The 576716-nt window shown below is 42.4% G+C and overlaps 4 protein-coding genes and 2 pseudogenes across 12 annotated transcripts; 1 reads left to right on the top strand and 5 right to left on the bottom strand.

The window, feature by feature from the left end:
- Positions 1 to 74672: 74672 nt before the first annotated feature.
- Positions 74673 to 78933, top strand: SP8 (Sp8 transcription factor). Of its 2 annotated transcripts, none has more exons than XM_050938662.1 (2): positions 74673 to 74839; positions 75693 to 78933. In XM_050938662.1, exons 1-2 carry the CDS (start codon positions 74819 to 74821, stop codon positions 77139 to 77141), a joined length of 1470 nt encoding a protein of 489 aa, XP_050794619.1. In that variant the 5' UTR covers positions 74673 to 74818; the 3' UTR covers positions 77142 to 78933. The 2 variants fall into 2 exon arrangements, with proteins under 2 accessions (XP_050794619.1, XP_050794620.1); XM_050938663.1 differs by having other exon boundaries at positions 74673 to 75246.
- Positions 78934 to 94335: 15402 nt separating this feature from the next.
- On the bottom strand, positions 94336 to 342616 carry LOC127044110 (ATP-binding cassette sub-family B member 5-like). Of its 6 annotated transcripts, none has more exons than XM_050938572.1 (29): positions 168961 to 169104; positions 167809 to 167925; positions 158720 to 158814; positions 153580 to 153640; positions 152960 to 153110; positions 150683 to 150737; positions 147330 to 147521; positions 143769 to 143940; positions 142140 to 142264; positions 141874 to 142051; positions 140363 to 140476; positions 139835 to 139945; positions 138949 to 139074; positions 137575 to 137778; positions 136198 to 136368; positions 134313 to 134474; positions 132282 to 132434; positions 131537 to 131680; positions 130250 to 130357; positions 129828 to 129905; positions 116986 to 117069; positions 115712 to 115915; positions 114951 to 115051; positions 113645 to 113785; positions 106433 to 106589; positions 104903 to 105100; positions 103178 to 103384; positions 102560 to 102706; positions 94336 to 98310 (listed from the first exon to the last, which is right to left on the bottom strand). In XM_050938572.1, the coding sequence occupies exons 3-29, from the start codon at positions 158788 to 158790 to the stop codon at positions 98113 to 98115; spliced, it is 3813 nt and encodes a 1270-aa protein (XP_050794529.1). In that variant the 5' UTR covers positions 158791 to 158814; positions 167809 to 167925; positions 168961 to 169104; the 3' UTR covers positions 94336 to 98112. The 6 variants fall into 6 exon arrangements, with proteins under 6 accessions (XP_050794529.1, XP_050794530.1, XP_050794531.1 ...); XM_050938573.1 differs by having other exon boundaries at positions 167809 to 167922; XM_050938574.1 differs by lacking the exon at positions 167809 to 167925 and adding an exon at positions 161675 to 161709.
- Positions 203041 to 256472, bottom strand: LOC127044112 (ATP-dependent translocase ABCB1-like; annotated as a pseudogene).
- Positions 342617 to 357366: 14750 nt separating the features above from the next.
- LOC127044202 (multidrug resistance protein 2-like) lies at positions 357367 to 366948 on the bottom strand. The gene is made up of 3 exons (XM_050938783.1): positions 366760 to 366948; positions 358907 to 359053; positions 357367 to 357405 (listed from the first exon to the last, which is right to left on the bottom strand). The coding sequence occupies exons 1-3, from the start codon at positions 366946 to 366948 to the stop codon at positions 357367 to 357369; spliced, it is 375 nt and encodes a 124-aa protein (XP_050794740.1).
- Positions 366949 to 368643: 1695 nt separating this feature from the next.
- LOC127043656 (phosphatidylcholine translocator ABCB4-like) lies at positions 368644 to 417639 on the bottom strand (annotated as a pseudogene).
- Positions 417640 to 493059: 75420 nt separating this feature from the next.
- On the bottom strand, positions 493060 to 575504 carry ITGB8 (integrin subunit beta 8). Of its 3 annotated transcripts, none has more exons than XM_050938618.1 (14): positions 574828 to 575504; positions 554710 to 554795; positions 549426 to 549600; positions 541830 to 542076; positions 539117 to 539282; positions 532148 to 532306; positions 520780 to 520875; positions 520599 to 520688; positions 513746 to 513880; positions 510073 to 510478; positions 505914 to 506139; positions 503383 to 503486; positions 501539 to 501702; positions 493060 to 493531 (listed from the first exon to the last, which is right to left on the bottom strand). In XM_050938618.1, exons 1-14 carry the CDS (start codon positions 574952 to 574954, stop codon positions 493364 to 493366), a joined length of 2349 nt encoding a protein of 782 aa, XP_050794575.1. In that variant the 5' UTR covers positions 574955 to 575504; the 3' UTR covers positions 493060 to 493363. The 3 variants fall into 3 exon arrangements, with proteins under 3 accessions (XP_050794575.1, XP_050794577.1, XP_050794576.1); XM_050938620.1 differs by lacking the exon at positions 574828 to 575504 and adding an exon at positions 561070 to 561197; XM_050938619.1 differs by lacking the exon at positions 493060 to 493531 and adding an exon at positions 500423 to 501443.
- Between the last annotated feature and the right edge of the window lie 1212 nt (positions 575505 to 576716).

Here is a 576716-nt window from a genome sequence, read left to right as displayed (position 1 = left end):
CTTTTGATAGACTATTAAACCTCCGAGCTTCCCGTGCATTTAGCCAGCAATGAACCATTTGACTATATGTGGTTTTAAAATGTCTCAATCTTTAGCCCTACAAACTTCTATGTTTATACATGGTATTTTGTAATGTGTTCACAAGGAAACTTGTCAATGCATAATTACATCTCTGTCTAATAACTGTAAGTCATGGTATAACTTCTTATACTTCTGAATGGATTACACAGTGCCATTCATTTTGCCTGACATTAACCTGTTAAACAAACGGTGCATGTTGGCTGTCAAGTCGCATTTGACAGTACAAATATTTAAATGCCCCAGCATTGATCATCTGAATTATTATGAACAGCATCATCCAAACAATCAATGAATATATAGCTGACACTCCCAAGTCTCAACTGCATCTTCTGATTAGCATTTTCTAATTGTAGAAATGGCCAAAAACAACCTTGAGAAGTTTAGACAAAATATGCACCAGACTGGAACAGCCCCTGCTTTGGTTTTGTAGAACTAAAACTTAAACATCAAAATTTTCTGAATCTAAAACTTTTACCATATTTTTCAAATAATTTCTTCATATAAAAATTATGAACAAGGTTTACCTGTTTGCTGTATTCCTATATTTGTACATTTATGCTTCTAAATAATGAGTAAGACTATCAGCTACCTCATTTTTCTTACTGTTAGCTGTTGTGACCCACTGATATTTCAGCCAAATACAGATTATTCAATAGACAGTGATATTCAAATTTAGTAAAATGGTCAGTGTTATTACAAATAAATATTTGTCCCATCTAACAACATACCACCTGTACTCCTACTGCTGAGGTTAATACTAGTAATGTAAGGCCCAAAAGACTGTGCTAGTTTCTCTCAAAGCTAACCTAGCAAGCAGTAGAGACTGCAATTGTTTGGCTGTTTGTCCGCAGAGTGGTGGTGAAATTTATGACTATTCTGCCCTCCGCTGACAGCATGTTTTATTTTGATGACAGACTAGTATAAAAATGAGGCCCAGAAATGGTGGAAAACAATATTCTGCTTGGGAGGGAGCTCTGTGATTAGATATGCTCTGAGAGCCTTCATAAGCCAATAGACTTTCCAATAGAAAATGGCTGATGATCAAGAGCAATAATTTCAGCTACTTTCCTATTTATGGGCAGTGTGAGTGGACAGCTCCTTTTAATACTTGGCCGTGTTTTTGGCCAAAAAGCTTGTGTAAATTAATGATGTGTATTAGTACATACTGCTGCACTGTAACAATGCAAAGCAGGAGGAATTCCAGTCTGTTCCTCTCTTTCAGCTCTGCCATGCCGCCATTCAATAGAATTTACTTTGAAAAGTATCAGAAGGGTAGCCGTGTTAGTCTTCATCCACAAAAACAATGAGGAGTCACGTGACACCTTAAAGACTAACAGATTTATTTGTGCATAAGCTTTCCTGGGTAAAAAACCCCACCTCTTAAGATGCATGTCTGGGAAAGGGGGATACCTCTTTGAGAGACAAAAGCACAGATGCTGGTGCAGCCACAGAGGGTCAGTATGGGGACGCTGACTCATCTGCCCAGGTCAGGGGAGAGTATAGAAGGGTAACCAGGGTGGAAAAGCCCTCTCTCACCCAGGCGAAGCAGGTCCCTCCCTTGGAAGTGGCAAAATGCCAGGTTTTGTCAGGATCCACTGTGGGCACTGCACCAGCCGCTCTTTTCTCGAGGGGCTGGGAAGGAATTCTTCCTCACTGCCACATTGGCCAAGGCAAAGTGTGGGCTTTTTCGCCTTCCTCACAGCAGGTTTGCGAGGGGTGTAGTTGGGGCGACCATGGAACAGGAGTTAGGCAATGATGTCGCAACTCATTCTGTAAGCATGGGACGGATGTCCAGTGCAGGTGCTGCATGAGAAAGGGATACAGTGATCAGGTAAATAGACTGGTAAAGGATTTAAAGGTGTTAAGAGAGTAGAAATAAGGGGGACTCGGGGTTCCCATGATTTGCACAACAGTTAACCAACCTCATTTTGGCTGGGTGGAAAAGTGAAAATACAGGGCAGAATTCTCACTTACACTAAGGCCACGTTACATTGCTCCATCTGTAATTACTGTTAAAAACCTGGAATTTATATCCTCTTTAAGGCCCCTTCAGACTTCTAAAGAGCTGTAAAGGGGCCTGGGAGAATCAGGACCATAATCTTTTTCAGGCTATTTTTCCACCTGGTCAAAATCAGGCAGCAGTAGCTGGGCATGTGGCTGACCAGCAAAGAAACACAGTAACAATTGTTTTTTCCAAAGTAAACCAAAATAGTCTAAACTTTAACCCAGGTTTGGGTTCAGTCTGGATCAAAATCTGGTCGGGTACTTATTTTATCTGAAGCTTTTAGCCCATGCTTCGTTCTGATTGAGGGCCTGGCTGAGGGTGAAGCATACCATGTCCTCCGGGTATCTGTAAGATTTTCTGTGGGATCAAATAACTTTTGTTTGCTATATTTTATTTTTGCATTGTATGGGGGGGGGCGGGCGGAGGGCCTGGGTGTACAATACGTGTAAATTGCTAATCCTGGGAAGTCCCAACTCGTTCATAGATTATAAAACCAAACAGGACCAATGTGATCATCTAGGTCTGACCTCCTGCATAACACAAGCCATAGGATTTCCCTGAATTAATTCCTCTTTGAACTAGAGCATGAATTCAGAAAAACATCCAATCTTTATTCAAAAATTTCTAGTAATGGAAAATCCACCACAACCCACAGTGAGTTGCTCCAACAGCTAATTACCCTTCCACCTTATTTCTATCTGAATTTGTCTAACTTCAATGTCCAGCAATTGGATCTTGTTACATCTTAGTCTGCCAGACTGAAGAGCCCTCTAGTATTTAATTTCTGTTCCCCAGTGTAGGTAATTAAAGGCTGTGATCAAATCACCCTTAATCTCCTCTTAAGCTAAACGGACTGAGCTCCTTGAGCCTTTCACTATAAGACATATTTTCTAATCCTTTAATCATTTGTGTGGCTCTTCTCAAAGTCTTCAACATCCTTCTTGAATTGTGAATACCAGAACTAGACAGTGTTCCAGCAGTGGTCACACCAGTGCCAGAGAGAGAGAGAGAACACAATCTCTTTACTCCTATTTATACACCCAAGGATTGCATTAGCTCTTTTGGCCACAGTCATGGAAGCTCATGTTTAGTTGCTTGTCCACCATGAACCCCAAGTCTTCTTCAGAGTCACTGCTCCTCCATCTTGTAACTATGGCTTAAGTTTCCTATTCCTTGTATTAGACACATCCCCTTGAACAAAAGAAAGTACTTCTGGGATGCATTGCCTTTCTAAGACATCAAACTAAGTTTTCTCACTGTACATAGCAGAGCTGTACTGAACCTTATTGATTTAAATCAGGGGTTGCCAACCTGTGGCTCCGGAGCCACATGCGGAAGTTAATATGTGGCTCCTTGTATGGGCACTGACTCCGGGGCTGGAGCTACAGGTGCCAACTTTCCAATGGGCCAAGGGGTGCTTATTGCTCAACCCCTGGCTCTGCCACAGGCTCTTCCCACACTCCACCCATTCCTGCCCCCTCCTCTGAGCCTGCAGTGCCTTTGCTCCTCCCCCTCCCCACCAGACCTCCTGAATGCCATGAAACAGCTGATCAGGAGGTGCAGGGAGGGAGGGGGAGGTGCTGCGAGTGGGGAGGAGCTTATGGGGGCTGCTGACTTACTACTGTGACTTCTTGGCAATGTACATTGGTAAGTTCTGGCTCCTTCTCAGGCTCAAGTTGGCCACCCCGGTCTAAATAATTACATAGAAATTCAAAATATATAGCATGAAAATGACAGACAGGTATGGGTCTGGGAGAGTATGCAGGTATAGGTGAGCCAAAAAAATCCATCTACATTTTTGGTCAAGATTTGAACATATGCACTGCTGATATATTGTCCATAATGTGGAACTAGCAGGCACTGGAACAATTTGTATAGTGGGGGTGCTGAGAGCCATTGAACCAAACTGTAAACCCTGTATATAATGAAAACCATTTCAAGCCTGGGCATCCAGAAGCACCCCCGGCACCCCTTGTTCCAGCATCTATGTGACTGACTATTCCTTTTAGGGTTTTTTCCCCTCACCGTTGAATTTAACAATGCAAATTCAAGAATGGATTTTGTCCAATGATTGCCAATTTCAGCACTGACATTCTTGATGGAATAGCCTGATTAGAAAATAATTGTACTTCTTTCTAGCTACTGTTACCTCACCTGCACTTTTCATTTCCTATAAGGTACAGTGGCAAAACTGCATCTTTCAACTCTCCCTCTTTTATCTGATGTAGTGGATGACAGGTAATCTAGCTGAAAGTTCCTACAATTGCACCACCAGAAAAACACTGACTGATGAAATCTGAGCAGTTATCACACTAACCATCACCTGTCAAGCCTCTTGCTTCAATTTAAGGGTGCATCAATTTTCTGAAGAGGAAATCAAGGGCAAAGAATAAAAGCGCTACAGATAAACACTGACAAAGGCCCTTTCTGCTTTTTTTTATTTATGATGGGATGTACTATCATAGGTTGCTCTGTGAGGTTTTATCAACTGTCCTGATACATCCCAGATAGCTTGGAATTCTTTAGCCATTGATGAAGTGCTATACTTGCACTTACTGAAAGGGCAGAGGATTTCTAACTGAAAATTACTTTCACTAAATACCACAAAGATATTGAAGTCAGAAAGAGCAAGGAGATGGAACAAATGACAGCTGCATATAACAATGAACCTCTCTGTTCTGGGAGCTGGCAGACAAGACTGATTAGAGCAGGAACATGAAATAATGTTTTCTTAAAGCCAGAGAGCATATTGTGTAAAGTGTCAGGTACAAAGAGTTCATATGTTCTTTGTAGTGAAATGTGAACACATTTGCTGCCAAACAGTATTTGCAGCATGTTCTATCTAGTTACAAGTGTGTGGGGGGGGGAGGGGGGAATATGTATTACTGAGCATAAAAACCTTAACAAAATGAGCCAAATTCAGACCTAGGATAAATGTGTTTAGCATCATTTATTTCATTGGAGTGATATTCACTAACACTAGGTCTGAATTTGGCCCAATATAGTTGTATACAGGTGTTATACTTTTTAAAATGTTATGTATTTGTATGATGAAACATGCAAAGAGAGACTCTCCCCCAGTGGCTATAGGGAGAGTATAGCACTTGTCCTTTTGTTAGCTGTTCTTTGAAAGAAAGGGGAAACATGAGGCATATACAGAGATAAAGCAGCAGAAAAGAATCAAAAGGTGGATTAAAGCCAGCCTATAGCCAACCTGATAGCAACAGCTCGTAAGCCCTGTGTTAACAGCCCCAACATTCTCCCCCACTTGCAGAAGAGAAACTAAGGCCCAACCCAACACCCAGTGAAGTTGACAGGAGTGTTTCCATTTACTTCAAAGAACTTTGGGGCACGCCTGAAATACCGACACGAATGGGAGACAATAACACATGAGCAACCTCTCCTCTAACCCATGTATATACCATAGCAGAGGATTGGGGTGGGGAAAAGCACAAATTTCATGAGATCAATTCGTTATGGGTGGAGGGTCCTCTTCATTCTCTGCTGCTTCTTTATCATTCACTTCTTCATACCCTATACCATAGAGCAGCCAGCAAACTCTAGACAAATGCTACATGCTCGTTGCAGCCAGCAAAAGCAGAAAACCTCCATAGACTCAACGTGAGATAGTTGAGATGGAACAACTCACCAAAGTCCACAGCCCTCTGGTCTCATATGGAAGACTATAGCGTTGACAACCATGCTATAGGGACAGCCATGAATTCTTCTAGCTGCAGTCCGGTGTAGAGTATCTGAAATCATGTCAATATACAATGTGAAAATTTTTTATTTTCAGTAAAAACTGCAAATGCTCAGTGTCTCTGCATATCATTTGTGATTATTCATTTTCATTCCTTATTGATATGCATTCGTCAAATAGACTGGACAAATTATTTTCAGCCTATGCTTCATTTACAAACTTTTCTAGATGATTAATCATTATTATGATGTTGGAACGGTCTTCAAAAAAATCACATTATTTCTGTTTCCTGACAGAATGACTGAAACTTTTTAAATAGAAGAATAACAGTAGTTTTGCCATCTCATATGACATGATAGCAAGCCTTGCACTTTTTGGTGTTTTTCTTTAAACCTCAGCTCCCAGAATTACGTGATTATTTGAGAATCTCAGCTTATACGTGTTTTCAAAGTAAGTCTCTAGCCTTCATAGTTGTGGAGAAAAGCTTGATTACGTGACCACGCGTGACCTAAAAGCTCAAAATCCAGAAGGCACATAAAAAGAACCCTAAATTTTTATTTTATAATCTCTTAAATGATTAAACCATCATATGATTTTTAGGGCCTTACTCCTGATTTTTAAATGTTTGGCGCTGGCAATCAATCATACTACCAAAAACAAACAAACAAACAAAAAACAAAACAAAACAAAAAACCCACCAATAATAAACATCTGGTATTAATATTCAGATGAATATACTCTGACTATAATTCATGAAACTTTCAGAATCTGTCAGGCTTTTCACCAATACCTACAGATTGTCCAAATACTCACAATCAAAAACATCCCACAAACTGAACTATGGTGTCAGATTTGCAAACAGATTTGACAATCAGGTTTTTCACTCTTCAACCAGCTACTCCCTTAAAAAAAAAAAAAAAGGGTCATTTTGATAATTTAGCTTTAAAACTATTCCTTTTTAAAACTTACTTGGATAAAATCATCACGTTTTTAAGGGTTTTTCCCCTTCTGTGTCACATATGTGATACATTTAGCACTTGTATCCATTTTTAGATTGTGTAATTAATTTCCCTTTTTATTCTGAATAACTATTATGGGGTTTTTGATTGAGTTCCAGACCAGGAAATTCAAATAGGAGATTCTGATGGTGCGGTCTGAATTGCCTAGGCTAAGCTCACACTGCTTATAATATCAGCAGTTTTTATATATATTATGCACATCTTGGTTAGTGGTAGTATTATTTGCATAATCACTGAACCAAACATAGTCACACTGCAGGCTACAAAAGCTAACTGACCTGACCCCATTGCATATTTTTTTAAAAGAAAAAAATACATTAGAATTGTTCTACTTTTTTTTTAAATCATTTTTTAAAATTAAAAAAAACCATCTAATTCTTTATAACTCCAGGAGTTGTATTATTTGAGAATCGTTAGACAAACCCTGGGTATTTATGAAAATGTCCACAAATCTCCAAAATTTCAGAGACAGATTCAGGAAAGCATTTAAGCATGTGCTTAACTCCATCCCTGTCCTGATTCTGGGCCTGCAACTGGAAGTGCTGTTCTCCTATTTTAAAAAAATGTAATCATCCAAAAAGAAAGCAGAAACAACATCATGTGACTCTGATATAAAGCTTAGCAAATATTTGACTTTTTGGTTCAGAAGCTGAACAAAGTAAAATGGACAAAAATAATTGTTTCATTGAATCCAAAACAGAACTCTCTCTTCCTCCACACCCAACTAAATGAAAACCAGGGAAAAAATCATTTCAGGTTGAACAAAAAGTTTTGTTTCAGTTTCAGGGAATTCTTTACCCTTTAAAAAAATAATCTAGAGATACTTCTAAATGACACATTTTGGCATTTTGTTATGAAACAACTTTTTTTTCTCCAAAAAAAATGTCAAAATGAAATGTTTTGAATTTTTCAGATCTTGTTCTTTTCTCATATTTTTTTTAAAAGCTGAAACTGACAAATTCAGCCCAAATTTGAGACTAATTTTGGTTGATCTGAAACTGCAGTTGTGGGTGAAGAAACTTTTGTCTGAAAAATTTTACCCAGATTTACTTCGGGTGACTAATCACAATATTTGAATCTGGGGTTGGTATTTAAACCCCCAACAAGGCTCAGGAATGTTCTGATATGTGCTTTTGGTTCTCCCCATTACAAAGATAATGCCAAATTGCTAAATTTGCATACAGATTTTGATTTTAACGTCACTCCTATCTACTATTTTTAAAAAAAGATCTTAAATGGATTTTTTTATTTCACTTAAATACAGGTTTATTTTAAAAATAAACCTATTTACAATTAAATTTGAAAATCTATGTAAGGCCTAAATTTATTGTAATCTATTAAAATAATTTAAATTAGATACACAAAATACTAAGTATGTATTTGCTGCCAAATTTGCAAGTCAAACAATTGAACCAGGAAATCACTGGCTAAGCATCTGCACTAGGGTTTGCTGAAAAGCTAAAACAGTTTTAACACAGCAGTAGCCTTTTTTGCACACGGAGAGAGAATATTTTCTTCATTTCAATGTAGTCATCTATTTCAGTTCAGTGACTAGCTCATTCCAAGTTAAGAAACTTGAAAAAAAGCAGGAAAGCTTGTTTTCCTCCTCCAATTTATGAACAAAAACTAAGTGTGAAGGATGAGATCTACTAGTGCTAAAATCTTGAAGGACATAGGCCTGGATGCACAAAATGAGTTAGGTGTTATGACTCTGAACATTGCAACACCTAACCTTTAGGTGCCTGGAAAACCACAATTGACAAAGCCTCAGTGAAGCACCTAGGCTTCTATACTATGAATAGAGACAGACAGGTACCTTATAATGTGAGCAACAAAAGCCAGCATGCTAGGAAGGGAGCCACCTAAACCACCCAATGGAAGACACTAACAACAGGGGCGTGTGCTCAGGAGCACAGGATCCACAGATAAATAATGAAAGTGTGATTGGAGCAAGTCTTCCAACTCCCAGGTGGGTGCCCTAACCACTGGAGTACAGAATCATTCTCGCTCTGTCTCTCTCTGTCCCAATGGCTGCTCAACTGTGGATAAATACTTAAATAGTCATTGGGCCAGAGAGACAAAGTCACTCTGTAGCCTAGTGATTTAGAGCACCTACCTGGGCAGTGGGCGAGCCAGGTATAGACCCCCCTGTTCCATCACTATTTCATGTTTTGAGAAACTTTTTTTGTATGTTTCCAGTACATTCTATTGGGATCCAGGAAGTGGGCAGGCGAAGGCCGCCCACTGCTAAAGGACCTCCCGCCAGCTTAAGGGGAGGATCCACAGGACCTGGAAGCCAAGTGATTCTGGGGGACAACTAATGAAATAACACGGACAGAAGTGTGGTCAAAAGGGTCAAACGAAGGGAACCTGATGGGGACACCGAGCAGAGAACCCCGGACAGCGCCCACTGTTCCTCAAAGGCATCAAGGGAGCCAGCGGACGCTGCCCAGAGGAACTCTGCCCGGATGCATGAATGGACAGAAGATCAGAAATAGGCCCCACAGTCACAGAAGTCTCCATCGGCCAACCTCCTCTCCCTGGTTTTATAGATGCCATTTTAGCCAGGGCCAGGAGGAGGTTAACAAGCAGGTCCCGTGGCTTCGTGGTGCCATGGATGGGGAGTGCATAGATAAGGAGGTGAGGGGAAAAAATGCAGTGAGAAACATAACAAAATATTTCTGAGGAGCCAGAATAGGGGCTGCAACCCGGCGCACTCCAAGTAAGCATGCGCCAGGGTCTCCCTCATGCTGCAGAAGGGGCAGGTGTCCAGGACAGGGGTAAACCACATCAAATACATGCCCATGGTCAGTACATTTAAGGTAGTTTTACTTAAAAAAAATATGTATTTTAATTACATTTAAATTTCCATCCAAAGAGCTTAATACAAATCGCAAGTAAAAAATTAAACAGCATCCAGTAAATAAGAAATGTATCATTCACCATTTTCTAATAAAAAAATGTAAAAATTAAGCCTCTGAATAAATTTAAGTTAAGATATAAACTGCTTAAATTAATGTGCATATAGTGTATCCACCCAGTTAAGCAAAAAGAAGCCATCAAATTTAGTGTAAAAGCTATATTTAGTTGCAAATAAATATGTTTGAATGGCTGCCAACCAATGAGAATCAACTTTCTTCAGGAAAATATCCAAATAATACAAATGCAATTAAAATCGATTATTTAAATCAAAGTTTTCTACTTGCTGATTTAAGTCACAATTAACATTAGTGATTTAAATTGGTTTGATTCAGATCAATCCACCCTCCTTAGTCCCTAAAGATCATGGATCCAGGGCTTTGCTCTGAGTCCATGTCTGCTGCTGCTGTTCCTCTTAAAGATTTTATTACTATACAAAAAAACAGACTAACTAACCAAAAAAAAAACCCTCAAACAAACAATGCTACTTGTAACAATACTCGGCAATTTACCTGCAACTAGTCGTTTCTATCAATGACTAACAAAAGCTAAAATGTAGCTCCGCATAAAAGTAGGTTTAGGACACCAAAACAATAGTTTGAGAAGCATCTAACTATGCATTTGGGGATATAACCTTTCAGTATGATAGAGCAAGTGAATAAATAATACATGTCTGATATACCACAGTTGGGCCCTGATCCTGCAGCACTCAATCAGGCAGTTCAGTGGGAAGTCTTGCCAAAATAAAGACTGTAAAATCAAACCCTTAGTTTATGTTAAAACTACTTGCATTATTATTAGATAGGAGAGAGAAGATTTTTTTTAGCTTTATACATTGATAACAATTAACCCATGTCCAATTCGGTTTGCTATTTAATTGCTTCATATGCTTAGCTCACATTAAACATGTCTGGAAAATCTGAGTTGTATTCTACATTAAATAGGCTGGTTATGTGGTCATCCAACTCTCCTTGACCAAGCATTCCCCCACCTCCACTTCCCCAAAAAACTGAGAGAAGTTTATATAAGTTATTGTGGTTTTAAAAAATTATATTAAAGTCAGGTTCTCAAAAGATCTCCACCTTGAGATAACTCCACCATGACATATAATAAATTTCTCATGTCCTTCCCAGGATAAATCTGTGCACTGTCCATTTCAAATTAACTACTTAAAGTCTTGTTTACACTCCCCTGCAGCTTGGACTATGAGGGCGTGAACAGCGGTGTGCATCAAAATGCTGCGCTGTAACTCCCCTGTGTGGACACTGAGTAGGGTTGCCAACTTTCTAATTGTACAAAACTGAACACTCTTGCCCTGCTGTTTCTCTAAGGCCCCACCCCTGCCCTGCCCCTTCTCCAAGGTCCCACCCCCTGCTCACTCCATCCCCCCTCCCTCTGTCGCTTGCTCTCCCCCACCCTTGCTCACTTTTACCAGGCTAGAGCAGGGGGTTGGGGTACAGGAGGGGGTGATGGCATTGGCTGGGGATATTGGATCTGGGGTGGGGCCAGGGGTTGGGGTGCAGGCTCTGAGGTGGAGCCGGGGATGAGGGGTTTGGGGCATAGGAGGTGGCTCCAGATTGGGGCTGAGGTGTGCGGGGGGGGGGAGGAAGTGTGGGCTCTGGGAGGGAGTTTGGGTGCAGCAGGGGGCTTAGGGCTGGGGCAGGGAGTTGGAGTGTGGGAGGGAATGTGGGCTCCAGGAGGGAGTTTGGGCATGGGAGGGGGCTCCAGGCTGCAACAGGGGGTCTGAGTGTGGGCTCCAGGTGGGGCTTTCCTAAGGGAGTTCCCCGGAAGTGGCAACATATCCCTCAGCTCCTAGGCATTCAGGCAGCTCTGTGAGGTGCATGTTGCCTCTGCACGCAGGTGCCACCCCTGTAGATCCCGTTGGCTACAGTTCCCTAATGCTGAGGTGCGAATTAAACAAGACTGCATTAATGTGAACTAGGAACCTTTTAGTTCAGGCTCACAGCATTTACCCAGGGGAATTACAGCACAGCACTTTGTTGTGCACTGCTGTTCACACTCCTATAGTCCAAATGGCAGGACAGTGCAGAAACAGTCTGAGATACAATTGGGAAAATCCTATCTCACTGAAGTCAAAAACAATACTTCTATTGACTTCAATAGACCAGGACTTGACCCTACAAGTGCAATGAAGGATAATGGGTTGGAGGATCTCAATCTCTAAGTTCTAGATCAGTGTCTTATTGGAAAGTTTATAGTAATTATCAGAGAGCAGTTACTGTGTGTTAATGCCTTGTGCATTAATTTTAGTTCTCTGCTCCTACCTTCTATGAAAATACCAAAGTCACATTTTTAACTGAAATGTGTGTTGCATGAACTACTAGTAGTAGTGGCAGAGAGACAAAGGCCGAAGTTTTCAAAAGGGGGCTCCTAAGGTTAGGCAAATAAGCAAATGGACTGATTGTCAGAGATGTTTATCACCCACAATTTCCACGGGAGTCCATACTCATGTTCCTAGCAACTGCAGAATCAGTCCCTTCAATCTATGAGTGTCTTACTTGAGTGTGTGAAGTAAGTGTGAGAATAGATTTTGTAGGACAATTCTTCATCTTCCCAGCTTGTTAAAAACAAGAATGAATGCTTAGCTTTTTAAGGAGTGCTATGCTATTTCTGGGTAGTTGAATCAGTACTAGCCAATCACCTGCAAAGCAAAAGAAACATGGCAAGCATTCATGCAGTATGTCGCCTTAATACATTGAAATGATTTAATGACAAGTAGGGGATTACATCAAAATACAATGCACACTGAAGGTAGCAAAGAATGCCTGCTGACTGTACTGTGAAATTCAAAATGGAGTCCAGGAAGAGAACACAATGCCATACTGCTTTTGCTATTGGTTCTACTTTCTATACTGTTATTACTGCTCAACAGTCCTGAAGTCTGAATGACAGTGGTCTGAGCCCTTTCAAACAACAGAAGAAAGGTCAATTTTTGTAATGAGGAAATGGAAGTGGTGGTGCAGAGGATCACTGACCCTTACAGTTTCTTGTACGATAAAGGAGCAGCGAAGTGCTCAAGCAAATTATGGTGTAGGAACACAGTGACAACAGCACCATGAAACACACAATAGAGGAACCACTAAAAAATGCACTTAAATGTGCATAAATCCAGTGTATGATATCAAGGCTAAGTTTATTCCTATTTTCACGCTGCAGAGCCACTGTGTAGAACTTCCCACAGATACAGGCTTAAGTAGCAGACCATAATAAGAGCAGTTAGCTTAGAAAGACATTCTTTAGTTCTCTGTTCCTAGCTCCCAGTCAAAAACTAAAAGACATTTTTGGTATAAAAATGAGTGCTGAATTAATTAATCCTGAGGAAAAAAAACAGAAATTCAGCATTCCCTGAAAAACCGCTTTCATTGTTGCTTCAGTTTAGCAGATTTGAAGACTTTAAACTTTATTCCAGCTAGACAAAGCAAGGTGCAGAGCCCTGACAATTTCCGAATACAGTACAGTATATAGATCTGCAGTCCACTCAGATGCAACTGCAATAATCCCAAATAGCTGTTTTCTGCAGTAGCACACAAAGCTCTCCACACGGAACCTATATTAACGTATCTGTCAGCTACAACTATTTATTATAGATTTTTTAAAAAAAATTGAATTTTTTGATTTTTGGATTCAGATAGCTTAATGTGTTCAAAGTATCTTTGTATCCTATGCTCCTCCTCCCCTCTTCTAAAGAGCAGGGATGTAGCTCTAAAAGGGATGATACCTAGCAACAATATTCATATATTCAGAGGGTTTACATTTTTACTTTAATTTTTGTCACTTTCACATTCCAAGTGATTCTAAGGAAAGGGAACAACCTTTAGTATGGAAGCTGTACCAGAGAGATTAAAAAGGCAAGCAGAGGAAATCTGAAGAACAAAGAGGCAAAGATGAAAGAAAATTAGTAAGACACTCTTGAAGCACATCTGAAGTAGGAAGGCCATTATAGCTCTCCAGAGAATGAAGAGGCCACCACCAGAGTATAAACAGGATAAAGACAGTGACGAGAAGTTAAGTGATTTCCTTCCATTACTCTTCACCAACAAGGATGATGAAGAAGCATCAAGCCCACATAGTGAAGGTGAGATGCTCTTCAGACACAGAAACATAGAACAGTGATGAGACAACTGGAGAAATTAAAGGCAATCAACCAACCAGGATCATGTACCATTCAGTCAAGAGTTATGAAAGAACTGAAAAATGGAAGTAACTGAGCTAGTTTTTTCCAAAACCTCAATCTTGCAATTGGATCTCTTAGGATAAACCCCTTCCCTACTGTGAAGCCTGCCACCAATTAAAAGAAAGGGCAAATACTGTTGAATAAATTATTCTTTCTGAACTATTCACCCAGCTCTATATATGATACATTCAGCCAAAGTATCAAATGGCTAAAGTTTTCCTGGCTTCTGCTATTTATTATGTAAATGATTCATCTTTAGAATACACATCAATTTAGCGATCCTGTTCATTTCTGTCAATATATTTCCATTTCTGCATTTTTTTTTGTCATTCAGTGAGTGTCACTTTGTTGTTTATTCATTCTGGGTGTGAACTGATTTGTGCTAAAAGTTGAAACCTGCATGAACTACATTTGTACAGGAAGTAGTAAACCAGGCTTGCAAAAAGAGGGAAACTGGGTATTGACATCACCAGTAGGAAGCTGAGAAGTGGAAAGGTGTCCCCTCTGAGAGAATATGAGAGCAAATTTGGAGACATGCCCAAAAAACACTAGGTGAAGAATGGGGTTATTCTGGAAGACTGTTAATGAAGAGTCAATTGGGGGATCCCTTAAGGTTTCCCTGGCAAACAAATGAGGGTAGCAGGGGGCAAGTAATAATACTTGGCATATTCAATGCACCTTACAGTCATTAACTAAATAATCACCACCACACCCCTGTGAGGTGGGTAGGGATTGTTTCCTTTAACAGATGGGGGAAAATGTGGCAGAAAGATATCTTACTTGCCCAAAACCACACAGCAAATGAGTGGCAGCTGCTCAACACTTGCCCTTTGGAATTAAGCTATCTTTTCAGACATCTCAGGTTGGGCACCCCCCAAAACTGATACATCCAAAAATCACTAATCCCATTTGAAAATGTAGGCCTTGGGGCCTGATTTTCCTTCCACTGGATTTAAGGGATGTTTAGCTATTGATCTCAATGAAAGCAGACTCAGACTCCCAGAGCAAGATATATTCCTTGCCCTGAAGAGAATGTATACAAAGTAACTTATAGCTGTCCACATCCCTGCATATTAGGGCTACTACTAGCAGGAAGCACTGTAGTAACAATGGAGCAGCTTGTGTGCACTAGGCACAGGCCACATTAGGAATGGCATGGAGCTGCATTGCTGCAGAGACAGCTCCATACGGCATTTTGCCTAAGTGAGGCACAACGGTTCTCTGGGCATCCCAATGTACAGAGGTTGTGCACCTACTGCACTGCCTCTGAGGAGGATGCGGTGTGCACTTGCTCCCTTGTTTGGCCAAACAGATCTGCTGAATGTTCAGATGCCCTCACCTCTTTTGGGATGGCCTATGCCCCAAGTAACACTACCAGGAAGCAGTCAGCACTTGAATAGGAGCTTTCCCCAGCACAAGAGGGAGTATGGCACTGGAGCACACACACCCTTGGGGGCTCCAGTAAGCATAACGCCCTGCCCCCTGTTGTGCATCTCCCGCAGCCAGCTCTGCCCCAGACAGAAATCACCGCTGTCCATCCAATGAGAGAGAGCAGAGCTTTAACAAAAGAGCTGAAGCATCCTGAAGATTAGATCCCATTGTTAATTTGCCAGTCAAACTCCACCACGGAGAAAGGTCTATTAAAACTGTGCAGCAGCTGTGACGCTACAGTGTATGCAGAGGGTGGAAAATTCCACCATCAAGTTTCCCTCCTCCACTTTGTGATTTTTTTTAATTACTGTAATTACTTAAATTTTATTAAGCACTATCCTTCCTAACCAGCTTTAGTGTTTATCTACAGCTCCAGAGAGAATTATGAATGCCTGATTTAATTATTTTAATAGAATATTAACATAATCCTTAAATTAAAAGTACAGTAAGTGAGGTTCCCAGCTAATGATTCTCAGCAGAGACAGTGTCATTGGAACTGTTTTAAATGTGTGTGCTGTAACTGCTGCGTGGTGATGGTATGACTCATATCCTTACAACAAAAAAATTACAACTGACACTTATTTGTATGATCACTTACCTTCTTAGCCGAGAGATATAACTGCCCTCTCACCCTAGGGGCAGTCCCTTCAAAGTCAGGGTTCAGGCACATTGGTATGTAGTGGAGAAAACTCATCGGAGGGCTAGGCAAAGTGCATGATACCAGAATTGTTAAAAATGCTGTACTTTCTGGAGGCAGACAGAGGGGCACACTCTTCCCATCCCACAACAGTTATGTCATTGCTGTCTCCACTGCCACAGCTCTTCTTGGTGACCCAGCATACCCCACTGCTGCTATGGCTCATGAAGTCCCAGTCACAGGAACCCAGATAGAAGGGAATTCAGCTGTACACTCCGCTGGTGATGGTGGGTTGTGGTTTGTTTATGACTAGGCACAAGTTGCAGCTAGCTGCTGATGTGCCATGAGAATCCCTCCAACAATGTGGCTATCACCGTTCTGTATTATTTCTGTGAAAATCAGGGCAAGGAGAGGTGTTCGATACACTCTGGGGTGAGGCGGCCCTAGGACTTGCAGCAAGTTATGCAAAGCCAAACAGCATAGCCGTGGCACCCAAGGCTGCCACTATATCAATGCAGCCTTCTGTAGGGGCACCACCCAATTTGGAAATCCCCCATACACATTTTGAAAGTATAGCAGGGAATTTGGGGATGAATTATGATGATGTCCAATAGAGGCAGAATTAAATGTTAGCATTTGTTGCCATTAAATATTATGGTCCCTTAGCCCAACTGGTTAGCTATTATTTGGACCCCTGTCAGATTATTTCCCTTAGGAAGCAAAATTGGTTATGAGAGTCAGGTATTTCTTTGGGGCAATCTTAATTATTTGCAAAGAACATACAAATGCCTGTTTCCCTGAACACAGTAGAAACAAACAACAGGAGGCAGTTTCCTTGTTCAAAACTATAAGCCTGCTTTTCCAGCCAGTCCTGTGCCCAAGATGCTCTGTCTCTGCTCCCTCTCAGGGCTACGCTATGGCTGTTTCTGCTGGCTTTCTGCTTTTCTCTCTCTCGCTCTCTCTCTCTCACACACACACACCCCATTCCAGTTCCAGGAAACCTCTCTTACGCTCCTGAGTAAGTTCTCAGTCAGGCCTTCCCATGCAACCCACCACCTTGGGTGGTGAGATCTGTTTATTCAGCTAACTCCATAAAAAGAGCTTAATTGCTTCTTCCACTTAGCTAGAATGAAAGCTGGCTAGCACGCCATCAGCTTCAATGAGGTTTGTTATTGCCAATAGATCAAAGACGCTTTCTAGCACTTTCCAACACTCAGCACAATAATATCATTGCTAGTTATGTGGTTGATGAGTTCATCCATATCTAATAGGAATGAGTTTTTTTTAATCTTGATTTTTATATGAATAGTTTGAGGGAGTTTACGGAGGGGTGAATCAGGGAAGATAGTGGAAAGAGAGAGAACAAACCACACATGACTAACATCTGTCATGTCACTTACTACATTACTGGGAGGTGCTTAGATACTATGGTGATGAGGACCTATAGAACAGAATAATGTAAAAGTACAGCATACTTAATCGACTCTCAGAGGTAATTAGCCAAAACAAACATTATGTAATGCAAAGACCAACTGCAATTAGTGATCAGGTTTGTAGAGTAAAACAGCAGGGCAATATGGCACTCTTGTTTGTGCAGGGTTGTTGCTGTGGAAGTGCCTAGGAGAGTGCTGGTAAATATAGGGCATTCTAACAACTGCTACTATCATCTATCCTCTAGAGATATTGTGGAGTGGGTACATGATGAATGTGAACTGCGGCCTATTGCTGGGGAAACAATGCAATTCCTTCTTTATCTTCACATTCTCTCAACGTTTCCCTGTAGAATTCCTGCTCCCATAGCATCAACCTCATTTCCCAGTCATGCCAGATATAGTTCATCATAGATTCTTTGTTCTCCGTAAATCCTGCTTCACAAAAAACTTCTTGGCATCTCTCGTCATGTCCTCTGACCCAGGCCAGTAGAATATAGAAAGTAGACCAGAGAGGCCACACAGATAGGGGCTGGTGCCCTGCTGGAGGTAAACAGAAGAACTGTTTGCACAATTGGGTCTATTATACTAGTGCTGCCATCTATACTGGCCTGGCACTGGTGAAGATTGAGACAGTAGGTGAAGGTACAGAGACTATCATTCTGGAAGAGTCCAAACCATACACAAGACAAATAGAGGCCAGAGACATACCCCAAATAACATTTCCTGGAGCCTTAAGTGTTCCATGTTGTCAGACTCTAAATGTACTTTAATCACGTGAAGGTTTGAATGGGTATTAGATGTCTGTCCAAAAGAAAATCAAATTAAACTAGTACCTAAGTGAATTTGGTCAATCAGGGAAAGCTTGAAACAGATTCTAAAAACTGTTTGTCTGATGTTTTTATTCCCTTTGGGTAGCACAGGACTATTATGGCTTTTCAATGAAAAGAGCAGCAAGAAATGCAATGTCAGTTTATCAGTAGGGGATATCATCAGTGCTCAGATAAGGTCTTTGTAACTGCTGGATTATATATACTCTCTTATAGTGACTTTTGCAAGGTGAATTAGTGTAAGAGCTTTATTCCCAACCTGTATCAGTAACACATTGACCATACAGAATAGCTGCTTCTCTCACACGGTTTGAGAGAGAGAGAAAATTACTTAACCCCTTCCCTGTTCTTTGTTACGAGCCCTGTGTATCCGGTGAATTGAATCTTTTTGGAGGGCCAATTATAAAGTGATATAATCCATGCCTTTCAATTTACAGTATAACTCTTGTAACCAAGGACAAAAGCATTAGGCAGTCTAGGAGTGCCTGTTCGTTAAGTGCTTGACAATATAGCGTTCAAAAAGCATGTGTATATAAAATTCTCATTACGGGCGGGGCTGGGAGCACCATCTATTATTAAGGTAGTCCGACATTTCCCATTGTAAGAGCCTGTTTTCAGTTGCTTATAACTTTGCCAAATTTTAATTGCATCTCAAGCTGCAATGTTCTGGAAAATTTCAGGCAAAATGGTTCAGCTATTTCCAAGAACATGGCTAATGAAAAAACACACTATTTTGCCCATGTTAAGAAAAACCAACAAATAAATTTGTTTTGTTTTGTTTCAAAGCTTTAGTGCCTCCAGGAACTATACACTTAAATTTGGTAGGTGATGGCATTGGTGTCAGGGAAGTGGTTTTTGCCGCTCCTGTGAAAATCCACCCAATTTTTACAAGTCTTTGGAAAAAAAAAATCACCTTTCTCACACATTCAATAGACTGCATAAGTATTGAGCATGCTCTAGCCTGGGGTTGAAGAGGTCTTTTTCTGCAATTATAGTTCTGGGCTGCCACGGGCCATGCTGAGTCTAGGTCCAGATATCTGACCTGAGAGGAGGGAGCTTGTCTCACCTGAGCTCTTGACTCCCTGCTAAACCCAGGCATGGTGGAGTAGGACACTGCCTGATTCAAATGTAGAGGGTAGAAGAGCCAGACTTGCAAGGGAGGAGAGGGAAGCAGATTGGGAAACTATGGCAAGGAACTGGGAAAGGACTGGGAGCTAGGAGGGAAACAGCATGTGGGACTAGGAACCAGTAAGTTTGAGGAAAGACTGAGACTTGGTGGACATGGAGCCTGGGACTGAGAACCAGCATGCTGAAGAGAAGGGGTTAAAGATCTGACAAGGAGCCAAAGTGCCTAGGGTAGGGGATGGTTGGAGACAGGACTGGCGGTATGGCGGAGGGGTGGGCTGGGAAGCCCAGGACTTGCTAGATAATGAGATGGGGACTAGGATGAGACACTTGATGAGTGGAGACTGGGACAGGCTGGGCAAGGATAATGGCACTCAGAAGAGTAGCCCTGGATGGGACAAGAACAGGTTGGAGGGGATGGGGCAGATGGGGTTGAACTTGAAAGGAAATAAACAAAATAATCTGTGCTCACTAGAGCACCCTCTACTCCAGAGCCTCGAATGGAACCCAAGATCCTTGAGTCTCATCATTCCTCTGCTGTCAACAAATATCTGTAAAACATCCCTCTAGTCTGGGTCCACATAGAGGATGACAATCTACTATTGCTATCATTTACTCCATTAGCTCAAGGAGAAGAAAGAGGTCTGGGCAGTGGATATAAAAGTTCCAATCCTGCCACATGAAGGAATTTCTGGGTTTTTCAGTTTGTTTCTTAAAACCCAAGGAAAATACACACACAAAAATACAATTAAAGAATGTTATTAAGGTTGCAAATTCAAGCACTCAAAAGATAGGAAAAGCATGAATGAGTTAAAGGTCCTGTGGAAAACACACTAAGTGTTCACGTAATTATATATTCCCATGGGGGCTGAATTAAGTTCCACAGGCAACCTTAATTCTAGCATTTCCAAATGTCTGAGGTCTTGACTTTGCTACCTTAATATGTTCTTTTAATATAGTTTTGTGTGTGTAGTTAATGTAGAGAGAGACCTTGGGCCAGATTGTGGCTGGCTCTGAGTAGATGCAGAGAGAGAATGAGAGCAGTGGCAGGATGCAACAAGAAGCCTTGCAGAGAGGCCAGACAAAATTCCAGAGCATCCAGACTGGGAAAGTCTACCTACCTCAGTTGTACCAAAGCCCCTTAACACTAACACATCTTCCCCCTTCAGCACTGTCTGTTGACAGACCTTTAAATGGCATACACTGTGGAGTTCAGAATATCTCCAGGTTTTTTTGTTTCCGTGCTCTTTCTCTCCATCACTCTGTACTGTACGTTGTCTTTTAATGTTTACAGTATATAGGCCTATATTTGTTTACAGCATTTCTCAACCTTTTCAAACTGGCGACCCCTTTATTGAAATAAAAACTTTTCACAGCCCCCATATATTTACTACAAAAGTAAGAGTAGAAAGTATATCAATGATTACATAGATGAGACTATATAATTTATTTGTGTCTGTGTTTTGAGAGGTTGACAGAATACCTGACTTGAAGGTATGGGTATACCAGGAGTGGGGGGAAGGAGAGATTTTCTTTGTTTTAGATTGTAATAAAACTTTCAATGGTTAGCAAACATCCTGATTGCCTTTCTTGACCTCCCTCCCTAGGGCTGTGAGAAACACTGATGGAGTATGTATTGAGCTTATCTTGTAGTCCTTCAATTTAGGCCTAGTTTTAAATGCACAAATTTGAAGAGTTTGACCTTAAGGAGGGAAAAAAAACATGAACTTTCTTTTTTAAACTTCATCTTCTCAGGTTAACCGTTGCTATAACAGCCAAAGCTGTTGCAAATCTTGCTCAGCACACATACCACCCAGTTCTTTTTTATTGTGATGGGGAGATACCAATGCCGCTTAAGCTGGAGCCTGACACAGGGAGTAAACTTGGATTCAAGAATATTCATTTGACTGGAAGGTGCCCAGGAGACTCATTTAGATTTGTCCTTTCTTTGAGTTAGCATTTACACACCACAATAATTTTTCATTCACGAATCTGTTTTGACAGCTGTCCTTAGTTTACCATCTCCACGAAAGAATTTAAGGTTCTTTTGGAGCCTTACCTTTATTTACTTTCACACTCTTATTCTTGCATACAAACATTCAAATTGTCATATAGCCTGTATCCTGTTTTAAACTCAGACCTTGTCCACATAGCAAAGTTGCCCTGGTATAACCTAAGGTGTGAATTTAAACCAGTATAGATAAACCAGTGGAACTACCTATATGGACACTCATATTTCAGGGTAAAATTGGCGTATGGTGTCTTAATTTAAGTTTATTGGAAATAGGTTTAAGTTAAACTGAAGTCAGTCAGTCTTACACCAGAATAAAAGTGTATATGTGGGTTTGCACCAATTTAACTATATTTAATTTATATTAAATATACTAATTTGGCTCTGATCTTAAGACCAGTGAAGTTAATGGGAAGCCTCCCATTGACATCAGTGAGCTTTGGCTCACATCCTTATTGATCCTTTGCTTTGATCCTAAATACCTCCAGAACAACCTGTGAGACATGGATGATCAATCTTTACTACTGCACTGCCACCAGCATTGCCCCATGCCACATCTTGCATTGTAAAGGGGTATATCTAATGCATTGTAAATGTAGACAAGGCCTTAGTGAGGGCCCTGATCATCATAGGCATACTTCAGAGAAAAATTTGGAGCAACACTCTGGAAGCATGTATGCTCATGCAGTTTATATATGGAGATATACCTATCTCATAGAACTGGAAAGGACCTTGAAAGGTCAGCACATCCAGTCTCCTGCCTTCACAGCAGGACTAAGTACCATCAGATTTTTGCCCCCAATCCCTAAATGGCCCCCTCAAGGATTGAACTCACAACCCTGGGTTTAGCAGGCAAATGGTCAAACCACTGAACTATTCCTCCCACACAGTGCTCCACAGCATATGGAAAGTGGGGTGCTGCAAAAGCAAATTTAGCAAAATCAAGGTATTCCCAAAATGCCAGGCAGTATCAGGTAGGGTGCCAATTTTGGTTGAATGTATTCCTGGAGGTTTCATCTCATGACATAATCTTTAAAGATTAATCTTTAATTCCTGGTATTCTACAGGACAATCCTGGAGGGTTGGCAACTCTAGTATCAGTTACTCAGTGCCATCAGGTGCTCAGGATTAAGATACTCAAAGTTAGCTTGTGAGACCAGTGGCTTGATGGTCAGACATACTTATTCCACTGATTTCAGTGCTAAATCTATCCGGGAAAAAAAGAAAAAAAAATCAGTCCAGCAGTGTGGGAAGATTTGGGACAGCAGGGCAAAACAGGCTGAAGAGAGGTAAAAAACAGAGAAGGACGGGCAAACTGACACTATGCCCCCAGTTTATAGGAGTTCCTTTCAAACCCTTCTGCCTAGCCACTCCCCTGGCATACCTTTGGTGTTTTTAATAGTCAGAAACAGTACCGTACAGTGTTCCAAATGAGCCTTCACTGCTCCCTTGTAAAAGGCCTGAATCATTCCTGGTTTAAGTTCATTCAGCATGTTCCAGAGTTACATTTTTAAAAAACAAATATTTCATATTGTGCTAAAAGACTGCAGAATATCTTGTTTTGTAGTGTAAAATGATTGCTGGTTCTAATTTATTCTTGCAGGATTATTTTCTAGTTAGTACAAGTGATTGGGCACCCAAACTCCTGGCTTCTAGATATGGCTCTTCTGACTCCATATTAAGCCTTGAGCAGGGGAAATGTAGCACAGTGACTGCGCATGAAATAGGTAGGGTAGGACTTCCTCGATTTCAGGGCTTGTCCCACAGATTAATTTATGTTCATGAGGCACTTTGAGATGCTTATATGGATGAGCTATGTCATCTTCCTAACCATCTACCTCATCCTGCCCTTAGCAGGGGTGGGTGAAATTTCCCACTCTCACTTTGCATTTTTCTTGCAGAGAAAATATTTTGTGTGTGTGAAATATTGAGAACTCATACAAAAAACCAACAACTAAGAAAATAAACCATCCCCAACCACCACCCCCCAACAATGCCAAATCTCCAGCTTCATCAAGTGAGAGACAAAAACATGGCTAGTGAAACACAACCCCACCCCCCTGCCTCCACTAGGCACATGAAGAAATATTTAAGGCCTGGGCTTGATAGGACTTGCAAGTCTTTGAGGCCCAGGACCCAAGAAAATATATTTTTTGTATCAGCCACTCATTGTAACTAATCATTTGATACACTCCTTACCCTTTCCTGCATCCTACGTGGCTCCTCCTGAGGCCCTTCAACATCCCTGGCATAGCTAGCAGTGTCCTTCCCTTTTTGCCTCCATAAAGAAATGGAAAGGAACTCAGCTCTTCTTGATAGCAGATGACAACCTTCCTACATTGATGAAAGTTCCATGATAAGGCAGGTGATAGAACCTGACTATGCTCCCAATGGGCCAAAAGGTCACCTCAGATGCACCAGTCAGCTGGATAAATACCAAACTTGCAGATACAAAACTTGCAGATGCAAATTTAGATCCCAGTAATGCAAACACTCATGTGCTTAACTTTAAGCGCATGAACGGTTCCAGTGAAAACAATGGGATGACATGTTTCAAGCTAAGCACTTGCATAAATGTTTGCAGGAACAGGGTCTTAGAAAAGGCCCAGAAAAATCTGGTTGTAAATAATATCTGTTTCACATGCAAGCCAGTTCTTGATCTGTTTTCAAGCAGATCACCTCTTAAACTAAGCTTTGTAAACTTGCGGGTCAATCGTATTTATTAGATGCTGTTATACAAACAACAAAACAAACACGAAAACAAGCAGTCCTGGAGTCTTAAAATTCCTTCTGTCTTTTAAGATTTCCTGTTCCACAGAGCGTGTTCCACTGAACAACACTAAATTTACTTCATACAGTACCAGAGGAATGTTACTATACTGTACATCAACCGTTAGCAGTTTTACTGCACAAGCAGTTTCATATGCTTACATACAAAAACACCAGTTAAGGTGTGATCTAATTTCCTTAATAGATATGCCGCCTGTCCTTAATAAATCAGATTCCTATTATACTTTCGGTCCTGATCAATGATGCTTTTCCTAGATCCCTGAAAAACATAGCAGCTTTCTTAACTTCTCTTTAATCTACTGTATTTTAAAGGAAGTTTTGTAATTAACATATCTGCTGCAGGTTCCCATTCCCTTTTTGTGGCTTTCCTGAGAAATGCAGAGTGGGTCTGGTTCATTCCTGGAATACTATAGGCCTTCATTGTTCTAGTGTAGTGCCTGGTCTAAAACCCAGCAATGTTAATGGAAAGACTCCCATTAACTTCAGTGGGCTTCGGCTCAGGCCCTTTTTGATTGTCTGCTTTGCTGTTCCTAAATATCTCCAGAATAACATGTGAGACATGAGCAATTAACCTTTCCCACTGCACAGCCCCCATCATTACTCCATGTCACACCTAAAGGGGTATATTTGGTACAAATGTGGGATACTTATTTTATCCCCAGGAAATATTTTCACTTGCTCCTCTCAACATTCTCCCCCCTGCGTTCGAACAGGCAAGTCTGTATACTCAGTGAATGTGTTACAGCCGGGGAACAATTTGTTACCTCCTTCTGGGGTCCCCAAAGACAAGAACTAACTAAAAACATGGGTTCCGACTGCACAAACAGGAAGAGTTAACCCCCCACAGTTATTCTTTATGTTAGTCAATCCGCCCTCCTCATTCCCTCCCTGTCCTCTTCATTTTCCTTTCTAATGAACAGGGACAGATACTTCTTTCTACTGAGATGCCTCCACTACAATGACAATTCTCTGGCTCTCCCCAGGTGATTTACTTTTCAAGCAGTGCCCACTTATTGATCTCCTCTCTGACAAATTTCAACACTTGCCCAGCCCTGACAAACATTTCTGGAGATGAATTCCCTCCTGCCATTCAAAGAGGAGGATTATTTTTATGTAGTATATTTCAATAAACAGTTCTTGGTATGGAGTCAATCTCAACAAACTGTGTGATAATTCAGCTAGCAAGCAGTTACTATAAGCACAGCTGAAACTCTGGTTTGCTATTCAGTCTATTTTTAAAGCATTAAACATATATATATTATATAAAAAGCAGCTTCCCCCTTCCCCTCATTTTTTCCAGATATGAGCTCTGGAAAAACTCTTTGATATGCTTTGTAAAGTATATTATTATTCGTACAGTATATATGATCCTGTACTATTTTAATGCCAAAGGGCACGTTATCAGATGATCAAATAGAAGAGACTGCCCACAAGTTAGTTGCATTAGACACCTACGGAGACAAAGACTGCATAAAGTAAAGTATTCATAGAAAGATGTGTGCTCTCCTTTCTGCAATATAAAATGGGAGCACAATTCCAGTTCCCATTATAGTCAAGTTGAAAGATCACACAGTAACTACCATACATGTACAATGAAGGACAGGAAGTACAGTACTAGAGCAGGGGTTGAAAGTGGCAAATATAAGAGTTATACATTGCCACGTGCAAAAGCAAAGTATCACCTGGCATCTGAAAATCTGCAGCCACTTTTTTTAAAAAAGAGTGGCTAGTAATTTTGGTTGCTCAACTTTAAATAGTTTAAGCCCTAATGTAGACAGGCCACCATTCTCCAAGCTGGGACCCTGGGACAGATCTTTCTGTTGGTCACCGCAGGTCCCTCCTGCAGGTATTTTGTCTGTAATGCAACAGTGAACATACAGTGCTGCATGTTTTCATGATAACGGAGGAGAAAGCTCTCACAAACCCATTCTGAAATTTTACTGAGGGTGTCAGCTCCTCCTTCACCCTAACAGCCATCACCTCTTGATCAACCAGATCCTATTTTGTGCCTCTGGATGCTGGAGTGAGGAGTATCCCTCAAATGGTATTTCAACATTAAACAACCCAAGTTGCTCATCTCCTTTACTTGACTGCTGCTTCTGTGACAAATTAGGTCAATATGATGGCATATATTATCACCACTGGTGCTTTCTTTGACATTTTATCTTGCAGCACCAGTGGCTGATTAGGAAGCATAATACTAAATAAAAAGTTGGAACTACACTTTTCTGGATGTGAGAATTTGGAATTGAATGCCAAATGCATTTTTAAAAACCTATGTTACCTCAGATGCTATATTTTCATACTCAAAATTTCAATATTCAGCTATCTATATGGCCCACAGGCCAACTACATCCGATCTGTTTGATGACCCATCTTCCATTGCCCTTTTACTCTCATTTTTCTCTCTACTTTTGAAACTATTTTCCTGTAGTAGTTCTACTTCCAATTCTGCAGTACTGTCAGCCCCAAAGGTTCAAAAATCATGAATCCTGTCTTTTGATTTTAAAACTCCCTTTGCCCACCCCCAGAGTGTGTGTGCATGTGACAATTAGTGTTGCCAACACTCCCAAATGTATTAAGCTGAATTTGGCTCCCATTACAGGAGCTCTCACCCACACATCTGCCTGTCCCCCTACCCAGCAATTAATTCTGCCCCGGTTCTGTAGTCCCCCTCTCCATCAATTCTGCCTATGTTAGTTCTGCCCCCCGCAACCTCATCTCTGCTCCTCCAGGGGTTCTTTGTCTCCCTCTGCTCTTTCGCAGGCCTGGTGTTGGGGGAGGGGGCAAGGAGATAGGGGAGGAGCAGAGATGAGTGCTCCCCATTGCTTACGGGGTGGGGAGGCAGGGGAGAGAAAGTAACCTGTTTTGAACTCACAGCTAAGTGGCTGGGACAAACTCAGCTTGGGATGACTCTGTGAAGTGTGACCTATGTCTCTAAAGGAGCCGGGTTCCCTACATGTTAGTTATGTGAATGTTTAACACATCCTCTCTCTCAAGGATTGTTTTATTAAAATGAACATAATGTTTTAACTGACATTGTCCATGTTTCAAAATACAGTGTATTAAACCATGCCATAAAATGGCTTAATGCATTATTCTACTCTTGTGAACCATCTAGAAGTCCGCCATTTTTCCTCTGGTGGAATATTTTGGTAGTGGCGTGGATACTTAATTACAATGACCACAGAGTGTATAATAGTTTGCTTAGCAGAAGTAGATGTTCAACTCTTGTTGTCAGAGACCCTTGTGCTTAAATTTTCAATAGATTCTCTTTTTCTTAATTTCTCCTTCCAGCAGAGCCAGGCTTATTATTATTATTTGCATTTAGGTAGCATCTAGGACCCCCTAGTCATGGACAAGGACCCCATTGTATTAGGTGATGTATAAACACAGAACAAACGGACAGTTTCTGCCTGAAAGGCCTTACCAACTATACATAATTCACCACTGCAAGATGGTCCGCACTTGGTTTCTTTCCAAGCGTTCATGCTTTTCTTGGAAAAGAAAATATTCCACCTCGCCAGAGATTTGATATTTTATGGCCCCATTTGTAAACAGGTTTCCCATTGGACCAGCAACATCAAGGGTGAAATCCCATACTGATTAAAGTGAATAGGAGTTTTGCCAGTGGCTCCAGTGGGGTCATGTTTTGGGGTGTTTTTTTTTTTAAATTGCTCTCACACAGTAGTTTAACTGCTGCATTAGGTTAATTAGAGAGAAGGTATGTGAGGTAATATTTTTTATTGGACCAACTTTTGTTGGTGAGACAAGCTGTCGAGCCACACAAAACTTGTTCTCCTTCACCAACAGAAGTTTGTCCAATAAAAGATATTACCTCACCCATCTTGTCTCTCTAATATCCTGGGACAAACAAGATTACAACAACACTGTAAAGAAGTAAAGTTAATTTCTTCCTTGTTGTGCGAATACTTTTTCCCTGTCTAGGACAAGGTCACAGGTGCTGCTGCGGAGTGATATATTCCTCAACACTATCTAATGACTTGATCTTGCCCTCAAATATGCAGTGTTGTACCAATGAAGTACCTTGGGGGGGAGGGGGAAAATCAAAATTACCACACATGCATGCACAAGTGCAGCAGCTAATTTTTGCTGATACACCACAGCAGACTGCATACACAAGGGCAGGATGATGCTTTTAAGATACAAGAAAGTAAAAGCACTTAGTGTCTTTGGTGTTTAATAGACACACACTAATCGCTTCCTGTCTATCAGTCAGGCTTTGGAGTTCACTATGTGTACATTCATATGGATAAGGAACAGATATTTATTCTCTATGAAATTCAAAAGCAGTATGGGAAATCCTCCTGTTTCTGCATTCTGACCTCACAGTGATCTTGTTACAAAAAGATAAATATGAACTTCAAATTTGCATCATCATCTATATGCACTGTAGCCATTCTAGTTATTTTTCAAAACTTATTGTAAGTGCTTTTTTCATTAAGTATGATTTATTTTCTCATCTATGAAACATACTTGTGCCAGTCCCTTTTCTGGAAAGATTATATAGTACAGCAACTGAATGATCATATTAGGGTGACCAGATGTCCTGATTTTATAGGGACAGTCCCGATTTTTGGGTCTTTTTCATACATAGGCTCCTATTACCCCCACCCCCATCCCGATTTTTCCACACTTGCTGTGGTCACTCTAGATCATATTACAGGCCGGTCATTGTGCATGTACTTCTGTCATTTTGCACTGAGAATGAAAGCTGCTTTATTCAATTTGAAACACTTCTCTTGCACAATGATTAATTTTAGTCTCTTCAAACCAGCAAGCCCATTTTATCTTTTAATTTATTCTTACTGCCTGAAATGGGCCAGCTGCATAATGGGAAGTTTGTTGACTTTCATCTGAATTCTTATCTTTATTAAATCACTGGCATTATTACACCAAATAAACAACTTAATAAACACACAAAATGCTTATCTAAATGTAGCTGGTAAGAGCTATTGAACCACACAATTAACCCAGAATTTTCTGAGAAAGATAAAACTATACTATCTCACTTGGGTCACCAGGGAAATTAACTCCACTACTATCAAATCTGTTGCAAAATCCACCCCCACTGAATAAGTACTTGTACCTCCTTTGATTATATCCTTTCTATGGACACCTAGCAGAACAGTTCAATGACCTATTAATTACACTTTAGAGACATAAGCAAGATAGGAAGCGGACCATTTTTTCTTCATAACTTTCAGCTGTCCTTTACGAACCCTTCCCCCCCCCCCAAAAAAAAACCCCAACCTAAGATATTTACACATATTATTCAAGATTCTGGCTTTACTATAGTCATACTTGGATAGGCAAATAGGTCTCTGTGGGTGGTAGCATGGGTAGGAGGGGCAACATGATTTACTGATATGCAGATCCTCCTGTTTCTCCCTCCCCCATATATGCAGAAAAGCTACATAAGGACCCTATTTATGCTACTCCAGTGGGCTTGTAGTAACCTCTGTGGATCACCTCTACTGTGATTCTGTGGCTTTTGGGGAGGAGTCTCCCTTCTGAACCCCTCCCCCATGTATCTCCCAGCTGGGCTCTAGGACCTGCATTTGCTCATAGCACAAGCATCTGGAGACTGCAAGCATCAAGCAATATTATGGGTTTTCAAAAATATTTGTTTTCTGTTTGTGAGGTGTGGTGGTTTGGGGTTGGTATTATTTTTTGGGGGGGCGGGTTGGTTTTTTTTTTGCAACAACAATGATCCCACCTGTGCAACAGTCTTTAGGGTCAATTCACAAATCAACAAGATTCAAAAGAGAGGAAATTTGCACTTTGTGTAAAAAAAAAAAAAAGTATTTCCAACTAATACTGCTTACTAAAAAAACCCGCCCCTCCCCCCCTGCCAAAACCAAATTCATTTATAACTTTACAAATGTGCAACTTGTTAAATCACTGCATGCAACTGGCTTTCAGTACATTCAACCATGCCTGCATATCTGACTTTACAAATAATTCCTCTCAGACTGTTGCACATTAAAAACAACACAGTCAACTCAAATTTGTTCTCAAACTTAAAATTTGTAATAAACATTTACAGAGCCTCAAACAGAAATGTTTCCATGAATAAAAAAATCCTCTGTAGATAACTGTTTATAAACAAATACAATCCCTGCAACGTTTTGAAAAAATTGCCAGGACTGCAATCCTGAAAGTGAAACTGACTAAAAACAAAAGTGAAACTTAACCACTCAGACTGGATCATTTTGATTAGAAAATTTGAAGCTTATGTCCATTACTGCGTAACTAAACATTACTTCAACATTGGTTAAGTCTGTTTCCTCTTTACAATAAAATTCCTCCAAGAAACAGCTACAGAAACATAAAGGGGGCTAGGAACACAAATAATACACTTTATATAATTATGTAACAATAATTATATAAACTATATTTAAAAAAATAAGTAATTATATTTAACACATTAAAATAGCATAAAACACTCAGAGCTCACCTGCAAACCAGAAAGATTCTACTGTGTGAACAAACTGTCTGCAAACTTCCCTGGAAGTGTTGTCAGCTGAATCATCTAGTCTTAAAGACACAGACAGCCTTTTCTTTAAGTAATAAAAACTAAATTATTGACATTCTTACAGTCCAGGCTCTTTAGAGGAGAGGTGGCCTAAAAGCTGCTTTTACATTTTAAAACTCAAGGGGCTTTAATGTTAATGTCAACTTGAATTGTTTTAAACTGATTAATTGCATGAAGTTTGAGTTTCTGATAAAGCATATTACAAGCAGTGTCTCCAAACATCTTTAACAATTATTGGGTTTTTCTGCTGCTTTGGTGTTTTTAAGGGCCACCCCCTCCCTTCTTGTGCTGTGAAAGGAAGCTAGTGGTGCTTCATACTAACATTGTGCACCCGCACAGAGCCAGTTACAGGGGGTCTTTGGGCCCTGTTCTTGCAAACCTGTTATGCAAATACTTTTAAACCTCTGGATAGTTCTGCTCAAGTGGATTGAAGCCGCTTCAGGAGGAATACTCACAGGTTTAAAGTTAAACACGAGTGTTTGTAAGACGGGGGCCTTAATTAGTAACAACATGTAGAGAATGTATTTACTTTAACACATCACCTGATGTTTTTTGTAGCCCACAGAGGAGTAGAGAGAAAGAAAAAAAAATAAAGAGAGTCATTTGGCTTTAGACAGAATCTTCCATGTGCCTAGTGTCACCAAGCATTTTGCACAGGATTAAGTTCAATATGAGTGCAATGTAAATTTGATTCATTTATTTAAAACCCAGTTCCTTTAATATTTTCCTTTACTTATCTACTGCACATACATATTGATGCAACAGGTCTGAGTAGATTATTTACACTGTCCAGAAATATTTTAAATCTATAATTAACTACAAAAAGTTTACATCGACTGAAAAGTAATGAAGCTTTGTGTCAAGATAAATTTAACACATTAAATCTGCTGCAGGTTTAAATCAGTGCTAAATAAAACAAAAAAACTACAAGGGAAGATTCACGAACATTGATCATGACCAAAATACGCCCCAGCACTGTTAAGAGGTTTACTTCAGTAATGTCTGTGGTCATCGATTAGATCAATGAAACTCATTCTTTCAATAGCATCCAATTATCAGTTTACTGTAGAGTGAGCTTTTTAATAAATCAGTGTACTTTACATAATATTAGACAAAGCCAAGATGTAAGTTAATCGCAAAGTATGAAAACATTTTTGTTCCAGGAAGTGAAAACTTATATTAGGTAAAAGAAAAACAGCATAAATGATTTTTTTATTCAAGCCTGATCCATAGTTATTAACATTTCAAAGCAATAACTTTCAGTTAGGTAGTTAATGCTTTGCAGTAGAATAGAATTTGATTAAGCACTTTGGACAGGGAATCAATGCACTTCTGTCATATTTACACAATAAAAAAATAGCATGTATGGTAAGCGTAAAACATAAATGCAGCCACTATATGATGCAGAAAATTAATTAACATTTTCCGTAACTAATATAATTTGCAGCCTTCTTACAGACGTTAACCTTCTTAGACATGGGGTTTTTTCCATACTTCTGTTAAGCTCATATGGCCAATGAACCTTTGAAATATTTTCATGCATTACTTTGTACTATTCAAAGGCAGTAACTAGATGCAGTGTACTCTTCCTTTTTTTCTGACCATCTTTTCATTTTTGGGTCCACATACTGGGTACTACAGGCAGCAGATCAAGGAGGCAAATCCATCTATAATACTCATGTGGTACCTATTACCCTAGTACATGAGCACCTCACAACATTTGTAATAAACGTATTCTCAGAACACCCATCTGAGGTAGAGAAGTACTATTATACTCATTTTACTGTTGGGGAAACTGAGGCAGGGTTAGCTCACAATTTATCAGAAGCCAAAAAGTGGCAGACCATGATCAATTTGATGTCTTTGCACAATTACAATTTTTTTTTTATTTTTATGTCATTGTTGATTTTCTAGTTTCCCTGTAGGACCTATGCTTACCTGTCTACATCTACATTACTGGTAACAAAGCAACTAAGTGTTGGGCTGTCAATATTTGCTGGTTTGCATTCTATATCCCATGTTTTCCCCAGACATTTTAATTTTATACGTGCCTTTGGCCTATTGAGACGCTGGTTGCCGTAAGCGGGTATATGCAACAGTTCCTAAGTCACAGCAACAATTACGTGCAGTTGCAAGGAGAGTTGGAAAATGCTATCTAGCATTTGTTATTTGCAACTGGGAAGAATGCCAATTATTTAAAAACCTCACTGATCAATTAAAATTGATTCTACTTTGATTGTCAGGCTGAATCTAACAGGGAGAAAAGAAGATTCCGGTGTTGCATCTCTGAGGGCTAGATAGATAGAATTCTCCCCCTGACACTCTACCATGCAGCAGGATAAGCTTTTAAAATGGCAGATAAAATGTAAATTCCTTTCTGCAGGAATAGGAGCAAAAAGTGACACATTCCCCTAAACCTACATTTGATTGTGGTAACTGTCTGCTCACCATAGCTATTTCATTATATATGCAACACAGATGGCGGGTTTGAATTCTGAGTAAAGTAATTCAATTGCTGTTAGAAACATGAGCATAGCTCACAAATATTTCTTAATTAGCTAGATCAGACCTCGGGAGTCAGTGTATCACTTGAATCAAATACAGCTGTTTATGATACAGGGCTGAACCCAACTGACTTTTGAGGACTAAAAATGATCATTTGCTTTATAAAGAGAATTAAACCACTAAGAGGTTTTCTTTAAACAAAAGTAACCACAGTATATATGTTTGTGACTATTGGCGTTGTATTAAGGAAAGTTTTTATTTATTTGTGGGTTAACACTGTTAAGTGTAATCCTCAAAGATAAGAGCACATGAGCATTCATTAAAAGCATAAAAAGTCTGTTTATTGGAGATGACTTAGCAAGATCAGTAATAGAATCAGTGATTACCTGTATTACTGTTGCTTCAGTGACATAAAATAAGCCTTACACAACAAGAGCAGCTGAGTTTCTGGCTTGAGGAAGTTTTTCACAAAAGCTGAAGGAATTCTGAACTGATCTTGCAGCAACACACAGAGTGCCAAATACAGTTCTGATCTCCAGGGTTTTCAACATGCTACTGAAATCTCAACAAGCACCAATTCATACTGTCCCCGTGCCACCTTTAAACCACAGATCTACCTATGAGTAACTAACCTGCCAGATTATTCCTAGAAGAAAGCAACCAGGTAGTGTACCTTACTCTGCCGCTCACCTATGCTCCTGCTGACTCACTCTGATTGGTGGAAAGTAGTGGATAATTTCACAATGGGACCCAGCCTAATTAGGGTCACTGGGAGTTTTGCCACTGACTACAGTGACTTCAGGTGTGAACCATAAAAGAAATTGATTGCGCTGGACTTGAAGTTTCAGGTATGATAGTATATTTGATACAAATTTCTCCACACCTCAGGCCTGTATGTATATAAAATGACTAATTTTATGAGTTGAAGTTGGTCATTACTAGCTCAGTTGCATCTGACATTCTACTGAGGCTCTTAACATATCAGATAAATATAATCAGATTATTGCCCCAGAACACTTTTTAAAAAATTTCTCTTTCTTCATTCTTTTAAAATACAACTCTAGGTGCTCATCTAGTGCTCTGAGCACATAGCCCATAAATTAAAAGTTATAACAATAACTACACATTAATACCTCTACCTCATCACACTCCTCTTGGAGGTGGGGGAGAAATGCCCAGAAATATAACAAGCACACACTCTGGCATACTGCAGCAAGTTCCAGAATCAAAGAAACTTCCCAAAGAATGCAGTGTGAGCAGCACCTCTTGTTTATATTGTGGCATCTCCAGCTTGAGTGCCTCTGTTGATCTCAGCTGTGGTAATATATCATGGAAAGGGAGAGATATGATCTGTCAGGTAGCCAGCACTCAAACCATTTAGGGTTTTATTGGGAGAAAACAGCACTTTGAATTCCACCCAGAAGTTTATTGGAAGCCAGTGCAGATTCAGACCAAAACTGTCATTGATGGGGACTGCTTGGGTGGTCAGCACTTCTGAGAATTGGACAACTTATTTGGACACCTAAGTATGGCCTTAGGAGTCTAATTTTTGAAAACCTCAGCAGAATTTCAGTTGTAACTAAACAAAGAGTTGCCACTTTAGGACCTGATGCTGCAATTGGCTCCACATGGGAGCTGGCTGAGGGGCAGGTCTGTTTGGATGGAACCAGTTGCAGGATTGGGGATTTATCCTTTACTTACAGGGGAAAAAATATACCAAACATACTGTAATGCCTAAACCTTAAAGTCCTGCGCAGACAAAGTTTTTGGGAGTTGCAGAATGCTCAGCACTTCTAAATATCAGCCATCTAATCCCTGATTCAGCAGGATACTTAAATGTGTAAATTTAAGCATGTGTGGCATCCCATCAACATCAATAGAATAACACATGCTTGAAGTTCTGCATCTACTTAAGTACCGTATTGAATCACGACTTTATTTAGGTCTCAGTTATGGATTTAGGAGTCTACCTTCTAGGCACCTTTTTTATTATTATTTTGGTCAGATACTGTTCTTTTATTTCTAAATTAAAGTGCTTATTTATGTTACCTTTTCATATTTGTTTATATCGCTACACAGTTTTCCTCATAGCTTCAATCTCTCCAGTTAGCAAGCAATTCTTTAAAATACAGTATCCTTCTTTCTATCTTGAAGCAAGCTTTCCAAATATCCTCAAACCATACTCTTCTATCCTTTCTCTCTATAAGATCCATTTATACACCGATAATTAGATTCTACCACCTAACCATCTTTTACCTTGCCTGTTAAAAGTACATTTATAACATTGATTAAATCCCCCCCCACAAGGTGCCTACAAATAAACTCAATTGAAATTGATTTAAGTTTAGTTAAAAATCCGCACCAAGACAAAACAAGGAGCTAGAAAATAATTATTTGTATTGCCTCTTGTAGCTCGCTGCAAGAAAATAATTTACGGAAATGTTGGCGGATACACACATGGCTCTCTTCAGAGAAATGAGAGTTCTGCCTTTGTATATTTGTGTTTTACCCCTTTATTGCGTATCTGTTTGATGTGGAATATTAGTCACATACTTGGGATTCTTTGGCCTCCAAGACATCTGCTTAATACTCAATCATTTTGATTTTCAGTTATTGAATCTTGGAGGAAAATAACTAGCAAACCTATCTTTGCAATACAAGTATACCTACTAATACTGATATTTTGCATTTATATGATCTCATTCACTGCAACACCTTCAATCCAAGGATTGTAAAGAATTATAACAGAGATTAATACAAATAACCTATTGTGATCCTAAATTAGATTTTAAGATCTTTGGGGGCAGATCTCTCTATGTGTTTGTATAGCTCCCAAAAGAATTTGGCCCTGGTCCTTGATTGCGGTATTTGGATACAAATCAAACACTTTATAATAATAAATATTTCTAAAAGACTAATCCAAGTATGATTAGAAGATATGTCAATACCGTTGCCTGTGCCTTGTCTACACTACAGGGTCCATTGTTGCTACTAACGGTGGTGAATTATAGCTACAATGTTTGTAGTGTATTTGAATCACCCAATTATTTTAAAGATTTGCAGGAGTGGGGGTTGCAAACCCTGGCCTGCTGTCAGTTGTTGAAGATTTTCTTGTAGATGTCATAACAGAAGTTGCTCTTGAAGAAGTATTTGAAAGAGAAAAAAGGTAATGGCTTGAGGGAGGACAGTCTATGCACCATCCAAATAACTTAATCATAATCGTAAAATCAGATGCAAGCCCACACGGGTAATATCAGATTTTATAAGATATGCAGTAACATACTGTAGCCCAGGAAAGCTTATGCTCAAATAAATGTGTTAGTCTCTAAGGTGCCACAAGTACTCCTGTTCTTTTTAGTAACATACCAGTACACCCAGCACTGAGGGACTGGATCAAGCCTTATGTCAGTTCTTGAAAAGATGATTATTTAAAAAAAAACCTGAAATATTTTCTGAAAAGATAAGATTTATATAGTGCTGGAACCACAAGGAAGCAGCCTCAAACAGTTTACAATTTGAACATGGTGCAGTTGTACGAATGTGTGTTTACCATAGTAATCCTGTTACCTAGGACATTGTGTAGACTGTCTCTGAGAATGTTAGCTAACGCTTAACTTTAGATGTTGATATTAGTGGGATTACTCACATGCTTAAAATTAAGTGTTTGCAGGATCTCAACCTAAAGTCTAACTGCTTCAGTGCTGCCTAAAAAACACAGATACAGTGAACAAAATGTACCTCCATGTACTTGGGATGTCTCTAACAAAATAACAAACTGTACAATGTACAAATATCATAAAATTATGTGAACAGTAGGTTGAGGTTACTCTGTTTTTTAACTCTTCATTGTTGCATTTTGCTACTATTTCTCTATAGAAGCAGGTCATAGTAGCACTGTGCTAGATGCTGGCATTCTGCCTCTACAGAGGGGGAGTCACAGTGCCTTCAGGAAAGAGACTCCTAGGCTACGATTAGATGGCACAGTTAACCAGGTTGATTTTCACCCAGGTCTAAGCACTTGAGTTTGCCTAGCCTTGGTGTGATTGTCCCCACTGCAAATCTTTACCCCCTTACTATGCTCTCACCATCTTTACACTCACCTGTGTGTGTCTGCTGATATTTCTACCGCTCCTCGTGCAGAGATGCTCTAAGTTTCTTTCCCAGTTAATTGCGTGAAATGCAGAAGAACTTGTTTATCATTTGAGGGGAACTGTGTGACGGCATTGGAGGATTTATCAGCACTCCAGTGATATTGCCTGCATCATCATTGCAAAGCAGCTGGTTTCAAGCCAGATTTAAAGCAGAACCCAGGTTCTAACTCCCAGCCCCATCTTGGTCAGTTAGCCTGGACTTAAACCACCTCCACCACACCCATGACAGAGGTTTTTCTGGGGAGCGGGAGGGTTGGGCTAAAACCTGGGCAGGAGCTTGTTTAACTATGAAGTACAGCCATAACTTCTCTGTGCTTTGGGCATGGGAGGGATTTGGCAGTATGGGAGGGATGAAAGAATCTAACACAGTATCTCATACAAAATTCTGTACATGTTGCAAATAGGCAATACGGGCCAGACTTTTTAAGGTATTTAGGTACCTAACTAGGCATCTAAATATCTTTAAAAATCTGGTTCTACATAAATATAGATCATTCTGTCTTAGGATTTAACTTACATACAAAAGCGTTGGGTATTAAATACATTCTGCTACTTGGATGCATGATTTCTACATGTAAAAAATATGCTCGTCATGCCTTTGAACATCTACAACTTGATATTTTTTCCCTCTTTTAATCACATACAACTCACACTTCAAATCATGCATAAAATAGTTTGGAAATTATGAAAGATCATTCGGTAGAAACTCTTTTCATAAATTGGACCTAAACTATCAGTGAAAATTTAACTTAGTCTTATGTAGAATGAAATGTTATGCCAACAGGCCAGCTTGCAATAGTTGGAGAGGTGTATATCATACAAAGTAAACAGAACTATAATTTATCTGCTAGTGATCCTATATTTGATATTTGCTTCCAAATGTCTTTACATTTCTGTCATTTATTTTTTTAAGCAATGTGAGTTTATATAATACCTCCAAACACATTAAGAAATTATGTTGCCCAAAACTTTTAAGGATTGCTGTCTTCTATCTTGCATGTGTATAATTCTACAGCAAAACCTAGTGAGAAGAAAAGGTGAAAATCCATTGAATTAGTACAATAAGAACACCTTGATAAAGTCAACTGTGTCTGTACCATTAGCAGAGAACTGTGAATTGGTAGAAGAATCACCAGGAAGAAGAAAATCAGATTAAATAATTAGTGTCAATTAGCTCCAGCAAAATCATTCCATAAACAATTGGTCTCTAGTGCCCTGCTTAATTATGTGAGACTTTCATCGCTTCTTATCAAGTCTGCTTTGATTCATGTTAGCCTCTTGAGCATCCCAGAGGTATAATTAATTATTGTCTTGTAAATAAACCCTTAGTAATTAATGGCTGTAGAAAACAGTACAGTATCTTTTAAAAAAGTATTCAAGTATGACACTATGAATATGTGAACGAACTTTTATTTTATTTTATTTTTACATTTTATGGTAAAGGACTTCACGCAGTCCATATGAATGCAAGGTAGTTGAAACTAAAGGTCAGCATAAAAAAGAACTGAGCTGTAACAGCAATTGTTAAATTAAACAATCCATTCATGTCACTTACTATAACAGTTGTTTTCATTTGATACCATTATAATTTGGTCTTGGATCTAATTAAAATAGATTTTTCAAACCACAAATTAAAACAGTAAAACAGTTTATTTTTCAGGTGTGGATAGTAAATTCATTTTCCACAAAAGAAATGTGTAACTGAAGTTAAAATAAAATTCATGTTATATATGTATATATAGATATAGATACTGTATATCTATATCTATATATATGCTTTGGACATCCTGGCACACATGCAGTACCTCCTCATTGAGTACAACAACTCCTAATCTAATCCCAGGAAAACCAAATGCAATCAATGGAATATGAGGAAAAGGAAAAATCGTTCCAAAAGAGCAAACAGGTATTTTACACATAAGATTAACAGTGCTACTTGCAGTTGTAAATTTGCTCTCTGTAAATCACTTGTTCCTTAGCTACTTGCATTTTACACCTCTTTCAAAATAAAATGAATCCACTTTCCTTTGCCTTGCCTACATTAGAAAAACTAGTATCTGCATTACAGCTCCTACCAGCCATGGTAAAGAAGGGGATGCAAATGAAGAGCTCTAGAAAGTTGTGCCAGATCCTTCTAAATTGATTAGGATCAGATGAAATGGTAGTTAAAATATTGGTGTCTGGTCTACATTAGAACTTACACTATTGATAGTACTGATGTAGCTATCCCAGTGTAGAAAAATGTTTACAATTTTTCCTACTATCTACACTAACATTTTTATTTAAAAAAAAAAATCTCACCACACAGGTTTCCCAATTCTAGTACTGTTGGGAACCGTAATACAAAACTAGGCACTATCCTTTAAACCTCATGTTGTCTAGACCCTTGCCTTCACTGCTAACAGAGGAATCTTTTACCTGAGGGGAACTACTGTATGTGAGCTGTCCCAAGGTTAAAAAACCAATGAAGACCAGGCACTTTAGTTGTACTACAAGGTAAAGCTAGGCAAAGTCAGCATTACCCCCATCTGGGGTTGACCTTGCCTAGTTGACCTTGCCAAAGCAGATTAGGTGCCTAATTCACATTGACCAATGACTTTCAAAGGGAGATAGGTGCCTAATATGCTTAGGTGCTTTTAACAATCACTCTAGGTGCCTGCCTTTGACGATCTGGCCTGAAATGACTTGGCCAGAAAATCTGTGGCAGAGCAGGGAATTGAACCCAAGTTCAAGGCTAGTGTCCTAATCACTGGCCCACCCTTTCTTTCATAGGAACATAAGAATGGCCATACTGGGTTAGACCAAAATATCCTGTCTTCCCACAGTGGCCAATACCATGTGCCCCAGAGGGAATGAACAGAACAGGTAATCATCAAGTGATCCATCCCCTGTCGCCCAATCCCAGATTCTGGCAAACAGAGGCCAGGGACACCATCCTTGCCCATCCTGGCTAATAGCCATTGATAGACCTGTCCTCCACGAATTTATCTAGCTCTTTTTAGAACTCTGTTATAGTCTTGGCCTTCACAACATCCTCTGGCAAGGAGTTCCACAGGTTGACTGTGCGTTGTGTGAATAAATACTTCCTTTTGTTTGTTTTAAACCTGTGTCCTATTAATTTCATTTGGTGACCCCTAGTTGTTGTGTTATGAGAAGGAGCAAATAACACGTCCTTATTTACTTTCTCTACGCCAGTCATGATTTTATAGACCTCTATATCCCGCTTTGGTTGTCTGTTTTCCAAGCTGAAGAATCCCAATCTTATTTATCTTTCCTCATATGGAAGTTGTCCCATATCCCTAATCATTTTTGTTGCCCTTTTCTGACCCTTCAGTGCTACTTCACCCTGAGTGTGCTCCTTGATGCACCCTAGGTCTTTAAGGGGGACACTGAACTTAAATAAAAAAAAAACAAAAAACAACAACACGAGATTATTTGGTTTAGGAAGTAAGTTCTGAGTGATTCAACTGTACATGATTTCAAGTTCTTTTTTGTTAAGTCCAACAACAAGACTGAATACCAAGACAACTGGGTTGTGCAGGCATAACTGAAATCAAAATATGTCCCAAAGACTCTGGGCTATTGACGATAGTGCAGAAACCACAAAGAATGTACCTTGACTTTCAGATCCAAGACTGAGTTGGCAGGACTGGGGGTTAGAAAAAGAGGTTTTTACTTGTCAATTAAAATTAATATGGAAATAATTATGACAACTTTATTGTCTCCTCATGATGAGTCACTTGGCAGAAGCAGAACTGAAAGGCAGATGATGTGTTCATACTGGTGTAATAGCAGTGCACTAGAGATGGGCATGAAACAAAATCTTGCAATTGCACTACCTTAATCTTTAGGAAAGTTAAGTTTATGTCAGTCTCCGGTTCAAATCCATCTCTTCTATGTACCTATGTTAAGTGATGAAATAATGATGCTGCAGTGACTTCCCAAGTTCACAGAGAGCTTCCTATTCACAATTCATTTCCAAGATGGAAGACACCTTAATTGTAAACAGACTACAGAGGTTTCTTTCAGCACTATCCAACATGATACTATAAAGCAAACTAGTATGACTATGTCTTTTATCAAAAATAATCTAACACTAAGCAAGAACCAACAACCTTACAAAATTTAGATTCCATTGCACACTATTAGTCCTATAAAGAAAACAACAATAGCCTCTTCTTAAAACAGCTCCAAAGCATAGCATCTTGTAGCACTGTATCTCCTTCAGTTCCTTCTGCAGTTTATTTACAATGTGATTGTACAAACACAATGCATAATTAACTCATGGAACTCACTGCCACTCAATATCATGGCACCCAAGAACTTAGTAGGAATAAAATTAAAGGATTAGACACTTATATGGATGTATATCCCCAGTTACTTAAACAGAAAAATCTATAAAGGATATAAATTGTCATCCTTTGGAGCATAAGCCAAATGCTAAGAGACAGGAGTTAGGCAGAAACATCTCCTGCACACAGACTCTTCCACAGTTGACCAGTATGAGGTTTCTTGCACTTCCTTTAAAGCATCTGGAGCTGGTCACTGGCATGCAGGAAATGGGACTGGATGGACCACTGGTCTGATACAGTATGCTAATTCCACTGCTCCTATTTCTTTATACACATGGGGAAAAGCTATGGGCCTACATCATTCCTGGTGTAACTCCACTAATGTATCTGGAGTTATTTTATTACACCAAAGAGGAATTTGTCCTGCTATACCAAATAGCTAATGGATCACAATTTAATTGGTTTTTGACAAGCAATAAGGGTCTCTGATCTGCAAGTGATACACTCCTCAATTGCCTTCCTTGAGAGTTGAGGCCATACATCACCTCACAACCAAGACCAAGGCCTTGAATCCTGAATACCTCTCAGGAAACTTTATTCAGCCATATATCTGAAATCTAAAGTTGTGGTAACTCCTAAAAAATCAATGCAAACATTGAAGATCCTGCCAATGAAGGAAACATTTCTTGCTTATGGCTTAATATGCTACAAATGTATTTAGATGAGCCACAAGATTTGAAGTTAAGGAGGGTATTTTTGTGGTTTTTTTTAAATAATGCATTTGTAAATAAATGAACTGATATAAAGCATTAACATGGCAAGTCAACCCAAGTGTGATGAACTCTGGGATAAGAAAACTTCACGTGCATAGCTGATACAACTTTGGAACACTGTGTTGTGTAGAGAGTTAAAGCAGCCAGTAGGCACAGTGACATGTTAAATTACCCACATGATGTATAGCTTAATGAACCCCCTTGTGCTGATCACGCTTGGCATTAATCAAGAGCCATGAACAGATTCCCTTATTTTCTCAATGCTGCACTGATAAACTGCAATTTCATTTAACCTTGGACAGGAACTTTAATAGCTTCCCCCGGACAACTGTCAATACTTTCCTGGGTATACAGTGATTAAACTGCAACGCAAGATGCATGTCATGAATTTTCTTCATTTGAAATTAGAGTTTTCATTTTTAACCACTATTTGCATAAAATATGCTGAGAATATGAAGATATGTAAAGATTTACACATGCCTTAGACAGAAGTTCACCAAGACAGAGGTTTTTTTTTTAAAAAAAAAGTAATTAACAACATATTAATTAACATACGGAAAGCTTTAAGTAATCTTTAGGTTGTGACACAAGACATCAAAGGCAAAGAATTCAAAGCAAAGACTGACAATATATCCTTAAGTTAACCCATTGTGCAGCATTCCTCTAACCTCTCTGCAATACTTAGAGGCACCGGGATTGGCTAAGATGGACAAATCTTTTGTGTCTCAACTTCAGTGTTTTCTATACAGGTCTTTGGGTGTCTTTGCTTTTCCCCTGGGGTAAGTCTGCCTGGAGTAGGGACACCTACAGGCATGGCTCATCCTGGGTTTCCTGGAGGTGGCTGGCACATGTGGATCTGGCCCACATGGATTCAGTGCACCCGGAGGCCCTAACCAAAATCAGAGATGCTATGCATTGCTGGGGTTAGGTGCTAACAGCACCATTTGTCCCCTCTGTGACAAATTTGGCCCAGTGTCTGCTATTTCTTTTATTCTCTGTACACACTTTAATGTATGCCAGGCTGTAATACCAATATCTCTAACACAATGAAATCAGAAAGTTGGGGGGGAAATGTGTTATGAAATAGAAGTGTGGTTCATTTTTTTATTCTGTCATTTAATTTGTAAGAGAGAGAGAGAGATCATCATGTCAAGCTTTCTCTCCCACACCTTCCCAGTTTCCCACTGCTTGAATCTTAAACCGTTTTAATTCTGCAGGCCACCAGCAAAGGCTCGGTGGGACACTAGCAGTCCAAAGACCACAATCTGAGAACAACTGAATGAAGACATTGTGGTTTACAATGAAAATAACTTCAGCTATGGTGACTGCATGAAGTGCCTTCCCTATTCATTTGTAAAGATTAAACATAAAAAAACAGTGGATGTAAAGTTTAGAATTTGGACAAACTGTAGAAAATGTTAAAATTAGCAACTTTTTAAAATGGAAAATTGGGCTTTTAACTAAACTTTTTATGTTGAAAGTGTCTATCAGACTTCATTGCCCATGGTGCACTGTGGCCACACAACTGCCACGATGAATGACCACCCTTCATGGGAAATGTAGCCTCTTCTCTAGAGCAACGAGAACGCTGCGGCTGTGGTTCTGGCTCCGCTTCTCCCCCTCCCTCTCCAAGGCCACCAGCTGTTTGGCTGCAGGGAGGCAGAGGAGGAGGGGCAGAAACCCAGCGTGCTGGGGGAAGAGGTTGGAGAGAAGGGAGCTTGGCTGATGGTGGAGGCTGCCCTGCAGCAGCAGCTGGCAGGATCAAGCTTCTGCCCCTTGCCCCTGCAAGAGAGAGCGGTGGGCAGGGGGCAGAGAAGAGCTGGCTGGTCCGGCCGGATTTTTAATGGCACACTGCTGCCTGCCAGGGTCCCGGCCGCTGGCCCCACCTAGCCCACTGCCAGCCTGGGTTCGGCAGTGGGCTGAGTGGGGCCGGCGGCCGGGACCACAGCAGGCAGCAGCGTGCCATTAAAAATCAGCTAACATGCCATCTTTGGCACATGTGCCATAGGTTGCCGACGCCTGGGTTAGCTCTAGGAGCTGTGAGAGGCCTGAGCATGCTCAGTGGTGATGCACTTTGGAGATTTTAGCTGCTAAAAGTCAAAAAGTCTCTACTGAGCATATGCAACCTGTGATTTTTCAAAGGCTTATAAAAGCTAAATTTGGGCTGATTTTCCCAATGATTGCAAAAGGCACATTTCTGACCCAAAGGATACTCCTGGACAGATTTCAGCTGTCTGCTCCAGAGCATCGGGGTGCAAGAGCTGTTCAAACGAAAGGTTATCAGAATTTTTTAGCATGGGAAAAACAATGTATTTTCCCCTAGCTTCATTCTTGGAAATGACTGCATCCTTTTGGCTCAAATTCCCCCTCTTCCCATTCCCCATCTTTCCCACCAAAAAAAAACAAAAAACAAAAACCCCACACAAAATAAACAGCCTGTGACAAACATGGCATGGAAGTTTCCAGCCCCAAAAGTTAATGTTTGGCAAAGTTTGAAGCAACTGAAAACAGTGTTTTATAATGGGAAGTTTTATAATTGCCTAGGGAGGTTGTGGAATCTCCATCTCTGCAGATATTTAAGAGTAGGTTAGATAAATGTCTATCAGGGACGGTCTAGACAGTATTTGGTCCTGCTATGAGGGCAGGGGACTGGACTCGATGACCTCTCGAGGTCCCTTCCAGTCCTAGAGTCTATGAAGTGTCATACAAACTTAACAGAGGGAACTACCAGCCCTGCTTATAAGTTCTTAAAGCTCTACTCTGAGATTAGTTCACTGTTCTGTTTGGTCCTGGGTTTAGAATATTTGACCACATCAGGATCCTACATGTTCCTGTTTTTGGAACTCATTAAATCTTTCAAAAACAAAAACATTGTTGCATTTTTGTTTTTGATCTATTCCTTCATGACCAGCGCAATTCCTTTACGAGATTAAAATCACATCCTGACAATCTTTCATATATATGGGTTTCAAATCCTTTAGGGATTTGTGGATTGAAACCAACACTCGAACTTGCCCTAAATTGGTGAACCACAGGGTGGGTAGTGAGACAGTGCGCCCTTTGAATGATTCGATCTCCATCCTGCCCCCTCCCTAACTACAGATACCTGTGATGCACCCAGAAAGGGTTTCCCTATGGTTGTTGGAAGGAGCTAGCAAGATGCATTTCCACTTTCATACTTTCCCCACCTAGCTCACCAGGTCTTTGCCCCTTCCACTCACAGACAGAGGGGACAATATGAGCTTATATTTGGTATGTCACAAAATGGGGAGATTTTGAATAGAGGTTAAAGGTGGTATTACTGAAGGGGCTCTCATACCCTGAATGGTTCTTGGAAAATAAATATATAAACTGCTAACAGAAATACTGCCCAAGGATGATGCTCAAACGTGATTCATAGATTTTAAGGCAAGACTGTTACGATCATCTCTGATCTCCTGCATAACACAGGCCACAGAATTTCACCCATGGATTTCTGTAGCAAGCCCAACAACCTGCGGTTGAACTAGACATACCTTTTGGAAAGACATCCAATCTTGATATAAAGTTTGTAAAATGTATCACTTTCTTTGGCATTCTGTTCCAACCATTAATTTCCCTCACTGTTAAAAATTTACATCTTATTTCCAGTTTCAGCTTAGCTAACTTCAACGTCCAGCCACTGGGTCTTGTTATGCCTTGGCTGATAGATTAAAGAACTTTCTAGGATCAGGTATCTCTTCCCAGAGCAAGTGCCTGTAGACCATGATCAAGTTGTCTCTTCACATTTTCTTTAATAAGCTAAATAGATTTGAGTTCCTTTAGGATGGTAGCTGTGTTAGTCTGTATCAGCAAAAACGACAAGGAGTCCTTGTGGCACCTTAAGAGATTAATACAGGGACTCCTCATTGTTTTTGAGTTTCTTTAGTTTCTCACGGTCAGGCATGCTTTCCGGACCTCAAATCAGTCTTGTTGATCTTTTGTGAACCTTCTCCAATTTTTAAAATGTTGACACCTTTGCTAGACACAGTATTCCAGTAGCAATGCTGAAGCACATAAGAAAAGTATTAGCTACGTCCAAAGCTCAAATAGATCTCTAATGTCAAGGAGGATAATTCACTCCATGTGAGAAATTAGTAGGAAGCTGATTTTGAGAGAGTTTTTTTTTAAAGAAATCTTCTACACGTGTTTTAGCAGCCAGTTCCACACACAGCAAAGTCAGAAATAAACATGCAGAAGATTTGGTTTAAAAAGAACAGCATGAGGCTTGAAGCCTTATTTAATAGATAGTGCCAAGTTCAATCATCTTATGATAAGCTGGAAAAGATCTCCTTGGTGCTATGAGAACATACTGTTGGCTAGAAAATTGAGGCAGAACTAATTATGTTAGATTCTCTATACAGTTTATTGAGAAAACTGAGCTCCATGTTCCCTAGCCTCTACCATGCTTGACAAATCTAGATGGAAGGGAATTAAGCCAAAAGAACAAACGTTGAGCAACCCATGAAGGTTTATTTCAGCACTATTCTTTGTAAACTTTGGTTTAAGAAAAGCACTGTTGTGCTGTCTGCAGCCACAATATGCTTTGTTTAATCAAGTTAGAGTTGTTGTTTTAAAACTGATTTTGGACATTCCAGAGGGTCAGGAGCCTAACATACAAAATGGACACGAGGGTTCCAAGGAGGTGGGAACCCTTCTCAAGTCACTGAGGGGTTTTAAAAGAATTTTACAGTCTTTGACCTCACCTAAGTTTTCTCAATGATGTTGAAGATGTACATGGATGTAAGCTCCCCAATAAATGCCACACAGTCTATCTTATCCCTATGCTCTTTCAAATCCCCCTGTAATGTTCCTCTATGATGCCTAGAGATCCTACCTCCTGCTCACAGTTAGGCAAATGACAAATTGCACCTGTCCCTCGCCCCCTTCATTCCTTTTTCTTCTCCCTTACTCTCAACAACACCATCATTCTGGCATACCTTGGACCTTAACTCTCCCACCAAAATTAAAAATCAAACCAATATATGTTGATAACAGAACTGTGCCAATTCACTGCCACATTCATTTGCTTGTACATTATATCCCTGCACCACCCTTCTGTCTGTCTTTAGGCTCTGAACTTGCAAACACTAAGTTAGGTATATGCTGAACTTCAAGCACAAGTTGTCTCAGGAAGTCAATGAGAATATGCATGTACTTAAAAGTTAAGCATGGGCATAAGTGTTGTAAGACTGGGACCCTAAGTCCCAATCCTGCCACATGTTGCATGCAAGCAGACTTCTGCACCCACACAGCATCTCAGTGCACAGCAGTCTACTCACATGCAACAAATCGCAGAACTGGGCCCTTAAACTGCAAACACCCAGGAGCAGGGAATGTCGCTTTAGCTGTGTTTCTACAACACCCAGCATATTGGAGCCCCAGTCCTGATTGGAGCTGTTAGGCGCTACCATTATCCGAGATATTTATCAGCAGCAGTAAATAAATGTGGCTGTATTCTCTTATTTTTGTTCCATTCACAAAGACCGTGGAATTGCATGGATATACCTGACAGCAGAATGTTGCCTAGTGTTTGTAAATGAATCAGTATGCCTTCTTCACTGTGGTTTTAAATGCTGATTCAAACAGAGCATTTTTATTAGACCATGATTACAGACATTTATCTAAAATATTGTGCTAAAATAATGTTCTCAGTTCTTTCTTTTTTTTTTTTTTTTTTTGGTAAACAAGGAGGTTTGTGTGTGGGAGAGGGGATACATTTCCTAGTTCCATAAAAAGGAAGTTGTGAAATAAAATCCCAGTCTGATTGTGACAGTGGTTCATCACTAAGAGAGATTGCTGATCGGCTGGAGTGTAGTGGGAGCAGGGCTAAGGAGCTGTGCTACACTAGTAAATTAGATAAGCCAGATCCTAAATATGTTTAAGGGGGGGAAAGGCATCATTTAACTAGGGTACAGTTTCCTGTGGCACTGAAAGAAAAAAAAGGTAAGAAAGAGGAATAAGTGCTACATTCACCCTGAGTTACATTGGCTTCCACTGGTGTGCACCCAGACACAAGATTCCATAAGTGGTAATTCCTTCAGAGAAGGAGTTTGCAGTGGCAGTGAGTGGTCACTACCTCATCTCCTCCAGGTTGGGGGAAACCTGTAGGGAGCTTTTCCAGCCTGAAAATTGGGTGTTGCTGGCTGAATAGGGGTATGATCGGGTGCATGTGATTGTGCTGATTCAATGAGAGAAGACGATAGGCAGGAGAGACCTGAACACCACAGAAAGGTGCAATTTATATCTCCCAGAGCCAGGATGTGTGAATTTATCCCATAGGGTCACGTTTAGCCCTAGTGAAAGCTGGTTTCACACCATTGACTTCCATGTAATTTCACCCACTCACTCCAAGGCTGAATTTGACCCATAACATTGGCAATTACCAATAGGTGGACAAGCTATTTGCTTTGCCACATTAATGCTATTGTTAGATCTGCTCACATACATATAACAAAGATACGAAGAGTTATATTATTAGTAGATAAAAAGATGTTTTGAAAAGAAAACCTATTAACTTGTACGACCCAGAGTTGAGAATTACATTTGTGCTGATTTTTGTTATTATAGAACACTTATGAAGCATCAGAAGTACAAGCATTAACTAGATGGTTCTATACAACTCTAATTCAGAAGAGAGGGGAAAGAGAAGATTGCCTTAAAAAAAAAAGTGAAACAAGAATTCATCTATTTAGGTATGCTAGCACTGTATGTCTTATTACCAGTCAAATGTCATTGACTAACCGGAATATTAAGGCAAACTATTCCCAAAAATATAAACAGAATCAGCAATCCAGTCAACAGATGCAAATTACTATGTCATTTATGCAAACAGATGTTTGGAATAGCTTTTTACAGGAGACGTATTTAAGTAGGAAAGTGTCTTAAACTGAAATTACTTAAGTCAATCTGGTTCCTATGTTTTGAAGATTAGGTATTTTGATGACTAAAACATTGATAATGTCACACATTTATATATTACCAGTCATCAGAAAAACTGTACCGCAAGGTGATTTCAAGATTGTGGGCCTGATCCTGGTCAAATATTAAAGTGTATGGGCATAGATAGTTGGATGCTGATGAGTGTTTTGTTACTGATTCCAGCTGAAACAAGATCAAGTCCTGAATATTCCATACAAAATATACCATTACTGAGGGTTGGGCAAGCAGGTAGGGGATATAGTCTAAATTGGAGTTCAACCTGAACTATAGCTTCTATTCCCACAATAGAAGCTACTATACAGAAATGACAATGTTTAAGTTTTGGGGCAGGACAAGAGGTAAAACTCGAAACAACCTGAAATTAATATATGAAGCATGAATATTCTACAAGATTCCTTTTCAAATACCACTAAAAATGGCTCAGGGTTCTAGACCCAAGATGACTTACCTAATCCTTTAATTAGCAGCTGATAGCCATTAGGCAACCACATACCAGTAACAGAAATGACACAGGAATCTTGTGTTCCAGCCCTCTTCTCTAAGCATCAATAGATGTTAAACTAAGAGCCTCACTTTTGTCACAGTTTCCTGTGAGCCTAAATTAACATCTGTGACAATTTAGTGTATTTTGATAAATTAGTATTTTGATATAGTTTGTACAATTGTAAACATTTTAAATTTTAGATGGCCCATTTCTTGAATTGTGAAAGAGTACCGGGACAGTTTTTGATGCACAAAGGTCTTCTTGTAGGGGGGTTATATATCAAATGCTAATCTTGAGTTATTTGCACTCTCATCACTCCCCCCCGCAAAAATCAACAATGAGTCAAATTCTACTCTGGGTTACCCCAGTGTTGAATCCAGTGAAATCAATGCAGTTGCTTTGGATTCATTCCAGTGTAACTGAGAACAATGACACTGAAAATCTTTATAGTGCCTCTGCACCTGAGCTGCTTCTAAAATATATAAATATCCAAGCTATTCCTTGTCTTTAATCTGAATAAAAAGAAATACTATTTTACCTCATTGAAAAAATAATTATAATGAGCGATTTAATAATGTCCAGTTTGTTTTCCATATTTTATTTTTTTGATTTCTAGTAAAAATTCTAAATTGAATCCAAAATATACCTTGTTCCAGTCACATTCAAATCATATTACTTATTATTCCTACTATGAAAATCATGAAATACTGTAGGTAAAGATTTATTGTATCTCTTTAAAAGATAAATAATTCATTGAATACATTCGATGGAATATTATAGACGTTTTTTAAAATCAACAGGATAGCTATTTCTTGCAGCTTATGTGGTTTAGAATACTTTTAATCTTGTAGTAGATAGAGAATAAGTTATGTTTCTGAAAAAAAAAGAGAGAGAGGAACAAAATGGAGGATTATGTAAAAAACAATAAGACCCCTCTTTGAGAAAGCATCTGTATTCAGGAAAGTACTTAAGCACATGCTTTAATTATATTCTGATTAGGGACGCTCTTCAGCATGCTTTTCCCTGAATTGGGGCCTAAGCTGGGGTCTCTAACATACAGACCAAATCATACCAGAGACAGGACTATATTGAATATCATACCAAATCTGTTAATATATCCATTTCATTTCTTCTATAATTGGGGTAAGAAGAATTTGCAGAAGTGGAAAAAGCAAATATTTTAACTGTATTATTATTTTCAGTCAAAACATTGTTTTAAAATATATTCACCTCTTCACTGGAACTTAAAGCATTCAATCAGATGGTGACACATTGTTACCTCCCAGTTGAAATGACAATATTGTGGTTAATGGAAGACCACAATATTCATTGACTACTATAGGTCACTAAAAATCCAAACTATTGGTCTCTGATCTAAAGATAGATGACATACTAAAAATAGAGCTATCTTCCCTGTGTGACACAGGATGATACAGCAATCTTATTCTCTCTTGTAAAGGTCAGATACATTATTTGGCTGGGATGGTGCACTCATATCTAGGAATCGTGCCCTAATTCAAAATAGGTTTTGTAAGGATTATCTGTTTGGATCAGGTAGAATCTGAAAGATTATTTTTGGATCCAAAAATATTCTCAGTCAGTTTAATCTAACATCTGTGTCTTAGAACTTGATTGTTGTGGTTGTTGCCATTTCATTATAAATAAGAAAAGTGTTCAGTCATGCGGAATGGGGATATTTATATGTAAATATAGGAATTTTTCCATTGGTAATACTTTCATTTCTGGGACTGAAGTTTATCTGATTCTCCAAATGCTGCATTTACCACCAAAAAACCTGACAGAAAATAAAGTAAAGCCAAAAGACAGGTCTGTTCTTCCCTATAACATGTTTTTGGTCCACTCCTACCCAGCAGGTACTAAAAATACGTAATGAGGCTAAGATGATGATCTGAGCCGAATTCATCTCTGATGTAACTCCATTGAAATCACGGGGAAATCAACAGAGTAGTAGCAGGAGTGAATTTGTCCAAATGATGGCATGAAGTGAGTGGTCACTAGGTTTAAGGGCACAAATCACCTCTTACTCACAGAGAAAATATTAATGTACATTAGTGATTATACAAAAACTCTGTATTAAAAAGACATTCATTTTGCAAAGTTAAGCACTCTAAGTTCCAGAATGAAGTTTGCCAGTGTAACTTTAATTTGGGCTCTGTGTGATCATGTCTTTAATTACATGATCACGTACTGGGTTTTTTTCAACAGAACCCCTGCTTCTCTCCATGCACAGAATGGATGGGGCTCACTGAATGAGCAGCTATTCACTATTTCATTTTACTCTTATCATTCAATATGTGGCTCCATACTTTATTTACTGCACACCATTCACACTCTTGTCTGAATACTGAATTATTAATTTCTTCAAGATAGCATAGTTTCTGATTATTTCACAAACATTAATTCATTTATCCTTACAACACTGCTATGATATTATTATGCCCACTTTAGAGACGGAGAACTGAAGCTCAGAGATATTAACAACAAAATTGTTAAAAGTGTTCACTAATTTGGGGTGCTCAAATTCACATGCCTAGACTCTGATTTTTCAGAGTACTTAGCATTTTTACAGCACTTAATGTATAAAAAGCACAGCTCTCATTGACTTCACTTGAAGCTGTGAGTGCTCAGCACTTCTGCAAATCAACCCCAAGTGTCTCAAGTTGTGCACTTAGAAAATGAGACACCTGTGAAAAATCTGGTTTAAGTGGCTTCTCCAGCATTATACTGGAACTTTGTGGCAAAGGCAGGGACAGAATCCAACTCTCCAAGGTAGCAGTCAACTGCCTTAACCACAAGACCATGCTTTATTTTCTGCCTATCCCTGACACATTCATTACCCACCTTCCAGCTTCTTCAACAGTGTCACGCCCTACACATATCTTCTAGTCCTCTGATACATTCCCTGAGCACCATTCATCCTGTGCACAGAATAAGGCAAGTGTACTGTGGAAAAACTAGCATGTGATCATGTAATTAAGGACTACCTCCTAATATATACACACAAGGGGGCCAAACTAAGGTTGCATAGGCAAACATGGAGGGATCCTGGACAGGTAGATGGAGCTGCAGATAACACCAAAATATGCTAACAGATGTTGCAATCCTTTCATAACTTTTCAATGCTTGAGTTTGCAACCTTCATGTTCTTTTAATACAGGTTTTTAAAATGCAATTTCCCAATTTTTTTTCTAAAAATACAAGCTGAAAAAACAGCAATTCCATCATGTGCAATCATAGTGATTCTCCCCTGCCCCCATATAGTTTAAGAGCAGTGTTGGAACTTTAGATTTATAGCATAGATCTTTGACACTTAAGATAACAGAGTGACAGTAGCAGTTATAGGCTGTTAACCTTTATGTGTACTAGCCACTAAAGGTGGATGAGGCACACAATTTGCTGGTGGGTTTCACAGCTGCTTGTTAGACAGCAGAAGAATGTTGAGACTCGGGAATCTCGAGTTCTAGTCCAGTTGTGGAGGGAGTGTGCTCTAGTGTTCTTTCTACCCTAGCCTGCACCCTTCTGCACCAATCCTCCAGCGTGTCTCCCATCCAGCATGTCCCTCAGTTCCTGTTGCCCCGTCAACCTGTCTTTGTTCACTCTCTGCTCCGACTGCTTCCTTTAGCCTGCCCTTTCTCTCCTCTGCTCCTCACCTCTGCATTTGATTCAGACAGCTTCCTCCTTCTCCTCCATGCTGTCTGAGCACCAGCAGAAGGAGCATTGTGAGCACAGGAGAGACAGTCACCATACTCTCAATTCTGGTGCCTAGAGGCACAATGCCCCCAATAGCTGGGAGGACCAACTTTAGAAAAACTCCCGCTCAACACAGAGGGACTCTCCCAACCTCTCACAAGTTATTAGTGAGCATGTGCAAGCAGCTATTTTCAGACACTTATAACTTAGCAAAATTTGGGTGGATTTCCTGGGAACAGCAAATGGCACTTCTTTAACCCCCAGGGCAATACCCCTGCAAAATGTTAAGTCCCTTTTCCAAAGCTAAACCTTCTAAATAAAATGGTAAGATTTTTTTCAAGATTGGCTAAACAATGTGTTGATCCCTAATTTCATTTTCAGAATTGGCTGAATCATTTATGCTGAAACCGCAAACATGATCTGCCTTTGGCCAAGACTCAGCATGGAAAATTTCTGCCTGAACAACTGAAGTTTGACAAAGTCTATAAACAACTGAAAACAGGGTCTTATAATGGTACATGTTAGGCAACCTTCATTGCATGCATCAGAACCAGCTCCACCTATAAAAATGTGGTAACGATAACATATATATTCATGGCCTAATTCTGACTATTCTGATGACCCAGCCACATGTTGCACCTGCTACCCCTTTATTTTCACTGCTACTGTTATCCTCTTGATAGCCAAGAAATGATCCCTTTTGGGGTAAGGTGATTTATCCAACGACTATTAGCTTTGTTTTTGTGACAGATTTTCACACTGTCTGTGTCTGATCATATATTACATTTGAACAGCTGGCAACATTTAGTTTGTTTTGGTGTTTGTATTTGAGTAGTTTGTTTTGTTGTGTTTTATGGCACTTACAGATCTTACAATAAACACCTTATTCAAGGATTAAATAAAATGTATTTTACTTCTATTCAGAGAGCCCATCCTTGGTCAGGCAGAAATTTGCCAACTGCACTGCCTGTACATTGCTCCTTAGCAGCCTGTTGAAACTCTAATGACTGATCTAATAAACCAGAAGTATTAGAAGGTCAGAGTGAACAACATTGCTCAGTTTGACCTTCCATTATTTATGGTTTGTCGGATCAGCCATCAAAGCTCCAAGCGGGTAGCTGATAAGAAGCAGAATCAGCAGCACAATCATGATACTGCAAAATTCTCACATTGCATGAATGGTGCCCCCTAGTTTTTGGTGACCTGTGCAGCCACCCACGCCACATGCCCCTAAAGCTGGCCCCTGCCCATTCACCATTTCACATTTAAATGGCTTTCATAAGTGTCAGGATTAAAAATACAGTGGCAAAAATGGTTTTCTTTCAGCTAAAGACTCCTTCTCCTTAAAAGAATAAAGTCCACAAAAGTTCTTCATGCTCATGTTTCCATCTTGTAGAAAGGAATTTATTTTTACACTTGCAATGACACAATTGAACTGTTAGTTAATTATCATTAGGCACAAATAATGACTGCATTTCATAATTTAAGGGACAAATACAACCCGATCACCTGTGGCTGAGGATATTCCCCATGGCAGCAGAACTGATGTGGTGGGGCTGGATTTGAGGGTGTGCACTTTCAGAATGAAGCTGAAGCCTCCCTGTGTGCCAGTATGCAGAGGAGTGTAGATCATCAGGTGCAAGATGTGGGTCGAAATAGGGTGGGACAGACTAGGACAATTCATTGGGTGAATCCCCCAGTCCTCATCCTTCTCACACCACAGAGTTACACTGGGGCTGCAGAGGGCTAATTCAGCCTCTGAAGTAGCCTCTGTGGAATGACTCTTCAGCTGCTTTGTGACATGGGAGTAAGGATTCCTCTCTCTGGGCCCTCAGTTCATATATCCAGTGCATAGCCTGCTATCCAGGCTGGGCATCAGTCATGGACAGCCTCCTGACTATTAGGAGTTTTTATTTTGCTAGTACACAGATTACTGTAATCATGGTTCCATTTGTTTTGTTCCACTTATTTTCATGAACATGTGAGTGCTATCTACTTAGATTTTTCTTACTGTCTGTTGTTTCTTCTGAGAGAGGGAGAGGATGAGTTTTAGCCCAGGGGGCCACTTGCTGCTTCTCTCTGCCTGACACAAACAAGGAGATGCTCCTTTCCAGCTGTAGATTGCAAGGCAGGACCAGTTTTTATTTTATTTGTTTATTCAGGCCCCGCTAGAATTATTCCTGTCTTTTTCAGCTCAACATTAGACTCACATGCTGTACAGAGTGAAACACACTGAAACCTCCCAGCAGTACGATCTGGTCCAGAACCTGGCTGCCTAATCATTAAGTAGAATTTCATGCTGAGATCACCGAGTACTATTGTTTCATGAACTGCCCTGTCTTCTGAATAGAGTTTAAGATATTGGTTTTGACCTAGAGAGCTCTAAATGTACTGGGACCTGTCTTACCTGAGAAACTGCCTCTCTTCTGTGCCATACTGCTGTCGTAGAGATCAGTAGATACCTCTAAGCCCTCTTTGGTTTAAACAGGAAATGCTTATTGCTAGGTAGTTATACCCTCGGAAGGCCTCTCCACTTTGGAACTTTTTTCCCATCTTGGCCAGCTACAACCCAGCTTGGTTTGCCTTCCAGACAGTGAGAAGCCAGCTGTATTCTCAGGTTCTTGAGGAAAGGACAAGATGATGATCCTGAGACAGGATTTGGAGAATTTATGAGCGTTTGAGGTCCCATGTGGGGCAATAGGGATTATTTTTGTTGCTAGTAAAGTCGAGTGTTGTGGAAACAGATTGCTTTATTTCAGTTAGTTTTATTTTATTTAGTGTTGTTTTTGTGAAGCTGTGAATGTAAAAATGTGTATGGGTGACCACAACATACGTCTCTAGGATCTGGTATATCCATGCCTCCATTTCCTGTTGTCTGATGTCACATGGATGCAGGTTCTATTTCCTTAGGTCACTTCAAATCCTTTCTCACTCCCAGGGCTGGTGCAACCATTTAGGCAAACTAGGCGGCCGCCTAGGGCACCTAGTGACTGGGCGCCCCTAGAAGTCCCCTCAGGTGAGGAGGTGGAGTGGAGGTGAGCTGGGTGGGTGGGTGCGTGGGGAGGGCTGCCTGCAGTAACGGGGGAAGTGCACAGGGGAACAGCTCCCCATCCCAGCTCACCTCCACTCTGCCTCCTTCACTGAGCACACAGCCCAGCTCTAAGTCTCCTCCAGTCGGCACCACACGCCTGGGCGGGGAGGAGAATTAAAGCAGTGTCAGCCTGCTCAGTGGAGGAGGCGGAGCCGAGATGAGCTGGATGGGGGAAAACCCAGGCAGAGTTAGCTGCCGTGGCGGGGGGGGGAGCGGGTAGGTCTCCCCAGGCAGGGTTAGCTGCCGTGGGGGGATGGGGAAGAGTCTCCCCGGGTGGGGTTAGGCTGTGGGGATGGGGGAGAGTCTCCCTGGGTGGGGTTAGCTGCCATGGGGGGACAGAGGGAGTCTCCCTGGGTGGGGTTAGTTGCCGTGGGGAGATGGGGTGGAGAGGGGTTAGCTGTCATGGGGGGTGGTAGCTGCTGCGGGGGGAGGCTCCCCGGGTGGGGGGCTGAGTTAGCTGCAGTTGGAGGGTGAGGTTAGCTGGGGGTGGGTGGGGGGTGCAAGGTGGAAGTTTCACCTAGGGCGCAAAACTTCCTTGCACCAGCCCTGCTCACCCCTCCCAGGGGCTGTTTTGATTAAGTCTCTAACAACACCACTCCTCTTGGTATCTGATTCAATAAGATCCCAGAATAACTTCAACAATTATAGAGTCCCGTCCCTCCTAAACCTTCCCTTCAAGCATAGTTTCCTTTATAGGGCTCATTGTCACCAAAAGAATTTGTTCCTACAGGATCTAAGCCTTCCCCTATGGCTTGGTTCAGCCATCGCTCAGTCCTCCGTAGGGTTCTACTTCAGCCTGCCTTCATCTAGACTCATTTTCCCAGCTGCCATTGCCACAGCCACCACATCTCCCAGGTCTTCCTCTGCAGACAGCCCCAGAAGCAGCCCCTATCTTATCCAGACAATTTTCAGAATGAGAAGCAGGCCCTGCCTTTTCATTTCTTGCCTTAGGTTCTGCCTGATCAATCACATGATTAAATTATGACATCCCCTCCCACCCTAAGGATGACATTTCCTGCCACCTGTCCCTCCAGACCACATCCCCTGGAATTCCTGGCCTTAAAGTGATGAGGCCCCTTAATAGTGCTTGTTAGATTAGGCTAGGTCTTTCCAGGCCCCCATGTCTATTAGAAGTACCCAGAGTGTTTGGGATGGGCGATTGACTATAAATTGAGATGCATTTTCTTTTCATTTCCCATCTGCCTTAAGGAAAGGAGGGAGGAAACTACAGCACATGAAGGACATCATACTAATAATCCTTTTATAGACACTTAGCATGAAATTCACACCTGGGCGGAGAGCCCACACAAACCCTACACACTAATTAAGGTCCACTTAACCTTATTTCATGTATGCCATCTGCCCAGGAGTGAATTTCACTTTAGGTATTGCAGTGATGAGATTAGTGTAAACAGATCAAGTGGAGCCTGATCCTCTTCTCATTTACATTGGTGGTACTGATGAGTAAAACCCCATTGAAGTCAAAAGTCTTTGGACCGCAAGACAAATTTTTAAAGGTATTTAGGTGCCTCAAGCTGCAGATAGGCATCTAGTGGAATATTCAAAAGTATCTATGAGTCTAGCTCCCATTGATTTCAAGTGAGTAGAGCCTATTCCGAGCATTGGCCATCTTGCTGGAAACATGCAATATAAAAAAGTAATCCCTGTATTTAAAAAAAAAATACTTTTCAGTCTGATTTTCAAAATCAGGGGGAAAATATCACTACTGTTGAAAAAAAGTCTCATTTAAAAATGTAAGACGTTTTCAGTGATTGTTAAATAACATTTATGACGAAAGATTTGTTGTTCTTTCAGGTCTGGCCAAATGATATAGTTAGGCTAACTATAAATCCCATTTTGACCGGGACAGTCCCTTTTTTAAGCCCTGTACTGGCTGTCCTGACTGTTTTTTTAAAGGTGGGCATTTGTTCCGTTTGTTCTTGCCAACTTGATCAGTTGGGAAGAGCAAACAGGACAAATGCCCACTTTTGTCAAAAAGTAGGGGTGCAGAGGAACATGTGGGGGGCAAATGGCAAGTAAGGGGAAGGCTTCACCCAAGAGAGCAGCGATGCCAGCCCCAGCCTAGAATGGGGCCAGCCCCGCATGGGAAGGGGGGCTCAGATTGTGGCTCAGGCCAGCCCCACATGGGAGATGGGGGTGGGGCTCGGACAAATGTCTGGGGCCAGCCCAGCGTGGGGAGGGGCCCTCAGGCTAGCCCAACATGGTGTCCCGTTTTCCCTTTGCGAAATATGGTCACCGTAGGTATAATTTTTACTGGCACTTGTGGTCAGATCAGAAGCATACACCCTCTCATGCATGAGTGCACTGTGGCAGGCACTGCTAAACTTGCAATTCCTCCTGAAAAAGGAGGGCAGGTACCAATTAGCCCCAGTGGTCAGCAGTCTGTGGAGAGGCAATTCCTGATGATCTGGGTACTTGGAAATACCTGCACCACTGCACCCTTTTTAGGCTACAACTCAGAGCTAGAAAAGTGGCTGCATTCACTGGTGTAGATGTTAAGTTCTACTTCCATCTACTACTGTGTGTTTGTAAAGTGCATAGCGCAAAGGGGCCTCATTCTTGGATTGTCCTAAAGCATAATAAACGTGATTAATAATAATAGTTACTATCAAGGAATAGTATGAGGTTTACCACAGATACTCTCAATTGTCATAATAACAGTTGCAGCCCATAAATTTGGAAACCAACCAGCATGGACTGTTTCTTTGATTATTATGTGGTGACAACATCAGTGCTAACTGTAATTAACAACTTCATTTGCAATGCCATTGAACGCTGAGAAGGATATCTTCATTTATAAAATGTCAGGTTCTTTTTAAGTTTCAGATACCTTTTAAGTGGCAACTGGTTTTCTCTCCGTGTGTGTGTGTTTTAAAAAAAAGGGTTTTGGTTTTTACTTGTGTCGCAGCCCTAAAGCCTATGCTCTAACATGGTGTCTGTTTGGCCAATTGTCGGTCAATAGGTCACATTGGTACCATGTGCAACACCGTAGTGCCGTGTGCCTATTCCCGCCCTTTTCTCTCGTCACCCAAGGGTCAGGCTAGTGCCGTGTGCAAAAATACCAGTGTTCCTGTTCTCGAACCTTCTGTCAGTCAAAAGGTCAAGTTGGTGCTGTGTGCAAAAGCATAGGGCTGTGTGCAAAAGTAGTGTGCCGGGTACAGCTCCTATTGATGTAGAGGGCACCAGCTCGGAACCTTGTTGGTGAAGGAGCTAGGGACCGATCAGACGCTGACACGAGTAAGACCGTGCAAACAAAACTGTATCTCGCGCCAAAATCTGCAGGAGTATCCACGTGTTAGCTGGAAGGCCTGATCATCCAGCCAGGGTCTCCTCCGGATTTAGCCGGCTCGTGTCGTGTTGTTTTGGTTTTTTGGATTACTTCCCCTCCCCAATTCGCCATGTCCTCGGTGTCTGTACTGCTGGTCAGCTGCGCCTGGAGTGTGGTATGTGCATTTTAATTTCTGTAAATACTCTGTTTGTTTAATTTCTCCCCTTTTTCCCTTCCCTTACTTGGTACCAAGTTGTGTATATAGTATATGAAAGCCAAATTTTTGTATTAATTGCTATTGTGGTTAGTTGGTGTATTTTTATAGTATTCAATTAATGTGTGTACAGTTTACTTAGTTTGTGTATCTGCTCTGGTTTTTAGTGAACAGTTGATTATAGACTGCTTAGTTTCTTGTTGGATGTAAATAGATTGTTTCAAGTTGTGTGTATATTCTTGTTCTAATAGTATTGTTAGTTGGTAAAAGTGCTCCTCCCCAGCCCAAGTTGCAACTCATTCCCCATTAATAAACAACTACTTGGTTTTGAATTGCAATCTGTTTTTCATTTTGATTTTCATCTCTCAGTCAAATCCTTACTCGAACCTGCATTGGTCTTGGACAACTTGCATCGAATGAGCTAATGTAAGTCACTTTTTTCATATCTTTGTGCCAACTCTATGACAGTTGTGGTATCATTCCAAACCTGTAAGAATAGATGAACATTTTCTGCTTTATTTATACTCAAATCTATCCTTTATATGCACATGTATACATGCCCAAATGTAAATTATTGCTAACAATGTTAGATTCAATAAAAATGTATTTTATTAACAAATTCAAGTTCAGACTAAACCCATCAGATAGAAACACACAGTTGAATCAACATTCCAGAGACCTTTTAAACTGCATATTCTTCTATTCAAGCAGTGGAAAAACAATACAATTACATGGAAGGACTTGTAGTAGCTTGCTTAATGCATGATGAACATGCTGACCAAATACTCAATCCTCCTACTTCTCTATCCCAGCAGTATCTGAAAGGAACAGGACAGCTGTAGTCTCCTTGATTTTGGGCCACACTAGTGAATGGGATGACAGATGTAGAGCTACTCTTTCAAAGAAGGGAGGAACTCCTCTCTGTCAAACAAAGAAGACTGACAGTTTCAGAGCCCAATTTATATGGTTAAAAAAGCCAGCTGCTTCTTTAACAGTTGCAGGCAGTATTCCTAGTGTAGCAGAAAGTAGATGAATAAATTAATAACTACTAACATGATGTTATCCGGTGAATGACTTTGAGCACACAATACTCCCACAATAAACTGTAGTAGACTTAATGCCCGTTCCCCCATAGAATAAAAAAGGTGGTCCATACAAACTACTAAACAAATTAGGTTCCTAAACTGAGATTTAAAACTGTCTCCATTTTATGTATGATACCTAATTAGCAATCACCAGCAATATAGACAAAATATAAAGCTCTCCTCAGATTAGTGGTTGTATCCTGTATGAGAAATTAATTTCAAGCATAATTAATTCAAACAAAGGGCAAGTTTTTAATAAATGCATTTGAACCTTTTTAGCTAACATATTTGATATCTGTTTGATCTACTTTTAATGTAGACACAAACATATATTTGGAGAGTACTTCTTTATCAGTATCTTTCAATTCTTCATCAGTCAAGAGTATAAGGGGGAAATAGAGTATGTCCTGCAAAATGTACATGATGAACAGTAGATTTTGAAGGGCAGTATTTTGAAAAACTCACATGACAACATATAGCCAAATGATCGTCCCATCAGAAACATTTAGCAATTATTAAAGGGTCAGATATGTTTTGGTTAAAAATCTGTTGAAACCTGCATACACAGATTCTGGGGGAAATAAACTAATACCTTGCTGTTTAGTGTCTAACTAGTAATATAACTCCTGTAACTTTTTATTTTATGTTAAAAAATAAGATTTAGGAGATTTTGCTTTTTGAAATTTAGTAAAAAAGTTATTCTTTAAAACTTTGCTAGTTGTTAAGAGATACATCACATTAGTTAAATTTAATTAAGCACCAGGAATTCTGACCTAAGGGAGTAGTTGATTTATGAAATTTAGTTCTCTCATTGGGCCTGATTCAGAGCCCACACTGAAGTCAATGGGAGCTTTCAATCTGGCCCATAAAGCCAAACATAAAAACTAAAGAATTGTAAATAGCCTACTATACATACAAATTTGCTGAGCTTTAAGCATTTTCCACAGTTAGAAGTTTGCAATACTATACATAACAGAAATGATAATTAAAACGATGGTGAATTTTAAGGGCAAGACACTAGATTTCTCAAATTAAATATGTAAATCTATATTAAAAGAAAGTGAGATACAGCACAGATTGTGTTAGATTATAATAAATCAGGGCATTAGAAGAAGGATTAACGCTCGTAACTCAAAGAATTACCATGAGTATAACTGTAATATTCAGGTAATTTATTATTATTAAAACAATATTCAATTGTATTAAATATTATTAAAATATCCATTAGAGATCAAAACGGGGTTGTTAATTTTCTTTTTCATTTCATGGTTAAAAAAATACCAAAAAGATGAGAGATTCAAGTGCATTGAGGAATACTTTACTCCACAGGGTCCTATTTGTTTCAAGGGGACGACTCCCGAGGTAAAGTGCTACTCAGTATGAGTAAGGGAGTCAGATTCTGGCTCTTCTAAGGACTTTGGGGTTGTGCCTCCACGTTTTGGAGTGTCTTGGGTCACATTTAACCCCCTAGCTGAGTTCTAGAGCTAATAATGGGTTTAATCGGGGCTCTGGGGTGGGAGGAAGGAGAACTTTAGGCAGGAGTGACTGTCCTCTCCAGCCTCTGCTGTTCATTCTGTATTTCCCCAGTGCCACTGGGCTCTGATTAGACAGACACACGCAATCCCCCGGAAAACAAACGGTGCAGCCAGCGGGGTTATTGCAAAGGTGGGAAGTCGCCGCCCCTCCTCCCTGCTAATCAGAGACAAAGGATCTGAAGTGCCCGCGGCCGACCACCCCTAACAGTCTGCCATAGCTTCGCTGGCAAGTGTGCTCTGTAGCCTGTCCCCTGCCAAAGGCATTCGGAGCTGCAGGAGAGACTTTGCTGTGTATAGACTGCGCCCCGAGGAAATGCAGAGCGTGTGTGTGTGGTTGGGGAGGAGGGGTAGAGTTACCGCCCCCACTATGAGCTCCCCTCTCACAAGAGAGCACAGCCCCTCGTGCCCATTCATAGCAACCCTGTTGCTTGCACCTGCCAGCAGAACAAGTGGCAAACACATATGCTTCAGGTCCTAATCTCTCTCACACCCTAGTGTAGGAACAAGGCGCAAAGGGGCGGGGGAGGAGAGAGAGAGAGAGAGAGAGAGAGAGAGATCAACGCAGAGCAGTGTCAGAGGGTCCCCTCTTAGCGTTCACATGCCAGGGCGCTACTCATACCAAGAGGGCGGAGTAGGGCGGGATCAGGGGAAGGGGTGGGATCCGAGGGGCGGAGGGGGGCTGGGTAGGGTGGGATCCACCGTGCGGAGCTGGGATTTGTCTTTTGTCCTTTACCCTCCCCGCCTGTCAGTGCTGAGGGCTAGCGTGATTGAGAGGGAGTATGTTAGAATTTGTGGGAGTGTGTGTGGCATATAGGGAGTGTGTGTGTGCGCGCGTGCGCTAATTGGGTGAGCGTGGGGAGGGCAGATCTCAGGGACAAAGTGTGTGTGTCTGGGGGTGGGAGGTTGGATGCAGGGGAACGGTGGACACCGCTGCTGTCCTCACACAACAGGGGCACCAAAGCAACCCGTAAAGGAAATCCAAAGCTCGGAAGCCCCTCGCTGATCATGAACTTACCTGGTTGATACAGTTTTACATAGGGCAGGGCAATCTCCGGCTGCGCTGTGATATTTACGCAGGTGCTTTCTAATTGGGACACCGCTTCTGCGTGTGTAGATGGTTATTTTTCTTCAGGAAATGTATGCCCTCGGTGAGATTAGACTCTGATTTTGACCTGGGTTGGAAAACAATTTCCTGCTGCACAATAGTGAGGGTGGAACAGAGAGGAGACCAGAGCAGCCTTTTCCTACTTGTCCGCCTCGCACAGGACCATTCTGTCCTTTTATCTTGCCTCTGTCCTACAGAGCGTCCTTAGATAATTAGCTAAACACCCTGTTAGTCCTGGCATTGGCCTCTCCTTGTACAGGCCTAAATGCTGTGAATCCCCCTGATCTAAACTGCCAGGCTGGGGCTATATTCTGGAATTGAACTGAAGTACTTAAAGCCTCTCTACTATTACTGTCCCTCCAAAACATTTCACTGTCAATACACCCCCATGTTGCACTGCACTGTCAGTACACCCCCATGTTGCCTCTTTCAAGTTCCTGACTTTAGCAGCAATTTCCACCCCCCCCCCCTTTCATCATGGCAGAAAAACTCACTAACGGCCTGATGCAAAGCCCATTAAAGTCACTGGGAATCTTTCCATTGATTTCAACAGGATTTTGATCAGGCCCAGTCCCTGAGAATCTGACTCCCACCGGCTCGAATGGGGCAGTATCAAAAGTATGCGAAGGAAGGTGGGATTTGAGCCTCAACATATTTTCCTGAAAACAGAGTCAAATGTAAGTGATCTATGAACGGCCAGTAACTAGGAGGGGGAAGGCAGGGGGACAAATGCCCTCAAGCGTGCCTTGTGTTTGATGGAAAGAGAGCATCCACTTCGCACATCAAAGTGCATAACCAAGAGTTGACTTGGGAAAAGCCTTCTCCCTGGTAAAATCTCTGTCTACCTCAGGTCAACAGGATTAAACCACATTTTTAAATTCTAAATCGCCCCATTATGTCCCATCGGTAAGTAGCGCTCCATCGCCATGCCTCCTTACAGCGTATTTGGCTACTTCTACACTTCTCACCTCAAAATCAGTTATTTCCCTCCTTTCATGCTCTTTTGAACAGGCATTCACCTTATATCCTGATGTTTTTAACCAGGATTCGCAAGATTATTCCCCTCTGTAGGCACTTGGATTTGCTTCTGGTCATGAAGGGGCAAGAAGTTAGACAACAAAAAAATCACCAATAAATTGTTGTTGCATCTCAGGCGCATCTGCCAAAGAGTTGCATGCAAGAAAATACAAAAAGAAAGGTCACTCTTTTCATCAGCACCAGTAATATTGTGACTACTGCTACAGCCTTCTCAGAAATCAAATTCCTCAGAACTACTCTCTGTGCTCCCTGTCACTGAATAACGAACAAGCCCGTTGATTTAAAAGCTGCCTTTATTATAAGTATTATATATCCTTGTTTAACTTTAGGTCCAGTTCATCTGGTCTGCACCGTGTCACCACTCGTGCCCATTTTACACTATTTATAGAAACAGGCAAATATAAACCAAACTTAGGGGGAAAGGGTTCTCCTTCAGAAAGGGGCAGGGGAAGCGTCACTGATTAAGAGGCCATATTCCAGGACTGGCATATTTTAAATGTAGCCAAATATATTTGAGTCAGAGCTGCAAAATCTGCAGCAGGAGTTGAGCAGGCAGGAGTTGAGCAGTTGCCAAGATGGTCGCATCTCAGCTATCCCAGATTCCCTGCGTAGGTTAGATTTGACACGACCAGGGCGGTGTATGAAAATACCAGGACATTTTTTAAAAAGGTGATAGACACAATCCCGCAATGGAAGCACGAGGGAGTTTCTCCGAAGTAAAGGTTGAAGGATCGGGCCCGAAATTTTAGCTCCGTCAGCTAAACCAGGGGGGACCCTTGGGGGGGGGGAGAGGGGGAGTTCCTCTCCAGGAATCTCCTGTAGCGTTTGATGCAGAACTCTGGCGGGTTTTATTTCCAACTGGCGTAGACATGAAAGCTCCAGAAGCCTTAGCTGATCTCGACCATTATTTATGTTCGCCATTTGCGTTTTAAATTAATGTATAAATTGACTCTCTGGAATCCCCTTTGAAGAGTTTACCCAAAGTGGCGCTCATACGGCAGCCTTTGATTGCACCATAACACAGTATGTAGGAAAAATAGAAGGACTTAATTATTGTGGTTGATAACGGAAAAGCAAACGTCTGACCTTTGATTTGTACAATGAATTATTTCGGCAGAAAAAAAAATCCCTAGTGTTATGTGTAACTTCCTGGAGGATCAGTTCTGTATCCCCCTGAAAGTCCTTTGGATAAGACTCTGACGTTTTCAGGGACTGTCCATTGAAAAGAAGGGAAGATCACTGTTGTATTATTTTTCAAGGAGAAAAAAAATTGAACTTTAAATAGAAGAAGTGCCTAAGCAACTCTGCAACATTTTCCTCGAGTTCTCTACCAGAAACTCTCCAACAGTATGCATGGTTTGCAATGCTATTCTGTACATGTAGATAGACAGTCCCGGTTTTAATAAGTATAATAAGCCTCTACAGACTTAAGGCGTTCCCTAAATGCAAGTGACTTAAAACCAGTGCATTGCATCTTTGGCTGTCAAATCACATTAACAGCAGTAGGTGGCCATGGTTTCAAACGGACTTCCCAAGTCTGATATTAGTATCCAAGTGATATACTGTACGTGGAATCCAGGGTTAGTTTTTGTGCTCTCATGCAATGCTCTCGGTACCCAAAGACAAATTTGGAAACCAACCTGTCTGATTAGTGTTTGGGTTACTGGGGGTCGGGAGTGGGAGGAGGGGAGTGGAATTTTCACAGTAATGCGAGAATGAATGACATCGTTATGTCTGAACTAGGGTATGTGAACTATACTGTCGTCACTTCTGGTTTGTGAATTAGCTCGATATTTACATGATAGCACAGTATGGGCCAAATTTTGCTCGCTTTAACGATGCATAATTTCCATTTAAATCAATGAGATTGAAGTCAGTGGGCCCATTAAAAAAAAACAGATGTGTTATAGACATTCAGATCCATTTCAAACAGTATTTAAAGCCGAATTCTATTCTCCTCCTTCACCGCCCCGTTACATCTGAGTGCAGCCAGCGGACCCAACTCGCTTGAGTAGGGCAAGCATGATTTGGCACTTTGCATGTAACAGCCAAAAAGAAGAATTTCAGGGCCAAATTCTGCTCTGAGTCACAACCGTTGTGAATTCGGAGCAGCTCCATGAAAGTCAATCGAGTTTATACGATTATAACAGAGAGCAGAGTCTGGCCCTATTTTTTCCCCATCTTATTGATACCAGTGTGTAAACTCTAAATCACAGAGGAACACATTCTGTGGTCCTTTATAGAGCAAAATGCCCATTAACTTCTATCCCATTGACTTCATTGGGAATTTCGCTCCATTAAGGACTGCAGAATTTATCCTAAAGTGACCACAATAATTTTGTTGCTGGTAATGGAGCTTCAAAGCCTTCTCTAATTAGCAGCCAAGAATCCTTAAACATTTGTTCATTCTGTACAAATTAAGTGTATTCTGTGAGGAAACTGTGAAACAGTTAAATGCTCCCCATTCAAATCTTGGGGTATAATAGTAATCATATTAATATAATTTTACAAATACTACTTATACACAAGCCTTTTCATCAATGATTTCTAGTTTAGTAACTGAAATGATAGTATCACAGCAGGGGAACACAAATTACTGGAATGTTATAGGAAATTTTATCACCAATGGAGGTTTTTATCAGAGATAACTTTCAAATAATAATGGTATATCTATGTATTTATATATATTAGACACACACCTAGTCAATTGTGTTTACAAATAATTCAGATGACTCCAAATGAAATGTATTAATTCAAGAATCAGGCACTATAGTAACTAGCTAGCAGACTGTGGTTTGGTCAGTTTCACTTTGTATTGCCACTTTGCATATAGCTTTCTGACTAGCAGCTTTCTGGTTACTGGGGGAAACATAACAGAAAGGAAAGATCAGCTTTAGTAAAAAAAACCAAACAAACCTATAAACTATAAATGAACGGACCATTACATTATGTTACATCGTCACCCGAGACTATGTACAGTCTATGGTATACACGAATTTTTAAGCAAAATGTCCTTATTAAATTCCAGATCTGAAGTTCCAGCAGTATAGACAACGTATCAGTATCTTTTAAATTGTGTTATTAAATAGCCTGGTACCTAGATTCCTAAATAAATAGATTCCCCCCTGAAGAATGCGATTTCTTTTCTGCAGAATCTGGTTTCAGAAACAAGTTTCACCTTGAGATAAAACACTCTTTTCAGCCACTGAGGATCGGGCGAAGATTTTCTATTCTCCTGTGCAATATACCAAGAGAAGTGAATATAAAGGATGAGTGACATAAACTTTTAAAAAGACAATCCTATAACAAAACTATATACAATATTCTTAGAAACCACTCTGTATTAGAATAAGAAACAGATATGGCCCCCAAACTAAGGGCATACACAGTACATTACACACACACACCCCAAAAATTCTGCTCCTACATTTTGGTCAGCATTCTAGGCAAAATATGCTCAACAGATGATAGCAGAGATGCAGCCAGAAAACAACTCCAGCTATTTAAACTGCCAAATGAGACATAAAGCCGCATTGTAAAAATCATCTGGAAAACAGGTTTTCCTATTGAAGTCTCTATGTGTTAATTACTGTGATCTGGAAGAGCTCTATATCTAAACGCCTGGAAGCCGACTTTCACCCCGCATATGTAAATGAAGAAAGCGCTGAATCAAAGCCAGAGGGTTCATGTTCGGATTCATTTCCATGCATGCCTAGACATTAATATGTGTTCATGTAGGGTTCGTACAGTACGAGGTGTTATTTCCTTATAAAGAAACACCAGGTCTCGCTTTCCATTCTCCTTACAAAATTATTCGCATTATTTATGCTACATTGAGCGATCTAATTTCTTCGTGATAGTCAGCTAATTGCTCTGGCAGGTAATTAGAAGCGGTTTACAACGCAAAGGGCCTTTGCAGTGCCCCTCGGATTATTAAGTTGCTCTGTAAATTATACCATATTTGCCGTGGGGGGGAGAGGATAACGATCTTTCGAGCAAGTTCTTGTCCTGCGATCAGAGCTCAAAATGCTTTTTAACAGGTTTTATTTTTTCCCCTGGCTTTTTCCTGGACTCGAATTATTCTAAAGCACGCGATCTGAAGCCCATTTTGTTCGTGCTCACTGGTCCAGAATAACTTAGCCATTATGACCGGGAATGGGCCAGGTTTGAAGCGAGCTTCCTGTGCGCTGGCAATATCCAGCAGCAGCCATGTGGGAAAAGAATGGCTTAAACGGGGACATCTGTTCAGTGTTGCTCATCTCACTCTTACAGCCAGGTCAGGTTAAGAGAATAACCTGGTCGCCACCTTTCCCCCCTCCCTAGTTAATACGACTTGGGGAGGAGAAGAAAGGGGGCGGTGGGGACGTTAATAGCTCTTTATATAGGCAAATGGCTACAAAAAAGGTGGCAGCTCTACTCTAAGTGGAATAGTAAATAGATCAACATTAGGCTCTTTCAAGGCAAATCGCAGGACTTCTGTCTATTATGACGATCCGGAAAACGGGAGTTACAACTGTTTAATGGTATGCAGCATTATCGGAGGATCAGGAATTAATGTATTTAATCGACAAGGATTTATTTTCAGCTTGTCGTTTCTCCGCAAATGCCAGCACGTGAATACCCGTGGGAATGTTTCATTTTTCTTCTTGTATATACTCTGCAAACTGTGACTTCTGGTGCTCTGGTGGTGTGCGTGTACGTGGGTGGGTGGTGGGTTTTTTTTAAATCTAATTTCAGGGCATAACCTGGCTGTAGACAATCTCTATCAATGGGAATGTCAGATCTCCCACACCGATTTCTCAGACGTTTATTGTTTCTTGCCACCCACTTGTAAAGCTTGTACAATGATTCGAACACGTGTGGTTAAACCATCGGACCCAGAGCAGCTCCTAGATTATTTGTAATTAAACAGAATTCCCAAAGTAACATTTATCTTTCCGAAACTGCGATTGCAATTGTCAACCGTCTGGAGGAGACGCTGGGTAATCTGGAAGCATTACCTCCTCTACTAACAGAGCAGAATGAAAAGAAATCAATAGTTCCAAGGATAAGGATTTAGTAGTTTTTAACTGTAAGTGGTAGCTGTGAGGAAATGAGATATAGTGGAAACACAGAAAACAGCTTAAACAAATCTATTCTAGGAAAAACCAAAGTGATCTACTATATTGCAGAGAGCAGGTCTATCTCGAGCATTCTCTCTGCCCCTCTCCCTCTGCAGAACAGAAATACAGGCACACACACGCACGTAGATTAGAAGCTCACTTTCACTCCATAACATGCCTTATGTACTTACACGATCACTTACGAACGCCGCAGGTGTACAGTTACATAATATCCGTGAAAATGTTGCTCAGTTATATTGTATATACCCCATCTATAAACATTGTGATATGAACGCACATCTCTCTCTCCCTATAAACACAATAATACGCGCATACAGTATTCATAGACTAATCTAATTGCACGGGCATCGATATTTGAGAGACGCATACCCTCTTTTTGACCAAAGCACAATTTTTGTCCGCAGTCAGCTGAAAATAGAAGATCAATCTGTGCTCTAGCGAAAATGACTCAGTAAGTAAACCAAGCTCTAAGGCTGAGGAGCGATGCCCATTTTGAGACATTTCAACCCTTTTGAGATGAGAAAGCCGCAGCACTGAGGCTGTTTAAAAGTAATCTTGAATGTTCTTGAAAAAAATCAACAGAGTTCGCGTACAGGACTGGGAACAGTACTGTGCTTTCAGGTACACCATGAGATATCAATTAGATACATTGTGTTCGGTAATAAATACAGCCAGAAAAAGGATTCTCTGCTTTCAGCAGAGTCTGCTTCTCATTAGACCAAGATACCCTACTGCACAGCTGCAATCAACGAATTTGCCCAATTAAGTAATGAGAAAAACGTCCAAAATCAGCTATAGCGATGGAAAGATGGGGCTGACAATCAAATAATAACATTAATCATTATTATTGGTAAATGATAATCGGTAATAACGGCACGGTCCTTTTGAAAGGTGTCTGTGTTGTTTTTTTCCTTCCATTTTTCCTCCCAAGCTGAGCCCTTGAAACCTGGAGAGTTTGTTGTCACCGCTCAGTAAATCATTAGACACAGACAGGTGAACGTGACTTTAGAGCGGTAATGTAAAAGGGGGTGCCCGTCTGAATCCACAGGTACCTGCTACAGTCTGTCCAGGTTTTCTTTTCAGCAGGAATGCAAGAACGGAAGAAACTTTGGCCATAAACCCGAGAGCTTCAAAACTGTGCAAATCCAGAATCCGGAGGGACCTCCTCTCACAGGAGTCCACCTCCCGCACGGTTTATCAGCACCCCGGTCCAAGATAGGAGTTTCCAATGCAGTGACCATGAGGGGGTAAGGAATCCAAATCAGTTAGACCCTTCCCAAGGCATATGTCAAAACCTGAATTTAAACCAGTTACATTTAAACAGTCAGGTTTAGCTCTAAGCTGTAGCCTTCACTTTACGCTTACGGAGACGGCTGAGAAAATGTGCATAATTACTTAGACACTAAGAGATTTAATTGTAATCGTATAACATTCAGGATATTACATGATTATTAATAGATCACAACCAAGCACAAGTATTGTATACACAAAACACACACTCACAGAGTACAAACACTTGCAATATAGCCTCATTTTTTATATTTACCTTCCAGGTGTGATTTGTTCATTATTTAGATTAAATCCTTTCCAGCTATGTCCTTCTGAAATAGCCGGAGAGGAACTATATTTTCATTGTATAAATCAGAAAGAGCCCCCCTCTAAAGCACATTGTATGCAGGCAGCTAACCCTTAGGAGCATTTGTGTATTTGATTTTCAGGGTACAGGGCGTCACACGAGGCCATTGTTCAGGTCTGAGGAAAGGGTTACAGACAGCTATCCTTGCCGGTAAAGTTCTGAGATCGCTAATGTATACCGTAGACACAAGGTGTTTGGTACACTTGAGCAAGTTGTTCCCAGGATGTAAATTAGGTCCCCAAAGCTGTTGTCCAAATCGAAGAAACAGAGAAATTAATCTGGGAGACTATCCATCATAGCCTGTAATAAAGGGAGCGACATGGATGAGACAGATGATATGATTAAGGAGCTGTGGTCGTTTTAATTAACTTTTTGCTGTCCTGTAATGATCAAACTGGTCAACAGACCCGGTCAATAAGCATGTTAATATCAAACAAATAAAACCAGGGATGATTAAAAACCTCCTGGTTTATTAAATTTGAAATTCAAATGAAATTTATGCCGCAGATGCATACAGAATGCTAATAGATTTTCGCTTTATTGGGAGTGGATCGCACAGGTTTTCAAGAAATAGCACGAACATTTATCTACCCCAGTACATTAAACTGCAAATGGAAAAAAAGTTTTAATTAATTTCGGGAAAGCCTTTACTTGCTAGCTTTTCTCCCTCCTCTCCTCCCCATAAACCTGCATATTATCTTGCTGTAATACACCCTTAAGTTCAGTGGTCAATAACGCAAATGCAAACAAAATTGTAAGCTTTCTTAAATCCTCTGCCCAGCAGGCAATGTATACAAAAGGGGAAGGTTACAGATGTTCCTGGGGTGAATTCAGAAATGATCAGCTCACTTCTCTCAAATTTCAGACCTGCTGTTTTTCCAGTTTAAGTGAAACTATCAGACCGGCAGAATGATGCTACTGACCCAATTTTGAGCTTTTTATTCAGTTACGATTATGTATTTGCCTGAAACCTTTTGTCAAGTTCCCGTTACAGGGGATTTTTGTAAGAGTTTTTCATTATTTCCAATGTCAATGTCTCACGGCTTTATTTATTTTGACAGGAAAATAAACTGAAAAATAAAATCTTTCAGAACAAAATTAAAAAAGAAAAGTTAGTAAAAGTCTACAAACAAACTTCATAGAAGACTCATTTCATACAAAATGCAGACAAATATGGAAGCGATCTACTTAAAGACCTAACTAAAGAGGTTATTTTTAAAAGATACCACTTAAGCATTATACTTTGCTCATGTATTGTAACATACATAGATGAACTTTATCAGGCTGAGAGTAAATGATCTTTATGCAGCCTCTGGCACGCCACAAAACGCGATTTTCTATTCCGCTTGAAAAGCATATTGCTTAAAATGCGTGTTTTGCTCTTAAGCTTTCTGATCTCTGTCTTAATAGTTACACTCCAGCTCCAACAGATAAAGGAAGTAGAGATAAAAGTTAATAAGCATTTATACAAGGGAGTCTTCTCACGAAAATGCCCCCCTCCCCTTTTCTACAGGATGATGGTATTGATTAGAATTAAACCCGAAATTTAAACAAGTGTGCATTAGTGTGTAAAATGAATATCATTATAGAAGGAGACCAAAGCAATGAAGTTAATTCTTTTTTATTTGTTAAACGGAGTTCCCTCCTTCCCCCACCCCTTCCTCCTTCTGGGCTGGCCTGTCACGCCTTCTCAACAGGCTAAAATCATTCAGAGCAGCTCGCGGAGAGAAACACGACATTTATGGTAACCGTCAGTCTTCAGAGAAAGAAAGCAGTTCATTAATTTACTTCACTCATACTTCAAAGTATGATAATGTATGTTATCCCCTTAATCAATAGATATGATGTATGCTCAATATCCCCGCAACATTGAAACAAGTCAAAAACCCAAACACTCAAGCCGACTTTCCTACCCGAAATGTACACCAACTTCACCCAAAAACAACTGCATTTTTTTCTGAGTTTTAGGAAGCTCTCATGCATTTGATTTAAAAAACAAACCACCAACCCAAACATAGTAGGCCAGTCAAAACAACGCAGCTCTCCATTGCTCTCAGTATTAATAACTTCCACCTTTAAACTATCAACATTTGGACGACAGGGGAGAAGAGATTAAACTGCGTATTTTCAATACACAAAGAGGAACGGCAAATGAAATATTGTTTACACTGTGGTACAGCTGCCGTGTTCCTAAAACTCTGATGACACGTTCTGAGAATATATACCACAAATTATCTCCGTGTGCCTATAACCTAGGGCACTGGCACTGTCCCCACATGTCTAATATATGGCTTAGTCTGTGTTGCCAAAAACATTCGCACAAAGCAACAGCAGTGTAAAAGGAATCCGGACAGAAATCGACCTAACTGTGGGGAGACAGTCACTGAACTTAAATATTTTCCTGTTCCCGTGAAAAGATAAACAGTCTGAAAGCAAAATGCAGTGAACTGCAATCAGAACTAGCTAGCTAGCTATAAGGGAACAAACACCCCATCAGGAAAGTGGGACATTTGAATTCACATCAAATACCCAACAAACCAAAAAAAGTCCACCGGAAGGCACAATCCATAACTTCTAGCCACAAAAACCCGGCTACGTATACATTGCTAAAGGCAAAGGGTGGAAAGGCAGGAGAGTAACACAAGCTACAAAAGAATGAAACTATTGACACTCACAAAACTGAAAATGCTGCCGGGAGTTTTTAAAATCAAGAGGACTGGGAAGGGGTAAGCAGAAATGCACTTGGGTATTTGCATTGAGTATTTCTGGGCACCCTGTATTTGTGAACCCTCCGTTAAATTTGCAATCTCTCTCTCTCTGTGTGTCTTTCTTGTTGGAGAGCCGCTGTTGCTGCCGCGCGGCTGCTGAATGCGTTTGGTGGTGCTGATGACCTCACGCAGTAACGTATCTGAGAGGCCCGGCGAGGCTGTAGATTGGCTGGCTGGGACTCAGCGGCACTTCAAAGCCTGAGAGGGAGCTACAATTGTGGTGGAATGGGCGGAACTGATCATTGTATTGCACACCTCTAAAAAAAACACTGCCTCTGATTTATCAATATAAAAAAGATCCTCTGAGAGGAGGGCACTTTTGTGTGATGGCAACTTCACTTCTAGGGGTGAGTCTAAGGATTTTTTCTCTTGCTGGTTTAATTAGTTTCTTTTTATTGTCGATCGGAGGGGGTTAAAATAGCCCCTGTCTTGACCAGGGCTATCAGTCTCCTCTATTGAGGTTTTTTTTTCTTAAGTACAAGCGAGTTTAGGAGAAAAGAAAGAGAGAGGGGGGGAAAGGGGCCAGAGTCACTTTTCAGTGTGCAGGAAAAGGTCTTAAGGGCATTTGTAGAAGCAACCTACAGCGCCCGGGCTGTGCTGTTCCTGTATCCCCGGTGAAGTGTCCTCTCTTCTTTACATGTGACTGCTGGAGGAAAAAAGCAGCACTTTCTCCGTCCGTGTGCAATTGCTAATTTGCAACAGATTGTGGTTTTCTTTTTCCCTTTAACATTTTTCAGCCCGTCGCGTCCAGCAGGTACGTTAAACTTGTATGTTTATTGGTACGTAGATAAGACTGTCTAGCAACTTTTTGCAACCTGGTCTTTTTTTGGCCTGAGAGAAGCGAACCTCTTAGTTCCTGGGGAAAGGAGGACAAGCTGCAACGTAGCTGCCTCCGGGTTGAGGGGCTTTAGTTTTAGCATCGCGGAAATAAATAACTTTTTTTCACCCCCTCTAGGTTTATCAGCGTTAAAATACCCCAGCTAGCCGGAGGCTACATAAACCCCAACTCTCGTTAGCCAGCCCATTTCAGAGGAAGCTCGGAAAAACTTTCTCTCCTTTCTCTGGGGTGGTGGCGATGGAGCGAGCCTGGGTCAGCGGTTTGGGGAGAGGGGCAGGGGCGCGATGGGAGGCTGGCGGACGGGAGCGTTGTTTCGAGGGCAGGCTCTGAAGCTGATGCCCTTCTTGTCCCTCTCTCCGCAGGAAGAACCGAGGTTAGGCTCGACTCCTTTGGCCATGCTCGCCGCCACCTGCAACAAGATCGGCAGCCCCAGCCCGTCTCCCTCGTCCCTCTCGGACAGCGCGTCCTCCTTCGGCAAAGGCTTCCACCCCTGGAAACGCTCCTCCTCCTCGGGCAGCTGCAACGTGGTGGGCTCCAGCCTGGCGGGCTTCGGGGTGGCGGGCGCTTCTCGGAACGGCTCCTCGGCGGCTGCGGCTGCAGCGGCTGCAGCGGCAGCGGCGGCCGCACTGGTCTCGGACTCCTTCAGCTGCGGCGGCTCGCCGGGCTCCAGCGCCTTCTCGCTGACCTCCAGCAGCGCGGCCGCCACCAGCTCGCCCTTCGCCAACGACTACTCCGTCTTCCAGGCGCCCGTGAGCTCCGGGGGCGGCGGCGGCGGCGGGGGCTCGTCCCAGGAGGCGGCCGCGCACCAGCCCGTCTTCCTCTCCAAGGTGCACACGTCGGTGGACGGGCTGCAGGGCATCTACCCGCGCGTGGGCATGGCGCACCCCTACGAGTCCTGGTTCAAGCCCTCGCACGCGGGGCTGGGCGCTGGCGAGGTGGGCTCGGCCGGCGCCTCCAGCTGGTGGGACGTGGGCGCCGGCTGGATCGACGTGCAGAACCCCAACGGGGCGGCGGCGCTGCAGGGCTCCCTGCACCCGGCCGCCGGGGGGCTCCAGACCTCGCTGCACTCCCCGCTGGGCGGCTACAACTCGGATTACTCGGGCCTGGGCCACTCGGCCTTCAGCAGCGGCGCCTCCTCGCACCTGCTCAGCCCCGCCGGGCAGCACCTCATGGACGGATTTAAGCCCGTGCTGCCCGGCTCCTACCCGGACTCGGCCCCCTCGCCGCTGGCCGGCGCTGGGGGCTCCATGCTGAGCGGGGGCCCCGCCGCGCCGCTGGGGGGCTCGCCCCGCTCCTCGGCTCGCCGCTACTCCGGCCGGGCCACCTGCGATTGCCCCAACTGCCAGGAGGCGGAGCGGCTGGGGCCGGCCGGGGCCAGCCTGCGGCGCAAGGGGCTGCACAGCTGCCACATCCCGGGCTGCGGCAAGGTCTACGGCAAGACGTCGCACCTGAAGGCGCATCTGCGCTGGCACACGGGCGAGCGGCCCTTCGTCTGCAACTGGCTCTTCTGCGGCAAGCGCTTCACCCGCTCGGACGAGCTGCAGCGGCACCTGCGGACCCACACGGGCGAGAAGCGCTTCGCCTGCCCCGTCTGCAACAAGCGCTTCATGCGCAGCGACCACCTCAGCAAGCACGTGAAGACCCACAGCGGCGGCGGCGGAGGGGGAGGCGGCGGCGGGGGCGGCTCCGGCAGCGGGGGCAAGAAGGGCAGCGACACTGACAGCGAGCACAGCGCGGCGGGCAGCCCGCCCTGCCACTCCCCGGAGCTGCTGCAGCCGCCGGAGCCCGGCCACAGGAACGGCCTGGAGTGAAAGCTGCGGCGGGGGGCGTGGGAGACGCTGGGGCTGGGCGCCCTCCCCCGCTCCCCCGCGGGAGTAACTGTGTAAAGGGGCCGTGGACATGTAAGTAACGTGCACTGTGTTCTCGGACACGCTCCCCAGGGCCTCCCTTCCCCGCAGCTTCCAGCCCCCTCCAAGCGCTCCTCGCTCGCTCGCGCGTGGGTTAAGGGGAACGCGGGGCCACACAAGAAAAGCTCTAGGGGAAAAGCGACCTAGGAGGCGGCAGATCGGGACAAAACAGCGCGAGCGAGTCCGACATGGGGGCCAGCGTAGCGTGTCTCATGGAGAAAGCTGGGGGCAGAAAGCGCCCAGTGCTGCCACTTGAAGCATTTGGGTGAAAATGTGTTTGGAGGCTTTTCTTTCCCCTCAAAGAATAAATAATAATAAAAAATCCTTCCGTGTTTATTTAAAAATCACCTGCTCTGCAGCAGTTAAATGGCCAGTTCACAGGTCAAGAGCTTTTTACACTTTTAAATAATAATTAAAAGAACAAAAACAAAACACCCCAACCATCAAAGATACGCCTGGGAGCAATTCAAAAGTTGCCGAAGAAGTCTCGGGCTTGTTTTCTGGCTGTGGAGGGAATGATTTTGGAGCGTTATAACAACTTAAAAGTTTTTTTATAAACACATTTTGCCGTTGTTGTTGCTGAAACACAGCCCTAATGTTGAATTTAAAATGATCCCGATCTGATAGGGTTTTTTTTTTTTAAACACTGCTTTCCAGTGAGACCAGCGCGACTGTATTTATCCTTTTGAAAAATAGGTTTCCACCCCACTTTCCAAATTTAATCTCGTTTGCTAGTCCACCCGTCCATTTGTATAGTTCCCGTTTCTGTACATTCACACGGTACGCCGAAAATAATTAGGATTAAATTTATTTTTTTGGTAATTAAATTCAAATCCAATGAAGAAGCATCGTTGGTTTCAAGCGAAGCTGTAGATCGAAGCCAAAAAGAGGATGGTGGGGACAAATAGGGAAATAAAATATTTGTAAAATGCATCTGAATCTAATGGTTTGTACAACTGGGGAATCGTTCTAGATTAGCTAACAGTTAAATATAACTCCACCAATGTATCGGTGTGAGGTGCAGTTGTTCAGGAGACGATTTTGTATAGTATTTTTCTTGTACATTACTTCTAGTAAATATTTGAAAATATATTGAAGTACACTTGAGCTTTTTTTTCTTTTGTCACGAGAAAATATTAAGCGTTATTGTTGCAGTCCAAGTTAACTGCCTTTTTTTTTTTCCTGGACTTGTTTCTTGAAGTGTATCCTCAGACTGCACTTCAGGATATAGTTTCTGCTTGAATATTAATTTAGATAGGCATAAACCTGTAAGCAAACAATATTTGATAAATGTTGAATGACATTTAATTTAATGGAGCATGTACTTATTTGCATTTGCTGGCAGTTCAGGTATAGTTAAAGTGAGAGTTCTCCTATATTTCATAAAGTGGGTTTGCCAAAACCCATGTGTTAAATAAACTGTCCAAGTGAAACTGAACTAACGTTGGCCTATGTGTATTTCCTGAAAATAATATTGATAAATGTTAATAAACACTCCTGACACTACATTAGCAGTTTGCAAATGTTGCAAACTATTTGTCTCATTGTAATGTTGAAATAATTTGGATATTTCACATTGAAATGGAAAGCCTTTCGCTGGAACATTTTAGATTTGCATTTTAAATGCATGAAATATGTAATTGATTTTTATCTGTAATATTTTAAATGGTATTAATAAACTCCAGATAAAACATTCTATTAGGTCAGTTAATTGTTTTTTTTTTAATGCAGTCACTGTAGGTGGTTTGTTATTTACCTGAAACTCCTACTGTCTGAATAATTCTCTATATTTTAATGTCAACAAGGGAATCAAATCTAATTTTATCTAATGTGAACTGCACTTGAGACATTAAAATGGGTAATTAGTCAGTCTGTATGAAAACTATAGTAATAGCTGAAATTAAAGAAAATGCATTAGCATCTACAATTGACCAATGTGTTGATCTTTTGTGTATGAATTAACTGGGTTGCATATACTTCTTTCACTTTTTCCCCTTCACTCTAGTTCGGATTGATTATAAACGGTCAATGTATATTAAAAAGATGAGGATTTCTTAAAAATCCAAAGTAAAGAAATGTTCTGGGGATGTGTTTTAGATAGCATAAGACCACCACCTCTACCCACAGAAAGTTAATTAATATGATGAACTCCAACTTTGTGTAGGGACTGTGGGGAAAACTATGTTTAGCTGTTTAACTAAGTAAGTTTAACTGTTGTGTATAAAGAATTATTCCATCCTGATCCAGGGACCTTCTTCTACTGGGCCCAGAATCTGCTAATTTCAAGGACTATAGTTTATTAACAAGAGGCTGGTAAAGCCCAGGAGGACTAAAACTGTTGATATATCAGTTGGCTATTGTCCATAAATGTCAGTGAACACCACTGTAAAAATACTACTGCAAGGGTTTCCTAGAACTGAATATCTCTTACTGATATTATGGGAATGCATATAATTTTTAAATTTTGGTGAAAATTCCTAGTCAACTCTTCTTGCCTTAGAACTTTTTTCTCTTTGAAAACCTAACCTGTTCTATTAAGCATAGAATTTACATTCTGCCAGATTATTGAATCCCTGTGAAATTCAGTAACTAAAGAAATATGTACACAGAACTGAGATTTCCACAATAGCATGCTGTGTCTGTATATGAAATATATAACTGTCTATAGCATCTTCTAACAATTGTAAAGGAATCATGCACCCGGGAACTTGATCCTATAAATTTATGGGCATTTAAAATAAACTAGAAACAGGAATGATTCTAAATAAGCTACATTTCTAAGCAGCCTTTTTACAAATGTAGATGTTTGAGGCCTGCAAAGTTTTCCATTGAAACAAAGCAACAGTTTGCTTTGTCTTCTTTAAAATGTTTAAATGGGATTGACCTATTTAAACATAGCTCTGTTTAAATCTATATGTAAAATTTAGTGGGTTTTGTCTAAATAAAAGTTTGGTTCCGAGAAATATGAGAATCATCTAAAAGGAAAGTTAAATGGTAAAGGTAAAAGCAATGCTTTTTCTGGTAACTCATAATAATGCTCCTTCAGTCTGTCACTTAAAAGAAAAGGAGGCTAACATGACAATAAATAGAAGAACTGATAAATTTATGGAGCTAGTTTTCTGGAATTGGGGCAGGTTTACAACAGGATCTACAAATGACAACACTCTTCCTCCTCCCCCAAAGGTGCCTGAGCTTTCCCTGTTCTTTAATGGACTATCTCTTTGGTGCTTGCAGGTTGTATAAGGGTAGACATTTTTTTTCCTTTAACTTCTTCGGGAGCAAAAATTCCAATCTCCTTTTGTAGCTTGATTTATTTTTACTAAACCCATCTAGTTAAGGGCATTGAGTTGTTTGATACCAGCAGCAAATTATCCTGCGTTTAAACCAAGCGTCGTGTAGATCAAGGTAGAATTAAAGTAGTTGCTGACCTTCAGGTCAAACCGGTGTCCATCAACTCACCTTCCAAGCGCCTTAGAATTATTGCGGCCATTCTCGTTTGCTCTTTGACCTTTTAAGTCTTTTCTTCCACAAGCCTGTAGCAATGTCTATCAAATTTCGTGTCCTACTTTTTCCTTTTATTCCAGCTTTTCATTTTTCATTTTTTCAGTTTAAATTTTTCAGTAGGGTAGAGAGGGGAGGCGCATGCTGTTGAGTTGGTTGAATAGTACTAGCGATTTCTGACTCTGCTTAAATGCGTTCTCTCTCTTCCCTCCATCCCCACCAGCCTAATATCTAAAGATAATAAACACAAAAGCTTATGCCCAAATAAATTTGTTAGCCTCTAAGGTGCCACAAGTACTCATTCTTTAAACAAATAAAAGGTTTCTGACTTGTCTTTTAAATCCAGCCTTTTTTCCTTGAGAATGTAAAAAGGGAAATTAATGCTGAACAGTTCCTGCTATGCGGATCCATGTTACACCCGTCAACATTTTCATAGCCTTCAAGAAGTTAGTACTGTAAGAATGTAGGATGTTAATTCACTAGATTTGAAAGTATATTATATGTGTGTGTGTGTGTAGATGGGTAGATGCGCACTTGTCTAAAATTGGCATACTTCAGTTGTGTTTGGTGAGGCGACTTCTAATTTGGTTTTGAGAAGAAATAGCAAGGAAAACGTGTGAACGTATTAATAGCGTGGTGGCATAAGGTTTAGTGCCTCCAGAGTTTAATCAGATCTGATGAAAGGTTGAAACATTTTCACTCTAATTCAAAGTAGCTTGGTGTTTCCTAACATACCGAAGAGAGCTGCATAATCAGCTAGTTTCATTATACTCTCCTTTATTATATTAAAGGAACTCTTTAAGAATCAGAGCTTGATTTCCCCAACCTCCTCGAGGAAAAACTGATTGTGAAATATCTATTTTAAATCTCCAGACTGATTACTTTTAACTTTTCTACTACCGCCTGTTCTTTCTTTCTTTTATTTTCGTTCATTTTCTCAGGCTTTCTGGTTAATTTGCTTGGCACCTTTCAGAGAAGCTGTTTGTTATGCATCAGAAAAGTGTGTACTGGGAGAAATCACTTCAGTTAGCATTTCCGAGTTTCTAGTTCGGTAGCTTTTAAATGCTGTTTGGAACTATTAACTTTGCTACTTTTTAAAGATTCTTTTAGTTCTTTTTTTACCGGATCCCGATAAGTGCAGTTTAAAAACAAAACAACAGGAAGCTTAAGTCTGCTTTAAATAGAGTCACTCCGTATTTACACCTAGGTTACTGGAACCGGAATCTGACCATTCATTACTTTTGATAGGTGGATAGCTCAGCCAGAGGCATAATTATGTTGTATACCGTGTGCTTTGAAAGGGTCTTTAATGGACCCAGCCATAGTTTTTAGCACAGGCACTACTTATCTTCCACGAGAATCTCTTAAAATACAGTACAGTGAAACGCTCTACACCAGGCGTGTGTTTCCTCATCTCCTCCAGAGGGCAAAGGTCACAAGTCCCTTCTCCAGGTCGCTGATTGAGCGCAGGCTCGGACCAAACGCCTGTTTTGGGGTGAGGACAGGTAGGGAGCAGAGGAATGTTCAAAATCATGACTCTGTCCAGTAGTTGACTCCACATTTCAACGACTCCTCCCTTACCTTGCCGAAGAGCCTCCTTCCCTTCTCAGGACAAGGGCTAGAAGCCAACTCCTGCTTCTTTCCAGTAGCGGATCCGATCTTACATTTTAATATTTTAGGAGCGATCCCTTGTCGCTCTTGCCTTTGCTCCTTTTGGCCAGCCCCGCCTTGTTAGGTATAATGACCGCACAAGGCAATGAGCGCTGACAAAGTGGAGCTTCTCAGCCCGGAGTAACATTTCCTGGGGTTTCAGCACGTTTTAAACATTTCGCGTCACGGTTTATCCTGCGCGTTTGGATCTAGCACGGTGTGAATGCGGGAGGAGGCGAAAGCGGTCACACAGTGACTTGACGGGGCTCACTGGTTCTGCGCCCCTGCCAGCTGTGTCCCACGGAGCTGCAATATCATGGCGGGACTTGGTTTTTTGGGTCCCCTCCTCCTCGCTTAGCCCCGAGCCTTGCTTTGCGCGACAGACAAACCCCCTTCACTCCAGGCTGGATAGGCCGCCTGCCTGCCCCTGAGCAGGCTCAGAGCGCCACCCTGCGCTCTCCGCCTGCCGGGACTACAGGGCACTCGATGGTGGGCGCTTTCCAGATGGGATTTCTCTTAGCCCTGCCCTGCTGTGCAGTACCAGGGAGCCAGGCGCCGGAGAAAGCTGCCAGGGGCATCTGGGGGCTTTATGCCCCGGACTTTTCGGTTGATTATTTTTTCATCAACTCCAGCTAGGCTATGGCCGGAGAAACCCGGGGGTAATTGTCAGGCCCGGCTTACACTGGGATGAGTAGGGACGGTAGGTCCGGGTAAATCTGGGCTTGGCCCTGCACTGTTGGGTGAACGCCGGGCCCCACGGGAGTCAATTTCACTACCAGCGGAGAGGTTCGCTCCGCCAGTAGCTGCCCCGCTCAGCAAGGCAGAGGCGGATTGTGCCCAAGCTCTGTCCGCCCCCGCCCTTTACAGGGGTCCGGAGCAGTATCAGCTAGTGGGGCTACCCCCCTCTCAGCGTCACTAGCCCGCTCCCTGAGCCCGGCAGCCCAGGCTCCTGCCCCGCCCCACTTTGGCTTCTGCTCCTAGCTGCAGGGCCCGGCCCTTTCGCCCCCTAGGGGAGCCGCTTGCTGCCTGGGCTGGAGTTTCTCCGACAGCCACGTTGCATTCTGCAGTCGCTTTGCCCCCCAGTTTTCCCCTGGCTGGGGCGGGGATTCTGCAAGGCGTCTCCTCTTCTTGCTGGCCTGGCTTCAGGGGCTTTCTCGTCAACACCTGCTGGGCAGTAATACTAGACCCAGGCCGGGCGATGGCTCCCCTGGGCTGCCCACCGAAATACCTTAAAAAAAACCCCTCGACTCGGTTTTTGGAGCACGAGACTCCCCTAAAATTAGAACTAGGCCCTCTGTGATCGGTGCACTGAGCCAGCCGAGGTGGCCAGGTGCACGTCCTTACCTGTACCTGTTGCACTGATCAGCGTGATCACCTCTATTCCCATAGCCCTCTCCAGCGCTGGACTGGCTCGCTTTGCTAGGAAAATGACGGGTCTCTCGTAGGTTCTTATTCATCCTGAGCCAGCTAACGCTTAAGAAGCAACAGGCCTTCCTTGGGCCGCATATGCCTTTACAAAGCGATTTCCCGCTGGCAGGGTGGGTGTAACAGTGTGGGTCCCGGGCTATTAGAGAGACAAGATGGATGGGGTAATATTTGGTATTGGAGCAACCTCGGGGGGTGAAATGGACAAGCTTTACAGCCCCCCTCTGCTTTATCTGTTATGATCTACTCTCTGATGGCATTTTTTAGTTTGTAATTCACTGGCCTCGCGGTTCAAGCACAAGATCACACAGTGGTTTATCGTGGAAATAATCTGATTAGAGACGTGCCTATCTATTCGTATACACACAACTATATATATTGACATGCTGCCCTTCAGCGTTTCATATGATTCTCTCATGCTGCAGCGTTTCTTTAAGCAAGCAAATCACTACCTCACCTGGGTTAAAGTCACACGCAGAACTGGGCTGAACGCCTTGAAATCAAAGCCATTCAGAAGTTAAACTGCCCTTTCTGAACTCGCGCCATTGTGCCTAGGCATTACCACACACAATAGGTAGCATCAGTGCCTTCCAGCATTAAGCACCGAGAGGTGAGTTGAAATTGAATTTCTTTCTTTGCTGACGCCTTCTAATGGGCCTCAGAAGGTGAATAATTATGCGGTGTAACACTTCACGGGTTGCTGGAGTGGGAATTCCCACTGAGCTGTCACCGACCAGAATCCCCTTGGTACACTCGATGCTAAATGAGGCTTCACAAGTAGCAGCCACAAGTGGCTTTCAGCTCTCTCTTTTACTGGGGATCATAGCCAATTCCCTCCCTTCCCTTTAGGAAGTCGTCTTTACCCCTCCGCTCGACTAGCGACCTTTTTTTTTCACTTTTGCGTTATCCTCATTAGAGGTTTTAATTGTTCCGCGCTAGAAGGAACCACGGTTTAAACATTCATTCTCCGAAGAAGAGCCCAAGCTCACAGCCTAGCCGCACTGACCTGTTTGCTAGAGAGATTCAGCCCCTGTAAATTTGCCTTAAAAATCCGATCCCAGAATTTATGTTCCCTTAATTATAAACAGTCACTCCTGGCAATCTGGTAGGTGAAGCGCTGGGATTGCTGGGAGCGTAGGACGCGATCAGCTAACAATATTTATTTAGCGATGTTAGCCTCTCGGTTGATTATTCTGACTATCGGTGCAAGACGGCGAGGGGTGAAGGAAGAAGAGCGGGTGTGCGAGTGCTTTCGCTTAGCGCCAAGAACAGTAACACATTATTTTGTCATACATCAGAGCACCATCAAAATACGAGACTCTTGCAAACCGTGGCGGCACCAAAGCCGTATTTTGAAAAATTGCTTTTATTTATTTTTTCCTGGTCTCTTTCAAAGCCGGACAGGAGAGAATTGACAGTGTAGTGTGCGCTTTGGGATCTGCTAGTAATTTAAGCACTTACTGTTAACACTACACCATACTATTTTCAAAACTGCACTTGGGAGATTTAAATCCCAGAGGAATGCTTCAAACTACTGTGCAGTTTGTTTTTAAACAAATTCTCTTGACACTAGTCAGGACGGTTCTTTTCTCGAACTAGTGACGGGTGCGCTATTTTTGCTGCCTTGAATTATTCCACACGTAATTCAGCTCACTATCCCCATGGTTTTGTAAGAAAGCTTCCTTAGTTCAATCCAGTAGCAGACCGCGTTATTAAATTCTTAGGAGTCTTTTAGCAACTGCTTTGAGAGGGACTAAATAATGAGACAATCAACATTACATTAATTTCACCCAAGACTCTTAACAATGCTACCGGCTAGTCATGTTTACATTGTATGGGAAATTAAATCTCTCATAGACCAATGATGCAACCCAGAAGTTCTACAGATTACAATTGTCACTGTTAATGGAGCAACGACTGCAGGATTAGGCCCACAGTGAAGAAGTAATCACCAGCAAAGAAACTGTCTTCAGACTGCAATTGGACCTATTTATACTGAACCTAAAGGAGTCCTGCTGCCTAAATTAGCGTGTTCAGTTACACATAACCCACTATCAGATTTTGCACTAAATCAAGGAAGCAGTTTTGGTGCCTGCAGGTGCCCACCCATACTCCAGTATATACCTATTCCCTCACATTTATTTATGTTCTCCCTCTGCCTCGAATAGCCTCTGAGCCATCACTCTCAGTTACAACAAGTACCAACAGTAGTAGTAAGTGAATATTTTTAATAATGCTGAGACCAGATTATCTAACCACCTACTTTTAACCAATCCTCCCTTGTCAGAATTTAATTATAATTGCCATATCATTGCAGTACCTTCTCCTCTGAGACAGTTAAACATACCCCACCTTTTGCCTGTATAACTTATTAGCAGGATAAAAATCTCTCTCCTCTCCTCCCTCATTTTTAATACATATACCATGACACTGTTGGAATATATACAGGCAGATTTTATAGCTTTTTTCTCTTTTGTTGGACAGTTAAAGGGGGATTTCTCTTTTAGGATAAATTGTTACCTGAATAAGAGTAGTAGTACATGAGACACTACTAAGAGCGCTAGCTTAATTGTTTGCTAGATATGCTTACTTTGTTTTAATAATAGATTAATTTTTTTCCATCACTTGGAGTCTGGTCTTGCACCTCTTCAAGTGTTTACATATATTGACAGGGTCTGAGTATTTGTGGCTAACTCCCTTCCATTGAGAGGAAGGAAGCTTAATAGTGAAAACATTTTCCAAATATAGTTTAAAAAATTAACTAGACTTCTATAATGTTGAAGGCAATTGACTGTACAACTATCTTCTACGTTCCGTGCAAACACAGATTTTTTTTCTTTGGGTCTCCAGAGCAATGCATGGCTGCGGGGTCAGTATCACCCATGCTTTTCACTGCTTGCTTTGCACCAGTGGTTCTCAGTCTTTCCAGACTACTGCACCCCTTTCAGGAATCTGAGTCATCTTGTGTATCCCCAGTTACACCTCTCAAAAACTACTTGCTTACAAAATCAGACATAAAAAATACAGAAGTGTCCCAGCACACTATTACTGAAAAATTGCTGACTTTCTCATTCTTACCATATAATTATAAAATAAATTGACTGGAATATAAATATTGTACTTACATTTCAATGTGTAATATATAGAGCAGTATAAACAAGTCTTTGTATGAAATTTTAGTTTGCACTGACTTCACTAGTGCTTTTTATGTAGCCTGTTGTAAAATCAGGCAAATATATAAAGGAGTTGATGTACCTCCTGGAAGACCTCTGCGTATCCTCTGGGATACATGTACCCCTGGTTGAGAACCACTGCTCTACACATCTGCAAGTGCCTTTGGAACTGCATTCTTTGGAAAGCAGCCAATATGACCTTTGGCTACCAGTCGGAGCGACTCAGTGATATGATAGGTCCAGTGAACCATGTACAGGATTGAGAGCAAGGAACTCCTATATTCTAATCCCCACCTCTGACATAATGTCTCCAATACACAACCTGTTAAAGTGAACAACCTCTCAGCCTCAGTTTTTCCATCTGCAAAATGAGGTTAATATTTAGCTACCAACTTCAGTTACATAGAAGTGATTAGTTAGTATTTGCAAAGTGCTCTCTAATAACATTCAAGAATCTGCCAGAATGTGCAGTAGACCTTTGCCAATCTGAAGTACAAAAGCCCTGAGAGTATTTCTAAATATGGACCTTGCAAAACATCTTTCAGATGTGGCAGCTATAAATGGATCCCAACACAAGCAGCCTGCCTGCTCTCACCCACACAGTGTTACTCCAGTATCCTCATGCTAACCTAAACTCAATCCACAGGGAAATGGTCAGTTATGAAATGTTGTTTGGGATAACTTGGAGAGGCTATATTATCTGTTAGGCATAACACCCAGAGAAAAAGGCAAACAGTAAATGTACAGATTTTTCTACTTCCTCTTTCAATGAGATTTTAATAAAAGTTGAAAGCAAAAGAGTAAAATGTAGGTTTATGTCAGAACTGACATCTTTGTATTTCCTAGTGGTATTTCATTTTGATTTCATTATTTGACAGGTAAAAAGACTAGTTTGTAATGTAACTGTTGGCTTTTCACCAAAATGATAATGGAAGAATTAAGAGGAGGTTTTAAAAAGGGAAATCTAGAAAATGCTGAAGTTGGCACATCATTTGGTAGACAGAGTACTACTTCTGAAATAGAGTGACTTTCAGTGGTGTGACGTTTGGTGACTTTCTTCTATTGCTTTTAAAGGCTTTACCTTACACTGTGTATACTTTATGCAGTATTGTTTTTGCAGAGAAAATTGTGTGTGTGAAAGAATACCCATACCAAAAGCAATATCACAAATACCTTCTCATTAGTTTATCATCTTTGTACATGTACAGGAAGGACCTGGGGGTAATATTGGTAACTAACAGATAATTTTCAGCACAAAGATTTAGCCACATGTTGATAGGACTCATGATGTGCGTAAATCCCTGTTCTGATATCTTGCCCTTAAAGACTCTTGTTAGTTATAACTAACTGTATAGGGAGGTTCTAACTTCTGCATAACACAACTCTAATAATTTAAATGACAAACCTGTTTTTTGCCCTTTTATAGGCCAAGTTTAAGGGTCCTTATACAGGTAAATTCTCTGAGTTCACTGAGAATTTGCCCGAGAAAAGACCAGTTTGAAATCTGGTACAACCAGGGCCGGCTCCAGGCACCAGCCGAGCAAGCTCGTGCTTGGGACGGCACATTCTAAGGGGTGGCATTCCATCCAATCCTAGAGTGGCATGGCCGCCTTTCTTTTTTTTTGTTCGCTGCTCCGGCCGCCCTGCACACTGATGGTTTTTTTTGGTTTTGTTTGTTTTTCTTTTGTTTTGCCGATGACTTTCAGTGCGTCACTGTGTGGGAGGGGGGTGGCGCTGGGGAGGGAAGTGCCCTGCTGGGAGCAGACTGCGCCTCCATTGGCCCCAGCCGGTGCCAGGTCAGCAACAAGCCTGACAGCCTGCGTCCTTTCCTCCCTGTGACCAACGACTTTCAATTCACCTGCAGGCAGGAGGAGTGCGGAGCCCTCCCAGAAGTCGGCGCAGCGGGAGGGGCCAAGTGGTGAGCGCCCCAGCTGAAGGAAGCCCTGGCTGCCTTGCTTCTCTCTCTCCCCCAAGTTTCCTCCCCTCTTCTAGCCGGGGCACACACTCCACTGCCCGGGGTATGTCTGCAACGCAGGGAGTCCCGCTAGCCAGAGTGCAGCCGCCGCCTGCCCAGAGGCTCTTTTTTGGTCTTTTTTCGTTTTTTGTTGTTGTTTTGCTTGGGGCGGCAAAAAAAGCCAGAGCCGGCCCTGGGTACAACCTCATGATTTGTCTAAGTCCTGCAGATCCCAATAAGAGATACAAGCTGCCAAAATGAGCAAGATGCTTGTCTCCTTCTTCTAAAAGAAACAATCAGTTTGGAAAGTGTATGATAAATCTAGCACTGCTAATGGAAGTTATGCTCTTGAACCATGGTCTACAGAAACCAAAGCAACATCCCCTGGAGAGCTTTTGTCTAGACATATGTAAGCTTATGATCTGAACTAGACATACAGGCGGAGTTTTTTTTTTAAATGAATATTTTTGGATACTCAACTTGAGATAGCTGAATAGACGCTGACTTTCAGGAAGTGCTGAGCACCCACTAGATGAAAAATCAGGCCTTTTAAATGTGTTGCAAGTCAACTATGCAAACGTTGAGGCAAATAAAATCATCAGTCTTTTCTGAAAACCTGGGCCACAGAGTTCTAGCCATGCAACCAAAACTAAATGTGATAAGTGGTTAAGGCACTGCTTATTGGTTTGAAAATACTGTGCCAACTCAAAATGCATTAAGGTAAATTTACTTTTTCAGTTGCATGTTTATGGTTAAAACAAAATAGCTACCAAATATTAACACTTGCATGTATAAAATTAAAAAAAGTTAATGATATTTGGAACTGAAAAAGTTGCTAGATCATCAATTAAGTATTTAAAAAAATACATGTATAACAAACATTTTATTGTCTTATTTTAATTACAGAAATCAGAGAAAAGTACACTTCTAAAAATAAAGACATCAATTTGATTCCACACATGACTCTCACCAGTTGTCAGAATCTAATTAATTCAATCTCTAGGGATCTTTTAAGTTTTATGAACGTTTTGAGAATACTTCACTGGGCTGTCACTTTCCCACTGTTTGTAGATTATATGTATAATTAAGTATGTAACTAGAAGCTGCCCATATAAAAGTAACCAGGTGTTTCTTGTGATCATATCTGGATTCTGAAGATATCTGGAACTACAAACAAAAACAAACCACTTTCTGTCTTGCCAAGTTAGAGCTGGTATGGATAACTGAATGTGTCCTGCCATGACTTTTCTTGGATCCCTTAGTCTTCCATCATTTCAGTTCACTTAAGTTTAAACATTTTACTTACAAAACAGAAAAGGTGTAATAAATATGATGAAGAATATATGGCAACAGCATATACTTCCATAGTGTCTTTTAGTGCTTTGATCTGATGCATGGAAAACTACATTTTTCATTCATGTTTAGTCCTATGTACAGACTGCTCGTAGGACACTTGTTTTTACACAGATACTGTTTGCACACACTTTAAAGAATTCTATTTCTGGTAAAAGTAGAACTATTTCTCTATTGTAAGTAATATCTTGGGGTAAAATGCCATGGATGTCAGAGAAGTCAAATACAAAGATCAATGGAGTCTATATACCAAGTCTTTATTGCTCTGTTAAATGCCCCGCAGCTAATCTAACTCTACAATTAGAGGATTTGTACACAAGCTCCTTAAACTATTTAAACTCAGACAGTTGTCAGTTTACTGTACTTTAAGCTTTCAAAGACTTATAATGGTACAAACTTACTTTAATATAAATATATCATACATGTTATTTAAGGTGCAAGTATTAAAACAAGTTACACAATGGGATAAAATATTGTTAGGCCCCATTCTCTAAAATGGGCATAAATAGTGCCAGGACTACCCTCCTTCCTGGTTTAGTAAGTGAGGTGTGAAAGGTCATTGTAGCATTAATCCATAAAGGAAAAGCAGCAAAGAATCCTGTGGCACCTTATAGACTAACAGATGTTTTGGAGCATGAGCTTTCGTGGGTGAATACCCACTTCTTCAGATGCATGCATCTGAAGAAGTGGGTATTCACCCACGAAAGCTCACCAAAACGTCTGTTAGTCTATAAGGTGCCACAGGATTCTTTGCTGCTTTTACAGATCCAGACTAACACGGCTACCCCTCTGATACTTGACACCATAAAGGAAAGAAATACAACCCTAGTACTACCAATCTGAGTAGAAATATTGTACAAGAAACCTGTATTCTGGAATAACTCCCCATGCTGCAATAAATATGCTGGTCAATTTCCCTGTGTAGCCAAGGCCTTACACACTTTAAAATATTTTATCCTGTTCTGGGGAATTCTCTAGCACAGTGCAAGTGCCACTGCAAACTAATCTAGTGTTGGCACTTGTCCATGCAGGAAACCAAGATATTAAACGGAACTAGCGGTGATGCTCTGCACTGGAGACCCTGGGAAAACTGCAAAGACAGAATGCTCAGTTACTGAGAAGGAGACTTCAGTCTCCTTCAGGCTGAATAAAGAGCAGGGCTGACTCTTCAAGAGTCATACCTTTGCAATCATTACTTGTAAAGATCAGTGTTAAGATGCAGCATTTTGTGAGTGTCAAGTTTATAAAAAAAAAATGTCTCCTAAAAAAAAGAGAAAGGATTGTGAAAATCTACAGGGTTCTGATAGAAATTTAAGTTGTCCAGGAAGAACTAAGTTAGGAAAGCAACAATGAAACTAAATAGATGCTTAAAGGAAAGTGACATATTTGGCTGTGTTGCAAGGTCCAGCTATTGAAGACTGTTACAAAGACATTTAGTCAATTATGGTAATAATGCCTGAATTTATTAGATAAAACAGGGTATTTTATGACAATGCAGATCTTAAAATTTTGCTGTATTTCTGAAATTAATCTGCAAATGCTTTGCACTTCTACAGTATCTTCCTGACAAGATTCTCAAAGCTCACTGAGTCCTATTTTCCAACTGGGGAAACTAAGGTCAAGTCTACATTAAAAGGCTTTGCTGATACAGCTCCACCTGGACAATGTAATATGTGTTTATAGATTCATGGAGCTTTATTAGGATACTGCAAGTGTATGGTGACCAGATAGTGAGTATGAAAAATTGGGACACTTTTTTTTTGCGGGGGGTGGGGGAGGAGATAGTTGCATATAAGAGGATTTGTTTACATTATCGCTTAAGTCTATGTAACAGGTCGCTCAGGGGTATGAAAAAACCCACCCTTCTGTGCAACGTAAGTTACATCAACTTAAAGCGCTGTCTACACCACACAATGTCTTTGGGAGACGCTGTCCTGTAAACTTAGTGCGTCTTCACCAGCTGTCCTGCAGTAGTGAAGACAAGCCCTGAAGACAAAGCCCAGAATATTGTGACATCTGGTCACCCTATGCGAGTAACAACTCCAGCACACACATGCAGCACTGAACAGCCTGCTACACTCCAGGTTCAATCAACAATATAACATACAAGACAACAACTTAACACTAAGATAAAGATATATAGCTCCATCTTCTAGCGGAGGTGCTGTCTACTACACTAATCTTTACAACAGCAAAGCCCACTAGAGGGGCAGCTTATACAGGCATAAGGAGATCTTTTGTTGGAATAGGTAAACTGTCCCCTTGAATGACATAAGCTATATCATCAAAAGGACTCTTTTGCCATCACAGCTGTGTCCACATGAGTGTGTGTGTGCTTGCTGGCATAGTTATGTTGGTCTGGGTTGTGGATTTTTTCCTGACTGAGATAGCTATGCCAACAACTTTGCAATGTAGATCTGGCCAAAGGCAAAGAGGCAGGGTAACTTGCCCTAGGTCACACAGGATATTTGTGGTAGAGTTGAACTACTGATATTCTGAGTCCTTCCTATGCTCTGACCAAAGGAGCATCTTATCTCCTCAATACACAGACTATTTTTTGCCTGTTAACACCATGGTAGTGCTCAAAGCCCCCAATCAGCATTGAGCTTCCCTTGTGGTAGGTGCTCAGGGAGACACAGGCCATGTCTACATTAGGAAAAAATGGTGTATTTTTACAACATGATAGCAAACACGTTGTAAAACTCTAGTGTAGACAGGGCAAGTTGTAATTTTTCCTAATTTATCTGGTTGACAGGAACCCTAGGTTCACCTTGACTAGCTAAATCAAGGTAAAATACACCTTAAAATACACTCATCCTGAAGAGAGTGAAATGAGACAAAGTAAGAGATATGACAAGACAGAGTAGGGTTAGAGGTAATGAAAATATAACCCCATGTAGGTTAATTATTGCACAATTTAAGGCTTCAAAATCACTGAAAGTATATGTGTGTGTGTTGGGATTTTAAAAATAAATAATATCAGGTATTTCCAACTACTGACCCACTCATCCTTTACTCATTGGCTGATTTATTGTGGGTGTCACAGAAGGAGTGGATCTGTCTGAAGAGAAGATAACAGCTTTATGGCTTAATTCAGAGAATGCTCCATGCATGTAAAGCAGTGTGGAAAGAACTATGACAACTTTTGTAGCAGAAGCAGAAAAATGGGCATTTAATGGTGAAATAACTGGCTGGTGAGGCAGGGAGGGGGTCATAACATAAGGTAAGCACTTTGACTGATGCAGAATATTATTAATGAGTTTCCATAGTTCAGAGCTACTGTACAAATAAATAAAAAGCTGTGTGTGTCTCTCTCATTACAATTCTAACGTTTTAATTTGTGTTGCAGAGTCTCTTTGAAAATTTGCATACTGCAATATTTTTAAACCAATTAGTAAATGTATAATTTTAAACTGGACAAGGATTTATCCATGAAGCATTAATTTAAGAAATTGTTTTTATGGGAACAAAAAGGGTGGAATGATGCACCAGTGTGAGGGCTGTTGCTGGGTTATGATTAAAGCTGATGAAAATAAAGGGAACAGTGATGATTCATCAGTGAAGCTTTCTCCAGCCACAGTTTGTAAAGATTGAGGATTACAGGCATCTCAAGCCAAACTACTGCACTAAGTAAACCTTTATTGAGTCACCTCCGTCCTCATAGACTTAGGGCTTGTCTATACTTCTGTCTTAATCAGCACTGCTATGATTGATGCAGCAATGTTGATTTAACGGGTCTGGTGAAGACAAGCTAAGTTGATGGCAGAGCACTCTCCCATCAACATTTGTACTTCGGCTCCCTGAGAAGTGGAAGGTAAACTGGCGGGAGAGCATCTCCCATCAACATAGCACAGTGTAGACACCGCTCGCTGTAAGTCGACCTAAATTACATCAACTTCAGTTACGTAATTTACATAAGTAGCGTAATATAGGTCAATTTATAGCTTTAGTGTAGACCAGCCCTAGAGTGGCAGATTTGGCACTGCCACTCTTCTGTCATGATGGAGGGGCAGCATGAGTGTTGTGTTGCAGAGTCTCTTTGAAAATTTGCATACTGCAATATTTTTAAACCAATTAGTAAATGTATAATTTTAAACTGGACAAGGATTTATCCATGAAGCATTAATTTAAGAAATTGTTTTTATGGGAACAAAAAGGGTGGAATGATGCACCAGTGTGAGGGCTGTTGCTGGGTTATGATTAAAGCTGATGAAAATAAAGGGAACAGTGATGATTCATCAGTGAAGCTTTCTCCAGCCACAGTTTGTAAAGATTGAGGATTACAGGCATCTCAAGCCAAACTACTGCACTAAGTAAACCTTTATTGAGTCACCTCCGTCCTCATAGACTTAGGGCTTGTCTATACTTCTGTCTTAATCAGCACTGCTATGATTGATGCAGCAATGTTGATTTAACGGGTCTGGTGAAGACAAGCTAAGTTGATGGCAGAGCACTCTCCCATCAACATTTGTACTTCGGCTCCCTGAGAAGTGGAAGGTAAACTGGCGGGAGAGCATCTCCCATCAACATAGCACAGTGTAGACACCGCTCGCTGTAAGTCGACCTAAATTACATCAACTTCAGTTACGTAATTTACATAAGTAGCGTAATATAGGTCAATTTATAGCTTTAGTGTAGACCAGCCCTAGAGTGGCAGATTTGGCACTGCCACTCTTCTGTCATGATGGAGGGGCAGCTGGACTAAATTTCAATGAATAGTGTTGTGAACCAGCACACTGGGACAATTTACCAGGGGTTGTGCTGGATTATTGTGAGGAAAATTAAAAAAAAAAAATCAGGATTGATTTTTGTCTAGAAAACATGCTCTAGTTCAAACAGAAATTAAGTCCTATGGCCTGTGTTAAATAGGAGTTCAGATTAGATTATCATAATGGCCCATTCTGGTTTTACAACCTGTGAAGATAAACCATGGTAATTAAGAGTAACTGAATGACAAGAGTAGCATTATAAAATGATTTGTTAATCTGAATGAAAGAGGCTGAACTTCTAATGTAGTACTCCAGGTAAGCTGACGGGTTGGAACACACTTGGTCTCGTTCTGGGTGGAAGGTCCGATAATCAGAGCTCGTTGGCAATTATTCCCCCCTCCCCAACTATTTTTGATGAAAATGAAATTTGTTTAATTTTAATCCAAATATTTAGACTTTTTGTTTTTGATGAAAACCTGAAAAATGTTGAAAACTGGTTTTTGTGCGTACATTTTGTTTGTTTGAAAAGCCTTTTTTAGTCAAATATCATAAGATAAGATTGGATATTTTGAGAAACAGAAATAACTATGTCTAAGGCTACGTCTTTGTGCCATAGTGTGTACTATGGGGGCGTGAATTTCAGAGTGCATCTCTTTCAAACAGGACTCTGTTACCATGAATCAGGTACCTTTTAGTTTGCACCAGCAGCCGCCACATGGGGGCAGTTAGAGCGCAATTCTTTGGTGTGCTGTGCAATACACCCCTCCATAGTCCACTCTGCAGGCCAGTGTGGAGAAGCTGTGTCTTACTATCATATTTCATGCTGTGAACACTTATATAACATTTCCCTGTATGCTGGATGAAATATATGTGAGTAGGATTTGATGCTTCATAAACTTGCCTGAATATTTGTGGATTTATGGAATGGAATCTTCCAGTGTCCTTAATCCAGATTGTTTTCAATTGTTAATATTTGCATTTTATATATTTTACATATGTGAATATCTGCACTGTTCTGTGTTCTGCAGTGTTCTGGATTAAGGACACTTCATTATGTTAAGTGATTTAACAGGGTATTCTGTATATCTGTCCATATCTGAGGAAGCTGTAGCTGCTGCTTTAGTCACTTCACCTATAGGTAGAAATAAACCTTTCAGTGGGATTGGCCTGATTTATGCTAGGCTCTGCATAGCAGAATTCGAATTAGTTATGCTTTGGGCTAAGACCTTTGAGAGATAAATTTACCCTAAACTTGGAACACACTTAGCACACACAGTTTGGAAGGATCCCAGATATCATAACCTGTATATTGCAGTCAAGATTACACTACATTTAAGTGGCTTGTCTGAAAAAAGATACACAAGTAACGTGAGGATTTAGCCTTTAGCATTTTAAAGGAAAAAAAAACTTGTAACCCTTTGACAGCTTTCAAGTTAGTTTATAATTTCCTAACCCCCTTAACAGAATCATAAGAACCTGATTAAATATAAAATGTCTCTTGGAAATTGAGCCACTCTTAAAAGTGACTGCTAAAGAGAAAAGGCCTTGTTTTTAAAGGAGAATTATAACTGCTTGATTTTTTCATATTGCTGAAGAATTCCTTTGGGGAATGGAGAGCTAGTAGGATTATGACATTACAAGAGATGGAAACTTGAGCAAACTGAGAGGGACAGGATTTTTGTTCACACTCATTTAACTCGAATTCTTGACAAACACTTGGGAGAAAAACTTTAGGAAGATTCAGTACCCTTCCACCATCAGTTGTGAGCTGAGAATATTCTTAAACCAGTCCTATAGTCCTTAAGGCAGGGGTCCCCAGTGCGGTAACCGTGGGTGCCATGGTGCCCACCAGGGTGTCTGAGTGCGCCCGCGTACTGGCTGGCAGATGAGCATCTGCCGAACTGCCACCAACAAGCAGATTCATCCAGAGGCATCACCACCAAAATGCTGCAGATTTTTGGCGGCATTTTGGTGGTGATGCCTCTGGATGATGCTACTTGTCGGTGGTATTTTGGCGACGATCCCTATTGATGTTGCTGCTTGTCGGCAGCATTTTGGCGGATACTCATCCGCCGCCACAGTCCTCTGTGGCTCATCGTCTGGTGCCTGCCAGACAAAAAATGTTGGGGACCACTGCCTTAAGGACTCCCCAAAACCAGTGAAATGAAGATATTGTTTCATTGTTTCCTTGTCTTTTTATACCCATTTGTTGTCTCTTGTCTTATATATACACACTTACATTATAAGCTCTTGCGGGCACATATGGCTTTTTTGTTCTGTGTACGTACAGCACCTAGCACAGTGGGGTCCTGATCCATGATTAGAGCTCCAAAGTGCTATGGCAATAAAAATAATAATACAATACAATATTTCTAATGCATAAAAGAAGCAGAAGGAAAACTTAAATACCCATAAACTCAATAGCATATCTGGAAATAATACAGCCTATTAAAATCCCTACCAGGGATTCTGTACAGTTTAAATTGGGATTTATGGGTTAGTGGATTAGTAACTAATTTAAACTCAAGATGCGCTATGTAATGAAGCCTGAATATGGATGCAAACTTTTAACAAATGTTGGGTTGCTTGGTCAGGCCCATCACTAGTTTCAAAAGTAGCAAACATGTAATGATTTAAACCAACTTTTATAAAAAAACCAAGAAGAACTCTAACATTGATTTCAAATGATATATAATTAAGATTTTTATATCTACATCTCTATATATCTGCTAAAGCAAAGAGTTCCTGTCCAGTTGCATATTTTATGGATCAGGTAGAGGGAATAGAGTAACCCCTCCTGAGGGAAATACTGAAACATGCTCTGCAGATAACATGAGAAATAGAGGTTTTCCCATGATCCCACTGACTCAGTATTAAATCCCAGTCTATGGTTTAAACCTCTCCGACGTGGTTTTCCCAAAAAGGGCATCTTTCTACTCCAACAGCAAGAATGCTGAGCAAGTTAAACTACTCCAGGTCCTGCAGAGCATCTGCGTGTCCAAAGAAGAGTTGCTGGTAAGCCTATAAGGTCAGATCACATCCTCTGGATGCTAACTACTCTTTTTCCTGACAGCTCATTTCTAAAGAAGGTCTCAGGCGCTATCCTTCTTTTAGAGCTGTGTTTGTGCATTTACTAAATTAAAATAGGCTTCACGCTTTGCCATTAGTTGCTGATGAGTTCCTTGTTCTATTATTTTTCCATTGTTAATAACAACAATGACATCTGCATTCTGTACTGTGGACAGCCTGTGAGCAATCACAATACAGGTCCTTCCTTTCCGTGCCTGGTCAAGGGCCTGTTGCACCACCTAGGGAAAAATACAGAAGACATTACGGACTTGGTTTTAACACCTTCTCAGAACTGTTGCCCTTACACTGGCAAAATTTGGATCTGTAATTGACCAACAGCACACTCCCACCAGTAGGTCACAGGCATTTTAAATCAATTTTAGCCAAGTCTGATCTGAATAGGATGAAAGAGTAGTACGAAGGCTGCAGTGTCTCTGTGTTACATTTCAACAATTACGGCCACAGTAGGGAATTCCAGCTTTGAATTTGCCTACTGTGCCCACAGCCCTAAAGGCTGGTCTACATGAGGAAAGACAAGCTGGACATTTCAGTAAGCTAAAATAAATATTTCTCTTGGGAAGAGGTTAAGTATATACACAGTCTTCCACCTGTGGCACAAAAGTTTAGGCCATACTTGCACATACAAACTATGTTTAAAACATAGACTTGGTGTAAAACCTATATCAGCATAGCTATGTCAGTTAAAAGTGTGAAAAAAACCACCTGCTACAGCCATAGCTCTGCTGACAAAACTTCAAGTGTAGACACAGCTAGGCAGACAGAAGATGGCTTCTGTCAGCATAGCTAACTTGGGGAGAGGTTATTCCTTCACCAGAAAAACTCCTGTCAGTGTACACTGTGCCTAGATGAGGGCGCTATGCTGGCAGAGGCTTTATAGTGTGGATATAGTCATAGTTGTCAAGCAGTTTTGTAGTGCAACTGTAGTACAATGTATTTTTGTCTTGCTTTTGAGGGCAGGAAAAAACAAAACATATTAGGGACCATACTTTAACCTTGTTAAATGCTCAGGATAAAACATAGCTCCCTAACCTAAGAATACATATATTTCTCCTCCACCCTGCCACCGTCCAGACAAGTAAGCACAGATTCTCAATGGTGTTCCAACATGGTTAAATTTGTGGTATAGACAGGGCTTTGGCAAAACACATGTGGATAGTGCTACAAAATCTGTATAGGGAGAGTGGTGTCTGTCCAAAATTGGAAGATTTTAACAATTTTCTTTCCTATTTGGCCATTTAGGCACTTAGGGCCATACACTGTCACCCATTAATTTCAGTGAGGCTACTTGTGGAGTAAGGTGCTACTCAGTCAGAGTCAGTTACAAACATCTGGCCTTTTCGTAGTGATCTGCTGTGGCTGTGCCAAGATCTAGGGAAAATCCATGAAATCCCATGCTGTTCTGAAGGATCTCACAGGATTCTGTTGGATTTCCAATGTATTTATCTCACACCACTGTAATCATAGAATCATAGAAGATTAGGGTTGGAAGGGACCTCAGGAGGTCATCAGTCCAATCCCCTGCTCAAAGCAGGACCATCCCCAACTAAATCATTCCAGCCAGGGTTTTGTCAAGCTGGGCCTGTCATAAACAGATAGTTAAGGGTTAATGTCTCTTTTACCTGTAAAGGGTTAACAAGCTCAGTGAACCTGGCTGACACCTGACCAAAGGACCAATCGGGGGACAAGATACTTTCAAATCTTGGTGGAGGGAAGTCTTTGTTTTGTGCTGTTTGTTTTGTTCTTTGTTCTCTCGTGGGGCTAAGAGAGGCCAGACGTGCAACCAGGTTTCTCCAATCTTTCTGAAACAGTTTTTCATGTTCAAAATAGTAAGTATTAGCTAGAAATGGCGGATTAGATTTATGTTTGTTTTCTTTATTTGCAAATGTGTATTTTGCTGGAAGGATATTTTACCTCTGTTTGCTGTAACTTGTACTTAGGCTAGTGGGGAAAGAGTCCCTCCAGTTTATGTAAAGCTGAAGCCCTGTAAACATTTTCCACCCTGGTTTTCCACCCTGGTTTTTACTTTTTCTTTCTTTTATTAAAAGCTTTCTTTTTTTTAAGAATCTGATTGATTTTTTTTTCTTGTGCAAGACCCAGGGGAATTGGGTCTGGACTCACCAGGGATTGATGGGGGAAAAGGTTAATTCCTCTCTGTTTTAAGATTCAAGGAGTTGAATCACAGTGATCTCTCAGGGTAACCTCAGGGAGGGGAAAATCTGAGAGGGGGAAAGGAGGGGGAATGGTTTATTCCTCTTTGTTTTAAGACCCAAGGGGTTTGAGTCTTGGGCTCCCCAGGGAAAGTTTTGGGGGGACAGGGAGTGTACCAGACACCGCAATTTGTGGTTGGTGGCAGTGCTGTCAGATCTAAGCTAGGAATTAAGTTTAGAGGGGTACATGCAGGTCCCCACTTTCTGGATGCCTAAGTTCAAAGTGGGAATAATACCTTGACAGGGCCTTAAGAACCTCTACAGATGGAGATTCCACCACCTCCCTAGGTAACCCATTCCACCCTCCTAGTGAAATAGTATTTCCTGATATCCAACCTAGACCTCCCCGACTGCAACTTGAGACCATTGCTTCTTGTTCTGTCATCTGCCACCACTGAGAACAGCTGAGCTCCATCCTCTTTGCACCCCCTCCCCCCCCGCTTTCAGGTAGTTGAAGACTGCTATCAAATCCCCACTCACTCTTCTCTTCTCCAGACTAAATAATCCCAGTTCTCTCAGCCTCTTCTCGCAAGTCATGTGCTCCAGCCCCCTAATCATTTTTGCTGCTCTCTACTGGACTCTCTCCAAGTTGACCACATCCCTTCTGTAGTAGGGTGTCCAAAACTGGACGCAATACTACAGGTGTGGCCTCACCAGTGCCAAATAGAGGGGAATAATCACTTCCTTCGATCTACTGGCAATGCTCCTACTAATACGGCCCAGTATGCCGTTGGCCTTCTTGGCAACGAAGGTACACTGCTAACTCATATTCAGCTTATCGTCCACTATAATCCCGAGGTCCTTTTCTGCAGAACTTCTGTTTAGCCAGTTGGTCCCCAGTCTGTCATGGTGCATGGGATTCTTCCTTCCTAAGTGCAGGACTCTGCACTTGTCCTTGTTGAACCTCAACAGATTTTTTTTGGCCCAATCTTCCAATTTTTCTACGTCACTGTGGACCCTATCCCTACCCTCTAGCGTATTTACCTCTCCCAACAGCTTAATGTCATCTGTGAACTTGCTGAGGATGCAATTAATCCCATCATCCAGATTATTAATAAAGATGTTGAACAAAAGCGGCCCCATGACTGACCCCTGGGGCACTCCGCTTGATACCGGCTGCCAACTAGACATCGAGTCGTTGATCACCACCCGTTGAGCCCAATAACCTAGTCAGCTTTTTATCCATTTTATAGTTCATTCATCCAACCCATACTTTTTTAACTTGCTGACAAGAATACTGTGGGAGACTGTATCAAAAGCTTTGCTAAAGTCAAGATATATCACATCCACCACTTTCCCCATATCCACAGAGCCAGTCATATCATCAGTCACTACTTTTAAGTTCATTTAGAGAACTACTGTTCATCTCAGTTCAAATAAGCGAAATAATGCAAGTTCAACTGGTTACTGATTCAGAATGTATCGTCTTATTTGTACAGTTATTCTGCTATAACACTTATTCGAATATATGTAATATCAACAGGCAGCAGGTATGTCCAGCTAAATTACAGAAGAGCATGATGTGACCTTAAGCAGTGAAATGCTGTATTAAGTGGTAGTGAGCAGGCTTCAGCAAGGTCTACAGTAGTCTTAAAACATTCCTGAGCAAGTAATCTCATTAGTTCATAAAATAATCTTAGGCACTGCACTGCCTGTACAAACACAGCTGCAATTCTCTTCCTTCAAGGAAGATACTAGAGGGGGTGTGTGGGGGAGGGGAAGAGTGGAGACAAATGTGAAATGATCTGAATTAGCAAGATGGAGAGCACTGCATGACTGCAGCAGCCAGGTTAGAAGTTAGCTAAAGGTGTGAGCACAAAATAGCAATAAAGCAGAGTCTGATAGTGGGGAAAAAAAATGTAGCATAGCTAAACTCAACTTTTAAAAAACCAGAAGACAAACGATCCCCCCCGCCGCCACTAGGAGATTATTTCCAAAATAAAACACACACAGAACTCGCTTCTAGTGCTTGCACTCCCTTCACGTGCAGTTCAGCATCACAGCAACTAACACTGTTATGAAAAGAAAAGGAAAATACCCTAGAGGGGATGATGGATGCTGTGATCCCTACTTAGCCATCAGAAACCTGGCCAAGTCTGATACTGCATGACCCGCCCCACTCCAAGCTTCAAACTAAATGGTCCATGAAAATAAATGGGATGTTTGTCCTTTCCTTAGTACTATTATTGGTTTCCATATGACTGCCTCCAGTCCATCGATACACATTCCTGTACATTATTATTAAATATAGGCAAGTTACCTTTTCACTCTCATTATCAAGAGCAGAAGTGGCCTCATCTAACAACAAAATTTTTGGTTGCCGGAGAAGAGCCCTTGCAATAGCTATTCGTTGTTTCTGGCCACCCGAGAGCTGTGTTCCTTTATCTCCAACCCGGGTGTTGTATTTCTGTTATAAAAACGTACAGTTGATGAAGGAAGAGGTTAATTGTTTACATTACATTGCAACTGTAGGTGGAATTAAAAATAAATCTACAGTTTTCCTTTCACCCACTGCCCCTCCTCTAAATTTTGTGATGCAGAAGGAGTAGAAAATCTATTCTGGAGTATTAGTGGATTTCCCATTGTGGCTCAGACCATGGTATGAGGTTGGGAGCAATGCAGAGACATAACCTCCCTTGTTACTGGTCTTGAGCACTTACTGTGCCTCAGCTATTGACTTTACTGGTGATGGGGACAATCCCAGGGAATAGTATATCTCACTTAAAAAACCAAAGTAGTATTTGAACATTAAATCAAGCATTCCTATTTCAATAATGTTGAAAACCACATATGGATAATAGTGCTGCAATATCAAAATCATCAGACCTTCCAGTACCTTGATATTTGATATATTCTAAGACTTGAGTTACTTGATTACCTCGGGAAGTTCTTCTATAAAAGAATGAATATTTGCTGCTTTTGCTACTTCTTGTATCTCATCCAATGGCACATTCCGACTGTTATCCCCATAGGCAATATTCTCAGCTATGCTGCAGTCAAAAAGCACTGGCTCTTGGGAGACTATTCCTATTTGAGAGCGTAGCCACTGGATATTCAAATGTTTTGCATTGATGCCATCAAAGAGCTGCCAACAGCAACAAATGTCAAGATTGGGTGTCTGGTATTTCAATCAGACTTTATTCACAAACATTACAATTCTGATCATTATCATAGCAAGAACTCTCAAGGAACTATCAAGAATTAATAGCAATGAATATTGAACCCCTCTGGAAACCCCTCCAGACACAGCAATAGGGAGAAGACATCACAACACCAGCAACCTCCTGATGTCAGCTGACTCGTTCAGTATCGAGCTCCTATATCTTGATTTTAATAAGTGTGTTGATTATGTCATTGGTTTTTACAGCGTTGGTTCTGATGAGAGCTGAGCAAAAACTGAAATTTCCATCTTGTGGGAAATTCCAATATTTTGTTAGTTTTCATCCCAAAATCAGAATGAAAAGTCAAAATAACAATTTTTTATCATGAAATGAAAAGCTCTGAAAAATTTTCATTTGAAAGTGTTACAATGTTTTGTTTTGACTTAGTTTGACATTAACCTGCATCGTCCTAATGTGCAGCAGTGCCACATGGGAGTTGTAGCTTTGTGCCTCATGTCCCCTTTGGGCCAGCTCCCTGGCTATATTATATCTCTCATGGTGCACCACGTAGCTGGGTTAGAGGGGAGACTGTGGGAGTTTGCTCAAATCCATTGGGAACAGGTTAAAGCTAAACCACAATAAGCCAATCTTAAAATGAAATAAAAGTCAGTGCAGGTGGTTGCATCAGCTTAACTATATCGATTAAAAAACTAATTTATGTTAAACTGCTGCAGATTTCTGGTGTAGGCAAGTTTTAAGGATAAACATAGCACAAATTAACTATAAACGTTGATTACTCCAACTAAATGCAAGTGGACTGGGGTTGTGTAATGAATTTGAGAGCCATGTGTTTTCCACCTGTGTATTTCCAAAAGGGTGTAGTCACAAAGTTTGGGGATCTTGCCTGTGTATCAGGCCTGGATCAGCTGATTTGTACTGCCCATCTCATAAGTGGAGTAGCACTATAAGAAACATTTTTTTCTGATGCCGGTTTATTAGCCACTCAAAAGAAGATTCTTCTTGGTCAATAGTCAGTCATTCTCCATGAGATTAAATTTACAGTTTCCAAAGTAACGTTTCCTTTAGGTCAGTGATAAAATGACACAGTTTTTCCAATGACTAAAAACTGTGAGATGTTATTTTTTTTAATTTACAGTTGATGTTTGTGATCCTAGTTCTGGAAAAGAGATGTTATGTGGAATACTGACAGTGAAAAAGCCCAGTGGAAGACACAATAAACCAACATTTCTAATCTGCTTACTCACTCCAGCTATAATTGGTACAATATGGCAGAATTTGATCTAATGATCACAAAACCTGCATGACATGCTGTGCTCAGTAGTCACTGAATCAATATAAGATCAGGCATCCCGGCTGGCCTCAGTTCACTGCAGCTTGGTCACTGGGGCTTTTAAAATAGCAGTAAAGCTTAAGTAGGAACATGTGGTTAGAAAAACGACAATAAAATCACCAGTGCAGATATTATCAAAATTTAATCTTACCACTTGCCCTGTGAGAGGGTCATAGAATCTCTGTAAAAGCTGAACAGAAGTGCTTTTCCCACATCCACTGCTGCCAACAAACGCCACGGTTTGTCCTCTTTCAATCTGAAGAGACAAGCCTTGCAGGATGGGAACATCTGGGCGAGATGAATAAGTGAAAGACACTTCACGGAACTCTAAACCTCCTCTGAATGTAGCCTGTGAGAAGAGATGGGCAAAGCTTTCATGTCACATGTGTTCTAAAACTTAAACAGAAGACTTCTTTAAACATTTGCCTTAAAAACACATAAGTCAAGTTAAATATTTATTACATACATATTCCAGAAATGTCCTGGTTGTACTCAGATGCCCTGTTCTATTATTTTCACCAAAAGATTTCTAAACTGTCCTGACAATGCCGGTGTGGGTGTGATGGTGACTAACTGTTCTGAATAACACTTATTAACTGTTCTTCAAATTTTATTCTACTATAATCAATCTTTAATTTTAGGTCTTGCTTACATTTCCAGGAAAAGAAGCTGCTCAGTCTTAGCATGGAAGACAATGGTAGCAGCTGATTCTGTCTTGGTATATGGTAATGTGCTATGTTCTTTCAGGACTTAGCTGGTTTTAAATTGCTTAACGCAACATAGACATATGCCCACCCCCAAAGGGTTCTGTAAGACTTGTGATTTAAAACATATGGCTCATTCACAGTCCGATTCTGTCACTGTCTGCAGAGGGTTCTCCCACTGAAGTTGTACCAAAGCAGAGCAATACCCATCCATCTTCAAACACAAAAATTATTTAATCTAATGTCACCTGTTCGATGGGCACCTCCAGAACAAAAGAATGAGGAAGGGGCTCAGTGTCTGATGAACAACCCACCTTGACTAGGTCATTCTTGTTCTGATTCTTGTCTTTTTAGATTGTGACCTTTGTGTGTGTCAAGGATTTCATCTTTACTATCACAGTAGCAACCAGACGCCATCATTAGGATCAGGGGCCCTGTTATACTGGACATTGTACAAACATAAGATAAAAGCCAGTCCCTGTCCCCAAAAATTTACAGCAGAGGGCCCTGCTACTGCAACTTGCTCAGCACAGGAGGCCAATTCCCCTTTGTGGGTGGCTGCAGTGTACGGGTCTGCCTGTGTAGAACATGTTGCAGGATCAGAGCCTAAATCCAGGACATGACTGGATAGGTGGCTGTAGACCACAAAAGAGGATGATGAAGAAGAAAACGAGGGTGACAGTATTAGGAGCACAAGGTTTCATATATTTGCTACAGTGTACAACTTAGAAGGGATCTAATCATTCACTAACAGGTCACTTATTATTAAGTGTTAGTACATTTTGAGCATAGCTGTAATATAAACAACAACAGCATTGAGATGAATGGATAAAAGGTTTGTCACTCCACGATAGCCCAAAATACCCACCCATCCAGCCTCTCTTTTTTGTTTATTCTAAGCAGAAGTTTCAATGAGGTGAGATAATTGCTAGCAACAAGGACACATGGAGTACATTTAGAACTGAAGTTGCACTCACTGGTTTTTCTCCTTCTTGGCTGTAGCTATCAATGGCTGGTGTCCTTTCAAACAGAGCAAACAAGTGTGCGGCCCCTGATTTGGCTTTGGCATATTCAGGTGCAAAGGTTAATGTCTCGCCAAGTGCCATAGAGCCATATGCAATTGCAGAAAAAACTCTATAGGAAGGAAAACACAGAAACTTCTGGTTAGATGCCAGCTTCTTTCTGCAAGGCAAAAGCAACAGAAGCGCTAGTGTCTCAAAGATCATGACATGTAGCAGACATTTAACTAGTAAAGGAAATCAGTGCAAGACACCTCTTTCCCCTCTAATAACCAGCATAAGCAAACAACCATTGCAGGTTGTATTTTCAAGTGCAAGGATGACATTGGGCTTTGCCTTGTGACCCAGGAGCTCACCATATCCCCCGCACCGCTGCATAGAACAGCAGCTGCAGTAGCTCTGTAGGGATTCAGGATGGACAGGGATAATCCATGAAGGTCCTAGGAATTCTTTAGTTCCCCCAAGATCTCTCACTAGGGAGCAACAGTGTCAGAGGCACCACCAGAACTGAAGGCAGGAAGACCAAAAGGGAAGGACCTTGCTAGAGCTCAGGAACTCTTCACTCAAGTGCTTCTCACCCTGCTGGAGAGCAACAGTGGCAAAACCAGAACTCTAGAGGCTTACGAGTTCTCTGATTGTCCTTTTGTCATGCATGCATGTAATGCATGACTGGAGATACTAAGACCAAGGTCTTTGAGGAAAGAGAAATTGAAATAAGAGGTTCTGTAAGTTGACAGATTCTTAATGTAATAATGAATTAATAAAACTGTACAGGAATGGCTGCACATTCTTAGTTGACATTGTATCATAACTACTTAAATTTGTAAAAAAATACAGCAAAACAAGAACACCCATTGTAAGACTAACACAGTTAGGATTTGCTCTATGAGGGAGAAGGGAGGCCTGGATCCTGGAGGGTGCAGGGAAATTTATGTATAAAGGGATAGTTTGGTTAGGAATTTAGTGGAATTAAATAATAATATGTATGGGATTATAGAGCAGGATTGGGTCAATATTAAAATTTAGACTATGTCCAATGGCTGGATGAGAATCTTTCCTCTTTTTCTCAGCTAGAGATGGGATAGAGAAATCCCCTTTAAAAATAGTGTACTTGTATGGGCCAGACACAAGAATCTGGCCCATATTATTAAATTATCAGATTGTTAGCACAACTAAACTGAATACTCCTATGATTTTATTGTTGCAAATTTCTTGCCTGCCTTCCTTATTCCTCTGCCTCCACTGTTTACAGCTCTCACTTGTGTCCTCTGATAGTTAGATTTTTAAGTTCATCAGGACAGGAATCACGTATCATTTACCTGTGAAGTATCTAGTGCAATTTTGGGTGCTATCAAATAAATAACCGCATAACATTTCAGAAATGCATTAACCTTTTACATTCCCTTCCAAAATAAATACATAATAAATAAAAATTAAAGCCCCGTATCAGCAAAAATAATGTTTAATATATCCACATGAACAGCACTGATGCTTAAACTGATTTTGCCACAGGCATTTGCAAGAAGACACTATAATCTGTATACAACATCTAGTAGATATGTGCTTCAAGAATTTTTGCATATATTATGTATGAGCAGGTTTAAGCACTGATTTTAAGGCCAGTTATCCATATCTCCTGTCTTACGTTATAAAGAGCAGAGGTTATAATCATTTAATAATAAATCTACTCTGAATGAAAGACTAAAGAGACTAAAAATCATGTTTTAAGCAGATATATGAAGAGCTTGATCTTTTGATCTTGTAAATTGGGTTCTAGATCACAATCTTCATTTTATAATATTAATTATCAGCTAGAAGCTAAGTATACAAGATGAGCATATGCTTTCTGAAAGTCAGGCCCTATTAATGTATTTCATGTTGGGCACCAAAACATTTTTTTAAATGTCAGGCCTAATGCACTCTGGAAACATAAGGCCTATTAATAGTTAGTTTCAACAACAACAAAAATGAGGCATTTTAAAACACGTGGACCATTCATCTTGTATTTCTCTTGTGTTCACTCAAACCTGAACCATTATTTTCCACAAACAGAATCTTAATTTAATAGCAAAGATTACGTGTAATCCTAACAAGACCTTTATTGTTCCTGACCTATAATTTCAAATACCTTGTTCAGCCATCATTTCCGTGACGTGAGGCTCTGATTTTCTTATAAGTTAAAGAAGAGAACTGCACAATACATCTTATATAAAGCAGGCAAACACAGTATTCCTTCATAAGGATTATCACACTCAGTTTAGGTCAGGTTACAGTTAGGCAAGAGGGTGTGCATATAATACAAAGTAAGACAGAGGGGAACAGGGCAGTCTCCCAATACCTGCATGGTATCTGACTGGGTACCAATACTTTATCTCTTTCTAAAGAGCTTATCTGCACAGTCTGGCTCCTATCACCATACTTGTGCTCCACACAATCTTTCCTGTACATGCTACTTCAAGTGTCAAACTGATAAATAATAGTACGGAAGAGGACCTGCTGGATGAGTCAGGTACAGTCCCTGAGGGACCAGCTTCTCCGGCTGACTAGAGGACGACAATTCCGTTTCACAGCAACTTTTGAGGTTTTCAATTCTTTTGTTCTGCATTAGAATAAAAATAAAACCTTTTCCTGAAGGAGGGGTATGTCACTCTATAACTGGGGGTCTAGATCACTGCTGTGTGAGACCCACATTTAAGTTCCTGCTCTGCCTGATTCAGAGCAGAGCTCTTCATCCCAGATCACATCAAAATCAGACAGAGTGCAGACTTGCAACTTGATCTCTCACAGCTTAGGCCTAAGCAACGGGTTATTCTTTCTCCACCCTTCTCTCTGAGCCCCACAAGCCTTCCAGATGAAAGTTTTATAGCTATAAACACCTTTTGACAAAACACATATTGCAGTGAAAATATTCCACTGACTTCAAGTAGAGAGCAATGCTACAAAAATTAATCGTCCCTGAATGTTTTGTAAAATAAAAATAAAAATCAGTGAAATAATTTTTCTATAAAAACAAGATAACTATAAGCTCCTCTTCCAGAGGAATTGCTTCATCATCAACCATCCTGCTGGAAGCTGGCAATGAATGTGTCTACACAGAATGGTGAAATCAGGAGTGCATCATGCCCGCTGTGCTCCCATGGAAGTCAGGTAAGAGCAGTTTTAAAAGCACAGCCTGGCTTTGTAGGTGCCCTGTCATACCAAGTCTATCAAAGCAATGTTCTGAATCAGCATATTGCTTTGATTTCACCACCTCTCCAGCAAACACTGCCCTGTTCTGGGGATATGCTAGCTGGCAACGCTTCTTGACCAGAAGGAATAGCTGCTTTGTAGTGTTGGCACACTTCACTGGGCAAATTTTAGCTGCCAGAAAACCTACACCTCCCAGCTTCCTGAGAGTTAATCTGATCCAATATTGTGAAAGCCCTTGCTGACGGAATATCACCAATTAGCATGCTTTATTGGCAGCTTGTTCCTGCTATTATGACTCTGGTTTCTCATTGTCTACTACAAACCACAGCAGGCATTGCCAGGAAAATAGCCACTTTTCTAAAGCACAGTGTGGTGTCAGAACAACGATCATTTTCAGCATAAAACCATCTTGCCCCTCTCCTGCAACGGTGTCAGGATGTACCATCCAGAGAGCCCTCAGTTTTCTATCTGCTATTATGCCTACTGAAACCCAACAGGACAACACATGGCTAGTGCTTGGAACAGGCAGTTAATAAAAGGGGCTGTGTTTTGCTTTAACTTCTATTAAAGCCACATATTTTTGAAATATGAGCTCCATGACATGCCAGCTGACATGTCCATGCTCACGCCCATCTACTCCACTGTCCTATCTCCAACAGTGGCCAGAAGCAAAGGCTTTAGAGGAAGGTGCAAACCCAACCCATAAAGGATAATGTTCTCTAAAGTGAACCTCCTCTCTGAAGTTAAGTCCCTCTGGAGTTCCTCACATTCTTTTCCAGTGTGTGTCATCTGCTCACTCCTTCGCCATATGATGGTACTTATTAATGCCTAGTATTAAACATCATGGCGTCCCACTGGTAAAATTCTTTGCAGGTTAAAACCTGATCATTTATTCTTACTCTTAGTATTCTGTCTCTGAACCAGTTTCTAATCCATGACACAACTTTACCTCTGACCTCCAGGCTACTTCATTTTTTTTAACAGCCTCTTGTGAGGGGCATTGTCAAAAGGTTATTGAAAGCCTTTACAGAATATTCCCCCTCTTGGACCCTTCAGCATTTCTCAACTGTGTAAAGGTCTCACCGGGATAAAAGACATCTCTACCATTAATGGGATTTTAAAACTTCATGATGCTTCTTCCTTATCACAATTCTCCTTTTCATCATAATCAGGTGTTTCTCTGTCAGCGCAAAATTGTGGCAAACAGCCTCTCTTTTCTCTGAAAAATTTGAGGACAAGATTTTCACAGATTTCGCTCTCACTTGCTGAGCCTTCTGGTGATGGGACTGATTTGAAATGCAACTCTCAATACTATCATGGTAGACAGCTATCTTCTGGACATACTGGGTCGGTTTCACTAATGACTCCTGCAGTTACTGTAAAGATATGATTACTTTTAATTATCTGAGTAATCCACCTACTAATGTGTTATTGGAGTGTTTATTAAGTTTTGTTGATATACCAACAGATTACAGAAAACCTCTGCAGCCTAAAATGTGACCTCGCTTCATTTAATCAAAATAAATCATAATATTTGTAAAGGAAAGTTTTTAAAGTAGATTAAAGGGGGAGATACATTTGGATATATAATAAAATGCTGGGGCAAAACCCAAGCAGATTCCAATGGAATCATAAAATGTCTAGAATTCTGCTTTGATGTGAGTGATACCAATTCAGATAATTCCATTACTAAAGAAAATATCAGCAATTGCCACACAGATGCTGTGGTTTATATGGTGGTTTATACTTATAAGTATTGGAGACACTATAGTTTCCCAGCATCCACATCAGGCCTTGTGTCTGCCAAGAAATTTAAAATTTATATTTAAAAAGTTCACACTGGGGGGAGGGGGAGAAGTGGATGATAGATACAGATACTCCATTTTATGTCTGAAAGCCTCTATGTTTTTGGCAAATTTATAATGAGGCCTTCAGCTAAAGAACATTTGGACATCTTTGCTCTAAGGTTATGAGCGCTTGCCCTATGCCTCATCACCATTTTGGGTTGGTGCGCATGAGGAAGGTGACAAAAGAAGCAAGCTTTCGCTCTCTCAGTTCTTCTTGCAAGTTATGCGAATAACCAGGCTAGCTAGCACCAGCATGTGCTGTAATCAGCCGGCATCATTTTCAGATGTAAAAAAAAGCAGCACAAGAGCTGTTGGGCCAGATTCTGATTTCAACACACTATCAACTGCAAGACCAGTACTCCTGATTTACACTAGTGTCAGCAACAAGAGATCCAGCCCCTATATTCATTAATTTTAATGGTTCAGTAATAGATCTTTGGCTCGCTAGTGAGAGGAACCCTCTCTTTCCAGGTACCTGTGTGCTGTACTCTGGTCATCAACAGAACTCACTTCTCTGTCTCTTGAGTGGCCATATTGCTCTACCACCACATCTCTGTCATGAACAGCCATGCTCAATACTTAACCATCTTCATTAATGTAATTTCTCTGTCTGCCTCTCCCCCTTCTGGGTGGCTGTTTTACATTCTTGATCATCTGCCACGCAGCTCTGTCTGACCTCTGTTGCCAATAACTCCCCAAACATTATTAGCATATATGATTAGGCACAGAAAGAATAAATAAGATGTGCTGCCAGACTGAGACACCAGATCTAGGCAGCCTCCAAAGATATGTCATCAGCTGAATGACTTTGCTCCAAAAATGGAATACGCCTAAGACTTTTTTCCCCAGTAAAAACTATCCCCACATTTTCCTGCCCCATACTGCAAAATCTGATGGAGTAACTGGAGAGAAGGAAAATCTGTTCTGCAGCACTGAGCGCCTAATGCAGGGATAAATACTGCCATAAACTCAGAAGCTGTTTTCAAGTGGTTTTAATTGTAAAATAATTTCTTTTTAACCCCCCCCCCCCTTATTTCAATCTTAAAATCCCAAACCTCACATCCAGGTGCAATATAGTGAAGTCCTTAAGCACATGATTTGGTTGCTGTATCAAGGCTCCAATGCGCAGCCTGAATACTGGGCATTGGCATAGGTTCTGGAACTAAAGTGCTGGTGGTGCAGCTGCACCCCCTGGCTTGAAACTGTTCCCATTATATACAGGTTTATCGTTTGGTTCAATGGCTCTCAGCACCTCCATGTACAAATTGTTCCAGCACCCCTGTGCCCCGGGTACATATGAATGTAGGAATTCCCTTCAGCCTTGATGCTGAAGTTTGATGGGGTCTCTGTGACCTTTAAAGGCTCCCTCTGTTGACGGCAGGGGATAAGCTCCAATCATTCCCTGACCTAGGGCTGTTCTGCCCCCAGGTACCCTGGTGCATAGGGAGATGCTTTGAAGTGAGCTCTGTGCTGTCAGAACACAGCCCCCAAACACTACCCCTCTCACCCCTTGTTATGCAGCTGAGCTCTCCTAATCGTCTGTACCTGTAGCAGGATTTGACCCAATGGGCTTGTTTATATTCCATAACATCAGAATTTGGATATACTTTGGGTCAATGACAGAACCTTAATTTAATAGCACATTTTTCCTTCCCCAAGCAAAACTCTATATATTCGAATAATCAGAAACAGGCAGCAAACAATACTGCAGTAAAGGATAACTTCCTAGGGCCGCCATCCTGCAGAGGATCAGGACAGATCCCTGTGCACAGCATCATTGACTTCCATGGCGCTCTCTGCAGGCAAACCCAGTGCCCTAGTTTGTTTATGCAAACAACAGTGGAAAAATTGAAATCAATTTTACATGCTGAATTTACTCAAATTAACAAAGCCTGTCACAAAAACTCTCTAATCCTTGGAACAGACATTGGTACTAAAATGCTCCACTAGGGGCTGTCATTGTATTTCAATAACAAATACAGAAAATAAACTCACCTCCTTCTAGTCTGACAATAATTTATCTCTGTGAAAGTATTGTGAAATGAGGGGTGTGGGTGTTGGGGGATTTCCTCAGGGATCTAAGGGGAGGTGTAAAATGGCACACATTGAATATTTGTTCATTTATGAGACTCACGTGAAAACACCCTCTGGGTTCATTCTTCCAACTGTAATTAAGTATGCCCCAAATCGAAAGCTTGCTGCATAGGTGAAATACATAAAAGCCTGGCTGAATGCATAACAGGAACCGTAGATCTGAGCTTTCTTCTGAGCATTCCTACAACATACAGTATTTACAAAAAACATGAACCAACTGCAAAAATGTGAGGGATATTCTGCTTGTTCAGAGAGAAACTGGGCTTATGTATGCTGTGGCTAGTACAGCTTCACTCCCAGGTATGCTACAGAGGCCACACATAATAGCCACCCCAAATTTCTCTATCGTTGAAAGCATGCATAGATGTCAAAAATGCCCAAGCTTTGTTTACACTAAAACCACCACACTGCTTCCAGTGGTGGAGATGCAAAAATGAGGGAGACTTATGGGTCCAGTTATGGGTAAATGAAACTGTAAAAAAACCCAAAAAACTATATAGCATACAGCTGTAGCCAAAGGTCTGATCCTGGACACACTTACACATAACTTTGTTTCCATGAATAAAATAATGCAGCATCGAACTAGGGAGGCAAGGGTTTCCTGAGACAGGAGAGAAGAGAGGCCTCCAAGGGTGGTCTGGGCCTGTGTTGACTGATAGGATATCTATCCCCTCCACTACCTCTATGCAATGTCTACAGAATGGAAATTTACCAATACATTCCCACCAGTTCTAACAGCAGTCCAGTTAAGCCGGACCCTTGCCAATGCTAGCCAGGATCCAGACCAACAGATCAGCAGGACCTGTGCTTAATCCACTACCGCCTGGGTTCTGAGAGAATTCCCTGTAGAACCACATACCAGTCTGAGCCCAAAGTCAGCTTTATAAGTGTTTGCAGGACTGGATCCTAGAACTGCAAATTTATACTGTATTTTTAACTACCCCAGTCTTCCCACTCAAGCATCTTTTCAGTGAGTTTAAGAGAAATTATGCTGACACTCAAAAATATTGCAATTTGTTTAGAATACATCACTAACAACATTTGATGCCTTAGGGACTATCCAGATTACACTTGAGGTGCAATCTCTTTCATTCTTTCAATTCTTTCCTCAAGCTGATATCCCCCTTAACAAAACAGCCATATGATATATTAATATGGCTGTTTGTTTGCCTTTGTTTTGTTCTCTGCAGACTATTAACTTTATGTAATATTTTAAATGGATAAATAAAATAGAAAAAGGACTAAAAGGGACAACTGCAATGGAGGAAAGGGCAATGCACATGGTCTCAACATGACTGATAACCACTGCGATTGCCTGGCTTAATACGACATGAATCATTTCTGACCTGTATGGCTTCTGCAGGTTTTCTTCATACATTTGTTCAAAAGCGCTCTCTCTAGTTAATGAAGCAACTGTTCTGATGTTCTCCACAGCTTCAGTTGCTACCTTTATGTAAACAGGAAAAACAAAAGACAAAATGAGATGGAAAAAAATCACCACTGGGCCTTCTCAATGTAGTCTGGGATTGGTAAACATTTTTTTTTTTACAGGGGAATGTACTTACTTGGACTTATGGTGATAATATATTGAATGCAGCAAAATAAATATCTGGTTTGTTTGTGCGAAGGCTTAATCACAGAAATAAATGCAGATGCTTTTATTTCAATGTTCCTAACTCCAGGTATATACCTAAATGTGCAAAGTTAGGCTGAGATTCGCTGGTCTGGCTGAGGGGGTGCTTCAGCTGAGTCCTTGAACGGTAAGTAAGAGTGAACTCTTGTTCATGTGTATATGTGAGTATTGGTTTATTCTTTTTTAGAAAAAATAAGAATAGAGTGCTGGTAGGGTGTTAGCATACACACACACCCCAACTATATAAACTAGAATGGTAACTATTATTATGCATTTGTATTGCAATAGCACCTGGGAGCCCCCGTCATGGACTGAGACCCTGTTGTGCTAGGCACTGTACACATTACAAAAACAGATGGTGTATTGAAAATGAACCCTGGAGGGGGTCACATCACAGATAAGATTAGAATTAGGAGATTCTATTCTTCATTTGTTCCATTCAATTAGCTGTGTTATGAAGAAGCTGTATTTTACCTTTCCTGCTCTCTGAAGTTCCTTTTTATCTCGGTTGGCAAATCCAGTCAATGCACTGGTCTCCAGCATCCCAGTCACAGCAAGCACCGGCGCCATCACTAGGATCAGCAGAGTCATCTCCCACCCGTATATAAAAGAAATGACGACAGACAATCCCATGCTGGAGATGTTTTGTGCTATTACACCAAGCCTTGTGCCTGTTGCCTGTAATTGGGTAATGTGTGAAAACTGTCATTTGCTAATGGGTCTTAAATACAATCCTTCTCCCTACCTGATAACAAGCAGATTAAAAAAACCAAAGACAACTCCCGCCCCCTGCACATACCTTTCAGAGAGAGACCTTTCACTCTGGCTTCATCTTCCCTAGCAGAAATGGGCTATGCCATCCAGTACTGGTGACTGTTTTTAAAATACAGTCTCATCTGTTGTTTGAAACCTCCATTCCCACACTGTGAGAATCTCACAGCTATTAGTGGCCAACAAAGAAGCCATAGGGAGTGATTCAGACAGTAATTTACAGTGCACACAGGATGTTAATTCTGCTTAAAGGAATCTTGGCATCCAGTGTTTATTTTTTAAAACAAGTTCTTGAAAAATAGCAGGCTTGGCCTTTTATTGACTGTTTGAAATTTAAAACTGAAACCCAGAATCTCTACTAACATTTATATAGAGCTTTTAGCTGAAGTGCTTTCAGTCACTCTCCCTTTCACCCATCCCTTGTTCCTTCTAGAGACGGGCTAATCTGAAACTCCAGATCTGAACTCTGCTGAACTCCAAGTTTGCCCTGTATCATTATAACGGGCTGAACCACAACCCTATATCCAAACACTCATGAACTTAAGGAAAGTTCATATCCAAATCCAAACTTGTAGTTCAGATCCTTCTCTATGTACTGCACAACGCCTGCTTCACTTACTCCTCCTGCCTTGCTCACAACTCCCTAGCGTTCCTTTTGTCCCTTCATTCTAAATCTAATTCTCTCCATTTAAATATCTGTCCCCTCTCCTCCACCTTTATCAGTAACCCTAACATTCTGGGCCTCCTTGCTTCCTCTCTTCCCAGTCTTATCTATCTCTCCATAAATCTGCTTTCTTCCTTCCACTAGTAGGATCCAGTGCTCATGGTCACCGACCTCCCAACAGCTGAATAGCGTGCTTGTCCCTAGCTTTACAGATAATGTCGTGTTGTAAGTAACCTAGAAGAATGATCCATATTTAATGTGAGTGTTATATAGATACAAAAATCTCTCTCACACCTACATATATGGTACGTACTGTTTGAATTTGTGCTGCCTCTGTGGCTAATCTTGTTGTCAGAGCTCCGGTGTTGTTTTTCTTATCATCAAACCAAGAGATTTCCTATGGAACAAAACAGAAAAAAGAAGTTACTTAGTGAGAGCAAGGTAATTTCTCCCCTTCTTGCTTTATTATTAACAAAATCTTCAGTGTCTGAGTATGTCTGTTTGCACATGAAAAACAAAACCAAAACCCACCAAACATCTATTTGTTCAAATGTGTCCTCTCTATTTAATGTGGATAGTTACCCATGCAAATCACATTAACCAATTTGTGCATGCAATTACTTGATTTATGCATGCAAATATGCATTTGCAGCCAGATAATAGCTTATTGTAGACTGATGTAGCTCCCTTTACTTCAAGTCAAGCAATGCTGATTTACACCTGTTAAGAATATGGTCTATGATTTTTTGTGCATTCAAAATTTATATTCTTGCAAATATCAGACATAGTTATAAAGATCCTTTAAAATGCTGGGCCTGTGTGTTCTTAGCAAGGCAATAGCTGAACTCTGAAGATAGCCTAGATTTTGTGTTTTCTTGAAGTCCTATGCTCTAAGCCTCTTCTCTTCTTGCAGATTCTGGGGCCTCCCCTATAAATCTTCTTGTGCCCAGCATCCTGCAGTCAGAAAGTAAAGGAGGTCAGCAATTAGCCTGTACAGAACGGATGTCATGCTAGTTTAGGGGCCCTGGGTGGTCCTATATATCAGATTGACGTTTAGTTACTGATCAACTGAAGATCATTTATGGGCTACAAAAGGAAACCAGCTTACCTGTCAGCAGTGGTATAGTCTCTGATTTCAAGGCTGGGGTTGAGATAAGTTAATTGCTGAACTTGATTTGTATATATACAGAGTGAAGTGAAGTAGGCATAAAAGAGAGTTAGTTATTCAAATATTTCTTTAACCTAAACTTCACTATAGCTGCACAGACACTATTTTGATGCAGATGATAGATTTAGCTGGAGTACTTTCATTCTGTCACCATGGCCCCTTCCACACTTGTACTGGGACACTGTTTGCTAAAATGGATTTAAAAGGCTTCAGGTCAGGCTAAAATGGTTTTAATATGAGTTTTGATTAAGTGTTTTTTAAATCAAAAATTAAAAGCATTGCAGAAACCATGTTTCAGCGCTCAAAAGTCAAGAATTTCCACTTGCTGGCCATTAGAAAATATGGGCCTCACCCTGAAGCCTGTTGTGTCTTCCCACTGACGTCAGTAGGCTGAGAATCAGACCTTTGCATGGAAGGTTTAGGCCCTGTCTACAATGGCGAGTTTCTGCAGAGTAAAGCAGCTTTCTGCGATGTAACTCCTGAGGTGTACACATTGCCAAGCCACTTAGTGTGCAGAAACTGCACAGTTGCAGCACTGTAAAAAACCCACTCCAATGAGAGGTGTAAAGCTTTCTGCGCCAGGGCTACAGCACTGCGGTACCAGTGTAGACACTGTGGTCGATTAAAACACTGCGATTGGCCCCTGGGAGGTGTCTCACAATACCTGTTCTCACCTCTCTGGTCATCAATTTGAGCCCTACTGCCCTGCCCCTCAGGTGACCAACCATCATCCTCACTCTGTAAATTACTTTGGAATTTTGAAAGTCCCCTTCCTGTTTGCTCAGTGATGTGTGCAGTGGTCAGATGTGTGCACATTTCCAGGTGGCCACGCCTGCTCCACGCACCAGGCAATCCCCTGCTTGGAGCAATGTCGAGCTGCTGGACCTCATCAGTATTTGGAGAGAGAAGGCTGTCCAGTCCCAGCTGCGCTCCAGCCACAAGAATTATGATACGTATGGACAGATTTCATGATGCATGACAGAAAGGGGCCATGACCGGGACACATTGCCATGCAGGGTCAAAGTGAAGGAGCTGTGGAATGCCTACCACAAGGCTGGGGAGGAAAACCACTGCTCCGGTGCTGTGCCCACGAGCTGCTGGTTCTACAAAGAGCTGGACGTGCTAGTCAGTGGTGACCCTACGTCCACTCTGAAGACCACTGTGGATACTTCGGTGGCTCGTATGCCAGCTGAGAGTGGACTGAGCCAGGAGGAGGAAATCTTGGACAAGGATGTGGATGCGGGAGGGGAACCCAGAGGCAGAGGATGACTCGAAGGTCAGAGATACATGCAGCCAGGAGCTCTTTTCTACCCCGGAGGAGGCTAGCCAGTCACAGCTGTTGGAGCTTGGCGAAGTGCAAACATGAGAGGAGGCCCCTGGTAAGTGGACTTGATTTTGGGACTCACTGAAGCGAGTTGTTGGGGGCAGGAGGGTTGCAGAAAGGAGGCTTGTCTCCCACCGCATGCCTAGTCTGAGCGGTGGAATAGTCTGTTGATTGACTCCCTCACCTCACGGGAACCTTACTCAGAGACCTCCAGGAAATTTTTGTGGAGATACTGGGAAATCTGCTGCCACAGGTTCTTTGGCAGAGCTGCTTTGTTTTTTGCCTCATTAACGGGGAGTGCTTTGTTCTAGGTGGGCCTTGAGTGGGCCTGACTGTTATAAAAAAGCAGTCAGATGCAAACCAGCTGAGCGGCGAACAGTGGAGAGGCTAACAGAGGGAGTTTGACTGGGGAGAGTGCACTGAGGCTTGCATCTTGCAGGCTTCTCTGAGTAGTTACTGCAACAGCTGAGGAAGCCATTAGAAGGAAGGTAATATGGATGGTGAGCGGTCAGCTGTTGTGACCTGCACAGGATGTGCCATGTTTGTCTTTCTTCCACAGGACAGAAGCAACTTTGTCTGTACAAAGTGCAAGCTGGTCTCCATATTGGAAGAGAAGGTTCAAGGTCTGGAGAAACAAGTATCGACCCTGCATTGCGTAAGAGAAAATGAAGATTTCCTGGACAGACATCAGGATATGCTTCTATGGGCACAACATCCTGAAGAATCAGAGCAGGCTGCACAGTGGGGACAGAAGGATGGTGAAGAAAATTGGCAGCATGTGACCTCCAGAAGAACAAAGAGGAGCCTCCATGTACCAGCAATGCAGATACAGGTGAGCAACTGTTTTTATGTTCTCTCCACAGGTACTAATGCGGAGAGTGGACTAGATGATACATCTGAGGTAAGGGAGCAGAAGGAGATTCCATCAATTGGAAGGCATGAAATGCACTGTTCTAGGGATGGGGGTTCCATGACCACGTCTCCCAAGAGGAGGTGGGCGGTGGTGGTCAGGGACTCCCTCCCCAGCAGGACTGAGTCATCTATCTGCCCTCCCAACTGGGAAAACCAAGAGGTCTGCTGCTTGTCAGGAGCTAGGATTCACGATGTGATGGAGAGACTGATGAGACTCATCAAGCCCTCGGATCACTATCCCTTCCTACTTCTCCATGTGGGCACCAATGATACTGCCAAGAATGACCTTGAGCAGATCACTGCAGACTGCGTGGCTCTGGGAAGAAGGATAAAGGAGTGATGTTCTCATCCATCCTCACTGTGGAAGGAAAAGGCCCGAGTAGAGACTGTAGCATTGTGGAAGTCAATGAATGGCTATGCAGGTGGTGTCAGAGAGAAGGCTTTGGATTCTTCGACTATGGGATGGTGTACCAAGAAGGAGGAGTGCTAGACAGAGACGGGCTCCACCTAATGAAGATAGGGAAGAGCATCTTCACAAGCAGGCTGGCTAACCTAGTAGGAGGGCTTTAAACTAGGTTCACTGGGGGAAGGAGACCAAAGCCCTGAGGTAAGTGGGGAAGTGGGATACCAAGAGAAAGCACGAGCAGGAGAGCACAAGAGGGGAGGACTCCTGCCTCATACTGAGAAAGCAGGACTATCAGTGAGTTATCTTAAGTGCCTATACACAAATGCAAGAAGCCTGGGAAACAAGAAGGGAGAACTGGAAGTCCTGGCACAGTCAAGGAATTATGATATGATTGGAATAACAGAGACTTGGTGGGATAACTCATATGACTGGAGTACTGTCATGGATGGATATAAACTGTTCAGGAAGGACAGGCAGGGCAGAAGAGGTGGGGAAGTTGTATTGTATGTAAGAAAGCAGTATGTCTGCTCAGAGCTCCAGTATGAAACTGCAGAAAAACCTGAGAGTCTCTGGATTAAGTTTAGAAGTATGAACAACAGGCTGATGTCATGGTCAAAGTCTGCTATAGACCACCAGACCAGGGGGATGAGGTGGACAAGGCTTTCTTCCAGCAACTAGCAGAAGTTACTAGAACGCAGGCCCTGGTTCTCATGGGAGACTTCAATCACCCTGATATCTGCTGGGAGAGCAATACAGCGATGCACAGACAATCCAGGAAGTTTTTGGAAAGTGTAGGGGACAATTTCTTGGTGAAAGTGCTGGAGGAACCAACTAGGGGCAGAGCTCTTCTTGACCTGCTGCTCACAAACAGGGAAGAATTAGTAGGGGAAGCAAAAGTGGATGGGATCCTGGAAGACGGTGACCATGAGATGGTCAAGTTCAGGATCCTGACACAAGGAAGAAAGGAGAGCAGCAGAATACGGACCCTGGATTGCAGAAAAGCAGACTCTGACTCCCTCAGGGAACTGATGTGCAGGATCCCCTGGGCGACTAACATGAAGGGGAAAGGAGACCAGGAGAGCTGGCTTTATTTTAAAGAATCCTTATTGAGGTTGCAAGAACAAACCATCCCGATGTGAAGAAAGAATGTAAATATGGCAGGCAACCAGCTTGGCTTAACAGTGAAATCCTTGCTGATCTTAAACACAAAAAAGAAGCTTACAAGAAGTAGAAGATTGGACAAATGACCAGGGAGGAGTATAAATATATTGCTCAGGCATGCAGGAGTGAAATCAGGAAGGCCAAATCACACTTGGAGTTGCAGCTAGGAAGAGATGTTAAGAGTAACAAGAAGGGTTTCTTCAGGTATGTTAGCAACAAGAAGAAAGTCAAGGAAAGCGTGGGCCGCTTACTGAATGAGGGAGGCAACCTAGTGACAGAGTGTGATGGAGTAGGGGCTGTCTGTGTGGGGGATGGGAAAGCCAGGGATGTCTTTAAGTGAGGGACAGGATCTTTAAGCCTGTAACCTGAGCCAGGTAAGGGGGAGGGCATTAGCACCTTGGCCTGGGAAGCTGGACAAAGGAATCGGCCGGCTGGAGGAGGGGCAGTTCAGTTTCGGTTTTTGGGCTGGGTGAGGGGAATTCAGGGGATCCTATGCTGGACCCAAGCACCCTGAAACTCCAGAAGGACTCGATTGAGGGGTCCTGACTGTGCCTGCAAGCTCTGCTGTAACCTGCATTCCTGTTGTCCAATAAACCTTCTGTTTTACTGGCTGGCTGAGAGTCACTGTGGGTTCCAGGAAGAGCGGTGCAGGACCGGACTCCCCCACACTCCGTGACAACTGGTGGTAGTGGTGGGATATACTGCACCCCGTGGACAACGCTTCCTGCAGTAAGTGACTGAGGAGCAGTAAAACGAAGGGACGATTTTAGGGGTGATTAACCCCTGGGAGTGTGTGCCCAGTGAGAAGGACTTTGCAGTAATAGGGTCCTCCGAGGGATTGCAGCGAGCAGTCCCAGGGCCGGAGGAGTCTGCAGCTCGACCCTGGCAGAGAGGTGGTGACCTCAAGAAGGGCTGGTGCACTAGGGGTCCCCCTGGAAACCGTGGGGAGCGACGAGCACCCCGGCCTGTGAGTGGCCAGTAGGAAGATGTATGCCAAGCGGCGCAAGTGTGACCTGGTGGAGTTGTACAAGCAGAGGGGGCTGCGCAGTGGGAGACTCACGAAAGATCAGCTGATTGCCTGGCTGGAGGAGGAAGACCGCTTGAATGAACGGAGTCCTGTCTCTGAGGGAAGCAGCCTGGCAGATGCAGCGCAGGCACCAGTGTCTGTCCCCGCTGGGAGTGGTCAGCCGGCGGCTGAGGGCTTCCCGAGACCCCCCATTCCTATGCCTAGGGGAAGGGCGGGGAGGAGCCCAGCGAATACCGAGACCCCCCCTGCCAGCAGGGGATCCTCCCAGTGAAGCTCGGCATCCGTGCAGCTGATGCGGCTGGAATATGACAGGGAGCTGAGATGGGAAGAGCTCGAGTTAAGGAGGCAAGAACTGAAGGAGCGGAAGAAACAGAGTAAACATGAGCTGGAGCTGGCCCGGCTGCGGTGGGGCCCCGGCTGCGGTGAGTGAGGGGGGACTCAAGCCTACAAAGAGCTTTGATAAAGGCTTGCTGGCCTGGCGTAAGGACGGGGAGGACATAGATACCTTCCTGACGGCCTTTGAGAATGCCTGCGAGCTGCACAGGGCTGACCCTGCAGACAGGATCTCATTTCTCACCCCCTTACTGGACTCCACAGCCTTGGAGGTGTACAGCCGACTGAAAGGGGCGGAGGCAGGGGACTACGAACTGTTCAAACAGGCCCTGCTCCGCGAGTTTGGGCTGACTCCTGAGATGTACCGGAAAAAGTTCTGGAGTCAGCGTAAAACCCATGAGGTCACATACCTACAACTGGTCAACCGGGCGCAGGGGTACGCCCGCAAGTGGACAGCTGGGGCCCAAACTAAAGAGGACCTGCTTGACCTATTCATACTAGAGCACCTGTACGAGCAGTGCCCGTCCGACTTGAGGCTGTGGTTGATGGACCAGAAGCCGGAGAACCCGCAGCACGCAGGCCAGCTGGCCGACCAATTTGTGGACAGTCGAGCAGGAGACAACAGGGAGGAGTCTCGAAGGAGCAGGCCTGCCTCAACGCAGAGACAGAGTCACCATGGGACTTCCCAGCGGGGGCCTATGGAGAACCCCCACCAAAGGGGAACATCCAGCGTCAGGTCCATCCGACCCACTCGAGGGGACCCACGAGACATGGGCTGCTATCACTGTGGCCAACAAGGCCACATATGAGCCCAGTGCCCCAAGCTCAGGGACAGACCGAGCAGACCCAACACGCAGAGGGTTGACTGGGTAAAGACCCAGTCGGAGGAGGGGCAACATTCCCAGGAAAGGGGGGCTGGCAGTGTACAACCTGTGAAGGAGGGAGGAGGTCCCCAGGTCAGCTCCTCTGGGGGGCTGGATGCTCCAGGCTCTGGGTTTTTGGTTTACAGGGTGGGCGCAGGGCTGCCCCTCCGGACAGAGTGCCTTGTTTCCCTGGAGGTAGATGGGAGGAAGGTCACTGGGTACTGGGACACGGGCGCGGAGGTGACGCTCTCCCGGCCCGAGGTGGTGGCCTCAGATCGGATGGTGCCCGACACTACCTGACCCTGATGGGCATGGGTGGGACCCCATTCAAGGTGCCCGTGGCGAGGGTACACCTGAAGTGAGGGGCCAAGGACGGCCCCAAGGACTTGGGGGTACACCCACATTTGCCCACGGACGTGTTAATGGGAGGGGACCACGAGGACTGGCCAAATAACACCCAGAGTGCCCTGGTCGTGACTCGCAGTCAGAGTCAGCGAAGGGCACTGCGCCCCGACAACGGGGAAGGGACTCTGCCCGAGGTGCAGGACCCTAACCTGGTGGTGGGGGGAACGCCCAGGGACACGGCTCAGAGAGGCTGTGGCCTCAGACCCAGCCAGCGAGAGAGAGCAGGTCCCCATCCCTGTCCCAGCTGCTGAGTTCCAGGCCGAGTTGCAGAAAGATCCCTCCTTGCGGAAGCCCAGGGACCGGGCTAACCTCAGTGTGGTACAGACCATGAGGAGAGGTTGCAAGGAGAGGTTCCTGTGGGAGAAGGGGTTCCTGTACCGAGAATGGGCTCCCCCAGGGGAAGTGGAGTCATGGGGGATCAGGAGGCAGCTGGTGGTTCCCCAGAAGTTTTGCCACAAGCTACTGTACTTGGCCCATGACATCTCTCTCGCAGGAATCCGGCGCACCAGGCAGAGGCTGCTACAGAACTTTTACTGGCCTGGGGTCTTTACCCATGTCCGACAGTACTGCCAATCCTGTGACCCCTGCCAAAGGATGGGGAAGGCACGGGACAAGGGGAAAGCGGCTTTGAGGCCTTTACCCATCATAGAAGAACCTTTCCAGAAGGTGGCCATGGACATAGTGGGACCTCTCAGCAAGACGACCTGGTCGGGGAAGAAATACATCCTGGTGGTGGTGGATTTCGCCACTTGCTACCCCGAGGCGGTGGCCTTGTCCTCTGTCGAAGCGGACACCGTGGCAGATGCGCTGCTGACAATTTTCAGCAGGGTGGGGTTCCCCAAGGAAGTCTTAACGGGACCAGGGGTCCAACTTCATGTTGGCCCTGCTCCAGTGCTTGTGGGAAAAATGTGGGGTCCGGCATAACTGGGCCTCAGCGTATCACCCCCAGTCCAACGGGCTGGTGGAAAGGTTCAACGGGACGCTGAAGATGATGCTAAAAACATTTATGAACCAGCACCCGCAGGACTGGGACAAGTACTTACCTCACCTGCTGTTCGCGTACAGGGAGGTACCCCAGGAATCTACCGGGTTTTTGCCTTTCGAACTGTTGTAGGGAAGGCGGGTAAGGGGGCCCCTGGACCTGATGAGAGATGAATGGGAGGGGAAGGCCACTCCTGAGGGAGAGTGGGTGGTGGAGTATGTCCTGACCGTCCGGGAAAGACTGGCTGAGTTCATGGGCCTGGCCAGGGAGAATCTGGCCCGAGCCCAGAAGAAGCAGAAGGTCTGGTATGACCGCACGGCGCGGGCCCGTGCCTTTGCCACTGGGGATCAAGTGATGGTTCTCATCCCCGTGAGGAAAAACAAACTCCAGGCTACCTGGGAAGGGCCCTTCAAGGTTATCAAGCAACTAAATGAGGTAAACTATGTGGTGGAGCTGTCGAACCGGGCACATCACCGCCGGGTGTACCATGTGAACATGATGAAGCCATACTATGACAGGGGGAATGTGGTGTTGGCCGTGTGTGGACATTGGGAGGAGCAGGGAGATGACCCCTTAGTGGATCTATTCCCTGGGACAAAAGCTGGTTTCCCCCTGGAGGCGATTCCCCTCTCTGATCAGCTGACCCTGGCCCAGCACCCTGAGATCAGAGGGGTGCTGCATCTATACCGACAGCTGTTTTCCAACCAGCCTGGACGCACTAATTTGACTATCCACCGGTGGAGACCGGGTCACATCCTCCTATAAGATGCTCCCCTTTTCGGGTCACTGGGAAAACTGCCCAGGACCTAGAAAGAGAGGTCAGGGACATGCTGGCTTTGGGGGTGATCCAGCCATCTTCCAGCCCTTGGGCCTCGCCAGTGGTGCTGGTCCCCAAAAAGGATGGGTCAATCCGGTTCTGTGTGGACTATCGAAAGCTCAATGCCATCACCGTATCTGATGCCTACCCCATGCCCAGGCCTGACGAGCTCCTAGACAAGCTGGGAGGTGCTCAGTACCTCATCACCATGGATCTTACAAAGGGCTACTGGCAAGTGCCACTGGACGCAGATGCCAGGCTGAAGTCGGCCTTTATCACCCCTCTGGGGCTCTACGAGTTTCTGACCCTGCCCTTCGGCCTCAAGGGAGCACCAGCCACCTTCCAGCGCCTGGTAGATCAGCTACTGAGGGGGATGGAGAGTTTTGCCGTGGCGTATATTGATGACATCTGCATCTTCAGCCAGACCTGGGAGGACCACTTGTCCCAGGTTAAACAAGTGCTGAACTGACTCCGGGAGGCTGGGTTAATGGTAAAGACTGAGAAGTGCAAGGTGGGGATGGCTGAAGTATCTTACCTGGGTCATTGGGTGGGAAGCGGCTGCCTAAAGCTGGAACCAGCCAAGGTGGAGGTGATCAGAGACTGGCCCACTCCCCAAACCAAAAAGCAGGTCCAGGCCTTTATTGGGATGGCGGGGTACTATCGAAGGTTCATGCCCCACTTTAGTGCCATAGCCACCCCCATCACTGAGCTGTGCAAGAAGGGGAAGCCAGACAAGGTGGTCTGGACCGAGCAGTGCCAGCAGGCTCTCCGGGTGCTGAAGGAGGCTCTGGTTAGTGGCCCAGTTCTGGCAAACCCAGATTTTGACAAGCCCTTTATGGGTGTTCACTGACGCCTCAGACACGGGACTGGGGGCGGTGTTAATGCAGGAGGATGAAAAGGGGGAGAGACACCCCATCGTGTACCTGAGCAAGAAGTTGCTACCCCAGGAGCAGAACTATGTGGCCATTGAGAAGGAATGCCTGGCCATGGTGTGGGCCCTTAAGAAACTGGAGCCATATCTCTTTGGGCGACACTTCACCATGTACACCGACCACTCTCCCCTGACCTGGCTGCACCAGATGAAAGGAGCCAACGCTAAGCTCCTGAGGTGGAGCCTGCTCCTGCAGGACTATGACATGGACGTGGTCCATGTGAAGGGAAGTGCCAACCTGATAGTGGATGCGTTGTCCTGGAGAGGGGGCCCTGAACTTCCCCAGGTCACTGGGCAGAGTGACCCCGCTCAGTTCAGTCTCGAAGGGGGGAGAGATGGAGAAGGGGCTGTCTGTGTGGGGGATGGGAGAGCTGGGGATGTCTGTAGGTGAGAGACAGGATCTTTAAGCCTGTAACCTGAGCCAGGTAAGGGGGAGGGCATTAGCACCTTGGCCTGGGAAGCTGGACAAAGGAATTGGCTGGCTGGAGGAGGGGCAGTTCAGTTTCAGTTTTTGGGCTGGGTGAGGGGAATTCAGGGGATCCTATGCTGGACCCAAGCACCCTGAAACTCCAGAAGGACTCGATTGAGGGGTCCTGACTGTGCCTGCAAGCTCTGCTGTAACCTGTATTCCTGTTGTCCAATAAACCTTCTGTTTTACTGGCTGGCTGAGAGTCACTGTAGGTCCCAGGAAGAGAGTGCAGGACTGGACTCCCCCACACTCCGTGACACAGAGGATGTGGAAAAACTAATGCACTCAGTGCTTTTTTTGCCTCTGTCTTCACAAACAAGGTCAGCTCCCAGACTGCTGCACTGGGCAGCACAGTATGGAGAGGAGGTGACCAGCCCTCTGTGGAGAATGAAGTGGTTCTGGACTATTTAGAAAGACTGGATGAGCACAAGTCCATAGGGCCAGATGCACTGCATCTGAGAGTGCTAAAAGAGTTGGCGGATGTGACTGCAGAGCAATTGGCCATTATCTTTGAAAACTCATAGGACAAAACAAGCTTGAGGGTTTAACTCTCGGATCCATGTCTGCACTCCTCTGTTCTTTCCTCTCATGTTGGCACCATTATTGTAGCCCTGACCTCTCATGTCAGCTATCGCAATTCCCATATCTTCTAGATTTTTAGGAAGCATATTTGTCATACCAGCTCCTGTAGTATCATCAGTGTCAATAATTATAGAAAATGCTCTCTGACAGTCACCATTGCAGGTACATTTTCACTAGGCTCTATTGTTGTTACAAAACACACCATTAAAGTCTTTGTTCCGTATGGCTGATGTCAGGTGTGCAGTTCAAATAACTGAGTAATATCTTGCTGACTTTAGATTTGCCACAATCTTCTGTTTGACTTTTGTTGCCAGGGCGTTTTCGCCTTTCATTCATGACTGCTGTTCTGTGCCAGCTATAGTGGCTCTCAACACTCAATTGAAGGGGACAAATAAGCAGGCTGGTAGCAGGGCCTGAGTGAGGGAAGATATCAGCGTCTTAAGGGCCTAACTGGCTCCCACTACTTCAGTTGACTGCCTGTTCTCCTCAGGCAGGTTCAGGGAAGCAGCAGGAAACAGGAAGCTCCTTGAGAAGCTGGTGTTAATCAGTCCAGGCTCCTGGGGCTGCTAGAGAGGTACATAAGAGGCTCCTCCTCCTCTCTCTCTCGACAGCTTCTGCTGCTTTGTTATTCCCTCTCACCTTTTCTCCTGCCTGCCTGTTATGTCTCTTGTGCCCTCCTTCCTCCAGCACAGCACTCCACCATCTCTATGCATCTAGAGCAGACAGAATACATATGCACCAGCAACATATACAATTCTCTGCACTCTCGGTCCTATTGGTGCCACCCCCCTTGCCTCCCCTACACTGAGTCTGGCACCTGAGGTGGCCGCCTCAGTTTGCCTCATGGTAAGGCCAACCCTGGGTATTCTTCTCAGCTGAGGTGAAGTTCTTTTTCTTTGTGGTTTTCAACATACCTCTCCTTGAATGCACTAACTTAGGCCAGCATCAAGTACTCAGCATGTTATGTCAGGTGCTACTGTCAGGAAGATTAAAATTCATACCAGGGGCCTTCTGATTGCTCAGTGCCACTGGCCAAAGAAGATAAGCGTGTGCTTGACATAAATAAAAATGATGTTTAGGATGATGGTGGGCATCTGACAGCAACCAAAGAAAACCAGGTTTGGCAGGTAAAAGCAGGAATATAATTTGGTCACTCAAAAAAGCCATCTGGTTTAAAATTAACCTGGTTTAAAACTAAGTAGGTGGTAACCTCAGGGCGCATGCACATGTGCATGTACACACACACGCACATCCCCCCACACACACCTGATTAACAACTGCAATTAAACTTGGTTGCCACTCAACTCTGTTCTTACATGGTATAGCCCAGACTGCATGAATGGGACAGGATCACATTATAATGGGATTCAAAACCATATCCCAGTTGTTAGAACAAGCTTGAACTTCAACCAAATTTAATGACTGGTTTTGGTGTGGTTATTTTTAGCCTGTAAATGGAGTCTTAGCTTGGTAGCATGTAGCATACTTTCATAATGAGGTTCTAACAGGATTTCCAGTGAAACAAATCTTTATTCAGAGTGGTCAAGGAAATTTGCAATAATAGTGGTTAATCGTGGTTAGAATTAGCATAGTTCTTCTCCTAGTTTGGCTAGAGTAAGTATACACATAATTAATACCTAAATCTTCATGTGAAAGGTGGTGCAGTAAAATTGTGCTGTGGATGAGGAAAGAGGGTGAATTAATCCATTTGCAATTTATTATAGGAAAGGCGAGTGAGAAAATGGTGTATTTATAAGAAAAAATTTAACACTAACCTGCCGCAGCATGGCTTTAAATGCCATATGCCTTAATCTCATTGTTAGGATTTCTCCTGACCTCCCATAAAGGAATCCCTGCAAGAAAAAACAAACAAACAAATAAAAAACAAAACAAAAAACCAGAAGTGCCTCATATCTTTGATTTTTACTACTTGTAATTTAAATGGCAGTCTGATGCTATTTATACATCGAGTGCAGTCATTTATTACAAGCATAGCACAAAATGGTGAGATGTGAATATAAAATTTAAAAAAACCCCCAGAGCTGAACAATACAGCTGCAGAACCAGACAGACATTCTCCCATCTCGTCATGCCATGATCCCTCAGCTGCCAACTTTAAATCCACAGCTGATTAAAGCAGTTACTAGAGTGCAAACTGCTGTTCCGATCAATTGTTTTATTGATTATGAGAGTTTACCTGCAAAAACCAAGTGATAAAGCAAACACCACCTATAACAGCAAATGTGATGGAGAAAATGTTAGCTTCGTGCTGGATCCTCTCTGGATCATCTTTTATTGAAAAGATCTGCAAAAATAGAAGGAAAAATATCCAAATATTTTGTTAGCCAGCCTATTAATAGATGCTGTATAACACTAGATAGACTAGAAAGGGGTTTATATGAATGAATTATTTCAAGGTTAAAATTAACAAGGACTAAGGGTTAAATTTTCAAAAGCCTCACACTGACTTTTCTGCCTCACACTCACTCCCCTCCTGATAGTCATGGTGCTGTACCTCTGCTGCCTGGCTACAGAGAGTTACCTTTGTTCAGACCTCTACCCACTGGTGTCAGAGATTGCAGTAATGATTGTGCCCATTCCCTGGCTTTGGAACGCTGACACAGTACTGAAGTCAAAATGAGAAGGAATGAAAAAAGCAATCTTGTTAGCAACTGGTTGGGCAGTAACTTCCTAATAGAAGCTGGCCCTCTGATGCCATCAGGAAACCTTTTTTCTTAATGATATTCCAATAAGCATAATCTTTCAGGAACAGGAGCACTACAAGAGGCCCTACTTCACTCTATTCAGCGCAGAAAGAACCCACCCCCATCTGCATTAGAGAGAGGAAAAGAAGGTGTGAGTCAGCGATTAGCCCTGGCTGAGATGATTTAGTTGGGGTTGGTCCTGCTTTGAGCAGGGGATGGACTAGATGACCTCCTGAGGTCTCTTCCAACCCTAATATTCTATGATTAAACTACAGGAATGGGAACCTCTTGGTTCTACAACATGCTCCAACAATCATATCCTCTGTGGCTTTGGACAACTCACATCTCTCTGCCTCAGTTTGTGTAAAATGGGGATAATACTGCCTTCCTTCACAGATAAGTTGTGAGGACTCATTCATTAATGTTCATAAAATGATTTGTGAATGGGAAAAAAGTGCAATATAAAAACTAAGGATTAATATACTACAGAGAAACTATGTTAGCCAGAACTATTTTTAAATAGAAGGATGCAAACAAGGTGTTCCTATGTTCTGAATTGTTTTACAAACCATGTTTATAATCTGCTTATGTTGGGCACTCAGTGACCCAAGAAACAGTGGTGAAACTATGCTAGCATATTTTTGTAAAGAACTATGTATAAAAATGATTCTAACTACCCTGGTTTCACTGAAGTGTACATAGGCCAACAGTACCAATCAGATCAACTTAACTAGCATCCTTCTACAATTACATTACGGAAAGGTCAGTACTGCACTTACTGTTATAATTTTAGCAAATATGATGGAAAAGATAGGGTGACATGCTCCACTAATAACAGCAGCTAGTGTCCCCAGTGCAATGAAAGGCCACTCAGACTTGTTTAATCTAAAAAGCTTGAGGAAGGAAACTTTGGGAAGGTGTTCCTGGAAAAGAAAAACACATTAAAATCATATCTTCTATTTTTGTCAAATACAATTCAATTTTACATGTTTTAGAGAGCCGAGCTGCATTATGGTGCCCATAGGAAGAGTTGAGTTTAAGAACTCTGGACTAGTAGAGAACAAGGCAGGTAAATGGAAGACTGCAGGTGACAGGACTGGTCATTCTGAAAACACTCTGGAATACTTTTAACAGCAAACTTTACATGGATAATTATGCTTTGTACTTACATTCAGTAGCACCTTACACTCAAGGATCTCAAAGAAGCTCTACAAAGGAGGTTATTTATTACCCATATTTTATAGATGAGGAAACGACACACTGAGAAGTGAAGTGACTTGCTGAAAGTTGCACACTGAATCAGTGATACAATTTTAGGAAGAGGACACAGTCCTCTTGACTCCCACTGAAATAATCTTTGATATACACCACCTTTCAGAAATGTTCTGATCTCTCTGGAAGAATTGTGCAGGTTTACCACTGAACTGCTGAATCTTTTTAGGATGAAAACAAAGACCCACAAACCAAACAACCAAAACTAAACCAAAACAAAAAAATCTTGACTAAGATACAGTAAACCATTACCTCTTCGGGTGCAGCTTCTTCTTCAGCCTTCTTTTGTGGAACATGTTTTATGCTTGCTCTTTTGGAAATCAACCCATTGATGGGGAACACTTCTTCACTATCTTTTAAGGTAATAGTTTCTGTTGATTCTTCATGGTCTTCTGTTTTAATAGACTTTAACACAACATAAATTTAGTCACAAATACATCCAAAAGATCAGTGTAGTTGCATTAGGTAGACTTAGGATGACCAGATGTCCTGATTTTATAGGGACAGTCCTGATTCTGGGGGCTTTTTCTTATGTAGGCACCGGTTACCCCCCACCCCATCTCGATTTTTTATACTTGCTATCTGGTCACCCTAGGTAGACTCCACGTCCATCTGCAGTGTCATGTAGGTTCTGAGTCCCTGACTGCTATTTTGGATTTAGTTCTCTGACTAAATTTGCTACTCATACTCTTATTTGGCAGAAACATAAGAGCATTTCTCCTAGTTATTGGATTCTCACTCCTCATGTCCTGAAATCCAGCTACTGGCATCTTCTGTATTCTCTGCATGTTTACGCAAAAAGCTAACATTTTATGCCAAGCATTAAGGAAGCTATGCTCACTTTCTTCCAAAGAGCCCAATCCTGTGCAGTTATTCCTCTGAGCTTCCATTGACTTCCATGAGAAATAAGGTTGCTCTGCCTCTTTCAGAACGGGGCCCAAAAGGTTGTAAGCAAACAATACATTCAAAAATACTTTGACATATTGTTTTAATTCTGTTTTTTAAATGGCTTGCAAAACTCATGATAAAACATGTTTGTTCTCTTATTTTAGGTCGAAATCCTGGCCCCATTGAAGTCAGAGGCAAAACTCATATCAACTTTGATAGAGGGAAGATTTCATTCCTAGTATTTTGAAACAATTTCTTCTGAATTTCCTTCTAGTTTATCTTCCCACACCCCCAAAGTATCAAAGTGGGTTGATTCTGAATTGCACAGATGAAAGAATCCACGATAGTACAACAGTTCTAAAGTATAGCCTATAAGAAAGTTTCCTATTAAGATGGTTTAAAATACTATTTCCAGGGTCAGAGCAGGCCATACTCGTCTTGAAACTGTGTTTTAAAACCAAACAATTTTCAAAGTATATTCAAGAGTTTTCTAAAATATGGCTTAAAAACAGCCTAGTTTTATCTATTGGCCATTCTTAAACTGTGTTGTTAACAGGAGTGGTTTTAAAACCACGGTAACATAAATGGTATGAAAGAAACTGCTTTAAAATTGTTCCACTGTCACCGCCTTAGTGCCAGTTCAGGCCTTGTCTCCATTAAACAAAACTACTAGCACATCTCTCATAGTTGGGCTAGCAACAGTGACAGAACCAGGTAGATCAGCCTCTATTCTAACCCTGGATAGAGAACATGGTAGTAAAAATGCCTGTGCTCTGCCTACAGTACGCTAGCACCTTTCTACCATTGAAGTTGCCCTGGCTGCTAGAGCAACAGTGGGGAAAAAGGCTGAAAATGGTGTATATACACACCTGCACTACAATTGTAATTGTACAAGCACCTGGTTGTCTAGCCGTTAGGGGGCATCTGGATTCTGACAGATTCTGTGCATAGTGTGGATCCAACATCAAAATTAGGAAATAGAATTACAGACTAGACTGTTACCTTTTCTTTGGAACCACTTTTGTGCTGTGAAAGCTTCCAGCCACCCCTTTAGTTGGGATTCCACACACAGCAGTTGCCAAAGGAGCTAAGCTACAAGAAAGCTGGACAGTGGGAAGGGGGCCTGATTTCAGCACATCCTGGGGTATCTGTGGGTTTGGGGACACTTGGGGGGAGGAGCAAACCCCAGTGACATGTACGAACAGAACAATCTTGTTTTTTTGCAGGAAACGGTGATTTGGCTTTTAGTTACCATAGTGCCTCTCACTTCTTGGCAGAGTAAAGAACTTAATGCATGTACTAGTGTATGCATAACCTACTTATTTTCAATAAATGAAGTTGATATGTCACAAACAAGGACTTTCACAGAAAAACTTTGGTATCTTTGTAAGGTACCTGTGCTGTTGCAAGTGAATAATATAACCCTCTTTTCTCCATCAGCTCTGAATGTGTTCCTACTTCAGCCACAGCACCATCCGCTAAGGCCACTATAACATTTGCAGTCCGAATGGTGGAAAGCCGATGAGCTATTACAAGAGTGGTTCGACCTTTGCTGGCCTGTAAACAAACAACCACATTGTAATTTGTGTCCCCTGTGGCTTGAAGATTTAGTGTAATTTACTCTAATTGGTCATATTGAGACTGTAGTTCCTCTCATCGATTTCATTTGCTAAACATCCTGAAAATCCATGAGTTTTTCCACAACTGACAACTAAAACCTTTCATATCCTGGTCCTGTCTCTGCTGAGCTACAGGAGACCTGCTTGCCGGCATCCACACTAAACAAACTCAGAAAGCTTGTTTTGCTTCGCCTGATTTTCTTGATTCTCTCTCTCTTTAATTATTCTATCCAAAATTAAAAAAGCTAAACTCCGAGCTGCTTTAGGTTATGCCATGTGGAACAGTCTCATAGGGACTGATTCCTTGCAGAAATGCAGATGGAGCAACATGTGCTCTGGCCCCAACATGCCTCTATATAGGAGTCCAGGTAGCATGAAGTTAGCTACGCTAGCCTCACACCTCCCAGGAGTTTTCTTGAACTCTGGGAGCTCTTAACTGTCTTCTTGAGGCTTCTCTAAGTGCCTTCTTTGCTGCCAGAATGGCATAAAGACACCCAGGATACATCTACTCTGCAATATCTCACCTGAGGCTGGCCCAGGTCAGCTGACTCAGATTCATGGGGCTCAGTCTGTGGGTCTATAAAATTGCAGTGTAGTCATTCAGGTTGGAACTCAGGCTCTGGGACCGCATGGGGAGGAGGGTCCCAGACTTCAGGATCCAGCTCAAGCCCAAATGTCTACCCTCAGTTTTACAGCATGAGCCCCACAAGCAAAGTCTGTGGACACAGGCCCACTCACAGGTGTTTAATTGCTGTGTAGACATACCCTAAAAGATACCTGGTTCACATTCATGTAGTCCCATTTGAAACAGGACTATATTAACATGAACTAGGTACTTTTTAACGGGCAATTAGAGCACAACACTGTACTACGCTTCACAAATCACACCTCTTTGGTGCACTTTGCCAGTGCCATGTAGACAAATCGTTCATCAGTGCTGAGGATCTGTTTTTTGGAGGGAGTAGCCATGGGTGACATGCAGTGGAATAATAATCAATGCACACTTCTTCGGCAGTGCACATCTCTATGAAAAGCATTAACAAGAAGGTATCAAGATTTACACACTCAAAAGATTAACATTACTGTAGCACTTCTTAATACCCCATTTGGCATTTTTGTTAGCATTGGTCTGATGATCTGAAAGTACAGAAATATCTATTGTACCAATTCAGATGTTTGTGTATTTAAAATTAATTTTCAAGAAATGGGCAAGATGATAATTCTAAAAGCTCTAACTGTGACAAATTATTTTCCAAAGGGCAAATTTTGCCCTCAATGATTTGTACCCTATTTACAATCTGATGGTAGCCAATGGGTTTGCATGCGCATCAGGGCAACTTTTGGGCCCCATAACCACATAACAATACATTCATTATATCTTAGTGATTTAGATCCCAGTCTTGTAATGAGGCTCACCCATGTAGAGCCTCACTGCTGGATTGGGCCATGGTGAGAGTTACCACATGGTTACTGTTGTTACCAGTGGGGCTACAGCATTGTTACACCTGAAGAATGGGCAGCATTTGGCAGTAATTGAGTAAATCATCCCTGTCATTGCAGTACAATAATAATCTTGTTCATCTCTTCCTTGCTTTGAAAAAAAATATATATTTGATTGAAGAAGGTGGTACTAGAGGTTGTGTCAGTAACCCAGCATTTACCTTTTCCAGTGCAGCTTGGACTACTGACTCACTTTCTGTATCCAGGGCAGATGTGGCCTCATCTAACAAGAGAATTTTAGGGTTGCGCACCAAAGCTCGAGCTATGGCTATTCTCTGCTTCTGGCCACCACTCATCTGTGCTCCTCTTTCTCCTACAAGGGTATTGAATTTCTGAGAAAATAGCAGCAACACCATCAGTTTTGCAGTATAGACAATTAACCACTAAATAGAGCTTGATCCACAGTCCACTGAAGTCAATGGAAAGACACGCCCCCCCAACCTTGATTTCAATGGACTTTGGATCAGGCCCACAGTGAGAGCAAGATAATTATGCATCAAGGGAGCACCTTAGTGAAATGAAAGCTGAGGTTATATATTGTCTGATCCCCAGAGTGCAGGACACAAATCCCATTTGAAATGAAATCTACACAAAGTCACTTTCAGTAGCAAAAACGTTCCCACAAGTAGGTGGTCATGGAATTTTTTCAGATGAGGTACTAAGGACCAGAGGGGCAGCCCAAGGGAGTTTCTGCTTGATCTGGTACTGGAACACAGGTTTCTGATGTGAAAGACCCAAATCCTATCCACTCAGCCACAGCATCCCTCAAAAAAATATGTTAGATCTGCTGCCCTGATTCAGCCAGGTACTGAAGCACCTGCATAACTTGAAGCACTAGGGTGACCAGCTAGCAAGTGTAAAAAAATTGGGATGAGGTGGGAGGTAATAGGTGCCTATATAAAAAAAAGCCCCCCAAATTGGGACTGTCCCTATAAAATTGGGACAGCTGGTCACCCGATGAAGCACATAAGTAGTTCTATTGACAGGGAGGATACTCATGTGCCTGAAGTCATGCACATGCTCAAGTGCCTTGTTGAATTGGGGCCTTTGTGCCATAAGCACTACCCTGATCACCACCTTATATGTCTAAAAATACAAATTTTGAATGACGCTGCAATTTCTACTCAAGGCCACAAGGTGGCTGTAAAAAACAATGTTTCCCTGCTTACATCTATCAGCTGTTGCTGAGTTTTGGTTACCCATATTCTGTGATTTTGTAGAGGGGCAGCTGTCCCTCAACGTGGGGCTGAGATTGAAGGAAAGACAACCATAGTTCTTACTTTTAAGATGCATTTATATCAGAGTCATCTATGCTTCCAGCTTTTGGATTCACAGTTATCCCTCCCCTGACCCCAGCCCGGATTTATTTCCATTTCCTTAGATGTCTGTTTCCGAGAATTTAGAGAAACATTGCAATTGCTGGAAATTCCTTCTGTCACACAAATACACAAATGGTTTCTTTTATGGTCATACCTCAATATCTCACTTTATTTCAGTTCATTTCTAAGAATGCAGGTTATTTTAAGTATCATACTTACATCAGGAAACTCCATGATAAAATCGTAAGCATTTGCTTCTTTTGCTGCATTCTCAATTTCTTCATCAGTTACATCCTCTCGACCATATCTTATATTGTTTCTAATTGTTGTCCCAAACAGAACAGGTTCCTGACTGACCACACCAATGAATTCTCGGTAATGTCTCAGATTAAGGGACTTTATGTCATGTCCATCCACGGTGATCTAAAGAAAAAAAAGACTATGAGAGTCTGAGGTTGTATATTATTATTTTTCTTCTTATTTTGTATTACCGTAGCACCTAGAAACCCTGGTCATGGACCATGAACCCATTGTGCTAGGTTCTGTACAAACACAGATCAAAAAGACACTACTGTTCTTGAATCTTTCTAAACTTACAAATGTTTAGGACAAAATCTTCTCATTCAGTTTGTTAGGGCAGATTTAGGATTCATGAGAAAAGTGAGGATTTATTTTTGTTTCAGTGAAGAAATAGTCCTTGGCCAGATGTTTCCATACACTAAGTGGAGATTTGCCTCTGCCGGCACCACATCTGCAGTAAGGTCAAAGTAAAGGAAAAAGGAAGGGGCCCTCAATCTGAATCCTACTATTCCTTACATAGTGTTGGCTGGAGATATTTTTCATTTTTGCAGAAGAGGAAAACTTGAAACCAGCAGAGGCCATCTCTGCTTACCAGTCATATGGTATTATGGTTTCTTGACACACACCCTAAGGCCTGCATGAAGCATAGTGCAAGGACGATAGAAGAGAAAAAGAATAACCATCATGTATCTTAAATGGGAGATCATTAATCCATATGGTGGAGGAGGTAACACAAAGTTTGGCACTTTACACTTTAGCTGTGCTCAGAAATGCCCATGAAAATTCTTTGTCTGGATAGCAAATAGGAGAGGACAGATATAAGCGTCAGGCAATCATTGAGATGAACACCGGTCTTCTATGTGCACTCTCACAGGACTGTGTGACACTGGAGCCAGGGTGGAGTGTGCTTGGCTGTATTTTGTTACAGTCTGCGTTTGGGTGTTCTAAATCCAAGCCCAACATCTGCAACAAATTCCTAATGTAAAGGGTGAGGCTGCTCAGAACAGAAAACACACGACAGTATTCAAAAAGCTGCTAGTGATTTATGTAATTTCCAAGTGATCCATGCTTTGAGGGCTGCAAGGCTCACTTTGTAAGAGTTTGACTTTTGTTAAATCTCCCAGCATCAGATGGGAGGAACAGCGGTTGATTGGCTCAAAATCTTATGTATTATAGTTGGGTACAATATCCCCCACTTGTCTCCTTTGAGGATGTGTATAGCTATAATTCTTTGTAAATTACTATTTTAATACCCATGTAAACAGTACTATGCTCTAGAATGGCTGTACTCACCATTCCTTCCTGTGGATCATAAAACCTCTGAAGCAGCTGGACCATTGTGCTCTTACCACATCCACTGCTTCCAACCAATGCCACCGTTTGTCCACAGTCAATTTTCAGAGTAAGGCCTTTCAAAACCTTGTAGTAGTTAAAAAATAAAATGTAGAACAATCCCAAATTAACGAGATTCTGTCACTTAGGGTGACCAGAGGGCAAGTGCGAAAAATCGGGATGGGGGGGTGGGTAATAGGTGCCTATATAAGAAAAAGCCCCCAAAATTGGGACTGTCCCTATAAAATCGGGACATCTGGTCACCCAACTGTCACTAAATCCTGTCAGATTTATCCCTGCTATATTTTCAAAATGCACTCATTCCCATTGCAAATTCTGGCTCTGATCTTATCTCATACTTCAACTGCTGGAACCTGCCCTTCCGGACACCTCACATACTCTAATTTATCCAGTGTTCTGCAGCAAAAAGTCATCTACTGACATGATTCTGACCACATTAAGTCCCTCTTGAAGTCCTTCCATTGGCTCCTGCATGCCTCCTGCATCACATTCAAGCCCGTGGGCTCACCTTCAGGACCCTGCATAACTTTGCTTCTTCCAATCTCTCTTCTCTTCTCCTTTAGAGGCCACACCTTTCTTGCCTCACTCAGCTCAAACATTCCATTGGCTAACAACCCCTTTTTACTTTCTTCTCCAACACTCTTCTTCATGCCTTCTTTTATGTTTCCTCTCTACGCTTGGAACTCAAATCAACCTCCTGACTCCAATCTGCCATCCTGTCCTCTAAAGCACACAACTCTTTTAGGATAATACACAAGTAACACGCCATATTTCAAGTTGTGGTCACTGTGACTACAACACAGCACAGAATAGGTGTTTCTCCTACCTGGACATCTGGTCTTGAAGGATAACTGAACTGTACATTATTAAATTCAAGTGCTCCCTTTATGTGATCGAGTTTGTGTCCATCTGAAGAAAAACTATCTATAATGGGTTTCTGGGGAGTGGAAAAAAATTAAAATTTAAGCAAATAATTTACAAATGCATAATTGAGGGAGATATCATTATAGCCTGAATATTTCATATTTTTATTCTACAGTTTAAAACATCTCCAACACCACACCTGTTTTAGCATTGGGTAGTTTGCAATCTAAGGCTAACTGCCACAGTTACTTCGCTTTGGTAACTGCATTGTATTGTTTGTAATGTCCTTTTAAGAGCCTGAACATAATGTTTCTTGCTAAGCCAGTTTGGTCTTTTTCCTTTTGGCAAACACTAATTTTTCCTCCTTTATTTTTCAGTGACAGTTACCATGGCTTTTTGCTTATTACTACTTTATTTTTCTATTGGCATTGTTAGTGCTCTCATGCAAGATACTAGCCCAATTATGAGGACAGAGTAGAAGGATCCATACCTGATCAATGATCTTGAAAACTTTAAAGGCAGCTCCTCTAGCAATAGAGAAAGTTTCAAAGTGTGGTGCTGCTGTGCCCAGGCAATAACTACTAAAAGTTACACAGAAGAAAACCTAGAGGAGGAAGAAGAGGAAACCAACACTGAAAACAAATCCAAAATTAAAGGTTGGTTCTATAGTCTTGATTTAGGCAACACTCCCATTTCTGACCACTGGAGCTATGCCTCAGAAAAGACCGCAGGATCAGCCCCAGCATTGGTGTGTCATTCACAAGACATTCCCAAGTATGAAAAGAGGAAGTTTAAACATTGGAATGCCAGCACAATACCTTACAGTCCGGAGCAATAGAAATTGAGAAGGACTTTTGGCAAAATTCTATGGAATTTCTATATAAAACAGAAAGGAAAGGACTATTTTTGTTTTCTATTCTACTTGTCTCTATTGTAGTATATTTTAACACTAAATATTGTTAAAAATACAAAAAGGTCATTGAAAAATATGTACTGGCTCATTAACGTGAGTGGCCTTTACCACTGCTAGATCAAGTTTTACAGAAAACTCAGAAAACCCGCAAACCACACTGTGAAAGTCCAACATATCTTTAGCTGACTACACCATAAACCCCACTATTACTCTGAGTTTTAAGGCAACCAGTAAATAGAGTTTTTTCCAAACAATTAAAAACTCCACATAGTCAAACTTTCAACTTTATTCTATAGAATATCTTTCAAATGAATAGAAACACAAGATGTGAGGAGTACATGCAGCCACCCTACCTAACAGTTCATCACATAATTTTTGAGGAAGAATCTATTATGCAAATTTCACCTCCTCTTCTGTTTGTGGAAGATCCATGAGCAGATTATGATTTTCTCTAATTTGTTAGTTATTTTAAATTATCTCATTATCTGTGTCTGATTATGTTTGCAATTAACTTCATTTACTCCTGTTTAGTGGTGATTGGTCATATAGTCGCACGGTATTGTTTCTGTTCTCTGGCCACAATTATTATAATCCTTGTGTCTGGTGTGAATGCTTCTGGAAAGTAAATTTAACATTCATCTTCAATGCACATTTGTGGTGGTAAAACAAACAGCATGAATGTTCATGGAAAACAAACACAGAAGAGATGCAAATATGGCAGAGACAAATTTTTATATAAATTCAAACTTCTGCTTTGTTGTTACATTAAAAAGACAACAGTAAACCAGTTATGTGGCGAAGAGTCTCTTCTGCCTATCTAAATTCTTATATTAGTGCCCATTACCCTGGTATCCAAACACAACTTCATAACCAAAAGGGCAAGGAACTTAATTTTAACTTATATTTTACAGAACACAACCAGCTCTGCAGGAAGTTATAGAAAGAATCCAGCTCCTGGGAGGTTGTGGATTCTCCATACATATAATATCTCTTGTCCTTGCCTATAGCCACCATATCATATACTCAACATTACCTTCACAATGAAGTTAGTTCGTAGAAAGACACTGATGTTAAAATATGACACTTACAGCCAGGACAGTCCCAATTGAATAGCCAGTATTCTCATCAAGAATTAAGGTAGTTCCATACCAAAACCCAAGGCCATAGCATCCATTTATAATTAGGTACAAAAACCCAAGAGACAGCTTAGAAGCAATAGCCTTTTTTATACCAACGTTTTTTGCTTCTCCTAGTTTACTTGTATATCTGTTAAAAAGATAAACATATGTTAGTCATTGTGGCTGCAGACAAAGTCATAAATTAAAAAAGACATTAATTATTGAGAGAGTCAGACCTATTGATTTCCTTCTCTTGTCCTCCAAAGGCTACAACAGTTCGCACTGATGACAGGACTTCTTCTGCTACTGCACCTGCTTTGGCATAGGCTGTTAACTCCTTACTGGTTAATGTGATGATCATCTACAGTCAATAGGAGCAGAATGAAGTGAACTTCTCAAACAAATTGAGAGTAGCTCTATACCTCACATTTATTATGTTATTTCTCCGAGCTCAGAACTGCCAGATTCACAATGATCTTTAGAAGTGCTGCCTGGGTCATTATTCTGTATCTGATAAAGTATCCAATCTTGCAAATACTACCATGCAGATGTAAGTATGCACTATCCCAGTAATGTTTACAGAATTGGACCCATAGGAAACATTTTAAATGCTGTTCCATATGTACAGAACGTGTTATGGAATGTATCTTAGAAGCATAAAGATCTGCGATTTTATAAACTGTGTCCTGGCAGTCTACTAGACCTACCTAAATAGGATGAGTGCAGGGATGTTCATTAATTGGGATTCCCAACACCACACCTGGAGACCTTGCTCTGGGCCAGGTGAGGCCAGGAAAAAAATGCTAGGCCCAGAAGGGGAGGGCTATTGAATCTTCTCAAGTTTATTTATACATTTTAAGATATCAAAAGACAATGTTAAAATCATAAAGGCATATGTTTAGGAGGACCACTACCTGTTACAAATAATCTGTTACTGAAATTGTGAAGTCTTTGGGACAGGAACTATCTTTTTGGTGTGTGTGTGTGTGTGTGTGTGTGTGTGTGTGTGTGTGTGTGTGTGTGTGTGTGTGTGTGTGTGTGTGTGTGTGTGTGTGTGTGTGTGTGTGTGTGTGTGTGTGTGTGTGTGTGTGTGCGCGCAACACCTAATAGTATGGTGATACTGCTTGTAGCCTCTAGATGCTACTGCAAGTCTACTACCATCACTAACAATAGAAGAAAATTGAGACTAAGAAATATACCTACTTCCCTTAAATATATCTTTTTCAGGCTAAATATTTTTTGTAAAATTTTATTTTACTCTAGCTTCAAATGTACTACTGGAGCTGCTCAGAAATTTTTCAACAGAAAACAGATTCACTGAAGCAGAACCTTTCATGGAAACATATTGGCTTCAACACAGCTTTTGTCCAGAAGGTTTCTCAGGTCCAGAATACGATTTCTGATGAAAATGAGAGGTAGAGAGAGGGCCCAGAATAGCCAGTGATTAGGCACTCAGCTGGGGTGTGGGAAACCTATGTTCAAATCCTTGCTCCGAATCAGGACAGGGACTTGAACCTATAGTTCCTACATCACAGAGGAGTACTCTGTCTATCTGTGCAAATAAACTATTTTTTTTTAAATCAGGCATTTTTCTTTTAGCTTCTTTTCTTTTCATGAACCATGCCCTTAGCAATTGTGAGCAGCTCTTAAACTCCTACTAAAGGAAAGTTAACACTTAAAATGTAATTTGGTAATTTAGAGATCAAAATGTACATTCATTCACACATAAGTCCCAGGATTTCACTAGTGGAAATCTGAGCTTTTCGATAACTGTAATTTTGGCAAGTATATAGCAAAAACAGTTTCCATGAAATTCCCTTTCCCCAAGAAATCTGTTACATATTAATCTTTAAAATCTTGCCTACCTTAGAACAAAAAGCTGCTGATAGTACTACGAGGGGACTTGTGGACAGAATCACAAGTGTAAGTTTCCACCCCTTTACAAAGCCAATCACTATGCCTACTGTGAACGTTGACATGTTTTGAAATAGCTGAGCGACTTTGTCTCCAATGCCATCATTGATTTTATTAATGTCTCTAAGGGGGAGAAAAAAAACAATTTTTCAGCTGAAGATAGTTTGGAGTAATATCTATATTATCTCTATTTCTCTCTCATTTTTATTAGGGCTGTCAAGTGATTAAAAATGTATCACCATTAATCATGCTGTTAAACAATAGAATACCATTTACTTAAATATTTTTGGATGTTTTCTACATTTTCAAATGTATTCATTTCAGTTACAACACAGAATACAAAGTGTACAGTGCTCACTTTATATTCTTGATTACAAATATTTGCACTGTAAAAAAAACAAAATAAATGGTATTTTTCAATTCACTTTATACAACTACTGTAGTGCAATCTCTTTGTCATTAAAGTTGACCTTATGAATGTAGAATTATGTACAAAAATAAATTAAAAAAATGTAAAACGTTAGCGCCTACAAGTCCACTCAGTCCTACTTCTTGTTCAGCTAATTGCTCAGACAAACAAGTCTGTTTACATTTGCAGGAGATAATGCTGCCTACTTCTTGTTTACAATGTCACCTGAAAGTGAGAACATGCATTTGCACAGCACTTTTGTAGCTGGCATTGCAATGTATTTATGTGCCAGATATTCTAAACATTCATATGTCCCTTCATGCTTCGGCCACCAATCCAGAGGACATGCTTCCATGCTGACGACACTTTAAAAAAATATGTGAATTAAATTTATGATTGAACACCTTGGAGAGGAATTGTATGTCCTCTGCTCTGTTTTACCCATATTCTGCCTATATTTCATGTTATAGCAGTCTCAAATGATGACCCAGCACGTTGTTCATTTTAAGAACACTTTCACTGCAGATTTGACAAAACACAAAGAGGGTACCGATGTGAAATTTCTAAAAATAGCTCTAGTACTTGACCCAAATGTTTAAGAATTTGAAGTGCCTTCCAAAATCTGAAGGATGAGGTGTGGCACATGCCTTCACAAATCTTAAAAGAGCAACACTCTGATGTGGAAACTATAGAACCTGAACCATCAAAAGAGAAAATCAACATTCTGCTGGTGGCATCTGACTCAGACGATGAAAATGAACACGAGTCGGTCCATACTGCTTTGGATCATTATCGAGCAGAACCCATCATCAGCATGGACGCATGTCCTCTGGAATAGTGATTGAAGCATGAAGGGGTATATGAATCTTTAGTGTATCTGGCACGTAAATATCTTGCGATGCCGGCTACAACAGTGCCATGAGAACATCTATTCTCTCTTTCAGGAGACATTGTGAACAAGAAGCAGGCAGCATTATCTCCTGCAAATGTAAACACACTTGTTTGAGTGATTGGCTGAACAAGAAGTAGGACTGAGTGAACTTTTAGATTCCAAAGTTTTACATAACTGCACTCAACTCCCTCCCAAAAAATTCTACATTTGTAATCTACACTTTCATGATAAAGAGATTGCATGACAGTACTTGCATGGGGTGAATTGAAAAATACTGTTTTTTTTATCATTTTTACAGTGCAAATATTTGTAATAAAAATATAAAGTGGGCACTGTGCACTTTGCAATCTGTATCATAATTCAAGTATCAGAGGGTAGCCGTGTTAGTCTGGATCTGTAAAAGCAGCAAAGAATCCTGTGGCACCTTATAGACTAACAGACGTTTTGGAGCATGAGCTTTCGTGGGTGAATACATGCATCTGAGGAAGTGGGTATTCACCCACGAAAGCTCATGCTCCAAAACGTCTGTTAGTCTATAAGGTGCCACAGGATTCTTTGCTGCTTGTATCATAATTGAAATCAATATATTTAAAAATGTAGAAAAAATGTCCAAAATATTTAATAAATTTAAATCAGTATTCTATTGTTTAACAGTGCGATTAAAACTGTGATTAATATTTTGAGTTAATTGCATGAGTTAATTGTGATTAAATTGACAGCCCTAATTTTTATATACACACACGTTGTAGCACAGTCCTACTTCTTGTTCTTCTTATACTTCGTATTTATTATTATTGTTATCCCTTTTGGCCCAAGTGGCTAGCCAAAAAATTTGGGGTCTTGCAGAATGTCAATTTATCCTCCTAAGTGGAACAATGGAGCCAACTACCTTTGATGCAATCTTGTTTATTTGCAAGGAATGTACAAAGTAATCCTCCACAACACTTACGCATATGCTTAATTTTAAGCATGTGAATAATCCCATTAACTTCAGGTAGAGTTAAGCACATGAGTGTCTGCAGGCTCAAGGTCGAGGTCAGGCAGACTTCTATTAATTTTATTTATTTATTACCCTATCACAATTTGTGAGTGCACTTTACATGACTTAAGGTTGGGTCTGCTCATATTTCCTGTAATAGGGGGGAAAGAGCACCCTGCCTCTTTGTCTTTAAAGCTGTAGACAAGTTCAGATCTCAGGCCCGGTCTATATCTAAAAACTTTGGTTGACCCAGCTACCTTGCTCAGAGCTGTGAAAAATTTCACACTTAAGGGAGAGATAGTTAAGCCAGCCTATGCCTTGGTGTGGGGTCTGCTATGATGACAGAAGAAACCTTTCATCAACCTAGCAACCACCTCAAGGGGGTGAATGGACTATAGTGATGGAAAAATCCTTTCTGCTGCTGCACTATACTAAGGGTAACTGAAGTAATGCAGACATCCCTCAGTTACATTAGTGTAAATTCACAGTAACTCAAGTGAATGCAAGAATTACTCTTCATTCCCAATGGTGAAACTGATGGCAGAATTAGCTCACAAAACACCAGTATAAAGGCCCACTTTACACAGGTGCAGCCTATTAGTCCCCACTCAGCCCCAGTGTAGTCACCACTAAATAATCGCACCACTGCAAAATGTTCTTAATGAAAACAGGCTTAACTGTCCAGGATTAGAGCGGGGTGAATATTTTCTGGTTGAATTAATCTATTTGGGAATTCAGGTTGAATTTGGTGAATACAAAATGGAAAAAAAATGTCCAAAAGGTTCATTTTGATCTTTTCTAAACAAAACATTTCAGCTTTTCATTTTGAAATACTGCTTTGTTTAGAAATGTAGTTAGATTGGTTAAACTCAGTTTTTGTTTCTGGTCGAACAAAATGTTTCATTTGACCAGAAATGATTTCTTATTTTCATTTTGGCAACAACAAAAACATCAGGTTTTTTTACATTAAATTATTTTTCTCCCCAGATCTTTTGTTTTGACCATGAAAAAACAAAAAACAAAACAAAATCGAAAAAAAGATCATTTGCTGAGCTCTACCCAGAATTTCACATTCAGTGGAAATATATACGGCTTAGGCACAAGAACAAAGAGAAATGCTTTCAGAAGGCTTAAAAACTGACTAAGGACGTAGTTCTACAATTTTTATTCACTGGGACTACTTGAGGGCTGCAGTACAAGGCCCTAAACAAACAAAATACAAAAACTCTTACTCCGTCAGACGTGTGTTAAGCTCTCCACTATTACTGCTATCAAACCAGCTGAGTTCCTGTCCCAAAATTGCATGGAAGAAAGTTTTTCTTATTTTCTTTGTTTGCCTTGCTGCCGCCAAAACCCAAAAGGAAATCTGTAGGTAGCCAAACACTAAGGCAGTCGCTCCAATACCGACATAATATAAAGCAAACCTTAAATAAAAAAAAAGTATTTTAAGTTGTGGCAACTTGGAAGAAAGGGAACTTGGTTATTATTATAAATAAAAAGGTTATTTAATTTTGTTTCTAAGGTTATGTCTACACTACTGCCTCTGTCAGCAAAACTTATCTCACTCAGGGGTGTGAATATTCCACTCCCGAATGAAATAGTTAGCCTGACGTAAATGCCAGTGTGCACAGCGCTTCTCCCACAGACATAGCTTATGCCAGTTGTAGGAGTGGGTTTTTTATGCTGATGGGAGAGAGCTCTCCTGTCAGTACAGAGCATCTTCACCACACATGCTGCAGTGGCGCAACTGTACCGGCACAGCTGCACCACTGTATGTGTAGACATGACCTAAAAGTTTCACTGCAAAATCTCAAATTCCTGTGGCGATGTTAACCACAGACATTTATCTAGTAAAAGCTGAAGCCTGATTCCTTCACAGTGGTATGACTCCACTCAACTCTGTGCAGGCCTCTGACATGCAGATAATATTGCTGTCCCCTGGCTGCGTGGTGGCTAATTTCAGGTCTTTGCAGCAGGTCAGTTTCTGTATCTGGAGAGAAGCTGATGTCTAGGAGTCAGGTCTGATGTAATTTGTTTATTTACGCAAGGGGTAGGCAACCTATGGCACGCGTGCTAAAGTTGGCACGCGAGCTAATTTTCAGTGGCACTCACACTGCCCGGGTCCTGGGCAACAGTCCAGGGAGCTCTGCATTTTAATTTAATTTTAAATGAAGTTTTTTAAACATTTTAGAAACCTTATTTACTTTACATACAACAATAGTTTAGTTATAGATTATAGAATTATAGAAAGAGACCTTCTAAAAAAAACGTTAAAATGTCTTACTGGCATGTGAAACCTTAAATCAGAGTGAATAAATGAAGATCTGGCACACCACTTCTGAAAGGTTGCCGACCCCTGATTTACGCTATGAACATGATACTATCTATATGCGTAGGTGAGATTTGTGGTTCTTATACAGAGGCAGACCCAACCTGTCACAACCAACTCTGGAAACCCCAGCTCAGTCCGGGTCCAGCTCTAGGTTTTTTGCTGCCCCAAGCAAAAGAATTTTTGGCCACTCCCTGCCTTTGTTTTGGCTTTTACATGTTTGCACTTTGCAATTTTTGTTTGTTGGTTTGTTTTTGACTGTTTAAAATTTTAAAAAAATGAAAACAGAGAATTTGTAGTTAGTGAAATAAAACAATTTCCTACTAGTGTACTCATTTAATTTTAACAAAATCACAATTACAAACAATTTGGGTTCAACTATGCACTGTAATAAAAAACGTTAGTATCTTGCGGTGCACCCAGTTACTCGTAAATTAAAAGAATTTATATGAACTGAATTTTTCTGGTTTTTATACTTGCGTAGTCTGTTAATAATTCAGTGAAATCTAAATTTTTTGCAATGGTACTTTCAATTGAAATTAATGCGAGTCCTGATAAATGATTTTGAGACATGGTGGACCTCAAATAATTTTTTAGTAATTTCAGATTTGAGAAAATGCGCGCACCAGAAGCCACTGATACTGGTAAAGTTAAAAGAATGTGTAATGTTATAGCAGTGTTTGGAGTGAAAAAAATAATTTCTTGCTATAAATTGTAATACTTTTAGAGGAGAAGTTTTAGGACTTGTTAGCTCAGATAAAGTTATTAATTCATCATACAATTCTACTCCACCAATGTCAGTAGCATTATCAGTACCAAGCACTAAATGTAGCTCTTGGCAGTGCTTCATGAGGCCTTCTTTGGAAAACTGATTTTTAATGTTTCTAATATGGTAAAAAAAATCAAATGTTTCACAATAACTATGCAACTGATAAAATATTTCTTCAAGGGAAGTTATAGCTACATCCAAAATACAATAGATTGGTCTTCCTCAGTTGATGAATAATCACTTTCAATGCACTGCTTAGAGCTTTTCCCCTGATTGTGGACTTTTAAAAAATACTTTTTTGAAATATGAGATAGTTTTTCTAATTCTTTTTGCCGTTTTTCTCTTTGTTGCCAGTAGGCAGCACCAGAAAGTCATTTTTGTTTTCGTCCTGGCATTTTAGCCCCATAATCACTGGCACCAATGTGACATGGAAATTGGCATGAATGGCGCCGATAGGACAGCATAGTACATACAAGTAATTGTGCTTCCTGATTTAATTAATCAATAACAGTTAACATTTATGCACGTTCACCTTATGAGTGACCATGTCATGGCGTGACATGATATTTTCCATGTCACACTCCTATCGCACTACTGGATATTATTTTTTTTTGTACATTGGTGTATTTTTCAAAAAAAAAAAAAAAAAAAAGGATGGCTGGAATGCCGCCCCTGGAAATGTGCTGCCCCAAGCATGCCCCGGTCCTGGCTCAGTTACCACATTCACACTAGAAACAACTGCTTCCTTTGCTGTTCCTACAGGTCCCTCCCCCCTCCCCACCCCCGCGCACAGTTGAACAGCACCTTCCCTTCTTGGTTGTCCTACATCACCCTCCAGTCAGGAGTCAGAAGGGCAGCAGTAGATTCTCCCTTATCAGATTCTCCACTCTGTCCTCTGCTGACCTCTCATTGCTCAGCTGATTCTGCACAATATACATTATGAATCTAAGGCCTATTACTGTTTGGTCAGAGTTCCCTTCCTTATCTGTACTCAAGATTAAAACCTTTTCATCATCGTTATGAAAAAGGCCAATAAAATGCTACATCTTCGGAGGTTAATGAGTTTAAATGGCTATTCATTACTTCACAATTATACATTAAGCTCCTGGAATCCCATCCTTTGCTCCCCACGGCACTCAGCTATTTCTTCCCATTCTGTCACTTCCCTCAGTTTTACATCAGCGTCACACCAATCAATGCGGCTGGAGTTATCCCTGATTCACAGCAATGTACGTGAGCAGAGAATCAGGTTCATTCATTTTATTTTACTCATGAAATAAAATAGTTGGGACAGAAGGGAAAGTTGTCATGGGGATATAATTCAATACAGCAGATAAGTCTGGTTCTCAGCTAGGGCGAAGGTGATGAATAACAACTTCTATCTAATGCTATTAACTATCTCCACAGACAGTTTACTTAGAGTCGGTATCTGCTATATACTTAACAGTTGCTAGTCAACCCAAAGTTAATAATTACTTTGAACTTACTCTGTCATTTGTTCTTCAAAGGGCACTTGTGACTGATTGCAGCTCAATGAACTTGCTGGAAAAAAAAAGATGTTTAAAAGTTATGTAAGTTGTTAGAGAGACAAGGTGGGTGAGGTAATGTTTTTATTGGTGATACCGAAAAGCTTTCAAGCTTACTCAGAGCAGGCCTGAAGAAGAGCTCTGGGTAAGCTCAAAAGCTTGTATTGGACAAGCTTGGTGAGAGAGACAAGATATTACCTCACCCACCTTCTCTCTAATATCTTGATACCAACACGCAATGTTTAATTTGTAATGAAAGAGGTGCTGAGGCTCAAGCTTTTTTTTTTTTTTTTACATTTATAACTGACGTGGCAAACCCAGAGGTGCTGAGGCTGTGAAGTGCAAAGTCTAGAGATGCCAGGGCTCAGCCCTGGCACAAATTAAGCACTGCCAACACGGCTACACCACCACCGCACACAACAATGTAAGTTGTTCATTATTTGCACCATCCGCCTTTAACTCTTCATTGCTGGTTCTCCACACCAGTATGCGTTGTGACAACATGCAGTATCATTCCATTTATTACAACGTCCCACTGAAATTGGAAGTTGTAACATACCTGCTATGCCAATTTCATTTATTTTGTGCCTGACATACAGCAGCAAAGGGGTTAAACTCAGTAATTGCCACATTATCATATCACCATTAGAATTATATGCCTGTGTTTCACTTGCATGTGGATTTTGCCGCCCGCCCCCTTCCCCCCATACTCAAATGCAACACTGAATAGCTGAAAATAATCATACAAAGATATTCATGCTAGGCAGGGTAATACTTTTTAGCCCAGATTTACCTCAGTTTACATCCACTTTTGCCTACATAAGCTAAGATGGTGGTTGTTTAGAAGGTAAAACTTAAGCTCTAAAAACACCTTTTCAACATCAGAAATGTCAAGTTGTGTCTTCTCTCTCCTACAGGAGCATACATTAGATAGCCAGAGGGCTGAAGTTGGGGATTTCTCAGCTCTCAATTGAAGAGGCACCCATGTTGAATCTCCTATGGAGAGACCTTTTCTTCTCACAGCTCTTTTTCAGACCTTTGAGTTACACAGGTGTTTTTGTTTATATCGGATTAAAATTCCTCCCCCCTTAGTTGCTCAGGTTTTCCCAATTTAAAAATCCCACTAATTCTCTAGGAATCATAGTGTCTCTCTAGGCTATGGTAGTAAACACAACTGAATTCCTAAAGTAATACAGCAAACAGAAAAAAAAATTGCATTTTTTTTAAAAAAAAAAGAGCACAAGAAGAGGAAAATTCCCTCTCAGGCTGTTGTATGTTGCAGGTGATCTTCTGGTTTTGAGTACCATAAAAAATAAGATGCTATTGTTTATTATTAGAATTAAATGTGTTTACAAAGCACAAACCCGTGGATCACTAGCTACTCCGGGGACGGCTTTTCCCCACATTGTCTGGATTTCCTGGTAGCAAAGAGCTCTTAGAAGTCTTGTTGCCATGGGCTATGTGCTCTGCCCTTCTCTTTGAGGTGATAGAATCCACTGAGGGAGGTAAATGCTCCCTCCCCCTGCTTCCATGTTCCCTATCCCAGCTCTGCCCTTTTGTACTATCCTCTACCTGCATAAATAAAGTGGGGAAAGAGGCTCCAGGACCATGGTTATAACATTAAGTTACTGAGCACCATCAACCTGAACAAAGTAGAGCAGAAACCTTTATTTCCATAGGCAACACAGCTAGTGATATCTTGAAGAATATTAATGGGTCACCACTATTTGTAGAGCACATCAAGTGGGATCGGAATTTATTAAAATAAGTAACTCTTCCACGTAAGCATTTCTTCATGAAGACCCTGCCATTGTCATAAGGTGGAATCCATCCCTGTGCAGAGGCCTGCAACACCGCTTAAGTCCTCTCAAGGACTATTAAGCCTTGTGTGAGATTTGTAGCAAGGGATGAATTTCACCAATAAAATGAATGGTCACGATGAGTGAAGTTTAAACAAATTAAAGAAACCGAAGAAAACTACTACATTTACATGAAGACTTACTGCTTCCCAAACTTTTCTCTCAGGTAAGGATGATCATTACTTAGCCATGAAAACACCCACATAGCCAAGCTCTGCTACAGGAATAAAGTAAAAAAAAAACAACAGACAAATTGGACTTACTTTTAGCCCTTCTTTTCACAGGAAAACTAAGGTGATCATAAGGAAATAAATGGGCGAGGGGAGAGGAACATACGAACAAAAGCAAAATAAATAAAGTATATGAACTGTTTCCTTACGTAAACTCTCCTGGGATATACAACCACTCACAAAGCCATCGCTCATTTCACCAAAAACCAGTGACATCAGAGGAAGGCAAACTCCATTCAGTAGTGCTGCTATTGTTCCAAAGACCATAAGAGTTATATCCAACCCATCTGCATATCGAAACTGACGGGAATGAGTAAAAGAAGTAAATATCAGATTATTTTAGTCAGTGGATACCAGTACGGCTTCCTGGTTGTTTGAATGTTAATAAAATAAACTATTTACAATAAAATGTTAGGAAGTTAATGCTCTGATTCATTTAACATTAGAACAGTATTTTGGATTATATGTCACATCACCATCAATGGAAATATAAAAGAGGTATAGAAAAGTTCAAGTGGCATCTCTCCCACATTACCCTGTGTGGAGGAAATGCCTACAGATGGCATTGGGAGTGCTTCACATGGATGGAGAACAGCATTTGTACTTAGTTGTTACAGAGTTAACTACAATTCCAAAGCAGGTGATGGACAAAAATGAACGCAACAAACCTGGGATAATATGACTTTGGAAGACATGAAAACTCACATTTCACTGCATGTGTACTAGACCAACGTGTAATTACTATCATTACAAGTATATTCTTGCTTACAATTGTGATTGGACCAACGATTTCAGATGGTTTGCTTTTTTCTTCTTTTTCTTTGTGTCTCCTGAAAAATAGAAATTAAACACGGGATGTTTCCACTTTCACAAGATTGGCACAAATATGTACATCATTTTACTTCCTACAGGGCCAGCTCTAGACACCAGCGCTCCAAGCATGTGCTTGGGGCGGCGCTTTCCAAGGGGTGGCACTCCATTTCCCCTCCCCCATTTTTTTTGGTGGGGCGCACAGAGCCGGGAGCCGGCCCTGAACCAAGATGTTCCCTGTCAGCTGAGGCTTTCAGGCTGAGCTGAAACTGACACTGCAGTTCTGAGGGGCTGAGCGCTGGGGCATGATGCTCTGGCTCTCCAGAGGCAGGGCAGCTTGAACCCACAGTCCAGCCTGGGTGTGAGGAGCCGGGGAGGTAGGGAAGTGGGGCCCGGGATGCTGGTCCGGCTGCCACCACCGCTGCTGCTCTGAGTCTCCCCAGGGCGGCACGGCGTTTCCCCACCCGAGTGGGCTGTGCAGGGTGCTGCCGGGCTGGGCAGGGGGCACAGATCTTGGCTTGTGCGCTGATGGGGTGGGTGGCTGCTCAGCCCGAGCTGCCAGGGAGCTGCCACCACCCCCTCCTGCCTCTGGACCCAGCCCGCTGTGCACCTCCCCTGCCTCAGCCCCACCCTGCCTGCCCTGGGTGAGGAGAGGCAGAGCCTGGCTCTGAGCGGTGCAGCTGGGGATACTGCCCCATCGGGGGACCCCCGTGGCTTGGACACCCGGGGGGTCAGTGTCTGTCCTCTCGGCTCTGCTTGCACGGGGCTGGGGAAGCAACTGTCAGCACCTGCCCCTCTCAGCCCTTACACCCTTCATCCTGCTGGCAGCCTCTTCACTTGTACCTCCCCCCATCGCTCCTTCGCCGCACCCCTTCCCCTTGTACTCTCCCTTCACCCACACCTCTCCCTTTATACCCTCCTCCAGCCCTCTCCTCCTACCCCTCCCCCTACCCCTGCACCTCTTCTCCCGCAACCCTCCTGATACCCCCTCTCCTCCTCCACCCTCCTCCACGAGTACGTCACATCCTGCTTCTCTACCTGTGTAGACCCCCCAAGCACCCGCACACCTGCTCCTCTGCCTGAACCCTTTTTACTAGATCCCCATCCCTTTCAAGGTTTGAGGGTTAGTCCCTATGCCTTCCAAGTGCATTTGGAGCACTAAAGATGGGGTTGCAGGGGATGAGGGGGAGTGAGATTTATATTAAAGTGAAATAAAAATAGGAGAAACAGTTTGATCCCCACCGCAAGTGTAAATGGGGATTGCTGTGGTGAATGAGGAGGTCATGTTTGGGGAGGGGGAGCCCAGTGCTGGGATGGCAGGGAGTGGCCCTAACTTCCTAGCTATCTTGTGTACTTACATAGCCCCCATTGCCATAGGACCTGAGTGCATCACAATATTTTAAGAGTACTTACACTCACAACACCCTTGTGTGGTAAGGAAGTACTATAATCTCTGTTTTGTAGATGGGGGATGAAAGACAGAAAGATTAATGACAAAACTCTCAGAATTCCACCATTGACTTCAATACATTCAGGGGTTCACATTAGGTGACTTGCCCAAGATCATACAGGAAGCCTAGAGCAATGCAGGAAATTGAACCCACGTCTCTTGAGTCATAAAGTAGTGCTGTAACCACCAGAACATTTGTGTTGGCTCTAATACCATTTGAACTTGGGCTGTTCTGGCAGACGTGGTAATACTGTTAAACCACTGAACCTTAATGGAATCTTAGAGTAAAATATAAAAAACAAAAATTGAAAAAGAAAAAAAGGATGTAGTAAGTAGGCTACACAGATTAAAGTCATGATCCTACAAGTGCTCCATGTGGCTGAATCCCTATATCCATATGGAGGTGGTGTCAGTATCAGGACTATAGGGCTTGATGATCCTAAAAGCTCTTATCCACATCAGTAGTTTCTATTTGTGTGATGTTTGCAGTGTTGGTGTAGCTGTGTTGGTCCCAGGATATGAGAGACACACCGTAGACAGGGTAATATCTTTTAGTGGACCAACTTCTGTTGGTGGATAGCTCAACCTTGTCCTTTCCACCAGTAGAAGCCGGTCCACTAAAAGAGGATCTCTCACTTACCTTGTCTCTCTTTACTCATGTCGAGTAATTCTATTGATTCCAGTGGGAATATTTATGTGACTAGAGCGGAAGAGGCGGGGGTGGGGGGAAGACCCACCTGTATATCTCCTCACCTAAATTAATTCCAACCCCAGCAATTCTGTATTATCTTTGGGAGACACACAGTTTTGTGTTTTGGGGAAGAAGGGATGCAAATCTACGTAAAGAAGAAAATTATGCAACTAGGATAGTAAAAACATTACTATTGTTTTGTTTCTTTTTTTTTTTTGCACGGGTAACATAAGATGTTTCTTCGCCAAAGCTGGGTTAGTAATAGGAAATAAAAATGTAACTTGATTTGCTGGGAAAAGACAAGAAATTAAGGCCCAAACCTTAGTAGCTGTTTCTTTTAAAGCAACAGCCCTTCCAGTCTCTCTGGTGGGAGGGAAAGAGAGGGGGCAGAGATACCAGCCAGTCTCTCTCACCCAGGGCAGGTCCTTGAAGATGGGGAAGAAACAGCTATTGAAGCTGTCAGTGACCAGCATGAGCTGGAGCAGGGATGGGGGATCCCTCCTGGGACACCGGCCTCTGTGACCCCTGGACCCAGCTCCCTGCTTTCCAAAACCTCAAGATGCCATCTCCTCACTCTGCTTCCTCCATCCCTTTCACTTCTAGGCCCACTCCAGAAGGAGAGATGGCAGTTTGGGGAAGATATACATGTGCTGCATGACAATGCAAAGGGGTGGGGGAAGCCCCATACATACACACCCCTCAGAATGCAATGCATGTGTGAAGTGGGATCCTGGTGATGAGGAAATTGGGAATGCAGCATATGCACAGAATTGTGCAGCTCTTGATTAGCTAGTTCCATAGGTCAGTGTGCAGCAACCTGGCATGTATAGACTTTATCTGTACATGTATTATACAGAGTATTATAGACTTTTAGCCCCATGCATTTTTTGTAGTGACCCTGCCACTTGGCCCCCTCCTTAGGAAGAGGCTGGCTGGGCTCCAGCTGGCAGTGAGAAGGGCATGTCAGGGATGGGGCTACAGTCTACAGTGCTGTGGGCCATAGGGCAGCCTGGAAAGATTTTTGTAATATAGATAGACTCTCAGGGCTGAGTTACTCCTGGGGCCTCTGCACCTCACACAGCAGCCTAGAATTGAAAGGGTACAAAAGGTGACCAAATTCTGTGCTGCTTCTCTTAAATTGTTATCGTTGGTGACCTTTTAATTTTCAAAGTTTTTTATTTTTTTAACTGCATAGAGGAAAGATGTAAGATACAGTCAAAAGGACCACAGTTTGTGGCCCAGCTTCAACCCAGTGCTGGCATAGACAATGACCCTGCCAACCTTTGTTAGAAATGATGTAACATTCATCCCAAAACTGCAGCCCCGAGAAGGCTACCAGGTACCATCACAACCCACAAGTTGGTGGTATTAGTTGCGGATGGCGCATAGCCATGGGTTGCCAGGATGTGCTGATTCAACCTCAACGGGGCTTCTATGCCATTTAAAGCTGACTACCCTCAACAAACCCTACAGAAGCATAGGTGGTGGCAACACCTTCCTTCAGGGTGAACATCCCTTTTGGGACTAGGGAGCTACAGGGGGATAGGGAGCTGTAATTTATATCTCTCTGAGCCATCTTGTGACACTTGCCCTTTTTAGATGTGCTGCCAGACTGGAGTGCATGCCAAAAGCAAAGCAGCATATTGAGTATCTTTTTATACATTATTAAGAAATCAATAAAAAGCCTGCACAGCTCCTCTGAGATGAGAAATTAGAGAAAATGGCTGTGTAGGTGGAACACTTGGAAAACCATTCCAACAGCAGCAGTCCCCAGGAGCTCAGATTAGCACAAGTTTACTTAATATAGAAACAAACACTTTTGTAAAGAACAAGAAATTCAATCCATTGCTGGGCACATGACACAAAATGTTGAGAATTAAAGATGAAAACCACTCTGAAGCGAGTGGGCCTGAACCCAGTCTCACTTAAAACTGATGTAAATCAGGAGTAATTCCATTGAAGTCAGTGGAGTTACACCAGTAGAAAACCTTTGTGATAAGACAATAACGCTCATTAGCTGGTTTCTATATGTGCATTACCCTTCTTGACCTGAAAGCTTAGCCAAATTCAGGGTGTTACAAGTTGTTCCAATTAGGAGGGAAAACTGATGGTAAAATCAGAGGTTTTCTTTGAAGCAAGTTTGTTTATTTACAAGGAATGTCCTGTTTTCCCTGAATACTGGAGGAATCAAACAATAGGAGTTAGTTCTTTGCTTACTGCCTCAAGCCTCTTCAGCCAGCTTCTCCAGACCCAGAAGGCCCTGCTCTTGGCTTCTTCCTGGATCACAGTCTGGACACCCTATGCTTGTCCAAGCTTTCTCTGTCTCTCCTTGTCTCTGTCTGCTCGTCTCTGAGTATGTCTACACTTAAAATGCTACAGTAGTACCGCTTCAGCACTGCAGCACTCCAGTGTAGACATTCACTACGGTGGTGGAAGGAGTTCTCCTGGCACTCGAGTTAATCCACCTCCTCCATGAGAGGCAGTAGCTAGGTCAATGGAAGAATTCTTCTGTTGACCTAGCACTGAGGGTTAGGTTGGTCTTTCAGGAGAGTAGGTTTTCACCTCCCACCCCCTAGAGACATAGCTATGCTGATGTAAATGTTCAGTGTAGACTAGTCCTCTATCTCCTGCTTCTCTCTCATTAACACACACCCTTAGCCAAAGGATGCCCAGCCTAGCATTCTGCCTATATAGCTCAAATTCCTGAGTGGCATTGGGTGAGTATGAGCACATCTTTTTAGAGCACTATTGATTCTTACCCTGAATGAAGGGTGGCTGCTGCACTCATCAATGTAAGGGGCTTTAAGCCAGCTACGACACCTGCTTCATTCTGAAAGCTATACTAAGGTTGTTTGAGACAGTTTGTCTCACTGAGCTATTGAAAAACAACAAGAAAAAAGACAACCCAAACAAGATCCAAAGCCAAATATAGACAAGAGGTGAGACCCAAACACTTACCTGTCATCTACATCCACATTAGTAGAATACTTTGGTGCCTGTCCAGCAATTTCTAAGTCAATGTCTTCCATAATTATGTGGATAGGTTGTTTATTCTAAAATAAAATGCCGTGCTGTTAATATCATTACTCACCATGAAATCCAATATAGGACACACTTTGTTTAGGTGACACTGATGAGAAATCTCAAATATAACAACTTTATATTAGATATATTATTAGCTTTGTCCATTGAATCTTGTTTAAAATTTATTAAAAACAGAATTAACCTTTTGTGACATCATCTGATTAAAATATGACCACATAGATCATTGCTGAAACCACTGTTATATATTTGCAACAAATCTTGTACAAAATATGATACGTAAGATGTCTATGGAAAGGTTATGATTTGCTGAAGATGATTATGCTATTTGTATGCATGTATCATTTTTGTATTTGAAGTTATGAATATTGGCTCTATACCTGTATTTCAAATGTTTGCTCCTGGGATAGCGCCCACAAGGTATTTAGCCTGCGCATCTTGAAGAACTATTCAAATAGAATGGCCCATTACAGTACACTTAACTTACAATTGAAGACACCTATCTACTCTTAATGGACTTCTGTGACTAGGCGAAATCATGCATGGACATGCGACTTGAAACACCATCTTGCTACTGTAAATTTCTACAGTAAGAATAATGGGGTTCCCTCCACATGGCAAAAGATATAAAAGGCCTGGAAACATCTCAGTTTTGCCTCTTTCCTGCTCCAGCCTCTTTTCTGCTCAAACTTCTGGACTATGGGCTCAGGGCTGGGGCAGGAGCGTGGGGCTGGGGTGTTATAAACAGATAGCTAAGGGTTAATGTCTCTTTCACCCATAAAGGGTTAACAAACAGTGACCTGCAAACACCTGACCAGAGGACCAATAAGGAGACAAGATACTTTCAAATCTCGTGGAGGGAAGCCTTTGTTTGTGGGTTTTGGGTTTGGCTTTGTTCTCTCTGGGTCCTGGACTGGACTAGAGGTGCAACCAGGTTTCTGCCAATCTCCCTGCTACAGTCTCTTATCTATTCAGAATTGTGAGTAAGAAAAAAGGCGGTTATAGTCTTTTAATTTGTTCTCTTATTTGCATATGTGTACTTGCTGGAAGTAGCTTAAATTGTGTTTCTGCTGGAGAAAGTTTCTTTCTATTGTTTATAAGTTGAAAGACCCTGTAACTGTTTACCATCTAAAGTGCAGAGATAAACCTTTTATTTTTTTTCTTTCTTTTTTATTAAAAGTTTTGCTTTTAAGACCTGTTGATTTTTCTCTCCTAATTAAGGCTCTAAGAAATTGAGTCTGTATATACCAGGGAATTGGTGGGAAGCAAGGAGGGAAAGGTAAATTTGTATTGCCTCTGGGTGAGGGGGAGAGAGAAACTTGATCTCTCTGTGTTGTGTTTCAAGGAATTGATTCACGGTATCTCCTAGTGTTCCCAGGGCGGGAAGGAGCTGGGAGGAAGAAGGGAGGGGGAAGAGAATGGTTTATTTCCCTTTGTTGTGAGACTCAAGGAAGTTGGGTCTTGGGACCCCCAGGGAAGGTTTTTGGGGGAGACCAGAGTCTATCAGATGCTGTACTCTCAGATCTGGCAGAAGATATAAAAGGCCTGGAAACATCTCAGTTTTGCCTCTTTCCTGCTCCAGCCTCTTTTCTGCTCAAACTTCTGGACTATGGACTCAAGGCTGGGGCAGGAGCGTGGGGCTGGGGTGCAGGGTTACCTCGGGCGGCTTCCAGTCAGAGGCGCAGGAGGGGCTAAGGCAGGCTGCCTGCCTGTTCTGGGTCTGTGCTGCACCCCGGAAACAGCCAGCAGGTCCAGTTCATAGGTGGGAGTGGAGGCGGAGAGGAGGGGAGGGGAAGAAGCAACGTGCCCCAGGACAGGTAGGGACCAGCCTGCATTAGTGCCACAGCACAGCTGACTGGACTTTTAATGGCTCAGTTGGCGGTGCTGACCAGAGCAGACACGATCTCTTTTCAATCAGGTGTTCCAGTCAAAAACTGAACACCTGGTCACCCTAACCAAGAACTTTGCATTTATTGTATGTATTTGACTCCTTTAACCAATTTTAACTCTCATCTTTCTTTCTTTTTAATAAATAAACCTTTAGATTTTAGATACTAAAGGATTGGCATCAGCATGATTTTTGGGTAAGCTCTGAGTTGTATATTGACCTGGGTGTGTGGCTGGTCCTGTGAGATCAGAAGAACCTTTTATTTGAGGAGACTGGTTTTAAAGAACCACTCATCTCTAAGTCTAGTGTTTTCAGTGGTGATAGAAGGACTGGTAAGTCTAAGGAAACTGCTTTTATGGCTTCTTGTTAGCCAGTGTGGTGAAACAGAAGTTTACTTTTGATGCTGGTTTAGTATATCTCATGGGAGAATAACCTCCAGTTTTGGGGTGCGTCCACCCTATTTCTCAGCAGTTTGTCCTCAATTTGGTATTCTCAGTAATGACCCACATAGGCATGGTTACATGTGTTTTCTCCAGTATTACCACTTTTTTTCTAGTTACCCTATTGAATGAGTTGTCTTGCTCCCTTCGATTAAATAAGCAGCTATGAGAGTCAAAGGAAGCAGAAGACACAATAGCTTCAGACATGTCAAATATTACAGACACAAGTACAGTGCATGGAGTACACTTGCTCTATGACAGGAGTTCTCAAACTGGGGGTTGGGATTCCTCAGGGGGTCATGAGGTTATTATGTGGGGGGTCGCAAGCTGTCAGCTTCCATCCCAAACCCCGCTTTGCCTCAGCATTTATAATAGTGTTAAATATATATAAAAGTGTTTTTAATTCATAAGCGGGGGGATCACACTCAGAGGCGGGCTATGTGAATGAGATCACCAGCAGAAAAGTTTGAGAATCACTGCTCTATGACACTATTCCAAGTTCACACTGAGAAAGATGACAAATTATGAGGAAAAAAAGCTTACCTATGAAGAGAGACTGAAAAGGTTGGTATTCTTTCCTGAGGAAGGCGATAAATAAGAGAGGCCATGATAAAAGTATTAGAATAATGAATGGGATAAAGAAGATGGATAAGGAAAACAGAAGTTCTCAATCTCATAATACGAAAACAAAGGCCTATTAATCTGACACTTATTAGGAGCATAAAAATGTGCTTCAAAGTTGTTTTAGGGACCATGTCTGGTATAATCACCTGCACAGTATGTCAATTGTGTCAAATTGAGATCCATTTCTTTTTATAAAGTCCCACACGGAGGAAATTAGAAGCATGGTACCAGGTACCCTATTTTAGAGATGCCTCTTGCTTTAGTCTTCACTCAGCAAGGGAAAATATGAAACAAGTTATCCAATACCACATACTTACAAAAAAATCACAGCGTGCTTTATAAACAGAAACAATTCTTTTGCACTGATGTGCTAAAAGAATAAGAAATCTCACTCTCAGTTCATAAATTGCAGTGGAACATGTAGCTTCAGAGGGTTTTACTGGGCAGCATCCGAAATAACTCAAGGGTGTACAGAAGACGAACAGTGAATAGCAAATTTCAACAGAAATATTAGTTCAGCTGGAACCAACTTCCTGTCTTTTATCATGGACTGTTTTAATGTATGATCCTATTGTTTTCCTGGTAATTATTTCTCTGCTCTGATATAATACTTCCAAGAATATCATTTTTAATTACTCTTTTACATATTTCCTTTTATTGTATTTATTTACTATTTTTCAGTGCATCCATCAAAAATTAGCATAACAAATGTTAATTAAGGAAAAATGGACTCACCATCAAAGCAGGAATAATACACTTTAGGCAAAACCATAAGTAAGTAGATGGGCATGGTGCCATGCCCTGATTTAACAAACTCAGGCTCTTTTGGACTAATGGAGAAAGTAAGTTTCAGAGCTGAGCTCATCTTCCTGATGACAGCTCCTGAGCATTCAAACATAGGGCCTTTCTGAGCCTAGGGGTACAGCTACACTGCAAAGACAACCCTGTAGCAGGGAGTCTCGGGGTTCGGGCCACCTGACTCAGGCTCTCACAATGGGGCTACAAATAACAGGGTGGACTTTCCTGCTTGGGCTGGAGCCTGGGTGCTGAAATCCAGTGAAGGGGGCATCTCTCAGAGCCAGAGACACTTGCCCCGTCCCACTAGGTTTCAGAACCCGGGTTCCAGCTGGAGCGGGGAAGTCTACACTGCTATTTGTAGCCCCATTGCACAAGCCTGAATCAATTGAGACTCACTCACTGCCACAGGGTTGTTTTCTGCAGTGTAAATTGACCCTGGTAGCCAATAGGAATTCAGTGCCATCTATACAATGCTAGTACAATACAGTACATGAAATCGCTGCTAAGCAATTGGGCTCCTTATTCTCTCCCATCTGAAGGGGCTTTACGTGTAGCCAAAAATCTAAAAAAAGGGACATACTAGAAATAGAAATAGATGGAGTTCAGAGACAGGTAATGAGGTCAGTCAGAGGGGACATCATAGAGACATACAAAATAATGAATGTTACAGAAAAGTTACATCTGATACTCCTGTTTACCTTCTTTCATAAAATGAGAACACGAGACATTTGATTAAGTTGTAAGGCAGCACATATAAAAACTGAAATATTTCATTTCAATTCAACATAATTAATCTGTGGAATTCATTGTCATTAAACATCACTTTGGCCAAGACCTTAGTCTTGAAAAAAAATGATTAGACCTTTATATGGATAGTGAGACCATCAACAGTTACATTAGATGGGATTTTTTTTTAAAAAATTAGACCACACATAGTTCCCAATCAAATGCCCATTGATATCAGTGGGACTCATTCCATTGACTTCAATGCATATTCAGTCAGGCTCAAATTCTCTTAGGTTAGGACATGAGCCAGCCTCTGAATAATAAGGTTTAGAAAGAATCTTCCAATATGGGGTTTCTTACACCTTCCTAGAATCTGACACTGGTCACTGTCAGAGCCAGGATATTGGAATAGCTGGACCATATCTAGTATGGCAATTCCTATACTCCTAAATCTATTAATAACAAACAATTGTGCATTGTGGTTAACAAGCAAATACTGAATTTGTTTAATTTTTTTCATTTAGGCCCCAATCCTGCTCTCATTGACATAAACATACACAACTCCTACGAACTTAAGGTTTCTAAAAAAAAACTTTCAATAAAATTGTGCCCCTTCCAAAATGGCCAAAATAAACGGTAGAATCATAGAAATGTAAGGCTGAAAGGGACCTCGAGAGGTCATCTAACCACTCTTCCCATGCCAAGGCAGGACCAGGTTACCTAGAGCATCCCTCATGTGTTTGTCTAACCAGTTCTTAAAAATCTCCAGTGACAGGGATTCGACAACCTCCCTAGGTTTTAGGAACAATCTTGCTTTATGAGCAGGTTATTCAATAAATATGTTAGTGTCAACATGTTGTTTGCAATTTTGTTGTAGCCATATTGGTCCCAGGATATTAGAGACCCTGATATTATTGGTCCAATAAAAGATATTACCTCACTCAACTTGTCTCTTGAGTTTTAATACTTTTTAAAAAAAGGATTTTATAAAAATGTAGATGACATAACATTATTTTGGATGAGAAGGAATTGGTGAAGTGATTTAGAGAATAATTGACTCAAGCACCTTCCAGCCTCAGACACATTTCAGGTCATTTTAAGCTTATTTCACCAAACCAACAGTACCTGAAAGGGTAACGTTTATCATTAACATCATACACAGCATGATCTGACACAGAGTAATTGGTACTTAAACTCTTTTGTACATCAGCAAGATTTGAGTTCTGCACCAGGGAGGTAAAAATAAAGAGAAACTGTAAGTCCCCAACCGAATGTTCTTTAAGCTTACCGGGCCAAATTCTTCCCTGCTATAAATTCTAGAGCAGTCAATTTACCTGTACTAGGGATGAATTTGGCCCACAAATGACACAAAACAAACATACTGACCTGATGTGCCCTTAGCTAGCAGGGTTACCTCCACCAGCATATTTCTCATCCACAAACGCTTCAGAACTGTCCTTAACTATTTTAACTATTTTAAGATCAACCAGTACAGTGAGACTCTTACGTGCGCCTAATGAGTCATGTCATTACCTATGAAGCAGACGTCAGGTTCAATGGCCAATCACAATATAAACTTTCGACATTTCATAATACATTCTAGGATTACTAATTTGTAACAGCAATACCTAGAGATTCACTGTTATGAGGGATTTTTCACACAGACACAATATGTAGAGCAATTAAACTGCTTTACAAAATTGTGTTACTTTGTTTTGTGGCAATGTGGTTTGATACAGAAGTTGCTAATTCAACCCCATCTCTCCTGTGCGCCACATTACACACACATGGAGACTTTCCCCAGTCCTCCATTATTCCCCATGATAGTATCATGCAGACTCTCCACCCTCTCCCCTTTCCCACACCTATTCTCCCTGTTGATTGGATAAGGTGCATTAAGTAGGTTTTACAAAGAAATTTTAGGTTATTGGTTTAATGGTTATTTCTTGTATTATTCTCCACAGGTCTCCCCAGTTAAGATGGTCACTGTTTACCATTGCTCCGAGTAGGAGTGGAGACGTCAGCGTTCCTGGAACATAGCGATCCATTTACTTGCAGGATGCAGAGAGAAGAAACATAAGGAGCAGATGAAAGGAGGTGTTGGCCACCTTTAATAAAGAAAGGCAGTAGTCTCAGTCCCATTGAAAAACAATAGGAGCTGGCTGCCATTTTGAAAGTGGGCAGTTTTTGGCAAGTTTCTCTGAAAGAGAACATTATTCTTTACCCTCTGCTGAAGAAAAAACGTCAGTGATGAAGATTAGTGAGAAAAAGTAATCATTAATCACTTAAAGACTCTTCAAAAAATACCCTAAGTCCCTAACTGTCCTTACACCAGATCAGCTCAAGGTTCACCCCCTGCCAATTTTTATGTAGCTAGATAATAACTTAGTTAAGATCATCTGGAACAAAACAGGTCTTGAATATCTAAAAGGGCCTGTTTAACTTTTTAAATTTAAATTGGTTAATAGATTTACTTATAAGTTCTCATAAAATTCGTGCTATATTCAGAGTAAGTGCTGTAGTGTTGGGGAAGATAGTGTTTTCTTCACATGTAGAGCAAGAATTAAGTAAGTAAAAAACAGCTCAACCTTAACTACGGAGCTGTAACCAGTGCCTCCATCTTATGGGCACACATATAGATACATACTGTATGACTAAGGTATATGAAAGATTTTTTGCCTTTTTACCCTTTTCCTTGGGGTAACTGTTTTGCTTTTTAAAGCAATTCTCACACCACATACAAGACCAGTACGCTTGACTCAAACAGCTTTACAAGACACTGGGACCTCTCCCATCAATATGCGTAGCGGATTTCTCTGTTAGCATTAGCTTTTCTGTTTGCTACTGAGATATTTGGTCCCACAATGTCTAATTGACAATCTGGCAAAACACCAAGATTTGAAAGCGGGGGCTCTGGGTTTGTATGAAAGCTTTTTCTGTCTTCCTCACTCTGAGTGTTCCTAATCTCTAGGATGGTGAATTTCTTTTATGGGAAACACCTTTCATGGATGCTAAAAAAACAATATAGATCTTGGGGTATGCATCATCCAAATCAATTTTCCATTTAACAGAGACTTGAAGAGGATGGCTATGATGTGTTTAAGTACTGACTTTGGAAAAAAGCTCTACTCAGACAGTTTTCATAGGAGAAAGATGCTTGTCTGAAAATATATGCATATTTCTCCCCCCAAATTAGGATCCTAAAATGTTGCCATCATCTGATGATGAAGAGTGTCATAAAATGGAATGGCCTTTTTATTAATAGCACTTCCAAAAAAAATTATGGCAGTTTGATTAGTAAGTGGGACCGTGTGTCACATTCTTATCAAAGCACCTTCTCCTCAAAACAATCTCTGCAGAACATTTTGGAAGAGAGAGGAGCCTCATGATGCTGTCCATCCCCATTTCCCTTGTGATCATTTCTTACATTAGCATTTGACCCTGTTCACAACACCAAGGTCAAATTGACTCTTGCAATCCCACAACAGGCTTCCTACATCAGGCGAAGCTGTATTCCAAGGCATAGAAATGTGATTACCCCTCCTCCCCCTACGATTGGGCTCCAACATTTCCCTGAGAGCTCAGCTCTTCATCTCTTCTGGTGCTTCAACACCAACACCTTTCAGCTACCTGCCACCTTGTGGCATCAGCCTTTTATCCCCTGCTGACTCCTGTGCAGCTTGATAGCTCATCACAGGATGCTCTTGCAGCCAGCTTCACCAGGAGAAGAGACACACATGTGACAGGTTTTGAAAGAGTCACCAACTTCTGCACTGTGCCATGAGAGTAGCCATAGAAACTTAGGCCCAGATCCTCAAAAAATATTTAGGCTCCTAACTTCCATTGAAATCAGTAGAAGCTGAGCGTTTAAATGCCTTGGAGGATTTGGGCCTTACTGCCAGTTGGCAACTTTGGCAGTTTTCCTTGCCTTCAGCTCTCCCCTACTGTGAGGGTACATGTACATTTCTTTGAAATAGCAGCAGGAAGCAAGGCAGGAAAGGGCTGGGGAAGGTTCTAAGCACAGTGGGAGACAGAACGACTTCAAGGACAGTGTTGTTTGTATTTCTAATATAGTTCCTTGCACATTGTAAGAAGAAAGTGACTCTTCCTGCAATTCTTAATCATGTTCACGTGATGCCTGCCGTCACCCATGTGCAGGCCAAACAGAAACAAGGTAGAGGGGCAGGTTTTGGAGTTCTGTTTTTGATCCTACTTCCCCTCAGCAACTGAAGCAGCTCCCATGGAATTGTGGGCCCTAAACATAGTTGGGGAAGGATTTCTGCCCCTGTGATATTTCATCAGGGATGTAAGCAGACTTGGCAATCTTTGGGCTTCTTTCTGCCAGAACCTAGCTTGCAGATAACCTTAGGTTGTCCCCGAACACATGAGGTTTGAAGACAGCAAACAGCAGTGACACTATCACACCGACAGATTCCAACAAGGATTTCAATAGGAATCGGGGGAAAGAAGGAGGAAGTTATTTTCTATTAAGCCATTGGGAACCCAGCTTCAGACATGCGGCTACCCACCAATCCTCCAGGCCCTTGGAAATCTGTTATCACTGAAATGCCAAAGTGCGGGCAGGATGCAGCTTTATTATGTTGGCAATTCAATGCAGTCAGTAAAGTTCCAGAGTAATAAGGCTGCTGGCAAAAGGGAAGAGATGGACAATTTTATTTGTGAATATTTTTCTAAGGAGAAAATAAAACAAAGATTACGATGTGGTGATGGATACAACTCAATGCCTCCAGTCCACTCACCCAATACTTCAAGCCCTTAGCTAGACAACATTCTTTTCTTCCTAATGCTTGAGACAGAAAAGTTATGAGTCACTGACAGCTCTGACAGAGCTTGCTAGGAATCAGCTACTGTTTGGAGTACATTGGTATTAGAAGCGCCAGGCACTTCATGCGGGCGTGAAGGTCAATGGCACTGAGCTTAGCCACTGGGATTTACTGAGGCTCAGACAGTTCTCATAGGTCTTGACTCATACATTGGCACTTCCCTCAGCCCAGAGCTGGACAAAGCAGAGTATTTATTGACAATCTTTTGGTGTTAATGACATCTCTGCAGACAGACACGGATTTTTTTTAATAGAAGTTACTCTTTCCTCATAGTTATTTGACTAACACTTTCTGTTAATATTTAGGTTGTTCAAAATTGATCCACTTCGAGCCTGTCTCCAGTTCTTTGCTATTCGTTATTTGAGATATGTGATTGGTTACTTAAGCCGCACAGTATCATATCTGGTCTCTAGCCGGATGACAAATTTTACAGCTAGGCACTATTCTGGTTTGAATAGTGAAAACCCTTATTTGCATGTGCACAAGAACAGTCACCATTGCTACAGATGGTCAAAAATAACATTTGAAAATTAAAAAGAGAAAAAAAGCCAAAGTGGAGCTTTGTGAAAATGTTTTCCAACCAGCTGCACACTAACACTGAGGAATGACTGAACAGCCACTAATTTGCACCAGTGTTCACAGAAAAGTGAGCAAAAAGGGATGTAGCTAATTCCCAAAGCTATTAATATTTAGTGAAAGTTCTCAAAAAACATTTACCCACCATTTGCCTAGCTCCAATTGACACCGTGGTTCATTAACATGCAGCTTAAAGATTTGCTAACCTGCTGCAGACTTTGCCTCTGCATGAGAAAGCGACAGAATGTGTGAATAATTTACCTTCTTTGGTCATGCTGAGCAAGCTCTATCTTCTTCTCTTACCGCCCCAGAGAATAGCTGATGACTCAAGGGTGGGATTTTCTTTATTTCTGTGGAAGGAGATCACCGTTCTCTTCTAGAGTACCGCATCCAGATGAGGTTTTCCTTCTGAGCCACAGCCGACAAGTGCATTTTAGCCACTCCTCCTCCCTAGGCAGCAGCTAATAGAAGAGGGGATGTGATCACATCTAAGGTCCAGTCCCACAGGCAATCTTTCTCCTATGCTCCTGATCTGCACCCAATCACCCCCATGGGAGATCAACTCACACAGACATTTCCTGGTAGTCTGTATTTATAAGTTTTCAAAATGTATAGGTATTTCTGGTGTGTGATTTCATTTTCTAACTTACATGCTTTTCTGTAGCCTGGTTTAAAGAAATACGGTCATGCTGAAATTACATATTAATGCAGGTGTTAGGAGATCTTTTTTTAAATAGAAACAGATAAGATTGTTGAAAGTGAAAGTTTTTTAAAAGTCTAATGTACTTTTTTTTTTTACCATTTATCTCTTCTGCTTACTTCCCCCTCACTCCTCTTATATTGGGACAATGAAAGCAAACCAGTAGCTGTTGGTTTCAATTTCTAATCTTTTAAACTTTTTACTTGTTCTCATATATTTACAGGATGCTGCAATATTTGGATTGTAAACTCTGGAGGGGATTATCACTGCTGAGAACAAGCTACGGCCATTGTCATAAACATACAGCTAAGGGTAGCATAAAATCTTTACTTTACCTGTAAAGGGTTAAGAAGCTCAAATAACCTGTTTGGCACTTGATCAAAAGGACCAAATAATGGGAGAAGATACTTTCTAATCTGTGGGGGAAGGTTTTTGTTTTGTGCTTTCTTTGTGTGTTTTCTCCAGGACAGGAAGGAACCAGGGCAGGGAAAATACATCTCCTAAAGCCATACCTGAACTAAGCATCTAAATTGTAAGTAATAGGAAGGAAACACATTAGATTATGCTTTGGTTTAGCTTGTGAATTTTCTCTAGGCTAAGAGGGAGGTTTATTCCTGTTTTTTTTTTTTGTAACTTTTAAGTTTTGCCTAGAGGGGAATCCTCTGTGTTTTGAATCTGATTACCCTGTAAAATAACCTTCCATCCTGATTTTAAAGAGGTGCTTTTTAAAATTTTTTCTTTATAATAAAGTTCTGCTTTTAAGAACCTGATTGGTTTTTAGTGTCCTAAAAACTCAAGAGGCTGGTCTGTGCTCACCTTGTTTGCTCCCCAGGAAAGGGAGTGAAGGAGGTTGGAGGGATATTTTGTGGAAACAGGAATGCCAAGACATCCTTTTCCTAAATCTTTGTCTAACTCACTTGGTGGCGGCAGCAGTACCCATCCAAGGACAAGGAAGAATTTGTGCTTTGGGGAAGTTTATAACCTAAGCTTGTAGAGATAATCTTAGGGGAGTCTTTCATGTGAGTTCCCTCATCTGTACCCCAGAGTTCAGAGTAGGGAGGGAACCCTGACAGCCATTATGCTAAAATTAGACTTTATATATATTGTGATAGACCTAGACCAGTTGGGTATAGCAGAAGGCAGATATACTGGCCACTGGATTAACAGTTTTCTGTTCCCTGACTGATCAGAGCAGGGGCTGCTTCAGGCTAATGAGAACACCTGACTCTAATTAACCTGCAAAGAGTCAGGTGAGGCCATTAAGCTAATGTGACCACCTAACTCTAATTAAGGCCCTGCTGATACTATAAAAAGGGCTCACTCCAGTCAGGCAGAGGGGAGCCAGAGGACAGGAAGTGTGGCTGAAGGGCTGGTTAATGAAGATACCCTCAAACCATCATTAAGGGAGCCCTAAGGTAAGGGTGAAGAAGGGAGAAGCAGGAGAGCTGTGGGGAAGTGGCCCAGGGAAATGTAGCAACTCTGGCAGTGAAAGGTTGGCTGACAACAGCTGCTACCATTAGGGTCCCTGGGCTGGAACCTGGAGTAGAAGGTGGGCCCAGGTTCCCCCCAACCCACTACTACAGGAACATCTCCTGGGAGGGGAAGTCAGGCGCCTGTCAGGACAGGAGGCTAAACTGTTCTGAAATAAGCCCCCAGAGACAACAGGAGGAGATTTTAGAGACTTTGGGCATGGACCACTACATATGGGGACTGCCGCCAGATCTCTGCAAATGGGTCTGCCAGAACGATCCATCCACCTATGATGAAATGCTCACATTGGTAGAAAGATGGATGACAGCCAGGGAATTGACCCAAATACCCAAGGAAGGCCCCTCATGAATCAAACACTCGACCCCAACCGTGGAGGGTCGGGCGGCCAAACCCCCAGGAAGTCCTAGGTGGAAAAAGAAGGAGGTCGAAAACCAGTCGGGAACCCAGAAGGAAGGGGAAGGTCTGAGTGGGGGAAACCTAGGACTAAACTCCCTAATCCACTTGATAAGAGAGTGACTAGAAGCAATTATAGATGTTATGGGTGCGGGGAGTTGGGGCACATAGCTGTCCAGTGCCCCAATGTCGTAGAGCCAATGTAGTGTAACCTGGAGAATGGGGCAGATCCATGCAGCCTACTCAATATTGTTGGGGTTGCAGTCACCCCACATATATATACAAGGCAGGTAAAGTTGAATGGGGTATAAACCAAAGCACTCGTAGACTTGGGGAGTGCTATCACCCTAATTTCGGGTAAATTAGTGAAGCGCAGCCAGTTAATGCAGGCCAAGTGTACAGGGGTAACCTGTGTCTATGGGACTGTTAGCTACTACCTCATCATACCAGTAAAAATTGAAATTCAGGGAAATGTCACCGGGGTGAAAGCAGGGGTAGTCCCAAACCTCCCATACCCTGTGCTCATAGGTAGAGATTTCCCCAGGTTTGGAAACTTCCTCCCACAGGAGGAATTGGAGGGAGAGGAGCTCCTCGAACTTCAGGAGGCTTCCACGGCAGAATGTCACCTCCCATTTTTTGCAGAAATGTCCCAGGAGCTATTCCCTGTCCCGGGGAAAGGCAGTGTCGGAGAAAAACTCAGTTCTCGCTTTTTGTTTGGGTGCAGCAGAGTCAGATACTTTATTCTGTTTAGCAGCTACAACAGGGAGAGAGTGCACTAGGACATAGGGTCTCCCCTTCCTAGACAGGTCTCTCAATAGGTAAACAATTACAACAAGAATTTATACTTTTGTTACAGATAATAATAAGCAACAGCTGCATTTTTTTTATACATAGGTCATCCTGATATCTTGTTTTTCTCACTTAAGAGACACCAGTCTACATATTGTATTATCTACACAAGGTCGAAAAACAACTTATCACACAGTTCTTTTCCACTCGCCTCACACAATCCTTGCTTCTACAAATCTCGCGTTACTAGGGTTACAGTTAGCCTAACTCTTGCTAACAGAGACTGTCATGCATTAAGATCCCCTACAAATCCCTGTCAGTTCTTTCTGTCCTTCCACAGCAGGAAGACCAAAAGAGAAAGAAGGGCGGCCAAGGCCTTGGGTATTCGAATCCTGATACAAGGACGAGGGTTGCCTGTGCAGGCAGACATACATGGGCAACTGAAGGGGAGGGACCTGAGACAGAGGAGGGGTCAGAGACCACTTCCAACCCCAACCTCATGGAGCCAGCTGAGAGGGCAGAGACAGATCCCTCAGAGTTCGGGGTGTTAAGCCCAGAGAGAGAGACTTTTGGACGGGACAAGGTGGAAGACCCAAGGTACGAGAATGCCAGGAAGGAGGTGGCTGAGATAGATGAGATACCCACAGAGGGAAAGGCCCGGGGGCCAGGGCCTTATTTTGTGATCAAGAGGAATCTCCTATACTGGGTCATGCAAATGCAGGAGCAAGAGGTACACCAGCTCCTAGTCCCCTGGAAACACCAGAAGGCAATATTAAGCCTTGCTCACAGTCACCTTTTTGGAGGACACTTGGGAGTGGAGAAAACCCAGATGAGAATCTTATGCAGGTTCTTCTGGCTGTGGGTACATGAAGACGTCCGGTAGTACTGTGCCTCTTGCCCCGAATGTCAACTACACAGTCCTTATCCACATCTAAGAGCTCCTCTGGTACACCTGCCAATCATCGAAGTTCCATTCGAGCGGATCGCCATGGATCTTGTGGGACTGCCAGAGGTCACCAGTATGTGCTTGTCATCCTAGACTATGCAACCAGGTACCCAGAAGCTGTCCCCTTATGAAACACAGCTTCCAAGAGCATTGCCAAAGAATTAGTGGCAATCTTTGCCTAGGTAGGGCTACCAAAAGAAATCCTCACAGACCAGGGAACCCCCTTCATGTCCAAGTTGATGAAGGACTTGTGTTCCCTGCTCCCTGTCCAGACCCTGCGGACCTCAGTTTACCATCCACAAACAGATGGTCTGGTGGAAAAATTTAACTGAACCCTCAAGGCCATGATAAGAAAGGTGGTAAGCAAGTATGGGAAAGATTGGGACAACCTACTACCGTATCTCATGTTCGCCATCTGTGTGGTCCCCCAAGCTTCCACTGGATTCTCTCTCTTTGAGCTGTTGTATAGATGCAACCCCTGAGGCATCCTGGATATAGCCAAGGAAATTTGGGAAGAGGAACCCAGTGAGGGGAAGAACATAATAGAACATGTACTACAGATGAGGGAACGGATAGCCCGGGTCACTCCCATAGTGAGGGAGCACCTAGAGAAGGCCCAAGAGACCCAGAGAACTTACTACGACTGTCAAGCCAAGCTTAGTCAGTTTCAACCCGGTGACCGAGTAATGGTACTGGTACCCACAGCCGAAAGTAAGCTGTTGGCCCAGTGGCAAGGGTCCTACGAAATAGTTGAACCTGTAGGGAAAGTAAATTTCAAGGTGCGACAACCAGGATGTCGAAAAGTATATCACGTCAACCTTCTGAAACCATGGCATGCGTGAGAGGCATGCACAGTGATTTGAGAAGAGCTGCACCCAAGGAACAAAAATCCTGAACAGGTGAGGGTGTCTCCTGATCTAATGACAATCCAGAAGAAAGAGCTAACTGAGATGATTGCCCAATATCAAGATGTATTCTTGACAAAGCCAGGTCGCACAACTGGAACATATCACCACATCATCACAAACCGTGGGGCCAGAGGAACTATGATGCCCTACCAGCTGCAAGAAGCCAAAAAGGAGGAAATAAAAGTGGAAGTCAGGAAAATGCTGGAGATGGTGGTCATCGAAGAATCCCACAGTCAGTGGTCCAGCCCAATAGTGTTGGTGCCCAAACCTGATGGCACCACAAGGTTCTGCAATGACTTCCGTTGACTAAACGAGATATCCCAGTTTGATGCCTACCCTATACCCCGTATAGACGAGCTAGTCTGGGGAATGCCCGGTACTTGACAACCTTAGACTTGACAAAGGGGTACTGGCAGATTCCCCTAGCTGAAGATGCAAAGGAAAAGAGTGTTTTCTACACCAGAGGGTCTCTTCCAATATACTGTCCCTCCCTTTGGACTACATGGGGCTCCAGCTACTTTCCAGCACCTCATGGACAAGTTATTACGCCCCCATACCAGTTATGCTGCAGCCTACTTGGATGACGTGGTGATTCATACCCCAGACTGGGAGACTCACTTGGAAAAAGTGGGGGTGGTCCTTGATATCTTTCGGCAAGTTGGCCTTCTGGCAAACCCTGTTAAGTGCGCTGTAGGGTTCATGGCGGCCAAATATCTTAGCTATGTGGTAGGAAAAGGCCTGGTAAAACTCCAGCTGAATAAGTTAGAGGCCATCCAAAGTTGGCCTCGGCAGAGTCATAAGAAGAAGGTCCAAGTATTCCTAGGGGTAGTAGGGTATTACCGGCATTTCATCCCCCATTTTGCTACAAGGGAAAGTCCCCTAATGGACACAGTGAAGGCCCGTGGTCCTGATCCAGTCAGATGGTCCAATGCAGCAGAGAGGGCATTCGCGGACCTATAGACTGCCCTCTGCAATAACCCCATATTGATAGCCCCAGATTTAAACAAGGACTTCATTCTACAGACAGATGCATCCGAGGTAGGGTTAGGGGCTGTGCTGTCCCAGATGTTTGAGGAGGAGGAACATCCAGTTCTCTACCTCAATAGGAAACTCCTTCTGAGGGAACAAAAACATGCAGTAGTAGAGAGAGTGCCTCACTGCAAAATGGGCCATGGAAACGTTGCGTTATTACCTGCTGGGGCTCGGATTTGTCCTTGTGACTGACCATGTCCCTCTTCAGAGACTGTGGAAGTCTCTCACCAAACTCCTTGCTGGCCTATGATGAAAAGGGCTCAGTAGACTGTAACCCTGGCCCTAGAGAGAGAAGGGCTACATGGAGGGTCACAGTGAGCCACTGAGGCTAGCATAAACCGCCTAGAAGTGCAGGAGCCACAAAGGCAAGGTCAGAGCTCTGCCATAATATATATGGTTAAGCCCCAGATCTTGACTTTTAAGAGGTTATATATATATATAAAATATAAAACCCCTTAAAAGTCAAGGTCTGGGGCTTAACCTGAGCTGACATTTCCCTGAAACAGTTACAGATTGGACACTCTGTGTGCCTAAAGTTGATCCCATGAATTTGCCAATATGTTAATTAGATTTTTAAAGTTCAAATTCAAACAAACTAGATTGGCCAATTTGATAAGTGTTCTAGCCAATATTGGAATGGAATCTAGTTAGGTTAACTCCTTTTTTTATTGAGTCCAGGGAGTGTTATCTTAATAATTTTAACATTAGGTCAGTTCAACTTTTACCTTGGACAGTAAAGAAATGTCTTAAATTGGGACACTTAGTGCTCTTAATCAATTAACAGTTGATTAATCAACTGATACGACTAATCTTCTAGGCACGTACTGAAAACAAAAATAAAGTTTTGCAAGCAATTGTCAGACTAGGACTGATATGCAGCGATTATAAGCTAACACACTACAAGTCAATAAATATATAACATTACATTTATGATCAATCCTCAGTGTCTTAGTATATCTAATACATTTGCAATACTTTTCTAAGGAGTAAGGACCTGCATAAGTCAGTTTTCCTATCTTAAAGACTATTGTAAGAGTGTGGTTCCTGCCATTTGAATGGTTTTGTATGAAAGGGACAAGGTTAGAAAATATCAAAAGCATATTGCTTAAAGTGATTTGTTTTAAGTCTCTTGGGTTAATTTGCCTGGGCTTACAAAGGGGAGCATGCTCCTAGCATTAGTTAAAGTCCAAAATGTGGCTACTTGAGGCCTCACTAAAGAGAGTAGGCTCCGTAAGATATCCTACAGTAAGTGATGTTCAAGTACAGAAAGCAATACAATCTCCAAAATGAAATCTCCCTACTTCTTCTTAGTCCTGCAACACTAGAGGAAGGAGAGCTGCTCAGGCTGGTCTGAGTGTCTGACAGCTAGAGCCCTGTGAAGTTATTTTTTGTAATTTTTCATTTTGTGTGTTGGGAATTTCTTTTCTTTTTTGCATTCTCCCTCACAGCTGGAGGTCCTCTTGGGTGCCAGGAGGGTAGGGGTGGGGTGTCAGCGTTTACAGGGCAAGCCCTTCCCATACTCACCCCACAGCTGTGGCTTCTGCAGTTCCCGTCCTGTGAGTCTGGGCCTGGCTCTGGATATTGCAACTTGGTGCATGGAGTTATAAGGGTGGCTGGGCCAAACTTGAGTTATGAGGCCAGGCAGACAGGGTTATAGCAACACCCAGAGTGGTGAGTCGGGTCCCCACCTCACATGACAGCAGCTGCAAGAGCCACAGCTGCAGGGATTTTTGTTTTGTGTCTTTTGTTTTATTTGTGTTATTTTGCATATTTGAACAACACGGGGCTCTACCAACAGCATTTCTGGATTCAACAGCCTACTCATAGATTCTGCCAACTCGTCTACTCCTGTAACCCTGAATGGAGGAAAGGCCATCCAAAGGGGTCCAGCAAAATTCTGAAGTCTACATGGTGGCCACAAGTTTATATAGGCTGTTTCAGGGCTCAGATTTCAGCAGCCTTAGTTTTTCTGCTGCTTCTATCAATGGCCAGTAGATGGCACCAGTGTACAAGTTTCTGTGAGGTTTCCAGTATTTTGTTTACGTTGGGTTCATTTCAGTATTAGCCCAGACTATTTGGAATTTCCCCCCTTTAAAGCAATTTCTTTTACTATTCCAAAGTTCTGCCCCAGTTAAGTGCTTTCAGCTTTCTGCATTCTTTTCCTTCTTGTGCTGTACAATTCCTGTCTCTTTTAGAGTGCAACAATCACTTACAATGAAGTCAAAAATCCCTTCTGGTTCCTCTAAATCTAATTGGATGCAATAAAGAAGCTGAAACTTTGTGGGAGTGGGATCACTTAGTTGTCTAACCCAGGTAATGTTTAGTTTTGTCAGAAGTTTGAAAGCCTGCTTTAAAGAAATAAATCTTTCCAGAGAAGTGATCTAAAAGGAGCAAAATTTGGGCTCATCCTGATTGCTGGTAGAAAGAAATTACATAGCTTAGTGTCCACTCTCCCTGGCTCCACCAATGCAGCGGTGGCTGTGTTTGATCATTTGTGGTAATTTTTTATTCACGTACATTATCTTATGACTAAGAAGGTAATAAGGCGGGAGGGGGAAGTAATTGACATTTCTACAACTGACATATCCCTTTAACTGCTTTGAACAGCTGTTGAAAAATGGAAGCTGCTTTTATGAAGCAGCCAAACAGAGCTTTGTTTGGGTGATTTGGAGAATCCTGTGTGACTTGGAAAAATATGGGTGGCTAGGTCTGGAACTAAGCTGGATATGGTCCTATTTCCCTCCCCTGTTCTCTGTCCATTTCACTAGTGCACTGTTATGTCAACTCTCCCCTTTTGCAGATCAGTCTCCCACTTAGGTGCCAAGTAATAAAATAATTAACATCTAACCCTATCCATAAGGAATGAGGGCAGATTATCCCCTCACTTCACTCCCTTTGTGCCACTCAGGTGTTACGAAGAGAGGAAACCTCACCTAAATTCCCCTCTGATATTCCACTATAGTACATAGCTCCTATAGGGCCATACAGAGGCGTGGTAACTGTAAACATGCGTACACATGGTATCTCTATGCTGCATTTTAAAACCTGTTGAAGAGAGTCTCAGAGCCCAGGTCTACAGACTAAGGCTCACACTATGGTGCTAAAAACAGCTGTGTAGACATTGTGGCTTGGGCTGGAGCTTGGGCTCTGAAGCCCACCCCTCATCCTTGAGCTTCAGTGCACAGAACATGGCCAGATCCTTCTTGCATGGAGCTCTTTCTGGCCCCTGGGTCTGACCTGGCTCCTGCAGCAAGGTGTTCTCATAGAGGCAGACCCATTTTACATGCCCCTCTTGCCTGCATTCAGTGTACACAATTAGGTGTAGGGCCCCTCTTCTTCCCTTTCAACATGTGCAGCAACCAATTCTTTCTAGTTGCTATACCTCCTGCTGTGGCTGTGCAGGAACTTCCACAAATGGGAACTGGAACCCCTGAAGTCATTATAAGCCCTCCATATGTTGATTTTGGAGGGTGGACACCTCACAGCCAAGGAAAGAGTTTGTGCCTGGCTGCTCGGTCACCCCTTCTTGACTGTAGGGGGTTTCAGATCCCACTTCTAGTACCAGTGACAGTGGGGCTGCCCTAGGGTAGTTCTGTTGGTACACTCAGCACCTGCTCAGGTTCTTCCAATCAGTGACCCACAGACTGATTACTTCAAACAAAATGTCCCCTTCATGGGGTCTGGGTTATTAACTTTTTTTTTTTTTTTTTTTTACAGTTACAGAATCCAAACCACTGAGTTTAGGGTTTGTCTATACTATGGGATTATTCCGATTTTACAGAAACTGCTTTTTGGAAACAGATTGTATAAAGTCGAGGGCACGCAGCCACACTAAGCACACTAATTCAGCAGTCTGCGTGCATGTACCGAGGCTAGCGTCGACTTTCGGAGTGTTGCACTATGGGTAGCTATCCCATAGCTATCCCATAGTTCCTGCAATCCTCCCCGCCCATTGGAATTCTGGGTTGAGATCCCAATGCCTGATGGGACCAAAAATTTGTCATGGGTGTTTATGGGTAAATGTCACCAGTCAATCCTGCCTCCGTGAAAGCAACGGCAGACAATCATTTCATGCTCTTTTCCCTGGATTGCCTGGGCAGATGCCATAGCACGGCAACCATGGAACCCGTTCAGCCTTTTTTCACTGTCACCGTATATCTACTGGATGTTGCTAACAGACACAGTACTGCAGTGCTACACAGCAGCATCCTCTTGCCTTTGCAAGTTTGCAAAGACAGTTACCAGCTCTACTGTACCATCTGCTGCTTTGTAAATTGACAGTGACAGTTACCAGTCATACTGTACCTTCTGCTGCTGTCATGGGTGCTCCTGGCCGGCCTTGGTGAGGTCGGTCAGGGGTGCATGGACAAAAATAGGAATGACTCCCCAGGCCATTCTCTTCTCTAAGTTTGTCTAAAGGGAGAGTCAGTCCTGCCTAGAATATCAGGCAAGCCTACTGAAGAACCAGAGAGGCAAACAGCTGCTCCAGGTCAGAGCCCCTGACGTCCCGCAGAAATGATGAGCTGCATGCCATTCTAGGGAGTGCCCCTGCAACAACCCCACTCGTTGCTTCCCTTCTCCCCCATCCCTCCTGGTCTACCACGGCAGTTATCCCCCCATTTGTGTGATGAAGTAATAAAGAATGCAGGAATAAGAAACAGCACTGACTTTATTGCCTTTGCAAGCAGAGATCAAAGGCGGAAGGGGAAGGCAGTTGGCTTACAGCAAAGTAGAGTGAACCACCATTCTGCACTTACTCAGCCTATAGCTGAAAATGGGAATCTGTGACAAGCACTGGGATAGAAGCACAGGCAGGACTGAATCTCCATTTCTGTGTAGGTCTTTGGTTGACACTGGTAAAATACAAAATGTCCCAGGATATGTATGTTGGGGGACAGTTCTAAACGGCAGCTTAATTATTTTATTTGCAGCAAAATGTAGAGGTCTAAGTATCTGATTGTGAGCCCTAGTAGCAAGGGGTAGGCTGGGGTAGGCGTGACTGCGTGGTGCTGCTGATTGGGGAGAAGCCTCTAGCTGCCATGATATTCCAGGCAGGACTGAATCTCCCTAAGACAAAACTTAAAGAAGAGAATGACCTGGAGTCATTCCCATTTTTGCCCAGGTGCCCCCAGCTGATCTCACCGAGGCCAGCCAAGAGCACCCATGGGACGACAATGACAGATACCAGTCACACTGTACCGTCTGCCATCCGCAAGGGAAGGGAAAGGGATGCTGCCATGTAGCGCTGCAGCACTGTGTCTGCCAGCAGCATCCAGTAGACATACGGTGACATTGAAAAAAGGCGAGAAACTATTTTTCCCCTTTCCTTTCACGGGGGAGGAGGGAGCTGCCTGATGACATATACCCTGAACCACCGTGACAATGTTTTTGACCCTTCAGACTTTGGGAGCTCAGCCAAGAATTCACATGATTTTCAGAGAGTGCGGGAACTGCGGGATAGCTACAGTCATCAGTCGCCCCTCCCTCTGTGAGCATCCATTTGATTCTTTGGCTTTCTGGTACACTTGTCTCAGCTCCTTAAGTTTCACGCAGCACTGTGTTGAGTCCCTGTTGTGGCCTCTGTCCATCATGGCCTTGGAGATTTTTTCAAATGCTTTGGCATTTTGTCTATTGGAACGGAGTTCTGATAGAACAGATTCATCTCCCCATACAGAGATCAGATTCAGTATCTCCCGTACAGTCCATGCTGAAGCTCTTTTTTGATTCTGGGACTGCATAGTCACCTGTGCTGATTAGCGCTCCACGCTGGGCAAACAGGAAATGAAATTCAAAAGTTCACGAGGCTTTTCCTGTCTACCTGGCCAGTGCAGCCGAGTTCAGATTGCTGTCCAGAGCGAGCGGTCACAATGGTGCACTATGGAATAGCTCCCCGAGGCCAATACCATCAAATTGCAGCCACACTAACCCTAATTCGAAATGGCAATACCGATTTCAGCGCTACTCCCCTCGTCGGGGAGGAGTACAGATATCGATATTAAGAGCCCTTTATATCAAAATAAAGGCCTTCGTTGTGTGGACAGGTGCAGGGTTAATTTGGTTTAACGCTGCTAATTTCAAGATAAACTCATCGTATAGACCAGGCCTGTGTCTCAAGTTCATGCATGCTCTCAGTCCATACAAGACTCCTGGTAGCTCTCCTTCTCTGTTCAGAAGACCCATTTGTCCTCCTGGAGCTGGGTTCAACTTTGAACAGTCAGCTATTCTCCCCTCTCAAGAACAAAAGGCCCTCAGCCCTTCTTGTGGAGCTGGGTTGTATTTCAAGCCATCTGCAGGGACACAGCCAGCTTCTCCAGCCCAAGTGAGTTTCTTTACCTTGAGACTTGGAAGGTTCAGCCGTCAGAAATTTTCCTGCTGGTGTCTCCCTTGCTGGGATGAAGGGGGCAGAATATATGTTGGTCCTCTTTCAAGAGCTCATCCTGATTGGCTGGAAGTGAGGGGAGCCTTTCCCTACCTACTTTGCAAGGCTCTTCTGGCCCCAGGCCCTTAGAGTAGTAGTAATGAGTTTATCCCTAAAATAAAACTTATTCCTGGAACTGCATCTCTTCACCAATAGCTCCTGTTTCCTAGGTCCTTGCATCCATAAGACCTCCAAAAATCTTAGAACAGGGGTGGACTGACCCCAGGTCCTATCAGTCTTACCCTGTCACATTAGCCTTTGCACTCTATATGGCCTTGGAATACCAGAGATTCCCAAAGAGATAGGAACAGAGGATTTAAGGGTTTGTCCTTACTCCTCTTCTTGGGTTAGCTGATTTCATTATGTGTTTAAACCAACCAACAAACATGGGGGGAGGGAAGGGGGAGAAGGGGAGATTCTAGCCAACTTTCTCCAAAACAGATGAATTGCAAGAATATAAACTGCTTGTAGTAAATTAGTTTCACCTAAAAAGATAGACTCTAGCTCAACAGAAATAATTTTTGGGAGGTCTATTGACTGTTTTATACAGAATGTCAGAATAAATTATCACAATGGTCCCCTCTGACCTTGGAATCAGGGAATCTATAGTGAAAATAGAGCCTGCATATTTAAGACCATAAGTTCAGCTCCTTCCTATAGAAGTTTTCATACAGCTTGCACTTATGTCTGGATCTCGCTGGTCTGCAGGGATTAGTTCCCAGAGTTGTATTCTACTTTAAGTTGTTAAATACTATTATTTGACAGATTGCTAGTTAGACTGCTAAACACATTCATGTTATTGATGATACATCTAAAAATTACTCTAGACATTTTAAACAGAAAAAAACAAGTGCAGGGTACCTTCTTGAACCATTAGAGGTCACTGTTGTGTATGGAATGCCAACCTGCTTACACATTTCTTGCAAACACTACAGCATGGTTGTGCTCAGAAAAGTGACTATATAATGGGCCCCATTTTTACACTACAGATCTGGCTCCTGTAGCTCCAGCTACTCTTACTGCAACAGAGCTACCCAATACAACATTAGGAATGCGAGTTGGATGGTCTTCAGACTTATGCACAACCTACAGAATTGTTAATCCAGTCCCACATTTCAGATAGTGCTAAAAACAAAACAAAACAAAAAAAAACAAAACAGCTGGACCCTTGATCTCAGTTTTAATTTGTGAAGCTGGTAGCTAGAAAAAACACCTTAATTGTAAACTGGTTATTTGATATTACTGAAAAACAATAGCCCCCACAGTGTCAATGTTAGACTCACTTATCATAGTATGGGCACACTCCACTACCTCAATTATAAATGAGCCGAGGTATCCTTCACGGGGCAGATTTCTGCTTACATCCACTGAGGCCAATAGGGTTGCATGTAGGTAACTGAGAGCCACATTTAGCACAGAGCATTTGGCAAGGCCACCAAACAAAGCTATCAGCAATACCCTCTGTCACAGCTGTTTCAGTAACCAGAGGGGAAACATCTGATTGTGTGGAGAAACAGCAAATCCTTCTATAGAGGGAGCTGGTATTTCTAACAAAAGATTGATAGCTACTTTAATTTCTGGCTGAAATGCTCTGACCAGCTCATTTCAAAACACACACTTTCTTCTGGCCCTGGTTACAGGGCAGGGGGCTTTCAGAAATAGAAACTGCTACTACCATTAACTTCTTGTTACTAGTCCTGTCCTCCTTGTTCTCTCATTCTTTTCTAGTGGATCATCCACTTTTTATTCCTGGAATGAAAATGCCTTAATACTTTTCTTCCAACCTTTTTCTTTTTATTTATGCCAAACATGCTTCCAGTAAGGCTGATAGGTAGAACACAAGACAGATTTTGATTCCACCAGTGCATCCAGTATTTGCATCACAGGATGTTGTTCATAAGATCCCAGAGATTTTTGGGGGGTTCCTGAATTCCCTGCATCTCATTAGGTTATTGTCCATTCTACAGCTGTAACAATCTGGATCCAAGACTGTCAGAAGCAGACTTACGGCACACCATTAGGGCACTCCTTGTGTCAGGGGGTGATGTTTCAGGAATCTTAGCCACCTGCAGGCTTTCTGTTTGTACACAATCCAGCCCTCCAACTGGGAAGCATCTAAGTCCAATCCCTTTCAGGACAACACAAACTCAGACCAGCATCCAAAGTTTCTCAACAAATCTACCCTTTTTTGGACTCTGTCTTCAATCGCCTTCCTCCAATACCAGAGGAGACTTTCTAAGATTTGCGGCTTTTCTACACACTCAACTCCTTTACAGGAGTCCCTCTTTTCTCTGTGGTTCTTCCCTTCACAGTGAACTTTCTCCCCCTTTTATGAGGGCCAGGTGTCCATAAGCATCACTTACTGCCTCTTAGTTCTTTTCTTCTGGCTGAGAACCAATTAGCTAATTATTGTTTGCAGTACTGAAGAATAACCCTGTGTAGCTCATAAACTTGTCTCTTTTACCAACAGAAGTTGGTCCAATAAAAGATATTACCTCACCCACCTTGTCTCTCTGTTAATTAATTATGGCACAGGTGTAACAGATATGACTAATAACTCCTTCCCATCACATTGACTCATTAAAACTCCTCATCATGCCTGCCAAATCATTTCATCTTGAATCCTCCCATTCTCTACACAAACCAAATACTGGTTTGCATGCTGAGTATTTCCATGGGGGCTTGAGGGAGGTGGATTCTTTCTCACCAGATGATGAAGTTACTCTGGAGATGCTACGCCTGGAGGGTGCAGTAGCCTCTATGTCCCTAAAGAGTCTCTCTCTCTCTGAAGACTGGAGAAGAAAATCTGTGTAAATAGGTCACTGACATGAGGAAATCACAATTTAAATTCACCATGATAGAACAACTGGTGATTAATTCTGTCTTGTAACTAGCCCTGCAATTTTATTATTGAGTAAAAATAATGTCAAAATATTTGTGATGTTGCTTTGTTTTGTGGGGTTTTTTTTGGTAACAAAGTTAATGATTTGATATAGGGTTAAAGTGTTTTTAATCCATTTCTCAGTTACTAAGTAGAACAAACTTCTAGTAAGCTATTGCAAAGCTGGTAGCTTTAAATAAGTGAATAGTTAAATATATTTCAAAAGTCAGAATATCTCAGGCTGGAGCAGCTGGAATTAAAGTGCCCTAAATTAATTAATTAATACTTTTGAACTCTTAGTTGATAATTGGTTTCCTCACAATAACAAAATGTGGAGTTACAAAATTGCAGAATATCCTCCACTGTAGTTCTTCTCTTTCCTCAGGAATTTTGGACATTTCCTGGATTGGGGATGCCTGGGGAGTTCTCAGGAAAGCACCGCTCTCATTTATTTTGACTAAAAACATCTCCTTGATTTATGGCAACTTTAAAATATTTTCAACTGTCCGCTGGAGAATTAAAAAGCAGTGAGAGGTTTGTGGGTTTTCTTTAGGAGGTGGGTAAGAGTGGAGTTTTATTTAATACTAGCTGCTAATCTCCTGCTGCCTTTTTTTAAATGATGAAAATGGGATTTAGACAACCTCTGGGAAGGGATGCAATCCGGCATCACTAACTCTGGTTCTTGCTAGAATACTAGCTTTGCTTCCTGATTTATATATGTTAGTGCAGGGCTGATTCAAGCACATCCATGGTCCCCTGAGAATCACTGCAGGTTTATCCCCTCCTCCCTATGTAATAATTTTTTCCTCCAACATCTGGGATTATAATTAAAACTGTATGTTGGTTGAAATAAAAAGCTACTATTTTGGGTGCGGAAGTGGGCTGGTGGTGGGAGGCTGAGAGAAGGCCAGCCGAGGGAAACGTACATTAGTGCAGCTTTGAGCAAGTTGTGATGTTCAAGATGCAGAGAAACATTGTGGAGAGAAGGGAGGAAGCAGCAGGAGAACAAAGCAGCAGGCAGCTCTAAGTGGCAGGGCAGTGCCAGAATTGAGGGAAGGGAACTGCCACAATAAGGCAACAGGTGCCATCAGGTGGAGAGGGTAAAAGTGACAGGGGACCCAGAAGGAATCTTCTAACCTGAGCAGCAGGAGCTACTTGGGCAGAGGTTGTCTCAAATCAAGAAGTTCTTGAGGTCCACAGCTGACAGGAAGGTTGTGTGTGTGTGTGTGTAGGGGTGTGTGTGTGTCACAGAAAACCCCAGTGGAGGCAGGAGGTGGGCAGCAGGTCGGGGGGGGGGCGAAGTGCAAAGGAAGCCCTGGTAGTGGATCAGCCTTGCAATGGGGCCAGAGGAAGCCCCATTTGGGGACAGGAAAGCAGCTCAATGAAAAAGATGAGAGCGGCTCAGGGGAGTAACCTGCTGTGAAGGAGCAGAGAAGTATCCTCAAGGGATGAGGGGCCCTAAATCAAGCCCAACCAGAGGCTGCAGACCCCTGTCAGAAAGGGTCTGGTAAAAGGCTCTGATTAGGCAGGAACAGCCACCAGGAGGGGGTGGAAAAACTCCTCAGCCAAGGGCTACAATAGGAGCATCAGGTAAGGCCCTGGCAGGCAGGAGCCACAGCCTCTTCCTAGGTAGTATTTTAATGCCTTTCTCCTTGACCCTCTTTTTTCCTCTTAAATCTTCCTTTTCATTTATATGCCATCAGTTGTGTGCGTGTGGCTGGGCTGGTGCCCCAGTGCTGGGGAGTGGCATAATGTAGCCAGAAGGGTTTTGAGTCTTGGAGATACAGCGAGAGGTTCAGATCAGCTTGCTCACACTGTCCCTTTGCATGCAGTACAGAGGGGGGAAATGAGGAGCAGGAGCAGAACACTCTTTCTCACTGCCTTCCTGTGAGGGGTCCCTCCCACCCCAGGTGCAGCCTGTCACCAGTGGATCTGCAGCTTCTGACACATAGTCTTGTACAGATCCTGCAAGATCTAACAAAATAACCAGGTCTTCAACCTATGTTAATCTCCCTGTTGATCCGCTATGACTCACTTGTTAATGGCATTTGTACAATTTCCTGTAGAGACCACATGAAGGTCAAGGGGAACTTTATGAAAAAGGCTGACACACTGTGATGCTTCTGAAAGCTGGAACCGAACTAACACATTGCTCACCTCTGCTGTTGCTGAATGGAGAAACTGCCAGCCACGTGATCCAAAGAGAACAAGGCTTCTTACTAATATGCAGCCTTCTGACATCTCTCTTCCTAGTCATTGGGTGACCAACAATTCCCATCAGCGATTTTCTCTCTTTTTTTCAATCTTTCCCCCATAAAGCTTTTCCCAAAGATCATTATTCACTGCATGTGGAAATGCCAGGAAGAATTTTGTAAATCTCTTTTAGCTGCAGGACTTGGTTAACCTGGATGCTTTATCATTAATAATAATAATAATAATAATAATAGTTTGTGTTGTGCAAGTGTCTAAAGGCTCCAGTCAGGATTGAAACTGCATTGTGCATGGTACTGTACAAACACATACAAAGACCGTTCCTATCCCAAACAGCCAAGATGTGGAAAATGGGTGTGACAGACAAGAGGAGGGAAATGGACATAGAGGATACATGGTTATAAAAAAATGGAAACTAGGACAAAAGGAACTAGGACAGATTACAAAGGATGAATATAGGCAAACAACACAGGAATGCAGGGGCAAGATTAGAAAGGCAAAGCACAAAATGAGCTCAAACTAGCTATGGGAATAAAGGAAAACAAGAAGACTTTTTAATCAATACATTAGAAGCAAGAGGATGACCAAGGACAGGGTAGGCCCACTGCTCAGTGAGGAGGGAGAAACAGTAAAAGGAGACTTGGAAATGGCAGAGATGCTTAATGACTTCTTTGTTTCGGTCTTCACGGAGAAGTCTGAAGGAATGCCTAACATAGTGAATGCTAATGGTAAGGGGGTAGGTTTAGAAGATAAAATAAAAAAAAGAACAAGTTAAAAAGTTAGATGCCTGCAATTCACCAGGGCCTGATGAAATGCATCCTAGAATACTCAAGGAGCTAATAGAGGAGGTATCTGATCCTCTAGCTGTTATCGTTGGAAAATCATGGGAGGCGGGAGAGATTCCAGAAGACTGGAAAAGGGCAAATATAGCGCCCATCTATAAAAAGGGAAATAAAAACAACCCAGGAAACTACAGACCCGTTAGTTTAACTTCTGTGCCAAGGAAGATAATGGAGTATGTAACTAAGAAAATCATCTGTAAACACTTGGAAGGTGGTAAGGTGATAGGGAATAGCCAGCATGAATGTGTAATGAACAAATCATGACAAACCAAGCTGATAGCTTTCTTTGATAGGATAAAGAGTCTTGTGGATAAGGAAGAAGCAGTGGATGTGGTGTACCTAGACTTTAGTAAGGCATTTGATACAGTCTCACATGATATTATTATAGATAAACTAGGCAAATACAACTTAGATGGGGCTACTATAAGATGAGTGCATAACTGGCTGGATAACCATACCATGGAAGTATCAGAGGGGTAGCCATGTTAGTCTGGATCTGTAAAAGTAGCAAAGAGTCCTGTGGCACCTTATAGACTAATAGACATATAGGAGCATGGCCAGCCAGGAGCACTCACACGATGATGACAACAGCTACCAGTCCTATTGCACTGTCTGCCATCAAGGAGGGGAGGGCAGGGGATGCTGCTGTTCAGCGCTGCAACACCGCATCTGCCAGCAGCATCCAGTAGACATAGGGTGACATTGAAAAAAGTCAAGAAACGATTTTTTTCCCTTTTCTTTCATGGGGGGTGGGAAGTGGGAGATTGACGACATATACCCTGAACCAGCTGCAACAATGTTTTTGACCCTTCAGGCATTGGGAGCTCAGCCAAGAATGCAAATGGTTTTCAGATACTGCGGGAACTGTGGGATAGCTCCAGTCCTCAGTCCCGCCTCCCTCCCTCCATAAGCATCCATTTGATTCTTTGGCTTTCCGTTAAGCTTGTCACGCAGCACTGTGTTGAGTCCCTGCTGTGGCTTCTGTATATCATAGCCTTGGAGTTTTTTTCAAATGCTTTGGCATTTCGTCTTTTGGAACAGCGTTCTGATAGAACAGATTCATCTCCCCATACAGAGATCAGATTCAGTATCTCTCGTACGGTCCATACTGGAGCTCTTTTTGGATTCTGGGACTGCATGGTCACTCGTGCTAATCAGCGCTCCACGCTGGGAAAACAGGAAATTAAATTCAAAAGTTCACAGGGCTTTTCCTGTCTACCTGGCCAGTGCATCCGAGTTCAGACAGCTGTCCTGAGTGGTCACAATGGTGCACTGTGGGATAGCGCCCGGAGGCCAATACCATCGAATTGGGCCACACTAACCCTAACTCAAAATGGCAATACCAATTTCAGCGCTACTCCCCTCATCGGGGAGGATTACAGATACCAGTATTAAGAGCCCTTGATATCAATATAAAGGGCTTCGTTGTGCAGACGGGTGCAGGGTTAATGCGGTTTAATGCTGCTAAATTCAATATAAACTCGTAGTGTAGATCAGGCCTAAAGATAGAACAAGAAGCAATGGGCTTAAACTTCAGCAAGGGAGATTTAGATTGGACATTAGGAAAAAGTTCCTAACTGTCAGGGTGGTTAAACACTGGAATAAATTGCCTAGGGAGGTTGTGGAATTTCCATGTCTGGAGATATTTAAGAGTAAGTTAGATATGTGTCTATGAGGGATGGTCTAAATAGTATTTGGTCCTGCTATGAGAATAGGGGACTGGACTTGATGACCTCTCGAGGTCCTTTCCAGTCCATGAATCTATGAATTTATACCATTAGTGTCCTACACAACTTCCAAATTATCTCAAGTAGTTTTGTTCCCCAGTTGAACATTGCATCATTCAACTAAGTCATCAATGATTGGATAATTTTTTATTAAAGGTTTACAGCAGAAGTAAATTTTGAGAAAATATTTGGAAACACTTCTATTTGTGTATGTTCATTTTATTATGTTTCTCATGTATCTGACTTTTTAGATTGATTATTCTTTGGGCTCAAACTCTGTTTTTGGAAAGAGACTAGCATATTTTTGATGCAACCATAATCTAAATAATAATAATAGTAATACTGGCTGTAAATTAATCACAGTTAACTCATGCGATTAACTCAAATAATTAATTGTGATTAATCATACTTATAACAATAGAATACCAATTGAAATTTATTAAATATTTGTGAATGTTTTTCTACAATACCATACCATTTTGTTAATTTTTGTTGATGTTTTCCACATTTTCAAATGTATTCATTTCAATACAACACAGACTACAAAGTGCACAGTGCTCACTTTATACTATTATTTTCAATACAAATATATGCACTGTAAAAATGATAAACAAGAGAAATAGCATTTTTCAATTCACCTCATACAACTACTGAAGTGCAATCTCTTTATCATGAAAGTGTAACTTAGAAATTCAGATTTTTTTTGGTTATGTAACTGCACTCAAAACAAAACTGTGTAAAACTTCAGAGCCTACAAGTTCACTCAGTCCTACTTCTTATTCTGCCAATTGCTAAGACAAACAAGTTTGTTTACAATGATGGGAGATACTGCTGCCCGCTTCTTATTTACAATGTCACCTGAAAGTGAGAACAGGCATACACATGGCACTTTTGCAGCTGGTGTTGCAAGATATTTAAATGACAGATATGCTAAACATTCCTATGTCATAAATTAAAAGAATTTATATGAACTGAATTTTTCTGTTTTTTTATACTTGCGTAGTCTGTTAATAATTCAGTGAAATCTAAATTTTTTGCAATGGTACTTTCAATTGAAATTAATGTGAGTCCTGACAAACGATTTTGAGAAATGGTGGACCTCAAATAATTTTTTAGTAATTTCGGTTTTGAGAAACTGCATTCACCAGAAGCCACTGATACTGGTAATGTTAAAATAATGTGTAATGCTATAGCAGTGTTTGGAGTGAAAAAAATAATTTCTTGCTATAAATTGTAATACTTTTAGAGGACAGGTTTTAGGACTTATTAACTCAGATAAAGTTATTAATTCATCATACAATTCTACTCCATCAATGTCAGCAGCGTTATCAGTACTGAGCCCTAAATGTAGCTCTTGGCAGTGCTTCATGAGGCCTTCTTTGGAAAACTGATTTTTAATATTTCCAATATGGTAAAAAATTCAGAAGTTTCAAAATGACCATGCAACTGATAAAATCTTTCTTCAAGGGAAGTTTATAGCTACATCTAAAATACAATAGATTATTCATCAACTGATGAAGACCAATCACTTTCAATGCATTGCTTAGAGCTTTCTTCCTGATTCTTGACTTTTTAAAAATACTTATTTGAAGTACGAGATAGTTTTTCTAATTCTTTTTGCCGTTTCTCTCTCTATTGCTGGTAGGCAGCACCGGAAAGTCATTTTCATTTTTGTTCTGGTATTTTAGCCCTATAATCACTGGCACCAACACAACATGGAAATTGGCATGAATGGCGCTGATAGGGCAGCACAGTACATACAAGTAATCGTGATTCCTGATTTAATTAATCAGTAACCATTAACATTTACACATTTATGCACATTCACCTTATGAGTGACTGTGTCAAGACGTGACATGATATTTTTCATGTTACGCTCCTATCGCACTGCTGGAGATCTTTTGATGTTCATGTATTATATTTTTTTGTACATTGGTGGATTTTTCTGAAAAAAAAAAAAAGGATGGCTGAAATGCTGCCCCTGGAAATGTGCCACCCCAGGCACGTGCTTGCTTTGTTGGTGCCTAGAGCTGGTCCTGGTCACATTTCCATGTCATGAAATTGAATGCATGAATGAAAAACAATTGCAAATGTTATTTAAAAGGGTAAGGGGGCAGGAATGAAAAACATAACAATGGAAGCCCCCCAAAAGGATTGGCACAAAGGCATGGAAAAAGTTGCTTCAAGTCTCAATGTATGTGTGAAATAAGAAAGTGGGAAAAAAATAGGAGCGCGAGTCTTAACAGGGAACCCTGGTTATTTCAACTAAAACTGCTTTACCAAGTATTAAAAGTAAATCACTCTTTACCAAGTATTAAAAGTCTTTTCACTCTTGCATCATAAAAGTGACTCATTACATTTTTGTTTTTGTGCTCACTGTTGCCGATGTGATATGCACTTCAGTTATAGTAAATAAAACACTAAGCCCATTAATGGTCCATAAAGTGATAGTGGTTGGATCCAATTTCCTCTGAAGCAACAAAAAAACTAAATTGCCAGGTGTGTTCATATGAATAGGAGATATGAAAATGAGAATTCTACTTATCACCTGAGGGGAAGGTTCATAAGAACAGGCAAGGTGTGGGTAAGAAGTCTCACAGAAGCTGTTTCTTTTAAACAAAAGTTTTACTTAAAATTGTTCAGAAATCAAAATAACATCCCACCACCCTATCCCAGAAAAAACAAACAAACAGGCTCTCTGGTTATTCACTCAGTCATTCTTGTAAAATGTTCTGGGTGCTACTGCTGCTGTAATCTACAAATAACTTTCCCATTTTATATATTCAACAACAATAACCCTGCTTTTCAGAGCTTTACTCCTGCATCTACCCCTCCAAAAACCAGGAAATGGATTTCTCCTCATCCTAGAAATACTCACCAACAACATGTCTGTAAAATGTGTGAAACCATTTATTCCCTATTGCACTTGGGTCTGTGCCCCCCCTTTTTTTTGGTGCCAAGGTGGACCCCAAAGACTATTTCTAGGGGCTGGTACTCTGACCCAGCAATCCCTCCCTGGCATACCAGACATTCAACACCTGCTCCCCTTTTAATGTACTGCTTCCTCTCATAATTACAGACAGGTACAAAACTTTGTCTATCTACCCTCTTTTCCAGATCATTTATGAATATGTTGAACTGCACTGGTACCAGTATAGATCTTTGGGAAACTCTGCTATTTACCTCTCCATTGTGAAAACTGACCATTTTCCCAAACCTTTGCTTCCTATCTTTTAACTGATCCATAAGAGGACTGTCTTTCTTATCCCATGACTGCCTATTTTGCTTAAAACCCCTTGCTAAGGGACCTCGTCAAAGGCTTTCTGAAAGTCCAGGTACACTATATCCACTGGATCGACCTTATCCCTCAAAGAATTCTAACAGATCGGTGAGACATGATTTCCTTAAAAATGCTGTTTTGTCTCTTCCCCAACAAAATCATGTTCATCTAGGTGTCTGATACTTCTGTTCTTTACTATAATTTCTACTAATTTGCATGGTACTGAAGTTAAGCTTACTGGCCTGTAATTGCCAGGATCATCTCTGGAGCTTTTTTTAAAAAAAGATCAGTGCTACAGTAGCTGTCCGCCAGTCACCGAGAACAGAGACTGATTTAAGTGATAGGTTACATACCACAGTTAGTAGGTCTGCAACATCGTATCTGAGTTCCTTCAGGACTGTTAGGTGAATACCATATGGCCCTGGTGACTTATTAATTTAGCAATGTCTTCCAAAACCTCCTCTACTGATACCTCAGTGTGGACAGTACCTCAGATCTGTCACCTATAAAGAACAACTCAGGTGCGGGAATCTCCTGCACAGCCTCTGCACAGAAGATCAATGCAAAGAATTCATTTAGTTTCTTTGCAATGACTTAGTCTTCCATGAGTGCTCCTTTAGCACCTCAATCATCCAGTGGCCCCACTGATTGTCTGGCAGGCTTCCTCCTAAAATTGCTGTTAGTTTTTGGGTCTTTTGCTAATTGTGCTTGAAAATCTTTTTTGGAGCAGACTCACCCCTGCAGCACCTCCTGCTGGTCATCTTCGGGAATTAGCTCTTTGACCCAGAAGCGCCCTCTGCAGGCCAGTGATCCGCTTGCTGTTGGCCCCTGTGTCCTTCCCAGGACCCTGGTGCCCTTATCTTAGGGTTCTGCCTCCCGCAGTACCTCACAGTCTTACTGGGTTTCCCCACCTCCGGGAAAGCCCCATCCCCTATCCCCACGTCGCCTCAGTCATGGCTACTGCCAGTCTCTGTTTAGCCCCCGTGCCCTGGGGCAGACTGCAATCTATCAGCCGATTATCACAGGAAACAAGGGGTTTGGACTGGCTGCCTTTACCCATCCTCCAGCTGCCCCTCTGCAAGCCCAATATCTAGGAGGCCTAGAAGTAGGCCCTGCAGGCTTGGGAATTGCTGGTCAGACTTCCCAGCTTCTAAGGCCTTCCCCATCCCTGCCTCCCTCTCGATCCCCTGGGTAAGTTCTGCAGCAGCCAGGCCTGTCTCCCTCTCAAGTTAGAGTGAGACTCCTCCCTCTGGCTTCCCTGGCCTTCTTATAAGACCCAGTTGCTTAATTTGGGGCATGGCCCAAGCTGCAGCCACTTCCCCCAATCAGCTGGGGTTTTACTCCCTTGCCCAGCCCCAGCCCTCTGCAGGGCTTTCCCAACAGCTTCCGGGTTGGAGCGGGTGTTCACTCTGCTACAGGCCTCCTAGTAACACTTTTATACTTGACTTGCCGGATTTTATGCTCCGTTCTATTTTCCTCAGTAGGAGTTGACTTCCATTTTTTAAAAGATGTCTTTTTGTCTCAGATAGCTGCCTGGGACACTCAGAGGGTGGCCTCCATCTTTTTATCCTTGGGATCCTTAGGGTAGAACTTCCTTCTGAGGGAATAACCATATCTCTGGCAAGGGATGCCACGGTGGCACTAACCTTTGGTGTCTCAGCAATAGACGCCCTTTGGTTTCTGAATGTTTAGAGAACCTGAAGTCACTCTTGTTAATGTGTGTGCTCTGATCCAGTTTGTTCCATTCATCCCTAATCACTCTCTTAAAGGAGGAGTGAAGGGGTCTCACAGCCTTGGGTTAGGAATTTGAGGGGATGAATTTACTCTGAGGCTGACTCTCAGGAGCCTGGTCAAGCTGGATGTGAATAGTGGCATCAACATTGTTGCACAAAGCTTGGAATTTCAAAGGTGAGGAAAAAATTGCTGCATTCCCACCCTTTCTGTTTGGGTTCAGAACCAGACAGCTCACCTTCCTCAGTCGAGGAGGAGAGTCAGAGGACTCTGTCTCCTGGATTTTGTGTGTGCTTTTTCTTTCCTTCTTTGGAACCTTTTTAGGGTGCTTTGGGAACATAAACGCTCTGCTGAAGCTTTGGTGAGGCCTTTCGCTGCTTGCCTTTCATAGGGTCTTCAGCACTTTTGAGAGGTCTGTCTCAGAATCCTCTCCTGCTGGGACCCATTCCTCCTGGGAGTTGTCCGAGTCCTCCTGGTCAGCTTGGGAAGGAGTGGGAGCTGATTAGAAGCCCTGGTTCTTTCCCCAGGACTCTGAGGACCCATTTTAGACTTGGGGAGGGATTTGTGGCCCTCCAAGTTTCCCGTCTTCGTTCTCGTCTTTGTTCTGTTGGGGCCTCTGAGACTTACCCCCTGACAGTCTGTGATCCAACCTGGTTCCCAGGCACCCCTTTCCTGTCCTTCCTTCTCTTAAGGGGGCAATGCCTTTTTATTTATATGGCCCCACTCATGGCACCAAAAGCAAGCTCCTTGTTTCTTTTTGGCCACAGGCATCACATAGTCATTCCCTTGTTCACCCCATCCCCTGGGCTAGCCATGACCCTGCAGCTTATGAAAGGGCACTCCCTCTGTAGGTGCCCCTGTTGCTCACAGGCCCAATATGCCCATTTCCTCCTTTTTCTCCTGATGGGGGAACTCTCTTGGGCTCTTGCTCCTTCCCACTCTCTGGTTGAGGCTTCAGTCCCCCATCCTAGTAGGGGCAATTGCTTTTCCAGTGTCCTTGCCACCCACAGGCATAACAATCAGTCAGCCCAGCCACCAGTCTCCTGGTCCTGGTACCTGGCTTCTCCTCAAGCTCTTTGTGGCTTCTATTCAACTTTCTCCACAGGAGCTTTACCAGGGCCTACTGTTGCTTAACCAGCTTTCCCAAATAAGCCTGGAGGTACCACTGTGTCTCCCATTCCCTCTGTTCGTTCTCCAGGATTTCATGCAGCAGGGTCTCGAAACTTCCATGCTGTCTGTCAGTCCCTTTCTGCCAGTATACTGACCCCAGAGTCCAGCCTGGGATGGCACAACAATCATCTGCAAAGAAGACCTCTGCATACTCTGGATTCATTGTCCCCACCTTCAATATCTCTCTTTTACTCTCTCAAACGCCTGCGTACCTGGGCAATCATCCCCACAGTCCTCTCTCCTCTCCTTATCTCAGGTGTGACCATGTGCCCACATTCTCCACCACGTGTAATGGGGTTCACTCACCACTCTGGCACATCCTGCTGGAGGTCTTTTGAATTAGCTCTGCATGGTAGTGCACACTCTTTGGGTGGTGCCTCGCTGACGTCACTCCTGCTCTAGGACCCACATCGCTCCAAGGACCGCGGCTTCCTCTTCAGTGGCAAAGTCCTCCGGCCTTGGCACACACTGGGTTTCCCCCTTCTGGGGGACCTGCAGTCCGCTTTTCAGTCACTTCCCTTAGTAGCAACTGCAAATTGTCTGGCCACTTACTCGTGGGCCCACCATCCTCTTTGCCCTTGCCTCAGGGCCTCAGCCTGTAAACCCCAGCAGCCAGCCAGGAGCTGTCTTTTGCTCCCCAGTCCCTGCTTGCAGCACTTCTCTGTCCAGGGTGCTGGCAGTTCTCTCAGCCCTCCAGAGACAGTCTTTCCTCCTTGAGCTCCCAGGAGAGAACTGCCCTCCTCTATCCTACAGCTGACTTTTTATATGGGCCTGCTTGGCCCTGCTTGGCTGCTCCCTTCAGCCCTTCTCTGATTGGTTGCTTTCTGCACAGCCTTCCTTGGGCTCTATTAACCCCTTAGAGCCCACTATGGGGCAGGCACCCCACCACAGTGGATAAAGGCATGCACCTGCCTGTCTGACTCCTAGCTTCAGGACCTAACAGAGTCAGGGAGGGAGGGAAAGGCTGGAAGCAGGCAGCCTCACCTATAGAGCACTTCTTGGATTAAATCCTGTGCTTTCTTGGCTACTCTGCCATGCCTGAAAAGGGCAGAGAAGCTGGCAGGGAGATAGTGCAGCAGAGCTCAGGGATGGTTAATCCCCCAAGCAGTTAACTGACCCAGGAAGGAGAGGAAACTTGGAGAGGGAGAATGCTGCTCCCCACTGCCCAAAAGCTGGGCAGAAACAGCTGAAATTGCAAAGTACAGGCAGGAGCAACAGAAACTGCCCCAGTCTGGTGCAGTGGAGGCAGAGAATCTGGCAGCAAGCAGAAGCAGAGGAGGTATGGCCAGAGCACGTTGAGCTGATCTGCCTCCACAAAGCTGCAGAGAGAGAGCAGCCTGGATGCCCAGAATTGTGGGAGACACTGGGCTGCAGAAAGTACTCCATCCAAGCCCCTTAGCCACTGACTTGTACAGTGTGTGTGTTAGTAGTGAACAGACTATTTCTACCATTATGGTTACTATGGCAATGAGTTCCAAATACACTGGTATTTAATTGGCAGGTGCTGGAACAGTGGCAATCATGCAACTCTGCTTTAAATAAGTCTAACTGAAATGGTAGCTGTAGTGCCTGTGCCCAGTGGGAGTACTTATATGGGTGGACACGAAGTATGTTACAGTTGTGCGAGGCTACAGGGAGAGCAGCCTGATAAATTTCTCCAGTGTAAGCAAAGCCTTTTGAAAAGTTTCTGCTCTGTCATTGTGTCCCTTTTTTCTCCAGGTGTAGGAGAATGAAGCAAGACACTGCCAGATCTCTGTATGTGTCATTTGAACCCCTTTCTCCTTTAGGACCAGAAACATTAATATCTGTATGATAGCACCTGGCACTAACAATGCAGCAGCATTAGTGGTTGTAACAATGTTGTAAGCACTAGTGTAGATGAGTTTGGGCATTTTTATCACAACACCATGAAAACCTTCTCTGAACAGGTGGTAAAAAAGTTCCCAATCCCAGTCTACAGTAACGGCTTAGCACTGGTGCAGCAGCGCTGTTATTGTAACACATTTACTAAAGTATTTAGTGCAGATGCACTAGGGTATTTTGTAGCTGTTTTTCAGCACCATTGCATCTATTATCCATGGCATAAATTCCAATGTAGATCAAGAACAGACATTTTTGTGTCACAAGGATAGCTATTGTGACAGATTTTCGTTACCAATCTGCCTGGGCCACAGTTGGTCAGGCTGGGCCACAGGATCTTTTCAGGGAGGAGATGACGAAGCACACCAAAGGTCTAAGTTTTAAAGTTTTATTAATAAAATAATGAAATACAGCAGAGTGTGCTGGGAACGCTCCCACGACACTCAGGGGAAGAAAGAAAGCATTAGAGCCCCAAGCCCTAACCCACTTTCATACTCTCACACACACTACCCACGACTGGCCAGGCCTGGGTATAAAGTAAGAAGAAGAGGGGGAGGGGTGGATGGGAGTTCTTGCCCTGGGCCCAGGTCGTCTGGGGAATCCGCTGTAATCTCCAAATTGTTTCAGATCTTGGGAGGGTTTTTAAGTCTTGGATTCCTTTGGGGGTGTGGTCGTCCAGGACCCTCTGTGCCTGGTGCTGTTTATACCAGTCCCAATTGGCTTGCTGTGGCCTTCTCGTCTGCCCAAAACACACGGGCTCTGGAGAATTTGTTTTCCCTTCTGTTGGCCTTCACCATCGCCGACTTATTCGCTCTGTTTTTGCTGCTATCTTTGAAGCTTTGCTCCACTTAGTTCTCCTCTTCTCATGACTGGGGAGCTGTAGATTTCTTGTCGAGCCCATGACCTTGGGCTGGGGCCAGCGTCTTATCTTCACACAGAGCTAGCTAAAGTGCTGAGTTAACCTGTTCTCTGCTTTTTTCTTTCTTCCTCCCCCTGCCCCCCCATCTCTTGGCCTCTCATACTCCTGCAAAGGAATCTTCCATTCCCTACTCACACAAATTTGACCCTCCCCAAAATGCTTTGCGATGCTTGCAACAGTGTTAGCCAAATACAATGCTCATCTGCCTTCCCTGGGGACTCCCTGAGGGAGGGGGCCATTGGGATGTGATACTATTTTCTTAGTGTAGATAAGGTCTTTGAGAGAGACAAGGTGAGTGAGATAATCACTCTTATTGGACCATTTTCTGGTGGTGAAAGGGACAAGCTTTTGAGGTTATGCAGTCCTTACACAGAGATCTTCTTCCTCCTGAAGAAGAGCTCTGTCAAAGCTTGAAAGCTTGTCTCTCTCACCAAGAGAAGCTAGTCCAATAAGAGAGATTTTTCTCATCCTCCTTGTGTCTCTAATGCTATGTCTACACAGCAACTAGACACCCTTGGCTGGCCCACACCAGCCAACTCAGGCTTGCAGGACATGGGCTTCAGGGCTATTTCATTGCTGTGTGGACTGTGCTGAAGCCTGAGCTCTGGGACCTTCCCATCGCACAGGGTTGTAGAGCCTGAGCTCCAGCCCAAGCCCAGAAGTCTACACAGCAATGAAACATCTCCGCAGCCTGATCCCTGCAATCCTGAGTCGGCTGACATGGGCCAGCTTAGGGTGTCTAGTTGTTGTGTAGACATATCCTAATATCCTGGGACCAACACGGCTACAACAACATGGCATACAAGGTCTTTGAGAGCACTTTCACTTCACACCCTCCAGCAACATCAGGTGAATAGACCTTAACGATTCGCAGAATATTCTCATGGTTCCCCCTAAGTGGTAAATTCATATCCCATTAACATTTAAACAGGCCAGCTCTTGAGTGATGGGAATTTTCCTAACTACTGGTATGACATAAGACCAAAAAGCTCTTCATTAGCCCGACATATTCACAATTATAAACACACAAGTAAAAAAGTCATTGGTACAATACATGTCGATTACAACCAAAAATGGAAAGATTATTTATTGCTTGTCATGGATTGTGTCACAGAATTTCATAAACTCGCTCAGAATTTAAATTAGACTCATAAAACTAATCCCTGGAAAATAGAGACACGGATTTAGCATTTCAGCTGAATTGATTAAACTCATTATTTTTTCATTTCTCTAAATTATAGCAAATCTGTTTTTCAAAGGGAAAAAGTTTCTAAGGATCTGAGGGTTGCAAATAGTTGTTCCAATGAAATTCTTTCTTATCCCATAAGGCCATCACAAAGTAGCTTCTTTACGGAGTTATACAATCCTCTGCAGTTTTGAGATTGGTGTGAATAGGAGTTTTATAGACTGTAGAGGAAGTGAAACATTTGGGAAGGAAATGATGCTAAATGTCAAACTCAGCTACCGCTCTGGAAATTGTTTGGCTGACAACCTGGTGACAGGTAATCCAAAAGTATGGATATCAGGGGAATGGGGAACTTCAGCACCCATTGGGCTTGTCCTACACTCATGCAAATAAGAATACAAGGACATTTAACTCCTTAACACCGGCAGAATTGGGATCTCCTACTGTCAGTTTGTCTAAGTATTTATACTATGCTCCTCACCGTGGCTGAAGTTTGAATTCACATGTATCAGTGTAAATTTGATTCCTCACTCCAAAGAGTTAATAATTTGACAGCAATTTATGCTGAATTTACAGGTGAATTGAATGGTTAATTATGTTGTGGCTGCTCTCCAAAATCTTGGCACACATTTGCTCTCTCAGGACTTCATACATTAGCAATAACCTAGTATGCTTAGATAAGCACTAACTAGGGTGACCAACTGTCCCGATTTTATAGGGACAGTCCCGATTCTTGGGTCTTTTTCTTATATAGGGTCCTATTACCCCCCACCCCCATCTCGATTTTTCACATTTGCTGTCTGGTCATCCTAGCACTAACCTAACATATGCTGTGACATACATGTTTTATGCCCCCTCCGCCTTCTTCAGTGGGTTTGAGATGTCATTAGAGTCAGTGAGTAGATCTGGGCTGGTGTTTTTTTCCAGAATGCTGATGACACCGAGCATTGTGGGCCAGGCTCTTGGCCACACTAGTGCAAACTGGCCACATTAGGCAGGGGAGGAATCCTCTTAAGTAGGGGAACCCTCTGGCTGTGCAGCCCAGATAGCCTGCAAACTGGCCAAGATACTATCTAGTGCTGCAGAGCGGCAAAGATGCTGCCCAGTGTAGCAGCTGTGGCCAGGCAGAAGCGGGTGAGGCTAAAATACCATTTTTAGCCTACAGGTCCTCCGGCGTGGCTCCTCAGTCTTGTACCAGTTGTTGCATGGTGGTTCCAGAATTTGGCAGCTGCAAAGGTGGCAAATACCACATTTGCCTCTTCACTGCTGGCCAGTATCTCAACCAGTTTGCAGGCTGTCTGAGCCTGTCTCTCCAGCTGATCTGAACTGAAAAATGCAGGTGGGTATCTTTAGTGGTGCGGTAAGACTGGGGTAAAAATGAGAGCAGGCTGGTGGGGGGTGATCATGGCGTATTGAGAGAAGCTACCAGAGAATATGGCTGATTATGGGACCCCCCACATGAGTGGGAGTGTTTGGCCATCATTTGTTACCAAAGCTTGCAACACAGAGATCTGGTTAGATTTATGCAGCACAGCCCACATACCTGAACAGGCATTTGATTGTGTGAGGTTCCTGTTGGAAACCTGAAGAAGTGAAGAGTTTGTTCTGTTTTCTTGGTAACTGGCTGTTTTATGTTGTCTGGGATTTGCTTTTGTTGTGTTGTGTTTTATTGCTCTGGTTTGTAATTATAATGGGAGACTGATATTGGTGTGTTTTATTATGTTTACATTGAAAATAAATAAATATTGCTTCTTTTAAGTAGTGGGGGTGTAGAAATGTGGAAGACCAAGTGAACCAACCCATGTTACCTTCGTCGTATTTGCCATTTTCCTGTTAAATTTCCTCCTTTGAAATACAAGTGAAGAGGCCAGATGTATACAGTGGGAGGTTTTCCAGATTCATTTTTTAAGAAGTGAGGTGCAGCCGTGTCCTTTCTCCACACATAAGATCAGCATCACCATTGAAAGCACACTCCCAGCATAGACTAAAATACACTAACTAGCAAGAGCTGGTTGTTCTGGCCCCAGCAACTTCTAATCCCACAATATTTTAAAGAATGATCTGACACTTGACACCTCCAGGCCTTTTATTTCAAAATGATTTTTCCAGCAGTACAGACTTGATTGAATTTGGCTGGCTATTGCCACAGAAGAATGCACTGATGAGCAATGTTAAGCAACATGCCAAGAATGATGTACATACAATCATCTTCCTGTATTTCATATGTAATGCTGACACCTTTCTCTAAGATGGCAAAATGATGGGACCACATGTCTAATGGATGTGGCAGCTCATATGTTATGTTGGTGACCGAAGCAGAGACCTTTTCTAAACCTTTAATGTCCAATTGTGCATGTCTCCTCAAATGTTTTGCCCAGCTCTATTAAAATAAGTTCAAAGTTATCAGACTGGAAGCAGATTGAGCTGTGAAGAATTATGGCCTCTACTCTACATTATCTGTGTTGATGTGACTATGAGATCCCATTAACTAGCTACAGATGTTCTATAGTTCATACATTGCGTGGCCTTAAAATAAACTGTTTGGCAATCCTCTCCGTGTGATATCTGACTGATTTTCCACATTCTTTATTATAGGCTTCTCCTTTACAGTAAACAGACTTAACAATTGGTTCCAGTGTAAAAACAAAGCCAGACAAAGGACACATTTGATTCTGGTTTGGATAATGGGGAAATACTGTGAGAACAGCCATTGATTTCTCTATAACCAGGAGTGAAAAGTCACTTTCCTGCACACGTCATGATGGTGCCAGCAGACACTGACTAGCCCTTCCCAATGTGTCTACAAGGTTTCAGTGGCCCATAGTGGGCATAGCCCTTCCTGGTAGCTGCTGAGAAAAGCTGACTGGGGATGAAGATGAATGGGGAAGAGTGATCACATGTATTTTGGCGAGGTTGAGAGCAAAGTTTGTATGTTTTTATATTTTGTTTCCCTCATAGACCTAGAAGCTGGGAAACAAAGAGGCAAAAGACATTATAATTATTTTTAATTTCTGTCTGTCACAAGTAAGCAGAGACATCTGAAAGTGTGAAATAGTCCAAGTTCCTGTAGGGTGTAAATACTAAACAAAAACCAAAGGTGGTTTTGATTTTGTCCTTGGCAAATCAAAAGGTGAGTTTCCCAAAAGCAAACCCAAAACAGGGCTGCCCGAGTCTGTCTGTCTCTCTCTCTCTAATAAGTAGATGAGATATGTTCCTCAACTGTTGTTTAAGGTTGACTATATTAAGGGAAAACACTCTGATAATAAAATATAACAGAGCTGTGTAAACAATTATGACTATAGATAGATCGATCAACGTTTCTAAAACTCCATTTAAAAAGCTGAAAAAAATGTTTAAATCTAACTTCATATGGTCAACCCCCTCCCCCACAGTTTTGTGTTAAATAGCTATTTACATGGTTGACATTAATCAGCTCCAAAAGGAGCCATCATGGTCATTGGGCCAATGATAATTATTTTTAAGTCTTTTTGAAATAGCCTTAATGGTTTCAAAAGAACCAGAAAGTTCTCTTAGGTCAATAATACAGGTTTTAACAATACTTTATAAACAAACAGTTTGTGATCTATTTTGTCAATATATATTTCCATGAACGGCTTGTAATCACTAATATAAAAGCAGTTTAAAATTAACCAACATGCCCCAAAGGATTTTACCAATGGGATTAAGTAATACTAAAGCTGTGAGACAAGGAAAAAATAAATGTCTCTTCTCTGTTTTTTACTACGTGCCTGTGTTTTGAACCTGGAGACATCTCAGTAATGAGCTACATCCTTAGTATGACTTAGCTGTGGGTTGTGTGTGTATTTATATAAATAGATTAGTTTGTAACATTAATGTTAATGAGAAACTTGTGCATTTACAAGTGCATAGTAATGTCCTTCCTTTGCCAGCAGCTGACTGTGCATCCCTTGTTCCACTACTTTTCCATTATGAATCACTGCTATGACATCAGCGTTCTGGACGGTCGTCAAGCGGTGAGCAATAATAATGCAGGTTCGACCCTTCCTGGCGTCGTCCAAGGCTTTCTGGACAATCTGAAGACAGATGCAGTGAAAAACTTGTTATTACTTGGAGAATCTTCCCTTTCATAGTTAACACCTTTGCCTTTGAGCGTTCCTCACTGGGGTTTAGGAGTCAGGACTTCCCATGCATGAAGGAGGCCTCAAACAGAGGGGCCTGATATTACAACCTTTATTTGTGTGAGTAATTCCACTGAAGTCACTGAGACTACTCTCATGAACAAAGGCTAGCAGAATGAGGTCCAAAAGGATGTAGTGTGGACCAACATAAAATTTAGATTTACCATGCAACACAACTAATTTGCAGAGGTGTAATCAGTTGTCTGTGATAGTGGCTGCTTACCAAACGTGTGTTATATTTGACACTGCATGCTGTCTGTTTCCAACTACATGCCAAATTTAGAGAAACTAACAACCTCTGTCCTCCCTGCCATATGCCCTTGTCCAGGTGTTTGTCAGTTAGACATGCACAATACTTAGATCAGTTTGGACAAAGCAGACCAGCCAAATACATAGACATGAATAAACTTGCATGTTCATTGATAGTACCAGCAATGCCAGACACTTCTTGTTAGCCATAAAAATCCAAAATTCAGGATCCTGACATCTGGCTCACAACTGGATGGTGGTTTGCATGGTGGCATTTTTCACTTCTACTGCATCCCCATCCAAATGAACTGTTTATTCGTCCCTGTGAAGTCTGCCCCCTCTCCTGGAGATGGTGGATGCAATGAGGAAGCTCAGCCAGCTGAGCAGCAGAGGATAGCTGAATTACTCTCTCTTCATTGCACAACATCTCCTGAGAGGTAGGAGGTGTTGCTGAAGCCTTTTTTCCAAGGCAGCTGCTCCCGTGTGTCACCTCTTACCCTCTGAATGCAGGTCGATCAAAGAGCTGGGAAGTGGACAAAGGCAGGATAACATTAAATTTCTTCATTGTTCCATTTTGTCCTGACAGCCAGCAGTTCTACTGGCAGACCGGATCCCTCTTGCTCTCTGTAGCAACACCTGTTCACCCAGACAGAGCAGGAAATAGTGCAGAAAGAGACCACTTTTCTGCTAGTGCTGCTGGCTGAAGGGAAGAGGAAGGAGCCTTCTCTAGTAGATCACAGTCTACTGTTTGAAGACACCTGTCTCAAACTCAAAGTTGCTAATTGTGAATGGGATTTTCCAAAGTGCTCAGCATTGGTCTAACTGTGAACCCATTCAAAAAGTGCCATTGACTTCATAACTGACTTTGAAGAAACTGAGTCAGGCCATGTCATAACTTAGTCCCAGATTTGGACCTTAGCGTCCAAAATATGGGGGTTAGCATGAAAACCTCCAAGCTTAGTTACCAGCTTGGACCTGGTACGGCTGCCACCACCCAAAAATTAGAGTGTTTTGGGGCACTCTGGTCCCCCTGAAAAACCTTCCCTGGGGACCCCAAGACCCAAATCCCTTGAGTCTCACAACAAAGGGGAATAATCCTTTTTCCCTTCCCCCCTCCAGGTGCTCCTGGAGAGATACACAGACACAAGCTCTGTGAATCTAAACAGAGGGAGTCCACCCTCTGTAATTCCAGTCCTGGAAACAAAAGCACTTTCCTCTTCACCCAGAGGGAATGCAAAATCAGGCTAGCAAATCCAACACACACAGATCTCCCCTGATTTCTTCCTCTCACCAATTCCCTGGTGAGTACAGACTCAATTTCCCTGCAGTTCCCCACTAAAGAAAAACTCCAACAGGTCTTAAAAGAAAGCTTTATATAAAAAAAGAAAGAAAAATACATACAAATAGTCTCTCTGTATTAAGGTGACAAATACAGGGTCAATTGCTTAAAAGAATATTGAATAAACAGCCTTATTCAAAAAGAATACAAATCAAAGCACTCCAGCCACTATAGACATGTAAATACAAAAACAACAAAACCATGTTTGGTACTCACACTTGGAAACAGAAGATTAGAAAATAGAAATCACTTCTCAAAGCTGAGAGAAAAGCAGGCAGACAGACAAAAGACTCACATACACAATTCCCTCCACCCAGAGGTGAAAAAAATCCTGTTTCCTGATTGGTCCTCTAGTCAGGTGGTTCAGATACTTCTTTCCAGGTGAAAGAGATGTTAACCCTTAGCTATCTGTTTATGACAGGCCAAAACTGAGGAGTTCTGAAAATCCCATTTTGTCTCAAGCCCCAAGTGTTGCTGGCTACCATCAGCTCCCAATTTAGACACCAGGAATAGAAGGCAATCTACACCTTGCAAAAGCAGGCCATAGACAGAGAGCAAGCTAAGGATTGTTCTGTGGAACTTTCAAAATTGTATTGTAGATGGAGCGCCTGTGTTCTTGCAGTGAAGCGTTCGAACCCTGTAATTTTGTGTGTATTGCAAATGGTAGAATTCATATTACTAACCTTTTCACTTTCTGTGTCAAGAGCAGATGTGGCTTCATCCAGAAGTAGAACTGCTGGCTTACGAACTAGAGCACGAGCAATTGCTATTCTTTGTTTCTGACCTCCAGAAAGTTGTGCTCCTTTATCACCCATTCGGGTATTATACTTCTGTATAAGTAAATATTCATTGTGAAAGAAAGTTAGAAATAGAAAGTTATATTTTAATAGTAGATAATGTACTATATTAAGCATTTCCACCGTGAAAGAAAAAAGAATAATGTAATTGTTCTTAATAAAAATAAAATTTAATAAGATTTTATTAACTGTTTGAATCAAAATGCATATCTACAGCTACACGTATTGATAACTACTCTGTAATGAAAATACTTTTCAGCATTAGAAACAGACTAACTCCCAGGTGGTGCAACCATTCATGTGTCTAGTCAAAGACATCTGTACTTCAACATATAAATCTCAAAAGACTTTTATAATTTCAAGGCCCTAGAGATGCACACTCAGGAGGTGACTCTTTATTTCTTACACATCCAAAACTTTCTTCTAAGTATATTTTCAAAAACTAGGTGGTAAAGAAAAAGAAATATTGTTTCTTTTTAATTTTCAATTCCATTTTCAATTCCATACAACTTTAAAGGAAGCCCGATTTCTTTGGGCTTTTCCAAGGTCTTTCTTCACTTTGAGAACTAAATCCGTGGCAAACATGAAGGTTAAAATGTACTTGAAACATTTTACCTTTCAGATAAGATTAAAACTAGAGAAAGTTTCAGCCAAAAAAGGAAAAAGAATTGACAAAGTTTATGAGGAAATGAAAATAAAGGTTTAGAATCAAATGTCTCTTTTATAGTTGTTATATAACATCACTGTGGTAGAGGAAAACAAGAAAACTGGAGCTCAGATTTTGCCTTTGAATTAGCTAATTATGACTGCGTCTGTGTTAATACATATTGCAAGTTACATTATTAAACATCAGCTTCCTATTTTCCTCTTTGAGAATTGTATCTACAAGAAAATAAGCTTTTCTGAAAAAAACAAAAAGCATATTGTTTTGCATTAATGGGAGTTGCTTCGATAGGTCACAGTGACTATTTACCCTACACTGAGAATGGAAAGACATTTTCATTTACCTCTGGGAGATTTTCTATGAAGGTGTGAATATTTGCTGCTTTAGCTGCCTCTTCAACTTCCTCCTGACTGACAACCCTACTGTTGTCTCCGTACTGGATATTTTCAGCAATGCTGCAGTCAAACAAAATAGGCTCCTGTGACACAATACCCAGTTGGACCTTAACCATTGCAAATGCAAAGTCTCGGTATCGAATCCATCTGCAAACTAGAAACAGAAAAAGGGAAAAATCATTCCCTGCAGAATGCAATACTCCTCCTCAGGATACAATGTAAATGTGAAACACGAATCTGTAAAAATCCTCTGACCTGTGTTAGAGTTACAGTAAAAGTAAAGTGGTCAGTGAACCACTTCTGATCAAATAATAGATGACTAGATCTTTCATCCAAAATTGAACTGAACCAAAACTCTTTGAAAATTCAAAAGAAGCTCAGATAACCTTTTACTCTCAGAAGTATTTTTTTTTGTGGACGTCTGCTCTGCTAGCTTCCGTAATAGATGTGGAATTGCCAATCTATAATGAGATGTGCCCACGGAATTTCCATCTTTACTGATGATGACAGGGACCAGAGATCTCATGAGAAAGTCTGTTCATGATCTTCTTAGACCGAAACGGTTGAAGAGCTCCAATAAGAATCCACATCTTTGGGCATTTATTCGAACATCCTTCGACTCACCATCTCTAGGCTATTCTTCTTGGAGCTCCCATCATCATTAACAGGACTTGCATCAAAAGTCTCATTAAGTGATGAATTAGACCTCAAATTGTGTCATGTTAACATGACTACAGGACTAGTGACAAGAGTTACATTATGGGACGTATATTCTAATACCCCCTCCAATATATCAAGTCTATCAACAAAGAGATGCAATCTAGTGATCTAAAGCCTGGACGGGGAGTCAGAAGATCCAAAGTTCTACTCTCAGCTCTACCTTAAGCAAGTCCCAAGTCTTCTCTGCAGTACCTGGACCTGTAACAATACTCATCCACCTCAAAGGGGTGTTGTGCGGATGATTTAATGTTTGTAAAATACTTTGAAGAACAGTTCTATAAACTCTAAGCGTTAACAGCTTCACAAATCTCTTCTTACCACTTGTCCTGCCATAGGGTCATAAAATCTCTCCAGCAGCTGAATGGATGTGCTTTTGCCACAACCACTGCTCCCCACCAAGGCTAGCATCTGTCCTTTATTAACCTTCACGCTTAGTCCTTGCAAAACATGAGCTTCTGGTCTTGTAGGGTATACAAAATGGATGTCCCTGAATTCAATATTGCCATCAAACTGACTCTGGAAATGGTAGAAAATATAAATTTATGACAGAAGACCTGTCTATCTTGTACAGAAGCATCAAACACAACTCAGTATGGTCATTTAAATAAAGGCGTTGACAAGTCAGTTGGAAATGGTATGGCATTTTCAAATCCAGAGCATTTTTGTCAGTTTATTATTGCTTAAATATGCAGTGACATGGATTGGTATCTTCTGTGTACAGGACCTCCTTGTTGAGTGGCTCTTTTCTGCATCTCTCTCATTTATATCATTCCTTTTCAGCCTGGTTTGCAAGGGCTATCATTACTTTAGGTAAGTAAACAACCCTAATACCTCTCTTTTATGTCATCAATACATATGATCCAGACACTATCACTGGGTGTGGAAAACATAGTTCCTGTCCCTGGGAGTTCACTCTCTAAATAATGTAATTTAAACACACAGTACACAGGATGAACATAGTACAAAGTGAACATCAGATCTCAGATTGGGTTAAACATATTTACTTTGGTGGATTATTCACAGTTTTCAAGGACAACTATGTTTTAAGTGTAGGTTTGAATAGGGAAAGGGTAGCTGATTGGCTCTTTTATGTAGGAAGGGAGCTCTGAGTAGAAGAGGTAGCAAGGAAGAAGATTTGAAGACAAGGGTGAGTGAAGGAGATGTTAAGAGAGACTATGGGAGCCTTCTCTGATGCCTGGGGGATGGACAGCTCCAGGACCACAATACCAGCACTGTGAGTACAATGGACTCTTACAGCACCGAGAGAACTTCCAAGGTTTAAACTCTTTGAGCCAAATCTTAGCTTCACTAAAGTCAAAGGCAGCTGCTTCACTGGCATCAGGATTTGGCCCAGAGTGGTTTCACTTTCAATTAAAGCCTTTATCCGCAAGAAGATATTTCCCTGGGAGCATTAGCAGTCTGGGCATGTGGAGCTGATTCAGGAAAGTAGTCAAGCACATGTGTGACTTAAAGTTGTGCACATGAATTACTGGCATGCTTACAGTATGTGCCCGAGTCCTTTTCTGAACCAAGGCCACTATCCAAAAGCTAGAATTCAAAAGCAATTTCAAGTTCCTAAAAGGCTGGCTCTGCTTGTAAAAGCATTTATGGAAAGCACTGAGAGACAATATGAAATGTGTTCAGTTTTCAAATACAAAGATGAGTTTCCAACTGTAAACACTGGACTTTGAGAGACAAGCTGGGTTCTTTCCATCTCATGTATAATCACCAGGAACAAAAGGTTCTACAGGCCAAGCTACATCCTCATTAATACTTGGGCAACCTCTTTGACTTGAATGAGGTTACACAAATGTTGTATGCAGTGTTTTTAGAGCCACGTCTGTCCCAGGATATTAGAGAGTCAAGGTGGGTGAAGTAATATCTTTTATTAGACCAACTTCTGTTGGTGAGAGAGAGAAGCTTTCGAGCTTATACAGAACTGAAGAAGAGCTCTGTGTAAGCTCGACAGCTTGTCTCTCTCACCAACAGAAGTTGGTCCAATGAAAGATAGTAACTCACCCACCTTGACTCTGTTACACAGATGTAACTGACTGGAACTTAGCAAACGCGTCTGCTGATAATGCACAAGAAAGGACAGAATCTAACTCACACTCTCCCCAGATGCATAGTTTACAGGACTAAAAAGCAGTGAAAACACACTTGTATTGCTAAAGAAAGCAGTTATAACTCTGGGCTTGTCTTCGCTACCTGGCAGATCGACACTGCTGCAACTGATTCAGTGGGTGTCGATAGCAGAGTGCTCTCTGATCGACTCTGGTACTCCACTGGAATGAAAAGAGTAAGTAAGTCGATGGGAGAGCATATCCCATCAACGCAGCACAGCGAAGACACTGCGGTAAGTCGACCTAAGCTACATCAAACCCAGTAACATTGTTCATGTAGCTGGAGTAGCGTAACTTTGGTCAACTTATCCCAGTAGTGTAGACAAGGCCTCAGAATACACCCAACGGACAGAACCGGTGAATGAAATGTCATTCTTCCAGTCATTTTTTCAGAACAGAACTGTACTTAAAAGTATTCCGTTAATTTCTCAAGCCAAAAGAGAATATAAAATTATTAAGTTATTGCTGTTAAATTTTACCCTACCTGTCTGATCCTGTCTTCTGTGACATTGCAAAAGGCAATTTAACAAGATTAATACAATTAAGGACAATATAGTACCACCAGGTTTATTAGTTTTAAGGACTTTCTGAATTGCCTTACCAGTTTTGTACCCTCTTCACTATAGCTGTCAATTAAGGGTTTCCGATCCAAAAGCTGAAAGATTCGTTGGGCAGAAACTTTAGCTTTGCCAAAATCTGGTGCCAAAGAAGTGGACTGCCCAACATTCATAGCACCAAATAGAATTGAAAAAAGGCTCTGAAAACCAAACACAAAACATCTTTCAGTTCATCTAAAGAGAGACTTTATTATTGTTCATAAATTATATTGTTTTCCTTATTTAAAACGAACAGACAACACTATATATAAATCTGAGAATTGTGACTTTTTAGAACTTTATGGCTTAGAAAAATTACACACAAAGGTTTAGAAACAGAGGTTTACAGCTACAAATATTTTTATGGGTGACTAATGGTATGTAATTTCTCCACTCAGAAGCATTTCACAAAGCCCGTTTGAAGTGTCAGCAGTAAAAGTTTCTCCACAGTAAATAAACTGAGCCAGGCTCTATACATGCCAACACACCTCTTGCATTATTGCCTCAGTAACTAGACTATACACAATAACCATGTGTTGAAATCTCTGCCTTTGGACCGATGTGTACTCACATAAATACATTTTCAAAGTTGTATAACAATTAGCAATGAGCCATGCCCCGAATCTGAAGATTGCTGCATCAAGAAAGTAGTTTGCACATTGGGCTATTCCACTGGTAAGTCCATATAGGGGGGCTTTTGTTAGAGAGTCCCTGATAAAAGAAAAGATTCATGTTAAAGGAAAAAATTGTCATGAAATGCCAAGAGCAGAGACTGGCTGGGAGAAGGTCAGATCTTTGGACTAGGGGTGACAAACCCTATACCTCACTCACTCAAATAATAAATAATAATAATTAATAAAGCTGCTTGCTCGAGGGTCCATGAAAGTGCCTCCAGAGAGAACTTATGGCAAATGAGATCCCTTCATCCCAACTAGCTGTTTGTTGGATAGGATCTTATGATAAAATTATCTTTAATACTCAAAACATTTTAACACTTGAATGCTGGTTTCCAGAATAAATATTTATGGATGGCCAAAGCAATCTGACACAAAGCAAATTGATACTTTTGGTAAGTCTCTTAAGATCTTTGAATGCTTGAATTTTTGGACACTTTGGATAAATATAGTAGTCATGATGGAAAAGTCAATGTCTACAACACAGCATAACTGAAGCACTGCAGATATTGCCTGCTCTGAGTACAGGAGGGGAAAAAGTAGCAACTCAGACCCCACTGTACAGTGGTGACTTTTAAATGGTGGCCAATGTTGTTGTGTAGGATGGTAAAACTGGATCACCTTAATTATATGCAGACCTTGCTGTGACAAAGAATCTGGTCCTAGTTCTGACAAAATGATTTTTCAACAGAAAATGTAATGTCTGCACATTTTAAATTTTCCATTGGGAAAAAAGTAACAAAATATTTTATTCTGGATTGGTTTGACCTGAATTGAAATATTTCTGCTTTGCACCCACAGCCATGTGACTCTGATAATGTATTATGCCACTTAGTCAGAGGGGAGACCACACTGCATCCTGGGAGATGTAGTTCAACCAAGGAGCCTGGCCCATAAGAGGGACAATGTTCCAAAACAGGGAAATGCAGTTTGATGTTGAACTAGATAGAAACAAAATGTTTCAGATCAGTTAAAAAAAGAAAAATTAAATATTTCAATTATTTGGGAATATAAAAATATTTTGTTTGGAGAAAAATGCAAAAATGGAATGATTTGCCATTTCTAAATTGAATTTTTTCTAAAAAAACTTTTCTTTCTGTGAAAAAATTTGATATATTTTCACATTTTATCCCACTTCAGAGCAAACAGAGGTTGAAATATTAGAATTTCCACAGGATAAAAATTCAGATTTTTACTCATCTCTAGTGCTCATATATTTTTAAAATGTTTTCCAAAATTGTTTCTCTATAAATCATAATATTGTGATACAATGACCTGCCAGGACTAGAGACAAGTGCTAAAGCTGAGAATCCCATTTCTCCAATGAAATATAGATTTTTTTTCTCATACTGATGATGGTTTACAGAATATCGAAACATAAAACTGTCATTGGCAGAGGACTATCATTTTCAATCCCTGCTTTTACTTAAAACATATTTAAGGGGAAAGAAACAAAATGGATGGTAGATCATTTCATTTAAATAAAATGGAGACTAGAAAACTATCGGACATATCTGGATATTAGAAATTAGCCCCTGCAGTGGTTAGCTTGTAGAGTGTGACTGAAAAGGCCAAAGGGGGAAAAGAAATGCACCTTATTTCAAGACCAGCAAGTTCTTACTTGTAGTACAAATCATAATACACAGTGACATTATGCAGTATAAAGTCTTTGCCACTTGACTTATGAAGCTCATTTTGCTGCAGTACTTGTGAAGAAGTAAACATCCCATATTTATGTTAATAAAAACTTTATACCAGGTCATTACATTCTCTCTCACTCACAAATATTACATCACTCACAACAGTATCTAAGTATGTATTTTAAAGAAACTGAGTAAATACTTTTTACCCTGCCAAAATCTTTTCAAATCAGGTATGTGTTTAATATTTTCATTCTGCAAATGATTGTAATATGACTAAATCTTGAGTTGCTTTAAATTAAGAAAATATGTATTCATTGCTTTTAAAAAACAGAATTGCTTGAGAGCAAATCCTACCTGTATGGAGTATTCAAACTTGCATTATATCTCTCATAGAATGTATCTTCACTAGTTAATGAAGCCACAGTTCTTATATTTTCAACCACTTCTGTTGAAATCTAAATCGGGAGACAAGTCAGATATGAAGTATTCTCTTCTGCTTGAGTCTACTCCTACCACTACGTATTTAGCACATCTATAGCACTTTTCATTTTTTGCTCTCCAAGTGTTTTTCTTTTAATAAAAGGAGATTAAGTATCGTTCTCAGGGAAACTGAGGCACAACCATTAAATTATTTGCCTACGGTCACACAGTGGTCTTTCTACTAAGCCAGCATGGCTGCTATGTGATTCCTAAGTACTCCTTCCCCACTTGTACATTTTGTTGTACAGCAGCATTAGCTGGCACTACAGAAGCCATTAAAAGGTAAGAAGTTATCCCAGGCAGCAGCTCACTGGAGGGCTGCATGCTACCTTGGTTATGCAGCCTGAGCAGCACATTGAACTGGGTGAGACTCACACTCCTACTACTCACCCCCAGTGGGGACTCATGCTCCTGCTTCTGCCAGGCTTCCCCAGCCATGTGCCAGGCCCACCCAGTCCACCCCTCCTTCAAACCAGGCCCTTCCCCCACATGCTTTGGCCAGGGGTGACTTGTATCTTAACTTTTCATTTTCTGGATTTCAGATGTTTAAATGTGCATGATCTTTAGCCCCCCACTCCCACCTCCCCGATCCTGGCTTCACTGGAGGGCAAGGCTCATCTGAGAGGCTCAGATGCTTCAAGAAGAGCAGAGTCCCTAGATCCCAGCTCATATGGAGGAGCAGGGCTCCCCAAGACCCAAGCAACACAGGAGGGAATTCAGGGCTGACAGCCCACCCCCAAATCCTCAACTTCCTCTGCCACCCCTCACACTCCCCCAATCCCCACCCTCCCCCTTATTTGAGCCCCCAACACTTCTTCCCACCCATCCTCATTATCCCCCTCCTCATGTACCAGCTTCCTCCTTTCCCCAGCTCCAGGCCCCACCCCCACTCCCACTCCACCCCTTCCCCCAAAGCCCTCCCCATCCACAGTCTTCCCACCCTGCTTTTTCACACCCAGTTCCTCCCCCTCCCCTGAGTGCACCTCATCCCCACTGCTTCCCCTTTCCCCCTAGCACCTCCTGCACACTGCGGAACAGCAGATTGTGGTGGGCAGGAAGCACTGGGAGGAAGGGGGAAGAGTTGATCTGTGGGGTCACCGGTGGGCTGGAGTCGCTGGGGGAGAAGGAAGGGAGCTGGCTGTCAGTGGGTGCTAAGCATCCATCAATTTTTTTCCACTCGCAGAGTCAGCACCTATGCCCCGATCCCTTGCTCTAGACCCAAAACAGTGCCCTTCTTCCCATTTACTCTTACACTGCAATCACCCCTTGTAATTAATTTTCTTTTCAAACACAGTTTGAGAGCCTGTGCTCAGAGTCCATTTCTCCAAATTAAAACAAAAGTTTACATTTTGTTTTCAGATTTCTGCTCAGGGTGGGCTTAGAACTTCAAAGCTGCTAGAATCTGTGAAGTTAATTTTTCCCCCTCGAGGCTGTGGGGAACCCCATACTCAAATTACTCCATCTTTGGATCACTCACCCTACGCTTTCATGACACATAGCAAATTTCAAGACAATCTGTGTAAACACACAGATTTTAGCATACTAAGGCCTTGGCTACACTGGCGCTTTGCAGCGCTGCAACTTTCTCACTCAGGGGTATGAAAAAACACCCCCTTGAGCACAGCAAGTTACAGCGCTGTAAAGCACCAGTGTAAACAGTGCCCCAGCTCTGGGAGCGAGGCTTTCAGCGCTGTAAGCTAATCCCCACAGGGAGGTGGAGTACCTGCAGCGCTGGGAGAGCTCTCTCCCAGCACTGGCGCCGCGACCACACTCGCACTTCAAAGCACTGCCGTGGGAGTGCTCTCACGGCAGCGCTGTGCAGCTGCAAGTGTAGCTATACCTTTAGTAGTCAACCTTTAAACAGGAAGCGCTTCCCCACCTTAACCAGAGCAGAGCTGGTGCTCAGTTATAATGCTGTATAAAATTAGAAGGCCAATGGAGCAGAGGTGCTCCACACATACATCAGCATCATAATAGTCTCAGAGAGCTGTGAAGAGGCCCATTCATCTCAATGAGATGTTCTCAGCTGAAAGTGAACACCCAGCCTGAATTCAGCCAGAATCTAGCTCTGAGGAGGGTGACCCGACAGCAAGTGTGAAAAATCAGGAAAGGGGTGGGGAGTAATAGGCACGTATATAAGACAAAGCCCCGAATATCGGGACAGTCCCTATAAAATTGAGACACCTAGTCACCTAGCTCTGAGACATATGAACTGCTCCATTCATACCAGTGGGTTTTCCCATTCCCCCTTCCCAGGACTGTAGAGTTTCTGACATGCCTATTCTCAACTCCTCACCCCTCTCTCAGCAGTGTGTTCTTGGGGCATGCTCTGAGCATGCCTGTTCTAAGCTTCCCACACAGAGGACCTGGACTTCCCTGATCCAAGCTCACCTAGGGAGAGGTAGAGAGAGGGGGCCAGACTCCTTTAGAGGGACAAAACATCCCAGATTCCAATGCATGTGAGGAGGTAGGGAGAGGGGCTTAGATGTCCCCAGAAAGCAATGCCTACTGCAGACCCTGGCTCACATGTGAGGGGACATGAAAGGCAGATAGATCCCCATGGCTGGGCAAGGCAGCTTCAGAGCCTGGCAAACAGAGGGGGGTCAGGTGCAGGGCTCAGACACCCCCAGAGAGCCCCCCCCCAAATTCCACCTCACATGCAAGGGGTGGTTAAGACTCCCCTAGAGAGTTAGGGGGACCCCAAGTTCAAGCACACACACAAAAGAGACAGAAAGGGAGAATGTGGAGCTGCCCCTATTCCCGCCAGATCCTCTGCAACAAACCCCCATGTCTGCTTCCCAGTATCCATTCCCCAAACCCAACCTCTTCTACCACCCATCCCCATTTATCTCCCTCCCCATAATTTCCTCTTCTCCACGCAGCCTCAAACCTCTCTCACCCTATTCCCCTAACTCCTCCATCCCATAAAATGCTCCTCTCTTGCCAGCAAGCATTTGCACACCTATTTTTTTAAACAAAAATACTTTGATGACATTACACCTCCCTCCAAAATAGAAGCCTGATAGTAACAGATTTTAGTAACATGCCAGCCAAGCTTTCCCAGGTTTTCAGCAAAGGGGGGCTGTGAACAGTCACTAGCTAGGGGAGTTCAGGAACAAACACTTACTGTGCATCTCTTCAGTCTATCCAGCCACTTTGACCATATTCTGTCTGTAAATCTTTTTGGTTTCGCTTTACATACATGCTCAATAAAAGCAGCAAAGAGTCCTGTGGCACCTTATAGACTAACAGACGTTTTGGAGCATGAGCTTTCATGGGTGAATACCCACTTGGTCAGAATCCAGGTATTCACCCATGAAAGCTCATGCTCCAAAACGTCTGTTAGTCTATAAGGTGCCACAGGACTCTTTGCTGCTTTTACAGATCCAGACTAACACGGCTACCCTTCTGATACGTGCTCAATGTAACTTGTAGAGTGCTTGACCTTTACTCAAGAGCCTAAGTGGATGGCCAAACTCTCTTGCTAATAATGCTCTGAATCCTGCTTCCCCCAAGTGGCTAGTGGATGCCATGCATTGTCTGGGGGTAACCTTCAAGTGAGTGAGACCCTTGTGTCAGGATCAGACCCATGGTCTGATCACTAGATGTGGACAAAAAAACATTACTAGAACGAACCTTTAGAAAAGTGGATTATTGGATGGGAAATGGTATCTTGTGAACCTCTTGGTCAAATGACCCAAATTTGGATCTCTACATGTATCTTGTACCGCCATAAGGTTCACCAATTTATAGTGGTGCACCTCAGGAGATGGCAGGGCAGAGTTAGTGACCCAAACTTGACATCTGTTGAGCCAGACGTTCTGGAGATATAAGACCTAAAACCAGCCATTTTAAAAAAGGGTTTCTAGGTGGTGGGTGCATGCTCCAATACATCTGTTAGTCAATAAGGTGCCATAGGACTCTTTGCTGCTTTTACAGATCCAGACTAACATGGCTACCCCTCTGATAATAAAGATAAGTTAATTACCCCACCCCCACCTAAGACAAAAGGAATTTTGAACTGAGTGGCTGGAGATTGCTACAATGTGCGAGTCATAGGAGGTAATTTCATTTTGGGAGAAATGCAATCAAAGCATTTGGATGAAAAATTGGATGTGTAAACTTTCTTGGAATGAAGATTGCCAAACCTCCAGGATTGTCCTGGAGTTTCCAGGAAGTAAAGTGTGTTGGTGATGTGAGGACACGTGGATCACTCTGAGGTACGTGAGAGAGTAGAGCAGAGCTTAGGACAGGAGGAACACTGTGTTTGCCACCCTCCAATGTCTGAACAAATGGAGGAGGTAGGTATGTACCTTCAGGATCCTGTGTGCATCAGTACAGTGCAGAATTGTGTCCCTTATATCCTTAGCAGGGGCTGCATTAGAAAGGGTATTTTCAGTAGTGAGCTGTCATATGAGCAATTTAAGCATTTATTATCTGTGCACACTCCAGGCAAAGTGAGTGTGCTCAGTGGCAGATGGAGCTGTACTGAAGAATGGAGGAAGTAGTTAGCTCTGCTTGGTAGGTGTGTTAGTGAGATCTGTGGATGACTTGGAGATGTGTGACAGAGCTGTGACTGGGATATGAAGAGATCTATGTGTGTGTGTGTGGAAAGGCAGGAGGTGCATGTGTACCTTCAGGATGAAGTATGTCTCAGTTCTATGTGGAATTGTGTAGGTTATGTTAGTAACAGGGCACGGGGCTTTAATTACAAAGGATATTGCCAGCTGTGAGGTGTGAGCCCTACACTTAAACTGGGAGGTGCAAGTCCCAGCTCGCATAGATGTACCCACTGTGCATAGCTAGGGTGGTATGAGCAGTGGCTTGAGCTAGCTGCATTGAATTTCAAGGCAATATGAGTAACTATGGGGATTTTAAAGCAGTAAGAAAAGTCATCCTCAACCTTAACTAGAGTGGAGCTAGCATCCCACTATAATAGAATGTCTCTCTTTATCACTGCTTTATTTAATATATTTTCAGAGTAATTTCTATAGAAAATCATCACTGACAATGTTGTCGTTAAAATGATATAACATTATACTCATTTAGTTTATATTGGAGATCTTACTCGTCCAGCCTCTTCCAAAGCTTTTTGATCTTTTGATGCATGACCAGCCACAGAGCTCAGCCGAATAGCATTTGCAGCAATAATGAAAGGCCAGGATAAGCAAAGTTAAACGCCAGTCATATACAAAAGCAATAATGATGGCAGTCAGAAGGGTACAGGCAGTCTTAGTCAACAAGCCAAGTCGGCTTCCAGTAGCCTATGAAAAGCAAAAGAGTCCAAAGTTAGAGTTAATTCCTGACACACTAAATATAGATCAAATGTATGAAATCATTGTTCATTTAGGATCAAATATTCAGAGGGAGAACAATCATAAAAATGTTGTGCATTTAAAATGGACAATTAAATATGCAAATACCCCTAGCTGTGGGTGAGGTTCAGGAAGCCTGATGAAAATGTGGCCACATGGGCTCAATTCAACAAAAAATATCAGGTTCCTCCTGTGCTACAACAAGGCACAGAAATCTCTAATTTGGGGCATTTCAGTTACTGGGTGCCCAGCTTAAGGCATCTAGGACTTGATTTTCATAGGTTCTGTATATCAGCTGAAGATAATGGCAGCTGCAGGTTCCTTTAAATAGGCACTTTGTTTTCAGCAGTGTTAGCAGCTTTCACACCAAAGAGCTTTCACACCAAAGAGCTCTTCTCTCCCTGAGGATCTGCACATCCATGTCATCAAGAAATGTAAAAGTGATGATTGGCACATGGGATCTGTGTAAACTGTGACAATACTCATGGCTCAGCTGAGGAAATAGCGGATTTTCCAGCTGGGGGCCAAACTGGAAAACCGGGTGGGGGGGGAATTGATTTGATTAGATCTGAAACAATTAAAAAAAATTTTTTTTGTCGAATAAAAAATAATAATTTCAATTTGACCAAAACATTTTGATCGACTAAAAACTCCCCCTCCTCCTCCCCACACAATTTTTTTGTATTGATTGGCCATTTTTCAGTATTTTTCTCCTCTTTTTTATTTGGTCAAATTTGAAAATGAAATGCCATTTCAAAACAAAAGTAGAAATGGCATATTTTAAATGGTCAAAATGAAACATTTAGACTTAAAATAAATCTTCCTCCCTATTTATTTTGACTATTAGATTACCAGATTTAGGGTCCCTAAAAATACATATTTCAGCAAAAATATCATTCACTGAAAACACGTTGGCCAGCTCTACTCATGCCTGCAGATGAAATGGAAAGTTTTGTGGAAACAATCCATCTTTCAAATATCGCACTGTGGACAAACCAAGAAAACCCTGAGTGGGAAGTATGATACTTTCTTTGCTAGCCAGAGGATTTCCTGCCCTCAAGAGACTTTTGTGTTCAATAAAATTATAAAACCAAACCAATGCCAAGACGAATTATTGCCATATACTCTGGGGCTTATACATAAAGGCATAGGCACCAACTGCGTCGGTGCTCCGGAGCTGGAGCACCCACGGAAAAAAATTGGTGGGCAGCTCCCTGCATCCCCTGCTCCAGCTTACCACCGCCTCCTCTGTGAGCGCGCCGCCTGCTTCTCCCCTATCCCTCCCAGCACTTGTGTCACGAAACAGCTGATTTGTGGGGCAGGAAGGGAGAGGGGAGGAGGAAGAGCGCGGCGCACTGGGGAAAGAGGCGGGGCTGGAGAAGGGATTTGGAGAAGGGATCCAGTAAGGACAGGGCGAGGGCAGAGTTAGGGCAGGGACTTTGGAGATGGGGTTGGAATAGGGGCGGGGCCAGGGTGGGGAAAGGGTGGAGTTGGGGAGGGGAGGAGCAGGCACCCGCTGGCGCCCAAGAATGTTGGCGCCTATTCTTTGAGACTTCAGCTAGCACAACATATGGCTCCCCACTTACTTAACAGTAGCCATGTTGGTTCCAGGCTATTAGAGAGACAAGGTAGGTGAGATAATATCTTGTATTGGACCAACTTCTCTTGGTGAAGAAGACCTAAAGAAGAGCTCTGTGTAAGCTCGAAAGCTTCTCTCTCTCACCAACAGAAGTTTGCCCAATTCAAGATATTACCTTACTCACCTTGTCTCTCATGCCCTGATTTTCCTTGGTTCTCCAGAGCAGGGGTTCTCACCCTTTTTCTTTCTGAGCCTGCCCCCCTCCAACATGCTATAAAAACTTCATAGCCCATCTGTGCCACAATAACTGGTTTTCTGCATATAAAAGCCAGGGCCAGCATTACGGGGTAGCAAGCAGAGCAATTGCCTGGGGCCCCATGTCACAGGGCCCCCCACGAAGCTACATTGTTCAGGATTTGGCTTCATTCCCATGTGGTGGGGCTCAGGGCCCTGGGCGTCAGCTCCATGAGATGGGGCTTTGGCTTTCTGCCCTTGGCCTCAGCGAGTCTAAGGTTGGCCCTGCTTGGCGGACCCCCTGAAACCTGCTCGCAGCCAGTTGAGAACCACTGCTCTGGAGAATGCAATGTTCTGATGTTTATTTTGATCTATTAAGTTGTTTTATAGTTAGGATCCCATGCATCACCTTCTTCCCGTTTTACCTTGACAGCTGGGATGATGGACCTTATCCTCAAGAATTAAGATGCAGTTTTTAAAGATTCAAGTAATTGTACGTTCAGTCAAATCTTTGATTGATTCTCACTCTGTGCTGGCCAGTAAAGAGGAGATGGGAGGGAGTATGAAATCTAGTGAGTCTGAGGATCTAGTGAATCTGGGAGTTGAGGAAGGATTTTTCTTTTTTAAGACAAGTGAAGTAGAAATTTAATGTTATTTTAAACTAGTGAATGAATCAGGAAACTTATTACTTTTTGCTCATGAGTGAATTTATTTTAAAAAAGTATGGCTGATTTTTTTTCTTCAGAAATTTTTTGATGGGGTCGTGTGGTAGGGAGGAAAGAGGAGATTGGCAAATTCTGCAGAATTTGCCACTTACCTGCAGGATTTGCAGTGGCTCCTATACTATCCCACTCCCCAAAGTCACACAGTCCCTTGTGCTTCTGCCATCACTGATACTCTGTATTAATGACAACTCACTTCACCATAAAGCCCACATAAACAGGCTTCCTGTGTATGAAATGCAGTGGACAGAGCTGGGAAAAAGAAATCTACCCATGTCAACATGAGGCCAGGGCATTGGCTGCAATGCAATTCTCCCACACTACAGCCCCTCCAAGCAACCTAAGTGGGGCTTTAGGGCCGCTTGGTACACTGAAGACTTTCCTCCATCATGTGGTTTAAGTGGTGCAGAAGTGCTTACACTGGCCCTTGGACATGGCTTACTTTTAAAGTTAGTAAGGTGTTTACTTAGCCGCTTACAGCAAGGAAATGGAAGGTGTAAGAACATCTGCCGAAGCTTTGATAATCGTCATAATTTGGACTACTGAAACTGTTTCCAAGACGTTGATAGTGTGCTATTTAAACGTGTCAGCCAGTCTCCAGAGTAGATTTAACAACTCATTTTCCAAAATAACTTCATCATCCCTTGCCAACACTGCAATTCCTTTTTGCAAGCAAAACGTAAAAACAAAAACAAACATACCCCTTTGACTTGTGAAGCATCTGTAGCTAATCTGGTTAACAAAACCCCTATGGCATTTTTATGATCGTCGTACCACCCAATCTCCTGCAAGGGAATAGATGGTTCAGTTATTTTTGCTTTTGCAAGTGAAATGTTCTTACCGTAACTAAGACTTGTCAGGGTCATTAGTACAGAGTATGGACATTTAAAACTTGACTAGCACATGTGTGTGGGGAAGAGAGAGAGAGAGACAAAATAAGTACTAGGATACTCTTCTTTTGTGATGAATAACATTTGTCAGATAAACTGAAAACAATCTTAAAATAAACTATTCTTACCCTCAGAAGATTAAACTGTTAACAATCCATGTGCTAACAACTGCAAAGATTTTAGAATTTAGAGTCAAGTATGTGTCATGTACCATAAGGACAGGTTTCAGAGTGGTAGCCCTGTTAGTCTGTATCAGCAAAAAGAACGAGGAGTACTTGTTTTATATTACACTGACTTCTGTAGAGCTATTCCTGATCGATATGGGTGCATGTGGGAGGAGAATCAGCTTTATTATCCTTAAAGGTAGTGAAAAAAAAGAGAGGTTTGGGGGTTTTGCAATTTTCCCTCTCCTCCTCATCCCCTTAGAATGTTCCTATGCATATGCAGAACCCTGTGATACCAAGCGCTACCAATGGGTATGCAAGGGACCTAATCGTTCACCCACAGAGAATCCTCTGCAAGGAACAAATAGAGGTGTGTCCTTTCCCAGGGATCCATCAGGAGGGAATATCCAAGGACATGTTGCAATAGTATTACTGTAAATCATTCCTGATCCGGATAGTCATCTTGAGTAGAGAAACCACTCTAGTGAGCAAAGATAATGCTTTGAGAACCTTTACCTGTTATGATATGGTCTGTTTGCTATGGAGTTGGATGCAAACAGACCTAAACCTATTTATCTAAACATTTATATCATGACCATCAGGGTAAGATAGAGATTTAACTTCTGTTTTGTTAATGTTTGCAAATATACCAATGCACTCAGATACATGCATGCTTTATACACTCTTCAGCATGGTCGACATTGAAAGAGATGGCATCAAAATTAGACAGCTCTCCTACCAGCACTGAGTTAATTCGTACATGCTTTTTCTTTATTTTGTTTCGCATGTGTGCTCAGAGACTTGCCACTTGTGCAGTATTGAAGTGTCACTAAAATGATGGGTTCTCTCGAAGCTGTGTTGGAGGGAGACTCTATACAGGCCACATGGAACCAGGAATTTTCATGGTGTTATACAAACATCAGCCCACAAAAGCCACCTGGCTCACATGGCAGGAATGCTGCATATTTGCTGTCTATCGCTCTTACCCAGAAACGAGGCCCGTACCTGCTGAAGCAATGCTTTGAATGACAAAGTTCGCAATCTCTTGGTCAGAACTTCCCCAGACTTTCCAAACATGAATCCCTGAAAAGAGAGAATGGGAAATACAACAGTTGAATTGTATGTGCTGGGCTGTACAGTCATATTTAGAACAACCTGCTGTAAATGTGATGATATTTCAACTGTTCAGCCACACATTTTACAGAACCTACACAGTGTTTTGGGATAGGTTTCAGATGTTAGGTTAAAGCTAGTGAAAGGTATCACACACATTCCTGGAAACTGAAGTTTCATCATACTGCCCCACCCACATGCTTCTGCAGCCAGCTGCAGAGGTCAGCAGTGGAGCCATCTTCCCTGCTTACTCATTCCTTAGCCTCACTACTCACACTGCTATCTAACACTTCCAACTGGGACGGTGTTTTTTGTAACATACACACCAATGCAGTGGAACTGGGCTGTGCCCAAATGCATTCTCCCTAGGACACACAATGGTCAGCAGCATCTTTCAGGCATTGCTGCCCTGGGCTGCTTTGTAACTGGCATTCAGGAATAGTAAGGCTCTGAATTCCATACCAGCCATTTGAGCCATTCAGTGGCTTGGCTCTGGAACAGTTTCTAAGAACCATAGTGAATACGAAGTTGCATTATGTCCAGCGGTGAAAGTAACTTACAGGACTTACCGGTACTGCCAGAGTCCTGAGGGGGGCGTGGCCTCATCCAGAAAAGGCGTGGCCTCAAGATTTAAAGGCCCTGGGGCACCCCAAGGCCTTTAAATCAACCCGGCTCCCAGCTGCAGAGGTGGCTGGAAGCCCCCAGGGCTCACAGGAAAATTAAAGGGCCCGGGGCTCCGGCTGCCACCAAGCTCCGGGCCCTTTAGATCCCCACCGCAGCTCCAGCTGGGATTTAAAGGGCTCGGAGCTCCCACGGCTGCGGGGACCCCCGAGCCCTTTAAATCCTGGCCCCAGCCCAGCCGCTGAACCTGTGGGTGGGATTTAGAGGGCTATGGGCTCTCTACAGCGGCGGGGAGCCCAGAGCCCTTTTAATCCCAGCTGTGGAAGCAGTGCGGTCCGGCACGGCATACTGGCTCTTGCTGGTATGCCGTACCAGACCATACCAGCTTACTTTCACCTCTGATTATGTCCCCAACATACCTCTCAACGAGATCTGAAAATCTTAACCATAATGTATGTGACCAGCCACTCAGCTTTCACTTTTCAATGTAGTGAAGTTTACCTGGATGATGTGTGTTACTAAGCTGATCACTGCCAGTACAAGAAACATTAGAGAAAGCAATGTGGTGTTTTTGCTCCTTTTTTCAGGATCTGTTTCTTGAAAAGCCTATGTAAGAAAAGCACAAAGTGACCACCAGTTACAATAGCTCAGAAACACTGTAGAAACTATTGAACTTCACCTTCTCTCAGTTCTTCCTCGGCACCTGAACTCTGCCACCTCTCAGCTTTCTGCTGCTGGCCAGGAGGTCACTCCACCTCTCCCAGCTGATCTGCCTCTCATCAGCTGCTCCTTCTCCAACCCTCCATCAGACCCTCCCCTCATTTGCCAGTGAGCTGCAGTTCCACTAAAGTGCCTCCAGGCCAGTACTGGGTTTACAATGACACCTGTAGTGCCATAGAGCTAGGCCCATGCTCAGAAAGGGTCCCGGACTGCTCTGCTTGCACTGTACCCTGAGACACCCCCAGCCCGCAGGCTCCTGCCCCCACCCTACCCACCACTTGCTCCTCTTGGTTTGCCCGCCAGCTGGCCAAGAGCTCCTCTCCACTCCCTGCCCTCACTCGCTGGCTTCTCTCTGCCTCCTGGTTAGACCTCAGTGCACCTCTAGCTCTGGGCAATCTCTGCTTCCCACTTTCTCTCTGAGCTGCCTGGGACTGATGTAGAAGCCTGGCCCATCTCGTCCAGTTCAGGGGGAAGGAGAAACAGTGTTGGAGGCTTGGCTGGGCCCTTCCAGGCACATGGGTCCTGAGGGAGCCCAGGTGGGGCAGGCCCTGGCCTGGCTGATCGTGTCACTCCCGAGGGGCTGGAGTGATTCCCCGCCCCAGGACAATGGTGTCTTAACCTGGCAGATACAGTTGTCTCCCAGCAGGGCCAGTGAGTGGGGCCAGGAGGCAGGGCATGGGGGAGTGGGTCTCTGGAAGGCCTGGGGACGTGCTGGGCTGTGAGGGGGTGGGGAAGATCTCTGTGTGTTGGGGCACTAGGGAGTGGGGGTTCTGTGTGGGGTACCGAGCAGTTGTGATGTTGTGCAGGCGCTATGCATTTGTGACACGGTCTGGGGGAGGCGCTGGTCATAGTGGGTCCAGGGGGGCTTTGGCCATAAGGAATCAGTGTGTGTTCCAGGGTTGGGCAGGGAGGGCTGTGTGATGTGGCAAGGGCCCACCCCCAAGGGAAGAGGCTTGGTGCCAGCACAGGGGCGGGCAGATCATTGTGCATCTGGCAACTGCTGGTTTGTAAGTAGTGCCTTCACAGTGGGCTGGGCCAAGCGGGGCCACCCCTGCCATGCCAAACCCCATTGCCCCTCGCTCGGGGACTGTGTGACAGATTTCTTCCTCCCCACCCCACCCCGGCCTCTCGTACTCCTGCAAAGGAATCTTCCATTCCCCACTCACACACCTTTGACCCTCCCCAAAGTGCTTGCAACAGCGTTAGCCACATACAACGCTGACCTGCCTTCCCCGGGGACTTCCTGAGGGAGGAGGCCATTGGGGTGTGACAACTGAATCCCCTGCGCCATGCTCCATTGCCCCCATATGTTTGGCGCTGGGCCCAGAAAAAGTTAATCCAGCCCTGATTCAGAGTGCCACTTCACCAGTGCCTATCTGCCTTTCACTGAATGCTGTCACTCCGTCAGACCATCCACCACCCCTCCAGCTGACTACAACACCCCTCTTCTCTTGCCTGAAGATAAAAGATTCCCTCAACATCTTGCTCCAACCATTCTCCCTGCCTGCTGCTCCAACTCCCAGCAGCTTTCAACAATCATATACTGGAATCCACAGGAAGACTCCATTTCTTTCCAGCAATGATTCAGGAATCAAGGGGTTAATTATTCAGACAGTCTCATGGATGTCCCTGGTACTTACAAACACGTTGGAATGCAAGGTACCTTGAAGGAGCTTACTGTCCAAAGAGAACAGGTACAATGCAAAGAGCAGGGTCAGGTACAAGGCAGGAAGCCTGCACAACAGTGGAGCGGGGTAAACGAAAACTGAGTTTGATAAGGGAAGATGATTTGCTTCTCTGGAAAGGTGAAGTCATTCCAAATACGGGGCTGGAAAATAGGCAAGAAGTCCCAAGTGGGGAGAGGAGATCAACGGCTTGATCAAGTTCCTGCTAAAGTCATTAGAAAGACTTGTAGAGTTCAGTAACAGTGGGAGTAGAAGGAGGCTCTAGAGAGGAGTAGCTGGAGGGTCGGGCAGGATTTAAAGTTCTGCATTTGTGCCTGTTTCAAGTTAGTTTACCATACAGTTCTGAACTTACCCCAATGATTTTTCCAAATATAACTGCAAATGCAGGGTAGACACCACCGGAGAAGGCAGCAGCAATCATGCCAAAGAATATATGCAGCCACTCAGGTTTGTTCAGAGCCAGGATTCTGGAATAAGGCACAGCAGGGAGATTTTCCTCCTACATAAGAGATAAAATTCAACTGTTCATTGAAAGCTGTGGAACATGACAATTTCCTCAGCTAGGGGGTAAATTGGTAAACTGTCCTAGCAACTGTTCATAGATAACTCGCCCCAGCCTCCAATGTACACACTGAATGAGCAAACGTATTGAAGATTTGCCACTCTGTAATTTAAGGTCTTAAAACTGCTATTGCAAAGAAGAAAATCTGCAAGTATACATTTAACAAAGGGCTAACAGGGGTGGGTAGGTGGGATGGGGTCTATATAGTTCAGTGAAATGTCAAATAGGGTCAGCGACCTGGACTGCAACTTTAACACATGAATCATTATAACAACCTAAAAGTCTCACTGTTCTTTTTATGCTCAGATCAGTCTAGTTCAGCCTCTGTTAAATGCTAGTGGGTTGGCAGTAATACAATTGGGTCGACTTATGTCAGTTAGTCTGTTTTGTCTTTTAAAAATCACAGACTATGATTCATTATCAGATGCATGGACAAGGCATATGAAACAGTGATTTAGGCTTCATCTCCCTTGAAAAATACTTGGCAGCTCAATTCAACTTAACTGAACTATTCAAAATGTCCATACATTTGTTGAGGAAGTTGTGGAAAATGAAATGAAAACATAGGAACTGGTACAAATTATTAGATGAGGTTCTGAGCCAGTTGTGATGGCCTCACCTGGTTATCTTTGCCTGTGTTGCAGATACTGGAAAAGCCTGTCCAAACTTCAACCATACAAGCCTGCTGAATTTTGTGACATCAATAATTTCATGTCTTCCCATCTGATTTCTTCACTTTACTGAATGTGTTTAAGGATCACAGGGCTGGCTGGGCTCAGCTCCGCCCTCCAGGCTTTGTGACCTGGTGCACATGATTGCAATGCCACTCTCATAAATTCAGCCCGGTTGGCCCCCTCATCAGGCCAAACCTGAGCAATGCTGCAACCTCTGAGGTTGCAACACCCAGAGTAAGGAGCCAAGCCCAGCTAGCCATGCGAGACAGGAGCTGCGAAAGAGCAGCTGGTGTCAAAATCTGCGGTAAACACTGGCTCCCTGATGTAACCCCCACCTCACAGCTGGGCAACACTCCCTCTTCCATAATCCTTGTCCTGAACCCCATTTTGGATCCCCTAATGTAGCCTTCCTCTACAGCCAAGCAAGTCTCCCTCTGTCATACCACCTATCCTGGCCCCTACCCCCCTCAACTCCTTCTGATAACCCCTCACTGTAACTCTTGGACCCCAAATCCCCCCACTTTTTTACCCTCTTCTCTCCAGGGGCTGCATGACGTGGCTGTGATTTTTGGGGAGCTATCAGTTTGCCAACCCTCCCCTGGACCAGTTTACCCCCATATCCTTCCCTCAGCCCCAAACTGCACCTCTACACCCCTCTGCCCCCATTTCCTTCCCCAGACCCTCCAACTCCTTCTTATTACATCCCCAGACTCCTAACCTCTCCATTTTACCTCCAGCCCCCAAACCTCTTCACCCCATGGGTTGTGTGTAGGAGGGTTGTGTGTTTTTGGAGGGGTGTCTTGGTTTAGAACTCCTCCCCCTCCAGTTGCTGGTGAGGGGAGTTCCCCAGCTGTTTACATCTGGCTAGAATATATGGAATCTTAGCTCTGAGCTCCACCAAACCCCTGATGGAGCCCTGCGGCAGGGGAGAGCATTGGGTCTAGGAGTGTCTTACGAAGTCTCTGGGTCATAACAGATAATTACAAATAGGGTCTGAGCTGAGAAAAGTTGAGAAACAAACACAAACATCTAGCAAGGTTAGGTACGTTATGGATTCTGATACAGTATTCAATAAATCAAACATTTTATTATTATTATTTGAACATCTTAATAAAAAGATAACTAACAAGCATAAAGCTCCTTAACACAATATTGTGTAGCAGGTTAATTCTGTCTCAAGAGGTCAGACTGATTTGTTTAAACCTGTGTTTTCCCTGAAGATTCCCAATTCAAGTATTCACCCAGGTCAAAGCTGCATATGACAGGATCATAGCAAATGTGGCATGGCTTAAAGCCTTTTTAAAAAAGAAAATATAATGACCTTTGTTCCTATTCTCACAAGCCATCACTAAACTTTAGGATTAAAGTGAATTTTAACTCTAACCTCTTTCTCCTTCATTTTCTTCTTCTTTTTTCTTTTTCTTAGAAGAGGTCTTTCTGCTTTTACACCTTCTGGATCTCTTAGGAATGCTTCCCAGCTCAATGATTCTTGGTTCTTCAAAACCACCAAGATCAGTCAGGTTCTCCATCTTGAGATCTTCTAGATCCTCTTCCTCATAGTCTTCATCTTCTGTCTCTTCATCGCTTTCTGACATCTCATTTTGAATGCTTCCACCATGACCCTAGTGACAAGCAAGGAACAGTGATACACAGTCACAAGACAGTTTGCAGCAAGGGGAAGGAACAGTATACTTGGTATGGAAACAAACAAAATAATAACACTTTGGTTATGTGGTCACTTTCACATTGTAATTTGTATAGGCCAAGTTCTCTGCCAGTATAAGTTGGTGCAGTTGCAAAATACACCAGCAAAGAATTTGGTTCTGTATGTTTTCTACCCCCCACTATCTATATAGCTCAGTCAAATCCAGGATCTAACAGTTCTATGATGATGTCATCCAACTTTTTTGCTCAGTTATGTTTTTGACTCATTACACTGGGTAAATGTGAAGCACTGCTACCGGTGAAAAACAACCACTTCCAACTCAGAAACAAGATTGACTGATCAACTTTCACTAAACTAGAAAACATGCAGAAACTGCAAAGTGAAAATGGCCCAGCTGTATGAGTGCAGAACTTGCATGTGTCAGCAATAGTATCAGTGAGATCATAGGCGCCAACACTGTGGGTGCTCTGTGGCTCAAGCAGCCACCAAAATCTTTTGTGGGTCCCAGGGCCTGGATTGTGCCCCCACCCCAATGCCCCATCCATCACTCCGCCCCAAGGCCCCTACCCCAATTGGCCTCTTCCTCCCCAAGGTCCCACCCACACTTGACCCAGAGGCCCCACTCTTGCTCAGCCTCAACCTCTTCTCCCTGAGGCCCACCTGTGCTCTGCCCCTGCTCAGCCTGCTCAGCCTCCCTGTCCCCACCCCAAGCCCTGCCCACAGGTCACATAGCAGGAGACGGAGAGGAGCACCTACCAGCAAATACAAAAATCAGCACCTCATAGACTCATAGACTCATAGACTCTAGAACTGGAAGGGACCTCGAGAGGTCATCGAGTCCAGTCCCCTGCCCTCATGGCAGGACCAAATACTGTCTAGACCATCCCTGATAGACATTTATCTAACCTACTCTTAAATATCTCCAGAGATGGAGATTCCACAACTTCCCTAGGCAATCTATTCCAGTGTTTAACTACCCTGACAGTTAGGAACTTTTTCCTAATGTCCAACCTAAATCTCCCTTGCTGCAGTTTAAGCCCATTGCTTCTTGTTCTATCATTGGAGGCTAAGGTGAACAAGTTTTCTCCCTCCTCCTGATGACACCCTTTTAGATACCTGAAAACTGCTATCATGTCCCCTCTCAGTCTTCTCTTTTCCAAACTAAACAAACCCAATTCCTTCAGCCTTCCTTCATAGGTCATGTTCTCAAGACCTTTAATCATTCTTGTTGCCCTTCTCTGGACCCTCTCCAATTTCTCCACATCTTTCTTGAAATGCGGTGCCCAGAACTGGACACAATACTCCAGTTGAGGCCTAACCAGCGCAGAGTAAAGCAGAAGAATGACTTCTTGTGTCTTGTTTACAACACACCTGTTAATGCATCCCAGAATCACGTTTGCTTTTTTTGCAACAGTATCACACTGTTGACTCATATTAAGCTTGTGGTCCACTATGACCCCTAGATCTCTTTCTGCCATACTCCTTCCTAGACAGTTTCTTCCCATTCTGTATGTGTGAAACTGATTGTTCCTTCCTAAGTGGAGCACTTTGCATTTATCTTTATTGAACTTCATCCTGTTTACCTCAGACCATTTCTCCAACTTGTCCAGATCATTTTGAATTTTGACCCTATCCTCCAAAGCAGTTGCAATCCCTCCCAGTTTGGTATCGTCCGCAAACTTAATAAGCGTACTTTCTATGCCAACATCTAAATCGTTGATGAAGATATTGAACAGAACCGGTCCCAAAACAGAACCCTGCGGAACCCCACTTGTTATACCTTTCCAGCAGGATTGGGAGCCATTAACAACTACTCTCTGAGTACGGTTATCCAGCCAGTTATGCACCCACCTTATAGTAGCCCCATCTAAATTGTACTTTCCTAGCTTATCTATAAGAATATCATGCGAGACTGTATCAAATGCCTTACTGAAGTCTAGATATATCACATCCACCGCTTCTCCCTTCACCTATGAGTGAGATATACAGATAATGGTCTGGAGTAGACAGATGGTCAGTAACTCTGAAGCATTTAGTCAGGAGTGCTCTATCACATCTCATTACCTGCTGCAGCACAAGAGAATAGTAGACACCCTTCTGTGTCATGAGTTGACTGTGTGTTCCCTGTTCAACAACAACATCGTTGTGAAATCCAGCAATAATGTCAGCTGTCCGGATTGTGGAGAGCCGGTGAGCTATCACAATGGTGGTACGTCCAGACCTAGCCTTACAGGGGGAAAAAAACCAGAAAGATTTACTTTAAAATGTGGTGAAAAACCCCCAGAAACTCCCTACCTAACAGCACAGTGATAGTGTGGAAAATACAAGTGTAAAAGCCCTGCTGAATCTTTATAGCTGATCATTATTTCCATGCCTGCTGTCTGATTTAACAACCAAAGGACACTTCTGATTATAAAATCCACATTTATAATAATGACTGGGGAAAGTGGATTAATTTTATAGGCTGTGCAGGTACCCATTGCCTATAGCTAAGGTTCCCTGACACTTCCAGTTGTAAGACCTGTTGTTAGATGCTTATAACCTTGCCAAGATTTAATTATTTGGGCTGAAACTTTCCATGCTGGTATCTGCCTCAGGTTGTGTTTTTTTGTTGTTTTTTTTTCTAATTTCAGCAAAAATGGTTCAATGATTTCTCAGAATGAGGTTTGAGCAAAATATTGTTGTTTTGCCCATATTAAAAAATTCTTACAACTGTTTAATTGAGATGTTTTATCACCTAAATGCTTGAGAGCAGGGATTTGAAATTTGGAGGAGATGGGCATGTCTCACTGGTATCAGAGATGTGCCTTTTACCATTCCCATGAAAATCTGCCCAAATTTGGCCCAGTTATGAGGCTCTGAAAAATCTCAATTTGCATGTGCTCAGTAGAGACTTAATAGAGTTCAGCAGCTAAATTCCCCAAAGAAACAGTCTGCTTTGAACACGCTGCATTGTATGACAGAAGTGGTGACCAGATCACAACACTAAAATATCAGGACACATTGGGGTGCCGTCAACCCACCCACAGTCCAGCCCAGCTCCTACCAGGCTGTGCCCCCACTCTGCACCAGCTCTGCCCCCTCCCCACGCTGCCCCCCCCCTTTCTCATTCACCCTAATGACAGGAGTGCACATGTGCCATCCCCACAGAGTGACTAAGCATGTTCAGTCCAAGATTGTAGGGGCTGAGCAGGACTTTGCCTGCAATTTCTCCTCCGTATAGTCAGGGGGTATTGTGGTCCCTGGCACAGGAAACAAGAGTAGGGAGAGCAGAAAGAACAGTGATTACGGAAGGAATTGAAGTTATGCAGTAAAGGATGCTCTTGTCTGCAGGAAACCCGGCTTATTTGTTGCAGAAGTTGTAAGGTGTGTAGTGAATGAGGCAGGGGATTGCAGGAAAAGAAAGGATGGTCTCATTATTGTTATAGCAGCTGAATACTGACCTAGAGAATTGGATTCTAGCCCTGTCTCTGCGCTGAGCATTCACTGAAGTCAATGGGAGATGTGCTTTTAACATATCTAGTGCTGTATAATGCAAAATTCTCTGAAATATTGAGTCCTGGGCATCACAGATCATGCACCCAAAAGTAGTATGCACTTTCAACAGTAACATCTCCGTGCCTTAGTTTCCCTTCTGTAATATGCGAGTAATACTACCACCTTACCTGTCAGGGGTGTTGTGAAGAAAAATTCATTAGTGTTCATGAAGCACTCAGATACTAGAGTGATGAGAGGTATAGAAAAGCCCATGAGGAAATTAATAATTTTGTTTTCATAGGGTTTAAATGGCATGGTGGCATACATTGAGTGCTGAGGATAAAAAGAAATATTGACTAGCACTGAATTGTGATGTGAGGCAGGATGGGTGCAGACCAACATTAAAGCAGACGACTTCTGTCTATGTACAAATATCTTGGCAATCAGGAATGACGCTAACAGAAATAGAGCCTGTGATTGCTTTAGGGTTGCCACCTGTCTGGGTTTTATCCAGACAGTCTGGTTTTTGGCTTCTGTGTCCAGGTGCCATTTAGGGTTTCCAGGTGCCCAGTTTTTGGGGACCTGGCAACCCTATGGCACCTGAATCAAAAGCTCAGTTACTGCAGGGTGAGGAGAAGTGCCGGGTCATTAATGCACACCAGCCTCTGCTCAGTCTGGCTGCTTCCTACATGCAGGCAAGCTCCTTGAGGCAGTCCAGTGAGCAATGGGGTGTGTGGGTGGGAGAGAAGCGAATGATGGAGGCAGGGCCTCAGCGGAAGAGGTGGAAGGGGGGTGGGGCATTAGAGGTTTTGGAATTTTGATTAATATCATGACACCAAAATTTTGAGCATGCATCCCTATTGATTTCAGTGCTCTCCTTGAAACCAGTGGAGAGCTGTGCTTAAAAACGGATGGCATGCTATAGCCTTTAATGTCAAGCTTGGCATATGGTTGTTGTGCTTCTTAATACTGATTGATAACTCTAGCAATAGGATTCCTACCTTATCAAGAGCTGCTTGCACAATAGATTCACTCTGAGTGTCCAGAGCAGACGTGCCTTCATCCAGCAGCAGAATCCTGGGATTCCTTGCCAGGGCACGGGAAATAGCAATTCGTTGTTTCTGCCCTCCGCTCAGCTGAGCTCCCCTTTCCCTCACCATGGTGTTAAATTTCTGAGAAAACCAGAAGAGCATCGAGATTGCAGAAGGGGTCAGTTGAAATCCTTTTACACTTCCACCCCCATCTTATTGTTACTATCACAAACAGAAATTCCCTCTTTTAAAAGTTTTATGATGGATGCTCCACCAAACGCTTTAAGAACAATTACTTCTAAAAGAAGTGTCTTGATCAATTACATTCAATGTTTTTTTCCCCTTGAGGCAGAGGACAGTTTAAAATTTCTAATGATCGATTTACATTTTTTTCTGTGTCTGACCTTGTAGTTGGCCAGGAATTAGTATGTGATGTGACGGTTTTCTACTAGCTTAAAGAATGTACTCTAAAATTAAATTTTTCAATTATTATAAAATAGAAGCAATTGAAGTGAAGAAACAGACAAACTAGACCTGGCTGAAGGAATCCAGCCATTTGATTGGCTAACAATAACAACCAGTGACTACTCAGGACCACATCAAAACAATTTTGTTTGCCAATGTCAACCCAGTTTAAAAAACAAATAAGGACAGGAATATTGAAAGTGGGAAAAGATAGATAATACCTAGCAGAAGAAAACAGAATAAAAACAATCTGGTAAATTGAAAAATCTCTCATTGTCCATAGAAATTCCTTATCCACCCTATTAAAAAATGTTGTCACATGACATACAGTTAGTATGGTAAAATAAGAATATTGTGGGCCAAATTGTCAATTGGAATAAATGACAAAACAGCAGTGAAAAGCTAGTGAAGCAGCATCAATTTGCACCAGCAGAGAATTTGGGCCACAAAAATTCAGAAGAACTGAGAGAGAAACCAAAGAATTTGTCATAGTTACAATGTGCTCAGAAGTACGTCAACTCACATCAGGTAGTCTGGATATAAAATCAAAAGCATTGGCTTCTTTAGCTGCTTTCTCAATTTCAGAATCAGTAATACCCTCTCTGCCACAGCGAATGTTCTCAGCTATTGTTGTAGCAAACAAAATAGGCTCCTGGCATACAAGGCCAATACGTTCTCTTAGCCACTTTATATTAAGTGTCCGAATATCTCGTCCATCTAAGGTAATCTGAGTGGAAAGGCATAAATGAAGAGTTTAAGGAAATGTATAATGTTTAAAATAATTAGTTGTTATAGTGGTATAATAATAATAATTGACTTAAGTATTTGTTTAGCAGCTTCTCACATGGAACAAAGCAATAACATTTAAACAAAATGACCAGGAAAAGTTAAAAATATATCTTCACAATCACCTCAAACTAGAGGAATGGAAGGAGCAGGATAAACAAAAAGGATATCCCCAAATATTTAAATCCAAATTTTGACTTCCCTTAATATCAGTAAAGTCATATCTAGGTTTTTACAATATTCTCATCATTATGGCATACAAGTAATGAAAAATCAGATTCAGAATTTCTTTGGATGCTACATGTCTTTTGCTCTTTCAAGAATCCAATTTTTTGTAATGTCCTTTTAAAGTATAGGTGTAATCTAGTGAGGAAATTAATCTTCATCCTAGTAGCCGGGAATATCCACAGTTCATCCAAACTAACCTCTCCTTGGACTGGATCATAGAATCTCTGTAGCAGCTGAATAGCAGTACTTTTGCCACAGCCACTGGAGCCAACCAGAGCGATGGTCTTCCCCGACTGAACTTTCAGGTTCAGGCCCTTGAGAATCTGGAAATATAATCTTCATATGTTAGTCCAATAAATATAGAGCTACTTATATAAATGGTTTGTTTAGAAAAACATCATGATCAAGTCAATAATGACAGGTCTGGTTTAACAGTGTACTGAACTCCCAGGCCTGCTTTCAGTCCTTTGTTCCAATCTGGGTTGGAAAGCACTTTGAAGATGACAAGAAAATTTTTTTATTACTAATAACAATTTTGCTTTGTTCTATTCTTATTCTATAAAGACTGCCCTAAGAAAAACCCTTTGGCTCTGAAAACAAAGTGGGTGTTTTAATATCCCCAATGGAATGAAGAGTCAGGGTTTGACAATCTCTAGAATTTACTAGGGAGGAATTAGTTATGGAGTAATGACACTTTTGTTGCAATGTTCACATTTAGGAACATTTTACCTCAGTCCGTTTATCCCATCTTATAAATGTCTAGTATTACTACTGGTCAAAATATTTGTCTCCTATGGGAACTCTTATGTATATTGATATTTAGGATGATTTATGACTACACATTTTTTTTCAATAGAAGATCAAACCAATAGTAATATTGTTCTCCTCTCCCTATGCTATACCAGAAGAGCTCCAGTTTTCCCGTAAGCTAATAGCAGATAAGCTTTGGTGTTTGCTTGACCAAGCAAGAGCATCATTCTCCACCCCTTTAACATCATTTCTCATCAGGACCATCCCAGCTCTAACCTCCCTTTTTAGGTAAGGCAAGAAAGGGCATGTCAAGGTAACGCTGACAATAACCAGAGTCTTCAGCTCTCTGTGACCCTGTTCATTCCAAATTTAGGTACCAAATAGACATTGCCTTGATCTAGTCTGTTGATCATCTTTGGCTGGTGATTGATGAGAACCAGGTATCCAGGATGATTCTTTTAGCTTTGCCAGCTACCTCTGATACCATTGATAATGAGCCACTGCTGACACAGGGTGAACTCTGGAAGGGATGGATGGAATCATTCTTGAATGTCTCCATCCCATTCCAGCCACAGGCCCAAAATGTGGCTCATCTGGCCCAGGGTTTCTCTTGTGATGTGAAATTCTGTCTTGTCACCCCCCTGCTCAGTTTGTATGCAAGACCATTAGGGGAAGACAGTGAGAAAGTACAGACTACACTGACTTCAGTATTCAGATAACATAGCTCTAGGTCTCTGATTCATGAGACCCAGCTGGGAGAAATTGACTGGCTTAGCCAGCAAGTTACAGGGTGGGTTTGATGCAGGCAAGTCAGCTGTGACTCACCTCAGAGATGATTGAGTTTACGCTTGTAGGTTGGAGGAACCCATCAGAAGAAATGGCAGAGCTAACAGCAGCACACTCAGGTGAGTTTGTAACCTGTTCGATTCACAGCTGTTTTTGAACGCAGGAAGCAGTAGCGGCTAATAGCATTTTGTTTGTCTCTTGCACTTGGCCAGAAGGTTCTGAACTTTCAGTTCTGGTACAGGTGTCAATCCAGAGAGAAATATTAGATTACTGCAAAGTACCATACATGGGACTGTACAATAAGATGACTCCCCTCACAAACTTCAGCTGGTGGAGAGTATGGCAGTCTGTGTCTTAGAGGGCATTTTCTGTAGGGAGAATCTTGCCTCCATGCTCTGTGATCTGCACTGGCTTCCATTTCATTGTTAGGAGTGATTTAGAATAATGGCTTTAACCAACAGGCCTTAAAATAGGTTGAGTCCTGGCTATCTCCAAGATTACCTCTCCCCACATGGGATATCACAGCAGCTGAGATCTTCTGAAGCACGGACACAAACAGCTTTCTGGGTTTAACCACATGAAGGCTGGAGGTGAGGCATTCTTGGTGAGAGAGCTTGAACGAAGAATTTGCTTCTGATTCAATTCACCAGAGGCCAAATTTACTCACCTTCATGTTATGCTGTAAGCCCCATTTGTTCTCCCTTGCTTTTTCCAGCAGGTGAAAATGAAGAAAAGGTGGATGATGGTGATGAAGACAAAGCTTTAGTTTTGGGAGGACATTCATCCTGCATTGTTGTTGTATTTTTGTAACTAATATAAGAACATTTAGCTCTTACATAGTACATTTCATCCATATATCTCAAAGTGCTTTAAAGAGGAGGTCAGTATTACTATCCTCATTTTACAGATGGGGAAACTGAGGAAGTGACTTGCCAAGTGTTACTTTGCAGGCCAGTGGCAGAGCTGGGAATAGAATCCTGGTCTCCTGAGTCCTCACCCAATGTTCTTTCAACTAGACCACACTGTGGTACATAAATACCCAGAGTACAGGATGGGGACTTAAAAAAAAACTGAATTAAAATAAACACATTACACTGATAAAATATCAGTTTTCTTTTTGGTCACACAGATAATGGCAGCAGCTTTTCATGCAAAGATGAATTTAAAAAGATCACTTACTTTAACATCAGGTCTAGATGGGTAACTGAAATGGATGTTTTTGAATTCAATCTCTCCTTTGAGCTTATCCGGTCTGTATCCTTCCTTGGCACTGCTATCTATAAGACGGTGCTGGAGAAAGATTTTGAAAAGGTATCACACATTTGTGTGATTTTACAATTATGGCTTTAGATGGATAAGTTGTTTAGGACAGTAAAATAAACATTGCAGCACTACATAGCAGTTTAACTGATCAACGGTTGCTGTATTTCACCCCAGATGAGTCTGCCTACCAGTGAAATGCAATCCTTGTGTATATCCTGCAAAGCATTTTGGGATAGGAGACAAGGAAAGAACAGGAGTAACTAGAATAATAAAACCTCAACTATACCCTAAATCATCCATCTCCCAACATTTACAATGGGCCCAAATCCCTTAGCTCCTCCCAGAATCTGCCTAGGCAGAATGTGGGTTGAGAATCAGTTCTTAGAGGAGTGATGCAGCCTGTAATTGTTGGTTGGCTTAAAATGCACAAGAAAAATAAACAAATTGGAGATTTATTACAAAGTCTTCACCTCTAAAAAGATATCATCATCCTGAGGCTCCCTGGTCTGAAGTCCAATGGAAAATTAGCCTGGCGCTAAATAGCCTGACCGGGAATTGCTCCTTCACTTCCCATGTTGCTGATCTCTGTTGGACTGACACTTTTCAATGACCCAGTAACCATCAGCAGAGTTCAAATCTTCTCTTAGAGTAGGAATGAGAAGTTTAAAGGGAACCTCTTAGGCTCTCTCTGCTCCCAGCAAAACCAAAAATAAAACCAAACCCTTTTCTCTGAGTTCTGGTTTCTGATTGGTTCTGGTAGTAGCTTCCAGCTTGTTCTATCTCCATCCAGGACTCTAGGCAATTTGGGAAGCAGAGTTCTGAGCCTCTGTAGCCATCATTGCTGTAGTTCAGAGAGAGTCCCCTAAAGACTTGCTTAGTGCAATAGGTCAGGAACAACCAACCAACTCCAGAGGTGGTTACACAGAGTTTGATCACCCTTAATTTAGATTCTCTGGGCAAAATTCCGCCCTTTGTTATATCCACACAACCTCACTGAAACCGATCGGCATTTATGGCCATAACAGAGGACAAAACTCAGCCCTTTGTTCTAACCTAAAATGAACCTGGGACTGCAGATATATAACAAACTACTGTACAAAATTCTAAGAGTTAGTCACTGAAAGTGTGGCATCCCTATTCTCTAGCAACAGTATCACCAAAGCTTTCAACAGCACTGTTAATCTCCAAATCAAAAGCAGTTGAACTGAAATCATGTCTACTCCATATACTTGTATTTTAAAGAGCAATGTCATTTCACTTAGATATTCACCACTTACTCTAAAAAATAAATGAATGAGGGAGTGACAAAACTAACAGGAACGAGGGCCCCAACCTGTAAAGTTGAGCTATAGATCTCAATTTCCCCCAAGTTTGCAATAAGCTCATTTAGGGATTCGGTTAAGGCTCATGTCTCCTCAATATGAGGAGAAATGTCGTCTTATTTTTGTTTTCAGTGGTCTGAGTCTATGGAGTTCATCCACTTTTTGAATTTTTTGAGAAACAAATCAGAAATTTGATACTGCTAGAAAAAAGACATTAAGTACCTTACTGATAACCTTGTACACTTCATAGGCAGCACCTCGAGCATTGGCAAGACTCTCCAAGTGTGGGGAGCCCTGGCCGAGAGAGAATGTGCCAAGGAGCACAGAGAAGAATACCTACAGGGAACAAAAACAGGAGCTAGCGTATACTGGTTCCAGACCTGCAGTTTCTTTAGTGTCATGATAATCCTGGTGGTTCTGTAAGAGCTTTTCCAGAAAAAAAATATATATAAAAAAAGAAAATCAAAACTAAAATTTCAGGCTGCATTTTTCCAGCTCCTCCAGTTTTTATACATTCCCTGGATTTGACACAGGAAGTGGTGAATGTAGCTATTGTGTGCATCACATGCCCTTTAACAGTTGGATTAGCTTTTTTTGTTGCTCCTGCATTCATTATCTCCCATTAAGAGAACAAATAGTGAAATTAGAGATCTCTCCATCTCTTTGCAATATTAAAAACCTCAGCGTCCTCAGAGAGAGTTGATCCACAGTTTCCTGAGGCCCCAATCCTTCAAAGTGCATGCTTAACATTATGCCTTGTGACTAGTTCCACTGAAGTCACGTTCTCATCAGAAGTCAATGGGGCTACTCACAGTGCATAAAGCACGTACCTAAATCTTTGCAGGATCAGGGCCTTATTCCTTTCCAAAGGAAAAATAATCTAAAAGTGTTGGTGAAGTACAATAATCCCTTGCAGGGATTTAAAAAAAGAAAGAAAGATGGTCTCATGGCTGTGACACTGGCAGACCAGGTGCCAGCTCATGCCAAAACTCCAGACCTCCCAGAATGCTTACAGATGCATAGCTGGAAGCCAGATCAATTCACTTGTGTATTATCATAGAGCAAAGTGATTGTTAAATGTATAAGAATGTATTTGGTGTTTAAACTTCATGAAAACTAATGGGATGTTAATGCATTGTTTTAACTAATGCATTGTTTTCACTTATCTGGATCCTGTTATAATGCTGTAGCAAACATTCACATAGTGTATGCCCCTGTCAGCAAATAACCCATCAAATGAGAAAGAAGTCTTGTGGAATGCAAATGAAGAATTTAACAGAAAAGTGTTAATTTCAAAGCAAGAGGTCATTGTGTGTAATGTTCGAAGGTCAAAGACTCCAAATGCATTCCTCACTCTCTGCCATCAAAGGAAAAGCCCACAGGGGTACTGACCCTGTCAGCTTGTTTTCTGTGGGAAGAAAACTATGAGTATGGATTCTGGGAAAAATCCTTCATCTCTGCACTGTTTGAATTCTTACAGGGCAGAATAAATGAACATGGAGATGGAGATTCCCTGAGTTATTCTGGGTAGCCCTGAGAGACTTTTGGAAAACTGGCACATCACTACATCTCTGCTACCATTTGGAATTATAGACTGACTCATCTGTACATATATTTTATCTACTTTAATCTCTCAATAACTCTTACCTTTTCTTAGCTAATAAACCTTTAGTTAATTTACTATAGAATTGTCTACCAGCATTGTCTTTGGTATAAAATCTAGGATACCAATTGATCTAGGGTAAGTGATTAGTCTCTGGAACTGGAAACAACCTGAATGTGGTGTGATTTTTGGTGTAAATGACCTTTTATCATGAAGTCAAGTTTGTCTGGCTGGCAAGATAGACTGGAGAGTCTGTCCGTGACTCCATGGTAAGACTGGTATAGTGATCCAGGAATTCACATTTGTTACTGGCTTGGTGAAATCTAATTATAGAACACACTGCCAGTTTGGGGTGTCTTCCCTGTTTTCTGACAGCCTGCCCTGAGGCAGGCACTCATGGTCGTGAACCACTCCAGACAGCATGACAGTGACCAAATGAGATATTTGTTATGGAACTTTAAGGTCTTAAATATGTAGATTCAACATCTCTGTTGATTTACATTAAACATATTTTAACATTTAATCTGATGGGTACTTTGCGCCTGAGTAGAAATTATAGATCCTTTGATGCAGTACTTAAACAACAAAGCATTTTCTCTAATTTATAGACCATTTTCTAAAAGTTTGCCTCAGCTAATCGACTATACTGTGCTGTACTTACAATTAACACAGGTCCGATGTCATAATTTTCTTTCTCCTCCACTGTGAGTTTGGTTCCATACCAAAATGCAAGACCATAGGCTCCAAATAAAACAAACTCTGTGAAACCCAAAGAGTGTAGGTGGTAATGGATTTTTTGACTCCAACTTTCCTAGCATTCTCTAGGTTAACATCATATCTGAAAACAGATGATAAATGTTAAATTTGGTATGTACCCAGATGACATTCAGTTCCTAGCTTCCTCTCATGTTTTCAGGGCTTTCTGCCATAAAAATCAATTATCTAGATTCTTAGATGGTATGAATCAACACAGCTTCATTGATTTTACATCAACAGAGGATCTGGCTCAATAATTGTCAACAGTAGGTCTGCCTTCTGGTGTTATTTCACTGAATGTGGCTGCTCTCAGTAAATTATCAGGCACACAGATAAACATGATATGCTGGGGAACAGTTAACACAGCTTTTGTAAATGGAAATTGTGCCTCACCAATCCATTAAAATTCTTTGAGAGTTTCAGCAAGCGTGTAGACAAGGGTAATCCAGTTGATATAGCGTACTTGGACTTTCAGAAAGCCTTTGACAAGGTCCCACACCAAAGGCTCTTAAGCAAAGACTTGGGATAGGAGTGATAGGAAACAAAGGGTAGGAATAAATGGTCAGTTTTCACAGCGGGGAGAGATAAATAGCAGGGTCCCCCAAGGATCTGTACAAAGACCTGTGCTGTTCACATATTCATAAATTATATGAAAAAGAGAGTGAACAATGAGGTGGCAAAAACTGCAGGTGATACAAAACTATTCAACATAGTTAAGTCCTGAACTGACTACAAAGAGCTACAAAGGCATCTCACAAAACTGGGTGACTGGGCAACAAAATGGCAGATGAAATTCGATGTTGATAAATGCAAAGTAAGGCACATTGGAAAACAATCTCAACTATAAATGAAAAATGAAAGGGTCTAATTTAACTGCTACCACTTAAGAAAGAGATCTTATAGACATCGTGGACAATTCTCCAAAAACATTTGCTCAATGTGCAGCAGCTGTCAAAAAAGCTAAACAAAATGTTAGGAACCACTAGGAAAGGGATAGCTAATAAGAGAGAAAATATCATAATGCCACTGAGTAAATCCATGATATGCCCACACCTCAGATAATGTGTGCAGTTCTGGTTGCCCCATCTCAAATAAGATATATTAGAATTAGAAAAGGTACAGAGAAGGGCAACAAAAATTATTAGTGGTTTGGAACAACTTCCACCTGAGGAGAGATTAAAAAGACTGGACTGTTCATCTTAGAAAAGAGATGACTAAGGGAGGATATGATAGAGGTCTAGAAAATAATGAAGATAAAATGAATAGGAAACTGTTATCTACCTCTTCATGTAACATAAGAACCAGGGTCACCCAATGAAATTAATGGGTAGTAGGTTTAAAACTTACAAAATGAAGTACTTCTTGACATAATGCAATCAACAACTCATTGCCAGGCCAAAAGTATAACTGAGTTCAAAAAAGAATTAGATAAGGTCATGGAGGCTAGGTCCATCAATGGCTATTAGCCAAGATGGTCAGGGGTGGAACCCTATGCTGTGGATGCCCCTAAACATCTGAGTGCCAGAATCTGGGACTGGATGACAGGTTTGATCATTCAAAAATTGCCCTGTTCTGTTCATTTACTCTGAAGTATCTGGCACTGTTACCTGGGGTTCTTTCAACCCAAAGCTCTTAGTAACTTTACTGTGTGCGAGGAGGTGTCAGGAAATAAATAAGGGGAGACGTGGTCATCTGACTAACAGATGGCTGGCACAAACAGGTCAACACAGGAGTGCTTTCACTTAAAGCTAAACTTTTCTAGTCTCAAGCACTTACACACATCTGCAACAAGTTAGTAAAACACCCCCCAACCCTTGATAATTACCAAAGCTGAGTGTGGCTTTCGAGTGATACAGCGGCAGCCCGTCTGCTGCTGGGGAACAGAAGATGCATCCAGAGGGAGAGACCTGTCCCGAAGAGTCCCAAACGAGTCCTCTTATTTATACATTAGTAATAGAATGATATGTCCCTTAAAGAAACCTTGTTAAGTAAGCAGTTTCAAGCAAGAGGTTCCTTCTGATTATTGATTAACCAGGTGTGGGTCTTTCCAGAGCTTGCAGCCTTGAGACCCCAATAGACATTCCTGAGGGTACATCCTGCTCTTCTAACATGTATCAGCAACTTCAATACAATTCTTATCAGGAAGGACATGGGGTCAAGCTGCCCCTTCCGTGGCACCCCAAAACCCTCTCCCCTCCTGCCTTGGTCAAACTGAGTTTGCTGAATGGCCAATTTACAGCTTGCTGACTAGGTCTCTTTTTAACAATAAGCCATAGTGGTTTTAGGCACTTTATTGGTTTGCCAAAGCCTTCCCGTACAGTTCTGGACACTGCCAGAAGACAGGATTCTGGACTAGATAGCCCATTGGTCTGACCCAATATGGCCATTCTTATGTAATATTGGAAAAATTGGCCTGAAATCAACAACATGAAAGTCAATAAAGACAAGTGCAAAGTACTACACTTAGGAAGGAAAAATCAAAAGCACAAATTCAAAATGGGGAATAACTGGCTAGGCAGTAGTACTGCAGAAAAGGATCTGGGAATTCAAGTATATCACAAATTGAATATGAACCAACAATGCGATGTAGTTCTGAAAAAAAGATAATATTCTGGAGTGCACTCAGGAGTATCATATTTAAGATATGGGAGGCAATTGTTCCACTCTACTTGTGTCATAAACAGATAGTTAAGGGTTAATAGAACAGGAGTACTTCATGTCTCTTTTGCCTGTTGTCATAAACAGATAAATAAGAGTTAATAGAACAGAAGTACTTCATATCTCTTTTGCCTGTAAAGGGTTAACAAGATCTGTGAGCCTGGCTGTCACCTGACCAGAGGACCAGTCAGGGAACAGGATACTTTCAAATCTTGAGGGAGGGAAGTTTTTGTGTGTGCTGTTAGTGTTTGGTTGTTGTTCACTCTGGGGCCTCAGAGGGACCAGACGTGCAACCAGGTTTCTCTCCAATCTCTCCGATACAGGCTCTTATAAGTTCAGAATAGTGAGTACTAGGTAGATAAGGCGAGTTAGGCTGATGTTTGTTTTCTTTATTTGCAAATGTGTATTTGGCTGGGAGGAGTTCAAATTTGTATTTTGCTGAAAGGATTTTAATTTGTACTTGTATACTTAGGCTGGGAGGGCATTCCCAGTGTCTATAGCTGAAAGACCCTGTAACATATTCCATTTTAAATTTACAAAGATAATTTTTACTGTTTTTTCTTTCTTTAATTAAAAGCTTTTCTTGTTTAAGAACCTGATTGTTTTTTTATTCTGGTGAGACCCCAGGGGACTGGGTCTGGATCCACCAGGGAATTGGTGGGGAGAAAGGAGGGAAAGGGGAGAGAAAGGTTAATTTTCTCTCTGTGTTAGGATTACTTTCTCTCTCAGGGAGAGTCTGGGATGGGAAGAGAGAAGGAGGGGGGAAGGTGAATTTTCCTCTCTGTTTTAAGATTCAAGGAGTTTGAATCACAGTAATCTTCCAGGGTAACCCAGGGAGGGGAAGTCTGGGAGAGGCAACGGTGAGGGAAAGGGTTTACTTTCCTTGTGTTAAGATCCAGAGGGTCTGGGTCTTGGGGGTCCCCAGGCAAGGTTTTGGGGGGACCAGAGTGTACCAGGCACTGAAATTCCTGGTTGGTGGCAGCGCTACAAGTACTAAGCTGGTAATTGAGCTTAGAGGAATTCATGCTGGTACCTCATCTTTTGGACGCTAAGGTTCAGAGTGGGGAATTATACCATGACAACTTGTCTCTGGGGAGGCCTCTGCCAGAGTAGTGTATCGGTTTAGGAAAGGTGTGGACAAACTAGAGAAAGTCTAGAAAAGAGCAACAAAAATGATAAAAAGTTTAGAAAACCTGAGGAAAGGTTAAAAGAACTGGGCATGTTGGTCCTGAAAATTGAAGACTAAGCGGGGACCTAGCTAACAGTCTTCAAATATGCTAAGGAGTGTTACAGAGAGGATGGTGATCGGTTGTTCTCCATATCCACAGATGACAGGACAAGAAATAATCAGGGCAATGGGCAGCAAAGGTGGTTTAGGTTAGATGTTAGGAAAAACTGTGTAACTATTAGGATAGTTAAGTACTGGAATGTGTTACCAAGGAAGGCTGTGGAATCCCCATTATTGGAGGTTTTTCAGAACTGGTTAGACAAACACCCGTCAGAGATGGCCTAGGTATACTTGACCCTGCCTCAGTGTAGGGGGCTAGAATTGATGATTTCTGAAGGTCCCTTCCAGCTCTACATATCTAGGATTCTATGAATATAAGCTCGCAAAGGGAAGAGTTAGTGCTCACTCAGTTTTTGAAGAAAAAGTGGTTTAGATAAAACTAAACAAGTAAACAGAAGCCAGAATCTTCTTTGACTCCACAACTTGGCAGTAGTTCTGTCCTGCTGAATGCTGTTGGAAGCCAGGAACTATTCTCATAAGCTAAATTACCAAGACATATGCCAATAGCAAGCAATCAAATACAAATTAAGTACCATATTATGCAAGTAAACACCTGTGAGACAAGGACAAGGATTAACAGTTAGCTAATGAAAAAAATTATTCTCTTTTTGCTTATGATTCTTTTACAAGCTTATGGTTTTCCATCAATCAATAACAGCTTCTGTTCACTCATTAGCTATTTAAGCCCCTTTAACTTCTCAAGGGCATTACAGAAAGCACCGCTCAGCCCAGCAATGTTCTCAGAACGTTTCAGGAGGACATTCTTGTTCAATGACATGCTCAGAAGCTTTGTAGGAACCTCTCGACACATAGATTATGTACAAAAATGCCCTGACCAAAAGTAGGAAGGCCCAAAATGAATGGCAGTGTTTATGCAGTAGTGAAGATATCCTAAAATGATGTGCAATTAATTTCTTCCACATAAACTGTTCAGATATCATTGGTGCTGTTCAGATTAGAGCAAGAAGAGGATTATTTGCAAAGCACTAAGCATTTAACTTTAAGCATGTGGGTAGCCCCCTTCAAATAGATGACCCAAGAAAGTGATAGGCAATCTTACTTAATGTCATGATCCAGTAAAACATGAGCTTAACTGTAAACACTTCAATCAATGATTTCAGTGGGAGTGCGCATGTGCTTAAAGTATTTGCAGAAATGCTTTGTTGAACTGGAGCCTAAGAGAAGATTGCATTTTCTACAGCTTCAGCTTCCAAATTCGACTTCAGGTTAGTGTCAGAGGGAAATTGGGTCTTACAATGCCCCTCCATAATGTAGGTCAACTGAGTGATTGCAAATGTTCATGAGTGACGGAAAACATCTCCTTCCATATGATCATATTTATCTTCATCTGAACTTCTCAGCTGTCTGGGGGATAAACTAACAGATCATCTTGGATTTTTTTAAAATAACCACATCACTTTCTCAAATATTATGTACAATCAATAATTAGTTAAAAAAACTCACTTTGCTAATGCCTTCATCTGTCCATTGAAAGCAACAACTGTTCTGATAGAAGTCAAAATTTCCTCTGCCACAGATCCTGCTCTAGCATAAGCAGACAGCTCTTTTGTAGTGAATCATGCCAGGAACTGGAAAATTCAGAGGGTAGGGAAAGGGAAAAGTATTTAATGGAAATCTATTTAAGTGGTGTAAATTATGTACTGATACAAAGAGTGATCAAACACTTAGGGAAAGAGCCTAGAATTTAGGAGACCTGGGTTCGAGTCCCCACTCCAACACAGTTTTCCTGGGCAACTTCAGGTAAGTAACTTCTCTCCATGTTTTACTTCTCCTTGTATAAAATGGGAATCCGCTATCTTGCATGGTGTTGTGAGGCTAAACACAATGAAGCTTGCGAGGCACTCAGAAACTATAGCAATGGAGGCCATGTAGTCAAGTATCAGAGGGGTAGCCGTGTTAGTCTGGATCTGTAAAAGCAGCAAAGAATCCTGTGGCACCTTATAGACTAGCAGTTAGTCTATAAGGTGCCACAGGATTTTTTGCTGCTTTTACAGATCCAGACTAACACGGCTACCCCTCTGATACTTGACACCATGCAAGGCACTGCATTTAGCCGTATAGAGTGGAAATCCATCAACCTCATGAAGAAACTTGCACAAATACAGACAGTTATCATCTTCCTTTCCAAATGCAAATGGATGGACATCATACCAAATGGACTAAAGGTAAAAAATCCACTGCTATCTACATACTACACAGACCACAGTGAGAGATTATGCCATGCTCTATCAAAGAAACTGAGGAAGCACCTGATCAGCCTCCTATACAGCAAACAGGAAAACATCAAAAAAGAGCTCTCCAACCTGGAGACTCTCATTAATAACCAAACTTCCATACAAACGGACTTCACTAAAATAAGACAGGAGATCTACATTTCTCACTTCACCTCTCTTCAAAGGAAAAAGGACTGTAAGCTGTCTAAACTCCTACCTGCCACGTGGGGCCACAACCATGGTACCCCTAACTCACCCAGCAATATCGTCAATCTATCCAACCACACACTCAGCCCAGAAGAAAAGTCTGTCCTATCTCGAGGACTCTCTTTCTGCCCTGCCACCTCCACCAACATGATACAGTTCTGCGGCGATCTGGAAGCCTACTTTTGCCGTCTCCGACTCAAAGAATACTTTCAGGACAACACTGAACAGCGCACTGATACACAGTTACCCTCCCACCAACAGCACAAGAAGAAGAACTCCACATGGACTCCTCCTGAGGGTCGAAATGACAGTCTGGACCTATACGTTGAATGCTTCCGCTGATGTGCACAGGCAGAAATTGTGGAAAAACAACATCACTTGCCTCAGAACCTAAGCTGTGCAGAAAGCAATGCCATCCACAGCCTCAGAAACCACCCTGACATTATCATCAAAGAGGCTGACAAAGGAGGTGCTGTTGTCATCATGAACAGGTCTGACTACCAAAAGGAGGCTGCCAAACAACTCTCCAGTACCAAATTCTACAGGCCACTTCCCTCAGATTCCACTGAGGAATACACTAAGAAACTGCACCATCTACTCAGGACACTCCCTACACTAACACCGGAACAAATCAACATACCCTTAGAACCCCAACCAGGGTTATTCTATCTACTACCCAAGATCCACAAACCCGGAAATCCTGGATGCCCCATCATCTCGGGCATTAGCACTCTCACTGAAGGACTGTCTGGATATGTGGACTCTCTACTCAGACCCTAAGCCACCAGCTATCTCCGTGACACCACTGATTTCCTGAGGTAACTACAATGCATTGGTGACCTTCCAGAAAACACCATCCTAGCCACCATGGATGTAGAGGCTCTCTATACAAACATCCCACACACAGATGGAATACAAGCTGTCAGGAACAGTATCCCTGATGATGCCACAGCTCAACTGGTTGCTGAGCTCTGTGCCTTTATCCTCACACACAACTATTTCAAATTTGATGACAATATATATCTCCAGATCAGTGGCACCGCATGGCCACACAATATGCCAATATTTTTATGGCTGACCTGGAACAACGCCTCCTCAGTTCTCGTGCACTCACGCCCCTTCTCTACCTATGCTACGTTGATGACATCTTCATCATCTGGACCCATGGGAAAGAGACCCTGGACAAATTCCACCACGATTTCAACAGCTTCCACCCCACCATCAACCTCAGCCTGGAACAATCTACATGGGAGGTCCACTTCCTAGACACCACAGTGCAAATAAGTGATGGTCACATTAACACCACCTTATACCGAAAACCTACCGACTGCTATGCCTACCTTCATGCCTCCAGCTTCCATCCCAGGCACACCACATGATCCTTTGTCTACAGCCAAGCACTGAGGTACAACCGCATCTGCTCTAACCCCTCAGACAGAGACCAACACCTACAAAATCTCCACCAAGCATTCTCAAAACTACAATACCCGCACGAGGAAATAAGGAAACAGATCAACAGAGCCAGACGTGTACCCAGAAGCCTCCTACTGCAAGACAAACCCAAGAAAGAAACCAACAGGACTCCACTGGCCATCACATACAATCCCCAGCTAAAACCCCTCCAACGCATCATCAAGGATCTACAACCCATCCTGGACAATGATCCCACACTTTCACAGGCCTTGGGTGGCAGGCCAGTCCTCGCCTACAGACAACCTGCCAACCTGAAGTATATTCTCACCAGTAACTGCACATCGCACCATAGTAACTCTAGCTCAGGAACCAATCCATGCAACAAACCTCAGTGCCAGCTCTGCCCACATACCTACACCAGCGACACCATCACAGGACCTAACCAGATCAGCCACTCCATCACCAGTTCATTCACCTGCACATCCAGCGATGTAATATACGCCATCATATGCCAGCAATGCCCCTCTGCTATGTACATCAGCCAAACTGGACAGTCTCTATGGAAAAGGATAAATGGACACAAATCAGATAATAGGATTGGCAATATACAAAAACCTGTAGGAGAACACTTCACCCTCCCTGGCCACACAATAGCAGATCTTAAGGTGGCCATACTGCAGCAAAAAAACTTCAGGACCAGACTTCAAAGAGAAACTGCTGAGCTTCAGTTCATCTGCAAATTTGACACCATCAGCTCAGGATTAAACAAAGACTGTGAACCGCTTGCCAACTACAAAACCAGTTTCTCCTCCCCTGGTTTTCACACCTCAACTGCTAGAACAGGGCCTTATCCTCCCTGATTGAACTAACCTCGTTATCTCTAGCTTGCTTCTTGCTTGCATATATATACCTGCCCCTGGAGATTTCCACTACATGCATGCGACGAAGTGGGTATTCATCCACGAAAGCTCATGCTCCAAAACGTCTGTTAGTCTATAGGGTGCCACGGGATTCTTTGCTGCTTTTGGAGGTCATGTAAATAACTTAGCTATCTTATATTATAGGTCACATGATTTGAGGACTTCAATGGCTCAGACATAGGTTTGATACAGGAGTGAGTGGGTGAGATTCTGTAGCCTGCATTGTGCAGATGATCATATTGGTTCCTTCTGACCTTAAATCTATGATTCTATGAGTCTTCCTCCACCATTTTCAGTGGTTGGGTGGGGGAAAAGGGGAGAGAAAACAAAATACAATCTATAAATGGAAACACTTTGTAATTTTTTCTGTGCATTACAAGCAATATCTACTAACGTGGTCACAGTTGATGAATGCTGATCATCCTCTTCCCATATGGTGACTGGTGGTGACTAGAAGGAGTCCAGACCTCCATGGCATGCCAATGGCTGCCTGCCAATGCTCAATATAGACAGAGCCCTGCAAATTTTGGGGCAGGAGCCAGTGGAGTAGGAGAGGGGCTACTCCCCATGCTCTCCAAACTTTAGGCTCATGTTGCTTTGGGGTTCACTCCCTCTCAATCTGTTTTTAGAGGTAGAATTCTTATTTGTTTTTCCCAGGCACTTACGATTGATCCAACTGCTGCTGCTGCAGCAAGGAGAGGGCTAACTGACAAAATCACTAAGGTCAGTTTCCACCCGTAGACGAATCCTATAACAATCCCTGTCAGAAACGTGGCAAAGAATTGTACAAATATACAGATCTTGTCTCCGATACCTTCGTGGATGGTGTTAATGTCACTGTTAATTAAAAACAGATTTGTTAACTTCAATGAATACCTCCTCCTCACACATTTTTCTCTTTTGCTGGAGAGAAGCTTGTCAGAAGTTCAACTGTTCAAATCATTGGGTAGTAGGAATTTTGGACATGGATACTGAACAGCAGTAATGGCTCTTTGTGGGGCTAGGAACTAGCAGATCACAACTCATTTTCTGTGATGTAACCTCTGGACAGACTTCTGCCATTGCTACCCCTGCTCATTCACATGTGACCCAATTCATTTATGCAATATACAAAAGGAATAATCCATACAAAAACAAAAATTCACCCCCAAAACCTTTACATTACTTTTTCCTCTAAGTTCCTCTAAGTATCCTATCTTCTTCAATTTTGTTATTACATTTTAACATCTTTGAGACAAGAAATATTTCCATTTTGCATTATATATAGTGACAAGCTCAGTGTTAGTAAATTATTATTTGGAAAATCATTGTGTGTCACGCTAATTTTCTCTTGCTATTTACATATATGGGAGCTAGGATTAGTGAAATTCAAGCCTCTCTCATTCCCTTCAGGATTCACATCTTCCAAAACAGGGCATATCCCTCCCTGCAAAAACTAAATCTGAAGAAACTCTGCATACCCTGATCATACCTTCCTCTGAAGCCTGCACAAGGGACCTAATCCAAAGATTCCTAAATATTTTAATTAGTTTTGGATCAGGTTCAAAATAATAACACAGTGCTCATAACTGTGAGTGCAATTTCATTGCATACAATGTCAGGGTTTTCAGTGTTTGTAAACTAGCTGGAGACAGCAGAGCTGTTTAGCTACAGTAGTTTGCAAAATAGCTCACAGACACTACAAAGCCAATGTCAGAGGATAAGCCCTCGCAGTGGAAATGTTACTGAAACTCTGAAAATGAAGTGAAAAATTATAATGAATTCCTCCTTCAGATAGCAGAAATATTTTGGGTCTTAGTTAAAAAGGTTTCCTTGAAATTCCCTGTAGCTAATTCTATAAAGGTAAACATCAGACTTCTTTTTGGCTCATGTTTCTGGTGCATAGATAAATAGAGCCTTCTCACTCTGTCAGTTGGGTGTTCAATGTTCCAATCTGGCTGGTATCAAACCAAGCCATCTCCTGGTGAAGTACTGCGAAAAAAAACTTTTGGCGGATTCTTGCTGTTTGTCTTGCAGCTGAGGTTAAAAATGTCCCGACTTGGATGGTGCTCAGTATCACTACAGCAAAGCCAATACCTGCATAGTAGTAGGCAAACCTGGAGAAAATAGTAAAAGTCCATAAGGTCAATTGCATCTTGCAAGATAAGTTAGACACATCAGGTCATATTCAACCCTGCTGAAGCCAATGGGATGTAATTGAGGGCCAAATTTGGCTTACAGTCTAATAGACAAAAAAAAATATACAAACTACACTGTGCTATTCCTATGAAAATAATTGCAGAGGTTCTTACCTGGTCATTTCAGCTTCTATATCCAAACCTGGAATTGCTGGACAAGTAGAGCTACTATTCATCACAGCTGAAAGATTAACTGTAACAAAGAAAAATATTCAGTTTTATTAGAACAGGCATAAAACAAATCATGGAGGTTTTAGGCCATAATCTTATGGGTGTTTTGCACGACAGTACACTCCCTGCAACAGCGCTGTAGATTTATAACTCTCATGGTGGCCATCATCCTTCCAGTGGAGGATCAAACAGGGCAAACTTCTGAGTCAGCTCAGAGGGTTACTGTAGAGTGATGTCATGGATTTAGCTCACTATGTCAAAGGGCACTGGTCAGATCATAGCTTCATTTGATCTGACCACCTGATTCCAACAGTGGCCAATATCTGATTTTTCAGAAGTTAATAACTCCCCCTTCTACCTCACACAAGGCAAAATTAGTCCATGCAGACACCATAAGGCTGACTTTTATGCACCACTTAGGTTCCACCCAAGCCTCAAAACTGGGCCCAAGTGGGGTCCAAGTGGTAGCTCAGCCTTTTGCTGGATATCTACAAAAGGGTAAATTTCATTAATAATGCACCTAACCGAATGTGCAAAACTGTTCAAACCTGGGAGAAACAGAAGACCCCTTCCAGGGGTCAGCACATATATTTTAGGGTAAGTTATGATTGCCGTTATCATAAGCTTAGCTCATATAGAGGCAAAATAGAATTAATGGTCCTATTTTGTTGTTTTAAAAATCCCATCACAGAACTTGATTTGGTGACCTCGTTGAACACTGAATTCCATGGATTAACTATAAGCTATAGAAAGTAGTAAGTCGTTTTATAGTTACCAAATGTACTGCTCTGTAATTTATCAAGTGTCTAGTTTGCTACTGTACTATACAGCAGGGTAAAAAGGAAGGACTGCTCAGAATTCACTATGCTTTTCATGGCTTTTAACACCACAGCAGTACTCCATCCTGAACCTCTGCTATTCCAGTAAATAAGAGACTCTAACAAATATTTTCAGAAGTTGAACAAATTTTATTTACCTGAAGACATATTTACTGCTTGGCCAATCATCACAAAGCTGTTTTGTCATCTCTCCAAAGACAATGATAATAAGTGGCAGCCCTGTTCCATTTGCTACATCTGCAATCAAACCTATTATCATCAAAATGATATCTAGCCAATCGGCATACGCAAACTACATTAATATAAAGAAAAAGGAATTAATTGAAGGTTGACAAATTCACATAATTGTGACAATATCTTACTAAGACACACAGAATAGGATTTGTTTTTACATAGCACCATTAGCAATTTGGGTATCCCAAAACACTTTGTGAAGCAATGAATTAGATACTGTGAAGGCAAACATAACACATGGGATACACTTTGAAAAAGCTTACACACCATTTTAGGTCAGTTTTTATTGAGGGAGTTAGGACATATTGGCAGGATGAATCCCCTAATCCGCAGAAAAAAGAATGTATTTAACATTACCTGTGCAACTCACTGTCTCTCTGTGTGCATTCTACTACACCACATATTTACTCAGTGCATTTAAAATGTAAACAAGAACAGGTAGTTGACAAACATTTGGCTGCTGCTTACCACCAGAAACGAGTATGTAGCAGTTATCACATTTAAGAAAAACACAGCACTTGTTTCTCTGGATAATTCATGAGACATTATTCACGAATCGTAAAATTATCTCCAGTTGAGAGACCCAGGAAAAGGCCCTATTTACCGCACATGCTTCACTTCAGTCCTTAACATGGGTGAATTTCACTCTGTCATGGTGCTAGTGCTGAGACATCATCAAGCACTGGCAGTTAGCTGTGGGGGGAACTTTGCACAACAGGCCATATTTTTAAAGAGAGGAGTCTGAGACCAATGCACAAAAATGGCTGTGCGGCAATACAAAGTTTTGCACAGACCTCTTTCTTCTCTTTCGAAATGCAGTATTGTGGTTGCATATTAGTCTGTTACCATAATGTACAACAAGCAAAGAAAAGGAACAATGAGAAATAGCAGCAAAGAATCCTGTGGCACCTTATAGACTAACAGACGTTTTGGAGCATGAGCTTTCGTGGGTGAATACCCACTTCCTCAGATGCATGAGGAAGTGGGTATTCACCCACGAAAGCTCATGCTCCAAAACGTCTGTTAGTCTATAAGGTGCCACAGGATTCTTTGCTGCTTTTACAGATCCAGACTAACACGGCTACCCTCTGATAAATGAGAAATAGAAATCAAACCAATAAACTATGCACTAACCAATTTCAAAATGCCAACCATCTTTTCCTTTGACTCCTCATTTTTCTTTCTAAAGAGATTAATACAAAATTAATCCAGATCCTTTCTTGAAAGGCAGGGCAAGAAATGTAATAGCGTATTAAGATCAAGGAACCCCTACTTTTTTCTTGTTCTTCTGTAACTGGTCATTTTGCTCAGGTTTTTCATCATGCTGGAAAGCAGGATTGTCATAGCCATTACTTGCAGATTCTGTGGAGAGGAAAGTAGGTTTTGCTTTCACAAATAGCAAGGTCTTTTAAGTCAGCTTCCTATGAAGCAAATTACATCCCTTTCTGAATTATCAGAGCACCAAAACAGTTGATTTTTTTAAAGCAGGAAAACCATATTTTTCTCATGCTCTTGAAACAGCTCAGTAACTTTCAATTTTTTCCTCCCCAAAGATCACATCCAAAATGAGAACAAACATCATTTGCCCAAAAAACTAATTTTAAGGGAAGTCATTAAAGATTAACTTGGGCCTCAGTCTTGAAAAACCTGAGGGAATGCCTAAGTGTGTGTCTACATTAGAAGTGCTACAGTGGCACAGCTGCAGCTATGCTGTCTGTAGCATATACACTTACTACAATGGTGGAAGGGGTTAGTGAATCCACCTGCTAGGTTGATGGAAGAGTTCTTCTATCAACCTAATGTGCCTACATTGGGGCTTAGGCCGGCTTACCTATGTCTCGCAAGGGCATGAATTTTTCACACCTCTGAGAAATGTAGTTAGATGGACCTAACTTTTAGGTGTAGACCAGGCCTTTGTCTTTGCAGGATTGGGGCCTTAGATTGGAACAGGCATCTTATTATTTGTTGGTGTTTCAGTAGAACCTACAGGCCTCAATCCTACTGTGCTATAGCTGTATAAACACAAGCAAAAAAAGATCTCCACCCAAAAGAGTTTATAATCAAGGAATAAGATGAGAAGTAACAAGTTGATGAAAGAAACAGGCAGAGGAATCACAACAGAATAGTGAGGTGACTGTGAACTACAGGATAAAAGATGGTCACAACACACCAGCTGTCTATCCTATCTCAGCCTGAACTATAACTACTGTGTTTTCCATCACTAGTTTTTAGAACACCTTTGTACAGACTTACAGGACGCTCTTATCTTTGTTATGATTATATAAAATACTTCAAATGTAGTAAACTGGCTCCTGACTGACATAGTGGAGCATTTGCACACTTAGGCCCCATTGCTGATGCATGTAAATAACTTTACGCATATGAGCGGACACATTGAAATTCAATGGGACTACTCATGTGCATAAATGCTCGCAGGATGGGAGCCGTAGTTATTTTCAAACTAGAGTGACTCACTAGGCACACCAGGGTCACTTAAGTTGGTAGAAAGTCCACACAGAGCTACCTCCAGGCAGTGCTGTGATTAAGTTAAAAGACAATACGTGTATTCAGTGGTAGCTATGAATATTTTCTGAATGCTGTTTCCTTCACATAGCTCCCCAAGAAGGGTCCATACTTGCTGGGTAAAGATACCACAGAAGAAAGCTTAATAGCCAGAGTAGCATGATTTGTGGAGGACGATGGGAGGGCTGATCTGTTTTTCCATAAAAATCCCTCATGGCTACCAGACAAGATTCAAAATGTGGCTTAGTTTCATGGCAATGGAGTACATCCTTCCAACAACTAGCCTAACATTCAAAAGAAGAAACAACTAACAGTAAAACTTACTAGGATTAGGTGGTTCCTTTTCTATGTAATTTATGAAATCATCCTTCATGGTGTTATTCTGTTGTATGGTTCTTAGACCTGCAGAAGTAAATCACTTTGGGTAAAATCTGCATACACAAGAAAACAGCACAATCTTTCAGAGACAATAGCCATTCAAAGCATTCACATTAAGACATGTTTACGTTTCTTTATTAATTGTTTCCTTTTGACAACTTTTCCTAGGAAAGAAAAAATATTTATCATTACATACTACTTTTACATCAGGGTAAATTACTTTTCTAAAGAACTATGTTCATTTTTAAAAATGAGGACAACAGTGTGACCTGCTTCCTGGGGATACCCAGGGCTGTGGCCACTTGCCCTTATCACAAGAAAGCCTTGTCTGTGCCCAATGGGGGTCAGCTCCCCAACTCCAGTGGACACAGGCAACACAAGCAGTCCCCTCTAGGCCTACACAGGCCCTGATTCTCTTTACACATTAGCAATAGGCACATTTCAACCCCCGAGCTCTCCGAGCATCTCCCTGGAGTGTGAAGCCCCTGCTCCACTGCAAACTCACAGTATTTACAGATTTGCTGTTTGGAAAGGAACAGTACACCCCAGCTTACCAGTTCCAACTCAAATCACCTCTTTGCTTAACACACAACACTTAGATACATTTTACAGTGAAAACGAGCAAAAGTTTATTTAACAAAGTATACATGTAACTCTTCCTTTCAGTGCTGGCTTAGTACATGAATGCAGTGCAAACAGGAGAGGGGTACCTCATCGTTTTTTGATAGTTCCAAAGTTTCGGTCACCCTGGGCTCATTTCGTGGTGCTGCTGGTAGGTGCCTGCCTCCCTCTCCTGGTATGTTAAAGGATCAAGCTACTTGGTGGAACTTCCAGTGAGACAAGGAATAATCACACTAAGGCTGTGGCTACAGCACTTGAACTCACAAATAATTCAAACTCACACAAGCAAACACATTAAAAACAATAACTATAAATTTTATGTAAGGACTTGACCAAAGAGAAACAGACAATTAGTGAAAACATTAAATGATTTAAATGATTAGAGATCAATAAAGCTTTGTAATTACTAATGGCTCTGCCAAGAGGCACACCAGGTCACATGACCACATACTCTCTGAATGTTCCTAAACAAAAGTCTCTTTTCCCACACCCACCCCAGTTCTGTCTGTTCCCCATGTCTCAGGTGGTGCATGTGGAGACACTGCAGGCCTGTAAGGAGATGCTGTTAGAAACACACTTTATTATACTGGGAATTGGCAGTGCAGGTCTTGATGATCCAGGTAGATGAAAATCCTTCCGCAGATGCAATGTGCATTCATGTTGCAAAATTAGGGCCTTAAGATGCTGATATCTTCCCTGACTCAGGCCGTGCTACCAGCCTGATTAATTGTCCCCTTCAGTTGAGTGTTCAGAGCCACTATAGCTGGCACAGAACAGCAGTCATGAGTGAAAGAAGAAAACACCCCTCTGAGGCAGCATTCAGAAAAAGAAAGAAAGCAAAGGAAGATTTTCTATCTAAGCAGGAAGGAGCTCTCCTGAGATACATAGATACAAATGTTCATGGTGAGCCTTCTGGCCCCAGTGAGGATGTGAGTGGTGAGGAGATGCCTGATCTTCCAGTTAGTCAAAGTGCAGGTGGAGCAAACTGCAGCATCCATATCCCCATCTCAAATGGATGTAACCATGCACATTCCTGAAGAAAAAAGTGTAGATCAGAGAAGAATGTGGTGGAAGTGCAAGAAACAGCTGCTGCTGAGTTTAGTTCCTTAAGTCTAGATGATCCAGGAGTGTGGACCCACTTGAGCAGTAGCCTGAGGGACTTCCTTGTACTGCATGGGCCACAGCAAGTGAAAAACTTCATGTTCTCCAAAGACAATGAAAATAGAAGCAACACATTACTGGTGACAAAGTGGAGAGGCCATGGCTTACGTACTTAAAAACCCAGAATGCTGCATACTGTTTCTGTTGCAAACTCTTCCAGTCTAATGTTCCAGCCACATTTGGATGTACAGGAACAAAGGACTGGAAAAACATGGCTAGAAATTTGGCATGCCATGAGACAGGAAAGGCAGCAAATCACCAGAGAGCATTCCACAGTTGGAAAGTCTTTGAGATGAGATTAAGGTTAAAGGACTCCATAGATGATCAGCATCAAGAGAAAATTGCATCAGAGTCTCTTTACTAGCAAAATGTTCTGAAAAGGCTCATTGCCATTGTGAGAATGCGTGCTACCCAAAATCTAGCACTGCGTGGTACTTCAGATCAGCTCTATGTGCCAAGCAATGGAAACTTCCTTAAAATTGTGGAGCTGAGAGCTGAGTTTGATGCTGTACTCAAGTGGAGGTGATAAGGCCTATCAAACACCAAATTGGGAAGATAGATGATGCCATTGTTGCCATTATGGAGGATAATTCTATGACAGGAACTGTTCGTGGGAGAACAGAGGCAGAGGGAAATGGAATCACCAGAAACATACATAACTTTAAATTTCTGTGTGGCTTAGTGTTGTGGCATGACATACTGTTTGAAATAAATGTTGTAAGCAAGATACTTCAAGGTGTTGACCTTGATACATCTGGAGCAATGGAACAACTGGATAAAACAAAGTCAAACCTACAGCCTTACCAGTCAGATGAGGGATTTCAAAACATTCTGAAGAGTGCACAGAAGTTGGCAGTGGAACTTCACACTGAAGCTATTTTCCCATTCATTCAAGAATACAAGAGTCACCGAAGAAGAAAACAATTTGATTATGAAGCATGGGATAATCCCATAAGAGACCCCAAACAACAATTCAAAATTGAATTTTTTAACCAGGTGCTAGATTGTTCAATATAGTCAGTTGAAGAACATTTCACGCAGCTCAAGGAACACAGCAGTATATTTGGGATATTGTATGATATTCCAAAACTCCTCACTATACCCGAAGAAGACCTACACCAGCAATGCAGGACACTAGAGACAGTGTTGACACATGATGACATGCGTAATATTGATGTGAGTGATTTAGGTGATGAACTGAAAGCCCTTTCAAGATACATTTCAGCAGGATCAACTCCAAAGGCTGTTCTGGAATATATGTGCACAAATAAGATGACCACTCTCTTTCCAAATGCTTTTGTTGCTCTGTGCATCCTTCTAACACTTCCTGTAACAGCTGCCAGTGGAGAACGCAGCTTCTCCAAGCTGAAGTTAATAAAAACACATCTGTGCTCCACAATGACACAGGAGAGGCTGGTCGACCTTGCAACCATCTCAACGGAGCATGAGCTTGCCCAGACTGTGGACCTTTAGAAAGCAGTTCAAATCTTTGCAACTAAGAAGGCATGGAAAACTACCACTTTGATTATTCAAACAGATAAAAATGCCAGTGTTTACAGAACGTAGACCTTTCAAAGTTTTGGCCCAAGCGAGGGGGCATGGGGATGTCATTTGAGGTCCCCACCTCAGGTGCCAAAATGTTGTGGGCCGGCCCTGGACAGAACCCCCTTGCTAAGGGATGGGAGTGACACTACATAGCCAAGTGGTACCCGGCAGAACTATTGGAAACAAATACTTACATATAAAATAAAATCCTAACGCACATTCTAGAAACTAGACTTAATTAACTAAATACTCTCATGTCCAATAAAGTATTGTGCCTCAGTGCTTTCCTGCCAGACTGTGAACCCTTTTCCATGACAGAAGACATGCTGTCAGTTTGTCTCCTAGATGAAGGATGCAGTGTGTCCATCTGTATTCCCAGATATTCCCCACATTGAGCATAGAGCATTGTCGTTACTCATAAACAGGATCCCTTGCTGCTGTTTATGTCTTCCTGTAAATCTGGTAGATTTTGCAATCTTTCAACTGGTGTCAGGCTCAGTGTGCAAGCAAGCATCCATGTGAGACATAAAATGGCCAATACACACATGACCAGACAGAGAGATAAATGTCTGCAACCTCCTGCTTAAAAGGAACCTATGTAAGACATGACCTCTTGGTTACCTGTATTAACTCCAAGGCTTTGAGATCTTAATTTCCAATATAGATACATGACTCCTTAAATATTATCTACCCATACATTGCAAAATGATTAGCCAGTAGGCTACTGGCTCTTGATAGAGATCTTACAGGCAACCATTTAGTAACTTAATATGCATATATCTGACCACTGCAAAACCCTGTGCATCCCCTGTGCTCTATGTCAGTTGGCACCAAGGGATTCTTTGGTCACACTCAGCTAACCACTTTCATGGATTTTAATGCCAAAAGAGACCATTAGATCATCTAGTCTGACTTCCTGTATAACACAAGCCATAGAATTTCACGCTGTTACCTCTGTACTGAGCCCAATAACTTATGTTTGACTAAAGTATTTCTTCCATTTATATCATGATCACGGTAATTGTGCAAAGATTCACAATGCTTTATCCTTTCCAAGTATTATTAGATTGATTAAATAATGGTGGAATTCTTTGGAAACAGATGACTAACATTCTATCACCAGGGTTTTGTTCCTTTATATGGCATGTATGTATGTTTACAAAACAGTACATTTGAATCTGGGCCCAACAGCTCTCAAGACATACTAAAAAATTAAACAAAACTAAAGCTGTCATATACATCTAAACAAGAACATTGTGTGCAAAATCCTTATTCTACCCTTCAGCTTCCTTTTAGATCAATTTCTAGTATATGTTGTTGTCTGGATTTTAGAATTAATTTATTTCAGTTTATCTTTTAACTTTCTGTTACGGCCATTAGTCTCACTTTTAGTTTGGACACGCACACAAACTCCTGGGGATGTAGGTTACTATCAGGACGCTCATACAGATGCAAATGACCATTGTAAAAAGGATTACACTTATTTATGTGCTCATTTATCACAGCCACTTTCAAAGACAACCTACTTCTTGCCACAGAGAGTTGAAAGGCGGGATGGGGAGTGCAAGAGACAAAGTCCCTTGTAGGGTTTCTTCAGCTTCAATATAGCCATAAATAAAACCATAATGACAGTTTTCTACAACTGCAAGGTCCTTTCACCTCTAAAGTAAACACAGAAAGAGGCACAGAAACAAAGAACTTTATAGGATCTCCTCAACTGCACTGCACCTACAGACTTTCTATAGGCAGCCTGGTCCCTAATGGACCACTTGCCTTTACATGCAGCCACTAACAGACAAACAAAAAACCAGAAGGCTCCTCCAGGGCAGTTGCATACAGAAGTAATATCTTGCTTTTTAAGGGGATCTATAGAAGATCCCTCAGCTTCAGTGCAACAAAAGGTAGAACTAGTGACCCTATAGTTGAGGATCTGTCAGTTTCAGTGCCTCCAGGAGAGAGGTATTACCCCCTGGGAGATACCTCAGCATCAGAGCAACAACACTATCACCCGTAGCATCCCTCCACGTCAGAGCAGCAACACTGCCACCTCTAGCAGCCCCCGCTTTAGAGGGACAAAGGCACCAGTACCGCCCCCCTCCCCCAGTGGCCACGAGCCCTTTGCTGTCAGGCCCGGCGGCCAGGGCTCCCTTGGCGCGGGTCACTCCGAGCTGCCATTGGCCACGGAGCGAGCAGCCCCCAGACACGCAACCCCGCTCCTGCCGGGGAAGTGGCCCCGCTGCCCGCGCACGGCGGCCCGGGGAGCGCCGCTGAGCCCCCGCGGGAGGAGAGCGAGGAGCGGGGAGGGGCTGGACGAGGGGGTTGCTTGGACCCGCTGCTGGCGCTAGGGTGGCTGGAGCGTCCCCATCTCTCAGCCCTGGGCCGACCCCCGGCGGCCTCGTGCCCAGAGCCGGAATGGCTGTGGGGGCAGGTAGGTGAAGCCTGGCTCGGGGCTGGGAGAGATTCCTCAGCAGGAGACTGGCCCCGTCCCAGCCTGCTGCTCCCAGGACGGGTGTGACTGCGGAGCGCCCGCACCTGCCTTCGCTCACTGACCCAGGCAGACTCCCCACTGTGGTGTGTCCCAGACGCTGCTCTGCCTAAACCTCAGTGCCCCTTTCCGCTGCCCTTATAAACAGCAGGCTGCTGTCTGCCGCCCACTTTTCAGCTACCTTGTTTCCCTTCCTCCACATCCCGGAGGATCAGGTTTCAAGGTAATGCTCTGGGGCCCCCTTTCCACATCTCCTATCAGTGACTCCTTCCCCACAGTTTCCCCTCGCCCAAAACAAGAAAACCATTTCTGGTGAAGACATGCTGCTGTGTGGACCAGAAATGGGTAAAAGGACTAAAGCTTCCCATTCTGGTTCTTTCTTGCTTAAATGATTTTAAATGTTTCTTAAAAAGTTCAAAGAGGTGATTCAGAAAAGCACTCCAAAGCTCAGATTGTCTCAGTTACTCTGGGAAAACTTACGCAGACTTTACAGTACCCTGTGGCTCCCCACCTCTTTCCATTGTGCAAAAATAAAATCCCTTAATTATCTTTCCACCCATCTGGGCCCTGATATCATCCTCATCATGCTGGAATCTGAGTGCCCAAGGGTTTTGGAAAGTTAGAGAAACCAGTGGTAGTTTTGCCTGATTATGTCGTTCAGGCCTGGGCCCTGTGTGATGAGTCCCTTTTTCATCCCACCGTGCCAAGTTTCAGGGTAAAATGATATAATTCCCTTTGAAAGAAAAGGCAACATTTCCCATTGCTTTCTTCACCCACCCACTCCACCCTACTACCTTTTACTTTACAGATGGACTTCAGTATTGCTCAAAACCCTACACTGCAAGTCTGTTTATTTCTAGGGTCCCAAGCTCTCATTATCATTACATTACTTTTTGTTGTAAAGCTTATTACAGGACTCAGCTTCAGTCTCCATTATGCTAGGCATTGTACAAAACACATTGGGACAGGGACTGACTCTTCCTAGGAGTTTATAAACTCCTTGGCTTCCATAGCTCAGAAGTCTGCGTCTGTAGATTAGCAGGGCGGAAAGTTGAGCACAAATGCATGATTGTCCCAAAATGTGTTAATCCCAATGGAGTCAATGGGATTTTTGCCATTTCAGTGGGAACAGGAACAACTTTTGCATCCATACTAGGCAGGGGCAGCTCTAGGGATTTTGTTGTCCCAAGCACGGAGCCACCCCTGACACTAGGAGCATTTTGCCGGTGTAGTATACTGGTATAGCTTTACTGGCAAAGACTTTTCAAGAGTAGACCTGGCCATAGGTTTAGTTGTGGTCATGGTTGAACTCAGATACCATAGCAATGAATGCAATATGACAGTGTTTCCCAAACTTGGGATGCCGCTTGTGTAGAGAAAGCCTCTGGCGGTCTGAGCTGGTTTGTTTACCTGCCCCATCCGCAGGTTCGGCCGATCATGGCTCCCACTGGCCACGGTTTGCTGCTCCAGGCCAATGGGAGCTGCTGGAAGTGGCGGCCAGTATGTCCCTCAGCCCACACCGCTTCCAGCAGCTCCCATTGGCCTGGAGCAGCGAACCGTGGCCAGGAGGAGCCGTGACTGGCCAGACCTGCAGATGGAGCAGGTAAATAAATGGGCCAGGCTAGCCAGGGGCTTTCTTTACACAAGCGGCGTACCAAGTTTGGGAAACACTGCCATATAAGAATATAAGCAGAATTAAACAGGAAAATCTTGACCAGAAGTTTGAAGATGCTAAGCACCCACAACTCTTATTTGAAATCTTGAGGGTTTGCTGGGTGCTTGGCACATCAGAAAATCAGGCAATTTTACTATTACAGTAGAATCTTGATTTTATGACCACCAATCTGACGAACAACCAGTTACAGGAATAATTTCTCCTCCCCGCTCCCCGATTGGGGGGAGGAAGCAGAAAATCACAGCATGAATGTGATCTCATGAAGAACAAGTTGACATCTATTCACATTTGGAGGCCTTCAGTGTGTTGGAAAATGTGTTGCTGTGGTTTATCAAAATGCTTTTCCTCCAAAAATAAAATTTTGTCAAGGTTGACACAGTCTCACAGAAAGTTTCGATTTTGATGAAATGGCATTTTATGATGGTAAAATGCTCTATCACCTGAAAAAAACTGACCAGCTGTAATGTTAATAAGCAACTTAAAAAAGTGAAAACCAGGGAAGCAAAGGGAAAGTGAGAAGAGGAGAAAGAGAAGAGTTGGCAAATAATTCCTGTTGTAACCTGGTGAGATATAAGGGCCCCACTTATCACTTGGTAGAAGACTAGGGAAAGTCAAAGCAAATTCCATTATTTTTTTAAACCTCCTTTATAAGTAAAAGATTATCACAGTTATTTAAAAGTTGAACAGAACTGATAGTAGTGGACTGAAAAAAACGTGATGGGAACTAGAACGGACATAAGCTTATATATAAAGCTTCAGTATTTAACTGTCATGATCCACAACACTATAGTTTACAATAGTGTCTTTGCAGTATTTTGGGCCATTACTTTAGAATACTATAAACTGTTTTGTTTATGATTTAAGGAAAGTGTGAGCTTTGGAAGGAAGAATGCTATTTCCCTTTTTAGGTGTTCTATTTTATGAAACCACTCAATTAATTTTAAAAATCATCTTTGGTTAGAAATAGACAATCCTCAGGTCCAAATGTCAGACTTTGAGGCCAAAAGCAACAACTGGATCATCTAGTCTGACATGTATATCACAGGCCACCAACACCCAGGCATTAAACCGAACAACTGAAATTAGACCAAAGTATTAAATCCCTCAGGAGAGTAAACTGTCACAGGCAGAGAATGAGAGATGCGGAGGTGCACCAGGCATGGCAAGGAATCGAGTTAATAAGATATACCCTGATGATTCTAATGCAAGAACTGCACCATACACTGCAGAGGAAGGCAACCCCCTCCTGCCCCCAGCTCACTGTCAATCTGACCTGGGAAAGGTGCCTTCCCAACTCCACGTATGGTGGTCAGTTAGACCCTGAGCACGTGAGCAAGAGCCAGCTGTCTAAGCACATAAGAAAATTCTCAGTGACACCTGAGAGCAGCAGTCCACCTCATCCAGTGTCCCATCTCCAGCTATGGCCATCTCTGATGCTTTAGAGCAGGGGTCGCCAATGCATCGCTGCCGAAATGCTGCCGAAATTCAGCGGCATTTCGGCAGATGCTCGACCGCCGCCACGGTCCTTCGTCCGGCCTCGCCAGATGAAAAGGTTGGGGACCACTACTTTAGAGGCTGGAGATAAACCCTAGAATACAATGGGGGGGAAGGGATAGCTCAGTGGTTTGAGCATTGGCCTGCTAAACCCAGCGCTGTGAACTCAGTCCTTGAGGGGGCCATTTAAGGAACTGGGGTAAAAATTTGTCTGGGGATTGGTCCTGCTTTGAACAGGGGGTTGGACTAGATGATCTTCTCTGATTCTATCCCTGCAGGTGACCAGATGAATCCCTTAAGCATGATATTTTAGAAACATGAACCAGAAGGGACACTCAGGGCTGTGAGGCCAGCTCCCCTAACCAACCACATCATATAATCTCACTCATAAATTTGTCCAGCTCTCTCTTAAAATTAAGTTGCTTGTCCCAGCAACTCCTATTGTGAGGCTGCTCCAGAACTTCACTATATTTGATTGCCCTTCCGAGAGGCAGCTGCTAATGGGAAGGGCCTAATCACTACAGTGCAGCATCAGTCAAGTTGAGTTAACTAGCATCAGCCCTAACTGGTTAGACCGGAGGGTGGTATCTGCTTAAAGGAAATACTGGTTACAACTGGAACATATCCACTATAGCATTCATAAAAAACAAGCTAAGGTTTCACAGGGTGGCCTCGTTTTTGTTTTTGTTTTTTGCTGATACAGACTAACATGGCTACCACTCTGAAAGCTACACTTCGTTTTCCTGACGTGATTGAGCTGAAAATACCCCAATGTATGGCAACTCTCAGATTAATATATCTGCATGTGGCAATGGTAAAATAATAGATACTGTTTTTGGCTTAACACCCCCATACTGATATAGTAGGCAAATACGAGGAAGATAGAATTTCTTTCTTGGGTGCCTCTCACAGCAGTACCCAGACCTAGTTGGTGTTGGACAACTGTTACAGAGTTAAGAGTTTGGTGGCTAAATCCTACCTTCAGTTACAACCATGCAACCCGTGTGGGGTTTGAGTTGTGTCACTGAGGGCAGAATTTAGCCCATTGTACCAATTCTAGTTGATAGTGTAAGCTACTACATTTTAAATAGAGACATAATTAGTACTCCCTCACCACCACAGCCAACAAAAAATCCTTCTGCTTTAATATTTGTTAAAAATCAGGAGCTGAAGAGGAAACTGATGGCACAACACTCTGAAGTTTCCTAGGTCACCTCCACAATCCCAGCATCCCCCCTGTCACACGCACCTTCCCTAGTTCTAGGGCATTATTGTGAAACATAAAACACAACATTTATTATGACATTTACAGTCTGGAGGTAGCACCTCAAGGCCCCAACCAGAGAACATGGCCTCATTGCACGAAATATTGTACACAGATATAATTAAAGATGGTCCCTCACAAACAGCTTATTATCACAAGCTTTTCAGTTCAAATGTTGATCAATACATAATGATAAGTATGTAGACCTGGAAACATGACTGATTTTTCACTGATAATATTTTATATGTACTTCATTAATTTTCTGGCTATTTAAATTAAAGATGGATACTATAGCTAAGACAATTCTGACTGATCTTAACTGTTTCCCAGTTATTGGCCATCTCCTCCAGGTTGTGCTACATAAGCAGCAATGGTGGGTGTCCATGGCATATTGCAGGGCCTAAATTTCAGCCTGAGAACAGCTCTGGGTTGATGCCCCAGTTATGGTATAAGATTCTTACCCTCTTAGCCCAACCCTTGCCACAGTCACCTGTGTTAAACCAATTCACTCAGGCTCTGTAGACACGAGGATGATCTTGCCCATTAATTCCTTCTTCACCTTGATCACTTACAGGTATTTGGATAATTCAGACACTTTCAGGAGTTCCTAGTTCACATCTGCTTTAGTTCACATTGAAGTTCACTTCTGCGTAAGGAAAGAATCTGGCAGATCTCTCAGATCACCTCTTACTCAAAAGGGGCAGGACATAGTCTTGCGGCTTTTTTAGGTCAATGTAGTTTATCTGTTACTATAAAAGGGAAGAAGAGGAAACACCCTGTGTGTGGTGAGAAAATAAGCTCTTTACCTGAATGTACAGCACGCCTGAATGGAGCAATAGGTAGGTGCAGCACCATACACTGGGGAATCATATGTTTAATATTTCCTCTAAAGACGACCTGTCAAATTCTGTGCCGGTTTTGCTGGCACCAGTCTCGGCATGGACTCCTGTGGGTGAAAGTGGAGAGGTTGCAGCAATAGAAAACAGCACTTGTAAAGGTGCCAAAAATGATAGTTCCTGTTAGGCAGAATGTGTGACCCAGTGGCTGTGACGAACTGACTCAAAACATCCCTTCTGCAGCCTCCACCAGCATGGCTCCTATGGAACCTCTGACAAACTTGAAAGTTGCCAGTTCTGCAGCATGAGTTATAACCCTGGAGCAAGGCCGGCCTTACCATGAGGCGAACTGAGGCCAGCGGCGGTTCTAGGCACCAGCAAAGCAAGCAGATGCTTGGGGCAGCCCAGTGGCAGGGACGGCAGCTGGCAGGGATCCAGCCTGGGAGCTGAGAACCAACAGGGGGCCCTGGGAGCTGTAGTTACTTGGTTAGCTCCCTGTCTATAGAGCCAGCTCTGGAGCAGGGAAAGAACTACATTTCCCAGCATTCCCTTGGCCGCTATCAAAAAGAAAGGGTGGAGGAGGGAATATGATAGCTGAAACCTCATGCTGCAGCTTGCTGTGAATGGAGAGCTCACTGCTAGAGTGGGGTGGCACTGTGAATGGGGAACAATTGCGCCCAAGGAGTAGAAGGCTTTGGCCCAAATATCTCCTTCAGAAGACATCCCCAGACAGGAGAGGTGCCAGAGTTTCTGGTGCCCGAGGCAGAATTCAGGGGATGGCATTTTGTGCGCTCCCCACGGGGCGCATGGGAGCTTCCAGGTTCCACTCCCATCGCACCGCTAAAGAAGGACCCTCCGCCGAAATGCCACAGGCGACAGTGGCAGTCATTGAGCTGCTCAATTGCCTGCTGCTTTTTGCTGTGGCACATTGGCAGAAGGTCCTTCTTCGGCGGCGTAACGGGAGTGGAACTGGAAGCTCCCATGCGCCCAAAATGCCGCCCTCCGAATCCTGGTGACCTAGGCGACCGCCTAGGGTTGCCTAATGGAAGCGCCGGCCCTGCCCCCAGACTGGATTAGGGTGTGACCTAATGGATTAGGGTGTGACCTGGTGTGACCTCACCTTGCAGCCCCCAAAGAAAGAATTGGGTGGACTAAATGGACAGTGCCCCTCTCTATCTGAAGCCTAGCAAAGGGTGATGTGTGGATCCCACTAGAATTTAAAATGAAAAGTAAGGGAGGGGAGGCTCTGGACCTGGGCAGCTTTAGATATAGTACAAGGCATTTAGGAGGATTTCCACTTCTGAGCCATGGAAGCAGAAATTGACTTTTCCTTTCCAGATTTAGCTAACATTCAGAAAGGGCATCTAGCACCTGCCTTTCAGATTTGAACACCTCAAAATTCAGGAGTGCTCAAGCTCAATTTGGGCAGCTGTTACTTCATTTCTCCCAAATCAACTATACTGATCCACTGTAATTTGCTGTAGAAAAAGTAAGATAAAATTGAGCAAGAAATGCTTCCCAGTGGTTATTAGGACTGGAATTGCTATTTTAAACAGCCATTGCCTTTTTTTCTTTTAGTTTTATTTGTTTAAAAGAAAGACTGATACTGCATTGGCAAGTTCCCCATAGAAACAAAGAGTGGAACAAAAGAATAATAAAGACACTTCAACTTTTCCTCATTTATGGAGGACAGTCTTATAATATGCATCCAGATATCCTCCAATCACACAAGCTGAAAATTGTTCCATTTTACTGTAGTTCTGTAACCATATGAGAACCAATCCTATCTGTATTCCGTGCACATCCAAAATTCCTGCTGAATGACCCGCCCTGGGAGCAAGTTACCTGTGACCCAGGGCTGGTGCGGAAGAAGGGCGCAGGTGGGGGGTTGGGGGAGAGCCCAGGGCTGGGGTGGCAGGGGGTGTGTGGGTGGGGGGGCATCGGTGGGGGGAAGGTGGGAGCTCAGAGCTGGGGCAACACAGGGTGTGTGTGTTGGGGGAGAGCTCAGGGCTGCGACGGAAGGGGGTGCAGGTGGGAAGGAAAGCCCAGCCCTGGGGCGGCAGGGGAGCGTGAGTGGAGGGAGGCCCAGAGCTGGGGCGGCAGAGAGTGCAGGTGGGGAGGGGAGAGCCCAGGGCTGGGGCAGCAGGGGGGATGCAGGGGTGGGGAGGAGCCCAGGGCTCGGGTCGGGGCAGCCAACATTTTTTTTGCTTGGGGCAGCAAAAAACCTAGAACCGGCTCTGACTGAGGCAGCTGTCTCAGGTGCCAGCCTGTGGTGGGGCACCACTAGGACTGAGAGTGTAGAAAATTGTGTCTGCAGCTTGTGCATTTGTATTTTCTCTGCTCTAGATCAAGGGTCGGCAACCTTTCAGAAGTGGTGTGCCAAGTCTTCATTTATTCACTCTAATTTAAGGTTTTGCATGCCGGTAATACATTTTAATGTTTTTAGAAGGTGTCTCTCTATAAGTCTATAAACTATTGTTGTAAGTAAAGTAAACAAGTTTTTAAAGAAGCTTCATTTCAAATTAAATTAAAATGCAGATCTTACCAGTTTAGTGCAGTGGTTCTTAACCTGGGGTGCATGCACCCCCTGGGGCAGGGCCGGTGCAAGGATATTTTGTGCCCTAGGTGAAACTTCCACCTTGCCCCCCCCCCCCGACAGCAGTTCATAGAGGGGCAAATCCCAATGAGCCTTTATAGATCCCAGGGGCCAGCCTGTCCTGGGGCCAGCCATGCCCAGAGACTGCTCCCCAGACCAGGTTCCCCCCTCCCTGCCCCCTGAACGGTGCACAGCCCCCCCCATGAGCCCTTCCCACCTCACCCAATTGGCCTCCGCCCCGAGTCCAGTCACTGGCTTCACAGGGCTTGGGCCACTGCAGCAGCTCGGCAGGGAGGAGCCGCCTTCCAGAGGCACCAGAGAGCCAGAGAGTCCTGCTTGCGGTTGCAGCCAGCCCCAGCCATGGAGGAGCCGGCGCGGTGCAGGAAGGGCAGCAGCACTGCAAAGGCGGCGGCGCCGCTAGTGGGGAGCAGCCGTGACCCAGGACCTCCCAGAGGATTCAGGGGGCCTGGGGTCTTTGGCGGTGGGGGGCCCCTGCCTCCGAATTGCCACCGAAGACCTGGCACTTCAGAGGCGAGTCCCGGAGCGGAAGGACCCCCCCACTGCCGAATTGCCGTGGAACATGCTCTGGGGGCCAGACCCTGCGAGAGTTTTCCAGAGCCCCCAGAGTGCTCCAGGGACCCCAAAAAACTCTCCTGGGGATCCCTGCAGGACCCAGGGCCTGGGACAAATTGCTCCACTTACCCCCCACTCTGGGTGGCCCTGCTGTGAAGCCCCCCCTTCCTGCCCAGGCTGCGGCCTGGCACCCCTCCGCCCCGTGGCCTCCCGCAGGCTGCAGTGGATATATGCAGGTACCAGCCCCCATGTCCCCCCCGTTTCCCCTCTCACCTAGAGTTACCATATTTCAACAATCAAAAAAAGAGAAGAGAGCCCTGCCCTAGCCCCGCCCCCATCCACTCCCTCCCACTTCCCACCCTGACTGCCCCAGTCAGAACCCCCAGACCCCCCTCACTCCTTGTCCCCTGACTGCCCCTTCCTGGGACCCCTGCCCCTAACTGCCCCCCAGAACCCCACCCCCTACCTAAGCCTCCCTGCTCCTTGTTCCCTGACTGCCCGCTCCTGAGACCCCCCTCACCCTAACTGCCCCCCTAGGACCCTACCCCCTACCTTTCCCCTGCCTGCCCCAACCCCGCTCCACACCCCTGCTTCCTGACAGGATCCCCAGAACTCCCAATCCATCCAACCCTCCTCCTGCTCCCTGACTGCCCCCAGGACATCCCTTACCATACCCATGCCGGTCAGACGCTGGCTCCACGTGGAGGCAAAACTCCACATGGAGTGCTGAGGCAGCGGGATGGGGGGGAGCTGCTGGAGTGGCAGCGGCGGTGGCAGCTCACACTTCCGGGAGCAGCAGAACCCAAGTGCAATGAGGTGGGAGCCGGGGGGCATGCCTGCCCGGGCTGCGGCCCGGTGGCCCCCTTGGGGGAGGCTCCTGCAGAGGATGCATACGGGTGGCGGTCCCTGTGCATCCCTCGGTTCCCCCCACGCCATGCTTGGGCTCTGCGGCTCCTGGGAGTATGAGCCGCTGCCGCCCCTCCTGCAGCAGGCTCAGGGCCCTGTGCCCCAGCGGCTCACACTCCCGAGAGCTGCAGAACCTGAGCGCAGTGAGGGGAGAGCCAGGGGGCGTGCCTGCCGCCGGTCTGGGGTCCCGGCTGCTGGCCCCACTCAGCCTCTGCCGGCCTGGGGTTCTGTTCACTCAGCCGGCCACGCGCTGAGTGGGGCTGGTGGCCGGGACCCCGATTGGCAGTCGCCTGCCAGGCAAAATCGACTTGTGTGCCAAATGTGGCACGTGTGCCGTAGGTTGCCAACCCCTGTTCTAGATACACAGAGGTGGTGGAGTGCTCTGCTGGAGGAAGGAGGGCATAAGAGACATAACAAGTAGGCAGGAGAAATGGTGAGAAGGATTAACAGAAAGCAGCAGGAGCTGCAGGGAGAGAGAGAGAGGAGGAGGAGCTTCTTATGCCTTTATCTGTCCATTGAAAGCAACAACGGTTCTGATAGCAGTCAAAATTTCTTCCACCTGTTCTAGCACAAGTAGTCAGCTCTTTTGCAGTGAATGATGCCAGGAACTGGAAAATTCAGAGGGTGGGGGGAAGAGGAAAATATTTTATGGAAATCTATTTAAGTGGTGTAAATTATGTACTGATACAAAAGGTGATCAAGCAGTGAGGAAAAGAGCTTAGAATTTAGGAGACCTGGGTTCCAGTCCCCACTCCAAGACAGTTTTCCTGGGCAACTTTGGGAAAGTAACTTCTCTCAGGGTACGTCTACACTACGGGATTATTCCGATTTTACATAAACCGGTTTTATAAAACAGATTGTATAAAGTCGAGTGCACGCGGCCACTCTAAGCACAGTAATTCGGCGGTGTGCGTCCATGGTCCAAGGCTAGCATCGATTTCCGGAGCGTTGCACTGTGGGTAGCTATTCCATAGCTATCCCATAGTTCCCACAGTCTCCCCCGCCCCTTAGAGTTCTGGGTTGAGAGCCCAGTGGCTGATGGGGCAAAAATCATTGTCACGGGTGGTCTAGGTAAATGTCATCAGTCATTCCTTTCTCCGGGAAAGCAACGGCAGACAATCATTTCGTGCCCTTTTTCCCTGGATTGCCCTGGCAGACGCCATAGCACGGCAACCATGGAGCCCGTTCAGCTTTTTTTTTTTACAGTCACCGTATGTGTACTGGATGCCGCGGACAGAGGTGATACTCCAGCGCTACACAGCAGCATTCATTTGCTTTTGCATGATACCAGTCATTTTGTACCGTCTGCTGCCAGTGTAATTTGGCAATGAGATGACAGTTATCTGTCCTTCTGTGCTGTCTGCTGCTATCATGGGTGCCCCTGGTTGATATCGGGCGGGGGCGCAAAAGCAAAACTGGGAATGACTCTCCGAGTCAATCCCTCCTTTATGGTTTCTAAAAATAGAGTCAGTCCTGCCTAGAATATGGGGCAAATGTACTAGAGAAGCAGTGTATCAGAGAGCACAGCTGCTCTGTGTCAGATCCCGCAGAAATGATGAGCTACATGCCATTCACAGGGGGTGCCCCTGCAACAACCCCATCCATTGCTTCCCTCCTCCCCCAACCTTCCTGGGCTACCGTGGCAGTGTCCCCCCGATTTGTGTCATGAAGTAATAAAGAATGAAGGAATAAGAAACAATGAGTTTTTAGTGACATAAAATGAGGGGGAGGCAGCCTCCCGGTGCTATGATAGTCCAGGCGCGACATTAAGCAGTGTGGGGGAGAGGAGCACAGCATCCCACTGCTATGATAGTCCAGGCAGTACAGGATCTTTTCTTTTCACATGAAAGGGAGGGGGCTGATTGAAGCTCAGCCCCTAGTTGCTATGATGAAGATGGTTACCAGCCATTCTGTACCATCTACTGGGAATGACTGGGAGTCATTCCAATTTTCACCCAGGCGCCCCTGGCCAGCCTCACCTGAAGCCAGCCAGGAGCACTCACGGGTTCATAAGAAGGACGGTTACCAGTCCTACTGCACCGTCTGCCACCACAGAGGGGAGAGAAGCGGATACTGCTCTTCACTGCTGCAGCATCACGTCTACCAGCAGTTAGTAGACATAGGGTGACATTGAAAGAAGTCAAGAAACGATTTCTTTCGCTTTTCTTTCATGTGGGGGGGGGGAGTGAGTAAATTGACTAGCTATTCCCTGAACCACGCCGGACAATGTGTTTGAACATACAGGCATTGGGAGCTCAACCAAGAATGCAAATACTTTTCAGAGACTGCTGTGGACTGTGGGATAGCTGGAGTCCTCAGTACCCCCTCCCTCCCTCCATGAGTGTCCGTTTGAGTCTCTGGCTTCCCGTTACGCTTGTCACGCAGCACTGTGTAGCCTGTAGATTTTTTTTTCAAACACTTTGGCATTTCGTTTTCTGTAACGGAGCTCTGATAGAACAGATTTGTCTCCCCATACAGCGGTCAGATCCAGTATCTCCTGTACGGTCCATGCTGAAGCTCTTTTTGGATTTGGGACTGCATTGCCACCCGTGCTGATCAGAGTTCCAGGCTGGGCAAACAGGAAATGAAAATCAAAATTTTGCGGGGCTTTTCCTGTTTACCTGGCCACTGCATCCGAGCTGAGATTGCTGTCCAGAGTGGTCACAGTGGTGCACTGTGGGATACCGCCCGGAGCCAATACCGTTGATTTGCGGCCACACTAACCCTAATCCGATATGGTAATACCGATTTTAGCGCTACTCCTCTCGTCGGGGAGGAGTACAGAAATCAATTTAAAGAGCCCTTTATAGCGATATAAAGGGCCTCGTAGTGTGGACGGTACAGCGTTAAATTGGTTTAACGCTGCTAAAATCGGTTTAAACGCGTAGTGTAGACCAGGCCTCTGTGTTTCACTTCTCCTTGTGTAACATGGGAATTCCCTATCTTGCATGGTGTTGTGAGGCTAAACACAATGAAGCTTGTGGGGCACTCAGAAACTATAGTAATTATAGGTCTCATGATCTGAGGACTTCAATGGCTCAGACATAGGTTTGATACAGGAGTGGGTAGGTGAGATTCTGTAGCCTGCATATTGCAGGAGGTCAGACTAGATGATCATAATGGTCCCTTCTGATCTTAAATCTATGATTCTATGAGTCTTCCTCCACCATTTTCAGTGGTTGGGTGCGGGAAAAGGGGAGAGAAAACAAAATACAACCTATAAATGGAAACATTTTGTGGTTTTTTCTGTGCATTACAAGCAATATCTACTAATGTGGCCACAGCTGATGAATGCTGATCATCCTCTTCCCATGTGGTGACTGGTGATGACTGGATGCAGTCCAGGCCTCCATGGCATGCCAATGCCTGCCTGTTGATGCTCAGTGTAGACAGAACTCTGCAAATTTTGGGGCAGGAGCCAGTGGAGTAGGAGAAGGGCTGCTTTCCATGCTCTCCAAACTTTGGGGTCATGTTGCTTTGGGGTTCACTCCCTCTCAATCTGTTTTTAGAGGTAGAATTCTTATTTGTTTTTCCCCAGCACTTACGATTGATCCAACTGCTGCTGCTGCAGCTAGGAGAGGGCTAACTGACAAAATTACCAAACTCAGTTTCTACCCGTAGATAAATTCTATAAAAATCCCTGTCAGAAACGTGGCAAAGAATTATACAAATATACAGAACTTGTCTCCAGTGCCTTCGTGGATGGTGTTAATGTCACTGTTAATTAAAAAAGAGATTTGCTAACTTTGGTAAATGCCTCCTCCTCACACATTTTTCTCTTTTGCTGGAGAGAAACTTGTCAGAAGTTCAACTGTTCAAATCATTGGGTAGTAGAAATTTTGGACTTAGATACTGAACAGCAGTAATGGCAGTTTGTGGGGTAGTAACTAGCAGATCACAACTCATTTTCTGTGACGTAACCTCCAGATAGACTTCTGCCATTGCTACCCCTGCTCATTCACATGTGACCCAATTCATTTATGCAATATACAAAAGGAATAATCCATATAAAAACAAAAATTCACCCCCAAAACCTTTACATTACTTTTTCCTCCAAGTTCCCCTATGTATCCTATTTTCTTCAATTTTTTTATTAGATTTTAAGATCTTTGAGGCAAGGAATACATCGTATACAGTGTTAGTAAATTAATATTTGGAAAACTTTTGTGTGCCAATTTTCTCTTGCTATTTACATATGTAGGAGCTAGGATTAGTGAAATTCAAGCCTCTCCCATTTCCTTCAGGATTCGCATCTTCCAAAAGCTAGGCATATCCCTCTCTGCAAAAATTAAATCTGGAGAAACTCTGCATAGCCTGATCATACCTTCCTCTAAATCCCTGCACAAGGGACCTGATCCAAAGATTCCTAATGATTTTAATTGGTTTTGGATCAGGTTCAGAATGATAACACAGTGCCCATAACTATGAGTGCAGTTTCATTTCATACAATGTCAGGGTTTTCAATGCTTGTAAACTAGCTGGAGACAGCAGAGCTGTTTATCTACAGTAGTTTGCAAAATAGCCCATAGCCACTACCAAGTCAATGTCAGAGGAGTAAGATATTGCATTTCACAGCATAAGTCCTTGACATGGAAATGTTACTGTAACTCTGAAAATGAAGTGAAAAATGATAACAAATTCCTCCCTCAGATAGCAGTAATATTTTGGGTCTTAGTTAGAAAGGCTTGCTGGAAATTCCCTGTAGCTATTTCTATAAAGGTAAACATCAGACTTCTTTTTGGCTCATTTTTCTGGTACATAGATAAATAGACCCTTCTTACTCTGTCAGTCGGGTGTTCAGTGTTCCAGTCTGGCTGGTATCAAACCAAGCCATCTCCTGGTGAAGTACTGCGAAAAAAAACTTTTCGTGGATTCTTGCTGTTTGTGTTGCAGCTGAGGTCAAAAATGTCCAGACTCGGATGGTGCTCAGTGTCACTATAGCAAAGCCAATACCCACATAATAGTAGGCAAACCTGTAGTAAACTAGTAAAAGTCCATAAGGTCAGTTGCATCTTGCAAGATAAGTTAGACACATCAGGTCACATTCAGCCCTGCTGAAGCCAATGGGATGCAATTGAGGGCCAAATTTGGCTTATAGCTTAACGGACAAAAAATAAATATATAGAAACTACACTGCTATTCTTATGAAAATAATTCTAGAGATTCTTACCTGGTCATTTCAGCTTCTATATCCAAACCTGGAATTGCTGGACAAGTAGAGCTACTATTCATCACAGCTGAAAGATTAACTGTAACAAAGAAAAATATTCAGTTTTATTAGAACAGGCATAAAACAAATCATGGAGGTTTTAGGCCATAATCTTATGGGTGTTTTGCATGACAGTATACTCCCTGCAACAGCACTGTATATTTATAACTTTCATGGTGGCCATCATCCTTCCAGTGGAGGATCAAACAGGGCAAACTTCTGAGTCAGCTCAGAGGGTTACTGTAGAGTGATGTCATGGATTTAGCTCACTACGTCAAAGGGCACTGGTCAGATCATAGCTTCATCTGATCTGACCTTCGGATTCCAACAGTGGCCAATATCTGATTTTTCAGAAGTTGATAACTCCCTCTTCTACCTCACATAAGGCAAAATTAATCCACACAGATACCATTATTAAGTTTGCCGATGGTGCCAAACTGGGAGGGATTGCAACTGCTTTGGAGGACAGGGTCATAATTCAAAATGATCTGGACAAATTGGAGAAATGGTCTGAGGTAAACTGAATGACGTTTAATACAGATAAATGCAAAGTGCTTCACTTAGGAAGGAACAATCAGTTTCACGCATACAGAATGGGAAGAGACTGTCTAGGAAGGAGTACGGCAGAAAGGGATCTAGGGGTTATAGTGGACCACAAGCTAAATATGAGTCAACACTGTGATGCTGTTGCAAAAAAAGCAAACATGATTCTGGGATGCATTAACAGGTGTGTTGTGAGCAAGACATGAGAAGTCATTCTTCCGCTCTACTCTGTGCTGGTTAGGCCTCAGCTGGAGTATTGTGTCCAGTTCTGGGCATCACATTTCAAGAAAGATGTGGAGAAATTGGAGAGGGTCCAGAGAAGAGCAACAAGAAAGATTAAAGGTCTTGAGAACATGACCTACGAAGGAAGGCTGAAAGAATTGGGTTTGTTTAGTTTGGAAAAGAGAAGACTGAGAAAGGACATGATAGCAGTTTTCAGGTATCTAAAAGGGTGTCATCAGAAAGAGGGAGAAAACTTGTTCACCTTAGCCTCTAATGATAGAACAAGAAGCAATGGGCTTAAACTGCAGGAAAGGAGATTTAGGTTGGACATTAGGAAAAAGTTCTTAACTTTCAGGGTGGTTAAACACTGGAATAAATTGTCTAGGGAAGTTGTGGAATCTCCATCTCTGGAAATATTTAAGAGTAGGTTAGATAAATGTCTATCAGGGATGGTCTAGACAGTACTTGGTCCTGCCATGAGGGCAGGGTACTGGACTCGATGACCTCTTGAGGTCCCTTCCAGTCCTAGAATCTATGAATCTATGAATAAGTCTGACTTTTATGCACCACTTAGGTTCCACTCAAGCCTCAAAACTGGGCCCAAGTGAGGTCCAAGTGGTGGCTCAGCCTTTGCTGGCTATCTGCAAAAAGGGTAAATTTCATTAATAATGCACCTAACCGAATGTGCAGAACTGTTCAGACCTGGGAGAAATAGAAGACCCTTTCCAGGTGTCAGCACATATATTTTAGGGTAAGTTATGATTGCCCTTATCATAAGCTTACTCATACAGAGGAAAAATAGAATTAATGGTCCTATTTTGTTGTTTTAAAAATCCCATCACAGAACTTGATTTGGTGACCTAGTTGAGCAGTGAATTCCATGGATTAACTATAAACTATAGAAAGTAGTAAATCGTTTTACAGTTACCAAATGTACTGCTCTGTAATTTATCAAGTGTCTAGTTTGCTACTGTACTATACAGCAGGTTAAAAAGGAAGGACTGTTCAGAATTCACTATGCTCTTCGTGGCTTTTAACACCACACTTGCACTCCATTCTGAACCTCTGCTAATCCAGTAAATAAGAGACCCTAACAAATATTTTCAGAAGTTAAACAAATTTTATTTACCTGAAGACATATTTACTGCTTGGCGAATCATCACAAAGCTGTTTGCCATCTCTCCAAAGACAACAATAATAAGTGGCAGCCCTGTTCCATTTGCAACAGCTGCAATCAAGCCTATTATCATAGAAATGATATCCAGCCAATTGGCACACCCAAACTACATGAATATAAAGGAAAAGGAATTAATTTCAGGTTGACAAATTCACATAATTGTGAAGACACACAGAATAGGATTTGTTTTTACATAGCACCAGTCACAATTTGGGTATCCCAAAACACTTTATGAAGCAAAAATGAATTAGATACTGTGAAGGCAAACAGAACACTTGGGATGCACTTTGTAAAAGCTCACACACCATTTTAGGCCAGTTTTTATTGAGGGAGTTAGGACATGTTGGCAGGATGAATCCCCTAATCTGCAGAAAAAAAGATTGTATCTTACATTTTTTGCAAAGTGAAGATATCACCTGTGCAACTCACTGCCTTCCTGGGTGATTCTACTAAACCACATATTTACTCAGTGCATTTAAAATGTAAAAAGATACAGGTAGCTGACAAACATTTGGCTGCTGCCTACCGATAGAAATGGGTACATAGCAGTTATCATATTTAAGAAAAACACAGCACTTGTTTCCCTGGATAATTCATGAGTCATTATGCACGAATGGTAAAATTATCTCCAGATGAGAGAGTCAGGGCAAGGCCCTACTTACCGCACATGATTCACTTCAGTCCTTAACATGGGTCAATTTCACTTCGTCATGGTGCTAGTGTTAAAACATTGTCAAGCATTGGCAGTTAGCTGTGGGGGGAACTTTGCACAACAGGAGTAGAACAGGAAGAAGGCAGAACTTAAACCTTTCAAAGATTTGGCCCAAGTGAGGGGGAATGGCGCGTCATTTGAGGTCCCTGCCTCAGGTGCCAAAATGCTGTGGACCAGCCCTGCCCTGGAGTGGGTGAGACATGGTCCCCAGGGTGACTCCTTCCTGGGGCAACAGCAAGGCTGAATCTGGACTCACACCAAGAAGGAAGCAGAAAGTTAACTCTTCAGCAGTATTAGAACAGGCTAGCTGATCATTTTGTTATGATGAGTGTGCATTGCCAAAAGAGGCACATGCCTAGGCCTTGTCTACACTTAAAAGTTTTGCCACTTTAACTGTGTGAGCATAGTTAAAGCAGCAAAAGTGCCCTAGTACTGACATAGTTATAGGGTGCATAAACCAGTATCGCTCATTCTGATTTGGGGAACCAAAATAAGCTATGCCAGGATTAAATGCCTTACAGTGGTACAAGTGCAATGCTTTTTCCTTACATACTTGAAAAATGTCTTACTAGTTATCTTTTTATTTTGGCTATATAAGGCACGTATATGGTCCCAATAGTGTAATAATTGATCACCTCAACAAAATCTTTAATGTATTTATCCCCACAATATTTTTGTGAGGTAAAGAAAGACTATTATCCCCATTTTACAAATGGGGAATTTGAGACAGACTAAAGATCTGTCTCAAATTCCCTCCCTCCATGTTTGACTGCATAATAAAATGTGAGGAAAATATTTTACATCTGTGCATAAAACTTAAATTCACCAACCCAAACTGTTGGCATCAGGAAAAGCGTTGCCCACTCCAATTTCCAAAACATTCCCTCAGGACAGTGAACAACTGACAGTTGCGGGCACTGTATTTTCCATCACCCTCTTCCTGGTAAGTCAAAAACTGTTTGCGTCATTGGCAATTTATTTTACTCTGGCAATTTTTTTGAGACAAAGTTGGTCACAGAAGTTTAGCTAATTTCTTAATAAGTGCTTCACAGACAGTATCTCTAAGTTTGTTATTAGTGTTTGTGTCTGGTTAAGATTCCTAATATACCACATTGAATAAAAAGTTTATCTTTGATTTTTGATCAGTCGCAGACAGGAAATAAAATTGACTTAGTTGCTAGCAGGTGAAGCAAGTGAGCGTCTCTTCATTCACCTAGCATTTCCATGTCACAGAATCCCCTAATTAAAACAATTTAGCCAACTATATTTTTATTGTGTTTTATTCATAATGTGATAGGAGAGTTTATAAAGTATTAATTGCTTCTAAAGTTTAAATTGCCAGTTAATATTTCTGTATAAGGGAATATTCAGTGTATTCAAATTAAAGCACCACATATACCAGAAGGACGTGTTGTCATGGTAAAAGATAGCATGGTTAGGCTTAGGCAAATGGCAGGTTGTGGTGGGATGAGGATTTCGTGGATCATGAGATTGATTGAAGGCGAGATGTTGGCTAGAGAATGGTATCTTATAGACTCCTAGACTTTAAGGCCGGAAGGGACCATCATGATCATATAGTCCTGGGGTAGGCAACCTATGGCACGTGTGCCGAAGGCGGCCCGCAAGTTGATTTTCAGTGGCACTCATGCTGCCCAGATTCTGGCCACCGGTCTGGGAGGCTCTGCATTTTAATTTAATTTTAAATGAAGCTTCTTAAATATTTTAAAAAACCTTATTTACTTTACATACAACAATAGTTTAGTTATATATTATAGACTTAGAGAAAAAGACCTTTGAAAAATGTTAAAATGTATTACTGGCCCATGAAACCTTAAATTAGAGTGAATAAATGAAGACTCGGCGCACCACTTCTGAAAGGTTGCCGACCCCTGATCTAGTCTGACCTCCTGTATATTACAGGCCACAGAACCTCACTCACACACTCCTGTAATAGACCCATAACCTCTGGCTGAGTTACTGAAATCCTCAAATCATGATTTAAAGATTTCAAATTACAGAGAATCCACCAATCCTCCTAACCCCGCAGCCCCAGCTGGGCCAGACTAGGTCAAGGCAGCAGGGTCGCGAGTTGCTGGACGCTCTGCCGCTATTGCTCTCAGTACTGGGCCCCCAGCTTCTGGAGTAACTGTTGCTGCTGTGCCCCCAGCTGCTGCACCAGCTGCTGTAGCTGCTGCTGCTCTCAGCCAGATATTTAATGAGCTTCTCAAACTCCATTTTTTTCTCTCTCTCTTTTTTTTCTTTTAGGGTTTCTGACAGCGGGCTGCTGCGGCGGGGTCCTTTACCGCAGGGGTTGGGCGAATTCCTGTGTTCTCCATCAAGTATCGTCCGCCCCTCCCGCTCCAGGTCTGTGGATGGCCAATCCACCTCACGTTGTCTCTGGGAGGTCACCTGGCGCGGGGAATCAGCGGGGCGACGGGAGACATGAGCATGTGTCTGTGATCAGGGCTGAACGACAAACACAGTTACAGAGCCCAGCCCCTGGTCAGGGCAGGGCAGCAAAGAGTCTCTGGCTCAGGCCTGCACTCAGGCTGCCCAGCAAAACAGTCTTGTTATATCCTTGGGACAACAGTTTTAGGAAGAAATCACTGGAGACCAGAGAGCTGTAAACCTTGGAGCAGCTATTTATTCCTACATACAGAAATAACCAACAGCCAGCCAAAACAGGCTGGGCTATCCCCTAATAATCTAACTCAGTTGCTATAGCAACACAAGATTCTATTACCACGACAACCAAATACACAACATATTCCTCCCCCCTTAATAAGAATGTCCCCAAAATAAAACAAACACTAACTAGAGAAGGAGGGTAGACTGCCTCCATTCTCGGCTAAACCTCGGGGATTATTTTGCCCCGTAACTGTGGGTTCGCCCTAGCTAAAGATCCAGGCAACGAGGAGGCCTTCTGCCTCTAGGTGGATTATGGCGGACTTCTGGTGTTGGTGCAACCAAAAGTGTCTTAGGTGTGGGCCTGACAATGGGCTCAGGGTTCGTAAGGCGAAGGGGTCAGGCAGAGAGATATCTCTGACACTGGCAGTAATGGAGGGAAAAAGTCAGGAACAGGTGACTCTTGATTCGGTGTCTCACCGGAGGTGGTGAAGTCAGGCAACTCAACTGAGGATGTGTCCTGAGGACTGGTATGACCTGGCAGCAGCTGATCTACATGTCGCCGCCAGGTGAGATCCTCTGCAGTCCGGACTGTGTAGGAAACAGGCCCTGTTTGAGCGATGACAGTGGCAGGGATCCATTTAGCTCCAGAAATATAATTCCGAGCCAAAACCAGCTGTTGTGGGTTAAAGGTTCGGTTTTTTGCTCTGGGTGCACACTTGATGACTTGATCTTGCTGCTGACATTGCACAATTTATCGGGGTTCAGAAGGTTTCAACAGATCAAAGCAAGTGCGCAGCTGTCGTCCCATCATTAGCAAGGTTGGGGATGCCTTGGTAGTAGCATGAGGTGTGTTTCTGTAGGATAATAAGAAGGTGTCTACATGCTTTTGTTTGGATAATTGTCCTCTTGCCGATTTCAAAGCTTGTTTCATTGTCTGCACAAATCTTTCAGCTTATCCATTGGTGGATGGATGATATGGTGCTGAAGTGATGTGGTGTATCCCATTTGCCTTTGTAAACCTTTGAAACTCCTGAGAGACGAACTGCAGTCCGTTGTCATTCACAAGTTGTTCTGGCAGACCAAAATGACTAAAGAGTCCTTGTAGTTTTTGGATAGTACTCTCTGCAGTAGTGGACTGCATTATAGAGACTTCTGGCCATTTAGAATGGGCATCTACCACCACCAAGAACATGCTTTCTTCAAGAGGGCCAGCGAAATCAACGTGAATACATTGCCATGGGTTTTCAGGCCAGTCCTATGGATGTGTGGGTGCCCACGGAGGTGCATTCCTCATACCCTGACATGACACACAAGCTCTTGCCTTCTCTTCAATAGCACTGTCCAACCCAGGCCACCAAAAATAGCTTCATACAATTTCCTTCATCCACACTATTCCACAGTAACTGGAATGGAGCTGTTCTAACATCTGTGATCTCAGTGGTGGTGGGATAATGACGTGTCTCCCCCACAACCAAAAACCAGATTGGATTGATAACTCCGTCCTCCTGGACATGTAGGTAATGAGGTCAGGTGAGACCAGAGAGGTTCTTCAAGATGTTCCATGCATCACCAGGTCCATAACCTGGGACAATATTGGGTCAACTCGAGTTGCCTTCTTTACCTGAATAGCGGTGATGGGAGTATTCTCTACCTGTTCAAAGTAAACGATTTCCTTCTGGGCAATATCTCGATGATTGACTGGCAAAGGCATCCTTGAGAGACCATCCGCATTGCCGTGCAGAGTGGATTTCCGATATTTGATTTCGTATGTGTGCTCGGAAAGCAATAATGCCCACTGTTGCATACGACTAGTGGCTAATGGAGGAATGCCTGTGTGGGGTCCAAAAATTGAAGTCAGGGGTTGATGGTCTGTGCGAAGAGTAAACTTCCGTCCAAAAAGGCACTGATGAAACTTCCGAATTCCAAAAATGATTCCCAATGCCTCAGGTTCGATTTGGGCATAGTTAGTTTCTGCTTTGCTTAGAGTGCATGAAGCAAAAGCAATAGGTCTCTCTTCTCCCGAAGGCATAATGTGTGACAGGACTGCTCCCACTCCATAAGGGGACGCATCACAGGCCAACTGTAGGGATAAGGATGGATCAAAGTGCATCAGAACTTCAGAATTTAGCAATGCATCCTTAGCTTTGTTAAATGCAACATCACAGGCCTCATTCCACTTCCAGGCCTTGTTCTGCCCAAGGAGTTCATGAAGTGGTTTTAGCAGTGTGGCTAACTGTGAGATAAACTTTCCATAATAGTTCAATAGTCCTAGAAATGAGTGAAGCTGGCTAACATTTCGAGGAGGGGGAGCCTCCACAATAGCCTGAACTTTGGCAGGGGCCTTACAAAGTCCTGTAGCATCAATGATGTGTCCCAAATACTCAACAGAGGGCTGGAAGAATTCACACTTGTCTTTGCAGACTCGCAGTCCATACTCTTCCAGTCTTTGTAGGTTAGCCTCTAAATTCCTTAGGTTATCCTTCTCATTCCTTCCAGTGACCAGGATGTCATCCAGATAGCACTGGACTCCTGGCAAGCCACACAAGATCTGATCCACAGCCCTCTGGAACAGGGCGGGAGCAGATGTTATTCCGAAGGGTAGGTGACAGTATCGATAAAGCCCCTTATGCGTCACAATAGTCAACAGCTCTTGGGACCTTTCATCAACGTGCATCTGTAAATATGCTTGACTCAGATCAATCTAACTGAACTTTTGTCCCCCAGCCAGGCCTGCGAAGAGATCATCGATGTGGGGAAGCGAGTATTGCTCTGCACATAACACTGGGTTGACAGTAACTTTAAAATCACTGCAAATCCAGAGGGAGTCATCTTTCTTCACTATTGGAACAATAGGAGTTGCCCATGGGCTATGGGTAACTGGTATTAGGACTCCATTTGTGACCAGGTGCTCCAGGTCTGCTTCAACTTTCAACCTGATGGCATATGGCACAGTTCTGACTTTCAGATATTTTGGTTGACTGTCAGGTTTAATGTTTGATGTCACAGTTATTCCCTTCATACTTCCCAGATCCTCTCCAAAAAGCGCAGCATGTTTCCTTAGTATAGTGGTCAGACTGGTTTCTTCTTTTGTCACTCAGTGCACTTCTGCCCAATTCAGCTGGATCTTCCTAAGCCAAGACCTACCCACTAAGGCTGGGTAATTACCTCTCACCACAAACAGTGGCAATTTAGCAGCCTGTCCATTGAGCTCCACCTTAACATCAATAGTGCCCAACATGGGCACAGCTTCTCCCGTATATGTCTTCAGCACTGTTTTTGTTGCTTTAAGCAGAAGATGCTGTAGCTTTTCTTTATACACAGTCTCTGAGACCAGCGAAACGGCTGCACCGGTGTCCAGTTCTATGCATATAGGTTTGCCGTCCAACAATGGGGTTACCCAGTATTAATGTGAGCCCACTGCCAAAGACAAAACGTGGAGTGGCTCTTCTTCTTGTGAGGAGGTATCTCCTTGGACATCCTGGGTCTGCTCTAGGTATGCAGATTTCCCTTTTTGGTCAGCCAGACCACAAGCCTCTTTTTCTTTTGTTTACAGGCACACTCAATGTGTCCCTTTTTCCACAGTGTCGACACACCAGGTCCTTATACCGGCATTCTGATGCAGGGTGACCCGGCTTACCACAGCTGTAACATTCCTGACTCCCCACAGCTTTGTCGGTAGGTTCTTATGACCCCTTATGCACCCTAGGGGATGCACTGATGGATTGTGCCTCCTTTTTAGCCAGTTCCATGGAGACAGCGATATCAATGGCCTTCTGTAAGGTAAGCTGAGCCTCTGTCAATAGGCGCTTCTGTATAGTTTCACTGTGCAGGCCACACACTAACCTGTCACGCAGGGCATCATTTAACATCTCCTTAAATTCACAATGTTCTGCAAGCTTTCACAAAGTTGCTACAAATTGTACAACTGTTTCGTCTTCTTTCTGTTCTGTTTTGTGGAACCTATATCTTTCAGCAATTACCAATGGTTTTGGAGAAAAATGGGCCCCCAGGATTTCCACAATGTCACTGTAAGATTTAGTCTCTGGCTTAACAGGGTGTAGTAAGCTGCGTAGCAAGGAGTAGGTCTTAGCCCCTACAACACTTAGGAATACTGGCACCTTCTTCTCTTCTGTATTGTCATTTGCAATAACAAAAAGCTCAAAACGCTCAATATATACATGCCATTGCACTATAGTCTCCTCAAAAGGTTCCAGTGGTCCTGTAAGTGTAGCCATGATTTTAGTTTCAGTTTGCACAATCAGAGCAAACAAACCAGTTCTCACTCACTCCCAGCAGCAAAGAAGTTTTGTTTGTTTGTTTTTTTACCTTAACTTCTACTTCCTTCTGTTGCTGGGGCAGCACAGGGATCCCATCCTCGTCGCCACGTTGTTATATCCTTGGGACAACAGTTTTAGGAAGAAATCACTAGAGACCAGAGAGCTGTAAACTTTGGAGCAGCCATTTATTGCTACATACAGAACTAACCAACAGCCAGCCAAAACAGGTTGGGCTATCCCCTAATAATCTAATTTAGTTGCTATAGCAACACAAGATTCTATTACCACGACAACCAAATACACAAGAAGTCTGGTCTCCTAACTCTAGCGGAGGGCCAACAAATGCAGGCGTCTTGCCTAAGAGAGGGGAAGATGCCACCCGCGGATTGGGGTGCCAGGGGGGACGCAGGCCCATCCACTCCACTGCTTCCCGGACCAGGGCCCTAGCAGTGCCAGAGTGGTCTGCCACTGGTCAGCGAAGATCCTAACCGCAACAAACTGACTCTTCCTGGCAGCGTTGCAGCCAGACAGGGGTCAGCTACCTCTGGGCCATTTCTTAACTTTCCCTCAGGGTGTACCTGCTTCTGTAGAGGGTCATCCTGGTAATTGGGGAAGAGGGCCTCTGTCAGGGCTTGCAGCTTCTCCTTGCTCGGGTCTCTAAATGGCCCTGGCCAGTCCTCAGCTCCCTCAGGGTCCATGGCAGCCTCCCAGTTTGGAAGCTTGCAGGAACCATCTGGCTCCATCACCAGCTGGGCCTCAACTGAGTTTTCCAGCCCACCTTTTGTAATTCCTGTCCCACCCACTGACTTCTGGCTGGAGGGTTGAGCATGGCGTGGCTCTGCCCACCAGGGTTCAGTGAGGGGCCGCTCCCACTTCGGGTCTGTGGGCAGCCAATCTGCCTCACTACAGTTGGTTAGTTGAGAGTGATATGTTTTTGTTTTTGCTTTAGGATATAAATGGTGCAAGACTTCCACTTCAGAAAATTTGTTGTAAATCTAATAACAACTGTTTTTGCACTGCCAAGGATCTCCTGGAGAGACTGAATAATTTTTTAAAAATTAAGAACCTCAGCAAAAAGGAATAGATCTGCAAATTTTGAGCAGTGCTTCAGAAGAGCTGCAAAATTAAAGCCTGAATTTATCTAGTTCTTTGGAATTAGTAGCAAGCAATACTCCTGCTTCTTAAGAAATGCGAGCATCTGAAAGCAAATGGAAGGAGTTATGTGAGGAAGCTGAAAACAGCCAAGGAACCTGAAACTGCCTTTTCCCCTCAGGCAGTAGCAAAAGTTGAGCTCAGCACTGCAAACCAGCAAGGCCAAAAAGAACAAACAAAATATACTCCAAGCTGGCACAGCTCTTTGTTTCTGGCACACCGGATCAGTCGTCTGCATATGATGTTCTGAAGAGCAGTCAACAATATATAAAAAAAGGTTTCTGCTATCCTGTGCTGGATGTATTCTTGCTGAGCTTGGTAGATGATTCACCTCTAACTCTAGTTATTTGTCTGATTTTTTTACATTTTATCCTTCAAAAAAACCCAAGAGTTTATAGAGGCCTAAGTGGCCCTTGCTCAAATTTGTGCTCCCTGACCCCCACTGAAATCTGAAATGTCACCCTGGCAGCAGATTCCTTATAATGGAGTTAATAATGCAAACACTGACATACATGGTCTGTAAAGCTGTATTCTAGTCTAAAATCTGGAATATTGATAAAATACATGTTCTGAAAAAGAACTAATTTGACAACAGTTAACCACATATGAACAAAAAGACTATACTTCCACTACAGCCCATTACATTATTAATCTTTCCAGAATAAAAATCAGTTTTATTCCAGAATATTGCTGCACTTCCAGAATGGAGTAACTATTCCAGAATAAAGTGATTTTTATTCTGCAATGCAGTGTTCACACAGGGAACTGTTCCGGAATAGCTATTGCAGAACAGCTTATTCGCATCAATTACTCCACACTGACAAACAAGCCCTAAGGCAAACTGAGTAAGGGTTGCACAACCAGGTGCTTAATGATCATCCTTGAAGTAATAACACATGATGAACTTGCATGGCTCTCTGTGGTGTATGTTTCATATAATATCAATATTTTCTATTGTAAATGATGGTGAATGAAACCATTGACTTGGTATTTAAAAAAGAAAATAGAAGTGGGTAGAGACCTTAGGAGTCATTCTTGAAAGTCTGTTTTTTCTTGGAATGAATCAACCCCAAAATATTATAGCATGCTGAAAGTCCAAAATAGAAAGAATAAGAGAAGCGTTCACAAAATCAGAGAAGCGTTCACAAAATCTCACTGAAAAATGGCTCAGGACTGTATTATTCTTAGTTCTTCTTTGAGTGATTGCTCATGTGTATTCCACAGTAAGTGTGCGTGCTTGCCGGAAGTTTTCCCTCTAGTAGTACCCGTAGGGGGAGAGCTCCCCCAGCAACCCCTGGAGTGGCACCTGCCTGGCATGGTATAAGGGGAGCTGCGTGCTCCCCAGACCCTCAGTTCCTTCTTGCTGCCAGTGAAGGTGCGTCAGAACTGCTCAGCTCCAACCTTGCTGCAGTCGTCTCCAGAACTGTTCGTTCAGTAGCACCTGTAGTCAGTTTAGTTTTCAGTGAAGTTTAGTTAGTTAGCGAGCCCGGGCATGCCTCGTGCCCTGAGATTTAAGTCACACGGCTACTGTAAATGTTCTATGCCAAGGAGTGACCTGCACACAGACTGTCTGAGCTACATGGGAGAAATCCATATCAGCAGAAGGTGTACCTGGCACAGCAGTGTCGGTGCAAGGAGACCCTCCAGTACCCTCGACTAGTCGGCACTGCTCCCGTTCCACAGGGCATGCCAAGGGGACTGGAAGATTCCCTCTTTGCAACGGCACTGAGGGAAGTCTGGGAGAGACTAGACCCATGTCAGGTAGTCCTCAGTCCCCATCTGGCCCTAGGCCTCCAACTCACGTGGAGCGGATTAGCCCAGCCCCTTCAGAGCAGGCCTCTTCGGATGTCCAGATTCCATCTATGCACAAAGCCCTCCAGGCGGCTAAGGATATCATGTCCATGACAGTGCTGGGAGCGCCACCGATGTTGGCCCCACGCTCCAGAGACAAGCCGCTGCTAGGATCGCCAGAGTCACCACCGGCCCGGTACTGGTCTCGGTCAAGGGAACATTCCTAACACCGCTCACTGCCCAGTAACTGTTCAGGGCTCAGTCCATGCGGATCACCTTGATGCCGGCATTAGTGCCATCCAATTGGGACTCCCGGCACTGCTTGTCTTCACAGAGTGAGCTCAGATGGGACCGTGGCGGACATCACCAACAGTCCTCACCTCAAAAGTGGTACCACAGTCAGTCGTAGCATGACCGTCAATGCCGTTCCTGCTCAGAATCCTGCTCAAAGTCTCCGCCAAGGCACCGTAACTCCAGTCATTGGTTGCCGACTCCTCGCTGTCAAGGTTCCACCCGTCAAGATTGCTCATGGAGCAGCTACTACTGTCAGTGCCATTCTCCCACCTCGAGGTTATGGTCCCGGGGTCAACGTAGATCCCGGCACCACCGCCGCCACTCCCAGTCCGGAGGCAGCAGCATTTTGTGACCAGCCTGACCTCTGCTCACAGTCTCTTGTCTATAGGCCAGGCTGCCAGCCTGATCAGCCAGCCCTACTGGTGCCTCAGCAAGTGCAATGGCACGATGCGTTGTGGCCATCCCAGTGGTACCAGTGGGCACTATAGCCTCTGGCGCAGCCCCCAGTTGGGGCTCGCTCGGTGGCTGGGGCGTCGGAAGCACCATCGGCCTCCATTCCTAAACCGCTATCATATCAGCCAGGCGGGTCTCGGAGCTCAGGTCCCTGACCTCCGAGCCACCGCATACAGTGTTTCATAAGGACAAGGTCCAGCTCCGTCCACACCCCGCGTTCCTCTAAAAGGTAGTCTCCTCCTACCACATGGGTCAGGACATTTTTCTACCAGTCCATTGCCCAAAACTTCACGCGACTAATGAGGAATGCCGCCTCCACACGTTCGATGTGAGGCGGTGTAGCGAGGCAGTGGGATACCCCACAGCCCTGCTGCGAGACAAACTTTCTCAAACCCCGTTGTGGGCGGAGTCGCTAGGTCCTGCGCCCACCCTTTAGAGGTCACGGCGCAGACCTGGAAGTATAAAAGCTGACCTGCAGAGCTCAGTAGGAGCCCAGCCACCACCAGGACCAGATGTTTCCGCTGCCAGTCGGAGCTCACACCCGGCCAGCTGAGCCTGCCCCGTGCCCACTACCTTGAGGAGGACTGGCCGAGCCTGCCTCGCTCCCGCTACCCCAAGGACGACTGGCCAAGCCTGCCTCGAGCCCGCTACCCCGAGGAGGAGTGGCTGAGCCGGCCCTGCACCAGCTACCCCGAGGAAGGGCAGAGCCTGCCTCTTGCCAGCTACACCGAGGAGCCGCTGAGCCCACCTTCAAACACTTACCCAGAGGAGCTGATGGTTTTTGAGACCGCTGGTGATGCTACGACGATTCAGGTACCCGACGAGAGGGAGAGTGGAAGTAGCCCGGGGGCAACCGACCCCAGGCTGGCTGCAGCATTGCCAGAGCCAATGTCAGTGTGCTGTGGCCAGGATCCCCACTGACAGCAGTGAGTTTCTGTCACTGCTAGGGCCCCGGGCTGGGACACATTGGAGTGGGAGGGCCTGCATCCCCCCTGCCACTCCTCTAGGGGTGGCAGACTCCCCCTTTCCCTGGCCTGAGGAGGCCGAAACCTACTATTGCTACTCAGCCCTGCCTGAGGGCCTTAACATACTGACTCAGTGTTTATTGCCCCCTCTCACCTAGGGCTGGGCTTGAGACTATAGGTAGTGAGGTGGTGGGAAACCCCACAGCCCTGCTGAGGGACAAACCGTGGCCGAGCCGCACTACACGTGGTACCAAAAGTGGGGACTCTGCCCTCAATGTGGGCACGAGCCATTGACCCCTGTGAGAAAGGGTCTGGGGGACAGCGATCCCCCACCAGAGACATAGACCTGGCCAAGCCCTTCACCTTTTTGACGGAGAGCCAGGAGCGACAGAAGGTGGCCCAGCTGCAGCAGCAGCAGCAGCAGCAGCAGCAACAGGCCGCCCAGCTCCAGCAGCAACAACAGCTGGTCGAGCAGCTGGGAGCCCAGCAGCAGCAGCTGATTCAGGACCTGACAGCACAGAACCAAGAGTTCCAGCGACAATGCCTGCAGCAGTTAGCGACGGCGCTGCCCCGGCCCACAGACCTCCAGCCGGGAGGCACGGACGGGACCCGTCGGCTATCCCTGCCCATAAGACTGACCAAGATGGGCCCACTGGATGACCCCGAGACATTCTTGGTGACGTTCAAAAGGGTGGCCCATGTTGCCGGGTGGGCCCCCAACCAGTGGGCCACCCTCCTGGCCCAATACTTGATGGGGACAGCACAAACAGCATACCGGGGTCTATCCCCCGAGGATGCCAGGGACTATACCCGGATGAAGGCGGCAATTTTGGATGCCTTAGACATCAGCCCGGAAACCTTCCAGCAGCGGTTCTGGAGTCTCATCTACAACGCAGGTGCCTGCCCTCGGTTGGTGGCTCAGGAGCTGAGAGACTTATGTAAACGGTGGCTACAGCCCGACAGGTGGAACCCCGAAGAGCTCAGGGAACAGATTGTCTTGGAGCAGTTCCTCCATATCTTCCAGTCTCAGGGAAGGGCTTGGGTCCTCCGTTACCGGCCCCTGACCGTAGCAGCTGCCATCACCCTCATGGAGAACTTCCTTGTGGCGGAAACCCCGGTCGGGCCAGGTATGCGGGGTCACCCTCCAGGGCTCGAGCGTCCCAACACTGAAAGATAGGTGAGTACCTGGGCCGAACCATGGATGCCCCTGAGGAGTCAGGAACCCCAGTCTAGACATCCCGAGGGCCTCCCGTGGCAAACCCCTACAGGCCCCGAGACAGGGACTGGCAGTGCCCCGCAGAGTCCCGCTACGAGCCAGATGGGTGGTTCGACCTGACCCGGACGATCCGAAGTTGTGCCCTGTTTCTCCTGCGAGAAGCATGGGCACCTCCAACGGGATTGCACGGAGATGGATTGCAGCTTTGGGCACGTCTGCACCAGGGAAAACCGTGCCCGACTGCCGCAGGCTGCCAAAGTCGCTGTGGCTGTAGCTGTCGGAGACTGCCAGACGCGGGCCCTGGTTGACTCTGGCTGTGGGTAGACACTCATCCGCCAAGGCCTCAGCTTCCCCAAAGACCCCTGCCTGGGAACTAGACAATTACAGTGTATTCATGGCGACGTTCGACCTTACGCCAGTGCCCGAGTCCCCCTTACTGTGGATGGAGTCACACGAACGATCATGGTCGGCCTGGCCCCATGACTCGCCTACCCCGTGATCTTGGGGCGGGACTGGCCAGAGGTTCCAGATGTTCTGAGGTCACACACGCAGGAAAGCCCTGAGGTCACCCCCGCCTTGGAAGGGGATTGCCCCGAGGACCTGACAGAGGAGGCTGAGGAGGCAAGGCCTAAGAGCCAGGATAATGCGTCGGATGACCTCCTGCTGACGTCCACTGACAACCCCATGATCGACACAGATTTCTGCCGGGACCAGAGAGAGGACCCCTCCCTGGGCCAAGCGTATGAACAGCTCGCAGCGGTCGACGGCGCCCTGATTGATCCAGTCCGAGCTAAGAGTTGGCCCCGTTTCGAGCTACGTCACGACCGTCTCTATTGGGTGGATTGAGATCCCTGCACCAGGGAGGTCCAGACACAACTGTTGGTGCCTCGGTGCCACCGACAAGTGGTAATGAGGCTTGCCCACGACATCCCAGCAGCTGGGCACTTAGGCCAGGAAAAGACCCTCACCCGAACTCTGTCCTGGTTTTTCTGGTCCGGGGTGCACCAGGAGGTGCTGAATTATTGTAGCTCCTGTCCGGAGTGCCAGCTGGCCACTTCCTCATGGATGGCCCCGGCCCCCCTAATACCCATGCCCATCGTGGAGACGCAGTTTTAGCGGGTGGCGATGGACTTGGTGGGACCCCTCCCGAGAAGCTGGGTCAGGTTTCTCTACATCCTGGTCATCGTGGACTATGCCATCCGCTTCCCCAAAGCTGTCCCGCTCCGGAGCATCACGGCGAGGACCATTGCCGATGAACTGGTCAAGGTCTTTACTCGTGTGGGCCTGCCCCGGGAAATCTTTACCAACCAGGGTACCAATTTTACCTCCTGGTTGCTGCAGCAGGTCTGTGATCTCATTGGGATTAAGCAGCTGCACACCTCAGTGTACCACCCGCAAACCGACGGCCTGGTGGAGTGGTTCAACCGCACACTGAAAGACATTCTGCACAAGTTCTCTCCTGAGGACCTGCGCCGATGGGACCAGTTGATCCCACCATTACTCCTGGCCGTCCGCGAAGTACCCCAAGCTCCACCAAATTCTTCCCCTTCGAGTTGTTGTATGGCCGGCGTCCGAGGGGGCTCCTGGACTTCATGAGGGAGACCTGGGAGCAGACCCCCTCACCCACTCAGGGCCTTCTACAGTATGTCCTCCAGCTTCAGGGCCATCTCACTCGAGCTGGAAAGCTCGCTTGAGAAAATTTGAAGGCGGCGCAGGAAGCTCAGGCCCAAACCTATAACCGAGGGGCCCGGGCTTGCGAGTTCCAACATGGAGACCGGGTGCTGTTTCTCTTGCCCTCCAACGAATCCGGTGGCAGGGGCCCTATGAGGTGGTTCAGAAGGTCGGACCAGTCATCTATGAGATTAACCAGCCTGACTGCCGGAGGAAGAGCCAGAGGTATCACATCAACCTCTTGAAACCCTGGCGAGAACGAGAAGGCCTCCTGATCAATCCCTGTCCACAGGAGCCGGAGTTAGGTCCCTGGGCTACCCCGCCCGAGGACTCCACAACATCTCAGCTCGGGGAATTGCTAACTGAGGAGCAACGAAAACAGACCGGATGCCTCCTGCAGGCATTCCGTAGGACGTTCACAGCCCAGCCAGGCTACACGACCCTCAAGTACCATACCATCCAGACTGAGCTGGAGGTGGTGATCTGAGAGGCAACTAGACCCTTACCTTATCGGATGTGGCAGGTCATCGAGGAGGAAGTTTGTGTGATGCTAGAGCTGGGCATTATCGAACTGTCACAGAGTGAATGGCGCAGTCCCATAGTCCTGGTTCCCAAACCGGACGGCATCCAGCGCTTCTGCATCAACTTCCGCCGTATCAGCTCTATCTTGAAGTTTGACGCATACCTGATGCCATGGGTAGATGAGCTGCTGGATCATTTAGGCAAAGCCTGCTTCCTTACAACCCTTGACCTAAGCAAGAGATACTGGCAAATCCCCCTCGACCCCGCGTCATGGGAAAAGACGGCATTTGCCACAGCCTCAGGTCTCTACCAGTTCACTCGGATGCCCTTCGGTCTCCATGGGGCCCCTGCAATGTTCTAGCGGCTCATGGATCGCCTCCTCCGTTCTCATCAAGAGTACGCGACTGCGTACCTGGACAATGTCGTCATTTACAGCGACCGCTGGGAGAACAACCTGGAGCGAGTGGCGGCGGTCATGAGGTCCCTATGGGCCGTGGGATTGACTGCCAATCCAAAGAAGTGCTGTATTGGGTGGCAGGAGACCACCTACCTGGGGTACACTATTGGGAAGGGACAAGTGAGACCACTCGTGGGAAAGCTCCAAGCCCTAGCAGCATGTCTGCCCCCCACTACGAAGCGTCAGGTGCGCCAATTCCTTGGACTGGCGGGCTACTATAGGAGGTTGATCCCCGACTTCGCCTTCATCGCAGCCCCTTTAACGGGATTCCTGACTAAAACCAGTCCCCGACGAGTGGAGTGGACCCTAGAGTGTGACCGTGCCTTCCGGGCCCTCAAAGACTGCCTTTGCCATGAACCTGTCTTGTACAGTACTGACTTTTCCCGAGGGTTTGTCCTCCAAACGGATGCCTCAGAGGTGGGACTGGGAGCGGTCCTGTCCCAGGAAGTGGATGGTGAGGAACATCCCGTTATATATCTTAGCCGGAAATGGTTTCCACGAGAACGGCACTACGCCGTGACTGAGAAGGAGGCCTTGGTGGCAAAATGGGCCTGTGATGCCCTGCGGTATCACCTCCTGGGGGCCCCCTTCATACTTGTCACCAACCACGCCGCACTTCGGTGACTGGCTCAAATTAAAAAAAATAAAATGTGGCTCATGCAGTGGTATCTGGCACTACACCCCTATGCTTTTACCATCCGCCATAGGGCCGGAAAGGACCATGCCAATGCGGACTTTTTGTCCCTCCTGGGGGAAGTGGATGGGTCTGACCCCAACGGATGGAAGCCAGCCTTGAGGTGGGGGGGTGTTTAGCGAGGCGGTGGGATACCCCACAGCCCCGCTGAGGGACAAACCTTCCCTAACCCCGCTGTGGGCAGAGCCGCTGGGTACTGTGCCCGCCCCTCAGAGGGCACCGTGCAGACCCAGAAGTATAAAAGCTGACCTGCAGAGCTCAGTAGGAGCCCAGCCACCACTGGGACCAGATGTCTGCGGCCACTGCCAGTCGGAGCTCACACCCGGCCAGCCAAGCCTGCCCCGCGCTTGCTACCCTGAGGACGACTGGCCAAGCCTGCCTCGTGCCTGGTACCCCGAGGATGACTGGCCAAGCCTGCCTCGCACCCGCTACCCCAAGGAGGACTGGCCGAGCCGGCCCCACGCCAGCTACCCCAAGGAAGGGCCAAGCCTGCCTCTTGCCCGCTATCCTGAGGAAGAGTCTAGCCTGCCTCTTGCCAGCTACCCCGAGGAGCCGCTGAACCCCCCTCGAACACTTACCCAGAGGAGCCAATGGTGTTTGAGACTGCTGGTGATGCTACGACGACTCAGGTACCCGACGAAGGGGAGAGTGGAAGTAGCCCGGGGGCAGCCAACACCAGTCTGGCTGCAGCACTGCCAGAGCCAATGTCAGCGTGTTGCAGCCAGGATCCCCACTGACAGCAGCGAGTTTCTGTCACTGCTAGAGCCCTGGGCTGGGACACAGTGGAGTGGGAGGGCCTGCATTCCCCCTGCCACCCCTCCGGGGTGGCAGACTCCCCCTTTCCCTGGCCTGAGGAGGCTGAAATCTATTATTGCTGCTCAGCCCTGCCTGAGGGCCTGAGCATACTGACTTGGTGTTTGTTGCCCCGCCCTGACCTAGGGCTGGGCTTAGGACTGTTGCTGCTCAGCCCTGCCTGGGGGCCTGAGCATACTGACTTGCTTTTAATTAGGTACCTTCTGTGCATCCATTCTGCGTGCTGCGGGTCTTTGTGGGAAACTATGACTCTCCGCCACCGTGAGGTGGGCCAGGCGTAGGGCCCCATAAATCCTAGGAACAGCCCTGCATCCACAACACATAAAAATGAGAGGGAAGAAATCTCGGTGCTTGTCTACATGACGTCACAGTCTGGTCTATGGGAATGTAAATTGTAGAGAACTCTAAAGTGTTCCCCATATACACTCTGCTGGCACAAACAAAGAAGTACCTAGTTTGTGTTTATGTAGTCCTGTTTCAAACAAGATTCTAGCTTTCCTTGACCCTCTGACTTGCAGACTGGGCAAAACAGCTTTTGCTACAGAATGTTATTGTCACAAACATGGGAAAACTCTAATAACTGGTTAATAGTGTTTGTTGGTGTAATAACCTTAGTCCCAGATTTGGACCTTAGCGTCCAAGATATGGGGGTTAGCATGAAAACCTCCAAGCTTAGTTACCAGCTTGGACCTGGTACTTGCTGCCACCACCCAAAAAATTAGAGTGTTTTGGGGCACTCTGGTCCCCCTGAAAAACCTTCCCTGGGGACCCCAAGACCCAAATCCCTTGAGTCTCACAACAAAGGGAAATAATCCTTTTTCCCTTCCCCCCTCCAGGTGCTCCTGGAGAGATACACAGACACAAGCTCTGTGAACCCAAACAGAGTGAATCTCCCTCTCTGTTCCCAATCCTGGAAACAAAAAGTACTTTCCTATTCCCCCCAGAGGGAATGCAAAAATCAGGCTAGCAATCCAACACACAGATCTCCCCGATTCCTTCCTCCCACCAATTCCCTGGTGAGTACAGACTCAATTTCCCTGAAGTAAAGAAAAACTCCAACAGGTCTTAAAAGAAAGCTTTATATAAAAAGAAAGAAAAATAAGTACAAATGTTCTCTCTGTATTAAGATGATACAACACAGGGTCAATTGCTTAAAAGAATATTGAATAAACAGCCTTATTCCAAAAGAATACAAATCAAAGCACTCCAGCACTTATATTCATGCAAATACCAAAGAAAAGAAACCATATAACTTACTATCTGATCTCTTTGTCCTTACACTTGGAAACAGAAGACTAGAAAAAAGAAACTACTTCTCCAAAGCTCAGAGAAAGCAGGCAGGCAGAAAACAAAGACTCAGACACACAATTCCCTCCACCCAAAGTTGAAAAAATCCGGTTTCCTGATTGGTCCTCTGGTCAGGTGCTTCAGGTGAAAGAGACATTAACCCTTAGCTATCTGTTTATGACAGTTGGCCTGGCTCTGGCAGGGTGCTTTCTGTACGAAGATCTGTGATTAAATGCTGCCCAATAGGTAACCATCTGGGATGGTCCACGCAGGAAGGGGGAGGTGGCTCAAGATGGTCACCCAACAGCTTCCACTTAAGGGTGCATAAGAGACTGCCCAGAACTATTAGCTCTGACAACTCTGGCTTGACCCCATCTCCATTGAAATCAATGAGGAGTAGATGCCTAACTGCTTTTGAGGAGCTGAGCCCCTTTGCCTCAGACCAGGATTATTACAAATATTAAAAGCAATTTTAATTTGTTTAAATAAAAAGATTTTTTTTAAAATATGTAAGCAGACTCAGGATGAGCTCTACCCTGACATCTGGTGGTGAATTATGGCTAGTGTGGAAAAGAATTTCAGGGGCTGATCTTGTTTTCATAGGCACACCCACCCCACCTAGCATGAGTCCACGGCAGCCCGAAATGGTCACTTTGACAGCTGTGGGATCCCCAATTTCTCTGTTATTGGGGCAGGAGGAATAACGTGTTGTTACCCTGATTATGTGAATGAAGGACTATGAAACTGTTTTATGACAGAGTGTCTCTCCATCAACTATGTAACACTTGCTAGACAAGGGACATGGGTTCCAAAACCCAGTGAATTGAGAGAGGCTGGAAATTGGTATATGTACCTGATGGTATGTGCCCCTTTTGAGGGTCTGGAACATCAATTGCACCTTCTCCTCTCTCCATGGTTGAAGAGCAGAGCTAATTTTGATTCCATTAGGAGTCTATCTAGAGACTGCTGAGCTGAATTCACTTTGGGCCAATGGTGCACCAGCACTGCGGCTCCCCTACTACAAGTTGAAATCAAAGAGCTAAACTTACTGAGCTGAGATCACTGAGTGCTGTGTTAAAACTAGTGGGAGAGCCTGAAGACCTATCACTAAGTGACTGGCAGAGCGGATCAGTTTCCAGCACGGTTGGAGCAGCCCACAGAATGCGGAGTGGAGCGTGGCTGAGCAGTTTGCGGGATGGTTGGAGTGGCCCACGGAACAGCGAGTGGAGTGGACCAGTTTGCAGGGAAAGCTGGAGCGACTCACGGGTCAGCTAGAGGCGTGGCACAGCTGGTGGAGTGGAGCCGGTCGTGGTGAAGGCTGCAGCAGAACTCCATGGAGAGGCGAGGCAGTCGACCTCGGCCCATGTAAGGTGCCCCTTAACACCCTGTGTGCCCCCCGTCCATTTCCACCCAGGCTGGGGGGGTAAAACTTGGCAGATAAACTTTTGAACTCTGGGGCGGCACTGACTAGGGACAGAGACTTTTGGGTTGTTGGACTTTGAGGTGATTGGACTTAAGACCCTAAGGGGAAAAGGACATTGCCAAAACTTACTTGGTGGGTCTTTTGCTCATGGTTTATGTTATGAATCCTGTTTGTGGTGTTTCCCCAATATGATGCCACATTGTTTCCCTTCTTTATTAAAAGGATTTTGCTACACTCAGACACTGTGCTTGAGAGAGGGGAAGTATTGCCTCCTAGAGGCGCACAGGGGTGGTATGTAATTGTCCCAGGTCACTGGGTGGGGGCTCAAGCTGGTTTTGCATTGCGTTATTGAAACAGAACCCCTGGATACTGAACCCGGCCTTTGTTGCTGCCAACTCAGAGGGGCAGAAGGGTTACAAATAAAAAGATTACATTACTGAGGGCTATTGGAAAATATTATACTCTTTCTCTGATAGCTTTCATCCTTGGCTCAGCTAAAAGTGAAATAGTAAGGCTGCTAGAAATTATTCTGGAACTTTCCAATAGAGTAACCATATACACCCAACAGCTTCCACTTAAGGGTGCATAAGAGATTGCCCAGAACTATCAGCTCTGACAACTCTGGCTTGACCCCACCTCCTGCTTGAATAGGAGAGACCAAAATTCACTGAGACTTGAAGAAGTTTCCTGGAGATGAAAGAATGCTGGCAGGATTTAGAAGGACACATTCCCTTAGGAGCAACCAGGCTGAGAAAACACAGAAACAGGAACCCATAAGAGAATCTGAAAAAAAATTAAGCCTGCCAGGGTTATCCTTATAGGACAACAGTACTCTAGACAAGATAGACATCTCTACAGATGTTTTAAAACCCTCTTCTCCAATGCTTTGTTCCAACTTCTAAAGAAAAATACTTTGTTTAAGAAGGATACTGGTCATTATCACTGCTCAGTTTTCCAAAGGGAAAAAATGCAGTGCCTCAAACCCATTTGGGCTTGTAGGGTGATAAGTGGTTGTCATTACCAGGGTAGTTACTCCAGGTCCTGATCTAGGAATGAGAGAATTATTGGATTCTACCCTGAGACAGGGAAGGGCAAGAGGCCCAATATCTGATGCGACTGTTCTCAGAGAAACCAGAAAGGGGTGAAGTTGCAACTAGGGTGACCAGACAGCCAAGTGTGAAAAATCGGGATGGGGGCGGGGGGGTAATAGGAGCCTATATAAGAAAAAGACCTAAAAATCAGGACTGTCCCTATAAAATCGGGACATCTGGTCACCCTAGTTGCAATGGCCCCTGTAATTGTGACAGTTATCCATCACACAGGGTCTATGTAAGTCCTGGCCCAGAATGCACAGTCATGAGACAGATCACTGATGATAGAAAGCTGGACTAAATTTCTGACAACACACTATACCATTACTTCATGCTCTCCAGTAGCTTGCCATTGCTTCAAGATCCAAATTCAAAGACCTTTGTGGTTTGGACCAGCCTAGCTCAGAGACTGTCTGTTAATCTGCAGCTCACCAAGGCAAGTGCAAGTAGATAATGCAAGATATTATTGGATTCTTACAATGGAACACACTCTCTGAAGAGATAAGAACACTCACCATTTTCAGAGCTTTGATCATGGACACCTCTTTGCAAGAAGCCTACCTGCAATTACAGCAATGGAAGAAGGAAGAGGTGAGAGAGAAAGAGAAAGAGCCACAGTCAGCAGCCAGACCCCTAGGATGACAAGAGTTTACTTTTTGTAATATTCTATTTAGCAACTACATACTTGGGTGTTTGGCATCCTTTAGGGAAAACATGACTTGCTGCATTCTCTTTCCCAAGGCTGTAACTAATAGACAAAAGCAAGCAGATTATATATCAGTTGCATGAAGCTATGCAGTCTGGATAACATCTGCCTCCTGTTTACTCTACTAACGGAAGTACAGTGTTGACTTTATTGTCTACTCCACCAGGAATGGATATATCTTGTATTCTGGAACTCAGCCATGCAAGTCATTCTTCTATGCATTCTTTTTGATGATCTCGTTTTTTCTATAACATCACACCACTTACTAGCTGCTGCTACACAGAACAGGTGTGATCTTGTGTGTGATCACACAAAAAACCGCAGCAATTCTTACAGTCAATGCCCCTGATTCTCGACTGCATTGGGCTGCTTCTCAGAGCATCCCAGAATGAGAGAGCCCTAAAATCAACACACCCAGCTACAGGAGCAGACCCTCCTTTGTAGAGAGATTCTCCAAGAAACAGAACTAGTGTAGCAGTTCCTAGGCCACCTTCCCCTGGTTGGCACCATTGGGGGAATGCCAAGGGTTCCTCTATGCCCTGGCTATCTCCATCTGCAATACTGCCAGCCTGGGTTCATTGGCAGCAGTGTAAATTAGCACACTCTTTAAACCCTTGCAAATAGCTGTCCCAATATGGGCATAGCACAAAGTTGACTAAAAGCCAACTCTGCATACACTGTGCACAGCTGTGCCATGCGTACCTCAGCTGCGGCCAAGGATCAGGGCCAGTTTCTTTGCAATGGATTATCAGATTTTAAAAGGGATACCTGAGATCCAGGACCTAGTCCTTTTCTGATTGTAATTCCAACATGGACTCTAGCAGTTTAAAGGAGCTTTAACTTATGGTGAAGTTCCACTGTATTTGAATAGGAAGAGAGTGAGGAGTCAATGAGCTAGACACTTACTTCACTTACACCTCTGAAAGCCCAGAGAAGTCAATGGCCCAAAGTGGGTAGTTTTGTAGTCAAGAACAAAACAAAACAAAAAAGACCTAGCGCATGCTAAATCAGTGCATTTATCAGCTTCAGTACAGTAAGAGAGAGTTAAAACAGTCACTCACTCTTGGGAAAATAAAACAGAACCATTCATATGAAAGGTTAAAACATTTTTTGCTCCATTTGCTGTGTGTAATTCCTGTCTCATGGGAATACTTGTTTCTTAGCACTTTGTGTAACTCAACAGATTAGTCACATGAGACCTCATTGGTATTGCAAAAAAATCACATCTCTGTTTTAACTTTATACTTATTATGTGTTCAATATCCCCAAAAGCAGACTCTGCTATATAAGTCATTTCAAGGGGAGATGGTCAATTCAACAGGGAAACTTACAGGTACACTGCACACTCTCATGAAACTAATAGGGCAATTACATAGTCAGGGGAAAAAAAACAAACCCCTGACATTCAATACCAAGCAGTGACCTCTACTGATATTAACTACTTCACTGCTGGCACTTCACACTGTCATCTCTACTGCTATATTTTACTCATGCACGACTGAAATTAGAGATGGGTTCACTGGCTCAGATAAAATAAGCATTCCCTGAATCTTTGCCCCAAACCTAAACTAAATAGTTGTAGAGGATTGTTTAAGTTTGGTTAACATTTTTTAAATATTATTTTTCATTTTTACATCTCTCTGAACCTGCAGATCCCAGATAGGACTGGAAGCTGAAGGGCCAAAAATGCTGTTAGGGAAGCCAGTCTCATGATATTCCTGACTCAGGCAGCACTGTAAATCTCTGGAGAAGGATCTTTCTGAAGCAGTCTACTGCCCATTTGGAGTCTCAGGAACTTACGCCAAAGTTTGGTGGAGTCTTAGCCAATCACCAGTTGACAACACAACGGAATGTAATCACATACCTGGCCCTTGGGGAAGCATAAGTAGGTTTCCTCATAGGTAGTTGGTATGTTAAGCAGCAGCCAATGCAGATGGCTAATGGGAAAACAAGTAAATATGACAAATTCTCTAAACAAAGGACCTCAGTACATTAAACCTGCATAACATCCAGACATTAATGAAGCCAAATATTTTTATAGTGAATCTTTCCAGTTAGATCAGTACATATATTTGGGGAAGGGAGGGTGGCAGAAAAGGCAAATACAGAAATGTCCCAGCTTAAACACAAAAGGCCTCTGGGCAACTGCCATCCATGTCTCCTGAGATGAGCCACCGGCATCCTTGCCCTAAAGCAGTGATATTCAGACCTTAGTGCTTCAGGAGCCAAATTAGTGATCAACATTACCCAAAAGAACCACAGTCGTCAACATTACCCAAAAGAACCACAGTAGTTTGAATTCACTCTTTCATTTACTATAGTACTATTAATAATTTAACAGTATGACAGGGAAATATTATATATATTCTCACAACAAATAAGTTAATACCTTAGTACAAGTTGATAGCTTAATTAGTTAATAACTTAGTAAAAGCATCCCGATTGGTTAATAATTAAATCACACAGTGTTTTCATATTATGTGCTGCAAAGAGCCACAAGAGACACATTAAAGAGCTACTGCTCTAAAACAAACTTTAAAAACTTCTCATAGTAACAGTTTCAATAGGTCAACACATTTCAGCCTTTTACTGGCTTCTCCCATGCTATAATAGAAGAGCTGTCAAACCTATTAGTGACCTTACACTCCTTCATCTGATCAAACTGACACTGACAAGATTGTAAAAGGATAGCTCATTTATCCCTGGAAGTTGAATTGTCAAGCTCTGTTTTCTTAATGAGAGACACTGAGACTTAATACTATGGAAAACATCTTGCTAGAGAAACATAATGCAAGAAAACTTTTAATTCAATTTGTATTTGCTTTAAGTATCAAATCATGACCCAGGTTTATACATCTGTAAATAGTACATAAAAAATAACCCAAGGCACATAACCAGCTCTGTACTAGGCCAACTGACCTCAAGTATGGTTGGGCTTTAGTGCTTACTCTCTTAGTGCTTAAGGGAAAGGAAAAGACCCACTGTTGTTGTGCAGAGGGGAGCCAAACTGCTGTATGGGCGATTCAGGTGTGTGTTGGGAAAGGGGAGGGTCTGGCAGCCATGTTAAGGTGTTGCACATTGCCACTGATGCGGTGACACCCTCCTCAGGGCAATGTATTCACCTCTAGCTCTGGCATCCTGACAAGCTGTGCAGATCGAAGAAACTGGCCCAGAACCTCAAAGCTAGCCTCACTTCCATTGAAATCAATGAGGAGTAGATGCCTAACTGCTTTTGAGGAGCTGAGCCGCTTTGTCTCAGGCCAGGATTATTACAAATATTAAAAGCAATTTTAATTTGTTTCAATAAAAAGATTTTTTTAAATAAAAAGATTAAATTACTGAGGGCTATTGGAAAATATTATACTTTTTCTCTGATAGCTTTCATCCTTGGCTCAGCTAAAAGTGAAATAGTAAGGCTGCTGGAAGTTATTCTGGAACTTTCCAGTAGAGCAACCATATACACCTCTACCCCGATATAATGCTACACGATATAACACAAATTCGGATATAATGCAGTAAAACAGCACTCTAGGGGGCAGGGCTGCACTCTTCGACAGATCAGCACATCAGCATGTCTGGCTCCAACACGTTGCTCTGAGCAGTGTGTTAAGGGTGCCGGGCCGGGGCCAAGGGGTTAGAGAAGGGGCAGAGGGTCTTGGGAGGTGGTCAGGGGACAGGGAGTGGGGCGGTTGGGTGGTTTGGAGGATCTGGGGGCAGAGCGGTCAGGGGACAAGGAAAGGGGCCGTTGGATAGGGCATGGGAGTCCTAGGGATGATTAGGGATGGGGGGGATCTCTGGAGGGGGCGGTCAGGGGACAAGGAGCAAGGGGGCTTAGATGGGGGTGGGGTCTTGGAGGATGATTGGGGCAGGGGATCTCTGCAGGGGGTAGTCAGGAGACAAGAGTAGTTCTGAGGGGTCAGTTAGGGGGCAGGAAGTAGATGGGGGGTCGGATAGGGAGTGGGGCCAGGCATGTTTGCTGACTATTAATAACGGAAATGCTCGAGGCCAAAGCAAGTTTGATATAATGCGGTTTCACCTATAACATGGTAAGATTTTTTGGCTCCCAAGGACAGCATTATATCAGGGTAGAGGTGTACATTCACATTTCTACTCAGAAAAAGGCAATAGATATGGCCTTTCATCTGACAGAGGTATTGATTTTTAGTCTAGCAGAAAATATTTAGCATGCACCACCTGATCTGGTGGAATGTTTAATGAGAAAACATAACAAGCACAGGCTATTTCAAATTGCAGACATTAAAACTATGGACAAGGTTAAACAAAGAGAAGATGTCATCAGGTGAAATCAGTCAATCAAGTAACAAAACAAAACAAAACAAAAGAGTAACACAGATCACTATTCTGAAAGAGACATGAAAGCTTTTTGCTAAGTGGAAATGTTGGATTTTATCTTGTCATGTCATAGTGGTGGTGATTGGCCTGTTAAACATTACAGAAGAGGACAAAAGAATCAACTAGTTTGAATTAGGACTGTGAAAGCTGGCCAGCTGATTCATAAAAGAAGTTTCAAAATCCCTACAAAAGCAGCCATGCAGCGAGTATCAGCTTTTATTAGATTTGATGTATCTTACAGACTGGTGAGTGAAATGGTTTCTACATAGAGAGAAAGTGGAAATTTCCAGCAGGAGGAAATCATCCAGCAGATCATACACTTTGGAACAAATTCAAAAGAATAACATCTTTGGAAAAATGTTATTTTTCAAGACTGTAGTTCTGATCTCACTCCTTTTGAAGTCAATAGCAGTTTTGCCTTGGAAGGAGAATTAGGCCCAAGCTTACTAAGAAACAATTAGAAATCAAATTCAAAGGCTTTATACAATGTGGTCATTTGAGTTTTACTAATTGGTTTTTATTGTAGCAATTGCAGCTGTGGTGGGTATTAAAACATTTTAAATGCAGGCCAAGATATTCAAAAGTGACTAGTGCTTTTGGGTGCCCAACTTTAGATACCTTAAAGGGGACAGATTCTTAGAAAGCATAGAGCACGTATCCTCTGAAAGTTAGGCCTTCTACGGTGGGCCCCCAAAAGTGAGGTACCAAAAGTCACTAGTTCCTTTTGAAAATCATGACCATAAATAAACAAAAGCTACTAGAAGTGTGTGGCCAAATAAATGATTTTTATTGCAATGATAATATAGGCCTGGCACTGTACCCTAAAGCTCACCAGACACTGGCTCATGTGGAAAGAGCAGGCTACTGCCAGCCCTGGAAAGCAGTCATTTATATTGTATCATTTGTGTGATCCTGTGCCTAATTAAAGGCCTGGTCCCACAAACGCTCCTGTAAGCAGCCCCAATAGAATTAACAAGATCACTAATGCGTGAGAACTACGTGAGTCGAAAGGGTTTGCAAAAGCAGGCCCCAATACTTTACTAAAGATAGAATCATAGACATGTAGGGCTAGAAGGTACCTCAAGAGATCATCTAGTCCATCCCCTTGTGCTTAGGCAGGACCAAGTAAACCTATATCATCTCTGACAGGTGTTTATCCAACCTGTTCTTAAAAACCCCCGATGACAGGGATTCCACAACCTCTCGTTGGAAGCCTATTCTAGAAAGTAACTACCCTTATAATTAATTTTTTCCCTAAGATCTAACCTAAATCTGCTTTGCTTCAGATTAAGCCCATTACTTTTTGCCCTATCTTCAGTGAACATGGGGAGCAATTGATCACAGTCTTCTTTATAATAGCACTTAACATACTGGAAGAATGTTATCAGGTCTGCTCAGTCTTCTTTTCTCAAGACTAAACTTACCCAATTTTTTAACCCTTCCTCACAGGTCAGGTCTTCTAAACCATTTATCATTTTTATTGCTCTTCTGTGGACTCTCCAATTTCTCACATCTTTGTTAAAGTGTGCCACCGAAAACTGGACACAGAGCACAAGCTGAGGCCTCACCAGTTCCAAGCAGAGTGGCAAAATTACCCCCGATGTTTTACATATGACACTTACAGTAATATAGTCCAGAATCATATTAGCCTTTTTTGCAACAGATCACATTGATTCATATCCAGTTTGTGATCCACCATAACCCTATATCCTTTACATCACTACTACCACCTACTTGGTTATTTCCCATTTTATAGCTGTGCATTTGATTTTTCCTTCCTAAGTGTAGTACTTTGCACTAATCATTAAAGAATTGGTCTGAAATCAACAAGATGAAATTCTGTAATTTGTCAAGGCTGTTTTGAATTTTAATCCTATCCTCTAAAGTGTTAGCAACCGCTCCCAGGTTGGTGCTATCACAAATTTTATACACACACTTTCCACTCCATTATCCAATAGACAGCTCATGTTTTTAAAAAATATAATTCGTGGGTACAACATCACACCTGTGAATGATCAGATTTAATTAATCAAAACAAGTACTTTCTCTGTGTCTGAATGCCACTTGGGATATGTTTCAGATGAACCCACAAGGCCAAGACAGAAGAATATTTTTGAACATTTCGATCCATGTCTTATATAAACTGAAAACAGGAACGTTTGGAATGTTGGATCTGTAATTTCAATGTTGGATTCCGGTGATGGCACCATTATTCAAACTTAATTCTTGGGGTTTATATTATTATGTTGCTGGCTTTATAGCCTCATAATTATTAAAATGATAAGGTGTTTTATATTGTTAGGGTGATTTACAAACAGACTCATTACTCCTTGCAACACCCTCAAGAAAGAGCTATTATCACTCCATTTTATAGAGAGAAAGAGAGATTAAATGACTTGCTCAGGGCCAAAAAAGCAAATTAGTCCAGGTTGGGGGATCAGAATGAAATTTCTGACTCCTTGTGCCTTATGGTCAACCCTATAATTACATCCTAATTCATCGTGGCCTATTGGAGTCTAAGGCTCTAATCCTAAAGCCTCCCTTTGCAGGTGCTTCTAATAGCTGATACTTTAGGCTAAGCATGTCAAAGCCTGGGCCCTTTCTGGGGTCAATGGGTTTTGGAAAGTCGAGCAGAGAGTCAGCCCATTTGCAAACACCCAGGATAAACCCCCCACGTTCGTCATTATAAACGTTTTTGGATGGTAGCTTGAGCTGTTCCGCAAGGGACTGAGGTATAATAGAAAGCTGACACTTGGTCTGGAAACTGTTTCTTGTTCAGAGATGCTCTTTCCAGTGTTTTAGTTAAAATCCATTTCAACTTGTCCCAATTATGGAGATTTAACAATTCTGCTCTGCTCCACATTTGCATTAATGTTTACAATAACGATAAAGGCATAGTGATCTCCTACTAGTCTAATGGCAGGAGGGCTGCAGTGAGCATGAACCATTATGGAATCTGAATTCTTTAAAAATCATTTTCTGAACTTTGACTCATTCATTCATCAGCTGCACACTGAGTAAGGCAGGGCTCAGCGTGAACCAGTGCCTTATTCAATAAGGCACAGACTCAGGATGAAGAGCCCTGTTCCCAATTAGGGTATGTCTACAGTGCAATTGAAGCTGTGACGGTGGCATACTTAGACATATCTGAGCTCTCCTATTCTAGCTAACTTGGGTACCAGGAGCAATGAAACCATAGCAGTGTGGGCTTCAGCACAAGCTATACAGCCCACCTGGGAACGTACTCAAGCAGCTAGCCTGCACAGAAGCCCGGGGTTCTATGTTTTCACTGCTCTCAGCCCTTGAGATAGCTAGATTAAAAGTATTCCTAGCCAGACTGCAATCATCCCGCTAACTGCAATGTAGACATACCCTTTGGCATCAAATTGAAATAGATTTTCAAACGTGTGTTCAGCACTTCATGGGAGCTGCTGAGTACTGAAGATTTTTTTTTTTAAATCTGGTTCTTAATGTCTTTGAGTGCACATTTTCTAAAGGAGTGCATGCTTTGTACATTTTGTCTATTGCTGTCTAGCAAATGGGTTTTGTATTGTTTTAAAGCTCGTAATGAAGGATATTCCCCCCCTGTAATTTCTTAAGAGAACTTCAAACTTCTAAAATTACTCACTCAAAAGTCAGGAAATACCAAATTAAAGATGTGCTCTGGCCACCTGGGAGCTGGATTGAAACCACTAGCTGAGCTCACATCACTGAAACTGGTACATAAGAATTTATTTGGTTACTGCCAATCTGAGCTGGCCTCATACTGGTAACCTGGTACTAACTCCTGCTCTAGGAACTCCTTGTCACATTGGGCAAGTCACTCCATTTCTCAGTGCCTTAGTTTCCTACCTGTAAAATGGAGATAATAATACATCCTTTAGCCCACTCTCTGTCAATATGTCTATTTAAGGTATAAGCATTTATGGGTATATATATAGTGCCTCACACAATGGGGCCTGATCTCAGTTGGGGCCTGTAGGTGCTATTGTAATACAAATGAATAATATACGTTAACAACACTCCAGTTGACATCAGGAGGAGCAAGACTGGGGCTCAGATGGGTAGAGTTCCATCTAGCATTACCAATTCCCAAAGCCAGCCAGTAAACTGCCTACAAAAACCTCTGCTTTAGTTTTTGGAACGAAAGTAAGTGAGCCTGGATATAGAATGAATGAATAACCAATAAAGTCATCATAAATTTTCAACTCCAAGATGGTATTTTGGGAAAGATTAGCAGGGATTCAGCTCACATAATGTTGCATAAACTCTTCTAGGACACAAGAAACCTGATTATTAGTGGGTCTAACCTTGGCTTCCATCTAATGCAGATGCACATTGTTCGCACAAACACCTACCTTCATAGGCGATGCTTTGCATGAATAAAACAAATCCATTTCTGCATGTATAAGGTCCATCTATCAACTGCAAGGAAGCATGTTCATGCACATGTGTTCATAGGTTTCAGAGAATCAGGCCTCCAAAGGCAAATGAAGGGTAGCAATTTGTGCTCAAGAAAACGTAAACATTAAAAAAAGATTGCCAGGTGTGTCAAGCTCCACTTCCCTGAAGGAATTCAAAATTACTTTTAAAATCTGATTTGACTGGTGCTTTGTTTTTAAAATGTTCATACAGAAGCTTTTCCATTCACCTTAGTGTTATGTGAACTTCTGCAAGGCTTGCCCTGCTGTTCTGGTGATCATTTCTCATCAGAACGGCTACGGTGGCTGCGGTCCTTCATTGGCAGTGTTGTACTTATCAAGGCAATGAAAAAAACACTATTGATGCTCACTCAAAATCTCGAGGATGGAGCAATTTAGAGGAACAAACTAGTTTAACACAATATTGTGGCTGAGAATTTACGAATATAAAAGTTATGGCTGCCACACAGGGCTACGCTTTTATACACACTTACATGCTGTGATGATGCCATATATATTGCAGCCCTCTCTCCGCAGAGCCTGCTGTCCCAGGCAGCGCTTCCCAACTGGCTGCCTGGCACACACAGCTACCTTGTTGCTCATGTTCCCAGCAGCTCGTGGTTTGCTGCCAATCTGTCCTACCTCCACCTACCAGAATTCCCTTCTGCTGCTGCTTGTCTGCTCATAAGCTTCCTCTGCCAGTCACATGGCTCCTTACCTTGCTTTCCTCTTCCAGGCCACTCCTCACTGCTCTGGCATTCCTCCCCTTCTCACTATCTTAACACCCTGTGTCCTTTCTGAACCTTCCTTCAGCTGCCACTAGATTTCTCTCCCCTCCCATTCTTGATTTTTTTGTACAAGAATTCAGGCTCCAAGGGGTTAAAGTAAGTGCACTCAGTGCAGTCATCTGTATGTTCTCACATGCAGTTTGACAGGATACAGCTCCACAGCTTCATCCAAGAATTCTTACTTTTTAGGGAGAAACTGACATTATCTGCTTGTCTGTTACAGCTGTCCCCCTGCTGCATTCCTTTTTCTCCTCTCCTTTCTGTTTGTCCTGTGTGGCTGCCCCTCCCGGCCATTGTGCTAACTAACGTCACAGCCCTATTCATAGGAATGGCTTGTACAGACTAACTGAAGCCATTGCTCTGCCTAGGGAGGGGGCTTCTTGCTTCTTTGTTTGGCTCCTTTGTTCAGACCGGGGCTTGGTGTGGGGGGCGCTGCCCAGAAATGCAAGACCTGAAGTGGCCAACTAATTAAGCATATGAGTCATACCTGTGGCTCAGAACATGCCCAGGCATGCCTATGCTTACCTGCAGCCTTTCCCTGCCTTCTCTCCTCCACTGTATCAAGAGGAGCCAATCAAAAGTACTGGTGGGAAACTGCCTGAGTTTGCCTTTAAAGCCGGACATTTTCTGATCAGACCTTGGAGAAGGTCCTTGCTTTGCCACCTGGTCTGATCAGCTAGGGGTCTTTGGGGGGCCCTCTCCCCACTCTTGTTTGTTTTTGAGCGTACCCCTGTGTCATAAACAGATAGCTAAGGGTTAATGTCTCTTTCACCTGGAAAGAAGTAATCTGAAACACCTGACCAGAGGACCAATCAGGAAACAGGACTTTTTCAAATCTGGGTGGAGGGAAGTTTGTGTCTGAGTCCTTTGTTCTGGTCTTCTGTCTGACTCTCTCTCGGCTATGAAAGGATTTCTGTTTCCTGCTTTCTAATCTTCTGTTTACAAGTTGTGAGTACAGAGATCATAATACAATAGGGGTTATTGTTTTTTTTCTTTTGTATTTACATGGTATAGTTGCTGGAGTGTTTTGAATTGTATTCTTTTGAATAAGGCTGTTTATTCATATTTCTTTTAAGCAATTGACCCTGTATTTGTCACCTTAATACAGAGAGACCATTTTTATGTATTTTTCTTTCTTTTTACATAAAGCTTTCTTTTTAAGACCTGTTGGAGTTTTTCTTTAGTGGGGAACTCCAGGGAATTGAGTCTGTGCTCACCAGGGAATTGGTGGGAGGACGAAGTCAGGGGGAAATCTGTGTGTGTTAGATGTACTAGTCTGACTTTGCATTCACTCTGGGTGAGGGGCTGAAGAGAGATTAGCTCTCGGTACTTCTGTTTTCCAAGGCTGGAAATGGGGAGGGTGGAATCCCTCTGTTTAGATTCACGGAGTTTGCTTCTGTTTATCTCTCCAGGAACCCAGGGAGGGAATACCTGGAAGGGAGAAGGGAAGGGAAATGGTTTATTCCCCTTTGTTGTGAGACTCAAGGAATTTGGGTCTTGGGGTCCCCAGGGAAGGTTTTTGGGGGGACCAGAGTGCCCAAAAACACTCTAATTTTTTGGGTGGTGGCAGCTTTACCAGGTCCAAGCTGGTAACTAAGCTTGGAGGGTTTCATGCTAACCCCCATATTTTGGACGCTAAGGTCCAAATCTGGGACTAGGTTATGATACCCTATTTTTAAACTCCCCTCCCGAACAATGAATTTGTGCCTGGAGATCTCCTGATTATTGTAAGTGAATCGAGTCCTCTCTCCATCCTCCGATGCTACTGCTGTTCCTGCATCTGTGCTTGCTGCTGTCCTGGGGATTGGTAAGAACTCCCCCTTGCAGACTCCCCCTCTCCTAGCTGCTGGCCTTGTTTCCCCAGCAGACAGACCCAAGCTAACTCCTTGGTCCGTATCTGTAATCTGTTTCTTGCTTCACAGAGCCTTTGCTGCTAAAAATAAGCCTGTGCCGCTGCTAAGCGGTGCCTTCCTGAACTGTATCCTGGGCCGCCAGCTTGCAGCCGCCCCACTGCTGCAGGCACCCCTGCCCCCGGGGGCTGTACCCTGGGCACACACCACTCTGCCCTCTGGAACTGCTCCCCCTCCCGATCAAAGAACCGGCATAGTGTAAGGTGCACCTATTAGAATCAGGTTCTTAGTCTAGATAAGTTGTAATTTCATTTTGCATAGCTGTGGTTAAGTTAGGTTTAAAGAATTGTTTGTATTGTGCTCTGTAAGTTAGCTTTAAAAAAGAATTGTTGCATTGTGTTCTTTTATTTGCTAATTTGTGTAGTCTTGGTTAAGTTAGATCATAAATAAGATTTTGCTGTGTTCTGTATAATTGTGGTTAAGTCTGTCTTCCCGCTGCCCTAACCCCTCCCCCCCAAGCTTGCCTGTGCCTCCCCCTGAGCTCCCCCGTCACTCGTTGCAGTCTCTCTGCTGTTTAAAATTGCAGCCTGTCTGCTCTCTGTGTCTCCCTGAGTTTAAATCTCCCTCCGCAGCGCCTCTGCCTTTGGTCTCTGCTCCACCACGTGCTCCTCTCCTCCATACTCCAACCTTATTCCTCTACCACTGCCTTTGTCTCTCTCTCTCTCTCTCTCTCTCTCTCTCTTTTAATCCCTTCCCCCACGTGTTCACCCTGCTCCTACTGCTGCCAAACCTCAATTGTATTACTGAAGTCTGGCATAAAACCCCATTGGTTACCTTTTTTCTCTCTGACACACCTCACATTTTACATTTACACCACTGTGACACATCTTTACCTAGAATTGTTGGTTATTTAACACATTTTACCCATAACTGTTAGTTGGTTATATGCTGCTGTGACACACCCTTTACATAGAAATTGTTAGCTACCTGTTACATTTATACTTCAGTGTTAATTGGTTACCAACTGTATTGTACCCCACTATTGAAACCCCCTATACTAGTTACTAAAAGAAACCCCTCCCCAATTGTCTACCTTAACAAACCCCATACCCCTCACTATTGAATTTTCCCTGTTTTTGCATTTTCTTAATAAAGTTTATTTTGCACCCCACCAGTGCAGTAGTTGTCCCCCAAGATCCCCTACCTGCTGGCAGGGTCACTGCTCTGTGTTGTTAGACTCAGGTCAGGGAAAATGTAAAGCCTCTGCCCTAAACTCTGGAATTTGGGCTTACAGTATTCATCCCTGGGCTCTCACTTCTGAGAATGTGACAGTTCCCTCCCTAGACCTTCCACCTCTGCCCTGCTTGCACTTTGTGTTGCAGTAACATTGCAAGTCAGTAAGGGAGGGTGGGGGTAGGATGAATCATCCCTTTGCAGACTTCTCTAAAGCTCTCACATAACAAAAAATGTCATCAAGCTTCCCTAGAAGCAAAGCAAAACCAAAACCAAATCAGCTTTCGCCTGAGCTGCACAGTAGCTCTCAGCTTCAGGGGAACTTTTTTAGAGGGCCTGAAAACACAGCCTTGTTGATGTTCTAAGGCAATAATAGAGCTGAATGACACAGGACCATGTATTGTGGTGACAGGTTCTCTGCCTCGTCCCCGCCCCTCTTCCTTGGCCCACTGGCTGAACTGAATAAAGTGCAGAGAGTCTTTATTTACACATACACAGTTCTCCCACCACCAGTGTTCAGCTATATGCAAGGCTTGCAGGGTTAGTTCCCTCTTTCTAAGCAATCAGCCCACAGCTAGGAGACTGACCTTTTCCTGGCTGGACTTTTCTTCTGGCTCCCAGCCCTTATAGCTGCTGGCTTGTAAGGCCAGCAGGTGGAGCCAGTCCTCAGGCCAGGCCTCATGTCTGATTCACCAGCCCCAATCTATTTATCTTGATTAGAGCTGGCTGAGCAGCGGTATTTAGGTACTTTTGCACCAGCACTCTGCTACAGTTACACAACCTGAAATTTTTTATTTTAAAATTAACTATTCATGATCCCACTCTTCTGGAATTAATGAGCTTACATCTCTGCAGTGGTTGTAACCTTATACGTATTCCACGCTATGTTATTATTTATATTACTTATATAGTTATATGATTTATGATCAGAGCCACATTGTGTTAGGCCCTGCACAAACAAACTGAATCTTGGTTATGTTAATTACCTACATTATTGATGTTTACTGAATGTAGATTCAATAAGGAAGTGTGTGTCAGTATTTTATTGTATGAAAACAGACCTCCAATCCATTTTCTAAAGCATAAGAGGTCTAATATTGTCAGAGAAGGGATGTCTGTTGGAAACTTTTATTGTCTCTTTATCATACTGGCAAGCCAACATGTGAAAGGTTATTTACTTTAAGATTACACATGTTTTTAATGCTCTGTACTTTGTTCGCTTAGCCCTTCCTCTTTTCTTTCAAACTATATGCTATCAACATAGGAGGAAGAGAATTGTAAGTGAATCAGTTTTAGAAATATTTATATATAACTTCCTGAAGTAGCTCAGCGAGCATGAGATTTTGGCTGAGTAATGTCAGGTCAGTTGTGAATAATACATTCACAGTGAATTTCGATGACTACCGTTAATGTAAATTTGTTTGTCTAGTAGCGTTGCCTCCCTCCCTGGTTATCGTAATGAGAAACAAGGAGTGCATTAGGTACAGTAACTGAGACTGAAATATTTCTAGATAAACACTAAAAAGAACTTGGGGGGGGGGGGGAAAATCCAGGTCCCAATTTTTTTTCTAATCGCTTTAACTTAATTGGAACTAGAAAGGGACCCAAAAGAAGGTATATTTTCAGAGTGAGCTTTAAATGAAGGAAACTGGATTGCTGATGCTATGGCTTATGACTTCATGTCTAATATGATCTGGAACAGTTTTAATTAGTTTTAAGGCCTAAAAGATTATTGTTTTATTATTCATTATTTTCCACTGTACATTTTTGTCCCTATATTTGGTATTAAATAATGAGGCAATATTTTTAATTTACAATATTTGGACATATTAATACCACGTGCACATGATTAATAATGGCCCAAGGAAAGAGAGAGGACTTTGGAGAGAGGATTTTTTAACTCTTTCCCAGTCCAGTTGCCCAAGATGCTACTCCCACAATTCCAGCAAAGACAAGCTCACAGATTCCCTGATTCATTGAGCTTCCCACAGCTTCATTGACTCAGTTCTGAATAAAAAGGAGATAAGACAAAAAAAATGTGTAAGTAGAAACAGCAAGATCTTCTTTCTGTGCTTAACATAGTATTTCTCCAGTTAACACTCCTCCTCAGTAAATACCATGAGATAGATTTTCAAAAGCAGCTAAAGGATTAAGAAGCTCAGGTGCTTCTGAATATCTTTCACCGTTTTTTATTAACCAGGAGTAACTGTGTGGGACTTTGAATGGGACTTAGGCTCCTACATTGCTTAGATGTGTTTGAAAATTTTACCAAGTCCCAGTGGAACTTGAGTTTCTAAATTTCTTATTTTTTGAAAATTTCCCCATGTAGTTTGGTGAGCATCTGGGTGAGCAGGAACCCAGCTATCCCCTTGCAAAAAGGGGGCAAGGTTGGGACAACCAGAGAATGCTGAGAACCAGGACATCTTCACTGCTACCTTAGACAGTGTCTGATCCCCATGAGCAACAATGGCTCTGTGTGATTTATGAGTTGGCAAGGCCTACTAAGCTTAGTTTCTAACCATTGCAGCCTGGCTGCCCCAGGTATTGAATGGGGCTTGGGGAAAAGATTAGGTAGGTTGATGGAGTGATGTAGGTGAAAATCAGAGGCAAGTTGCATAGGGACCGAGGGTATGAAAGACATTTCAAGTTCACTCTGAAAACATAGCTTCATTTGGGTCCCAATCCAACTCCCATCAAAATCAATGGAAAGATGTCCAGACTTAAAGGGGAATTAAATCGGGGGGCTTAATTAACTGTTAACTAAATCCACAGGATTCAATATGTGTTACTATAACAATATATATTATTTTAAAATCTAAACTACTATTTCTCTAAAATGAAGCATGCTTCACATAATACTACATACTGTTTCTCATACTTTGCCCATTTGATTTGGTTGATTCTTGACAACTTGAGATGAATGCAATTCTGATGACTTCCCTGCTGTCCCTTTTTCAAACACAGGCATTATATTTTAATTTTAGACAATGTCTCTTCACTCCCCAGTCAGCACAGTTGGAGCACCCGGGGCCTTTTAAGGGTGAACGGAAAAGGTTTTGTAAATGAACAATGAAGGAATGATCCCTCAATATGTGAGTCAATTATAAGAAATACTGAGTATTGTCTTTAAAAGCCACCTTTGAATTCAAACACCAAGATGTGCATGTAACTAAATGGAGTGCCAGTGTGATCTGACTTTTATAATCCTCATCTTTCCTTCCCCCTTCACCTTCTACTGTTTGTTATCTCATACATGGTGTCTTTTCTTATATTATTTTTTATGCTCCTCAGAGAAGGGACAATGTCTTTCTGTGTTGTACAGCACATAGTATATTTGGCACTAACATAATAAATGACATCTCAGGACAGACTGGTGTACTGTCAGCAGGTGTGACAGAATTCTGTTGAGGTTTAACAACGTCTTCAAATTTCATGGCACAAAGAAATAGTTAAATAAATATTAAACAAGAATGTGGGTGCAAATTATATGCAAACCAGTTCAAAGAAAATTACTTATGGATAAGTAAAAATAGACATTATAAATTAGAGAAATTTAAGTAGGGTATGGATTAGCCAGGCTACAAGTCTAAATAACAACACGTTCCTCACATTCAATTAGTTATTTCAAATATTTCCCATGTGTGAGACTGTGAAGTTTAATATTTTATAGTATACCCAAAATATGTATTAAAATTTACTTGGCCAGGGCACAAAATTAAGACAAACTAGGACTTTTTATACTCACCCAAATAAAGGGGAACTTGCTTTCCTTTAAAATCCACGATATTTCTTTCAAGCATAGAGCTAATAGTGATGTCTTTTCTTGGCTAAATACTAAAGTGATTATATTCTTCCTACCTGAAAATGAGTGACACTACATCTCTGCCATGTTTACTTTTATGTACCCTGGTACGTGATTTTCAATCTTTACTATCTAAGGATCTTATTTTTATTACTATCTAACAAAATGCTACTGTGACAGCTAGCTAGTTTAGCACTTATATGGTCTCATTAGTGTTGTTACTGAAGCCCAGATTCTCAGATATTTTGCTGCTAATTTCAATGGGAATTAGGCACCTGAATAGCTTTGAGTATCTGGGCCTGACTTCCTTCCAAACACTAATGAATTTATCCTCAGAAGGAAATTTGGAATGTGGGTGATTGATGTGTATTTGCTCTAGAGATAGGATGGAGTCTTTTAAGAGCAGATGAAAAGACCAAGCGATGCTCTTGCCCCCACCCCTTCCAGTTCTAGTCAGAATCTAATTAATTGTTAGAAGAATACAGCTGCCAGCAGTCCTGGATTTTACACTCCAACCCATGTATCTTCACTAAGTTAAAATAAGGCAAAAGTAAAAAAAAAAATATTTACAGAACTAGAGCAGAGACTTTCCAATCCGTCATGTTGAGGTCTTCTGGAAGGAAGCCTGGAATGCCACCTACATCTCCTACCTCTGTTCCAATCAGCCCCATATCCTGTGTCAGATACAGCACCAAACGGAGAAAGTTTGCTAATAATTTCAAAGCCCTCTTAACAGAACAGATGCCACCCTCATTGCCGAGAATCCTAGCTGTGTCTGGTGCCAACCAACCTTTTTTTTCTGTGTGTCTTTTCCTATGCCTAAAACCAGGTTTCAACTGGAAATACCATGAACAACAAGCTGCTCAATGATTTGATTAAATGTCCCTCATTTTCACCATTTTGCGTAATAGATCAAACTTAATTTTTAAAATTATATATATGGCACCATAGCTATGCATGGAGTTTTGCTGCCAAATACAAAGCTCTGTGATGAGTATGCAGTCTAAATAAGGCAAAAAACTCATGATGGGATGACAAATTAAATATGTGGGTGTAGGTACGAGTACAAAACATAAAAAAAGAGTGAGGTATGCTTATTATTACTTAAGTTGCACCATGCAAAATTTATGCAAGCATTGATGCAGGCCCAATATTTCATATTTACACACATTTGTTAGAACAGCTTAGATGCCTGACTTTGAAAAGATAGCCCTTACAGATTCATACCAAAGATCTCATCTCTGTTCTGTATCTGCTTGCAGAAGTCCCATTGGCTTCACTTGGGGGTTCTAGCTGTTGTACACTTATAGGATACCCAGCAGAGACTTGCGCTGCAGATAATAATGTGGTTGGAGTGCAGTATTAGAATACCTATTAGCACTTTCCTTTTTCAAAGGACCTCACAAAGGTTAATCCACGATCCAATTCTAAACAGCTCTTGTGATATTTCAGAGGCCCTGGGTCCTACTCTTAGTGAAGACTATAAAAGTTTTATCAGTCTTAAAGTTGTCAATGTACCTTCTCCCAAACAGAATTGCATTAATGAGGAGTTAAGTGGAACCTTGATTGAGAAGCTAACCAGGATTTGATTTCTCTTGGGGACCAAGAACAGGTGGCCCCAGTCAATCTTAACTTCTCTTCATTACATTTTATCAGTGGGAACTAGGTCCAGGCCAAGCTTACATGTTTTTAACAGTCTTGGTCTTCAACAATAAGGAAAACAATAAGAACTGAGAAAAATCTGAATTGATGAAATAGAAGGAAAAAAAATATTGCACAATTTTTGAGTTATCTAAGGACAAATAAGTATCTGATTTTTTTAAGCATGAAAAATTGGTCTTTCCTTGAAAGACTAACTCAAAAATAACCCAATGTAAGGTTACTAAATGTACCAAAAATTTCACTCTCAGCTTGAGACCAAATATGAGGTTTCAGGGCAATGGATTTTTTTCGTGAAAGTTGGCAGTGTCTGAAAATAAAGGTTGATAATAAAAATGCTTTTTTCAGCCTCAGTGCTATAATATAATGACACATACCAAAGCTGTTTTACAGATGTGGATATTTTCAGGGGGACCCAGGCATCTCACACTACATTCTAAAATAAATGACTAGTGGTTTTGAATGCCTTACTTTCTGTGTGTCCTAAGTGATATGTCTTGGAGGGGCCTGATTTTGGAAAAGGGGCTGAGCTCCCACCATCTGGAAACAAAGCCATTTTAAGGTGTCTTAAATTGGACACCTAAAATCCCAAACACCACAAGTAACTGGCCATTTAAAAAAATTTAGGCCAAGGTGTAATTCTGAGTAGCTCAAAGCACTTCCCCTCAAGAGACATACACTGTTTCTATACGAAGAAAGTTACAACAGGGTCAACTATTCTTTCCTATCAAACTGAAAATTACAAAACACAGTGACAACCCACAGCAAGTCAAGCCTTTCAGGAGTACCATATCATACAACGTTACCAGGAGATTTCATAGAAACTCTCAGCTACTAACTGTGCAGTTATTATCCTTTGTCATACAGAAAATACATATCCAGTTCCTAGGGAAACATTTAATTCTGTACAGACAATATCGTGATTCATTAAGTTATGGTCCATGTTAGGAAGGTGTGGAGAAAGAGAACTGTGACTCCATGATAGTGGAGGTGGTTCTAAGCTAGTGGTGGTTCTAAGAGCTGATATGGCTGATTCAGTCAGAATTCCTCTGGGAGAGCACACATCAGAGTGGGAGCTGCAATACAGGGTGCAACATTTGCCTTACGATGGGAGCTCTGCTCTTCCTTGCTTCCACTCCTTTCCGGTCCCTTTAGCATTTGTACTTGAACCTGGGGAGTACAAGCCCTGTGACAAGCCCAAGCAGAAGTGCAGAGGGATGGGAAAAGGCTCCTTGCATCCTTTTCTACCTTGCCAACTCTCTTGCAGGGCCAGCAACAATATAGCCCTTTACTTGTACTGTAACTTTCCATATTTCCAAACTTACAATACACAATGTATTGCACTATGAAACGGGGCTGGTTTGGGTGTTTTTGGTGTTGAATAATACATGATCCACAACTTAGTAATCTACCATCCTTGTAATGATGCACACTTTCTCCAAACATTGACTCATGGAATGGTGCCTCTTACTGTATATCCTGTCATTAATGTCTATATACAGAAGAGAGTGGCTAGTACATTGAATTTCTCAAGCCTGGAATTTCTCAAGCACGTGACAGCACCAGCACAGTCCATAGGCATATTCATCTTATTCACATTTTTCTGTCTCAAATATTTATTTTTAGAAGATGCATTGAGTGGGTTCTTGCACATCGAAAACATCCAGGCTGTTACTCTCGTCACATCATAGTCATTCATGTTAATTAAATCTATCCTTAAGTAAGAAACTACCAGTATGATCACATTAAAACAGTTCATATGAGTTCATCTAGTGAGCCACTGGATGGCACAATTGCTCTATTTAAATAATGCCAAGCCAGTTTTTCTTTAACTGAATAAATAACTTGAACAAATAACACGAACAGTCTCAATTTGAACTACTTCTCTTAAAAACAATGTACAAATGTAAATCCAACGAGGTACAGCAAGGAAGAAGCACAGTGTTTGAATCCATAAGTGTATAACATTCTACAAAAACTACTGATTTTAACAAATAAAAAATATATTATTTGAGCGATAGACAAATGGCAGAACTCTGCTTTCATTTACACCTGTGCAACTTCATTAACTTCAAGGGAGTAAACAAAAGCAGAAACAAAGACAGGTAAGTCTTCAGTGGCAATACAGAAGTTTAACAGAATGAAATTTGGCCTGGTTATTATCCTAAAAAAATATTAAAATTCATAGGACCTAATTCCGCTCTCATTGAAGTCAATGGGAATTTCGCAGTTGAGTTTACTGGGACTATGATTTGGCTCCTCATGTTTCCAGGATGTTATTTATTATGAATACACAACACAAACTATTGTATCTAGCTGCGTTGGTGCTGGAACTAGGAGAGCTGGAGGTGCTACCGCAGCCTCCTGGCTTGAAGTAGTTTCTGTCATACACAGGGATTGAGTTTGGTTCAGTGGCTTTCAGCATCCCCACTGTACAAATTGTTCCAGCTCCCAGCCTTGCTGTAGTTCCCTTTTTTAGAAAAAAGTAAGAAAGATGTGAAATCGATTTTACATATGCAATGGTATGGAGGGTTTAGATTATAGGCTACTACAATCTGGTGGGCTATTGTGTTATTGGGAATGGAAAATTCTATAGAGGTGATAATTCATCCCTGTGTAGCACAGTGCCCATGCACCACAAATCTCACATAAGATCTCAGGTTTAAGTGTAACTAAAGAGGGGCACAGTCCTTGTGCTGAACCTGTGCACCAGGGTGAATTTCGCCATCAGGCCCTGCTGTTGGAAGTTGTATCTAATTGAGTGTATTGCTGACTTCCATAAGGTGCATGAGAACAGGTATCTCCTCACACAAAACAAGGCACAGAAGTGGAGTCTAAGTGTTTGACTTTAAATTGATTGGCTTTAAAATTTGTAAGGCACCTATAATCCCAGACAGGCCCTGTAAAAACGAACGGAAATAAATATAACCATGAAGTTGTAAAAACACAAAACAGCTATGGAGATTGAGAATAACTCGGAGTTTACATTTGGAAATAATGGCACATGGCCAGTTTAGAATATATATTTCTCTCTCTCTCGTTCTCTCTCTCTCTCAAAAAAAAAATCAATGTCTTGCAATTTCCCTGCTCTATTGGCACAAACTGAACCTGAAGCTGACAGTGCTGGCTAGTGGAGGATTACTCTAAAGTTGGAGGCTCCTCGCGTGGCATAGATCCAATGCATTGTAAAGGATGATGTTGCAACTTTGCAGTGCCACTGACTCACTGTATAAATCAATGTGCTGATTTACAGGACTTGTACAACAATTGAGAAGATAATAGTTGATACAGAATGAATAGACTAATTTATTCTCAGGGCTCCTCTGATGCCATGATCTGCAACTGATTCCTTAGCATGAATTAAAGCTCATGGTTACTTACAGCCAGCTCTTTACACTGCATATACTTTGGGCCTGATTCAACCACAGCATTACTCCAGCTTTATAAATAGGGTCAATCAAATTTGTGGCCTTGAAAATCATGTCATAGACTATGAAATTTGATTTCTCCGATGAAATCTGGCCTTTGGCTGCCAGCTCTGAAGGCAAAGTGGAGATCAGTGGCTGATGGGCAGGCACCTAGCTCTGAAGGGAGCACTGCTGCCAGCAGCAGCATAGAAGTAAGGCTGGCAGTGCCACTACCCTCTAATAGGCTTGTGGCTCCCTTTTGGGTCAGGGCCCCCAGTCTGAGAAATGTGGCTGAGAAATCACACGTTTTTGTGGCTTAATCATGGCATAAACAACAAATTTCATGGACGTGTTACACATCCACAAAATTTGTTATTTATGCTGTGACCCCAACCCATGAAAAATGTGGGAGTTCTCTGAAATTTAAGTAGACCTCTATTTATGAATGGAATTCACACTGATATAACACTGGAGTAATGCTGTTATGATTCTGCTCTTTAATCTTTAAGTGTTTTCACAATTATTAACTATTCAAAGAATTAAGGATTTCACGGACTCCACTCTCTACGTTGCCAGGGAAAATGAATTGCAGATTTTGTCTCTCTCACTGTTGTCTAAGAAATAAACTTACTGGCGTATTTTACAAAACACAAACATTGAGCAATATATTTGGGGCTCATCATCTCTCTCAATGTGCCAGTACAGCAAGTGAACATTCTAATTATCCAGCAAATGAACAGTTACTCCTTATTTGAGTTTCCCCCTAATATGGCTACGCTATTCAGGCTCCTGTGCTGAATTAAGCTCATTATAAATCTTGGGTGAAATCCTGAGGTCATTGCAAGTCAAGGAGAGATATGCCATTAACTTTAATGGGAACTTGGATAACACTCTCCAGTTTTATTTATAATACAAAGTGTTAGATGTCTTTAGGACATGCATCTCATCAATACAAAGAATGTTGTGTTCCCAAAAACAAAAATTAGGCCTGGATCCAACAACTGATGGCATGGACTGGGCATACCTCTGCACCCAATTGCAGGATTTAAAAGGAGAAACACTTTGTTCTGTTTCTGAGAAGTTTCATCACAAGACCAGAAAGTTCACCTGTGATCTTGAATTCTATCATGTTGCCATATCAGGTAATTCAATAAAGCAAATGCCATGGTCTGATGGCTTATTGTAGTGAATCAAATGTCCAAAGATGGAATGTGGCTATGAAAAGGAAATACACTTGACACCTGCCCAAATCCCACATTTGCACATGCAGTCCATGGGATCACACACCTACTCTAGCTACTCAGGAGTACATACAAGAGCAATTTTTGGCAGGGGTGGCCATTGCATCCATGTTTGGAAATTTGGTCCAATTTATTTTAAAATACAAAGAGGAAGGTTCAACTTAATATACAAATAGGGATAATAATACACATTTCCAGGATACGTTCAGCTTGTGCACTAATTTTAGACTCCTAGCTCCTTCCTTTGTCATAAAATTTCCTCGCCCTATATGTCAAATGGAATTTAAATGCACAAATAAATCCCTAAGTAAAACACAGTCACCGAGAAATTAAATACAACTAAAAATCTTTTCCCATCTCACCGTACCCCGTATTAGTATTATACATTCTGAAATAAACAGTAAACTGAGGACTCCTCCACTGTAACACATTGACATGTGTCATTCACTGAGTTCTTTACTTTTTTCAAAATACGGAATTAAAATTAGTCCAGTTTCAGTTTAAATTGTCCATCAGCCTCTCACTTTAAAACAAACTATATTAATTTTGTAAAATATATCCACTTCATGTTTGTTTGTCTGTTCAGGGAATTATACCACCTTAATTGCTGTTGTATCTGAGTGCCTATTTGTTTAACACTACTGTAAGTGATACCATGTTTTACACAGTTTATAGAACTCCAGTGTTGGAATCTTATGTTTAATATTAAAGGTAGCTTTTGCCCTGTAATTTGATGATTAAATAGAGTAAAATGTTGTACAATGGATTAAACTTTCTTATACTTACACTTTTCTAGGCAAGAATGCATTTTTTAAATAAACCCTCAGTCAGCCACTAAAGGCCCAACGCTTCCTCTCAGTTACAAAGGTGCATTTGCTTTCACCTCTGAATTTTATGAGAGAAGGGTTTGCCCCTTACAATTCCATTTCAATAAGCAAGATGTTACTTCTGCACTATTATAGTTCAAGCAATGTTGCAGAAGCGCTGGGGAGAAAAATCACTTTTCTATGACCTTGGGCAACACATACGCAGTTCTGGTTTCTATTGTGTCTGGCCCAAGGTTTCTACATGGAAAAACTAAACTGTTTTTTCCGAGTCTGCTCAGTGCGTGTCAGTTATGGCCTGCAGCCATACTATCCTGGATTGTGACCTCCCCAGATCTTAGTGGGTTCGGTCCTGTTTAATACTGCAATGAGAAGCCACCGAGAAAACCCATCATTGAGTAGGAAGTGATATTAGTGTAGGTGGCATTCTTCAACCTAGAGTCAGTGCTATTGTACAAAATGTCCCGCTAGCAGAGCAGTAGGGGACACTGTGCTGATGAGATGAGTTGTTAAGCCCAGTGTACTCCTTACATTTCACTATGCGTAATTACATTCTAGCTACTTAAATTCCATCTGCAGTTTCAACTGGATAAGCAATTCTTCATATCATCCTGTCCTGAAGTATTGGGTAGTGTTACTATGCATAAACAGCTGTTGCAGTCCAATATATAAACATCTGTCTTTGAGTAGGGGTGAAATAATTTCTGTTAAAATAAACCAAGAAATGAAAACAAAAAACAAAAACCCAAACAAAAATCCTTGATACAGGTATTATATCCAGGCACAAATCAGCTGAAGACAACAGTGTTGCTATAGATCAGTGGTTTCCAACCTGTTGTCTGCAGATCTCTGTGGGTCCGAAGACTATGTCTAAAATTTCCAAAGGGGTCTACACCTCCATTTGAAATTGTTTAGAGGTCTGCAAATGAAAAAAAGGTTGTAAACCACTGCTATAAATTAACAGTGTCACAGAGAGCAGAATTTGGCTTATAATTTGTAAAAGTGCTTTGGGTTTCTTTGGGCTGGGAACTTGCTAGCTATATAAATAACATGTTCTTGTAATGTAACACACACACACACACACACACACACGAGTTTGTTATATAAAAATGGAGCAAGACATAGACAAGTCAAATAAAAATAGTTAAAATAATGTCATTCTGTTTGTAAAATTTGATTTTTAAATTCTCCCATTGGCATATGCAGATTTAAGCACAGACAGAGGAGAAATAGACTTTTTTAGGCCCTGTCTATACTAGAAAGTTTTGGTGCTTTAACCATGGTGATATGGTACAACGTCCCCATCTAGTGCTGATGGAATTACACCACTAAAAAGTGCAGACAAATTCAAGTTAGAAAGAGAAAGTTACTCACCTTGCAGTAACTGAGGTTCTTCGAGATGCGTGTCCGTGTGGGTGCTCCACTCTAGGTGACAGTGCATCTCGGCGCCGTTGATCAGAGATCTTCGGTAGCAGTGCCTGGTCGGGACACACGTGCTCAGTTGGTATCTCCAGTCTCGTTGAAATATTCCTGAGTGTGTGCATCCCGCACCCTCCTCAGTTCCTTCTCTATTGTGGAGAATCATACTAGTACTCCAAAGTAGAGGGGAGGAGAGTGGGGAGTAGAGCACCCCCAGGAACACACATCTTGAAGAACCTCAGTTACTACAAGGTGAGTAACTTTCTCTTCTCTTTTGAGTGCTGTTTTTGTGGGCACTCCACTCTAGGTGAATATGAAGCAATACCCACTATGGCTGGTGGGATTTTTGAGTTGTATGAGGGACAATGGTAGACAGTACCATATGGTCGACTATGGTGTTTGCTGTGGTATCCTGTGATAGCATAATGTTTGGCAAATGTGTGGTTAGATGTCCACATGGCCGCCTTGCATATATCTGTAACAGGTACGTTGTGGAGTAAGGCAATGGATGTTGACATTGCTCTAGTACAGGTGTAGGCAACCTATGGCAGGGTGCCGCAGGCAGCACACGAGCTGCTTTTCAGTGGCACTCACACTGCCCAGGTCCTGGCCACCCGTCCGGGAGGCTCTGCATTTTAATTTAATTTTAAAGGAAGCTTCTTAAACATTTAAAAAACCTTATTTACTTTACATTCAGCAATAGTTTAGTTATATATTATACACTTACAGAAAGAGACCTTCTAAAAACATTAAAATGTATGACTGGCATGCAAAACCTTAAATTACAGTGAATAAATGAAGACTCAGCATACCACTTCTGAAAGATTGTCGACCCCTGCTCTAGTAAAATGAATCCTAACACTCTCTGGTGGTTGAACATACTGGGTCTGAAAGCAGGATCCCCCCTTTCCCCGCAAACCAGCAAAGTTATAGTGCCATCATTTTTTTCTCTGAACCATGCCTAAGCAAGCAGTTTCACTAGCCAAAAATTTGGGAATCTATATTTATTTATTATAAATTATATTTGCAGCCAATCTAATAAGATGGAAAAGCCAGGGACTGCTTATCCTTGCATATGTGGATAGTGTCTAGTACCTGCCCTAATACAAATAATAAAAAGTAACTGTAGTGAAATTGCAGCTTTACAGAGATTTAGCTGCTACAGATGAAATTTCAATAAAAATGGCAAGCAACCCAGTAAAATTCTACAGATTTGTTTTTATTGTTGCTGAAGATGGCAAGAGAAATTACTTTCTTTGTATTGAGACTCGCGTGGGAGGGGCTGCATAAGTGAAGTTTTCTTATATGCTCTAAGGGCAAATATTATGTGATTTATCCTCAGAGCTATTTGGCAAATCCAGAGATGCTGGAAAACTTTACACTATTACAGAGAAACATTTTCTACATATTCTCATAACTATGTGTGTATATATAAAACTTCTTAAAGTGATACATATAGCATTCCTGACAAATACAAAACCAGACCCTAATCAGTGCAGCCCAGTGCACTCTTTCTGGGCCTTGTCTACACTGGAGATCTGTCCTGATTTCAGCCATTAGTGGCCAGCCACAAATCAAAGTGAATTGGTGTAATCCCCTACCATGGAGACAAGGAAAGCCACTATTTGCACCAGTGGCACTTACCCTTGCTGAAACTGACCAACTATATCAGTGGCTGGCCACCGATGGCTGAAATAAGGACAGATCTCCAGTGCAGGCAAGACCTTATTCATGAGAGGGGTGAGCTACACGCACAGCTGGCTACCGATGGCTGGAATTGGAGCAAATAACATTTGGTCTTATTTCGCTGTGTCATGTTTTTGGCTAGAGGTGAGCCCGTGGAGTTTTATTTCAGATTATCCATAGGGACCTAGGTCCTTCTGCAGAAAAATAATAATTATAATAATTCTATTTCAAAGATATTCCCAATAAGGCAGATGATCTGTAATTTCACCAGATGAAATTACACTGGCACCTCTGAGGGGCAAAATGATGTGTGTTACAAGAAAAACATACAAGATAAAGATCTGGCTAGCTTTTAGGAGAGCACTATGGACCAAACCATGCCTTCAGCTATGCATATGCAATTCCCATTGAGTTTAGAGGGATTTGTACATGCTTATCAGCAGAATATGGTTTCTTGTTTTAGATGTCCTTGTGAGGAATTTACTTACTTCTTCAAATGGACAGGATTTGGCCCTTTAAGTAGACTTCCATAAATGCAAGCCTTCAGCTGCCCCTCCCATTGTTTTCATGCTCAGAGTAAAACAAAAGTGGAAACATATTAATTAAGATTTGTATTTAGGATGGTATTGTCTCACCTTGCAAAGGCCTCCACACTTTAGCTCCAAGTTGATTTCTTTATGAAGCCTCAGTGGTTTGGACTGCAGAGAATCTTCTAAGGGCCTCCTGCATGAGGATGAGATTTGCCCTTATGTGAGCACCACCAGCACTCTGGGGTTTTTCTTTTTCTCGCCTATCCATTTCTCAGTACAGTATCACTAATATAAGTTATAGTGTTTTGGACCCCTACTGTATAATACTGGCATACTGTTCTCCAACAAGTGAAGTGCTTTGGGATCCTGCATGATGAAAGGTGCTATAGGAAGGTGAAATATTATATTGGTCTATATTAATCTGCATATTTTAAAGGGTATTATAATCAGCCAAAGAGACATTTCATGGTGATTTAATTAAAAAAAAAACACACACCTTATTTAATAGTCTTGCCTTGTACCATAATCTTTGGGTTTACTGAGATTTCTGATCTACTTAGAGAGTTTATTCTGGATGTTTCAGGGATACCTAGTTATGAGTGTCACTTGTGATTTTACATTGGATATAACTGCAGTAATCCAGACACTATAGTCATAACAAAATTATATCATAGCCTTCACTGCCAAAGTTTGCGAAAGAATAACAATTCCTTTATCTCAAAGGCCACTGCAGGCTTCAATCTGCAGGCAAACATGCACATTATGCTAAGACAGACATAGTAACCAGGTACTGATCAAATAAGCAGAAAGAATCTGGCAAGTTAAGGTACTTAAATTCCATGTGAACTAGGTCACTACTATTCAGCATCAAATTGCTCATATGAGATTAATTACATTTAGTAACACACTTTGCCCCATGAAGATTTCTTTAATGTTGCTGGAAGCATGGCCCACTTGATGAATTTTAATTTTTCAGGAAAATAGGACTATACTTATTTCTTATTAATATACTTAAAAAGTAACTAACCAGGAAAGCAGGATCCTTTTAGGAAAAAACCTGAACGACTAAACAGCACATTGCATTACATTTTCAAGTAGTTCTATTCCAACCTCTCAGTTTTCAGTGAGACAAATAGAGATAAAGCTAAAATGCAAGAACCGTGCTAATGGGGCAGCACAAATGAATGCTTGCCAATCCAATCAGAGACATCAGATTAGGTAACAAATGATGTTTTTCATTTTTTGGTCTGCAAAATAAAAAAAATAAATATTTAAGAATTTTACTTTTTATATCACTAGAGGATCTCAAAAGGTTTTACAAATATTAATTGATGCTATCACTTTTGTAAATCAGATAGAATTACAGTACACCCACTTTCAGAGGTGAGATTTCAGGTGCTAAAGCACTGATAGTTCTAACTGACTTCAGCTGGTATTTTGGGTGGTCAGCAATTAAATCTGGCTTTATTAAGTGGTTGCCCAATCACACAGAGAACAGTCAGTGAGCAAGCCAGAATTCCCAACTCCTAATTTCATGCTTCAACCACTGATAAGAATTTTCTCCATTGAAGCTTTGGAGACACTTGAAACAAAACATAGAAGAAAATCTTAAATCAAGGCTAATATAAAATCATGGAAACTAAAAGGGCCTGGTTCTTTGGCTGGAACTTGAGCCAACTAATTTTTATTTTTGGTAATGTAACACAGTAGATGGTCCGTTTTCCCTCTTTCCTACAACAATGTATTTTCTTAATAGGAAATTCAAGTTTCTGCTGGTTTCCAGAACAGTCTGCATAAGCACTCTCCTTCATATCTATTCTTGAAGATGACAAAGAATGAGAAAATATTGACCAAAGTGTGAAAGGTCACACTTTCAAAGTCCTATCTAATAACTGACCCATTGAAAATATGCATGTACCCATTTCACACGCAAAATGATTTTTTCCTGTAAGTGAGTAAACTCCTTGTATTCCCATGTGCACAGATACAGAGAGAAGTTTCATAGTTACACAAATGCATATTTATCCTTACTCACAACTGTGGCATTTGATGGGTACTGTGTACATTGTGTGGCATATCCATTGCAGAGGCCATGAAACAATAGGACCCCCAGACTACAATTTAGCTTGAGAATCCCCGTTTATTTTAGGCTGCTTAATCCCAAAAGAAACAACTGTGTCTTTTCCATGCAGCAGGAGACCCAGAAGGATGTGGCTGCACAGCAGGTCAAGTTGACCCATTTGAGAGTCACTATGTCCTGCACAATAGACTTCCTTCTCACGAAAATACCAACATTGCTGAGAAGGCCCTTTGTGTCAATGGGCGAGGTATCTACAGTGAGGAGTCCTCAGTTATTGAAACCACATTCTCCATCAGCCAGATTCAGACCTGTTTCGAGCGCAGTTCTATTGATTTCAATGGAGCTGCACACTCTTTTACAGCAGTAATGAATCTGGCTAAATGTGTTGGTTTCTGTTTGCTAATTAAAAATTAACTGAATTAAAAAATATGTTGGAGAGCGTCCCCCTTCTGTAAGTGATACCTGAATGATCTGTTTTGCTGATAATAGTTTTATTGCATCTCTATTTACATTCACTAATGTCATTATAGAACAACAACATTCACACTTTGGGGCATTGTTTGGTTTGAAGTCAAAGAAAATGATGAAAGGCCAGATGATGATCTGGGCTGAGTGGAAAGCACAGGAGCTGAAGAGGAGCATGACACATGCTTGCCATGCAGCCTTGATAGGTCCTGGGTCCAGGTATTAGAGGTTGGTATTAGAGGTTGCTGTACACCCACTACTCCCCATGATGGGGAAAAGATCTTATTTACTGGGTTAGCTAAACATTTAGGGGTCAGTTCTTTGGGCATACACACACACACACACACACTCTCTGCTAAGAGCATCAATGGGAGCTAGCAGCTTCAGTACCACAGGCTATTCACTCATGCTTACAACACAGGAGATATCGCCCTCTCAGACAGTTTCAGGCCAGGCAAGTTTCCTATACAATTAAAGTTCTATTTATTTCGTACATTTTAAATGTTTTGTTATAAACCCAGCGTTGCAAGCGCATATTTCCAAGGTTCTTTTCTTTATTGTAGATCAACAAAATAAAACCCTCTAACACCCTTCAAAATCTACTCTTCTGCTAGTAATGCTCAGCTCGATAAAAGCTTCTTCTCCTCTCTTCCCCCCTTCCTATTGATCCCTTTCCAGTTGCTATAGTGCCACCACGTACTCCAGATCTTTACTCAGACCATCATTGTGCTTTTTAAACACAGATCTTTGTGGTCAGCTCTCTCTCTCTCTTACGCGGACAGATGACTCTTACGCTTCTTTAGGAATGTTGGGTCAAATCTTGCCCTTAGCACAATGGGAATCATGCAGAGACTGAAATTACACAATAGGGGAGTACACATGCATCACTGTTGTCAAAGATGTAGTTGAAGTCAGGGCCTCTTTCATTCCTAGGCTCTAGAGGCTGTAGGTAGGTTTCCCTCCTCTTCTGAGAGCTTGAACTACAAGCTTTTTTCTTGTCAAGGGGATCTGAAAAACAATATGAGTTAGATAGGGATTAAGGTGGTTTGGCCCTAATTAGGGTCACTGACTATGCAGTGAGGTAAATGACGTGAATAATTATAAGACTTATATGCTAGAATGGTGCCAAAAACTATCACTATGTGGACAAATAACCAGTTTAATTGCTGCATTTCAATCCTATGTGGAGAAAGAGAAAGACTTCATAAAGCTCATTTACATTCCACAACACGGGTGAGGACTGGGAGGTCCACCACATAGCTTGGTACCAGGGCCACTGTTGTTAATGGGGAGAGGGCTTTGTAGGTGCATAAGTTTATTTGCTATAGCTCATACTTTGCCTCTGACAGTTCCTCAACTTTGTTCTCTTCCACAGAAATTATGAAAATTGTGGTCATCGTTCTAACTTTTGAAAGAAAAAAAAAAAAAAAAGAGGTAAAATGATACATTTTTGCTTTTCTTAACATTTAGAACATTCTCTTATGTTGCCCTATATCATTTCCAAGGTTTCTCTCTTGTGTTGCTGAGTCCAAGGGCTCATGTAAGTGACATATAGATTGTCATGAACACAGCAGCCCTTACCTGAATGCTAATTCTTGTCCAGGCACTGTTGTGCTATTTTCTATTAAGCAAAAACAGTTCTTGTCAGAATTAGCATTTTATGGTCATGATGAAAGAATGACTCAGGGGTAGGAAGTGATTATGTGAAACAAAATAGAGCTAAAAAGGTTAATTTTGGTAGTGTCACATCATGCGCAAGTTTTGAAAACAGCTCTGCTCATTTAGACTTTCTTGGCCCCCTGTCGGTCTCTGTAGGTGATCAGGTATGTTCTTAAAGCATAGAAGTCCTTTTAATGTCAACGGTTTGTCCTAGAATTTTGTAGGAAAACTATTATGACCAGAATCAATACAAGAACAAAATGCATGTCCTTTTCACAATTTACAGACACCATTTTGGCCAGTGTTAGAAAAGCAGCATAACTGTGTCCTATGAGGGTACAGCTATATGCTCAAAAGTACAACTCTATTCCAAGCCAACCCCAACAAGCCAATTCTTACTCAAAGTAGGAACAATGTGTAGAGAGAGAAAGGAGGAATATTTTTAGCCACGTATTAATATTCAAATTATGCCTTAATGCCCTTAGTTATGCTATGTTACACTTCTCTGAGGTTCAGAGACAGTTTACTGAGTAGTGTCTCAGCATCTGCTAGTGAGCTTCCCAGCCCAGGTTCACAGACTTGTGCCAGTGGGTCTCATGCTAGTGCTCTAAAAATACATGTGTAGACTTTGCAGTTCAGGCTGGAGCTCAGGCTCTGCAACCTCAAAGCACTGTCTACACAACTATTTTTAAAGCACTAGCAGGAGCGCTACTAGCACAAGTCCGGAAGGCCCACTTCCAGATGCAGTGTAGACATGCCCAAAGGGGAGTCAGATACTAGTCCAACATACTCAATGCTGCCCATATGTTTGCTGATAAATTCCTAGCTACACTGTCAGAGTTCTGGACCGTCATATACTTTCATATGTTTACCTAAACCCAATAATCATGCTTCTTGAGATTTTGGTCCAGCACTCCTTATACAGTCCTATTCCATCATAGACAAGTTTTAAGCAAACTCCTCTTTAACATAGTCTACAGACTAATGAATTACCTTTATATTACTAGAGGAAGTGTTATAGTGAGGATAAGAAACATTTTTTTAAAGCATCAATGATAAAATACAATGAGTATATTACAAAACATGACACTTCACAGGGATGAAATACTGCTTTTTAATTTTTTTAAGAGAGCAAGTACAATAACGTTGCATTAACTTAATGCTACGTCATAGCTGTTACAGTTCTGATAGAAAAATAAAATCTCACAGTACACTACAGTGTCAATTCATTAATAAATATAAACAAAATAGAAGTTAGTAGTCAACTGAAATGAATAACCAGCTACAAAAGTATATTATTTAAAAAAAATAGTCAGAACATTTTCAGACACATTTAAGTAGTGATTCATTTAAAAATGTCATTTCAAGCTGAAAATGAACAGTAAGATTTACCAATATATTAAAAACTTGCTTCCCTTCCTAAAATGTTTTATGTATCAAAACTTTTTAAAATCTAAAGAATCATTATATATCCACATACTTTTTTAAACAAAAGGCAGCACATTAAACATGAAGATAACCCCCATATTATATTAGTAATTTTATCACTATGTTGCTAAATGAGACACTTTAAAGTAGTTTTATTTTTTGAAAACAGTAGTAATAAGTGTGAAATAGATCTCAGCACAGTGAATGTGTCTAAAACTAATGTGTTTGCAAACAGGAAAGAAAGGAAGGTAGCTGGGGTGAAGCTGTGGCCCCAATGAAAACTCCCATTGGCTTGAAAGGGGACAGGATTTCAACTCACATCAACACATGCCAGACATTTTACTCATTTTTTCCCTAACTACGTACCTTGTTTCAAGAGTGTGCAACAGAAAAATAAAGGAAAGAGGAAATGGTAGCTGAAGAGGAATTTCTAAAGCAAAAGAACTTCCTGAACATTTATTTTCAGAAAAAATCATCTTAAACAATATGAAAATATACTGGGATCTAATTCTAAGTTAGCTTGCACTCTGTGCAACTGCACTGATTTGTCTCATTATATACAAATTATTTTTGATAGGTAATTTTAACCTATTGCTGACATCAATGTACAGGACACTTAAATTTCCCTTGACTTCCATCAGAGTTCTGGGTATAGAGCAATAGCTAAAAACAATAACATTCTTCCTAACTACTGCTTCATTGTTTACCATGTAAACCTTATTTTTATATTTCAAATGCATGGCATAAACACTACGGATACATTTCATTTCTAATTTGATTGGACAGTTTGTTTCATTCAACATTGATTGACTGATAAATATAATGCAGTGAATCAATAAAATTTCTTGCTCCACACTTTGGCACTTCCAACTAAAAATCAAAGCGGATGTATCCTTTAAAAAGTGGAAGTCAAATCCTAGTGATGCAAATAGAAAGGAGCATAAACACTGTCAAGTTAAGTGCAAGAGTGTAATAAGAAAAGCCAAAGAGGAGTTTGAAGAACGGCTAGCCAAAAACTCCAAAGGTAATAACAAAATGTTTTTTAAATACATCAGAAGCAGGAAGCCTACTAAACAACCAGTGGGGCCCCTTGACGATCGAAATACAAAAGGAGCGCTTAAAGATGATAAAGTCATTGTGGAGAAACTAAATGAATTCTTTGCTTCAGTCTTCACGGCTGAGGATATTAGGGAGATTCTCAAACCTGAGCTGGCTTTTGTAGGTGACAAATCTGAGGAACAGTCACAGATTGAAGTGTCACTAGAGGCGGTTTTGGAATTAATTGATAAACTCAACATTAACAAGTCACCGGGACCTGATGGCATTCACCGAAGAGTTCTGAAAGAACTGAAATGTGAAGTTGTGGAACTATTAACTAAGATTTGTAACCTGTCCTTTAAATCGGTTTCTGTACCCAATGACTGGAAGTAAGCTAATGTAATGCCAATATTTAAAAAAGGCTCTAGAGGTGATCCCGGCAATTACAGACCGGTAAGTCTAACGTCGGTACCGGGCAAATTAGTCAAAACAATAGTTAAGAATAAAATTGTCAGACACATAGAAAAACAAACTGTTGAGCAATAGTCAACATGGTTTCTGTAAAGGGAAATCGTGTCTTACTAATCTATTAGAGTTCTTTGAAGGGGTCAACAAACAGGTGGACAAGGGGGATCCAGTGGACATAGTGTACTTAGATTTCCAGAAAGCCTTTGACAAGGTCCCTCACCAAAGGCTCTTACGTAAATTAAGCTGTCATGGGATAAAAGGGAAGGTCCTTTCATGGATTGAGAACTGGTTAAAAGACAGGGAACAAAGGGTAGGAATTAATGGTAAATTCTCAGAATGGAGAGGGGTAACTAATGGTGTTCCCCAAGGGTCAGTCCTAGGACCAATCCTATTCAATTTATTCATAAATGATCTGGAGAAAGGGGTAAACAGTGAGGTGGCAAAGTTTGCAGATGATACTAAACTACTCAAGATAGTTAAGACCAAAGCAGATTGTGAAGAACTTCAAAAGGATCTCACAAAACTAAGTGATTGAGCAACAAAATGGCAAATGAAATTTAATGTGGATAAATGTGAAGTAATGCACATTGGAAAAAAATAACCCCAACTATATATACACAATATGATGGGGGATAATTTAGCTACAACGAGTCAGGAAAGATCTTGGAGTCATCGTGGATAGTTCTCTGAAGATGTCCATGAAGTGTGCAGAGGCGGTCAAAAAAGCAAACAGGATGTTAGGAATCATTAAAAAGGGAATAGAGAATAAGACTGAGAATATATTATTGCCCTTATATAAATCAATGGTACGCCCACATCTTGAATACTGTGTACAGATGTGGTCTCCTCACCTCAAAAAAGATATTCTAGCACTAGAAAAGGTTCAGAAAAGGGCAACTAAAATGATTGGAGTTTGGGTTTGGGTTTGGAGAGGGTCCCATATGAGGAAAGATTAAAGAGGCTAGGACTCTTCAGCCTGGAAAAGAGGAGACTAAGGGGGAATATGATAGAGGTATATAAAATCATGAGTGATGTTGAGAAAGTGGATAAGGAAAAGTTATTTACTTATTCCCATAATACAAGAACTAGGGGTCACCAAATGAAATTAATTGGCAGCAGGATTAAAACAAATAAAAGGAAGTTCTTCTTCACACAGCGCAGTCAACTTGTGAAACTCCTTACCTGAGGAGGCTGTGAAGGCTAGGACTATGGCAGTATTTAAAAGAGAACTGGATAAATTCATGGTGGTGAAGTCCATAAATGGCTATTAGCTAGGATGGGTAAAGAATGGTGTCCCTAGCCTCTGTTCGTCAGAGGATGGAGATGGATGGCAGGAGAGAGATCACTTGATCATTGCCTGTTAGGTTCACTCCCTCTGGGGCACCTGGCATTGGCCACTGTCGGTAGATAGCTACTGGGCTAGATGGACCTTTGGTCTGACCCGGTACGGCCGTTCTTATGTTTTTATCTTTCAGAAGTGAATTTTTCTAACTGTGAATTGTGCTGCTTTCTTAGGGCCTGCTCCAAAGCCCACTGACATCAATGAAAAAATTCCCGCTGACTTCAGTGGGCTTCAATTGGAGGCTCATAGGTCCAGTCCTACAACCCTACCTCAAGTCATCCTTCTTAGTCAGTTGCCAACATTGCCCTTTGTGTTTACTTCAGGGAACAGGGTTAGGTACAGAGAGTGCAGCCTTCTCATCTATGCAGGGGCTGGACACAAAATGGCCCTTACACTCTACTATGCACAGGGAATACCTTGTGAGTGCCTCTGCCAGTCTAACCTCTTCAAAGTATCTGGGAAGGGACATGGTTTCCTGCACGGGCTTGTAGAAGAGGTTGGGTGCAGAGGATGGACACTGTACTCTCTTCAAGGACTGCACTCAAACCTCCCTCCCCAAAGCTCTTGTATGCATTCTGCCTGCTTGTGCCTCCTCAAGCCCCTGCTAAGGCAGTACATTTCTGCACATCCCCCAACCCTAAGCTGTGCCTTAAAGGGCATCATAAAACCCAACGTGGCTAGTTGGAAGAGTAGGTGTTGCCTGAAAGTAAGTTTCACAGGTTCACTGCCGTAGTTAACAACACAATCGCAATCACACACATATGGGAAAAAAGAACTAATTCTCCAGTGTGACTTGAGAAAGCAAGGGTATCATAATATTTTACCACCTACAGCAAATTATTTCTTCTAATACAAAACCGAACTTTGCATTGGAGATTTTTGAGCCATCACACTGAAAAAAATTAATACAATTCAAATAACTGATAACATGCAAAGTATGGCTAGACAAATAACATGCAAAGTATGGTTAGTCAAATGCTGTTTCTTTTTAAGACCCCCATTAAACACCGCTTGTGAATATATGGGAGTATTTCAATCTGGCACAATGAAAATTCCACATACATCATGTGCACATTTTCTGAATGAACAAACCATTTCCCCATACTCATTTGTGACACTGTAATAAACGTATTCATAGAGCTTGGAAGTAATTGACACTGCGTCACTGTAATTCTATGAGTGCTTTTTTTAAAATTCAGAAGTAATGTCCTTTCTAAAATACACATGAATGAGTAGTTAGAGGTTAACAGGATTCAGCCCTCTCTACATTCAAGTATCTAGTTTAAGAACTAGAATAATTAAACCATTCATAGAGATGTTTAAACAAGGAACAACAATTTTTCTGCAGATGCTCATGTAAATATTGTGCATATGGGGCATAAAGTAAAACAAATAAAATAAAAAGATCCCCAAATCACCAGTTAACAATACCAATATAGTACCTGTGTGTATTTCTTAAATGAAGTGTTCCATATTTTGGAGCTGGCCTACTGTCTAATTATTTGAAATATGATTCATTTTTCAGTGGGCTTAACTTTCTCCCATAAGCCTATTGTGACTTTGGTTGAGGCCAAATGTTATAGTTTTTGTTTGGAAGGAAAACCTTACAGGCACAATAGAGAGAGAAGAAATTGTGATATGAACTATGTAGAACTAACTTGTTTACAATATCTCACACACTAACTGCTACCCAAAGCACAGCCACAGTACCGTAATTGCTGTTCAATTTCTTGTGAATTATGGGCTAAGTGCTTTCTCATTTAAGGTTATGTGCACATGGGAGCATAGATCCCCACCACTGTGAGGCTTTTGTTGGGTCATTCCTCCTCAGCACCATTCCTTCTGAAAAACAGGGCCAATGGCCGAGAGAGAACAGCTAGCAGGCAAGGCCACAGTTTCTCATGTATGGCAGCCATCAGTGAGAATCAGGCACCGTCTTGAGGATCTTGTTCTGTGTGACCTCCCCACAGGCCTTCTAAAGATCAGCTCTTGGCCTTCTGCATTGCTAGAAGCTAATTCTTTGTCAGTAGCCCACTCGTAGTCTCCTTATAATTGTAAGTTATTTTTACCAATTATATCACTTAACTATATGCTGTCTTAAGGGCTATTATATTTAATTTCAAGAGAATTAGGATAAAAATCATATTCCATTATTTAAAGAATGGATAATCAGTGGCCTCACCTTCGTTTGTGGTCATGTTACCTCAATCAAATTAGATACATATATGGCCCCTATCACCATGGCATATGAACTCCTCTAAAGTAGTTAAGCTTAAAAAACAGTAGCCTCTCTCTCTTCTCATCACATACTGTATTAAATACCATGAGCCCCCAGGTCCCTTGGAGAAGCGTAGATCTGATCTACTGGAGCTAGATCTGAATAGCAGGTAGCAGGTGATTCAAACAGAGATTTGGGGACAGACTCATTGGCAAAGATCTGCCAGCAAAGGACAGATCTACATTTAGATGGTGCCTACTGAATAATATTTAATAACTAAACATTGTATTTATTTCAATTCAAGACAATATCTACCCCACAGGAAACCTTATAAACAACACTGTTAAGCAAGTAGGCTACCCAACATGCAGGACACCAGCCAAGTGAGTGTTTGGGTGTTCTAAATCCAAGCCCAGCGTCTGCAACAAATTCCTAATGTAAAGGGTAAGGATGCTCAGAACAGAAAACACACGACAGTATTTAAAAAGCTGCCAGTGATTTATGTAACTTCCAAGTGATCCACACTCTGAGGGCTGTAAGGCTCACTTTGTAAGAGTTAGACTTCTGTTAAATCTCCCAGCATCAGATGGGAGGAAGAGCAGCTGATTGGCCCAAAATCTTGAGTATTATAGTTGGGTACAATATCCCCAACTCTGTGCTCCACTTGTCTCCTTTTTCCTTGAGGACTTGTATAGCTATAATTCTTTGTATACTATTATTTTAATACCCATGTAAACAGTACTATGCTCTAGAATGGCTGTACTCACCACTCCTCCCTTTGGATCATAAAACCTCTGAAGCAGCTGGACCATTGTGCTCTTACCACATCCACTGCTGCCAACCAATGGCACCATTTGTCCAAGGTCAGATTCCAGAGTGAGACCTTTGAAAACCTTGCCGTAGTTAAAAAAAAAATGAAATGTAGAACAATCTCAAATTAACGAGATTCTGTCACCCTGCCAGGTTTATCCCTGCTACATTTTCAAAACGCACTCATTCTCATTGCTTTAACCAGTGGAACCTGCCATTCCTGACACCTCTAATTTGTCCAGTGTTCTGCAGCAAAAATTCATCTACTGACATGATTCTGACCAGATTCAGTCCCTCTTGAAGTCCTTCCATTGGCTCCTGCATGCCTCCTGCATCACATTCAAGCTCCTGGGCTCACCTTCAGGACTCTGCATAACTTTGCTTCTTCCAATCTCTCTTCTCTTCTTTTTAGAGGCCACACCTTTCTTGCCTCACTTTGCTCAAACATTCCATTGGTTAACAACCCCTTTTTACATTCTTCTCCAACACTCTTCTCCATGCCTTCTTTTATGTTTCCTCTCTACGCTTGAAACTCAAAATCAACCTCCTGACTCTATTCTCCTGTGCTTCCATCCCGTCCTCTAAAGCACACAACTCTTCTAGGATAATACACAAGTAACATGCCATATTTCAAGTTGTAGTCACAGTGACTACAACACAGCACAGAACAGGTGTTTCTCCTACCTGGACATCTGGTCTTGAAGGATAACTGAACTGTACATTATTAAATTCAGGTGCTCCCTTTATGTGATCGAGTTTGTGTCCACCTGAAGAAAAACTATCCATAGTGGATTTCTGGGGAGTGGAGAAAAATTAAAATTTAAGCAAATAATTTACAAATGCATAATTGAGGGAGGGAGATGATATTATAGCCTGAATATTTCATATTTTTTATTCTACAGTTTAAAACATCTCCCACACCACACCTGTTTTAGCATTGGTAGTTTGCAATCTAAGGCTAACTGCCACAGTTACTTTTCTTTGGTAACTGCATTGTATTGTTTGTAATTTCCTTTTAAGAGCCTGAACATAATGTTTCTTGCTAAGACAGTTTGGTCTTTTTCCTTTTGGCAAACACTAATTTTTTCCTCCTTTATTTTTCAATGGAAGTTACCGTGGCTTTTTGCTTATTACTACTTTATTTTTCTATTGGCATTGTTAGTGCTCTCATGCAAGATACTAGCCCAATTATGAGGGCAGGGTAGAAGGATCCATACCTGATCAATGATCTTGAAAACTTTAAAGGCAGCTCCTCTAGCAATAGAGAAAGCTTCAAAGTGTGGTGCTGCTGTGCCCAGGCAATAACTACTAAAAGTAACGCAGAGGAAAACCTACAGGAGGAAGAAGATGAAACCCACACTGAAAACAAATCCAAAGTTTAAAGGCTGGTCCTATAGTCTTGATTTAGGCAACACTCCCATTTCTGACCATTGGAGCTATGCCTCAGAAAAGACCGCAGGATCAGTCCCAGCATTGGTGTGTCATTCACAAGACATTCCTAAGTATCGAAAGAATTAAGTTTAATCCTTGGAATGTCAGCACAATACCTTATAGTCTGGAACAATAGAAATTGAGAAGGATTTTTGGCAAATTTCTATGGAATTTCTACATAAAACGGAAAGAAAAGGACTATTTTTTGTTTTCTATTCTACTTGTCTCTATTGTAGTATATTTTAACACCAAATATTTAATTGACTCATTAAAGTGAATGGCCTTTACCGCTGCTTGATCAAGTTTTACAGAAAACTCAGAAAACCCGCAAACCACATTGCAAAAGTCCAACATATCTTTAGCTGACTACACCATAAACTTCACTATTACTCTGAGTTTTAAGGCAACCAGTAAATAGAGTTTCAATTTTCCAAACAATTAAAAACTCCACATAGTCAAATGTTCAACTTTATTAGATAGAATATCCTTCAAATAAAGAGAAACACAAGATGTGAGGAGTACATGCAGCCACCCTACCTAACAGTTCATCACATAATTTGTGAAGAAGGATCTATTAGGCAAATTTCACCTTCTCTTCTGTTTGTGGAAAATCCATGAGCAGATTATGATTTTTTCTAATTTGTTAATTATTTTAAATGATCTGATTATGTTTTCAATTAACTTCATTTACTGTTACTTAGTTGTGATTGGTCATATAGTCGCATGGTATTGTTTCTGTTCTCTGGCTGCAATTATTATAATCCTTGTATCTGGCATGAATCCTTCTGGAAAGTAAATTTAACTTTCATCTGCTATGCACATTTGTGCTGGTAAAACAAACTGCATGAATGTTCATGGAAAACAAATGCAGAAGAGACACAAATATGGCAGAGACAAAATTTTATATAAATTCAAACTAATATCATGAAAGAAATCACTGTTTGCCTCACTCTATTAGATAAGCACATTAGCTGAAACAGCTATGACTGTGAAGTGCAAAACCAGGTGGATTTAAGTCATCTTTATTTGACCTCAGAGTGAACACTGCACTGAGAAGAATTGGAGAAAATTTCATATCTGCTAAGAAGACAACAGTAAACCAGTTATGTGGTGAAGAGTCTCTTCTGCCTATCTAAATTCTTATATTAGTGCCCATTACCCTGGTATCCAAACACAACTTCACAATCAAAACTGCAAGGAACTTAATTTTAACTTATATTTTACAGAATGCAACCAACTCTGCAGTAAGTTATAGAAGTAACCCAGCTCCTGGGCAGTTGTGGATTCTCCATACGTACGATATCTCTTGTCCCTGCCTATAGCCACCATATCATATACTCAACATCACCTTCACAATGAAGTTAGTTTGTAGAAAGACACTGATGTTAAAATATGACACTTACAGCCAGGACAGTCCCAATTGAATAGCCAGTATTCTCATCAAGAATTAAGGTAGTTCCATACCAAAACCCAAGGCCGTAGCATCCATTTATAATTAGGTACAAAAAACCAAGAGACAGCTTAGAAGCAATAGTCTTTTTTTATACCAAGATTTTTTGCTTCTCCTAGTTTACTTGTATATCTGTTAAAAAGACAAACATATGTTAGTCATTGTGGCTGCAGACAAAGTCACAAATTAAAAAAGACATTAATTATTGAGAGAGTCAGACCTATTGATTTCCTTCTCTTGTCCTCCAAAGGCTACAACAGTTCGCACTGATGACAGGACTTCTTTTGCTATTGCACCTGCTTTGGCATAGGCTGTTAACTCCTTACTGGTTAATGTGATGATCATCTACAGTCAATAGGAGCAGAATGAAGTGAACTTTTCAAACAAATTGAGAGTAGCTCTATACCTCATGTTTATTACGTTATTTCTCTGAGCTCAGAACTGCCAGATTCGCAATGATCTTTAAAAGCGCTTCCTGGGTCATTATTCTGTGTGTGATCAAGTAACCAATCTTGCAAATACTACCATGCAGATGTAAGTATGCACTATCCAGTAATGTTTACAGAATTTGATCTATAGGAAATATTTTAAATTCTGTTCCATATGTACAGAACGTATTATGGAATATATCTTAGAAACATAAAGATCTGTGATCTTATAACTCTGTCCCTGCAGTCTACTAGACCTACCTAAACAGGATGACTGCAGGGATGTTCATTAATTGAAATTCCCAACGCCACATCTGGAGACCTTGCTCGGGCCAAGTGAGGCCAGGAGAAAAATGCTAGGCCCAGAAGGGGAGGGCTATTGAATCTTCTAAACTTTATTTATACATTTTAAGATATCAAAAGACGATATTAAAATCATAAAGGCATATGTTTAGGAGGACCACTACCTGTTACAAATAATCTGAGATTGTGAAGTCTTTAGGACAGGGACTATTTGTATGTGTGTCTGTGTGTGCGCGCACAACACCTAGTAGTATGGTGGTGTGAAACTGCTTGTGGCCTTTAGGTGCTACTGCAAATCTACTACCATCACTAACAATACAAGAAAATTGAGACTAAGAAATATACCTAATTCCCTTAAATATATCTTTTTCAGGCTAAATATTTTTTGTAGTTTTTTTTTTTTACTCCAGCTTCAAGCTTACTACTGGAGCTGCTCAGAAATTTTTCAACAGAAAGCAGATTCATTGAAGCAGAACCATTCACAGAAACACATTAGCTTCAACCAAGTTTTTGTCCAGAAGGTTTCTCAGGTCCAGAATGGGATTTCTGGTAAAAATGAGAGGAAGAGAGAGCACCCAGAATAGCCAGTGATTAGGCACTCAGCTGGGATAGGGAAACCTATGTTCAAATCCTTGCTCCAAATAAGGGCAGGGACTTGAACCTATAGTTCCTACATCACAGAGGAGTACCCTAATCAGCTGGCTATTGGCTGTTCTGTCTCTCATGCTCTACTGTGCAAAAAAAATGGAAAGGTCTCAGTTTTGTCCTGATGCAGAACAAAAATAAATGTTGAAACTTCAAAATGGAATTCTTATTTTCCAGCCAGCCCTACTCACAGTCTCCTACATCCTTAAATCCCTCAGTGCGGTCAAGTGGAAGAGAGATAAGGTAGAATATCCTCTGGGGAATTAAGGTTATATGTAAATTGTCTCAGAGCTGCTAAGCAAAAAGTGACAACATTCAGCTGTTAGGAGTCAGAGTATCCGTTCATACACTGATAGTCTAGAAATAACAGGAAGGAAAGTGGCATGAGTCAATTATGCTGTTTGTAGTTTTCAGAGTTTTCACTGGTTTTGATAAATGTTGGGTCAGAGACAGGATAATATTTGCAAATTCGGTATCAAACTGGGTATTTTATATCATGGCAAGACAGCGAAGTGCACATTGTATAGGAATGGGAAAATGAGACAGAGGTAGAGTAATAATTGGAATGGGCACCTGAGCTTGTTTTAGGGATCTATCCTGCCATAGGTTACACCCTTCAAAGAGGATATAGGTTCATATCCTTGTCATGGTTTTTCCCCCCACTTTGAACTTTAGAGTACAAAAAGTGGGGACCTGCATGAACACTTTTAAGCTTAATTACTAGCTTAAATCTGGTATGCTGCCACCAGCCAGAATTTAGTGTCTGGCACACTTTCTGTTCCCCCGAAACCTTCTCTGGGGAACCCAGACCCAAACTCCTTGAGTCTTAAAACAAGGAGAAATTAACCATCCTCCTCCTTTTCCCCCCAGACTTTCCCCTCCCTGGGTTGCCTTGAGAGGCTTCACACCGATCCAAACTCCTTGGATCTTAAAACAAGGAGGAATTAACCATTCCCCCTTCTTTCCCCCCACCAATCCCTGGTGAGTTCAGACTCAATCCCTTGGATTTTAAAACAAGGAAAAATCAATCAGGTTCTTAAAAAGAAAGCTTTTAATTAAAGAAAGAAAAAAGATAAAAATTATCTCTGTAAAATCAGGATGGAAAATGCTTTACAGGGTACTCAGATTCATATGGACTAGAGGGACCCCCGCCCCTAGCCTTAGATTCAAAGTTACAGCAAACAGAGGTAAAAATCCTTCCAGCAAAAAGACACATTTACAAGTTGAGAAAAACAAACATAAGACTAATCCGCCTTGCCTGGCTACTACTTACAATTTTGAAACATGAAAGACTGATTCAGAAAGATTTGGAGAATCTGGAATGATGTCCCGTCCCTCTCAGTCCCAAGAGCGAACAACAAACCAAAAAAGAGCACAAACAAAGACTTCTCTCCACCAAGATTTGAAAGTATCTTGTCCCCCTATTGGTCCTCTGGTCAGGTGTCAGCCAGGTTTACTGAGCTTCTTAACCCTTTACAGGTAAAAGAGACATTAAGCCTTAACCATCTGTTTATGACAATCCTAATGCAGGATCAGGCCTGAGTGATTGACTCAGCGGTAATCATTTGGCCTTAAACCCATCTTTATTTATTTCTGTGCTACTGCTAACAATTCTATCATCTCAAGCCATTTTGTTATGTCTTCATGCATCTGGATTCCCACACTGCCTTCAATAAGGACCTGATTGGATGGATTTGAGACTCTTCTTTTTTTTTTACTCTGAAATTTAACTAGGTTTAAGCATATTAAACCGGCTGTAGCATGATCAGAATTTACATGTCATACATGATGTGCTCTGTACATGTGATCAATCCTGTGTTGGTATCTCTTGTCTGAGAAGTTAAACTTCTCTAGTCATGTTAATTATTGAAATCTGACATTGTTACCCATATTGTATGAGATTCAAAGCCATCCAACTATGACATGTATTTAGACTAAACAAATGGCACTGAACATATGTTAGCTGCTTATTTTATCAGAGTTTTCATTTACCACTCTAACAAATGAAAAAAACCTACTAGATTTGCTAGGAGAATAGTTCTCTTTCCTATCATCTTCTGATGAGCCTAGTGGCAGCTTTTCTGGTGTTAATAAAGATAACACAATGTTTATCTGGATAATTTGCTTGTTAAAATGAAGAGATTTCTAATATTAATTAATATTGAAAGTTTCTCCATTTTTAAAGATAAAACAATTTGAATTGGCCTAAATATATCTATGTACCTGTCTATTTGTGCAAAGAAACTATTTTTGTTTAAATCAGGCATTTTTCTGTGAGTGGGGTGTGAGAGGGTTCTGTGGGGGGCAGTCTGGGTGCAGGCAGCTCAGTGGGGGATCTGGATGCAAAGGGAGGTGCAAGGTGCAGGGGCAGTGGGAGTCTGCAGGGGAGGACCAAGTGAAAGTGGTTGGAGCTCAGTGGGGTGGGGGAGTCTGGGTGCAGGGGAGGTGGGGTTTATTTGGGTGTAGGTGGTTGGGGCTCAGTGGGGTGGGCGTTGGGGAGGTCATCGGGGTGGTACAGATGCAGGGGAGGTGGGGCTTATCAGGGTGAGGTTTTGATGGGCCTACTTAACTGGGGATTCCCAGCTGCTTCCAAGGGGATCTGCATGCTGGACCCCCACTTCTCCTATTCCAGGGATCAGCAACCTTCAGCACATGGCCTGCCAGGGCTGGGCCACTTTGTTTACTTGCCATCACAGCCAGAACATCCCTCAGCCTGGGCCACTTCCCGCAGCCCCCATTGGCCCGGAGTGCCGAACAGCGGCCAACGGGAGCTGCGATCGGCCAAACCTGCGGAAGGTAAACAAACCAGCCCAGCCTGCCAGGTTTCTCTGCCTCCTCTCCCCAGTGGCGAGCATGCTGTGGCTCCGAGCCTCCCCCTCCCTCCTGCCGGCAAACAGCTAATTGGCAGAAGGGAGGGGGAGGGTGGGAACACAGCAAGCTGTGAGAAGAGGCATGGGAGGGGGAGCTTGGCTGCCCTACTGCAGCAGGAGTCTCAGTGCCAGTAGCACCAAGCTTCTGCCCCTCGCAGGAGAGAATGGTGGGCGGAGAACAGTGGACCTGGTCGGGGCCCCTCTGCAGTGTGGGCCCGGTGTCATTGCAAATCCGCTACTGATGAGTTTATCCCTAAAATAAAACTTATTCCTGGAACTGCAACCCTTCACCAATAGCTCCTGTTTCCTAGGTCCTTGTATCCATAAGACCTCCAAAAATCTTAGAGCAGGGGTGGACTGACCCCAGGTCCTATCAGTCTTACCCTGTTATATGAGCCTTTGCACTCTATATGGCCTTGGAATACCAGAGATTCCCAAAGAGATAGGAACAGAGGATTTAAGGGTTTGTCCTTACTCCTCTTCTTGGGTTAGCTGATTTCATTAAGTGTTTAAACCAACCAACAAACGTGGGGGAGGGAAGGGGGAGAAGGGGAGATTCTAGCCAACTTTCTCCAAAACAGATGAATTGCAAGAATATAAACTGCTTGTGGTAAATTAGTTTCACCTAAAAAGATAGACTCTAGCTCAACAGAAATAATTTTCAGGAGGTCTATAGACTGTTTCATACAGGATGTCAGAATAAAATATCACAATGGTCTCCTCTGACCTTGGAATCAGTGAATCTATAATGAAAATAGAGCCTGCATATTTAAGACCATAAGTTCAGCTCCTTCCTATAGAAGTTTTCAAACAGCTTGGACTTATGTCTGGATCTTGCTGATCTTCAGGGATTAGTTCCCAGGGTTATATTCCACTTTACATTGTTAAATAGATCTAGCTACTCTTACTGCAACAGAGCTACCCAACACAACATTAAGAATGTGAGTTGTACGGTTTTCGGGCTTATGCACAACCTACAGAATTGTTAACCGAGTCCCATATTTCAGATGGTGCCAAAAATAATGCAACTTGACTCTTGATCTCAGTTTTAATTTGTGAAGCTGGTAGCTAGAAAAAACACCTTAATTGTAAACTGGTGATCTGATAATACTGAAAAACAATGGCCCCCACAATGTCAATGTTAGAGTCACTTATCATAGTATGGGCACACTCCACTACCTCAGTTATAAATGAGCCGAGGTATCCTTCACTGGGCAGATTTCTGCTTGCATCCACTGAGGCCAATAGGGTTGCAAGTAGGTAACTGAGAGCCACATTTAGCACAGAGCATTTGGCAAGGCCACCAAACAAAGCTATCAGCAATACCCTCTGTCACAGCTGTTTCAGTAACCAGAGGGGAAACTCATCTGACTCTGTGGAGAAACAGAAAATCCTTCTATAAAGGGAGCTGGTATTTCTAACAAAAGATTGATAGCTACTTTAATTTCTGGCTGAATTGCTCTGACCAGCTCATTTCAAAACACACACTTTCCTCTGGCCCTGGTTACAGGGCAGGGGGCTTTCAGAAATAGAAACTGCTACTACCATTAACTTCTTGCTACTAGTCCTGTCCTCCTTGTTCTCTCATTCTTTTCTATGAGTCATCCACTTTTTATTCCTGGAATGAAAATGCCTTAATACTTTTCTTCCAACCTTTTTCTTTTTATTTGTGCCAAACGTGCTCCCAGTAAGGCTGATGGGTACAACACAAGGCAGATTTTGATTCCACCAGTGCTTCCAATATTTCCATCCCAGGATGCTGTTAATAAAATCCTAGAGATTTTGGGGGTCCCTGAATTCCCTGCATCTCATTAGGTTATTGTCCATTCCACCCCTGTAACAATCTGGATTCAAGACTGTCAGAAGCAAACTTATAGCACACCATCTAAGTTCAACCCCTTTCAGGGCAACACAAACTCAGGCCAGCATCCAAAGTTTCTCAATAAATCTACCCTTTTTTGGACTCTGTCTTCAATCGCCTTCCTCCAATACCAGAGGAGACTTTCTGAGATTTGTGTTTTTCCTACCCACCCAACTCCTTTACAGGAATCTCTCTTTTGTCTGTGGTTCTTCCCTTCACAGTGAACTTTCTCCCCCTTTTATGAGGACCAGGTGTCCAAAAGCATCACTTACTGTCTCTTAGTTCTTTTCTTCTGGCTGAAAAGCAATTAGCTAATTATTGTTTGCAGTATTAAGGAATAACCCTGTGTAGCTCATAAGCTTGTCTCTTTCACCAACAGAAGTTGGTCCAATAAAAGATATTACCTCACCCACCTTGTCTCTCTATTAATTAATTATGGCACAGGTGTAATAGATATGACTAATAACTCCTTCCCATCACATTGACTCATTAAAAAACTCCTCATCATGCCTGCCAAATCATTTCATCCTGAATCCTCCTATTCCCTACACAACCTAAATACTCACCAGATGATGGAGTTACTCTGGAAATGCAGTAGTCTCTGTGTCCCTAAAGAGTCTGTCTGTCTGTCTCTCTCTGAAGACTGGAGAAGAAAATCTGTGTAGAGAAGTCACTGACATGAGGAAGTCACAATTTAAATTAGCCACGATAGAACAAGTGGTGATTAATTCTGTCTTGTAACTCCCCCTGCAATTTTATTATTGAGTAAAAATAATGTCAAAATATTTGTGATGTTGTTGTTTTGTTTTGTGGGGGGGGGGACGGTTTGGTAACAAAGTTAATGATTTGATTCAGGGTTAAGATGTTTTTAAATCCATTTGCCAGTTACTAATTAGAACAAACTTCTAGTAAACTATTGCAAAGCTGGTAGCTTTAAATAAGTGAATAGTTAAATATATTTCAAAAGTCAGAATGTGTCAGGCTGGAGGAGCTGGCATTAAAGTGTCCTAAATGAATTAATACTTTTAGACTGAATTCTTAGTTGATAATTGGTTTCCTCACAATAACAAAATGTGAAGTTACAAAATTGCAGAATATCCTCCACTGTAGTTCTTCTTTCCTCAGGAATCTTGGACATTTCCTGGATTGGTGATGCCTGGGGAGTTCTCAGGAAAGCACCAGTCTCATTTATTTAGACTAAAAACATCTCCTTGATTAATGGCAACTTAACTTGACTGTCCGCTGAAGAATAAAAAGACAGTGAGAGGTTTGTGGGTTTTCTTTAGGAGGTGGGTAAGAGTGGAGTTTTATTTAATACTAGCTGCTAATCTCCTGCTGCCTTTTTTTTAAATGATGAAAATTGGATTTAGACAACCTCTGGGAGGGGATGCAATCCAGCATCACTAACTCTGGTTCATGCTAGAACACCAGCTTTGCTTCCTGATTTATATATGTTAGTGCAGGGCTGATTCAAGCACATCCATGGCCTCCTGAGAATTACCTGAGGTTTATCCCCTCCTTCCTATGTAATATTTTTTTCCTCCTGCCTCTGGGATTATAATTAAAACTGTATGTTGCCTGAAACAAAAAGCTACTATTTTGGGTGCGGAAGTGGGCTGGCGGTGGGAGGCTGAGAGAAGGCCAGCCGAGGGAAACGTACATTAGCATAGCTTTGAGCAAGCTGTGGGGTTGAAGGTGCAGAGGAAGGTTGTGGAGAGAAGGGAGGAAGCAGCAGGAGAACAAAGCAGCAGGCAGCTCTAAGTGGCAGGGCAGTGCCAGAATTGGGGGAAGGGAACTGCCACAATAAGGCAACAGGTGCCATCAGGTGGAGAGGGTAAAAGTGACAGGGGACCCAGAAGGAATCTTCTAACCTGAGCAGCAGGAGGCACTTGGGCAGAGGTTGTCTCAAATCAAGAAGTTCTTGAGGTCCACAGCTGACAGGAAGGTTGTGTGTGTGTGTGTGTAGGGGGGGGGTGTGTGTCACAGAAAACCCCAGTGGAGGCAGGAGGTGGGCAGCAGGTCGGGGGGGGCGAAGTGCAAAGGAAGCCCTGGTAGTGGATCAGCCTTGCAATGGGGCCAGAGGAAGCCCCATTTGGGGACAGGAAAGCAGCTCAATGAAAAAGATGAGAGCGGCTCAGGGGAGTAACCTGCTGTGAAGGAGCAGAGAAGTATCCTCAAGGGATGAGGGGCCCTAAATCAAGCCCAACCAGAGGCTGCAGACCCCTGTCAGAAAGGGTCTGGTAAAAGGCTCTGATTAGGCAGGAACAGCCACCAGGAGGGGGTGGAAAAACTCCTCAGCCAAGGGCTACAATAGGAGCATCAGGTAAGGCCCTGGCAGGCAGGAGCCACAGCCTCTTCCTAGGTAGTATTTTAATGCCTTTCTCCTTGACCCTCTTTTTTTCCTCTTAAATCTTCCTTTTCATTTATATGCCATCAGTTGTGTGCGTGTGGCTGGGCTGGTGCCCCAGTGCTGGGGAGTGGCATAATGTAGCCAGAAGGGTTTTGAGTCTTGGAGATACAGTGAGAGGTTCAGATCAGCTTGCTCACACTGTTCCTTTGCATGCAGTACAGAGGGGGGAAATGAGGAGCAGGAGCAGAACACTCTTTCTCACTGCCTCCCTGTGAGGGGTCCCTCCCACCCCAGGTTCAGCCTGTCACCAGTGGGTCTGTAGCTTCTGACACATAGTCTAGTACTGATCCTGCAAGATCTAACAAAATAACCAGTTCTTCAACCTATGTTAATCTCCCTGTTGTTCCCCTATGACCTGTTAATGGCATTTGTACAATTTCCTGTAGAGACCACATGGAGGTCAAGGGGAGCTTTATGAAAAAGTCTGACACGCTCTCATGCTTCTAAAAGCTGGAATCGAACTAACACATTGCTCACCTCTGCTGTCACTGAATGGAGAAACTCCCAGCCGCATGATCCAAACAGAACAAGGCTTCTTACTAATATGCAGCCTTCTGACATCTCTCTTCCTAGTCATTGAGTGACCAACATTTCCCATCAGCGATTTGTTCTTTTTTTTTTTTTCTATCTTTCCCGCATAAAGCTTTTCCCAAATGTCATTATTCACTGCATGTGGAAATGCCAGGTAGAATTTTGTCCATTGCTTTTAGCTTCAGGACTTGGTTAACCTGGATGCCTTATCATTAACAATAATAATAATTAATAATAATAAATTAAAAATAGTTTGTGTTGTGCAAGTGTCTAAAGGCTCCAGTCAGGATTGAAACTGCATTGTGCTAGGTACTGTACAAACACATAGGAAGACCGTTCCTATCCCAAACAGCCAAGATATGAAAAGTGGGTATGAGAGACAAAAGGAGGGAAGCGGGCATAGAGTTGTACCATTAGTGCCCTACACAACTTCCAAATCGTCTCAAGTACTTTTGTTCCCCCATTGAACATGTGAAAATCACTTGAACCTGACTGTCATTCAACTAAGTCATCAATGGTTGGATAATTTTTTTTAAAAGGTTTGCAGCAAAAGTGAATTTTGAGAAAATATTTGGAAACTCTTTCACTTGTGTATGTTCATTTTATTATGTTTCTCATGTGTCTGTCTTTTTAGATTGATTATTCTTTGGGCCAAAACTGTTTTTGGAAAGAGACTAGCATATTTTGGATGAAACCATAATCTAAATACTACTAATAATAAATTAATTAATTAATTAGGGCTGTCAATTATCGCAGTTAACTCATGCGATTAAGTAAAAAAAATTAATCATGCTTAATCACACTTATAACAATAGAATATCAACTGAAATTTATTAAATATTTGTGAATGTTTTTCTACATTTTCAATATTGGTTTCAATTACAACACAGACTACAAAGTACACAGTGCTCACTTTATATTATTATTTTTTATTACAAATATATGCACTGTAGAAATGATAAACAAGAGAAATAGTATTTTTCAATTCCCCTCATAAAAGTACTGAAGTGCAGTCTCTTTATCATGAAAGTGTAACTTAGAAATGCAGATTTTTTTTGTTAAATAACTGCACTCAAAAACAAAACAATGTAAAACTTTAGAGCCTACAAGTCCATTCAGTCCAAATTCTTATTCTGCCAGTCACTAAGACAAACAAGTTTGTTTTCATTAATGGGAGATACTGCTGCCTGCTTCTTATTTACAATGTCACCTGAAAGTGAGAACAGGCATTCACATGGCACTTCTGTAGCTGGAACTGCAAGATATTTACATGCCAGATATGCTAAACATTCGTATGCCCTTTCATGCTGCAGCCACAATTCCAGAGGACATGCTTCCATGCTGATGATGCTCATTAAAATAATAATGCGTTAATTAAATTTGTGACTGTACTCCTTGGGGGGAGAATTGTATGTCTCCTGTTTTGTTTTATCAGCATTCTGCATATATTTCATATTATAGCAGTTTCAGATGATGACCCAGCACATGCTCTTTTTAAGAACACTTTCACAGCAGATTTGACAAAACGCAAAGAAGGTACTGATGTGAGATTTCTAAATATAGCTATAGCATTTGACCCAAGGTTTAAGAATCTGAACTGTCGTCCAAAATTTGAGAGGGATGAGGTGAGGAACATGGTTTTAGAAATCTTAAAAGAGCAACACTCTGAAGCGAAAACTATAGAACCCAAACCACCAAAAAAGAAAATGAACTTTCTGCTGGTGGCAATTGATTCAGTTGATGAAAATGAACATACATCAGTCCACACTGCTTTGGATTGTTATTGAGCATAACCCATCATCAGCTTGGACATGTGTCCTCTGGAATGGTGGTTGAAGCATGAAGGGACATATGAATCTTTAGTGCATCTGGTACATAAATATATTGCAACACCAGCTACAACAGTGCCATGCGAATGCCTGCTCTCAGTTTCAGGCGACATTGTAAACAAGAAGCAAGCAGCATTATTATCTCCTGCAAATTGTAACCAACCTTCTTTGTCTGAGTGATTGGCTGACCAAGAAGTAGGACTGAGTAGACTTGTAGGCTCTAAAATTTTACATTGATTTATTTTCAAATGCAGGTTTTTTTGCACATAATTCAACTTTTGTAAGTTCAACTTTCATGATAAAGAGATTGCACTACAGTACTTGTATGAGGTGAATTGAAAATTTTTTAATTTTTTTACAGTACAAATATTTGTTATCAAAAATAAATACAAAGTGAGCACTGTACACTTTATATTCTGTGTTGTAACTGAAATTAATATATTTGAAAATGTAGTAAACATCACAAATTTTTAAAATTAAATGGTATTCTATTGTTGTTTAACAGTGCGATTAACTGTGACTAGTTTTGTTAATCTCGTGAATAATTGTGATTAATTATTTAATCGCTTGACAGCCCTAATAATAATTAATTATATTAATAATAACCAGCAGTATGTTTGACCTGCCATCGAGGCTGAGGTCCTGTACACTGTGCCTCTTCAGTTTTCAGAACTGTCCAATTTAGTCATTATTTATATTTATCTTTTCCGATGAGGAGTTAATTTTTCCAGTCAAGGTGAAAGGTACAAAATGACTTCTCTAGAAATGGGGAAAACAGGTGACAGGCCTAATTTTGCATTTATGCAGAACTATCATTGGCTTCAAAAGGCTGAGATAACATTTCAACAAAGTGTGGAACTCCCTTTGTGACCAGAAGTCCACCATATCCAGCTGTTCTCCACTAAGAAATTCCGAGAAGAGCCAGTGCATGTGTGTGTTGGTGAGAGGGTTGTAAGCAGACTGCACTCTGTTAAGAAATGTAGAACTAGGTGTACTTCCCTTGCTTTCACTGGAGCTCCAGAGGGAATTCTCCCATCCTAAGGCACAATGCCTCATGGTGATTGCTCTGGTTTGATGCAGCTGTGCACTTCCCATAGCTATGCACTACGGCTAACAGGCATGATCTGGCCTCAAATGAAACATTACACAACATTTTTTGTGTACCTATATTTGCTGGAAGGCACAATCAAGTCAGTTTTAGATCGCCGCAAAAATGTACAGAAATACCCAGAAGCACAAGTTGCCAACAAATGTTTTATTTTCAGAAGTGTTTTTTGGATTGTCTTGTCTTTTGCACTGCTGGATAGTGTGTAGACTCAGACTATCCTTGTTGGACGTAGCCACATGTTATCAGAAACAGCATGTTTTCTTCATGCCAGACTGGGGCTTTCATGTCCAATTGTACATGTCTCCTCAAATGTTTTGCCCAGCTCTATTAAAACAAGATCAAAGTTATCAAATTGGAAGCAGCTTGAGTAGTGAAGCATTTTGGCCTCTACTTTCCATTACCTGTGTTAATGTGACTATGAGATCCCATTAACTAGCTACAGATGTTCTATAATTCATACATTATGTGGCCCTAAAATAAACTGTTTGGCAATCCTCTCCGTGTCATATTTGAATGATTTCCCACATTCTTTGTTATAGGCTTCACCTTTACAGTAAACAGACTTAACAATTGGTTCCAGTGTAAAAACAAAGCCAGACAAAGGGACACATTTGATTCCAGTTTGGATAATGGGGAAATACTGTGAGAACAGCCATTGATTTCTCTATAACCAGAAGTGGAAAGTCACTTTCCTGCACACGTCATGGTGATGCCAGCAGAAACTGACCAGCCCTTCCCAATGTGTCTACAGAGGTGTCATAAACAGATAGCTAAGGGTTAATGTCTCTTTCACCTGAAGCACCTGACCAGAGGACCAATCAGGAAACCGGATTTTTTCAACTTTGGGTGGAGGGAATTGTGTGTCTGAGTCTTTTGTCTGTCTTCCTGCTTTCTCTGAGCTTTGGAGAAGCAGTTTCTACTTTCTAGTCTTCTGTTTCTAAGTGTAAGGACAAAGAGATCAGATAGTAAGTTATATGGTTTCTTTTCTTTGGTATTTGCATGAATATAAGTGCTGGAGTGCTTTGATTTGTATTCTTTTTGAATAAGGCTGTTTATTCAATATTCTTTTAAGCAATCGACCCTGTATTATATCATCTTAATACAGAGAGAACATTTGTATGTATTTTTCTTTCTTTTTATATAAAGCTTTCTTTTAAGACCTGTTGGAGTTTTTCTTTACTTCAGGGAAATTGAGTCTGTACTCACCAGGGAATTGGTGGGAGGAAGAAATCGGGGAGATCTGTGTGTTGGATTGCTAGCCTGATTTTGCATTCCCTCTGGGGGAATAGGAAAGTACTTTTTGTTTCCAGGATTGGGAACAGAGAGGGAGATTCACTCTGTTTGGATTCACAGAGCTTGTGTCTGTGTATCTCTCCAGGAGCACCTGGAGGGGGGAAGGGAAAAAGGATTATTTCCCTCTGTTTTGAGACTCAAGGGATTTGGGTCTTGGGGTCCCAGGGAAGGTTTTTCAGGGGGACCAGAGTGCCCCAAAACACACTAATTTTTTGGGTGGTGGCAGCAGGTACCAGGTCCAAGCTGGTAACTAAGCTTGGAGGTTTTCATGCTAACCCCCATATTTTGGACGCTAAGGTCCAAATCTGGGACTAAGGTTATGATAGAGGCTCAATGGCCGATAGTGGGAATTGCCCTTCCTGGTAGCTGCTGAGAAAAGCTAACTGGGGATGAAGATGAATGGGGAAGAGTGACCACATGTATTTTGGAAAGGGTGAGAGCAAAGCTTAAATGTTGTTATATTTTGTTTCCCTCATAGGCCTAGAAGCTGGGAAACAAAGGGGCAAAAGACATTATTATTATTTTTAATTTCTGTCTGTCACAAGTAAGCAGAGGCATCTGAAAGTGTGAAATAGTCCAAGCTCCTGTAGGGTGTAAATACTGAACAAAAACCAAAGGTGGTTTTGATTTTGTCCTTGGCAAACCAAAAGGTGAGTTTGCCAGAAGCAAACCCAAAACAGGGCTGCCCGAGTCTGTCTCTCTCTCTTAATAAGTAGCTGAGATATGTTCTTCAACTGTTGCTTAAGCATGATAGTTGACTATATTAAAGGGAAAATATTCTGATAATAAAATATTATAACAGAGCTGTGTGAACCACTATGACTATAGATAGATCGATCAACATTTCTAAAACTCCATTGAAAAAGCTGAAAAAAATGTTTAAATCTAACTTCATATGGTAAACCTCTCCCCCCTCCCACACACAGTTTTTTGTTAAATAGCTATTTACATGGTTGACATTAATCAGCTCCAAAAAGAGCCATCATGGTCATTGGGCCAATAATAATTATTTTTAAATCTTTTGGAAATAGCCTTAATGCTTTCCAAAGAACCAGTAAGTTTTGTTAGGTCAATAATACAGGTTTTAACAATATTTTATAAACAAACAGTTTGTGATCTATTTTGTCAATATATATTTCCAAGAAAGGCTTGTAATCATTAATATAAAAACAGTTTAAAATTAAGCAATACGCCCCAAAGGATTTTACCAATAGGATTAAGTAACACTAAAGCTGTGCGACAACGAAAAAATAAATGTCTCTTCTCTGTTTTTTACTACGTGCCTGTGTTTTAAACCTGCAGACACCTCAGTAAGGATGCACTTCATTAATATTATTTAGTTGTGGGTTGTATGTGTATTTATATAAATAGATTAGTTTGTAACATTAATGTTGATGAGAAACTTGTACATTTACAAGTGCATAGTAATGTCCTTCCTTTGCCAGCAGCTGGCTGTGAGTCCCTTGTTCCACTGCCTTTCCATTATGAATCACTGCTATGACATCAGCTTTCTGGATGGTCGTCAAGCGATGAGCAATAATAATGCAGGTTCAACCCTTCCTGGCATCGTCCAAGGCTTTCTGGACAATCTGCAGACAGATGCAGTGGAAAACTCGTTATTACTTGGAGAATCTTCCCTTTCAGAGGTAACACCTTTGCTTTTATAGTTCACATTATCACTTGGGCGTTCCTCACTGGGGTTTAGGATTCAGTCCTTCCCATGCATGAAGGAGGCCTCAAACAGAGGGGCCTGATATTACAACCTTTATTTTGGAGTACTTCCACTAAAGTCATTGAAACTACTCTCATGAACAAAGGCTAGCAGAATGAGGTCCATGAGGATCTAGTTTGGACCAACACAACTAATTTGCAGAGATGTAATGAATTGCCTGTGATAGTGGCTGCTTACCAAATGTGTGTGTTATATTTTACATTGCATGCTGTCTGTTTCCAACTACAGGCCAAATTTAGAGAAACTAACAACCTCTGTCCTCCCAGCCATATGCCCTTGTCCAGGTGTTTGTCAGTTAGACATGCACAATACTTAGATCAGTTTGGAGAAAGCAGACCAGCCAAATACTTAGACATGACTAAAACTTGCATGTTCATTGATAGTACCAGCAATGCCAGACACTTCTTGTTAGCCATAAAAATCCAAAATTCAGGATCCTGACATCTGGCTTACAACTGAATGGTGGTTTGCATGGTGGCATTTTTCAGTTATACTGCATCCCCATCCAAATGAACTGTTTATTCATCCCTGTGGAGTCTGCCCCCTCTCCTGGAGATGGTGGATGCAGTGAGGAAGCTCAGCCAGCTGAGCAGCAGAGGATAGCTGAATTACTCTCTCTTCCCTGCACAACATCTCCTGAGAGGTAGGAGGTGTTGCTGAAGCCTTTTTTCCAAGCCAGCTGCTCCTGCATGTCACTTCTTACCCTCTGAATGCAGATGGATCAAAGGACTGGGAAGCAGACAGAGGCTTCTTCATTGTTCCATTCTGTCCTGACAGCCAGCAGTTCTACTGGCAGACCGGATCCCTCTCAGTTTCTGTAGCAACACCTGTTCGCCCAGACAGAGCAGGGAATAGTGCAGAAAGAGACCTACTTTCCTGCTAGTGCTGCTGGCTGAAGAGAAGAGAAAGGAGCTGGTGACTTGCCTTACAAGGCCTCCTCTAGTAGATCACTGTCTACTGTTTGAAGACACCTGTCTCAAACTCAAAGTTGCTAACTGTGAATGGGATTTTCCAAAGTTCTCAGCATTGGTCTAACTGTGGACCCATTAAAAAAGTCCCATTGACTTCATAACTGACTTTGAAGGAACTTAGGCAGGCCAAAACTGAGGAGTTCTGAAAATCCCACTTTGTCTCCAGCCCCAAGTGTTGCTGACTACCATCAGCTCCCAATTTAGACACCAGGAGTTGAAGGCACTCTACACCTTGCAAAAGCAGGCTGTAACCAGAGAGTGAGCTAAGGGTTGTTCTGTGGAACTTTCAAAATTGTATTGTAGATGGAGCGCCTGTGTTCTTGCAGTGAAGCGTTCAAACCCCATAATTTTGTGTGTATTACAAATGGTAGAATGCATATTACTAACCTTTTCACTTTCTGTGTCAAGAGCAGATGTGGCTTCATCCAGAAGCAGAACTGCTGGCTTACGAACTAGAGCACGAGCAATTGCTATTCTTTGTTTCCGACCTCCAGAAAGTTGTGCTCCTTCGTCACCCACTCGGGTATTATACTTCTGTATAAGTATATATTCATTGTGAAGGAAAGTGAGAAACAGAAAGTTATATTTTTAATAGTAGATAATGTACTATATTAAGCATTTCCACCATGAAAGAAAAAATAATAATGTAATTGTTTTTAATAAAAAATAAGATGTTATAAGATTTTATTAACTGTTTGAATCAAAATGCATTTCTATAGCTACACATATTGATAACTGCTCTGTAAAGAAAATTCATTTCAGCATTAGAAAAAGATTAACTCCCAAGTGGTGCAACCACTGATGTGTCTAGTCAGACACCTGTACTTAAAACATATAGATCTCAAGAGACTTATAATTTCAAGGCCCTTGAGAACCACACTCAGGAGGTGCTCCTTTATTTCTTACACATCCAAAACTTTCTTCTAAGTACATTTTCAAAAAACTAGGTGGTAATGAAAAAAAGTTTTTTTTAATTTTCAATTGTCATTTTCAATTCCATGCAACTCTACAGGAAGCCCAATTTCTTTGGGTTTTTCCAAGGTCTTTCTCCACTTTGAGAACTAAGTCCATGGCAAAAAAAAGGTTACTTACCTTTCTGTAACTGTTGTTCTTCAAGGGGTGTTGCTCATATCAATTCCAGTTAGGTGACTCCCAAATCTTAACTCAGAGGTGGGGTTGGAGTCAAGGAACCGCAGATTGGAGGCTCGCTCTGCCAAAGGCTGCATCGTCCTGAGAGTGCTGAACGATGGCATAGTGAGACATGAAGGTGTGAACGGAGGCCCACGTGTCGGCTCTCCAGATTTCCTGGAGTGTAATGTGAGCCAGAAAAGGAGCTGATGACACCTGAGCCTTTATGGAGTGAGCCGTGACAGCAGGTGGAGGGACATTTGCCAGGTTGTAGCAAGCACGGATACAGCTGGTGATCCAAGAAGAAATTCGCTGAGAGGAAACCAAAGTGCTTTTCATCTGCTCCACGATGGTGACAAATAACTGGATCGTTTTACAGAAGGGCTTTGTTCGGTCTATAGAGTGCCCGCCTAACATCCAGGGAATGGAGCCTCTGTTCCCGAAGATCAGCACACGGTTTGGGGTAGAAGACATCCTGGCTTACATGGAAGTGGGACACCACTTTTGGCAGAAAGGCCAGATGAGGTCTTAGTTGAACCTTATCTTTATGAAAAATGGTATAGGACGGATCACAGGTGAGAGCTCGTAGTTCGGACACCCAACGTGCAGCAGTGATGGCCACTGGGAAGGTGACCTTCCACGAGAGAGAGAGAGAGAAGTGAACAGGTGGCCAGTGACTCGAAAGGAGGGCCCATAAGGCAGGAGAGGACCAAGTTCAGGTACCATGTAGGCACAGGTGGCTTTGTTGGAGGATGAATTTTTTCCAGGTGTTTGAGGAAATGTCGCACAAGGGGGTGTGTAAACACAGAGCGCTCTGCCGCGCCAGAGTGGAACACAGAGATAGCCATGAGGTGAACCTTAAGGAATCCAAAAGCTAGGTGCTGGTCCTTTAAGAACATCAGGTAGTCCAAAATGCATGGGATTGAAGCCTGGAGCGGAAGCATCTGTCTCTGAGCACACCAGCTGGGAAACCTCTTCCACTTAGCCTTGTAGGTAAGTCTAGTCGACAGTTTGTGGCTTTCGAGGAGCACCCGCCTCATTGAGTTCGAACAGGCACGTTTGGCCTGGTTCAGCCATGGATCCTCCAGGCCATGAGGTGGAGCGACGGAATGTTCGGAGAAGGAGATGACTGTGGTCCTGGGAGATGAGGTTGGGGTTGAGAGGAAGGCGTATGGGAGATCGAACTGACAAGCCCAGCAGGATCGAGTACCCAACACTGGCATGCTAGGTGGGGGCTACCAGTATGACATCCGCCCTGTCCCAGCAGACTTTCAGGAGCACCTTGTGAATGAGCGGGAATGGTGGGAAGGCATAAAGCAACTGGCTTGACCACGTGGTCTGGAAGGCATCCGCTGTCGAGCCTGGGCTGTGACCCTGAAAGAAGCAGAAGGTTGGGCACTTCCTGTTGGTCTGTGAAGCGAACAAGTCAACTTGGGGAAAACCCCAGGTGCGGAAAACAGAGTGAATGATGTCTGGGCGTATCGACCACTCATGTGTGAGAAAACGCCTGCTTAAGCTGTCAGCCAGCAAGTCCGAGGCCTGAAGGGTGAAGGAGTGGGCTAAGCAGAAGTCCCACAGAAGGAGGGCTTCTTGGCAGAGTGGCAATGACCGGGATCCGCCTTGCTTGTTCAGGTAGAACATGGCCACGGTGTTGTCTGTTAGGACCGCTACACAACACCCTTGTAAGTGAGGAAGGAAGGCTTGGCACGCAAGGCGAATCACCCTGAGCTCTTTGATATTGATGTGCAACGACAGCTGGCTTTCATGCCATAAGCCCTGCATTGTCAGGCTCCCAAGGTGGGCCCCCCTTTCCAGGACAGATGCATCTGTGACCAGGATGAAGGTGAGTTGAGAGGGGTGGAACAGGACCCCAGCACCCATCCTCTGAGGATACAGGCACCATCGGAAGGAGTCGAGCGTGCACTTTGGGACCATGAGGACCATTTCCAAGCTGTTGCATCCCAGTTGATAGGCGGATGCCAACCACGTCTGTAGCAGCCTGAGCCTCGGCCTGGCATGTTGTACCACGTAGGTACAGGATGCCATGTGACCCAGCAACCTGAGGCACTGTCTTGCTGTGGTGGTGGGAAATTTGCAGAGGCTGATAATTATGCTTGCCACAGCCAAGCGCCATGCCTCCTGAAGGAAAGCCCTTGCTTGGTTTGTGTCTAGGACAGCATCTATAAACTCTATTGTTTGAGTAGGGGAGAGGACAAATTTGCTGACGTTCAGAATGATGCCCAGGCGAGTGAACGTGTCCGTGGCCAATTGTACCTGAGACTGGACATGTTGATGAGACTGACCCTGTATAAGCCAGTCATCAATGTATGGGATGAGGTGCAGGTGGTGAGGGTGAAGGAAGGCTGCCATGATGGCCATGCACTTGGTAAAGACATGAGGGGCTGTGCACAGGCCGAATGGAAGGGCCGTGAACTGATAGTGCATGTTGTTCACCATGAAGTGGAGGAAACGTCTGTGAGATGGAATAATTGAAATGTACCAGTACATGTCTTTCATATCAAGGGTGGCATACCAGTCTCCCGGATCCAGCTAGGGAATGATAGTGGCTAAGGAGACCATATGGAACTTCAGGTTGACGATGTGCTTGTTGAGCTCCCTGAGGTCCAGAATGGGCCTGAGGCCTCCTTTTTCTTTGGGGACAAGGAAATAACGAAAGTAGAAACCCTTGCCCCTGAGCTCCTGAGGCACTTCCTCCACTGCCCCTAGGGCAAGAAGGGATTGTACTTCCTGGATGAGGAGTTGCTTGTGAGAAGGATCCCTGAAGAGGGACGGAGAAGGAGGGTGGAAGGGCGGGATGGAACGGAAATGGATAGAATATCCCAGCTGCACCATACGGCGGACCCAACAGTTCAAGGTAATATGGGACCAGGCATGGTAGAAATGGGATAGGCGGTTCAGGAACAGGTAACTGTCCGGGATGGGAGCTGGCAGTCCATCCTCAGCCGCACCTTCAAAACGGGCGCTTCGGGCCCGGGGGAGCCTTAGAATGTCCTTGACCCTGTCTGGAGGATGGGGAGATGGTCTATGTTCGGAGTATCTGTTTCTCCAACCAGAAAAGTCCTGCCTCGGTCTAGGCGGGAAGGCGCGCTGCTTGGTGGTTTGGGGTTTAAATGGCTTTCGTTGGTTAGCTAGGGTATGCATACCTAAAGATTTGATAGTGTTTCTCGTATCCTTTAAGGTATGCAAGTGGGAATCGGTTTGCTTGGCAAACAAGCCCTGACCATTAAAGGGGTGATCTTGGATGGTGCTTTGGACCTCCGGCAGGAGACCTGAGGATTGCAGCCAGGCATTCCGTTGCATGGCAATGCTAGAAGCCAGAGTGCATGTAGCCGCTTCTGCAGCATCGAGGGAAACCTGGAGGGAGGTCCAGGCCACCAATTTACCTTCCTCAGCAATGGCCCTGAGTTCTGTACTGGCCTCTGTTGGGAGATCTTGGAATTTAAGGACCAAAGACCAAGAGTTAAAGTTGTATCTACTGAGGATCACCAACTGGTTAGCAATCCTAAGCAAGAGACCCCCAGTAGAATAAACCTTTCTCCCGAAAAGATCCAGGCATTTAGCGTCCTTTGATTTGGTGGCAGGCCCTTGCTGGCCCTGTCTTTCTCTGGCGTTTATCGCATACACCATGAATGAGCATGGGGCGGAGTGAGTGAAAAAGTACTTGTAGCTCCTGGTGATAACAAAGTATTTCCTTTCTACCCCTTTGGCTGTGGGAGGGATAGAGGCAGGGTGTCATAAACAGATAGCTAAGGGTTAATGTCTCTTTCACCTGAAGCACCTGACCAGAGGACCAATCAGGAAACCGGATTTTTTCAACTTTGGGTGGAGGGAATTTTGTGTCTAAGGTCTTTGTTTTCTGGCTGCCTGCTTTCTCTGAGCTTTGGAGAAGTAGTTCTGCTTTCTACTCTTCTGTTTCTAAGTGTAAGGACAAAGAGATCAGATAGTAAGTTATATGGTTTCTTTTCTTTGGTATTTGCATGAATATAAGTGCTGGAGTGCTTTGATTTGTATTCTTTTTGAATAAGGCTGTTTATTCAATATTCTTTTAAGCAATTGACCCTGTATTTCGTCACCTTAATACAGAGAGACCATTTGTATGTATTTTTCTTTCTTTTTTTTATATAAAGCTTTCTTTTAAGACCTGTTGGAGTTTTTCCTTACTTCAGGGAAATTGAGTCTATACTCACCAGGGAATTGGTGGGAGGAAGAAATCGGGGAGATCTGTGTGTGTTGAATTTGCTAGCCTGATTTTGCATTTCCTCTGGGTGAAGAGGAAAGTGCTTTTTGTTTCCAGGACTGGGAACGGAGAGGGGGAGTCACTCTGTTTGGATTCACAGAGCTTGTGTCTGTGTATCTCTCCAGGAGCACCTGGAGGGGGGAAGGGAAAAAGGATTATTTCCCTTTGTTGTGAGACTCAAGGGATTTGGGTCTTGGGGTCCCCAGGGAAGGCTTTCCAGGGGGACCAGAGTGCCCCAAAACACTCTAATTTTTTGGGTGGTGGCAGCAAGTACCAGGTCCAAGCTGGTAACTAAGCTTGGAGGTTTTCATGCTAACCCCCATACTTTGGACGCTAAGGTCCAAATCTGGGACTAAGGTTATGATACAGGGGTTTGCCAGAGAGACTTGGCATTACTTTGAATAGTCTTGTTCATGGGGATGGTTACCCTGGAAGGTCTTTTGGGGCCTAAAATGTCCACCATAGTGTCCTCCTCCTCCATAACTGCCTCAACTTTGAGGTTCATATTAAGGGCCACGCGCCAAAGCAATTCTTGGAGGATCCTAAAGTCCACTGGAGGTGGACCAGACATGGACGTGCCAGCCATGGCCTCATCAGGGGAGGACGAAGACGACTCCACCGGGAGAGCCGGGGCGGAAACAGCTTCTTGGTCAGCTGCAGGTATCTCCTCTTGGGCCCCTGGGGTAGGCCCTACCATGGGTGCTGACTCCACGGGTTGGTCCGGATCCAGAGGAGGGCTCCTGAGGGTTACCTCAGGAGTATGGGTGTCCGAGCGTGACAACGGACGGGCCCCTGGGGGGGCACCTTGGGCCTGATGCTATGCCCAGGGGGTCCAGAATTGCCACTAAGGCTGCCAATTGGGCACTGGGGGGTCTTGTCCGAGGCTTTGTGGGCCTGACTTGGGAATGTCTGAAGCCCCTGAAGCTCTCCCTGACCTGTCGGAGGGGGATTGGGACCGTGATGGCCAAGGAGGGGTGGTGTGTGAGTGGAGTAAAGAGGGCACTGAGTCCCTTGGTAGCCAAGGATCATCTGATGATCAGAGCTGTGAAGCCGATCGTGATGAAAAGCAGTGCTGTGAGGAAGAGCCGTGCCGCACTGGAGAACGGTGCCTCTCGGGTGACCGGTGTTGCTCGGGTGACTGGTGCCACGATGGAGAGCGGCAGCGGGCCGGGGACTGGTGCTGTGGCGACAGTCGACTCAGGGATCAGTGTTCCATGTGGAGATGATCCTAATGGTGCCGCAAGGTCACTGAGCGAGACCTGACCTCGAGCGGGACCACGTTCCAGCAGTCAACCGTGACCTTGAACGGGAACAGCTCCGAGGGTCGGGGCTGCAAGACCAGTGCTGCGAGTCTAACCAGTACCGTGAGTCAGACCGGTACCTGCAGTGGTGCCGGGACTCGGAACGACGCCAGGGCCCCGAGCAGCATGGAGATGCTGGTCTAGGGACTGACAGTCCGAACATCGCCGGCTTGCCCTTGGATGCTACCGGAACTCAGGCCAGGGCCGGTGCTGGGGCCAGGATTACTGGAGCTGTCACTTCAATGAGCCCTCTAGTGGCCTCAAAGGTATCCGGAGTGCAAGGCAATGTAATCTCCTCCAGTTGAATGGTACCCTGTGCTGGGCTGGCATGTTGCTCGGCTGGGGCCGGAACAACTTCTTCAGCCCTAAGGATGGGTCCTCCCAGGTCTTGCTTCTTTCCGGCAACCGGGGAATGGGAACGGTGCTGAGGTGGGTGTTTCTGGGGCCCAGGAGATCGTCGGTCCCAAGGTGGGCACGGGATCTTCTGTGGTGCCGGAATCGGCAGTTCTGGGGGAGCACTGCCCACCGAGGCACTTGGGCCCTCGTCTTGAGAGGGCTGCAATGCAGACTCCATGAAGCATTGCTAGAGTCGAATTTCCCTCTCTTTTCTTGTCCGTGGCTTGAAAGTCTTACAGATTCTACACTTGTCAGCCTGATGGCTCTCCCCCAAACTCCTAAGGCAGGAGTTGTGGGGATCACCAATAGGCATGGGCTTATTGCAAGAATTTCAAGGCTTGAAACCCTGGGACGGCATGCCCCAGGGCCCCGCAGGGCAGTTGATGAGTGCTAAACTGCCCTCAATGACTGAACAACGCTTAATACTACAGAGAAAAACACTTAAAACTAACTATTAATAATTAACTAACAATGATTATGATAAGCTAGAAATTAGTGGAGCACTTGAGAAACCAAGAGACCACTGTTCCAACAACCATCACAGGCGGTAAGAAGGAACTGAAGGGAGGTCGGGCCGGCAGGGTCTTATATAGAACACCATATCGGCGCGACTCCACGGGGCTCCCTAGCTGGCCCAATGGGTAGCTGCTAGGGAAAAAGTTTCCGACTTCCGTGCATGCGGCGCGCACACACACCTAACTGGAATTGATATGAGCAATCACTCAAAGAAGAACATAAAGGTTAAAATGTACTTGAAACATTTTACCTTTCAGATAAGACTAAAACTGGAGAAAGTTTCAGCCAAAAAAGGAAAAAGAATTGACAAAGTTTATGAGGAATGAAAATAAAAGTTTAGAATCGAATGTCTCTTTTATAGTTGTTATATAACATCACTGCGGTAGAGGAGAACAAGAAAACTAGAGCTCAGATTTTGCATTTGAATTAGCTAATTATGACTGTGTCTGTGTTAATACATATTGCAAGTTACATTTTTAAACATCAGCTTCCTATTTTCCTCTGAGAATTGTATCCACAAGAAAATAAACTTTAAAAAAAAAAACACAAAAAGCATATTGTTTTGCATTAATAGGAGTTGCTTAGATAGGTCACAGTGACTATTTACCCCACACTGAGAATGGAAAGACATTTTCATTTACCTCTGGGAGATTTTCTATGAAGGTATGAATATTTGCTGCTTTAGCTGCCTCTTCAACTTCCTCCTGACTGACAACCCTACTGTCATCTTCGTACTGGATATTTTCAGCAATGTTGCAGTCAAACAAAATAGGCTTCTGGGACACAATACCCAATTTGGACCTTAACAATTGCAAATGCAAAGACTTCATATCTAACCCACCTGCAAACTAGAAACAGAAAAAGGAAAAAAATCATTCCCTGCAGAATGCAATACTTCTCCTCAGGCATACAAGATAAATGTGAAACACCAATCTGTAAAAATCCTCTGCCCTGTGTTAGAGTACAGTAGAAGTAAAGTGGTCAGTGAACCACTTCTGATCAAATAATAGATGATCAGATCTTTCATCCAAAATTGAACTGAACCAAAACTCTGAAAATTCAAAAGAAGCTCAGATAACCTTTTCCTCTCAGAAGTATTTTTTGTGGATGTCTGCTCTGCTAGCTTCTGTAATAGATGTGGAATTGCCAATCTATAATGAGATGTGCCCACAGAATTTCCATCTTTACTGATTTCAGAGTAGATAGAGAGACAGGCCAGTCCTCGCTTACAGACAGCCTTCCAACCTGAAGCAAATACTCACCAGCAACCGCACACCATACAACATAAACACTAACCCAGGAACCTATCCTTGCAACAAAACTTAATGCCAGATCTGTCCACATATCTATTCAAGTGACACCATCATAGGACCTAAACACATCAGCCACACTATCAGGGGCTCATTCACCTGCACATCTACCAACGTGATATATGCCATCATGTGCCAGCAATGTCCCTCTGACATGTCCATTGGCCAAACTGGACAGTCTCTATGCAAAAGAATAAATGGACACAAATCTGACATCAGGAATCATAACATTCAAAAACCAGTGGGAGAACACTTCAACTTCTCTAACCACTCAGGGACAGACTTGAAGGTGGCAATTTTGCAACAAAAAAACTTCAAAAACAGACTCCAAAGAGAGACTGCTGAACTCGAATTAATATGCAAATTAGATACAATTAACTTAGGTTTAAAAAGAGACTGGGAATGGTTGGGTCGTTACACTAATTGAATCTATTTCCCTATGTTAAGTTCTCCTCTCACCTTCTATGGGTCATCTCAATTATCACTTCAAAAGGTTTTTTTTCTCCTGCTGATGCTAGCTCATCTCAATTGATTAGACTCTTCCTGTTGGTATGCATACTTCCACCTTTTCATGTTCTCTGTATGTATAAATATCTCCTGTCTGTGTGTTCCATTCTATGCATCCAAAGAAGTGAGCTGTAGCTCACGAATGCTAATGCTGAAATAAATTTGTTAGTCTCTAAGGTGCCAAAAGTACCCCTGTTCTTTTTGCATCTTTACCGAGAAAGTCTGTTCATTAGCTTCTTAGACCGAGACGGTTGAAGAGCTCCAATAAGAATCCACATCTTTGGGCATTTTTTCAAACATCCTTTGACTCACCATCTCTAGGCTATTCTTCTTGGAGCTCCCATCATCATTAATAGGACTTGCATCAAAAGTCTCATCAAGTGATGAATTAGACCTCAAATTGTGTCATGTTAACATGACTACAGGACTAGTGACAAGGGTTACATTATGGGAATTATATTCTAATGCCCCCTCCAATATATCAAGTCTATCAACAAAGAGATGCAATCTAGTGATCTAAAGCCTTGACGGGGAGTCAGAAGATCCAAAGTTCTACTCTCAGCTCTACCTTAAGCAAGTCCCAAGTCTTCTCTGCAGTACCCAGACCTGTAACAACACTTATCCACCTCAAAGGGATGTTGTGCGGATGATGTAATGTTTGTAAAATACTTTGAAGAACAGTTCTATAAGCTCTAAGCGTTAACAGCTTTACAAATCTCTTCTTACCATTTGTCCTGCCATAGGGTCATAAAATCTCTCCAGCAGCTGAATGGATGTGCTTTTGCCACAACCACTGCTCCCCACCAAGGCTAGCATCTGTCCTTTATTAACCTTCATGCTGAGTCCTTGCAAAACTTGAGCTTTTGGTCTTGTAGGGTATACAAAATGGATGTCCCTGAATTCAATGTTGCCATCAAACTTACTCTGGAAAATAGAGTAGAAAATACAAATGTATGACAGAAGACCTGTCTATCTTGTACAGAAGCATCAAACACAACTCAGCATGGTCATTTAAACCAAGGTGTTGACAAGTCAGTTGGAAATGGTATGGAATTTTCAAACCCAGAGAATTTTTGTCAGTTTATTATAGCTTAAATATGCAGTGACATTTGTCATAAATAGATAGTTAAGGGTTAATGTCTCTTTAACCTGTAAAGGGTTAACAAACAGGGAACCAAAAACCTGACCAGGGGACCAATCAGGAGACAAGATACTTTCAAATCTCGGTGGAGGGAAGCCTTTGTTTGTGTTTTTTGAGTTTGGCTTTGTTCTCTCTGGGCTCTGAGAGTGATCACACCTACCTACAGGCTCTCTAATCTTCTGTTCCAATTTTGTAAGTACAAAGGTAGAAAGGCGGTGTAGTCTTTTTATTTGTTTTTTCTTTATTTGCAAATGTGTATTTGGCTGGAAGTATTTTAAATTGTATTTCTGCTGGAGGAGGCTTTTTCTCCAGTTTCTAGAAGCTGACAGACCCTGTAATATTCCATCTTGAATTTACAGTGATTTTCTTTATTCTTTTTTTCTTTTATTAAAAGTTTTGCTTTTAAGATCTGTCTGATTTTTCCCCTTGTTGAGGCTCAAGAGAATTGAGTCTGTACTTAACAGGGAAGGAGAAGGGAGGGGGAGAGAAAGGGGGGAACCCACCTGATTTCTCTGTGTTGTGATTCAAGGAGTTTGAATCACGGTGATCTCCTAGTGTACCCAGTGCGGGAAAGATCTGGGAGGAAGAAAGGAGAAGGGGGAATCCCTTTGTTTAGATTCACGGAGCTTGAATCTGTGTATCTCTCCAGGAGCCCAGGGAGGGAACACCTGGAGGGGAGGAGGGGGAAGGGAAATGGTTTATTCCCCTTTGTTGTGAGACTCAAGGAATTTGGGACTTGGGGTCCCCAGGAAAGTTTTTGGGGGGACCAGAGTGTATCAGGCACTGGAATTCCTGATTGGTGGTAGCTTATCAGATCTAAGCAGGTAATTAAGCTTAGAGGAATTCATGCTAGTACCCCAACTTTTGGACTGTAAGGTTCAGATTGGGGAAAGATACTATGACAACATTGGATTGCTATCTTCTATGTACAGGACCTCCTTGTTGAGTGGTTCTTTTCTGCATCTCTCTCTCATTTATATCATTCCTTTTCAGCATGGTGCACAAGGACTATCATTACTTTAGGTAAGTAAACAACCCTAATACCTCTCTTTTATGTCATCAATGCATATAATCCAGACACTATCACTGTGTGTGGAAAACATAGTTCCTGCCCCTGGGAGTTCACTCTCTAAATAATGTAATTTAGACACACAGTACACAGGATGAACATAGTACAAGGTGAACATCAGATCTCAGATTGGGTTAAACATTTTTACTTTGGTGGATTATTCATAGTTTTCAAGGACAACTATGTTTTAAGTGTAGGTTTGAATAGGGAAAGGGTAGCTGATTGGCTCTTTTATATAGGAAGGGAGTTCTGAGTATAAGAGGTAGCAAGGAAGAAGACTTGGAGACACGGGTGAGCGAAGGAGATGTTAGGACACACTGTGGGAGCCTCCTCTCATGCCTGGGGGATGGGACAGCTCTAAGACCACAATACCAGCACTGTCGGTACAATGGGCTCTTACAGCACCTAGAGAACTGGACTTCCAAAGTTTAAGCTCTTTGGACCAAATCTTAGCTTCATTGAAGTCAAAGGCAGCTGCTTCACTGGCATCAGGATTTGGCCCAGAGTGGTTTCATTTCAATTAACATCTTTATCCACAAGAAAATATTTCCCCTGGAGCATTAGCAGTCTGGGCATGTGGAGCTGATTCAGGAAAGTAGTCAAGCACATGTGTGACTTAAAGTGGTGCACATGGGTTACTGGCATGCTTACAATACATACCTGAGTCCTTTACTGAATCGAGGCCACTATCCAAAAGCTAGAATTCAAAAGCAATTTGAAGTTTCTGAAAGGCTGGCTCTGCTTGTAAAAGCATTTATGGAAAGCACTGAGAGACAATATGAAATGTGTTCAGTTTACAAATACGAAGAGGAGTTTCTAACTGTCAACTCTGGACTTTGAGAGACAAGCTGGGTTCTTTCCATCTCATGTATAATCACTAGGAACAAAAAGGTTCGGCTGGCCAAAGTACATCCTCATTAATACTTGTGCAACCCCTTTGACTTGAATGAGGTTACTCAAATGTTGTATGCAATGTTGTTACAGCCGCATCAGCCCCAGGATATTAGAGAGTCAAGGTGGGTGAAGTAATATCTTTTATTGGACCAACTTCTGCTGGTGAGAGAGAAAAGCTTTCGAGCTTATACAGAACTGAAGAAGAGCTCTGTGTAAGCTCAACAGCTTGTCTCTCTCACCAACAGAAGTTGGTCCAATGAAAGATAGTAACTCACCCACCTTGACTCTCTGTTATACAGATGTAACTGACTGGAACTTAGCAAACAAGTCTGCTGATGATGCACAAGAAGGAATAGAATCTAACTCACTCTCCCCTTCAGCTGCATAGTTTACAGGAGTAAAAAGCAGTGAAAACATACTTGTATTGCTAAAAAAAGCAATTTAACTCTGGGCTTGTCTTCACTATCAGGAAGATCGACACTGCTGCAATTGATTCAGGGGGTGTCGATAGCAGAGTGCTCTCTGATCGACTCTGGTACTCCACCGGAACGAGAAGAGTAAAGTAAGTTGATGGGAGAGCATCTCCTGTCAACACAGCACAATGAAGACACTGCGGTAAGTCGACCTAAGCTACATCAAACCCAGCAACATTATTCATGTAGCTGGAGTAGCGTAACTTAGGTTGATTTTTCCTGGTAGTGTAGACAAGACCTCAGAATACACCCAAAGGACAGAACAGGTGAATGCAATATCATTCTTCCAGTCATTTTTCAGAACAGAACCACACTTAGAAGTATTCTGTTAATTTCTCAAGCAAAAAGGTGTTAAATGGCACTGAGCTAATATAAAATTATTAAGTTATTGTTGTTAAATTTTACCCTAGCTGTCTGGTCCTGTCTTCTGTGACATTGCAAAAGACAATTTAACAAGATTAATACAATTAAGTACAATACAGTACCACCAGGTTTGTTAGTTTCAAGGACTTTCTGAATGGCCTTACCAGTTTTGTACCCTCTTCACTATAGCTGTCAATTAAGGGTTTCCGATCCAAAAGCTGAAAGATTGGTTGAGCAGAAACTTTAGCTTTGCCGAAATCTGGTGCCAAAGAAGTGGACAGCCCAATATTTATAACACCAAATAGAACTGTAAAAAAGGCTCTGAAAACCAAACACAAAACATCTTTCAGTTCATCTAAAGAGAGACTTTTTTATTATTGTTAATAAATTACAAATATTGTTTTCTTTATTTAAAACAGACTTAACACTATCTATAAATCTGAGAATTGTGATAGTTTTAGAACTTTATGGCTTAGAAAAATTACACACAAAGGATTAGAAACAGAAGTTTACAACTACCAATATTTTTATGAGTGACTAACGGTATGTTATTTCTCCAGGCAGAAGCATTTCACAAAGCTCGTTGTCTGCAAGGAAGTGTCAGAGCCAGATTCTGTACATGCCAACACACCTGTTTCAAGCTTCCTTTCCCAGAAATAACCCTTCTGCCTGAATTGAACTCCTGACCAGATTCTAAACTGCTGGACCTCTTGCACTATTGCCTCAGTAACTAGACTATACATAATAACCATGTGTTGAAATCATTGCCTTTGGACTGATGTGTACTCACATAAATACATTTTCAAAGTTTGCATAACAATTAGCAATGAGCCATCCCCCAAATCTGAAGATTGCTGCCTCAAGAAAGTAGGTTGCAAATTGGGCTATTCCATAAGTAAGTCCATATAGGGGGGCTTTTGTTAGAGAGTCCCTGATAAAAGAAAAGATTTATGTTAAAGGAAAAAATTGTCATGAAATGCCAAGAGCAGAGACTGGCTGGGAGGTCAGACCTTTGGATTAGGGGTGGCAAACCCTAACCCTCACTCACTCAAATAAAAATTAAAATAATTAATAAAGCTGCATGCTAAGGGCTCCATGAAGGTTCCTCTGGAGATAACTTATGGCAAATCCCAACTAGCTGTTTGTTAGATAGGACCTTATGATAAAATTACCTTTAGTACTCAAAACATTTTAACACTTGAATGCTGGTCTCCAGAATAAATGTTTATGGATGGCCAAAGCAATCCGACACAAAGCAAATTGATAATTTCGATAAGTCTCTTATGATCTTCGAATGCTTAAATTTTTGGAGAATTTGGATAAATGTAGTGATCACCATAGAAAAGTCAATGTCTACAACACAGCATAATGGAAGCACTGCAGATATTGCCTATTCTGAGTACAAGAGGGGGAAAAGTAACAACTCAGAGCCCACTTTACAGTGGTGACTTATAAATCGTGACCAACGTTGTTGTGTGGGATGGTAAAACTGGATCATCTTATTTATGTGCAGACCTTGCTGTGACAAAGAAACTGGTACTAGTTCTGACAAAATGATTTTTAAACAGAAAATGCAATGTCTGCACATCTGAAATTTTCCATTGGGAAAAAAGTAACAAAATATTTTATTCTGGGTTGGTTTGACCTGAATTGAAATATTTCTGCCTTGCACCCACAGCTATGTGACTCCGATAATACATTATGCCACTCAGTCAGAGGGGAGACCACACTGCATCATGGGAGATGCAGTCCAACCAGGGAGCCCCGCCCATAAGAGAGGCAATGTTCCAAAACAGGGAAATACAGTTTGATGTTGAATTAGATAGAAACAAACACTTTCAGATCAGTTAAACAAAAAAAATTAAATATTTCAAATATTTGGGAATATAAAAATATTTTGTTTGGAGAAAAAATGCAAAAATGGAATGATTTGCTATTTCTACATTGAAATTTTTTCTAAAAAAACTTTTTCTGTGAAAAAATGTGATATATTTTCACATTTTGTCCCACTTCAGAGCAAAACAGAACTCGAAATATTAGAATTTCCCACAGGATAGAAATTCAGATTTTCACTCATCTCTAGTGCTCATATATTTTTAAAATGTTTTCCAAAATAGTTTCTCTATAAATCATAATATTGTGATACAATGACCTGCCAGGACTAGAGACAAGTGCTAAAGTTGAGAATCCCATTTCTCCAATGAAATATAGATATTTTTTCTCATACTGATGATGGTTTATAGAATATTGAATCATAAAACTGTCATTGGCAGAGGACTATCATTTTCAATTCCTGCTTTTACTTAAAACATACTTAAGGGGAAAGAAACAAAATGGATGGTAGATAATTTAATTTAAATAAAATGGAGACTGGGAAACTGTCGGACATATTTGGATATTAGAAATTAGCCCCTGCAGTTGTTAGCTTGTAGAGTGTGACTAAAAAGGCCAAAGGGGAAAAATAAATGCACCTTATTTCAAGACCAGCAAGTCCTTACTTATAATACAAGTCATAATATCTGGTGACGTTATGTAGTATAAAGTCTTTGCCACTTGACCTATGAAACTCATTCTGCTGCAGTACTTGTGAAGAAGTAAACATCCCATATTCATGTTAATAAAAACTTTATACCAGGTCATTACATTCTGTCTCTCTCACACAAACATTACATCACATACAATAGCATCTAAGAATGTATTTTATAGAAACTGAGTAAATACATTTTACCCTGTCAAAATCTTTTCAAATCATTCATGTGTTTAACATTTTAGTCTGCAAATGAATGTAATATGACTAAATCTTGAGTTGTTTTAAATTAAGAAACTATATATTCATTGCTTTTAAAAAACAGAATTGTTTGAGAGCAAATCCTACCTGTATGGACCATTCAGACTTGCATTATATCTCTCACAGAATGCATCATCACTAGTTAATGAAGCCACAGTTCTTATATTTTCAACCGCTTCTGCTGAAATTGGGAGACAAGATGGATATGAAGTATTCTTTTATATTTGAGTCTACTCCTACCACTATGTAGTTAGCACATCTGTAGCACTTTTCATCTTTCACTCTCTAAGTGTTTTTCTTTTAAAAAAAGGAGATTAAGTATTATTCTCAGGGAAACTGAGGCACAACTTTTAAATTATTTGCCTATGGTCACACAGTGGTCTTTCCACTAAGCCAACATGGTTGCTATGTGATTCCTAAGTACTGCTCTCCCCACCTGTAAATTTTGTTGTACAGCAGCATTAGCTGGCACTATAGAAGCCATTAAAAGGTACGAAGTTCCTCTTTGCTCTGAGTACCCATATCCCAGGCAGCAGCTCACTGGAGGGCTGCATGCTACCTTGGTTATGCTGCCTGAACAGCACATTGAGCTGGGTTAGCCCCACACTCCTACTACCCACCCCTAGTGGGGACTCCTGCTCCTGCTTCTGCCAGGCTTCCCCAGCCATGTGCCAGGCCCACCCAGTCCACCCTCCTCTAAACCAGGCCCTTCCCCCACACACTTTGGCCAGCACTGCCACAGGGGCGACATGTATCTTAACTTTTCATTTTCTGGATTTCAGATGTTTAAATTTGCATGATCTTTAGCTCCCCCCGCCCCGTTCCTGGCTACATTGGGCGTGGCAAGGTGAGAGGCTCAGACACTCCAAGAAGAGCAGGGTCCCTAGATCCCAGCTTACATGGAGGAGCAGGGCTCCCCAAGATCCAAGCAACACACTCAGAAGGGGAGCATTCAGGGCTGACAGCCCACTCCCAAATCCTCAACTTCCTCTGCCATGCCTCTCATTCCCCATCCTCTCCCCTCACATTCCCCCAATCCCTACCCTCCATACTCAAATGACCCCATCTTTGGCTCACTCACCCTTCCCTACACTTTCATGACACATAGCAAATTTCAAGACAATCTGTGTAAACACATAGATTTGAGCATACTTAGTAGTCATCCTTTAAACAGGAAGGGCTTCCTCACCTTAGCTAGAGTAGAGCTGGTGCTCAGTTATAATGCTGTATACAATTAGAAGGCCAATAGGGTAGAGGAGCTCCACACATCCATCAGCATCATAATAGTCTCAGAGAGCTGTGAAGTGGCCCATTCATCTCAATGAGATGTTCTCAGCTGAAAGTGAACACCCAGCCTGAATTCAGCCAGAATCTAGCTCTGAGGAGGCTGACTAGACAGCAAGTATGAAAAATCAGGTTGGGGGTGGGGAGTAATAGGCACGTATATAAGACAAAGCCCCGAATATCGGGACAGTCCCTATAAAATTGAGACCTGGTCACCTAGCTCTGAGACATATGAACTGCTTCATTCATGCAAGTGGGTTTTCCCCTTCCCAGGACTGTAGAGTTTCTGACATGCCCATTCTCAGCTCCTCACCCCTCTCTCAGCAGTGTGTTCTTGGGGCATGCTCTGAGCATGCCTGTTCTAAGCTTCCCACACAGAGGACCCGGACTTCCCTGATCCAAGCTCACATGGGGAGAGGTAGAGAGAGGGGGACAAACTCCTTTAGAAGGACAAGGCATCCCAGATTCCAGTTCATGTGAGGAGGTAGGGAGAGTGGCTTAGATGTCCCCAGAAAGCAATGCCTACTGCAGACCCTGGCTTACATGAGAGGGGACATGGAAGGTAGATAGATCCCCATGGCTGGGCAAGGCAGCTTCAGAGCCTGGCAAACAGAGGGGTCAGGTGTGAGCTCAGATACCCCCAGAGAGGCAAGCACCCCCAAAAAAATTCCACCTCAACTGCAGGGAGTGGGGAGAGGGGTTAAGACTCCCCTAGAGAGCTAGGGGGTCCCCTAGATTCAAGCACACACACAAAAGGGACAGAAAGGGAGAATGTGGAGCTGCGCCTATTCCCCACAGACCCTCTGCAACAAACCCCCATGTCTGCTTCACAGTATCCATTCCCCAAACCCAACTCCTCTACCACCCATCCCCATTTATCTCCCTCCCCATAATCTCCCCTCTTCTCTGTGCAGCCCCAAACCCCTCTTACCCTATTCCCCTAACTCCTCCATCCCATAAAATGCCTCTCTTGCCAGCAGCATTTGCACACCTTTTTTTTAAACAAAAATACTTTGATGACATTACACTCCCTCCAAAATAGAAGCCTGATAGTAACAGATTTTAGCAACATGCCAGTCAAGCTTTCCCATGTTTTCAGCAAAGGGGGCCTGTGAACTGTCACTAGCTGGGGGAGTTCAGGAACAAACACTAACTGTGCATCTCTTCAATCTATCCAGCCACTTTGACCATATTCTACCTGCAAATCCTTTCGGGTTCGCTTTACATACGTGCTCAGTGTAACTTGTGGAGTGCATGACCTTTACTGAAGGGCCTAAGTGGATGGCCAAACTCTCTTGCTAATAATGTTCTAAATCTTGCTTCCCCCAAGTGGCTAGTGGATGCCATGCATTCTCTGGGGGTAACCTTCAAGTGAGTGAGACCCTTGTGCCAGGATCAGACCCATGGTCTGATCTCTAGATGTGGGCAAAAAAAAACATTACTAGAACGAACCTTTAGAAAAGCTGATTATTTGGTGGGAAATGGCATCTCATGAACCCCTTCGTCAAATAACCCCAAATTTGGATCACTACACGTATCTTGCACTCCCATAAGGTTCATCAATTTATAGTGGTGCACCTCAGGAGATGGCAGGGCAGGGTTAATGACCCATACTTGACATCTGTTGAGCCAGACATTCTGGAGATATAAGCCCTAAAACAACCATTTTTTAAAAAAAAGTTTCTAGGTGGTGGGTGTTGTTAAAAAAATAACAAAAACAAAAACTTAGAGCTAGAACTGTAGAGTTAGAGTTCATAGGTAGATACTAAGGACTGGAAGATAATCACAAATCACTGGATGGCTGTGAACTCACCCTTCAAATAACACTGCTAAAGATAAGTTAATTACACACACACACATCCAAGTCAAAAGGAATTTTGAACTGAGTGGCTGGAGATTGCTACAATGTGAGAGTCATAGGAGGTGATTTCATTTTGGGAGAAATGCAATCAAAGCATTTGGGTGGAAAATTGGATGTGTAAACTTTCTGGGAACGAGGGTTGCCAAACCTTCAGGATTGTCCTGGAGTCTCCAGGAATTAAAGTATCAGAGGAGTAGCTATGTTAGTCTGTATCCACAAATCCACCAGACTCCTTGTTGTTTTTCAGGAATTAAAGATTAATCTTTAAAGATTGTGTCATATGATGAAACCTCCAGGAATAGGTTCAACCAAAATTGGCAACCCTGCTGGGAAGGGGGATTGGGGTAAATAGGAATAGGTGGTAGGGGAGGTAAGAAGTTCAGGTGATGGAGGCACATGACTCCCCAGCTCTGCCAGTGCACCCCAGCCCTGCAGCGCAACCCCCTGTGCCCTCTCTGTCAATAAACAAGCCATCCTGCACCTCAACCTCCCTGCACCCCAACCCCCAGCTTGGTTTTGGCATCCTAACCCTCTGCATCCCACAGCTGTCTTTGCACCTCAACCCCTCATGCACCCCAACTTTCCTGCAGACCCAGCCCTTCCAGTGTACCCCAACCTTCCTATACCCCAGTTCTACCAATGCACCTGACCCGTTGCACGTCCCAGCTCTGTCAATGCACCCCAACACTACAGGAAAGCTCCTAGATGCACATTCATGGGGAAATTGGAGGGTTCGTGGCTGACAAGAAACCATTACAAGCTTTGACATCGCACTGTTCTTGGAGATGGGATACATCTATCGGAAAGGGGTCAGAAGATTTTTCTCTCAAATATAAAATTGTCAGTGTTTTGGAACACAAACTCTATCTGGGATTCCTCCCACCAGCCTGCTACAATGTCCACCCTCCAGCCATTCTGAAACACGACCAGGAACACTATGCCACTGGAACACAGCTGTCCTTCACCCCAGGCACTGCATGTGAGTCAGATCAGAGAAGGGAGGAAGTGACAGCAATAGAAAAATTTTCACAGGGAGTGAAAACTTCAGGGAGACGTGTTCCCTGCCTGCAATAGGGAGGCCTCTGTATGGTAGTGGGGATGGGGGAATGCAGTGAATGGGTCAGAGGCATGGCGGGGGAGGTGTGCTGAAGCAGGGCTGGTGAGGCACAGCTGATGAATGTGTGTGTCAGGGGGTGCAGCTTGCTCAGTGTGCTAATTGTGGAACACTATATGTACAACTGACCATATGGCCACTACCTTCTAATACCACCAGAGCTTTTCCTGTTAAAAAAAAAAAACAACTTGGAAATTCCATGGCAAAGAATGCCGTTAAATGCAGAGTTAAGGTTGCTTGCGGGTATGTTGTACCCCTGCAGAATGCTGTGTGGAATAAAACTCAAAACTACTGAAAACCAGGAAGTGCACAAGTCAGGTTGTGCATCCAAGTTTACCTCTGCCCTCTTTCCACAATGCCCAGTTAACAAACATACCTTTGCTCTGCCAACCCCGCAGCTACTGACATGCACAAGGTCTTCACCTTGTTTTACAGCCCATTCTCTCTCACCCACGGGATTCCAGCTAACAATATTACAGGACAAGAAAGAAAAAAAAAAGGCTGCCCACCCCATGTTCTATCTGTCCCATAGAGCTGGCAGTAGCCCATGGGAATTATTTGCATATACTCCAGTTGCAATCAGGATGCTAGGTGTACCTACATGAAATGGGACTGCTTGGTAAGTGTGTTGGTGATGTGAGGATGCGTGGATCATTCTGAGGTATGTAAGAGAGTAGAGCAGAGCTTAGGAAACTAGGTCAGATTACAAAGGATGAATATAGGCAAACAACACAGGAATGCAGGGGCAAGATTAGAAAGGCAAAGGCACAAAATGAGCTCAAACTAGCTATGGGAATAAAGGGAAACAAGAAGACTTTTTATCAATACCTTAGAAACAAGAGGAAGACCAAGGACAGGGTAGGCCCACTGCTCAGTAAGGAGGGAGAAACAGTAAAAGGAAACTTGGAAATGGCAGAGATGCTTAATGACTTCTTTGTTTCCGTCTTCACTGACAAGTCTGAAGGAATGCCTAACATAGTGAATGCTTATGGGAAGTGAGTAGGTTTAGAAGATAACATAAAAAAAGAACAAGTTAAAAATCACTTAGAAAAGTTAGATGCCTGCAAGTCACCAGGGCCTGATGAAATGCATCCTAAAATACTCAAGGAGCTAATAGAGGAGGTATCTGAGCCTCTAGCTATTACCTTTGGAAAATCATGGGAGACGGGAGATTCCAGAAGACTGGAAAAGGGCAAATATAGTGCCCATCCATAAAAAGGGAAATAAAAACAACTCAGGAAACTACAGACCAGTTAGTTTAACTTCTGTGCCAGGGAAGACAATGGAGCAAGTAATTAAGGAAATCATCTGCAAACACTTGGAAGGTGGTAGGGTGATAGGGAATAGCCAGCATGGATTTGTAAAGAACAAATCATGTCAAACCAATCTGATAGCTTTCTTTGATAGGATAACGAGTCTTGTGGATAAGGGAGAAGCAGTGGATGTGGTATACCTAGACTTTAATAAGGCATTTGATATGGTCTCGCATGATATTCTTATCGATAAACTAGGCAAATACAATTTAGATGGGGCTACTATAAGGTGGGTGCATAACTAGCTGGATAACCACACTTAGCCCTCGTCCAGACTAACCCGCGGCATCGGCGGGTTAAAATCGATTGCTCGGGGATCGATATATCGCGTCTAGTCTGGACGCGGTGTATCGATCCCCGAGCGCGCTTACATCGATTCCGGAACTCCATCAATCCGAACGGAGTTCCGGAATCGACGCGGAGAGCCGCGGACATCGATGCCGCCCCGTCCAGACTGGTGAGTACCTCGATTTTAGAAATTCGACTTCAGCTACGTTATTCTCGTAGCTGAAGTTGCGTATCTAAAATCGATTTTAATTCCTAGTCTGGACGTGGCCTCAGAGAGTAGTTATTGGTGGTTCCCAATCCTGCTGGAAAGGTATAACGAGTGGGGTTCCGCAGGGGTCTGTTTTGAGACCGGCTCTATTCAATATCTTCATCAACGACTTAGATGTTGGAATAGAAAGTACACTTATTAAGTTTGCAGATGATACCAAACTGAGAGGGACTGTAACAGCTTTGGAGGACAGGGTTATAATTCAAAATGATCTGGACAAATTGGAGAAATGGTCTGAGGTGAACCGGATGAAGTTTAATAAAAACAAATGTAAAGTGCTCCACTTAGGAAGGAACAATCAGTTTCACACATATAGAATGGGAAGACACTGTCTAGGAAGGAGTACGGCAGAAAGGGATCTAGAGGTTATAGTGGACCACAAGCTAAATATGAGTCAACAGTGTGATGCTGTTGCAAAAAAAGCAAATGTGATTCTGGGATGCATTAACGTGTGTGTTGTGAGCAAGACACGAGAAGTCATTCTTCCCTTTTACTCTGTGCTGGTTAGGCTCCAACTGAAGTATTGTGTCCAGTTCTGGGCACCGCATTTCAAGAAAAATGTGGAGAAATTGGAGAGGGTCCAGTGAAGAGCAACAAGAATAATTAAAGGTCTTGAGAACATGACCTATGAAGGAAGGCTGAAAGAATTGGGTTTGTTTAGTTTGGAAAAGAGAAGACTAAGAGGGGACATGATAGCAGTTTTCAGGTATCTAAAAGGGTATCATCAGGAGGAGGGAGAAAACTTGTTCACCTTAGCCTCTAATGATAGAACAAGAAGCAATGGGCTTAAACTGCAGGAAAGGAGATATAGGTTGGACATTAGGAAAAAGTTCCTAACTGTCAGGGTGGTTAAACACTGGAATAAATTGCCAACAGAGGTTGTGGAATCTCCATCTCTGGAGATATTTAAGAGTAGGTTAGGCAAACGTCTATCAGGGATGGTCTAGACAGTATTTGGTCCTGCCATGAGGGCAGGAGACTGGACTCGATGACCTCTTGAGGTCTCTTCCAGTCCTAGAGTCTATGAATCTATGAATCTATGTACCTCCAGGATCCTGTGTGCATCAGTACAGTGCAGAATTACGTACCTTTTATCATTAGCAGGGCATGGAGTATTTTCAGTAGTGAGCTGCTATATGAGCAATCTAAGCATTTATTATCTATGCACACTCCAGGCAAAGTGTGTGTGCTCAGTGGCAGATGAAGCTGTACTGAAGAGCAGAGGAAGTCGTTAGGTGTGTTAGCGAGATCTGTGGATGACTTGGAGATGTGTGACAGAGCTGTGACTGAGATATGAGGAGATCTATGTGTGTGTGTGTGGAAAGGCAGGAGGTGCATGTGTGCAGAATGAAGTATGTCTCAGTTCTATGTGGAATTGTGTAGGTTATGTCAGTAACAGGGCATGGGGCTTTAATTACAAAGGATATTGCCAGCTGTGAGATGGAGTTTGAAAGTATTCTAATGCTTTCAGGATGGCTAAGGGAAAGTGTAGGTTGAGATGGTATCCTGTATGTAACAATAGCCCTACCCTTAAGCTGGGAGGTGCGAGTCCCAGCTTGCATAGATGTACCCACTGGGCATAGCTAGGGTGGCATGAGCAGTGGCTTGAGCTAGCCGCATGAGTACAAACCCACCGAGACCCCCTGGGAACATACTACATGTAAGGTTCTCCCAAGCCACCATCCTGGCTACACTGCTTTTCTTAGTGCACTAGCTCAAGCAGAGCTAGCATGGGTACGTCTATGAGACCTGGGAATCACCTCCCAGCCGAGACGTACCATCAGGGAATGGGAGCTATAAAAGGCTGTAAAGTGGTTCTCACATTGTAGTCTGATATTCTTTCTGGGGAGTCGGTAAGTGTACACCACAATCTGGAACCTTCTGAATTTTTATAGTGACAAGGGCCACTGAGGCCATGGCTACACTGGCGCTTTACAGCGCTGCAACTTTCGCACTCAGGGGTGTGAAAAAACACCCCCCTGAGCGCTGCAAGATACAGCGCTGTAAAGCCTCAGTGTAATCAGTGCTGCAGCGCTGGGAGCACGGCTCCCAGCACTGCAAGCTACACCCGTAGAGGATGTGGAGTACATGCAGCGCTGGGAGAGCTCTCTCCTAGCGCTGGCGCTGCGATCACACTCGAAACTTCAAAGCGCTGCCGCCGCAGCACTGCCGCCACAGCGCTTTGAAGTGCAAGTGTAGCCATACCCTTAGAGTACGTGCACAGTGAGGAAGAGCTGAAAGACCCTAGAGGGAAGCTAGCATGGTCAATCTTCCCCTACCCATTTTTGTCCTTTCATATTGTTAGATGGAATCCTGTGGTGACATTGAATGGACTGGAGAAGAAAGTGAAGAGCTTGAACATTTCAGCAACTGTGGGGTTGGCAGAGTAAAGGTATGTGTGTTAACAGGGAGCACAGGGGAATTACTGAAAGCACTGGGGAATTCCTGATGTTCAGAACTCTGAGTTTTGCTCAACTCAAGGTTCACCAAGAGGACGACCTGCCACCAAGCAACCTTAGCTTTGTGTTAACATAATTTTTTTGACATTGAATTTCAAGGCAATATGAGTAACTGTGTGGATTTTAAAGCAAAAAAAAAGTCATCTTCAACCTTAACTAGAATGGAGCTAGCATCCCACTATAATAGAATGTCTCTCTTTATCACTGCTTTATTTAATATATTTTCAGAGTAATTTCTGTAGACAATCATCACTGACAATGTTGTCCTTAAAACGATATAACATTATACCCATTTAGTTTATATTGGAGATCTTACTCTGCCGGCCTCTTCCAAAGCTTTTTGATCTTTTGACGCATGACCAGCCACAGAGCTCAGTAGAACAGCACTTGCAGCAATAATGAAAGGAATGCAGGCCAGGATAAGCAAGGTTAACCGCCAGTCATATACAAAAGCAATAATGATGGCTGTCAGAAGGGTAGCGACAGTCTTAGTGAACAGGACAAATTGGCTTCCAGTAGCCTATTAAAAGCAAAAGAGTCCAAAGTTAGAGTTAATTCTTGACACACAAAATAGAGATCAAATGTATGAAATCATTGTTCACTCAGGATCAAATATTCAGAGGGAGAACAATCATAAAAATGTTGTGCATTTAAAATGGACAATTATATATGCAAAACTCCATATGGACAACTACATATGCAAATACCCTAGCTGTGGGTGAGGTTCAGGAAGCCTGATGAAAATGTAGCCACATGGGCTCAATTCAAAAAAAAAATATCAGGTTCCTCCTGTGCCACAAAAAGGCACAGAAATCATGAAGAGCCAACAGCCTCTAATTTTGGACATTTCAGTTATTGGGTGCCCAGCTTAAGGCATCTAGGGCTTGATTTTCATAGGTGCTGTATATCAGTGGAAGATAATGGAAGCTGCAGGTTCCTTTAATTAGGCACTTTGTTTTCAGCAGTGTTAGCAGCAGGAAATGAGCTTTCACACCAAAGAGCTCTTCTGCACATCCACGTCATCAAGAAATGTAAAAGTGATGATTGGCACATGGGATCCGTGTAAACTGTGACATTACTCATGGCTCAGCTGAGCAAATAGTGGATTTTGCAGCTGGGGGCCAAACTGGAAATTCGAGGGGGAAAATTGATTCGATTAGATCTGAAATCATTTTTGGGGGGGCTGTGGGAGTCAAATAAAAAAAATAATTTCAAAGTGACCACAACATTCTGGTTGACTAAAAACTCCCCCCACTCCTCCCCACACAATTTTTTGTATTGATTGGCCATTTTGCAGTATTTTTCTACTCTTTTTTTATTTGGTCAAATTTGAAAATGAAATGCCATTTCAAAACAAAAGTAGAAATGGCATATTTTAAATGGTCAAAATGAAACATTTAGACTTAAAATAAATCTTCCTCCCTATTTCTTTTGACTATTAGTCAAATTTTACCAGATTTAGGGTCCCTAAAATCCATATTTCAGCAAAAATATCATTCACTGAAAACATGTTGGCCAGCTCTACTCATGCCTGCAGATGAAATGGAAAGTTTTGTGGAAACAATCCATCTTTCAAATATCGCACTGTGGACAAACCAAAAAACCTTGGGTGGGAAGTATGGTTCCTTCTTTGCTAGCCAGAGACTTTTGTGTTCAATAAAATTATAAAATTATAAAACCAAAGCAATGCCAAGATGAATTATTGCCATATACTCTGGGGTTTACACATAAAGATCACTTTAAGACTTCAGTTAGCACAACATACGGCTGCCCACTTACTTAGCAGTAGCAGTGTTGGTTCCAGGCTATAGGAGAGAGAAGGTGGGTGAGGTAATATCTTTTACTGGACCAATTTCTCTTGGTGAAGAAGACCTAAAGAAGAGCTCTGTGTGAGCTCGAAAGCTTCTCTTTCTCACCAACAGAAGTTGGTCCAATATAAGATATTACCTCACCCACCTTGTTTCTCACTCACTGATATTTCTTTGTTCTCCAGAACAGGGATTCTCACCCTTTTTGTTTCTGAGGCCCCCCATATATGCTGTAAAAACTTCATGGCCCATCTGTGCCACAACAATTGGTTTTCTGCATATAAAAGCCAGGGCCAGCATTATGGGGTAGCAAGCAGGGCAATTGCCTGAGGCCCCATGTCACAGGGCCCCCCACGAAGCTACATTGTTCAGGATTTGGCTTCATTCCCATGTGGTGGGGCTCAGGGCCCTGGGCATCAGCTCCATGAGATGGGGCTTTGGCTTTCTGCCCTTGGCCTCAGCGAGTCTAATGTTGGCCCTGCTTGGCGGACCCCCTGAAACCTGCTCGCTGCCAGTTGAGAACCACTGCTCTGGAGAATGCAATGTTCTGATGTTCATTTTGATCTATTAAGCTTTTTTATAGTTTGGATCCCATGCACCTGTTTTACCTTATCCTCAAGAATTAAGTTGCAGTTTTTAAAGATGCAAGTAATTGTACGTTCAGTCAAATCTTTGATTGATTCCCACTCTGTGCTGGCCAGCAAAGAGGAGATGGGAGGGAGTATGAAATCTAGTGAACCTGAGGATCTAGTGTACTTGTGGCACCTTAGAGATTAACAAATTTATCTGAGCATAAGCTTTCGTGCGCTAAAGCCCACTTCATCAGATGCACAGACTGGAACATACAGTAAGAAGATATTTATATATACAGAGAACATGAAAAGGTGGAAGTACCCATACCAACTGTAAGAGGCCAATCAACTGAGATGAGCTATCACAGTGGTTCTGAAACTTTTGTCCTGGTGACCCCTTTCACATAGCAAGTCTCTGAGTGCGATCCCCATTATAAATTAAGAACACCTTTTTATATATTTAACACCATTATAAATGCTGGAGGCAAAAAGGGGTTTGGGGTAGAGGCTTACAAGTCACAACTCCCCATGTAATACCCTCGTGACCCCCTGAGGGGTCCTGACTCCCAGTTTGAGAAACTCTGAACTATCATCAGCGGAGAAAAAAAGACTTACAGTTGGTATGGTTACTTCCACCTTTTCATGTTCTCTGTATGTATAAATATCTTCTTCCTGTATGTTCCAGTCTATGCATCCAATGAAGTGGGCTGTAGCCCATGAAAGCTTATGCTCAAATAAATCTGTTAGTCTCTAAGGTGCCACAAGTACTCCTGTTCTTTTTGTGGATACAGACTAACACGGCTGCTACTCTGAAACCAGATGATCTAGTGAGTCTAGTGAATCCAGGAACTAAGGATTTTTTTTTTAGACAAGAGAAGTAGAAATTAAATTTTATTTTAAACTATTGAATAAATCAGGAAACACTACTCTTTGCTCATGAGTGAATTTATTTTAAATAGTATGGCTGATTTCTTTCTTCAGAATTTTTTGGATGGAGTTGTGTGGTGGGGAGGAAAGGGGAGATTGGCCAATTCTGCAGAATTTGCCACTTACGTGCAGGATTTTCAGTGGCTCCTATCATACACCACTACCTGAAGTCACGCAGTCCCCTGTGCTTCTGCCATCACTGACACTTTGTATTCATGACAACTCACTTCATCCCATAAAGCCCACATAAACAGGCTTCCTGTGTATGAAATGCAGTGGACAGAGCTGGGAAGAAGAAATATACCCACATCAACATGAGGTCAGGGCATTGACTGTAATGCAATTATCCCACAACTACAGCTCCTCAAGCAACCAAAGTGGGACTTTAGGGCCATTTGATACACTGAAGACTTTGCTCCGTCAGGCAGTTTAAGTGGTGCAGAAGTGCTTACACTGGCCCTTGGACATGGCTTACTTTTAAAGTTACTAAGTTGTTTACTTAGTCGCTTACAGCAAGGAAATGGAAGGTGTAAGAACTGCTGAAGCTTTGGTAATCGTCATAATATGGGACTAGTGAAACTGTTTCCAAGACTATTTAAATGTGTCAGAGAGCCTCTAGAGTAAATTTACCAACTCTTTTTCCAAAATAACTTCATCTTGCCAACACTGCAATTCATATTTGTAAGCAAAATGTAAAAACAAAAACAAACATACCCTTTGACTTGTGAAGCATCTGTAGCTAGTCTGGTTAACAAAACCTCTATGGCATTTTTAGGATCGTCATACCACCCAATCTCCTGCAAGGGAATAGATGGTTCAGTTATTTTTGCTTTTACAAATGCAATCTTCTTATTGTAATTCAGACTGGTCAGGGTCATTAGTACAATGTATGGACATTTAAAGCTGACTAGCATGGGGGGGGGGGGGAAGAGAGAGAGCCAAAATAAGCACTAAGATACTCACTCTTCTTTTGTGATGAATAACATTTGCCAGATAAATGGAAAACAATCTTAAAATAAACTATTCTTACCCTCAGAACATTTGGTTTTTTTGGTAATTTTCCCTTTCCTCTCCTATCCCCTTAGAATGCTCCTGTGCATATGCAGAACCCTGTCTTACCAAGTGCTACCAATTGGTGTGCAGAGTGCCTAAGTGTTCATCCACAGAGAATCTTCAGCAAGGAACAAATGGAGGTGTGTCCTTTCCCAGAGATCCACCAGGAGGGAATATCCAAGGACAGTCATGTTGCAATAGTATTATTGTAAATCATTCCTGATCCAGCTGGTCATCTTGACTAGAGAAACCACTCTAGTGAGCAAAGATAATGCTTTGGGAACCTGCACCTGTTATGATATGGTCCGTTTGCTATGGAATTGGATGCAAACAGACCTAAACCTATTTATCTATACATTTATATCATGACAATCAGATAGCGTTTTATCTTCTGTTTTGTTAATCTTTGCAAATATACCAATGCACTCAGATACATGCATGTTTTATACACTTTTCAGTATGGTCAATATTGAAAGAGATGACATCAAAATTAGACAGCTCTCCTAGCAGCACTGAGTTAATTTGTACATGCTTTTGCTTTATTTTGTTTCACGTGTGTGCTCAGAGACTTGCTGCTTATGCATTGTTGAAATGTCACTAAAAGGATGGCTTCTCCCGAAGCCATGTTGGAGGGAGACTCTATACAGGCCGCAGGGAACTAGGAATTTTCATGGTGTTATATAACCATCAGCCCACAAAAGCCACCTGGCTCACATGGCAGGAGTGCTGCCATATTTGCTGTCTATTGCTCTGACCCAGAAACGAGGCCCGTACCTGCTGAAGCAATGCTTTGAATGACAAAGTTCACAATCTCTTGGTCAGAAGTTCCCCAGACTTTCCAAATATGAATCCCTGAAAAGGGAGAATGGGAAATACAACAGTTGAATTGTATGTGCTGGGCTGTACAGTCATATTTAGAACAACCTGCTGTAAATGTGATGATATTTCAACCATTCACCTGCATAGTTTACAGAACCTACACAGTGTTTTGGGAGATGGTTTCAGATGTTAGGTTAAAGCTGGTGAAAGGTGCCACACACATTCCTGAAAACTGAAGTTTAATCGTACTTCCCCACCCACATGCTTCCGCATCCAGCTGCAGAGGTCAGCAGTGGAGTCACCTTCCCTGCTTACTCATTCCTTAGCCTCACTACTCACTCTGCTATCTAACATGGTATTTTTTGTAACATACACACCAATGTAGTGGAACTGGGCTGTGCCCAGACACATTCTCCCTAGGACACAGAACGATCAGCAGAACCTTTCAGGCATTGCTGTCCTGGTCTGCTTTGTAACTAGCAATTGGGAAGGGTAAGGCTCTGTATTCCATACCAGCCATTTGAGCCATTCAGTGGCTTGGCTCTGGAACAGTTTCTAAGAAACATAGTGAATACAAAGTTGCATTATGTCTCCAACATACCTCTCAAAGAGATCTGAAAATCTGGACCATAATGTATGTGACCAGATACTCAGCTTTGACTTTTCAATGTAGTGAAGTTTACCTGGATGATGTGTGTTATTAAGCTGATCACTGCCAGGACAAGAAACATTAGAGAAAGTGATGTGGTGTTTTTGCTCCTATTTTCAGACTTTTCAAGAAACAGAGCCTAAGTAAGAAAAGCACAAAGTGACCACCAGTTACAAAAGCTCAGGAAACACTGTAGAAACTATTGAACTTCACCTTCTCTCAGCTCATCCGCAGCACCTGAACTTTGCCACCTCTCAGCTTTCTGCTGCTGGCCAGGAGGTCACTCCACCTCTCCCAGCTGACTTGCCTCTCATCAGCTGCTCCTTCTCCAACCCTTCACCAGACCTTTCCCTCATTTGCCTGTGAGCTGCAGTTTCACTAATCCCTGCCTCCAGGCTGCCACTTTACCGGCTCTTATCTGCCTTCCACTGAATGCTGTCACTCCGTCAGACCATCCACCACCCCTCCAACTGACTACAACATCCCTCTGCTCTTGCCTGAAGATAAAAGATTCCCTCAACATCTTGCTCCAACCATTCTCCCTGGCTGCTGCACCAACTCCCAGCAGCTTCCAACAATCATATACTGGAATCCAAAGGAAGACTCCATTTCTTTCCAGCAATGATTCACAAATGAAGGGGTTAATTATTCAGACAGTCCCATGGATGTCCCTGGTACTTACAAACACAAGGCTGGATAATAGGCAAGAAGCCTCAAGTGGGGAGAGGAGATTAAGAGCTTGAGCAAGTTCCTGCTGAAGTCAATGGAAAGACTCCTGTAGAGTTCAGTGACAGTGGGAGTAGAAGGAGGCTCTAAGGCATCACCAGAGAGGACTAGCTGGAGGGTCGGGCAGGATTTAAAGCTCTGCATTTGTGCCTGGTTCAAGTTAGTTTACCATACAGTTTTGATACTTACCCCAATGATTTTTCCCTATATAACAGAAAATGCAGGGTAGATGCCACCAGAGAAGGCAGCAGCAATCACGCCAAAGAATATATGTAGCCACTCAGGTTTGTTCAGAGCCAGAATTCTGGAATAAGGCACAGCAGGGAGATTTTCCCCCTACATAAGGGATAAAATTCAGCTGTTCAGTGAAAGTTGTGGAACATGAAAATTTCCTCAGGTTGGTGGTAAATCAGTAAATTGTCCTAGCAACTGTTCACAAATAACTCACCCCAGCCTGCAATGTACACCCTGAATGAGCAAACATATTGAAGATTTGCGACTCTGTCATTTAAGGTCTTAAAACTGAAATTGTAAGTCAAAAAAACAAATCTGCAGGCATAAATTTAACAAAAGGCTCACTGGCGGGTGGGTGGAATGGAGTCTATACAATTCAATGAAATGTCAAATAGGGTCAGTGACCATGGACTGCAACTTTAACACATGAATCATTAGAACGACCTAAAAGTCTCACTGTTCTGAGCACAAAAAGATCAGTCTAGTTCAGCCTCTGCTAAATGCTAGTGGGTTGGCAGTAATAGAATTGGGTCAACTTACGTCAGTTAGTCTGTTTTGTCTTTTACAAAATAGAGACCATGAATCATTACCAGATGCATGGAAAAGGCATATGAAACAGTGGTTTAGGCTTCATCTCCCTTCAAAAACGCATGGCAGCTCAATTCAGCTTCACTGAACTATTCAAAACGTCCATACATTTGTTGAGGAAGTTGTGGAAAATGAAATGAAAACATAGGAACAGGTACAAATTATTAGATGAGGTTTTGAGCCAGTTGCGATGGTCTCACCTGGTTATCTTTGGCTGTGTTTCAAATACTGGAAAAGCCTGCCCACGCTTCAACCATACAAGCCTACTGAACTTTGTGACATCAATAATTTCATGTCTTCCCATCTGATTTCTTCACTTTACTGCAAACAGTATGAATTCTGAAGCCATGTATCTTACCATCTATTTCCTCTGACAAGGCCCAAATGCAACAGTTATGAATAGATAAATGTATTCTGGACTTCTGGGCAATACATTGTAAGAATGAATCCAGCTGCTGCTTATTGTTTGCATCATGTTCTACCAGTAGACTGTACTATAATATAAAAAGAGCTCCTAGAACAGGGTTTCTTCACTGGTGGGTTGCGACCCAAAATTGGGTCATCTGAATGTGTTGAAGGATCACAGGGCTGGCTGGGCTTAGCTTCCCACTCTGGGCTTTGTGACCAGGTGCACATGGTCACAACTCCACTCTCACAAATTTGGCCCAGTTGGCCCCCTCATCGGCGGGGGGCAGGCCAAACCTGAGCAGTACTGCAACCTCTGAGGTTGCAACACCCGGAGTAGGGAGCCAAGCCCAGATAGCTCTGTGGGACAGGAGCTACGGTCTGTCTCAAGACTCATTTGTTTACACCTATGTTTTCCCTGAAGATTCCCAATTCAAGTATTCACCCAGGTCAATGCTGCATATGACAGGATTATAGAAAAAGGTGACATGGATTAAGACTTTTTTAAAAAAGAAAATAGAATAACCTTTGTTCTTATTCTCACAAGCTATCACTACACTTTAGGATTAAACTGAATTGTAACACTAACCTCTTTCTCCTTTGTTTTCTTCTTTTCAGGTGACTTTTTCTTAGAAGAGGTTTTTCTGCTTGTATGCCTTCTGGATCTCTCAGGAATGCTTCCCATCTCAGTGATTTCTGGCTCTTCAAAACTGCCAAGATCAGTCAGATTCTCCATCCTGAAATCATCTAGATCCTCTTCCTCATAGTTTTCATCTTCTGTCTCTTCATTGCTTTCTGACATCTCATTTTGAGTGTTTCCACCATGACCCTAGTGACAAGCAAGGAATAGTGATACACAGTCACAAGACAGTTTGCAGCAAGGGAAAGGAACATGTACTTGGTATGGAAACAAACAAAAACACCACCACTTTGGTTACATCATCACTTTCATATCGTAGTTTGTATAGGCCACGTTTTCTGCCAGTATAAGCTGGTGCAGTTGCAACTTACATCAGCAGAGAATTTGGCTCTGTATGTCCCCTCGCACTATCTATATAGTTCTGTGATGATGTCATCCACCTCTTTTGCTCAATTATGTTTTTGACTCATTACACTGGGTAAATGTGAAGCACTGCTACCGGTGAAAAACAACCACTTCCAACTCAGAAACAAGATTGACTGATCAACTTTCATTACTCTAGAAAACATGCAGAAACTGCAAAGCAAAAATGGCCCAGCTGTTTCAATGCAGAACCTGCATGTGTCAGCAATAGTATCAGTGAGATCATAGGCGCCGATACTGTGGGTGGTCTGTGGCTAAAGCAGCCATCAAAAAAAATAAGAGGTGTTCAGCAGTTGCAGGGCTGGATAATCTTTTGTGGGCCCCAGGACCTGGACTGTGGCCCATCCCCAATGGTCCACCCAATACTCCGCCCCAAGGCCCCTCCCCTGATTGGCTTCTTCCTCCCCAAGGCCCATCGCACTCGAACAAAAGGCCCCGCTGTTGCTCAGCCTCTTCCCTGAGGCTCGCCTGTGCTCTGCCCAGAGGGTGCCACCCCTGCTCAGCCTCCCTCCCCGACCCCCAAAGCCCTGCCCAAAGGTCACAAGGGAGGGGGAGGGGAACGGAGAGGTACGTCCAGCCCTAGCCTTAATGGGGGAAAAATCAGAGAGATTTACTTAAAAATATGGTGAAAAAAACCCCCCAGAAAATCCCTACCTAACGGTGTGGAAAATACAAGCCCTGCTGATCCTTCATAGCTGATCATTATCTCCATGCCTGCTGTCTGATTTAACCACCAAAGGACACTTCTGATTACAAAATCCATATTTATAACAATGACAGGGAAAAGTGGATTAATTTTATAGGCTGTGCATGTACCCACAGCCTATAGCTAAGGTTGCCTGACACTTCCAATTGTAAGACCTGTTGTCAGATGTTTATAACTTTGCCAAGATTTAATTATTTGGGCTGAAACTTTCATGCTGGTATCTGCCTCACCTTCTCTCCCCCCTCCCCAAATTTCAGCAGAAATGATACAATGATTTCTCAGAATGAGGTTAGAGAAAAATAATGTTGTTTTGGCCTTAATAAAAAATTATTATAAATGTTTAATTGAGAAGCTTTATTACCTAAATGCTTGAGAGCAGGGACTTGAAATTTGGAGGAGATGAGCATGGCTTACTGGTATTAGGGATGTGCCTTTCACCATTCCCATGAGCTATATTACCCAAAGAAACAGTCTGAGCTCGCTGCATTGTGTGACAGGAGTGCACATGCACCATCCCCACACAGTGACTAAGCATGTTCCTGCCCAGGATTGTGGGGGCTGAGCAGGACTTTGCCTGCAATTTCTCCTCCCTATAGTCAGGGGGAGTTGTGGTCCCCAGTGTGACAATCTACCTGGAGCGTCAGCTGATCCCACTGATGCAGCAGGATCGTTTGGGGAGGAGGAGAGGATGTAACACATGAAGTGTTTAAATTTTAAAGCTTTATTAATAAAATAAAATATAGCAGAGAGTGCTGGGAACACTCCTACGTCACTCAGGGGAAGAGAGAAAGCATTAGAGCCCCAAGCCCTAACCCACCTTCATACTCACACAAGCACTACCCAAAGCTGGCCAGGCCTGGGGGTAACGTAAGAAGAAGAGGGGAAGGGGTGGATGGGAGTTCTTGCCCTGGGCCCAGGTCGTCCTGGGGATCCGCTGTAATCTCCAAGTTGCCCCAGCTCTCAGGAGGGCCCTAGGCTTCTTTGGGGGTGGTTTCAGTCAGGGCCCTCTGTTCCTTGTGCTCTTTGTATCAGTTCAAAGAGCCTTGATATGGTTTCTTTCCCTTTCCCAAAGCATTCCAGCTTCAAGAATGACTGGCTGGCTCTCACTCTTGTTGTCTCATCTGTGTTTTCAGCCTCTGCAGCCCTGGGCTTTGTTTTTCTCTTTGCTGGTTTTGCTGTCCTGCAGGCAGAGCCGGCTCCAGGGTTTTTGCCACCCCAAGCAGCCAAAAAAAAAAAAAGGCCGCAATCGCGATCTGCGGCAATTCAGCAGGAGGTCCTTTGCTCCGAGCGGGAGTGAGGGACCCTCAGCCGAATTGCCACCGAATACCTGAAAGTGCCGCCCTGCTCCAGTTGCTGCCCCAAGCACTTCTTTGATAAGCTGGTGCCTAGAGCTGGCCCTGCCTGTAGGTGCAGGTCTGTGTAGTTGGTTTTTCACAGCCACTTGGGCAACTTTTAGGCCCCCGTCTTTCTCGGCTGTCAGCTAAGTCTCGGCTGCAAGCAGTATTGTTGGGTGGAGGACAGTGTTTTATCTTTGAATTGAGCTTGTTAATTGCAGTGTTGAGTTAACCTGTTCTCTGCTCTTTTCTTTTTCTTCTCCCCCTTTTCGGCTCTTCTGACCTAAAAAAACCCTTCCACTCTCCACTCACACACTTTTAATCATCCCCAAAATGCTTTGTGATGCTTGCAACAGCGTTAGCAATATACAGTGCTGATCTGCCTTCTCAGGGACCTCCCTAAGGGGAGGGGGCCATTGGGTTGTGGCACCAGAACAGGAAACAAGAGTAGGGAGAGCAGAATGAACAGTGATTATGGAAGGAATCAAAGTTCTGCAATAAAGAATGCTTTTGTCTGCAGCAAACCTGCCTTATTTGTTGCAGAAGTTGTAAGGTGTGTAGTGAATGAAGCAGGGGATTGCAGGAAAAGAAAGGATGGTCTCATTATAGTTATAGCAGCTGAATACTGCCCTAGAGAATTGGATTCTAGCCCTGTCTCTGCGCTGAGCATTCATGCCTGCAACTGAAGTCAATGGGAGATGTGCTTTTAACATATCTAGCGCTGTATAATGCAAAATTCTCCGAAATATTGAGTCCTGGGCATCGCAGATCATGCACCCAAAAGTAGTATGCACTTTCAACATTAACATCTCTGTGTCTCAGTTCCCCGTCTGTAATATGGGAGTAATATGACCACCTTACCTGTCAGGGGTATTGTGAAGATAAATTCATTAGCGTTTGTAAAAGCAACAAAGAATCCTGTGGCATCTTATAGACTAACAGACGTTTTGGAGCATGAGCTTTTGTGGGTGAATACCCACTTCGTCGGATGCATGTAGTGGAAATTTCCAGGGGCAGGTATATATATGCAAGCAAGAAGCAAGCTAGAGATAATGAGGTTAGTTCAATTAGGGAGGATGAGGCCCTGTTCTAGCAGTTGAGGTGTGAAAATCAAGGAAGGAGAAACTGGTTTTGTAGTTGGCAAGTCATTCACAGTCTTTGTTTAAACCTGAGCTAATAGTGTCAAATTTGCAGATGAACTGAAGCTCAGCAGTTTCTCTTTGAAGTCTGGTCCTGGAGTTTTTTTGCTGCAGTATGGCCACCTTAAGATCTGCTATTGTGTGGCCAGGGAGGTTGAAGTGTTCTCCTACAGGTTTTTGTATATTGCCATTCCTAATATATGATTTGTGTCCATTTATCCTTTTCCGTAGAGACTGTCCAGTATGGCCGATGTACATAGCAGAGGGGCATTGCTGGCATATGATGGCGTATATTACATTGGTGTTTATGAAGCACTCAGATACTAGAGTGATGAGAGGTATAGAAAAGTCCATGAGGAAGTTAATAATTTTGTTTTCAGAGCAGGTTTTGAATGGCATGGGGGCATAAATTGAATGCTGAGGATAAAAAGAATTATTGACTAGCACTGAATGTTGAATAGCACTATCCTGTGCACTGAATGAAGTAGGGGCCCTGTGGAAAAAATAGTATGTGATCATGTATCTGAAGACTGTCCCCTAATGCAGACACACAAGAGGACCAAATTAATGTTGACCAGGAAACTTTAATTCTGTCATTCCCTAAATTTTGAGGGCTTGACTTTGGAACCTTAATGTTCTTTTCATGTCATGTGTGTGTATGTGTAATTTAGTATAAATAATGATAGTATCTATGCAGAATATAAGGGCTCAGCACCCAAATACAACCCTCAATTACGATTGCACTACCGCTTATATTAGGGTTGACAACTCTGACTGAAGCGATTCCAAGAGATTCTTTTCCCCAACAGGACAATGTCATTTTCTTAAAATATCCTATTAAAATCTCCTGGATTGCTTTCCGTGATCACTGGGAGATCGATGCCGATTCTGGGAGACTCCAAGCCAATCCTGGAGGGCTGGCAACCCTAACTTATATCAGTGTGGTCAGATGGGTTTAAGTGAAGGCAAAATTTAGGCCCACAGACTTAACATTTATTGCAGATAAATGCTGTGAGCCATATAGCGTCCTTGAGCCACGCATAGAACTTACGTTATTCTGGGTTTACTATTACTGAGTACTAGTGGGAGGCCGGCTTTTTCATAGAGCTTATTTTTATGATACACCACTGGTTATATACAAATACACGTCAGAAACTTAAAGCAATGCTGCAGCCTAGTCCTGTAGGCCTCACTTAGACGAAGCTCCAGATTCTGTCGCCAACTCACTCTGTGCCCATGTAACCTGTCCGTGCCTCACTTTTCTCATTTGCAAAATGGAGAAAACAATCGCTAAATCCCAGCAGTGTTATGAAGATTATTAAAACATCTGTTTAATGATTAGAGAAGATACAGTGCTGCATAAGCACGGTGTATTTTTATTATTGCCCTGTAGAAATCCATACAATCCTGGCACCTTGCTTTGATAATGTAGGAGTTAAATTCCTGATGCCACATTCATGGTTTACCACCAGGCAAGCAACTGTGATGTGAGGCAGGATGTGGTGGAGGCCAGCATTAAAGCAGACGACTTCTGTCTACATGCAAATATCCTGGCAATCAGGAATGATGCTAACAGAAATAGAGCCTGTGATTGCTTTAGGGTTGCCACCTGTCTGGGTTTTATCCAGACAGTCTGGCTTTTGGTTTCTGTGTCCAGGTGCCATTTAGGGTTTCTAGGTGCCTAGTTTTTGGTGACCAGGCAACCCTATGGCACCTGAACAAAAAGCTCAGTTACTGCAGGGTGGGGAGAAGTGCCTGTCATTAACGCGCACCAGCCTCTGCTCAGTTGGGCTGCCTCCTACATCCAGCCAAGCTCCTTGAGACAATCCAGTGAGCAATGGGGGGGCGTGGGGAGAGGAGCGAGTGATGGAGGCGGGGCCTCAGGGGAAGAGGGGGAGGGGCCTCAGGGGTGGCCACCTTAGATTGCTTAATGGAGTTTTGATTAAATATTACAGAGTCATATCATGACACCAAAATTTGAAGATGCATCACTATTGATTTCAGTGCCCTCCTTGAAACCCGTGGAGAGCTGTGCTTAAAAATGGATGGCATGCTATAGCCTTTAATGTCAAGCTTGCCATATGGTTGTTGTGCTTCGTAATATTGATTGATAACTCTAGCAATAGGATTCCTACCTTATCAAGAACTGCTTGCACTATCGATTCAGAGCAGATGTGGCTTCATCCAGCAGCAGAATCCTGGGATTCCTTGCCATGACACAGGCAATAGCAATTCGCTGTTTCTGCCCTCCGCTCAGCTGAGCTCCCCTTTCCCCCACCATGGTGTTAAATTTCTGAGAAAGGAGTATCGAGATTGCAGAAGCGGTCAGTTGAAATCCTTTTACACTCCCAACTCCATCTTATTGTTACTATCACAAACAGAAATTCCCTCTTTTAAAAGTTTTATGATGGATGCTTCAATAAACACTTTAAGAATAATTACTTCTAAAAGAACTGTCTTAGCCAATTACATTCAGTGTTTTTCCCCCTTGAGGCAGAGGACAGTTTAAAATTCCTAATGATCAGTTTACAGTTTTGTCTCTGTCTCAGTTGGCCAGGAATTAGTATGTGGTGTGATGGTTTTCTATTAGCTTAAAGAAGGTACTCTAAAATTAGATTTTTCAATTATTATAAAAAGCAGCAATTGAAGTGAAAAAAACAGACAAACTAGAACTGGCTGAAGGAATCCAGCCATTTGATTGGCTAACAATAATAACCACTGACTACTCAGGATACAAAGCAATTTTGTTTGCCAAGCAAAACCCAGTTTAAAAAGAAAAAAACAAAAACAAATAAGGACAGGAATATTGGAAGTGGGAAAAGATAGATAATACCCAGCAGAAAGAAACAGAATAAAAACAATATGGTAAATTGAAAAAAAATCTCTCATTGTCCATAGAAATTCCTTATCTACCCTATTAAAATATGTTGCCAGATGATATACAGTTACTATTGTAAATTAAGAACATTGTGGGCCAAATTGTCAATTGCAATAAATGACAAAACAGCAGTGAAAAGCTAGTGAAGCAGCATCTATTTGCACCAGCAGAGAATTTGGGCCACAAAAATTCAGAAGAACCGAGAGAGAAACCAAAGAATTTGTCATAGTTACAAGGTGCTCAAAAGTACATCAACTCACATCAGGCAGTCTGGATATAAAATCAAAAGCATTGGCTTCTTTAGCTGCTTTCTCAATTTCAGAATCAGTAATATCCTCTCTGCCGCAGCGAATGTTCTCAGCTATTGTTGTAGCAAACAAAATAGGCTCCTGGCTTACAAGGCCAATGTGTTCTCTCAGTCACTTTATATTAAGTGTTCAAATATCTCGTCCATCTAAGGTAATCTGAGTGGAAAGGCATAAATGAAGAGTTTGAGAAAATGTATTATGTTTAAAATAATTAGTTATTATAATGGTATAATACTAATAAGGATACACCTCTACTCCGATATATGTGACCCAATATAATATGAATTCGGATATAACGCGGCAAAGCAGTGCTCCAGGGGGCGGGGGGTCTGCACACTCTGGTGGATCAAAGCAAGTTCGATATAACGCAGTTTCATCTATAACGAGGTAAGATTTTTTGGCTCCCGAGGACAGTGTTATATCGAGGTAGAGGTATATAATAGTTGACTTAAATATTTGTTTAGTAGCTTCTCACATGGAATGAAGCAATAACATGACAAAATGACCAGGAAAAATTAAAACTATATTTTCACAATCACCTCAGACTAGAAGAATGAAAGGAGAAGGATAAACAAAAAGGATATTGTAGGAGCAGTGTTTTATAATTGTACTAAGAGAATTAATGTATGATTTGATTTCATCCTGCCAGCCACCCTTTTTGAACAGCAGAAAGGAATGACAGACCAGAAAAATCCTTATAACTGATTATGGTCACCCTTTTGTTTTAGGATAAGTTATAATGTCTACTATGGTTTCCTATATGTATTACAAATTAGGCACTCTAGTTAAATATACATTTCTTTGTTTTAAGGTTTTAGTAAGTAACAGACAGGATCTTGTATTGTATCTATGTTAAGGAGATTAGAGGAATGTTGAGGGCCTGAAGCCCCAATGTGAATTGTTATAGTTATAAGATTTAGCTAGGCTTGATTTACGATGTATTCTACTGAATATAAAATACTGCTGTCTCTATACCTTTGAAGTTTTCTGTAAGAGAGTGTTTGCATGCATTCCTCATTCACACATCAGGAAAATAAAGCCATCACAAATGTCAGAAATGTCACAAATAGCAGAACACCCCAAGATTAACACCACTTAAGGACAGAATGACATTGCAAAATGCATGGACTCAAATAGGAATTTACAACTGGAAAGCGGGGTGTTGTGCCACAGAACTCTGGGTTCAGTCCTGCAAAGCCTTGGAGCATTGGATCATGACCGACTGAGCCCAGCTCCACACTCGTGCTCAATCCAACTGGCCGTTAGATTGACTCGAGCTACAACAAACTGGTAACTATAAACATCAACTGGCAGGAGAGTGTGTGTGTGTGTATGTGTATGTGTGTGTGTGCGTGTGACTGTGCGCTATCTGTTGTATTTTCAATAAATGCAGCGTATTAGCCTTTTCTCCCTGAAAAGATCCCGTGGGCTTTGTATAGCATAACAATATCCTCAAATATTGAAATCCAAATTTTGACTTCCCTTAATATCAGTAAAGTCCTATCTAGATTTTTACAATATTCTCATCATCATGGTATACAAGTAATGAAAAATCAGTTTCAGAATTTCTTTGGATGCTATATATCTTTTGTTCCTTTAAGAATCCAATTTTGTGTAATGTCCTTTTAAAGTATAGGTGTAATCTAGTCAGGAAATTAATTTTCAACCTAGTAGCCAGGAATATCGACAGTTCATCCAAACTAACCTCTCCTTGGATCATAGAAGCTCTGTAGCAGCTGAATAGCAGTACTTTTGCAACAGCCACTGGAGCCAACCAGAGCGACGGTCTTCCTTGACTGAACTTTCAGGTTCAGGCCCTTGAGAATCTGGAAATATAATCTTCATATGTTAGTCCAATAAATATAAAGTTACTTAAATTAATGGTTTGTTTAGAGAAAGGTCTATTAAGATGCTTTGCATCATGATCAAGTCAATAATGAGAGGTCTGGTCTAACAATGTATTGAACTCCCGGGCCTGCTTTCAGTCCTTTGTTCCAATCCGGGTTGGAAAGCACTTTGAAGATGACAAGAAAAAGTTTTTATTACTAATAACAATTTTGCTTTGTTCTATTCTTATTCTATAAAGACTGCCCTAAGAAAAACCCTTTGGCTCTGAAAACAAAGTGGGTGTTTTAATATCCCCAATGGAATGAAGAGTCAGGGTTTGACAATCTCTAGAATTTACTAGGGAGGAATTAGTTATGGAGTAATGACACTTTTGATGCTATGTTCACATTTAGGAACATTTTACCTCAGTCCGTTTATCCCATCTAATAAATGTCTAATATTACTAATGGCCAAAATATTTGTCTCTTATGACTACACAAGAGTTCCCATAGATCAACCTAAATAGACATATTTTTTGTAATAGAAGATAAAAACAGTAATATTATTCTTGTCTCCTTATACTATACCAGAAGAGCTCCAGTTTTCCAGTAAGCTAATAGCAGATAAGCTTTGGTGTTTGCTTGACCAAGCAAGAGCATCATTCTCCACCCCTTTAACGTCATTTCTCATCACGACCATCCCAGCTCTAACCTCCCTTTTTAGATAAGGCAAGAAAGGGCATGTCAAGGTAACGCTGACAATAACTAGAGTCTTCAGCTCTCTGTGACTCTGTTCATTCCAAATTTAGGTACTAAATGGACATTGCCTTGATCTTGTACGTTGATCATCTTTGGCTGGTGATTGATGAGAACCAGGTATCCAGGATGATTCTTTTAGCTTTGCCAGCTACCTCTGATACCATTGATAATGAGCCACTGCTGACACAGGGTGAACTCTGGAAGGGATGGATGGAATCATTCTTGAATGTCTCCATCCCATTCCAGCCACAGGCCCAAACTGTGGCTCATCCGGCCCAGGGTTTCTCTTGTGTAGAGTGATGTGGGATTCTGTCTTGTCACCCTCCTGCTCAGTTTGTATGCAAGACAATTAGGGGAAGACAGTGAGATGGTACAGACTATACCGTCTGCAGTATTCAGATAACATAGCTCTAAGTCCATGTTTCATCAGACCCAGCTGGGAGAAATTAACTGGCTTAGCCAGCAAGTTACAGGGTGGGTTTGATGCAGGCAAGTCAGCTGTGACTCACCTCAGAGATGATTGAGTTTATGCCTGTAGGTTGGAGGAACCCATTAGAAGAAATGGCAGAGCTAATAGTAGCACACTCAAGTGAGTTTGTAACCTGTTGGTTCCACAACTGCTTTTGCACGCAGGAAGCAGTAGTGGCTAGTAGCATTTTGTTTGTCTTTTACACTTGGCCAGAAGGTTCTGAACTTTCAATTCTGGTACAGATGTCAATCGAGAGAGAAATATAAGATTACTGCAAAGTACCATACATAAGACTGTACTATAAGATGACTCCCCTCACAAACTTCAGCTGGTGGAGAGTATGGCAGTCTGTTTCTTAGAGGGCATCTTCTGTAGGTAGAATCTTACCTCCATGCTCTGTGATCTGCACTGGCTTCCACTTCGTCAGGAGTGATTTAGAATAGCTTTAACCAATAGACCTTAAAATAGGTTGAGTCCTGGCTATCTCCAAGATTACCTCTCCCCACATGGGATATCACAGCAGCTGAGATCTTCTGAAGCACGGACACAAACAGCTTTCTGGGTTTAACCAAATGAGGGCTGGAGGTGAGGCATTCTTGGTGAGAGAGCTTGAACAAAGAATTTGCTTCTGATTCAATTCATCAGAGGCCAAATTTACTCACCTTCATGTTATACTATAAGCCCCATTTGTTCTCCCTTGCTTTTTCCAGCAGGTGAAAATGAAGAAAAGGTGGATGATGGTGGTGAAGACAAGGCATTAGTTTTGGGAGGACATTCATTCTGCATTATTGTTGTATTTTTATAACTATTATAATAACATTTAGCTCTTACATAGTACATTTCATTCATATATCTCAAAGTACTTTAAAGAGGAGGTCAATATTACTATTCTCATTTTACAGATGGGCAAACTGAGGAAGAGAGAGGTGAAGTGACTTGCCAAGTGTTACTTTGCAGGCCAGCGGCAGAGCTGGGAATAGTATCCTGGTCTCCTGAGTCCTCACCCAATGTTCTTTGAACTAGACCACACTGTGGTGCATAAATACCCAGAGTACAGGATGGGCACGGAATTAAAATAAACACATTAAATTGATAAAATATCAGTTTCATTTTTGGTCACACAGATAATAGCAGCAGCTCTTCACTGCAAAGATGAATTTAAAAAGATCACTTACTTTAACATCAGGTCTTGACGGGTAACTGAAATGGATGTTTTTGAATTCAATCTCTCCTTTGAGCTTGTCTGGTCTGTATCCTTCTTTGGCACTGCTATCTATAAGACGGTGCTGGAGAGAGATTTTGAACAGGTACCACACATTTGTGTGATTTTACAACTGTACCTTTAGATGGATAAGTTGTTTAGGACAGTAAAAGAAACATTGCAACACTACATAGCAGTTTAACTGATCACTGGTTGCTGTATTTCAGCTCAGATGATTCTGCATATCCATGAAATGCAATGCTTGTGTATACCCTGCAAAGCATTTTGGGATAGGGGACAAGGAAAGAACAGGAGTAACTAGAAAAATAAAACATCAACTATACCGCTTAAATCATCCATCTCCCAACATTTACAATGGGCTCAAATCCCTTAGCTCCCTCCCAGCATCTGCCTAGGCAGAATGTAGGTTGAGAATCAGTTCTTGGAGGAGTGATGCAGCCTGTAATTGTTGGTTGGCTTAAAATGCACAAGCAAAATAAACAAACTGGGGATTTATTACAAAGTCTTCATCCCTAAAAAAGATACCATCATCCTGAGGCTCCCTGGTCTGAAATCCAGTGGAAAACTAGCCTGGCGCTAAATAGCCTGACCTGGAATTGCTCCTCCACTTCCCATGTTGCTGATCTCTGTTAGACTGACACTTTTCAATGACCTAGTAACCACCGGCAGAGTTCAAATCTTCTCTTTGCATAGGAATGGAAAGTTTAAAGGGGACCTCCTAGGATCTCTCTGCTCCACTCCAAGAAGAGCAAAACCAAAAATAAAACCAAACCCTTTTCTCTGAGTTCTGGTTTCTGATTGGTTCTGGTAGTAGCTTCTAGCTTGTGCTGTCTCCATCCAGGACTTTAGGCAATCTGGGAAACAGAGTCCTGAGCCTCTGTAGCCATCACTGCTGTAGTCCGGGGCGAGTTCCCAAGACTTGCTTAGTGTAATAGGTCAGGAACAACCAACTCCAGAGGTGGTTACAAAGTTTGATCACCCTTAATTCAGTTTCTCTGGGCAAAATTCCACCCTTTGTTACATTCACACAACCTCACTGACCGTATCAGCATTTATGGCCATAACAGAGGACAAAACTCAGCCCTTTGTTCTAACCTAATATGAACCTGGGACTGCAGATATATAACAAACTGCTGTACAAAATTCTAAGAGTTAGTCACTGAAAGTGAGGCATCCCTCTTCCCCAGCAACAGTATTACCAGAGCTTTCAACAGCACTGTTAATCTCCAAATCAAAAGAAGTTGAACTGAAATCATGTCTACTCCATATACTTGTGTTTTAAAGAGCAATGTCATTTCACTTAGCTCTTCACCACTTACTCTAAAAAATAAATGAAGGAGGAAGTGACAAACTTAACAGGAACGAGGGCCCCAACCTGTAAAGTTGAGCTATAGATCTCAATTTCCCCCAAGTTTGCAATAAGCTCATTTAGGGCTTTGATTAAGGCTCGTGTCTCCTTAATATGAAGAGAAATGTCGTCTTCCTTTGGTTTTCAGTGGTATCAGTCTATGCGGTTCATCCACTTTTTGATAAATAAATCAGAAATTTCAGACTGCTAGAAAAGTGACATTAAGTACCTGTGACAAAGTTCCTCCTCTGCCTTGGTGGGTCCTGTGCTTATAGGCGGATTTGCTTGCCTCAGAGATTTATAGCAGCCATCAGTTTGGCTACTTTTGCTAGTGCTCAAACCTGCCATCCAATCAGCTAACCTCACCACTGGCCAGCATGGGGGAAACCTAGTGGCTCGGGGACAGGTCAGATCCCTTTCCAATTAGGCCTTCCCTTCTGGTGTTTCTCACAGACCAAGTCAACTCCTCCTGTGTCCGATCAAGGGTTGGGGGGATGGGGAAAACCCAGGCCCACTCTTTACATGGGGGCCCAGGGCCCTATGGATAGCAGCTGTCTACAATGTTCCCTGTATCAGCTGTGTGATAGCACAATTCCCTAGGATCTTTTCTCCTGGGCTTCCCCAGCACCTTCTTTATCCTCACTGCAGGATCTTCCTCCTGAAGCCTGATCACACTTGAATTCTTCACTCCTCCAGCAGCACGCCTTCTCGCTTGCTGCTCCTTGCGCACACCCCTACTAAATGATGAGAGGTCCTTTTTAAACCAAGTGTCCTGATTAGCCTGCCTGCCATAATTGATTCTAGAAAATTCTTAATTGGCTCCAGGTGTCTTGATTAGCTTGCTGGTCTTATTTAGTTCTAGCAGGTTCCTGATTGCTCTAGGGAAGCCCCTGCCCTGGTCACTCAGGGAACAGAAAATTGTTCATGCAGTGGCCAGTATATTTGCCTTCTACCAGACTCCTGTACCCCACTGGTCTGGGTCTGTCATAGTACCTTACTGATGACCTTGTACACTTCACAGGCAGCACCTCGAGCACTGGCAACACTCTCCAAGTATGGGGAGCCCTGGCCGAGAGAGAATGCGTCAAGGAGCACAGAGAAGAATACCTACAGGGAACAAAAACAGGAGCTAGTGTACACTGGTTCCAGACCTGCAGTTTCTTTAGTGTCATGATAATCCTGGTGGTTCTGTAAGAGCTTTTCCAGAAAAAAATATATATAAAAAAAGAAAATCAAAACTAAAATTTCAGGCTGCATTTTTCCAGCTCCTCCAGTTTTTATACATTCCCTGGATTTGACACAGGGAGTGGTGAATGTAGCTATTGTGTGCATCATATGCCCTTTAACAGTTGGATTAGCTTTTTTTGTTGCTCCTGCATTCATTATCTCCCATTAAGAGAACAAATAGTGAAATTAGACATCTCTCCATCTCTTTGCAATATTAAAAACCTCAGCGTCCTCAGAGAGAGTTAATCCACAGTTTCCTGAGGCCCCAGTCCTTCAAAGTGCATGCTTAACATTATGCGTTGTGACTATTTCCACTGAAGTCACGTTCTCATCAGAAGTCAATGGGGCTACTCACAGTGCATAAAGCACATACCTAAATCTTTGCAAGATCAGAGCCTTATTCCTTTCCAAAGGAAAAATAATCTAAAAGTTTTGGTAAAGTACAATAATCCCTTGCAGGGATTTAAAAAAACTGAAAGATGGTCACATGGCTGTGACACTGGCAGACCAGGTGCCAGCTCATGCTAAAGCCCAAGACCTCCCTGAATGCTTACAGATGCATAACTGGAAGCCAGACCAATTCACTTGTTTATTAGTGTCATAGTATAATTCCCAATTCTGAACCTTAGCGTCCAAAATATGGGTACTAGCATGAATTCCCCTAAGCTTAATTACCAGCTTAGATCCTGTAGTGCTGTCACCAATCAGGACTTAGAGTAGAGTGCCTGATAAACTCTGGTCCCCCCAAAACCTTCCCTGGGGACCCCAAGACCCAAATTCCTTGAGTCTTACAACACAGGGGAATAAACCATTTCCCTTCCCCCTCCTCCCCTCCAAGTGTTCCTTTCCTGCACTCCTGGAAAGATATACAGATTCAAGCTCCGAGAATCTAAACAAAGGGATTCCCCCTTCTCCTTTCTTCCTCCCAGATTTTCCAGCCCTGGGTACACTAAGAGATCACCTTGATTCAAACTCCTTGAATCACAACACAGAGAAATCAGGTGGGTTCCCCCCCCCATTTCTCTCCCCCTCCCTTCTCCTTCCCTGTTAAGTACAGACTCAATTCCCTTGAGCCTCAACAAGGGGAAAAATCAGACAGGTCTTAAAAGCAAAACTTTTAATAAAAGAAAAAAAGAATAAAGAAAATCACTGTAAATTCAAGATGGAATATTACAGGGTCTGTCAGCTTCTAAAAATTGGAGAAACAGCCTCCTCCAGCAGAAATACAATTTAAATTACTTTCAGCCAAATACACATTTGCAAATAAAGAAAATAAATAAAAAGACTATACCGCCTTTCTACCTTTGTACTTACAAAGTTGGAATAGAAGATTAGAGAGCCTGTAGGTAGGTGTGGTCACCCTCAGAGCCCAGAGAGAACAAAGCAAAACCCTCAAAACACAAATGAAGGCTTCCCTCCACCGAGATTTGAAAGCATCTTGTTTCCTGATTGGTCCTCTGGTCAGGTGTCCGGTTCACTGTTTGTTAACCCTTTACAGGTAAAAGAGACATTAACCCTTAACTATCTGTTTATGACAATTAGTATAGATCAAAGTGATTGTTAAATGTATAAGAATGTATTTGGTGTTTAAACTTCATGAAAACTAATGGGATGTTAATGCACTGAAAACAATGCATTAGTTAAACACTTATCTGGATCCAGTTATAATGCTGTAGCAAACGTTCACACAATGTATGCCCCTGTCAGCAAATAACCCATCAAATAAGAAAGAAGTCTTGTGGAATGCAAATGAAGAATTTAACAGAAAAGTGTTAATTTCAAAGCAAGTGGTCAAAGTTCAAAGACTCCAAATGTATTCCTCACTCTCTGCCATCAAAGGAAAAGCCCACATGGGTATTGACCCTCTCAGCTTGTTTTCTGTGGGAAGAAAACTATGAGGACGGATTCAGGGAAAAATCCGTCATCTCTGCACTGTTTGAATTCTAACAGGGCAAAATAAATGAACATAGAGATGGAGATTCCCTGAGCCCTGAGAGATTTTTGCGAAACTGGCAGATCACTACATTTCTGGTATCATTTGAAATTATAGACTGACTCATCTGTACATGTATTTTATCTACTTTAATCTCTCAATAACTCTTATTACCTTTTCTTAGCTACTAAACCTTTAGTTAGCTTACTACAGAATTGTCTACCAGTGTTGCCTTTGGTATAAAATCTAGGATACCAATTGATCTGGGGTAAGTGATTAGTCTCTGTGACTGGAAGCAAACTGAATATGGTGTGATTTTTGGTGTAAATGAACTTTTATCACGAAGTCAGGTTTGTCCAGGTGGCAAGATAGTCTGGAGAGTCTGTCTGTGACTCCATTGTAAGATTAGTATAGTGATCCAGGAATTCACATTTGTTAGTGGCTTGGTGAAATCTAATTATAGAACACAACACAAGTTTGTGGTGTCTGCTCTGTTTTCTGACAGCCTGCCCTGAAGTAGGCACTCATGGTCATGAACCACTCCAGACAGCATTACAGTGACCAAATGAGATATTTGTTATGGAACTTTAGGTCTTAAATATGTAGATTCAACATCTCTGTTGATTTATATTAAACACATTTAGTCTAATGGGTACTTTGTGCCTGAGTAGAAATTATAGATCTTTTGATGCAGTATTTAAACAATAAAGCATTTTCTCTAATTTACAGACGATTTTCTAAAAGTTTGCCTCAGCTAATCGACTATACTGTGCTGTACTTACAATTAACACATGTCCGATGTCATAATTCTCTTTCTCCTCCACTGTGAGTTTGGTTCCGTACCAAAATGCAAGAGCAAAGGCTCCAAATAAAATAAACTCTGTGAAACCCAAAGATGTGTAGGTGGTAATTGGTTTTTTGATTCCAACTTTCCTAGCATTCTCTAGGTTAACATCATATCTAAAAACAGATGATAAATGTTAAATTTGGTATGTACCCAGATGACATTCAGTTCCCTAGCATCCTCTCATGCTTCCAGGGAAAACTTGTTTTCTGCCATAAAAATCAATTATCTAGATTCTTAGATAGTGTGAATCAACACAGCTTCATTGATTTTACATCAACAGAGTATCTGGCCGATGGCTGCTCTGAGTGAATTATCAGGCACACAGATAAACATGATTTGTTGGGGAACAGTCAACATAACTTTTATAAATGGAAATTGTGCCTCACCAATCTATTAAAATTCTTTGAGAGTTTCAGCAAGCGCGTGGACAAAGGTGATCCAGTTGATATAGTAGTGTACTTGGACTTTCAGAAAGCCTTTGACAAGGTTCCACACCAAAGGCTGTTAAGCAAAGACTTGGGATAAGAGTGATAGGAAACAAAGGGTAGGAATAAATGGTCAGTTTTCACAGCGAGGAGAGAAAAATTATAGATCCTTTGGGGACCCTGTAGAGACCTGTGCTGTTCACATATTCATAAATTATATGAAAAAAAGGGTGAACAATGAGGTGGCAAAAATTGCAGATGATACAAAATTATTCAACATAGTTAAGTCCAGAGCTGACTGCAAAGAGCTACAAAGGCATCTCACAAAACTGGGTGACTGGGCAACAAAATGGCAGATGAAATTCAATGTTGATAAATGCAAAGTAAGGCACATTGGAAAACAATCCCAACTATACATAAAAAATGACGAGGTCTAATTTAAACACTACCACTTAAGAAAGATCTTGTAGACATTATGGACAATTCTCTGAAAACATTTGCTCAATGTGCAGCAGCTGTCTAAAAAGCTAACAGAATGTTAGGAACCATTAGGAAAGGGATAGCTAATAAGAGAGAAAATATCATAATGCCACTGTGTAAATCCATGATATGCCCACACCTCAGATAATGTGTGCAGTTCTGGTTGCCCCATCTCATATAAGATATATTAGAATTAGAAAAGATACAGAGAAGGGCAACAAAAATATTAGGGGTTTGGAACAACTTCCACCTGAGGAGAGATTAAGAAGACTAGACTGTTCATCTTAGAAAAGAGATGACTAAGAGAGGATATGATAGAGGTGTAGAAAATGAATGAAGAGAAAGTGAATAGGAAACTCTTATTTATCCTTTCATGTAACATAAGAACCAGGGGTCACCCAATGAAATTAATAGGTAGTAGGTTTAAAACTTAGAAAATGAAGTACTTCTTCACATAATGCAGTCAACAACTCATTGCCAGGCCAAAAGTATAACTGGGTTCAAAAAAGAATTAGATGAGCTCATGGAGGCTACGTCCATTAATGGCTATTCGCCAAGATGTTCGGGGTGGGTCCTATGCTGTGGATGCCCCTAAATGTCTGGGACTGGATAACGGGATGGATCACTCAAAAATTGCCCTGTTCGGTTCATTTAATCTGAAATATCTGGCACTGGACACTGTCAAAAGACAGGATTCTGAACTAGATGGACCATTAGTCTGACCCATTCTTATGTAATATTGGAAAAATTGGCCTGAAATCAACAACATGAAATTCAATAAAGACAACTGCAAAGTACCACACTTGGGAAGGAAAAATCAAATGCGCAAATACAAAATGGGGAATAACTGGTTAGGCAGTAGTACTGCAGACAAGGATCTGGGAATTCAAGTATATCACAAATTAAATATGAACCAACAACGTGATGTAGTTGTGAAAAAAGATAATATTCTCAGTGCACTCAGGGGAGTATCGTATTTAAGACATGGGAGGCAATTGTTCTACTCTACTTGTCTCTGGGGAGGCCTCTGCCAGAGTAGTGTATTGGCTTAGGAAAGGTGTGGACAAACTAGGAAAAGTCTAGAAGAGACCAACAAAAATGATAAAATGTTTAGCAAACCTGAGGAAAGGTTAAAAGAACTGGGCATGTTGGTCTTGGAAATTGAAGACTAAGCGGGGACTTGGTTAACAGTCTTCAAATATGCTAAGGAGTGGTTACAGAGAGGATGGTGATTGGTTGTTCTCCATATCCACAGAAGACAGAACAAGAAATAAACAGGGTAATGGGTAGCAAGGGAGGTTTAGGTTAGATGTTAGGAAAAACTGTCTAAATATTAGGATACTTAAGTACTGGAATGTGTTACTGTCATAAACAGATAGCTAAGGGTTAATGTCTCTTCCCCCCTCACCCAGAGGGAATGCAAAGTCAGGCTAGTAAATTTAACACACAGATTTTCCCCTGACGTTTTTTTTCCACCAATTTTCTGGTGAGCACAGACTTAATTCCCTGGAGTTCTTCACTAAAGAAAAACTCCAACAGGTCTTAAAATATGAATAAACAGCCTTATTCAAAAAGAATACAATTTAACACATTCCAGCAACTACACCATGTAAATACAAAAGAAAAAAAACAATAACCCCTATTGTTTTTATGATCTCTGTACTCACAACTTGGAAACAGAAGATTAGAAAAGCAGGAAATAGATAAATCCTTCCCATAGCCGAGAGGGAGATAGGCACAAGACAAAGAACTTAGACACAAACTTCCCTCCACCCAGACCTGAAAAAGTCTGGTTTCCTGATTGGTCCTCTGGTCAGGTGCTTCAGGTTACTTTTTTTCAGATGAAAGAGACATTAACCCTTAGCTATCTGTTTATGACAGTTACCAAGGAAGGTTGTGGAATCCCCCATTATTGGAGGTTTTTCAGAACTGGTTAGATAAACACCTGTCAGAGATGGCCTAGGTATACTTGACCCTGCCTCAGTGCAGGGGGCTGGAACTGATGATCTCTCAAGGTCCCTTCCAGCCCTACATATCTAGGATTCTATGAATATCAGCTCGCAAAGGGAAGAATTAGTTCTTACTCAGTTTTTGAAGAAAAAATGCTTTAGATAAAACCAAAAAAGTAAACAGAAGTCAGAATCTCCTTTGATTCCACAACCTGGCAGTAGTTCTCTCCTGCTGAACGCCGTTGGAAGCCAGGAACTATTCTCATAAGCTAAGTTACCAAGACATATGCCAATAGCAAGCAATTAAATACAAATTAAGCACCATATGATGTTCGTTAACCCCTGTGAGACAGGGACAAAGATTAACAATTAGTTAATGAAAAAAATCACTCTTTTTACTTGTGATTCCTTTACAAGCTTATGGTTTTCCATCAATCAATAACAGCTTCTGTTCACTCATTAGCTATTTAATCCCCTTTAGCTTCTGAAGGGCATTTCAGAAAGCACCGCTCAGCCCAGCAATGTTCTCAGAATGTTTCAGGAGGACATGCATATCATTTTATTGTTCAATGACATGCTCAGAAGCTTTGTAGGAACCTCTCGACACATACATTATGTACAAAAATGCCCTGACCAAAAGTGGGAAGGCCCAAAATGAATGGCACAGTTTACGCAGTAGTGAAGGGATCCTAAAATGATGTGCAATCGATTTCTTCCACATAAATTGCTCAGATATCATTGGTGCTGTTCAGATTAGATCAAGAGGAGGATTATTTGCAAAGGACTAAGCACGTACTTAATTTTAAGTATGTGGGTAGCCCCCTTGAAGTCGATGACATAGGAAAGTGATAGGCAATTTTACCTAAGCTTATGATCCAGTAAAGCATGAACTTAACTGTAAACACTTTAATCAATGATTTCAGTGGGAGTGGGCATGTGCTTAAAGTATTTGCATGAGTGCTTTGTTGGACTGGAGCCTTAGAGAAGATTGCATTTTCTGTAGCTTCAGCTTCCAAATTCAACTTCAGGTTAGTGTCTGAGGGAAATTGGGCCTTACAATGCCCCTCCATAATGTAGGTCAACTGAGAGATTGCAAATGTTCATGAGTGACAGAAAACATCTCCTTCCATATGCTCATATTTATCTTCATCTGAACTTCTCAGCTGTCTGGGAGGTTAAACTGACAGATCATCTTGGATTTATTTTTTAAATAACCACATCACTTTCCCAAATATTATGTACAATCAATAATTAGGTTAAAAAAAACAAACTCACTTTGCTAGTGCCTTCATCTGTCCATTGAAAACAACAACTGTTCTGATAGCAGTCAAAATTTCTTCTGCCACAGCTCCTGCTCTAGCATAAGCAGTCAACTCTTTTGTAGTGAATGATGCCAGGAACTGGAAAATTGGGAGGGTGGGAGGAAGGGGAAAGTATTTTATGGAAATCTATTTAAGTGGTGTAAATTATGTACTGATTCAAAGGGTGATCAAGCACTTAGCAAAAGATCCTAGAATTTAGTAGGGTTCAAGTCCCCACTCCAACACAGTTTTCCTGGGCAACTTTGGGTAAGTAACTTTTCTCTGTGTTTCACTTCTCCATGTGTAACATGGGAATCCTCTATCTTGCATGGTGTTGTGAGGCTAAACACAATGAAGCTTGTGTGGCACTCAGAAACTATAGTAATAAAGACCATGTAAATAACTTAGCTCTCTTAATTACAGGTCACAATCCTGTTTCTTCCTCCATCATTTTCAGTGCTTGGGTGGGAGAAAGGGGAGAGAAAACAAAATACAATCTATAAATGGAAACACTTTGTAAATTTTTCTGTGCATTACAAGCAATATCTACTACTCTGGACACAGCTGATAGATGCAGATCATCCTCTTCCCATGTGATGAGTGGTGGTGAATGTAAGCAGTCTAGGCCTCCATGGCATGCCAATGCCTGGCCGCTGATGCTCAGTGTAGACAGAGCTCTGCAAATTTTGGGGCAGGAACCAGTGGAGTAGGAGAAGGGCTGCTCTCCATGCTCTCCAAACTTTGGGGTCATGTTGCTTTGGGGTTCACTCCCTCTCAATCTGTTTTTAGAGGTAAAATTCTTATTTGTTTTTCTTCAGCACTTACAAATGATCCAACTGCTGCTGCTGCAGCAAAGAGAGGGCTATCTGACAAACTGACCAAAGTCAGTTTCCACCCGTAGACGAATCCTATAACAATCCCTGTCAGAAACGTGGCAAAGAATTGTACAAATATACAGATCTTGTCTCCGATGCCTTCGTGGATGGTGTTAATGTCACTGTTAATTAAAAAAGAGATTTATTAACTTTGATGAATGCTTCCTCCTCACATATTTTTCTGTTTTGCTGGAGAGAAGCTTGTCAGAAGTTTAACTGTTCAAATCATTGGGCAGTAGGAATTTTGGACATGGATACTGAACAGCAGTAGTGGCTCTTTGTGAGGCTAGGAACTAGCAGATCACAACTCATTTTCTGTGATGTAACCTCTAGATAGACTTCTGCCATTGCTAACCCTATTCATTCACGTGTGACCCAATTCATTCATGCAATATCCAAAAGGAATAATCCATACAAAAAAAACAACAAAAATTCACCCCCAAAACCTTTACATTACTTTTTCCTCCAAGTTCCCCTATGTATCCTATCTTCTTCAATTTTGTTATTAGATTTTAAGATCTTTGAGGCAAGGAATATCTCCTTTTCACATCCTATACAGTGACAAACACAGTGTTAGTAAATTATTATTTGGAAAACCATTGTGTGTCATGCTAATTTTCTCTTGCTATTTACATATGTGGGAACTAGGATTGGTGAAATTCAAGCCTCTCTCATTCTCTTCAGGATTCACATCTTCCAAAAACTGGGTATATCCCTCCCTACAAACATTAAGTCTGGAGAAACTCTGCATACCCTGATCATACCTTCCTCTGAATTCCTGCACAAGGGACCTGATGCAAAGATTCCTAAGGATTTTAACTGGTTTTGGATCAGGTTCAAAATGATAACACAGTGCCCATAACTATGAGTGCACTTTCATTTCATACAATGTCAGGGTTTTCAGTGTTTGTAAACTAGCTGGAGACAGCAGAGCTGTTTATCTACAGTAGTTTGCAAAATAGCCCATAGACACTACAAAGCCAATGTCAGAGGAGTAAGATATTGCATTTCACAGCATAAGCCTTCGCAGTGGAAATGTCACTGAAACCCTGAAAGTGAAGTGAAAAATGGGAACTAATTCCTCCCTCAGATAGCAGAAATATTTTGGGTCTTAGTTAAAAAGGTTTCCTGGAAATTCCCTGTAGCTATTTCTATAAAGGTAAACTTCAGACTTCTTTTTGGCTCAGGTTTCTGGTGCATAGATAAATAAACCCTTCTCACTTCGTCAGTCGGGTGTTCAACGTTCCAATCTGGCTGGTATCAAACCAAGCCATCTCCTGGTGAAGTACTGCGAAAAAAAAACTTTTGGCGGATTCTCGCTGTCTGTCTTGCAGCTGAGGTCAAAAATGTCCAGACTTGGATGATGCTCTGTATCGCTACAGCACAGCCAATACCCGCATAGTAGTAGGCAAACCTGTAGTAAAATAGTAAAAGTCCATAAGGTCAATTGCATCTTGCAAGATAAGTTAGACACATCAGGTCATGTTCAACCCTGCTGAAGCCAATGGGATGTAATTGAGAGCCAAATTTGGCTTACAGTCTAATGGACAAAAAATATATAGAAACTACACTGTGCTATTCCTATGAAAATAAATGCAGAGGTTCTTACCTGGTCATTTCAGCTTCTATATCCAAACCTCGAATTGCTGGACAAGTAGAGCTACTATTCATCACAGCTGAAAGATTAAATTGTAGCAAAGAAAAATATTTGGTTTATTAGAATAGGCATACAACAAATCATGGCGGTTTTAGGCCATAATCTTATGGGTGTTTTGTATGACACTACAATCCCTGCAACAGCACTGTAGATTTATAACTTTCATGGTGTCCATCACCCCTCTAGTCGAGGATCAAACAGGGCAAACTTCTGAGTCAGCTCAGAGGTTTACTGTAGAGTGATGTCATGGATTTAGCTCACTACATCAAAGGGCACTGGCCAGATCATAGCTTCATCTGATCTGACCTTCGGATTCCAACAGTGGCCAATATCTGATTTTTCAGAAGTTGATAACTCCCCTTTCTACCTCACATAAGGCAAAATTCATCCATGCAGACACCATAAGGCTGACTTTTATGCACCACTTAGGTTCCACCCAAGCCTCAAAACTGGATCCAAATGGGGTCCAAGTGATGGCTCAGCCTTTTGCTGGCTTTCTGCAAAAAAGGTAAATTTCACTAATAATGCACCTAACCGAATGTGCAAAACTTTTCAGACCTGAGAGAAATAGCAGACCTCTTCCATGTGTCAGCACATATATTTTAGGGTAAGTTATGATTGCCCTTATCATAAGCTTAGCTCATATAGAGGCAAAATAGAATTAATGGTCCTATTTTGTTGTTTTAAAAATCCCATCACAGAACTTGATTTGGTGACCTCGTCGGGCAGTGAATTCCATGGATTAACTATAAGCTATAGAAAGTAGTAAATCGTTTTACAGTTACCAAATGTACTGCTCTGTAATTTATCAAGTGTCTAGTTTTCTGCTGCACTATACAGCAGGGTAAAAAGGAAGGACTCCTCAGAATTCACTATGGTCTTCATAGCTTTTTACACCACAGCAGCACTCCATCCTGAACCTCTGCCAAACCAGTAAATAAGAGACCCTAACAAATATTTTCAGAAGTTGAACAAACTTTATTTATGTGAAGACATATTTACTGCTTCGCCAATTATCACACATCTGTTTGTCATCTCTCCAAAGACAATGATAATAAGTGGCAGCCCTGTTCCATTTGCAACAGCTGCAATCAAGCCTATTATCATCAAAATGATATCCAGCCAATCGGCATATCCAAACTACATGAATATAGAGAAAAAGGCATTAAATGAAGGTTGACAAATTCACATAATTTTGACAATATCTTACTAAGACACACAGAATAGGATTTGTTTTTACATAGCACCATTTGCAATTTGGGTATTGTTTTATGAAGCAATGAATTAGATACTGTGAAGGCAAACACAACACTTGGGATACACTTTGAAAAAGCTTACACAGGATTTTAGGCCAGTTTTTAATTGAGGGAGTTAGGACACGATGGCAGGATGAATCCCCTAATCTGCAGAAAAAAAGAATGTATCTTACATTACCTGTGCAACTCACTGCCTCCCTGGGTGCATTCTACTACATCACATATTTACTCAGTGCAGGGCTGGCTCCAGGCACCAGCTTAGCAAGCAGGTGCTTGGAGCGGCCACTCTGGAGAGGGGCGGCATGTCAACCTATTCGGCGGCAATTCGGCGGAGGGGCCCTCACTCCCTCACGGAGTGAAGGACCTCCCGCTGAATTGCCACAGATCACGATCATGGCTTGTTTGGTTTTTTTTTTGGCTGCTTGGGGTGGCAAAACCCCTGGAGCCAGCCCTGACTCAGTGCATTTAAAATGCAAACAAGCACAGGTAATTAACAAACATTTGGCTGCTGCCTACCAACAGAAACAGGTATGTAGCAATTATCACGTTTAAGAAAAACAAGGCACTTATTTCCCTGGATAATTCATGAGACATTATGCACGAATGGTAAAATTATCTCCAGTAGGTGTAGACCAGGCCTTTATCTTTGCAGGATTGGGGCCTTAGAGTGGAACAGGCATCTTATTATTTGTTGGTGTTTCAGTAGTATCTACAGGCCTCAACCCTAATGTGCTATGGCTGTACAAACACAAGCAAAAAAAGAGGAACTCTGCCCAAAAGAGTTTATAATAAGATGAGAAATAACAAGTGGATGAAAGAAACAGGCAGAAGAATCACAACAAAATAGTGAAGTGACTGTGAACTACAGAATAAAAGATGGTCACAACACACCAGTTGGCTATCCTATCTCAGCCTGCACTATAATTACTGTGTTTTCCATCACTAGTTTTTAGAACACCTTTGTACAGACTCTTATCTTTGTTATGATTATATAAAATACTTCAAATGGAGTAAACTGGCTCCTGATTGACATAGTGGAGCATTTGCACACTTAGGTCCCATTGCTGATGCATGTAAATAACTTTACGCATATGAGCAGACACATTGAATTTCAGTGGGACTACTCATGTGCATAAATGCTTGCAGGATGGGAGCCGTAGTTATTTTCAAACTAGAGTGACTCACTAGGCACACCAAGGTCACTTAAGTTGGTAGAAAGGCCACACAGAGCTACGCCCAGCCAGTGCTGTGATTAAGTTAAAAGAGAATACGTGTATTCAGTGGTAGCTATGAATATTTTCTGAATGCTGTTTCCTTCACGTAGCTCCCCAAGAAAGGTCCATACTCGCTGGGTAAAGACACCGCAGAAGAAAGCTTAATAGCCAGAGTAGCATGATTTGTGGAGGACGATGGGAGGGCTGATCTGTTTTTCCATAGAAATCCCCCATGGCCACCAGACAAGATTCAAAATGTGGCTTAGTTTCGTGGCAATGGAGTACATCCTTCCAACAACTAGCCTAACATTCAAAAGAAGAAACAACTAACCAAAAAACTTACTAAGATTAGGTGGTTCCCTTTCTGTGTAATTTATGAAATCATCCTTCATGGTGTTATTCTGTTGTATCGTTATTAGACTTGCAGAAGTAAATCACTTTGGGTAAAAGCTGCATACACAAGAAAACAGCACAACCTTCCAGAGACAATAGCCATTCAAAGTGTTCAAGATATGTTTATGTTTAAGTTTAAGATATGTTTATGTTTCTTTATTAATTGTTTCCTTTCAACAACTTTTCCTAGGAAAGAAAAAATATTTATCATTACATACTACTTTTACATCAGGGTAAATTACTTTTCTAAAGAACTATGTTTATTTTTAAAAATTAGGACAACAATGTGGCCTGCTTCCTGGGGATACCCAGGGCTGTGGTCACCTGCGCTTAGCACGAGAAAGCCTGCTCTGTGCCTAATGGGGGTCAGCTCCCCAACTCCAGTTGCCACAGGCAACACAAGCACTCCCTTCTAGACCTAGGCAGGCCTTGCTGTCTGTACAGGTTAATGGTAGGCACATTCCAACCCCTGAGCTCTCCGAGCATCTCTCTGGAGTGTGAAGCCCCTGCTCCACTGCAAACTCACAGTATTTACAGATTTGCTGTTTGGAAAGGAACAGTACACCCCAGCTTACCAGTTCCAGCTCAGATCACCTCTTTGCTTAACACACGACACTTAGATACATTTTACAGTGAAAACGAGCAAAAGTTTATTTAACAAACTATACATATAACTCTTCCTTTCAGTGTTGGCTTAGTACATGAATGCAGTGCAAACAGGAGAGGGGTACCTCACAGTTTTTGGACAGTTCCAAAGTTTCTGTCACCCTGGGCTCAGTTCACTGTGCTGCTGGTAGGTGCCTGCCTCCCCCTCCTGGTATGCTAAATGATCAAGCTACTTGGCAGTGCTTCCAGTGAGACAAGGGATAACCACACTAAGGCTGTGGCTACAGCACTTAAACTCACAAATAATTCAAACTCACATAAGCAAACACATTAAAAACAATAACTATAAACTTTATATAAGGACAAGACCAAAGAGAAATAGACAATCAGTGAAAATATTAAATTATTAAAATGATTAGAGATCAATAATGCTTTGTAATTACTAAAGGCTCTGCCAAGAGGCACACTAGGTCACATGACCACATACTCTCTGAATGTTCCCAAATAAAAGTGTCTCTTCCTACCCCCACCCCCAGTTCTGTCTGTCCCCCATGTCTCAGGTGGTGCATGTGGAGACATGTTGCAGGCCTGTAAGGAAATGCTGTTAGAAACACACTTTATATACTGGGAATTGGCAGTGCAGCTCTTGATGATCCAGCTGGATGAAAATCCTTCTGCAGATGCAATGTGCCTTCATGGTGCAAAATTACAACCTAACTGCCCATATAACTCTAAGGGCTTGGCTACACTTATGAGTTAGAGTGCATGAAAACAGGCACAGGTGCCCTAGCTCACTACCTGTCCACACTGGCAAGGCACGTAGAGCTCTCTGACTCTGCAACTAGAGTGCTCCTGGTACTTCACCTCGGCGTGTAGAATAACGTTTGATGCGCCCCCGCTGGAGCGCTGCAGCACCAGTGTGAACAGGGGTGTTGCATTACTGCTCTCTGACCGGCCTCCAGAAACATCTCATAATCCCCTTAAATCAAGTGGCTACTCTTGTCACTGTTTTGGAATCACTGCATGAATGCAGATATGCCCTTTCAAAGCTCCATTTCTGACAACCAGCATGCTTATCTGCTCTGAGACAAAGCAACCATTACTGCGGAATGCTGGGTGGGGGGTCTGCTGCTGTCTGAACATACAAGACAGCATGTTGACATACTCTCAGCCCCCCAAAAACCCACTCTTTCCCCCACACACAACACACTCCCTTTCACACTCCACTCCACACACCCCCATTTGAAAAGCACGTTGCAGTCACTTGCATGCTGGGATAGCTGCTCCCAGTGTTGCTGCAAGTGCTGCAAATGTGGCCACGCCAGTGTGCTTGAAGCTGTCAGTGTGGACAGAATGCAGCACTTTCCCTACTGCATTCTCCAAAGGCTGGTTTAACTCAAAGCGCTCTACATCTGCAAGTGTAGCCAGGTCCTAATACCGGATACTCCCTCAGGTTCTATTTCTGGCTGAGTGGTCAGGAGACTGATTCAGGCAAACAGGTCCTTCCTATCACTGGAAATGGACTAACCGCCCACTCCCTTCTGAAACAGTGCTGACAGTCGTTAAAGCTTGGAACCCATGGGTTCTAAAATCCCGGATCTGGTGTGAGCTGGCTGCAGGGCAGGCAGGCTGGAAGCAGTGAAAGCCCGTAATCTCCTCTGGTTGCTGGCAGGCAGCGACAGGTGGATTGTCCCCTCCTGGGGCTTTTCTGCAGGCTGGGGTTACAAGTTAGGCCAGTTGCTGGGCCTGGAAGTGCTGTGCTGACGGACTGCAGGCAGCCCTGCTCTCCCCTCTGCTTCCCAACTGGTCTCTCGCACATGGTGGGAAAGCCAAGCTATTCATAGCCTACCTCCTGCTTTCCTAGGGCTCTGGGGGTGATTTAAAGGGCGTGGCTGCCCACCGCTACCGCCCAGGACCCTTTAAATCGCTGCCTGAGCCCCACTGCGAGTGTAGTGTAATAAAGTGCTCTCCGTAATAATGTCCTACTTATGCTCAGTTAATCTGCTGAAGCCATTGCCCTTCACCCTGCCCTTATTAGCCGCATAAAACTGCTGACTGCTATTTGCAGGGGTTAAAAAGGGGCAAAGGCTGCAAATTAGAGTGGGGGGTGGTGGTGGCCAGGGTCTGAGCAGGGGGCGGAAATTGACTGGGGGGTCAAGGAGCTGGAGGCAGCACTAGGAGCGGGGCTAAAGGGCAAAGTCAGGGCTGGGGGGTGGAGCAGGAGTCAGCTCAAGGTGAGGTGCTGGCAGAGGATGACAGAGGGCAAAACCTGTCACAGGCAGGGGCACAGGCAGGGCTGGCTCCAGGCACCAGCGAAGGAAGCAGGTGCCTGGCGTGGCCAATAGAAAGGGGAGGCAGACCATCCATTGTTGGGGCGGCACATCCAGGTCGGCGGTGGCAGCAGTTCAGCGGTGGCTCACTCGGTCAGCTTCAGTGTTTGGCAGCATTTCAGCAGTGGGTCCTTCACTCAGCCTTCCTCTTCAGAGGCACTTCAGCAGCAGCTCAACCAGATTTTTCTTTCTTTCTTTCTTTTTTTTTTCGCCACTTGGATGGCAAAAAAGCTGGAGCCGGCCCTGGGCACAGGGGGTAACAGTTACCCCAGTGGCATTGAGACATCCGTGTAACCCTTCTGCCCCTCTGAGTTGGCAGCAACAAGGGCCGGGTTCAGTATTCAGGGGTTTTGTTTCAATAACACAATGCCAAACCAGCTCGAGCCCCCACCCAGTGACCTGGGAAAATCTTACACACACCCCAGGTGCCTCGAAGAGGCAATAGTTCCCCTCTTGCAAGCACAAAGTCTCGATGTAGTAGAAAAGGTTTAGTAACATGAGATAAACAACAAGCATTAAATTGGGAAAACACCTTAACTAGAGTTCATAGACCAAACCGTGAGCAAAGACCCACCCTAGGAAATTGGGCCATGCCCTTTTCCCTGGGCTTTTGAGTCCAGCAACCCCCAAATCACCCACAGTCCCAAAAGACCCACAATCCAAAAGTCTCTGTCCTGAGTCAGTGCAGCCCCAAAGTTCGAGAGTCTATCTGCAGACGTCCCTCCCCCCAGCCTGGGTAGAAAGGGACACCTTACGTGGTCCGGGGCCAACTAGCCTGCCTCTCTGTGCGGTTCTGCTTCCGCCTTTTCCACGAACTGTTCCGCTTTACCAGCCACTCAGCTCTGCTCCTCCAGCCGTCCTCACAAACTGCTCCGCTCCGCCAGCCTCTCTGCTCCACCAGCTGTCCCATGAGCTGCTCCAGCTGTCCCCGCAAACTGCTCGGCTCTGCTCGCTCCGTGGGCCACTCCAGCCATCCCCACAAACTGCTCCACACCACTCTGCCAGCTGCTCTGTTCCGCAGTATAGCTTCAGGCTCCCCCACTAATTAGCACAGTACTCAGTGCTCTCAGCTCAGTAATTCCAGCTCTTTAGTGATTTCAACTCAGTGATCTCAGCTCATAGTAAGGGAGCCCCAGTGCTAGTGCACCATTAGCCCAAAGTGAGTTCAGCTCAGTAACCTGTATCTAGATTCTTAAGGGAATAAAAAATCAACTCTGACATTCCACAGTGGAGAGAGGAGTGGGTGGAACTGGTGCTTCTGGCTCCACAAGGAGACTACACCACCAGGCACAGATACCTGTCCCCAGCCTCTCTCAGTTCACTGGGTTTTGGAACCCATGTCCCTTGTCTAGCAAGTACCACCCAACTGAGGCACCAGGGTGGCTGGAGCATCTCCATCGCTCAGCCCTGGGCCAACCCTCGGAGGCAGGGCCGTCCTTAGCCATAGGCAGAATAGGCAGCCACCTAGGGCACCGCTAGGTCTGGGGGCACCGCTCTGCTGGGAGCCCGGACAGATGAGAAGCAGTGGAGCATGTAAGAGCAGGGCTGCTGGGTCCTAGAGAGATGAATGCAGCACAGTCTGAGGGAGGAGATTGGCTGCTGGGGTCTCTGGAAAGGGGTGAGGAAAGGAACTCATCTGTAGGGTGACCAGATGTCCTGATTTTATAGGGACTGCCCCAATTTTTGAGTTTTTTTCTTATATAGGCTCCTATTCCCCCCACCCCCGTCCCAATTTTTCACACTTGCTGTCTGGTCACACTAGGTGGGCGTAATTGGTACCTATATGAGACAAAGCCCCAAATATCAGGACTGGCCCTATAAAATCAGGATATCTGGATCTGGTCACCTTAGCTAGGGAGCGCGTCTCTGCCCCGGGCTGGCAGCGATCCATCTCATCCGGGGGGGAGCTGCACAGGGCAGGATGAGCTGCTGTGGCTCCATGGGTGCCCCGTCTCTGAGATCAGGTGCTGTGCTAACTTCACCATGATCTGTTGGGCTGGCAGTGGTGCCCATTGGCATGTGATCAGACCTGAAGGTTTGCTGCTGCTGTTGCCACTCTGCACCCAAAGAGATGGATTTTGAGGTCCTGCAGTTTTCCACTGTGAAAGTAGAATGAATTATATTGTGAAAATAGAAAGGATTAAAGAAATGCTGTCTGTACCTTTAAGAAAAACTGTTGGAATGCTGCAATCCAGGTGTCAGGAATACAGACATTCACATAGAACAATTGCACCATTTAAGGGCAATTGGTGAAGTATTAGCCTCAGATCCATAAAGAGTTAGTAAGGAAGTAGGATATGCATGCTGTGCCCCAGGTGAATTTTACAGTTTTGCTTTCTTTGTTCCTTTGTCTGATTCCCGCTCTTTTATCTGTATAAATAAGACCGTTTTGGCCTTGCATGGCCGCTCACATATTCTGAATGTTATTGGCAGAGCGCTGTGCTAATAAAACAGAGTGGTCTGACAAATTGTGAGTCCTGATTCTAACTTTGACACCACCTATCTCCTCCTCTACTGCTCTTGGACCAGCAGGCTGGGGGGTGAGCCAAGCATGAAAGCAGTAGTGTGTTGCCATTTAGACTTTCATTTAACAAATTTGTTCGCCAAAAATGCTTGCTAACAATCCTGAATTCAATTTCAATATTTTTTTTAAATCAATATCTTAGCCAAAAACAGAAAATTAAGTTGTTGACAATTATGTGTGACAACTTATTTGTGGTTGGTATGGGGAAGGGAGTGGGCCAGTTTTCATCAGAGAAACAAAAAATGTTGACTGACTTTCCTATAGCCCTGTTACTGCTAAATAGAGCCCTCCAACAACTGTAATATGATCATCTCCGTACTAATGTATAGAGCAGGGATCAGCAACCTACGGCACATGTGTCAAGCTGAATTTTGGTGGCATGCAGCGGTGGGCTGAGTGGCTCAGCCTGCCACTGCTCTGGGGTTTTGGCTGCTGCCCCATTGCCACCCGGGGTCCTGGCCACCGGCCCCACTCAGGACCCACTGCTGGCCTGGGGACCCCCAAGGAACCCCAGGCTGGCAGCGGGCTGAGCAGGCCAGCGGCTGATACCCTGGCTGAGCCACTCAACCCGCTATTGGTCTGGGGTTCCATTCACTCAGCTGGTAGGTGGGCTGAGCAGGACTAAATTCAACGAAATAGGAAAACAAGAGCAACTAATGACAAAGTGCAAGAACCTAGAGCAGTGGTCTCCAAACTTTTTCGTCTGGCGGGCGCCAGATGAAGGACTGTGGGGGTGGACGAGCATCCACCAAAATGCTGCCAAAATTCAGTGGCATTTCAGCGGCAACGCCTCTGGATGACGCTGCTTGTTGGCAGCACGCGGCGTCATCCAGAGGCGTTGCTGCTGAAATGCCACCGAATTTTGGTGGCTTTTCAGTGGATGCTCGTCTGCCGGCCAGTATGCAAGTGCACTGAGAGGCCCCAGCGGGCACCATGGCACCCTCTGGCACCGCGTTGGGGATCCCTGACCTAGAGAACTTCCTGAAGCACGGCGATCATTTTGATTTAAATGGACTTGAACTGTATGAAGAATTGAGTACACTGTCATCAATAGTGCCACATGCAAAATCGATGATGGACATTGTACAGTTTACTTATACTAGCAAACTTCTTGACATATATCCTAATGTGTACATTGCCACTCATATTCTACTGACAATTCCTGTAACAGCAGCATCAGGAGAAAGGAGTTTCTCAAAACTAAAGCTCATTAAAAACTATCTCCGCTCTACAAGGAGTCAGGAACACTTGACTGGTCTTGCTATTCCTGCAGTCAAACAAGACATCACTTTGTCTTTGTCATACAATGACATTATTACTGATTTTGCAGCCAAACAAGCCAGAAAGATTGCTTTTAATGAAAAACAAATCCTTGTTCCAATACCTCTTCATATAAATTTCCAATAAAATGTTGACAAATTTAAAAAATTATATTATTTGCATCATTCTGTCAAATCAGAATTTTTTTCTATAGTGCTACCTCTTTAGTGCTAGTCCATCAGCATTACAGTGGCTTAATTAAGCTAAACGGGTTTTAACAACATGCATGGGGCAAGTTTTCCAATAGTGTAAGCTTATGTTTGTGTTGCTAAGAGCAAGACAGGCACAGGGGCACCAGCTTAATAATCCCGCCTAAGGCACCATAAATCCTAAGGATGGCCCTGCCCGGCGGCCTCCTGCCCAGGGTGGGGGGTGGCTGTCTGGGCAGGTAGGTGAAACCTGGCTTGGGGCTGGGAGAGATTCCTCAGCAGGAGACTGGCCCCGTCCCAGCGGTTCTGAGCCTCACCTGCCCGCTGCTCCCTGCGCTGCTCCCAGGACGGGTGTGACTGCGGAGCGCTCACACCTGCCTTCGCTCACTAAGGGTTAATGTTCTTTTACCTGTAAAGGGGTAACACCAGTAACCTGAAACACCTGACCAGAGGACCAATCAGGAAACAAGACTTTTTCAAATCTGGGTGGAGGGAAGTTTGTGTGTGGGTTCTTTTTCTTGGGTCTGACCCTCTCGGCTATGAGAGTGATTTTTCTATCTCCAGCTTTCTAATCTTCTGTTTCCAAGTTGTAAGTACAAAAATAGTAAGGCAATAAGGTTTATATTGTTTTCTTTTGTATTTACATGTGTGTAGTTGCTGGAATGTTTTGAATTGTATTCTTTTTGAATAAGGCTGTTTATTCATTTTTTTTCTTTTAAGCAAATGACCCTGTATTTGTCACCTTAATACAGAGAGACCATTTTTATGTCCTTTTCTTTCTTTTTTATATAAAGCCTTCTTTTTAAGACTTGTTGGAGTTTTTCTTTAGTGGGGACTCCAGGAAATTGAGTCTGCAGCTCACAAGGGAATTGGTGGGAGGAAGAAGTCAGGGGGAAAATCTCTTTGTGTTAGATTTACTAAGCCTGACTTTGCACACCCTCTGGGTGAAGAGGGAAGAAGGTGTTTCCAGAACTGGAAATGGGGAGGGTGGAGTCCCTCTGTTTAGATTCACGGAGCTTGCTTCTGTGTATCTCTCCAGGAACCCAGGGAGGGAACACCTGGAAGGGAGAAGGGGAGGGAAATGGTTTATTCCCCTTTGTTGTAAGACTCAAGGAATTTGGGTCTTTGGGGTCCCCAGGGAAGGTTTTTGGGGGGACCAGAGTGCCCCAAAACACTCTAATTTTTTGGGTGGTGGCAGCTTTACCAAGTCCAAGCTGGTAACTAAGCTTGGAGGTTTTCATGCTAACACCCATATTTTGGACGCTAAGGTCCAAATCTGGGAAATATGTTATGACAGCTGCTCCCAGGACGGGTGTGACTGCGGAGCGCCTGCACCTGCCTTCGCTCACTGACCCAGGCAGATTCCCCGCTGTGGTGTGTCCCAGACGCTGCTCTGCCTAAACCTCAGTGCCACTTTCCGCTGCCCTTATAAACAGCAGGCTGCTGCCTGCCACCCACTTTTCAGCTACCTTGTTTCCCTTCCTCCACAACCCGGAGGATCAGGTTTCAAGATAATGCTCTGGGGCCCCCTTTCCACATCTCCTATCAGTGACTCCTTCCCCAGAGTTTCCCCTCGCCCAAAACAAGAAAACATTTCTGGTGAAGACATGCTGCTGTGTGGACCAGAAATGGGTAAAAGGACTCAAGCTTCCCATTCTGGTTCTTTCCTGCTTAAATGATTTTAAATGTTTCTTAAAAAGTTCAAAGAGGTGACTCAGAAAAGCACTCCAAAGTTCAGATTGTCTCAGTTACTCTGGGAATACTTATGCAGACTTTACAGTACCCTGTGGCTCCCCACGCTTTCCATTGTGCAAAAACAAAATCCCATAATTATCTTTCCATCCATCTGGGCACTGATATCATCCTCACCATGCTGGAATCTGAGTGCCCACGGGTTTTGGAAAGTCAGGGAACCACTGGTAGTTTTGCCTGATTACGTTGTTCAGGCCTGGGCCCTGTGTGATGAGTCCCTTTTTCATCCCACCCCACCAAGGTTCAGGGTGAAATAATATAATTCCCTTTGAAAGAAAAGGCAACATTTCCCATTGCTCTCTTCACCCACCCACTCCACCCCACTACCTTTTACTTTACAGATGGACTTCAATATTGCTCAAAACCCTACACTGCAAGTCTTGATTTCTAGGGCCCCAAGCTCTCATTACCATTACATTACTTTTTGTTGTAAAGCTTATTACAGGACTCAACTTCAGCCTCCATTATGCTAGGCATTGTACAAAATACATTGAGACAGGGACTGACTCTTCCTAAGAGTTTATAAACTCCTTGGCTTCCATAGCTCAGAAGTCTGTGTCTGTAGATTAGCAGGGGGGAAAGGTAAGAAGCACAAATACATGATTGTCCCAAGCCCCAGACTGTGTTAATCCCAATGGAGTCAATGGGATTTTTGCCATTTCAGTGGGAACAGAAACAACTCCTGCATCCACACTAGGAGCGTTTTGCTGGTGTAGTATACTGGTATAGCTTTACTGGCAAAGACTTTTCAAGAGTAGACCTGGCCATAGGTTTAGTGGTGGTCGGGTTGATCTCAGATACCATAGCAATGAATGCCATCTAAGAATATAAGAAGAATTAAATAGGAAAGTCTTGACCAGAAGTTTGAAGATGCTAAGTACCCACAACTCTTATTTGAAATCTCAAGGAGTTGTTGAGTGCTTGGCACATCAGAATATCAGGCCATTTTACTATTACAGTAGAACCTTGATTTTATGACCACCAATCTGATGAACAGCCAGTGACAGGAATCATTTCCCCTCAGATTGGGGGGAGGAAGTAGAAAATTACAACATGAATGTGATCTGATGAAGAAGAACAAGTTGACATCCCTTCACATTTGGAGGCCTTCAATGTGTTGGAAAATGTTTTGCTGTGGTTTGAAGGACAAGGAGAAAGTGATGCAGTTCACCATGCTGCAACTCGCACTGTACCTACTGTCATTTCGAGATTCTCAATTTTATGAACTTTTCAATGTTATGAACTCCTCAGTCCCCAATTAGTTTGTAAAACAGAGGTTCTGCTCTTTTTGTGTGTAGAAACCCCAGCCAAGACTGGAGCCACATTGTGCTAAGCATTGTAAATACACGTTGTTCAGCATCATCAAAATGCTTATTCCCAAAAAATAAAATTTTGTCAGGGTTGACACAGCCCCACAGAAAGTTTAGATTTTGATGAGTATCAGAGGGGTAGCCGTGTTAGTCTGGATCTGTAAAAGCAGCAAAGAATCCTGTGGCACCTTATAGACTAACAGACGTTTTGGAGCATGAGCTTTCGTGGGTGAATACCCACTTCGTCGGATGCATGTAGTGGAAATTTCCAGGGGCAGGTATATATATGCTTCTCACCAGTAACTGCACACCGCACCATAGGAACTCTAGCTCAGGAACCAATCCATGCAACAAACCTCAATGCCAACTCTGTCCACATATCTACACCAGCGACACCATCACAGGACCTAACCAGATCAGCCACACCATCACCGGTTCATTTACCTGCACATCCACCAATGTAATATATGCCATCATATGCCAGCAATGCCCCTCTGCTATGTACATCGGCCAAACTGGACAGTCTCTATGGAAAAGGATAAATGGACATAAATCAGATATTAGAAATGGCAATATACAAAAACCTGTAGGAGAACACTTCAACCTCCCTGGCCACACTATAACAGACCTTAGGGTGGCCATCCTGCAGCAAAAAAACTTCAGGACCAGACTTCAAAGAGAAACTGCTGAGCTTCAGTTCATCTGCAAATTTGACACCATCAGCTCAGGATTAAACAAAGACTGAATGGCTTGCCAACTACAAAACCAGTTTCTCCTCCAACCAACACCCACAAAATCTCCACCAAGCATTCTCAAAACTACAATACCCGCACCAGGAAATAAGGAAACAGATCAACAGAGCCAGACGTGTACCCTAACCCTCCTACTGCAAGACAAACCCAAGAAAGAAACCAACAGGACTCCACTGGCCATCACATACAGTTCCCAGCTAAAACCCCTCCAACGCATCATCAGAGATCTACAACCCATCCTGGACAATGATCCCGCACTTTCACAGGCCTTGGGTGGCAGGCCAGTCCTTGCCCACAGACAACCTGCCAACCTGAAACATTCTCACCAGTAACTGCACACCTCACCATAGGAACTCTAGCTCAGGAACCAATCCATACAATAAACCTCGATGCCAACTCTGCCCACATATCTACACCAGCGACACCATCACAGGACCTAACCAGATCAGCCACACCATCACTGGTTCATTCACCTGCACATCGACCAATGTAATATAGCCATCATATACCAGCAATGCTCCTCTACTATGTACATCGGCCAAACTGGACAGTCTCTATGGAAAAGGATAAATGGACACAAATCAGATATTAGGAATGGCAATATTCAAAAACCTGTAGGAGAACACTTCAACCTCCCTGGCCACACTATAGCAAACCCTAAGGTGGCCATCCTGGAGCAAAAAAAACTTCAGGACCAGACTTCAAAGAGAAACTGCTGAGCTTCAGTTCGTCTGCAAATTTGACACCATCAGCTCAGGATTAAACAAAGACTGTGAATGGCTTGCCAACTACAGAACCAGTTTCTCTTCCCTTGGTTTTCACAGCTCAACTGCTAGAACAGGGCCTCATCCTCCCTGATTGAACTAACCTCGTTATCTCTAGCTTGCTTGCTAGCACACATATATATACCTGCCCCTGGATATTTCCGCTACATGCATCCGATGAAGTGAGTATTCGCCCACGAAAGCTCATACTCCAAAACATCTGTTAGTCTATAAGGTGCCACGGATTTTGATGAAACAGCATTTTATGATGGGAAACTGTTCTATCTGAAAATTTTTGACCAGCTGTAATGTTACTAAGCAACTTTAAAAAAGTAAAAACCAGAGAAGCAAAGGGAAAGTGAGAGGAGGAGAAAGTGAAGCATTGGCAAATATTTCCTGCAGTAACCCAGTGAGATATAAGGGCCCCACTTATCACTTGGTAGAAGACTAGGGAAAGTCAAAGCAAATTGCATTATTTTTTTTAAATCTCCTTTATAAGTAAAAGATGACCTCAATTATTTAAAAGTTGAACAGAACGGATAGTAGCGGACTGAAATAAATGTGTTAGTAACTTAGAACGGACATAAGCTTATAAATGAAGCTTCAGTATTTAACTGATGTGGAAGAAACAAACTTTATTTTTCGGTTGGAAGCAATAAAATTAGAGACAGCTTTATTTAGGACATGCAATTGTAAGGGAAGAACATAGCTGACAGAGAGCATTTTTGTTTTAATTTTTTTAAAGTACAAGCAATATTACACAAGTATTTATATATTTTAGTGGCATGTATTAAAAACTTTTGTAGTTTGTTTATGTTATGCTTATTTTTGTAATTCATTTTTGTTTTTAAATATTGCTGTTTTAAGGCTGAGTTACATTGACTATTTTGCTGTTTTTATTTGCTTTTGATGTGAGCTTTGCTTTTATAGGTTCCACAATGTTAGGCTAAGACTTAGGTTAACCATTCCTTTTTTTTTTCGATACTTAAATGGCAACTTAAACCCTTTTTTTCCCCCTTTCTTTTACACTCCCCCTTTTGTGCTTTTTTTAACATACTAACATTTGTAAATTTTTAATTGCATTAAGCTTTGTATTTTTATTTTTATTTTAGGAGGATTAGAATTAGCCTTATGAGTTTGAACTGGATATAACAATAATGCATGATGAGTATGAACATGAAAGATATTTTTATTATTTACATTTATTACAACAACAAATTTTTAGAGTAAATAAAAGCAATAGACACATTAATATTTTTATTGTAATAATATGCTGGGGTTGTTTTACTGCATTAGTTATATAGCACATTACATTATAATTAGCACATAGACACTTTATAGGCTGTATGAAAAGCATGTCTTTTAATTTAATATATATTTTGAAGCACATGGATTTGACCCTGTAACTTAGAAATGTTTTGAACTTTTGGTAGGGTAGGAGTAAGAGCAAATTTTGAAATTGGTTAGGTATTAAAGTGGTTCAATTAAAATAAGTTGATACCTAAGGTTTGATTGTAGGGCTTGTTTGCAGGCCAAAAAATAATGTGATTTTTTGTGGTTATGGTGAAATTTACATGCATATTTAGCAAAGAGGTGGCCTTAATGTACATGCAGCTATTATTAGTATGGAACAGTAATTATTTTGTTAGGGTATTTTATTAAATATTGTGACAATTTTTTTTGCTTTAATTTTTTTACATACTAAAGCTATGGGGGTTTTAAGGGCCAGAATGTTCACTGATTTTTTATTGCAATTTAAATATTAGGTGTTATTTTAGAAGCACTGAGAACAAATTGGCTAGGCATTACTAGGTGGTTTAATTTTTTAGATATTACAGTGAATTATTTAATTTTACATGCATCTTTTTATGGGCTTGGCAGGATTTGGTATGTGGGAGCCCACACCTCTCCTATCAGTCCATATGCTTGGAAGGAGCACTGCGAGTACTTGCACATTTATTTTGAAAATTTTTAAGTATGTTTTTATGGCCACAAATTAGATGACATATTTGAAGCACTAGTAAGGGCAGTGGGCCACACTTGATGCTTGAGATGATTTTGAATGGCCATTAGATGGTCATTTAGGAAATTTTGAATTTTTGAAGATGCTAGATTTATTGCAATTTCTTTTGCCTTAGTGATTTTTAATATTATTTTTGTTAGAAGCTTTTGGGTTATTAAACTAAGGGCAGAAATAACAACATGTAATTTACCAACTTTAGCTTGCAGTTGGGTTAGCTCTGTTGGCCTTTAAGAATATTTCAAATTGATGCTGCACTATTTGCACCATTTTATAAGTGTTTAGCTAAGCCTTTTTGGGGGAGGGGGTGGGGGGGGAGGAAGCCTATACTTCTTGCTGTGCTAGCCAAATGGCAGCTCCTTTGAGCAATTTGGATACATGAAAGTGATTGAAAGTTGGATAGGGGCAGGGTAAATTTTACAGTTTTTAATGTGGCATTAATTATTGTTATTTGATATTTTAATATTTTTGGGGGATAGCATTATATTATATTTATTGTTTAAATATTTTTAGGTAATTTTGAGAGGCATTAACATTAATAGCATAGGAAGGGGTATATTGTTATATGGTACAGGTTAAATTATTAGTTACTGGGATTATTTCAGTACAAGTAAAATTTTTAGTAGCAGAACACTCTTTGAGAATGAGTTTGATTATTTATTAATTGGGTAACCTAAACAATAAGGTTTTTAAAAAAATATAGTATAGACTTTTGGTTTGGTCATTATATTAACCTTATTATAAAACTTTAATTTTAAATTTTTGAAGCTTATTTGTAGTGATGTTATATATTTTTATATCTTTTTTATTAGTTTTTTTATTTAATTGTTTGCTTATATGGGATATTTTGAACTTTAATAATTTTTTCAAAAACAATATTTAAATAAATTACTAAAGTATAAAGGCTCTGGCCATTGGGGTTTATTAGATATATGGCATTGTTTGTATTTGGATGTATTACAGGGGTAATAGTGTAATGGAGGAGATATAATTAGGACTTTTTGGACTTCGGCAATTTTAGTGGAGCGAGGGGTTTTTTTGTTCTTCTTTTTGGGGTTTTTTTGGAAGCAATTATGGCTTAGCATTATACTGAGGAGAAGTTACCAGCACATTACCCTGTAGTGCTTTGTTTTTTGTAGCAAATACTGAATTCAGGTTAGCTTTGTCAGTGGACAAGGGAGAGGTTACTAGCACATTACCTTGTTTTTTTCTTTTGCTGTTTAGAAGGAGGAAAAGAAATACTAGAAGGAGAGACAGGCTGGTTAATAGTAGGAGTGGAATTGTTTTGAGGCGGAGGAGTTTTTTTGCAATGAGAAGCATGGGTCCAGGCAGTCAGTTTCTGGAACTTTACAGTCGTGTTGGTAGTTAGCAGGACTTGGTAAGGGCCTTTTTAGCATGGAGCCAAAGCAGTTTTTTGTTGGTGGACCTTTACATAGATCCAATTTTTTGGTTTTAAGAAGTGGCAGGGCTGCTAGGGTTTTGGGGTAGTGCTTTTTTTATTTGTGAGAAAAGAAACCTAACACATTTTATTAATGCTTGGCAGTGTTTTGCAGATTTTACAGCTGTTTGAGCATATTTAAGTCCCCTTTTTTTGGTTGTTAGCCAAGTTTTTGCTGTGAGCAGCGTCTTTGAATAGGGCCAGCATTTTATTTTTTAAACAAAATAAGCTATGCCAGTGGTTTTTTATAGCTTGCTAGCTATGGTTTTTTTTTTGTTTGTTTTTATTTTTGGCTTTTTTTAATTTATAAAGGACATTTTTACCACGATGCATCGGGTATTTTTCTCTCCTTTTTTTTTTTTTTTTTAACTTGAGGGCTTCACCACAACCCCTTTGTCCGGGCTGCACACACCTGTGTTCTTTTTTGAGGGTGTTACCATAACCCCTCAACTCAATAGGTCTGACCTAAGCCACACATTCACTTACCGTGGGGCAACAACACATTTCCTAGCCCCGCGTATGCATATTATTGATCTTACATAGGGCAACCAATTCCCCAACACAGTTCTGTGTCTGATCTTGTTGCATAAACAAAAGTTTGCATGGCGTGAGCCCAAAGGGACAGATGGCCCCACGGTCAGTCCTCCTCCGACACCGCTTGGTCTTTTATCTCTGGCTTGGCACCTGGGGTTCAAAGGGAATGGTCTGTAGTAGCGGTCACTGCTCAGCCGGGCGTAGCTATCCAAGTCACACGGCACCAAATATTGTTGAAGAAACAGACTTTACTTTTAGGTTGGAAGCAATAAAATTAGAGAAAGCTTTATTTAGGTCATGCAATTGCAAGGAAAGAACACAGCTGACCGAGAGCATCTTTGGCTTAGTTTTTTTAAAGTACAGGCAATATTACACAAGCATGTATACATTTTACTGGCATGCATTAATTAAAAACATTTGCAGTTTGTTTATGTTATGCTTATTTTTGAATTTTTTTTTTAAATATTGCTATTTTAAGGTGGGGTCACACTGACTATTTTGCTGTTTTTATTTGCTTTTGATGTAAGCCCCTTGCATTTACAGGTTCCGCGATTTTAGGCTAAGACTTATCTTGACAGTTGCTTTGTTTTTGATACTTAAATGGTAAATCTTTTTTTTCCTTCTTTTACACTGTCATGATCCACAACACTATAGTTTACAATAGTGTCTTTGCAGTATTTTGGGCCATTACTTTAGAATACTATAAACTGTTTTGTTTATGATTTAAGGAAAGTGTGCGCTTTGGAAAGAAGAATGCCATTTCCCTTTTTAGGTGTTCTATTTTATGAAACCACTCAATTTTAAAAATCATCTTTGGTTAGAAATAGACAATCCTCAGGTCCAAATGTCAGACTTTGAGGCCAGAAGCGACAAACAGATCATCTAGTCTGACCTGCTGTATATCACAGGCCTCCAACACCCAGGCATTAAACCCAACAACTGAAATTAGACCAAAGTATTAAATCCCTCAGGAGATTAAACTGTCACAGGCAGAGAATGGGAGACACGGAGGTGCACCAGGCATGGCAAGGAATTGAGTTAATAAGATATACCCTGACGATTGGTCTCTGGAAAACCTAGTTTGAACTGGTTTATGCAAGCGTCCCCAGGAATGGTACCTCTCTGGAGGTCTTTACAACCTGAGTGATTCACCTTAAATCACCATCCACTGCTTTTAGTTCCTGGAGGAGCTATGGTATCATTCCCTCTCACTCTCCTCCACTGCCCCAAGTTGCATGCAATCCCTGGCCCACAGTGATACATAAACCATTCATAAGCTTAATACAGTATGTATCCCCAGAGATACTGCACAAGGTGCAACATATGTCATAACAACCTAGTATGATATTAGTCTCTTTTGTAGCTACATCATATTGTTGGCACATTCACTTTGCGAGTCACTATAATCCCCAGATCCTTTCCAGCAGTACTATTGCCTTGCTAGTTATTCTCCATTTTATAGTTATGCATTTGATTTTTCATTCCTAAGTGTAGTACTTTGCACTTGTTTTTATTGAATTTCATCTGCTGATTTCAGACCAATCCTCCAATTTGTCAAGGTCATTTCAAATTCTAAACCTGTCCTCCAAAGTGCTTTCAACCCCTCCCAGCCTGGTGTCATCTTCAAATTGCGTAAGTAAACTTTTGACTCCATTATCCAATTGATTTATGAAAATACTGAATAGTGCTGGACCCCTGTGGGACCTGCTGGACACATTTCCCCAGTTTGAAAGTGTATCATTGATAACCATTCCTTGATTACTGTCCTTCAATCAGTTTTTCACTCACTATTTCACCTACCTGCACATGACTGAGTCATAGAAGGCAGGCCAAGTGCATATTTGGCTAAAATAATGAGAAATATCTTGTGGTTAATCTGAAGAGCAGAAATACACTATTTTTCTTCTTTGCCCAAGGAGTGACTCCCTTATAGGTCAGAAGGAGGAATGTGCTCATGCCATCCAAAAGTAATAGTTTCAGCCAGATATCTAGGCACTGGACAGAGGCTGGGTGAGAAGCTGAGAGTTAAGGTAAGCAAGCTATATTTAGCAGGTGCCCCCTATGAGACTGAACTCAGGCCAGTGGGCCATTCAGGCTAGGCATAAGGAGCAGACAGAAACCTGTGTGGTTACAACTAAAGCTGGATGATTGTTTTGATTGAACAAAACAACGTTTAAGAAAAAGTGTGTAGAAAAATGTTGTTTCATTCAACTTTTGTTTTCCACTTAAATTAAAGTCTTTAAAAATGGTTTTCATTGAGCTTTTCCTCTATTGGGCTTTCCTTCTCATCGCCTCATTTTCCCTCTCAGGGTGGGGAGAGAAAAAGGTACAGAGGGAGAGAAAGGAGGCAGGGTAGAGAGGTAACAACAAGTTGAAAACCTTGGAAGCTTTTTTGGTTCTTGTTTCACCAAGAAGCAGAAAAACAAAAACAAATAAAAACCCTGCTAAACATTTCAAATGAAATGAGAATGTTTTAGAATCCCAGATCCATCCTGCTTCTTGTCCCCTGACAACCACCCAATCCAACCCCCCCTCTCTGTCCCCTGACTGGCCCCCCCCCAGAGCCTCTGCCTCATCTAACCCCATCTCCCTGTTCCTTGACTATCTCCGGGACTCTCTGCCCCTTATCCAACCACCCCCGGCCCCAGCCACTTGCCCCCACCTCCCGGCGCCTCAGTGCGCGTGTCCAGAAGCGGCTGAACAGTGCTGCAGCCACGTGGCTCTGGGGGTCCTGACCTCCTCCCAGCTCAGAGCCGCATGGTAAGGGGAGGAGCCGCTCAGCCCGGAGCTCGCAGACCCGCCCCCTTACCACGCGGCTCCAAGCAGGGCAGAGCTCAGGCCCCCCCGGAGCCACACAGCTGAAGCACTGTCCAGGAAGCGCTGAGGCGCCGGGAGGATGGTGGAGGTGAGCCTTAGCCATTCTCATGGGGGCCTCTGTGAGGCCCGGGGCAAATTGCCCCACTTTCTCTCCCCTCTAGGCAGCCTCTGGCTGAGTTACTGAAATCCTCAAATCATGATTTAAAGATTTTGAGTTACAGAGAATCCACCAATCCTCCTAACCCCGCAGCCCCAGCCGGGCCAGAGTAGGTCAAGGCAGCAGGGTCGCGAGTTGCTGGAGTGTGACGATGCGGTTCTGGTGGGACCCAACTGAGAGTGTCAATTCAGGACCAATTGCTTAACCAGGGCAGTTACAGCCCAAGGCTGGGGTTTTTCCACCTCTAAGGCAAACCAAACCAGCCAGACAAAGAGGACTTCGGTTTCACTCCACTGGCTAACCACAAGTCACACAAGCAATTTCCTTAGACACTCCAGTCTCCCAGTATCACCACCAGTGCCACTTGTCCTGGGGATGAATGGTTATGAAAACCAACACCCCAATAAAAGAAAATGGTTCTCTCAATCCCAAAGAATCAAGCCCCAGACCCAGGTCAATATACATAATCAGATCTTACCCACAAATCACGCTGTTGCCAATCCTTTAGAATCTAAAATCTAAAGGTTTATTCATAAAAGGGAAGAGATACAGATGAGAGCTAGAATTGGTTAAATGGAATCAGTTACATACAGTAATGGCAAAGTTCTTAGTTCAGGCTTGCAGCAGTGATGGAAGAAACAGCAGGTTTAAATCAAGTCTCTGGAGTGCATTGCCTGCTGGGATGGGTCATCAGTCCTTTTCCAGGTGTAAGAACACCTCTCTGTTCTTATTGTGGAAAATTACAGCAAAATGGAGTCTGGAGTCACATGGGCAAGTCCCTGCATACTTTGCTGAGTTACACGGTGTATCTGCCTTCTCTCATTAGGTCAATTGTGTAGCTGATGGTCCTTAATGGACCATCAAGCAGGCTAGGCAGACCTAACACCAACTTGTCTGGGGTCACCCAGAAGCACAGCACAAATTTGAAATACAGACAGTATAGAGCCAATACTTATAACTTCAACTACAAAATGACACACACATACAGACAGCATAATCATAACCAGCAACCCACAACCTGGTCTTAGACACCTTATATGACCCCCCTTATCTAAGATTTGGTGCCATTACAGGACCTTGGTTGCAACCATGTTCTATATGGTCCCAGATTATATCAGTAACGTCACATGAAGGCACTGTCGCTATTGCTCTCGGTGCTGGATCCCCAGCTCCAAGAGTAACTGCTGCTGCTGCGCCCCTGGCTGCTGCACCAGATGCTGTAGCTGCTGCTGGCTCTCAGCCAGATATTTAATGAGCTTCTCAAACTCCATTTTCTCTCTTTTTTCTATTAGGGTTCCTGACAGCGGGCTGCTGTGGCGGGGCCCCTTACTGCAGAGGTTGGGAGAATTCCTGTGTTCTCCATCAAGTATCATCCGCTGGGGGAGATGGCCCCTCCCCCTCCAGGTCTATGGATGGCCAATCCGTGTCACGTTGTCTCTGGGAGGTCGCCTGGTGTGGGGAATCAGTGGGGTAATGGGAGACGTGAGCTCAGGTCTGTGATCTGAGCCGAAAGACAAACACAGTTACAGAGCCCAGGGCAGGGCAGCACAGAGTCTCTGGCTCAGGCCTGCACTCAGACTGTGCATCAAAACAGTCTGGCCTCCTAACTCTAGCAGAGCACCAACAAATGCAGGCATCTTGCCTAAGAGAAGGGGAGATGCCAACCGTGGATTGGGGTGGCAGGGAGGACGCAGGCCCACCCACTCCACTGTGTCCAGCCCAGGGTCCTAGCAGTGCCAGAGTGGTCTGCCACTGGTCAGCGGGGATTCTGACTGCAACACACTGACTCACTTCCTGGCAGTGTTGCAGCCAGACAAGGGTCGGCTACCTCTGGGCCACTTCTTAATTCTCCCTCAGGGTGTACCTGGCTCTGTAGAGGATCGTCCTGGTTGTCGGGGAAGAGGGTCTCTGTCAGGCTTGCAGCTCCTCCATGCTCGGGTCTCTAAATGGCCCTGGCCAGTCCTCAGCTCCCTCAGGGTCTGTGACAGCCTCCCAGTTTGGAAGCTTGCAGGAAGCATCTGGCTCCACCATCAGCTGGGCCTCAACTGAGTTTTCCGGCCCACCTTTTGTACTTCCTGTCCCACCCACTGACTTCCGGCTGGAGGGTTGAGCGTGGTGTGGCTCTGCCCACCAGGGTTCAGTGCGGGGCCCCTCCCCATCTGGGTCTGTGGGTGGCCAGTCAATCTGCCTCACTACAGTTGGTCAGCTGAGAGAGATGTGTTTTTGTTTTTGCTTTAGGATATAAATGGTGCAAGACTTCCACCTCAGAAAATTTGTTGTAAATCTAATAACAGCTGTATTTGCACTGCCAAGGACCTCCTGGAGAGACTGAATAATTTTTTAAAAAATTAAGAACCTCAGCAAAAAGGAATAGATCTTCAAATTTTGAACAGTGCTTCAGAAGGCCTGCAAAATTAAAGCCGGAATTTATCTAGTTCCTTGGAATTAGTAGCAAGTAATACACCTGCTTCTGAAGAAATGAAATCATCTGAAAGCAAATGGAAGGAGTTATGTGAGGAAGCTGAAAACATAGCCAGGGAACCTGAAATTGCCTCTTCCCCTCAGGCAGTAGCAAAATTTGACCTCAGCACTGCAAAACAGCAAGGCCACAAAGAACAAACAAAATATACTGCAAGCTGAAACAGCTCTTTGTTTCTGGCACACAGGATCAGTTGTCTGCATATGATGTTCTGAAGAGCTGTCATAAACAGATAAGTAAGAGTTAATAGAACAAAAGTACTTCATATCTCTTTTGCCTGTAAAGGGTTAACAAGATCAGTGAGCCTGGCTGTCTCCTGACCAGAGGACCAATCAGGGGACAGGATACTTTCAAATCTTGAAGGAGGGAAGTTTCTGTGTGTGCTGTTAGTGTTTGGTGGTTGTTCACTCTGGGGGCTCAGAGGGACCAGACATGCAACCAGGTTTCTCTCCAATCTCTTTGATACAGTCTCTTATATGTCCAGAATAGTGAGTACTAGGTAGATAAGGCGAGTTAGGCTGATGTTTGTTTTCTTTATTTGCAAATGTGTATTTGGCTGGAAGGAGTGCAAATATGTATTTGGCTGGAAGGATTTTAATTGTACTTGTATACTTAGGCTGGGAGGGTATTCCCAGTGTCTATAGCTGAAAGACCCTGTAACATATTCCATCTTAAATTTACAAAGATAATTTTTACTGTTTTTTCTTTCTTTAATTAAAAGCTTTTCTTGTTTAAGAACCTGATTTTTTTTTTATTCTGGGGCGAGACCCCAGGGGACTGGGTCTGGATCCACCAGGGAACTGATGGGGAGAAAGGAGGGAAGGGGGAGAGAAAGGTTAATTTTCTCTGTGTTAGGATTACTTTCTCTCTCAGGGAGAGTCTGGGAGCGGGAGAGAGAAGGAGGGAGGAAGGTGAATTTTCCTCTCTGTTTTAAGATTCAAGGAGTTTGAATCACAGTAATCTTCCAAGGTAACCCAGGGAGGGGAAGCCTGGGAGAGGCAACGGTGAGGGAAAGGGTTTACTTTCCTTGTGTTAAGATCCAGAGTGACTGGGTCTTGGGGGTCCCCGGGCAAGGTTTTGTGGGGACCAGAGTATACCAGGCACTGGAATTCCTGGTTGGTGGTAGCGCTACAAGTACTAAGCTGGTAATTGAGCTTAGAGGAATTCATGCTGGTATCCCATCTTTTGGACACTAAGGTTCAGAGTGGGGAATTATACCATGACAAGAGCGCTCAACAATATATAAAAATCAGTTTCTACTATCCTGTGCAGGATGAATTCTTGCTGAGCTTGGTAGATGATTCACCTCTAACTCTAGTTTAGTTGTCTGATTTTCATCAATATTTTTATTGTAAATAATGAGTGAATGAGACCATTGACTGTGGTATTTAAAAAAGAAAATAGAAGTGGGTAGAGACCTTAGGAGTCATTCTTGAAAGTTTGTTTTTCCTTTGAATGAATCAGCCCCAAAATAATACAATATGTTGAAAGTCCAAAACAGAAAGAATTAGAGGAGAGTTCACAAAATCTCATTTTAAAATGGCTCAGGACTGTATTATTGTTAGTTATTTTGGATTCTACCTTACAATCAATAAGGGAGCCACAATTGGAACCAAAATACCTATGTCCTTTGTTGTTACATATCCAGGTCCATTTCTACTGGAATGCCCCAGAATTCAACATTCAGAGACATCACAGCTACCAGAACTTCTAAGGCTGCGAGAGAATGGAGCTAAGGTAAGATGAAGGTTTTTAAAAATATTTTTTAAAACCTATTATTTGCATCTGGATATTTTTCTTCATATGTGAAAACATGTTTTAAAAACCTGACACTGGTGTACAGCAGAGAGTAGCAGCTACAAAAGTGTGGTGACTGTCTATTTGGTGAATGTGATACACTCTACAATTTGCAAGGTGAATTTACATTCAGAGAAGTCACTTGGTTTATTCAGTCAATGCACACACGCATTCAAAGAGATAATTAAAGATTCCCAAACCTGTTAAACCTTTGTTAATTTTCTTGTTTTTTTGTTTGTTATAAACTTAATTTTAAGAGCAAGGAATTTAACTATAAGGGTTCTGACTCAGCTCCCACTGAAATCTATGTTCAAACTCCATTGCTGAAAGATCAATCCTTTAGGCTTGGTCTATAAAGCCAATTATGTCGACCTAACTAGTTTAGTGTCTACACTACAGCCTTGCTCCTGCTGATGTAAGTTCCCTACTACACCAACACAATAACTCCACCTCCAGGAGAGGCATAGGGCTTATGTTGTAGTTAGGGCAAGGCAGTGTCTGTGTAGACACTGCTCCTTATGTCAACTGATGGCTGTCAGTCCAGAGGAGCCATGAAATTGAGAAGAAAGTCAGCTCCTGGATCCCCAGCTGGGCAGCTGCCGAGTGTCTGCTCCAAGTCAGGCTCCCCACTGGAGCCCTGCTGCTCCCTGAAGTTCTTGCTGCCTGTTCCCTGCTGGGAGCATGGTAACCAGACTCCAGGTGTGGATCTCTCTGCCAGAGGTGAGAAGCCTGGGCTCTCAGCCCCCCACAATGCCTTTCTTCAGTCGATGGACGTGCTCCTGGTGAGGACACGCACCTTTCACAGAAGGAAGGTAGTGTGGACATCAGCCACCACAGTAATTACTGCAGTGGCTATAAGTCAACCTAACATAGGTCTGCTTAAGATTGTAGTGTAGACAGGCCTTTAGTTTCATGGGTAAAGCTTGATTTATGCTGCTATGACCACTTATTGATAGAGTCTACAAACAGATGTTTTTATGTATTGTGCCTATGATGCCCTGTAATAATTAACCACAAAAAGGATATAGTGGAGAAGACAGAGCCTTAACTCAATTTCCCTGAATTTTTTGTTGGTTTGGATCACAGTGTTAATGGGAACCACCAGTGTTTTTCTGTCAAATCCCGTATAGATATTTAGAAAGAAAGCCATAAAAATAAAAAGTAATGTTCAAAATGGTTGTCTCCTTCAACATTAATTTCGATGGGAAAATCACTCTACTTTGAACATTTTCAGGTAAGTTTCAAAATATATTTAGAAGTGGTGGGTTTTTTTGGTTGGTAAATTATTTTTTCTTTATATTTGAAATGACACTTCCTTTTCATAGCGAATGTTTGATAACGTTTTCAAAAATATTTTAAACAGGTGTAATCCAATATGAAGTGTAATCCACAAATTCATTCAATAATAATTAGAACTTATTTTTTAACTGCAAAATGTATCCCCAAAATTGCAATATATTTATAAAAATAGCTTCCTAGCATGAAATATTTAAACCCATTAATACATATTTGAATAGAACATGATCTTATAGACTCCATGGTGATATTAATGTTATATCAACCAGACACATGTCCATACATTCAACTAAACTAAACTGAGTCCTCCCTACAGAAACCAGGACTGTTCATGTGAGAGACAAGTCAAATTAGAACAATGTAATATGTCTTTAGTATTCTATAAATACATTAGGAGTAAGAGGAACACACAGGAAAGTGTAGGTCCACTGCTTAGCAGGGAAGGAGAGTTAATAACAGATGACCTCAAGAAGCCTTGAGAAGTTTAATGCCTGTTTTACTTCAGTCTTCACTAAAAAGGGTAACTGTGATCAGAGGCTTAACATAATTAATATTAACAACCGGGGGAAGGAACATAAGCCAGAATAGTGAAAGAACAGGTTAAAGACTATTTAGAGAGGTCAGATGTATTCAAGTCAGCAGGGCCTGATGAAATTCACCCTAGGATATACTTTAGGGACTAACTGAAACAATCTAGGAACCCTGAGCAATGTCTTCAAGAACTCATGGACAATGAGTGAATTCCCAGAGGGCTGGAGAGGGCAAACATAGTACCTAGCTCTAAAAGGGGAACAAAGAGGACCTGGAGAATTACAGATCAGTGACCCTAACTTTGATACTTAGAAAAATACTGGAACAAATTATTTAACTATCACTTTTTAAGCATCTGGAAGATAATAGGATGATAAGTAATAGTCTGCACGGATTTGCTAAGAGAACAATCATATCAGGCCAACCTAATTTTCTTTTTTGACCAGATTACTGGCCTACTGAATAGGGAGGAAGCAGTAAATATAATTAATCTTGATTATAGTAAGGCTTTTGACACTGTCCCATATGACAGTCTGATAAGCAAACTAGGGAAATGTGGGCTTTATGACATTACTAAGGCAGATGCAGAATTGATTGAAAAAAACAAACTCAAAAAGTAATTATCAATGGTTCACAGTCAAACTGAGAGGATTTATCTAACACATGAGAGGATTTATCTGTACTGGGGTCAGTATAATTCAACATTTTAGTTAACAACATGGATAATGGAATGGAGAGTATGCTGTGACAAAGTTCCTCCTCTACCTTGGTGGGTCCTGCATTTATTGGCAGATTTGCTCACCTCAGTGATCTCCCCCACAGTCTGGATCAGCTCCTCCTGTGTCTGATCAGGAGTTGGGAGGTTTGGGGGGAACCCAGGCCCCCCCTCTACTCCAGGTTCCAGCCCAGGGCCCTGTGGATTGCAGCTGTCTATCATGCCTCTTGTAACAGCTGTGTGACAGCTACACCTCTCTGGGCTACCTCCCCAAGGCCTCCTCCAAACACCTTTATCCTCACCACAGGACCTTGCTCCTGGTGTCTGATAACGTTTGTAATCCTTAGTCCCCCAGCAGCACACCCTCTCACTCTCACTCTCACTCTCAACTCCTTGTGTCTCTTGCTCCCAGCTCCTCTCACACACACTTCCTCTCCTCTGGCTCCTCCCCCCCCCCCCCCCCCGACTGGAGAGAGCTTCTTTTAAAACCCAGGTGCCCTGATTAGCCTGCCTTGATTGGCTGCAGGTGTTCTAATCAGCCTGTCTGCCTTAATTGGTTCTAGCAAGTTCCTGACTACTCTAGTGCAGACCCTGCTCTGGTCACTCAGGGAACAAAAAACTACTCACCCAGTGACCAGTATATTTGCCCTCTTTCAGACTCCTGCACCCCACTGGCCTGGGCCTGTCACAATGCTTATAACATTTGTGAATGACACCAAGCACTTTGAAGGACAAGATAAGAATTCAAAACTACCTTGGCAAATTGGAGAACTGATCTGAAATCAACAAGATGAAATTCAGTAAAGACAAGTGGAAAGTCACTTACAAAGGAAAACTCAAATACACAACTCCACAATGTAAAGGCAGCCATACTACGGAAAAGGGTCTGAGAGTTATAGTGGATCACAAATTAACTATGAGCCAACAATTTCTTCCAATTAGGGAAAAAAACCACACAATTTCTTGCAGCCCCAGAGCCCCCACGGAGTCAGTGCCTATGATTGGCTGTGACTACTAAAGACTATGGATGGTTTAGTGACTAGGAACTCTACCTGGGCTTTAGAAGACCTGGGTTCAAATCCCTGCTCTGTTACAGGCTTCCTGTGTGATCTTGGGCCAGGCACTTGGCCTCCCTGTGTCACAGGTCCCCACTTATAAAATGCAGATAATAACACTTCCCTACCTCACAGAGGTTGTGACGATAAGCACTGCAGTCTTTACACACTGATATAATAATCTTGGAACAAAGTATGTCTTATTAGATATCATTTGAAAACTAATTGATCCTGATCATTAACATTCTTGTATGATGTATGTCTGCAATGTGTATTAAGAGTTATGAATATATGCTGGAATTATGGTTAAAGTGTGTCAGGGGAGTTTACAACAAGACCGCAGAGGGAGGAGATTGCAGGAAATAGAACAATTTGCATTTCAGCAAACACAATTGAGGGAAGAAAGAGCATGTACTGCCATGTTGCCTTCCTCACAACTTGAACAAACTTCACTTTGAGGGGTAACCTTCAGAAGAATCCATTTTAAAGGTTTGCTGGTGTAGAAACATAGGCGGTTGAACCTCAAGTAATAAGCAATTGAATCAATGGATTGTATACAATATTACTGTATTATAAGAGTGTATAGACTAAGGTCTTTTCTGAAAGCTAATGACACACTAGTGATAATATCATTATGAAATGTATCTATTACCGCTATCTAAGGACATATGGATACTTAATGATGTTATGTTTTAAATTCTGCAGGCAAACAGGGAGAAACAGTTTCCCTCCCATACAGGAGAGGAGGCAACTATTTACCTGTCTCCTGTGTAAATTGAGCATGCTGGAATCAAAACAATGGAAACTCCAGTTACATATAGGGGGAAGGGAAGCCCATAGGAAGCAAAGAACAACATGAGGTCATCCTGCCTCTTGAAACAAAGTCATCGAACTTTGGAAGATACGAGCATAGAAAGAAGCTTTCTTTGGCATCCATCACTAGACACACAAAGGAACCGAGCTCTTGCAAGCTAAGAAAGAGGGGTCCTTCAACGAAGGGTGGAGAGGGGGTGAAGTCTTTGGAACTGAATATAGTTGAGAAACCTGCTTTGGCAAAGATCTGTCAGCCTAAGAAGACAAGGAAAGCCAGCACCTTATACTTTTGTGGAAGGTCCTAATTGAAGGAAAATCAGTCATGGCTGGGAAGAAGAATGAGAAACCGTCTTGAACAAAGCCTGTAACTTGCTAGATTAAGGTTTAGACTTTTAGAAGCATGTTTTCACTTTGAATTGCTGCTAACCCTTTCTAACTTTATTCCTTTTAGTTGGCATCACTTAACCTATGTCCTATTGTTAATAAAATTTGTTTTATTTTTATTATAAACCAACTCCATGGTGTGTTAACTGGAATAAGTACACCCTTCCCTTTAAAGTTAATAAGCTGTGATATGCTTTTGGGTCTTTAGAAGAACAAATGGGCCTTTTTATTTCTCTGAACTCTCCAGGAGAGGTCTGGATAATAGAGAGCACACTGTTTTGGAAAAATTTGGTACCAGGAGTGTGTTGCGGTCATCTTGCTGGTTGTAACCAAGGCTGCTGGAAGTCTGAGTCAGGCTGTGGTGTGGTAGCAGGGTGCTGGGGTCAGAGCTGCTGAGTTAGGGTTGCCTAGCACACAGACACTTCAGGGTGTGACCTGCATGCTTGTAGGCTGGTTGTGAGCATCCCAGGATGGGAACTACAGTAGCAATAAGGTGCCAGGGTTGTAGGATACATGGTGACAACCTCTCTCTGGTCAGCTTAGCACCCCTGGATACCATCTCAGAGTTGTTGTGAAGATAAATAAATTAAAGTTTGTGAAGCAATCAGTTACTATGGTAATGTGGGTCCTATAAGCATCTTAGACTAGATAGACTATTGTGATTAATAATGTAAAATAATTTGCCTCTACAGCTACTTTGTACTTCCATGTTTGTCTATTTAGTCATCTGGTGTATATTATCAGACTGCGCTCTCTGGGGCAGGGCCTTTCTGTGTTATTTGTTAGTACAATGGGGCCCTCATCACTCTCGGACGTCCATAGACTTTACCATGATAGAAATAGGAAATAATAACAGGAACCAATGAAAATTTTTCTAGTAGCTCATCAGACTACTGGAGTCTATACATGGCTCATTTGATGGGGTTAATTTGGCCTCAGCTCTCCCATGAGGTAGCAATACTTTTTGGATGGGGAAACTGAAGCACTGGGGTTAATGGATTTTGTGAGCATTACACAACATAGCAGTAGTCCCTTCCTCACCTTCACTCAGCTTTTTTTTTTTAATGTCTCCCTAACATTGACTTCATACGACGTGCAGCACAGTTTTTCAGTGTCCTTTTGGTGTGTCAGATACACTGTCCTCGGCTTTTTCAAAACTACCTTATCTTACCAACCACTTCCAGAAATCAAAAGCACTATCTGAATTACTCTCAGATGTTGCCTTGAATATTTATAGGTTCATGTTAAATATTTTCAGCTGGTAAAAAACCTATCCACTGGGAATAGGTGTATGAAGGACCCATCTTTCTTAGCTTGCAAGAACTTGGTTCCCTTGTGTATCTAGTGATGGATGCCAAAGATGGCTTCTGTCTATGCTCATATCTTCCAAAATTCAATGGAAATGGCGGGGGGATAGTTCAGTGGTTTGAGCATTGGCCTGCTAAACCCAGGTTTGTGGGCTCAGTCCTTGAGGGGGCCTTTTAGGGATCTGGGGCAAAAATCTGTCTGGGGATTGGTCCTGCTTTGAGCAGTAGGTTGGACTAGATGACTTCCTGAGGTCCCCTCCAACCCTGATATTCTGTGATTAACCACAGGATCTTGCATGATCTAAAAATAAAAAGGAGTCATATAAAAAATGGAAACTAGGACAGATTGCAAAGGATAAATATAGGCAAACAACACAGGAATGCAGGGGCAAGATTAGAAAGGAAAAGGCACAAAAGAGCTCAAACTAACTATGGAATAAAGGGAAACAAGAAGACTTTTTATCAATACATTAGAAGCAAGAGGAAGACCAAGGACAGGGAAGGCCCACTGCTCATGAGGAGGGAGAAACAGTAATAGGAAACTTGGAAATGACAGAGATACTTAATGACTTCTTTGTTTCGGTCTTCACTGAGAAGTCTGAAGGAATGCCTAACATAGTGAATGCTAGTGGGAAGGGTGTAGGTTTAGAAGATAAAATAAAAAAAGGACAAGTTAAAAATCACTTAGAAAAGTTAGATGCCTGCAAGTCACCAGGGCCTGATGAAATGTATTGTAGAATACTCAAGGAGCTAATAGAGGAGGTATCTGAGCCTCTAGCTATTATCTTTGGAAAATCATGGGAGATGGGAGAGATTGCAGAGACTGGAAAAGGGCAAATATAGTGCCCATCTATAAAAAGGGAAATAAAACAACCCAAGAAACTACAGACCAGTTAGTTTAACTTCTGTACCAGGGAAGATAATGGAGCAAGTAATTAAAGAAATCATCTGCAAAAGCTTGGAAGGTGGTACGGTGACAGGGAATAGCCAGCATGGATTTGTAAATAGCAAATCATGTCAAACTAATTTGATAGCTTTCTTTGATAGGATAAGGAGCCTTGTGGATAAGAGAGAAGTGGTGGATGTGGTATACCTAGACTTTAATAAGGCATTTGATACGGTCTTGCATGATATTCTTATCGATAAACGAGGCAAATACAATTTAGATGGGGCTACTATAAGGTGGGTGCATAACTGGATGGATAACCGTGCTCAGAGAGTAGTTATTAATGGTTCCCAATCCTGCTGGAAAGGTATAACAAGTGGGATTCTGCAGGGGTCTGTTTTGGGACCAGCTCTGTTCAATATCTTAATCAATGACTTAGATATTGGCGTAGAAAGTACGCTTATTAAGTTTGCAGATGATACCAAACTGGGAGGGATTGCAACTGCTTTGGAGAACAGGGTCATAATTCAAAATGATCTGGACAAATTGGAGAAATGGTCTGAGGTAAACAGGTTTAACAAAGTTTAACAAAGACAAATGCAAAGTGCTTCACTTAGGAAGGAAAAATCGGTTTCACCCCTACAGAATGGGAAGAGACTAGGAAGGAGTACGGCAGAAAGGGATCTAGGAGTTATAGTGGACCAAAAGCTAAATATGAGTCAACAGTGTGATGCTGTTGCAAAAAAAGCAAACGTGATTCTGGGATGCATTAACAGGTGTGTTGTGAACAAGACACGAGAAGTCATTCTTCTGCTCCAGTCTGCGCTGGTTAGGCCTCAGCTGGAGTATTGTCTCTAGTTCTGGGCACTGCATTTCAAGAAAGATGTGGAGAAACTGGAGAGGGTTCAGAGAAGAGGAACAAGAATGATTAAAGGTCTTGAGAACATGACCTATGAAGGAAGGCTGAAAGAATTGGGTTTGTTTAGTTTGGAAAAGAGAAGACTGAGAAGGGACATGATAGCTTTTTTCAGGTATCTGAAAGGGTGTCATCAGGAGGAGGGAGAAAACTTGTTCACTTTAGCCTCTAAGGGTAGAACAAGAAGCAATGGGTTTAAGCTGCAGCAAGGCAGGTTTAGGTTGGACATTAGGAAAAAGTTCTTAACTGTCAGGTATCAGAGTAGCAGCCATGTTAGTCTGTATCCGCAAAAAGAACAGGAGTACTTGTGGCACCTTAGAGACTAACAAATTTATTTCAGCATAAGCTTTCGTGGGCTACAGCTCACTTCTTTGGATGCATAGAATGGAACACACAGACAGGAGATATTTATACATACAGACAACATGAAAAGGTGGAAGTATGCATACCAACAGGAAGAGTCTAATCAATTGAGATGAGCTATAATCAGCAGGAGAAAAAAAACTTTTGAAGTGATAATTGAGATGACCCATAGAAAGTGTGAGGAGAACTTAACATAGGGAAATAGATTCAATTAGTGTAATGACCCAACCATTCCTAGTCTCTGTTTAAACCTAAGTTAAGTTGTATCTAATTTGCATATTAATTCAAGTTCAGCAGTCTCTCTTTGGAGTCTGTTTTTGAAGTTTTTTTGTTGCAAAATTGCCATCTTCAAGTCTGTCACTGAGTGGTTAGAGAGGTTGAAGTGTTCTCCCACTGGTTTTTGAATGTTATGATTCCTGATGTCAGATTTGTGTTCATTTATTCTTTTGTGTAGAGACTGTCTGGTTTGACCAATGTACATGGCAGAGGGGCATTGCTGGCACATGATATATGTGATATATGCCATCATCTGCCAATTAACTTAGGTTTAAACAGAGACTGGAAATGGTTGGGTCATAACACTAATTTATTTCCCTATGTTAAGTTCTCCTCACACCTTCTATGGGTCATCTCAGTTATCACTTCAAAAGCTTTTTTTCTCCTGCTGATGATAGCTCATCTCAATTGATTAGACTCGTCCTGTTGGTATGCATACTTCCACCTTGTCATGTTCTCTGTATGTATAAATATCTCCTGTCTGTGTGTTCCATTCTATGCATCCAAAGAAGTGAGCTGTAGCTCACGAAAGCTTATGCTGAAATAAATTTGCTAGTCTCTAAGGTGCCACAAGTACACCTGTTATTTTAATTGTCAGGGTGGTTAAACACTGGAATAAATTGCCTAGGGAGGTTGTGGAATCTCCATCTCTGAAGATATTTAAGAGTAGGTTAGATAAATGTCTATCAGGGATTGTCTAGACAGTATTTGGTCCTGCCATGAGGGCAGGGGACTGGACTCGATGACCTCTCAAGGTCCCTTCCAATCCTAGAATCTATGAATCTATGATTCTATGAACTTATACCTAGAGGTAACACAGGAGGACAGAATCTGCATGGGGAAGTGGCTGGCCTCTGTACTCAGAATAAACATCCACAGAACAGAGGTTTGGCCCTATGGATAAAAGGACAGCTTTATAATAGTGCAGAAGGTCATATAGCAAGCCAGGACCACAAGATCATAAACACGTAGTGAATAAGATAGAGGTTGATCCTCATTGCTGAGTAAAGTAACAAAGTTGGAGAATCTGTACATTTTATTAGATCTTGTATGTGCAGATATATACAAATAGAAAATATAACATGAGCCCTCCTTACACCATCTTGAACTTCTTGTTATTACTTAGTTTACAAATCAGGATATTTCTCTTCCCCACTGGCAGCGACCTAACACTTTTACTAACTGATATAATTTCATCCAAACAATTTCTATAATTTCATGATACGGGTATTGAAATAGCATTCCATGCCAACACCATGTGCCAGGCATTTTAGAAATTTAGCCTGAGAAATTGATTTGGGCAATTTCCAGTGGAGGAATGTGGAAACCTTAAGGGGTGGGGAAACCAAGATTTTTTTATTTCAAATTTTGGAAAATGGTCCGATTTCTTAAACAAAAACCCTCCAGAATAACCTGAATTCTGGCTTTTCCACCTAATCAAAACTAGAATCTATTTTCTAAGCAAAATATGAACAATTCTAGACATTCAAAATATTAACAAGGCTCCAGGCTCTGCGGCGGCGGGTCCCTGAGTCCCTCTCGGCCATTATTGCCACCAAATAATGAATAAAGCAGAGGCAGCAGGTCCTTCTCTCCGAGAGGGACTCAGGGACCCCGCCGCCGAAGAGCCTGGAGCTGGCCCTTGCCTCCGGCACAAAAATTCCTTGTTACGGCTCTGATGTGCAGTTAGGTTACAGTTTGTCAACAAGAACAAAAGGGATATGAATGGCCTGTTCCTCTAACAAAGGCCCAACCACCTCACTCAGCCCTGGTGTTTGTGCATGAGGGTTATAGACTCCCTAAGGTCTGTTGCAAAGCAGTCCCAGAACCCCTCTTAAATCATACCATCTTCCGCTTCGGCTGTACCTTTTCATTTTCTACCCCAAAGCCCTATGCATTAGGACTTAATCATAGCCCCCCTGATTTCAAAAATGTCTCAGGTCTCTTGTCTACTGTTTCATACTATTTAATGCTGTACATCATCTAGGGTTACAGTTTGCATAAAAGTGTTTTATAAAAACAAAATATATTCTCTAGGGACTTAGACAAAATAATGATCAACAAAATTGTAATTATTGCTTTGCAAACCTTGCTACAAAGTATCTTTTAGCACGTTTTTGTTAATATTTCTGATAGGCCATAAGATGGGGGAGATAATACCTCATAAAAGTGGAAAAGTGCTTTCAAATAATAAGTGCTTGCCCATGCCAAAGCATAACAACTAACACAGAAAGGCTGCCTACAAACCGTTTCATTAAAAGAGTTATTAATATCCCCCTAAAACTCAAGACATCTTTATTACCCCCATGGCCTGATCTCTGGCTCTGGCTTTTTTTTAAAAAAAAAAGTTTGTCCTTGGTTTAGATTTTAAAAAAACACTAAAAAAAAAAAAAGGAGGGGATGCGGGGGGAGAAAAGTGTGTGTGTGTGTGTGTGTGTAGGGGGAGGTGAGGAAGGCTCCATATCTCTGATAAAAACAGCAAACTTTTTTTACATAAGCTATTTTTTCTTGTGTTTTTTGGTATAAATCCAAACTTTAAAAAGCAATCCTTTTTTTTAAATTAAAACACATATGTAAACTCCCCTCAATTACCAGTTTTCATATTCTTACCCAGTTGTTTTAGTACTTTAAAAACACGATTTTTAAAAGAACAGGCTAGTATCTTGAGCCTTTTTAGTTCACTAAACTTCTACAGAATATCCCTAAGAGGGGCCTTGTTTTGCTACAGCTCAGGCAACACTGCTTTTTCATAATAAACTTTAAAAAAACATAATGCTTCAAATAGGCCTCACTGCATACAGAATATCCTTTTAAAAGGCTATGTTATGTTACATCTCAGTCAATTCTGTATTTTCGTGTTAAATGTTAAAAACCTTTATATAATGAAACACTATATGTTTAGCAAGTGTTAAAAGTATGGGGGAAAGTCAAGGGATAAGGGTATTCTTCAGATAGGCTATCTCTAAGCTTCATGGAGTCACAAAGCAGTGGTTTTTGTCTTTTACAATCAGTAAATGGAATAAAATACTTGTTATAACTTTCATAAAGTATCTTTCAAAGCAATCTCACCATTTTTTAAAATTTTAACAGTGTTTAAAAAGTTAGGAAAAAAGTTAGGAAACAAGCAAACTGAAAGAGTAACCCCTAGAGCCTCACTAAGGCAGACTATAGTTTATGAAGCACTGGCTAGCCTAATTAGTCATATCTGTTTTTAAAATGTAAAAAAAGCTCCAGCTCCAGCCTGTGTTGTATTATTTTAATAAAATCTCTGAACCCAAAACAAACACAGGAGCTTATACCTGTGTCTCAGCACGAGTTGCAAACATTTTAAAACAAAAACATTCTAATAATGCAACAAAAATTCATACTTAAATCTAAAAGCCCTAGGAAAATTAAAGCATACTATAACTTTCACATGGATTTGTTTAAAATGGGGAAGAAAATAAACTTCTCTCTAATCCACTGGATTACAAAATAACTAACCCTTTAAAAACAAAAATATTTCTATTCTGTCATAACCTGCCTTTACTAGCCTCTCTCCTTACTCAATCACATCCAAATAACCTCTCTTTCCTTTTTTTCTCTAAACTTTATTCAAACTTTCTTTTTCATCTTTACACTCTCTCACTCGCTTCTTTTAACCTTTTTCTCTCCATGTACCCAAGCACAAACACACACAATACTTCCCCATGTCAAACATACACACACTTTTTCAAAATGGCCGATGGCCCAAACTTCAGCACCAATGGAAACGGGCTGGGGAGGCGGGACATAAGCCCTAAAAGGGGCATGGAAACCTGTCCAAAATGCATGGTGATGAATACTATTGAGAGATATACTACTCTCAGTTATCCTCTTATCATAAAAGGAAACCAAACTAAACTCCATCTTTAAAAGGTATACAGATTCTGCAAAACCTTTGTATTCAACTCCTATTGTATTTAGTGGTACTTCCTTATGCAGAAGATGTGCAGGATAGGGTCTATAAAAGGGTATTTCTTATTTGTTTTATCATGTGGAGAATCTTTAAGTACTGACAGCATGTACCATTTGAGGTTTTTGAAGACACAGAGGTGCACAATGAGTCTGCTTGATGTTAAAAGAACACACACAATGAAAACTAGCCCTGTTTATGACCACAACTAGAAAAAGTAGAAAAATGAAGGTAGAGAGAGAATCATGTTCCCAACTGATTTTAGATACAGAACAGGCCCCAATTCAGACCTACCATCAAAGCATCCACACACGGCCAGCCTTAGGCATACTCAAAATATGCAGCTGCGTAGCTGAAAATTTGGGGCACCACTGGGTTTTAGTGTCCAACTCCCCAGCTTTCTTATCCCTATTCTGACCCTTCCTGCAGGCTCCCACAGCTGGCTGCTGCAACCTGGTCACTCTTACTCTGGAGGGGATCTGCCTGCATAGACTGTCGGTCCTTCATCAGTTAAGACTGAGTCAATCAAAACATGTCTTCCAATCTTCTCTTGCTCTGGCCATCTTTCACCATGTTTGTCCATATCTCCTTGTTAGGAAATCATCCCACCTCTTTGGAGGCCAACCATGTGGCCGTTTCAGTTCTCGCGGATACCACTCAGATATAGCTGCAGTCACATCTGTTGTTACTGAGTCCAGCCACATGTCCCACCCACCACATTTTGCTGAGCCTGCTTTTGACAAGAAGGGGATCTAGTAAGTTAAAAGTGAAAAAGCCTCCAGCCTACCACACCTATTAGCATAACACTGAAACTGATAAAGAGTCATTCAAGGGGTAATGAAGCCATTTAACAGGCATTTGCCAACCCCCAGGTATATACTGTCAGTTTCTGAATTTATTGACAAAAACAATTGTTCATTATTGTAATATTTACTCAGAACATGTTAGTCTACAGGACCTTAGTTTAAAATTTGATTTAAAAATGTCATTAGTGACTTAGTGAAAATTATAAAATCATATCTCTAAAAAATCTTTGCATAGATTTTTAGATGCACAATCATCTTTAGCCTTAAATGTTTGGATCTTCAGACATATGGTTTTTTTAAATAAATCCTTCAAAAGAGCACCCTTATCTAAAATACACATTTTCATTTTAATTACTATAGTAAAAAAAACTTGCTTCCAAAGACCTCTGTCCATCCCTTTTTCCCTTCAAGCCTGCCCCCCGCCCCCCGGCAGTTGAAGAGAGACCTTAAAGGGACAACATCCTTTTTCTTCCAGATAGCTGGACAAAGAGTTTCCTTTTCTTTACTTCTGACTATCTGATGAACTAGTTTTAAGAGATCATTCCAGAAAAATCAGTACCTTAGTAAGATATAAAATCCTTTATTATGCCTAAAATTTTGGAAACATATTTTTTACAGTTGGTGAAATTTCATGAATGTGTCTATTGTTAGGGAGATCAGACAAAATAAATTAGTGTTCCCTTTTTCTAAAAGCAATGAACATTGTTATGAACATACTTAAACTCTGTGCCTGATTAATTTAAAATAATGTCTTTATTTCAGGGAGTTGAATATATAATAATCTGGAATGATTACTTTATGAAGGCTTAAGAGTATGTTTAAAATATAAAATCAGCTTAAAAATACTGATTTAAGTAAATGTAAAGCACAGAAGAGCTGCATCATCTGTTCCATGATATTTAATGGTGTATTCAGGAAGACAGCTTACTCGCCCTTACTACAAAGATTTTGCAAATAAATGTCTGAGAAACTTCAAGGCATATCAAAAAACCCGTGACTGACATTTTTTATTCCCAAATTGAGTGCTTTTAATTACATACCTTCTGCGCATCCATTCTGCACAAGGGAGAAGGTACGGGGCTCTCTGTGGGGAACTGTGACTCCCCGCCACCGTGAGGTGGGCCGAACATCTTGCTATCCTTTGCTGCCTTGTCCACCCCCGCACCAGGCTGCAAGCCTGCGCTGCCGTCGGGCGTAGGGGCACTGGTTTAATAATACTGAGTAGGGCCCTGCATCCACAACATTTAAAAATGAGAGGGAAGAAAACTCAGCACTCGTCCACATGGCACCACAATCTGGTCTATGGGAGTGTAAATTGTAGAGAACTCTAAAATGTTCCCCATATTGTGACAGATTTATGTTACCAATCTGTCTGAGGCATCAGGCGATTAAGGTGAGTCCATAGAATTGTTAGGGGAGGAGATGAAGGGGCACACCAAGTGACTAATTTTAAAGCTTTGTTAAATAAATAACAGCGGTGAGTGCTGCGTTTTTCCCACATCACTCAAAGGAAGGAAGAAAACGTTAGTGTCCAAGCCCTCACCCGCTTTCATACTCACACACGCAGAACTCGAGGCTGGCCAGGCCCGGGTGTAACATAAGAAGGGGAAGGGTGAATGAGAGTTCTGTCCTGTGCATAGGCCGTAGAGGGTCTGCTGTTGATCTCTGACTTGCTTCAGCTCTCAGATTAAGCCCTGGGTTTTTCCAGGGGCATTTTCGTCCAGGAATCCTCATCTCCTGTGCTTTCTGTAATAGTCTGAACCTGCCTTCTGTGGCTTCCTTAGGTTCCCCAAAACACAACTGGCTTCAAGGTCTGTTGTTTTTTAACTCACTGGGCTGCGCAATCGTTCTTGTTTTACGGGTCTGTTTCGTTCAGTTCTCCTTTCCCACAGGCTTTTGGCTGTTTGGCAGCAGGGAGCTTGTTTGTGTGCATTGACCTTGAGCAGCAGTTTCGTTCCTTATCTTTGAGCCTAGCTGAATCGTCAAGTTAACCCATTCCTTTCTCCCTTCCTCCCCCTTCAGCCCAGGGGCGGGTCCAGGCCCCAGCATGCCAAGCACGTGCTTGGGGCGGCAAGCTGCGGGGAGCTCTCTGCCAGCGCTGCGAGGGCGGCAGGCAGGCTGCCTTCTGCGGCTTGCCTGTGGAGGGTCCGCTGGTCCCACGGCTTTGGTGGACCTCCCACAGGCGTGCCTGCGGAGGGTCCTCTGGTCCCTCGGCTTTGGAGGATCTCCCGCAGGCATGCCTGCGGGAGGTCTGCCGAAGCCATGGGACCAGTGGACCCTCCGCAGGCAAACTGCCGGAGGCAGCCTGCCCCTGCTTCAGCCTCTTGCAACCTGCAAAGGGATCTTTCACTCCACACTCACACCTCCAACCCTTCCCAAAATCCTTTCCAATGCATGTAAAAGCATTAGCAATATACAATGCTGGTGCTTACCCAGGGGACCCCTTGGGGGGACAATTTTATTGTGACACTCCCCACCTTGACCCTGAATCAACATTCTGTTTTGAGGGGTCACCACTTAGGTTTCCACCCTCCTTTCAACACCAGGGCCAGTGTTACCATTGGCCTCTTACACAAGCAGCAATATAACCCAAACAAAATTATTAGAGCAGCAACAATTGAACACACAAGCCAGTAATGGCTTCTGGCTTTAGTAACACAGCCTAACATGTTCCTTTGTTGACATAGATGCTCCATCCAAGTGGCGGTGGCAAAGGCAGCTTTCTCCACATTGAAGGTGTGCTGCAACACTGTAGAGGAGGAGGCATTTGTCTGGAATATGGCGAGTTGCTCCCAGACGTGCGTCAATGGGAGAAAAACTTTGGGCGTAATCCATGAAAAATTAAACACAATATAATTAGAAATATTAACCATACGTTGCATAGTTGCGGGCCAGTGCACTGAAAAAATTTGCACCTGAAAGTGTAACAGCAAATCAAGGGGCACCCTGGGGTAGGTGGTCCTTCAAACACATGCAGAGGTATTGATAAACATATGTGCCTTAGTGGGGGCATATCCCGATTCCTCTTGTTTTCAGCAGATGTGTTGACATACCTCATAAAAGCAACCTTTGAGGGGTCTTTATAGGCCGTAGCTGCCAGGTGTTGCCCTTTGCAATTCATATGTGCTGAAAGTCAGAAGATGTCAGCAGTACATACCACTTAGCCATGTTATTGGGGGGCTCTACCTTCCACACATCATGATGGACCACCCAGTTGGATTTTTATAGCGGGGGCCCACACTCCTTTTATAAGGCTAAAGGCCATGCAGGAGCAGGCTATGCCTGTGCACTTCCAGTTAGTGAGCCTTCAAGAATAGTGAAAAGGCCATTGCTTTGGGGAATCCCTGAGTGGGAATGGATTTTCCCAGGCCAGGCTCCATGGAGCACATCCTTATGGATGCTACAGCCTTGTTGGGGTAACTATTGTTGGAGCTAGGAGCACACCAAATCCCATGCTAGTTGGTCCCTGACTTCCATTATAGTTTTAATCAGTCCCCGCAAGGTATCCTGCATGTGGAGGGCCAATTTCACAGTATGTTTGAGTGTGGAGGTGGCCACTGTAAGGTGGATAAGAGCCACATTTGTGACCACTCCCATGACCTTTTTTAACTATTTATGGCCCCTTGCTGAATATTTTAAATACTAGCCACTAAATCGGCCCCATCCCACAAGGAGCTTACTTAGGTTCACCTTTTTCGGGCGGGGGGGGGCAAGGACAATGTCTGCATAAGGAGGGCAAGTTTGTGGGGGAAGGCTCGGCCCTGGAAGTGTGTCTGGGGCAGGTGAATGTTTAAAGCTTTTAAGGTGGCATTGAGGAGGATTTAGCTTTGAGTGGCTGCTTTGTATTTGGTGGCTGGTAACATTTACCATCAATTATGTCAAGTATGCAGAGCTGGTGGGGGAAGATGTGGAGATGCTTTTTTAGAGTTATTTTTGCAGGGATAAGCGGAGGCGGCTACAATTTAAAAGGCATGCTGGAAATTGTTTGGGGCATGTAATATTTACCTTTTTACACTGGCAGGACGTGTGTGTGGATGAGTGAGTGATATGCTAACATTTGGAACTCCAGGGACCAGGCTGAACCCTATACCATCCGGGGACCAACACTGCAACTACATCCCGATACCAGCTGTTAATATTGAACTTTTTTGTGACATTGAAAGCCTCCTCATGTACCCTCCCATCGGTGGTTTATTTGAGCCATTGCTTTTAGATTTTTCCTGGTTTTTTTGGTGGAACCACAAGTGCTGGCAGTATGGATTTTTTTTTTACAGGTAGGAGCCATTGTTTGCAGGTGGAAACAAACTTTTTGGGAGGGAGGCTTTAAGGGAGATGGGACACAATATTGGTTTGGGTATTGCTATTTTGTGGGGTATGGCATTTTTGGGTTAACCCCATATGGGACCCAATTGGGAAGGGAAACACAGGGCCAGGGGACCTGGGGCTCTCGGCAGGGGGGCTGTCCCTGGAAAAACACCCAGGTAATACATGGTGCCTCACTTCCAGGATGACGCGCCGCAACTGCCCCCTTGCCAAAGGACAATAGACCTTTTTTTTTTTAACCAGGGCCAATTTTGGATAATGATAAAATTAACAAAGAAGGACAACAACATCAGAAACCCAAGGAATTTCATAAAAATATGCCACCATAGATACATTGTATTATAATGAAGGATTTTGAAGTCTTGAAGCAGCAAGAGCAGTTCTACCATTTTTGTTTGGGGTGTTCCTGGGCTCTTGCTATTACTGCCTGTTCTGTTAACAAAGCAAAGGAAAGAAAAAGGACAATGTAAATGCACCTATTGGGAAAACTGAGACACATACAAAAACTTTTTAAGCCATTAGTTTTCCTGTTACAGCCCACCCTGGCTTCCGTTATGGATGTTGTTTGCCTGGTTTAGGAGGTTACAAGAATGATATTGCACTTAGGGCTTACTACTTGCTATTACCTGCCAAAAGGCTTTTTATTTCGCTTCAGGCCACCACATAAGGAACAGGGTCTGCCTCTTGGGGGTCCATAGGAGGTCCAGGGCCACCAACCAGGTATTTTGCTGTGGCCCTGCTGTGTTTATTTGGACTATGCATTGCCTTTATGGCTCCTCCCTCCAGCTTTATGCTACACTGGGGCTTGGGCCCTATCAGTTGCTTGAACCAGGGAGAGTCTTTGGAGATACTTTCCCTCTCCATAATTATAATTATCCAGATAATCCCATGAACAGATGGAGATTCGGCTAGTCCAGGCAGATGGAAGGTCCACAACCGAGGCCCATGATGCCATGACCAGAAACCTAGGGAGAAGCATATGTTTTGAGCTGATTGGCATGCACCCATTTTAGTTTACCTGGTAGCTGAAGCTGGTACACTACCGGGGAGATGCGATTTACAATGGAGTACAGACCCACCCACTTGGCATTCAGAGTGTGGGCTGCCTTCCCCAGCTTTTGCAACATTACTTTGTTTTTAATTTGCCATTGTTAGATGTTTTTAACAATATTTTTACACTTGGCCTTTTTTTTTAATTTAAAGTGGCCTTTAAGGCTTAGCTGGTTTTACATAGTTTTTTTAAAAAAAACTGGGCAAAGCTGAGACTTTTTTGGTTGTGGGCAAACAGTAAATGTGATTATTAATAAATGCAGCAATTACATTACATTTACATTTGTTTGCTAGCGAGTTGCTAATACTTATTTTTTTTAAACACTTTTTTTTTTTTTAGGAATTAACACATACACATTGCCCATTATACGGTACTTTGGTTTTATTATTCAATTTATTTTATATACAGGATTTTAGTAAAAAATTTTTACTAAACAACAACAGGGAAGGACAAGCACACTCACTTTTGAGGAGTTTACTTGGTACAACCTCTGGTGTTCAATAGCTTCCCTTCCTCCCCAGCCCACTGGCTTGAGGTTTGGGGTGGTTGGAAGGATTTTATGTACCATACAAGGAGTGGGCTAACTTTTTATATTTTTGCTTTTAGAGCTCGTTGGTGTGCATTTTTAATTTTTTTAATTAAAAGGTTTGGCCTTGCTATGCTAGACACATATTGCATTTATTTGTATTGATAAGTATTAAACAGTGATTTTTTGAATTTTTTTTTTGCTTTAGCAAGTATATTAAAACCTTATTATTTGTTTATATTACCCAAAACATTTTGTGTTTTAAGGTGGATAAAGAAAGTATTTGCATTTTAGTATATTTTATTGCTATAGCAGTATTTTTTTTATTTTTATTTGTTTTTGTATTAGGCTGTTTTGTAGCTGGGACAGAGAGCTTAATTTATTTTTAATTACTTTTAGGTTTACGGTATTTATAATTTTTGCTTTAAAACCAATTTCCCCTAACATGGTGTTTACTACCTGAGGATGTTTTTTTGCAGTATTTTTTTTTAAATGCACAATAGTGCTAGCAACAAGACAAACACCACAAGATAAAACATAGAACACAAAAAACAATTTTTATTGTGACCATAGATTTATGGTATTATGGGTTGCTTTTTAGCTGATATTAGCTTTTTTTTATTTTTTTTGAAAGACAAACGAACATGTTTTTATTCCTTTGAGGGTGGCAGATTCTCTCTTAAAATATTTTTTTTCTTATAAATTCCCTTGCTGATTGAAGGCAAAACAGAGGAATTATCCCCATATTTTTGTTGTTGTTTGTTTTATAGGCAGACAACGTTTTAATGGTTTTTACCTTTATTAGTTATGCAATTTGCATTAGCCCAGATGCTTTTGGGCTTGTTTTTGGAGTCAAAACCATTACCAGCCTAGAGACTTTGTTTTAAAAGGGATACAATTAACTTTTACCAGAGTTTTGATTACTTTTTACTTTTGATTTTTAAACATACAAAAATTTGAAAAAGAAAACAAAACCTATTGTGGCTTTCTTTGGAGCCCTAATAGGATTTTCATTAACTAGCATGGTATGTTTGCATTTTTTTAACCTCTTTGACAATACGCACTGCACATGTTCTGGGGAAAATGCACATGTTTTTTACACTGCTTTGTTTTTATATAGCTGTGTGTATATATATATATATATATATATATATATATATATACACATATTGGGGCAGTTAAGTTTTAATAGAACCCCCTTATATTTTTTTAGCAAATTTGACTAAATTCTTCAGAACGGCTTCAAAGAAACCAACATTTTTTTTTAAACTGTTTACATTTTTTAGCCTTTGCAGAGTTCGCTTTTTACTTTTTTTTAATAATTACTTGCTTATTTTTTAAAATGATACCTTACCTAACTTAGATGTTACCATTTTAAGTACTATTTTAGGGATTTGAATTTTCCATGTCTGCACTTACTCCTTTCGTTACTCCTGCCACTATGCCTTCAGGGCTTCCAACCTGATTTTTTAAAACTAATTAATTAATTAATTTTATTTGTTGCCTGCATGCTTGTTTGGGGCCAATTTGTTGTTGTTGTTGTTGGTGGTGAACTGTCCCTTTTCATGGGCACATTGGGTTGCCACCTGGGTAGTAATTTGCGCTTTTAGTTGCTTAATTTTTACCAGCTGCTGGGTAAACACTTCACTTTTCTCCAACTTTTTTTTTATTTTGACCTTTGGTACCACATGGCTGCTGCAGTTTATATCAATCCCATAACTGCCCCTAAGTTTTCACCCTTCTGCCTTTCATACTTGGCATACAGGTTTAACAAATTTTGCCAAGCATGCATGCTTTTTTAAAGATTTGCCAGGGAACCCCAGGGATTGTATCTCACCTTGGTGAGGTTCTTAACCGCCCCCTCCTCTTGAAAGAGGCAACAGAGTCCCATCCCTTCTTGTCACCCCTTCCATGGCACAGGCTTCAAGTCCACCAGCCTCCCAGCAGGCCAGGCAGTGGGACTCCCATGTCCGAGCTCCCTAATGCCCATCCATCCAGCCTTGAACCCATTGTTGATGCTATCATACACGACTGCGGGACTTTCGAGTCCGCACTTGTACCCTTCTGTTTCCTGACCATGTTGTCACAATTCATTAATACAACTTTTAAGGTTTTTTTAGTTACTTGAGATTTTATGTTGCCCACGCTGGCACCGGGGCTGACAACTTTAACCCAGCCTGGGCCAGAGGGAGAAACGCTAAGCCTTCCCCTGTATTACTAGGCCTACCACCACTGAGGGTCCATACACCAAATACAAAACCCTTCCCGGGCAGAGCGAGAAATCCTAAGTTCATCTTTATGCTTAGTTATGCTACAGCTGAGGGTGTATGCACCAAGGATTTTTTTTTCCACTTGGAGCGAGGATTTTTAAGGTTTTTTTTTTTAATTGCCCATCACTTTTACGACTGTGGGGATACCCACCTGCAACTGTGTCCCCTGCTGCCTGCAGTGGACCAGGATGGAGAGAGGAATGCTAAACCTTTCATTGTTTTTTTTTTTAGCCCTGCTACAACTTAGGGTGAGTATACCTTTAATTATAGAATCCTTAACATGAAATACCAACAGTGCCGGGCAGAGGAAGCATGAAATACCAAGGGCAGAAGAGTTGGTGCGTTCAATAGATCATTGTATGAAAACAGACCTCCAATCCACTTTCTAAAGCACAGGAGGTCTAATATTGTCAGAGAAGTGATGCCTGTTGGAAACTTTTTTTCTTTATCATACCAGCAAACCAACAAAAGGTTACACTTTGTATAGCATATGGAAGGTTATTTACTATAAAATCACACATGTTTTTAATGCTCTGTAGTTTGTTTGCTTAGCCCTTCCTCTTTTCAGTCAAACTATATGCTATCAACACAGGAGGAGGAGAATCATCAATCAGTTTTGGAACTACTTAGAAATACTAATATAAAACTTCCTGAAGTGGGCCATCGAGCATGAGATTATGGCTGAGTTATGTCAGGTCAGTTGTAAATAATGTAAACACTTTCCATGACTCCCCTTAATGTAAATCTGTTTGTCTAGTAGTGTTGCCTCGCTCCCTGGTTATCGTAATGAGAAACAAGGAGTGCATTAGGTACACTAATTGAGACTGCAATATTTCTAGATAAACAAACACTAAAAAGAACTTGGGAAAAAAATCCAGCTCCCAATTTTTTTTCTAATCACTTTAACTTAATTGGAACTGGAAGGGGACTGTTAGCTGCATCCATCGTATTTTTTTTGTATTAAACATAATACTGAAGACTTGCTAAACTATCTCCTTGTTTCAAAAAGCTGACTTATAAATGCTGACAATTAGCTAATGGACTCATAGACCTAAGCGACTAACTTGGAAAACATCATGAGAAATGGAACTACAATACTACAAAGGAGGAAAAATGATGTTATTGTGCCCTCAAATGGGGAGCAAAAATGAAGTAACATTGGATAGGCACAGCTCCAGCGAGGAAATGTAAATGAAATATTCCAGCGAAGAGTAAATGTGCTGTCATCTTCAAATAGTCATGCCCTTACCATCAGCTTTTAAAGTTCTGTGAATAAGGATCTCTATTCATGTGCACAGTCATTACTTGTGCCTAATGAGACACAGCTACGATAGGCATCATACCATTGGCATTCACCACACAGACTGTTTGAGCAATTCATTTCCCAGAGAAATTGATTTCATAGTGTTTTGCAAACACTATGCTGCATCTCAGTCAGAGCCAGGAAACAATAGAGGCAACATTACTGACAACATGACACTACAGACAGAACACTATAGACAATGTTTTACATGGCACTTTATCTAGACACTCTTTGTGGCAGGCCAAAAAATAAGTCATTTCAGCCAGGTAAAGATAATTCTCCCGAAGGGTCAGCCTCAACTGTTCTGCCTTCCGCTGTGGAGTGGGGTGTGAGGTGTGTGTGTGTGGGGCCAGGGATATCTCCACACAGTGCAGTTTTGGAGCAAATACACATAAAATACCATGGCGCAGAGGTCTCAATATGCTTTACTGGGTTAGACCCATGTAAACTGGACTAATACAAGAGTGAATCAAGCTCTCTAACTAATACGAATTTTGTTGCATTTACTTCTCTGAGAGTTTTTCCTGCAAGGACAGCTAGCTCTAGCAAGGCAAAAAAAGAAAGGAGACACCAATGAGCTATGATAGAGTGGTGTGTACAGACTGCACTGAAAATCTGCCTCCAGTGAATGCCATTGTTCTTCAGCTCCAGCCAGTTGTTGTTTTTGAATGGCTTTTGGCTCCAGCCAGTTAGAAATGTGGGACAGCAACATTGCTTTCCTTTCACTCATATACAGAACTACTGAGATGCTGTCACAATCTACGGTACATACAATGTACCATTACATCTGATCACCTCATAGCCTTTAATGGGGATAGTATGAGACTGCCTACAATGGCATGTAGCCGATTTGTGACTGCTAGCAGCAAATATCTCCAAAGGCTAGTGACGGGGCACAAGATGGGGAAAGCTCTGAGTTACCACAGAGAGTTCTTTCCCAGGTGTTTGGCTGCTGGGTCTTGCCCACATGCTCAGAGTCTGACTGATGGCCATATCTGGGGTCAGGAAGGAATTTCCCCCTGGATCAGATTGGCAGAGACCCTATGGTTTTTTACCTTCCTCTGCAGCCTGGGGCACGGGTCACTTGCAGGTTTAAACTAGTGTAAATGGTGAATTCGCTATAACTCGAAGTCTTTAAATTATGATTTCAGTAACTGAGCAGAGGTTTGGGGTCTATTACAGGAATGAGTGAAAGAGGTTCTGTGACCTGTAGCGTGCAGGAGGTCATGCTAGATGATCATGATGTGTCCTTCTAGCCTTAAAGTCTATGAGTCTAATTCACTGATCCTCACAATGCATCTGTGAGGTAGGGAAGTGCTGACATCCATATTTTGCACAAGGGGAAGAGCAGCACAGGGAAACCAAGTGACTTGCCCAAGGTGAGACAGGAAGTTTGTGGTGGAGCAGAGCATTGAATCCCTGTCTGTAGAGGTCCAGGCTAATGCCCTAACCATACTTCCTACCAGGGAACAGAGCATGCTCCCTGCACCATCTCTCATGAATACATAATTCTTAACAAACATATCAGTTTAGAGAATCTGTGAGATCTGTGATGTCATTGCTGACCACACAATGTGGTGTTCCATCCTTTTTTCATACCCTCAGTCCCTATGAAACTTGCCTCTTATTTTCACCTGAATCACTCCATCAACCTACCTAATCTTTTCTTCAAGCCCCATTCAATACCTGAGGCAGCCAGGCTGCAATGGTTAGAAACTAAGCTTAGTAGGCCTTGCCATCTCGGAAATCACACAGAGACATTGTTTCTCATGGGGATGATGTTAGAAGGCCACCCAGACATTGTCCAAGGTAGCAGTGAAGATGTCCTAATGCTGAGTATTCTCTGGTTGTCCCAGCCTTGCCCCATCTCTACAACCAGTGCCACCACCTCTTGGGAATAGCTGGGTTCCTGCTCACCCAGGTGCTCACTAAACTACATGGGAAGATTAAAAAAAAAAAAAAGACTGTTACTCACCTTGTAACTGTTCTTTGAGATGTGTTGCTCATATCCATTCCAATTAGGTGTGCATGCACCGCATGTACAATCATTGGAAGATTTTTACCCTAGCAACACTCGGTGGGTTGGCTGAGGTGCCCCTCTGGGGTGGTGCCCTTATGGTGCTGGATATATACCCCTGCCGACCCAGCACCCCCTCAGTTCCTTCTTGCTGGCTACTCCGATAGAGAGGAAGGAGGGCAGGTTTGGAATGTATTTGAGCAACACTTCTCAAAGAACAACAGTTACAGGGTGTCAAGTATCAGAGGGGTAGCCATGCTAGTTTGGATCTGTAAAAGCAGCAAAGAGTCCTGTGGCACCTTATAGACTAACAGACGTATTGGAGCATGAGCTTTCATGGGTGAATACCCATTTCGTCGGATGCAAGTTACAGGGTGAGTAACCGTCCTTTCTTCTTCGAGTGCTTGCTCATATTGATTCCAATTACGTGACTCCCAAGCCTTACCTAGGCGGAGGGGTCAGACTGAGATGTCGCAGAGTGAAGAACTGCTGAACCAAATGCAGCATCAGCCCTGGACTGCACTATTGCATAGTGGGAAGCAAAGGTATGTACCGATGACCAAGTTGCTGCCCTACAGATCTCCTGTATGGGCACATGAGCCAGGAAGGTGGAGGATGAAGCTTGAGCCCAAGTGGAGCGGGCAGTAAGTTGCATAGTTGGGACACCAGCCAAGTCATAGCATGCACGGATGCATGATGTGATCCAGCACGAAATGCGCTGGGTGGAGACCAGAAGGCCCTTCATCTGGTCTGCCACAGCTACGAACAGCTAGGTGCTCTTCCTAAAAGGTTTTGTTCGTTCAATGTAAAAGGCAAGGGCCCTGCGAACATCTAGGGAGTGCAGTTGTTGTTCTCATCAAGAAGTGTGCAGCTTTGTATAGAAGACCAGAAGGAAGATGTCTTGGTTGACATGGAAGGCAGACCCCACCTTAGGAAGGAAAGTGGGTTGTGGTTGCCGCTGTACCTTGTTCTTATGAAACACCATATATGGTGGGTCCGACATGAGGGCTCTAAGCTTCAACACACGTCTCACCAAGGTGACAGTTAAGAGGAAGGCTGTTTTCCAGGAAAGGTACAGGAATGAGCAGGTGGCCATCAGCTCCAACGAGGCACCCATGAGTCTGGATAGGACGAGGCTGAAGTCCCACGTAGGAGCCAGATGCCGAATTTGCGAATACAGATGTTCTAGTCCCTTGAGGAACCTGCTGACCATGGGATTGGAGAAGACTGAGTGCCCATTTTCGCCTGGGTGGAAGGCTTAAATCGCTGCTAGGTGTACTCTGATGGATGAAACTGCCAGGCCCTGCTGTTTCAAGGACAAGAGGTAGGCTAAGATGGCAGGTACTGGCATCTTCAGGGGGGCAGTATTGCTCAGAGCACACCAGCAGGAGAAGCGCTTCCACTTGGCCAAATATGTGGACCTAGTAGAGGGCTTTATGCTACTCAAAAGTACGTGCTGCACCAAGCGGGAGCAACGTAGCTCAGATTGAGTTAGTCACGCAGCATCCATTATGTGAGATGGAGGGATTGCAGGTCCGGATGACAGAGTCGGCCATGTTCCTGAGTGATCAGGTCTGGCCACAACAGAAGTGGAATTGGAATGGTCACCAACACATCGAGGAGAGTGGTGTACCAATGCTGCCTGGGCCACGCAGGGGCGATCAAGATTAAGCGAGTCTTGTCTCTGTGCAACTTGAGAAGGACCTTGTGGACTAACGGGAATGGAGGAAAGGCGTAGTACCGGTGGTCTTTCCATGGTATCAGAAAGGCGTCCAATACGGAACCCAGGGAGTGCCCTTGGAGAGAGCAAGAACACCTGGCACTTCCGGTTCTTCCGAGAAGTGAAAAGGTCTATGACGGGAAACCCCCACTTCTGGAAAACAGAATGGATAATGTCCGGGCAAATCGACCACTCGTGAGCCAGAAAGGATCTGCTGAGGCAATCTGCCAAGGTGTTTTGAATTCCTGGGAGAAATGATTGAATGGGCTATGCAGAATTCCCACAGGCGAATGGCTTCCGGATAGAGGGAGGACGATTGCGCTCCCCCTTGTTTGTTGATATAAAACATGGCCGTTGTGTTGTCTGTGAAAACTGCAACACAACAGCACTGAAGGTGTTTGTGGAACACCTGACAAGCCATGCGTATTGCTCTCAGTTCCCGTACATTGATGTGCAGGGATATCTTTTGTATGGACCAAAGGCCCTGTGTGCGAAGGTCCACAAGGTAAGCGCCCCAGCCCAGAGATGATGCATCCCTGGTTAGGACCAGGGAGGTCTGCGTGGCATGGAATGGCATCCCTTTGCATACCAATTTGGGGTTCAGCCACCAGACCAGGGAGGTTAAGATTTCTGTTGGTACTGTGAGCACTGTGTCTATATTAACCTGGCCTGGGCGGTACGTGAATGAGAGCCAGGACTGAAGTGGATGGAGGCGCAGTCTGGCATGTCTGTCACAAAGGTGAAAGACACCATGTGTACCAGTAGACTGTGCATGCTGTTGAGGTTGGGAAGCTTTGGAGGCTTTTGGATAGTACTTGCCATGGACTGGAAGCGGGCATGCGGTAGGCACACAAGGGCAAGATTTGAATCCAGGACTGCTCTGATGAAGTCTATTCTTTGGGTCAGCTGCAAAGTGGACTTTTCGACATTGAGCAGCAGGTCCAGCTGTCTGAACAAGCTCATGGTGAACTGAACATGAGATTGCTGCTGGACCTTGGAGCAACCCCGAATGAGCCAGTTGTTGAGGTACGGAAACACTTGGATTCGATGTCAATGGAGTGAGGCAGCTACGATGGCCATACATTTTGTAAAGACCCTTGGTGACATGAATAGGCCAAAGGGAAGGACGGTAAATTGGAAGTGCTATTGGTTGACCACAAAGCGAAGGAAGCGTCTGTGCGGCAGGTAAATCGCTATGTGGAAGTAAGCATCCTTCACATTGAGGGTGGCATACCAGCCTCCAGGATCCAGGGAAACAATAATGATCCCCAGGGAAACGATGCGGAACTTCAACTTTACCATGAATTTGTTGAGTCTACGCAGGTCCAGAATGGGCCGTAGCCCTCCTTTTGCCTTGGAGATTAGGAAGTAGTGGGAGTAAACCCCCCTGCCCCTCAGTTCCTTTGGAACCTCCTCTATAGCTCCGATAGTTAGGAGTGTTTGCACCTCCTGTAGGAGGAGTTGCTCGTGAGAGAGGTCCCTGAAGAGGGACAGGGACAGAGGGTGGGAAAGGGGGGAAAAATAAATTGAAGGTGTTATCCACTTTTCACCGTACATAGGACCCAACGGTCTGATGTTATGCAGGACCATGCAGGGAGGGAATAAGGAGAGGCAGTTTGTGAAAGATGGGGAAGGATCCTGGAAGGAGACTGGTGCGCCGTCCTCAGGTGCACCTTCAAAAGTTTTGTTTGGGTCCTGCTGATGGTTTAGGGAGGCCCTGGTTTTAGCCCGTATGAGGACCAGATTGCTTCCTCCTACGACTGCAGCCGCGTCTTCTAGAGAAGTCCTGTCTTGGCCAGGGGTTAGGGTAGGGGCACTGTGGTTGGGGTCAGAAGGACCTACGTTGCGTCACTGGGGTATGCATGCCCAATGAACACATGATGGCCCAGTTATCCTTCAGACTCTGGAGTCTGGAATTAGTTTGTCTGAAAATAGACCATGGCCATCAAAGGGTAGATCCTGAATAGTTTGCTGCAGTTCCAGTGGGAGACCGGAAACCAGTAGCCACGAAATGCGGTGCATAGCTAGTCCAAAGGCTACAGTCCTAGCTGCAGAGTCTACCACATCTATTGAGGCCTGTAAAGATGTCCTGGCTACTTTCTTGCCCTCCTCTAGTACGACCTCGAACTCCCCCCTGGACTCCTGAGGAATAAGCTCTTTGAACTTTCCCATTGAGTTCCAGGTGTTATAATTATAGCGACTCAAGATAGCCTGCTGGTTAGCCACTTTTGGTTAGCCACTTTTAGCTGCCAGTAGAATAGATCTTGTGCACAAATAAATCCAGGAATCTAGCGTCCTTGGATTTAGGAGCAGGTGCTTGTTGGCCTTGTCTTTCCCTCTCATTAATGGACCGTACAACAAGGGAGCACAGTTGGGGGTGAATATAGAAGTACTCATAGTCTTTGGAGGGGACCAAGTACTTCCTCTCCATCCCTTAGCAGTGGGAGGAATAGACACCGGAAATTGCCAGATCATATTGTCTTTAGCCTGGATGGTCCGAATAAACAGCAAGGCTATACATGTCGGTGTATTGGGAGATGAAATGTCTACTACTGGATCCTTGACTTCCAACACCTCCTTCACCTGGAGGTTCATGTTTTGTGCCGCCCTGCGAAGCAAATCTTGGAGTGAACGGAGGTCTATAGGTGGGGGGCCAGAGGAGGACGTACCTGCCACTGCCTCATCAGGTAAAGATGAGGAGGATACACCAGGGATTAATGGGTCCTGGGGCAAGTCTTTCTAGGCGGGATCTGGCTGCCCTAGGTCCAACATGCTAGGGGTATGGGCCTGAGCTGAGGTTAGGGCTATCGCCTCTGAGCCCCCTGGGGGGGGCATGACTGACAGTGCCCTCCGGGACCCGGGGTTCCGAGTGGGCAGAGTGAGAAGCCCCCAAGGGGACACCTTGGGCCTGAGAGTATGCACAAGGGGTCCAAAAGGACTGTTGTGGGGGTCCCAGAGCAGGGTCCTGCCGCTCGTCGTGCCATTGGCTAGCACCGTCTGCATCTTGGTCGTGCACGTGATAGCCACTTTCTGCTTGGGACGACCTCGAGTTGGGGTGGGATGGCCAAGATGGAGCCGATCGCTCATGCTGGGTCGCGCTGTCCTGCATTGTCGCCCACACTGTGGAGATGGAGAGGGCACCGCGGTCTCGAGGGGTACCGTGACCTGGATTGGGACCGACAGTCGTATCAGTGCTGGGAGGCAGATCTGGATTTCGACAAAGATCTACAGGTGGAGTGGTCCTGGGATCGACTCGAGTAGATTGACGCCAGGAAGAAGATCTTCGCGAGGCGGAGTGGCACCATGAGTGCAACCAGCGCCTAGATGGTGATAGGTGCTGGTACTGCGAGCGGTGCCGTGGACGAGACCAGCACTTGGATCAAGACAGTGACTGGGACCGGAATTGCTGCCATCCCGTCTCACTCTGTGATGGAGGGCGCATCATGGAGGGCTTTCCTGTCAAGGGAGCAGCCCGCACCGGCGGTACTGAAGGTTGCAACAGTCCTGGCTCGGTGACCGTTATCAGGTTGCGTGCTGTGGAGAAAGTCTCCGAGGTGGAAGGTAGGCCGAGCTCAACCACAGTACGCACCAGGGAGCTTACATGCACCGGACTCAACGGCGCTTGTGGCGCCAGAATTGATGGTGCTGGAGTTGGAGCCTTTGTGGGGCGGTCCAGCATGGGACAAGATTCCGGGGGAGGCAGAGGCAGTGCCGGCAACTGCACAGGAGCAGCAGTTTGCTTGTGCTGCTTCTTGGGTCCCAGAGATAGTGAACGATGTTGCTTCCATAAGGAGCTGCTTCAAGCAAAAGTCCCGCTTTTTTTTAGTACAAGGCTTGAATGCCTTACAAATACAGCACTTATCTGACTGATGGTATTCCCCCAGGCACTTCAAACAGGAATCGTGGAGGTCTCCCGTAGGCATTGGCTTAAGGCAGGCCGAGCACAGTTTGAAACCGGGAGACATAGGCATAAGCCCGGGTACCAGGAGGGAGGGAAGAGAAGAAGTCCCTTACCCTCAATTACTATATACACTAAAAACATTAACTACTATTAACTACAACTAGAAACTACTAACAACTACTCTATAACAACTATCTACAGATATAAATGAGCTAAGAGCTAGGGAAGTGGAGATCAGCTAAGCCACACTCCACAGTTCTGATGACTGTCACGGGCGGTAAGAAGGAAGGTAAGAGGGTGCTGGGTCAGCAGGGGCTTATATCTGGCGCCATAAGGGCACCACTCCAGGGGCCGCCTCAGCTGACCCACTGAGTGTTGCTACGGTAAAAATCTTCTGATGATCGTGCACGCGGCGTGTGCACACCTAATTGGAATCGATATGAGCAAGCACTCAAATAATAGGAAATTTAGGAGCTTAAGTTCCACTGGGACTTTGTAAAATTTTCAAACACATCTAAGCAATGCAGGAGAGGAGCCTAAGTCCCATTCAAAGTCCCATACAGTTTCTCCTGGTTAAAAAAACTGTGAAGGAGATATTTAAAAGTACTTGGGCTTCTAAATCCTTTAGCTGCTTTCGAAAATCTATCTCATGGTATTTACTAAGCAGGAGTGTTAACTGGAGAAATATTATGTTAAGCAGGGAAAGAAGATCTTGCTGTTTCTACTTACACATTTTTGTTTTATCTCCTTTTTATTCAGAACTGAGTCAATGAAGCTGTGGTAAGCTCAATGAGTCAGGGAATCTGTGGGCTTGTCTTTGGTGGAATTGGGGGAGTAGCATCTTGGACAACTGGACTGGAAAAGAGGGAAAAAAACCTCCCTCCAAAGTCCTCACTCTTTCCTTGGGCCATTATTAATCATGTCCAAATATTGTAAATTAAATATGTTAATATCGCCTCATTATTTAATACCAAATATAAGGGCAAAAATGTACAGTGGAAAATAATGAATAATAAAACAATAATCTTTTAGGCCTTAAAACTAATAAAAACTGTTCCAGATCATATTAGGCACAAAGTCACAAGTCATAGCTTCAGCCATCCAGTTTCCTTCATTTAAAGCTCACTCAGAAAACACCTTCTTTTGGGACCCAGTCCAACTCCCATCAAAACCAATGGAAAGATGCCTAGATTAATTAAAATTAATTAAAAATTTTGCTTTTAAAAAAAAAGAAAAAAAAAGTAAAAGGTTATCTCTGCAATTTAGATGGTAAAAAGTTACAGGGTCTGTCAGCTTATAGAAACGAGAAAGAAGCCTCCCCCCAGCAAAATACAATTTAAAATACTTCCAGCAAACTATACATTTGCAAATACAGAAACAATCAAAAGACTATAGCCGCCTTTCTTACTAAAAATACTCACTACTCTGAATATATAAGAGACTGTAGTAGGGAGATTGGCAAGAAAACTGGTTGCATGTCTAGTCCCTTCCAGGACCCAGAGAGAACAAAGCCAAAACCAAAAACCACTAACAAAGGCTTCCCTCCACCGAGATTTGAAAGTATCTTGTCTCCTGATTGGTCCTCTGGTCAGGTGTTGCAGGTCACTGTTTGTTAACCCTTTACAGGTGAAAGAGACATTAACCCTTAGCTATCTGTTCATGACAGGGCAGGACACAAACTTCAGACAAATTAGGACTTTTTATACTCACTCAAATAAAGGACAACTTGCTTTCCTTTAAAATCCACAATATTTCTTTCAAGCATAGAGGTTTTGCTAACAGTGATGTCTTTTCTTGGCTAAATACTAAGGTGATTATATTCTAGTTACCTGAAAATGAATGACCCCACATCTCTGCCATGTATACTTTTATGTACCTTGGTACGTGGTTTTCAATCTCTACTATCTAAGGATCTTATTTTTATTATTATCTAACAAAGTGCTACTGTGACAGCTAGCTAGTTTAGCACTTATACGGTCTCATTAGTGTTGTTACTGAAGCCCAGATTCTCAAAGATATTTTGCTGCTGATTTCAACGGGAATTAGGCACCTGAATAGCTTTGAGTATCTGGGCCTGACTGTCTTCCAAACACTAATGAATTTATCCTCAGAAGGAAATTTGGAATGTGGGTGATTGATGTGTATTTGCTCTAGAGATAGGATGGAGCCTTTTAAGAGCAGATGAAAGGACCAAGTGATGCTCTTCCCCTCCACCCCTTCCAGCTCTAGTCAGAATCTAATGAATTGTTAGAAGAACACAGCTGCCAGCAGTCCTGGATTTTACACTCCAACCCATGTAACTTCACTATGTTAAAATAAGGCAAAAGTAAAAAAAATATTTACAGAACTAGAGCAGAGACTTTCCAATCCCTCATGTTGAGGTCTTCTGGAAGGAAGCCTGGAATGCCACCTACATCTCCTACCTCTGTTCCAATCAGCCCCATATCCTATGTCAGATACAGCACCAAACGGAGAAAGTTTGCTAATAATTTCAAAGCCCTCTAAACAGAACAGATGCCACCCTCATTGCCGAGAATCCTAACTGTGTCTGGTGCCAACCAACCTTTTTTTTCTGTGTGTTTTCCTATGCCTAAAACTGGGTTTTAACTGGAAATAGCATGAACGACAAGCTGCCCAATGATTTAATTAAATGTCCCTCATTTTCACCATTTTGCGTAATAGATCAAACTTAATTTTTAAAATTATATATATGACACCATAGCTATGCATGGAGTTTTGCTGCCTAGTGCAAAACTCTGTGAGGAGTATGCAGTCTTAAAAGGCAAAAAACTCATGATGGGATGAAAAATTAAATATGTGGGTGTAGGTACGAGTACACAACATAAAAAAAGAGTGAGGTATGCTTATTATTACTTAAGTTGCACCATGCAAAATTTATGCAAGCATTGATGCAGGCCCAATATTTCACATTTACACATATTTGTTAGAACAGCTTAGATGCCTGCCTTTGAAAAGATAGCCCTTACAGATTCAGACCAAAGATCCCATCTCTGTTACATATCTGCTTGCAGAAGTCCCATTGACTTCACTTGTGGGTTCTAGCTGTTGTACACTTATAGGATACCCAACACAGACTTGCACTGCAGATAATAATGTGCTTGGAAGTGCAGTATAAGAATACCTATTAGCACTTTACTTCTTCAAAGGACCTCACAAAGCTTGAACCAAGATCCAGTTCTAAACAGTTTGCCCGATATCGCAGAGGCCCTGAGTCCTACTCCTAGTGAAGACTATAAACGTTTTATCATTGACCTTACATTTGTCAACATACCTTCTCCCAAATGGAATTGCATTAATGAGGAGTTAAGTGGAAACTTGATTGAGAGCTCTTATCAGCTAATCAGGACTTGATTTCCCTTGGGGACCAAGAACAGGTAGGTCCAGCCAACCTTAATTTCTCCTCATTACACTTTATCAGTGGGAACTAGGTCCAGGCCAAGCTTACGTGTTTTTAACAAGCCTTGGTCTTCAACAATAAGAAAAACAATAAGAACTGAGAAAAAATCGAATTGAGTGAAATACAAACAAGAAAGGATTGTGCAATTTTTGAGTTATCTAAGGACAAATAAGTATCTGATTTTTTAAGCCCCAATGTAAGATTACAAAATGTTATGAAATGTACCAAAAATTTCACCCTCAGCTTGAGACCAAATACGAGATTTCAAGGCAATGGATTTTTTTTCATGAAAGTTGGCAGTGTCTGAAAATAAAGGTTAATAATAAAAGTACCTTTTTCAGCCTCAGTGCTACAATGTAATGGCACGTACCAAAGCTGTTTTACAGATGCGGATATTTTCAGGGGGATCTGGGCACCTCAGACTACATTCTAATAAATGACTAGTGGTTTTGGATGCCTTACTTTCTGTGTGTTCAAAGTGACATGTCTTGGAGGGGCCTGATTTTGAAAAAGGGGCTGAGCTCCCACCATCTGAAAACAAAGCCATTTTAAGGTGTCTTAAACTGGACACTTAAAATCCCGAACACCCCACCTAACTGGCCATTTAAAAAAAATTAGGCCAAGATACAATTTTGAGTAGCTCAAAGCACTCCCCTCAAGAGACAGTTACAACTGGGTCAACTATACTTTCTTATCGAACTGCAAATTACAAAACACAGTGACAACCCACAGCAAGTCAAGCCTTTTAGGGGCACCATATCATACAACAATGTTACCAGGAGATTTCATAGAAACACTCAGCTGCTGACTGTGCAGTTATTATCCCTTGTCATACAGAAAATACATATGCAATTCCTAGGGAAACATTTAATTCTTTACAGACAATATTGTGATTCATTAAGCCATGGTCCATGTTAGGGCTGTGTGGAGAAAGAGAACCGTGACTCCATGACAGTGGTGGTTCTAAGAGCTGATATGGCTGATTCAGTCAGAATTCCTCTGGGGGAGCACACATCAGAGTGGGAGCTGCAATGCAGGGTGCAACATATATCTTACGATGGAAGCTCTGCTCTCCCTTGCTTCCACTCCTTCTCAGTCCTTTTAGGTAGTCTTTGTACTTGAACCTGGGGAGCACAAGGCCTGTGACGAGCACAAGCAGAAGTGCAGAGCAATGGGAAAAGGCTCCTTGCATCCTTCTCTACTCTGTGAACTCTCTTGTAGGGCCAGCAACAATATTGCCCTTTACTTGTATTGTAACTTTGTATATTTCCAAACTTACCATATATACTGTAGTGCACTATGAAAGAGGGCTGGTTTGGGCACTTTTGGTGTTGCGTAATACATGATCCACAACTTAGTAATCTACCATCCTTGTAATGACACACTCTTTCTCCAAACCTTTGACTCATAGAACGGTGCCTCTTACTGTGTATAGTGTCATTAATGTCTATATACAGAAGAGAGTGGCTAGTACATTGAATTTCTCAAGCCTGGAATTTCTCAAGCACGTGACAGCACCAGCACAGTCCATAGGAATATTCATCTTATTCACATTTTTCTGTCTCAAATATCTATTTTTAGAAGATGCATTGAGTGGGTTCTTGCACATTGAAAACATCCAGTCTGTTACTCTCATCACATCATAGTCATTTACTTTAAAAAATCCATGTTAATTAAATCTATCCTTAAATAAGAAACTATCAGAATGATCACTTTAAAACAGTTCATATAAGTTCATCTAGTGAGCCACTGGATGGCACAATTGCTCTATTAAATAATGCCAAACCAGTTTTTCTTTTACTGAATAAATAACATGAACAAATAATATGAACAGTCTCAATTTGAACTACTTCTCTTAAAAACGATGTACAAATGTAAATCCAACGAGGTACAGCAAGGAAGAAGCACAGTGTTTGAATCCGTAAGTGTATAACATTCTGCAAAAACTACTGATTTTAACAAATAAAAAAAATCAATTATTTGAGCAATAGACAAATGGCAAAACTCTGCTTTCATTTACAGCTGTGCAACTTCATTAATTTCAAAGAGAGTAAACAAAAGCAGAAACAAAGACAGGTTTGTCTTCAGTGGCAATACAGAAGTTTAACAGAATGAAATTTGGCCTGGTTATTATCCTCAAGGAATATTCAAATTCATAGGACCTAATTCCACTCTCATTGAAGTCAATGGGAATTTCACAGTTGAGTTTACTGGGACTATGATTCGGCTCCTCATGTTTCCAGGATGTTATTTATTATGAATACACAACACAAACTATTGTATCTAGCTGCGTTGGTGCTGGAACTAGGAGTGCTGGGGTGCTACCGCAGCCTCCTGGCTTGAAGTAGTTTCTATCATACACAGGGATTGAGTTTGGTTCAGTGGCTTTCCGCATCCCCACTGTACAAACTGTTCCAGCTCCCAGCCTTGCTGTGCTTCCCTTTTTTAGAAAAAAGTAAGAAAGATGTGAAATCGATTTTACATATGCAATGGTATGGAGGGTTTGGATTATAGGCTACTACAATCTGGTGGGCTATTGTGTTATTGGGAATGGAAAATTCTATAGGGGTGACAATTCATCCCTGTGTAGCACAATGTATATGACCACAAATCTCACATAAGATCTCAGGCTTAAGTGTAACTAAAGAGGGGCATAGTCCTTGTGTTGAACTTCCACACAAGGGTGAATTTCGCCATCAGGCCCTGCTATTGGAAATTGTATCTAATAGGGGTATTGCTGACTTCAGTAAGGTGCAGGGCGGCTCTAGGTATTTTGCCGCTCCAAGCAAGGCAGGCAGGCTGCCTTTGGCAGCTTGCCTGAGGGAGGTCTCCTGTCCCGCGGATTTGGCGGCAGCCTGCGGGAGGTCTGCCGAAGCCGCAGGACCAGCGGACCCTCCACAGGCATGCCACAGAAGGCCACCTGCCTGCCGCCCTCGTGGCAACCCGCAGAGCGCCCCCCCGTGGCTAGCCGCCCCAGGCACGCACTTGACGTGCTGGCGCCTGGAGCTACCCCTGGTAAAGTGCATGAGAACAAGTGTCTCCTCACACAAAACAAGGCACAGAAGTGGAGTCTAAGTGTTTATGATTTTAAATTGATTGGTTTTAAAATTTGTAAGGCACCTGAATCCCAGACAGGCCCTGTAAAAATGAATGGAAATGAATATAACTATGAAGTTGTAAAAACACAAAAGAACTATGGAGATTGAGAATAACTTGGAGTTTGCATGTGGAAACAATGGCAGATGGCCAGTTCAGTATATACATTTCTCTCTCTCTCTCTCTCTCTCTCTCAAAACAAAAAAAAATCAATTTCTTGCAATTTCCCTGCTCTATTGGCACAAATTGAACCTGAAGCTGACAGTGCTGGCTAGTGGATGATTACTCTAAAGTAGGAGGTTCCTCGGGTGGCATAGATCCAATGCATTGTAAAGGATGATGTTGCAACTTTGCAGTGTCACTGAGTCACTGCATAAATCAATGTGCTGATTTACAGGACTTGTACAACAATTGAGAAGATAATAGTTGATACAGAATGAATAGACTAATTTATTCTTAGGGCTTTGCTGATGCAATGATCTGCAACTGATTCCTTAGCATGAATTAAAGCGCATGGTTACTTACAGCCAGCTCTTTACGCTCCATATATTTTGGGCCTGATTCAACCACAGCATTACTCCAGCTTTATAAATAGGGTCAATCCAATTTTTGGCCATTAAAATCATGTAACAGACCATGAAATTTGGTCTTCCCCATGAAATCTGGCCTTTGGCTGCCAGCTTTGAAGGCAAACTGGAGATCAGTGGCTGATGGGCAGGCACCTAGCTCTGAAGGGAGCATTGCTGCCAGCAACAGCATAAAAGTAAGGGTGGCAGTGCCACTAGACCCTAACAAGCTTGTGGCCCCCCTTTGGGTCAGGGCCCCCAGTTTGAGAAATGCAGCTGAGAAATCACATGTTTTTGTGGCTTGGTCATGGCATAAATAACAAATTTCATGGACGTGTTACACATCCACAAAATTTTCTATTTATGCTGTGATCTTAACCCATGAAAAATGTGGGATTTCTCTGAAATTTAAGTAGACCCCTATTTATAAATGGAATTCACACTGATATAACACTGCAGTAATGATTCTGCTCTTTAACTTAAAGATTAAAGTGTTCATCTTTTTAATCATTCACAAATATTAACTATTCAAAGAGTTAAGGATTTTCACTGACTCCACGCTCCACGTTGCCAGGGAAAATGAATTGCGGATTTTGTCTTTCCCACTGTTGTCTAAGAAATAAACTTACTGGCATATTTTACAAAACACAAATATTGAGCAATATATTTGGGGCTCATCATCTCTCTCAATGTGCCAGTACAGCAAGTGAACATTCTAATTATCCAGCAAATGAACTTAGTGTCCACAGTTACCCCTTATATGAGCTTCCCCCTAATATGGCTACACCATTCAGGCTCTTATGCTGAACTAAGCCCATTATAAATATTGAGTGAAATCCTGAGGTCATTGCAAGTCAATGACAGATATGCCATTGACTTTAATGGGAGCTGTGATAACACTCTCTAGCTTTATTTATAATACAAAGTGTCAGATGGCTTTAGGACATGCATCTCATTAATACATGAATGTTGTGTTCCCAAAAACAAAAATTAGGCCTGGATCCAACAACTGATGGCATGGACTGCGCACACCTCTGCACCCAATTGCAGGATTTAAAAGGAGAAACACTTTTTTCAGCAATCAGTTTGTAAAAAGGATTCTATTTCTGAGAAGTTTCATCACAAGACCAGAAAGTTCACCTATGATCTTGAATTCTATCACGTCCCCATATCAACTAATTCAATAAAGCAAATGCCATGGTCTGATGGCTTATTGTAGTGAATCAAATGTCCAAAGATTGAATGTGGGCCTCACCCTTTCAAATGTGGCCATGAAAAGGAAATACACTTGGCTCCAGCCCAAATCCCACATTTGCACATGCAGTCCATGGGATCACACACCTACTCTAGCTACCCAGGAGTACATGCAAGAGAAATTTCTGGCAGGTGTGGCCATTGCATCCATGTTTGGAAATTTGGTCCAATTCATTCTAAAATACAAAGAGGAAGGTTCAACTTAATATACAAATCAGGCTAATGATACAGATTTCCATGATATGTTCAGCTTGTGCACTAATTTTAGACTCCTAGCTTCTTCCTTTGTCATAAAATTTCCTCGCCCTATATGATAAATGGAATTTAAATGCACAAATAAATCCCTAAGTAAACCACAATCACCGAGAAATTAAATACAACTAAAAATCTTTTCCCATCTTACCATACTCAGTATTAGTATTATACATTCTGAAATAAACAGTAAACTGAGGACTCCTCCACTGTAACAAATTGACATGTGTCATTCACTGAGTTCTTTACTTTTTTCAAAATACTGAATTAAAATTAGTCCAGCTTCAGTTTAAATTGTCCATGAGTCATTCACTTTAAAACAAACTATATTAATTTTGTAAAATATATCCACTTCATGTTTGTTTGTCTGTTCAGGGAATTATACCACCTTAATTGCTATTGTATCTAAGTGCCTATTTATTTAACACTACTGTAAGTAGTACCATGTTTTACACAGTTTATAGAACTTCAGTGCTGGAATCTTATGTTTAATATTAAAGGTAGTTTTTACCCTATAATTTGATGATTAAAAAGAGTAAAATGTTGTACAATGGATTAAACTTTCTTGTACTTATACTTTTCTCGGCCAGAATGGATTTTTTTTTAATAAACTCTCAGTCAGCAACTAAAGGCCCAACATTTCCTCCCAATTACACAAGTGCAGTTGCTTTCACCTCTGAATTTTATGAGAGAAGGGTTTGCTCCTTACAATTCCATTTCAATAAGCAAGATGTTACTTGTGCACTATAATAGTTCGAGCAATGTTGCAGAAGCGCTGGAGAAAAAAAATCACTTTTCCATGACCTTGGGAAACACATACGCAGTTCTGGTTTCTATTGTGTCTGGCCCAAGGTTTCTACATGGAAAAACTAAACTGTTTTTTCCGAGTCTGCTCAGTGCATGTTAGTTATGGCCTGCAGCCATACCATCCTGGATTGTGACCTCCCCAGACCTTAATGGGGTCGGTCCTGTTTAACACCGCAATGAGAAGCCACCAAGAAAACCCATCATTCTGTAGGAAGTGATGTTAGTGTAGGTGGCATTCTTCCCTTTGAATCAGTGCTATTGTACAAAATGTCCCACTAGCAGAGCAGAAGGGGCCACTGTGCTGATGAGGTGAAAAGCTATGGCCCTTACCACTTGTGCTCATTAAGGAGTCAATATCAGTTTTCTCAACCTCAGAGTTGTTAAGCCCAGTGTACTCCCTACATTTCACTATGTGTATTTACATTCTAGCTACTTAAATTCCATCTCTAGTTTCAACTGGATAAGCAATTCTTCCTATCATCCTGTCTTGAAGTATTGTGTAGTGTTACTATGCATAAACAGCTGTTGCAGTCCAATATATAAGCATCTGTATTTGAGTAGGGGGTGAAATAATTTCTGTTAAAATAAACCAAAAAACGAAAACAAAAAACAAAAACCCAAACAAAAATCCCTGATACAGGTATTATATGCAGGCACAACTCAGCTGAAGACAACAGTGTTGCTATAGATCAGTGGTTTCCAACCTGTTGTCTGCAGACCCCTGTGGGTCCGAAGACGATATCTAAAATTTCCAGAGTGATCTACACCTCCATTTGAAATTGTTTAGAGGTCTACAAATGAAAAAAGGTTGTAAACCACTGCTATAAATTAACAGTGTCACAGAGAGCAGAATTTGGCTTATAATTTGTAAAAGTGCTTTGGGTTTCTTGGGCTGAGAACTTGCTAGCTATATATATATATACACACACACACACACACACACACACACATATATATATATATATATATACATATACATATATATATATATAAAAAAACGTTCTTGTAATGTAACACACACACAAGTTTGTTGTATACAAATTGAGCAAAACATAGACAAGTTAAATAAAAATAGTTAAAATAATGTCATTCTGACTGTAAAATTTGACTTTTAAATTCTCCCATTGGTGTATGGAGATTTAAGCACAGATAGAGGAAAAATAGACTTTTTTAGGCTTCGTCTACACTAGAAAGTTTTGGTGCTTTAACCATGGTGATATGGTACAACTTCCCCATCTAGTGCTGATGGAACTGCACCACTAAAAAGTGCAGATAAATTCAGGTTAAAAAGAGAAAGTTACTCACCTTGCAGTAACTGAGGTTCTTCGAGATGTGTGTCTCGGTGGGTGCTCCACTCTAGGTGACGGTGCGTCCCGGCGCTGTTGATCAGAGATCTTCGGTAGCAGTGCCTGGTTGGGACACACGTGCTCAGTTGGTATCTCCAGTTTCGTTGGAATCTTCCTGAGCGTGTGCATCCTGCACCCTCTTCAATTCCTTCCCTACCGTGGAGAAATCATACTAGTACTCCAAAGTAGAAGGCAGGAGGGTGGGGAGTGGAGCACCCCCAGGGACACCATCTCGAAGAACCTCAGTTATTACAAGGTGAGTAACTTTCTCTTCTTCTTCTTCGAGTGTTGTCCCTGTGGGTGCTCCACTCTAGGTGAATGTGAAGCAGTACCCATTATGGCTGGTGGGATTTTGGAGTTGTGTGAGGGACAACGGTAGACAGTACCATATGGTCGACTATGGTGCCTGCCGTCGTATCCTGTGATAGCATAATGTTTGGCAAATATGTGGTTAGAGGTCCAAGTGGCTGCCTCGCATATATCTGTAACAGGTAAGTTGTAGAGGAAAGCAATGTATGTTGACATTGCTCTAGTAAAATGAATCTTAACACCCTCTGGTGGTTGAACATTCTGGGTCTGAAAGCAAGATCCCCCCTTTCCCCGCAAACCAGCAAAGTTATAGTGCCATAATTTTTTTGTGTGGACCATGCCTAAGCAAGCAGTTTTACCCGCCAAAAATTTGGGAATCCATATTTATTTATTATAAATTATATTTGCAGCCAATCTAATAAGATGGAAAAGCCGGGGACTGCTTATCCTTGCATATGTGGATAGTGTCTAGAACCTGCCCTAATACAAATAATAAAAAGTAACTGTAGTGAAATTGCAGCTTTACAGAGATTTAGCTGCTACAGATGCAATTTCAATAAAAATGGCAAGCAGCCGAGTAAAATCTTACAGATTTGTTTTTATTGTTGCTGAAGATGGCAATAGAAATTACCTTCTTTGTATTGAGACTCGCATGGAAAGGGCTGCATAAGTGAAGTTTTCTCATGTGCTCTAAGGGCAAATATTATGCGATTTATCCTCAGAGCTATTTGGCAATTCCAGAGATGCTGGAAAACTTTACACTATTACAGAGAAACATTTTCTACATATTCTCATAGCTATGTGTGTATATATAAAACTTCTTAAAGTGATACATATAGCATTCCTGGAAGATACAAAACCAGACCCTAATCAGTGCAGCCCAATGCACTCTTTCTGGGCCTTGTCTACACTGGAGATCTGTCCTGATTTCAGCCATTAGTGGCCAATCATAAATCAAAGTGAATTGGTGTAACACCCTACCATGGAGACAAGGAAAGCCACTATTTGCACCAGTGGCACTTACCCTTGCTGAAACTAACCAACTGTATCAGTGTCTGGCCACTGATGGCTGAAATAAGGATAGATCTTCAGTGCAGCCAAGACCTTATTTATGAGAGGGGTGAGCTACATGCACAGCTGGCTACCAATGGCTGGAATTGGAGCAAAAAACATTTGGTCTTATTTTGATGTGTCATGTTTTTGGCTAGAGGTGAGCCTGTGGAGTTTTATTTCAGATTATCCATAGGGACCTAGGTCTTTCTGCAGAAAATAATAATTCTTCTTCTTCGAGTGCTTGCTCATATCCATTCCAGTTAGGTGTGCACGCGCTGCGTGCACGTTCGTCGGAGATTTTTACCCTAGCAACACTCGGTGGGCCGGCAGGGTGCTCCCTGGAGTGGCGCTGCTATGGTGCCGGATATATACCCCTGCCGGCCCCTCCGCTCCTCAGTTCCTTCTTACCGCCCGTGTTGGTCGTTGTAACAGTGGAGTGCAGTTTGCCTGACCTCCACCTCCCTAGCGATTCGCTCATTTCTCTTCTAATTGTGTATATAGTTCGATTTCTTCAAGTATAGTTAGTGTTAGTTATTAGTTCTGTAATAGTTATTGTAGATAGTTTGGAGGGATCGGGGATTAGCCCCTTCCCCTTCCCCGGTACCGCGGCTCATGCCCGGCTCACCGGGCTTCAAACCGTGCTCGGCCTGCCACAGGCCGATGCCCACAGGAGACCCGCACGACTCCTGTCTTAGGTGCTTGAGTGAGTCTCATCTTACAGACAAGTGCCGCATCTGTAAGGCGTTCAAGCCCCGGACTAAAAAAGAGCTGGACATTCGCCTAAAGCAACTGCTGATGGAGGCAGCGTTGACTCCCTAGTCCTCGGCACCGTCAGCGGCACCGGGAACAAGTACCTCCTTGGCACCAGAGCGCACGCCAGCGGTGAAGGCTCCTCGACATCAGCCATCATCGGCCCAAGCTCCCACCCGGCACCGTTCAACTCTCACCAAGAAGCAAGAAGCACAAGCCTCCTGCGGTGTCTATATCCACACCGCAGTTCAAGCGCTTAGCCAAGTCGGATCGCCTGGCACCGTCAACTGCCGCGGCACCGACGTCCTCCGCACCGTTGATTCCAGCCTCGCAAGAGCCGTTGAGTCCGGTGCTTACCAGCTCCCCGGCACACGCCGTGGTTGAGTTTACCGTGCCATCCACTCTGGAGATGTTCTCTGCGGCACGAGACTTGATCGCCTTGATGGAGCCTGAGCTGCCTCGACCCCCGGCACCGCTGGTGCGGGTCCCTCAGTCTATAGGCAAGCCGGCCCTCGTGAGACCTTCTTCACCTGCTGCCACGGAGCTTCGCCGGTCCCGGTCCAGGTCCCGCAGACACTCCCAGTCCCGCCATCGATCCTGGTCCCGTGGCCGCTCCCAGTCCAGGTACCGTTCTCCATCGAGGTACCAGTCGTACTCGCGGTACCGCTCGAGGTCCCGGTCGCCGTCCAGATACTACTGGCACCGCTCCAGATCTCGACACCACTCGCGGCACCGTGCTTCTCGCAGCCGATCTTGGCACGGCGATTCCAGGCACCGGTCGACCTCCCGGCACCATGCTGGTCGCAGGTCCCAGTCCCACTCCCGGCACTGTCACGACTCTCGGTACCATTCTCCGGCACCACGTAGAGATGATCCGCATATTCCACCGCGCTCTGTCCCTTCTGAACATCGGGCACCAGAATCCACTGTGAGCAGACCTCCCCCAGTGGGTACGGAGGAATCTACAACCCACGTACCAGACCCACAAGATCCGCAGGATATCCCCCAAAACCAGGAGTCGCTCCAAGACCCGCTGGTCCCCGGGGTTTCATCCTCTTCTTCGGTGGCGGGGACAGCTACAACTGGACAGCCCCCCATTTACCTCAGGTCACATCAGGATCTCTTGCGTCGCATCACCCTCAACATTAACTTACCGGTTGAGGAAGTTCCTGAAGTAGACGACCCAGTTGTAAGCACATTGTCATCTGGCAATCCCCGGCATCCGTACTACCCACAGCCAAAGGGGTTGAACGCAAATATATGGTACCATCCAAAGGGTACGAGTACCTGTATGTACACCCTCCTCCTTGTTCATTGGTGGTACAGTCCGTCAATGAACGGGAGCGCCATGGCCAGCAAGCCCCTGCGCCTAAATCAAGGGAGGCCAGGCACATGGATTTGCTGGGTAGAAAGATCTATTCCGCGGGAGGTCTCCAACTCAGGGTGGCGAACCAGCAAGCCCTCCTGTGTCGGTACAACTATAACACCTGGGAGGCAGTAGGGAAGTTTGTAGAGCTCGTCCCGCAGGACTCCCACCAGGAATTCACAGCTCTCCTGGAGGAAGGGAAGAAAGTTGTGTGGACCTCTCTCCAGGCCTTGCTGGATGCCGCCAATTTGGCAGCCAGAACCATCGCCTCAGGGATTGCCATGCGGCGTATATCGTGGCTGCAGGCGTCAGACCTGCCACCTGAACTCCAGTATACCATACAGGACCTACCCTTTGATGGTCAGGGCCTCTTCTCCCAGAAGACGGACCCTCGCCTCCAGAGTCTGAAAGACAATCGCGTAATTATGCGTTCGCTGGGAATGCATACGCCGCAGACTCAGAGACGATCTTTCCAGTCGCAACCTCAGCGCCCCTACCCCCCACCTCGACCAAGGCAGGACTTCACCAGAATGCGAGGTCGTACCTCTTGCAGACGACAGTCTGGACCTCAGGGGGGTAACAACTCCGGTCCTACCAAGCCACCAGCGGGACCAAAACCAAACTTTTGAGGGTGCGCCCGAGAGCACCGTACCGATTACCTCCCAGGATCTTTTTCAGTTCGCCAACCGCCTTGCCGCATTCCTCCCTGCATGGTCCCAGCTGACTTCAGACCGTTGGGTCCTCCGCATGGTGGAGTGTGGCTACTGTCTTCAGTTTATTTCAACCCCTTCTGCCCACCCTCCTTCCTCGTCCCTCTTCAGGGACCCCTCTCATGAGCAACTCCTTCTGCAGGAGGTGTTGAGGCTCTGCGCCATGGGAGCTATAGAGGAGGTTCCAGAGGAGTTAAGGGGCAAGGGGTTCTATTCCAGATATTTCCTAATTCCCAAGTCGAAAGGGGGCCTAAGGCCTATCCTGGACCTGCGAGGACTGAACAAATTCATGAGAAAGTTCAAGTTCCGCATGGTGTCCCTGGGAACCATCATCCCTTCCCTGGATCCCGGAGATTGGTACGCTGCTCTCGACATGAGGAACGCATATTTCCCCATTGCGATTTACCCTCCGCACAGAAGGTACCTACGCTTTGTGGTGAATTGTCAACATTATCAATTTGCGGTCCTTCCCTTTGGCCTCTCCTCGGCCCCTCGGGTGTTCACGAAATGTATGGCGGTAGTCGCTGCCTCCCTCCGCCGTCGTCGAGTACATGTTTTCCCATACCTCGACGACTGGCTCATTCGAGGGACCTCCAAGGCTCAGGTCACCGCCCAGGTGAATGTCATCAAGAACCTATTCACCCGTTTAGGCCTGATTATCAACCTGGACAAATCCATTCTGCTTCCTACGCAGAGGATAGAATTCATAGGGGCCTTGCTGGACTCCAATCTTGCAACAGCCAGCTTACCCCCACAGCGGTTTCAGGCTATAGTCTCCCTCATACAGTGACTACAAAGCTCCCCAACTACCTCTGTCCACACCTGTCTCGTCCTCCTCGGGCACATGGCTGTGTGTACTTTCGTTACAAAGCACGCAAGACTGCACATGCGTCCTCTTCAGACTTGACTCGCCTCAGCCTATCGTCCTCGCAGAGATGCCCTAGACATGATAATTACGGTTCCACCAAGTGTTCTGGGCTCCCTCAACTGGTGGCTGATGCCCTCCCTGGTGTGTGCCGGTCGTCCGTTCCACCCGGCACAGCCCTCAGTGTCTCTGACAACAGACGCTTCCTCTCTCGGCTGGGGTGCACATTTAGGGCACCTTTGTACCCAGGGCCTTTGGTCCTCTCAGGAACTGGGGCTTCACATCAATGTCCGAGAGCTGAGAGCGGTCTGACTGGCATGCCAGACCTTCCGGCAACACCTACAGGGCCGTTGTGTTGCAGTCTTCACAGACAACACAACGGCCATGTATTACATAAACAAGCAAGGAGGGACACGGTCTTCCCCCCTTTGTCTAGAGGCGATGCGACTGTGGGACTTCGGTATAGCCCACACGATAGAACTGGTAACCTCCTTTCTCCCGGGAATCCGGAACTCTCTCGTGGATCACCTGAGCAGATCCTTCCTGTCCCACGAATGGTCCATCCATCCGGACATCCTCCTTTCAGTATTCCGGAAGTGGGGCTTTCCTCAGATAGACCTTTTTGCCTCCAGGGAGAACAGGAAATGCCCAGTGTTCTGCTCCCTGCAAGGTCGCTCCCCAGGCTCCCTCTCGGACGCCTTCCTAATTCCCTGGGAAGATTGTCTACTTTATGCCTCTCCGCCCTTTCCCCTTGTTCACAGAGTCCTGCTCAAGCTCCGCAGGGACAGGGCCAGGCTAATCCTGATCACTGGTACACCATGCTGCTCGACCTATCTCTGGCGAACCCGATACCTCTGCCACTCTACCTGGACCTGATAACGCAGGACTTCGGCAGAATTCACCACCCGGACCTGCAGTCCCTCCACCTGACAGCATGGCTGCTGTCCGGCTAAACCAATCCGAATTGCGCTGTTCCACTCCAGTGCAACAGGTCCTCCTGGGAAGCAGAAAGCCTTCCATGCGTGTGACATATCTCGCCAAGTGGAAGCGTTCTCCCATTGGTGCGCCCAGCGTAACCTTGCTCCCACAGGTGTATCGGTCCCCATTATCTTAGACTACTTATGGTACCTCAAGGAGCAGGGCCTGGCGCTCTCTTCGATAAGGGTACATCTGGCTGTGATTTCCACCTTCCATCCTGGGGAATCCGGTAGTTTGAACTTCTCTCACCCGGTAGTTTCCAGGTTCCTTAAGGGCTTGGAGCAGCTCTACCCTCCGGTTAAGCGCTCTTCCCCTACCTGGGATCTCAACCTTGTTTTAGCTAGGCTCACGGCCTCTCCCTTTGAGCCGTTAGCCACTTGTTCACTGCTGTACCTGTCCTAGAAGACAGCCTTCCTCGTCGCTATCACCTCGGCCAGACGAGTATCGGAGCTTCGTGCTTTGATGGTGGGCCCCCCCGTACACGATCTTCCACAAGGACAAGGTACAGCTGCGACCGGCTTTCCTCCCCAAGGTGGTCTCTGCCTTCCACATCAATCAAGACATTTTTCTACCGGTCTTCTTCCCGAAGCCACACGCATCACGCCGGGAACAACAGCTGCATACCTTGGATGTCTGCCTTTTACATTCAGAGAACTAAATCATTCAGACGTTCGCCTCAGCTATTTATAGTGGTCGTGGAGCGTATGAAAGGCATGCCTATCTCTTCCCAGAGGCTATCATCATGGGTAACATCCTGTATCCGGACATGCTACGACTTGCCCCGCATCCCGATTGGCCATCTCACTGCCCACTCTAGTCGGGCTCATGCCTCGTCCGCTGCTTTCCTGGCCCATGTTCCCATCCAGGAAATATGTTGCGCTGCTACCTGGTCTTCCGTCCATACTTTTGCATCCCACTATGCACTGGTCAAGCAGTCTACAGACGATGCCGCCTTTGGCTCAGCGATCTTACATTCCACAAGTTTCGCTCCGACCCCACCGCCTAGGTAAGGCTTGGGAATCACCTAACTGGAATGGATATGAACAAGCACTCGAAGAAGAAAAGACGGTTACTCACCTTTGTAACTGTTGTTCTTCGAGATGTGTTGCTCATATCCATTCTACACCCGCCCTCCTTCCCCACTGTCAGAGTAGCTGGCAAGAAGGAATTGAGGAGCGGAGGGGCCGGCAGGGGTATATATCTGGCACCATAGCAGCGCCACTCCAGGGGGCGCCCTGCCGGCCCACCGAGTGTTGCTAGGGTAAAAATCTACGACAAACGTGCATGCGGCACGCGCACACCTAACTGGAATGGATATGAGCAACACATCTCGAAGAACAACAGTTACAAAAGTGAGTAACCATCTTTTATAATTCTACTTCAAAGATATTCCCAATAAGGCAGATGATCTCTGTAATTTCACCAGATGAAATTACACTGGCCCCTCTGGGAGGCAAAATGATGTGTGTTACGAGAAAAACATGCAAGATAAGGAGCTGGCTAGCTTTTCAGAGAACACTATGGACCAAACCATGCCTTCAGCTATGCATATGCAATTCCCATTGAAGTTAGAGGGATTTGTACATGCCTATCAGCAGAATATAGTCTCTTGTTTAGATGTTATTGTGAGGAATTCACTTATTTCTTCAAATGGACAGGATTTGGCCCTTTAAGTAGACTTTCATAAATGCAAGCCCTCAGCTGCCCCTTCCCATTGTTTTCATGCCAAAAGTAAAACAAAAGTGGAAACACATTAATTAAGATTTGTATTTAGGATGGTATTGCCTCACCCTGCAAGGGCCTCCACCCTTTAGCCCTAAGTTAATTCCTTTATGAAGCCTCAGTGGTTTGAACTGCAGAGAATCTTCTAAGGGTCTTCTGCATGAGGATGAGATTTTCCCTCATGTGAGCACCACCAGCACTCTGGGTTTTTTTCTTTTTCTCGCCTATCCATTTCTCAGCACAGTATCACTAATATAAGCTATGGTGTTTTGGACCCCTACTGTATAATACTGGCATACTGTTCTCTAATGAGTGAAGTGCTCTGGGATCCTGCGTGATGAAAGGTGCTATAGGAAGGTGAAATATTATATTGGTCTATATTTATCTGCATATTTTAAAGGGTATTATCAGCCCAAGAGACATTTCATGGTGATTTAATTAAAAAAAACACACTTTATTTAATAGTCTTACTTTGTACCATAATCTTTGGGTTTACTGAGATTTCTGATCTACTTTGAGAGTTTATTCTGGATGTTTCAGGGATACCTAGCTATGAGTGTCACTTGTGATTTTACATTGGATATAACTGCAGTAATCCAGGCACTGTAGTCATAACAAAATTATAACACTGCCTTCACTGCCAAAGTTTGCATAAGAATAACAATTCCTTTATTTCAAAGGCCACTGCAGGCTTCAATTTGCTGGCAAACACGCACATTATGCTAAGAGAGACATAGTAACCAGGTACTGATCCAATAAGCAGAAAGAATTTGGCAAGTTAAGGTACTTACATTCCATGTGAACTAGGTCACTACTATTCAGTATCAAACTGCTCATATGAGATTAATTATGTTTAGTGACACACTTTGCCCAATGAAGATTTCTTAGTGTTGCTGGAAGCATGGCCCATTTGATGAATTTTTATTTTTCAAGAAAATAGGACTATATTTATTTCTTATTAATATACTTAACAAAAAGTAACTAACCAGGAACGCAGGATCCTTTTAGGAAAAAACGAACTACTAAACGCACATTGCATTACATTTTCAAGTAATTCTATTCCAACCGCTCAGTTTTCAGTGAGACAAATAGAGATAAAGCTAAAATGCAAGAACTGTGCGAGTGGGGAAGCACAAATTAATGCTTCCCAATCCAATCAGGGTCTGCAAAATAAAAATAAATATTTAAGATTTTTACTTTTTACATTATTAGAGGATCTAAAAAAGTTTTACAAATATTAATTGATGCCATCTCTTTTGTAAATCAGATAGAATTACATTATACTCATTTTCAGAGGAGAGATTTCAGGTGCTAAAGCACTGATAGTTCTGACTGACTTCAACTGGTATTATGGGTGGTTAGCAATTAAATTTGGCCTTATTAAGTGGTTGCCCAATCACACAGAGAACAGTCAGTGAGCAAGCCAGAATTCCCAACTCCTAATTTCATGCTTCAACTACTTGATAAGAATTTTCTCCATTGAAGCTTTGGAGACACTTGAAACAAAACATAGAAGAAAATCTTAAGTCAAGGCTAATATAAAATCATGGAAACCCGAAGGACCTGGTTCCTTGGCTGGAACTTGATTCAACTAATTTTTATTTTTGATAATGTAACACAGTAGATGGTCCGTTTTCCTTCTTTCATACAACAATGTATTTTCTTAATAGGAAATTCAACTTTCTGCTGGTTTGGAGAACAGTCTGCATAAGCATTCTTCTTCATACCTATTCTTGAAGAAGAATAAGAAAACATTGACCTCCTAATTGTTTGTCATATACAAGGTTACACTTTCAAAGTCCTGTCCAATAACTGAGCCATGGAAAATATGCATGTACCCATTTCATGTGCAAAATGATTTTTTCCTGTGAGTAAACTCCATGTATTTCCATGTGCACAGATACACAGAGAAATTTCATAGTTACACAAACACGTTTATGCTCACTCACAACTATGGTATTTGATGGTGTCATAAACAGATAGTTAAGGGTTAATGTCTCTTTTACCTATAAAGGGTTAAGAAGCTCAGTAAACCTGGCTGACACCTGACCAGAGGACCAATGGGGGGACAAGATACTTTCAGATCTTGGTGGAGGGAAGTCTTTTGTTTGTGCTCTTTGTTTTGGGGGCTGTTCGCTCTTGGGACTAAGAGGGACCAGACGTCAGTCCAGGCTCTCCAAATCTTTCTGAATCAGTCTCTCATGTTTCAAACTTGTAAGTAATAGCCAGGTAAGGCGAGTTAGTCTTATTTTTGTTTTCTCAACTTGTAAAGTTCCTTTTTTGCTGAGAGGATTTTACCTCTGTTTGCTGTAACATTGAACCTAAGGCTAGAGGGGGTTCCTCTGGGCTATATGAATCTGATTACCCTGTAAAGTATTTTCCATCCTGATTTTACAGAGATGATTTTTACTTTTCTTTCTTTAATTAAAAGCTTTCTTTTTAGGAACTTGATTGATTTTTCCTTGTTTTAAGATCCAAGGGGATTGGATCTGGACTCACCAGGGATTGGTGGGGGGAAAATAGGGGGGATGGTTAATTTCTCCTTGTTTTAAGATCCAAGGGGTTTGGATCTGTGTTCACCAGGGAATTGGTGAAGTCCCTCAAGGTAACCCAGGGAGGGGAAAGTTTTGGGGGAACAGAAAGTGCTCCAGACACTGAAATTCTGGATGGTGGCAGTGTACCAGATCTAAGCTAGTAATTAAGTTTAGAAGTGTCCATGCAGGTCCCCACATTTGTACCCTAAAGTTCAGAGTGGGGAAGGAACCTTGACAGATGGGTACTGTGCACATTGTGTGGCATATCCATTGCAGACACCATGAAACAACGTGACCCACAGACTACAACTTAGCTTGAGAACGCCTGTTTATTTTAGGCTGGATAATCCCGAAAGAAACAACTGTGTCTTTTCCATGCTTCAAGAGACCCAGAAAGCTGTGGCTGCAGAGCAGGTCAAGTTGACCTATTTGAGAGTCACTGTGCCCGGCACAATAGACTTCCTTCTCACGAAAAAAATAAAAAATGAAAAAATAACTACCAACATTGCTGAGAAGGCCCTTTGTGTCAATGGGTGAGATATCTTCAGTGAGGAGTCCTCAGTGGTGGAAATCACATTCTCTATGAGCCAAATTCAGAACTGTTTCGAGCACAGTTCTGTTGATTTTAATGGAGCTGCACACTCTTTTACAGCAGTAATGAATCTGGCCATATGTGTTGGTTTCTGTTGGCTAATTAAAATCTGACTGAATTTAAAAATATATTGGAGAGTGTTCCTTCAGTAACTGATACCTGAATGATTTGTTTTGCTGGTAATAGTTTTATTGCATCTCTACTTACATTCACTAATGTCATTACAGAACAACAACATTCATACTTCGGGGCATTGTTTGGTCTGAAGTCAAGAAAATGATGAAAGGCCAGATGATGATCTGGGCTGAGTGGAAAGCACAGGAGCCGAAGAGGAGCATGACACACGCTCGCCATGCAGCCTCGGTAGGCCCTTGGTCCAGGTATTAGAGGTTGGTGAGTGCTGTGCACCTACTACTTCCCATCATGGGGAGCAGATCTTATTTACTGGGTTAGCTAAACATTTAGGAGTCAGTTCTTTGGATGTGCGCACACACGCACACTCTCCCAACAGCACCAATGGGAAGTAGCAGCTTCAGTACCACAAGCTATTCGCCCTCTCAAACAGTTTCAGGCCAGGCAAATTTTCTATACAATTAAAGTTTAATTTATTTCGTACATATTAAATGTTTTGCTATAAACCCAGCATTGCAAGTGCATACTTCCAAGGTTCTTTTCTTTATTGTAGATCAACAAAATAAAACTCCCCCAAACCCTTCAAAATCCACTCTTCTGCTAGTAATGCCCAGCTCAATAAAGGCTTCTTCTCCTCTCTCCTCCCTCCCATTGATCCCTTTCTGGTTGCTATAGTGCCACCACGCACTCCAGATCTTTACTCAAACCATCATTGTGCTTTTTAAACACAGATCTCTGTGGTCAGCTCTCTCTCTCTCTCACTTGGACACAGACGACTCTTACACTTCTTTAGGTATGTTGGGTCAAATCTTGCCCTTAGCACAATGGGAATCATGCAGAGACTGAAATTACACAATAGGGGAGTACACCTGCATCACTGTTGTCAAAGAAGTAGTTGAAGTCAGGGCCTCTTTTATCCCTAGGCTCTAGAGGCTGTAAAGTCAGTTTCCCTCCTCTTCTGAGAGCTTGAACTACAAGATTTTTTCTTGTCAAGGGGATCTGCAAAACAATATGAGTAGCATTAGATTAGAGCCAAACCAACTTAATCCCTATTAGGGTCACTGACTATGCAATGAGGTGAATGATGTGAATAATTATAAGACATTATATGCTAGAATGGTGCCAAAAATTATCACAATGTGGACAAATAACTGCGTAATAGTCCAGTTTAATAGCTGCATTTCACATCCTATGTGGAGAAAGAGAAAGACTTCATAATGCTCATTTACCATCATTCCACAACAGGGGTGAGGACTGGGAGGTGCACCGCATAGCTTGGTACCAGGACCACTGTTGTTAATGGGGAGAGGGCTTTGTAGGTGCATAAGATTATTTGCTGTAGTTCATACTTTGCCTCTAACAGTTCCTCAACTTCGCCCTCTTCCACTGAAATTATGAAAATTGTGGTCATCGTTCTAACTTTTGAAAGAAAAAAAAAGAGGTAAAATGATACATTTTTGCTTTTCTCAACATTTAGAACATTCTCTTATGTTGCCCTGTATCATTTCCAAGGTTTCTCTCTTGTGTTGCTGAGTCCAGGGGCTCATGTAAGTGACATACAGATTGTCATGAACACAGCAGCCCTTACTTGAATGCTAATTCTTGTCCCGGCACTGTTGTGCTATTTTCAATTAAGCAAAAACAGTACTTGTTAGAATTAGCAATTTATGGTCATGATGAAAGAATGACTAAGGGGTAGGAAGTGATTATGTGAAACAAAATAGAGCTAAAAAGGTTAATTTTGGTGGTGTCACATCATGGACAAGTTTTGAAAACAGCTCTGCTCATTTAGACCTTCTTGGCCCCCTGTTGGTCTCCGTTGGTGATCAGGTATGTTCTTAAAGCATAGAAGTCCTTTTTATGTCAACGGTTTGTCCTAGAATTTTGTAGAAAAACTATTGTGACCAGAATCAACACAAGAACAAAGTGCATGTCCCTTTCACAATTTACAGACACCATTTTGGCCAGTGTTAGAAAAGCAGCATAACTATGTCCTATGAGGGTACAGATGTATGCTCAAAAGTACAACTCTATTCCAAGCCAACCCCAACAAGCCAATTCTTACCCAGAGTAGGAACAATGTGTAGAGAGAGGGAGGAGAAATATTCTTAGCTACGTATTAATATTCAAATCATGCCTTAATGCCCTTAGCTATGCTATGTTACACTTCTCTGAGGTTCAGAGACAGTTTACTGAGTAGTGTCTCAGCATCTGCTAGTGAGCTTCCCAGCCCAGGTCCACAGACTTGTGCCAGTGGGTCTCAAGCTAGTGCTCTAAAAATACATGTGTAGACTTTGCAGCTCAGGCTGGAGCTCAGGCTCTGTGACCTCAAAGCACTGTCTACAAAGCTATTTTTAGAGCACTAGCAGGAGCGCTACTAGCACAAGTCCGGAAGGTCCACTTCCAGATGCAGCGTAGACATGCCCAAAGGAGAGTCAGATACTATTCCAACATGCTCAATGCAGCCCATATGTTTGCTGATATATTCCTAGCTACACAGTCAGACAGAGTTCTGGACCATCATATGCTTTCATATGTTTACCTAAACCCAATAATCATGTATCAGAGGGGTAGCCGTGTTAGTCTGGATCTATAAAAGCAGCTAAGAGTCCTGTGGCACCTTATAGACTAACAGACGTTTTAGAACATGAGCTTTCATGGGTGAATACCCACTTTGTGCATCCGACAAAAGCTCATGCTCTAGAACGTCTGTTAGTCTATAAGGTGCCACAGGACTCTTTGCTCCAATAATCATGCTCTTGAGATTTTGGTCCAGCACTCCTTATACAGTCCTATTTCATCACAGATCAGTTTTAAGCAAACTTCTCTTTCCTTAACATAGTCCTACAGACTAATGAACTACCTTTATATTCCTAGAGGAAGTGTTATAGTGAGGATAACAAACATTTTTCTTAAAGCGCCAATGATAAAATACGAGTGTATTACAAAACATGACACTCCACAGGGATGAAATACTACTTTTTTATTTTTTTTAGAGAGCAAGTACAATAACGTTGCATTAACTTAATGCTATGTCATAGCTGTTACAGCTCTGATAGAAAAATAAACATCTCACAGTACACTACAGTGTCAATTCATTAATAAATATAATCAAAATAGAAGTTAGTAGTCAAATGAAATGAATAACCAGCTACAAAAGTATATTATTTTAAACAAAATAGTCAGAACATTTTCAGACATATTTAAGTAGTGATTCATTTTAAAAATGTCATTTCAAGCTGGAAATGAACAATAAGAGTTACAAATCTATTAAAAACCTGCTTCCCTTCCTAAAATGTTCTAAGTATCAAACTTTTTAAATCTAAAGAATCATTATATATCCACATACTTTTTTTTAACAAAAGGCAGCACATTAAACATGAAGATAACCCCCATATTGTATTAGTAATTTTATCAGTACTTTGCTAAATGAGACACTTTAAAGTAGTTTTATTTTTTGAAAACATTAGTAGTAAGTGTGAAATAGATCTCAGCACAGCGAATGTGTCTAAAACTAATGTGTTTGCAAACAGGAAAGAAAGGAAGGTAGCTGGGGTGAAGCTGTGGCCCCAATGAAAACTCCCATTGGCTTGAAAGGGGACAGGATTTCAACTCACATCAACACATGCCAGACATTTTACTCATTTTTTCCTAGCTACGTACCTTCTTTCAAGAGTGTGCAACAGAAAAATAAAGGAAAGAGGAAATGGTAGCTGAAGAGGAATTTCTAAAGCAAAAGAACTTCTGGACATTTATTTTCAGAAAGAATCATCTTGAACAACATGAAAATATACTGGGCTCTAATTCTAAGCTAGCTTGCACTCTGTGCAACTGCATTGATTTGTCCCATTATATACAAATTATTTTTGGTAGGTAATTTTAACTTACTGCTGACATCAATGTACAGGACACTCAAATTTCCCTTGACTTCTATCAGAGTTCTGGGTATAGAGCAATAGCTAAAAACAGTAACATTCTTCCTAACTACTGCTTCATTATTGTTTACCATGTAAATCTTATTTTTGTATTTCAAATGCATGGCATAAACGCTATGGATACATTTCATTTCTAATTTGATTGGACAGTTTGTTTCATTCAGCATTGATTGACTGATAAATATAATGCAGTGAATCAATAAAATTTCTTGCTCCACACTTTGGCACTTCCAACTAAAAATCAAAGGGGATGTATCTTTCAGAAGTGCATTTTTCTAACTGTGAATTGTGCTGATTACTTAGGGCCTGCTCCAAAGCCCACTGATGTCAATGAAAAAATTCCTGCTGACTTCAATGTGCTTCAATTGAGGCTCATAGGTCCAGTCCTGCAACCCTACCTCAAGTCGTCCTTCTTAGTCAGTTGCCAACATTGTCCTTTGTGTTTATATCAGGGAACAAGGTTAGGTACAGAGAGTGCAGCCTTGTCATCTACGCAGGGGCTGGACACAAAATGGCCCTTACGCTCTACTATGCACAAGGAATACCTTGTGAGTGCCTCTGCCAGTCTAACCTCTTCAAAGTATCTGGGAGGGGACATGGTTTCCTGCACTGGCTAGCAGAACAGGTTGGGCACAGAGGATGAATACTGTACTCAAACCTCACTCCCCAAAGCTCTTGGATGAATTCTGCCTGCTTTAGACACTGTGCCTCATCAAGCCCCTGCTAAGGCAGTACATTTCTGCACATCCCTCAACTCTGAGCTGTTCCTTAAAGGGCATCATAAAACCCAACGTGGCTAGTTGGAAGAGCAGGTGTTGCCTGAAAGTAAGTTTCACAGGTTCACTGCTGTAGTTAACAACACAGTCACAATCACACACGTATGGGAAAAAAGAACTAATTCCTCAGTGTGACTTGAGAAAGCAAGTGTATCATAATATTTTACCACCTACAGCAAATTATTTCTTCTAATACAAAACCATACTTTGCATAGGAGATTTTTGAGCCATGACACCTAAAAAAATTAATACAATTCAAATAACTGATAACACATAAAGTATGGCTAGACAAATGCAGTTTCTTTTTAAGGTCCCTATTAAACATCGCTTGTGAATATTTCAATCTGGCACAATGAAAATTCCACATACATCACGTGCACATTTTCTGAATGAACAAACCATTTCCCCATACTCATTTGTGACACTGTAATAAATGTATTCATAGAGCTTGGAAGTAATTGACACTGAGTCACTGTAATTCTATGAGTGCTTTTTTTAAAATTCAGAAGTAATGTCCTTTCTAAAATACACATGAACGAGTAGTTAGAGATTAACAGGATTCAGCCCTCTCTACACTCAAGTATCTAGTTTAAGAACTAGAATAATTAAACCATTCATAGAGATGTTTAAACAAGGAACAACAATTTTTCTGCAGATGCTCATGTAAATATTGTGCATATGGGGCATAAAGTAAAACAAATAAAATAAAAAGATCCCCAAATCACCAGTTAACAATACCAATATAGTACCTGTGTGTATTTCTTAAATGAAGTGTTCCATATTTTGGAGCTGGCCTACTGTCTAATTATTTGAAATATGATTCATTTTTTCAGTGGGCTTAACTTTCTCCCATAAGCCTGTAGTGACTTTGGTTGAGGCCAAAAGTTATATTTTTTGTTTGGAGGGAACACCTTAAAGGTACAATAGAGAGAGAAGAAATTGTGATATGAACTATGTAGAACGAACTTGTTTACAATAGCTCACATGCTAACTGCCACACAAAGCACAGCCACAGTACCGTAAGTGCTGATCAAATTTCTTGTGAATTATGGGCTAAGTGCTTTCTCATTTAAGGTTATGTGCAAATGGGAGCACAGATCTCCACCACTGTGAGGCTTTTGTTGGGTCATTCCTCCTCTGCACCATCCCTTCTGAAAAGCAGGGCCAATGGCCGAGGGGAACAGCTAGCAGGCAAGGCTACAGTTTCTCATGTATGGCAGCCAGCTATGAGAATCAGGCACCATCTTGAAGATCTTGTTCTGTCTGACCTCCCCACAGGCCTTCTAAAGATTAGTTCTTGGCCTTCTGCATTGCTAGCAGCTAATTCTTTGTCAATAGCCCACTCATAACCTCCTCCATGGTACAGTAATGCGGTGGAAGGGGGAGTTACAACTACTCAGGATAGCAGCAGCTTACAATGAAATTTATGTTGCAAAGTTCAACTGACCCGAGTGGAATATAATGCACTGAGCAACTGTTCTGATGGCAACATGCTGGCCATGCCCCCATTGGAGTAGAGCTGGAGTTCCAACAAAGTGCAACAGAAGGAGAAAAACAGCGATAGGAGGTATTTTGGAGGTAGGGGGGAGATGTTACCATGAAGACCCCTTTCTCTCCTGTATATGAAGTCCCCAACTCCATTTCTGTTCCATAATTTGAGACTTGTGAACAATGAAGAGAAGTTATTTTAAACAGTTATAAGTTATTTTTACCAATTATATCACTTAGCTATATGTTGTCTTAAGGGCTATTATATTTCATTCCAAGAGAATTAGGTTAAAAATCATATTCCATTATTTAAACAATATGCTCATATCTTTTGTGAAGCACATGAAATCTTTCAATTAAATAAACAGTTACTGATATCCAGACAGTGCCCTGTTTCCTCCTCTCTTTAGCAAGTTGTGATCAGAGCAATATTAAGTATGTTTATTTCACATGGGCCTTTATTCTGTTCCCAGTAAAGTCAATGGTAATCATCCCGTTAACTTCTACGGGAGGAGGACTGAGTCCCACATTGTGCAGTATAAAGAAAAATAATTCAAGTTAAATACAGTATAAAGTTGAAATGATTCACTGTAGTTTACTTTTCAATAATCTATAATTAACAAATAAAAATGAAGGCTATCACGAACAAAAATAAGATCAGTGTAATGAATTCCAATTTCAGGCAAGACTTTTTAAGCTGTCTGAACTGAAGTTCAGATACCACTGTGATGTGTGACAGAGAAATACTTAATAGAGGAGTTTAAAAGGTGGCTTATTAGGGGAAGTATGTAGTGACTACCACTGATATCTAGAGCTGTTAGAACAATAACAATGGAAATTTTGAGCCATTGTCTTTGTAGGATTTTTTTTTCAAACCTCCATTTAATCAGTGTATTAGGAAATGCTGTCTGTGAAACACAACCCATAAAGCTGATTATCAATTCCAAATCCTGCATTCCTTTCACATGAACATCATTCCCAGATTTCAATGGGACTTGTACAGAAGGAATGCAGAATTCAGAGAATTCATTTTTCTCTCTTAAGTATCTCAACCATGTGTCTATTCCACCATTTTCTTAATAAAGACATTTCCCCCTTTGTTTCAGTGAAGCAAATACTCTCTGCAACAGGCACAGATTAGTATTGAGTATCAGTATTTAGCACTGATAACATATGTCATCTCAGATAATTTTTTGCCAACTATTTTTAGTGCATATTTCAAAGAGGTTACCAGGACTTCCTAACTTTATGACAATGTAAAACAAGCCAGTCTGACTACTAGCTGTGCAATTTATATGGCATATAGCAACAAGACAACAGCCTCCACTGTTGCAAAGTTTGTTTTATGGAGAAGCAGAGTAGTTTTGCACAATTTATTCTGTGGTACAAATTCTGACCTCTGATGCATCCATATTGGCCCCATTGAATCTAGGAAGGATCTTGATGACTTCTGAAGGCAGAATTTGAATCTACATTGGTCAATTCAACTAGTTCTCATGGGAAAATTCCTCTCCTCTTTTCTGTATTCTTTTTCTTTTGACACCTTCACATCCTACTGGATACACATCCCAGTGCACCACAACAACAATTTAGGTGGTTAAATAAAGGATTCATGCAAACTGATTCTCTCAGCTATAAAGTAGCAGATGTGGAAAAATCAGGCATATCAGATATTTAACAAGAAGAGAGCACTGAAATGTAGCTAGCAGACCAAATACAGCCCTGGTGTAACTCAACTGACTTCAATGCAGTTTTTCTTGCCAACCCCAGAGCTGAATTTAGCCAGTGTGTTTAATTATTATGTAGCGTATTCCAGTCAGCTAAAACAAAAAAACAAAACCACACTAGAATAACTCTCTCCCCCTCCTTCCCCTTTTTATACTGACTCAGTTCTCACATATCTTAAAATATATATAAAAGTCTCTATCTTGGAACAAAGGGAATACTAAAATGTATACACTTTATCACATAAGAAGAATAAATCCTGTTTAAGTGATATTATAATCTGTAGATTTTTAAAAATACCAGTAGTAACTAAGCACTCATTAATCCAGTTATTTTTTATAAGTAACTATAAGAAGATAAACTGATGTCAAAGCAGACAAGATCAGTGGACCTTTGAAAGGAAAACCATAAAAGTTTTAAGAAGTATCGTTTCTACATGTACAAGTACTCCAATAGCTCCATCTATTACCATAATGTACAGGAATGTTAATATTTTAATCACAGTTTTGCCCATTCCCACAGCGCACACCAATACTAGCTACATGTAAAGTGAGATCAGTGCTTTGTCCCCCCATGTTCATATCCACATTCTATGCCATAACTAAATAAATTATTTTACATTAAAGTGCTACACCTACACTAATGGTCTTGAACAGTAGTAATGCACATTTCTCTTTCATAAAATACAGCAGCCATAACTTCAAAGGTAGTCACATTATGTGACTATGCTTACATGTTGGTTTGTTACAGTATTCAACGAATGCATGCCACAAAAACAAATAGCATCAGTCAAGACTCTTACACAGTAAAAATAAGATAGCTTTTTAAAAAATGATGGAAATAGAGATTTTCAGAAAATGGTCTTCAGAACTCGCACTTGAAAGTTTCATTTAATCGTAACTTGCTGATGTCGATATTTATATCTTCTGGTTTGTCACGTCTGTATGTTACTGTTCTCGTACAAACAGTAGGCAAAAACATCTTATCCTTGAAGGAGAAGATACAGTTTAGCAACAAATAGCTAACACTTATATGCAAGCAAAAAAAAAGTACTGAATATGATTTTCTCTGAAATCAATTACCTTCTTTGTTGCAGATGCTCTGTAATCTGAGGAAGATTTAACTTTATTGCTATTCCACTGTAGAATTATCTGCCTGATGATAAGTACAGTAAGCAACCCAATCAGAAATGTAATGATAAAGATTATGAAAAAGATTCTAAAGTAGTTTGGGTCAGAGAAACATTCTGCAATAAAAGGAAAACAAGAGTATAAAGCTAAAATATTGATAAGGGGCACCCATTAAGCCAAGTTTGAATTTAACAATGCACATTAATTTAGCATAGCTTCACAAAATCAAATTCCTAAAATAACTCCAAACGATTGCACATGTGAAAGTATTTAATGAAGAAGGCATAATGATTCAGATTGCCATATGCAAACTATTTTTAAAATAGCTTTATCAGGAAAAAAAATTCCAATTAGAAAGATCCAGATATAGGATCACGATTTTTTTATTCTTTAATGTTACAGTAGCACCTAGAGATCAGGACTCTACTGTGTTAGGCACCATAAAACACACGTTTCAGAGTAGCAGCCGTGTTAGTCTGTATCTGCAAAAAGAACAGGAGTAATTGTGGCATCTTAGAGACTAACAAATTTATTTGAGCATAAGCTTTTGTGAGCTACAGCCCACTTCTTCGAATGCATCCGTAGAAGCGAGCTGTAGCCCACGAAAGCTTATGCTCAAATAAATTTGTTAGTCTCTAAGGTGCCACAAGTACTCCTGTTCTTTTTGCATAAAACACAGTAACAGACAGTCTCTGCCCCAGACAAGACAGACAAAGGGTGGAAGGTAAAAGTCAGGCTTGCCACTTTCCCTGCTGGTCAGTAGTGAAGTCAGGAATAGAACCCAGTCTCCTAACTCCCAGTCCCATGCCCTATGCACTGCACCAAGCTGCTTCTCTCAATAGTCTTGGCCTCTAATGGTTTTAAAAATCTACAGATCCTTCTCATAAATCCCAAACAGAATCACTGTCACTTTTATATGCCTCTTTCAAACAAAATGTCTAGGTAAAGCTATTAACTGACAAAAAGTGATTACATATATGTAATTTTCTTTGCTATTTGGGACCTGTCACTTGAATGGGCTTTGGATGTGTTTATTAATAGAGAAAGACTTTTACACACCCTCATTACCTTACAGCTGTGTATACTTAAGACACATTAAAATGTTTCATTGAGCTATGTGTTCTACTTCATTTGTTCAGCTCTTGTAATGTGAAATAATGTAAACATATGAGAAGTAGTAAAACATATGGCTACCATAATAAATTTCTGTAAATCTTTCTTTAAACATTACTGAGGCAGGATTCACTATTGGATGCAACTTCTCAAGGATCTTGGAAATCTGATCTAGCAAAGCTTGCCAATCACATTTCCTGTTATTATTTATCTTTCATTTTCCCTAAAGCAAAACAAACTTTCTTCAAACAATCACAATCCACTCTTGAAGGAGAATATAAATGCTAACTAGAGCAAGTAATGTTATTACAGAAATATCTGTGCATCAGTGCCAATTTTTAAATACATCATTCATACGAATATTTAAGCAGGACGATATCAGATTTGATTTTGTTACAAAATAACACGTCAAGATGTAGCACATTTTGCAGGGCTGAGGAAGGCACAAGGGAAGGGAAGAGTGGAGACTTTTTTACAATTAAGTATTAACTGTTAACTAAGGGGAAAAATTCACCCCAATGCAGAGGGCCTATACGAAGTCTTATACATAACTTACACTCAATTTTAAAGAATTAAGTGGTCCTTAAGTGATGCCTAGCGTGTTGTGTGGCTCCTCTACTATGAATTTTGACGGTTTTCACACTTTTATTAAAGTGATTAGGCAAAGCTAGGTTTTTACATACCTGATGCTGGATCAATATAATGCACCATATAAGCACATGAGGTTTTGCACTCGTCAGGTGTAGTTTTTGATGCATTGTTAGAATAATGGCACTGAACACAATTCCTGAAAATGAACATATAAAGAACCACCACTATAACTTCACTGCATTTTCCTTAAACGATTAAATCAACAAACTAATTATTGTGTTCAAATAACGTTCTCTCACTGCTAGAAAAATACTGAAGTATTTATTTACTAACTTTGAGACATATCGTCTCTCTCTTGCAATATTTTAACCTATTGTTACTTGCAGTGTTGTTGTAGCTGAGTTGGTCCCAGGATATTAGAGAGACAAAGTGAGGGAGGTGATATCTTTTACTGGGCAAACGTCTGTTGGTGAAAGAGACAAGCTTTCAAGCTACATAGAGCTAATACAGTGACCAGAAGAAGAGCTTTGTGTAGCTTGAAAGCTTGTCTCTTTCACCAACAGGTCCAATAAAAGGTATTACCTCACTCACCTTGTCTCTCTACTTTAGCCCAATGTTGTTTTTCAAAACTATTTGGTGAAAAGAAGTGAAGTAAAATAGTCAGATTGGCTCAAAGCCACCCTCACCTGGCCCTAGATTACACCTTTCATGCTGTACATCTAAGATGTTGCAGCACAGAATCTACCCCGTGGTTTCTTTAGCTATCAGATCCACAAACTCAACATGAGCTACTAAAATAAAGGTGGATTCTTTCCTTTCATGCATCATCAATAGTAATAACGATCCTGCAGTCCACTTATTCCCCCTTACACCACATTTTCACTGTGTTCAATGGGATGCACAGGAATAATTACAGGGAAACATTTAGCCTTGCAAATGGAATTCTTTTGCTGATACATTAGGAAGAATAGACATGAGCACCTTCTCTGCACAGGATTGGGTCTGCCGTTCCTACAGAAGTAAAGTAGCAAACAACTTACTGTTGTCACTAAATGTCAACAGATCAGACTCTGAATACAAACAGGGAGTAGGTAGTGCCATTTTTACTACTACTTTCAGAGTAGAACTGAACTTTAAATGACTACAGAAGACAAACATCATTAATGCAAGAAAAATGCAATTGACTTTTTAATTAAGTTGAGACAGATTGTTCAAAGGCATAGGCACTAACTCCCTTTGACTTTCAGATATAACCCAGATACTCTATCTTCACATCATTCTGCCAGGTCTTAGCATTCACCTCTTCAGACATGGTCTGGGGTTTTCCTCCAACTGCATGTATACTAAACAGTTCAGAATTCAACTGACGAATATCAATTCTTTCTATTCTTACTGTTTACTTTTTTAGATGAAGGGTTAAATTGCCCACAATGGAGACTGCAGAAAGATGCAACATTCCAGCAGAGCTTTTGGAAGCAGTGTGCCTGAGAGATTGACAAAAGCCTTCAGGAGCCTTGCTTCAATCTTTGAAAGAGTGGAGAAATTACTCCCCCTTGTTAACCCAGCTCTTCTGGCTAGTGGGGAGGGAGACACATGGCTGAGGCCTGATCTACATGAGAAAATTAGATTGGCATAAGTATGTCCTTCAGGGGTGTGAAAACTCCACACCCCTGAGTAGCATAGTTTAGTTAACCTAAGTCCCTGCACAGACAGCACTAGGTTGACAGAAGAATTCTGTCGACCAAGCTACCGCTTCTGAGGCAGGTGGATTACCTACACAGATGGGAGAATCCCTCTCGTGAGTGTAGGTTGTGTCTACACTGAAGCGCCACAGCGGTGCAGATGCAGCAGTGTTGCTTTCATGTTTTGACTGTAGACAAGCCCTTTGTCTCCAAGCTCATTCTTCCTTGTCTTATTTGGGGAGAGAGCACAAGGAAAGAGTTGTGACTAGTCTCTCTACAAGGGTCAGCATGGCAACAGGATTGATCCCTTTCTACCTCGTCGCACATGGGAGCAGAACTACTCACCCTAAGTATTCATCTTTAAAACTCAAAGCTGCACCTTTCCCCCCAGCCCTGTAGATGATGTATTCGGAACCAAATGAATGAATATACTGCCTCCTTTAATACTCTGTTCCCAAAACAACAGTGTTCCCGTAACCACTTATGAATAGTCTTGTTTTCATTGGCAGCAACGTTATTTTTTATGTTTCAACCTTCCTGATAAACGATTAGTGATGTGTGTAGCAGATACCACTTTCACACCATCTCTAAATTATTCCAGTTTAGTAATAATGCAGTGGAAAAATATGTTGCTATGATAATCCTGTATTTATGGAGAAATATATAAAACAACCATCTTGATTACAATTAATGGGATACTTTTTTTTTTTCTCCTGAAGTAAGTTTCAGTGCATTGCATGTGGATCTGGGTATGTCAGCATGAATATCTCAGCTGCAGATGAACTGTACAGTCCGAGCCTCAAGTTGAGACTCAAAGCTTCATGTTTAAGTAAGGCTACACTGAGAATAAAATTCTAATGTATACAGCATCTGAATGGGAACATTCTGGGAGAGGACAATGACATTAAAAATGGAAATTAAGTCACGTATTAGAAACATACCTGTTTTCATCACAGACATTGTTACAAGTAGGGCAATATTCACAAAACCGGCCAAAACTCCTTGGATCAGTACACTCGCATTTTCCACATACACATGCTCCTCTTCCACTGCAAATCTGGCCTTTGGAATTCATGCAGTGTTTTGCTGTCAATAGTGAACACTGACAGCGGTCACCTTCCCAGCCGCGGAAGCATTTACATTTACCAGCTTCACATTCACCATTGCCTGCAACATCAGAGAGTATATAAGAATTCAGTTAAACCCCCATCTGCCTTAGTAAGTGCGCGTCTTGACTAGAGCATGTTCAAAATCCTTAGCATTCTCTAGATTTCTCAGAATTGGAAATAATTAGAGTTAAATTTAGAAGTGTGAAATCCCTATTCAAGTTGAGAATAGAAGATATTAATAAGCAACTGTATACGGCAGTTGTTTCTATTTCAAATGTCACCTTAGTTTTCCCTTATTAAAAAGACTCATGGGTATGCCAGATATTTACACAGTCTGTTTAATAACTCACTAAGAAGGGCCTTTACAGTACTCCGTTTCCAAACCATGCAGACAGCTTACTTAGATGGTCGATATACTGACATGGAGAAACATAACTGTCTCTGTTCATGCAGCTCATGATAAGGGGAAGATCTACTCCATTATTGATTAGGTTGTATTGCCATTTGAGGTCAATATGGCTTTCTGTGTTTTTGTCTCAGATGCCTTTTTCTATGATCTCTCAGAAATGAGAGAGTTAGAATGGAAAAACTAAGTCAACCTAAGCACCTGTTTTGCTTATATCTTATTGAAATTTTCAGGCTGAAATTTCCCCAGCATGATATAGACCTTTTTTTTTTTTTTTTTTTTTTTTGAAAATCTGAAAAAAAGCAGTTACATTGTTCTCATCAGACAATGTTATTCTGAAATTTTCTAAACAGGTCTCACATTAAAGCAGATAGTGTTAAAAAGTGCACATCTAGAAAGGAGACAGTTTTTAGGGATGAAAAATTCATTTTAGTGCTTTATTGAAAAATAGTTTGATTTGGCCAAGCTCTAAAGGTTTGAAAAAAATTATGTATGAATGGTAGTTTGTTTTTGTTTTTAAAGACAGGACTATAACAACCTCTCCTAGTGTTCTAAATGAAAGAGGTCTGTATCTAATTTAGACCACGTTTAGTAACAACAACAACATGTAATGAACTCTGCTTCATTCAGTGGAAATTTAAGCATACATGCTAAAGGAGTAAAGGGCTATACAGGAGCCCTTATCTCCTTTAGAGTTTTCTATGTGAAACCGTGGGAGCCTGAAGCAGCTAAAAATGTGTTCAGGCACGTGTTTTCCATGTTGTAGACACTTGTATAGTTTCACTTTTGACTCTGGTAGTGTCTATTCCTCCCCCACCTCCCACCAAATGTGACTAAAGATCATTTTAAACTTTGCATTTTGGGGTGGGGGGAGAGAGAGAGAGGAGGAGGGAAGAAGACTATAGGCATATATATTATATTCCAATATATAAAGTACATATTAAGAAAACAGTAAAGTTGCAAAGTTAGGCATTCAAAAATCAGGAAAAGTGAAAAGTAAACCTTAACTCCCTCCCCTTGTGCATATGCATTACAATACTGTAAATTATTTAAATGATCACATACTATTATTTCTACTTCATCTGAGCAAAGTTATGTTCATAGTTACTGTGATGAACTGGGAACATGTATTTTTATGAATGTATTGTAAGTTTGTTTTCTTGTTCTGTTTTGTATTGCTGCCTAACTGAATGCACACAGCTATATCAAAGGAGACTGTAAAGAAGCTGTTACAGAACTGAACAGGAAAGGTAAAACAACAACACAGGTAAGACATTCTCTCAGGTACCTTGGTTTTCTTCCATTGAATTAATACAACGGATGGGCCCTCCAGCTAGCGGGAGAATTTGCCTGGCTGGCTCCATCCTGGTTAGGATGTTTTACTCTTCCCAAGACTAAGCCTGGGATCAAAAGAGACCCTACAAGATCAAAAGACTAGGAATGCTTTAAAAGATGCCCTTGGAAAAGGAGGGTTTTTTTGGGGTGGAGAGAGGAGGTCATCTGGGAGAGGCAGCCCTGGGTGTGTCAGGAAAAAGCTGACAGGCTGTGAGGTCTCCAGTGAAGAAGGCTGTAAGCTGTATGGGCTGGTTCTGCCAACTCAGAGATGGGGAACCAGTCAGACCAACCTGAGCATTGGATAGAAATGTTAAGCTTAGGTAAAGGAACTTTTGTGTAGGTCAGTTATTTTAAATCTACTTCTCTAAGGACTGTGTACCTGTTGGGAAAATTAAAACATACTTTGGTTTGAAGAAACTGAATAAATGGACACAAATCTGACATCAGGAATCATAACGTTCAAAAACCAGTAGGAGAAAACTTCAATCTCCCTGGTCACTCAATAACAGACCTAAAAGTGGCAATTCTTCAACAAAAAAATCCTTCAAAAACAGACTCCAGTGTGAAGCTGCAGAACTGGAATTAATTTGCAAACTGGACACCATCAGGTTAGGCCTGAATAAAGACTGGGAGTGGTTGGGTCATTACAAAACTTAAACCTAATTTCCCCAATACTAATTTTCCCCTACTGTTACTCACACCTTCTTGTCGACTGTCTGAAATAGGCCACTTTCATTACCACTTCAGAAGTTATTTTTCCTCCCTTGGCATCCTGCTGTCAACTGAATTGTCTCATTAGAATGACCTCATACTTGGCAAGGCAACTCACATCTTTTCATGTAATTATACCTGCTACTGTATTTTCCACTCTATACATCTGATGAAGTGGGTTCTAGCCCACAAAAGTTTATGCCCAAATAAATTTGTTAGTCTCTAAGGTGCCACAAGGACTCCTGTTTGTTTTTATTGCAAATGTAGGCTGTCATAGGTTCCCAGAGAAAAAGATCTTGCAGGTGCTAAGCTCACTGAACCTGCTAAATAACACGGCTGGCAACCAGGGAAGTAACCCAGAAACTCACCTGGAGAGTGGCTGGATTGCATGATCTCATCCCAAAGAGAAGTGAATGCCTGACACTTGAAAGAGCTGCACTCTCAAGGGACTGGAAAAGGCTCTCAGTGTGGGCAGCCTACTCAGGTACTGCAACAATTACAGTAGTGTTAAACCAGAATAACTCTACTGAAGTCAGAGGAGTTCTAAATTTGCACTACTGTAAATGTGACCTAAGTTTGACCATCAATGCACAGGTTGTGCACTATACAGTGAAATGAAATTAAATACATGGACACATTTCATTGAACAGTGAGGACTACAAAAAAGATATTTACATATTAAGTTATTTTAAAATAAAAAAATAAAATAAAAATTTAAATTTTACTTCCATTGAGAAAGAGAAAATAATTTTGGCTGACAGATAACAATGGTACTGGGCACAGTCTGCCTCTTTGCTTCTGTTGTAATGGTGTTTTGGCATTCATGTCACACTCCTGCCTCAGGCAAAATTTTCATTTTCACACTTCTTTGCAAACAGAATTTCACCCCAAGAATGGAATGAAGGTCTCACGTACCAAATCAAGAGCTCATTTGGTTTCATACTGCTCACACTGTCCTGTTTTTGGCTTGGTTGTTCTGAGCTACTTTACTCTGTTTGTTAGCGTATGAAATTCAACATCAACCTAAGGCCTGATGGCATTAATTTGGAGTGACTTGTAGTTATACTATGCTATGCACTTGCATCTTCTTCGGAATCCATGTCATAATATAACCGGAGATAAGCCTGAGACACAAAATCAGATCCAGATCCAGAAAGATATTTCCCAAAGTTTGGTGGTGTTCACACAGACTCTCATGTAGAAGTTGCTTCTCTTCCTTTATAGAAATAACAATATTGTTATCATGGATAAGCTATCTCTGGAAAACGTATGAGTTTAGTGTTGAAATTCTTGAATTTAGGGATTGTCTAAGTCCAGTGTTTTGGTTCAGACAATCTCAAAAGCGTATGAGATTTTGAGACACCTGTAGTTAACAGAGGACTTCAGTCTCCAGAGCTACAGACACTCTACCAGGCTTTAAAAATAAATAAATTAACTTAATGAAACATTTAGTGTTTGACAACCATATTCATTATTGTTAGACTACATACTGTATATAAACACATGGTTGAGCAAAAACACACAAATTCTGTAGCTTACCAGCACACAGGTTTCCATGGTAATATGGGCAAGAAAAGTCATCCATTTCACAGTATTTGCCATACACTTTGCCCAGCCTGGTTTTGTGACAGAGACATCTTCCACCTATGCAGTCTCCTTGACCACTGCAGATGGGCTGGTCCGGGTGCAACTTACATCTCTCAAAAGGAAATGTATCTTCACTGGAAGTACAGTTAGTGTCTTTGCAATGGGTGCTTTCACCATCGATAAAAGTTTCATCGACACATATTCTTTTGTGCCTTGCACTGTCCTCACATTGACAGGCACAGTTTTTATATATATTAATTATGGTGGTTTCATTGAAACCAATAGGCTTGATTATCACATATTTTCTTCCTCCAGTTGTACCACATCCTTTCATTGAAACTGATACATTAAAAAGCACCTAAGAAAAAATAAATTCTGCATTTATAATGTAGTAATTATTTCCTGTAAATTGTTTCAACATTCTATCATAAATTAAACAAGAAATCATACCACCTATAAAACTTACCAAGCAATAAGACTGAAGACACAGTAGCAACTGATGAATGCATCATATTTCAGTAATGGCAAAAGTAACAAGCATAGTGAAACCCAATAGTACAAGACCAACAACAGCCTACATTTCATGTTGAAAAGGCATTGTAAATAATCTGCAGAATGCAGATTTAAACAAAGGAATACAGCATTTGCAAATGTAGCTGTTCTATTTCTAACTTCTGACAGTGATGTTAGAAATTTCCTTCTCTTGTTATTATTTACATTATAACAGCCCCTAGAAACCCTGATCATAATCGGGACTCTGCACTGTACAACAGACATATCCCTGCCACAAAGAGTTTACAATCTATCCCAATACAAATGTATAAACCTTTCAGAGTAGCCTAACATCAGTGAGTTAACATATTGGTAACCATTGTGTCACTGTAAGACATAAATAAAATTATTTGTTTGAACAACATATATATGCCTATTGCACTGTTAAGCCTGTAACACCACTTGCACTTTTTGGCATTTCACCAACACTAGCTCAGCAAATAAAACAAAGTTAATATATTAAATATTTGAAGGTTCACTATGCAATCTGAATTATACCATATGTATGTTTCCTTGGAGACCTGATCTGGTTTTTAGGACTTCTGCATGAATACCTTGGATGAGCCCATGCATGACCTCTGCTACTTGAGGACTACATACACTTAGTTTCCAATATGCAAAATATGGTATCACTGGGACCCTTAACACTGTGTGTTGCTGGCAGCTTAATGAGTGCATGAGTAGGTTCTTTCCTCCGTGACTTATAAATGAGCAAGGAAAAAAATAAGGACCATAGACTGTACAGAGTGAGATCTTTCTGGTTGCTAACTCATTCTTGCTATAAGCAAATAGAAACCAGGGACTCATCAAACCTTCTTCCACCGGACAAAAAAGCCAGCTGGAGGGGATGATGGAGAAGACCAGCCTCTAAGGAATCTTCAACAATATATTCTCACTACTTTCAAGTGGTTAGGCGTGGGAAAGACCTCCTTCCAACCCCCTGGATCTTATACAAATGTAACAAAAACAACGACAAGAACCAGCCTGAAATCTGAGCCTAAGGCACATCCAACTCTTGCCCTGTGGTTCAGAGAGGGCTATGGGAGCTCTTGGTGCTATCCAGATTCTAACAGGGGGCGGGAGAAGGACAGAAAGACCCAGGACATAGAACTGGAGAGAGCTAAAGGCAGTAGTAGTTCTTCAAATCACTTCTGCAAAGCTGTCCTTTTTTCTTCTGGTCCTTCTGTCATGGGATACCCATCTTTAATATGTCAGCCCACTGATGAACTAAAACTCATGGCCTTTGGACACTTTGAAGGCAGCAGATATTTTCCCATGAGTTGGATCAACCAAGTATTAAAACCTTTACATTTGGTGCTTGTCTTTTTCATTGGTAGGGTACTGCCTATGAAGGCAACCAAGCACAGGGGCCTCTTTCGAAAAGCTGCTCAGCCTGCTGACTGGAAAGGGAAAACTCCCATCCGTGTTCATCAGAGCAGGAATATAAACAGAAAGAAGGGGTGGCAAAAGAATTAAGGAAGAAGAAGATGTTTCCTCCAGTCTAAGGATGTAACTATGACTGTAGACTTCCAAATCAAAGCCCTGATACAGAAAATAAGAAACTGACTATTGTATTACACAAGAAGTAAGAGAAGCTAAAATTGCTTATAATTTCTCCTTTTTTTCTCTCCCCACTACCTCTCTGACTCCCACCTGGAGAAAGCCAGACTTTGGCAGTTACCTCTATCTTGGGATCAGACTGAAGAAAGCCTCAGACCTGATTTGTACATGGATAACAAGGAGAAAAGCTGTGCCTCCAAGCAGCAGGACATGGTATTTTGTCTTTTGCCTGTGTTTTTTTTTGATGCATGAGCCTAAAATCCTGGGCCACCACTGTACAACACTTAAAGGAGTAACATGTTTTTAGGATACAGTGTGAATACCAAACATTATGACCAGCCTTACTAGAAAGACTGGTTGAAGTGCTTATACCCTGAAGAGATCACAGAATCTTCCAAAGCATAGAACAGTTTTGGTAGGAGGAGAAAGGAAGGAGGATTGTGCAATGAAAGGAATGTGAGAATTAAGGAAAAGCATTCTCCAAGTAAACAAATACTGAAAGGAAGATTTACTGTTAAGAAGTTAACCTCTTGAAGAAGGCTAATTTTCAGCTGCTGCTGGTTTTGGACCACATTTGCTATCTTTTACAATCAAATGGCTTTTTTTTTTAATTAAAAGGAAACAGATAAATATTCGACAACAGAACTAATTACAATGATACTACCTATGACAAGCATAGGTGGGAACACTGTAGCTGAGCTTAAAGGAAAAAACTAGCAAGCTCATCTGAAACTAGTCACGCAAACAAAATCTACACAAGTATAAAGCATGGTGTAATTTCTAAATTTCACACAGCAAATCCACTGATTTGTGACTGCATACATCCATACACATGAGTGACTTTAGCTAAGCTACACAAGCTCGGTAAGAGGAACAGAACTCCTTGAACTTACACTCCAAAAAACAGAGACCTCTTCTTAATGAATTAAATAAATTACTTTGCTAATTTAAGCAATAGAATAAAGATATAAATGCACGCACAAACAGAACCAATTACATTCACTAAAGGATAAAGCTCCAGATGGATATAAATTGACACTTTAATCTGATTTACACACTATATCAATTACCAGGATCTCTGGGCATGTGTAGAAGACACACTTTTTAAACAAAGAAGCAGAAAAAAAATGCCCCAAGCCATGGCCAAGCAGTTGTCAATATGCCTCTAATGACTCTCCTCACATATCTGTAAGGCTCTTCAGCTGAAGAGACGTTTCATATAGAATATGAGCACATTCAGTGGTGGACTGTGGGGAATGGTCCTCATAAATATTATTTAGATGGTTGACAACAATGCTTTGAACCTTATCTCCATGAAATCAGTGAGAACAAACAGTAGCTTTTGGTTTTAGATAAGATTCAGGAGAAATAATGCCAAGGAGAAAGTGGAGAATTGATGATCAAGAACACAGAAATCTACTTTCAGTCTTAAAAAAGCTCTAGAAGATACCATACAACTAAGAAAAATACAATAAATAGCTCAATTCCTTTGCAACTGAGAAACTCAACATACTTCTTCATTATAGGCCACATTTTTGCATCCTTCCATGCCTGTTTTTCTACTTCCATCAGGGCAGAGTGCAGTTATGTTAAAGTGTAGATCTTGGATCTGGTTATCCACCTGAATTTTCACTTCAGAGATTAGTTTCTGTAATGAAAAAGAATTTTTAGTTACATTGCATTTCCACATTTAATATGCATTAGGGTCTAAAACATGAGCATGCTTGACTGAGTGGCTTTAACTGAAATGAATAAATCTTGTTAGTCTGTCTAAATAAAGGAATGAATTAAAGCATTCTTTTCCATATAAAGACCCAATTATATCCCAAATACATACAACCAGTTAGCTAGTAATCCTGAAAAAGAAAACACGGATACTAAACTTTCTGTAACTATTGTTCTTCAAGATGTGTTGCTCATGTCCATTCCAATATAGGTGTGCATGAGTTGGGTGCCAGAAGTTTTTCCCTAGTGCTAGCCGTCAGGTTGACTATGGTGCCCCTTGGAGTGGTGCCTTCTTGGCGTGGTATATATTCACTTGCCGCCTCCTCAGTTCCTTCTTGCCGGCAACTCCAACAAAGGGGTAGGTGGGTGGGTTGCGGAATGGTCATGAGCAAAACGTCTCGAAGAACACTTACAGAAAGGTTAGTAACTGTTTTTTCTTCTTTGATAGCTTGCTCATGTCCATTCCAATATAGGTGATTCCAAAGCAAATCAGTTAAGTAGTGGAATCAGAGTTTCGCTGAAACACAGACTGGAGGACCACTGTACCAAAAGCTGCAGAATTTCTGACCTGCTAAGTGATGGCATAGTGCAAGGTGAATGTGTGGATAGAAGATCAGGTCACTGCCCTACAGATATCCAGGATCGGGACTTGAGCCACAAATGCCGCTGAAGAGGCTTGTGATCTTGTGGAGTGTGCTAGCAAGCACAGAAGTGACACTTAAGCTAGGTCGTAGCACATGCGGATGCAGGATGTGATCCAAGAAGAGATTATCTGTGACGAGACAGGATTCTCCTTCATCCTCTCTGCAATAGTGACAAAAAGCTGACTGGTCTTCCAGAACAGCTTGGTCCTTTCCTATGTAAAAAGGTGCGCATCTAACGTCCAAAGACCGTAGCCTCTGCTCTTGCCTATTAGCATGAAGCTTGGGAAGAAAAATTTCCTGGCTATTGTGAAAATAAGAGACACTTTGGAAGGAAAGATGGATGTGGTTGAAGTTGGACCTTGTTCTAGAAGAGAACTGTATACAGCGGTTCCAAGGTGAGGGCCCCGATTTCTGAGACTCTTCTGGCCAAAGTAATTGCTACCATGAAGACAGTTTTAAAGGACAAGTAGAACAAGAGGCATGTTACCATTGGCTCGAATGGTGGCCCCGTCAGTCTTGACAGTACCAGGATGAGGTCCCAAGGAGGCAGAGGTTGGCACCCCTGTGGATGCAAATGCTCTAATACCTTCAAGTACTGGGCACAGATTGGGTTTGAAAATACTGACCATCCATTCACTGCTGGGGCCGAGATCATAGCTAAGTGAGCCCTGATGGACGATACCACAAGATCTTCCTTCTTCAAGTACAGCAGGTAGTCCAGGATAACAGCCAGTGGGGCTCCAAAGGTAGGAACTTTCTCTGCAGTGACCACAGCATAAACCTCTTCCACGTAGCCAGATAGACCGCTCTAGCTGCCTGCTTTCTGATACCCATAAGGACAGCTCATACCAGTGCCAAGCAGTCTTCTTCTGCCTCACTCAGCCATGGAGATTCCAGGCCAACAAGTCTAGGGACTCCAGGTTCGGGTGGAGCATACATCTGTGCTCTTGGGCAATCAAGTCCAGCAGCCTGTGCTACAAGGATTATGTGCACCTTGTCCCTCCTTACCTTGAGTAACACCCTATGGATGAGAAGCATGGGTGGAAAGGTGTAGAGAAACCTCCCTCTCCAGGGAAGGAGAAAGGTATTGGAGAGCGAGTCTGAACTGTGCCCCATGTTCAAGCAGGACTGAGGGCATTTCCTGTTAAATCTGGTTACAAACAGTTCCACCTGGGGAAACCCTGACCTCGGGAAAAACTGCATTCAACACGTCTGGTCAGATGGACCACTCATGATGATTGGTGAAGGATCTGTCAGCCTGTTCTGCCAGCCTGTTCTGAGTGCCTGGTAGATAGGAGGCTTCCAGGGAAATGGAGTGGACTATGCAGTACTCCCATAGCCTCAGCGCCTCCTGGCACGGGAGAGAGGAGCGAGTTCGCCCCCACCCCTTGTTTGTTTATATAAAACATTGTGGTTGTGACACACATTTGCCATGTAGGTTGTGACAGAATGCCTGACAGGCTAGGTGCACCACTCTTAATTCCCTGACATTGATATGTAGGGCTATTTCCTCTGGCGTCCAGAGGCCCTGAGTACTGAGGGGCCCCAAGTGAGCTCCCCATCCCACGTCCGAATTGTCAATGACCAGCAACATCGAAGGGGTGGGCCTTGTAAAGGAGATACCGCACACACTGTGTCTCAATCCAGCCACCACTGGAGAGTGAGCATTCCTGCTGAGGGAAGAGTGATCACCTTGTCCAGTGGGTGATGGCCTGGTCACCCAATGCCAGCCAGGCTTGAAGAGGCTGCAGTCTGAGCTGCGCATGCTGCACCATGTAGGTACAAGAGGCCCTATGTGTCAGGAGCCTCAGGCATCTCCATGCCCTGGTGATGGTAAAGGATTTCAGGCTGTTTATGGTCTCTTGGATGGCCCTGAAGCAGTTCTCTGGCAAGGAGGCTCTGGTCTGGTTTGAGTCAAGAGCCACTCCTATGAACTCTATCCTTTGAATAGGAGAGAAAGTCGACTTGTGCTCGTTTATCAGGAGCCCCAGGTCTTTGAAAGTGGACTGTATGAGGTTCATATGCTCTTCCACCACATCTCTCGACCAACCTTTGATCAGTCAGTCGTACAGGTAAGGGTAGACCTGCACTCCTTGCCTCCTGAGAAAGGCTCCCACCACTGCCACGCATGTTGTGTATGCTCGTGGAGCTGCTGATAGGGCAGCAAACCAGTCCCCTGGATCTTAGGGAAGAGATATCAGAGGCCAGGAAGACCATACGGAACTTCACCTTCTTCATGAACTTGTCTAGGATGGGTCTGAGATCCCTGTTGACCTTCAGGATCAGGAAGTAGTGTGAGTAAAACCCCTTGCCTCTTAAACTCTACAGGAATCACTTCCATGGCTCCCAACCTTAGGAGTGACTATACTTCCTGGGCCAGAAGTCTCAGGGTACTTGAAGAGGGACAGGGAGGGAGGATGGGAAGGAGGGGAAGAAATTAACTGCATGGTATATCCCACTTATACCGTGCAGAGCACCCAGTGCTCTGAAGTCAGGTTGATCCAGGCACAGTAAAATGGGACAAATGGTCCACACACATAGAGGTAAGATCCAGACTTTGGTTTGGTGAGCCATCCTCAGGCGCACCCTCAAGAGGACTGCTTAGACCCTGCCGGTTGTTTTGAGGCACAGATGTGGATTCTGAAGGGGCATGAGGTGTATGCCTCCTCCTAAAGCCCTTGTTCCTCCGCCGACTGAAATCCTGCCTCTGCTGTTGATGAGGCTGGTAGAATCTATCCTTAGGTTGGGGCTTATAGCTGAGGCCGGTGTGTGACGTCCTAAGGACTTCAGAGTGGCCCTGGAATCCTTCAGATTATAAAGATGGGCATTCATCTAATCTGAGAAGAGGAAATTTCCCTCAAATGGCAGGTCCTGAATTGTTTTCTGGACCTCATGAGGGAGTCCAGAGGACTGGAGCCAAGAGCTCAGTCTCATTACTACAACTGTGGCCATGGTGCAGGCTGCTGCATCTGCAGCATCCAAGGCCACCTGGATGGATGCGTTGGCTACCTCCAAAACTTCCTTGCCTTCCTCCAAAACTGCGAACGCTGATCTGGACTCTGTTGGTAAGAGCTCCGTGAATTTTAAAATGGCAGACCATGAATTAAAGTCATAACAACGTAAGAGGGCCTGGTGGTTCAAGATTCTCAGTTGTGGGCCCCATGCAGAATAGAACTTTCTCGCCAGTAATGAGGCCAGGGAACTTCTGACAGAGGAAGTGCTTGGAGCTGGGTTGGGTTTCGATGAAGGGTTAAGTGCTGCCTCCATTAAGAGAAAATTTAGTCTATTGTCTCTCTTCTTCTTAGTCCAGGGCTTAAAGTTCTTACAGATTCGGCACTTAACCTGAATGTGGCTCTCTCTGAGGCACTTCAGGCAGCTATCATGTTGGTTGCTTACCGGCATGGACTTGTGGATGTTGCACACTGTTTGAAGCTCTGAGACCAAGGCATGCACCATGGCCCCTGACGGTAGGTGCCCTGGCGCAGGAGCTTATCTAACTATTTGCTAACTACTGACTAATTTAACTATTTACACTCTATTTTACAGAGAACCATTAAGGAGTATTTGCATGCAGAGCAAGAGAATGAGAGTGTTCCAGCGACTGTCATGGATGGGAAGAAGGAACTGAGGAGGCGGAGGGTCAGCAGATGCCTATATACCCCACCATGAATGCACCACTCCAGGGGGTACCAGAAGCGACTGGACGGATCTGACCAGGGGAAAAACTTCCAGCAATGGTGCACATGACGTTCATGCAACTATACTGGAACAGACATGAGCAAGCACTCAAAGATGATGATTAGGGTATCCACATTCAAGTTTCCTACTGTTTTTACATAGTTTTGTGACGGTGTATTTATGACCACTGAAAAACCTATTCTAATGACGTATGTAACAAAAACTGGTTATTGCAGCAACAATGCTGTCTTAACAGCACTCTTTAAATAAAAGAGCAAGTATGCATCTATTGTTATCTAGCAGGAAAGGTTCCAAATTAGCTTGACAGTTTCCTCTTCTGACATTTTGCATCTACTTAGGAAAAATTTTGTCAGGACAAGCCTCAGGTTATTCTAAAAGTTACTGGATTATACTAACTGATTTATTCAGGACAAATGGTACGAAGCAGGCAACTAGCCAATCCTGACTGGGGCATTTGAGTGCTACCATGTATGAAACAAAAACCCAACATCATCAAAAATTGCTCTACTGTGCAATGAGTCCGCCTGTTCATTTTAGAGGGAATATTGCTTGTATTTGGCTTATTACAGATTTATTCAAACTGATTGCTAAAAGCTACTACTATCTGTACAAAAGTGGTATGTATAATTTCCCCTATTTTAGTAGGTTTTAAATATTTGTTTAATTGGACATTTTCACTGTTACAAAAGGAAGATCAATTACATGAATCTGAAAACATGTTTTGTGACATCTGAAAATTAGTGACTCATCTATGGTTTTTTAGCCAAGGATTTTCAGGCAGTGTTTTCCATAAATAAGCTGACAGATTTCCCTGCTTAGAACACAAGTGTAAAAGGCCCACTCTCTAACATTAACATTTATTTTCTTATATTAAAACATTTGCTTTCAGGAAGGCAAAACATCCAAGGCCAGTTCACAATGCATTTGTGTAGCACACATGCTAGAACCATGTTAAAAACGGAAAGTACCAAATCCACAAGAAAGGGAGGAGGGAAGGAAGAAGAGAAATAATGGATATTAGAGAAGTAAAAAAAAGGACAAGAGAGTGGGTGGATGGAGCAGGAAAGTCCCAAAGAATCTTCAAGGAAATAAAAAGGTTACATCGTGAAATTTTCATTTCTTCTCATTACATATCTGTCCAGGGTTATCTTCTAGAAATTGGGGTAGGATATTTGATGACTAACACAAATGTGCCATGTTACTGGCCAGAAATTGTGCAGCAAGAAATAATCCATTGATAATATGGAATGCTAAAGAGGACAGTGGCCTTAACCAAATGATGCTTAGCTCAGACCTTGGACGTTTTCTGGGAATCAACTTTCAAAGTTAACGTTATGAGAGAAGACACAACACACAGATTAAATTCATTGAAATAAACTGATTTGTATTAATTCAACTCCTGCTATTTTGTCTGTCTGGCTATTTCATAGTGCTTGCCTTTAACAGCACTGCAAGCTACGTGTTCACTGACATACTTTAGTGACTTATTTGGTATGCCTTGACAATTCTCAGACCTCAAAAGACAATGGTTTGTAAAACTTTTTCTTTACACAAATGATGGCAAATGCTCTGAGATCTCCTTGCAAGTCCAATTTTAACATAGTTATTCTGCTATGGCAAAACCTACTTTAAGACTATATCACAAGTGGCCATCAGTAAATAAGACACTCCCAACTCCTACAAGTTAAAAAAATGTTGTAATATACAGCCATATCACGGTTGTAATGTCTAAAGTTTTGTATTACATTTCTGAGCCTTTATGTAATACTGGTTTTGCGAAAAACAGCTAACAAAGAAAGTATATGTGTGGGAAAATAAAATGGGTAAAAAGGAAGAGAATAAAGGAGAGAACAGAGACAGAATATAAACCTAAGAGGGAGAAATAAAGAGAGACCAAAAAGGAAAAAATATTAGAGAAGGCAGAAGTGACAGAAAACAGTTAATGAAGGTGGAAACACAGAAATGCACCGAAACCCACAAACCACTTCCTAGAAAATAGCATAGCAACCAGGGCAAAGGATCCCCTGGGACAGTTAGGAGCAATTAAGGCACCAGTAAACTGAGAACTCATCCTAACCATCAGAGCATTAGGTCACTTAGAATGTTCACCAGATATGGACCTCATGCTAGGAATTACAAAGGAGCCAGGCACCCAACTCCTATTGACTTTCAATAGGAGTTTGGCACCTAATTCTCCTAAGCACCTTTGAAAAGCTCAGCCTTGGGCTGTAGTTTATTCTATGTAAGAAAACTGCACAAACAAGAAAAAAAATTCCATGATCTTCATGGGAAACATACCTGATAAGCGTCTACCACCAAATCATTCAGATTAGCTGCTTGCGATTCTATTTGTCTTGCGACAGTACCAGGCAACAGAGGCAAAAGATCCTATGAAAAATGCAATCATTTATTCACAATCATAATCTAAAAATTGCACTTTTAAAAAAGAAATCAATCGCAATTATGACTTTTATCACACCTTATACCAGTGAAACTGGTTTCCTTGAACTGCAAAAATAACATTGATGTTGTTGTCTATCAGTTTTTCAGAAAGTTGCCCAAGTGATGGATGTTCCTGAAAAATAAAATAAATTATGAAAAAGACTTCAGTTTTGGTAGACAAAACCCATGTTAATCATATTCCGTGGTCTCTGAGTAGTAAAATAAACATACATGGGAGTTATTCCAATCTTTGAATACTTAACAAAAATTAAATTAAACACATATGATTCCTGGGAAAGTACAGGGAATTACTCAAGATTTGGTTCAATGCTTCCCAACCTTTTGACAGAGACACCATTTTCCATTGTATTGCTTTATGGGCCCTGATCCCCTGATGCTAGGCCCTGGTACCACAGTTGTTACCTATTAACCTTCCTCCCCCACACCTTTCTTGTATTTTTCTGTGCCTGTTTTCTCCTGCCACTATCCATCTAGCTCATCTCATTTTTCAGCTTCTTTTTCATTGTTTGTTTCCGTTCTTCTGTTTGCTCCAAGCTTCTACATTCCCTTGTTCACCAGAAGACAACATGCTACTCAAGACGATGAAAGGGGCAAGGGCATAGAGGGTGAGGCATTTGCTGGCGTTTCTATAAGGGCAGGCTGCATATGTCTGTTATTGACAAATGAGGTGCCCATGGAAGCAGAGAATAGCTGTGCTAGTGCCAGCAGCTGCTTTCACTTGTGGCACGGAGGGAAGGGTGGAAGTTCATAATTCAACCACAAGAGGATGCACCTTACCCATCATTGTTAGAGTAAGATAACAGGAGTTATAGATAGGACCGACAAGAGGGGGGGAAGCCGGAACAAATTATCAGGGCCTGGTGGTCCAGAAGGGGGTCCGGCTTTCCCGACTTCGTCAGCCCTGTTTAGCTGGTCCACCCTTGCTGGAGGGCCTGAAAAAATTTTTTCACTGGGGTCCGAACCTGCTCTTGGCAGCCCTGGTTATAGAACCCATCCCTACCATTGCTTTCTTCCTATTCACATCACTCCCACACACCCCAGACGAATTTAGCACCACCCCTAGGGACCTACCACTCAAGCAGACACACACAGGCTAGATCAAACTCTTAAGTCCAGCAAGGAAATCAGATCTAACAAGGGAAAATGACTTTTTTGCACATATTTGTAGCAAACTTTGGAATAGAAGTTATTTTGGTAGCCCCATGTGGCATTTCCACAAAACTCCTACTATACAGACTATACCTCTACCTCGATATAACGCGACCTGATATAACATGAATTTGGATATAACACAGTGAAACAATGCTCCGGGGGGCGGGGGGGAAGCTGCGCACTCTAGTGGATCAAAGCAAGTTCAATATAATGCCGTTTATTTTGGCTCTTGAGGACAGCGTTATGTCGAGGTAGAGGTGTATTATATAAAAACTAAATAAAATCTACTTATTATAGGTCTCTGTGCCTTTATAACAGGACCACCCAAACAGCACCATTGGCCTGTATGGATGGGGGGAAGGGGAGGAAGTTGTGGAGATGTAATTTATTAGGATCACCATGGGATATCAATGGGAACACCAACTGTACGCTTGCAGCTGCAACAGCTCTTGCTTATATTGGCACAGCAGCAAAACATGATGGGTGAAACAGTGCTTAGCTTTACTCAGAACAAGTGCAGTCACAACAGTAGACTGAAAGCCCATTCACCAAAGGAGGAATTGTGTGAGTGGATGGTAGGTGCTTTTTACAGAGTTGCAACAACAAAATGCTCTAGTGTAGACAAGGCTTAGTCCAGCTGGTGAAATGCAGTTTATGAATTTGGGTTGAATTCAGTTTGGGCTGAATAAAAAAAAAAAAAAAGGGGGAAACAATTTTGAAAGGATCAAAACAGTTTTGAACTACAACTGATTTTTTTCCAGTGGAGGGGGGGAAATAAAAAAATCAATTGTGGTTCGAAATAAACTATTTTTTTCCAGATTTTTTACTTTGACCACTGAACTCAAAAATCAATTATTCACTCAGCTCTATTTCTGAGTTTGTGAGGCCCAGCCCAGTAGTCAAACTGCAGGAACAAACATTCAAGTAAGGTTAGCCAGAGGCAAATCTGAAATCAATGGCAAAAGCTCTTAACGAGTTCTGTGGGAGCAGGATTGGGCTCCCAGGCCTGATGAGACAAACTCTTACTTAGATGGGGATCACTGAAGTCTTATGCAAGTAACAGTTTGTAGCATTGGTGTCATAAACAGATAGCTAAGGGTTAATGTCTCTTTCACCTGAAGCACCTGACCAGAGGACCAATCAGGAAACCGAATTTTTTCAACTTTGGGTGGAGGGAATTTTGTGTCTGAGGTCTTTGTTTTCTGTCTGCCTGCTTTCTCTGAGCTTTGGAGAAGTAGTTTCTGTTTTCTAATCTTCTGTTTCTAAGTGTATGGACAAAGAGATCAGATAGTAAGTTATATGGTTTCTTTTCTTTGGTATTTGCATGAATATAAGTGCTGGAGTGTTTTGATTTGTATTCTTTTTGAATAAGGCTGTTTATTCAATATTCTTTTAAGCAATCGACCCTGTATTTTGTCACCTTAATACAGAGAGACCATTTGTATGTATTTTTTCTTTCTTTTTATATAAAGCTTTCTTTTAAGACCTGTTGGAGTTTTTCTTTACTTCAGGGAAATTGAGTCTGTACTCACCAGGGAATTGGTGGGAGGAAGAAATCAGGGGGAGATCTGTGTGTGTTGGATTTGCTAGCCTGATTTTGCATTCCCTCTGGGTGAAGAGGAAAGTGCTTTTGTTTCCAGGACTGTGAACGGAGAGGGGGAGTCACTCTGTTTGGATTCACAGAGCTTGTGTCTGTGTATCTCTCCAGGAGAACCTGGAGGGGGGAAGGGAAAAAGGATTATTTCCCTTTGTTGTGAGACTCAAGGGATTTGGGTCTTGGGGTCCCCAGGGAAGGTTTTTCAGGGGGACCAGAGTGCCCCAAAACATTCTAATTTTTTGGGTGGTGGCAGCAAGTACCAGGTCCAAGCTGGTAGCTAAGCTTGGAGGTTTTCATGCTAACCCCCATATTTTGGACGCTAAGGTCCAAATCTGGGACTAAGGTTATGATATGGTGTGCAGCGGTTACGGGATAGACAAAATCCAGAAGCCAGTAGGAATATTATATTTTTCTTTTCTCTGCTAAGGGCTTTTTAGCAGAGAGAAACAGTTTGGTTTTAAAAGGGAACCAAAGAGAATTTTTTTTTCCTGCTCTCTCTGGCAGTTTGTGGCTTGCATCTTAAGCAAGAAACCATTAAGGTGCTATTAAGAGTCTTTTGTCACACAATAGCACTCCCATTGAGAGTCATTACCAGCACTATATACATGCAAATAAAGTGGTTTTTCAGGTTTACTTAACATTGAAGATTAGCTAAAGGCACTGTTGCTAGGCAGACTCTAGGAGGCAACAGAGCCTGCAGTGCAGAAGATAAACACCGGAGGGCACCCCAACCCAAGAAAACAGGAACCATGACTTCTAAGGCAAAAATTGAGGCCGAAAAACAAATCAAAGAAGCTGAACACAGGCGACAACTGGAAATAAAACAAAAAGAGATGGAGATGAAAAAAGAGAAGAACAAATCAAACAGGCAGCACACAAAAGAAAACTAGAAGAAAAAGAGTTGGCCCACAGAAGGAAGCAAGAAGAAGAAGAGGCGGCCCACCGCCGAGAAATGGAAAAAACAACAAAAAGAAATGGAAAAACAACAAAAAGAGAATGAAGAGAGGGAAAAACAGAGAAAACATGAACTGGACTTGGCAAAAGCTGGGCTGCATGTGCCAGCCAACCCTAACAACCCGGCGCCAATTATTGCTCCACAGCACAGGAAATTTCCCACCTACAAGGCAGGTGATGACACCGAGGCCTTCTTGGAAAATTTTGAAAGAGCCTGTCTTGGGTACAGCATCCCCGAAGACCAGTACATGGTAGAATTAAGGTCACAGCTCAGTGGACCTTTAGCAGAGGTGGCAGCTGAAATGCCTAAGCAGCAAATGAATGACTATAAACTTTTTCAAACCAAGGCCAGATACAGAATGGGGATAACCCCAGATCATGCCCGTCGGCGCTTCAGAACCCAAAAGTGGAAACCAGAGGTGTCATTTCCCAAACACGCCTACTACGTTGCAAAAAACTATGAGGCCTGAATAACAGGACACAACGTTCAAACCTTGGAAGAACTGCACCTCCTCATACAAATGGAGCAGTTCTTGGATGGTGTTCCTGAAGACATCACACGGTACATACAAGATGGAAAACCCAAAGATCTCGCTGAGGCGGGGGAGATTGGAGCCAAATGGATGAAAGTGGCAGAAAGCAAGAAAGCTACTGTCAAGGGGAACGAATACCCCAGGGGGCACACCGACCATAAACCCTACAACCGAGGACAGCCAAAGACCCCACATACAACCCAAGTAAAGCCACAGACGCCCTACTCTTCCACCTCACCAGTCTCCAGTAACTCACCTCGGCCCAGTGACCCATCAGATGGAAGATGCTTTAAGTGTAATGAACTGGGACATATCAAGGCCAACTGTCCAAAGAACACCATGCGAGTGCAATTCATTACACCACCATCACACCAAAGATCCCCAGGCCCGGATGCCTCTCAAATACCCTTGGAGCGAAGGGAAAATTTGAGAGTGGGCAGAAAGAAGGTTACTGCATGGAGAGACACGGGGGCACAAGTGTCAGCTATCCACCAATCCTTCGTTGACCCCAAATTCATCAACCCAAAGGCCAAAGTTACAATTTACCCCTTCATGTCACAAGCTGTAGACTTGCCTACAGCTCAACTGCCTGTCCAGTACAAAGGCTGGTCAGGAATGTGGACTTTTGCAGTCTATGACAATTATCCTATCCCCATGCTACTGGGGGAAGACTTGGCCAACCAGGTGAGGCGGGCCAAGAGAGTGGGAATGGTTACACGTAGCCAAACCAGGCAAGCTTCCAAATTGGGTACCAGGTCTATGACTGAGCTAGTTAATTTATAAGTGCAACTACAGGTTACCTATATTTTCATTTTAACTCATTGTAATGTCCAAATTTGTTATGTCATGTATTAAAATATCATTTTAGATGAGTCTGAAAACTTATTTCTTATTTTAAAAAAATAAGGCCAAAGTAAAAAATGTCATCTGAAAATTTCAAAGAGAGCAAATTTTCTATTACATTACAAACATATTACAATATCAGAACAAGGCACAGCTGGCAACAGGATTAGTCATCGACTCCATTCTGTTTCCTGTAAGAATCTTACTATGTTTTATGTATTTTATCTTATCTTTTCTCTCTGCTAGCCAGGAAAATGTAATCTCTTTTTAGATAGTGTCTAGTTTTAGTTACAACATTGCTCTTTCCCTACTCAAACCTACTGTTTTCTTGAGTTTAGAAGATAATGATCAGAGATGTTAAATATTTCAAGGGAGGGAGTGAACCAAGGACATTTCTAATTAAAAAAGGAAAGAATCTTCTTTCCTCCCATCACTCATGCTTTCTTGGAGATCTTTAAAAGCCACAAAGAAGCAAAGGAAAAAAGTGACAAACTGGAAACAATTTCTGTCTTAAAGGCAAGTATTTGTATGTAAATACAGCGGAATCCTCTTAATTGGCACAGCCAAGTGAAAACAGAAACACACCAATTATGCTTTCTTCTATTATTCCCTAGTTTATTTCTAGAAGCTAGTAGGAATATAGCCTGATGGCAAATGGTTCTTCTACTTTGTAAAAATATTGTTGGAAAGTGATCTATAAGAGAGAAAAATAAAATCAAACACAAATAGGTGTGAGCACTTTTTCTTTTGTAGGATGTATTTTCAAAGAGGAAAAACAGTCATGCCTTCTTTCTGTGCCAAAGCACAAGTTTCCTTGTTGTTTTTCCTTGTTTTATTAGAAAGTCAGGTCTGTGTCTGTTTTTCTTGGAAGGGTCTCTAGGTGACTAGAGGATAAGTAGGATTATCAAAGGTATCAAGAAAGTAAAACTTAATCAATGGTGAGGAGGAGGACTTTTCCCCCAGATTTTAAAATATCTTATTAAACAGTGAGTCCCTCCAGTCCCTTAATTAAACACAGAATAAAAGGAAACCTCCACCAAAAACAGGGTAGACAAGATTTGACAACCCTGTTCCTACAGTAATTAGAAAACCAGAATCACCTAACCAATCAGTCTGTCCAGGTGTCTATAAGCAATAAACAGCATCAGTCCCTATCTCTCCCAACACCTTGCTGGTCATGCTTAGAAGAAGCCACAACGAATTTGATTTATTAAAAGGGCAGGGAAGCAGCCTGTAGTGCACAAATGAGGACCTAATGATCTACTAGATCAGCAGTTCTCAAACTTCATTGAACCGCAACCCACTTCTGCCAACAAAAATTACTACATGACCCCAGGAGAGGGGACTGAAGCCTGATATCGCTTGAGCCCCACCGCCCCAGGCGGGAGTGAAGGGGAGACCAAAGCCGAAGAGTGAGCCCCACTGCTCCGGGTGGTGGGAGAGGGCAAAGCTGAAGCCCAAGGGCTTCAGGCCCTGGTTGGGAGCCTGTAACCTGGGCATCATTGCCCAGAGATGAACCCCTTGGGCTTTGGCCCCAGCCCCCAGGCAGTGACTTGGGCTTTAGCTTCAGCCCTGGGCCCCAGCAAGTCTAATGCCAGCCCTGGCAACCCCATTAAAACAGAGTCCCAACCCACAATTTGAGAACCGCTGTACTAGATCTTTTCCATCTCTAAGACCAGGCTGGCAGGGACCACTAGACATGTCATGTACTCTGTACGGAGAAAAGCTACAGAGAAAAACACACACGCGATTTGTGTAGGACACTGCACAGCAGCACTGCATGGATAAGTGTTATACTGCTGAATCATATCTATTCCAAAAAGTCTGATATTGTGAAAGATCCACAGTGTAGATCTTTCCCATGTCTGCTGCTACACAACTTCCCACATGTCTGCATGCATGAGCCAATGGCAAACTGGAAAGAGAGTCAGCAGAGCAGTTTTATTAAAACATGCCTCACTGTGGGAAATCCATTGATGACTTCATTTGGGAGGCTAAACCTACTGCCCATTCCACAAAAACTCCATCACAAAAACACAGGGTGAGGTTTGATCCCATTTGGAAGTATCCATGCACAGAAGAGTATGACTCCAAAAGCCTTTAGTTCAGGAAGAACATTTAAAACCCTGTCTGCAATCAGCAGCCATCCTGGCTTAAGAGTAGCTCATTTTTTGATTTGTTTTATATTGGTGACAGTTTCCAGTTGAAAACTGAAGTATTCAGTATTTCAGCTAAATTCTCAACATAGAAAATAATGAACTTGCTTTGTAACAGATGGACTATCTAGAACATCAGAAGAGTCTTTGGCACCAGAAAAAAGATCTATATTTAAAGCAATTGTTTAATATACAGAGACAAATTCTCCTCTGTTATAGTAGTGCAACTCCTCTGAAGTAAAAGAGGTCACACACACCAGTGGAATTGAAAAGATATTATAACTCTCAAGTATATAGTCTTTTGTTCTGATGAAGGGATGCCTGTGGATTACTTTCATGAAACAGATTAAATGGAACAGTTGTTTACAACATTGGAGCAGTACAACAATACTGAAACTAAACAGGCTAGCCGAAGAGGAATAAACAAGCCTGATAAGCGAGGGGAAATATAAAAGGTGACAGAAGGAGTAAATTAATGAAAGGACATTAGATAATCTGAAATCCAAACAGCCTTCCAGTCAGTCTGCCAAGCTTCTAAACACCCACTTGTTCCGAGAAGCATTTCAGCTTCAATGTCACACAACACATAGTGGCTGTTCTAGAAGGTATTCTACTGCTTTTGAACATACACACTGTTAGCATTATTGTGCCATTCCTATGTACACTGGGCTTTTGGGATCAAAGTCAGCACTGGCATACACAAATGGAATTCCTACTGAGTTAATGGGGACGACTGCCATCTTACACTACAGTTAAATGTGTGTCTTACAGTGTGAGCTCCTGGAGGCAGCAAAGTTGCCTGTTGGCAATGTTTGTCTCATGGACAATGCTGTGTTTCAATGGCACTGCATAAACCAAAGACCCACCTGTCATTTCATATTTCCAGTATCTACTAATCAGGGCTGGCTCCAGGCACCAGCCGAGCAAGCTCATGCTTGGGGTGGCAGATTCTAAGGGGCGGCATTCCGCCCAATCCTAGGGCAGCACGGCTGCCCATTTTTTTTCTTTTATTTTTTTGTTCGCTGCTCTGGCCGCCCTGCAGGGGGTGGCGGCGTGGAGGAGGGGAACGCCCTGCTGGGAGCAGACTGCGCACTCCGCCTGCCCCAGCCGATGCCAAGTCTGCAGCAAGCCCAGCAGCCAGCGTCCTTCCCTCCCTGCCAACCGGAGAGGCACGGAGCCCACTCGGCAGGCGGCGCAGCTGAGGGGCTGAGTGGTGAGCATCCTGGCTGAAGGAAGCCCTGGCCGCTCCCCTTCTCCCTCTCCCCCCCGGTCCCTCCCCTTCCCCCCTGCTAGCTGGGGCACACACTCCACTGCCCGGGGCACGTCTGCAGGGAGTCCTGCTAGCTGAAAATTTGCACTCTGGCTCTGGCTGCCCCGCAGAGCTTTTTTTTTTTTTTTTTTTTTGCTTGAGGTGGCAAAAAGCCAGAGCCGGCCTTGCTGCTAATTTATGGTATTGTATCGGTTAGGCGGTGATTCCTATTCCCCCAACTGAACTTAGATTAAGCAATTTCACTAAACTCTACAAATCTGAGAAAATTTGCTTTTCAAAACTATAGAATCTTTCATATATTATTGAAGAAGACTTTTGAAAGCTAAAACAAGCCTGCTGAATATAAACAGGTTATCATTGCATGCCAGTATATTTGATGCATTTTTTGCACAAATATATAAAACAGTAAGTCATGCCGGGTGGAATTCAGATGTATCTAAATCCATGCTAGCTCTTTAAACCCCTCTGGCACAAGACTCCTTTCAGTGTGCCAAGATTGAATTAGTTTCTTACTATTATACATCATCCTTCCTGCGTGATTTCTACAAGGCCCTATTCTCTACTCCCTTCAATGCCACAAAGCATCCTCCCTGACTTAAAAGCACTATCATCACTGTTTGATTTACTAGAACGAGTCCCTACCATACAATGCAAGACTTCTGCAAATTGCTAGCATATTCTCGTGCAGAGTAATACAACAAAATGATGATTTCCCTCCTTCTCTTTTACATTCTATACAACAGATGCAGGAGATCTATCAGATGGCAACTTACCTCCTAAAAATACCTTCTTATGTTGTGCTTTGCAGAACACTGCTGACCCCATCAAAATGGATTATTGACATATTTTACATTGGCTAGAAAGGATGTCAATAATTTTACTTCCACCACACTTCTTCTTGGTCCTACATCCTGCTTACTAAGGCAAATATTAATGATTTACTAATTTAAGTAGAAGCACCATAGACTCATAGACTTTAAGGTCAGAAGGGACCATTATGATCATCTAGTCTGACCTCCCGTACAATGCAGGCCACAGAATCTCACCCACTCACTCCTGTAACAAACTCCTAACCTATGTCTGAGTTACTGAAGTCCTCAAATCATGGTTTAAAGACCTCAAGGTGCACAGAATCCTCCAGCAAGTGACCCGCACCCCACGCTGCAGAAGAAGGCGAAAAACCTCCAAGGCCTCTGCCAATCTGCCCTGGAGGAAAATTCCTTCCCGACTCCAAATATGGCAATCAGCTAAACCCTGAGCATGTGGGCAAGACTCACTAGCCAGCATCCAGGAAAGAATTCTCTGTAGTAACTCAGATCCCATCCCATCTAACATCCCATCACAGACCACCGGGCATATTTACCTGCTAATAATCAAAGATGAATTAATTGCCAAAATTAGGCTATCCCATCATACCATTCCCTCCATAAACTTATCAAGCTTAGTCTTGAAGCCAGATATGTCTTTTGCCCCCACTACTTCCCTTAGAAGTCTGTTCCAGAACATCACTCCTCTAATGGTTAGAAATCTTCATCTAATTTCAAGTCTAAACTTCCTAGTGTCCAATTTATATCCATTTGTTCTTGTGTCCACATTGGTACTAAGCTTAAATGATGCCTGTCCCTCCCTGATATTTATCCTTCTGATATATTTATAAAGAGCAATCATATCTCCCATCAGCCTTCTTTTGGTTAGGCTAAACAAGCCAAGCTCTTTCAGTCTCCTTTCATAAGACAGGTTTTCCATTCCTCGGATCATCATAATAGCCCTTCTCTGTACCTGTTCCAGTTTGAATTCATCCTTTTTAAACATGAGAGACCAGAACTGCACACAATATTCCAGATGAGGTCTCTACAGTGCCTTGTATAATTATACTAACCCCTCCTTATCTTTACTGGAAATACCTGGCCGGATGCATCCCAAGACCCATTAGCTTTTTTAACGGCCATATCACATTGGCGGCTCATAGTCATCCTGTGATCAACCAATACTCCAAGGGCCTTCTCCTCCTCTGTTACTTCCAACTGATGTGTCCCCAATTTATAACCAAAATTCTTGTTGTTAATCCCTAAATGTATGACCTTGCACTTTTCACTATTAAATTTCATCCCATTACTATTACTCCAGTTTACATGGTCATCCAGATCATCCTGTATGATATCCCAATCCTTCTCTGTGTCAGAAATACCTCCCAGCTTTGTGTCAGCCACAAACTTTATTAGCACATTCCCACTTTTTGTGCCAAGGTCAGTAATAAAAAGATTAAATAAGATTGGTCCCAAAACCGATCCCTGAGGAACTCCACTAGTAACCTCCTTCCAGCCTGACAGTTCACCTTTCAGTATGACCCGTTGTAGTCTCCCCTTTAACTAGTTCCTTATCCACCTTTCAATTTTCATATTGATCCCCATCTTTTCCAATTTAGTTAATAATTCCCCATGTGGAACCGTATCAATGCCTTATTGAAATCGAGGTAAATTAGATCCACTGTGTTTTCTTTGTCTAAAAAATCTGTTACCTTCTCAAAGAAGATCAGGTTGGTTTGGCACAATCTACCTTTTGTAAAACCATATTGTATTTTGTCCCAATTACCACTGACCTCAATGTCCTTAACTACTTTCTTCATCAATTTTTTTTCCAAGACCTTGCATACTACAGATGTCAAACTAACAGGCCTAAAATTACTCGGATAACATTTTTTTCCCCCTTTCTTAGAAACAGGACTATGTTAGGAATTCTCCAGTCCTACGATACAACCCCTGAGTTTACTGATTCATTAAAAATTCTTGCATCAGTTTAGTGTCAATTTAAAATCTTGATTTTTAAATTTGACAATGCATTGGCTTCCCAAAGGTAAGAGTGTATGACATATACCTTACCATACTTGTAGCTTTGATGTACACATTATCTTTCAGATGGCAATTTCCATCATTGGGAATTACTATCCCGGCCAATTTACTATCAAGGGCCAGATGAGAGGTCTGATCTGTCATCACAAGAAGTAATCGCTTTGCTTCTTTGCGCCAACCAATATGACTCTAAAAGAAAAAAAAGTAGGCATGAGAATGAAATTTAACTCTTTTAATTCTATAATAGTAAATATGACTTGGAAGTCCAATGTAAGTCTATTTTCAGTTACTGTACTGCTTAAAAAATAAAACATAAGCACTGAAGCTGAGTGTTAGCATACACTCGAGGCAGATGAAGTAGTTAATGCACTAATTCTTTACACATGGAGCTTGGTGTTTATCCTGATCCTGCAAAGCGCTTATGTGAGCAAAGTTCTGCACATGTTTAAATGCTTCGCAGGATTGAGGCATAGGGTTAGCAAGTCCACAAGAAGTGAGTTCTGTTAGTTTCAATCCATCTTGGAGCAGATGGATTTATTTTCCATTGACTTGTCTCTTTTTTTTTTAAAAAGGGGGCGTGGGAGAAGAGACATCACCTATAAAAATTGAGTCAGAAATATGTGTTGTGCAATATACATGTTGGTATAACACAACTGCAAAATTCCATATGTAATGTTAGTACTTATCAACTCAACTGCAGTGTTTGTAAAATTCTTTGATTTGAGATCATTACGTACAAGAAACACACAAAGAAATTCTCTGAATGAATGCAACACATTTTTAATATACTTAATGATACCAGAGTTAAAATAAGAGAAACACTGTTTTTTTGTAAATTCCTTACACTTCTCAAAAGGGACACAAAACATAGCATCAGTTAGGCTATTGCACGCATTCTACTCAACAAAATTTAACATGGAAAAAAAATCACAACTCTCAATCATGGGCACCAGGTTTGTGTAATTTTTGGTGGTGCCCAGAACGGATCCAAGCAGAGCCATCCCGTCCACAGGATGGACTGCAGCAACCGCCCCAGAACCTGCACTTTGTGGGGACCCATGCTTCAGGAGGACACGGGGTCAAGGGCGGCCTTGACACGGGGATTAGTGGGGGGCCTGGTGTTGGCAGCAGCAAACAACCTGGCCCCAGCCCATTCCACCTCGCCGGCTCCCAGCACTGCTTGGGGAAGGGACGGAAGCCGGAAAGAGGCGGGGGCTTGGGAGAAGAGTTGGAATGGGGGCGGAGGCAGAGCAGGGACAGGAAGAGGTGGGGCTGGCTGGGGCCAGATGGCTCACTGCTGCTGGCAGCATCATGTATGACATCAAGTTCAGCATCAGGTATGACACCCAGGCATTCAACAACCCAGGCATATATTCAGCTGGGCTGCAGAGCTGGCCTGTGGCTCCTTCTAGCTGCAAACGGGTGCTGTGGTGCCTGCTCTGCCAAAATTTGTGTAGCTCCATGTCCTAACCTACCACTGTTTGGGACAGGGTACGGCGACAGTCAGATGAAGTTTATGGGCATATGCAAATAAGTCCATTACATAATTGGATAAAATGTCACGTGGAGCTGCACAAAACCTATTAGCTATGATTCTGAGAAACACAGACCAAAGGATGGTGAGTTGTAGGATGGGAAAAGAGTCGGCTGTGAAGTATAATCCTAAATCAAGGGTCAGCAACCTATGGCACACATGCCAAAGATGGCACATGAGTCGATTTTTAATGGTCGGAGTCCCAACAGGCAGCAGAGTGCCATTAAAAATCCTTCCCAGCCTGGTCTGGCCCGCTCTTCACCCCCCTCCACTCCTGCCATGAGGGCAGAAGCATAGGCATGTGCAAGGGGTGTGCCGGGTGTGCCCAGGCAGGAGGTGGGCAAATGGCCCCACTCTCCCGGCGCGACAAGCCGCGGGGTTCGTGCTCCTGGGCCGGAGCTCCTGGCCGAGTGCAGCAAGCCGCCGGTCCCTCCCCTGCCTTTCCCACTCCCCTGGAGCCCTTCTGCCACACACGCAGCACTCTGAGGGGTGGGGCTGCCCGCTCCCACGGGGCAGCGTGTCTGCTCTGCGCAGAGGAGAACATGCTGCTAGGAGCCTCATGGTAAGGGGCCCAGGGCTGGGGGGGCTGGATAAGGGGTGGGGGCAGTCAGGGGACAGGGAGCAGGCTGGGTTGGATAGGGAGTAGGATTCCGGGCGGGGTGATTAGGGGTAGGGGGTCCCTGGAGGGGGCAGTCAGGGAGCAGGGGGGTGGATGGGGCATGGGAATCCCAGGGTCTGTCAGGGGGTCAGGTGGGGGGTGGATAGAGGTCAGGGCAGTCAGGGAACAAGGAGCAAGGAGGGTCCTGGGGGGCAGTTAGGGTGAGGGGTTTCTGGAGGGGGTGGTCAGGGGACAAGGAGCTGGGGGGATTGTATGAGTTGGGAGTTCTGGGGGTCCTGTCAGGAGGCAGGGGTGTGGAGAGGGGTTGGGGCAGGCAGGGGACAGGTAGGGTCCTAGGGGGGCAGGCAAGGGACAAGAAGCAGGGAGGCTTAGATAGGGGATGGGGTCCGGTGGGGGCAGTTGGGGCAGAGGTCCCAGGAGGGGGTGGGCAGGGGACAAGGAGTGAGGGGGGTGGGGGTTCTGAAGGGGGCAGTCACCCAGCCCTCTGCTCTGAGCCCCGCACACCCCCCAGACCCTCGCCCTGAGCCCTGTACCTCCCTCATACATACCCAGCCCTCTGTTTGACTCCTTTACCTCCCCCCAACCCAGCTCTGACTCTGGCACTCTCCCATCCCCATCCCCACCAGCCCATGCACCTCCAGATCTCTACCCCCACTCTGAGCACCAAAAAGGAGCTCCTGCACCCCTTCCCCTCACATTTCCACCTGCACCCCTCACATCAAGTGGGAGCTGCCCAGGTAAGTGCCCCACACCCAAACATCCTGCCCCAACCCTGAGCCCCCTCTCTCATTCTGGGTCCTGGCCAGACCCTTCACCCCCAGCTCTGTGCTCAGTGCATTCCCACCCTCAGCTCAGTGCAGAGAGAGGAAGAGAATGGGCCAGAACCAGGGAGAAGGTAGGTACCCACTGTATGTGGGCAGGGATGGGACCCCAGACTGGCAGCGGGCTGAGTGGAACTGGCAGGCAGGATCCCAGCTGGTAGGAGCCGGCGGATGAAACCCCCGAGCAGCAGTGGGCTGAGCGGCTCAGCCCACTGCCAGTCTGGGGTCCCAACCGCCAACCCCACACAGTCCGCTGCCAGTCTGGGGTTCTGGCTGCCAGACCCTTGCCAGCCAGGGTCCTGGCTGCAGGCCCCACTCAGCCCGCTGCCGGCCTAGGTGAACAGAACCCTAGATCAGCAGCAGGCTGAGTGGGCCGGTGCCGTAAGATCAACATTTTAATTTAATTTTAAATGAAGTTTCTTAAACATTTTGAAAACCTTGTTTATTTTAGAATACAACACTAGTTTAGTTATATAATATACAGACTTATAGCAAGAGACCTTCTAAAAAAACATTAAAATGTATTACTGGCATGCGAAACCTTAAAGTGAATAAATTAAGACTCGGCACACTACTTCTGAAAGGTTGCCGACCCCTGTCCTAAATAATTAAGCTCAACTACACTTGTAAAAATTAAGTGACCAGAGAACATATTGTGATATGGCATCTTTTATTTTTTCTCTCAGATCTTTTCATTCACACTCTAATTTGTAAAAATGGTAATTGGCAATGAGTCTCCTACTCAGAGCAAATTAGAAAGTTCTGCTCTATGAAAAATTAGTTCGTATTAATTAACTTACAGCTCACACTTGTCGTTATGAAATGCACATTGTTCTCATCCATTTCAGTCAACAATTCAATTAACGGGAAGGACTGTCTATACTCATGAATGTTTCCATTCTATTATTTTTGGAAGCATATAACCCCTTTCAAACTTGAATGTCAGAAGTATGGAATGCATCCAGTGATCAACATTTAAATGCAAGAAATCCTTTCAGTGCTTCAAAGTAATTTTTGTAGCAGCTGTGAACAGAATATCTATGTTTTGTGTTTATTTTCCTGCTTTACACTATTCAGCTTTTAAATATAAAGAAGCCCACAATCAATCTGTTTTGGGTGGGGTGTTTTTCGGGTGATTACTCTCTCAACTCATTCCCCTGTCCTAAAAGAAAATGGATAAATGGATAAGAGAGAAGAACCATGAAAAAGAAGCCTGATCCTCTTGACATGAACAGTACCATTGTCCAGAAGTCCTACCTGCTAAGCTCGACAAGCATTGCATTGCTTCACAAAGCAAAAAGCAAGAGGACTGGATGGACACTCAACTTTGTGTATCACGTAGATCTTTCCTCATTCTTTTCTACTTTGAGGAGTATTAAGATGTTTCTGTAGGCATGCAGTAAGGTGGGTTTTTTTTTTTTTAAAGTACAAACTCTTTACAAGATTGAACTGACACTGAAATGCATCTATATGCTAAAACCATACAAGGCAATGACAATTTAGTACTCAAATATTTTCTAAAATGGAGGATTTTAGAAAGTTCAAACCACATGTGCAGCCCTTAGAACAAAGGTAGAGGGAGGATTCTGTATTGCTCGGTGGGATCCTTCTTTGGTTAGCTAAAGAGCAGGTCCGCTCTTTAAAGAGCATAAAACTGTTACATGGGATTTTATCATTGTGTCTCAATTATTTAAAAATATCAGCTGTTCAGTTTATATATTTACAGTTAGTCGTTTCTAACTGCCAACCCTGAAAATCCAACCCATGATAGGAGAATCAAGATTGGAATTTTCCATTACCAATAATAAAAGTTTTCAGCCCAAATCTGATCCTCAGTTACATTCATTCAACTCCTGACTTCAAATTACACCTTTAATAACTTGTGTAAATGCAACTGACTGGAGCTTAGTAAACAATTCTGTTGATGCAGGAGAACTTGCTTCCAGCTCTGTCTCCCATTGTGTTGTTGACTCTGCTGTGATAACAGGAATAAGAAACAGCAAAACTTATTTTTGTCAACGAAATCAGCACTCTTGCATCGGATCACACACACACGGACCAAATCTGTTAAGTAGAAAAGTGACATTTTTACTAGGGCTGTCAAATGATTAACAAAATGAATCACGATTAATCATACTGTTAAGCAATAACAGAATACCATTTATTTAAATATTTTTGTATGTTTTCTACATTTTCAAATATATTGATTTTAACTACAACACAGAAAACAAAGTGTACAGTGTTCACTTTATATTTATTACAAATATTTGAGCTGTAAAAAACAAAATGAACAGTATTTTTCAACTCACCAAAAACAAGTACTGTAGCACAATCTCTTTATCATGAAAGTTGAACTTACAAATGTAGAATTATGTACAAAAAACAACAACAGTTGCATTCAAAAATAAAACAATTTTAAACTTTAGAGCCTACAAGTCCACTCAGTCCTACTTCTCGTTCAGCCAGTCACTCAGACAACCAAGTCTGTTCACATTTACAGGAGATAATACCGCCCACTTCTTGTTTACAATGTCACCTAAAAGTGAGAAAGGCATTCTCATGGCAGTGTTGTAGCCGGCACCACAAGATATTTACGTGCCAGATACGCTAATGGTGTCCCTTCATGCTTCAACCACTATTCCAGCGGACATGCGTCCGTGTTGATGACAGGTTTTGCTTGATAATAATCCAAAGCAGTGCAGACCAATGCATGTTCACTTTTATCATCTGAGTCAGATGCCACCAGCAGAAGGTTGATTTTCTTTTTTGGTGGTTCGGGGTTTGTAGTTTCTGTATCAGAGCATTGCTCTTTTAAGACTTCTGAAAGCATGCTCCACCCCTTGTGCCTCTTAGATTTTGGAAGGCACTTCAGATTCTTAAACCTTGGGTCGAGAGCTGTAGCTATCTTTAGAAATCTCACATTAGAGCCTTCTTTGCGTTTTGTCAAATCTGCAGTGAAAGTGTTCTTAAAACGAACAACATGTGCTAGGTCATCATCCAAGACTGCTAGAACATGAAATACATGACAGAATGTGGGTAAAATAGATAAGGAGGCATACTATTCTCCCCCAAGGAGTTCAGTCAAAATTTAATTAATCTATTATTTTTTTAACGAGTGTCATTGGCATGGAAGCATGTTCTCTGCAATGATGGCTGAAGCATAAAGGGGCATATGAATGTTTAGCATATCTGGTAAACACAAATACCTGGCAATGCCAGCTACAGAAGTGTCATGTGAATGCCTGTTCTCAATTTCAGGTGACACTGTAAATAAAGAGATGGCAGCATTATCTCTCGTAAATGTAAACAAACTTGCTTGTCTTACATTGTTTTACATTGTTATGTTTTTGAGTGAAGTTATGTAACAAAAAAATAAATAATCTACATCTGTAAGTTGCATTTTCATGATAAAGGGTACTTGTTTATCTGTTTCACATTATGGTACTTGTCTGAGGTGAACTGAAAAATACTGTTTCTTTTGTTTATCATTTTTACAATGCAAAAATTTGTTATAAAAATAATAATATAAAGTGAGCATTGTACACTATGTATTCTGTGTTGTATTTGAAATTAATATATTTGAAAATGTAGAAAATCATCTAAATATTTAATAAATTTCAATTTTATTCTATTGTTTAACAGTGTGATTAAAATGGCAATTAATCGTGACATATTTTTGTAATCATGATTAATTTTTTGAGTTAATCGCATGAGTTAACTGCGATTAATCAATAGCCCTAATTTTTCCATAACCATTTTTCCCATACAAGAGACACATCAATTGTGAGCACTGAAAGGGATGTCCCTAGTCAGTCTTCCTCCATCAAGAGGACATTATCCTTGATGATGGCTTGGAGATTGGAATGGCGCTGTGGGGAAATGTAATGCCTCTGTCCGGCATAAAGCTGATAAGGAGCATGATTATTATATTACATAGGGTTCAGTACCATTGGGAACAGAAACAATGATAAATACAGATCTGTTGCTGAACTGCCATTCAGCCGTTTGTTCAGAAATCTCCTTACCTGGCACACAGCTGCCTGAAGCATAGCATCAAACCCTCCTTCAGGTGTATCAATATTCCCAGAGATCTTTTGTTTATTCACTGCATTTTTGAACTCTGCTATGTTGTCAGTCAGGGACAGCACATGAATGTAGCCATGAGGTGGCATACAATCTAAATTATAATCACTGTAGGAGAAAATAAAGCAAGCCCATCATATTATATTATTATTTAAAAATAATTTTAATAAAACCCATTCAGTACTGGAGTTATGGAACATGTGAATATGGACATTTTGAAAAATAGAGAGAGAGAGTTTTTTTTATACAAGCATCTTTATTAGACTCACTTGAACTAGAAATATTTCTAGTTCATGTTGAACAAAAATGAGCGCACTTTTTTCCTTCTAGTTATGTGAAAAGTGTACCCAATCCTAATTCATGCAATCATAACAAAAAATAAGCAATGCTGAAGTATCGAATTTAATGTACAGCAAAATATGGCAAGAGACAGTATAACCTCAAACAGCACATTATCCCTTTGGAATCCCTAAGAAAGGGAACAATTAGACTTCACATTCAAATTTTGTGTGTCCTGATTAAAAAAACTACTACATACTAAGGACCAGATCCCGTAACAATTTCACATGACTATGAGCTACAGAATCAAAACCTAAAAAAATCAACTCTAAAGGGCATAAACACATGAATATACCTCACATTGAGATTAATAATAGTTATATAGCCACACGGATGGAAGACTATGTTCTCAAATTCTCAGAGGTTAAACAAGTTTTACCACTTTATGTTAAGGAAGCTTTGAGTAAGAAACAGCTGAGCTAATTCTAGAACCCATAGATTAGGCCCTTTTTCTGTAACACAGTTGAGCACTGACTTCAGTGGAACTGAAGCACATACATAAGTGCTTAAATGATTCAGAGAGACAGTTCCTAATCCAAAGCCCATGAAATAATTGAAAAGATGCCCATTGATTTAAATGGACTTGGGTTCAGGCCCTTACAATAGAGCTAATATGTAGCAACAAGTACAGTAACTCCTCACTTAATGTTGAAGTTATGTTCCTGAAAAATGTGACTTTAAGCGAAATGATGTTAAGAGTTAAGTTCCAGGGAAATTTTTTTCACCAGACAAAAGACTATATTATATATAGAAGATAGATAGATAGATAGATAGATATAGATATAGATATAGATACACACACACACACACACACACACGCACACAAAATATATATATATATATATAAATTTTAAACAATTTAATATTGGTACACAGTGATGACGATTGTGAAGCTTGGTTGAGGTAGAGGAGTGAGAGGGTGGGATATTTCCCAGGGAATGCCTTACTGCTAAATGATGAACTAGCAATTGGCTGAGTCCTCAAGGGTTAACTCTCACAGTCTACAAGGCAGTAAGAATGGAAGGAGGGGAGACAGCATCAGAGACAGAGACACACACCATGTGTGTGAGAGATGCGCACTTCCCCTTTAAGTACGCTGACCCTACTCTTAAATACACTGCTTTGTAAATTAGATCAGCTTGCTGAGACCACAGCTGCTGCCAGCAAGCTCCCTCTGTCCTGAGCCCTGTCATGTGTCCCCCCACTCTATGGAAGATGGGGTAAACGGGGTGCAGGAGCAGGGGGGAGGGGGGCACCCTGACATTAGGCCCCCTCTTTCTTCCCTCCCTCCTGCACAGCAAGCAGGAATCTCAGGGAGCAGCTCCAAGGCAGAGGGTAGGAGCACTACATGGCAGTGAAGGGAGGGACAGCTGAACTGCAGGCAACTGATAGCCTGCTGGGCAGCTGCTGCATAGAGAACTTAGGGGAGTGGGGAGCTGATGGGGGGCTGCCGATCCACCCTGGTTCAAAGACCCCATCAGCTAGCTGCAATGGGCTGCTCATGCTGCAAGCTGTGGACAAAGCAGGCAGCTGCCAAACGACGTTAGACGGGAGCATTGCACTACTTTAAACAAGCATGTTCCCTAATTGATCAGCAACCTAACAATGAAACAATGTTAACCGGAATAACTTTAAGTGAGGAGTTACTGTATATATGATGTAAAAAAGATTAATATTAATTATTCACAAACAATTTGATTTACATATAAGGGTATTTGGATGTGTTGTGTGGAGTCTTGTTCTGTAGAGGCTATGGAAAGTGATCCCTCACCTTACATGCATGTTGAATACAAGGAATAAGGTCTGTGACATGCAAAAATAATTGGTCCAATTCACTTCTCACTTGTGGAAAATGGGGGTTTGGCCAAGTAAGAATGGCAGAAGCAAACCCCAAAGGTTCTTATTTTGTTCCTTAAATAGACTGGGAGAAATATGTATTACAGGGATGAAAGGGAAAATTTCAAGGAAAGCATTTTAACACACAAGTTTTGAAAGTACTGTTACTAGGAAATAAACATGCAAAATAATCAATCACAGTATCTGACTGTTTTAAACACAAAAGCATATGTAAAATATACAAAACATATGCCTTGAGTGTTTCTGAAATTTTCAAAATAATCACCAAATACTGCGTGAAAGAAGCCTTTTTTTTTTTCTTAAGAAACAGAACACTGCTGGGAAACCAAGCTGATATTAAAGAGAAAGACTCATAGTGAAGTTTTAAAAAAAATTATAATGTAGCATAACCTGTTAAATTATTATTTATACAATTTTTGTCCCTTGGCATTACCCAAATAAACATACATCATTACATACCTGCACTGATTATGGATTCTTTCTGGGTGAATGCTAATGTAGGGTGACACAGTCTTGTCCACATATGATCCAAAGCCAAGTCGAAAATCAAGGGAAATATTTGCCATCTTTTTAGATAAATCAAATCCAACAGAATTTAATTTTTCTATGTTGTTGTGCATAGAAGCTGAGACATCAACTAAATAATAAAGGTCCACCGGATACTTCTCTAGAGGATGGACTTTTAACATAAAGCTTGCTTTACCTCCTGGTTAAAAGGAAACAAATAAGTTTATTGCATATTTTCAAATGTACTCTTTTCAAAATACTGCAAATTTACTTTTAATGTTGCAGGCACTATACACATTTGCAGGCAAACAGAAAAAATAAATTAAAGTCAACTAGAGTTTTAAATGTACATCAAAAACAAATCCAAAATAAAGGGCCTGTTTATAAAATTTATTTAGCTGGTCTCCTATATGGGTTATTGTTAAAAATGGGCCTTTTCCTATTATCTTTTAAATTCTTGATTACACAATCCATTTGGCATTATACCAGACAGGAACCATGACTCAAAAACTGAAAGAATTTCAATCACTTCAAGGCTGATAGTTTCTAACTGTACCATTTTACTTGGCTAACAAATGGGTCTGTTATTTCCATGAGGGGTGTGTCTAACTCTATAGTTATTATATATACACATACCCCAAAGAGAACAGGACCTGAAATGCCTAGTTATGTAGGGCTTCAAGTTTTCCATTACATTAGTGCTAAAGAAGTTAATGAGAAATCTTTCAAGGATTAAAGAAAAACTAAATGTGAGTTTAAGAAGAAAAATCCCTCCACTGACCTCAGACAAAAACAAATACAGGTAACCCTTTATCTCAGGATGTCAAATGTCTGTCTGTCTCACAGAGCCACATTACAATCTCTTATGTAACAAAAATCACTAACCTTTAAAAAGATCAGCCTATTGTATTATTATTTGTTGTTTTTGCAATGCCAGCAAAAAACAGCAACATGAATACACAACCGGGTAGCATTTAATTTTAACATTGTGAGGGTTTACGTTATTTGTTATTTCACAGCACCCAAAAATATGCTAGACGCTTCACAGAACAAAGATGGCATGATCCCTACATAAGGATCTTACAATCTAGTATGGCATGACACAGTGAGAAAATAGCAAACCAACAGTGAGGAACAAGTGCAGGATAGAGGTTACAGCAGAGATTATTGTAGCTGCTCAACAAAAGCTAGTGTGCAACACGCTTGACCAGAAGCTATTTAAAAAAAAATTATAAAAAATGTGGATATGCATTTATGCCAGATATTAGTCTATAATGACATGGCTAGACAAGATCCTCAGCTAGTTTTAATTGATGAAGTTCCGTTAACTTTAACAGAGCTATTGCAATTGACACCAACTGAGGATCTGCCCCATTGAGTTAAAATGAAAACTGTAAATATATCTATTTTAAAGGCAATTTACCTGATGATTTTTTGGGGGGAGGGTGAAGGGCAGGGAGGGGTATATGTGAACATTTTCCATCTGAAAGTTTCAGCTTTTATCCATGACCAGCTCTTGTATGAATAATAGAAAATTTCAGTATGCTGAAATTCCACCTATATGCTTCCTACTTGACAATGAAAACATTTTTTTTTTGAAAATGAACCTCACAGTCTTTAATTTGCAATGCAACTCTCATGATGTAAAATATTTTGTCATAAATAGAGTTTTTATTTTCTTCCACATAAAGCCTGGCTTTTCTGATTACATAAGTGAATCCTGAAAGCCGGGATTAAAAACAAAACAAAAATCCTTCCTCCCGATGCATATTTTTATTCTGCATAACCTACCATACAAATGCCACACAGTGAGCCAATTCCTTCCACAGTTATACCTATGCAACATCACTGGGTTTAACTAAGGGCAGACTGTGGCCAATCTACTCAATTCTGAGTCTTAGCACCGTGGGCAATTTCAGTCCTATGCCTCTCTTGAGCAAAAACCGGCAGTTGCTCTAACTCTGTGAAACTTTGTGACATGGACAGATGTTCATTTAGGACTAGGAGGAGATCTCTAAGCTCCTTTTCATTTACAGAAAGCAGATTACTTAAACCAGCTTTTCAGAAGGCTGTGCTGCACATTAGCCCAAAATATTTCAGAGCCCCTAAAAGAATTTAATTACGGTTGCTGGAGGAGCCCAGATTCTGAGACCCCTACTCAGCCTGAATTCCACCTTAATCTACAAGTAGCCCTACTGCACTCAATGGGATTTTTAGAGAAGTATGATTCAAGTATGAATAAGGGTATCAGAATGTGACCCACCATTTTAATAATTTGAGGGGTGTAAAAGGTGGATGGCTAATATTCACTTGTGCTTCATACTTGTAGTAAGACTTGAAGATGACTCAGATCTTAATTCCCTAGCGCTTTTCTACAGAAGACCCATCTTCCTCGTTAAATGTGGAATTGTCTTTGAGACGGTGGCTATTCTCCTTCTGTAGACTACTGGGAGTTGAAGGACACATGATCACACGTATTTGAGTTGGTCAGACAGTGACTTTCCATTCATTCAAGGGCCAGTTTAGGTACCCGGGAAGTTATTCCCTATATCAACTTTAGGTGCCTTTGCAAGCAGATAGTAAATGTGAACAAAAAAACAAACAAAACATAGGGCCATCAAGCGATTAAAAGAATTTATCGTGATTAATCATGTAATAACAGAACAACATTTATTTAAATATTTTTGGATGTTTTCTACATTTTCAAATATACTGATTTCAGTTACAACACAGAATACAAAGTGTACAGTGCTCACTTTATATTTATTTTTATTACAAATATTTGCACTGTAAAAAAAAAACAAAAGAACATATTTTTCAGTTCATCTAATACAAGTACTATAGTGCAATCTCTTTACCATGATAGTTGAACTTACAAATGTAGAATTATGTACCAAAAAAAACCTATTCAAAAATAAAACAAAAAGTATAACTTTAGAGTCTACAAGTCCAGTCAGTCTTACTTCAGCCAATCACTCAGACAAACAAGTTTGGTTACAATTTGCCGGAGCACATGCTGCCCGCTTCTTGTTTACAATATCACCTGAAAGTGAGAACAGTCGTTTGAACAGCACTGTTGTAGCTGGTGTCGCAAAATGTTTACATGCCAGATGCACTAAAGATTCACATGTCCCTTCCTGATTCAACCAACATTCCAGAGGACATGCGTCCACACTGATGTGTTCTGCTCCATAATGATCCAAAGCAGAATGGACCGACACATGTTCATTTTCATCGTCTGAGTCAGATGCCACTAGCAAAAGGTTGACTCTCTTTTTTGGTGGTTCGGGTTCTGTAGTTTCCACATCTGAGCGTTGCTCTTTTAAGACTTCTGAAACCATGCTCCACACCTCGTCCCTCTCAGGTTTTGGAAGGCACTTCAGATTCTTAAACCTTTGGTCCAGTGCTGTAGCTATTTTTAAAAATCTCACATTGGTACCTTCTTTGTAGTTTGTCAAATCTGCTGTGAAAGTCTTCTTAAAATGAACAACATGTGATGGGTCTTCATCCGAGACTGATATAACATGAAATATATGGCAGAATGTGGGTAAAACAGAGCAGGAGACATATAATTCTCCCCTAAAGGAATTCAGTCACAAATTTAATTAATGCATTATGTTTTTAATGAGCATCATCAGTATGGCAGCATGTTCCCTGGAATGGTGGCAGAAGCATGAAGGGGCATATGAATGTTTGGCATATCTGGGACGTAAATACCTTGCAACACCAGCTACAAAAAAGCCATGTGAACGCCTGTTCTCACTTTCAAGTGACATTGTAGATAAGAAGCAGGCAGAAGAGTCTCCTGTAAATGTAAACTTGTTCAGCTAATTGCTAAGACAAACAAGAAATAGGACTGAGTGGACTTGTAGGCACTGAAGTTTTACAATGTTTTCTTTTTGTATGCAATTATGTAACAAAAATAATCTACATTTCTAAATTCAACTTTCATGATAAAGAGATTGCACTACAGTACTTGTATGAGGCAAACTGAAAAATACTATTTCTTTTGTTTATCATTTTTATAGTGCAAATATTGGTAATCAAAAATAATAATATAAAGTGAGCACTGTACACTTTTTATTCTGTGCTGTAATAGAAATCAATGTACTTGAAAATGTAGAAAAACATCCAAAATATTTATTAAATTTCAATTGATATTTTATTGCATAACCGTGTGATTAATTGCAATTAATTTTTTAATTGTGATTTTTTTTTTGAGTTAATCACGAGTGATTCATTGACAGCCCTACAAAAAAACAAACCAAACAAATCTACAATCTAGGAATTTTAGCTCAAATTTATTGTATGGGTTCATAAGTAATACAGATTATGTATTCTCAAAGGAAGATTATTATTAAATTTAGATGATAAAAGGAAGAACACAAACCAGAAAAGACCAGAAAAAAAAGAAGTAGCAATTTTAAGGTTAGAGTGCCAAATTCTGCAGTCTCTGGTGAGAGTTTTCCTTAGTCAGGGACCACAGAATTTGGCCAACAGGAACTAGTAAATGAAGGGATATATCAGAACATCTAGTTTATCTCCTGCCAGGGCAGGTGTTCCCCATGGTGCACTGTCTACTGCTTTGTCCAATCTAGTTTTCCACCATTCCTCTCAAAAGTCTTTTTACAAGCTCAGGGCCGCCATCTACATTAGAAAAATAATCCTGTTTGAACATGACTGTGAAACATGGCTGTGGCCCAAAGGCATTATAGAAATGTTTCTTCTGGCCTGTGTGAAATACTCCCCACCCAATTAGATTACAAACCTGTTAAGGAACTTTGTTTAAACTCAGGTAACACCCTAGGTTAAAATTCCACAGTATAGATATAAAAATTATGGTTTGGTCTATTCAGTAAAGAAGAAATATTATTTTAACAAAGTTGAGTCCCAGCCATATTTCAAAGCAGTGCTTAAACAAGTTTGTTTTAGTATCATAGATAGGACCTAACAGATATCACCATAAGTCTCTTCCATATATTCAGCCTAAATCTTCTCTTTCTTTGTTTTACTACTCCAAGTTATACCCTCATGTTACAGTACTAGAAATTATGAGCTCTGCAAAATAAGCAGACATATCACGTCATTCAGATTCTTGTATGAAAATGGGAAAAATAAAATAGGTTTATTGATGCATCCGCTAAGGGCAGTGCAACTTACATTGGACACTCTTCTCTTTGTTCTGACAGAACATGTGTGAGAATATAGCTGTGGGAGATGATTTCGTATCACTGCTTCTCCCAAATATGGTCAGCGTTTAACCTGGGTCTATGACAATGAGTTTCTATTATGCACTTTTAAAAATCTACTGTTACGCTGAGTTTCATTCTAAGTTGTCCCATCTGTTGACTTCCTCCCATTTCTTCACCAGATAAAAGAGACATAAATTTTATAAGCATTGTATCTAAAAAAAAAAGTCTAACTTTGCAGAGTTTATCCAATATATTTAGAAGGAATAGCATCTCACAGTTTATAACATATATTCTCTATTTTTCATCTCTGCTCCATGACTCTTGCACTGACAGCCAACATGATCCAACAATACCATTTATTTGGGAAGTACGAATTGCAATGTTTTGCAGTTAAAGTTGTGTTAATTTGGAAATATATGGCTTTTCTGAGAAATAAAGGCATATTTTATAATTGTGACAGACCATAAACTGAGAGGCAAGGTTCAGTAAGAGAGTGGTGTACCACTTCATTGGGATGCACAGCAGAGGCATATAGTTTTATCAATTTTCATTCAATTGTGTTATCTCAGACGTGGTTTGAAACAGTTAAGTAAAATGCTAATTACTGTATTTTTACAGTCACTTGGATTACTTATTAAATATAATACATGTGAAAAAGTCTGCTCATATAAGTGCACATAATCCATTTAATGATTTATGAACCGGAAGTGCACAATAAAGCTGAAGCGTACATAATGGCTTGGATTTTCGAAGAGAGCAAATAGAAATAGGAGCTAATTCCTACTGAAAGTCAATGGGACTTGGAAGCCTAACTCCCTTAGGCCCCTTTGAAAGTCTCAGGTGATGTCCCAAGCTTCGTAACAAGCAACACACACTTTAACAAAGTGGCTACTTTTGAATATGCACATGTGCCAGTAAGGTGAGGAAACATGTCACCTGTGTGAGCTGCATACGAAAATTGTGTAGAAAAAAGAGCAGCTCCCTTTCCTCTAAGGTATCAACATCTCTTTGGTACCATTGTTTTGCTGGCAGGGGCTGAGACATTGCTACCAGGAAAGAATGTAGCAGGGGCTGCAACTCTTGCTCTAAAGAGCATGCACCACTTGGAAACTCATGGACTTTCCCACTGATGACTCCACTGGAAATTAATGCTATTCAGACCAGTATTAATCTCTAACACATGACGTCTATCCCCTTGTGAGAACAGGGGTAGAGCGGATGGCTGTGGGACAGGAATGAATTGAAACATGGCCACTGAGCTAGCCAGGAGCTTGGAGCTGAAGGAATAGAAAGATGGCTGGTAGCAGTCTAGAGGGGCAGGCATTCCAAGCTATGCTCCAGGATCCACAAGATTGGGGTCATCCATACAGAGCCTTTTTGACGGTTCATGATTAGAAGACCTAAAACCACTGCTCCCATCCATGAAGCCACAAGATTCTCCCCTCTCCTTCTGGACGAGGCAATTTCTGGGATGTCTTGTGGCTTCTAGGTAGGTATATTTTGTATTATCTTTTCCCTTTCTGGGTAGTTTTCAACAAATGGGATGACATGGTCATATGCTATGGCATGGTTTCGATTAAATGTGGGAAAATAACTATATTACAATAATACTACTGAAATTTTAAATTGCATGAGAGTCAGGAAATTCAATGAGGGTTTTTACAATGACCCTATTACTGTACAGTCTTCTATTCTAACACAATATACTCCAGCATTCTCACTTAGCACTTATGTGCATTAAATTTACACTACAGAAAAAAGCAAAAATCTGATTTCAAGATGAGTGTATCCAAAAGACATCCTAAATGTCTTTTTTGTGTTTGGGCACATGAACTAATAAGTCAGTTTGTAACAATTTTGTTAGATAGTCAACATTATGGACCAAACAATGTTTTGGTATTTAGTTTAATGAGGTGGGTTTCATTCTTCCAATTCTGGGATAATTCAAGCAACAGAATTATAACCTGTCTTTTGAGAGTCTCTGGAATTTAACCTGCATATTTCCAAGTGCAAAACTCCATTCTTGACATTAACTTGGTGAATCAGGATGGAAACAGCTAAAAAATAAAAATGAGACAAAACACCACAAAAAGTTTTCACCTTCACCTCCATGTCACTGTTTGTGAAACTCAGTGGCAGCCCTAATCCTGAGTTAATGGGCATAGCTGCCAATAGATATAATTTTTAGCTATATGCATATGAACATTGCAGTTATACTTCTACAAATAGTTTTATAAATGAAAGATAGTTTCATTCTTCTAAATAATAATTACAGCCATTGCCTCACAAACTGGATTGAAACGTCCCTGTATTTAGTTTAGATTTAATACAGTAGCAATGTTTTAGATAACCAAACCTGGACGCAGTTGGATGGAAACCTCTCCTGGTGTTACTTGTGTATTTGCCTTGTGGTCGCTGAGTATTGTAACACGAATGGTGGGATTTTCTATAAATTCTGATTGGCAGCCTTTTTTTATTAAATTAAAAACCACGTCGCATCGTCCCTTCTGTGTTGCTCCTGCCATGAAATCCTGGTTGAAAAGAGGCAAAAAGTACAAACCATTTTAAGTTAAAAACAATACAATCTTCAAAGGAAACCAAGTTACCAAATAACAAGTGTTTCAAACAATAGAACATGCTACTATAATTGCAAAGACTGTTGTGCAAGGCCATGGAAGCCACATGTTTTTAATAAGGACAATAACAAGCAAATATTTAAAATAGAAGTTAAATTAAAAATAATTTTAGATTTAAAGGACAAAACTTTTTGAATAGAGAGAGGATTTTGCAATATTAGAACAAGCTGTCTTTGGAAAAAGGATGGTTTGGCACTGTCATTATGTCACTGTAAAATCATTTGTGCTACGTTCACTAAAGCAGTTCCACCAAAGTAGTGTGAGCCACACTTACTATTTTACTTCAAAATGTACTGCTCATTTCTCAGAAAAAGTCTCCTGGAAATTTTGTTTAAGACAATATTTTCAAAATTGGAACCAATATCTATGGTTAGTTGCTCAACAAGTGGCCAGATTTTCAAGTGTGCTGGAAACTCAGCAGCTCCCACTGATTTTTGAAAAGTCTTTTGTAGGGGGTATGAAGTAGGGTGACCAGACAGCAAGTTTGAAAAATTGGGACAGGAGGTGGGGGGTAATAAGAGCCTATATAAGAAAAAGACCCAAAAATTGAAACTGTCCCTATAAAATCGGGACATCTGGTCACCCTAGTATGAAGGGTTATTTGAGTGTTTGCTGAGAAGGAAGCCTACTACGTCTTCCTAGCAATTGCACAACTGTGGATGAGCTGTACTGTGCTCAAAATAGGGGTGAAGTTCTATGACCCATGCAATACAGGATGACAGACTATATGATTTAATGGTCCCTTCTGGCCCATTAAAAATCTACAAGCTGCAGAGCCCATCTGTTCCCCCTATATAGTGAGGCCAGTAATCTCTTGTTTTGTGGTTGCCTGTGTATGAAGCAGGAAGTGCTTTAAATAGGGCTGTCGATTAATTGCAGTTAACTCATGCAATCAACTCAACAAAATTAATCACGATTAATCACAGTTTTAATTGCACTGTTATAATATAATAATAAATAATATATGGAGATATACTTATCTCATAGAACTGGAAGGGACCTTGAAAGGTCATCAAGTCCATCCTGCAGCAGGAACATGTACTGATTTTGCCCAAGATCTCTAAGTGGCCATTCAAAGATTGAACTCACAACCCTGGATTTAGCAGGCCAATGCTCAAACCACTGAGCTATCCCCCCGTTAAACAACAGAATACCAATTTAAATGCATTAAATATTTTTGCATGTTTTTCTACATTTTCAAATATATTGATTTCAGTTACAACACAGAATACAAAGTTTATAATGCTCACTTTATTTTTATTATGAATATTTGCACTATAAAAAAATAGTATTTTTCAATTTATCTCATATAAGTACTATAATGCAATCTCTTTATGATGAAAGTAGAACTTACAAATGTAGAATTATGTACAAAATATAACTGCATTCAAAAAGAAAACAATATAAAACTTTAGATCCTGCAAGTATACTCAGTCCTACTTCTTATTCAGCCAATCGTTCAGACAAACAAGTTTGTTTACATTTATGGGAGATAATGCTGTGGGCTCCTTATTTACAATGTCACCTGAAACTGAGAACAAGCATTCACATGGCACTTTTGTAGCCGGCATTGCCAGGTATTTATGTGCCAGATATGCTAAACATTCATATGCCCCTTCATGCTTCGGCCACCATCCCAGAGGATATGCTTCCATGCTGATGATGCTTGTTAAAAGAATAATGTGTAAAATGTGTGACTCAACTCCTTGGGGAGGATTGTATGTCGCCTGGTCTGTTCTACCCGCATTTTGCCATATATTTCATGTTATAGCAGTCTCGGATGATGATCCAGCATATGTTGTTCATTTTAAGAAGACTTTTACAGCAGATTTGACAAAACACAAAGAAGGTACCAATGTGAGATGTCTAAAGATAGCCACAGCACGGCTTAAGAAGGTTTAAGAAGCAAAGTGCATTCCAAAATCTGAGAGGGATGAGGTGTGGAACATGCCTTCAGAAGTCTTAAAAGAGCAACACTCTGATGCAGAAATTACAGAACCTAAACCACCAAAAAAGAAAATCAACCTTAACTGTTGGTGGCATCTGACTCAGATGATGAAAATGAACATGCATCAGTCCACACTCCTTTGGATTGTTATTGAGCAGAACCCGTCATCAGCATGGACACGTGTACTCTGGAATGGTGGTTGAAGCATGAAGAGACATATTACTCTTTAGTGAATCTGGCATGTAAGTATCTTGTGACCTCACTCTCAGGTGATATTGTAAACAAGCAGGCAGCATTATCTCCTGCAAATGTAAAAAAACTTGTTTATCTGAGTGATTGGTTGAACAAGTAGTAGGAATGAGTGGACTTGCAGACTCTAAAGTTTTACATTGCTTTCTTTTTGAATGCAGTTATATTTTGTACATAATTTTACATATGTAAGTTCAACTTTCATGATAAAGAGGTTGCACTACATTACTTGTATTAGGTAAACTGAAAAATACTATTTCTTTTTTTTTTACAGTTCAAATATTCATAATAAAAAATAAAGTGAGCACTGTACACTTTGTATTCAGTGTTGTAACTGAAATCAATATATTTGAACATGTAGAAAACTTCAAAAAATATTTAAATAAATGGCGTTTCATTATTGTTCAATTGTGTGATTAATCCCATATTTACTTCTTTTAATTGCTTGACAGCCGTGGTTTTAAATTGTTAAAATATTGAGAGATGTGGATAACAGCAAAAGGGAGCTTTTGTAAAGGAGCTCTCCCTTGTATATAGCTCCAAAACTTTTAGACAGAGGTGGGTTTGGGTTTGTTTCTCCCGCCCCCCAATTCCACAATATTAGGGATGGCTTGCATGTCAGACTAAGCAAACTATAGAATATGATATGATCTTTCTGGAACCTTACTCCATTAACTTCTGGGGCCACAGATTTTTTAATGGGTTACTTTCACAAAACAGGTGGCTTTCAAAAAACAAACTAAATGTATGAGAACTTTTTTAAAAAATATCAAACAGAAGTGGATCAATTAATTTTTGTTTTATTGACAAAGAAACCCAGGATTTCTTTGCTGAAATTCATAAAATACTCCCATAGTAGAGCACAGTGAACAAAGAAATGCAGAAAACATAAAATGGGAAAGAAAAAGAAAAAGGGTGTGGCTGCAAAAATAATTCTCTTACACAAGGAGTTTTGAAAGATTGTTTTAACAGGCACAGACAAAATTTAATAATTGCTGTTGATGCCAGAAAGTTTTTCATTTAGTAATATGAGAGCTAGTTGAATAGTTTCAATTTGCATGTGTTTATGTGCAAATAATGTAGCAAATTATCATTTCTGGGTATAATCGTTGTTCGTGAGTATGGATGCCACCAGTTATTTATGAAAGGGTTGACAAATCCAGAACGTTTAATGAATTTTAAACAGTAATGATGATTCATCTAAAATATTCATACTGAAAGTGTTATTCATTATTTGCTAGTCACTATCTGAATTCTCTTCAGCAAAAGAATAAAACAGGACAATCATTCAACCAGAGAGCAGAAACAATAACATTCAACTCAGATGACCAACCACACATGGCAATGAGAAAAAGCACAAGGGTAAAAGTCATTGGCCTGTTCTACATTTAAAATGTAGGTTGACATTGCTATGTTGGTCAGGGGTGAGAAAAATCCACTCAAATGCCGTAGCTATACTGACCTAACTCCCCAGTGTACACACAGCTAGGTCAATAGAAGAATATTCCCATTAACCTAGCTACCATTGTTTAGGGAGGTGGTGTTCATACAGTGATGGGTTATGGTGGCAAAGCTACAGCACTGTACCTATGCCGGTACAGTCCTTAAAGAGTACACATACCTGTAGTGAAAGAGAAAGGGTAACAAATACACTTGTAGAAGTTGCAGTCAGTGCATAAAGAGAGAGAAAAATAGCACGATCAGTTCTAATTAGCAGCTTTAGAATAATCAAATTAGCAATGTTTGTAGTATACTGAAGAAATATAAAAATATACACTTTAAAATTGCATATACAAAATGGAAAGTTTAAAAATGATTTTGTAACAAAACAATATGGAAAAATACACAAAGATTAAATGTAATAATGTAGTATTTTAACTGACCCACCATTCAGCCTCTAAAATTATGCTGGCATGAAGTGGAGAGAAAGAAACCCATTGGCTGCAATGTGAGCATCGAAATAAACAAACCCTTGTGAAGTCAGCAATGACATCTTACGCTATTACTAATTGCCTAAACGTGTCCTTAAAAGTTTTTGTGAACTTCTAATTGACAGTAAACAATCTTGCAAATAAAATAAAATAAAAACCTATGAATCACTCTTAACACCCTTCAGAGACATGAAAACTCATAACTGGGTATATACAAATTGAAATTAAGTGGTTGTTTGTCAAAAACAGAAACCTCGCTGTTTTCAACATAGTACTGATTTCAGAATAATTCAACTTATCACAAAAGCATTACAATCCCTGGTAAGTCACAACTGAAGGTTTCTTGTGTCAAAAATAGCAAAGCATCAGTTTTTCCATATGTGACAAAGGAAATGATATATGATGAAATCAAATTGACTCCAAGCAATTCAAAACCAAAACATTATTAGTAAAGTAACTTGCTGAAATGTAATAAGCACAGATATGAAAATAATTTGCTTCTGATATATAATGAGAGTGTTTAATAGAAATTACGGATAAGTAATTTTGTATTGCTGAGGCCAAAAACTTTTGAACTTCCCAAAGTTACTTTTAGTCTGCCAATGCTGTCTATAAAGTAGATGGAAAACACAAAAAGGTTCGCACTTTATTTAAAAATTACTGTAATTTTCCAAATAAAAAAAAAGTAACATTTTGTCTTTTGGCAACCAAAAAAATTTCACATGATTTCTCAGGCGCTGTCTCCAAGAAGAATTCTAAATAATTTTTCCCTGTTATTTCTCAATATCTTTCTTTTTCATATTCTGGAGTTCCTTCATCTGCATAAGTGTGTTAGAAGCGGCTAAAATAAGGAAATAAAACAAAGAAATAGCTCACCTCTTGAGAACACCATCCACACTCTGGGCCCAGGGCAAGACACATTGTGCACGTTAGTGCATTTGAAGTGGCACATCTGTTTGCCGCTGTTATGAAATATAAAAACAAACAGTGATTCATGATGGTATGTGGGAACTCTGTAAAATGCCTAATTTTAAACTCTGATTAAATAAACTACTGTTTAGCAGATTAAGACTGATGACAAAATTCTTGAATAAGAAAAGAATAGGCTAGAACACGGGCAAGTAGAGAGCACCTATACAAATCTTAATGACTATATTCAGATACTGGAAATATTCTTCCCACCCATCATTACACTGCTTAGCATATTGCTTCATGCCTGTGTTTTTGGAGAGCATGGTGTCAACTCTCACTATTCTCAAACCTTTGATACAGAACACTGGCAGTTTGCCTCTGAAAGGAGATCTATTCCTCTTGAGCCTGTCAATCAGCCCTCTCTGAGCATCAACATTAACAGACTCTTTCAGCATATTCAGTCTAAGGCTATATCTACACTGTACTTTTGTTATCAAAAAAATTTTGTCGCTCAGGGGTGTGAAAAAAAGTTTTAATGACGAAAAGTGCCAGTGTGACCAGCACTTCGTTGGTGGAAAACACTCTCCTGCTGACAAAGCTACCTCCCCTCATTAGGACTGGGTTTATTTTGTCATTAGCAGAGCTCTCTCCTGGCAGAAGAGAGTGGCTACACTGCGTACCTTACAACAGCACGGCTCTGGTGGCACAGCCGCACCATTGTAAGGTATGCAGTGTAGATGTAGCCTAAGTGACTCTCACATCAAAGCGTATGTCTGTGGCAGCAGAGTCTCTTCCTGACAAGAAGCATTGGGAAAATGTATTTTATGGCTCTTCAGTACTCAGTGAAGTATATTTAAATTGGTGTGCAGCTGACACAGTGATCAACACCACTGCCAGCAAATGTCACAATCAATTTGCACAGAAGCCGGCAGAGACATTAAGGCTAAAATTTTGGAAGATAGCATCTTAGTTTCATATGGTCCAAATGTTAAAACCGCAATTTGCACTGACAACAAAGTCAGTAAGTGCAAATGTAATAAATTAATGCACATCAGATCCACCAATACACTGCGGATAGTATAATACACAATCTTGCATCCATTATAACAGGTGCATGCTGCTTTAAGAGACACTTGTTTTTCATTCAAGATTTTAACTTTGTATAAACCTGGGGTTCTCTAACTTTTCCATAGCATTGACCACACCTTAATAAAGATATTGTCTCACAGATCACCTCCTTCCCATTCATTATCATGCAGGCCACTTCCCCTTCCAGAATAAAATCCTTGTGACAGTTAAAACAGCTCACACTAAAAATAATATTGAGAAAGTATTTAATATTTTAGTTTCTTTTAATGTGATTTTAGCAGCTCGATTCAAGGAGGAGAACCAGCATTACACAATCAGCCAGCTCTCCACAAGCAACTAGCTCCCTGCATAACTGATGCTTACTTGATAACAGCTTTGGAACTATTAGTATATACAAAATAGATCAATGTCTAATAGAATATGACCTTAAGGTCTTATCCTGCTCACATTTTTAAGTTAGTGGCAAAACTCACAAAGACTTAAATAGAAACTTGATCTGCCTTTTATTTTATACAAGCTGCATCCAAAATGTTTTACTATAAAGTATAATAAAATAATAATAATAATGCAGAGAGAGAAATTAACACATATTCGAAAGGGAGAAAATGTGGGTTACCAGATGACAGAGTATGGATAAATTGAAGAGAGACAGGAACATAATTTTAGATGGCAAGAGATGCAAAGAAGGTTCTAGCAGCAGAAGAGAAATTGCTTGAAGGGACAAAGAGGACGTCAGTGCTAGGTAAGTGGAGTGAGCATCAAGAAAAGTAAAAAGAGCAAAAACTAGTCTATAAGGTGTACTTTAAAAAAAGAAACATGGTAAATTTGGACTAGACCTGAAATAAGTGCAAGGCAGGGCAGTGTTGTTCTGTGTTACCATCAAACTTCTTTGCATTTGTGAAAAGACGGGCAGCAGCATTCTCCACGTGCTGAAATCTAGAGAGCTGGAACTTGGATGCCACGAAGAAAGTGGCACTACAAATTGAAAGGATGGGAGAAAACAGCAGAGATGAGGATTTCAGTCAAGGCAGTGCACTGGCAGGGTTGTGAAGCTGGTGATAGACAGATCTGCAGGAATAAGAGGGCCCAGGACGATGCCAAGGTGTTGGAGGAGGAAATCAAGGGGATGGAGTTGCATTTGAGGATTTTCTTGCTCAAGAGAATCCCTTCTCTCTTCAACGTCTTCAGAAGCAGAGATGAAGTCAGAAGTTTATTTGGTCATGACAGACAGAGAGAGGAACAGAGAGAAGTCATTCAAGGTACCAAAGGTATAGAATGGCTGATCATCAGCATAAGTGTGGGAACTAACAGAAAAGGTAGGGAGAAGCTGGATAGAAGAGAAAAGAGGCTCAGACCTAAACCTTGATGGGATTCACTGAGATGCAGCCAGTTCTAGCAGAAGAGTTGTTTGACAGGTAAGAGCAGAAAGTTTACAGGCAGAAACCGCAGGAGAAAGTGATCCACAATACTGAAGGCTGCACTAAGGCCAAGAAGAACCAGGAGGGAGAAAGTGCTGCAGAAGTAAGGAGAAGGTTGCTAGTTACATGGAAAGGATCAATTCTGCTGTTGCCATTTCCCTTAAGAGTTTTTAATATGGTGTATTAGCCTGTATGACTAAATAGACAATAATTGTCTAAATTAATCCCTTGTAATCACTGTAATCAATGGAGTTAAACCAAAAATGAATTTGGTCCAGTGAATTTCTTATATTCATTTACGAGAGTCCCTACTATAGATGTAGACTCCAATATGAATAATACAGGTAATTTGCTTGCAGAGTTCTTGTATGTATTTCTTAAACATTTCCCAGAATGAAATGTTACAGCATGTGTAACATGACTACTCCTACACACACACCTGCCAAGAAGGATAATGAATGTCAATCATCAACAGGATGGGTGGACAGCATCTGCAAGTTGAATAGACACAAAACTTCTTCCAGGTTTTTTTTTATTAATGTTATTGTTGGTTATGAATATAGCTAGAGACTACTTTGTTAGAAATAGCCAGGAGTGAAAACAGCAAGAAAGAGGAGAAGGCCCTAAAACTCCAGTTGGGGTTTTCCATGTGATAGTTAACACATGGAAGACTGTTAACAAATGAGATCTAAAGATCTTTTTGCTGACGACTCCTCGGCCTCAGAAGTTCTGTTTTCCAATCATAAAATTAATGACTGGCAATTGAAAGACTTGTTACCACTGGCTTAAAAGATTAATTCATTTGGAATGAGGAGGAGGGAAAACTTGAAACTGATTTATTGATACCCAAAATAGACTCTGGCTAGATTATTAATGCCATTCCTAAATTTGTTTCAATATGATCTCTTATAACAGTTACATTTATGGACATGTTTTCATTCACAAAGTATTTATTATTTAGTTATAAGTCTATTCTAAAACTTTAAAATGAAAAGCTTATATAAAACAGTTTAAAAAATATCTTATTCCAAAAAATAAGAAACATTTTTATGAGTAGGCTCTGTAAAAAACGGAGAATTTTCCTGCCACTTCACCAACAGAGTCCAGACAAGATTGCCTTACTATACAGCCAAAGTTAAGAGCAAGTTTCTATTGGCTTAGTTAGAACTGATGTATGCCAAAAGGTATTTTAAACAAGGGCCAAATTTTGGCTTGAGAACCACATAGTTTTTATTATGTGCATATGCCTAAGTGTAGCAGGTTAAACTGCATATATCCAGCCACACATACAAAGAAGAAGAATTCCCCACACAAGTCATAATTATCACACATACTGAAGAAGTGAATGCACTACTTTCTGGAGGGCACACTCTTAGGATGGCAAGCCAAAAACATAACCATCAACGTGTACCCTCTCGGATTGTTTAATAAATGAGTACATAGAGTTGAAGGTGAGAATGGGAATTTATGATCATGTAGCCTACATAACAGACGTTACAGAATTTCACCCAGTCACTTCTGTATCAAGACCAGAAACTTTTGGAGAACTAGAGTATAGCTTTTAGAAAGACTTCCAATCTTGTTTGAAAGACTTAAATACACCAACTCCTTGTCTGGGCCTCTCTGTAGTTACTATGGTCCATAATAGCCATTATGTGGCAACACTTTGGAAGAAGACCACAGGTTTTTCCTGTGCTTGTAATGCAGTATATCAGAGTTGCCTTCATCCTTCTATTTTATTTGACAGGCCAGACAGCTTCATTCCCATAAGTAGGACAGCCAGCAACTGCCCCAGATAACAGACAGTTTCCTAGTTTATTTTGACTGAAAGTGCAAATGCACACTGAAAAACTATTGCAAAAATGGCACGGAGCAGGAGGGTTTCCATTATGATTGTGTCTAACACTTCTTGCTCACTTTCCAATTGGGAAAAAGGTTTGTTCTAATTGCCAATCCTGCAAACTCCTCCTGGAATCTGAAAGTCAACACGAGTTCTTTCCTGCTTGCATTCCACCATAAACAATATAGTACAGGGTAAATTAAGCTATCAGAATATGTCTACATTGCACACTAAGTCCAAGCCCTGACTCAGGTTTGAGCCCAAGCTCCCCTTTTGTCCACACACAAATCAATCTGACTTGGATCAGCAAGCACTCAGGACCCAGGACTCAGCTAGCATTGTGGGTCCTCGTCTGACCCACTATCACTTGGGTCCAAGCCCTGTAGTTCTGCAGTCTGGATGTAGCTCAAGTGGCAGACCCAAGTCAGAAGGTGGACACACCAGCACAGCCATGAGACCCAGGTCCAGCAATTGTAAACCCAGGTTTACAATACAGTGTAGATGCTAAAGCACAGGTTTGGAAACACTGAGTCCAAAGGGCCGGGTCCTACAGACCCAGGTTTACAAGACAGTGTAGACATGCTGGTTGTTTCCAGGGAGTTGCACCTATGCCTTTAAATTAATTTCTGCTATACCCAATTTCCCAATAGGATAGCACAGGTATAACAAAAGGACAGAATTTCAGAGTAAAGGAACACCAACTTGAAAAAAAAAATCACATTTCCTTATGAAAACCTGTGTATCTGCTATTTTTACAAGTAATCCCTCAGATTACTAGAAAGGAAACATTAGAGAAAAACATTTTTCCTCTGTTTTTCCCCTGTACTTTGTGCAGTTGACAGTTATTTGAATTTAGTCTGTTTCACTGTTTTATTGATGATCACTTGCATCACTCTCACACTTTGCTCTGATGGGATCTCAGCTGCATGCACCTCCACAGGATGTGAAAGAGGGTGCTTAACAGCAAGAAGAGCAGCAAACCTGCAACTGAACTGAAGAGGTAGCGGGCAGATGCATGCACAAAGAGAATGGTAATGGGAAGGAGAGCAGGATTGAACAGGTTTGGTATTGCTGCTCTTGGGCCCACCAAAGAGACTTCTGTCAACATGGTAAGGAAGTAAAATCCACTCCCAGAACTATTAAGATTTATTCCCCCATTTAAAATTTCTAGACTTTTAAAAAACAACTGGCTAATTTAAAAACTTCCTTATTTTAAGGAACACTGTCAACTTGAATGAAGTGTTCTGGCAGTTTCACTGAAAGAGATCAAACCGTAAGAGTTAAACGCACACATCTAGATAAATACTGTGGAAAGCATTGCTAGCGAGCAAGACTGGGAGCTGGATTTAGATTCTAGTCTTAACGCTACCATTGTCTTGCTGTGTGCTGTTGGTAGGTCAGTTAACCTCTCTGTCTCTCATTTACGCCTAAATGGAAATAATAACCTTTGAGATCTAGGAATAAAAAACATTACTTGCACATGCAGAGTATAGACTGACACAGAGTCAGGATTTTAAAAAAGTAGGTACTTGAGATCCTAAATGAGATCAATTTCTGAAGACTGTAAACTTTATTTTTAAATAAGCAGTTTCTAAGCCTCTATGGTCACAAAGAAAATCTTCAAAATGTTAAGTCATGCAGCATTATTTCCATGAATCTTTGCTACTCATAGGTTTGCAGGTCTCTGAGATGTACATTAGCAAGTCTAGAACATTTAAAAAAAAAGAAACTTGGTAAATTTGGATTGGACCCAGACATACATGGCTCAGCTGTGCCTCCATGGCTGCTACCCCTCCTACCATAGCAACATTGCTTTTTATATGATGAGACTTATGCAATGAGACTTAGTGAGAGTATACCTACGTGAGACTGGGAATCACACCCCTAGCTCATAGTATAGACGTTGCCAGAGAATTAAGGAAACCAGTCACTAATCATAACCCTGTGGGCAGCAGCAGTCAAACAGCGAAGACTCACCTCAGTTTCATGCTGCATGGGAAATCTAGGAGCAGCAGCAGAGGCAGTCATAGGAATTATTAACTGGGAAGATCAACCAAGGACACAGAAGTTAGGGGAAGAGTAACCAAGACCTCTTTCCATCTCTCCTTGTAGTCAGAGGGCTCTGGGGTAGAGGCAGAGCAGCAGAGATTTCTGACAACACAGCATCCAAGAGGCTCTGAAGGAAAGAGAGGACACAGGCAGTTGGGGACAGAGGGATTAGAGCAAGTTTATCAGAAATATACTACCCTAAGGCAGAGAAGGAAAGATGGAACCACCAAGTGGTGCCCAGAGAGAGCACCTTCCCCCTCTCTAGCAGCAGGGTGATGACATGGATGCTGACCTTCATAAGAATGCCGCCTCTGGACCTACTTTTGGACTTCATATCTTCCTCTGTCCAACAGGTTTAATCCTACAGCTAGTAGGTGCCTGGAACATTTTTCAAGTCATCCTTGAAGTTAGTGAATATCCCCATCATTCATTTTTTGCCCTTCTTCTCTCCCTGCATTTTCTTGTGGAGCTGTCTGCCTTTAGACAAGATGGCTACAATTCCTTGGTGCAATGCATGCCTGTAAACACTGAGTCAAAGAATATTGTTTCTGAAGCCATCTTTTTCTGAATCCGTCTCTCACAGATAGAAGTGTACACAGTAATTTAAGATGATCATATCATTTGGAAGTACTCATCCCACAGCCATTAGCTGCTGTGTCCTAAGTTTGATCTACTCAAGTTGCTCTGCAGCAAAGTGATGGTATAAAGTACCAAGAAAGCTGCCTTAAATGCATCCTTTAGGATTACCCTTGTGTAAAGGGTACCTCAGGATGCATAGAGATGGCTTACCAGCTACAAGAAAACACCCTTGGCTCCTGCTCTAAGGGCATTCCTGGAAGGGATGTAGATGTGGGTGTCTTTATGCCCTGATCTCCAGATGCTGGAATCATCCTTTGCAACTCTGTGTTGCACTGGGAACCAGGAGCCAATATCTCAGCTACAACAAAGTTCTCTCTCTAGTCTAATATCTATGAGCAGCACTTCCTTTAGTACCTCATCAACATGGAAATAACAGTAGGCCCTCTGCATGTAGCCTAGAATAATATGGGGAAAATACATGTTTTAGAATCACACATATTTAAAAACCACTATTTATACAAAAAGTAAAATTCATATCAGACAGGCGAGACCCCATCGTTCAGGGACTCTGTGTTCAGTGGCAATATTTAGCCAGATATAGCCTGTTTGTGAGGCTATTCTAATGTTTTTATTGACTTTTGGAATACAGAAAGAAAAAAGGAAAAACAGTGCCTGGCAATTTTTCAATGGAACTTTGTAATCTTAAAATATGGTAAATGATTAACATGAATCTCGGAGTATGGTAAATAACATTTCAGGAAAAGAGTTTCAGGTGTGAAACTTTTTTGGTTTGGTTTTGCACCCTTTGAACTTAGACTAGTTAATTAAGAAATATCCTCTTCAATTTGTGGTACACAAAGCAATAGACAGTGCCTGTAATCAATGAATTGCCTAAGCATAAATTCAGAAAGATGAGCTAAGGTACAGAGCTTTTGTAAGTGTATGGCTTAAAATTATTGAATACGCTACTACATCTTATAACACAATACTGTAAAGTTGGTTCCTTTTATTGTTCTGTGAAGTTATGAGTTCAGGATTTGTGCTTTTGTTGCAGCAATTTTTGACCTCAAACACACCTAAGAGCAGGCAGTTCCTGTGTTCTGTTGTAGGTTTTTAGAAATCTCTTCTCAATAAAGTGAATTAGGAGGTTTGTCATTGCTTTTAAAGGCTGAAGGATCACACTCCTGAATGCATGACTTGACAGGTAAGCGAAGGAACAGATTACAGAATTATTATTTTTTTAAATTGTATTTATTGCTAATGCTGAGGCCAAGATTTAAAAACAAAAGCAGAAAAAGAAAAAAAAAGACTTAAGTTGTGCCCACAAAATATACAGACTCATACACCCATTGTAATCGTATGTGCAAACACGTTTTTATATGCAATTTTCCTGTTGTGCTTGCAAATTTCATTTGTTTATTCCTATGTTTTGCAGGTACAGTATAGGTATCCAATGCGGTGGAAAACAGACAATACATTGCCAGACTTTAAACAGTTAATTAGTGTTTTAATGTTTCAAAACCATTCCACAGCACTTCCAAGGCAAAATGAAAATTTACAGTTGTTTAGATTGGAAGAGCACACTTAGTTATGTCATGAGCTTTGTTTTAGTTAAAGATATTCTGTGTCATTCTTGCCAAACTTTAAATCCCTGATAGACTTCATGTTTCCTGGGGGGTGGAGGGGCGTGGGGGTCTCTGTACAAGCACAGTGGATCCTATGTTTTCCCTGAAACTTACTAAGTTCTCCATTAGGGGTCATGGAGTGACAAGGAATTCCCATCCCATAGAAATGTGCTTTTGTCACAAAACTGAAAAACTCTTATCAGTCTGAAAAGCTGAAACTGGGAATGAAACCAGGTGTCAAGTACAGCAGAAATGTATATGACTCACCCCAGTTCACCAGCACAGATCTCTGTATGCTGGAGGGATTCACTCTGGGAGAGGGGACCTGCTTGGTTGAATCAGCTACTCCACTAAGTGCCCTCACTTGGCCCAGCCTCCACCCATTTCTGGAATAGCACCGGCCAGTCACTACAAAAATGGACAAAATTATCCAGAATTTTCAAAAGCAGCAAAGAGTCCTGTGGCACCTTATAGACTAACAGACGTTTTGGAGCATGAGCTTTCGTGGGTGAATACCCACTTCGTCGGATGTATGTGTCACCCATGAAAGCTCATGCTCCAAAATGTCTGTTAGTCTATAAGGTGCCACAGGACTCTTTGCTGCTTTTACAGATCCAGACTAACACAGGTACCCCTCTGATACTGAATTTTCAAGTAGTGCCAGAATATACTGAAGGGGGAGGGAGGGAGGGAAGGGCCACTGTTCTTAGCTGGATAACTGCTATGAATTTCAAAGACAATGACAAATCCTTGGGCCTTACCAGTGGTACCATCTCTGCAATAAGAAGTTTGCTGCAGCTTAATCAAATCTTTAAGGAACCCACCCCACCCTATTGCAGCTACCCATTCCCAGACCTGCCTAGAGATGGTGTTGGACTCCAACCTAACTCTGAGCTGGAAGGGATGTTTTGGAGCCATTGACAACACAGAGAGCCCCATCCCAGCTTAGCAGAAGAAGAGGGTAAGTGCCCAAATAACTGACAGTCTAGGCAAGACTTCTGTCAGTTGACATCTGAAACAGAACAGAGTACAGGCAAAAGTAACCCCTTCTCTATATTGATTGGGGTTACTACTGCCCTAACATAGCAGTAACCATGGCTGCCATAACCTGGTAAGGGAGGAACCAAGATTTGTGGAGGACACTGCATCAGAGGAGAAGAAGTTCACTCCTTCACCTCCATGGCTCTACAAATCCCAATGGATTCCTTATACCAGGTCCCAATGCCCTCAATATTGCCTGACTGATACATGCCATGGTGAGGGGCTGTTGTACCTTTCATTGTTGTGTGAAGCAAAGTCAGGCTGTTGTCTTACGTTTGCCCTCATCTATTTTCAAATCTGTCTTTTTCCCAATACTACTGTAAAATATACAGCTATTAACATTACAGGGCACAAATTAAACCATGAGTCTCTATTTAGGCTTGATGATCAATAAATAACTGAAGAACCATCCACTATACTGGCTATTATAATACACCTGTTTTAGTCCAACAGGAAATCGTTTATGATTTGTTTAACAGTGTGGAAGAGTGAGAGAGAGAGAAGGAAGAATTATTCATTAACTGAGCTGAACTTTCCTGAAATCCTTTTTTGTTCTACAGTGACCTTAAACTAACATAGTTTGCCCTCTGTACTAGCCCGGCATGTCCTTTTTAAGTATTACAATACAGTTCCCATTATCAATATAGACAGGTATTTAAAATGTCTATGCTGGTTTCAAGTCAACAAGATCATCTTTTACATATTCCCTTGGACAAAAGTGAACAAAAAGGTAGTAACATTTTCATTTCAGTGAACAAGCTACAGTCTGATTCTGGTGTTTTCTCATCAGGTCATTTGTGCTAGTCCAGTACAATGTACTATAATTGTTCATTGTTAAATAATTTTATTTCTGAATTTGCCAAGATGATAGAAAACGTAAAATAATTTATAAAAGAAACTAATTACAGCAACTAAAAGAAGTTTATTCCACTAGTAATACCAAAAACACTAACCATTCTTATGGAAAATGAACATAAAAACAGAGAAATATTTCTCTCATAGCACCATCTACCATATGTCTGTGCTAGAGTACTTATATATTTTATTGCTGTACCAGAATCAGCCAGAAAACACACATATCCTGATGGACATCAGCAGGCAATGCAGTGGGCTAGTTTCAAAGATGTTGTGGGAGATAGGATCTTGTTTTTAAGGCACTAGATATGCTTAATTCCTGGCTCTGTCACAGATTTTCTATGGAAATTGCAGTCTTAGTTCCCCAAGTAATACCTTCTCCACCTAAAAAGCGATGGGAGGCAGTACTGGGAGGTGCTCAGTTACAACAGTGATAGGAAAGAAAGAGAAATATTAGTAAATAGGTGTGATTCAGAGTATTTTACATATGGACTCCAAACATTTTAAATTAAAGTGAGGAGTGGTATATTTTAAAATTTACAGTTTCCTGTTCGTTGCTTTTCTGCTAACTCTGTCTGCTCTTTCAACACTTCAACAGACTTCTATTCACCTTTTAACTTGTCCCATTGTGCACGTACGTATATACACAATTTACTGCAGAAGCGAGATGTGCTATATATCACTTATCAGTAACGAGTGGATCTTTCAGCATAAAGTAAGTTATGCAACCAAGCTACGAAGACCTGAAAATGTGGTGTGACGGTGCACCCCATAAGGCTTCATGGAAATACGCTTGTTAATGTATATATACGACATACCTGGAATATGTTTTATGCTACATATGCCATGTAACATATCTCTGTAAAGGTTATGATCTACTGCAGGTGTCCCCAACGCGGTGCCCGTGGGTGCCATGGCGCCCGCGGGGGCATCTTAATGCGCCCACGTCCTGGCCCCCAGGAAAGCACTTGCTGAAATGCTGCAACGACGCCTCTCGATGACGTCGCTTGCCGTCGACAAGTGATGTAATCGAGAGGCGTCGCTCTCAAATTTCGGCGGGGACGCCTCTTGATGATGCCACTTGCCGTCGACAAGTGATGTCATAGAGAGGCATCGCTCCCGAATTTCGACGGGGACGCCTCTCGCTGACACCGCTTGCCATCGACAAGTGCCATCATCGAGATGTGTCACCGCCGAAATCCCGCCAAAATTCGGAGACATTTCGGTGGGTGCTCCACCGCGGCAGTGGTCCTTCAGCTGGTGCCTGCCAGCCGAAAAGGTTGGAGACCACTGCTCTACTGAATCTATTCATCTTATTTGTATGCATGTGTCATTGTTGTATTCTAAGTTATGAATATTGGCTGTGTACTTTCTTGATTTCTAAGTAGCGTTAGTAAAGCAAATGGTCAGCTTCTTGAGAATGGAATGTGCAAATTAAGTGCCCAGTCAGGAAACACTTAAAGGACAATAAATCTTGGAAAGTTCCAATCCACATAAAAAGTCTACCTGAAGACATTCAGGGTAGCATGTAAACAATGGCTGCTACCTGTAAAAGCTAAGTTATGCATGGACATGTGACTTGCCCATGTGACTCCAAAACTCCATCTTGGAGCTGGACTTTGCATAGGAGAGTGGAGGGGGTCTCCATCCACAAGAGAAAGTCTATTTGAATCCCTGGGAGACCCCTCTATTTGGTCTTCAGCTGGCTCAAGAGATAGCCTCTCCACCCCCAAGTATACCTGAAAGAAACTGGAACAAAGGACAATAACTACAGGCGCTGTGAATGATTGCTGGACCGAGACTAGAAGGAGACTAGTCTGTAAAAGGAATCTTACTGGAACACCACTCAGTGTGAGATTTTGTGTGTATTCAGTGTTCTTACTGTATTAGACTCAGACTTGCGTGTTTTATTTTACTTAGTAATTCACTTTGTTCTGTCTGTTACTACTTGGAACCACTTAAATCCTACATTCTGTACTTAATAAAATCACTTTTTACTTATTAATTAACCCAGAGTATGTACTAATACCGGGGGGGGGGCAAACAACTGTGCATACCTCTCTATCAGTATTATAGAGGGCGAACGATTTATGAGTTTACCCTGTATACATTTTATACAAGGTAAAAAGGATTTATTTGGGGTTTGGACTCCATTGGGAGTTGGGCATCTGAGTGTTAAAGCCAGGAACACTTCTTAAGTTGCTTTCAGTTAAGTCTGCAGCTTTGGGGCATGTGGCTCATACCCAAGGTCTGTGTTGAAGCAGAGACTGGCATGTCTGGCTCGACAAGACAGGGTGCTGGAGTCCCAAGCTGGCAGGGAAAGCAGTGGCAGTAGTAGTCTTGGCACATCAGTTGGCAGCCCCAAGGGGGCTTCTGTGATCCAACCTGTCACATGGGGTTTATTAAAAACTCATTCTGTATTTTCACACCAAGATCCCAGATTTGATTCCTAGTTCTGATCTTTACTTTACCAAAACAAATAGCTGCCAGGTATCTTAAGTCCTTCAACAGTGATCCCATCAGCCAGTTGAGCAACAGTTCTGTTGTGTAGAGGAATATAGGCGCCACATATGGATGCGGTCTGAAGGGAAATCAGTCAAATGGCTGGAAGGAAGGTGGCCATGACATGGGATTTTGAGGACAAAACATAAAGCAAAAGGGGGAGAAAATGGGGATCCTCACAACTCAGACACAGATATGGAGGACTTTCAGCAGGGGGAATGTTAAGAGGAGACTTCTCCTCCTCTTCATGAACACAAAATGGAACATACTTATTTTAATTACACTTTTACTAAAGCATAACATGCAGCTATATTTGTACAAAAGCTACATGCCAAAAACTTTGGGTCTTTTAAAACTTTGAGTCCAATCCTACAAGACAATGAGCATCCCTGACTCCCAAAGAAAGCAAAGGAAATAGAAAGTACTTTGAAAATTTGAAAAATTCAATCCCTAGAAGTAACACCCTATTGCCTGCAGGAAGGGCATATTCCTTACCTGAGCCACTAATTAAAGAAAATTAAAGAGGAGGGAAAACTGCACAGTCTCTAGCTTTTTTTTTAATAGTTATAAGTTATTCTTACTCATTATTTTTGCCTATTACTAGTAATAGCAGGCAGAAATTACTTCAGACCCATAACAATGAAGCAATGGAAAACGCAGAAACATATGAAGAGAATGCTCAATTATCAACTTTGCAAATACTTGAACTTAGGCAAACACAGAAGTTGTTTCTTGGCAGCCTGCTGGTGCTGTAAATTCCTATCCTCCTGAAACGCTTATATTTTGCTCAAGGGGTTATTCTTATTCTGCCACCAGAACAAGAGAGAATCCTGAATGGCTGGCAAGGCATTTGCTTTTCTTCCCGAAAGGTTCCATTACAATGGACAGTACACATTCATTATAGTTGTTCTTCCCTCTCAAAAGACCGCACAAAATAGCCAAGTCCGTTTATACTAACAATCAACTTCAATATTGAACTGCCAGAAATGGAATTATTTTAATTAACAACATCCAAGCAGCTTAGAACAGAACAATATAGCATATTCTATTTTGTTCATCATAACTTATGCCTGTTCTAAGCAGATGCGAAGGAGGCATTGAGTCTTTTAATTAGGCTGGAGAGAAAGCGGAAGTTAGGGCAAGAGCTTTGACTTTAGAGTTGGCTGGGAGGGAGATGTATGATTTGGAATGGAGACTCTTAGATGCTAGAAGTTTGATAGGAGTCCAGTTAAAACAAAAATCACTTTTCCCTCCAGTATTTTATTTTCAAAGCATTAGGCTTGATAAGCCAGGTTTACAATAAAGCATCTGGACTACCAGCCTTCAGTACAAGCACAGGGTATTTTCCATACATGGGGCTTCTGATTTTAGGTTTTAAACAAAAAAAAACAAAAAACAAAAAAACAAAAAAAAACCTGGTGAAACACCCTCAAAATAAATAAATAGCCCACAAACAACAGAAATATACCAGAAATAGTTACTCGGGCTGTGCTGATTTGACCCCTTTTCAGTGCAGTTTGTTTATTCAGGTGCTACCTAGGCTCCCTGGCTTTCATCTAAGGGGTCGTCTACACAGAGGATGTGACTTCCAAAGCACACTAACCTGTCATGCACAAATCCATCCCTGTGAACCTTGCTGGTGCACACTAATGGTCCCCTAGTGTGCTTTAACATAATGTGTTACAGTACAGTAATAATGTATAGTACATGTATATACCAAGGGAAAGTCTCCAAAACACCCCAGTTTGTGGACATATCCACAGAACTCAAAAATTGCTAAAATATCCCCCCTCCTCAATTAAATTAAACCTCCCCCACAAAAAAAAAACACAAAAAAACACAAAAAAAAAACCCAGAAGCCATATCCATGGAACACTATTAAGCATATTATATAGCTTTGGGTCTTTAATATTTGTACAAGTGCTTTCGAAATAAGATATACAATGCTCACAATATTTATATAAATTATTTGATCTTAAAGACTAGTGTGGAGCAGCTTTTAAGGTGTATATCCATCATGCAAAAATATTCCATTTTTGTGACTCATCATTTTTCTGCATTGTGGGTTGAACATTTGTGAGCCTAGTTTAGTGCTCAAGAAAGAAAGTAAGTCTCCATTCACTACAATGGAGTTACAATCAACTATGCTAATGATTAATTTGGCCTCGTTACTGTAGTCTCAAAAAATGCTAGCAGCCATCAAACAAGAAATATTTTCCGCTTATGCAATATAATCATACTGTCACATGCTTCCTCCCTCACAGAGTGCTCAATAACTGATAATTAGCATATTAGTGGGGATTATTCACATTTTGATTTTTAATTTTTAAGGTTCTATTGTTTGTGGCTTTATATTTTGTTATACTTGTGTTTATTTCTGGTACTGATGTGTTTTCATCTTCCGATGTCATCTTTGTGAAGGGTGTTCCTAATATTCTTACCTTACGATTCTTAATTCTTCTCTTTAGGGACTTGTTTGTAAAATATTTCAAGCATTCAAGCCCTTTGTTAATTCAAAGGCAGATTATAATATTCATTGATTCCATGTGTTCGTTACCTTTGTTGAATGGCTGAGCAGGTAAGGGTTTATTTGATGCAGATTTTCTTAATTCTGTTAAACATTCTGATAAAGAGCATACTGCAACATTTTACTCGTGCTCTGAAGAGGATGTTTGACCTAGATTCTATTTTAATGACGAGAGCCATCCATTTCAGATCCATTGATTGGTAGAGAATGATTGTAATTTCTAACAAAGGCCATGGGACTGCAGCTCAACCCTTTTGCAACTATTATTTCAGTCCAGCCTAAGAACCAGAAAAGCAATTACTGTCCCTTGGAAACATGTAAGAGTGTTCCTGGCCAGTGCAATCCAGAGCTTCCATTCAATGCTCCCTTCCGCAATGGCATGTTAGTTACATGCAGCCAATCTCAGTGGCACATAAGGAGTACAGAGGGCCCCCTTTAATAGACACACATCTTACACCCTACCCCATTCCAGAACAAATCTATTATAAGGCTTCTGTAGTGTGGAGAGCTGTGCATAGACCCTCCTCAAAGGGGCTAGTTTCCTTCATCATGGACAAGCAACAGAAAGAACATGGAAACTAGAAGAGAGTGCATTAGCAGCCCATGCGAAGCGGGTATCCTGAAATTGAAACAGTTTCAGTAATTCATGCCTTTGGTAAAAGATATTTATCAGGCATAGTAGAAGGAAAATAATGAATTGGTGAGCAGAAAAAACAGAAGAACTACATGTCCTAGAGCAGGGGATGGCAACCTTTCAGAAGTGCTGTGCCGAGTCTTCATTTATTCACTCTAATTTAAGGTTTCGCATTCCAGTAATATATTTTAATGTTCTTTGAATGTCTCTTTCTATAAGTCTATAATATATAACTAAACTATTGTTGTATGTAAAGCAAATAAGGTTTTTAAAATGTTTAAGAAGCTTCATTTAAAATTAAATTAAAATGCAGAGCCCTCGGACTGGCAGCCAGGACCCAGGCAGCGTGAGTGCCACTGAAAATGGCATGTGTGCCATAGCCTGCCTACCCCTGTTCTAGAGTATTTTTTTCTCTGTTAGGCTTGTTTTCCTGAGAAGGGTCAAGTCTCCTCAAGAAGAGGATCACCTAAGCAGGCTCAAGGAAAATGAAAAAAGGATTTTTCTTCTTGCTGGATTGTTTTCATTTAAGACTTAGGAAAAGCAGAGCTGTCTGAATATCGAGTATTCTATACAATACGGCTTTCACTGAGTCCTCAATGGAAATGAGCCAGCAAAAAAAAGAAAATCAACAGGCAGGCCTGTCCACATGCTTAAAATAACTACCAAAATACACTATTTGCTTCAATTTTTTTCTTGAGGGACTATTCCTTTTAAAATATATTTCCTTCATGGGGGGCTTGAATAGTTTTCCCAATACCTTAGAGAAGTAACACAATAATGAGGTAGGAAACATTTGGTGCTAGAACAGACAGACACAAGAATGAGATGTGATAAGACTGGCAAAACACCAAAGGAGCAGGAGAGAGAACACTTGACGATTATATTTGGAGTTAGAAATCATTCTATTGGGACGGACCAATAAACATCTGTCCATGCTATGATCAAAGGATCTTCCACTCTTCTACCCGTCCCAACTAGCCCTTCCACATGAAACTTGAAATAAAGAGAATATAAACTCCAACGATCAAAAGTTTTGTCAACCCTGGATGCTACAGCAGAAGCCATGGTGCTCCAAACTTCTGGCTCCAAGTTAGAGATGAAGATTCCACACTATCCAACCCTTGCGTGGGTAGTCAGGGTAAAGCCTGCTTACTTAAAGTTAACACAGGGATCATAATCTAGGTATTTCTAAGGATCCCACCAAAACCAAAGTATATGAATTCCAACAAATGAGCCACTGCTGGTTTTTAAACCCCCAATCTCTTGTAAATCTTTACCAACTATTCCTCAGAATTTAGCTCTTTAAAATGTTTCATATATGTACTTAACTGACAAACTGTAGAATTATTGTCCTACACAGTTTGTCAACAAGATGAGTTAACGGATCCTGTGTCTCTATGGAAGTCAATAGCACTAGCGAGCTGATTAACACGGCCCAGTATAGCTATGTCTTGTATTTACCTTTTATTCTGTTCAGTGTTTACTTAATTAAGAGGTATTTGGTTTTTAGAATTTTATAAGTCCAGGATCTGTGTAAATTGCTACTTGGCAAATTTCATTTTGCAAAAGTTCCATTCTCATGTCAGGTATTTGTTTTATTTGGCTTAACGGAACTGCAATTTCCTTTGGTAAAAGTTTCTGAACAAGAGATCCTTTGTCAGTGGCAGGAAAACTAATCTTTTATCTGTGCTTAGAGGACATTTAGTGAGACGTGCAATTTTGCAGTATTTTCTCTGATTTTATTTTGTGCTCCAACCTTAATCCAAATGAAGAATCAAATTTTACCTTCATTTACACACCCATGCAACTCCCCATGTCACAGACTTTCATGGGTATTTGGTGCTATTTTTAATGAAACTGTTTAGCAGAATTACAAGCAATAGTTAAACAGAATAAGATAGTATATTTTTTATCAATAATACATGACAAATACGTCAACAAAATGAGTGAAATTCTGTGTTTTAAAATTATGTATCTCTATGCAAGCATGTTTCTTTTTCTCTTTCACAGGTGCAATACAGCAAATACACAGGTCTGGATGGTTGCCTCCATACAACAGCTCTGCAAACAGACAAAAGCCACAAACCAGATGATCTCCTCACAGAGAATACCCCCATTGGAACAGGACAGTATGGCAGGATGGAAGTAAGAAAAATGATCTACCACCATACCTGACATAAGAGCATACCAGGGAGGCAGCAAAGAGGCATGGCTGCTCCAATTATTCTTACTGCAGGATGTCTCCATAGGGAGCTGTTGCAGCACAGTGAGAGTTATGGCAGGGATGCAAAGAATTCAATAGTGCAAAGATGCCTTAGTCACCGTAGCCACTCCCTCAAACCCAGCCTACGTTGAACTCAGCTCAATCATAGGTCAAAACATCAGGATCAACATGCTCATTCATATTGTGTAGAGCAGTGGTCCCCAACCTTTTTCGTCTGGCAGGCACCAGATGATGAGCCATGGAGGACCGTGGCAGCGGACGAGCATCCGCCGAAATGCTGCTGACAAGTGGCAAGATCAATACGCTTCACCTCTGAAATGGTGCTGACAAGCAGCGTCATCTAGAGGCGTCAGATGACACTGCTTGTTGGTGGCATTTCGGTGGATGCTCATCTGCCGGCCACTATGCGGGCACACTTAAAGACACCCTGGTGGGCACCAGGGCGCCCACGGGCACCATGTTGGGGACCCCTGGTGTAGAGAATACCAAATACGGGATGTCTTTGTTACATAAGAAACTTGATAGTAAACTTTTTTCTCATTGATGTTTAGTTTGTTTCATTTTTAATTAAGAAAAAAGCCAAAACAAAAAAAAACACACCATGAAAGTTAACTGAAGTTATTCCACTGTTATGTCATTTAATAGTACTGAGCAAATCTTATTGAATTAGACATTGGCTTGTTACATATTCAACAATTAATTAAGGCTAAAATGCTGTTCCCATCATAAATCTTATTTTATATGATTATAATTTGGACATTTTAATTAACTCCAGGCTGAAACTTGGCATACAATTTTAATACAGAAGCGTATATTGTAGTCTACAAAATTACTAAAATTGGTTAAACCCTTTTCTAGTGCAGGAGGTTAAAAAAGGGGGGGCATTTAATTTCATGAATAAATTGCTTTATGACTTTAGAGCCATTTGCATGCAAAACATCTATTGAAGTAAACGGAACTTCTGCATATCAGTGTCCCATAGCCTGCACTTTTGGGCCAGCCTTGTTTGTAATACCACCTGTAAAAGGTGTGTAAGGAATTTAAGTCCTCTCTCAACATTAATGTTCTTTTTTCTTTCTTTTTTTTTTCGGGGAGGGGGGAGGAGTATGAGCAGAGGAAACAATCACCCTTTACCTTGATCAGATCCTGGCCCCGCACTGGGCTGAACAGTATTGATGAAACAGTTAATGTTTTCATTCTGACTATAAACTGTACCTTTGCTCCATCATTTAGCTACAATGACCTGTATTATCCAAACTGAAAACAGCACATAGGAATAACACACTGAACGTGCAAACAGAGGGTGGCACCATTAAACTCTTTATGTGAGTTCCCACGGGGACGTTGCTCCTCCTGCAGTTTTCTAGAGAAAGTCAATTCAACGTCAGGGGTAGAAATTAGCTAAAATGGGCCAGATGCACCTGGCCTCAAGGGAGGAGCCCATTCCAAAAACACACGGGGAAGGATCCTGCAGGATTAACCTATATTGTTTCAATCTACAACCCTTCAGCTGTCAAGTGCAAGTTTCCCAAGACTTATGGCTCCTGCTGGCAGTTTCTATTAGCCAGGAGCCCTGCGCCTTTCAGGCGTCGCTTTCTCCGAACCGGCCCGGCAGTTGCTCACCTGCCCTTGGGTGTCTCATTCAACCCACTCACGAGATTGCAAAACACCCGACCCAAATCAAAGCCTGGCAACTTACGGCGCTGGCACAGCCCCGGCACAGCTGCGAGCACACGGGCTGCCCACAGCATGGGGCCAGGCCCTCGTTGGCATTTCTGCAGAGAGACGATTCCAGCAGTAAGAAAAGCCAGGAGCGGGATCCACATAATGCGAAGCAGACGGCACCTCTCCCTGTCCTGGCGGCCAAGTCTCGGCTGAGCGGCTCGCTCGCTCTCAGCCCCGCCGGGGGCTCGGGCGGCTGCGCGGGAGGAGGCGAAGCAGGAGGAGGGACGCACCCTTCGCAGGTAGGAGGCAGGGCAGGGGCAGCGTGCGGCGCCGCATGTCAGGGGGAGCGTAGGGACCCCCGAGCCCAGCGCAAAGCCACTTGGCGGCGGCAGGAGCCAGGTCCTTTCCGCGCTGGGTCGGCGGGCGCCTCCATCCGCCCCCAGCCCGGCTCACAAAGGGCTTTTGTCTCCCTCTGCCCGGCGGCGGAGGAGGCACTTGGCAGAGCCCCAGAAGCAAGACGTTAAGCGGCCCCCCGACTCACTGCACCACCCTCGCCCGGGGCCCGGCCCGTCAGGTGGGCTCTGCCAGGCAGGATCGGTGGCCCCGGGCTGCCCCTCCCCGGGGGCGGAGAAGGCTCCAGCCGGCGCGCGGCGTGTGCGGCTCGCGGGGTCCCGCGTTGCTAGGAGACCACCAGCAGCGGGCAGGGCAGGCTCCAAGCCCGTCCGGGTCTGGGGCGCTGAGCTCCGGCTGCGGCGCGCGGGGCGGAGCAAGTCTCCGCCCCCCGCCCGCTCCCTTTGTTGCGCTGAGCTGCAGAATCCCGGCGCCGCTCTCCCAGCTCCGTCTTCGGCGGTGCTGCTTTCAGTGCCTCGCTCCAGCGGGGGGCGCGGGTGCCTGCCTTGGCGCAGCGTCCCTCGTCTCCCCCAGCCCCGCCATCCTTCTGCCATTGCACCCCCGGGACCCACCCCCACCGTCCGGAGTCCTCCAGACCCCTGCACCTCCTCCCCTCGCCCCCCAGTCCCCACCACAACACCTCCTTCCTTCGCCCCACGGCACCTCCCCCTTTCAGCCCCCGCCCCCTCGCACCCGTCCCCATGCATCCCCTCCCGGCCACACCTCGGCTCTCCCACCCCGGTACCCCGTCCCCGCGCGCGCTCCCGGCACTTCCTCCACTCGCCCCCTGCTCCTATGCACTCTCCAGCTGGAATCCTCCATCCCTCTGCACCTCCTCCCTTCGCCCCCTCTGCACCCGTCCCGTGCATGTGAGGAACTTCAGTTGTTTGTGAAGCCCCGGGATCCTCCTAGCCTCCCGTCTGTGCAAAGATGGGAAGATGGCAGTACATCTCAGTCTGTCAGACCCTGCATGGTAGGGCAGATCTGGCAGGAGTGGGTACCATGCTCACTCTAAGGTATCCCACCTATATGAAGCCTGACATAGTATTTGTGCTGAATGTTGGCATCTGCCTTGTACACAGCACTCTCAGATATTAGGAATGGCAATATACAAAACCCTGTAGGAGAAAACTTCAACCTCCCTGGCCACACTATAGCAGACCTTAAGGTGGCCATCCTGCAGCCAAAAAAACTTCAGGACCAGAGAAACTGAGAAAGAGAACCTGCTGAGCTTCAGTTCATCTGCAAATTTGACACCATCAGCTCAGGATTAAACAAAGACTGTGAATGGCTTGCCAACTACAAAATCAGTTTCTCCTCCCTTGGTTTTCACACCTTAACTGCTAGAACAGGGCCTCATCCTCCCTGCTTGAACTAACCTCATTATCTCTAGCTTGCTTGCTTATATATACCTGCCCCTGGAAATTTCCACTACATGCATCTGGTATTCACCCATGAAAGCTCATGCTCCGAAACGTCTGTTAGTCTATAAGGTGCCACAGGATTCTTTGCTGCTTTTACAGATCCAGACTA

This window comes from Gopherus flavomarginatus, chromosome 2 (genome assembly GCF_025201925.1).
Source record: "Gopherus flavomarginatus isolate rGopFla2 chromosome 2, rGopFla2.mat.asm, whole genome shotgun sequence".
Lineage (NCBI taxonomy): Eukaryota > Metazoa > Chordata > Testudines > Testudinidae > Gopherus > Gopherus flavomarginatus.
The sequence above is the reverse complement of the archived record's forward strand: the minus strand, read 5'-3'. Positions and strand labels throughout refer to the sequence as shown.

Coding starts and splice junctions, on each gene's coding strand:
- SP8 (XM_050938662.1), top strand. CDS start 74,819: ATGGCAACTTCACTTCTAGGG. Junction 74,840..75,692: donor TGGCAACTTCACTTCTAGGG/GTGAGTCTAAGG, acceptor CTCTCTCCGCAG/GAAGAACCGAGGTTAGGCTC.
- ITGB8 (XM_050938618.1), bottom strand. CDS start 574,954: ATGTGGATCCCGCTCCTGGCTTTTCTTACTGCTGGAATCGTCTCTCTG. Junction 539,283..541,829: donor AGAATCCATAATCAGTGCAG/GTATGTAATGAT, acceptor TTTCTCCTACAG/TGATTATAATTTAGATTGTA. Junction 501,703..503,382: donor TTATATTGATCCAGCATCAG/GTATGTAAAAAC, acceptor CTTTTATTGCAG/AATGTTTCTCTGACCCAAAC.
- LOC127044202 (XM_050938783.1), bottom strand. CDS start 366,948: ATGAAGTCTTTGCATTTGCAATTGTTAAGGTCCAAATTGGGTATTGTG. Junction 359,054..366,759: donor TCATAGAAAATCTCCCAGAG/GTAAATGAAAAT, acceptor ATACTTATACAG/AAGTATAATACCCGAGTGGG. Junction 357,406..358,906: donor TTGACACAGAAAGTGAAAAG/GTTAGTAATATG, acceptor ATCTGTCTGCAG/ATTGTCCAGAAAGCCTTGGA.
- LOC127044110 (XM_050938572.1), bottom strand. CDS start 158,790: ATGGAAGACATTGACTTAGAAATTGCTGGACAGGCACCAAAGTATTCT. Junction 147,522..150,682: donor TTTGAAGAACAAATGACAGA/GTAAGTTCAAAG, acceptor TTTTTATTTAAG/GTTTGCTTTATATTATGTCG. Junction 136,369..137,574: donor TTATCATGGAGTTTCCTGAT/GTAAGTATGATA, acceptor CTATTTTCTCAG/AAATTCAATACCCTTGTAGG.